This window comes from Tenrec ecaudatus, chromosome 7 (genome assembly GCF_050624435.1).
Source record: "Tenrec ecaudatus isolate mTenEca1 chromosome 7, mTenEca1.hap1, whole genome shotgun sequence".
Classification (NCBI taxonomy): Eukaryota; Metazoa; Chordata; class Mammalia; order Afrosoricida; family Tenrecidae; genus Tenrec; species Tenrec ecaudatus.
The window spans coordinates 12,568,638-13,031,057 of NC_134536.1; the positions used below are offsets into that span (position 1 = coordinate 12,568,638).

At 50.6% G+C, this 462,420-nt stretch overlaps 3 protein-coding genes and 1 pseudogene across 5 annotated transcripts; 2 read left to right on the top strand and 2 right to left on the bottom strand.

Annotated features, from left to right (window-relative positions):
- The first annotated feature begins 34,072 nt into the window (after positions 1 to 34,072).
- TFB1M (transcription factor B1, mitochondrial) lies at positions 34,073 to 78,568 on the top strand. Of its 2 annotated transcripts, XM_075554346.1 has the most exons (7): positions 34,073 to 34,250; positions 38,427 to 38,578; positions 47,553 to 47,661; positions 48,305 to 48,456; positions 56,557 to 56,676; positions 74,167 to 74,294; positions 78,214 to 78,568. In XM_075554346.1, exons 1-7 carry the CDS (start codon positions 34,118 to 34,120, stop codon positions 78,446 to 78,448), a joined length of 1,029 nt encoding a protein of 342 aa, XP_075410461.1. In that variant the 5' UTR covers positions 34,073 to 34,117; the 3' UTR covers positions 78,449 to 78,568. The 2 variants fall into 2 exon arrangements, with proteins under 2 accessions (XP_075410461.1, XP_075410462.1); XM_075554347.1 differs by lacking the exons at positions 34,073 to 34,250; positions 38,427 to 38,578 and adding an exon at positions 42,795 to 42,941.
- On the bottom strand, positions 63,692 to 64,354 carry CLDN20 (claudin 20). The gene has a single exon (XM_075554194.1). It carries the CDS (start codon positions 64,352 to 64,354, stop codon positions 63,692 to 63,694), a length of 663 nt encoding a protein of 220 aa, XP_075410309.1.
- Positions 78,569 to 78,619: 51 nt separating the features above from the next.
- On the bottom strand, positions 78,620 to 352,263 carry TIAM2 (TIAM Rac1 associated GEF 2). Of its 2 annotated transcripts, XM_075554342.1 has the most exons (28): positions 352,165 to 352,263; positions 333,640 to 333,791; positions 262,438 to 262,529; positions 226,104 to 226,217; positions 222,730 to 223,914; positions 215,371 to 215,809; positions 208,595 to 208,767; positions 205,184 to 205,408; positions 195,285 to 195,470; positions 194,303 to 194,449; positions 182,422 to 182,583; positions 180,068 to 180,172; positions 179,747 to 179,825; positions 176,364 to 176,456; positions 175,225 to 175,488; positions 133,461 to 133,564; positions 98,329 to 98,499; positions 96,201 to 96,269; positions 95,398 to 95,523; positions 94,443 to 94,551; positions 91,789 to 91,968; positions 90,114 to 90,229; positions 86,514 to 86,622; positions 85,308 to 85,366; positions 84,038 to 84,143; positions 82,882 to 82,969; positions 82,151 to 82,305; positions 78,620 to 79,781 (listed from the first exon to the last, which is right to left on the bottom strand). In XM_075554342.1, the coding sequence occupies exons 5-28, from the start codon at positions 223,906 to 223,908 to the stop codon at positions 79,150 to 79,152; spliced, it is 5,076 nt and encodes a 1,691-aa protein (XP_075410457.1). In that variant the 5' UTR covers positions 223,909 to 223,914; positions 226,104 to 226,217; positions 262,438 to 262,529; positions 333,640 to 333,791; positions 352,165 to 352,263; the 3' UTR covers positions 78,620 to 79,149. The 2 variants fall into 2 exon arrangements, with proteins under 2 accessions (XP_075410457.1, XP_075410458.1); XM_075554343.1 differs by lacking the exon at positions 333,640 to 333,791 and having other exon boundaries at positions 352,165 to 352,254.
- Positions 170,629 to 172,479, top strand: LOC142453235 (pre-B-cell leukemia transcription factor 2 pseudogene; annotated as a pseudogene).
- Positions 352,264 to 462,420: the final 110,157 nt, after the last annotated feature.

Sequence of the window (462,420 nt, forward strand, 5' to 3'; positions counted from 1 at the left end):
CTACACCATGTGTCACACAAATTTCTGTGACTGAGTCACTGCCAAGAAACAGATCTAGTGGCTTGGGTCTCCTTGAAGAGCCTTTTTAAGTTTCGTGAGACCTAGGAGAACAATGATCAGATGCCTATCTTAAAAGGGGACAACTTGTGTTGAATACATTGAAGACTAAGTTGAAGCTCTGCAGCTACAGAGACATCTGCTCTATTTGCATAGCCCGGGCTTGCAGGGTCCGTCACTCAGTCATTTCCCTCATGCAGAATTATCCAACCGCAAGACCATTCCAAGGCAGTGTCCCTGCTCTTGTACGAGGGCTGCAGTGAGTTGGAACCAACTCGCTGGCCATGGTGGTAGGAGGAACAATTAAGTGCCCAACTGCTCCCACACAAGTGTTCCTTTGGTGTGTGTTTTCATGGCTGTTGTTAGAAGTTGTATGCAAGCTCCCCATTCCCCTGCTTCCACTAACAACCAAGGTTTGTGCCCAAATAGAGAGGTCAAGGTCCCACTTGACCAACCATGTGCGAATCTTGTCCTCAGTTTGTGTGTGTCTCAAAATGATAGATTTATTTAGCGTGCCTCAAACTCTGTCTTCTTTCACACACTTCATTGGTATCTATGGAGCATTCCTCACGGCACCAGGTGCTTGAAAACCAACAAACGCAAGAAAAGGGTATTGATGAAATCATGACTCAAATCATCTCATTATAGACAGCGGTGTTGTTGGGGAGCAGAAACAGCTAAGTACTAAGTACTCAACTACTAACAGAACCCACCCAGAGGCACCTAGGAAGAAAGGCCAGTGATCTGCTTCTGAACGGCCATAGCCATAAACGCTCTGTGGTGGAGTCTCCATGAATTCGAATTTAACTCAATAAAACCACTGATGTACAAATCATGATCGTTGCAAAGAAGAAAAAGTAAAAGGCATCACCTGACAAAATAAAAGAAGGGGAGGTGTCACACTTGTGAGATACAGGGCTGATGCCTTGGGCTGCTACCTGCAAGGTCAGCAGTTTGAAATCACCAGCTGCTACAAGGGAGAAAGACAAGGCTTTCTACTCCCATAAAGAGTTGGACTTTCAGACGCTCACAGGGCAGTTCTACGTTGTCATAAGGCTCACTAGGAGTTATCATCAACTCAGCAGCACTGAGTTCGATATATTTTTAGAGGTTCAGAGCAGCTAATATGCTGTTGTACATTGTGAGTTCCCAAGGATAGCAATAAGTGGCACATTCCAACTCTTATGACATGTCCCCCTGCCCCGAATATAGCTCTGGGACCTGGTCTTCCATGAGCCCCTGGAGGACCATGCCTGGTTCGTCTGGGTAGACGAGAGAAACACATTCAAAGACACTCGTATGTGAATAAGAAAGAGCTTTATATAAAGAGTAATTACACATTAAGAAAACATCCCAGCCCAGTCCAGATCAAGACCATAAGTCTGATATTCGCCCATATGTCCGATACCAATCTATAAAGTCCTCTTCAGACTCACGAAACACATGCAGTGACACCGAATGCAGGAAGATCACAGGCCAGTGGGTGGGAAGTCTTGTGGATCCAGTGGCGGTGGAAGCATCTCAGTGCTGGAAGGGGTCCACAAATAGCTCCTCCAGCCCCAGGGCCCTGGCTGCCATCAGTGTAGCTCCATCAGTCTAGTCAGTAGAGAGTCTCTCAGCGAGTGAGCCTGTATCTTGCCTTCAGCAAGTAATTTATCTCCTTAGCTCCTCCAAATGACGTCAACAAGCTACGACCTGATTGACAGGCTCGACTCCACCCCTCCACTCTTAATCCTCTCCAATTGACAACAGATGATGTAACTATCACAGTGCCACATATGTGGCAGTTCAGTTTCCTGCACAGGGTTTTGCCAATAACAGGCCTTTATCATTGGTTAACTGAGTGAAGACTTGGATCCACAACTGCAAGCTTAATTGCCAAGGCTCATGGACGAATGACATGAGAGGGTGGTGAGCCAGTACCCCACCTCCACAGGCTTCTAATGGGGACAGCACTAGGACAGCCACCACCATTCCGCTTCCAGCCAATTTTTTCCATTCAAAACATTCCAATTTTTCAAAAGAAGCCAAGAAAACACCTCTATAGCAAATGATGCTGTAGTCTTTCATTAGTTTATGCCATGGGCCTTACAACACAGAGGCCATCCCTTCTCAATTTCTGAAGATTCAGATACAGATCACATCTTACCATGCTACCAAAAAAAAAGGGTGGGGATGGATTATTCTGAAAGGCATTGGGGGCAAAGTGTTTTCAGGGAGGAATCAAGAATCTTCCAGTGAAAGCCAGAGGGCTTTCCCTCCTGGAGGGACCCATACTATTCACTGAGGACAAAGAACGACTCCGTGGGCTAGACACTGAATAAGGAAGACTAAAGAAGGATGGATACCTCTGAACTGGGGTGCTAGCGAAGAAAACTGACGGTACTATGGACAGTTAAAAGGTAAACCCTTCTGTCTAGGAAGAAGTTGGCCAGAGTGTTTCCTAGAGGCAAGCATGGTGGGCCTTATTCTCACATAGTTTGGACGTGTTGTCAGGAGAGACCGTCCCTGGAGAAGGGCATCGTGCTTGGTAAAATAGAGAGGGTCAAAAAAGAAAAAGGCTCTCAACAGGTGGATTGACACAGTGGCTGCAACAACGGGCTCAGGTACAGAAACCATTGTGAGGATGGCACAGGACCGGGCAGTTCCATTCTACTGTGCATGGGCTCATGATGGCTTGGAACCAACTCGATGGCACCTAACAGCTACATTGCCTGGGGGCATCATCAGAGACCCTGAAGCTTACTGTCATATCTTGAAAGAAACCATCACTTTATCTGGATACGTTCATGTTCTCTCTGGTTCAGGAACGATCCAGCCGCCCAGGAAGAGAGAGCCTAAGGAAAGACATCTCATCCAAGCAAGCGCAGTGCTGCATCAGAGGTCAACACTTAGACTGGGTGGCACGATCAGACCTGAGTCTATTTACAGGAGTGATGGTTTGTCGAGAAGAAGGACTATCAGCCCTTAAATGACATCCACGCTCAGCTATCCAAGAGGGGACTGCCCATCTTCTTGGCTCTCTGCCACTCCCACGTCCCTTCCTTCACTTTGAATACCGAATCTCACTTAATATCTGTCCACTGAAAGTTTAAACTTACCAAGTTTGTATTTCTAAATTCCTTCTGCCTACACACACAGAGACTCGCGGTCCAGATGCACCAGCCAGGGTTTTGTTTGTTTCTTATGTGTGGTGGTATTGCTATCCTGCATGCTTTGTGTCTGGTCCTTTGCTTAAAAATCTATTTGGACATCTTGCCCCCCCTTTTTCTTAGTCAACTGGAAATTCGGCACATACAGTGGAAGTAGAGGTAGCTCACGGTGAAAGCATGGTTCTGTTTAGCAATAAACAATTGTGTTTTGGAATGAGGTGATACTTGCGAGGGAGATATTTTTGTTACTGCTGAAGGAACTGTATTTAATAGCACCACTCTAACCTAGAAATAGCTGACGTCGTGGCCCTAACTGTGTGCCGCATCGAGGGTGGTTTATTGGAACTGGAATTGAGAGCAAATCTACGAGAGCCGAAATAGATAACAACAACAGAAGACGAAGTCCACCACCCCAGGTCGTCAGAGTACATTCCTTTTGCATCCTTGTGCACCAATGCGCTACACATGTGGTTTTAGACGCCATCGAGATGGTCCCAACTCGTCGCAACCCAGTGTGCGACAGACAGAACACCGCCCGGCCCTGCACCATCCTTGTGACTGTTCCCACACGGGAGCCTATTTGCAGCCACGGTGTCAATCCATCTTGTTGAGGGCCTTCCTCTATTTCCCTGCTCCTCGACTTTACCAAGCGTGATAACCTTCACAGGGACCGGTGTCTCCTGATAACATTTGCAGAGTTGGTGAGATGACGGCAACCATCCTTACTTCTAAGGAGCATCTGCTTGTACTCCTTCCAAAACAGATGTGTTCATTCTCTGGGTGGCCCGGAGCCCGTTCGATGTTCTTCGCCAGCATCACCATGCAAACGCATCAGTTCGCCACAGTCTCATTCAACTCTGCTAACGTCTTAAGAAAGAAAGGATTGGCGATATAATCCCCATCTTCCCGAAGGTAAACTTAGGGTGACCCTCATATATTTTCATCCAAGCTCAGGCGTTGCTTGGGCCATGCAAATGAACCTTGGAAACATCAGGCTGAGAGAAAGAAGTCAGGGACAAAGGATTAAAGTGGTCCGATCCCACTTACATGAAACAGACAAATGCATCAAGATCCAACTTCCTTGGTGGCTCCCCGAGGTCAGTGGGAAGGAGGAGAAAGGAGAGCCATTGTTTAGGGGGTACTGGGCTACTGACTATGGGGGATAGATTGATTCGGACCGTAATAGGGGTGGTGGCTTCATAGCATGGTGAACATCATCCGTGCCATCTCATTGCTTCTACGGGAATTGTTGAATCAGTAAGATTTAACATATAGTTTTACTACACACACACAAAAGTCAAGCAGTGAATCTGGGACCAGACAGCTAAAACAATTGTCAAAGCAAGACTGTAATCCGAACAGAGGGGAGCAGAGCTCTCTGAGAAGCCCAGCAACTAGGGAGGCAGACCAACAGGGTGCTAGGGGGTCGTGGGAAATAGATCCGATTCATAGCACTGACATTAAATTCAGGAATAGGCTCCTGGTTTCTTGCAGGCTTAGTGGTCAGAGGGAAATCTCCTGGCCTCTGACTCTCCAGGGAGAGGGAAGCAGGGACAGACAGCCTCCTGGAGATTCAGCTTTGATAGGCTTCATCATCTGGACACCATGCATAGCAAGCGGGAGTCTGGTAAGATGCTTCTAGACAGAGCGACTCTGACAGCCTTGAGAGCTAGGGCAGACCCACACCTCAGGGAGCGGAGGCAACCTTTGAAGGGCAACTAGGTGTGGGAAACTGAGGACCGGGAAGAGAGCGTATGCAGACAAATCCTCTATCCTCATGGTAAAGAGTCTCAGCAGGACTTGATATCCCGAGGTTTCCTGCTTAGTTGATATTTGATGGGCTTCTCAGTTCTACAGTGGGTTTGAAATAACAGAGTAGAATCTTCTTTGGAAGGTCCAGTGATCTGCTGTTTAAAAAGATGTGTGGTTGACATGGACGAGGCAGATGCTTCACATTAGCCCCCTGACATACACAGAACAACACGCCCAAAGCTATTTTTTCTGGGTTCATCTTTCCAGTAAGCCTTTGTCCACAAATTAACCCTGTAAAACAACGAATACTTTTAATTTAAATGGTATTTTTTATTTAGCAAGGTAAATAAAATAGCCAAACATGATTTTAAAACAAAATAGCCACTAATCGGCATAGTGGGTTACTTCTTGGGCTGTTAACTTCACGGTCATCAGTTCAAAACCACTGGCTGCTCCAGGGGAGATGAGATGAGGCTGTCTAGTCCCAGGAGTATTTAAAGTCTTGGAAACCCACACGGGCAGTTGTAGTCTGTCCAAATGGACTCAGTGACAATGAGTTTGGGTTTGTTTATTTGTTGTTTATTTTGGAGGGGGTGTTATATTGATGTGAGCACTTCAAAAAGTATGTAGAAAAATCCATTATTTTTTTTATTCCTCATTCCCACAAACTTTCTGAAGCCCCCTCCAGCCTATGCTTGTCCTTACAATAAAGATGACTATCGAAAAAGGAAACAAACAAACAAAAACAAGATTAAGATATTGTTTCTCCCCTCCTTGATGTTCTGCCAAAAATCACCGCTGGACTGGCCAAGCCACCTCCACCCGCCCCAGCCTGTGGAAATAACCTTGGCTTTGCAGCTCAACCGCTTTTCTGCCCAGAACCATATCATTCTGTTACCATCAACCTTGAATCTCCACCTGAATGCTCACCTTGGTCTGCCTCGCTGCTTATCAGACCAGTCCCCCGACTTTTCCACCTGGCTTCTGGCTGTTTCCTTGTGTTCATGTTCCACATTCTCCTGCTCGTCCTGGAAGCACTCTGGCCAAACAGCATCTGCTCTTACTTGGAAATCACGGCTGTCCTCTCTGATTCCTTTTTCCTCCTTGAAATCGTTTCAGACCGTGTCTCCAGGTTCTGCTTGTCTCTGTTAAGAAGATATTTGGCTCGAAAGAGTGGTCGCTCCCTTCTCTTGATCATCTCGATATAGAATTTCTCTGGAGACTTCCGGTTGTTTGCAGCCTATCTACTAGCCTATACTGACTGTCCTTGCGCCAACAGCGCCAACTCCTGGCGACCCTATAGGACAGTGCAGAACTGCCCCTGTGGGTTGCTGACACTAACGCTTTACGGGAGTAGAAAGGCTTGTCTCTCTCCTGCAGAGTGGCTGGGGGTTGAAAACTGTTCGCGGCTAGCAGCCCAACACGTCATCACTGTGCCACCAGGGCTCCACTGGCCCGCACGTCTCCATGAAAGAAACCATGACGTGAACTCTTTTCCATAGGGAATCTGGAAGAAACCTCCCAGTTCAACTAGGTTCTGAGCGCCCAGCAATGGTAGCTGTACCCGCTTTCGCTCGTTCGGGGCTGGTGGAGAGAGGAGTCAGAGGTCGCTGAGAACGGATGCAGCTGACTTGGTCATCACTCTCTGAACTACTCGATCCACCCTGACAATGCACGGTCGGCACTAATCACAAGGAAACGGGGACTGAAGCCAAGGCTTCTGAAGACGAAACTAGCAAACAAACCAAAAAGTCAGTTGTCTTAAGCCCACCCCAACTTTTGGTGACTGTCTTAGTGATCACAGAAAGACCACAAGGGGGTGCCTTTAACAAACAGGAATTTATTTTCTCACAGGTTAGGTGACTAGAAGCCGGCATTCCACGTGCTGGCTGGCTCTAGCTGAAAGCATTTGCGCCCTGTGGATACTTGAAGGAAAATCCTTGTCTCTTTGGAGCTGTGCTTCTGGGAGCTCTTCATGCGGCTTGACCTCTCTCTGCCTCCTCCCTGGCTTGTTGAATCTCTTTCATATCTCAAAAGAGCTTGGTGAGACATGCCCTTCCAGAATCCTGCCTCGATAGCATAACAAAGGGGAACCAATCCTAAATGGCAAAGAGTTTAGGATTGACAACATGTATTTGGTGGGGGCTTGGGGGTAGCGGAGGGAGACAGAACTCAATCCATAATAGAGTCTCAGAGTAAAACTGCTCGTAGGGTTTCCATGACAGTGACCTTTTGGAAAGAGCTCTCCAGGCCTTTCTTCCGAGGAATCCTAGGTAGGCTTGAACTGTCAACCCTTCTGTTAGTAGCTGAGAAGTTCAGTGCTTGTGCCAACCAGGAACTGAAGCACTCAATCCCTGTGCTGCTTAAATTACATAGCTACCTATACACCTGTGTGTAAAATCTATAATTATATATATAATTGGTAATTCTATACATTGCTGGGTACTTATAAAATCATCTCTTACAGACATGTTCTTCTGGGCATGTTGTCAGGAGAGACCAGTCCCTGGAGAAGGACATCGTGCCTGATGAAGTGGAGGGACAGGAAAACAAGAGGAAAGCCCTCAAGGAGATGGATTGGCCCAGTGGCTGCGACAATGGGCTCAGGCCTGGGAACAACTGTGGGGGTGTCAACGGTCTGGCAGTGTTTCATTCTTATTGTGTACAGGGTTGCTATGGGTCAGAACCAGCTCATTGACACTTAATCACAACAACAACAAGCGCCACCATGTGCAGCTGTTTGGGTTGCTCACTGCGCAAGTGTACTGTGTCTAAGGAGACTTTCGCATCATAGCCATCTCGATCATTGTGAAGGGTTTGCTGTTTTTACCCCACTACCTGCTACTACCTGCTACCTGAGCATGCGCTACCTTTCCTCGGGGCAGGTGTCAGTTGATGCCTCAAGGCAATTGTCCGGTCAGTGGTAGTAAAATATCTTGATTACATAAAATTGCTATCAGGAATACCACACTCCTAGGGACTTCCAAAGGAAGAATAGAGCCAAACTCAGTTCCACGAATCACTTCCAACTCAGAGCAACCCAAGAAAGGACGAAGCTGTCGCTCTCTCGCTCTCTCACTCTCTCATTGCCGTGACTCATAGCGACCCTGTAGGACAGGGTAAAACTTCCCCTGTGAGTTTCCAAGACTAACTCTTTATGGGAGTAGAAAGCCTTGTCTTCCTCTCGAGCAATGGCCGGTGGTTTCCAACTGTTGACCTTGAGGGTCGTAGCCCAACTCCAAACCATTATGCCACGAAGGTTCCTAGAAAGGAAGAATCGACTTATCAAAAGATTCTGATAGTCCACCATTCAGAGTCGCCTGTCAGACCAGGTCTAGCGGCTTTCCTCGCTGAAGCAGTGACGGGTGAGAATGGTGGTGTGTTACCCTGCCTTTTGTCTTCGATGCTCTGTGTGTCCAACACGCTGCCACTTGTCTGTTGAGCCCAGTTGGACGGCAGAGTTTCTGATTTAAATCCACAGGCACTTTCATCATGATACAAATCACTAAGTAATAACTAATATTAATTTAGCATTAAGAATATACAGGGTATTAAATTGACATAAATTAAAGATTACTATGTAACGATCTGCTAATTACATTAGAGCAATTGTTTATTTGTTGCTATGGAAATTTCATAATTAAATGCAGTTTAAAAATTGGCTTGTTACATATCTATTATTTTTAAATTTGATTTTTTAATTATTGTGATTAAAAACTCAAATTGCATATTGTATCATGTTTAATTATTTGGTTTACTCTATTTATCCCGAATGACTTTATGTTTGTATAACTGTAATTATTGAGAAACATGTAGCTCACTGCTTTAATTTTCTCCTTTACTTTAGCAGTGGGACCCTTGCTCTGGTCCCCAAGAAGTCATCCTATGGAACTAGTGGGTGTCCTGACCCTTCCCCTTTCTACAAATGAGGTGGAAGTCTTGTTTCTGTGTGCCCTGGAGTTGATTTTCTGACTCATAGACACCGCAGAGGACAAAATCCCATAGGCTGTGGTTCTCAATTTGTGGGTCATGACCCCTTTCACAGAGGTCGCCCGAGACCATTGGAAAACACATAAATATTTCACTATATATAATCACATGTTGTTTTGTGATTAATCACTATGTTTTAATTATGCTGAACTATGTTCAATTTGTAACAATGAAAATACATCTTGCATAGCAGATATTTACATGATGATTCATAACAGTAGCAAAATGACAGGGATGAAGTAGCAATGAAAATAATGTTATGGTTGGGGTCACCACCACATGAGGAACTGCATTAAAGGGTCACGGCATTAGGAAGGTAGAGAACCATGGCCATAGGGTTTCCAAAGCTGTAAACTTCATGGAAGCAGACAGCCCCTTCTCTCTCCTGAGAGGCACTGGGTGGGTGATTTGCAGTGTCGCCAAATCTGACCTCCTCAGGCTTTCCTACGGCCACCAAGCAGGGGTCAGACATGGCTCCAGAATCCATGCTTCGTGACCTATTCTAACACCAACCAGCCTTCACATGCTGGGTGCAGTAACTCAGTGCAAGGCTGCACAGAACTCACAGAAAATACTCACAACTAAGGGTGGGGGGTTGGTTATTAGGTAAGTTAATAGCCTACCACAAGTCAAGATCATGAAACAGGAAGGATACAGTCATCAGTCCACAGCAATACCTCTCCTCAGCCAGCAGTCAAATGTCTCTAGTCTTCACCCCTCAGCCACGTGTCCCTTGACTTCTACCTCTGTGGTCGCTCTGTCTCACCACCCCATAGTCTCGGACCAGATGAGGAGAGGGTACCCCGTGGTCTCAGTGCTGCTCCTCCGATGCTCCATGTGAGTCTCCGGGGTCTCTGGCCTTGGCCTCCACCACTTTAGGCAGACATCCAGAACATGCTCTTCCAATGGCCCCATGTATCCTCTCCCTATCCAAGATGGCTCTTATACACAGAGGAATGGCTGTGACGGAGGTGTATTTTTTTCTTTCTCTGGCAGTCCATACCGCTGAAGAAGCAAGGTATAGCAACCTAAGGCATACCCTCTCGTAAAATCGAGTCTAAAGATATGCCTCGCCCTAGTCCTGTAACAGAGAATGCCCTCCAAAATAGAAGTAGAAGCTAAAGATACCTAACACGTCGATTTTGCCACAGAGAAAGCTCTCCAAAATGGTACGATAGCAGCAGGCATGGAGTGAAGAATTATAACCCAGCACGTAAGGAATCGTGACTTACTCTTTTGGTTGTGTTGCCAGGTGCTGAATCAGTCCCAGCCCATGGAAACCCCAGGTACAACAGAAGGAAACGGTACCTGGTCCGGCCCAATCCTCGCAATCGTTCTTATGTTTGAGATCATTGTTGGAGCCACCGTGTCCATTCATAATGTTGGGGCCTTCCTCTTTTCCCCTGGCCTTCTGCCTCGCCAAGCATGGTGTTCTTCTCCAGGGACTAGTCTCTCCTGGTGATACATCCAAGGTTCATGAGATGAAATCCACCATCCTGGCCTTGAGGGGACATTCCGGGTGTATTCCTTCAAAGACAGATTTGTTTGTCCTTTTAGCAGTCCATGGTACTTTCAATATTTTTCTCCAGCCCCACAATGAACATGCATCGATTCTTCTTACTCTTCCGAATTCAATGTCCAACTTTCACATGCCTATCAGGTAACTGAAAATACCATGGCTTGGGTCGCATGCCCCTTAGTCATCAAAGTAACACCCTTGCTTTTCAAAACTCTAAAAAAGAATTGTGCAGCAGAATCCCAATGCATTCGGCATTTAATCTCTTGACTCAGCATGACTTCCATGAACACCGATAAGGGATCCAAGCAAGACAAAATCCTTGACAACTTCAAACTCTTCTCTTATATCATGATGTTACCTATTGGTCCAGTTGAGGGAAATTTGGTTTTCTTTAAGTTGAGTTGTAAGCCACACTGAAGGCTGCAATCCTTGACCTTCATCAGCAAGGGCTTCGAGTCCCCTCACTTTCAGCAAGCACAGTGGTTCCATTTGCATACGTCAGGTTGTTAAGAGCTTCCCACCAATCCTGACGCCACATTCATCTTCACAGAGCTCAGCTTTCCTGATGATTTGTTCCACATACAGACTTAATAAGTATGTGGAGAGGATATGACTCTGCCACACGCCTTTCCTGATTTTAAAACATGCCATGTTCCTTTGTTCCGTTAGCACCACTGCTTCTTGATCCATGTACAAGTTCAGAAGGGGCACAACGTAGATTCTCATTCTTCTCGGCGTTATCCACAGTTCAGTATGGTTCACACAGTCAAATACCAACGGACTATGATCAATGAAACACAAGTAAACATCTGTCTGGTGTTCTCTGCTTTGGGCCATTGTGACATTAACAATGACATTCCTTGATCATGTCCTCTACTGAATCCAGCCTGATCCTTTAGCAGTTCCCTGTCAATTTCATGCTCTAACCATTGTTGGATGATTTTTTTAATAAATCATTTTATTGGGGGCTCTTTCAGCTCTTATAACAATCCATACATCAGCTGTATCAAGTACATTTGTATATATGTTGCCAGCATTCTAAATGTTGTCTTTCTACTTGAGCCCTTGATATTAGCTCCTCCTTTTCCTTCCCCCCTCCCACCCTCATGACCTCTTAATAATTATAAATTATTATGATTTTCATTGTTGGATGATCTTAAGTACACTTTACCTGTGTGTGAAATTGATGATATTGTTCTATACTTTGACAATTCTGTGGGGTCACCTTTCTTTAGAATGGGTACAAATATGGCTCTCTCCCAGTCAGTTGGCCTAATAGCTGCTTCCAAATTTCCTGGCATAAACAAGTGAGTGTTTCCAGTGCTTCACCAGCTTGTTGAAACATTTTCTATTGGTATTCCATCAATCCCTGGAGCTTTGCTTTTGGCTAATACTTTCAGTGCAGCTTGAAATTCTTTCTTCAGCACCATCTCTTCTTGCTCATGTGCTACCTCCTGACATGATGAAATGTCAACTGGTTCTTTTTGGGTACGGCCTCTTTGTTTGTTTGTTTGTTTGTTTCTATCTTCTTGTGGTGCTTCCTACATCAGTCAATATTTTACCCATAGAATCTTTCAATATTGCAACTTGAGACTTGAATTTTTTCTTTAGTTCTTTCAGTTTCAGATATACTCGGGGTGTTATTTCCTTTTGCTTTACTAACTCTTGGTTTTTACACATTTCATTGTAACACTTCAGCTTGTCTTCTCTCACTGCCCTTTGAAATTTTCTGTTCAGCTCTTTGACTTCACCATTTCTTCCATGTGCCTTAGCTACTCTAGGATTATGAGTAGCTTAAGTTTCAGAGTCTCTTCTGAAATCCAATTTGATCTTTTCTTTCTTTCCTATTTCTTTAGTGACTTTTTGTTTTCTTCACGAATGATATTGTTGATGTTTTCCTACATCTCATCAGGTCTTCTGTCATTAGTGTCCAATGCATCAAATCTGCTCTTGAGATGCTCTTGAAATTTAGGTGGGACAGACTCAAGGTACTATTGTGGCTCTTGTGGACTTGTTTTAATTTTCTTCAACTTCAACCTGAAACCACATGTGAGCAATTGATAGTCTAGTCTGGTTTTAGCTGCTAATTTTGAGTTTCTCTAGCATCTCTTCCCTCAGATGTAGCCAATTTGACTTTTGTGTATTCCATCTGGAGAAGTCTATGTGTAGAGTTGCCTTTGTGTTATTATATAAAGGTCCCTGGTATGAACAAGGTATCGGTCTTGTAAAATTCTATTCAGCACTATCCAGCTCAATTTCTATCACCAAGACCATATTTTCCAACTACTGTCCCTCTTTGTTTCCAACTTTTGCATTCCATTTGCCAATAATTATCATTGCATCTTGATTGTGTATTTGATCAGTTTCAGACTGAAGATGACAGAATTTTTCAATTTCTGCATTGTTAGCTTTAGTGGTTGGTCCATAATTGTTACTAATAGTTTCATTGATTGGATCTTTTGAATGCTGATAGAAATAATCCTATCACAGACGGGATTATACTTCAAGATGGATATTGAAATGTTTTCTTCATCTGTGAAGGCAACACTATTCTTTTTTGACTGTCTCATTCTCAGCACAGTAAACTAACGGATATTCTGATTCAAAATGGCCCATACCACTGCATTTCAGCTCACTGATGCCTAGGATATCAGTCTTTATGCATTCCATTTTATTTTTTGATGAGTTCTGATTTTCCTAGTTGCATACATTATACATTCCAAGTTCTAATCATTAGATTTTTTTTCAGCTGTTTTTTTTTAATCACTTTGAGTCCTGCCCATCAAAACAATGAAGGTCCAGAAGGCTTTACTCCCACACCCTCTATTCCATGCACATCATTATGGTCAACTCTGTGAGCAGGCAGTTGTGTGCCTTCCAATCTGAGGGGTTCATCTTCTGGCACCATCTCTGACAAGGAGCTGCTGCTGATCATGAGGTTTCCAGTGGTCAGCCTACTCCTTCTTTGTCGTCTATTCTTAGTCTGGAACTTTTGCTGGAACCTGTTCCCTTTGGGTGACCCTGCTTGTATTTGAAATAACAGTGACATATGTTCAGCATCAGAGCCATGTACACGCCACCACATTGCTACCAACTGACAGACAGGTGGCGGAATCATGGCTAGAAGGTTGCTATTCATTGACTACATCCCAGTGAGTTTGAACTGCCCACCTTTTGATTAGCAACTGAATGTGCATGTGAATACTGTGCTACCAGGATTCTTTGAAGGAATGCTCAGGAATTTGTCCAGCACCATGCAGACAGCGAGTGTGGGGCCAAGAGTCTAACCCTGAAGCTGACCCATAGCCTTTCTACCACAAGGCTACCCAGCAAGGTCCTCAGAATGTATAGCTTCTCCTCCTAAAAAAAACACCTCCCACCCATCCCCCCCAGACACACTTCTACTACTGGGATTATTATGATTAGACACCCAAGGAGACAGCCAAGGTGAAAACCATGTGATGGCCATGGAAGCTGGTGATTAAAGCCAAAACCAAAAGCTCACTGCCATCGAGTCAGTTCTGACGCACGGCGATCCTCCAGGGCAGAGCAGAACTCCCCCTGTTAGTTCTTCAGGCTGAATATCTTTTCAGGAGCAAATAGCCTCCTCTTTCTCCCTCAGAGCAAGCAGTAGATTCAAACTATTGACCTTGTAGTTAGCAGCCCAGTGTTGACTGGAACTACAACTTGTAGCAATTACATAATCTGTCAACTTAAGGAAAGGGTGGAGTCTGACGTGTCAGGTCGCAGCTTGATGACCTCATTTGGAGGCCCTTCAGAGATAAATAGCTCACTGGAGGCAGGACACAAACAATCCCTTTGTGACATTACTGACAGTAAGCCTGATGGAGCTACACTGATGCAGCCAGAGACCAGGAGCTGGAGGAGCCACGTGAAGACCCACGCCAGTGCTGAGATATTTCCACCGCCACTGGATCTTTCTACCCAGTGACCTGTGATCTTCCTGCATTTGGTGTCATTGTCTGTGTTTTGTGAGTCTGCGGAGGAATTTATAGATTGGTATTGGACATATGGGCTAATATTCTGACTTATGGACTTGATCCAGACTGGACATGGGATTCTCAATATTCAATTGCTGTTGTATATAAAGCTCTTTCTTATACTTATATGAGTGTCTATGAATTTGTTTCTCTAGTCTACCGGGACTGACACACAACTCATGTGGAGGTTGGAGAAGGTAGTAATGCCTAGTGAGTAAAGCCTATCTTGATAAGAGACAGATTGGGTTCAAGTTCTGCCTCTGCCACTTCCTCAAGTACTTCCCTCAAGACCCCTGTTTGCTTCCACTCTCCCTGTACCTGCATGGAACGCAACACCTGTTATTCACTGTCCAACCCAGAGACTTAGGACTCACCCCTGACCCCTGTCTCTCCCTTACCACCATCCACAACAGCAATCTGAGTCTAGAAAGGGATAAGTCCTGTGGAAAAACCATCTGCTCGCTCCTCTGCTGCCACCCTCATCCTCGTCTCGCACCACTGGACACTGCGTGGAGTCCACTCTGATGCACAGGGGCCTATAGGACAAAGCAGAACCTCTCTCGAGTGCTTCCAAGCCTGTACATCTTTATGGAAGCAGACAGCTCCATCCTCTGCTACAGATGGGCTGATGCGTTTACACACCAGCTTCACACCAGAATTGGGGTGATGCCCTTCTCACCCATTTTCCTTTAGTTTTCTCCTCCCTGGTTTCATTTTCCGGGGCATATCTTGACTTCAAATCCTTCCGTGGCTGCTGATTCTTCCTCAGCCTCAAACTTGGAGTCTTCTCCTCTTCGACCCGCACAAACTGGAGCATCTCTTCCCCTGGTGTCTCCTCTGCGTGCTCAGAAGACCTCCCTCTAGATCCTCGGGTGCTCCCAGCTCCCACCTACATCGAGGCTGGAAGACGCTATTCTCAGTGCCCCACGTGAGAAAGGGGCCACTGTCCTCTAGCTGACTCCGACACAGGGCACCCTGGGTGTCACAGGACAGCCGCAGTCCATAAGCCTCGAGCTGGCTGGGTTTGGGTAACTAGCTCATGCTTCGGAGGTGCTTCTGCGTGGACTTGAACCTCCGATCTGAACTGCCATCCTTTCTGCTAGCAGCCAACTGTGTTAATCATTGTACCCTGCAGGGATCCCTTGTCCCACTTAGCACTCATCTATCACTTAAAACTCCGCTTTGAAGAATCAAAGCCTCCAGATACCTACCTTGCCTATGGTATTTGCCCCCCATTCTATATACCCGTTCCCATTCCCACCTCCACTGGCCAGGTCCAGGTATTTAGGATGCTGATTCTAGTTGGGTGAAGTTGTTTCCACCTCATAATGACCTTATACACAACAGATAAAGAAGTTGAGCTCGTGCCTTGAGTCCATATGTGTAGCTCTCGTGTCAACATTTTGTCAGCTCTCTACTTGGCAAAGCACGATATCCTGCTCTAGAAACATCCTGGTGAAGTTTCCACAGAGAGCAAACCATAGTCTCACCACCCTCACTTCCAAGGATCATTTTAGCTGTTCTGTCTGACAAGACTGACAGGAAGACTGACGAGTTCCTTCTTCTGGCTGTCTATGGATGGCATATTCAACATTCATCACCAACACCACAATTCAAATTCATAGACACACCCATATGTGTTTAAGAAAGAGCTTTATATAGAAGAACAATTGAATATTGAGAAAACATCCCAGCCCAGTCCAGATCAAGTCCTCAAGTCAGATATTAGCCCATATGTCCAATACCAATCTATACATTCCTCTGCAGACTCACGAAACACAGGGTGCCGGCTTAATATCGCCGATAGCAAACCGAAAACCAAACCCATCACCGCCGCGTCAGTTCTGACTCATAGCGACCCTATAGGACAGAGTAGAATTGCTCGACAGGATTTCCAAGGTTGTCATCTTTACAGAGGTAGATAGCCTCAGTTTTTCTTGGGAGGAGTGACTGGTGGGTTTGAACTAGCAGCCTTGCAGTTAGCAGTTCAACGCCAACCCTAGAGGCACTCGGGCTCCTCAGCCTCTCCTACACTAGTGCACCTGGGACTTTACCTCACAGGGTGCGTCAGAGGCCGTGGGTCCACAGTAATACCGAGATGTTATCTGCTAATGGCCACCTCCCCCTCTAGCCCATAAGCTCTATCGGGGGAGGGGCTATTCATATTTTACACATGTCAGATCTTTTGCTTAACCTGAAGAGGATCTTGGTAAGCAGTTGCTAGATCGCTGAAAGAGCTACGCAAGTTCCAGGAGATGACTCAACTGTCCTCACCCTCACTTCCCTCGGCTGTTGAAAGAGGAGACTGCTGACACCTTCCTCAAAGGCCGCGGTGAGGATTCCACGCCATAAGCTATGCCAAGCGGTCAACACAGTGCTGGGTTCCTGGGCTAATATTTCCGGTCATGGGCTTAGAATGCAAAGAATTCATCTCCATTTTCAAATGGCTGGTAGTCCTGTAGGAAAAGAAGGCACGTACACATAGAACAAAAACCCTCTGAACTAGAGAAGCTACAATTCAGCATCCCCACCATCTCTCTCCCACCAGGTCCCTCCCCTCTCAGAACAGGTGACCCATCAGTGGGTCTCGGGCATGAGGAAGAGGGTGAGCTCAAGCACTTCCTTCACCAGGGGATCCTCCTCAAGTCTTCCAGTGTCCCCTAGAAGGGGGGTGCCTGTGTGCCTGTCCTATGCCACCCCCCAGTCAGCTTTCATAGTTACTGGCTTGCATGTTCCCGTGATGCTGTGAGCTACGCCATCCATATTTCCCATGCCCACAGTGGACGGGCTTCAGGGGGAGCTTCCAGACTAAGATTGGGGCGGGGGGGGAGGAAGGTCTGTTGATCTACTACCAAATGTTAGCCAATAAAGAGCATCTGGATCACAGCAGCATGTTGTCTGATACCGTGCCGGAAAGCGAGCTCCCTGGTGGGAAAGGCGTCCAAGTACCCTGTGGCCTTGACCGTGGGCTCGAGAACAGTGGCACTCGTGAAAAATGGAACAGGACCACGCAATTGGAGTTGGCGTTGGCTCTATGGTCACTAACAAAAACATGTCTCTACTCCTAAGGAAAGCTTTTCTAAAACAAGAGTCGTTTTTCCTGCCTCTATTCCTTTGACAGTAGATAGACGCAGCGTGTAGACGGAATGCCCTTGACAAGAGAGACTGGCACAGTGGCGGCAGCAATGGGCTCAAACGTACCAATTGTGAGGATGGCACAGCACTGGGTGGTTTCAGTCAGTCAGTTGTGCATAGGGTCCCTGTGACTCAGAACCGACTCGATAGCCCCTTACAACCACATGGGGCTCATTATACGAATGGATGGATGAAATGGCATGGCAGGCAGAACAGGGGAGAAGACAGCGGCAGCCGGGGAATCCAGGTTGCAAGAGGAGGCAGTAAGTGGAGAACCTGCTCTGGGATCTGAGGAATTGCAAGAGATGGATCACAGGGAGTAGAGCCACCTCTGGGGGTAGCTCTGTCTGCTGATACTCCAGCCCCCATCCCTGGGTTCAGCCCTGATTTTTAAAAGTTGGAGGGTGAGGGTGAATCACATAACTGCTAACTGATTCTTCATCTATAAAACAGAGCTAATGGCAGTGACCTTCCTCATAGCACTCTTGTGTGGGATAATTAATTAATAATTGCAGCATCCTTTGAGAGCATTAAGCACGACATAAATGCTGCGCAGTATGTCCACAGAGCCTCTGCCGGCTCTTCTAAAGCACTCAGTGGGCTGAGTTGCCTTTGATCTGCTGTTATCACCTAAAGCGAGCAAACAATGCTTTTGTTTCATTAGGCAAATGCATAATTAATGCTATTCATTGGTAAAGGTTAATTAGAAATATAACTTTTTCCTCCTTTTCTCTCGAATGAGACACCCTCCTGTGAGAGGATTAGGTAAGCAAGTGTATCAAGGCAAAGGGGAGGAAAAGCCAGCCAAGGCAACAGGAGCCAGGGGGGGCTGGCCTGCAGACGCCCATGGCCGGTGGGCAGAGGCAGGGTCTGGAGAAAGCAGGAGAGCCAAGGAGCCCGGGATGGACAGCCAGTGGCAGCATCCCCACCACACACACCCCACCCTGCATCTCCTGCCTCAGATCTCAAGGAGAGTCCCACAGGTGATCTGCTCACTGCAGGGAGTAAATGGTTTCTGCCAGATGAGTCTGTCGGCCATTGCCCTCTTCCTCGGGATCCTGGGTATTTGACTTTCTGAGCTCAGTGCTTGCTGGGAGTTATTATTATTACTATTATTAGCATAAACCACCATAACTCATTGTGGGAAAGTGAATGAATGAATGAACCTAAACTCTTCTGAAGAAAGACAAGGCCTTCTACTCCCCCAAAGAATCTCAGTCTCAGAAACCCTGTCCTATAGGGTCGCTCTGAGTCAGCATCACCTGAGTTGACAGTGGGGCATGGAGTTCATTCTGACCCTCTAGGGCAGAGTAGAATTGCTGAGACTATACATCTGTTTTCCTGAGGCTGTAAACCTCCTCTGGCTGGTGGATTTCAACCACCGACCTTGTGGTTAGCAGAGCATCGCTCACCCCATTGGCCTCTGGGCTCCCAGATGCTAGGTTCTCCCACAGAAACGGGCTGACTGCACACCCTGCCCAGGATCAAACCCAGGCAGCCACTCACGCCCAGGCGCAGGGGGTAAGGACCCGCACCCACAGCTATGGCTTGGTTCATTCGTTCATTATTAAAATAGTGAGACACGACGATGATTGTCATGTGCGTTTCCATGATGTGAGACAAAACAAATAACCACGTTTAGATTTTCAGAGGGTCGCTTCGTCCCAAGGCAGGTCTTATTTCTACAGGCTCCATCTTTTAATGTGGAAAGCGTTAACTTCCAAATCACGGTCTTCAAAAACGATGTCCATTTACAATGCACTGCCCCCCCCGCCCCCCCCCCAGCTCGTCCTCATTTACACAGCTCCAAGAGCGCAGCTTTCAGGCACCCCGATGTTTCACTGCCTCCACACCCCACATTTTATGTCCCTTACTAGACATTGGCATTTCTTATCATTCCTCCATAATTTTCTGGGGTTTTTGCTGACCTGCTTTTATTTTTGTATCCTTTAAAAAAAACCAACAACAATAGCCTTTCTTTACTGTGCTTAGTTAAAACTTTGGAACTACTTACTGGGAAGCAAATGGGAGAGAAAAAGCGCTAAAATATTTCCTGACATGGAACAAGGTCGCCACCCAGTGACCAAAGCTGGCTTCTCTTGGTGTGAGCCAGAACTTTCCTCCAGTGTTCCAGCTTCCTTCCTTCAGAGCGGAGGTGTTTTTAAACAAGGTCTCAGGAACCTCACTGCCATCCAGTCCATAGCGACTAGTCCCTTCATTTTGTAGATGGCCAACTTAAGTACAGAAAAGATGTTATCTGAGCCCACCATGCCATCTGTGTTAGTCCCGGTAGACTAGAGAAACAAGCCCATACAAACTCATTTGTGTATAAGAGAGGGGTTTATATACAAGAGCAGTTGAATATTGAGAAAACAGCCCAGCCCAGTCCAGACCAAGTCCATAAGTCCGATATCAGCCCATATGTCCGATACCGATCTATAAAGTCGTCTTCAGACTCAGGAAGCACATGCAATGACGCTGAGTGCAGGAAGATCACAGGCCAGCAGGTGGTAAGTCCTTTAGATCCAGTGGTGTTGTAAGCACCTCAGTGCTGGCAGGGATCTCCATGTGGCTTCTCCAGGTCCCAGGTTCTGGCTGCATCAGGGTAGGTCCATGAGGCTTCTCTTCAGGGATGTCTCACAGGGAGTCAACTGAGAGAGGGTCTCCCACCTCCAAGAAGGAAATACAGGAATTCCCAGAATCCTCAGGGGAAGGCCATGTCCATGCAGAGGCCTCATTGGCTGTAGAATGGTTGACAGGCTAGACTCCACCCTTTCACTCATAAGCCTCTCAAATTGACATCAGGTTATATAACTGCCACGTCATAGTTCTTAGCCTTCAGATAATGTCTACTTGAATGATTTCAGTGACAATACTTCTTAGGGGGAGGTGAGCGTCGGGATCAATCAGATCAAAGTCTGTCTTAGATTCTGTGATCCGTTCAGGCCTGACTCACGGACTCACAGTGTCCCCACAGGACCGAGTAGAATAATAGTCCCTGTGAGTTTCCAAGATTGCGCCTCTTTATGGGAGTAGAAAGCCCCATCTTTCACTCCAGGAGCCACTGGTGGCTTCGAACTGCTGACCTTGCAGTTAGCAGCCCCAGGAGCAACCCCTCCATCTCTAGGGCTTATCGATATGAGGAAACTTAGGCCTAAGAAAGGAATGGTTTCTCAGGGTTTACAGAGCTGACTGCATTAGGAAGAGAACTTGACCTCACAAACAGCTTCGTGTCCATTCTCCGACTAGAATAATCCCATTGAAAAGGATTCATTTACCACGCCTCCCTTGTTCATCTGAATTCCAGGTCACCACAGTAGCTTAGTTTTTGATAATCCAATGATAAAACTCAACAACAACAAAACAAAATAAAACACGAAACTCGCTACCATGGAGTCTTTCTTCTTCGTCAGAGCTGCTGGGGGTTTCGGACTGCTGACTTTGGAGTTAGCAGCCTAACGTGTCACCACTACGCCACAGGCACCAATAACTAAAAGTGGAGTGAATCGCAGAGGTACACTGGGGGATATTAATTATCTTGATTATTGACCACTGAGTACTGGAGTTAACCCAGTAGGTTGGCAGTTCAAATCTACCAGCTGCTGTTCCATGGAGACAGTCTGATGCCCTCAAGAACCACAGTTGTAGGAGGGAGGGGGAAGAAATGAGGAGCTGATACCAAGGGCTCAAGTAGAAAGAAAATGTTTTGAGAATGACAAATTGTGATAAGAGTTGTACAAGCCCCCAATAAAATGATTTTTAAAAGAATTATAGGTTTGGAAACTCTAGGGGCGGTTCCACCCTGCCCTGCCCTCCAGGGCACCTGTAAGTAGGAAGCTCCTAGACTGTAGCAGGTTTTGCTTTGCTTTGTATCTCTCATTAAAAAGATAATGTAGGGGCTATTCAAAGACAATAGTAACCGAAGATTATTGTGCCCCAGGGGGATGATCAATACGACTCTCTACCAAAGAGTAACAGAGAGGTTTTGAAAGGGTTCCAAAGGTAGATTTTAAAAAATATATGTACATAGAGGCCAATGTACATATATTTATGTTAAGTATTAAGCTAGCAGATGGACTTTGGGCCTCTACTCAAGGCCTCCCTAAACACAAGAACACTCTTTTTCTGATAACCTGGCACTCTTTGAAAGTCACCTTCCTGACCTGATCGCTGAAGACAAAATAGGTGCATAAGCAAATGTGGTGAAGAGAGTGGATGGTTCCTGGCTATCAAAAGATAAAGCATCTGGGGTCTTAAAGGCTTGACGTTAAACAAGCAGCCATCTAGAAGGGAAGCAAATAAGCCCACATGGAAGAAGTACACCAGTTGTGTGATCATGAGGTGTCGATGGGATCAGATATCAAAAGATCCAAAACAAACAGGTAAAAGAGTGGATTTGAGATGGAGACTCAAAGCCATGTGTAGATAATTGGGCATCCCCCCACAGAAGGGTTACAAGAAAGGACAATTCAACTAGGATGCAGTACAGCACTGACAAAACACACACAATTCCTCTGATTCCTGAATGTTTGCTTCCCTCCACTCCCATGAACTAGTTCTACCTAGTGCATCGGCTAGACCAGAGTACACACATTAGTACAGATAAGAGCTTTTGACACATGAAATTCAAGAGAGATAAAAGCTACAGTAACAGTAGTGGGAGGAGCGCTACCATGGGGATGGTGGGGGCGGGGGAAGAGGGGAAAGAGTGAACCCATTCCAAGGTTGGACATATAGCCCACCCCCCAGGGGATGGATAAAAGAAATATGAGTGAAGGGAGACAACAGACAGTGTAAGACACGAAACAACAACAATAATATATAAATGATCAGGGATTCACCAGAGTGGGTGGGAAGGGGAAGGAGGGTAAAAAAGAGCTGTTACCAAGGGCTCAAGTTGAAAGAAAATGTCTTGGAAATGTCGATGGCAATAAATATACAAGAGTGCTTAATAAAATTGAATGATGGATTGTTATAAGATTTCTAAGAGCCCCCCAATAAAATGGTTAATAATAATTACTTAAAAAACAAACAAACATAGATCCAGGAATGGGTTTTTGCACTAAATCCTAGCTCCAACTTAAAAGTAATTAGTTCTTACATCATGGCCCTGCTTAACACTCGCCCTCCGGAAGGGAAGACAGAAGTTATGGGTGCTAGAGCAAAATGTGGTGAAGAAATTAGATGGTGCCGGCTATCAGATAAAGCAGTGACTGAGGTCTTAAAGGCTTGCCTCCAAACAAAAATGCACCTAAATGAGATGTCAACTAAGTCACAGGATGAAGCACACCATCATCAGTCACCAAAGGATTGCAAGCCTTATAATCTGAAGTCGAAGGAAGGATCCGTATCAGAGCCTACATTGTGAGAATCTGGTTTGCGGAAGGCTATGGATGGCAGTGGGAGCCTGTGTTAGTCTGGGTTGACTAGAGAAACGAATCCATCAGAACTCCTAGGGAAGAGGTTTATGTACAAGAGCAATTGAACATGGAGAAACATCCCAGCCCGGTCCAGTTCAAGTTCATAAGTCTGATGTTAACCCATATGTTCAATACCAATTCTACAAAGTCCTCTTCAGACTCATGACACACATGCAATGATGCCAAATGCAGGACAATCACAGGCCAGTGGGTAGAAAGTCTTTGGATCCAGTTGTAAGCATCTCAGCGCTGGCAGGGATCTCTACATGGCTTCTCCAGCTTCAGAGGTCTGGCTGCATCAGGGTAGGTCCATGTGGCTTCTCCAGCGGGAGGCACTAGGGTAGTTCCATATATCTTGTCAGCTGCAATGTCTCCCAGGGAGTGAGCAGAGAGAAAAATAGGTGTCTCCCTCCTTCAAGGAGGAAAAACCAGATTTCCCAGAATTCTCAGGAGAAAACCAGTCCCACACAGAGGCCTCATTGAGACTATTGACAGACCAGACTCCACCCCTTCACTCTTAATCCTCTCAAGTCCCAAATTGACACCAAACTATGTAACTACCACAGAGCCCAAGATACATTTGTGGGAACTACATGGGAAATAAGTCTACAGTGATCTCCTTCTAACCATAATAGAAGGATGGGAGGAAAGTGGTTACTAAACAGAGTGCATTGGAGAGATGAGTACAGAAAGCCAAAGGAATGAACCTGACTTGACCTTGTCAACTGGTGCCCCCTCTGGCGTGCTAGACCTGATCTTGTTTTCAACATATTTTGTGTTTTTGTTCTGTTTGTTTGTTCATATTAGGGTTTATCTCAGATGTCACTGGAGGTCATCTTCTTGAAGTTGTGTTATATGCTTTTCCATTTTATGGTTTGTAAAACCCAGGATTGACGAACCTATAGGCACAGCAAGTACGGTAAAGGTTTCAGAGTGGGGGTGGGAAGTACAGTGGTGGGAGGGAGGGGAAGTAAAAGGGAGATGATGTCAAGTTGTCCAGGAAGGAAACGAATGTTTGAAAACCTAATGTGGGAGCGAGTGTGAAATGAAGCTTGATGTGATTGAACCATGGAATGATATGATATAATCAACTCCCAATTAAAAATAAATCATATTTAAATATTGAAGACATGAAGACAACTTAAGTCAGGCTGCATAATGACTGACATCATGTCACAATATTTAAAAACCTGCACTGCCCTCAATCTATAGATCATATATTCAAAAACAAAGCAAACTCGCTGCTGTTGAGTCGATTCTGATTCACAGTGACCCTGGAAAATAGGGTAAAACTGCCCCTAATGCAGAGATACTATGCAACCAGGGCACCCAGAAAAAAAGGTTTCCAAATTTGAGCAAACCAAACGTAACTCACCACCACCGAGCCCAAACCAACTCGCAGCGACTCACAGGGCAGCTCGGGAAGAGTCCAAATTTGACAGCCATCCTGAAAAAACGAATATAACGTGACCAATAATGAACTGTGAAGCCAAAAGAAATGTTTTGTTCTAGGAAAAGTAAATGCCAAATGCTAATGTCGCATGCTAGAGGAAAGAATAAATCATCCTTCCATCCTCAGCGGAAAACATTCGCACACTATTCTCATCACGCAAAGCAGTGGCCAAGTTGGCTTTGGGGGAAAACAAGTGTAGGAACAACTTACCAGAGAAGTTGGCAGGGAGTCCGCTAATAAGAAAGAATACTAAGCTACGCTTCTCGATGATAGGGTGTTTATGCGATTTGTCTTGTCTTTACAGAGTTGTCATTTCTTATGAGATTTTTCCCCTTTTTCCAAATGCATACTGACTTCCAGGCCTGATTTTGTATTCTTTTTCGTTACGCTCGTTTCCAAACCATATGCACTCCCATGCACATCCCTTCCCGGTAATTCCTCTCACAGTTAGGGCGACACACTTAGCCGCAATTCAGCAACACAAAAGAAACAGAAAACTCACTGTTCTGCTTGTTGCACCAGAAATCCGTGCGCACCAGGACACCCCCAAAAGAGTGCTGTACACTTGACAAAGAGGAACCTGCTTGCGGTCTTTCTGACATGAAAATTTATGTTTCATAATAAACTAGGTTGAAGTCTACCCATTCGTTCAAGAAGGTGGAGTAGAAAGAGGGGACTGATCACAAGGATCTACACATAACCCCCTCCCTGGGGGACAGACAATGGAAAAGTGGGTGAAGGAAGATGTTGGACAGTGTAAGACATGAAAAAATAATAATAATTTCTAAATTATCAAGGGTTCATGAGGGACAAGGGGTGGGGAGGAAGGGGGAAAATGAGGAGCTGATATCAAGGGCTCAAGTAGAAAGCAAATGTTTTTTTTTATAAATCATTTTATTGGGGCTCATGCAACTCTTATCACAATCCATACATACATCAATTGAGTAAAGAACCCTTATACATTCGCTGCCCTCATCATTCTCAAAATTTGCCTTCCACTTGGGTTCCTGGAATCAGCTCATTTTCCTTTTTTCCCTGCCCCTCCCTCCTCGCTCACCCCTCCCTCATGAACACTTATTAATTTATAAATTATTCTATCTTACACTGCCTGGCGTCTCCCCTCACCCATTTTCCTCTTGCCCATCCCCCAGAGAGGAGGTTACATGCAGATCCCCAAGATCAGTTCCTCCTTTCTATACTCCCTTCCCTCCCGGTGTCGCCACTCTCACCGCTGGTCCTGAGGGGTTCATCTGTCCTAGATTCCCTGTTTCTAGGTCCCTACTGCACCGCTGTGCATCCTCCAGTCTAACCAGGTCCGCAAGGTAGAATTGGGATCATGATAGTGGGGGGGGGGAGGGAGAAAGCGTTCAAGAACTAGAGGAAGGTTTTGAGTTTCATTGTTGCTACACTGAACCCTGAGTGACTCATCTCCTCCCCACTACCCCTCAAAGCAAATGTTTTGAGAATGATGATGGCAACAAATGTACAAATGTGTTTGACACAGTGGATGGATGGATGGATGGAGGGATGGATGGATGGATTGTGATGAGTTGTACGAGCCCCCAATAAAATGAATTTTTTTAAAAATAAAGAAAAACAATGATCCCCTACCATGTGTGAAGAGGAGGCCTGGTGGTTCATGGGTCAGCACAGGTCAGCAGTTCAAATCCACCTGTCACTCTGCAGGACAAAAGTGAGGCTTTCTACTTTGGTAAACATTCACAGCCTTGGAAACCCACAGGACCAGGGCTACTCTGTCCTAGAGGGTCGCTATGCAGCAACATCCACGCTGATTTGGTGGCAATGAGTGAGACCACATGTGCTAGTGACCTGCTATGACTTCCCAAACTTGCAAGCAAACCATCACAGGCTGGACTGTCATCCCAGGAGAAACAAAGGGGAACGGGCAGCAGAAGGCTTGGAGGTGAATAAGGAAATAAGACACATTTTGCAAACTGCAGGTCTGAACCCATTATTGGATCTCACACGCACTGACTGCCATCGGGTCGATAGCAGCTCACAGCGACCCTCTAGGGCAGAGTAGAGCTTCTCCCATAAGTTTCCAAGACTGGAACTCTTTATGGGAGTAGAAAGGCCCATCTTTCTCCCATTGGAGCAGCTGGTGGTTTTGAACTGCTGACTTGGTGGTTAGCAACCCAGTGCATGACCACTGACTGCCATCCGGGTAGAAAACCTGCATACCCTAGACCTTAAGAATCCCCTTAAAATAAAAGGTTACGTAAACAAGTGGCCATCTAGCTCAGAAGCAACAAAGCCCACATGGCAGAAGTACACCAGCCTGTGTGATCACGAGGTGTCTAAGGGATTAGGTATAAGGCATCATCAGAACAAAAAAATCTTACCATAGTGAATGAAGGGGGGAGGGCAGAGTGGAGACCCAAAGCCCATTTGTCGGCCACTGGAGATCCCCTCACAGAGGGGTCTGGGGGAGGAGATGAGTCAGTCAGGGTGTGATATAGCAACGATGAAGCATACAACTTTCCTCTAGTTCCTAAATGCTCCCCGCCCCCCATCATGATCCCAATTCTACCTTACAAATCTGGCTAGACCAGAGGATGTGCACTGGTACAGATAGTAACTGGAAACACAGGGAATCCAGGGTGGATGATCCCTTCAGGACCTGTGCTGAGAGTGGCGATACCAGGAGGTTGAAGGGAAGATGAGGTGGAAAGGTTGAACCAATTACAAGGATCTACATATAACCTCCTCCCTGGAGGAAGGACAACAGAAGAGTGGGTGAAGGGAGATATCTGACAGTGCAAGATATGACAAAATAATAATTTATAAATTATCAATGGTTCATGAGGGCGAGCGGGGAGGGAGGGGCAAAATGAGAAGCTGATACCAGGTGCTTAAGTGGAGAGTAAATGTTTTGAGAATGATGAGGGCAATGAATGTACAGAAGTGCTTTACACAACTGATGTATGTATGGATTGTGATAAGAGTGGTATGAGCCCCTAATAAAATGATTTTTAAATGTTTTTCTGTGTATGGAATCCAGCATAACCAGATTAGTGATTCGTTGGGCTTATGGCAGAGGAGGTTGCTGGGAAATGGCGAACTAATAACGATGAAGAAAAAAACTGGAGAAAATGTTGTCAAACTCCTTGTGATGATTGTACAGATCTTCTTGATGCGACTGAACTATTGAGTTGTAGGATATGTGAATTAAATGCCAATAAAACTGTTTTTTTTTAAGAGAGTTACAGTCTCAGAAACTCTCAAGGAGAGTTCTACCCTGTCATATGGGATCAATGTGAGATGGCCTCAACTTGATAGCAAAGAGTTTGGTTTGAAGTTTCAATTAAATTTGAAACTTAAATGAATAAACATGAACGATTTTTTTCACTATGCCTGTAGCCTGTGCTGACTTTATCTTCATTCATGGAAAGAGAGGGGGCTAAAAATCCTACCCAAAGCGTCTGGCCCTGAGTCAAAAGGGTTGTTGAGTTAGTCTGGGTAAATTAGGGAAACAAATCTACAGAAACTCAAATATGTATAAGAGAGAGTTTTATATAAAGGGTAAGTGCACATTCAGAAAGCATCCCAACCCCGTCCAGTTCAAGCCCATAAGTCTGAGTTGGTTCATATGTCCAACATCGATCTATAAAGTCCGCATCAAAGTCACAAAACACACACAATGACGCTAAATGCAGGAGGATCACAGGCCAGTGGGTAGAAAATCTTTGAATCCAGTCATGTTGTAAGCATCTCGGCGCTGGCAGGGGTCTCCACATGACTTCTCCAGCACCCAGGGCTGCATCAGGGTAAGTCCACATGGCTTCTCCTCAGGGATGTCTCACAGGAAGTAAGCCTTGCCAGCTGAGCAGAGAACTAGCTAAGGCAGCCACACACTGGTCCGACCATCAGAGACAAAGAGACCAGAGAACAAGAAAGGCCAGACTCGCCATGCCATTTATCTCTCCACCCTTCAATTAATATCACATGTGTTTATCGGGTAGGTTGGCACAATAAACCTTAACTAGCACAGTTGTTTAGGCTCTTGACCTTAGAACATTTGACAATAGATCACAGATTTTGGGGGGTAAGTAGAAGGCTTCCCCAAACCGCCTAAACACGATATTAGATATATATATATATATATATATATATATATATATATATATATATATATATATATGTGTGTGTGTGTGTGTGTGTGTGTGTGTGTGAGTGTATATATATACATATATATATTGTGTGTGACTGTTAGAGGCTCCCCCAGAGGATAAGGCTGGGTCACTTGTGCTAAGTTGTCCCACTCATCTCCGCACAGAAAAAGCATTTGCTGTGTCCGCTCAGCATTGTCACACATTTCCTCTTCCCTCAGGGGCAGCTCCCAAGATTCCTTTGTGAACTGGGGAGCATCAAAAAAAGGCAAATAACTAAATATGCAACAATGGAGTTCTTAATATTTCTCCAGGGCACTGAGTCATGTAATGCGGCATTACAAAACACCATCTGAGAGGGCCACTTTGCATCCCACAATAGTCATCTTTATGAAGCCCAATCTGGCCATGCCGAGCCGCATTTAATTTTCCCTGGAAACTCCCACTTGGCAGAAAGAGATTGCTCTTTGAATCCCTTTTGGGGAACTGCTAAATGAGAACCGTGTTTAGAATTAGGTCTTCCACTACAAACAGACACCAAGTTACTTAGGCCAAATAAAGCCGCGTGTGCATTTTCATTAAGATAAATATTACCATAATCACTAATCGTTCCTATATAACCATCCTGGGAGTTTTGGAAGTTGGAATGACTCCTAGTTAACAGCATAGTAGTTTAGGATGAACTATTTGCTGTTCTCCATCTTCACTGAGAGGTGGGGCTCATCATTTCGGTATTACTTATGAAATTTTAGGATCGTAAAATCTATAGCAAGAGGAAGCAGATACTTCTGAGCTTTGCAACTGGTGAAACTGCACGCTTCTCTGATGAGGGATAAGGTTGTTTGCATTTAATAGGTGAGGGGTACTTGTGTAACACTCCCTGATGAGTGTGCAGGCTTTGGAGCGTTGTGCATCATTTTCTGGAAATGAAAAAGGCAAGCTTGAATGGCAGTATTGAAGACTCTATGGGCTAGATAGTGACTTATGCAAAAGTCCTATGCGTGGATGTCCCACCACTGCGTCAGGTAGCAGACAATCAAGAACCAATTTTCACTGTGGAAGATGAGGCATCCGTAAAGGACAGCAGCTCCCTTACTCACCGCAAGTTACAGACAAGGTTAGAGAACATCATGCTTCACAAACTCAGTCGATCTTACAAAGATAAATATTTAATAACACCATGATTCTAAGGGAAAATGAAGAAATATAAACGTGGTTGATATACCAAAAGACAAGACATTGATGACTACGAGGCAGCCAAGGACAGGGGAGGGAAGAGAGAGAGGGGAGGGATAGGATCTTGAGGAAGATAGGTGGGGAAGGGGAAGAACCACATATTCGGATGGTTTAACCGGATATTGTTGATCTCATTTCTTGAGAGCAGCTGTGTAAATATATACAGTGTGTTTATTTTAAAACCCCCAAATAAAAATGCCACCAGATTTCTTACACTTCTAACTTAGCTAGTGGTCTGAGTGGCTAAACAAACAAACAACAACAAAACACAAAGGAAATATAAAACTGAAAAGGACTCAGAGTCTTTAGTGACAAGTTCATTTCAAACAAACAACACAACGTCAGTGAAGGAAGAAGTCTAAGCCACACTTGAGCATAGAGTCATAAAACAAGACTCTGGAAATGAACAGAACAGCCATTGGAAGGTTTCAGCCAACGGATGAGATGCTGGAAGCACTCACTCATCTAGGCCAAGGAATGTGGATGGCACATTCCAGCTGCCTGGAGCTGATCCATGGGTTTGAGCTCGTTCCCAAAAAAAAGGTGTCCTAAAGGAATGTGGAGATTTTCGGACAGAACCTTACCATTACACAAAACGTTTGCAATAGGGCATAGGCAGAGGACTACTGCAAATTCAAGCCAAACTCAAATGAGGAGCTGGAATGAGGGTTATCATTGCCAGTGTTAGATGTATCCAGGCTGCATGCAGAGAATGCCAGAAAGCTGTTTCTCTGTGTGGATCATAACCTAATGTGAATAAATTGCAAAGAATGGGAATTCCAGAACGCTTTGCTGTCTAGAAACCAAGAGGCAGTTATTTGAACACAGAAAAGCATACTTCATGGCTTAAAATCAAGAAAGGCGTGCAGCAGGTTTGCGTCCTTTTACTGTACTTAATTGATATAAAGAGTGAATAATCTGAGAAGGTGGACTATCAAAAGATAAATGTAGCATCAGGTTGTTGGGAAGAGTCATTGGCAATCAACGATATGCAAATGATAAAACCTTGCTTGACCAAAATCAAAGAAGACTTGAACCACTTTCTGATCAAAGACAACTGCAGTTGACTTAAATCCAACTCCTAGCAGCCCTATAGGACAGAGGGGACTACTCCATCGCTTCTGCAGCTATAAACGCTGTGTAAGCAAACTGCCTCGTCTTTCTCCCAAAATTGTTAGTTGATAGGTGCTGTCAAATTGGTTCTGACCCCACATAAAACAGAATGAAACACTGATTGCTCCTGTGCCGCCCTCACAATTGTTCATAGGCCTGAGCCCATTGATGTAGCCAATGTGTCGATCCATCTCATTGAGGGGCTTCCTCTCTGCCAAGCAGGATGTTCTTCTCCAGGACTGGTCTCTCCTGACAACATGTCCAAAGTATGTAAGACGAAGTCTTGCTATCCTTGCCTCTAAGGAGCATTTTGACTGAACTTCTTTCAAAACATAAGTGGTAGTTACGTAATCTGGTGTCAACCTGAGAATATTAGGAGTGCAAGGGTGGAGTCTAGCCTGTCAATCTGGTCACTGCTTGAAGACCTCATTTGGAGGTGCTGCAGAGATAAATAGCTCACTGGAGGTTAGACCCTGACTCGCTGCTTGATCTTCCTGCTGACAAGACATATGGCATTATGCTGATGGAACCAGAACCCTAGAGCTGGAGGAACCATATGGAGACCCTACCGATGCTGAGATGCTTCCGCCGCTATTGGATCCACAAGCCTTTCCTCCCACTGGCCTGTGATCTTGCTGCATTCAGCATCGTTGCATGGGTTGCATGAGTCTAAGGAGGACTTTATAGATTGGTATCGCATATAGGGGCTAATATTGGACTTATGGACTTGATCTGGACTGGGCTGGGATGTTTTCTTGATGTACAATTGCTCTTTAATATAAAGTTCTCTATTGCACATATGAGTGTCTATGAATTTGTTTCTCTAGTCAACCCAGACTAACATATTTGTTTGTTCTTTTAGCAGTCCATGGTACTTTCAGTATTTTTCACCAGCACAATTCAAATGCATCGATTCTTCTTGGGTCTTCCTTATTCAATGTCCAACTTTCACATGTATATGATACAATTGAGAAGAGCATAGTTTGGGTCAGGCACACCTTAGTCCTCAAAGTAACATTCTTGTTCCTCAATACTCTAAAGTGGTCTTGTGTATCAGATTTAACCAATGTAATACGTCTTTGGATCTCTTGACGGCTGCTTCCATGAGCATAGATTGTGGATCCAAGTAAGACAAAATCCTTGACAACTTCAACCTTTTCTCCATTTATCATGTTACCTAGTTGTGAGGATTTTTGTCTTCCTTACATTGAGTTGTAATCCATACTAAAGGCTATAATCCTTGAACTTCATCAGTAAGTGCTTAAGCCCTCCTCATTATCAGTAAGCAAGGTTGTGTCATCTACACGTTAATAAGTTTTCCTCCAATCCTGATGCAATACTCTCCTTCATATAATCCAGCTTCTCTGATGATTTATTTGCTCAGCAAGAAAAAGTTCTAACCTCTCTAATACTAATTTGGTCTTTAAAAATTAATTATGATATTCTCACTAGGTGTGGGAAAAATAGTCATTGTGAAGCACTTAACAGGAAAGCATGCTACTTTACAGAGATCACTAACACCTTACAATGAACAACGCCCCCATTCTCAAACAAGTCCTGATGATGCACTGAGTTAAGCATTGGGCAGCCAAAAGAAAGGTCAGGCTCCAGATGAGTCTGTTTGCTTCCATAAAATTAAGTCTCAGGATTCCTAAGGAGCAGTTCTGCTCTGTCCTACAGGGCTGCTATGAGTTGGAGCAGATGGGAACGCTGTGGGATTTTTCCATTCCCAGTTTTCAAGTCACTCCTCCGCAGTCACCTAGAGCATGGAGGGGCCTCTACAAAATGCTGGTGGCATGCAAACGTGAAATGGCAGCCACCCCCACTACAGACACAGTAGGGGAGAGATGACGACCCGCTGCAGACTTCAGGCAATCAGTCCAGGGCTCTGGGTGCCACCGTGGCTAGCTCAGCTTTGTGTAAGTCGTTGCTAAATTAGATCACGCTCTTCACTTGGCTCCTCCGCCACTAGTGAGGCTAGTTTTATGTTCTACTTTTTCACAGGCCTGAACCCTGGTGGTGTAGCAGTTACATGTTGGGCTGTGATCTGCTTTTCAAAAGGACCAGCTGCTCTGCTTTCAAGACAAGGCTCTCAATTCCCATCAAGAGTTACGGTTATCAGGATGACCCACCGGGGCAGTTCTACCCTGTTATTGGGTTGCTATGAGTTGGCATGACCCCATGGCAGTGAGTTTGAATTTTTTGGTCATTGGAAAGTTCAGAAACAGACAATGCACATGAAAAAAACGCTTTCTGGTGTCTGAAGTATCAAACAAGTCTCACTCATCAACGGAATCTTTTTTTTTAAGTGTTCAGTGTTGGATTCTGGTTCTGTCCCTTAATAAAATGCATAGAAAAAGTCATCTGGCAGGCCTCCTTCCACTCTCATCAGCTAAAACTATACAGCCTGGTCACATTGAAGGGCTTCCCTAGGCCAGGCTTTGGTGGTACAGTGGCTTAAGCATTGGGCTGCTGACCCAGCAGGCCCTCCGCAGGGAAGAGGTAGCAGTCTGCCTCTATAAAGAGTTACAGTCTTAGAAACCCAGTTTCCTTGTTCTACTCTGTCCTCTAGGATTGGGATGCACTCAGCGTACTGGGTTTAGTTTGGGATTTTTTGCACGCCATTCTGAATTTGCATGCCGGGCCTTTTAATGGCCACAACTGTGGTGGGCCAAGTGTTCACTCAACAGATGCAAGCAATTAAGACTAAGTTAGAAAACTGCCACCAGTCTAAGGACACCTAAACAAGCAACCAGGCGTTCTGCTCTGCGACAGTAACTCCTGATTGGAGTAGCTCTGATCCAAGTCCGGCGTTAGGAAACCGGGATAAGAAAATTTCACCCAGAGGAGTCAAGGCGTTTCCCAGACCCTCCTCTAGGAGACCACGGGCCACGCCTGCCCTGGGCGGTTCCGGAGACCTACCCCCGCCGGTACCACACGCCCCCGCCCCCGGTGGAAACCACCGGCTCCTCCCAGCGGAACGCTTGGCAGGACCTAGCGCGTGTGCCCGGAGCGTACCCTGATTTCCTGTCCGCAGCGATCACTTCCGGCGTTGTACAACCGGCCAATGGCGTAGGTTCGGAGGCGGGGCGGGGCGCTCCCAGGCCCCGCCCCTCCCGGCGTGTTGCGGGAAGCGGGCCGGGCGGCTGTGGAGGAGGCATGGCTGCCGCCGGGAAACTCAACCCTTTCCGCCTCCCGCCGTTGCCCACGATCCGGGAGATCATTAAATTGTTCAGACTGCAAGCACTGAGGCAGCTGTCCCAGAACTTCCTCCTGGACTTGAGGCTGACAGGTGGATGGCTATGTGGGACCCCGGAGACCTCCCCAGGGCGAGGGTCGGGTCGGGGTGCGGGTCTCGCGCGGAGCCCGCGGGCGGGTGGCCCGGGTCCGGCCCCGGTGGGCAGCAGCCAGCCGTCGGGCCCCTTCCACTTCCTGGGGTTTCACCCAGGACACGTGCGCCCCTGATCCCGGGTGGGGGTGTGGCGGTGGCATCCAGGGCGTTTGTGGGGACCCTGGGCGACGGCTGGGGAGGGTGGCTCGGGGTCCTTGGGGCTGGGAGTGTTAGGTACTGACCGTAGATTTCCTTCCCGTGCAGTTTAAAGTTGTTGTCACGTGCTGTGAAGTGGCTGCAGCCACTGTATCGTACCTTCTGGTTCAGGGCCTTGAGTTACCAGACTTAACCCAGGACAAGGATTTGATCAGCTGCGGAACTAGAGTGCCACTCTTAAAGCCAAAACTCACTGCCCTCCAGTCGATTGCAAGTCCTAGCGACCCTGTGGGACCGAGTAGAGCTGCTCCTGTGGGTTTGGAGACTGTAACTCTCTGCTGCCTCGTCTTTCTCCCGCAGCCCTTGGGTGGCGCTCTTAGAATTCCCAACCTAAACTTTTGTTGAGCCTTCGACATCCTCAGGGCTCAAACACGCTTTCAGTGAACAGGTTTTGAACAAGCTGCACCCGCCAGCCCTGGGCATGCAATACAGGGACGAGCAAGGCAGAGAGGAAGCCCCAGGGAGCTTACCTTTAGTAACTTACATTCCCAGACCCTATTTTTTAAATCTTTGAAGAGGTAGAATGTACATAGCTCTATATGTGTTTCGATAGTTTACAGGGCACAACTTGACGGATGTTGACAGTGCATACACTCAGGCGCACACACCCACACCTGATTGATGTTGTCTTTTCAAAGATGAGCTTACGGGAATCAGCTGTGTGACAAAGAGGCCACTCACTCACTCCATGGTGGGAGTACTTCTTCTAGTTGGATGATTTGGTACTTTCTTCTCTTTGATCCCTCCAGAAGTTCAAAAGAACAGGAATCATTCCTAAAAAGTTGCTTCCCCGTGGAATGAAATGTCCACCAAGCCACAAAGAAGGGGTTTTATTTATTTGGACGAGGTGGCCTTATTCTGGAAGCAATGACATTGGGGAGGACACTAGCTCAAATTCTCTCACCTTTTAAATGGACTAACAATTAAACTGACTGACAGAAATCCTCCCCCAAACAAGCAAGCAAACTGCATTGTCATGGAGTTGATACTTACTCCCAGTGGCCCCAGAGGACAGAGTAGAACTGCCCCACTGGTATCCAAGGCTGTAAGCCTTCATGGGGACATCACTTTCCCACAAAGTAGAGCAGCTGGTGGATTCGAACCTCCAACCTTTCTGTTAGCAGCCCAGCACTTCTGAACCATCAAGCCTTGGGGTTCAACCGCAAGATCTTTATAAAGTCACTCCTCCTGCTCTGGTGGACACATCACCTCCTAGAGACCTGGGCTTACATCACCAGGCCTTCCGAGGTGCCTCTGGACAGGTTTAAATTCCCAACCTGGTAGTCGTCAAACAAGTAACCATTTGCACTGTCCAGAGACTCCTTTAAGAGGCTGCGTACCTCTAAAGTTGTTGTTGTTTTTTGTTTGTTTGTTTTATTAATTCTGGCAATAAGGAGTATCTGCGTTTCTGCCAGTCATTAGCTACGTCCCAGGCCCAGGCAGATGTCAGAGATCGTGTGGGTTTAGTCACAGACTACCTGAAGCAAATATCATGATAAAGTGAGTCACGGCCAATTTGGGATTTCCTAGTACATGCAAAAGTAAAAGAACTCAAACAGAAAGAAAATGTTTTGAAAATGATCATGACGACATGTACAAATGTGTCTGATACAATTGATGTATGGATTATAATAAGAGCTGTAAGAGCGCCCGATAAAAATGATTTGTTAATTTAAAAAAGTAATGTGTCCAGTGTACCATCAACTATCAAGCAGGCAATGACATTATGAGAACACTTACAATGTAAGAACGAGCAAAAGGTGACACAACGGCATGAAGTGAGGTGGTGCCGGTAGACAAGGCTGGCAGTCCCTGGGGAGGAAGGCGGGGCTTTCTACTCCTGGAGAGTTAGAGTCCCGGAAACTCACAGGGGCAGCCCTACCCTGGCCTACAGGGTCAGTGAGTCGGCATCGCCTTACTAGCAGTGAGTGTGGTTTGGCTCTCTGCAGGCAGCAATGATGGAAACACACTGAAGTAGCCTGTGTGAGGCACCCTTCTCAGAGCCTGAAAGAAACAAATCTTTGTCGTTTGAAACCCCCTTTCAGATATACCAGTGTCTCCCCGAGTGCATCGTGGGGAGCACGGGGACGATTTGTGAGGGGTGGCCCAGCGGTGCAAAAACAGATGCCAACACTTCATCCTGGGTTGTGACCTGTAGTCCAAATGGTTTTCATTGCCAGTCTTTTTTTTTCCTGGGAGATGGTGAGCCAGTCTGGGAATCCATGGCATAGACTTTCTCATGTGAACCTTCACTCACCCTCAGGAGTAAAGGTTCAGAATCTAGGTGCTGGGGTCTATTCTTTCTATGGGGCGGAAGTGAGGAGCCGGCAGGAATCTTGTCTGGGAAGCTCAGGCCGGGGCGGAGCTGAACGCCAGGCTCCCAGTGCCACAGTGCTGCTAGGATGCTCGGTGGTGCGTGAGTGGGCCGAGATGCCGGGGCAGTCTCTCCTGCTCCATATCCTGGTGGTCCATGGTTGTAAACAGTGAACTTGACTGCATAATTCCTGTGCTTGACACATGCCCTCTGAGAAGCACTGGCCAAGCCTGGAGCAAGGGGAGCCTTTTCCTGACCTGAATGGGACAGTTCGGAATCAGACCTAGATTTTCTGGGTGACCTTCTGCCATCAAGCCAGTGATGAGGAAACGCATTCAGAGATGTTGAATTGGGATGGTAGTTCTTGAAAATGTATGTGAAGTAGATATAAGTGTTCGATGAATTAAAAGGCATGGCATTTGGGGGTAGAGACTATTTTTGCTCTTCAGAGGTAGGTTTTGGAAACGGTGGGATGATAGAAATGGTACTCGCACACACTGCCCCCAGTGCTGCTGTGTGTCTGGTGGCTAAGTTCCACTCGCCTCGGCGACCCAGTTGCTTGGATTTTAGCATCTCGGTCAAGAAGACTAGCTCACTCTATTCTTTTTCCAAACTGATGCTTGTTGAAACTGTATCTCTACCTGTCTATGAATTTCTGTGGTATACTAACCTCAGTGGATTTCAAAATTGTTGTCTGTTAGCTTGCACATTTGCAATGCATTTAAAACAACTCCCACAGTTAAATTGAACCCTCCCCCAAAATGATCAAGAATTCTAATTTCTAAGTCTTGCAACTTTTTGTCTGTTAGATGACTTTGGTTTTTAAAAAAAAAAAAAAAAAAAAGAGGCGGGGAGGGGGTGTTGGTTGCCTGAACTTTGGGCTTTGAGGTTTTAAACTGAAGATTCCGCATGAGAAGCCAGGCTAACTCACTCAATCATCTGCCGGTCTACAACAGTGGTGCTCCACCTTCCTCACGCCACGAGCCTTTCATATAGTTCCTCATGTGGCACTTCCCCTCCAACCCACCCCAACCATAACATTATTTTCCTTGCTACTTCATCACTGTAATTTTGGCTTCTGTTGTCAATCGGGCGACCCCTGTGAAAGAGTCATTCTACCCCCCAAAGGGGTCGCAATCCACAGGTGGAGAACCGCTGGTCTACAACCATAGAAAAATGGTCCCTGGAATTGCTTGGTTTGGTGACAGAACAGATAGAAAATACAGTATTTGCTAAATTTAAGCAAAGGAATTTTGTCATAATCATCTTTTACGGAGAACCAAATCCCAAACTCCCTGCCATCGAGTCCATTCTGAGTGGCAGGGACTCTGTAGCACGTGGTAGAGCTGCCCTTGTGAGTTTCCTAAACTAACTCTTTCTAGCACTGGAAGGGGCTGGTCTAATTCAGCAGTGACTTTGGTTGAAGGTTGAATGGCCGCTGTAAATTCTTTTAGATTAAGAGTTACATAACTTGATGAATACTGTGTACAAAGAATTGCCCGATTGGCAATTTCTATGTGGCCAGTTCTTACCATTCTTTTTAAGTTCCATGCCTTGCAATGTTCCACAATATTCACCGTAACTGACGCTTCCTCTGTTTTTTCTAGATAAGATTGTGCGGAAAGCTGGGAATCTGACAGGTGCTTATGTTTATGAAGTGGGCCCCGGGCCCGGGGGCATCACCAGATCTATTCTCAGTGCGAACGTCGCAGAGCTCCTGGTGGTCGAGAAGGACACGCGGTTCCTGCCCGGGTTACAGGTGAGAGGTGTGGCATCTTTTTAGGAGGCAAAGACGGCTTAAATGATTTTTATCTTCCAGATGTCCAGGGAACAGGTAGGTTTCTGGTCAGACTGCAGGTCTCCCGAGCCCTCCTGAGAGATTGTGATGTGGTAGGACGGGCCTGGAATTGCATTCTAACATCTCCAGGTGACACTAGTGTAGTTAGGCTGCTGGTCACAACCTACGTAAACCTGCTCTACATGTTGATGCCCAACAGAAGGGAGTTCGTGGGATTCTGTGCTGTCTGATTTACCAGTAGCTGAGCGCCTCTTATCCTATGCCTTCTAAAATCAATCAAAAGTGATTAACCAAATAAGTCCCTGACTAGGATTCAGTGCAACCAAGATTGGTAGGAAACCCAGAATTCAAGTCCAGTATAGCCTTTGAAAGTCAGAATCTGTGTTGGGCAGAAGCCAGTCCGAGACGAGAAACTCAAGCATTCCCGGTAAAATGAACCTGGAGAAGCTCCACCCATTGGAGTTGGGAAAATAAGGCCGTCCCTGGAGTTCAGGCCCTCGCAGGCCACACTGTCCGTCGCCACTGTCCCACCTTCTCCGTGCCCTCCAACACCAGCCATTCCCTCCTCACGGCACGTCCTTGTTTCTCTGCTGCGTTGGCTGAGTCCCGGCGGTGTCGAGCAGAACCCTCAGAGCGAACTTACAGTGATGTGGTCTGTTGGTGCAAAGTAACAGGATAGGAATAGGCAGGTTTCACGGGATATAGCTCAGGCGAAACTCGGGAGTGACATGAAAAGGTATTAGAGGGGGATTTGGAAAGAGCCTCACAGTGGGAAAGGCGGCCTGCCCCGGGAAGCTCTCTGCCCTCCAGAAGCTTCATGGCACTTCAGTGTTGGTTAGTTTATCAGCCCAGCCACCTACTCGTCAGTTACCAGGTGGGCTTGAAGACCAACTCCTTCTCGTCTTGTACAAACCCTCAGGTGTCAATGTAGGGCAACTACACTAAAGAGTTACTGCTCAGAGGCCAAGCACAGAAGCCGAGACTTAAAGTAGCTCTGAGCCGCCCATGAGAAATGGCCCATAATGACTCAGTAATTGGCAATGGCTTTGGAGAACGTCCACACGTGAGAGAAAGCGCTAACCATATGCTAGCCTTCACTGAGAGACACTAATTACTACTCGATGTAAGCCTTCTTTTATGTTTAAGTATAACTCTGTTTTCCTTATTCATCACATATACTTATTTTTATCTGTTCTATTGTTGAGAAAATACACAGCAGAACAGACACCAACCCGACAGTGTCCCGTGACACTGCAGGAACACTGAGTCCATTCTTCCAGTCACTCAACTGTCCTCGCCTCCTCTTCTGAGTTTCCCTCTCCGTGAACCCCTAAGATTCTCATCTCATCTTTCCTGTTGCTGCTGCCAGTTTGATCCCTAAGAGAGAGTTCTCAAGCCAGGCCTTTGCTTACTGCTTAAACTAAACTGTTGTTTGTGTTAAGATGGCTTCAGGGGACATGTTTGGGTTAAGGCTTTTCTTAGGGCAACAGTTTCAGGGGTTCATGGCAGCAGAACATCTAGACTCCATGAGGGTGAAATTCTGTTGTATGGGTCCTTCCTGTTGTTAAAACCAGTGAAGATATTCAGGAATGGCGGCTGGGCGCCATCCAGTTCTTCTGGTCTTACGGCAAAGGAGGCCGTCGCTCATGGAGGCGATTAGCACAGTCTGAATCCTGGTGCTGACCTCCCTCTGCTTGTGCTTGTGCCGGCCTGTTAGGCTTCTAAGACCACAGACACCGCACCGTGAACTAAGGGAGAACTGCTGTATTAGGTTAATTCAGTGGGACGCCAAAGAAACTGTGACCTCCTCAGCCTCCAAACCAAAGAACTACATCCCATGATGTGTGTGGTTATCCGTGAAGGCTTAGGCACACGTAAAGAGAAGTTAGAGGAAGGAATGAGTTGTATGTTTACAGCGAGAGAGCTGTCATGTGTGAATGAAATGACAGATGCATCTTTGCACACTGGGTACTGTTACTACGTGGGAAACACTTGGAGGAACTGGCTATGTTTGGACTGGAAAGCAGAGGGTATGTAGCCGCCTCTGGGGTGTGAGCGCAGTAGACAGCCTAGTAAGCTCTTTGTGATCGTCTCTCAGAATTGAAATGAATAAGTGAGCATTGAAAATAAAGAGGGCGTATGTTTTACTTTTTTCGTCCTAATAGTCGAATAGATTATACCAGAGCTCTAGCCTGTAAAGGGGATTCTTTGAGGGAAAATTGTTCTTCATGGTCATTGTTACATTCCTCTGTAATTTTAAAGCTTTAAACAGGCCTTTAGCTGTGGTCCAGACGAGCAACAATTTATCGGGTGGATACAATAGAATAATAAAATAATTCTCACTATTTCTTTCCTATAAATGGACAAATTGGTTTTAAAATTGGTATGCTGTAATACTTATTTTTATCAACACCAAGGACATTTGCTTGAAAATCTAGAACATTTGCGCACGCACCTGAGTTTTAGAAAACCTTAGTGATTTCCCCCCCTCATTGTTTTGCTATATGCAAGTTTTAGGCTTTTAAAAAGTACGTATCATGTGGTCTTGCCTTTTTTTTTTTTAACCAAACTTTACAGACAGAATTGATTTTCTGTTTCTAAGTGCTCTATGATCGCTCAGACTCACTGCCAGGGGGGTCGACGCGGTGGCTCCTGGGCGCCCAGCCCACGGTCTCGGAGCGGTCTTGTTTGCGCTGGACTGCTAACCTCGGACTTGGGTCACTCCCACCTGCCACTCTGGCGGAGACAGGCGAGGCTGTCTGCGTGTGTCGAGAGGACGGCCTGGAAACACTCTCTCGGGGGCCCAGGGGTCGGAACTGACTCGGGCTGTGGGTTTGTGTTTAGGTTTCCTTGGGATCGGACGTAGAGTTAAGGGTGCTCAACGACTAGGCGAACGGCCCCTGGGAAGACAGGCTCCGTGACAGCCAGCTTCTGGACCCCTGCCATGGACAACCGTGGGGCAGTTCTCCTCTGCCACACGGGGCGCCGTGAGTCGGCGTCAGTGCAGTGGCCGCCGGCCCACCTGGTGAAATCGCTGGCTTGATGTGCCTTGTCATAGTGAAAGCCAGGAACAGGCCTCACTTATCACAAGTGTTATGTCAGTCTGTCCCCACCTCCCTTAATATAAAGATTGATTCCAAAGTAAATCACTCAGAAAAAACAGCCTGTTTTATATGTTGTAGATACAACATGTATAGATACAGCATGTCTATGTTCCCACTTCTCGTAGCAGCAGCGTCAATGCGTAGTCTCTTGTATACACGAAAAGAATCTGCCCTAAAAAAGAAATGGGGGTGGGGGGCACTAAAATGTCCACCGGGCTCATTGTCCTGTAGAGAGTGTCCCGATAATGTGAAGCCACATTCCATTAGAGGAACTGAATCAATCACGAGCGAAGACAGGAGGAGAGCGGTCTATTTTAAGGATTCCTTCTTAGTGGTTTCTAAGCTAATAGAATGACAATTTTAAAGAAACTGCAGTCGTTTGTCTTCTAGCTGAAGGGCTGTCATTTGCAGCTTGACTCGGTTGTGACAGTGTTTCACGGGGCGGCTCAGGGAAGACTGGCTGGTGCCCTCTCAGCGGGCAGTAAAGAAAGAAAACGGCGCTCACAGACTTGACAGTGGTGTCGTGTTGTGGTCAAGAGCATGGCTGCCTGCTCTTGACCTTAGGCGCCACCGTTCCGTCTGGTGTGACTTCGAGCAGGTCCCTTTTTCCCTGTGCCTGTTTGCGCAGAAGTCCTTTAGCATGAAACGTTTACCTGTCAGGTGCCATCAAGTCAGTCCCAGACCACAGCGACCCGGCAAACAACAGAACTAAACACCGCCCCGTCCGGCACCCCCTCACAATTATTCTTCTGTTTGAGCCCAGGATCGGAACCACAGTGCTGGTCCATCCTGTTCACGGTGCCTTCCTCTTCTTCACCTGCTGTGGATCTTGGCTTGTTTGCAGGCTGTGGCTCTTACACATGGAGCGTCTGTGAACCATCTTGCCCAGCTCTCTGTATAGTTAGAGTTTCTTCGTCTTCCGAAGGCTCAGTATGGCGAGAGAGCTATGTCTTACTTTTCATGAAACCACTGTTATCTTACCATGTACTGTGCCATTTCTTACACTCTCACCAGCTGTTCCACATGCCTGCTCCCACGTTCATGTAAGCAATTCTGGGGGTGTACAAGGAGCCCTACTGTGCTGGACCGCTAACTGAAAGATCAGCTGTTGCAACCCACCGACGGGTCCACGGGAGAAAAGAGAGGCAATCGCCTCTGTAAAGATTACAGCCTTGGAGACCCAGGGGGCCAGGTCTACTCCGAACCATACTCTCATGAATGTGAGTCTCTTCAAAATACTTGCTAATGCCCTTCCAGAAAAGAAGGTGTCTTTCTATTGCAATATTAGACTTAACCTTCCAAAAGAAGAGCAGGATTCCTGTATGACCCGAAGTCTCTTTGAGTGCTTATTTGAGCTGCAGTTTCTCTAAAAGTGTGTGGTTTTATTTGCGCATGCTTGCTGTTGGCTTGCAAGCAGTTTTTCTGTAATTTTAAGGCAATTCCATTATCATCAGAAAATATACTCTGCATGGCTTGACGCCTTTTAAATGTATTGAGACTTGTTTTATAACTCAGAGTTCCTAGTAAGCTTAGAAAGAATATGCATTCAGCTCTTTTGTTGTTGTTTTTTGATAGAATACATTATAAGATTCACTGAAATCAACTTTTCTGAACCCAAATCAAGTAGATTCAGCTCATAGCAACTCTAATAGGGTTTTTGAGACTAAATCTGACAGGAGCAGACAGCCTCATCTTCCTCCCAAGAAGTGGCTGGTGGGTTTGACCTGCCATCCTTGTGGTTAGCAGTTCAGTGCATACATGACAGGAATAGCAGGGCTCCTTGCCCATGGATAGTAATAATTATGTAATTCATTATTCTGGTTATGGGGGTCTGTCAATCCCTAAGATTACCCTTATGATTTGCATACACACCTAATAATGAACAGTTTAAACTGTCTGAAATCTCTCTTTGGAGTAATACAGGGTTGAACACTAAAATTGAAGAGATGGTAGTCCAGACTCTGAATATCAGAACGCACATTGGGCTGCAAGCAAGGGCCCATGGTCAAGGTCAGGTGCACCTTCGCACATGGAGTCACAGCTCCAGTGTTGGTACGATCCAGGGCACGGCGGTGTCATTTCCACAGAGCCGTGGCTTCCAGATGAGCACAGAGTCAGCAGTTTGAAACCATCATTCATGCCTCAGGAGAAAGACAAGGCTTTCTACCCCATGAAGACTTGTCGTCTGGAGACGCCCAGAGCAGTTCTCTCCTGCCCTGTCGGGTCACTGTAAGTCCGAATGTACGCAATAGCAGTGAGCACACTTAACTACATGCTGCCGGTTGCTGCTGGAGGCCTTACCAATAAGGCAAACAGCCAGTGAACGTCAGTTCCATACGTTTGATGTACTGTGTGCTGTACTCACATAAAGGCTGCATGTTCAATACGTGATGGAAGGTATTTCTCAAGCAATGCACGGTTTCTGCACTTCCTGGTCTAGCTCAGTGATGGCTTGGGAAATCTCTTGTGACCGTGGCCCCTGTGCTGGGTTCCTGTATCTCAAAGTGGCGAGCCACTGCCACTGCAGGCCTCGTTCTCAGCACAGACCAAACAATGCAGCTTTTTCTCGAAACACTATGACCTTTCCCTGCTACCTGGGCACACGTCCAGCATCAGCAGTGACCCTGTCCCTGGGTCCCTGATGGTACTCCTGTCTCCTGCACGCAATGAGGTGACAAAAAGCTGAAAGAACCACGAGCCAGCACTTTTCGCTGGTGGAAAATTTCGCTCAGAGACGATCAGTGTCCCAGGAGGGTCCAAAACCACCTGCCGAGAAGTGAATCCACACCGTTGAGACCCCTGCTTGCATGCCATCACGGGAGAAAGAGACCTGGTCAGGGATGAGAGGCATTTGGTTGGAACGATCCAAGCCTGGAAGGGAATTCATACGCACCAAACACAGTAAAAAACTCAGCTTTCATTCCAGGGAATGGCGGGTAAACCTCCACAGTATCAGTTTTCTGGGAAAAATGATCCTTTCAAGCATGGCTAAATTATCAGGGTATAAATGAATGCCAACGAGCCAATCATTTGCTGTTTATTTTGTTTTAGTCTTAATTAGTAATTACTTAATTACTCGCTATATATTGACATCATAAAACGAAGCTTTTAGTTCTGCCTCTTTGTTTTGGGTATGCTCATTTGTTTTGTTTTAATTATGCAAAGCATAATTACAGAAAAATTTTAAGAGTTCTCCATCGACACTAAATGCTATCATGCTTTAAGCAGTTTTTATGTAGCTAGGGCCTGCCGCTGAGAGGGCTGCCGCTACTTTCTCTCCTTCCGTTGCATATTGAATTTACCATATTTTCTGAGATTACCACTGAACAGGTCATGGCAGTCTGTAGTCTTTAGGAACGTTAGTGTCAACTAGTGAATTGTGGATTAGTGTCGTTAAAACTGTTAAAAGAAAAACAGGATTCATGATGAATAAAATTCATTATGAAGAAAATAAATGATGGGACAAAATATGTATACCATGTTGGCATAGAAAACTGATATGCTCTGTAAACTTTCACCTAAGCTACAAAATAGTTAAGAAAAAAATTTAAACCATTGGTTTAGTGCCAGCAGGAGGCAGTTATTTTGTCAGCGTTGCCTCGGCTCATCACCTCAAACAAGGCGATTCCTAAACGTCGCACGGCTCGCCTCTAATAGACAAGTGTTTCTGAACCATTGCTTACAGAATTCTGTCTGATTTGTTAGCGAACTAGATCTTGCCAAGTTCCCTGTCCCCACAGATTTGGGGAGCCTAACGCCCCGCGGCGAGTGGAGGACATGTCCAGGCTGCCATTGGGTCATTGACATTGCCACACACTTCCCAGCATGTGCAGAGCACCTGGTGGTGCACTGGACAGACCCTCAACTGCTAACCGAAAGTTCTGTGGCTTGACCCCGCCAGCTGTCCTGTGCGGGCATGAATGTGGCATTCTGCCTCCATAAAAATGACAACCTTGGAAACCCCACGGACCCATCGCATGCTGTCCCCTGGACTCCCCCTCCGTGGGTTTTGATGTGTGAAGTGGCATCCCAGGGTGGGACAAACCATGTAGGTGAGCGGTTCGAGTCTACTCCGAGGCCATTTGGAAGCGCAGCCTGTGATCAGCTGGGAAAGGCCCGTGTGGAGCGCCCTGTGGAGTGTGGCTCTTCAGCACACACGGGCGGGCGGCCCGGAGCACAGGTGCTCTCTGCCACAACTGGCATTTTAATCCATTTGGAATATACTTAAGTATTCCTTTCAAAATCATGATTTGAAAGTGACCCAACCGGAAGGGCAATAAAGAAAAGTAAACAGGAGTCCCCATGCTTGGTATCTTCTGTAGAGGCAGAGATACTGGGGACTTCCTGGAAATTTCCCATCATCAGGACCTTAATGAATCCCCCTGGTCTGTGGTCCATAAGAAACAGCTGCCCTTGCTGCTGGCGGTGGGGTGAGAAGCGAACCCCCTTGTGCTTGAGTACGTGTGGTGTGGGGTTGTGAGCGCTGACGGGTGACACCAGTGGGCCCACGTCTCCTGGCATTGCCGGAGCTAGGCAATGGAGGAGGCAGGTGAGGGAAATCAGCTTGAGCTGCCCGGTAAGTGGTTCTGGAGCAAAACTTCCTCTGAGCCCCTTGACTGGTCCCATGTGCAGCTCTGGGGCTCTCGGAGCACCCCAAGTAGAGAGTGCGCTGGGAGAGGGTCCCCACTGCCCTGTAATCCACATGCACCCTGCAGTCTGCTCTTAACAGATTACGCCTGCCCCTCCCCACTCATTCGTGCACTTTATTTTAACCCTTGCAACCGCAGGGGCTTCATCTGTAGAGGGCTCAATCTTGTGTGGGCGCCAAGGCTGCCCAAAACCCCACAAAGGAAAGAGGGGAAGAGGGGGAGTGTGGATGGGTGGGAGGTAGAAATGGGTGCAGGATCATGCCTTATGATCATGAGACAGCACAAACGGGGAGGGGTGTTTAGGGTAGGATCACTCCCGGGGAGCTACATGTGTGTCTGTAAGTGGAAGGGACGCTCTACAGGGGCATGTGACTCCCTTGTTAAGAGAGCCTTCAGAACATTTCTGGAAAGAGGGAATTAAAAGATCATGGAATTCTCCCACTCATAGTTTGAAGCCCCCAGATTCCAAGTAGGATTCTACTTATTCTTAAAGTTCAAGCCCTTGATACTGTGGAGCATCCTTTGTATTGTTGTAGGCTATGAAGAGTTAAGGAGCATTAAGCCTTTCTCTTATGTGGTTTAAGGAGCCCTGGTGGCTTTGTGGGCTGTATGTTAGCCTACTCACCAAAAGATCTGAGGTTCAAACCCATCAGCCACTCTTTGGAAGAAAGATGAAGCTTTTGACTCCCACAAAGATGTGGAACCTTGGAAACCCATAGGAGCCGTCTTGTTGGATCGCTGAGTCTTAACTGACTCGGTAGAAGTAAACCATTCGGATTGGACTTTTTTGGTCCCTGTGGCTTACTCCTTAATAAATCCCATTTTATTCCAACATCTTTAGTGTCCAGTTTAAAAATTGCACCACTGGTAGGAGTTGCGCATATGCTGGGGTGTACACAGAAATGCAAGTCATTCTGAAGTCAAAGCTGCGTCAGTGTGTGACTTGTGGAATTGCACACTGTGGCTGTGCTGTTACTAGTCCCTGCTCGCCTGTGTGTGGTCCTAGCGGCACGCCGCCTCTGTGCACCACACTGGGCGCCATGGGATGTCCGTTCCTTGGTGGTGGCTCCTAGTTGGTGGGGTGTTCCTGGGAGCTGATGGTCCCGAGGTGGGAGGTGGGACCGTTAGCTCCCTCCTTGTCCAGGGCCAGGAGCTCATTTTATTTGCCTCTCTGTTAACTAGATGCTGTCTGATGCCGCACCTGGGAAACTGAGGATCGTCCACGGAGACGTGCTGACCTATAGGGTTGACAGAGCTTTTCCGGAAAGCCTGAAAAGACCGTGGGAGGACGGTACGTGTCAGCACACAAGTGCTTTCCTCTCCTTTGGGGATTGTGGTGATGAAATTGGCGGGTAGAATGACCTGAGCAGAAGTCAACAGGAAGCGAGCCATGCATGTTTTCTCGACTGTCTTCCAGAATCACAAAATGTTGCTATAGATATCTGAAAAGAGTTGGTGTGTGTGTGTGTGTGTGTGTGTGTGTGTGTGTGTGTGTGTGTGTTCTATGCTAGAAATCTAAGGCCCATCACGGACTGACTGAAGACGCAAACTCACTGCCATCAAGTCACTTCTAACTCATAGCCACCCTCCAGGACAGAGCAGACCTGCCCCGGTGGGTTTCCAAGACGTGACTCTTGACAGGAGTCCAGAGTCCCACCTTCCTCCGCAGAGCCATCAGTGGTTTCCACCCGCTGACCTCCTGGGTTGGTGGCCACTGTGCCTCCGGGGAAGGTCTGCTTAGGCAGAACCAACCGCTTGCTTGCCTTGCAAGTCCAACCCTGATGATCGAGAGTGTACAAACTGGAAGGGTTGGCCATGGCCTTTTATCCGCTCTTGTGACGCTGTTACTTTCCACATTGGTTTTAGTCTGAACTGAATCGTAGCCCCGGCACACTGATGAACTTGCCTCTGTGGGTTTCCCTCCCGCCACACAGATCCGCCCAATTTCCACATTATCGGAAATCTGCCTTTCAGTGTCTCCACGCCGCTGATCATCAAGTGGCTGAGGGAGGTCTCCCGTCAGGAGGGGCCTTTTGCTTACGGCAGGACGCAGATGACTTTGACCTTTCAAAAGGAGGTGGCAGAGGTAAGTGCCTGCCCTCTTTCTGGCCGTTCTGACATGGGGTCACCTTCCAAGATGCAGTAATGTTGTGTTTTCATCACAGTGTGAGTTCTCAATAAAACCCTAAAACCCAGCCCCCTGCCTCCAGGAGGACTCCAAGTCACGGCAGCCGTGCAGGGCAGGGTGGAGCTGCGGCCCAGGCTGCCAAGGTGGCCGCCCTTTTCAGAAGCGGGTGGCCTCAGTCTCCATCGGCGCGGCTGGTGGGTTCGAACCACCAAGCCTGCAGCTAGTACTCATTGCCTAACCCACCGTCCCACCAGGGCGCCTTCACCCTCCTTACACGTGCCAAGGGTCAACAATGACTCGTGCAGGGACGATGACCGAAGCAAGCTGAGTGAGATTGCCAGCCTCGCAGCTGTGGAGGGGGCCCGACAGAGAAGGGCAGAGGCCTGTGAGAGGCTGGCCTGTCCCCCAGGGCTGAACTGAGCTGTGTGAAGTGATGCTTAGAGCTGAGAGGAAGTGGGTGGTGGTGCCCTGCGCCCAGTCCCCCACCCAGGGTGGCCTGGCTCCTTCCAGGAGGCACAGGGGGCCCAGCTTTTGGGTCGACCAATTCGTAACAGTAGCAAAAGTACAGTTATAAAGTAGCAACAAAAATAACTCTATGGTTGGGGGCTGGGGTTCACCACAACATGAGGAACTGTATGAAAGGGCGGTGGCTTAAGGAAGGCTGAGAACCACTGAGCGAGTGGGTTCGAACTGCTAACCTTTGGCTCAGACCATGGTGCACTAAGCCATCAGCCCTCCTTTGGGCCTGTCAGAACCCATTACCTGGTGAATTGCCTGCCTTCGGCCCCGTCTGCTCTCCAGTTGCTTTTCTTTGTCCTAGTGACTTTGGGGAGCCGCGAGTCCCTCTCGGGCACAGCGTTTCATCCTCAGTGCCTTTGAAGAGACGCCACCAAACCCGGCATGTAATTAATGCCACTGAATTATGCTTAACAAGGGCTAACATTTTGCGTTAGGTATATTTCATTGTAATAAAGTGTCTAAGTTTGGAGCAACAAGGAGCAGGCTGTCTGAAAGGTAAGGCCGGGCGTGTGGGGTATTTTGCTTCCTGAGACCCTGCCCCTGTGCACCTCCTGGAAGCTACAGCCGTCTGCCTTTCCCTCCTGCCCCCCCCCCTCCAGTACTCCGCCCCCAAAGCGGGGCCCCCTGTGCCTCCTGGAAGGAGCCCGGTTGCACAATGGTTAAGCACTTGGCTGTGAACCACAAGGTGGGCAAGTTCAGCCCACCAGTGACTCGGCGGGAGAAATGGCCTGGTGACCTGCGCCTTAAAGACGGCCGCCTAGCAAACCCTGTGTGGTGCGGCAGCTCAGACACACAGGGCCACCCAACCACAAGGTCTCCCCGCTCCAGTCACAGAGACCCCGGGGCTGAAGCCTGGGAAGAAGCTGCGTTTCCTTAAACTCGCCTGCTCTCCCTCTGGACTCACAGGCCTGCCCTGTTTAAGAGGCTGTAATTTCACGTCTTTTATTCAGTCTTGTCGATGTGTCCGTGCGCCTTCTTTAAGAGTGGACCATCTAGTTACACTCGCCCGGCTGCCTTCCTCTCACACAGCATTTAAGGGGACACTTGACAACGGCTGAGGACTTTCTCCATCTTCAGCCGGGGGAGGCTCCGGGTGTCTAGTGAGTCGGGACGAGAGCTGCTCCGAGCACCCTTCAAGCACAGGACAGCCCTGCCGCCTAGGGTAAGGCGAAAAGTGGGACAGCCCGATTTTTAACAATTTTTCCCACATCCCACGGCATTTTTTAAAAGTCCCGATTTTTTGAAAGAATGCATGAAGAGCTGGGGTATATGGTTTTCGGCTGCCGTGTGGCTATTTCACCAGGATATGAGTTTTATCAATGGCGTCCCGCTGGTGCCCTGCTTTACCAATGTTCAAATCTGGTCACCTTAGCCTAGGGGAAACCCTGCCAGCGAGCCCAGGGTGGCAGAGGGCTGACTGAGAATGTGAGAAGTCTGGCTTCAGTGAGGGGACTTCTCAGGAGGCTGTGACTCTCCGTCTACAGAAACGCCGGGCTCCCGGTTAGGCCCCGCACAGCTTGTGTGGACGCCGGCCCAGGAGTCTGCTCGCTCTGGTGTGTTGCTTTGCCGCTTTCCTTGTGGCTTTCTCAGCCTTTACACTGATTGTCTGGGTTTTGTTTTTGTTTTTTAAATCACTTTATTGGGGACTCATACAACTCATCACAATCCATCCATCCATCCATTGTGTCAAGCACATTTGTACATTTGTTGCCATCATTGTTTTCAAAGCATTTTCTTTCTACTTGGGACCTTGGTATCCGCTCATTTTTTCCCTACCTTCCCTTATGAATTTTTAAATTATTTTTTCATGTCTTGCACTGTCTGGTGTCTCCCTTTACGCTCTTGTCTGTTGTCCATCCCCCTGGGAGGGGTTATAGGTAGGTCATTGTGATTGGTTCCCCTTTTCTCCCCCCACCTTCCCCTTACCCTCCTGGTATGGCTACTCTCAATATTGGTGCTGAAGAGTTTATCTGTCCTATATTCCCTGTGTTTCCAGCTCTTAACTGTACCCATGTACATGCCTTACAGAAGGGTTGTGGGGAGAAGATGGGCCAGTCAGGGTGCAGTGTAGCACCGATGAAATATACAGCTTTCCTCTGGTTCTTTAATGCATCCTCTCCCCCACTATCATGACCCTAATTCTACCTTACAAATCTGGCTAGACCAGAGCATGATGACTGGTTTTTGTTTTTTACTCTTAACAGACAAGATTATGGTGCTTCTGTTGGTGCGTAATGTGGTAATGTGGAGAAAGACCAAAGGACTGGAGACGTCAGATGACTCCGTGCCAATTGTGGTTGTTAATAATCATGCGGATTCAACTTCTCCACAAGTGCAGTGATCTTTCCTTAACAGAAGAAGTTGATTTCAGTTCAATTTCAGCCTGTGGATTAAGAAGTCTGCCCTGAGTCTGATGTGTGGTAGGTTAGGCGCATGGCTAACACCGGCCTTCTGGCGGCCTCTCACAGATGAGGATTTCAGTGGGGAATTGTAGAGTATGGCTGCCTCACACACGTGTTCCTAGTCCCTGTTTGCTCTGGGCATGCCATGTGCTTGTGAGGTACCAGTGGAGCGACCCTGCTTTACTTTACGGCATGCTCAAGTTGTGATGACCCGTACTTAGGGCGTCTGTTTGGACATCTTATTAGTAGTAATAAATATATACTGCCACCTCACTGCCATCAAGTCTGTGCAGATTCATAGTGACCCAGTAGGACAGGGTCGATCTGACCCTGTAAGTTTCTGAGACTATGACTCTTTTCGGAGTGGACAGCTCCATCTTTCTTCCCTGGAGTGACGGGTAGTTTCGCACTGTGCACCTTGCGGTTAGCAGCCCGACGTGCAGCCGTCACCCAGCCGAGCTCTCAAGTCGCCCTCGCGCTGCCAGTGACACAGCGTGCACAGCAGTACGACCTGGAGAGGCTGCCAGGCCCCTTGGAGCTCCCGCTAGTTTTTAGTGACTTTTGTTTGGCGATTCAGAGGGTGGCTTCACTCATTCCATAATGAGTTAGAAAGAGATCATTATGCTTTTTAAGTTTAAATATGCGATCCATATATGTTCATCTCTACAGCCAATTTCCTGCTCCAGGCGGGGTGGGGTGGGCCTGTGTGTCTGTACCACGCTGTTGTTGGGACATGCGGCCCTGTGTACAACAGAACGAAGCAGCCCCCGGTCCGGCGCCATCCTCACAGTCATTGCCGTGCTTACGCCCACCGTGGCGGCCACGGGGCCAGTCCATTTTGTTGGCTCCATTTATCAGGCGTGAGGTCCTTCTCCAAGGACTGGACGCTCCTGAAAACACGTCCAAAGCCCATGAGACAGTCTCCCATCCTCAGTGCGCAGAAGCGTCCTGGCCGTGCCTCTGCCGCGGAAGAGTTGCCTGGCCTTGTGGCAGTCCATGGTGCTGTCCAGTATGTTTTGCCAAAGGCATCGGTTCTGCTGTGGTCGGACTTCTTCCTTGTTCAGCCGGCGCACAGGTTTGCTTTCCAGGTAAAATAATGTTTCAGATTCTCCTGACGCCACCAGTGGAGTCAAACGTAATGCGCGCTTCAAACTTAATGTGAAATGTTAAGCTCAGCTGCCCATGAAGAGGGACAAGACCCCGAAGGAAACGGACCTCCAGATGTGAGCAGTTAGGTGGGTCCACTGTCCAAGTTTGTCACGAGGTTCATGCTGGCCTGTAGTTCCGCAGGTCTGCTTTGAATCGGCCGGTTGTGTGTGAAAAGACTCAGGAGAGATTTATTGGCAGTTTGAGTGTTAGGCTGGCAGTCACACTGGTGTCCTTTTATTTCGTGAGAAAGATCAAAAAGAATTGACCGTTCGATCCATACGCGTGGCATTTCCTATAAATCTGTTCCTTGTCTAGATAGCTGTGTGAGAGATGTTCCTTGGGTTTTCACATAGTCAGAAGACGTCTCTGCCTGATGTGCTGTAACAGTGTCTCACTTAGCTGGAGCTCGTCCCCCCAAATACAGACGAGAGCCAGGCCACTCTTGAGTGTTTGCTGCTGTAATGGAGGGGGCTGTGGATGTAGTAGATCGCCACACCGACAGCTTTACCCGTGAGACCGCTCCTCTGCCTCTCACGCAGAACCTGGTTTACTCAGCTCACTGATGGCCGAGCTTGAACAAGCCAGAGGGCATGGCTTGCCTGCCCGGGCCAGGCTAGAGGCAGTGGTGCAGAGGGGCCAAGTTTAGGGCAGTACACCGCAGAGCAGACCCCCGCACCTCCCCACCCACACTGTGGACACAAGCCCCCGTGCTGCCTCCTGACTGCTTGGAGGGGCTGCTGTAGTCATCGCTGATCCTCGTGGGGCTGACCCTGAGGCCTTAGGAGAGCCCCTCCGACGTCCAATGGGCTGAGAAGCAGGGAGGCTGATCTTCGAGGAAGATAGCTACATCCTTCCCTCCGCCCTCCCCTGGCCTTTGCCTGGTCTTAACACGTGGCCGCCATGCTTCTTGTTCGGGAAAAGAAATGCTGTGCGTCGATTCGGAGGCCTCTCCTAGGCCTCCTTCCTGCCTCATGATAGTTGTCTTCTACACCTGACATCCACCCTTCCCCAGGGCCTGCGGCCAGGGGCCTTCAGAAAGCTCATGGGAAAAGTCCCGTCTTCTTTCCTCTCCATCTCCGCCGACGAACTTTCAAAGCTCCTGTTTGCGTGTATGCGCTGCAGATGTCTTTGTAAGCGTGACGGAGTCGTCTCTGGGATTGTCTGTCTAAATGGTTCATCTCTTCCTGCTCTCTGTTGCTCACCATCCTTTGCTCTGTTGGGGGTTTAACCAGGGGGGATAACAGTGATGGGTTAGTTAGTCCCGGGGCACTTTGTGTAGCCCTTCGCCTGTTAGGGGAGCCCCCGGGTAGTGTTTGGACCTTGTTGGGATATGCTTGCTGCTGTGGGCAGTTCTGCCCCCATCTCTTTGTCCAGGTGGGGGAGATGCTCTACTCCCACTGACAGTTAAGTCTCAGAAACTCAGGGGCCCAGTCCTCTACAGTCGTCATCAGTTGTCATCGACTCGGTGCCATTGAGCAATGACTTGTTTTTTTAGTGAGATTTTGCCATGACACCAAAAAACTGATGTTTCCTAGGCATCGTTAACGATCAGCTTGAATCCTGATCAAATGTGATGGGGGGAGGGCAGGACAGAATGTGGAATTCTCATAGACTCTAGAATTCTGGGAGCCAGGAAGGTTGGATGAAGCCCTGAAACTATTGCCCTGAGATAATCTTGAAAACTTAAATGAAAAATAGTCTTGAACTCTACTGAAAGCCAAACAGCAGGGTAGCCCAACGTAAAACATGTCTGCCTGAACCATCGCGCCCTTTCACGAACTGTCTTGTGAGTTCGGAGCAGCAAAGGTGACCTGAGAGATATTAATTAGGAACCTTCGGGCCCTGTGTGTGACGTCACTGGGGGAGGAGCCACTGAGACAAGGAGCGCAAGGGAGGGTGGCGGCACCCCTCACAGCATGCCGTCTGTGTCAGGAAACGGTGTGGCTGTGCATATATTTCTCAATAACAACTTTAAGAATAAACTTACTTTTCGATCATCGATATGTACGAGCTTCTTGGTGTTCTGGGCACTGATCCTTTTTCAGCTATTCTCTGTTTCCAGCACCTCTCAGCCCGTCACTCATCATTACAGAGCTTTTACTGTGCAGAAGGCGTAGATCTTAATAGAGTAGAGCGTATCCGTCTTTTCCTGCCGCGCCTTGGACTTCTGAGTCTTCTAAGGAATTCTCCCTCAGCGTGGAGGAAGGGAAGGCCCACAGATACTCCCTCCGAAAACTTGAGTGTGCTGAAAACGCTCCAGCTTTTAGACTTGGCGTGTATTTGGAGTCTCGGTGTGAGAGTGTTGGTCCGTGTGTCTTTGGGTCCACCTGGGCGCTAGTAGCTGAGGCTCAGACCTTTCCAGAAGCAGGTCACCTGTACTTTCCTCCCGCAGAGCAGCTGGCAGGTTCGAACCTCTGACCTTTCAGTCGATGCTGATTCAAAATGACCCTGTGGGGCAGGGGAGAACTGCCTCCGTAGGTTTCCGAGACTGACGCTCTGGAAGGAGAACTCTTTCTCCTGCGGAGCTGCTGATGCCTTCCAGCTGCTGACCTTGGGGTAAGCACCCCAGCCTAAAACCCCCCGGCCCCATGCTCTGAGAGAGGTACCTTCTAATTTCCCATTGCGATACCTAATTCACAGATGAAGCATTTGGGTCACCAGCCAAAAGGTTGGCGGTTTCAGCCCTCCAGCCACTCCGTGGGAAAAATAGGAGGTGTTCTGTGGAGATTTACAGCTTGGAACTCTGTGGGGCAGCTTTCCCCTCTCCCATCGGGGCTGTATAAGGTCCATTAGGAGTCAGACTTTTCTGGACAGCAGTGTTTGGTTTGGGTTTGGAGAAATGCCTCATGACATCGTGACGTACTGAATGGCCATCTTTTCCCAAGAGCACTTGCTGCATCACCTCTGCCTGCTTGAGTCTCTTTCGAAGGCTGCTTTCTGCCTGTTGGCCTATTGCTCCCCCAAAGAGAACAACTGTAGAAATCCTGCGGGCAGCTCTGCTCTGTCCTGTAGGGCTGCCATGAGCCAGCCGTTTCCTGCCTCCCCACCACAGGGTTGGGGTTTGTCTAGAAGTGGCCTCTCAATTCTTGATCCTTTGCTGTGCTATGTAACTTCACCACCTCTCAAGTTGTTGTGCATTGTTGTTTTTTAAATCCTGTTGGGATTCTTGGTGAAACCATATTTGTGAATTAATTTGTGCCTAATTATAAATTTTACATATATGTATGTATATGTGGATGCTGAAATGAATACATTCCTTCTTTTTTTGCTTTTGGTACAAGAATCATTTGCCCCAAAGTTCAGGCTATTCCAGATCTTATTACAAGTAAATGAAATAAAACTCACCAACAAAATTGGTCATCCATATATTGGGAGTTCTTCAGTGAATTCAACTACTGAACATCTTCAGGTCTATGTTCTGTGGACCTGTTCTTTTAAGTCAAAGGCGCCCTGGTGGCTGAGTGGTTACAAGGTGGGTAGCTAACGACAAGGTCAGCCGTTTGAAACCACCAACCCCTGGTTGCTCCCGGAGAGAAAGGCACGGTTTTCTACTCCTGTGAAGAGCTCCAGTCTCGGAAATCCACAGGGACAGTTCTACCCTGACTGTAGGGTCACTGTGAGTCGGAATTGGCAGTGAACCTCGGTCTTTGGTTTTTGTGGTTAGTATCGTGTGCACTTGGGCCTGTGCAAGCCCCTCTGCACCAGAATGGATAAAGGTTTTGAGAAGCCCCGCAGCCAGCGATGGGAAACTTCTCCCAGCTGAGGTTCCAAGGTCATTCGGTATGATACAGCCACACTGAGTCATGGCTCAGCTGCTGTTGGAGGAACGGGCCCCAGGCTGGCTCTCTCCTATATGGAAGTCAGCCTGTCTGTCGAACACCTCCCTCAGAAAACCCACCAAGCGTTCACAGAGGATGGAGCTTGGCTGCCTTCCAGGCGGCCGGGCTGGCATCACCGTGTGCTAAAAGCCCTGTTTGTTCTTCCCTAGAGACTGACGGCCACCGCGGGCAGCAAGCCACGGAGCCGTCTCTCCATCATGGCCCAGTACCTATGCAGCGTCCAGCATGTGCTGACCATCCCCGGCCAGGCCTTCGTCCCCAAACCAGAGGTGAGTTCGCCATCACTGGGCTTAATTGTCCAAACCCGGCTCTGTGCCCTCACCGTTATTTCCCAGGCGAGTCCTCCGTCCCCTCTGACCACGGGTCCTCTTCTCCTCTGATGCTCTCTCTTGGACAGAGTCACCCACAGCTCTGTCTGTGCTGACTCTGCTGGTAGTATTGGCCCTGTTGGTTCAGGCAAGAGCACATCCCAGTATGCAGAAGCGCCACCCGTACAACAAGAACTCCATTTTCACCTCGGTGGGGGTGGTACGGGGTAGATTTCCGATTGAGAAGTCCAACCAGTACTACATGAAGCACTGTTTACCTTGAAATGTCTTCCTCCTACGTTGGCAAGAGACCTGGTTTGGGGCCTTGTTATCTCTGATGGACTGTGTGTGGAAAAGTAGTTGGATCTTAACATAGGCTTTGCTATCATCTGCTAATTGCAGGAGAGTACGTGCTTATTACAGAAACCATTTCTCCATTAAGTTTTTTGGGAGGTGTTTTTTTTGTTGTTGTTGTTGTTGTTAGAAAATCATACCCATTTATGCAGAGCTGTTGGTTGATGTGTTACTCTGAAAGATGTGATGTAAATAAAATGCACCCCGTCCTGGATGACACGTCCACGGAGCACAAGCTCCGTGAAAAGCCTGGGCCAAAGGAGCCACAGCCTAGCGAGGACGGGAAGGTCAGCACCTGCAGAGCCCCTCAGACACCACGCGGCCTTCGTGTGAGTGGTCAGAACAGCACAGTGACCGTGGAGGGATATGTGCGTGGCGTTCGCATCTTAGAAGTGAGTCGGTCCTCACTTTATGCCCTTCTTTGTGTGACCTTCCAGAAACAGAAGGAGAAACACCAAACTCACTGCCACCAAGTCATGTGCAACTCATAGCGACCTTACGGGACAGAGTAGAGCTGCTCCCGTGAGCTTATGAGCACAAGGCTGCTCTGCGTAAGCTTCACTTGGTTATCTTTCCCCAAAACCCAAACTCATTGCCATCGAGTCGATGCTGACTCATAGCAACCTTACAAGTCAGGGCTGAGCTGCCCCGTGAGTCTCTGACATGAGCTCTTTACAGGAGTAGAAACATGAGCTCTTTACAGGAGTAGAAAGCTCCAGAGCAGCTGCTGGTATAGAACTGTGGACCTTGTGGAACCACTGCACCGCCAGGGCTCCTGGTTCCCCTTCCGTGGTGCGGAAAGGGCTCGTGTCAGCGTCAAGGGTGGAGCCACGAACCCTTAGATGAGGTAGTCGCGATCCGACCGTCAGAAACTGAAACATGTCAGCGGGGTCTGTCCACCTGGGAGTGTATAGATGAGAATGGAGTGGGAGCCCAGGCCCATGAGCCGGCCTGCTCTTTGCGCCAGGAAGAGCAGCTCAGACCACCCCCACCTGTGCAACAGGCGTCCTGGGCAACTTTCTCCAGGCCCGTTCTGGGAGCCCACAGGCAGGCCTACTTCCTCCAGGCGCCCCAGGTTTCAGACCCCTAGAAAAGGACTTCTGTAAGAGGGTAGATCTGAGACAGAACCTGATGGTTGAAAATAACTTGTAGGGTCTCATTAAACCCCGCTCCCCCTTTTCTCGCTTCCCCCCCCCCCCCAGTTGCATTTGGTGAAGGTTGACAAAGCAGTTTTCCAGTCAATAGGGCAGGTAGTTAATCTCTGCTCAATAACTGAGGTCCACGTGTACCATCTCGCTGCCCAGCCCCTCCCTCCCAGTGTTTCCCCTTGGCATTCTCCTCCCACCCTACCCTTGGGTAGATGGCTGCCCTTCTGGTCTTAAAGGGCTGATTACTCGACATACCTCACTAGTGTTATTGGTCCTGATAGGCCTGTCTCGGGAGAAAGACGAGGCTTTCCACTCCCATAAAGAGTTCTGGTCTCGGGAACCCACAGGGGCAACTCTGCCCTGTCCTATCGGCTCACTGTGAGTCAGCAGTGACTCGAAGGCAGAGTTTGATTTTGGTCTAGGCTTGTGTGTTGCCTAGCTGAAAATTGAGCCACAGGGTGAGTTCACTTCCAGTTCCTGGGGTGATTTAAAAGCCAGAGTCTCGGGGGTTCATTCCACTTGCCTCTATCAGCTCAGCCTAGTCTTGTTTTCATGAGTATGGATATTCTACGTCGTTCTCCCACTCTTACCGAGGCTCTTTGAATGTGAACCTGCTCAGAGCAATGGGAGTGGTAGACGGACATTCTCCAGCTAGCTCATTAGTCCTTGGGCTGTTTCCATGTGTCTGCAGTCTTCATCGCTTCCCTCTGCCCCAGGCAGGGTAGTTAGTTGGCTCAGGAGCTTCTCAGACCCCAGGGGCTGCTCATCACAGTAGGATGTGCAACACTGCCTTCACGGCTATCTCGCGTCAGTTGACCTTGGAGTCCCCTGAGGCAGGGACTTTCACTAGAGTGGGTGACCATCGACATGAGTGAAGAGAACCAGGGGCTGCACAGCCTGCTCACGCGATGTGTGCGACTAACATGTGGGGAGGGACTCGGCTCAGGGACAGTGTACTGGTGGTGGTGGTGGTGGTGACACAGCTTTATTAGAAACCACAGTCATTACCTGCAGGCTTTTACCAGGAGGATGGTCACCCCGAGGCACGTATCACTCGCTGGCAACAGTTTTGTTTGTTTTTAATGTTTCGGTTTATTTTGTTTGTTTCTTGAGGTGGTTTTTAACCTTTCTGTTTTTAGTGGAGGCTTCTTGTTCTGGGGTTCAGTTGCTTTATTGTGAGTGTTTGATGGTGTTTAGAGATTATCATCAACTTTCTGGTCTGTTGTGGGGTCAGGTGGGATATGCGCATAATTGGTTAATGAATCCCCCCACATGCACCCCGATTCTGGCCTCAAGAAAAATTTTTATTTTGCAAAAAGCTAACTGTGCCTTTGCTTTGTGTCCATTTGTGTTTGTGTTCTGGCATGTAGACCCCTCATGGTCCTTTGCTCTGCGTGCTTTTCTGAGTATTGTGAACAGCACATGCGTACGGCGGTGGATGTACTTGCTGCACAGGAAAGCAGCTATCAGCGAGGAGAAAGCCCGTGTGGTGATAAAGGCAAACCATGAGTGATTACATTTCAGTTCTACAGGAGCGGGTGCCTCTCTGTGGCTCTGGGGTGTTTGTTGCCACATAAGAGCAAACTAGGAGGACTCGGGGGTGAGCTAAGGAATGCTGACTGCTAGTTAGATCAAGCAAACGGTGTCTAGAGTTCATTGCCTTGCGTAAGAACGAAACTCACTCCCATGGAGTCAGTTCCGACTCCTCGTGACCCCGTAGGACAGGGAGAACTGCCCCTGAGGGCTTCTGAGACTGTTTATGGGCCTAAAAAGCCTCTTCTTTCTCCATCGCAGTGGCTGATAGTTTGAACTGCTGACCTTGCAGTTAGCAGCCCAGCCTGTAACCACTGTGCCACCTGGAGTTTTATAAAGGTGGTAAAATATCAGTACGAGGTCGCCTTTCTGGCTACATCCTTCTGAAGGCAGCACCAAAGACACCAGCTTCTACCGCACAAAATGAAACAGGCTAAGTTTGGAAATAGACACCAGGCAAGCTTCCCGCGGCCTGGAAGGGGAAGATCCGTTTCTTATAGATGAGCTGAAGGAGCTGACTAAAATTCAAAAGAACTCGATTTGGAGAGTTCCTCCTGTGCTTTGGTAAGAAGGGTGTGTTTGTGCCCACCCTTGGGCGAGTCCTCTTAGCAGCTGTGATCCTTTCTGTGGGGGCTGTTGGATCAGCTGGCTGACTGGGGTCTATTGGTGGCAGAACGCTGATTTCTTTGGAACACTCGGTCCTGCGGGAGTTACTGGGACGTGACTCTTGCTGGACTCTCCACTCTCCCTCATTTCCCTAGCTTAGGCCCCGAATTTGAAGCCCAGATTCTTCTGTAGTTATGAAAAAATAACCTCTTAGCTTCTGAAAAGTGAAGTGTTTTTACAGCGATGCTGAGTTAACAAAAGTATCTCACCAGTCAAAAGACAAATGATCTTTTATGCCATGCCAATTTATAGGTAAAAATGTTTCACGTTGGAATGGAACTTTTATTCCTTTTATTTCTCAAGCTGCCTGCTGGCCTTTAAAATCCATATATCACTGGGGTTCCACAATTTTTATTTTCCCCAGCCAGTCTTCACAGTACTCAAGAGTTAAGTGATTCGGAGCAATTAGGTCTGAACACCCTCCCAACACTGCTGTTGGGGCAATTCTGACTTGTCAGGACCCTGTAGGGCAGCGTAGAGCAGGCCCCCACCCTCACCCTCACCCCCTCCCCCTCCTTTAACCACATCAAAGGTTCTGCTTCTGGGTCTGGTTGGCATCTGTCTCGCCCAGCCCCACAGCACCTTCCCTAGAAGCGTAGCCTCTTTCCAGGTACCCAGTCCCGGACAGGGATGAGAGTAGCCAGTGAGACAGGTGTGATGCCCGTGTGCAGTTGTTCACTATGCAGTCGTAAGCAAGCACACATACGCTCATGCTTACCTTGCCTACTGAAGGCTGTTCCAGCACCGGGAGCCATTAGCACAACCCACGGCAGCTGGGCTGGCTGCGGTGGCCCAGTGGAGGAGCCTGGGAGGCACTGCACCATCCACATATAGCCTCCCGATAGGACAGGATATAAGTGCTCCCGCGGGCCTCTTAAGACTACTTCAACTCTTTACGGGAGTAGAAAGCCTCCTCCTTCTCTTGTGGAGCAGCTGGTGATTTCAAACCGCTGACTTTGTGGTTAGCAGCCCAATGAGTAACCACTCTGCCACCAGGTTGGCGTACAGCCGGGATGATTTACGGGCATGCGCCTCTCTCTCGGTGGCAGCAGTTGTTAGTTAGGTGCCGCTGCGTTGTGCTGACTCGTGGTGACCCTGTGGAGCTCACCGAAGCCCTGCCCAGTCTTGCCCATCCTCATAGGTGTTCCGCGTGAGCCCACGCTGGCGGCCACAGCACCAATCCATTGTGGTGAGGGTGGTCCTTTTGACTGTGCTGATCCTGTACTCGCCAGGGAGAAAGGCAGGGCTTGCTTCATCCGTGAAGAGTCACCCTCAGAACCCCCAGCAGCAGGTCTGCCCTGCCCTGTAAGTTTGCTGTAAATGGGTATCCACTCGATGGCAGTGAAGGACAACTTGGCCAAGCCTGGTGTCATATTCCAGGGACTGATCTCTCCTGACAACTTGAGCCTCTCATCTTCACTAGTGGTTTAGTGCTCGTTCTGCCTGCAGTCTTCCTGTGAGTTGCCTCAAGTTCTCCCTGGAACTGAGAGAAGTACACGAGTCGCCCTCCTCCGTGGCCGGCTGGAAGGAAGGGTGCGTGCAGTTGTCTGTGCGTACCATACTCTGCTTAGGGGGTACTTAGGAAGGAAAGGATGCCATTTCTGTTTTGCTGGGGGTACTTTCCTGTATGGGTAAAGGGCAGCATCAAGGAAGAAGTGACCGGAGGAGAGGAAGAGGCACACCACCAGAGCCTGCACGGGAACTCCTCGGGGGTCAAGAAAGTTAGTGGGAACCAAACCTGCACTGCCAACTCAGCCACCGTAGAGGTCAGGGTGGAACTGGCCCTGTAGGTTCTGAAGACTGTACATCTTCAAGGGAGTAGAAAGCCTCATCTTTTCACCAAAGAGCAACTGGTGGTTTTGAACTGCTGACCTTGAGGTGAACAGCCTATAGCAACCCACTGCAAGGTGGTGAGTCTAGATGGGAGCTCCTTTTTCAATGTCATGGATGCCAAAGGCGTGTAGCGAAAAACCAGTGCTGAAAGAGATTGCTTGGGGATTGTCCCTAAACAAATGTCCACAACAGAACATGATCCACTTGCTACGTGCGTGCATACGTGTGCACGTGCACGGGAACGTACACCCACACCTCCACCCTGTACAAACTTGGAGCCTTGGGGGGTTCTGTTTCAGACCGCAGTAAATGGGACAGTGCATTGTCCTGTTTCCCAGCAAATAGGCATGCGACGTTTAAGCTATATAGTCTGTGAAGAATTAGGGGACAGTTTGGAAATCGTGAGAGGGCCCCACAATGTGACACGGGCATGAAGTGAGCGCGTGCTGTTGGACGCTGGGCGCCGCAAGCCTGCCATTGGCACCGCACGGTATCTAGGGGGCGCTGTGCAGTGAAGAAGAGCTACGCCTGTCTGTGGAGTGAGCTTAGGGACAGCCTCTACCCTGAGGCCATGCAAGCCCAGACCTGGCAGTCTTCTGCCACACGACCTGCATGTCTCTAAAACCCAGCCCACCATTACTAACGTCTCCTGTCTTAACTAAAGTCTTCATCATCTTTGCCAGAATCCCCAGATGATACAAACTCACTGCTGCTGAGTTCCTTCTGACTCATAGCGGCAGACAGGACGGGGGAGAACTGCCTCTGGGTTTCTGAGGCTGTCAAATCTCTACAGAAGTCCAAAGTCTCATCTTCCTCTCATGGAGCAGCAGAGGGATTTGAACTACTGACCTTGCAGTGAGCAGCCCACTGCACCACCTGGGCTGGGAAAGAGAGACAGGAAGTAAGTGAGGAAGGAATATGGGCTGGTGGCATTGTGAGTACCTGAAGGTGTTGGCCAGCTTTTCCTTCCTGCTGCATTTTCCGACAAGGTGGCTTCAAACAGGAGCCAGTGACTGCGGAGCCCACCCGACTGATAGGGAGCAGGTGGTGTTCAGTGTTGGCATCAGACTTGGAAGCTTAATCCTTTTATAAAGTCCAGTTAAGTGCCAATTTGGAAGATGGACCCCGAGATCATCTTGAAACACAAAAAAGGGAGGGGCATTTTTTCATTGCTTTATTGATGCTATCAAATTTTGATCTGATTGTAAAACTTTAAAGTAAACAGACCGTGACAACAGTAAAGGAACAATAAAGAAATCTCACGCCAGCTACAGTTAGAAGCGTACATGATCGTTTTGCTAACATTTTTAACTACCTTGTGATTTGTTTAAGTACTTCATTCCCTGTAGAAAAAGCAAATGGATTTTTTTCCCCCATTGAAAATGAACATTTTGAAAAATCCCAGCAGGCAGCCAATTAATGCGGAGCGAGGTGAGGTGTGTTTACACATAGTCCTGCAGGTGGTATGCCAAGTGGCTCTTCATCTGGGGGGTGGGGCTCTTGTCCAGCTGCAAGGGCAGCTGGGCCCCAGCCCGTGAGCACTTAGGTGTGCAGGAAAGGCAGAAAAGTATGCCAGAGAGGCACAGCAGCACTGCCGCCGCAAACCCCACATAGATGGCACTCCCCAGCTCCTGCACCTTGCCCTGGGACCCCACCAGTCTCACGGAGTCGGCAACTATCTCCTTGGTGTACCACACCATGGGGAACAGGCCCAGGACCCCCGCCAACAGGAAGCAGGCGCCGCCTGCCAGCACAGCCTGTTCTTTGGTTTTCCTGTTGCCTCCTAAGCGAGTGCATGCCATCCCGACTATGGACATGCAGATCCCCAACGCCGACAAGACACAGGCCAGCACCATCATGGCCCGGGCGGCCAGCACGAGGGTGGGCAGGGACAGGATGGAGTACTTGAAGGTGCAGCTGAACATGCCTGTGCTGTACCACGTGCAGTCCGCCCATAGCCCCTGCAGCTGGACGATGGCCGTGAGGATGTTGGAGCCCAGGTCCACATGCACCTTCCAAGTGGGCAACAGCGTGGCCGTGAGCACCCCAGAGACCCCCAGTAAGGCCAGGCTGAAAGCAAAGAGCTGGAGGCCTGCTGAGGCCATGGTGTGGCCCCCGAAAGTCCTGGTGCTCGCTTAGGGTGGGGCTCAGGCAAAACGTATCCCAGATCCACCTGGCAGCGGCTAGGGAAGAAGACACAGTCAGCAGGAGGGCAGGAAAGGGAGGAAGCTCAGAAGCTGCTATCGGTGGAGCGGAGGACAGGCCCCCACTGCGAGGGCTCTGACCAGTCCCCACGTCCTGGCCACCTGGGGCAGTACAGGCAGATATGTGACCACATGGCACAGAGGAAACCACCCACAGATGCTTTCCTCCTCCAATTAAAATGCTCTGGAGGACACTAAAGGAGCCCTGGTGGCGGAGCTAGTGGCTACTCATTGGGCTGCTGACCACAACGCCATGATCGATTCAAAGCCACTCGCTGCTCCACAGGAGAAAGAAGAGGCTTCCCACTCTCCGATAGACCCAGACTGCTAGCTCTAGCCCAGGGGCATTTCTGCTCTGTCTCTCCGCTCAGAAATGAGTCAGAATCGACAGCGGCCGTCAGTCTGAGATTTTGATAGATAGGAGCCCTGGTGGCGCAGGGGTAAGCATTGGGCTGCTGACCACAAGGTCAGGGGTTCAAACCCACCGGCCGCTACGCAGGAGAAAGACGGGATTGCCTGCCCGGTAAAATTGTACAGGGTTTTGGTTTGGGGTAGATAATTGGTAGAACAGTTTAAATCTTCTTCTTTTAAAAAAACTTGAGAAGTGCTAAATATTCAGAAAATGCTTTAAACACACAAATATGGACTCAGCACCCTCTGAGGACCAGGCAGGTGAGCCAGGTGAATTCTTTGCGGAGGGAGGAGTGGAAGTCCCTGGAAGTGCTTTTGCCCTTAGTTGTCAGTCAGTGTCCCTCTGCACACAATTGCCTGACCGAGGCGGGTACTTGCTCACTTTAGGTACGAGCATCTTCAGCTAGGCGACTGTCTTTCGCTTATGGAACCGTAAGACCTTTTCCTGTTGGGACCAGCGTCCTTCCTTGTCCCACCCAAATGACGTCATCTCCTGTAAAAATGATTCCTCCGAAGGACCCCGAGGGAGTGGCACCAAATGTGGAAGCCACAATCGTGAGTCTTGAGACTGCCGTCGAGTCAAGTCCAACTCAGAGTGACCCGACAGGACAGTGGGACCACCTCTCCACCTTTCCCAGGCTGTAAACCTTTACAGGAGCAGACAGCTTTCAGGCTAGTGGTCTCAAACTACTGACCTTGCAGTCAGCACCCCAATTCACTACCTGTTACCCCACCAGGGCTCCTAGTTGTACGTGAAAGGATGCCAGGATGCCCCCAAACAACCACGTTTTCCTTTCTTATGAGCGAAAATTGGCACTGCCTTTGTGTCCTGGCTGCCTCGCCTGTTCCACCTGGCAGGACTCACACCTGAGAGGGATGCGATCTTCCCTGGAATGCTGCGACACTGGCTTTTGTGCAGCCCAGAGATGTCACCACCCATCGATAGTTCGTGAAAGGCAGACAGGCCCTGATTCCCACACACCTGGGCCTGCTCTGGGCTTAGCCAGCCTCTCGGGCCTCAGCATTTGCTTCCATAAAATGAGCAGAGTGACATCCGGGCACTGCTATGAATAAATTCACACAGCACAAGGGTTCCACCCTCTGGTTGCACTCAATAAGTTAGAGTTGGCATTATTGTTCACATTTTATTTAGCGTCTATATGTGACCACTGATATTTCATGACATTTGGGGGGTTATTTATTTATTTCTCTTTCTTCCCTAAGCGGTTTTAGTTTCGTTTTCCGGGTCTCTTAGCGCTGAAGGAACTCTTAGCTACACTGTTATGCACATCACTTGGATGTGGGGTTGCCCCAGGAAATCACCCATAACGCATGGGTCGGCAGCAGGTTGTTTCCGACCGCACTCACTTCACCCTGCACTTCTCCTTGACCCCAGTGCTTCCAGGTGAGACACCCTCCCCCCTCCCGCAGTGCTTCCCACAGGGGCCCCACAGCAGGGAAAGTGCCGCCTCTGGAAGCCATGTGACACCGACCCCTCCTCACCAGGAATCCCAGCCGCTCGGTAGGATACTAGAGATGGAAACCTAGCTTCAGAGGACTTCCCAAGAAGGGATGCCTGGCAGTCGTCAGAGACCCAAAGTAGGAGCACTTGTGCCTGCTTTAAAAATACCACCTGCCCCTGGCTACAGCCGGTGATGCGCTGGGACTGTCAGGAGCGCGTGTCCTCCTTTCGTTCCCAGCTCTAACTGTCAGGTGCACACAAGAGAGAGAGTCGGGGACAGCTGGCAACACCCGCGGACTGAGGAAATGCCTGCCTTCCTGCAGTTGACTGCTCGCCTTTCTCTAATCTGTTCACATCTCCAGACAAGATGAATGTCCTTGGGCTGGGGGTGAGGGATGAAACTCATATTTACAATTTCCTAGTGGCGGTTTTCAAATTTGGGGTTGGATCCTGTCAGACCCCTGCCCTCCCAGATGGTCCTCCATGTGGGGCATCACCTAGGGAGCGGAGGCTGCTGTTAGCTTTCCCTGGCACCGTCATCTTACCTTCCTCTCTTTTTACCTCCATAAAGTCGCCTTTATATGTGGATGAAACTGCCAACGTTCCTTCATGGTGAGGAGCCTTCATAAGGGGATCAAACTGCTCCCCGGCCCAGTTCCAACTCTCTTCTCCACTAGCCAATGCCTTGGGTAAATTTCAGTCTTCGCAGACTTGCAGACAAGCCTGTTTATCGTAATGAACAAGTCCTGGCAGCAATCCGGGAGAAAGACGAGGCTCTTTACTCCTGTAAATATTTACAGTCTCCGAGCGCCACTGGCTGTTGTACCCTGCCCTGTAGGGTTGCTATGAGTCGGCATCGACTCAACAGCAGTGAGTTAGGCAGGGATCCGCACAGACCACAGGTCAGGATCAGCAGGATGACTGCCTGTAGCCAGTCTAGCACTGACTGCTGGGCACCGGGCTTCCAGGGCTCAGAAAGGCTGATACCCAAGAATTTGTTCTCTCACAGTTCTGCGCCTTTTGTATGAATGGACGAGCCTTTTATCTAGACTGCTACGGTCTCCCTCTCCCTTTCTCTCCAAGTACAAGCATAGTACAGTTTTGTGGCCGACCCCTTTTCATTTCCATCTCTTTGAGAATAAATCCATCCCGCGTCTCCTGGGTTTGGTGGAGGTGGTAGACAGACCGCAAACAAAAGGAAGCAAAGAGGTCTCTCGGGAGCATTGCCATCTCGTACGACACCGAGAGCAGGACATGCGACCGGGAAATGTCGGGAGAGTTTGCCCACAGAGAGGCTTAGTCTAGTCAGAGTTTCAGAAGAGATTTACTTCTATCAAAACTCGTTCCCACTGCACTAGACAATACTCCAGAACTCTGTGGAACTCTAATGCCATGATAAGCTTCTCCATCTCCATACCTTTCTCCGCTCGTCAACCCTGGGCTGCCGGTTGTAAGGTGGGGCGAAGGGGAGCCAGGGACAGGAGGGAGGCTGGTGTCCACGATTCTGATGAGCCGTGTGGTCCCACACACAGCGCCTTGCAAAGCCCAACTCAAGAGCGGCGAGGGGCTCGGCGAAGCAGAGACCGCTGATGCTGCCGAACGTAAAGACCAGGTTCTCCATCTCGTTCTTTGAGCCGTGGGAGAGTTAAAAGGAGAGGTGGGATAGGGGGTGGGGATGGGGGGCGTTGTTACACCCGGATTTGCCGGAACCTCAAAAAGTCAGAACGCCTTCCTGTCGCTGTGTGCCGGCCGAGGAGGGACTATTTGGGTGCTCGTGGAAAAGGGTTTCTTTTCTGTGACGGCATGTCTTAGACTTGTAATTTATGTTTGCATTTTTCATCTCTTGGGAAGGCAGGGTTTATTCTGCTACCCCTGCCATTAAATCAGACTGTGGTCTGGGGTATTTTTAAGCCAGACGCTGCTTTGCAGCTGGCCGGTGAGACCGGCCTTTTTCATTGTGTGCCAACTTGGCGTGTCTGCACCCAGGACTCGCCGAACTGGTAACTTTGCTCTTTGCAAAATAACCACTCAGAAGACAGTTTTAAGAAAAGTGCTTTAACTCAAAAAAACAACTGGTGGCTCGAATTTGGTAAACAGGCAGGTATTTGGCGGCCTTGGGGCGGTTCCCTGCATTTTCTTCTACAGTTCTTTCCTTGGAAAATGTTTCCTGGAGTTCAACTTCCTAAGGCATCGAAGTGCCCCTATAGGGCACAGTTGACCTGCCGCTGTGGGTTTCCAAGGCTGTAAACCTTTACAGAAGCAGAAAGCCTCTTTCTCCCACAGCGTGGCTGACAGTTTCAAACTTCAGACGTGGTGGTTCTTAGCAGCCCAGCATGTGACCCAATATGCCACCAAATTCAAACCACACTCAGTGCCCTTGAGTTGATGCCAATCATAATGACCTTGTAGGACAGGGTAAGAGCTGCCTGTGAATTTCCAAGACCTCAAGCCCTTGTGCAAGTAGAAAGCCCCGCCCTTCTCCCGAGGAGCGGCTGGTGGAACTGTGGGTCTCATGGTTAGCAGCCCTCGTAACCGCTCTACGCCACTAGGGCCCCCAGTGCTCTGACATTCCAGGAACCCCGTGGCTGGGCCGGGTCGGACGAAGGTGAGAGCCTTTAGGGAAAGACACCAGAGTGACACGAGGGAGCATGCATGGATGGGGACATTTAGACTTGTTCACCATGTGGACCTGGGCAAGCCGAAGCTCTCCTTGCTGCCTACTCTGCCCAGGCCATTTGCTCTGCTTGTCCTTAGAACTGGCCAGCTGAAGTAGGCCCTTGCTGTGGGGTTTGCTACAGCTGCTTTGACCCAGCAGGAGCCCTGGTAGCTGGGTGTTTACACTTGGGCTATGATCCGAAAGGCCAGCAGTTAAAAGCCACCAGCCTCTCCGACAGAAAAAGGCGGGGCTCTCTAGCCCTGTAAGGAGATCCCACAGAGGCAGTCTGCTCTCTCCTGTAGAGTTGCCGTGAGGCTGCATGGCAGTGAATTTGGTTTGGTTTTCTTTAACACAACGTCAAGGGCTGGTAGAGCTGAACCCAACACTGAGGTACAGACGGCACTTAAATTTCATAGAAATTTATACATATTTCTGTGTGTAGAAAGTGAGTGGTGTCAAATTAAATATGAGTATATAAGAAGCCTTGGACCAGTGGGTGGTAGAATGGTTACACACTGGGCTGCAATCCACATGGTAAACAGTTCAAAACCACCAGCAGCTCCATGGGAGAAAGACTGGACTTTCTACTCCTATCAACAGTTATGGTCTCGGAAACCCCCAGGGGGTTGTTATGAGTCAGCATTGACTCGATGGCAGTGATAAGGAGCCCTCGTGGTGGCCTGGCCTGGTTTGAAACCACCAGCCCTTCTGCAGGAGAAAGATGAGGCTTTCTACTCCTTTACAGATTACAGTCTCGGAAAGCCACAAGAGCATTTCTGCCCTGCCCAGTGGGGCTGCCATGAGTCAGAATCAATTCGAATGCAGAGGGTTTGGTTTTATGTATCAGCTTAAGCCTCTAAACATTACAACCCCCGTAACCAAAAATGCCCTTCAGTTTCTTGGTTAGTTCCACTCGGTGCCTTGGTGGTTGAAGCATGACCAGTGGCAGAATCCTCTCGCACCTGACCTCTGGTCTAATGGCGTCCCTTTGCTTTAAAGTCCACTGATGGTTGCAAGTGTTTGGAAGGTCAGCCATTCAAATCCACCAGCCTCTTCGTGGAAGAGATGGGAGGCTATTGCTCCAGATTCACAGCATAGGAGACCCTAGATGGGGTCGCTGTCCAGCACTGCAGTTTCACCAGCTGTAGCTCCACAGCCAGCACATCTCTGCTTCTTTAAGAAGGAGCCAGAGAATCAGAGGTGTGTGCGTAGAGATGTAACTCAGATGGCATCTGCTTCTGATACGGGTGGAAAATAGCTAAGATGTGAGAGCTGATAGCTTCCCGTCTCTGGCCCTCTGCCTGCCTAGCCAGGCCGGTCCTGCGTCCGCGTCCAGCCTGCGGAAGCCAGCTCTGTGGTGGGAGCAGCGCATCCTTGGCCGGCGCAGCGCTGAGGTCAGGAAGGGCTCGAGGGGAAATGTGCTTTCGGTTCGTTGTAAACCCTTTCCATTGACATCCTCAGAGGTCATCCTGGTGTGCGCTGAGAGACCAGGTTGGAAACGGTCTGACAGCATTAAACTTGAATGCTGGATACGCACTCTAAGGCTTTTACACTGGTTACTTTTCCAGAACCAAGCCTTTTAATAGCCTTAAAGCTCAAGGACCGGGAGCTGGGGAGCAAACATGGTTGAAATTTTAAGTAAGCGTTCATTTATAAGTCAGAAGCATTTTTATGTCAGTGTCCATAGTTGCCAAGCAGTAGCCCTGTGGTTCTAGAGAAACGGGCCTCATCCTTTCCCAAACGACTGAGGCGGAGGTGGCACAGGGCTTCCCCACACAGAGCGCCTGCTCCTGGAAGGACTCTTACCAGGCGCCCTGGAGGGGCTGTCGGTTAAGGGTGTAGCTGCTAACCAAAAGGTCGGTGGTTCGAACCCACCAGCCGCTCCTTGGGAGAAAGACGAGACAGCAATCTGCTTCTGTCAAAACCTGCCTCCTCAGAAACCCTCTGGAGCAGTTTTTCTCTGTCCTAGAGGGGAGCGGGGGGCAGTTCTGCCCAGTTATGGGCTTGTGAGTGGCATCGGCTCAGCGGCAGTGAGTTTGTTTGGGGTTTGTGTTGTTGAGGGTTGCTCGCAGTGGGAATCCACTGGGTGGAGCTGTATTTGTTTGTGAATGGAGACCAACCAGGAAGAGAGTGTGCATGGACAGATTCTCTATTCTCGTGATGAAGGAAGCCGGGAGGCCAGGATTCTGGGTGGAGGGAGAGCTTCACATTGGGGAGTGGGAGAAGAGGCCCAGTCACATTCTCCTAATCAAAAATCATCCCCGCAGTATCCTCCCTTAATAATGCCACCTTCGTGGTTCCCTCTTACAAGCACATGCTGGTCCCTATCCAGCCAGTGGCCCTTATCCACAGGGGCAGACCTGTGGTATCATTCTCCCCACTCAGGGGACAGGCATTCCGCTCTACCTGCCCCCAGCACTGGTGAGAGGTTACCACCACCACCCACCCACCCCCATGAGCTCGGGGACCTCCAGGGTTAAGATACCGCCCACCTTGTTACGGGTAGAGGTGTCTGTGTTTGGGGGGCCTTGTCTGCCCAGGACTATGTAAGTCGATGAAAGAATACATTCTCTCTCCCACTCGGACCTGGAGGAGGTGAGCACCTGAAAACTTCCGTCTGCCTTTTATTGTTTTCCTTCAATGACACTACCGTCCCATGGAACCCATCTGGTGGTGGGCTGGCTCCCACGGGCTACCCCGTGTTAACCAACTGACCTGGCTCCCAGGCTGCATTTAGGCCTTAGCTGTCTCCCGGCACGCGCCGCGGTTTACGTGGGGCGTGGGGCCTGCTCTCTGCAGGCTTGAAAGCCTGTTAAATAAAGCCGACTGAAGACACTTCCCACACTCGCAAACACCAGCTGTGTCGCCCGGCAAGTAGGGATGGGGCGAAGTGAAGGTGGGCCGGAGCTGGTGTGGCCGCCCTGTGCAGGAGGGGGGAAGCCCACCTGTTTAGGCCCGGAGCCTAGTGGCAGCTGAGGTACCATGTAGCCCCCCTTTACCTGCCCACCCCCTTAAAAAAAAGAACCCTCAAAAAGCAAAAAAGCACCAGCTTGCTGCCTTAGAGTCAATTCCACTTCACAAGACCCTGAATAGCATTTGTGAGATTATATATCTTTTAAAGAGCGGGCGACCTCGTGGGCTAGGGGCTAGTTGGGTAAATGTTTATTTCCAGTTTCACTAAGAGATTCTTTCTGTGGAGTAGGAGAAGAATGCCTTTTAATACTGACTACAGTACAAACCAGAGGAGGATGGACCGAATGCGTGTGGGGACGGGGGACGGGGGGCGGGGTGCTGATGCTGACAGGAGAGGTCGAGATGGAAAGATGGATGGGGAGAGGGCAGCCATCCTAGAGCGACTGGTGGGCAGGGAGACGCAGAGCCCGACCAAGGCCTCACTGGAAGGCTCAGTCAGGAGAACATGGATGGGGAGGGCCACCCTGCAGGATCTGTCTCCCCTTCCTCCCACAGATGCACTGCAAGATGGAGCCATCCGTTCTCCCCACCCAGCCACCAGCTCACCTCTGGGGAGAAGTAGCCTCTCCAGGACCTGCGTTCTGCCCCCTGCTAGCCCAAAGCCCGTGGTTGCCCGCAGGACGTACTCATTGCCGAACTTGAAGAAGCATAGTGAAACACCCAGGGCAGCTGTACGGACATACGAGGGTGCACCTGGCACGCCGGGCAGTCTCGAGAGTCACTTTTGGCACGGGCAGCTCGACAGAGGGGCAAGATCACCTCTAAAGGGTCTCTAAAGATGAACCCTGAGGCGGGCTTCTGTCCACATAGCTCTCAGTCACACACGGTGGCCTCTCAGCCACCACATGGGATGTTCAGGCCCCTCCTTCCTTAGGCTCAACCCCTGCCCCTACGTGCAGCCACTGGACCAGTTGGTGGTGTCGGGGCGGGCGGCTTTCCGAAGGGGAGGCAAGGCCCAGGTGAGTCTGTTTCCCAGCTGGGTAGTTCAGACCCCGCTGGGAATGTTCAGCGCCGGCCCCCTGGACAGCTGGGAGCGGAGCACGTCTGTCATGCTCTCTGGGGCACCTTGTCCAGAGTCTGATGTCTTGCGATGTTGCTTTTTTCCCACCTGAAAGGCAAGGAACCGTGGCATTGCAGGTTAAGCGTTAGGCTGTGACCCTCAAGTTTGCACCTCAGGAGAGAGATGAGTGTCAGTCTCAGAAACCCAGAGAGGCAGTTCTACCCTGTCCTATAGGGTCACTGAGCCAGAATTGATGAGTCTTTGGCTTGGTTTGTTTCGGGTTTTTTTAAGACAAAACAAAGCAATTCACTGTCCCGGACTCGAGGTCAGTTTGAAATTTTCTAAGCAGCAGGATGCTCAGCGGCAAGCCAGCATTCCCAAATCACTAAGGTTTTGTGTCCGAGTGAAGTCTGTGTGCTGTTCTGAGCTTGGCCATGCCGCACAGAGGCGGGGCTTATCTGCGCAGGAAGGGCTGGCCACCTGGATGGGGAGGGTGTGTGTGTGTGCCTGCCTACCTCCTGGATGGAGAGGGTGTGTATGTGTGTGTGTGTGTGTGTGTGTGTGTGTGTGTGTGTGTGTGTGAGGGACGGAGCGGTAAGTGGTGATGCATTTTGCCCAGCTTTCTTCTTGTTCCGTGAGGCACCATGTTTATCTCCTGATCACTCCGGCATCCCAGCAGCTGTCCCTGGGACGCTGGTGGCAGTTTCCCTTCCTTTCTTCCAGGGATACTGTCCCTGGAGTATCCCTGCCCACTCCTCTGTCCCTGCCCACTCCTCTGGGACAGTTTGAAGTCACTCCCGGAAAGCTCCGTGGTACGGCAGGCACCGCTGGTGGACTCTGTCCATCCAGCTGATTCAGCTGCATCTGTGCCCCGAATATGCCGTGTCCTAATCGACTCCCTTTCTGGAGCACTCCAGAATGCTCTGATCCCAGGCGTCCGTGTGCCTGCTCGCTGTGTCTTACCATCAGAAAAACGCATCAAACACGCACACGCTGCCTGTTCTCTGCCCGCTCACGCTCACGCCCGTCTGTGTGCCGACACGGGGGCTCACCAGGCGTGGGTCAGTAGCTGTCACAGCGTGCAGCTGCAGCCTGGTTTCAGTGAGTGGCCGCAGCCTACCCGCCTGGCACAGATGACAGCCAAGGTCCTCGGCGTTTGATGTGACCGCCCACCGCCTTCCCCCAATGACTGGTGTGTGCTTTCTCTGCAGGTGGACGTGGGCCTGGTGCACTTCACCCCGCTGGTCCGGCCCGCCATCCAGCAGCCCTTCGACCTGGTGGAGAAAGTGGTCCAGCATGTGTTTCAGTTCCGGAGGAAGTACTGCTACCACGGCCTGGGGTAAGAGCACCTTTCCCCCCGCCAGGAACAGGCTCTGCCCCACGCCAACCTCTTCCCATGCTGACACACTCTTCTCGAAGCTCCCCTGGGGTGCACACGGCTGGCCCTTGGACAGTCACCAAACAGTGAGCAGGTCAATCCACCCAGAGGCCCGATGGGAGAAGAGAACCCCCTTTTCCGGGGATACCCCTGAGAACCCCGAGGGCTGCGCTCCCTGTCACTGCCAGGCCCCCTGAGCCTCAGGTCAACCACCACTGCCTCAGCAGCGAAGGCGAGTGCCTTGGGGTTTGGCCATCCATGATTGTGACTCGTCGTTTAGGTCCGGGAGTGAAGGAAGCTTGGCGGCCCCTGCGCACAAAAACCACTTTCCCTTACCTCGGGCACTGAGGTTGACACTTTTTCATAAATACAGCAGCCTGAAACTGAGGCTTGTGCAGTGAGTGACGGCCCCCTCGGGGGCTGGGTGGCCCAGGCTCCTCGGTCAGATTCCGACTCTCTAAGCAGGTTTTCCACATGCTTTCTTTCTCATGAGCTGCTGTCCCATCTTTGAGGCATCTTAGATGCCTGAGCTGTCACACTGCTGCCTCTCAGTCTTCACTTAAAACCCCACACTCTGCCATCGCGTGGAGTCCGCCTCCCCTGGACCCTGGAGGACAGAGCAGAACTGCTCTCCCCTGTGGGTTTCCATGGCTGTGACTCTTCACCGGAGTAGAGAGCCACATCTTCCTCCCTGAGAGCAGCTGGTGGCTTCGAACTGCTGACCTCGCTGTTAGCAGCCCCATTGGTGTGAAGCACTTAGCAGGGGCGTGAGGTCACCAGCCAGAAAATGAGCCTGCCCCCCCCCCCCAGTCACTTGGAGCCCACCATTTCTGCCGTGAGCTAAGGTGGCAGTGAATTTTCATATCCAGTGACAGTGCAGAAAAGGTTTCATGTTTCTGCTGGGTGACAGTGAATCGGTTGTGATTCATAGCGACCTTCTGTCCAACAGAAGGCATCGCTGCTCCCCTGCCGCACCCTCCTCATGGCACCTCAGAGGGCATCCATCTCGGGGTCTTCTCTTCGGCTGCCTCTCTCTCTGACCCGGCAGGCTGTCCTAGTCCAGGGGCGGGGGCTCCAGGTAACACATGCAAAGCAGGTGAAGCAAAGTCTCGCGATCCGGGACTCCCACTTGGGTTCTTTTTCTTCCCAGGGCCGTGTTTGTTTTTCTGGCAGTCTGCTGTATTCCATGTTCTTCACCAACACCATGACCCACACCCACCAGAGCGCCCTTCCCGAGTGACAGACAGATCACATCCAGTAGCTCAGGCCTACCCTAGTCCTCCCGATTCGCGCACTGCTCCAGCAGTGGGCTCAAACACAACTGTAAGGATGGCCCCACGTGTCATTACAACGCTTTCCTTTGTCTGCTCCATCTGCCCTCTGAAACACTGTCTTCAGCTCGTTTAGCTCATCGTTTCTTCCCTTCAGTGTAGCTGGTCTGTGTTCCCGTCTATGTTCAGCGTCTCCTCCGAAATTGGGTCCTTTCTTGGCTGTCTTTAATGCCCTCTGCTTTCTTCATCTGTGATGCCCTGAGTGACCCACGCCTGGACTGGTCTCTGGTCATTAATGTGAAATGTGTCCGATTATGGCCTCGAAATTGAGGTGGAATATACTCAAGGTCATACTTTGGCTCTCATGGACGTAACGTTCATCAGCTCAACTTGAACAGAACCATACCGCCAGCTGATGGGCTGTTCTGCTGCTAGCTGCTTACTACGGACTGCAGGATAGCTCTTCACATGCTCTTTTGACAATGTGTTCAACAATGTCCTTCCTAAATTTGACATTCCTGGCATAATGGACCGTTTCAGCTCCCTAAAACCCCTCATTCAAAAAACACAGTCATCGAGTCAATTTAAAAGGACAGTGTACAACTGCCCTCTGGGCTTCTGAGACCTGAAATCTTTTCAGGAGTAGATTGCCTCATCTTCCTCCTTCAGAGCAGCTGGTAGGTTTGAACAGATGACGTTGGGGTTAGCAGCGCAACGATACCCCACTATTCCACTGGAGCTTCTTTTAATGCCTTGGCCTCTATGTGCACGCGTTCCGTTTCACGTTTGACAACTTCCAACTTTCCTACACTCATACTTCGTTCCCCATTGTGGGTGTTCATGGTTATTTTCAGCTGCCACTTCCCATGTTTGGTCCTGCCCCGTGAGCCAACGACGGTCCCGACAGCTGGACTCCACCCACGCCTTGGAGGCGGCTCTGCGTGGAGGCAGCAGCTCTTCCCTGGTCACACGGCCATATTTTGAGTGCCTTCCAACCCGACAGAAGAGGCGCCCATAAAATCTCATAGCCTGCACAGAAACTCACAGGGGCAGTTCCCCTCTGTCCTCTAGGGTCACTTGCAGGCAGAATCAACTCAAGGACAATGAGTTTGTTTGGGTTTGGTACTAGCCTGGCCAGATCTGACTTCTCATAGCTGCACCTCTGGGTGGCCCTGTGGGTATCTGCAATCCCGGTGGCAGTTTCCACACAGCAACGCGTCAGCCACTGCAGTACAAGAAATGACGGATGAGTGGTGGGGTACAGGTTTGACTAGACCCAGGTACACTTGCTTCAGGAGGCGGAAGGTGTGCTTTGAGGTTTCTCCCGAATGTGGTCAACATCGCAGCCATTTGACGGGGCGTTTTCAGAGGCACACATGCCTGTGGTCTCACCCCCCTCCTCTCTCCAGCGCTGTGATGTGTCCCCTTAGCCTGTGGAGCTGGGTCCAGAGGGGCTCAAACCAGCGCCATCTATAGAAACCACCTTCGGGACCTCAGTGGCTGAGTGAGTTCACACCGCCCTGGGTAATGGCTGTTCTCTAGCATCGGTGGAAGGCACAGTGTTGACTCACTCGCCATCACTGGGCAAGTTAGAAAGAAGGCCCATTGTTCTTCTGCAGGTGGGACCCCAGGTGAGTTCCACTGGCAGCTAGCTCACTAAGGGTGTGCCCTGCGCTCCCCGTCCATGGGAGCGCTGAGTCAGGGGGCAAAGGTCACAGAATGTGCGAGGGCCCTTCAGACGCTCATGGAAAACGCCCGCTCGCTTTTCTATGACTGTTTGGAAGGCCCGCCATGTTCCGCTGTCAGAAACCCTGGACTTGGCTTGGTGCTCCCCAGGCCCACCGCCCCCTGGGCGGATATGGGCCCACTTTGACCTGTTGTTGCCTTCAGATGCTACCAATATATGAGCCAAACGTTAGGCAGCAGTCAGGCCCTCCGTGCCAGGAAACTGAGCCCAGGGGTCTGGAGGGCTGGGGCACGCCCCTCCCTGCGAGAGCACGCCAGCCTGCAAGGGCAACTCGGGCCCCTCAAGCCCCGTGAGGTGAGCGCCGCAGCCCTTCTAGGACCGGACGGAAGACAGTGCAGTGGCTTTGCAATGTCAGCCAGTCATCCCGGGGGGGGGGGGGCGGGGGAGAGAGAGAAAATGCAAAGCCCATGCCGTGAACCCCTCAAGACTAGTCATACAAAAAGGCCGCCAAGTCTCGGAGAGTAGCTATATTTTCACATCGACTGCTTTCCTTGTGCCAAGAAAAGGCCGCCTCCTGGGTGACCGGCCAGTTCAAGTTGTAGAGCATTGAAACTATTAATTATTGCACGCAAGAAAGAACTCAGACAAGCGAGCGGCCGGTCAAACTCCTCTGCTTAGAACCTGCCTTCAAGTTCCCTGCCCAGGATTATCTGCGGAATGCACGGGGTCCCCCTGCGGGCCAGGCGCCTCGGCGTTGTCTCTCAGGCCACAGGCAAGGGAGGGTCCACGGGCCTCTGCCTCCCCGAACCCAGAAGTAATCCTGAGTGTGCCCCCATTTCAAGTTGGGGGGAGAGAAGGGTTCATGACTGAACAATTCCTTCAATAAAATGCCTTCTCCCGCCCACCCCACCCCCAACTTCAGAATGCTGTTTCCGGAAGATCAGCGCTTGGAACGCACTGGAAGGCTGCTGCAGCTGGCTGATGTGGAGCCCACCCTGCGGCCCTGGCAGCTGTCCCTCGCCCACTTCAGGAGCCTCTGCGACGTGTACCGGGGAATGTGTGACGGAGACCCGCAGCTCTTCGCCTATAACTTCCGAGAAGAACTCAAGCAGAGTAAGAGCCGAAGGCAGGGAAGCCCCGGAGCTCTGAGGCTTTGACAGGCTGAGCGGCTGACCTTTGACTGTGGACGCTAGCTAGTGTGCCCCGGGGCCAGGCTGCCCGGGTGTGTGCTCCGGGGTCTTGTACAGAATGACAATAAAAATACCAGTGGCCAGGGACGCCTTCTTTTCCATTTACTGTACAGCTTGGTAGAGAAAGTAAATATAATCCAATAAGATTCAGTACAAGCTTTCTTTTAATATATATACTGCATAGGTATTGGCAGGTTTCGTAGAAGCGGCGTCTACCGCCACCGTACAGAAACGGAAAGCTCTCCACCGTGTGCCCCTCAACCACATGACAGTCTCGTGGATATACTTTAAAGAAAGCCTAAGCACACCAGCTCAGAGAAGATGCCCAGCAGGATGGGGGTGGGGGAGACCTTTTCAAAAGCGACCCATCACAGCCCCCCCACCACACACCCCTTTGCTATTTCCACATAACTTAAAATAATTAGAATGCAATTTTATTTTAAGGATTCAAAATCATTTTGATACCTGCTCAAAAAGGATATAAACTAGCTCATGTACAGGTTCCGACCAGTTTCATCTCGTTCCCTGCTCCACAATAAATTAAAATAACTTAAATCTTTACAACGACGACGGTGTGGGGAAGCGCACACTGCCCCAAACCCAGGAGTAGATCGTGGGCAGCGGCCACCTTGCTGCCAGTTCAAGAGGACGTGGGGGCCCAGGCGGCTCTACGCCTTCCCGTGACTCTCAGCTTCGTAAAAGCACTCCTCGTTGACCACCGACGCCAGCGTCTGCACCCTGAACTCTCGCTCCAGGACGGCGCTGAAGTCCACGTGCGAGCCTTCAGACTGGCTGTCGAGGGACTGGTGGTGGAACTGCGACTTCAGCAAAGTGCCCCGCTCCCTCTTGGTGCTGTTGGCTTTGCGCTTGATGGGGCAGAAGTGCCCCCGGACCAGCTTGGGGTGCTCTCCTCCCTCCTGGCCCTCGGGCCCCGGGGTGCCAGGCAGCGGCCCTGCCGGGTGGCCGTCAGACTCCTCGGAGATGCTCAGTCTCTGGAACTGAATTTCGATGTCCTTGGTCGGGCTGCCCGGCTTCGGGGCCGCGGGGTAGTCATGCTCATCCTCGTCCTCGTCACTCAGAATGTCACTCTCTTTGATGAGACTGTCGGAAAGCTCCGACAAGCTCGGGGGAGGGTACTTGGCCGGCGACGTGCTCTGGGAGTCCTGCCTGCTCTCGGCCGTCTGGCAGCCACTGCTCTGCGTGCTGCCCTCGTCCGAGTCCAGCGACGTGCCCTTGCCCGGCTCGCCCGGACACTCACTGCTGGAGGAGTTCTTGAGCACTCTCAAGGATCTGGATGAAGCTGCGGGGAGACAGAAGGCACAGTGATGACCAGAAGCAGGTTCAAAACCTAACCCTCCGCGGCCAGTGGGATCACAGCTCATGGCAGTGCCAGGCTTCGGGAGCAGAACAGCCGCGGGTCTCTACTCCGTAGCTTTGAGTGTGCAGAGTGTGCACTGGCGCATTGAGCAGCGAGGATGCTACTTGGAGGACTGAAATGCCCTGTCTCAAGCCACGGTATTTCCCACTGCCTGGCACACATGTGGAAAGTGGCTACTGAGTAAGGAGAGGGCCCAAGACGAATCGGTGTGTGTGTGTGTGTGTGTGTGTGTGTGTGTGTGTGTGTGTGTGTGTGTGTGTGTGTGTGTGTGTATCGGGGTGTGTGTGTGTGTGTGTGTGTGTGTGTGTGTGTGTGATCTGTGAGGCTGGAGAACAATCTGAAAGTCCCATGGACCGCCTATGGGACAAACAATAGACATCTGTCTAGGAAGATGGATGGCTGGAGGATCGCAGGACTTCGTCTCACATGCTTTGGACATGTTGTCAGGAGAGACCAGTCCCGGAGAAGGGCATCATGCAGAAGAGATCACCAATTTTACATCCAACCACACATACAAATTTTGTTCCATTAATTGCGACCCCCTCAAAGGAATGTCCTTTATTCTCCCTCCTCCTTTGTTTCCTGTTTCCAACTCTCCTTTCTCACCCTGCTCAGCCTTGTCCTTAGCTCATGGCTGCCCTTTGCTTCTTCGAAGACATGGCTCCCTCCCTACTGTCATTGTTCCTGGCTGTCACTTTTAACGTGCTTGGGAAAGTGATCAATGGTGACACAGTCGTGTGCGTGGCCTTCCCACCATGTGAAATCCCTCTGGTGCCGACGTTAGAAGAATGATTCTTTGTCTCTCACAAGAACTCTGCTGGAATTTCTAACCACCTTACGGAGCTGTAATGGACGCACGCCTCACTTGGGCACACTCTGTTTCAAAGACCAGGTTGTTGCAGGATCATTGGCAACCTGCCACAATGGAGGATAACTACATCGGATCACAGGACGAAGGGCAACTGCATCCTTATGTGACTGCCAAGCCACTGAGAATCGGGGCCCCACTAAGTGACCCCGCCTTGCCCATCCAGCCAGCATCCCCTCACCTTACACTGGGGCACGTATTCCCATCAGAGACACTTGTCGCTCATGCGAAGAGCAGTCGGAGAGGTTTTGTTTTGTTTTTTACTTTAGAGATAGTTGGTAAGAGGAGTAGGTGCCGAAGGAGGGGAAAAAAACACACCAGAAAACACAGTAAATTTTAAGAGGTCAAACTGACCAAAAAAGAGAAAAGGGGACGTTATGTACTTCAGAAGCGTGAGTACAAGAACAAAGGTAATACACAATCGTTAATGCAAGAGAACCCTGGTCAAACCAGGGGAAACGTACAACAAATCTCCCCATTCTCATGGAATCTCGAGTTCTAGCGCCCTTGAGGCTGGAAAACCCCGTGCCTGTGAGAGAACGTGCCGGGTGGAAATCTAAACCTGACATACTAAACCCAGAGTACCCTCTGAGCTCAACTTTGCACCAAACAACTGCTGAGATGAATTAGAAGGACAGTGTTTGCCTGGAGCATCAGGGGCTTTCCCAGGAGACCAAACCGACAGGTAAGCCTGGAGGCTCCGCGGGCGGGGAGTTCGTGTCCATACTGGTGGACTGCGGGAGAGTGGCAGCAGAACTGGAAGGAGGAGGACTGCCCGTGTGATGTTTGGCTGTGTCTGTCTTCCACATGTAATGTAGAGGGGGCTCTGAAACCGGACGCTGACCCTTTAGAAATAGGCGGAAAGTTCCGGAGTGGCGTGATTGGGCAGGGACACCCGCTGGCCTGTTGGGAGAGCAGGGGTTGGGTGGAGAACAGTCGATTTGTAGGTTTTCATTCATGAAAGTATTGCATGTGCTCAGGTGCCGTGTACGTCGTGGATGAAAGAAAGCTGAAAGTCGAGGCCTGGTCGCCTGGTGAGCACACACGGGAACTCCTGGAAGGCAGGCTGGGATCTGCTCCTGAACGGGCACAGTCCTCAGAGCCAGTCTGCTCGCTCTGGAGCAGACTACAGCTACAGCTGCCCCTGCACCCACGGGGCTGCCTGAGTCAGAATGCGCCCAAGGGCAGCTGCTTTGGGTTTGTGGGTGTCGTCGGGATGGTTCTCGTTTAGAAAGTCCCCTGAGAGCAGGAGGTATTTTTTTAAGTCTCGTTAAAGGAAATAAAGCTGCCCCTTACTTCTCATCCCCGCTCCCCCAAAATATGGCTTCCTGGCTGAGAACTCACACAGTTACCCCCGACCAGTCAGTCACAGCGGGGCGGCCGCAGCCCGCCGCCTTCCTGAGCTTTTAGGGAACACGCTCACCTAATTTGGCTGAAACCGGCACCCGGTTCTTCAGCGGCACCAGGCGGTCCTTGCAGCCCTTCTCCAGGGGAAGGTCGCACTTGATGTGGCGCCGGAAGTTCTCCCGTAGGATGGACCGGATCACCTTCACCATGCTGGTCTTGCTCTCGCAGTCACTGCCCAGAGACGGGGGAAGCTGTTTCCAGATGCCCCTGGCTCCACCCGCCTGGTCCTCTGTGACCCCTGGGTCAGGGCTGTCTCACAGGAGTCTTGGCCTGGTCACAAACCAAGCCACCCAATCCCACCCCGCCTTGGTTTCCTGGCTTAAAAACTCACTGCCATTTAGTCCGTGCCAATTCATGGCAACCCTGCAGGACAGGGTAGAGCTGCCCCTGTGAGTTTCCGAGACTGTCTTTCTTAATGGAAGCAGAAAACCTCATCTTTCTCCCAAGGAGCCGCTGGGGGTTTCAAACTGCTGACCTTGCTGATCGCATGCCAGTGCGTAACCACTCCACCACCAGGGTGCTTTCGCTTAGAAAAAGAAGTGGGAACTGACCTTGGCGGAGATCTTTCAAGCTCTGTGGTTTAGACACACATTTAATCGGCATTTTCCTCGCCTTCCACCAGAGCCAACTTTGGGGGTAGAGGGGCCAGGTGACCCTGACCCATCGAAATTGAGAAGGGCGTTAGAACAATCCCCTCCTTTCAGAGGACCTGGTTCTGTCTTTGCCTTGGCATGTCGTCGTCAGTACCTGCAGCACAGCTGGAAGGTGGTTTCCGGCCGCCCCTCTACTTCCGACTTGGTGTGGATCAGCTCCCAAAGGGAATTGTTTTCCGTCCCTGTGTCAAAGGAAGGGAATAGCTTCACCAGAGATGCCACAGTGGCTGAAAGCCCCGGAGGCTCACACTGGGTGGTTTTGGGGCGAGGGGCATTCTCACTGCTGCCTCTCCTCGCTTTCCTCCCTGGCTTGTGGCAGAGGGTCTTCAAGAAGTGCCTGGGGAAACGGAACGAAGAGCTAACGGCAGGCCCCTGGTGTGTGCGAGGGTCACGCAGAGTTGAATGCCTTTAGCTACTTTCGGTATTTCTACCTTCTCCTGCTTTCTTCCTATCCTGGAGTCCATCTCTCTGGGAAAGAGCTTCCGTGGGCCCATCAGCCAACCCTCCTTGGGGTCTTACCTGTTCCCTAGAAGGAACAGGGGGATTTGCTCACAGGGTGGAGCCAAGAAGGCAGCCCTCAATCCAGCCATGTTCCTGGAAGCATACATGCTACAGACAGAAGTGAACAAGGACCCAGAACAGGACTTCCTGCCAGGCTTAGCCTCCTGGTTCCTTCTGTCTCCCGGGACATGGTCCCAGAACATGGTGATTCTGAGACGATCTCTGCACATTTCCCAGGACCAAAAATTCCTCTTCTTTTTATACCACTTGAAATACTGCCAAAGCTCAGGGAGCTCTCTGGTTTATCTAGAAGTGTAAGAAGTTCCCCGGTGCGTCTCTGTACCCTTTTTCAAGGACGTGAGGCAGAGGGGCAAACGCTGGAAACACTCAGGGGGAAATAAGGAAGCAGCCAAGAGAGGCACTCTGCCAAGAAGAGCCATCTACTAGCTCCAGAACTCTGGAGAGGAACATCGAAGCCGCCTCCCTCATCTGTCCAAGAAACCAATTGCTGCCATTGAGTCAACTGCGACGCATAGTGACCCTACGGGACAAGGTAGAACCGCCCCTGTGGGTTTCTGAGACTCAGCCTCTATGGGAGCCGAAAGCCTCATCTTCCTCCCGAGGAGCGGGTGGTGATTTCAAACTGCTGACCCCAAATCACCCCCATGAGCCTTTCCGACTTTCATTCCACCGCACACCTCTAGGTCTCTCGGGGTGGCCCCGCCGGGCTGCTGGGGCAGGATAGTTACCTGCTGTGTTCCCCAGCCTGACTTGAAGCGCTGATATGGGGATCAGCCAGCGGAATTTGAAGGGGTCCAAGTCAGCAGAGCCGTGTGCAGGCCGGGAGTTGGAGGGCTGGAATAAGAAGGCCCACCAAGAAGAGAGTTAGAGAGTTAGCGTTCTCCCCTGGGGTGGGGGGCTGTTTGCGGAGCCCCTGAGCTCCTGGCTGTACCAGGGTCCTAGCAGCTGTGTGCTCACGGACCGATGACCCCATCGGTACCTGGCCCATCCAGGGCTGTGCTCATAGCCCATGGGGAGAAGCCAGAGGCAGGTCTGGGGAACGTGGCCCCAGGTGTCCAAGCAGGAGCAGCAGTCGCCTCACCATGGCCTGCACAGTAAAGGTGGCTTAGAGCAGGTCTGCAAACTGCGGCTCTTGAGGCCCCTGCAGCTGTTTCAGTACATGCAGGTGGCTCTGAAGTAAAACCGGAAGCTTGTAAAGGATATAACTCAGATACTGGTGACTGCATTTGTTTGCAAAAATACGTGTGTGGCTCTGGATAAGCTTTAAATTGTTGTGAGGGGCAGAACTGCCTCTTCCGTCTAAAATGGTTGCCGACCCCTGGCTTGGAGCACAGCTTCCCAAAGGTGACTGTGGCACAGCCCACATCCAGGCTGAAGTCTAAACCCAAACTCCCAAACCCACCAAGACAGTCGATGCTGGCGCATAGCCACGCTGTGGGCTTCGGAGACTGTAACTGGCTGCAGGAGTAGAAAGCCTGTCTACTCCTGTAGAAAGTCTCCCGAGGAACTGGTGGTTTTGGACTGCTGACCATGCAACAGCAGCAGCCCAACTCGTAACCACTACGCCACCAGGGTTCAAGTATAGGCATCTGCTTTTGCAGCCCCCCACCGCCAGGTCTGACCACCAGAGGGTGCCGTCGTCCACTTTGGTAACCACTGGCTTGGAGCATCCACAGCCAAGCTGTGTGCTTGTAGGTGTTTCTCCGATAAAAAGCATTTGAAGCCAACCAAAGTGACACAGACAGGTGCACACATGGGCCATTCCCAGGATGTGGAGCTGACTTTCTGCACAGGCGCCAGCGGCCTGTCTGCATCTTATTTTACACTGGCATCCTCTGTGGGCCAATCGGGCCGGCCTCCGGTGTGTGGCTCGCTTGTTACCCTAGGGGGGTCCTGGACAAGAAGCAGGCTTTCCCGTGGCCTCCCCTCCCCACCCCCTCCCATAGGAAGTGAGGGTCAGGAAAAGGAAGCATTCACGGAGATTCGCTCTTGTCTTACCAACTTCTTTTTCAGCTTGCAGTTTTCTTTATAAACCAGTATGACAGCTCGCTTAAAGACTAAAGAAAGGCAGAGAGAAAGAAAAAGGCTGTCATTTCCTACCAGCTCCGCTGAGGCTGCCCTAGCGCTGAGCGTTTTAACAGAACAAAGTGATGATTCTGAGATCCCGTGATGCCAACCCATGAACCAATGACTACATGGCGGCGCCTGCTCCCAGGTCGGTGATGCAGAAGTACCTGCTCAGTGAACAGCCACTACCAGACGAGGAGCCTAACACCGCAACCTCGTTCTCATTCTAGTTCACTGAGAGCCAAGGTCACCTCCTTCCTCGACTCCAGCAAACGATGAAGATGGCAGATTTCAAAATAGCCTCGGGGGATCTGTTCCCGCACCACTTGGCAGCAGCGCCTGGCTGGGAGAGCAGGCTAATAAGTACTCCGAGCCCAGGAGTTTTAAATAGTCGTAGGCTGGCGGGGGAAAAGTCACAAGTCACAACAACTCCTCCAGCTCCTTCTGGAGAGGCGGACTGAGGCGCAGGGCTGAATTCTCTGGGAAGCCAACCCTGACCCTGAGACTCCTGAGGCGTTGGCCCTGAGAGGACTGGCTACTAAGAGACCGTCTGGGGTCTAGCAGTGGTCCAGACCAAGGGCTGGCACACTGTGGCGCCAGAGTCGTATGTGGCTCTGAAGAATTGGGACATTTTAAAGTTTATTATTCAGGTAAGAGGGATTTCATTTGTTTGCTAAGAATGTAGCTATGGGTCTTGAATAACTTCTAAATTGTTGGGAGGGACAGGCCCTGGCTCTAGACAGACCAGTGAAGACTGGTTCACCCTGTGCACTGTGCAGTCAGAGGTCAGCCGACAAGCTGTTCTGATGTTAACACAGCGCCCCAGCCCCGGCCCTGCGCGGACGCGGGGAAGATGGGGGATGAAATGGCAATGTTGCTTAGATGGGGTCTAAGATCCAGTAGACATTCTTCCCTCTGCAGGGCGTTTTCGACTCCCTGAAATGGCACCCCTGTTTTTTATGAACTAAACCTCAAGGTAGTTCCAGGACTGGTCTACTACGGTGTCCATTCTAACAGGAGCTGGCTGGGCTGGCGGGTTCGGGGAAGCCCTTTCTTTGTTCCCAGCCTCCTGTCCTTCTTGTGGGTTCTGCTTAGGAAAGAAGGAAATGTTCCCTTTCTTTGGAATGAAATACTAACCAAACACGGTGAGTTCCAGGTCCTTCCTGGCTTTTCCGAGAGACAGAAATGGGTTCAACCAGGACACTGAGGAATGCACCAGCAGCTCCCCCATGGAAAGCTCTGTCACCTGCGACATGAGACAGGAGATGAAGCAGGGGCAGACTATCCACCCACCACTCCCCCCATTCGCAAGTGCATTCCGTTGGGTGTTCACGGGGCCTCCTAGCACTAGGCATCAGCCGGTTCGGAAAACATGACCGTGTACAAATGTGCTCGACACGATGGATGGGTGGATGGGTGGATGGGTGGAGATAAGAACTGTACGAGCCCCCAATAAATGGCATGTAGCTTCAATGCAGACATGTATGAGAGAGGGCCCGGGGTCTGTCTACTCTGTTTCCCTCACCACAGAGTCCCCACTCAGCTCTGTTGGCACTTGCCACAGGACCTGGTGCATTAGCTACCTCTAAGCCACAGGCTCCCTTGGGTTGGCTGATGGCAGATTCACTAACCCTGAGATTGAAGGGCCCTTGCCCACCGGAAAAACCAAACGCACTGCCATCAAGTTGATTCTGGTTCGCAGCAGTATGACAGAGTAGAGCTGCGTTCTGAGAATGTAGGTTTCCTTAAGGGAGCAGAAAGCCTTTATCTTTCTCTTGTGGGGCAGTTGGTGGTTTTAAAATGTGAACCTTGTGGATAAGCAGCCCAATGCATAACCGCTACACCACCAGGGCTCCTTTTCTGAGATTGACAGCAAAATAAATAAATAAACATACAAACAAAAAAATAATTAAGCTCCAATTCTCCATTCTTGCCTTTGTCCACCTAAACCGCGTTGCTGCTATACAGGGGCTTCAGAAAGCTCACGGGAATTAGCAGAATAAAAATATAAAGGGATTTCTGTGCCCACTTTTTGAAGCCCCCTGGTATGGGTTTTTGAAGAGGCCTGGTGGCATGGTGGGCTTATGCATTGCACTGCTAATCGCAAGGTCAATGGTTTGAAACCACCAGCCACTCTGGGAGAAAAACGAGGCTTTCTACTCCCGTAAAGAGTTCGTCTCGAAAACTCACAGGAACAGCTCTACTCTGTCCTACAGGGTCACTGTGAGTCAGGATGAGCTTGATGGCAGTGAGCTCTCGGGGCTGATAGAGATTTTAGAAGCACAGGACTAGGGAGTTAGCCATCAGGCAACAAGGGAAAATAGAAAAATGAGCAGGTTCCACTGAATTAAACTGAATTTATGATTAAGGGGGCGGCCTCCAGGATCTGGTGTTAAAAATTGAAAAGAGGACAAGACCTGGATTCTTCCCCGCATGACAGTGCCCACTCCCATCTGCAGCCTAGCCTCCATGCCGCGCCAGCCAATCAGGGGCCCTGGAATTGATGCCTACTCATGGTGACCTCGTGTGTGTGTGTGTGTGTGTGTGTGTGTGAGAGAGAGAGAGAGAGAGAGAGAGAGAGAGAGAGAGAGAGAGAGAGAGAGAGAGAGAGAGAGAGAGGCTGTGGATGAACTTTCTGCAGCCAGGCCTGTCTTCCGAAGCACCTCAGTGTGGATTCGGACCTTCAAACTTTCAGTTGGCATCTGGGTGTGTTCGTTCGTGCCTGCCACCAGCCCAAGCCCTCCATAAAGAGTCTCCCCTCCGGGATTTGCCTTCCCTCGAGGCCCCCCAAGGAAGGAGGCACTGTGAGCTCAGTGATGGGGGGTGGGAGGTCCCTTTGCTGTTATACAACAGACATATAACAGCTTTAAGCCAATGTAACGAGTTTTATGTTACCTTTTTGCCTCAGGAGCGAGGTCTATTAAGGCAGAAACTGGCACCACAACAGTTAAGCACCGTGTTGCTAACCAGAAGGCTGGTGGTTCAAACCCACTCGGCAGCTCCAAGGGAGCAGACCTGTTGTCTGCTGTACAAACATCACAGCCTGTGTCCCCTCCCCTCTGCCCTCCAGCTGGCTAACTAGGCCAATGCAAAGCAGCTCAAGCTGGGGTGGGGGTAGGGTTAGAGATAGGGGTGTATACCCAAGGGTGGACCCACAGGTGGGCAGGGGGGGTTGTTGAAAGATTACAGCCCAGGAAACTTTATGGGGCAGTTTGTTCACCTGTGTCACTTTGGGTTGCTATGAGTGCCAACTGGACTGAATGGCACCTAACAGCCTTATAATCCTTCAGGCACAGAGACAGCGTCAGGGACTTTTCCTCCAGGCAAGTCCTCACTTGGTGGCCTTGTCTGAAAGGGCACCTTCCTGTTAAAAGCAGAATTTTGTTTCCCCTCAAAAAGTGTTGGGACCCTAAGTCAGCAGACTAACGGAATATAATCTGCCAATGGCTGGAGTCAGGTGGATCCTAAACCTCATCACTCCTGAGTTATAGAAAAAACCACATTGACAGACACACCCGCAAGGGGCAGAGGCAGGTGCCATTGTGGGGCTTTGCCCAGAACTGTGGAGCCAAGGCACACCGGGGTCCACTGACAAGAAAGCCATCTGCACAGCTGACTCCCAGATTCAGACAGAACCCCCAGAAATGCGAAAAAAAAATCAACTTCTCTATTATGGGCTAGCTTGTGCCTATCACAAAGGCGTGTTGTAAATCCTAGTCCCTAGACTTGAGGATAAAATTGCGCTAATGAGACTGTGTTAGGGTAGGGAAACCAAATGAATCCCTGCCATGGAGGCCCTCCTGACCCGGGGCAACCCGACAGGGCAGTTTCCGGGGTCGGCGATCATTACTGGAGCAGACAGCCACACCTTTCTTCCAAGGAGAGCCGGGTGTGTTTGAACAGCTGACTGCTGTGAGCAACCCCACTTGTAACCCCCGCTGCCCCCTGGGCTCCTAGTTCAGTAGATAGGTGTGTCTGACACCAGTGTGATGATTAGGGGTTATATAGATCCTCCTGGGTGGACCACAACCTCTCAGTTGTGTCTTGGCCTGATGTCACCTCCTTGTTGCCATAGGCCTTTCTTTATTAGCATGAGTGACACGGGAAATTGATTCCTCTCTGGCCCTGCCTGCTGGCACTCTGTCTGCCTCCAGGGCTGACCCGGAAGGCCATCGGCGTGGCTCTGCCGCCACCATTTCCACCAACTTGGGATCCATACAACTCTGCACCCACCGGCCTGTGATCGACCCTGTGCCATCAGCCTGCAGCTGCCTGAGTCTGAAGAGGTCCCCGGCTAACATCCTACTTAGAGACTTTAATTGGACTGGACTGGGATGCCCTTTTGATATGGAATAACTCTGGATAGAAAGTTCTGCCGTGATACACAGAGGAGCGTCGCTGATTTCATTTCTCTAGACAACCCAGCCTCCCACAGCCAATGGCCTCTGAGATCTGAAAAGAGCAGACTGGGCACAGAGAAGGAAGCACTGAGAGGGGAGAGCAAACACGTGAAGACCACCAAGAAGCAGAGGAAGAGAAGCTAAAGGGAGACGCCGGCCTTCCCCCACAGCAGAGAAACACACAGCATGCCTTCTCCGGAGCGCTGCCCTGAATTCACACTCTAGTCTCCTCACCGGTGAGAGAATGCATTTTATGTTACAGCTGCACCCACAAACTGAGCAGCCAACGGGCCCAGTCCACACGCACTCAGCCTCTCCCCACCGGGGCCCGGCTCACCTCCTTTGTCCCACTCTGCTCTGCTACCAGCTGGTCAAACACGGTCCCGTAGTCCTCGTAGATCTTCTGCATCTCATTGATGTGGCTTGCGACTTTTTCCATTGCCTTCAGTGCTTCTGCAAAATCGGAAACCGTTCCACTTGACCGTTCGGGTTTGCTTTGAATCCTCCCCAACATCAGAGCCCAAGATTCAAGCCGGAGCTCAGGACCACTCATTACTCTGGGCAACACAAGTTAGGTATACCACGCAGTGGCCTATGTGATCATAATATGATTAGCCTGAGTCTTATGCCCGCTCCTGAACCTATCGGCATCGCTGGGTCCTAAAGAGCAAGTTGTCTTCTGCGGTAAGTGAAAACGGGGCAGACCCCATCAGATCACCAGGCGGAGCAGGGCTACACCACTGCAGAGCTACCCAATGACAGGACGACATAACCACCAAATTGCATCACTAAGGAATGTCAAAGACGCCGAGTGTCATGGCCGACCAACATAGCCTTGACCAGAACAGCCAGCGCTACACTTGCCTCCCACCTCAGCCTTTCATGACTGCCGACGTGCACCGTTAATGCGCAAAACAGAGATTTCTATGGATGCAAATGACAAATGTCAGATCACCAGACAGTCGATAACTGAGGAGAAGGTGTAGGGGAAATGGAGAGTCCTTGGCCTCAACTCCTCTTATTAAGGCAGAGTCTAAATAAGACATCACCAATAGCAGCCAGCATGTCCTGAACACGCCCTGTGGGGCAGGTCCTGTCATCAGCGTGTCGTGAGAATCGGTTCTTTGAATGGCCCTCAAAGCCTCCATGCTGTAGGACTGCAGGCAGTCCCAATTGGAGATGGACGAAAGTACAGCGGAGGTGCAGAGAGGCTAAGGGAGTTGACGGCACTCTGGCAACACAAGAAATTCGAGCCACCCAGAATTAAACTCCTGCCTGACTGATCTAAGAACTCCTGCCGCCTCCCCTCAGGGTCCAGGTGTTGGAGCTGCGAGCAAAACTACTTCGGAATAGACCTTCCACACGTCTCTGCGAAGGTCTGATTGCCAGGGTAACTGCTGCGTTGGCACGGGATGCTTGTGCATTCCTTTCTAAGGGGGCTGACGTGGGACAAAATGACCGTCAAAGAGTACAACTTCAGGTCACCGCCAAGTTCAGTGTTGTTCCTACTCAGAAGCTTGCAGCTGCCCCCACACTGAAAGCACCATATGCCACCCAGCCAAGCTGTGCCCGGCTACCTCCACTAGGTGGAGCCCCACCCAACGCATCGAGGAGCAGCATCTGGGTCGCACACCTCCCGGGAGTTAGACAGAAGCAGGCAGCCCCCCACACTGGCCCAGAGGCCTGAGAGAGGCCACTGCTCTGCAATCACACAGCTTCAAGGGCCAGGACCATCTCTAGGAAGGAGGATGGCGCTGTCACCAAGCCCGGGCCAATCCCATGAGACCCTTGTGGTCCCACAACCCAAAACTCACCACCAAGTCAATAGTGACTCAAAGCAACCCTGGAGGACAGGGTAGAACTGTCCCTGTGGGTTTCCGAGACTGGAACACAGAGCTGGCTGCTTCCGCACGGCAGGCGTGCTGGCGTCCATTCACCCTGGCAGTAGGCAACTCGGCTTCAGGAAGTGAGGCCCAGCTGGGGAGGAGGCTGGCCTTGGGGGGGCGACTTACCGGTCAGGTGGTAGTGCTCTTCGCTCTCGTGGTCGGTGAGCGACACCAGCTCCTTGAGCAGCAGGGGGTACTTGAGCACCCTCTGCACGGGCTTGATCAGGTAGGACTCCAGCGTGGACGAGTGCTGCTTGGTGGGGTTCCGGGCTTCCAGAAAGGACTTGAAAGCCTGGTCAGTCTTGGCTATGAGCGAATGGAGAACAGACTCTTAGCACACGGCAAGCAATGACAGCGGACAGGGCCGTACCTGATCAGCCCATTGCTACGAGGCAGGGGTCAGGCATGCCTCCACGCGCCAGCCTTCCTGACCTGCCTGACACCAGCCTTTCCTCCCACGGCTCTCTGCCTCCGTGCTGGGTTTGGTACATCGTGGCAGTGGCCACACCAAACTCATGGGCAATACTCCCGGTGAAGGGGTTTATCAGGGAGTCGATAGGTTACCACAGGTCAGGATCAGCAGACAGTAAGGACACAGTCCTGGGTCTCCTCAGCCAGCAGCCAAGTCTCTCTCCTGTTCTTAAGTCTCTCAGCCATGTACATTGGCCATTGGCCATTGCCTCCAGGGGCCGGGGAGCCATCGGTCTGTCACTTTCCCATGGTTCCATAGTCTTGGCCCAGATGAGGAGAGGGTGCCCCTTCGTCTCAGCGCTGCTCCTCCGTCTCCTGCCACAGTCTGTTCAGAGACCTTGAACGTGCTCTTCCGAGGCCCTTTGGGGTTCTTCTCTTCCCTACTGCGCTTCAAAGATGGTATAATACCAGAGGTGGCAATGAAAACGGACTGATCCCCTTTTCTGGATGTCGGAGGCGCCTTGTTTGCACTGTCCCGCCTGATGACCTGCTGGGAGTTGGAGACTCGAGTAGAAGGTCCACAGTCCACCACACACACCAAACCAAAGGCTACTCGACTTGTCACCGATTTCTAGTCTTCCTTGTGTCATCGCTGAGTCTAACGCCCGGATGCCTACCCGGACTTGGGGACAGGAAGCTTCCCGGGAATACCAGAGAAGTCTGAGTGCCCGCCAGTGTACCAAAGCCTGGCTCTTGGTGAAGAGCATGAATGGGACATGAGAGACCCGTGTCCACGCAGACCCCGCAGATTTTCCTGCTACTGTTAGGTGCCAAGGGTCTTCCACTCCCTCCGGCTCCTGGAAGCCCTCGGTAAAACACAAGGACACGCCCCCAGCCCTGCCCCAGCTTCATGAGGGGGTATGTTTGAGCCCGCTGCTGTAGCCACTGTGCCGATCATCTCCCTGGCCGTCTTCCTCTTTCTCTCTGACCCTCCACTTCACCAAGCACGGCGTCCTTCTCCAGGGACTGCTCTCCTGACCACGTGCCCAAAGTACATGAGACAACCTCTCACCATCTTCACCCCTTCAGGGAGAGCACTCTGGCCGGACTGCTTTTCAGGCAGATTTGCTGGTTCACCTGGCAGTCTGTGGTCTTTCCATTCTCACCAGCGCCATCGTGCCAATGTGTTGGTTCTTTGAACGCGGGTCTTCCATGGTCATGGTCTACCTTCCCAGGGCAATGACAGTGATGGAAAGCACCATGGGTATAGGTGTTCTCCGACAATTCAGGGACCCACCAAATGGGTGCCCAGTCACTCACAGAAGAGCCGGCTAGCAAAACGAGCAGACAGCGCAAGTCATTGCTCGGTCCATACAGCGCAGGATGGTTTGCAAACCAACACGTTCTCTTCCACATTTGACTAAGTTCAGGACTGCAGCCTGCACTCCTTACCTCCTCGGCTCCAGCAACTTCCACCTTCTCACAGTCCAAACAAGGTGCCACCCGTGTGCGCTGGCCCCTGCTGGCAGTGGACACGGCCAGATCGCTGTGCAGTGTCCGAGGGCCACAAAGAGTACACCCGGAGACACCAGTGCATTTGGTGTTGAGAATGACAGGGGATTCCCCCGCTGCCACTTGAACTTGACCTGCATGCACCTGGCCCTGGTCAGCCGGCTGCTGGCAGGCAGCTATTCTCCCAGTTGTGGTTCCCTTACAAGGACACAATCGACAACTTCAGGAAGGTTCGAGCATCACGCTGAGTGTGATTAGTAGATCAAGGGGTGTGCGTGTGACAGCCCACGGTATTAAAGGAGGGCTTCTACCAACTACTGGCAAGCTTCTGCCTCACTCTGCGAAATGCCAAGGGAATTAGAGCTTGTTGAAAACTACTCGAGAAGCAAGACTGGGCTGGGCATTCTGCGGTGCGGTGGGCATTCTGCGGTGCGGTGGGCATTCTGCGGTGGGGGGGTCTTCTCGCCGGATACTCCTTCGATGCGGCCTCTCGGTTTCCTAACCTTAACTTTCCCCGGAGGATATGGTGCTTGTTTGCGGTCAGCCAAAGGCACTGCTGTATCTCTGGGGATGGTGAGATGTCACCAGTGTGGGGCCACCCTCACCTGGCCCTCCACGGCCACGTGGAGAAACCAACTCCTGATTTTGAGCACAAAACATCCAGGACCGTGCTTCCTGGCAGTGTTACTGAGAAGCCTTTGAGGACAGCCAGGCCCCTCCCTGTCTGTCGCCTTCAAGGTCAAGGGCAGGGCACAATCCACCGACATCACACCAACCCCGGCTGGTTAAACACAGATTCATTCCATAGGACAACTAATACACAGGAAGCACAGCTATGAGCTATCCGAGCAGCTTACCTTGTTCTAGAACCTTCTGCACTTTAATATGGTTAGCGCAGAACCCGCTGTACAGCTTAAAGTGGTCCGCATAATACAGAAAGGAGCCTCCGAGGGAAAACAGTAACTTCTAGAAAGAGAACCGAGATCCATGTCAGGTTTGGTACAAACAACGGCCTCAGGGGACGTGGTGTGCAAGTCGCTGGCCGCGGGGGTGAAGCAGGGAGATGTCGCTGGTGGAAATCGACCTGGGGCAGCCCCCAGAAAAGCCCGAGGAGGGTGGATGGCAAGGTCCCTCCAGCAAAACTCGGGCTGGACGTTCGCCACCCCCAGGAAGGTTCTCCGAGTACAGGGTGCAGGCAGCAGAGCCTGTTGACATGGCGCACAGTAAAGGACGGGGAAGTTCCGTGGGGACACATCCGACAAGGTAGGAAGTCACTGAGCTGGGGAGCTCACTAAGAACAGCCCACTCAATTAGCTGGGACTAATGATCCTGTGGAATCCTTGCTCGTCTTCCTTCCCTAGGGGGCTTCCTGGTCGGCCTGCATGTTTACACTGGAGAGGGCTGCACAGAACAGAGGAAATGTGGATGGACCTGGACCCCACGCTTCCCACCCCAGCTCCTTCCCACCTCAGACGTGACCTCCCAAGACACCCTTCAGTGAGGTGAGTGAGCACAACCTCGACCTCTAGTTCTGAAAAGCCAGCCATGAGCAAACCCTACGGAGTCCGGTACACACACACACACACACGCACACACTCGCCAAGGGTCAGGACTGGCCCCGGTCAAGACCAGGCTGAAAGCACACGCCATCAGCTGATCTCCTCCAGAAGCATTCACAACTGGAGAAAAGGATGGAACCTTCTGCGGTCCCCTGCGAGGAGAGGGCACGAGGTGGGTCATGTCCACGGTCAGGCGACAGCATGGGCTTCCCTGGGCGCAGTCCGCCCGGCAACCTATTTCTAGAACACTCACTCGAAACTGCGAGGGGGTTTCCAGCGTGTTGAAGTCGGATGACGCCGAAATCCCGTCCTCCAGCGTCTCCAGAAAGACCTTCTGGAACTCCAGCATCTCGGGCAGGCTCCCAAAGAGTGACTCCATCTGTGGGAAGGGATCCGCGGGGATCAGCCACGGAGGGCCAGGGACCCAGGAGCTCTGGGCCGGCAAACAAGCCACAGGGAGCGCACTATGAAGCCCTCCCTTTAGAGAAGGCAGAGCATTTGCTCCATACATGTAGGCTGGGATGGTTCTGATCACTATAATCCCAACTCCTTTCCATCTATTTTTATTTTGGTGGAAGTAAAATTCCCAGAATTCAAATCGGGAAAACTGGGAGTCAGCAGAGAAGAATGAATCACTTTTATTTAAAGCAGCAGTTCTCAACCTGTGGGTTACAACCCCTATGGGGGTCGAAGACCTTTCACAGGGGTCGCCTGATTCATAACAGTAGCAAATTACAGTGATGAAGTAGCATCACATGAGAAACTATTAAAGGGTCACAGCATGAGGAAGGTTGAGAACCACTGACTTATTTGCTGTGCGCAGGGTCGCCATGAGTCGGGTCCAACTCCACGGCACCAAATGGCACCAACCATCTCTCCTGGAGCACAGCACCAGGGGCCCCGTCCCGCAGGTGGGTTCAAACTGCTGGCCTTCCAAACATCAGCCAGGCCTTCCCCATTCCTTAACCACTGCTCCATCAGCGCTCCGCTCCCCGGGATAAGCAGACGTGGTCTTTGACAAGCACTGGAGGGGCCCGTGGGAAAGGGAGATTTTACCTCGTCTTGTGTAAGAAAGGTCTCATTTTGAAGTGGCTCCAAATATAATTCAAAGAGGCAGCTCAGATCCTGAAAGACAAAAGGAGAGTGTTTCCAGAGTCTCAGAAATGCCCTCAGTGACGCGGGCAGCAGCCCCAGACACTCCCCTCAGCCAGGAGGAAGTGACGTGTTCTCTAAACGATTCACCGCAACCACGGTGGCGAAGATCACACTACAAAGCCAACCAACAGCTGGGCCCCGGGTGTCCCTTTAGAGCAGGCGGTGGCCTGCGTTGCTTAGCTGAATACGGCCTTGGCAGCGCAAGAGTAGGAGAGGGGGGTTGAGGCAAGCTCCTTCCTTTGGGTTCAGCATGAGCTGGGCTGGGGGCGCGGGATCCAGCAGGGGTTCCCTCTCTGTGTCATGTGTGTCCAGGGGGGAAGCCTAGGCACTGGGAGGAGGAGGAGGAGGAGATCGGTGAGTGCTGCAATCCGGGACTGACCAGACTCGGGGGGCAGCATCTCAACCCCCCCAGGTTTCAAATGCAAGAAGAAAGCCCCAAACGTTAGCAGTCGTGGTGCTTAAAGCCAGTGCCCTACGTGGGGCTTTAGTGAACGAGGCTCCCCCGGGGTGGGAATCGGGGCGCTGGCCGTCTTCATAAAACTTCTCAGCTGAAGGCATTTTATATTAATCCCATGAAACCAGGGGCAGTATAACATTTAATCTGGGTCCACTTCTTTGTTTCTGGCTTCAAGTATCCTGAGGAAGTTCAAGTCCTGAGGCACCAGAAGCCTCTAGTGAACGGCAAGGACCGGCGGTTTGAGAGGCTCGCCTTCCACAAGGAGAAATTCAGGGAGGGCTGGGATTGCCCTAGGGGTGGCAGAGCTGGGCACTGAGCCTGACGGGCACACCAGAGCCAGCTGGCACAGGCCCAAGAGCCAGTGGACAGGCCCATGTCCATGGCGAGGCAGACGTGGGCTGGGCCTCCACTCTTGGCCATGCTGGGTCGGTGCAGGGCGGTGTCCTGGGCACCCCCAGTGCGCCCACCCTGAGCAGCAACCCTGGGCGAGCAAAGTGCAGGTGTTTGCCAAGGGGGCAGGGCTTTCTGCCTACTTCACCCACAAGAGGTCCCTCAGTCCTACAACCAGGGTGTCACAAGCCTGCGCTGAAACAAGCCTCCCAGGCCATGTGGCCCAGCAGCAGAGTGAGTCCTAACCAGCACCACGACACTGAGCACATCGAGGGGCCACCCTCGGGTCCTCCAGAGCTGTGAGGAGGGGCTCAGAGCTTCTGGGAAAGGTCACCGTAGGCACCAGGGTCATTGAGAAATCTCGTCTGAATACCCCACAGCTACACAGAGCCAGGCGTGGCACATGAGAGACTGCCATCCTTGTGGACATCTGCACCCCAAGGCTCCGGAGAAGGGGCTTTGGGCCGCTCTCCTGGGCTGGCTGTGGGCAAGGTCTTAGGTGAAGCACTCCTCAGGGAAGAGGGAGCTGAGACCCGGGCCTGTGGGGGAATCCGGTAGGAACTGCCAGTGTTTAATTTGTGGACTCTAGACAGAGGCCCTGAAGGCTAGGAGAGGCCTGTCACTGCCTCCACATGAGGATGTGGAGGACTTGGGGCTGCAGAGGTGGGCATGTGTGGACCGTAGGCAAACCCAGACCATGCTGGGCTTCTAGCCCACCACCCTCTGACCCACACCGCAGATGAAGTCGGCATCCCAAGTGCCCCACAGCACTGGGTCAGCAGCCCCATGAGCCCTCTCCCCAGTTCCTCCTCCTCCTCCTCCTCCTCCTTGCCGCAAACAGCCTTTGCCTCCATTGCTGACCCAGCCTCCTCCCTCTGGCAAATCACACACCACACCACACACCACACCACAAACCAAACCTCACACAGCACATGGCACACGAGCGCGCCCGTCTCCATGGTGAGCGCTGCCCTGGTAACAAAAGCATCCACTGGACTCTTCCCCTTCCCTCTCCCCAGGAGCCAATCACGACTCACAGGATGGCAGGTGGGTCTGGGTGTGGTCCCCGCCCAGCAGGGCTGCCAGGCAGGTGGGTCTGGGGAGGTCCATGCCCACACCACGAGCGGCCAGCAAGGGGGTTAGAGGGGACAGTGGGGAGAAGGAGGACCCAGGCCACCTCACCTTCACGTAGGACTTCTCCGTGTCCACCAGCTCCTGGATGACTTTGCGGAGACGATCGGCGTCAGAGAGGTGACGGGCCAGGGGCCGGGGCGGGGGGTCCCGGCTCTCCCCCAGTTTCTCCATCTGGGGTTCAGTGAAGCTCCTGCACAGGGCGGCGATCTGCTCAGTGCTCTGGAGGGGTAGGGGTGGGGTGGACAAAAAGGGCAAGCCGGTGAAGCAAGGTTCCCCGCTCTCGCCACCGGTCACCAAGGACAGCGGCCCTGATCCCTGAGACAGGAGCTGAGGGCAAGCGGTCAGCCCTCAAAGCCAGGCCACGCAGCTCTGCAGTCCCTGGCCACAGAGTAGAGCCCTGAGTGACACCCCAGGGACAGCAGTTGTGACTGAAGGAGAGAGATCCTGACCATGTGGGGTCGCCGCCCAGCGAAGACAAGGTGGCAGCAGGTGGCTGGCCAGCTGGGGAGTGTGGGTGGAGAGAAGAGGTGTAAGAGCCCCTCTCGGGTACCCCACAGAAGCGAGCGTGGCCTGCAGCTGGCTCTTACACAAGAGGCAACAACCCCTGGCCACGGAGACTAGTTTATGGCGGGCAGTGGGGACCGGACCGGAGAGACGAGTGGGAACAGGGAGACCTGGGGCAACTCCAGTCTTTGGGGGAGTGCTCACTAGGATGCCAGCCTGCCTCAGAGGGGGGATGCGGAACACATCAGTGAGGCACCCACTTTTCCCAGGGGACCCCAGCTCCCTTCACAGCCTCTCCTTTCCACACCGAGGGTCCACCATCTGGACGCGTCAGCATGGAGGTGACCACCTGCAGCGTTTCTTGGCCCGTTTCCAAAAGGTCCGCCAGCCCTTTCTTACAAGGCACTTCTGGGCCCACTCCAACCTCTCAGCAGCCGAGCACGGTAACCACTGGGCATCGCCAGGGATCTCCTCTCCCATGGTACCCATGCAGACCGCCGCCCCGACCCCCACATCCGTCCATGTCATTGCTGACTACTGTCCCCAAGTGGATGGAATACAAGGGTTCAGTTCACCCCCGAAACACTGAAATTGTAATACTATGAAGGGAGTTGATATTATCAGTCCAAAATGCTACTGTAGCAGCCAAGTGCCTGGCACAGGGACCGGCCAAACGACCACTGTCCGACAAGCCTCCTCCTTCGGATTAAATGCCTTCCTGCCTGGTCCAGTTACCCTGTGGGCTGCTAACCACAGCTCAGCAGTTGAAACCACTCGGCCACTCAGTGGGATAAAGACGGAGCGTTCTGTTCCCGGAAAGAGTTCCCCTTTGGGAAACTCAGGGAGGCCGTTCTGCCCTGTCCTGTGACTCCCCATCGACTTAACGGCAGTTACGTTTGGTTTTTCGGTTTTACCTGATCCTTATCACTTGGTGCATCTCAGGTAAAACACTGACCCTGTCAGAAACATCTTATTATTATTCTGAATCATTCTGCTGGTAGCTCTTCCAGATATTGTAACAACCCACAATTCAGTTAGCTCAAGCACAACGGCCCAATCGCTACCAGCATCGGAGAACATCTTTTGGGGGGGTCTGTATCGCTTCGGATCACCAACAACTGGAACATGATTGTTGCCAAGGAGGAGCGGTGCTGACACGCATGCTGGGTGGCCTGCGGACGTGAGAGTTTGCACATGCTGTCTCTCTCCCCGACCAGCCAAGAGTGGCCCCAGGAAGTCCTCGCTGTGCCACAAGAAGTCAAAAGCAAGTGTGCGTGGGACACACTGAAGATCAGGCGCACGTACGACAAACAGAAGCAAGGCTTTGGAACAGGTTGACCTATAAAATTTCAGGGAGGAAGCAGGCTGGAACCCAGCCCTTAAAAGAGTGTTTTCCAAGAAAAATCAAACAAACGAGCAAAGGTGCTGTAGGAAATGAGCCCACCGCGTCCACAGCCAAAGGCAAGGGGAGGGAGAGGCCCAGGCCCCCAGCATCTGCTGGAGAACGCCTAGTGGCTTGACTCTTCAAGTTCAATCTATTCCCTTTATTCCGCATGTTAATATTGATGAAAAGGTCCGGTAACCATGTAATAGGTACCAAGCCTCCAACAACACAGAGACACAGAGGACCTAGCAGATTTCCCTTGTGAAACACTGCAGCGCATACGTAAGTACAAACGATTCCTCGGGAGAGATACGTACGAGCATGCACTTGTTTCTCCGTCTTTAGCGTACGTCTGAGAGAGCCTGCCAGGCACGGTCGAGATGCGGATAAAATTTCAAAGATCACAGACATGGATCCGAATCATCAAGGTACCCATCAGAATGTAGTAGCGACTATCCAAAATGTCCCCTCTCCCATTTAAAATAAGTCCCCTTAAGATCATGACTAAAGGGATGCTACCACCGTTCAGTGCTGTCTCCTCTGGCCTGAAGCCTCTGGCAGCTCCCTGTCCATCTGCTGCTGCGGCCGCGGCTGCATGGTCCTGAGCAAGATGGTCCTTGTGTGTGGCTCATCAGTGAGGTCGTTCTAGAGTTTGAGCATTTTGCTGGGCGACTCTTCTTTAGAATAAGTACAAATATGGATCCGCTTCCACTCCGTTGGCCTAATAGTTGCCTTCCAGATTCCTGGGTATAGAAGAGGGGTGCTTCCGGCACATCAGCAGCAGCTGACATTTTCACTTGGCATTACATCAATTCCTGGAACTTTGGTTTGGGCCAGTGCTCTCAAGGCAGCTTGGACGTCTTCCTTCAGCACCATTGGTTCTTGCTCATAGGCTACCCCTGAAATGGCGGAATGCCGACAAGTTCTTTTTGGTGCCATGACCGTGTCTTCTTTCCATCTTCTGTGGATGCTTCCTACATCATCCAATGTTTTTCCCATGGAATCTTTCAGTGTTGCAACTCAAGGCTTGATTTTTTTCCCCCTTGAGTTCTTTCAGCTTCCTACCTACTGAGCGCGTTCTTCCGTTTGCATTTCTAAGTCGCTGCATTATATTTTACTTTGTCCTCTCCATCTGCCCTTTGAAAACTTCTGTCCATCTCTTTGACTTCATCATTTAGTTCCTTGTCCTTAGCTACTCTGCTATCGAGAGCGAGTTTTAGAGTCTCTTCTGGAATCCACTTGATCTTGTCTTTCTTTCATCTGTTTAATGACCTTTTGCTTTCTTCATGTATGCTCATGATGTCATCTCACAGTTCCTCAGATCCTCTGCCATTAGTGGTCAATGCAGTAATCTCTTCGGTTATGTTCTTGAAACCCAGATGGGTTATACTCTAGGTCATATTTTGGCTCTCGTGGACTTATTTGAATATTCTCTAACTAAACGCTAAACTTACATATGAGCAATTGATGTTCTGTCCCACAGTCAAACCCAGGCATGCTTTAACTGCTGATATTGAGCTTTTCCATGGTCTCTTCCCACAAGTGTAGTCAATTTGATTTCTGTGTATTCCATCTAGAGAAATACGGTGTATAATTGTTGTTGGAAAAAAATGTATTTTCAATGAAAAAGTCATTGGTCTGCCAAAATTCTATCGTGCAGTGTACAGCTTTATTTCCATCACCATTACCTTATTTTCCAACAACTGTCCCTTCCTCTTTCCAACGTTCACATTCCGATCGCCAATAATTATCAATGCATCTTGACTACATGTTTGATCAACTTCACACTGAAGATGCTGATGGAATCCTTCCATTTCTGCATTACTAGTTTTAGTGGTTGGTTCATAACTTTGAATAATAGTTGAAATGATTGGATTTCTTTGTATGCAAATAGACATTACCCTGTCACAGACAACACTGTCCTGCAAGACAGGCCTTGAATCGTCGGTCCGGACAGTGACTGCAACACCATTCCTCCTGCGTGGGTCACTTCTGGCCGAGGAAACTGTGTGCTTTTCTGATTCACGATGGCCAAAGGGGACGGTCCATCTCAGCTCACCACTGCCTCCAATGTCAATCTTGTTATGTTCCACTTCTGTTTTTCGTGACCTCCAAGTTTCCTAAATGCCTACTTCGTACATTCCAAGTTCCAATAAACATTTCCAGCTCCTTCTCACTCTGAGTCAGAAGGGAAAGTCCTGAAGGCTTTGCTCCCACAGGTACTGCTCCATCCACACCACGAGGGTCGACTCCTCCGTCATATCCTGAGTGCCTTGCGACCGGAGAGCTCCACCTTCCGCCGCGATGTCGACAGTGTTCAGCCTCTATTTGTGAGCGTTTCAGTAACTGAGAGTGTTTCGATGCTAGCCAGAGGGTTTTCAGTGGCTCATGCCTCTGACATGGATGGCCCATTCCTCGTTCATCATCTGCTGACACCCCTGCTCGTGTCTGATGTACCAGGGACTGAGTTTTCGGTGTCACGGTGACACAGGAGTCACCACACTGTGACGAACTGACAGACAAGCAGTGGCAGGAGTTAGTGGAGCAGGCAGGCCTCGCGGATGGTGCCGCTGGGAGAATGATCCCGATGGAAGCACACTGACAGCAGTAACTGGAAAGCTCAGCCTGGAAGCTTAGGGGCCGATGAGTTTGTTTCCTGAGCAGGGACCTTTAGGAAAAGGAAGGTACACTGGTTGCAGAAAATAAAATCAATTTGTAAATTTCAAAAACAACAACAACAAAAAACGTTTTTGCGTGGTCCACTGGCCAAGGAAGGATCTCTGTGGTGTCAGGTACGGGCATTTTCCAGGGGCGGCCTCCATGAGTAGCATCTTGCATGGTTGTCCCGAGAGTGACCATGGGCCCAGCCGGTGCCACCAGATGCTCAGGGAGCAGGAGGAAGCAGCCGAATCACGCCTGCCTCTTGAGCCCTAGGCATGGCCCCCTAATAATGGAGCTAAAAGCACACCCAAACCCACTGCCAATGAGTTGATTCTGCCTCAGGGACTCTTTACAGAGTGGAACTGCTCCTTAACGCTCCGAGACTATAAATCTTGAAAGGAGCTGCCAGCCCTCACCCTTATCCCTCACAGCAGCTGGTGGGTCTGAACTGCCAACCTTGTGGTTTCAGCCCAATGTGTAACCCACTCGGCCACCAGCGCTCCTTCCCTGAACCAAACAGTCAGAAGCTAATACCCAGACGGATATGACATCCCTAGCTTGGTGTTTGCACTGCAAGCTCGGACAATATAATCTTGCCATCCAAAATAATAATCATCATTATAATAACATTTCCAGAGCTGCAGACTCTATATTAAGCGTGCATACATCGCATAAAATAAGAGCTGACAAAACGCACCATACGTTAAATGGCATCTGGTGAGACGGCAGCTTTGCCTTGCTGAGAGCCCAAAATTGCACCTAGCAGCGCAGTGCTAAAATACCGAGATTTTAAAAATAGAAGTCTCTTGCCACTTTATAAAAATCAGAATTCATTTTAAGGATGCTTCTGGCATGAATAATTTTCCCCAAAGTGACCGCTGGCAGCGATAACCCTGGCCGACCCACAGTGGAGGGTCCGAGCGCCACAAAGCCACCCTGTGTGCAGCCGCAGAGCCGCTGCTGTGTGAGCCAGGCTGTGAGGGTCACTGGGTTCAAGAGAGGCGGAGGAGCCCACACATGACCGCTAGTCACGGAAACCTGGGAGCAACCCGGATGTCCCTCACGGAGGGGAAGGGATAAGCAAACGGTGAAACATTCCTGCGAAAGGAGCATTATTCTGGAACAGAAACAAATGGGCTGTCTGGCCAGGAAAAGGCCTGGGGGACTGTAAATCCAGATTGCCAGGTGAAAGAGACCCATCTGGAAAAGCTAAAGAGAGCAAAGTTCCATCTCTGTGACCTCCTGGGACAGCCCAGCTGTGAGAGGGGAGTGAAGGGGCAGCAGTGCCCGGACGCAGTGGGGAAGGGCGAGCAGCAGGTTAAGGCAGTGACACTCCTCTGCAGGATGCTGCCACGGTGGAGAGTACTTCAGTGTGGTATGCGATGGCATAGTGGGTTAAGCACTGAGCTGGTGACCACAGGGTCAGCAGTTCAAACTCATCAGCCGCTCCTCGGGAGAAGAGGCGGCTTTCTGCTCCCCTAAAGATTGACAGGCTCGGAAACCCACAGAGGCCAGTTCTACTGGGTCTCTGGGACTGGGGTGGACTTGAGTTTGAGGGGTTTGTATTGATGCATCTGTCCAACCCCTAAGACTGAGCAGCATGATGAGGAGGATGGAAAACTACAGACTGGCATGCACAATAATCCATCAATATTGGTTCATCAATTGAACACAAGCTGTTCAGAAGGTGGGGAGCTGCTGGAGAGAGCAAGGCCCATATGGGAGCCCTCGGTACACCCTGCACTGTTTCCTGACAAGCCTGAAACTGCTCCACAACACAGACACACGGACAGAGTCTACCGAGGGAGAGGGCCCCGCTGACGACGGGGACAGGGTGATGGCAGGCCTGGAGGCGCGTGGCGGACCCTAGCCACCGGTCAGACGTGTGCTGCGCACGGGGCTGCTGACACAAAGAACTCTCAGGGACGGACCCCAAAGGAGGAAAGGCCATGAGCATGGTCTCAACGCACCTCTTTGGCGGCTGCACTAGTCCCTCCATTCGAGTGTGAACCCCGGATGGAGGCCTTCTGGCAGTTCTAGAATGAGGGCTTATTAGCTTGATTATGTCCCCCAACGAGGGTCTGCAGTGATGGGCGAAAAGCACCAACTCCAGAGTCTGAGACCGTGAGTTCTCAGGGGGCCGACCTGGGACCCTGGGGGAGGTTCTTACATTTCTGAGTCTGAAGCAGTTTCCTGAAACCCCTGGAGGCCCTGCAAGTGGGGAGGGGCACACACACACAGCTCTGCAGGGGACGGGACCTCCCGCCACAGGATTGTCCTCCACGACTCTCTCCCAGCCCACTGCCCCTCGGTGGTCTCTGTGCCAGGCGGTCCCGGGTCTCCAGGCCCTGAGAGGGTCCCAGCACCCACAGGATTTTAGGGAGGGCACCTGTCTGGCACTGTGGATTTGATTTTGCGTTGCTAACCACAAGGCCACTGGTTCAAATCCACCAGCCACTCTGTACTGCATGGAAGCCACCTTCCGACTACCAGGAAAAGCACATATTCCGCCCAAAGGAGACTGGTAGACGGCATCTAGAAGGATTGTGGAAGGTGGGGTGACTTCTCCAAATAGGCGAATGGGCAGACACAGCCCGGGCTCCTGACTGCGAGTGGGGCGTCCACAGGTCTAACCGCAGGCACAGGTGCTGCCCCATCAGTAAACGGCAGGGCTGCAGCGTGGTGCGGGCAGCACCAGGCACCGTCAGATGCTTCCAGGGGTAGAGGGGTGTGTGTATGTGTGAGGAGGACTTCAGGACCTCAGGAGGGTGCGGATGGGAGTTTTAAAAAAACATATTCAAGGCATTTGTGAGATTTGTATTTTAGGGGGAAACTATTCACTTCATGGTGATTCACTAAATAGTGTGAGATTTTATATTTATCACAGTGGTCCAAAAAAATAATGAGGAGAGACTGCTGGGGAAAGTCCTATCTTCACCGATTTCTAGCCCAGACCGGGCTGGTTGCTCAGGTGATGGACACCAGGAGAAGGGGGACAGAAAGTATGACTGTAAAGCTCAACTACAGCAGAAAGCATCTTATTCTATGTGGGCCGGTAGAATGACCCCTCCATAAACCAGGGTCCAGCAACAGATGCGGATCTGTAGCAATGACTTTAGACGGGGGGCACTAGTGTCTGACAGGAAACGGAGCATGCTTTATTGTGAAGGGAAGAAGAGAGGCCTGCTCTGTGAAAGGTGCACCGAGTCTCCATATGTATAAGGAGACCTCGTGGCCTAGTGGGTCTATGGTGGGTTGCTAAGTGCATGGTCGGCAGTTCGAAACGACCAGTGGCAACATGGGAAAGGCAGCTCTGTCTGCTCCCCTACAGATGCCCAGCCTCAGAAACCCACAGGGGCAGTCCTCCCCTCCCCTATAAGGTCACCAGCAGTCATAACTGACTTGATGGCAGTGAGGTGTTTTCTTTAATAAGATGGCCCCACGCGGCCCAGACAGTTAGGTGGCCGTCTCCTAACGGAAAGGTTGGTAGTTCGAACCTACCCAGCGGCACCTCGGAAGAAAGGATGGGAGATCAGGTTCCAAAGGCCAGAGCCCTGGAAGCCTGCGGGTTTGCTTCTACTCTGCACCAATGAAGTCAGTCAGAGTCACCTGGCTTGGCTGGGTGTGGACACTAAAGCCACTGCCATCGAGTCGATTCGGACATGGGGCAACCCCAGGGAACAGAGCAGAGCGGCTCCGTGGGGTTTCTGCAGCTGTCGGTCTTGATCTGCCTCCTACAGAGTGGGCTTGAACCGCTGACCCTGTCAGCTAGCTGCCCAGTGCTACACCCACCACACCACCGGCGATCCTTTTAGGGTGTTTGTTTTTCAACGACTTAACATCTACCGCAAACATGCCGCATCTCAGAGCTATTTTAATTTTAACCTCTGGCTTATTTGAATGCTCTCCTTTTTACTATTGTTCTTTTTGGGGTGTAATTTTTTAAATTACGAAGGAACCCTTTTCTAGTGCTTTAAAGAAATGACTGGATGCAGAAGCGACCTCAGAAAAGAGTTTCTGTTTCCGTGTCTGTCTGTGCATTAGGGAAGGTGCCCAGCAATTCCCTCCAAACACCTTAATGACAAATGCCCCACCCACAAGCCTCATACGCATGTGAACATTAGACGTTGAATACGGAAGACTGAAAAGCATGCGTGCGTTTGAATCGTGGTGCCAACGACGAATGCCGAAAGCACCATAGACTGTGAAACGGACAAACAAATCTGTCTGGGAAGAAATGCAGCCAGACGGCTCCGTAGTCGCCAGGAAGGATAGTGAGACTGCCTCGTGGACTCCGCGCATGCATCAGGAGAGACCGTCCTGTAGGAGAGCATCATGCAGACAAAGCCGACGGGCAGCGGAGGAGAGGGAGGCCCTCAAGGAGCTGGACTGACACCGTGGCTGCAACAGTGGGCTCAAGCCAAGGAACCAGTGCGAGGCTGGGGCAGGACCGGACGGTGTTACATTCTGCTGTCACTACAAGTCAGAGCGGAACGCATGTCACTAACAGCAACAACGCTAAGCCCCGGGCTCTGGGGACAGCGAAGAACGAGTCCAGACCCTGGCTGGGAAGCCACGTTTGAGCTGCAAATTCAAGAGTCATCGGCGCCCGAAGAAAGCAGAGAGTCACAATGGAGAGTGATCAACGAACTGATCTGCTGGCTCAAGGTCAGGGGCAGCTGAACAAGATCTCGAAGGTCATGTGCAAACAGCTAACCAAAAGGATGGGAGTTCGAATCTACCCAGAGGTGGCGCCGAAGAAAGGTCTGGTGATGTACTTCCCACGCATCAGCCACTGAAGACCACAAAGCACAGTTCTACTCCGACACGTGAGGTCGCCGTAAGTCACACTCGACTCAAGCGCAACTTTTTAAAAGCGAAACAAAGTTTGTGGCCAGGGGCTGGGGGAGGGTGGCAGGCTGTGTATCACACACCAAAGCAATGAAGAGCACGGGGCGGCCAGGAGAGGGAGGCCCAGCCTGGCAGGCGGGTGATGAGGGCAGTGGACAGCCCTGGAGGCAGGGGCATGGTTCTACAACTTTAAATCAGGGAGGCTGGGGAGGAGTCCTGCCTGCGTGCGTGTGACCTTCCCCCCATCAGGCACACAGCCCCCTTTGGAAGCTGGCAGAGAGCGTGCATGGCAGTGGCGATGGGGAAGATGTCCAATCTGCCATCGCATGGACGCCCTGCCCACCCCAGTCAGCGGGCAGCACACACACGGGCCCTGTGAGAGCCGCAGACCCAGCTTTCTCAAACAGCCCCTTCCATCCAGGCACGCAGGCTCTGGGGCTGAAACACAGACCCCAGCAGCTGCCCCCCAGGGCGGTGGCCTCCTCTGTCTGCTCGCCTGCAGAAGCGGAACCGTGCTCTCTCTGCAGGGTTGAGGAGATGAAGCATGCACAGGGTGCGGGGTCAACAGAAGCTGCTGTAATAAACCTCAGCCCCATCCATGCTGGCCCCACACACCTGCGCTGTCCTGCCAGTGCCATCCCTAGGTCTGCGGGGATGAGACCTCTGTGATCTGGGGACTTTCATGGGCTGATTTTTCAATAGATTGCCCACCTGCGTCTGAAACCTGCTCTACATTCCAGCGACTCACAACCGTCCTTCAGCTGGACAGGTGGTAGCTGTGCACAGGGTGTGCTGGCCGAAATCGAGGCTGGGTCTCCCACGTGGAAGGCGAGGGGTCTACCACGGGACCACCAGCACCTCGCTCAAAGGTGCGCTCTGCATGGGGCTGGCCATGCGCAGCTCCGCTCCGCTGATCGGAACGTTCCTAAGGAGATGCTGCAGGAACCCCGCTTCCTTGAATCATCTGAGGACCTGCTGGCTCTGTCCTACACTCTGGGACCAGGCCCTGAAGGTGAACGACAGAAACCCGGCCTCGGACCTTTGTGCCCGAGCAATGGGAGTCAGAGGGAGGGGACAGGTGACATCAGGGCACCCAGAGGCGTCTCAGACCGAGGCAGCAAAAGCAACGGGGAAATTACAGTGGAGGAGACACAACGAGGGTTGGAATGGGCTGGGGCTGCGCTCAATAGCTGCTCAAGGGAAGGGGGGGTGGACAGAGGGAGTGGAGCCCTCGGGTCTAGAGGAGGGCAGCCAGGCCCATGGGTGGACGCTACCTTGGAGATGGCAGAGGGCATTTATTGGCACTTGCTGTGTACCTAGGAACATCCTGTGACCCGATGGCACCCCTGTCGGGCGGGGTGGAGCTGTGAGGCTCTGTCTTGGGTCCAGTGGCCCTGGTGCCAGCATGGGCCTGCTCCCCGGAGGAGGGGACAGCTGATCCCCTCAGTGGGGGCCCAGACGAGCAGTCCCTGCTTCCTGCCTTCTGCTTGGTTTCCTTATTTAACAGGAGTTTGCTTAGCATTCAGGCATGAATACAATATTCATATTTCTTTCTCTCTCTCTCTCCAGCCCCCACCTTCCTCCCTCCCCGCCAAGCATGTTTCCTGAAGTCGGGCAGCATTTTCACATGAGTGAACATCTTTTTCACCCAAAATATCAGATGTTTTCATCTTCCTCTTGTGAAATGTACACCACATGGTTCACTCTAGCTGATGTGCCCCGGTCCTACCAGAAGGAGGTCGTGCCTGTCCCTTCTCTTAACCAAGAGAGGAACTCGCGGCTTGCTCCTGATGCCCGGTGAAATATGCTTGTCAATGAAGACCTTTGCAAAAAGGTGTGGCGCTACACAAGACTTCGATACACTCAGGCATGAGTTAGAGGAAATACAACCCCTGTGCAAATCTGGCCCACAGTGCTGCTTCTGTAAATAAAGTTTTATTAGAAGCCACGCACTTTCATTTGCAAATTAGTGTAGGGCTACCTTTGTGCCACATGCAGGTAGAGGTGGGATGCGTGCAACCACCTTGTGGTCCCCAAGGAAAAATATCGGCCAATTCCAGGTAAAGTTTGCCAACGCCTAGTTTAGAGACATGATCCCTGATGAAAACCAAAAACCAAAGAGCTTCCTTTGAAAACAAATCTAAATTAAAACTCGAAATTGTCTCTAGAACTTTATTCTGAAACGTTTGAAAAATTACAGCCTAGAATTAGGGTGCGAGGTAGTACCGATAAAGAACACAGCTTTCCCCCAGATCCTGGACGCTTCCTCCCCCCAACTACCATGATCCGAATTCTAGCTTGCAGGGCTGGATAGGACAGAGGCTGTACACTGGTACATATGAAGGCTGGAGGCACAGGGAATCCAGGGTGGATGATACCTTCAGGACCAAGGGTGTGAGGGACGATGCTGGGAGAGTGGAGGGTGAGTGGGTTGGAAAGGGGGAACTGATTACAAGGATCCACATGTGACCTCTTCCCTGGGAGAGGGACAGCAGAGAAGGGGGTGAAGGGAGACTCCGGATAGGGCAAGATATGACAAAATAACGATGTATAAGTTACCAAGGGCACATGAGGGAGGGGGGAAAGGGGAGGGAGGGGGAAAAAAAAGAGGACCTGATGCAAGGGGCTTAAGTGGAGAGCAAATGCTTTGAGAATGATTGGGGCAGGGAATATATGGATGTGCTTTATACAATTGATGTATGTATATGTATGGATTGTGATGAGAGTTGTATGAGTCCCTAATAAAATGTAAAAAAAGAAAAAAAATTACAGCCTAGGAAACTTTATTCTGAAAAGTATGTAAAGAATACATGCTTAAAATGTATACCATTTGTCTGCAGACTACAAATAATAACATCATTCACAGCAGAATTTAATATATCCTCCTGTTAAAACTGGTCTCTGACCTTAGCTTTCTTCGCTCTCTAATTAATATATCTTTGTCAAACCTCTTTTTTTTAATGGTAGATTTATTTTTTTATTGGCCTGAATTATGTCCCTTCTGTAACCAAGTCACTTAAAAATACAACTCTGTAGCTCAAAAATGACCATTCTCTTTTGCCATCCCTTGAATCTAGGCTAGTCTTGTGACTTTTTTTAACTTTATTAAAAAATCACTTTATTGGGGGCTTGTACAACTCTTATCACAGTCCATCCATCCATTGTGTTAAGCACATTTGTACATTTTTTGCCATCATCATTCTCAAAACTTTTGCTTTCTATTCGAGCCCTTGGTATCAACTCATTTTTCCCCTCCCTCCTTCCTTCCCCATGAACCCTTGGTCAAACCTCTTTTATACCCCTTCTTTCTTTGTTTTAGGTATACAAGCAAATTACAGATCACTTTGCCTTCCTGGAGAATGTAACTATTTCTACACGCATATATACATTGATACGCATTGTAGATGTGGATAAGAAGCCCTGGTTGTGTAGTGGCTCCCTGGTGGGCTGTGATCCACACAGACAGAAATTCAAACCCACCAGACACTCCCTGGGAGAAAGACGGACTTTCTATTCCCCAAAGAATTACACTCTTGGAAACTCCGAGGGGCAGTTCTAGCCTGTCCTGTTCGCATCGCTGAGTCAGCTCCGTGGCAGTGAGCTTGGTCTTGGATTCATATGAGAGGGGACTGTGTGTCCATCTCTGAATGTTACTTGGTCTGTGGGGATCTCTTATTTCCTTGTTCTGATTTCCTAGCGGCTTTACTTCTGTGATAGATAATGTTGTTTGGGTTGCCTTTCCTGTACCTTGGGGCACGATGACAAAAGTTTGTTGACCATTACACTATAGCATGTAACGTTCACTCTGAATACAGTTAGCAAGAGTATCAAAAGACAATGACTTCCGACTGGATTCTGACAGAACACCACAGGCTTTAACTATTTGTGTCCCCGCCCGACTCTCCTATCCACATTTGTTTCAAATTGTATCTCTCCTTTCTTCTCTTCCTGGGAGGCCCTGCCTTTGCCCTGATAGCCGAAATCCAAGGGGAGTAGTCACAGTGGGTCTCCCCTCAGTGGTTAGTGCTTTCTTGGTTTTTTTTAAAATATCATTTCACTGGGGGCTTGTATAACACTTAACACGATCCATGCATACATCCATGGTGTCAAGCACATTTGTACATTTGCTGCCATCATCATTCTCAAAACATTTGCTTTGTACTTGAGCCATTGATATCAGCTCATTTTCCCCTCCCTCTCCCACCCTCCCTCATGAACCCTTGATAATATATAAATTATTAATATTTTGCCATGTCTTACACTGCTCGACGTCTCCCTTCACCCACTTTTCTGTTGTCCGTGCCCCAGGGAGGGGTTCATATGTCGATCATTGTGATCAGTTCCTCCTTTCTCCCCCCAATTTTCCCTTACCCTCCTGGTATCGCCACTCTCACCACTGGCCCTGAAGGGTTTATCTGTCCTGGATTCCCTGTGTTTCCAGCTCTTATCTGTACCAGTGTGCATCCTCTGGTGTAGCTGGATTTGTAAGGTAGAACTGGGATCATGATAGTGGGCAGGGGGATGAGCAATAAAGGAGTAGAGGAAAGTTGTATGTTTCATCGTTGCTACACTGTACCTGACTGGCTCGTCTCTCCCAAGGCCCTTCTGTAAGGGGATGTCCAGCTGCCTACAGATGGGCTTTGGGTCTCCACTCCGCACTCCCCCCCTTCACAAGGATAGGAGTTTGTGTTCTTGGTGCCTGATGTGGTTAGTGCTTCCCGCGGGGCTCAGAGGCCAGTCTCTCACACACAGCACTTCTCCTCAGGAGTTCCTCCTTGGATCTTATTCTTGGAATTAATATTAAATTATTGAGCAGTTTTTGCAAAAAAGAAAAAAAATGGTCTTTACATGTTAGGTATTCTGAGGATGTATTGAGTTGAGAAATCGTTTCCCCCTTCCTGTATATAAATGGTTGCAGTCATACACTAGTGCACTAAAAAAATCCTCTTAGTACACTCACTCAAAAAAAAAAAACAAACTCAACTCTCCACCATGAAGCAGCAACCGTATAGACAGTGTAGAACCGCCCCTGTGGGTTTCCAAGCCTGTAGCTCCTTATGGGAGTAGAAAGCCCCATCTTTCTCCCGCAGAGCAGCTTGTGGTTTCAAACAAGGCTCAAGAAGGTGCTACACAAGAATGCTGAGGAACCTGAGCCCCCAGCTCACCTGGTGGTGTAACCACTATGCATCACTGGCGCCCTAAAGATTTACCCTTTGGCTTTTATTTGAAAAGTGTCAATACCATCGCATCGTTAGCCAGCTAGAGCTTTGACGAATGGGTAGTAGTTTTTGCCCCTGATGTATGATGGAGCCCTGGTGGCGTGATGGTTAAGCACCTGGCTGCCAAGCAGAAGAAAAGTAATTCACACTAGCTGCTCAGTGGGCTTAAGGTGATTGGTTCCTGTAAAAATTACAGCCCAGGAAACCCCATGGGGCAGTTCTGCTCTGTTGCCAGGCGTGAGACTGAGTCAGCATTGACTGCATGGCTCCCAACCACAATGAAGCCTAAACTGTAACTAGAAGACTGATCACAGAAAATTCCAGACAAGAGTGTAGAACCTCGTCGAGGTTCTGTACAAGGTTGCTTAGGAATCTGAGCCCCCAGCTCAGCCTCCTCACTCATGTCTTCCAGCGTCCTGGTCTCTCTCTGATCCCCGTGGGTGCTGGGCTGCAACCTCTAAACACAGAGGCAGTGAGGTAGCTCCTGGCTCCCAGCTCGGTGAGCAGTGGTAAGATGCTCAGAAACATTCCTTCGGTCCCTCGCCCCCTATAGGGCCTCCAACCGTAAGGTTGGCCTTGGGCCTGCCAGATAATTGAGCTGTGCTGGTCTAAGGTCTTTCCCAAGACAGCCTTAGGAGGGCAGGGATGGAGGTGCGTCAGAGAGATTCAGATTAATAGCTGTCCTAATTGCTTCTCATTGACAAATCCTACCATACTCATTACAGCAAAGCTATTCTGGGCAGGTATGTATTAACGTAACCCTATGTTGTTCAAAGGAGCCCCAGTGGTGCAGTCGTTAAGCATTCAGCTGCTAACCCAAAGGATGGCAGTTCAAACCCACCAGCTGCTCCAAGGGAGAAAGATGAGGCCATCTGCTTTTGTAAAAAGGGCAGCTTTGAAAGCCGTATGGGGCAGCTCCCCTCTGTTCTAGGGGGTTCTGTCTGTCTGAGTAGACAACAGCAACGGGTTCAGTTGGTTGGCTGGTTTTGGGGGTGGTGGCTGTAGTGTTTCTGAACTTTGCTACCAGCGATTTCCAATTATTTGAGGCTGACAGCTGCTTAATACCCAGTGTGGCTCTATAGGGTAGCTTATCTAAAGGAGAAAACAAAACAACAACCAAAACACACTTAAGCAGCTCAGCCAAGTATGCTAAAAATCTAAAAAAAAAGAAAATCGTGTCCAGGTTTCTGACATCACACAGACCCTGCAGTTGGACTAACGGAATAACTCCATTGATTCTGGGAGTAAACACACACTTTGTAGTTCCGAGTGTTTAAGCACAGAATGGTCTCTTCTTTCTTCCCATTATAGTCAGAACCAATAGAGCAGAACTGGCTCTCGAATTGAGTAAGTACTAGGTCTTAGCTCCTGTGCAGCTTTGAAAGCAATTTCACACATGAAGGGGCTTCAAAATGTTCATGGAGAAAAAGCCATCATCTTTTAATTCCACTCTTCCCCGAACCTTTAAAATCTTATCAAAAGCTCACTACCCTGCAGTCAATTCTGACTCATGGACACCCTACAGGACAGGGTAGAATGCCCTGTGTGTCCCCCAAGACTGGGAGCCCTGTGGCAGAGTGGCTACACATTGGGTTGTGACCTACCAGGTCACCAGTTTGCGACCACCAGCAACTCCTCAAGAGAAAGACTGGGAAGCTTTCTACTCCCATATAGAGTTACAGTCTTAGAAAATCAATGGGCAGGTCTACCCTGTCCTGTAGGGTCACTGTGAGTCTTCATTGATTTAATGTCATTGAGTTGAGTTGAGTTGAGCTAAGGTGAACTCTGTATGGGAGTAGAAAGCCCCATCTTTCTCCCACGGGGCCACTGGTGATTTAGAACTGCTGACTTTGGGGTTAAGCAGCCCAAACTTGCAGCCACTCCTTATTTAATTTTGCCTCACAACCAGAAGGTGGCTGTGGAAATAGGACCCCAGTCTTCATTTCATCCAATAAGAACTTAGGGGTGAGGTGAGGTGGGATTTCTAAAGCCCACGAATTAGGGAGGGGCAAGCCCCAGTCCTCCTGTCCAAGTGTCTTAGAGAAGCATCGGCTTTAGTTTACAACTCACACAAAAAGGGATGGGATCCTCCTAGTCCATTTGCATCTATTCCACACGACAGCATGATGATTGCTAGGACCTGGACCTTTGAGATGATCGACAAACAACCCAAGGTGACAGCAGCCTACAGCAGAAGGCAACTAGCAGCACAGACTCCATGTTTTAGCTGCTGAATAACCTGCCTCCTTCCCCTAACACCCCACGCCCCCATCTCGGAAAGTCTCACTAGGGATTAATTTTAGAATGTACTCTCGCGTACCCAGGTTCAGGACACTACAATAGTTTAGACTGTTCTTCAGTATATCGTGTGTTTTAATATTGTTCCTTTTGATGCTGTAATCAGAATGGTGTGGTTAATCTTGTTATGGTCACCAGGATGTTTTGGTCAATTTTGGTATTGTTTCTTTGATGACCAGGAAAGTACCTTGTAATGCATGCTTGCTCTTCTTGAAGGTACCAGAATGTTATCATCAATGCTCCCTAACCCTAAAGAATAGTGACTTGAATTTTGTTTACTGCCTCTGTCCACACTCACTGAAATCTTAGACAAAGGATACATGATGTTTTCGCCTTAAAAGATGGACTGAAATGTCGACTCGGGACTGCAATCAGAGAATCGCCTTTAGATTCTAGCAGTCCAGTGATAACTGAATAAAGACACATCTAAATTATCAAAACATTATAGTGACTGTCATTTAGTTGAACCCATAACACAGCTTCAGAGACACGACCAGGCACACGACCAACAGTGCCCCTGGTGGCTGTGCCCGGTAATGCTCTTCACAGAGTAACCACACAGAGTAAACACACGCTGCCTGGGACAGGGAGATAGAGCCAGGCCGCTGCCCTGGACAAATGATAGCCAGGAAGGAACCTTTTCTCAGGTATTTCACCTCTACCTTCGATGACCTTTTGCCTCAGCTTAAAAGCAGAGCTACACCTCAGAGTCGTCTGCCCCAGAGGGCTAAGGGGTCTACCCCAGAGGGCTAAGGCAGGGGTCCTCAAACTTTTTAAACAGGGGGCCAGTTCACTGTCCCTCAGACCCGTTGAAATGCCGGACTATAGTTCTAAAAAATATATATATATATGAACAAATTCCTATGCACACTGCACACATCTTATTTTGAAGTAAAAAAAGCAAACAGGGCAAAAACATCTTGTGGGCTGGATAAATGTCCTCGGCAGGCCTCATGTGGCCCGCAGGTCACAGTTTGAGGACGCCTGGGCTAAGGGGCCTACCCCAGAGGCCTGGCGCTAGATGAGATGTGCCGACGCTGCAGGGGCTGCACAGCTAGCTCTCCCCACTCCTTGGGGTGGTTTCAACCTTTCCTGGTCCTTTTAACAATGTGCTCCCTCAGATCAAGGGCACACAATCAGCCCCCTCTGGAGAATGCTCTGCCATGAGGAGGGAGAGAGCTCACACCCGATTCAACCTGAAATCAGCCACAGCCCCTGGGTCTGAGATCATTTGACCCCCGGTGTCCAAAAAAAGGGTAGCTTTGAGGAGAAAAGTTAGAAGCATATCAAGCACCAAGTTATGTTTCCCTATCTCGGGAGCCCGGCAGCGCCACGGTACAGCGTGAGTGAGGCTGGCGCTTCAGACCCACGCAGCAGGTGCAGGGAGAGAAAGGACCCGGTGCTCTGTCGCCTGGGGTCAGTCTGAACTGAGACCCTGGCTCAGGACAATTAGGGGCGGGCCTGGCACAGGACTATTTGCTTCCAAAGCAACCCACAGCCCTTTCATAGCAGTTGCCAGTTTTAAACTTTTTCTGAGATAAGCCGTCTGATAGGAGAGTTGGTGACACGACCTCGGGCATCTGCTTTTTCTGATCAAACAAACCACACCCCTGCCATCAAGTCGAAACCCATTCACCACAATCCTATAGGACAGAGGAGAACTGCCCAGAAGGTTTCCAAGCCCGTCTCAATCTTGACAGAAGTGGACCGTCCTGTCTCTTCCCCACAGATGTGGGTTTGAACAGCTGACCTTTCAGTTTTCAGCCAAGTGTTTAGTCACGGCTCCACCAGGCCTCCTTTCTGATGGACTGGGTTCCTAGAATTAGGTCTCAGGGTACAGGCAGTGGCCGGGTGATGGCTCTGTCTCTGTGTCTTTAGGACGGTGTGGCTAAGAACAGGTGCTTCCTGTTGTGACCTTATTTAAAGGAGCCATGTGGCGCTGCTGTTAGGTTTGGCAGTTCAAACCCCGCAGCAGGTCCTCAGGAGAACGACGAGGCTGTCTGCGCCCATAAATACTTACAGCCTTGCAAACCCCAAGGAGCAGGTTCTACTAGGGCCACGAAGAGTCAGAATGGATTTGATGGCGGTGGGCGTGATTTGGTTTAGTGCAAGAGATACTTAAGAGCAGTGCTTACAGTAAGTGAAGGCGATTGGGATGAAGAATTTGTTGCAAGTCTGGCTTGCTTCAATCTTTCGAAGTGAGGGCCAGGAGAAACGCAAGGATGATGTACAGGGCTGCTCAACGGAACCCCAGGGGTTCAGACCCCCAGGCTGCTCCGTGGGAGCAAGATGTGGCAGTGCGCTGCCGTGAAGAGGGGAGACCTAGAGATCCGAGGGCCAGTTCTGCTCTGTCCTGCGAGGTCGTTAGGAGACAGGAGGACCCGACAGCAGAGGTTTGCCTTGGGTTTCAGAAGTGCCTATCAGTCACACATTTGTAAGCCCAGAACTGCCTGACATCAGAAGGCTAGGGACCAAGGCCTTCTCTATCTCAGACCTTAGTGGTGACCTGCTGGGCTACTAACCACAAGGTCAGCAGTTCAAAACCACCAGCCACCCCTCAGAAGTGAGTTGGAGCCTTCTACTCCCAGAAAGAATTACAATCTTGGAAACTCACAGAGAGAGTTCTGCCCTGTCCTGTCAGGTGGCCATGTGTCAGAATGGACTTGACGTTGGTGACTTTGTTTGTGAAAGGTTACACAACTAAGCCCGTGTTTGCCTTTGCTATTGTGTAATCTGTCCCTGTCTGGGTTTGCACATTCGTGACGGGCCTTTGACTCTGTGGGGCTGAGAGAGAGACGGGGGACTGCGGGACCCAGAACTGGATCCTAGACGTGGTGGAGACGTGTGGCCGGTCCTATGGCTGAGTGAGCGGGCACCAGGAGGCCTTGCCGCCCTGCTGACTGGGCCATCCGACTGGGGGCGAGCGGACAGTGGCCAGGGACGATGAGGACTCCGTGCGGAGGTGCAGCTGGAAGCCGAGCAGGCTCGTGAGGAAGAAAAGCAGGAGAAGGCCACGTGAGAGAGCGGGGCTTCTGAACACACACCTCCGTTTGCTGGGTTGTCTTCATATTCGTGACAAATGTGTTGTCGGTTTCCCTGTTCTTCGTGCTACTGTTGAAACAGCAATAAACTTGGCGTTTACAAAACGATCAGCTCTTCATTCTTGGTGGTGACGGGAAGATGGCTTAGGGGATGGCGTCCCTGCGGGAGTCCACCAGGGTTCGTGCGGCCAGCGGCTGGGAGCCAAGAGGCCAGAGCCACGCAGAGGCTCCCGGGGGAAAGGTCTGGCGGTCTCCTTCCAGTGAACACGCCCTGGAGCCCGCTGCTCCGCGGTCTCTGGGAGCTGGAATTGGCTTGGCAGCGTCGGGTTGGGCTCGTCTCATTTGACTCCTGGTTCATTTCTGTTGTTTTATTTTTGTTTTAGAGGGTGGCAACACCTTACCTGGAGCCTGTGTGAAGGGCTCTTCGGCATTGTCGTTTTCCCACAGGCTGCTTCTCACCCAACCCAGAGCAGACAGCTTCGCCCACAGCGGAGACTGCCGTGGAAAGCGCGGCTTGAGCCAGAACCATTCCTGAGAAAAAGGCAGCATCAGGAAAAGTGGGGTCTGCAGTGAGGAACGGAAGGCCCGACGGGAAGCACTGGGACTCAAATACATTTTCTCTCCTTGGAAAAGAAAAATCGGAGTTTTCCTGTGCCTGCAGTCTCTAGGACACAAAACTCAAAGCAAGAGTCTAGGTGGTCCTTTCTGACCTTGGCTCGGCTCTGCGGAGTGTGGGAAGGAGATTTTCACGAACAAATGACATTGAGACATTGTTGCTGTTGTTGTTGTTGTTTTGTTGTTGTTAGGCACCACTGCATCAACCCCTACCATGCAACCGTACGCACACACGAGAGAACGATGATGCACTGCCGTCCTCGGCCAGCCTCACACTCACGGCGATGTGTGAGCCCAGAGCTGCAGCCCCTGAGTCGGTGCATCTTGTGAAGGGTCTCGCTCTTTCTCACTGACCCTGTACCAGCCCAAGCCTGGTGTCCTGCCCCCAAAACTGGTCCGTCTTGACGAAATGTCTAAAGTCAAGAGAGGGTCAAGTCCACTCTTGAGTCCATCCTACCTGCATTTAGAGGCCACGCTGAATGCCAGTGGTCCACTGAGTCACTCCACCGCCCCCATGTTAAACGTCACGAGCGCTAACACCGGGGGCAGGGTGTGTGGCAGCCACAGAGTGGCTAGACTGTGACTGTGTCCTTCTGAGGAAAAGGAGAGGCGGTCTGCTTGCTGTGCACCAACTCACAGGTCCACTCCTCCACCGCCTGGGAGCGAAATCCAGGAGGAACCACCGGCCGATCACTCCCAGAATGGAGGCTATAAACCATTCTCTCCTAGTCCGCTCAACAAGGCAGCTCTACGAGGGCTGGGCTTGGTACCAAAACTAAAATGCACGTTCCCAGAAATATGTGGCCTTAAAATAAATAAAACTAGTGACAGGAAATACCTAAACCTTGAGCATGTCATGCTGTAATTGATGTCCAACCCCTAGGGTTTTCCAACTACCCATCCGGCAGTCCTAGACCTGACAATGTCTAGGGCAGTCTAACTACCCCACCAGCACAATCTCCTCCAGTCTGGACATGACCGTCCAGAGTGGCTGTCACACGGACAAACTGCTCGCTGTCTCTTCCTGACAAGCGAACATCAACCCCCTCAGCCACCCCGAGGAGTCAATTCCAGCTCACAGTGACTCTAAGAGAAAAACTGCCCTGGAGGACCCCCAAAGCTGGAACCTCGACGGCAGCAGACCGGCCGCCACAGCTTTCTCCTGAACAGTGGCTGGTGAGTTTAAAGCATCGACGCCCCAGGCGGCAGCTGAGCACTTAACCCACTGAGCCACCTGGGTCTCCACAATGTCTCTCCGCACACTGGACGACCGTCATCATCATGAAGCCCTCATCCCTCATCCCACTGACCCAATTAGACTTGATTTTTTTTTATGACCAAAATGCCACAGTGGGCTTCATCCGGGAGACACTTGGTAGTGGCTTTGGTGGCATCTGTAACACAGAGTCGAGATACACACCAGGCTATCCTGCAGGCCAGAATCGCTGACCCACAGTTAGGTCCCCCAAGGGGAAATGCGTGGGCCAGTGTCTGATGACTTCCCCAGGCCCTGAAACGGCACGGCAATGGTGTACGAGGCAAGCGGGGTTGGAGTGCACAGCTTTCAAGACTCTCAGAGGGTCAGGCCTCAATCCCTTCCTTAACCGGGAGGGAAGATGGCAACTGAGGATCCAACCTTCTTTAAAAACCTCCATCAAGGTTTAAAGGCTTGACTTCAACAGATGATATGAAAGACGCCAGGAGGCCAGTGTTGATTCTAATCTCGGTCTCCTGAAAGTCACTTTATTTTCAAGCCGCCCTCCGAGCCCTGGCGGCGTAATGGGTTACGTACTGGGCTGCTCACTGCAGGGTCAGCAGTTTGAAACTACCAGCCACTCCTTGGGGGGAGAGATGAGGCTTTTTACTCCCGGAAACAGTTACAACCTCAGAAGCCCAGAGGGTTTCTTGCTATGAGGCTGCTGAGTCCAAAGTAAGGGGGTGACCTTGAGTTTGTGTATTTGTGTGTTATTTAAGTACCCTTCGCTTTCTTGGTTAGGGGCGGGGCTAGGTCAAGCAAAGGTTGCTCTAGAAGGGGTGCTAAGGTGGAAGGGCAAACAGGGAAGAAGTGGGGGTGAGAGCCTCCATGGGATCCCCAGACGGCCAGCCCCAGCCCCACACACCGCTTCATGAAGGTGAAGTGTGACAAGGACAGCAGGAGGAGCCCACGCGTTCTTGCTCCAGGACCTTGCTGGGTCCAGAAGGCTTCTCCTCAGAGCAGGTAAGAAACTGCCTGGCTACGGCCTGAGAAACTCAGATGCCCGATCTCAGCACAGGGCCCAGCAGCTTGCAGTCAGCCTACCCACGAACTGACAGCTACCCGGGCCCACCAAAACTCGAGCTCAGATTGCAAGGGGCACCAGCTGGAGACTGCTCTTCCTGCCCCCCCACTCCTCCCACTCCCACCAGGAGCAGTGAGCCTAACCCACTGGCCTCGGAAAGGCCAGGGCATCCCTCCAGACCGGGGTCAGCAAACTGCAGCTGTCCCAGTACGTACAGGTGACTCTGAAGTAAAACTGAAAATCCTGAAAGAAGAGGGCAATTTCATTTGCGTGTGAAAATACACTTAGATCTCTCAAATCATTTTAAAATTGTGACCAAGGGCAGGATTGGCTCTTGCCGATCTCAAACATTGGCCGAGACCTGACCTAGAGTTCCCGCCTCAGAGTAGGGTCGAGGGAGAGTCAGTGCCAGAGTCCCCTCTGCAAACCGAGCCTACGGCCAGGACCACCAGTGTCCACTGGCACCGCCTCTTGGCTCGGGCTGACGCGGGCCTTTGTGCGGCCCCCGCTTGGGGGAGTCTCCGTGTCACTTCCGTGTTAGTCACAGTCCCTGCAGGATGAGAGAGGGGCTGTAATTATTCCTTCAGCCCAGGACGCACAGGCAGACAGCATGTTAATTTCAGAGCCGGGCCTCCACCTGACAAGCCGGTGATTCACCCTGCAGCTCCCCAAAGGGGGTGGGGGGGGCACCGCACAACCCTTCAGGCTCCATCGTCTTCATCTCGTGAAGTTCTGGAGATGCCCCTTCATAACAGCCACCACTCCCCCAGGCCCCATCAGGAAAACGGGGTACAAAGGGAAAGCTGGGGGAGGAGAGGCAGGGGCTCCAGGAAGAAACATGGTATGGGAGAGGGGAAAGAGCAAAAGAAGGGTGGACAGCTGGGGGCGACCCCCTGTGAAGTCCATCAGTGCCACGCCCTCTCCCTGCAGCCTGCCTGCCTTCCTGCTTCCCTCCGTTCCTTCCATTGGGATGAATGTTTCATTTTTATGGTGACACCTCCATGTCTCTGGGGAGTCCCACTCCTCAGTTGCCTCCGCAGGGTTGCCAACGGCCAGCTGGTCTAGGAAGTAGGGCTTTCTTCCCCAAGAAGTTCAGGATGGACTTAACCCTCGACCGGGTGAACCAGGGCAGGGCCGCTACATGCTTCAAGCTCCGCTTCCCTGCAGGGCCAGGGAAGGACGGGTGTTCTCCTGGCTCCCCGCGGGCCGGGAAGAGCAAGCAAGGAAGCCTCTGAAACTGGGAAGATGAGGCCAGATGAAATCCAAGCAGCCACAGAGCGACCAAGTGGCCTTTCAGGCAGCAGTGAAAACTAAGTACAGTCACTACAAACCAGTCCACAAACTTGCCACCAAGTCCCTGCCACATGGAAGGACGTCTGTGTGTGGGCACTTCCCCAGTCCACCTCCCTTCTTGCTGTGTGTCCTTGCTGCCACCCAGTGATGGATACCTCTCCCCAGAGGGGACCGACCTCCAAGACCCACGGGACCCGTCCCTCGGGAGCCACCGAGCACCTTGGCACCACGGCCGGCTCCTGCCGAGAAGCAAGGTGATGGCACCTCTGCTACTGTAATGCTGTTTCCAACAACGCTTCGCAGAGCACCTCAATGGGCAGCATTTGCAGAGGAAGGAGGCGGGCGGGCTTTGCTCACGTGCAGATGGCAGAGACCCAGGAGGATCTTGGCTTCTGGCATTTCTCCATCCCAGATCCCACCAACAAGGACCACTGACACCAACTTCAAGAAGCCAGGCGATGCAGCTGAGTTGGTGAAGTCACGAGTCACCTTTAACTCCAATAGCCTTGTATGGTGAAGCCCTTATATATTTACACGACACCTAGTCTCTCCCATCAGCTCCCACAGGTCAGGAGGCCTTTGGGTGAGGGGCGCGGGAAAGCACTGGGAAGCACAGGTATGGGGTGGGGTAGGGGGAAAGGGAGGAGACTTAAAGGGTTTTGTGGAAAACTTCCATTTTCTTTCATTCCATTTCCCCACAAACTTTGTGAAGCCCCCTCATACCTAATAGCACTTGAGATGTACCAGAAGGGGGAACCTTCAGCCTCACGACCTCGAACCCAGGCACTTCTACTTGTTCACAATCCCCCATGGCCCTTCAGACAGCACAGGGTGGGCCCTGTCCTTTCAAATGCACAGATGAAGATGCCCAGGGGGCCTGGGGATCAAGTCTGGTGGTACCAGAACACCAATTCTGATTTCCTAACCCCTGGTCCAGAACCCTGTCCACTCAGCCAGTACCTACAAGGTGACTGGGCTCCTCAGAGATATATCCCTGTCCACTAGCAGAGAAAGTCTGACCCGAATCACTGCTCAGGGACAATGGGTTTGTAGGTGTGCTGTGAGCACCTCATTCTCCCATTCTCTCTCTCTCTCTCTCTCTCTCTCTCTCTCTCTCTCTCTCTCTCTCTCTCTCTCTCTCTCTCTCATTGAAAGAGGAATAACCTGCATTTAGGCATCATCTGGTTTCATTAAAAGATAAAAATATGACCACAATCACATTAATCGATTGGCTACCAGCCGTGCACTGGTGACAGATAAGTAATATTTCAGTTTGACTTTTAACAAAGACATCTTGCAACCCCAAAGATCGCAGAATAACGTAGGACACTCAAAGAAGGATTAGTCGGTGGATCCTGGCAGAGGGGGTACCAGAGAACCAGTCACGCCACCCGATAAGACCCACGTCCGTTCTTTCCCCGCCTCGGACACGCCAGCTCTTCAAAGCAATCAGGTGAAAAACTTAAAAGGCTAAGCTCTCAATAAGCGAGCGGGAATTAAATATCAGATGCCCATTACCGTATCCAAACCGTGGCCCCAAAACGCTCACGGCGCGGGCCGGTCCCTTCCTCTGCTTGGGACAGATGGATGGACGAACAGTCGGTCAGACGGAGGGGCTGACGAGTTACAGGGGAGGCAGGACGGAGCTGTGAAGAGCACAGTACCCGCTTGCCAGGCTGCGAGTTTCCAGATTCCCAACGCACTCTGTTCTAGCAGCACGCCGCCTACATACGGCAAAAATAAGCACTGCCAAACCAGCGTTAGGTAATTACATAACCTGCTTCCCAAACGCTAAGAAAGGATTTCATCAGAACTAAGGCAGAGGGGGAAAGCCGGGCTTCACTTCCCTGAGACCACCGGGTGTTGCCCCGGCCGCCTTCTTCGTCCACCCAAAGCCCCCCGAAGGAGGTCTGGGCTGGGATGTCCCGGGGCAATGCTAGCGAACACAGCCTCCCTCCTTCCTGGCGGCCTCAACAGAGGGAATCGTCGAGCTTCTTAGACCTTTGCACACACCTTTATGTTTCCAATGAGCAGAACCGATCCTAAAGGTTGAAGGGTTTTTTAAACAAAACACCTGGCCCGCCTGGATACGGGAATGCAGATGCTGGCAAAGGCTCATTGACCACTGGTCCCCGTAAGAAGTTTCTTCCTCTGAGCGGTGAAGCATGCTTACGGGTTCCCGTGAGAATTCTTTCTGGAAAGAAAAACATCTCTTTCCCGGGCATGAGAGCTCGTACGTCTTTAGAGCCAGAGCAACTTTCCAGAAGCGAGAATAAACCCAGCGAGCATCCACCACGCCAAGCAGCCCCGCCACCAGAGCCCCGTTCACTTACTGGCTTCACTGGCAAAGGTCAAGTTCACAGCCACCTGCTCCCTCTGGGGACAGAGTGCCGCTTCTGGTCCTCCAGCAGGCACAGAGAGGGCTGTCCGTCCTCTCAAGCTCATCCCAAGGCAGCGGAGCAATCCCCAGCCGATCCTCCAGGTCGCCTTCAGCAAAGATTTCCTACCACCAATCCATCTCTTTCTCCAGAGGAGAAAAGGAGGGAGCCAGCTCCGACCAAAGAGGGAGCTGGGTGGTGGCACACAGCCCCGAGAGGGCAGGGCCACAGGCTGTCCTCTTCAGAGCCAGCTCCAACACAGGCAGCCCTTCTGTGCGACAGCTGAGCACACCTCGAGTTCCCAGAGCCACCCCAATGCTCGCGCACCACCCCCTCCCACAAAGAGAAACTGTTTATGGCTTCAAACTCCCAAGGAAGGATTACAGTAGTGCATGCTAATTGCTAACAATGCTGAGGGGGACTGGGGGTGGGGGGATCCCTCACCCAGGAGAGGCTGGCAGGGTCAGACAAAGAGCTGTGACAGTAATAGGTACCCTTGACGAGGGAGAAGGCAATCAATTATGAGCCATTTGCAGAAATTGTGGGGCTGTCAAAAGCCCTAGTTACAGCTGTGCTTCAGCGAGTCAAGGGGGGTGGGTGGAGGGGGGGTGGAGGGTGATGCCTTCAACGCCATTCCAAAATAGTCATTAGTCAAACATCCCAGCAGCCCAAGTGCAAGCAAGGTCTGGGCTGGAGAGACAGTAGTGAGCTCCAGGACACAGGGGAAGACGCCCCACCTAGGGCACCCTGATCACCACCCGGAACGATGCCCCCCGCACATTAGCTGGGCACTTTGAAATCAGGGTGGTGCCAAGGAAAGCCCACAGTAGGCATTAGGGCTGAGGGGTTCGATGGCTCCCCAGGTTCTGATACAACCCACAATGCTGTGTACCCACCATGCGGCATCCTGCCGAACAGTCACAAGCAGAGTCTCCGTACTGACCCGTCCATTGTGACAAGGTGCTTCTACAAGAAAGGTGTGTGTATGCATGTGTGTGTGTGTGTGTGTGTGTGCGCGCGCGTGTGTGTGTGTTTGTGTGTGTGTGATGGAGGGGGTCCACAGGCAGTGACTATTTGCACTTCTGAGACACTTTTCTTATACACCTATAATAGTTCTAAGGAAACCATGATGGCATCACGGACTACGCCTTGGGCTGCTAACTACAAGTCTGGCAGTTCAAAATCCCCAGCCTCAACTTGGGAGGAAGATGAGGTTGGCAGGTCGACTCTGTCCTATAGGGTCTCTATGAGTCAGAAAGTGACTTGGTGGCAGGGAGTTTGCTTGTTTGCTTGGAAACCATTTTATTGGGTATTAAAACAGATATCATATCATTGCACAGTTCAATCCCATCCAGCGGTATTGCAGAATGGCGACCACAATCCGTTTCCAAACACTCCCTTCCTTCTTGAACTCCCTGACATCAGCTCCCTTGTACTGCCCCCACCACCACCGTACCCCAGAAACCCTCATTCCACTTGCTATTCCTATAGGTTCATCGAGCCTGGGTTTCATAGATTGAAAACCAGAAAAACATATGACAAAAATTCATGAGGGTCACCCCCAAGGACAAAACACATCTGAGATGAACCGCAATATGAACAAACCAACAAACCAAATACAGAACATGTTGAAATCCAGATTAGGCCTAACGTGCAACAGTGACAGGATCAACTAACTAGGTTTTCACGGTTCAAGTCTTTTGATAACGGTTCTAAAACAATAAAAATCCACTGCCATTAAGTCAATTCTGACGCATACCAAGGATGTGAACTTTTATAGGAGCAGATGGCCTCGTTTTTCCCCCTGCAGAGCAGCAGGTGGGTTTGAACCACTGACCTTGTGGTTATCAGCCCAATGCTTTCCAACAGAGCCACCAGCATGCCTTGAAACTATAAGATTATGTTTTACAAGTCTTGCTTGCAGGCATAACCTACTGCTTCTGGCTGAGCCCTGGCGGAGCAGCCATTAAGCAGGTGACTTCAAACTGAAACAAGCTGTGGGAACCGACGCGTCACTCGGCCGAAGAAAGAAGAGTGTGTCTGCTCCTGTAAAGATCCACAGTCTTGGAACGCCTGTGGGGCAGTCCCGCCCTGAGTCGGAATCCACTTCACAGTAAAAGGTTTGGGTTTGTTTGGTTGGTTGTTTCTGTTAACACTTTTGGGAGCTAAAAGGAACATGGGGGGTGGGGGCTGGGTAGGGATGACTATAGAAAGGAACAGAAATTTTTAAAAGAATTCCTTACATTTTAAACCTTTATTTTCAACAATATCTACCACTGTTATCCATGAAGGGGGCCACCTCGCATTTTTAAAATTTTACTGAAATCAACAAGGTGTAGCCAGGTCTCATCCTATCTGAAAAGGCCAGGTGACAATGATTGTAGATTCCAGAGCACGGTGACCCCGTGCATTGCCGAGCGGAACTGGGGTCCGAGTTATTTTCCATGACTCGTTTTTCAGAAATGGATCACCAGGACTTTCTGCTGAGGTGCCTCTAGGCGGGCACAAACTTCCACCCTTTGGATTGGAGCAGTTCAGCACATTCATCACTGGGACTCTAGCAAATGTTGTCTGCCTGCAGGGGCCGTGAATTTCTTAATGCGCCCCTTTAGCCTAAATCTCAAACTCCTACTAAATGACTTTCCCCACATGGGTCTGGTAAAAAGGTGGGGGAAGATATGGAGAGGCTTTGCCCTTGAGTAAATGTGAAGAGGCTTCCTGGGGTGCCATCCTGCTGTGTCTAAAATGAGCCCACTGAGAAGCAGGAGGAGGGAACTCATTAGCAGCCAGAGCCAGGAGTGGATAGTGTGTTCCCTGGACCCGAGATCCCTGTGTAGTGAACTTCCTGGATGCAGAAGGCAGCTGTACCCTCGGAGGGGCAGCGGCAGCAGAACCAAGAGCCAGAGCATGGGACACAGTGAGGGACTTCCCGATGCACAGAGCAAGCAGACTGGGTGCTTCTGTGCCAGAGGCTGGCTTATAGAGAGGGGTGCCCCTGGGCACTTAATTCGGGGAGTTGGGCCAGCTGACCCACGGGGCTGGAGCTGAGTGCCTTCAGTTGAGGCTTACAGCAGTGGCCTGTGCCCCCCTTTAAACCATTTTATTGGGGGCTCATACAACTCTTATCACAATCCATACACCCATCCCTTGTGTCAAGCACATTTGTACGTTTGTTGCTATCATCATTCTCAAAACAATTTCTTTCTACTTGAGCCCTTGGTATCACCTTCTCCCCTACCTCCCTCCCTCATGAACTCTTGATAATTTAGAAAATTTTTTTTCATGTCTTACACTGTCTGATGTCTCCCACTTTTCTGTTGGCCAACCCCCCAGGAAGGGGTTATATGTAAATCATTGTGATCGGTACCCCCTTTCTCTCCCTCATTTCCCTTACCCTCCTGGTATTGCTACTCCCATTGGTCCTGAGGGGTATAACTGTCCTGGATTCTTTGTGTTACCAGCTCTCATCTGTACCAGTGTGCATCCTCTGGTCTAGCCGGATTTTTAAGGTAGAATTTAGGAACTAGAAGAAAGTTGTATGTTTCTTCTTTGTTATACTGTACCCTGTCTGGCTCACCTCCTGCCCATAACCCTTCTGTAAGGGGATTTCCAATTGCCTACAGATGGGCTTTGGGTCTCTGCTTCACACTCCCCCTCATTCACAGTGATATGATTTTTTGTTCTTTGATATCTGATACCGCTAACCCACCCAAGGGGGGGTTATTGTTTATATCTCCACAGGGAAAGAGGGACCAGACTTCGACCCGGTGCTCCAAGACATGAATGCAACATAGGCAGGGAACCAGTAGAGAGGTTTGACGGGCCAGCCCCAATCCCAACTACGCCGCGGACAGCCCCGTCCCCTCTCCCCGAGAAGAATTCACTTCAGAGGACAGCAGTAAGCGTCAGCTCAGGGAGAGGGGCGTGTCTGATCAGATCACACACGAGCAAATGGAGGGAGATGAATAGTGAGTGGAACACATTCTGGCCCATCCAGTCCTGAGGATGATATACCTGCTTTGAGCAGCCAAAGCACAGAGAGGACCATAGGGCCGGTGCCACTCCGAGGCATGGCATTCCCTCACTGACCCATAGTGTTACAGGGGACAACACTGGAGACACGCTGCAGGAATTGTGCCCGATATGACCCCACCACACTGAGGCAAAACACTAAGGATGTGCAACAGAACAGCAAGGGGAACAGTAATGAAGTCCCCAGGGAGTACCAAAAATAGACTTTGGGGCCAGGGCCCCATCAGACTCCACCAGAAAAGACTCCTAAAGGTCAACAAACAGACCTTCAACTATTTACAGGATTTTATTTCTTTTTTTTTTTGCTGTTATTTTCTTTTGTTGCTTTGTTTTTCTCTGTCTTGTTCTTGTACATATTATTATCTCTGCAGGTCTATCTAGATAAGATAGACAGGATAAACAATCTGGAGGAGAAAACAACAGGACTGATGGTTCCAGGGGCCATGGGAGAGTGGGGGTTGGGGGAAAGGAAGTGGGTGTTAAAAAAACGCAGGGACAAGGTAACAACAAGTGATCCAAAATCATTGGTGAGGAGGGTGTAAGAGGCCTGGTAGGGCTTGATCAAGGGCAATGTAACCAAGAGGAATTACTGAAACCCAAATGAAGGCTGAGCATGATAGTGGGACAAGAGGAAAGTAAAAGGAAAGAGAGAGAATTAGGAGGCAAAGGGCATTTATAGAGGTCTAAATACAGGAATGTACATATGTAAATATATTTATATATGATGATGGGGAAATAGCTCTATGTGCATATATTTATAGTCTAGTATTAAGATAGCAGATGGACATTGGGCCTCTACTCAAGTACTCCCTCAATGAAAGAACACTTTGTTCTGTTAAACTGGCATTCCATGATGCTCACTCACCTTCCCGACAGAATCTCTGAAGACAAAGCAGGTACATGAGCAAATGTGGTGAAGAAAGCTGATGTTGCCTGGCTATCAAAAGATATAGCATCTGGGTTCTTAAAAGGTTGAAGATAAACAGACAGCCATCTAGCTCAGAAGCAACAAAGCCCACATGGAAGAAGCACACCAGCCTGTGTGGTCATGAGGTATGGATAGAATCAGGTATCAGGTATCAAAGAACATATCATTGTGAATGAGGGGGAATGCCCCTTTGAGCATTTTCTAGCAGACCTGCAAGACTTTGTAACATGTTCTTATCAACAACTATCCTGAGAATTTCTCACTGGCAAGGCCACTTGTTAACTTCCTTAATAAACCCCTCAATCATGAATTTTGTCTGAGTCTGGTATAGCCATTGCAGGGGATATTAGAACCCACAGAGGTAAGACACAGAATATTAATTAAGACAACACCACCAGGCCACTGAGCTAATATGGACTCATAACAGCCCTGTAGGACAAAGTAGAATTGTCCCATAGCGCTTTCTAGATTTAATCTTTATGAGAGCAGGTCACCAGGTCTCTTTCCTGTGGAGCAGCTGTTAGGTTCCAACTATCAACCGCTCCCCATAGAAGCTGAGTGCTTAATGACTGCACCCATGGGGCCCATTAATATGCTAATATTCCTTTTCAATCCTTTCTGTTTCCTTCTGTGTCTTTGTTTGCATTACTGTTTGCTTTCTCTTCTCAACATCTTAACAAATGAACATTGAAGCTGAAATCGCCCTAATGTCAAGCTGAATTGCAATGGTCTGATGCCCCAGTGTCCATTTCATCAATGCCCCACTTACCATGAGAGACATTATTAAGTCATAGAATTGGACATGACAATAGGACTGTGGGGTGTTTTTGCATATTCATTTTATTGGATTTTAAAACTAATAAAAAAAAAGGCTGGGGGAGGGGAGGAAATTAAGTTTCCACCTTCAGAACGTTAATGTGCTGCTCAAGCTGATTCCCAAAGGGAGGAAGGCATTCCCGTAATGGCATTAAGTGGCTTCCCACCAGCTACCAACCTGGGCTGCAGCCCCAGAGGGCCCAGTGTCACATGTCTTTCAGATGTGCTTGCCTTAAAAAAAAAAAAAATTAGGACAAAGCAATCAAATCACATCTACTTGCTGGTCTAAGAACCATGTCTTCAAAAGACAAGTGAAAGACTAAGATCTAGCTGCTTGTCTCTACTTGTCCAGAGCAAAAGAGTTAGAAGGGCAGCCAAGACTCAGAGAAGAAGCTAGGCTACAGAAACCATGACCTCATTACCCCGAGACCAGAAGAACTAGATGGTGCCCAGCCATCACCACTGACCCTTCTCAGCAGTGTCATATGTTGGATGGATCCTGAGAAACATGTACAATGGAACTCAAGTCCTTAAAAAGTCCAGCCTTACTGGACCAAGTCCCCAAGACAATCTCCCTGAGGGGCTCTATCAATCTTAAGCCGAAACCAGCCACTGAGGCCCCCACTGAGTAAAATGACAGATTGACTAAGAAAAATTAAGAATATCATCTGTGAGTACTGTGCGCCTTTAAAAAAAATCAGCTACTTATGACCAAACAGTCAACACTTACTTTCAAGAAAAAGGGGGGGAAATGGTGAGCTGAGCAGTTGGGGACGGGGAGGGGGGAAGCTAGGGGACTGGAAACGGAACAAGCAGGATGGAGCTCATGGGAATGGCCACTCACGAAGAACAGGCCCAACATCACCAGGCGGAACAAGTGTAGGAACCCAATCTGCCGTGTAAGCTTTCACCGAAGACAACACCGAAAAGAGGGTGAGAGGAGATGTCGGACAGTGTAAGACATGCCAAAGTAATAATTTATAAATTATCAAGGGTTCATGAGGGAAGGGGGGCAGGAATGGAGGGGGGAAAATGAGGAGCTAATACCAAGGGAACCAATGTACAAATGTGCTTGACACAATGGATGGATGGATGGCTTGTGATGAGTCGTATGAGCCCCAATAAAATGATTAAAAAAGAAAGAAAATTAATGAATATTAGTTAAAATATTGGGCTCCCCTAGGGAAACTAGCTACCAGAAATGGAGCAGAAGGGTAGTCTAAAGAGCTAAAGGACTTAATTCAGTAAACGAGAGGGGACTGCACCATGGGGTGATTCCCAGACCAGTGAACAGGGTGGGCATTTGCTTTCTCTGAGGACTTGGAGAAGGAAGAAGAGGGGCTAGGGAGGAGGTGAGTCACTTTGAGGACTAAGGTATGCTTGACCCCAAATTCAACTCACTGCCATCGAGTCAATTCCAACTCACAGTGACACTATACGATAGATTGGAACTGCCCCTGTGGGTTTCAGAGATTGTCAATCTTTAAAGGAGTAGAAAGCCTCATCTTTGTCCAGCAGAGTAGCAGGCAGTTTCAAACTGCTGACCTTGTGGTTAGCAGCCCAAGTCATAACCCATTCCACCACCAGCGCTCCTCGGGAAGTACCATGGACTCCACGAAGAACAAACAGCTCTGACTTGGAAGAGCTACGCTCATTAAAGGCAAGGAATGGCAAGACCTGGTCTCACATACTTTGGACATGTTGTCCGTAGAGAATGCCATGGTGCTTGACAAAGTGGAAGGTTATCAATAAATAAGGAAGACCTTCAACAGGAGGGACTGGCCCAGGGGTTGCAGGGATGGGCTCAAACCCAACAAGGGTGGTGGAGCAGGCACAGGAATGACCAGACCCTGTTCTCTCTGTTGGGTGGGGAGTGGCTGTGAGTGGGAATCAACGTGAAGACCCCGAACAACCACATCTGCATGGATCAGTCAACGCCGTGACGGTTGCTGTTCTATGGGTGCCTGGCTCCTGCAGATGGTTAACATGCCTGCAGCTAACTGAGGGGTGGGTGGTTCGAGTCCACCCAGGGGCACCTTGGAGGTCAGACCAGGCGATCTACTTCTGAAAAGCAATCACTGAAAACTCAATGGAAACAAGTCCACTCTGATCCACAGTGGGTCGCTGTCAGTTGGGATCAGCCAAAGCTCTACTGGGTTTTGGTGCTAGGCAGCGAAAGACTGCAGACAAAGGGAGGGAGAATGGAGAGGATGGAGGAGTGGGTGCCAGCAGTCCCCTGCATCCCTGTGGAAATCTGGCCCATCATCTCAGGGTGGGTGTGACCATCACCAGAAGAGTACCCCAAGGCTGATACGCAGGCAGTATTCACCTAAACCCCAGTGGCTGTGGTCTTGTGAGGAGTTTTATTTAAATACAAGTACCTATCACATCCCCTGTTTCGTCAACTCTGATTTTAGATGCAAGACCAGAGCAAGAAGGAGCAGACAGTGATCCTTTCAAAGTAAGTTCGCAGCCGGGCGTGCATGAAAATAGCTCCTGTCAGTCACATGGCCTCGGCAAGGCAGGCTGACTCTGCTCTGACTTGGAAGAGAAACTTGGGGAGCAGTGCACAGTGAGGAGAGCAACAGCATGCTCAGGGTGACGCTCAGAGTGCGCATCAAGGCTGCTAAGTCAAAGCAGGGAGAACAAAGCCACCTGCCCTCTGAATGGTGGTGTCTGGGTCCCATCAGTGGCACAAAGATTGCATGAAGGGGGCAGGGTTCAGTTAGGACTTTAAAATGATCCATGAAAGAGGGCACTACTGTATTTGAGGTGGTGGGGGTCGCACTGACTGCAGGGAACACCAGGAGAGGTGCCTTGTCTTTTTCCACACCTGGAGGGCAGGGGAAGTCCTGGTGCGAGGTCTGGGGCAGCGACTTACCCTGAAGGTCTGCTCCATCTTCTCCCTGTGCGGAACCTGGTCCAGGGTGCCATCCGTCTGGCTCCTCTTCAGACCCGTAGGGATGTTAGGGACATTGCTGAAATCTGTATGAGAAATGACAAAAGCGTACTGAGTGTGGGTGCTCCTGGAGCACAGGAAGGCCTGGTTTAAAGGTTGCCATCCAGAAAAAGCCTGGAGTGGGGCTGGCAGGGGTGTGTGCCCCTGTGGCTATGCAGTTGATCCCGAATGTCATCTTTCCTGAGACAGGCTTCCCTATTGCTGGTTTCCCTGTCGCTGAGAGATGGGTTCAAATCACCCGCCTCTAGGCTTGCAGTCACACACAATGTTTGTGCCCGTGCAAGACAAGACCTGCACTAAAACCCTAAGGCAGTAGACCGCTAACCGTCTTGAGTGACGCCTCGCCCTCCCTCCCCCCACCATCCCCAGTGTGTCTCCGGCAGTGGTTGCATGTGGCTAGGATGCCCAAGGGCAGCACAAATGATGAAGTGCTAAACTATGGGTCGGAAGGTTGGCAGTTCAAACCCACCCGCAGGCACCTGGGAAGACTGGCCAAATAAGCTGCAGTGGAAAAGTGACAGCCCCAAAAGGCCTCTGGGGAAACTCCGCCCTGCACACTGGAGGCCGGTCACCATGGGTTGGAAGCAACCCCACAGCAGCTCACAGGGACAACAGCGTGGCAAGGCACCCCAGTCCAGACACCAGCCGGGTCATCCAGATGGACGGCTCTCAAAGGGAGGCTAGCCACTAGACAAAAGGCCTGGTGATTTACTTCCAAAATGAGCCCGTGAACCCCTAAGGGGCCCCTATGGGTCCATCACAACTGACTTGTCCAGCAGAGTGATGGAGGCTCGCCCCATGCCCAGGTTGAGAGGCACACAGAACGCACACACAGGGCTGTGGCAACAGGCAGGCGGGAGCCAATCAACCATGGTAGAGATGGCGCAGGGCCAGGGCTCTCTGCCCTCGGTTGGACAGGGGGTCACCACGAATCATAGCAGACTCAGTGACAACAGTGTCATTTGGTGTGAAAGCACATGAAGCTTGCAAAATGGAAAAACAACATCTACTTTGAACGTTGGTCAGAACAGAGCATTCAACACAAGGGCTCCAGTCTCCCATCACTCTCCCGCTGAGGTGAAAATAGACTAAATCAAGAATCCAACAGCAGAAATGTTTCGGAAATGATGATGGCAGCCTATGAACAAAGACGCTTGGTACAAGCAATGTACGGATTGTTATAAGAGCTGTAAAGCCCCCCAATAAAATGATTTTTTAAAAAGGAATCCAACAGGTGTGGCCACGGCTGGTACATCCCGGCCTGGGGCCTCGGTGAGGACAAATGGCCTGGGGCACCCTTGAAAACCAAGGATGTCCAATCGTATGATCTCGGTGCAGGTCACAGCTTGCTCGTCGAAAAGCACAATTCTCTAACCTAAGTGTCCAAAAGAAATGGCGTGACTCTTTAATTTTCAAAGTGACCAAAAACTCACTACTATCAAGTCCATTCTCATTTATAGAACCCAACAGGACAGGGTGGAACTGCCCCTTTGGGCTTCCGAAAACGTAACACTTTATGGAAGTAGCAAGCCTCATCTTTCTCCAGCAGAGTGGCCGGAGGTTTTTGAACTTCTGACCGTGTGGTGAACAGTGTAATGCATAACCAACTAAGCCCACCAGGGCTATTGAACTTGAATTGAAAAAGGTTAAGAAATAATATTACAGGTAATAAAAGTGTATGGTTTTCTAGCCAACACCTATAACCACATTCCATCCTTAGTGACCCTCTCAGTCAGCTCACAGAAGAACAAATTCAGGAGAGCTGGGAAGACCAACCTCAATCAAATCGCTTTTAATCTGATCCTTGTATTTGATAGACTGTCTCCTCAACTAAGGTGATACCAGATCGTCTCCCAACCCAGGAAGCAAAATGAGACATCACTGACTGTCTATCTGTCTGAGGCCGATAAAGGTATGGAGGCAGTTGTGCTTGCATGGAATTGCTGACAGCAATGGGAGCAAGGAGAATGACTTCCAGGAGAATTCTGGAAGCTTTGGGAGTCCTAGAGTACGATAGTTTATTGTGCCAGCCTGGCCAATAAACACAAGTAGGATCAACTGAAGGGAAGAGGGATAAATGGCTCAGTGAGCCTCACCTTGGTTGTTCTGTGCTTCAGTTTAAAGGGGTACACTACCTGTGGGATGCCTAGCCTGTGGACTGTGTCGCTGTAAGTTGAGGTCCCTTTAATCCCACAGGATTGGAATGTTCGTCTCTGGAGCTGGGGACCGACAGTTGGTGACAGTTGGTGACCTGCCTTGCTGTTTGCTGCCTGGGTATATATAGCCCAGCTCTCTCTACAGAAATTGACTGGCAACAGGAGGCTCTCAAGCCTTAAAGGACTGCTAGTGTCTTACTGCTTTATAATTTAACTGTTAATTTCTTGTATTATCTATCTGTATATAATTTAATGGTTCATTTCTTGTATTATATATCTATCTTTATAAATATATTTATATATAATTACTAGCAATCTGGTCTTGTCTCTCTAGAGAACCCTGTCCAACACAGAGGGAGTCAAGGAAACTCATGCTGTCACCTAACACACATTGACATCACTAATGTCTACACACACCCATGCTTCTAAGACAGGGGGCACCCTGCAGGCCACCCCTCATGGTCGACAGGATTCTGAAGCTCCCATTTCTTCTTCCTCTGGTCTTTTCCAACACCCTCTAGAGACGGGCTCCAGGCCCTCCTAACCACACTGCCACGTCACTGGATACCATTCCCTTGTAGAAGGCCGTGTTGGTCATGAGAGCAGGAGCTGCTGCTGGTGCACCTGTAGGTAGCCGAGACAGGTGGGCACACTTGGGCTAGCCTCTCCCAGGCTGCACCAATGGGCAGTCTATGCACCAGCAGGCCAACTGCACGGGAAGTAGATCCGACTCCAGGCTGGGACATGATCTCCTCCCACTATTCAGCTTCCTAGTCCCCCGTGTCTGATGTGGACACACATGGCTCCTGTCTTTGTTCCCACTGTGATGGGCAAAAATGCATGTCACTCCCCATCCGTCCAGTGGTTTCCCAGGCACTACACTCGATTGATGCTGGGGTTGCAGAGATGAAGGGGATCCTGCTTCCAGTGAGGTCTTAGCATCTTAGGACTTGGGACAAGCAGACGAGATCAGACAGCATGATAAACATCCAGGTGAGGACCGAGCAGAGACGCGAAGAAGTAGCACTCTCGCTGGAGCTGCAAAAGACTGGACAGAGGGGGACAAGTTGCTAAATGCAGGTGTCTCGGTTCGCCTTTGAAGCTAAAGATGCCAGAGATGGTGGTGAGGGGCGGGGCCCACCGCTGGGAAGCAGCCAGAAGGCCAGGGGATGGGCAGGGAGAAAGGATGCTGTGTGGGGAGAAAATTGTTGGAGGGCAAGATCTGAGCAGAGCGGCAGGCCCTGGAGTCAGCATCTCCCCACAGGTACGAGGTGCACAGTAACGAGGAGTGGTCCAAGTTGTTAATGCATTCGGCTGCAAACTATAAGGCTCAGGTTCACTTCAACCCAGAGGCACCGCAAAGCAAAGGCCCGGTGACCTGTTATTGTTTGATCCATCGAGTCGCTTCTGATACACAGCGGCCCCACGCACAACAGAACGGAATAATGCTGGGCCCCGTGCCATCCTCACAATGGTTTCCAATGCTTGACCCATTGTTGCAGCCACGATGTCCATGAGTCTTGTTGAGGGTCATTTTCACTGTCCCTCCACTTTACCAAGCACGCTGTCTTTCTCCAGGGACTGGTCTCTCCTGACATGTTCAAGGCCCATGAGATGAAGGGTCACCATCCTTGTTCTTCAGGAGCACTCTGGAAGTCCTTCTTCCAAGAAAGACCGATTTGTCCTTTTGGCCCGACGTGGTACTTTCTACAGCCTTATCCAGCACCAAGTGCCTTGATTCTTCTTTGGTCTTCCTTAGTCGATGCCCATCTTGCACACCTGTGTGTGGCAGTTATGGGCTGGGTCAGGCGCACCTTAGTCCTCAAAGTCACACCCTTGCCTTCTGACCCTTTAAGGAGGTCTTAGGCAGCAGATGTCCCCGATGTAATGCATCCTTCGCTCTCTCGACTGTTTCTTCCTGAGCACGGGTGGCGGCTCCAAGCATGACCACACCCTTGCCAGCTTCCAGCCCTTTCTCCATGCATCACGGTGTTACCTGTTGGTGCTACTGTGAGGATTTGGGGGTTTTTACATTGCGCTGTCATCCATACCGAAGGCTGCAAGCAAGGTTCCGTCATCTGCATGTGGCGGTTGATTAGTAAGCCTTCCTCCAATCCTGATGCCACACTCGTCTTCATACAGTGCAGCTTCGCTGGTGATCGCTCAGCATCCAGACTGAATAAGTACGGTGACAAGATACACGCTGACACGCCCTTTTCCTGATGTAAAACCATGCAGTGGCCCTTGTTTTGTTTGCATAACTGCCTCTTGATCCACGTGCAAGGTCCCGTGAGCACATCCAAGGGTCCTGGAATCCCCATTGTTCTCAAGGCGATCCACAGTTTGTTACGGTGCACAGAGTCGAATGCCTTGGACACAGTCCGTGAAATGCAAGTAAACATCTTTCTGCTACTCGCTGCTTCCAGCCAAGACCCATCTGACATCAGCAATAATAGTCCCAATGCCACATACTATTCTGGATCTGCCCGGAACCTCTGTCAGCTCCCTGTCAAGGTACTGCTACAATCAATGTCAGATGACCTACTTCCTAAAAACCCACCAGTGACAACCCTGCACGGCACCCCCTCTATTCTGACAGATCTGGGGTGGCCAGGAGTCCAAACTCACCCAGTGGCCACTGGGATCCTACAAAGGGATGACAGAGAGGTGAGGAGGTAGATTCCCAGGATTCTCCCCGATCACCTACAGCAAAGACAGCTAACAGGATGCCGCCTGCGAGCTGTGTGGTCATCGCCGTTCATAGCCATCGAGGTAACCCGTCTTGCGGTGACCCCATGCAGGGCAGAGCGAACCAGACCAGACCACTGTGCTCCTAAGAGTGCTCACCAGCAGATTACCGGACCTTCCGTGACACCTGTCACGCACACGCCTCCACTGGAGAGCTGTGTCTGTGCACAAGTCCAAATGGCCGGGCATGAAGCCCGAGTCTCCCAGATGGACACCACTGGGCCACCACTGCCCCTCCGAGGAGGCTCCTTGCTTGTCACACAGGCAGAGAGAGCGGTCAGAGAAGCAGAGTGGAAGGGAAGTGTGATGTCCAGCAAGGAAATGGTATAAAACCAGTATTGCTGGGTTGCTGGGGACCCGGCTCTGGCAGCCCTGCTGCCGCCTTCACCTTGTAATTGCACATCTTCAGTGTTGCCAGAGTCACGCAAGTGCTGGGCGCCAGGCCCACAGTGCTCATTCATGCCCGTGATGGGACAAACCCACACCAGTGGCACAGTGATGAACTTGGGGTGTGAAAGACACAGGGTACCTAACTCTGGGATTCCTGAGTCCTCTGCTCCATGGTCAAGGGGGTGTTGAAAACGTTTTGGGAAAAATAGAATTTTTTTTTAAAAATGGTTATTTTCCCACAAACTCTTTGAGGACCCCTTGTATAGTTACAAAACGTTTGAGCTTTGATGCTGGAAACCCTTGGACTCCCTTGTGCCTGTTTCCCAGGAGGGCCTCACTCAGCTACAGTGAGAGCGGAGTCCGGGGAAGCTTGGGAACTGGTCATTGGTTGTCAAACCCAGCCCTGCTCAGGGTGCAAGCCCACACCAGGTACATGCCCCCCCAGGTACACAAGACACCCAGGGTATACCCCCCCCCAAGGTAACATACTTCCAGAGTACACACTCATGTGGGGTACATACCCTCCTGCCCCCAAGGGACACCCACTCAGGGGACACACATCCAGGATTCACACCCCCTCCCCCAAGTATACACCACATCCAGGGCACACATCTATCCAGGGCACATCTTTCCCATATATACCCTCTAGGGTATACCTCCCTAGGGTACATACCCCACTGTACATGCCCCTGAGGTACACAAATGCCCAGGGTACACCCCCCAGAATACATATACTTCCAGCGTACACCCCCCACCAAGATACAATCCCCCCTAGGGTACATGCCCCCAGAGCAGAAACCCTGCCCCGTACAACCCCTGCCCCAGGGTATACTACTCCATGCACACCCCACTGGGTACAAGCTCTCTCCCCAGGCCCCACCCCACCTCCTCAAGATAGACTGCTCTGTTCAGAATGGCTGAGGGCCCCACATCACTCTCGGCAGCCCCGAAAGAGCCCTTGGGTATGGCTTGGGTCTGCTCTGCAGGTGAGTCGGGAAAATGGGGCAGAGTCCGGCTCTAGAGCGGGTCCTAGGAATGGAGCAGCAGCACTGCAGTCATGGAGATCGCAGGCCGCCACCCCTGCACGCACACACCGCACAGGGAGACACAGAGTTCATCTGCTGCCTCCGTCTCCCACTGCCGGGACAATGGGACGGTCACTGGCCACGCCAGAGCCCAGGCCAGCAGAGCTCACAGCTGCTAGCTGGCTCTAGTCCACCAGGACCTGCAGCTGAGGAGAGCACCTGGGGCCCCGCTAGAAGGGAAGAGAGCGGCTGGGAAAGGGTAGGCAGGTGAGATGCTAATGCGTGTTTATAACACGCATCTCCAAGCAGGCACCAAGCTGACATCCTGTTCTGGGTGCCCAGGTCTATGTATAGACCACATCCATGCCACGGCCTGCGCACCAGCTGCTGATGGGAGTAAAGAGGCACCACTGCCCACTCCACACAGGCTTCGGACTGGTCCTTCCCAGGTCCCTCATGGCCCAAGGAGGGGGATCAGAGCAGACCCGATACTTCATCTAACACTTGGCTGAAATGCGGAGACACTAGAAAGCAGGGCCTGGCAGGTCGAAGCCTCGCCAGATGCTTCATCTCCCTCTTAAGAAATGAAGGCAGGGTGTACCTTGCACAGAAACCGAATCTCTTGACCCACAGAGTTGGAAACCACGATGACTGGCTCAGACATGGCGGGCGACTGCACCGCTCGCAGTGTCTTTCCCTCTCCTCAGTCCCGCCAAGAGTCCATCTCCCACATCACACTCACGACCGTCCAGTCAATTACGACTCTCGCAGTGACCTATAGGACAGAGCAGAACTGCCCCTGTGGGCTTCCCAGGCTGGCACCTTTCCGGAAAGAACCACAGGCAGCTCGTCTTTCTCCTGCAGAGTGGCTGGTGGATTTCAACCGCCAACCTTGCTGTGAGCAGCCTAACATGTAACCCACTCCGCCGCCAGGGCTGCCCCGTCTTGAGCCACATTAAGCTCCTGGAAAGGCTCTAACGAGTCTCACACCCCATTTTCTCTGTTCCCATGTTTGTTTCCTATCACTCAGATTTTTAACATCCGGGTCTGTTCTGGTTTATCATTGTGGGTCCTGATGGAACCAGTTTGAAGCCCTCCCCTTTAGAAAGCCACTGCCAACTCAGAATGCATCCTCCTCTGGGTGCCTCTATTGGGAGACGTCCCCAGCACCCAATAGCAGCCTGTGCGCCCCGCACCCCAGAGCCCAGACACTCAGCCTCGCTTTGGCAGTCTCCAGCCAACGCGGATGTAAATAATGAGAAACAACAAAATTACAAATTCAAACCGGGGAGCTATTGCAGTCTGGTAGATGCGCCCTTTTGTCCTTCTCTTCTTATTCCCTGTTGTTGTGAGATGCCCCCGAGTGGGTTCTGACCCACAGCGGCCCTGTGCACAACAGAAGGAAACACTGCCAGGTGCTGCGCCAGCCTCACCACTGTCCCGAGACTTGAGCCCATCGGTGCAGCCTCTGGGTCAGTCCATCTCTTTGAGGGCTGCCTCTCCACTTTACCAAGAATAAAGAGGGCTAACAATGGGAAAAGCTACATATTTGGCTCAGCCAACAGTGGCCCCCACAGAGCAACATGGTGAAGAAGGACGCAGGGTTCCGAGTCCTGGTCTTCATCCTTTATTGGACCTATTTCTTCGCCCCGCCCCCGGCCCCCATTCAGGTGGGTGCCGAGAGCCCCGCATCCCAGAGGCACCAGGCACACACAGCAGGCAGCCCCTACAGCAGATTCCCAACCCAGCTCTCTTTCCCCTCGGATCACCAGGCTGTGTGAAGTCAGCAGTCCCCTGACTCCCCTGCAGGCCCAGGGGAACGTGAGTCTTGAGGTGGAGGACAGCCGGCAATTCCGTTCCTTCCTGCACAGTGCGTCAGGATATGGCCTGCTAATGCCACTGTCAGCCAAGGAGCTGGCAACCCCCAATCTTCGACAATTAAAGGGCAAAACCTGTATGGAAGCAACATCCTGGGCACAGCCGTAAAAATAGACACGTCGGGAAGCGCACAAGTTCAGACACCTCGCCCACACGACGAGTTTCTCTTGACATCACATCCACTTCCTATGCGGTGCATGTCTGTGGCATTTCTCCCCCCACAGCATAAGAATTCCCAGCATTTCCAGGTGCCCTCTCTGATATGCACAAGGAGGCTGCAAGGGCGGGGTGGGGGGGTGGGGGGGGAGGGGAGAGGGGCGGGGAGCTGGCTCTTTAGAGGAGGGGACATAGCAACTCTGGGGAGGAGTGGGGTATGCTTCCACTGGGGAGTCAGCTGCCCTTGAGCCCTTCCCGGTGCGGTGCGTGGCAACAGCCACCCAGTAAGTCAGGGGAGAGCTGTGCTCTGGGGGGCGGGGGGGGGTCAGATCACCAGGCCTTTCTTCCCAGGCACTCTCCTCCCGCGGGCTCGAATCTCCCACGTTACAGCTCATGGCTACATGCATCACCAGGGACGCTCGCTCCGTCTGACCCTCCCAGGCAGTCATCCAGCTGGTGCTGCCATCTTCTCCGTCCAGACGACCTGACAGGTGGTCCAAGGGCAAGTAACAACGATCTTCCAATCCCCAGGTATCTCCTCACCAAACGTAGGGCTTCAGAAGACCCCAGGGACACCGCCAGCTCCCCCCTCTCTGCGGTGGCCGACTTGTGTGTGTCATCTCTTTCCTATCTCAGAAGAGATTGACTTATGACATGCCTGACACTAGTCCCTGGGGACTTGGGACATGTTGTCTGGAGAGACCAGTCCCTGGAGAAGGACATCATGCGTGGCGAACTGGAGGGGTAGCGAAAAAAGAGGAGGGATTGACACAGTGGCTGCAACAAGAGGATCAGACTAAGAACGACTGGGAAGATGGTGCAGGACATTGGGGCGGCTGCGGGGGGTCCCCCTTCTATTGGACACAGGGTAGCTATGGGTCGCAAACTACTGGACAACAGCGACCCTGTTTATCTAACACAACAAAGTAAATGCACTTCCTAGTGGGATTGTAACCACAGGTACACCCACAGGTGCCAAGTGTGTGCATGTGGACGCTAGCCAGCAGAGACCCCAAAGACAGGAAGGCAGGCCACTAGTGTTAAGAAAAACAAGGGATGGCTTTGGAAAAACAGTAATTTATAAATTATCAAGGGTTCATGAGGGAGGGGAGGATGAGCTGATACCCAGAACTCAAGTAGAAAGAAAATGTTTTGAAAACGATGATGGCAACATACGTCCAAAGGTGGTGACCCAATGGATGGATGGATGCACTGTGATAAGAGCTCTAAGGGGCCCAAATAAAATGATTTTAAGAAAGAAAAGAAAATGAGCGATGGAAGAGACAGGCCAGCAAAGTGTCGGTGTTCTCAGAAGCAGCAGCTACACAGCGACTCAGCTCCTGTCTTGAGACGCTAGCCATCCCCGTGGCACAGAGCCAGAGCTGAAAAACGCTCAGAACACGTGTGCTCCCCTCTCAGGGAGACGAAGACTCCTTCGGATGGTCGTCAAGGCGCCAGGAGCCAAGTCAAGCAAGCAGCTCAGCAAACCCAGCAGCGCCCTGCTTCAGTCTCCAGACTGAGGACTCATTCAAAGGCACCAGGGTGGTCGGGGGATGAAGATGACTTTTCAGGCCACGCCCTTCATGGCTCACTGTGCATGCACACTAGTATGTAATGGTATGTAGTATGTAGCAGACTGACTCCTAACGCTCTCAGTGGCAGCACCCCTCACCCCTTTTATAGAACACCGATCTTCACAGTCCTGAGATTAATCCGTCCACCTCCAAATAAAAGTTCATGAAAAGTAATATACTGCCTAACACAAATGGAAGGACACGTATGAACGGAAAGGCGTGTGCAGTGAGGTGAAGTATGCGGCTTCTGACTGAAAGGGTGGTTTGAACCCAGCCAGAGTTGCATCACGTGACTGGCCTTCAGGAAATCTGTTTCCAGAGCGTCACTCCAGGAGCCCTCACTGCCACTGAAGTTGATTCTGATTCATGGCGACCCCTACAGAACAGAGCAGAACTGCCACGGTGGGTTTCCGAGATTGGAACTCTTTACAGGCGTCATACGCCTCATTTTTCTCCCACAGTGCGGCTGGTGGTTTTGAACTGCTGGCCTGGTGGTTTGCAGCCCAACGAGTAACCACTACACCACCAGGGCTCCTTCGAAAGGTCACAGCCACTGGGAAAAATAAACCCATGGGGCAACTTGACCCTGTGCTCATGAACTGACTGGATGCCGACCGGCTTGATTGGTTCAGGAGTGTGTAAAAGCTTGGGAACCGTGATTCCAGGAGGCCCCACGCGGCGTCGCTCTGGACATGTGCATGGCAGCTTCCTCCCAGACACAAGTGTGTCCTGTAGCAGAGCTCTGCTGGGTTTTGTGTCAACTTGGCTGGGCCAGGATTCTCCCATGATGCAACCTAACACAATGTAATCGACTCCATGATGGAATCTTCTTTGAGAAGTTCTGGGCAGAAGAGGGCAGAGTGCCATCTCCTTTGCCTGGTCGCAGCCTTGACACAATCGAAAGGACGTTTCATCAGGGGGGTGGCCTCCTCTTGATGTAAGTTGACCCTGGGGAGAAGCTAGCTCACTTCCTGCCGGCCAGGATCCTGCATCCCTGGCAGCTATCAGCAGCCGGTCATACTGCCTTTGGACCTTGGATTCGTTCACCTCTGCCTCCACCAGGCTGTTGTCTTGCTGACTCTTGGTTTGTCCTTCTGCTTCTATCAGGCAGCTACTCCCATGAGGACAAGACCTCCAGCTTCACATCAGACCCACGGCTTTGAACCAGACTGGACTTGACCACGTCTACAACTGTGTGAGCTACTTTCTGGAGATAAAATTCTTTCTCTACATACACATACAAGCATCGCCGGATTTGTTTCTCTAGAGAACCCGGCCTAACACGAGACCCAAATGTCATACAGGGTGTGGCCATCAGCAACTTGACTTTCTGAAAAGAAGCAAAAGCCCTTGTAAAACTGCTGAACAAAGAAAAACCCACCTCCACAACCCCCACCCCACCCCCACCCCCGATGTAGCTGCTACAGTGCTAGAGCATTCAAAGTACTTTCAAACCGGGAGGGGGGAGGGTGTGTTTATTTGTAAAGTAGAACAAATTCTTGGCTCCAATAACTATAAACACATAGCTATCCATGAGAACAATTCTGCAAGGGTGGGGTGGACCTGAACAGCCATGCCCCCCACCAGTAGATGACACTCACCCCAGATCATCCTGAGGATGAAAAACAGACCAGTAAACTGCAAACATGTCACCAGCGGGCAGGGCACCAACGTCTATTTTTTGGGAGCACAGTTCCATCTGTAACAATCGCCGGGAAGGGAGGGGGGCTATTGTCCATATGCACCTGCTCAGGGCTGGTGACTTCTAGCTTCCTAAACGGTGAGTAGGTTTCTGTTTGTGAAAGCCACACACTTGTAGTATTTCTTTCTGTTACCGCAGGACTAGATCATCAAGAAGGAGGCGTGGTGGGGTAGTGGTTATGCATTGGGCTGCGATCTACAAGGTCCCCAGTTTGAAATCACGAGGCACTCCACAGGAGACAGACAAAGCTTTCTATCTCCTTAGAGAGCTATGGTCTTGGAAATCCACAGGGGGCAATCCTACCCTGACCTAGAGGGTCGGATCAGCTGTCATCGGCTAGATGGCAGTTGAGTTTGGTTTTGGTTTGGTTTGTAAATGGTTAAGTGCTTGAGTACTATCTAACTGAAATGCTGGTGCTTCAACCCACTTAGAGAGACACCTCAGAAAAAGAAGCCTGCCGATCTCCTTCTGAGGGTTCTGCAAACCCTTTGAGTGACTGTCCGCTGCACACACGTACGTGGGGCTTCAACTCAATAGCAGCTCTCGGTTAGTCTGTTTGCACTTTCTGAATAATGATAAAATATGCTATAAGCAAACTCAAAAACAAAACAAACTCACTGCCACTAAGTCAATTCTGACTCACAGTGACCCTATAGAACTGCCCTTTTGGGTTCCTGAGACTGCAACTCTTTACAGGGGTAGAAAGCCCAGGCTTTCTCCCGAGGAGAGGTTGTGGTTTCCAACTGCGGACTTGACCAGGGCAGAAAGCCTCATCTTTCTCCCTTAGAGTGCCTGGTGATTTCTAACTGCTTACCTTGCAATGAGCGGCCCAACTTATAGCCCAGCACACACCAGGGCTCCTCACAGCCCCTGGAGCACCAAGTTACTGGTATCAGAAGGCTCAGCACCTCCCAGGCTTTCAATCTAAATCTGCAAATTGTGCATAGCAATTCATGCTTTCCATGACTCATACTTCCCTAAATTTTATTCACTTTCACTTAAAAATGCAGTGGAATTGGAGGCACCTTTCCTCAGAACATTTTCTGAGCTGTCTTCCATTACGCATCATTAGCCCATCAAGCAGAACGAAAATAAGACCATTTGAATCCCCATACAATTGATCACACCTGATTCATTATGGTGCAGAAAATATTAGATGGACAATTTGCACTGAGAGAAAAAATAAAGAACTCAGGATGGCCATGCAAGGGCTAGTCAAGTCCTCAACTAGTCTTGTCCTCAACTAGTCTAGTCCTCAACTAGTCTAGTCATCAGCCAGCAAGTCCTTTACTAGATGTGATAGGTAGGTTTTTGTGGCAACAAAGCCAGTGATCACATGTGAGATTAGTTGAAGGCTGGAGAGATAAATGGCCGGACAAGCCTCGCCTCTTCTCTTGCTCTTTGATCATCAGACCAGTGTGCGGCCGCCTTGCTTGTTCTGTGCCTCCAGTTGCCAGCTACACTACCTGTGGGACGCCTACCCGTGGACTGTGTCACTGTAACTTGAGGTTCCTTCAAGACCTGCTTTGCCACGCTACTGGAAGGTACATCTCTTGAGTTGGGGACTGTCGGACCCTGTCATCTGGCTGACTGTTGGTGACCTGCTTGCTGTTTGCTGCCTATGGCCGGATAGCCTGAATTGCTCCACGGAGGACTATCCTGCAGCCCTCAAGACTTGAAGGACTGCCGGTATGCTAGAGAACCCTGTCTAACACACTAGACAAGTCCTAAGCTAGTCGATTCTTGACTAGCCCCCAACCCGTCAAGTCCTAAGCAGTGTCATTAACAGAGATCCCCATTGATACTAAGTACTTCTATCAGAGATAAGGAATCTACTTTACTAAGGATATCTGAGCCTATGTTTTTATTGTTACTATTTTCACTTCAAGGAAAATCAAGGCAGCAGGTGAGGGTCAGTGTTAGGCCTTCAGAGAAGTAAATCCCACCACATCATGGAAAAGACAAATACCAGACATCTCGCAAGTCTACACAACCCAAGGGCACATTCTTGTCAGCGATGCACCTTCTGACCAGGTGATCGAGCGAGAAGCACACAATGACCATCCATGTTCTCAGACGACTTAAGAGCAACGATGAACAGCAAATGTCTCATGACTTGGACAGACTGGAGGACACCATGCTGAATGAAGTTAGTCAATCACAAAGAGACAAACATTGCAGGTGACCACTGTTAGAAAATAAATTGAGATAAAGCTTTTCACCCTAAAAGAAACAGACTTTGATGGGTACCAGGGGTGGGACAGGGAGGGAGGGAAGGAATGACATCATGCTAGAGGGTAGACAGGGGTTAACTGGGGTGAAGCGGAAGATAATATTCTAGGTGAGGGGGAAACACAGAAGGCTAGGGGGGACAGGGTTGGCAAGTGGGAGGTTTGGATAAGTGGTTTAAATTGGTGAACAAAAAATTACCTGAAAGGTAAATTCCTCAATTCACATTAAAAAGAAGTTAACTAATAAAAAAATGACACAACATGCTTCTGGGATTTGATCCGATCATCTTGGAATAAATACCATTAAAGTACAAAAGGAAACGAAGAGGAACGGCAACATGGCCATTGTCATCAAGGTGGTTTTAGTCCCACCTATGGGTTACACCTTGGGTTGATAACTGCAGGGTCAATTGGTCAAACCCAGCAGCAACCTCCAAGGAGAAAGATGAGGCTGTGTGCTCCTGTAGAATTCATACTCTTCGAAACCCACAGGGACAATTCTCCTCTGTCCTCCAGGGTCATTACAAGTTGGAAGGGACCTGCGGGCGGCGAGGGGGGTGAGGATGCTGGCTGCTGAGGCAGCGGTGGTTCAGAACTGCCCCTGTGGGTGTCAGAGACTGTCACTCTCCAAGGGAGTAGAAAGGGTTTCGAACTGTGGACCTGTCCAGTAGGGTCAGTATGAGTCAAAATCAACTTGATGGCAATGAGTTTGGAGTTTGGGCTTTTAAAATGATTGTTATTTGGTCCTAAATATTAGCCAGTGAAAGTCTCATGGATCACTCATTCCAATCCACAATCGATCCTGGGGGTGGCACAGGGCCGGGCAGTATTTCATTCTGCTCCACATGGATCACCATGAATGGTGGGGGTGGGGGAAGTTAGTGTGAAGGGGCAAAGGGAAGACAACTGGGTAGCAGCCAAGAACCCCCACACCACATGCTGACTTCGACATGTGGAGGAAAAGGCCTTCTCAGATGATACATGCAGATACATGGAGGACGGAGGTGGATCTACATGCTTGCTCTCCAACTAGGGTACAGCTGGGACACAGTGAGTGGGCTGCACCCCAAAGAAGTAAGACCAAGAGCTCCTGTCCCCTTTCAGAGCCCCTGAAGAAAAGAAAGTAGTCCATAATAAGTGGGGTCCTCAACCAAGGCATGGGTCCTACCAGAAACCATTGCCCAGCACACGGCCAGGGCCCCGGTGCCAGTTTTCATTATACCCGGGGGAATACACCCCACAACACTGTGCTTTAAACAACCAAAGACGTCCAATGAACTGCAATTTAAGTTCAAAAGCCTTAAGAGCGACCAAAATGGAGTTCTAGGGAAAGAACCTGAGTAGAAACCCAAGAAAGCATGAACAAGATTCCACTGGAGGGTGGGGGTGGCTGGTGAGGGGAAAGAACCCCAATAAATGCCTCTGTGAAGGAAGTGCTCTTGCTCCTTCGGGTTCAAGGAAGGGGATAGAATATCATTCAGTCACCAAAAATATGAAGTTATGTTTCATGTCCGTGACTGTGGTGGTTACATCATTTCATGTCAACTTGAAGACAGACCTGTCAATCAGGTCATAGCCAGATGGTGCCTCCCTGTGGGCGTGGCCTTCTCATATGGAGGATCCTGGGAACCTTCCCTTCTCTCTCTGCCTCGCCTTCCTGCAAGTTAACTGCTAGAGTCCTGGAGATGCGTCTACCGCCATTGGATCCACAGGACTTTTCACCAACCAACCTATGATATTCCTGCATTCTGCATCATTGCAGGTGGCTGTGTGAGTCTGAAGAAAGACTTATGGACTAATACCAGACTTATGGACTTGAGTCAGACTGGGCTGGGACATTTTCACAATACATAGATAATTACTTCCTGCTACAAAGCACTTTCTTACACATATATAAGGGTCTCTGGATCTGTTTCTCTAGTCAACCCGGCCTAACACAATGACTCACGCTTCAATATAAATGAGCCGGGGAGAGTATTATGGCGAGTGAAAAAAGCCAGTGAGAAAGGACCGCACACCAGAATGTTCCCTTTGCGTGAAATGTCCACATGGAAGAATTCAGAGACAGGAAGTGGAGAAGCCCATGCAAGGGCTCAGGAAACAGGGCAGAGGAGCTTCGGAGAAGACAACTGATAGACATGGGGTTGGATTTTGGGGGGTAGGGGGAGCAGTGTTGAAAACGATGCTAAAAGTAGACTCTGGTGATGGTGGCAAACTTCATGAACCCACAAAAAAAACTACTGAATGGTCCACTCGAACAGGGTAGCATTTTAGGCCACAGAGAATGTTCCATTAAAAAAAAAAACAGAAGGTAAGTGTACTGGTGCCGGTTCTATGGGTTCTTGGATGTTGGCGTGGGCACGTGATGGCAATGCCAATGGAAAGCCTTTCAAACCATCCGGAAACGCATCTGGATAAAGATGGTGAGGTGGCGGCTGCACACACCTGACCTCTCCCTGAACTGAGACAGTTTCCTCGCCTGGTTCTGAGGTTTGAGCCCATTGTTGCAGCCATTGGGTCAGTCCATCTCACGGAGGGCCTTCCTCCTTCACCGACCCTCGACTTCCCAGGCCCGATGGCTTCTACAGGGACGGGTCCCTCCCGGAGATGCATCAACGGTACAGAGATGACCTCTCCCATCCTCACTTCTAAGGCGCATCCTGGCTGTGTGTCTTCTAAGACATCTGTCTTGGAAGTCCGTGGTATATCCAACATGCCTCACCAACGCCATAACTCACAAGCATCAATCGTGCACTGTGGATTAGTAAGTAAGCAGGACTACGCTCGTGCCTACCTTGCCAATGGGGCAACCTGTCCCGGAGACAAAACTCAGCTCTGAGGAAGGCTGTGCCCAAGTCTTACAATCAGACTTATAGTGAAGAAACTCAAGAACCTTCAAGGTCGGCTGCAAGGATTCCTACACACACACACACACTCACTCACACACACACACCCCCGTGGCTCCCTCTCAGGAACACAGCCATCCATTTGGGATGAGAAGCTCCTCATAGCGCTCCCTCCCTCCCTCCCCAGTATGCCCCAGAATTGGGGCACGCCTCCCCAGAGAATAAATACATCCTGGCCAGCTGCAGATAAAAGGGTGACGTTCTAGTTGGGGTTGAAGGCCCGCTGGCTGGGCACGCCTCAAGGCTGTCACCTCTGGGAACTAAGCGTATGAACTTTAACTAACATGGTGTCAACCTTTCCAGCTCCTTTCTTTCCCTCGTTCATTTTCATAAAGACCAAAGACAAAACTCCGTCAACATCCAAATGACTTGACTAATAGCACCCTACAAAGATGCCCAGGCTTCACGGCAGCCTTGAGCGGTGACTCACCCACGGAAGTGGGAGAGTCAGAATTAGACTCGCAAACACCAGCCATTCGGGAGCAAATGATTCAAGGGTTGTTGGGAAGGTCAAAGCAGACAAGCCAAGGAGCGCACGGCCTTCCCTGCGTGGTGGCTGCTGCTCACTGAGCTGGGAAGGCCTCTGCAGTGGGAAGGGGCCGCCGGGGGACTTCCAGGAGGAAGGGGCCATGCTGGCTGGCTCCATAGGCGGCGACTGGACACACTCAGTGGGAACCATTCCCGTTGTCTGAGCCCATTACCTACGGTTCGTGTGAAACCGTACAGGACACCAGATGCACAGAAGGAGATACCTGCTTTGATTCACGATGCGCTAAAGGCCGGAGGGTGGCGTTGTGGTTATGCCTTGAGCTGCTCACCACAACATCAGCAGTTCGAAACCACCAGCCACTCCTCAGGAGCTAGATGAGGTTTTCTACTCCCGTAAAGAGTCACAGTCTCAGAAACTCACAGGGGCAGTTCTACCCTGCCCTACAGGATTACTGTGGGGTTTGTTTTGTTTCAGAGGCCGGAGTATTGGGTGACAGCAACAGTTTTTCTGGAAGGACAAGAGGCCAGAGCTTCTCGCAGAAGAAAAACCCAAACCAAACTCATGGCCAACAAGTTGATGCAGACTCACAGCAACCCTGAAGGACAAGGTGGAACGGCCCCCGGGGGTTTCCAAGACTGTATCTCTTTATGTGAGTAGAAAACCCCATCTTACTCCAGCTGAGCGGCTGGTGGTTTCGAACTGCTGACCATGTGGATTGAAGTCCAATGTGTAATCATCAGGACTCCTCACAGAAGTCACCCATTGAATTTCACTAAGGGTTTCCTATGCCGCTTTCAAAGTACGTCTTCCCGACACTCCCAACAATGGATACTCCAAGCTCGGTCCCCTTTCCCTCCTACAGGCGAAGGATGAGAGCGGCCAAGGAGCAAATGCGAACAGAAGACAAGCACATTTCTACGGAAATGGACAGTGTATCATCGCTCATCAGAGCTGAGTGCCGTGGAAGCAGAAAAACGTGTTACGATGCCAGCCCTGACTGGATTGTGCAATGAAAGGTACGGATTGGTTGCACGTGTGTTTCAAATGTCCTGGACGACCAACCATAAACCAGCATGCTTTCTCCCTACAGGAGGAACAAAACTCTCAAGTAGACTTGCTGCTCTTGTTAGTACCTTAGTGCTGATTTCGACTCACGACAACCCCATGAGAATGCACACAACTATTGGGCTGCCATCTCTATGGGAAGGAGCTCTGGGGCACAAGGATGAAGTGTTCTCCTGTGAACCAAGAGCACAACAGTTCAAGCCCACCCACAGGCTCCATGGAACAATGGCAAGTGATCGGCTCCCATAAGAACTTAGTAGCACGGAGTCAATTCCTACACAAAGTAAACAGCTCTTCTTTCTCCTCTGGAGCCACTGATAAGTTTGGATCACTGACCATATGATTACCAACTCAGTTCTCACCCACTCTGCCACCAGGGACCCCCTGTTGTTGCTACACACTCACGGCCATTGAGTCGATGCCAATGCATAGCAACCCTAGAGAACCGGGCAGCACTGCCCCTGCGGGTTCCCAAGACTGTAACTCTTCATGGGAATAGAAGGCCTCATCGTTCTGCCTCAGAGCAGATGGTGGTTGTGAACTGCTGACCTTGAAGTTAGCAGCAAAATTCATAGCCACTAAACCACCATGGTTCCTTGCTATAGTTACCAGGTACCACCATCAAATCGGTTCCAACTCATAGCCACCCAGCCCTTATATACAACAGAACAACCCACTGCCCAGTCCTGAGTCATCCTCACGATCACTGAGCCCACGGTCACAGCCACGGACGGCATCCATTCATCTCCGTGAGAGCCTTCTGCTTTTGGGACTGACCCTCTACTTTACCAAGAATGGCGTCCTTCTCCAGGGACTGGTTCTCCCTGGGCCACCTGCCCAAAGAACTTGAGACAAGTCTCGCCATCCTCACTTCTATGACAGATGTGCTCATTCTGTTGGCCGTCCATGGTGCCATCAATGTTCTTTGCCAGCAAAATCCAAAGCCACCAATGTCGGGGCCTTCCTTATTCAGCGCCCAGTTTTCACAAGCATATCAGGTGATTGACAATCACACGGCGGGGGTCAGTCTCACCTTAGTCCTCCAAATGACATCTCTGCTCTTCTCCACTTCAAGGAGACCGTCCGTAGTAGATTCGCCCAATGCAATCTGTCTCGTCTGTCGCTTCCACCAGCGTGGATTGTGGAGTCAAGTACAACGAAACCATGAACAGCTTCGATCTCTTCTCTGTTTATCATAATGCTGCTCCCTGGTCTGGCTGTCAGGAGTTTTGGTTTCTTTCTGTTGAGGTGTGATCCGTCCTGGCAGCTGTCGTCTTTGATCTTCATCCGTCACTGCTTCCAGTCTTCTTCACTTTCAGCAAGTGAGGGTTCATCACCCGCATTTGGCAGGTCATTACTGAGACTTCCTCCAATCCTACTGTCCTGGCCGCCTTCATAGAGTCCGGCTTCTCAGAATATTTGTTCGACACACAGACTGAGGAGGATGGGAAAAGGATACAGCCCTGCCGTACACCTTCCCTGATCCTAAAGCCCACGGTATCTCCCTGTCCTGTTAAAAAACCTGCCTCCGAGTCTAGTCCACATGAGCACAATTGCTCAATCTACTGCCTTCAAGTGGATTCTGACTCATTCATCTTTCTCCCTTGGAACAGCTGGTAGGTTTGAACCACTGGCCTTGTGGTTAGCAGCCTACCACTTACACAGCACCAGCCAGTTACTCCTCAGCCACAGCTTAGTGCCCTGCAGTTCCCATTCTTTGCAGCGTTATCCATGATCAGTAAAACACAGGTGAACATAGTCTGACAGTCTCTGCTTTCAAACCATTATAGCCTAGGAAACCCTATGGGGCAGTTCTACTGCTCTGACATACACGGTCCTTAGGAGTCGGAATGGACTCGTGGTTCACCACCACCAACAATCTAAATGGCAGTGGATCACCAGATCTTTCTCCCGCTGAGCCAATAAGTGGGTCAAACCACCAATCTTTCCATTAGCAGCCGAAAAATTAGCTGCGGCACCAGTTGCCGCTCAAGTCTCATTTGGGTTGGTAATTTCCTGGAATTCTGTACGTGGGCTTTTATTAGAAGTCATTTCAAAGTCCTTTTGGAAGCAGGTGGACTATTCAGTATAAATCTTGACTTAGCATGAGTTTCCCCAGGCTGAACTCTTGGGCACCCCCTAACGCTATCCACCTGTACGTAGTCTTCCCATCTTAGCCCAAGGCCAGTCCCTTCTTCCTAGGAGTTGCACTCAAAGCCTCTCCCGCCCTCACTCACAGCCGGTTTCCTCAGCAGGTACTGGCTCTGCTTCCCAGGCTCCATCCTCTTGGGGCAACAGCACCACCTCCTCCCACCTGGTCACTGCCAAAGCCATCTGGCCGCCACTCGGCCTGCTCGGCTCAACAACCAGTCAGGGGCCATGTGAAAACCCCAGCCAGCCCATGGGGGCACTCTGCTACAATCCATGTTTGGTTCCTCCTTGTCCTTGGAACAAACGTCACATCTTCACACGGCCGCCAGACCTGAACATGGCCGCCAGGCCGTACCCACACGGCTGTGCGCCTACCTCCTCTCTGGCCTCCCCTCGCACTGCCCTCCAGCTCCCAGCACTCCCATCCGGGTGGATTGGTCTACCAGCTAAGTCTTCAATGTGTCGTTTCCTGTCCATCCCAGGTCCCTTCCTCTTGACTGTCCACATGGCTGTCTTTGCTCACATCCCCTTCTTAATGCGGGAAGACCGGCGAGCTGAAACTGTGACCTCCCCCATTCCTACTCCTCACCCCAATTCCACTCCTCTTAACCCAAGCTAGTGGCGGTAGGTGGAGTCTGACACCGGGGTCAGTGCGTAGCCATGTGTAACTGTAGGGTTTTCAACGGCTGCTGATTTGGGAAGTAGATTGTCAGTCCTTTCTTCTGAGGGGCCTGTCTAGGGGGAATGCGCCCCTGCCAGAGTCCCAGCTATGACTTCCTCCCAGACCTCCCATCCATTCAAGGCCAGGTGCAGAGCTGGCCACCTGGGAGCACCCAGGGCGTCCTGAGGGGATCCTCGGCGAAGCAGTCCCAGAGGGCTGATGGCAGCTCAGTGCGCAGCCAGGACAGTTGTCCAGGGTTACGTCACAGACATCCCATGACCCACTCCCCTTCCCTACAAAGGAAGGGTCAGACCAAACCCTGACCTGCTGGCCGCCCCCTGTCACAGCACTGCACATCCATGAGTCATCTCTCCATAAATAACCAAAGTCCAGTTCTTCTAGCTCTCAGCACCTAGTCCCCAGGAAGGGCAGTCTCTGCTTAGGGCACCACCCCATGGGTGCCTCAACCTTTAAGTCAGCAGCCAAGGGCATTAACTGGTGACAAGACTCAGACACCTCTATCCTTTGGACATGGACTTATCTACTTCTCTGAAGAGCCCTGGTAGTAAAATATGTATGCATCGGGCTGTGATCTGCATGGTTGGCAGTTCAAAACCACTAGCAGCTCCTCGGGAGAAAGACTGGGCTTTTTACCTCCTGTGAACAGTTACAGTCTCAGAAACCCACAGGGGGGTCACTGTGAGTCAGTATTGACTCCATGGCAGTGAGTTTTGAGGGTTTGGGAGTTGTTGTTCTTAAATTGTTTCCATACAGCACTTCACACCTCTGTGTTGAGTATTAGGTCTATTGATCATTACCTATTTCCACCCACTGAGAGTTAAGCTCCACATAGGAAAGGATTTTTTTAAGTCTGTTGTATTCACCTCTGGGAATTCTGGGGGTGTCCTGGGGTATGTGTTAGGCTGCTAACCTGAAGGTTTTGTAGGAGAAAGATGAGGCTTTCTACTCCCATAAAGACTTGCTCTCTCGGAAACTCACAAGGTCCATTCTACCCTGTCCTAGAGGGTCAGTAGGAATGACAATCGACTCGCTGGCGGTGAAGTGGCTTGGGTTGTAGTTCAGTTCATCACTGTGGTAACCCTCTCACACATCTGAAACAGTAGACCACAGGGTGGAGGACCCAGCAAGCAAGGGATGCATTTTGTCCACATCAGAGATTCATCATCTAAGTAAGGCCGCCATGTCCCTCTCCCAATCCCACCATCTCTGCCCACAGATTCCAAACCCCTGACAAGGACCATGTACCCAACCCACAAGGTAAGCCTCAGCTTACCTGTGCTGACTCACTCCTCTGATGCCAACCATTTGATGAAAAACAAAACAAAAGAGATGTGAACAGCATATAAAACCGTTCACGACAGATGAGTAGTCCGTGCTTACCTTGGGGGCTGGGTACTTGGTCCCTGTCAGGGTTGTACATTTGAAAAGCTCTTTGATTCTGGGGGAAGGGGCCGTGGGGTTGGGAGAGAGACAGGTGGCGGCCATACTGAGAATGCCTGATGTAGTGACCAAATGTCAAACTGTTCACTCCAGATCAGTAGGTAAGCAGAGGCAAGGCTGTGTTTATCTGGGGTGCTGGGTAATCTGTCCCTGGGATGCAGTTACTAAATCTCGGTGAAAGCAATAAGTGGAAGAAAAGCATTAGAAAGAGAGAGTATTTGCTCCCCCGAGATGCCGGCTTCGGGGTTGGTCTCGTGGTGCGTGCGTGACGGCGGGAAGCAGTCCCGGAGCGGCAGAGAGGAGAGAATGCACTGGCTCATTTCCTGGACCTAATTTGAGGGTTTGAAATCAGAATTGCGATTAAATCTAGTCATTCGTTTGCCGATTCCCTGGTGTAAAAACATAAAATCCTCAAAGTGATATTAAGTTATTTGTCCCAGAGACTCCACCTCCAGGTATAAATAAAAGCAGGCTTCCTTTGCGAGGGACTGGTTTTATCTCCTGCACATTTTAAAAAGGGAAGAAGAACATGATGTTACACATAACATTGGCATCTTCCGGAAAAAGGGCATGCTGACAAATGTGAGAGATGGGAAGTCTCTTTTTCATTTTTTTCCAAACAGATATTTACGAAGTGGCTATATTTATGTGCCTGGTAATTTATTGGGCGTAAAACACGTGTGAAAAATGGGACCATCAATAAGGAAGACCATAAGAGAATTGATTTCGTTGAATTATGGTGCTGGCGAAGAATACGGAAAGTAGCCTGCGTGCAGAAGAGCAAACGAATCTGACAGAAGTGCTTTCAGAATGGCCTTTAGAAGGAAAGATGTCAAGACTTCACCTCACATGCTTTGGACACGTTATTGGGAGAGACTAGCTCCTGTCTGGTAAAGAAAGGCAACCAAAGAAACTGATGAAGACGCTTGGGGAGATGGACTGACACCATGGCTCCTACAATGGGCCCCAGTATGGGAACAATTGTGAAGATGGTATAGGACCGGGTCGTGTCTCTTTCTGTAGGATCGCTGTGAGCTGGAACAGACTTGACAGTACCTAACAGCAGCAACAACAAAAGCACAGGTGACAGTCCTGTGTGACAAGGGAACGTGGTGTCCCTCCAAGGCACATGCACTCTGAGATAGCTGCAGTCACACAGAGTTAGTGTAAAGGCCGGCACTCAAGCACAGGTTGTCTGGATTGACTTCCATGCTCTCAACCACGTGCGGTAGTTACATCATCTCGTGTCAACTTGAGGGTGTTAAGAGTGAAGGGGTGGAGTCTAGCCTGTCAATCAGGTCACAGTCGGATGATGCCTCCTTGTGGCATGGTCTTCTCATGAGGATTTAGGAACTTCCTCTCTTTCTCCCTGGAGGGGCCACATTCTCTCTCTACCTTGGTCTTCCTGTTGGCAAGCCACGAGGAGACTTGCTGAGACCTGCCTCACCCTTCTGTTGAAGAGCCACATTCAGAGAGCTGGATGTGCCTCGTGTAGACCCACACTATGGCTGAGATGCTTCCACAGCCATTGGATCCACAAAGCTTTGCACCCACCAGCCTGTGATCTTCCTGCATTCTGCAACACTGCATGTGGCTGGGTGAGTCTGAAGAGGGACTTATTAGACTTATGGGCTAATATCTGACTAGATATGGACTGGGCTAGGATGTTTTCTCAATATACAATTGCTCTTTAATATAAAGCTCTTTCGTGTATATATATATGAGTATCTCTGGATTTGTCTCTCTAGTCAATCAGGCCTAACACACTGTGTCACTATCTACCGTAGGGGAGTCTTTAATAATTACTTTCACCCCTTGAAATCTTGTCCCATGAACATATGAGGGGGTAGGCAAGCACCAAGCAACCCACTCTGAGTTGCAAACAGTGGCATCACCTGGGAAGATTCTCTCTGGTCAGAGTGCAATTTTTCTTAAAAGCACTTTCACTCGAACCTCATTTTTTATGATGGTCAATTTAAGAACAGCATGCAGCTGTGAAATTTTGTTTCCTGCTCAGGAAAAAATGCCGCAGAAACTGTTGTGATGTTAAACACAGCTGACAAGGACAGCGCTATGGGAAAAAAAACTCAAGTGTACAAGTGGTTTTCTCATTTCAAAAAGAGTGAAATGTCGATGAATGACAAACCGCATTCTGGAGGTCAGTCAACTTCCTGAACAGATGAAAATGTCGACAAAATTCATGCACTTGTGCTCAAAGACCAACGACAGCCCACTGAAGAGAAAGGAAGTTATCTGGACTGTCTTGGAGCTCGGTACAGTGAATTTTAACGGAAGACTGGGAATGAGAAGGGTCACTGTGCTGTGTGTGCCTCAGGTGCTGACTGACCAGGAAAAAGAGCGCCGAGTGGAAACAGGCCAGGTTTAGAAAGAACAGCACTGAAGCGACCCAGATTTTTTCCCCAAGGTCATTACTGGTGATGAGACATGGTGCCATTCTTATGGTGCCCAAAAGCAAACATCAATCAAGCCAGAGGTTGACGCCACTGTCACCTCACTCCAAAAAACTTATCAAGTGAAATCAAAGATCAAGACGACGCTCATTTGTTTTTTTAATGTGAGGGGGCTAGTGCATTTGGAGTTCGTTCACCAGGTCAGGCTGCTGATCAGGGTTTCTGTTTAGAGGTTCTGAAAATATTTCAGAACAGTGTGTAACAAAAAGGGCCTGATTTGTAGCAGACAGGGAACTGGTTTTGCTACCACGACAATGCGCCCGCTCACGCAGCCATCTCAGTGCACCAGTTTGGGGCAACAAACAGCATGCCTCTCTTGCCCCATGCACCTTAACCTCACTCCATGCGACTTCTTTTAATTTCTGCAAATGATGAGGGACATGAAAGGACAGTGATTTGACAACTTAGAAGAGGTGAAGAAAAAAAATGAGGAAGGTGCTGTCAGTCATCCCAACATGATTTTGAAAACTGTGTCCATGAATGGAATCGCAGATTTGAACAAATGTATGAAGCATAACGGAGAGTACTTTGAAGGTGATAAAGTTGTTTTGTAAAACAAAATTAAATATATAGCTTTGGGGGGAGGTGAATTCCGGTTTCTGAGGGGTACCCATATTGGACAAAATAAAGCTACTATTACAATATCTCGTCTCTAGAAATGAGAGCAAATCTGTGGTCTGACTTTCAGCCAAGTGACAGGAAGACCTATGGGGTGAACAAGAATGCCAGGGAGGAGCACACTCCATAAACAGGGCCCCCTATCCCCCCCCAGAGGCAGCAGTAGCCCGTGGACAAAGCTCAGAAGGCAGGAAGGGGCACCCAAAAAGGACCAAAGGAAACGGGAAACCAGGCAGGCAGGGGGAGCGTGCTGTTCCATTGTGTGTGTGTGGGGGGGGGAGGTGTGCATAAACAGCCTCAATCAAAGACACTAACCATTGAAGGAAAGACCCGTCTTTTTTCTGTAAACATTCATCCAAATCACTAAAAAAAAAGTGAAGAGGGAGAAGAAACAAGAGATAGAAAAAGGAAATTCCATACTTGGCCCTTCCTGACGACCCCAATTCCTTTATGCGGAAGAGTTAAGGCAGAGAAGGAATCCAGTTTTCAGCCCGTAACACAAACGGAAGTGGAGACAAGCGTCATGTGGCAACCAGCACTCCCAACATTGCAGACGCGGAGTCTAATTTTTCTTTCTTTATGTAACAAGCGATGAAATGTCCTCTCCTGCCAGCTAACCCGGCTTCAGTGAGTCATTACCTCACACAGGGAGGCCTGACTCACTCTCCGTGGATGAGCATCCCGAACCCTTGAATGGCTCTTACAAGTGGCACAGCCAACGGGAACATGGTGCGGGCTCCTCAGAGGCATTCAGGAGATATGCTTGTCTTTCGGGTTCAGAGACAAGATCGGGTTTTGCTCAACAGCCTGACAAACTTTCTTCTTCAGCTTCTATTCAGCTGTCTGTTCCCACAACATCTCACCCTCTCAGGAACCCTCTACAGAGCGGCCATGAGTTGGAATGAGCTCCATGGCCCTGGGTTTGACCATGGGTCCTCAGTGATTGAGGAGCCTTAGTAGTGGAATTGGTTACATGTCGGGCTGCTAACCACAAGATCAATAGTTCAAACCCATCAGCCTATTTAAAGGAGAGAGATGAGGCTGTCTTTTCCCCTAAAGATTTACAGTCTCTGAAATCATAGGACGCAATTCTACCTTGTCCTATAGGGTCACTGTGAGTCAGAATTGACTCAACTGGCAGTTGGTTTGGTTTCAAGTTTAAAAAAAAAAAGAAAAGAAAAAGTATTTTACTGCACTGGGTGGAAGTTTGCATTTCAGATCATTTTCATATTAAACAACTTATCAAATCCCCCAATAGCTTTCTCTGGGCCCCTCCTCCCCCTGCCCCTTCTCTCTCTTGAAGAATTTTATCTTTACTTCACCTCTGTCTAGCTTACTGCTTCCCCTTCCCCTGGTTACCACCAAATCCCATTTGTTTCTATATGAAACCTTCACCTTGATTTTTTTTCTTTCCCAACAATGGTCTTGGAGAAGAACATTGAAAACGCCATGGACTGCTAAAAGGACAAACCGATCTGTCTTGGAAGAAGAACAGAGCATTCCTTGGAGGCAAAGACAGCAAGACTTCGTCTTACATGCTTTGGACATGCTGTCAGGACAGACCAGTTCCCGGAGGGCATCGTGCTTGGTAAAGTGGAGGGGCAGCAAGGGAGTGGAAGGCCCTCAGGGAGATGGACAGACACATGGCTGCATCAGCGGGCTCGGGCAATTGCAGGACAGAAAGTGTTTCGTTCTGTTGTGCACAGGGTCACTATGGGCCGTAGCTGACTCGATGGCACCTCACAACAACAACAGTGGGCTCAAACGATGTTTGTCCTTTTGTGGTTGACTAATTTCACTCCACATGACGCCCTCCGTTTTGAGCTGTTTCATTCAGTGACAGAATTCTCACCTTCCACGTCGGAGGTCTGGGTTGGATTCCCAGCCAATGTGCCTCGTGCACCTGTCCGTGGACACCTGTGTGCTGCTATGACTGAACAGGTTTCAGCAGAGCTTTCAGGTGAAGACGGACTAGGAAGAAAGGCCTGGTGATCACCTACTAAAAATCAGCCAAGAAAACACTTTCGATCACAACTCTCTGATCTGCATGCAGTTGACCACGAGGGTGGAGCAGAGCCTGGCTGCAGTCCATTCCACTGTGCACGGGTCCCTCCGAGCTGACCCACCTTGGCTAAACACAGCTCTCAGTCCATTGCTGTGGGGGAGGCCCTGTCCACCACGTCAGTAGGTTTTAGTCTGTCCACAATATCCTCAAAGGTGGCTCATGAAGATGCCACCAGTCATGGATAGTGTCACAATGTCACACCTTGCACTTGTATTTCCAGAGAACTCAAGAAGTCCTAGTGGTGTAGTGGGTTATGTAGTAAGCTGTTAACCACAAGGTCAGCAGTTCAAAACCATCAGCTATTAGTTGGTAGAAAAACAGGTCTTTCTATTCCCACAAAGATCTACAGTCTCAGATCCCACAGGGGCAGTTCTACCCTGTCCTACACGGTCACTTTGAGTTGGAACGGACTTGATTTCAATGAGTACAGAAACTCATTTTATTTGTTCTTTTTAAAAGCTGAGTATTATTTTACAAATAACTTCTGGTTGTTGTACACAGCTATCATTGAAGGCCCAAGGACATGAAGTTCTCACAGTGGATCTGGGGGAGGGAGAGTAGGTATCTACATGCACCATCGACCTGCAAGTTCACATAACCACTCCACAGGCTCGTTGCATGGCCAGAAAAGCCCTGTCCGCCTTCTACAAGGCAGGGAAGGTAAACTAACTCAGCACTCATTCCTTGTTTCATAGACGCACCATGGCTACCTGAGACAAGGCTGGCACTCAGGAGGGTTTTACAACCTGGCCCCGAAGACTCTCTGGCCTGATTTCCCACTTGGCCTCCTCACACGCCAGTCGTGGGATCTCCAGTTCCCATCCCTAAGCCCCAGGTCTCTTGTTGTCTGTGACATGCCCTTCCTGTGACTGACCCCACCCGCCCAAGCCCACACACATCAGGCCCACGGCTTGTTCCTCAGCAGTGGCCCCATCGCAAAGCTCCTCCCAGTGTCTCATCGAGGGCTCTGCCTCTCCCTGTGGACCTGCTAGTATTAGAAACACGGAAATTCACTCACTGACTCCCAGTGACCCTGTACTCACAGGGTGGAACGGCCCCTGCGCGTTTCCGAGACTGCACCTCTTTTCGGGAGTAGAAAGCTGTATCTGTCTTTCTCCCGAGGAGCGCCTGTTGGTTTAGAACTTCCAACCTCAAGGTTACCAGGGCAACAGGTCACCCACTCTGCCATCAGGGCTCCTCAGAAACAAAAAAGCCAGTGGGAACGTCACCTCTGGGCAACACCTCCAGTTCTCTTTATTCGACGGAAAAATATTTTAACTTATTTCTAATCATTTTATTGGATGCTATTACAGATATTATAACAATCCATCGTTCAATTAGATCAAGCATAATTATATTATTGCCATTGTCATTTTCAAGATATTTTCTTTCTTCTTGAACTCTTTTATATCAGCTCCCTGTTATCCCCTCCACATCCTACCCTCCAGGAATCCTTGTTCTTATATTATAAATAGTTGTTGTTATTATTATTATGGTTCTTATTATTGCCATGTCTTACCCTGGCCACTGTGTCTGTTCCCCTGTAATTCTGTTATTTATTCCCCTCAAGCCATCTTCGTTATTGGTGTCCCCTTCCCCCACCCCTCTCTTATCATACCCCAGAGAATCATTGCTCCCGTTACTATTTCTAATGGGTTTATCATCCTGGATTTCATGCATCAAATGATCTTCATTATACAAGTGAATATTCGCAGGTCTAACAAGCTTAATGAGGTAAAACTGGGACCAATATAGTAAGGGGGGAAATATGAAAGAACTAGAGGACAGTTATGTGCTTCTTCAGTGCTATACTGCACCTTGGATATACCTTCCTCCTGTGTGGCCCTTGTGTGAGGGACTGTCCAATTATCTTACAGGCGGGTTTGGGGTCTCCACTTCGTCTACGCTTCTTTACGTCAATTTGATTGCTTGTTTTTGAACTTCTGATACCTACTCCCGCCGACACCTCATGATCACACAGACTGGTGTGCTTCTTCCACATGGGCTTTGTTGCTTCCCTGCTAGATGGCCGCTTGTTTAACTATAAGCCTTTAAGAACCCAGACACTGCATCTTTTGATAGTTGAGCACCATCAGCTTTCTTCACTCCATTTGCTTATGTGCCCATTTTTATCTTCAGCCATTGTGTCAGGAAAGTGAGTATCATACATTGTTACATTACTAGAACAAACCATTCTTGTACTGAGGTAAGATTGAAGTAGCGGCCCAAAGTCTAGATAGGAATTTCTGAGCTGTGAATTCCCATCAATGAGTGCTTTATGCTCTCCATTCAACGGAAGGCTTCTGGGAGTCCAACGTGACGTGTGATTCAACTGCATGTGCCTGAAAAATTCAGCAGTAAGCAGACACTCTTATGACATGTGTCAGATGAGCAAGTGAAAACATGAGCGAGAAAAAGGAAGCCCATTTCCCAAAGATCATTGTGACATGAAAATTCTTATCCAAGGACTTTGGTTTGTTCCACAGCCAACGGAAAGCTGCTTGCTCATTCCCATCTATGCAACTGAAAACCCCTTCAGCTAATGTTGTTGTTGTTGTTAGGTGCCGCCACGTTGATCAAGACTCATAGTGACCCGATGTACAACAGAACGGACCGCCACCTGCTCTTGTGCCAGCCTCACATCTGTTCTCATGTCGGAGCCCATGGCTGCAGCCACTGTATCAATCCATCTCGTTGAAGGTCTCCCTCTCTGCCCTGTCCTACTTTATCAAGCATAATGCCCCTCTCCAGGGACTGGTCTCTTCTGACAACATGTCTAAAATATGTAAGGTGAAGTCTCTCCATCCTCGCTTCTACTAAGGAGCATTCTGGCTGTACTGCTTACAACACAGCCTTGTTTGTTCTTTTGGGAGTCCAGGGCACTTTCGATAGTCTTTGCCAGCACTAGAATCTAAATGCAATGACAGTCCCTTTGTCTACCTTCTTTAATGTCCAACTTTCACATATATAGGAGGCAACTGAAAATAGCGTGGCTTGAGTCAGGTGCACCCCAGTCCTCAAAGTAACATCCTTGCTTTTCAACCTTGTAAAGAGGTCCTGGTACAGATTTGCCCGCTGCAGTGCATCCTTTGCTTGCCTGACAACTGCTTCCACAAGTACTGATTGTGGCTCCAAGCCAAGACAAAATCCTTGGCATCAATCTTTTCTCTGTTTCTCATGATGTTACCTATTGGTCCAGTTGTGAGAATTTTGGTTTTCTTTACACTGACTTGCAATCCATCCTGAAGTCTGCAAACCTCAATCTTCATCGGCAGTGCTTCAAGTCCTCCTCACTTTCAGCGATCGAAATGTGTCATAGCTGCTTATCTCAAGTTGTGAATAAGCCTTCCTCCATCCAGAAGCCGCATTCTTCTTCGCATAAGCCAGCTTCTATGATGATTTGCTCTGAATACAGATTGAACAAGGATGGAGAGAGGACACAACCCTCACACACAGCGTTCCTGATTTTAAAGCATGCGGTGTTCCCGTGTTCTGTTTGCACAACTGCCTCTCGATCCATGTACAGGTTCCACACGAGCACAATGAATGCACATTCTCCTTAAGGTTATCAATAGTTCGTTATGATTTAGACAGTTGAACATCTTTCTGGCATTCTCTGCTTCAACCCAAGATCCATCTGACATCAGAAATGATGTCCCTTGTTCCACGTCCTGGCCTGACCCTCTGACAGCTCCTGTCAATGCACTGCTGCAACAGCTGCTGGATGGTCGTCAGCAGCATTTCGTGTGCCTATCATATGAATGATATTGTTCCACAAGCTGTGCATTCTGTTGGGTCACCTTCCTGCGGAATGGGCACACATATGAATCGCTTTCAGCCAAGTGGCTAGATAGCTGACTTCCAGTTTTCTTGGCATAGACAAGAGCATGCCTCCAGTGCTTCATCAGCGTCCTGAAACACTTCACCTGGTTTCCCATCAATTCCTGAAGCCTTGCTTTGGGTTAGTGCCTTCAGGTCAGCTTGGACTTCCTCCTTCGGTACCACTGGTTCTTGCTCATACGCTACCTCCTCCAAGGGTGAAATGCCGACTAGTTCTTTTTGGTACATGAACTACTGGGAAATGGTTGGTTAGTGAACTAATTAAGTAAAACTCTGTAGCATCCTCTAGTCTTAGGAGCGTCTCCCTGTTTTGTTTTTTTTTATTTTTATGGGGAGCTCAATGTCACTGCTTAAGAAGCAAGAAACAGTTAAATCTTCCTGTGACCATTCGTGCACGCCCTTACTTAGAGAAGAAAATGATTATGCTGCTTTGTAGGGTCAGAGGATCTCGGCCCCTTAACACGGGTCACAGGGTTGGGAGTGCATCTGACTGCCCTAAATGCTCTTGCTCCAGGGGACACTGTGGGTGAGCTGGCGGGACGATTGTGTGCTGAGTTGCTTTGCTTTTTAAAACCTTTCCTTATAAGTGCACAACAGGGTTAGATGAACAGTATTAATAAGAAGAAATGTATTTGTGAAGTAGCTTTATTCAATTGAGTATTCATTCCAATATAGACTAATACAAGGGGGAAATAGGTTTGTTACTTATCTTAACAGTATTACTTCTATATAAACAATAGACTAACTCCAGGGACTATTTAGGAGTTGGAGGAAATTTTTGGTCTTCATTATAACTTAATGGTTGAGCTTGGCCCATTGCCTGGCTGGTTTAAAGCCATCTAGGAATGCATTAGGACTTACTAATTAAAACTGTGTCCTGTGGTAAAGGAGCTATACTTTTGTAATTAAGTCTGAAGCTTATAAATAGGATTTATGGGGTTTTAGGTAAGATTTAGGCTGAATTTACTTTCGATTACAGGACAGCCAGCTACCAGCAGGCTTGGCTGACTCTTCACCTCTACCTATTTTGCGACATAGATGCACTGGGTTTTTATAACTACTCCTAGGTAGCTCACCTGGTTTCAGGAAATTTGACTCAAGTTTGCTGGGTCAGATGTGTTTGAGTTCATTGATTGTCAGCTTTAATCATCTTTGCTATGCTGCGCTTGAAGTTAAATCTTTCATCTATCCTTACGGTTCTCTCTATCGCTCAACTTACTAAAATTTCCATCTCCTATACTTTAGAAAATACGTACCTGCTTCTATTTAGGGCGTTAAATTAATGTGAGTGACTGAACTAGGAGCGAGGGTCTAGTGCAAAGTAGACCGTATCAGTTGAGCTCTTCTAGGTGTGGGTTGAATGCGTTAGTTAAACGCCACCTTGGGTTGCTTTCCAATATGCCTGCCTCGTCATGACTCCCTCTTCTGATATGGTAAGGGGTTGGAAATAGGTCTCAGTTGTTATGAGTATCTGAGGAGGGAGACAGTTGGTCTGTGTGGGAGTTACATAATCTGGTGTCAACTTACGACAGGGTGGAGTCTAGCCTGTCAACCAGGTCACAGCTTGATGACCTCATTTGGAGGCGCTAAGGGGATAAATAGCTCACTGGAGGCCAGATACACACAGACTCTCTGCTTCGTCTTCATGCTGACTAGACACATGGAGCTACGCTAGAGCCCTGGGGCTGGAGCAGCCACGTGGCGACCCCTGCCAAGCCGGTGGCTACTTTCTCGAAACTTGGTGACTAAGGGCAGGTGAGGGAGATGATATGCATGGTGACGAAGATCAACCCAGCTAAAGAGCGAGATCATAGTTTTCAAATAAAAATTTGATGTCCTGGTTCAACCAGCGTTTTCCAGCGTTTCAATAGTGTAGGAGGAAAGTACGCCTTTTTAGGACTAGTGATATTTCTTGCTGGGTGGAGCAGTAGTTAATTCGCTTGATGACTAATTGAAAGGTTGGCGGTTCAAACCACCCAGAGGCGTCGTAAAAGAACGGGCAGGAAATTTGCTTCCTAAAGGTCAGCTTTGACAGCCCCGAGGGCAGCAGTTCCACCCTGACACAGGGGCTCCCACATCATCTCCTATCAACTTGAGCAAAGGGGTGGAGTCTAGCCTGTCAATCGGGTCATAGGCAATGGGGCCTCTGTGAGAGCCTGGTCTTCAATTGAAGATTCTGGGAACTCCTGTCTTCCTCTCTGAGGTAGAACACACACTCTCTCTGCTTCACAATTCTGTTGACAAGCTATATCGAGCCACACCAATGGCAGTCAGAGCCCGGGAGGAGCCACATGGAGACCCTCACCAACGCTGAGATGCTTCTACCGCCACTGGATCTACAAGACTTTCCACTCACTGGCCTGTGGTCTTCCTGCATTCGGCGTCATTGCATGGCTGCATGAGTCTAAAGAGGAATTTCTGGACTAGTGTCAGACTTATGGGCTAATGTCAGACTTACAGACTTGATCTGAACTGAGCTGGAATATTTCTTAATGTATAATTTCTTTTTGATATAAAGTTCTCTCTTACACATCTGAGTGTCTATGAATTTGCTTCTTTAGTCTACTGGACTAACGCAGTCACAAAGGATGCCGCTATAGCTGGTTTGGGGTATTTTTTGTCTTTTATGGTTCATAGCTATTTTCATCTGGGAAGAAAGTTGGGGTGGCAGGGGTTGGGATGTGTCAGCCAGCTGGACTCAGGACCAACAACTTCACACCCAAACAGAGGGAGCCTCCTCCTAGCTAGACATTGTCCATCAACTGGAAGCCAACCTGCCCTGGCACTCATTAACAGGAACCAAGGGGCTTCCGAACAGCGAGCTGGCTCTATAGACCTTCCCCTTGCCAGCGGTGGGGGGTGGGGGAGGTAGCTTATAACAAGTGCACACATTCCCAAGAGCAACTCACTCCAGGCAGGAAAACCTCACCTGGGGAGCTTCTGAGAGCTTCAGCCTGACACTACTCACCCATCAACTTTCAAAGAAAATGGTCCAAAAAAGATAAAGGAACAGGCTTATCGGTCACATAGAAGCTAGTAGACACCCCTCCCCACATCACCTCCTCTTGAAACATCGACCCTTAGCCACCCTCCAGGACTAGAAATGAACACACACACACACACACACACACACACACACACACACACACACACACACACACACCCTTATGGCTCAGTTTTCAGGCAAACAACAGACAGGCCTATGAGGGGAATGATGGTACCAGTTACACACCTCTGACCCATCTACCATCTGCCACAGAAGGAGGGCATTCCCCCAGGAACAATGTCCGGAAGGGTCCAGGCAGAAGGAGGAGCAGAAGCAGGAGACACCGGGAGCAACTGAGATGAGGGGCGGGGCGAGGGGCGTGACATCGGGGATTACTATACAGGAGATGAAGCACAGTGTGTCCGGTTCCCGGCTGAACAACGAACTTGCCCTGTAAAACTTCCCTCGATTCAAAATAAAGAGTCAAAACAAATTAGTGAGAGAGAGAGAGAGAGATTCAGAAGTGTGTGTGTGTGTGTGTGTGTGTGTGTGTGTGTTTTATAAAAAAGACTGTAAGTACCTCTCCCGTCTGGGGAGCCGTTTTCTCCCAATGAGAGCAGGAGCAGGGGCATTTTCTACTTTGCCTCCTGCTAAATCTGAGGGGGGGGTGCAAGTGGGATACAAAAAGCTTTTCCCCAGGTTGCCACCCCATAATATATGCCCAGCTTAGGCCCTGCTTGCTAGCGCATCAGAGGTCAGCTGCCTCGAGGGTATCTCCCTGAGACATTCAGCCAACTAGAGCAATCTCACTCTATAGCAGCAGTTCTCAACCTGTGGGTCTCGACCCCTTTGGGGGGTCAAACAACCCTTTCACAAGGCTCACCAGATTCATAACAGTAGTAAAATGACAGTCTGAAGTAGCAACAAAAACAATTTTATGGTTGGGGGCGGCAGGGGGAGGGGGGTCACCACACATGAGGAACTGTATTAAAGGGTCGTGGCATTAGGAAGGCTGAGAACCATTGCTGTAGTCTGTCCCACCCTAAGTAGGGCCCACTCCCTGCTGATAAGGATGGTGGATTGTTTCCCTGAAGGAGAGCCCAGAGACAAGGTCAGCCAACTCAAGGGGGACCAAGGTTAGGCAGTCATCCTGAATCTAGGGTCCGCCCATCTTGTCACATGTATACCCCTAGTTCTTTCCCTTCCTATGCATGTGTACTCCTAGCTCACCCCCTTTCTGTCGTACATATGCCACAGTACAGCCCCTTCCTGTGACGATGTGGTTGCCTGTCCCCTCAGCACATATAACCTTGCTCCTCCCCTGTCTCTCTGCGTGGACCTGGCTGCTGAGATCATGACCGTCCTGGAGGTGAGCAATTGCATGCCTTGTATTAATTTTACTCCTCAATGACACAATCACCCCTTGGACCCGTTCAATTGTGGGGGCTGGTACAGGGGCTTCAAAAGGTGCCCCCACCACCACCACCATTCTAACCACACAGTGTTCACTGCCATGTCCAGATGGAGCATGCGTCCACACCATAGCGGCCCTGTGGATGCCAACCTTGTTCTGGATCCGCAGCCCCAGGGAGACACTTGCAAAGCTGGGGGGGGGGGTGTTCTCAAAAAATGACATTCCCCAGAAGAGGGATTTTTTTTTCATACATCAGTCCCCAAAACATCTCTCACAGAAACGCTTGTGAAGTCAGGTCTGGCGGCCAGTGTCTTCCATGGTGGTCTTGGGGGTTCCAAAGCTAAACGGGGTCCTTTAGGAGGTCGAATGAAGTCTCTGTAGATGGTCTGACATGCAATCCTTCCCCTTAGTCACCCCCCTCTTCGGCTCTGGGTAACCAGCACAAGTAGACACCTATCAAGTGGACGGGAAAGAGGCGTCTGCTTCCCCTCATGGAAAGGAACAGGATAGGGAGCGCTGACCAATCCACAACTGCCTCTCGATCCCTGCGCAAGTTCCTTATGAGCGCAATGGAGGAATTCCCTTCCTCTCAAGGTTAGCCACGATTTGTTAGGATCCATAGAGCTGAATGTCCTGGCACAGTCAATAAAGCCCGAGTAAACATCTTACTGGTATTCTCTGCTTCCGGCCCAAATCCATCCGACATCAGGACTGACTCTGCTTGCTCCACATCCTCTTCTGAATCCGGCCGGAACCTCTGGCAGCTCCCTGTCAGGATACGGCTGCAACCGTTGTTGGATGATCCCACATGAATTAGGAGCCTCTTTCCTCCGTTAGCTATCCTTAAGAACAACCAAACAGCTCTCTCTCTCTCCGGCTCCATTTTCTCCGCCGCCGGGGGCCGGGGTCTCCTGTGGGGGACCCAGTCGGTACCCCAGGTCTCCCTCCAGGGCCGGGGTGAACCCGCGGGGGAGCCGGGAGGGGGAAGCCGGGTGGGGGTGGGGGTGGAGGGAGCAGCGGCCGCAGCGAGTTTTGGGGGGGGAAGTAACCTGGCGGGGGGAGGGGCGGAGCAGGGAGGGGGCCCCAGGGCCCCCCCCCAGCTATGGACGAGCGGCTACTGGGGCCGCCCCCTCCAGGCGGGGGCCAGGGGGTACTGGGCTTGGTGAGCGGGGAGTCGGGGGGCCCTGGCGAGCCTCCTGGTGGCGGAGATCCCGGTGGGGGCAGCGGGGGTGTCCTGGGAGGCAGAGGGAAGCAAGACATCGGGGACATTCTGCAGCAGATAATGACCATCACCGACCAGAGCCTGGACGAGGCCCAGGCCAAGAAGCATGCCCTAAATTGCCACCGAATGAAGCCTGCTCTTTTCAGCGTCCTGTGTGAGATCAAGGAGAAAACTGGCCTGAGCATCCGGAGCTCCCAAGAGGAGGAGCCTGTGGACCCGCAGCTGATGCGCTTGGACAACATGCTTCTGGCAGAGGGTGTGGCCGGACCCGAGAAATGGGGGGGCTCAGCCGCTGCAGCCGCAGCCGCTGCGGCCTCTGGGGGTGGCGTGTCCCCCGACAACTCCATCGAACACTCAGACTATCGCAGCAAACTTGCCCAGATCTGCCACATCTACCACTCAGAGCTAGAGAAGTATGAACAAGCCTGTAATGAGTTCACAACCCACGTCATGAACCTGCTGAGGGAGCAGAGCCGCACCCGGCCAGTGGCCCCCAAGGAGATGGAGCGTATGGTGAGCATCATCCACCGGAAGTTCAGCGCCATCCAGATGCAGCTCAAGCAGAGCACTTGTGAGGCCGTCATGATCCTGCGTTCCCGCTTCTTGGATGCCAGACGAAAACGTCGGAATTTCAGCAAACAGGCCACCGAGGTCTTAAATGAGTACCTCTACTCCCACTTGAGTAACCCGTATCCCAGCGAGGAGGCAAAGGAGGAGCTCGCCAAGAAGTGCGGCATTACTGTCTCTCAGGTCTCCAACTGGTTCGGCAACAAGCGGATTCGCTATAAGAAGAACATCGGAAAGTTCCAAGAGGAAGCCAACATCTATGCTGTCAAGACCGCCGTGTCGGTCACTCAGGGGGGGCACAGCCGCACCAGCTCCCCCACACCTCCTTCCTCTGCAGGCTCCGGTGACTCTTTCAACCTCTCAGGATCCGGAGACATGTTTCTGGGGATGCCTGGGCTCAACGGAGATTCCTATTCTGCTTCCCAGGTGGAATCGCTCCGACACTCGATGGGGCCTGGGGGCTACAGCGATAACCTAGGAGGGGGCCAGATGTACAGCCCCCGAGAAATGAGGGCAAATGGTGGCTGGCAGGAGGCTGTGACCCCGTCCTCAGTTACGTCCCCGACAGAGGGACCAGGGAGCGTCCACTCGGACACTTCCAACTGACCTTGCCCCTCAGGGCCACAGGGCAGGGGCTCTCAAGGCGACTCTTGAAGAAGATGGAGACAACCAGAGGACAAACCCCAGACACGGGAGGAGCACAAGACAGAGAAAGGGCAAATGGGGGCTTCCCCTCCTGGACCGGACTCTCAGTGCTGGGGGTGTAACTACATGGCAGGGTAAATGGGGTCCTTCAAAGGGGACGATGGGGGGGTCTGTTTCCCCCCCTTTTTTCCTCTTTCCCAGCCTTTCTCTATTACATAGAAATACACACTCCCAGAAACCTGCTTTTAAACTTCTCTGTAACACACACATACACACACAGAGAGCTATTTCGCTTTCTCTCTGCCCTGCCCTCTACTTTTCTCTCCTCACCCCACTTATCAGCTCTGGAATCTGGAGGCGCCAGCCCTGCCCAACCAGAGATGCCAAAAATGGGGACACTACTTCTGGACAGAGGACCTGGGCCATGTCCCCGGTGCATCCCCGCCCCCCGCTCCTCCAGACGGCTTTATTACCTCATACGCAGCTCATCTTAAACCAATAGAATCGCTCGGTGGACGAGAGTGTCTGACTGTTATCTACCTCGGAGGGAGTTTCTGCTACTTTAGGGAATTGTTGACTGGGCTTTGGGGTTCAACTTTTTTTTTCCCCAAAGGGAAAAAAAGAAACCCTGGGATTGATCTGTATCTTGGGGTGGGGGTGTGTGTGGGGTTTTGTTTTGGGTTTCTTTTTTTATGTTGGTTCTTGATTTTTAATTTAGTTTGGGGCAAGTAGATGTTTTATAAATATGTTAACTGATTGGTTTGCTTTGGTTTGGATTTCTTGCTTTCCCATTTTAGAGGTGATAGCCAAGGGGGGTGGTCTTGGTAAGGGAAAAGGGAACCAACAGAACCAGTGAAGAGGCTCCAGTCCTGTCCAGCAACAAATGCGTTTCGCAAGACACCAGGGCCTCCCCCTAAACGGCTGAGTTGTGTGGGCCTGGATGTGGAGACCAGGTGGGGCCCACCTTGCGGGCCACCTCTCTTCCCACGACTTGGGTAGGGCTGACCTCAGCAAATTTGAGGAGATCCAAGGTGCCACCTGCCCTTCTGAATGGCATGTCTGTAACGCCTTTTTCTTTTTAAACTAGTTTACGGATTGGAGTGGGGTAAGGATTGGGAGTGGGCTATTGCCAACTTGATTAAATACAGGTTGGGGTGCTTGTATACAGATGTTCCTCAGTTTCCCTGGAAATGAGTTAACTTTTGTATTTCCTCATGCCAAAATTGAGGTGGGGGGAGGAGGAGGGAGGCGGCAAGAAGACAGGTCGGGGGAGGAAAACCAACACCCTGTCTTTGGCCCTGAGCCCTGCCATGTGAACCCTCCCATGTGAACCCACCCCCCCCCCCGCAAACAATCTCGGGTTTAACAAGCCAGTCGGAGAGGGAGCCTCTCCTGGCCGCCTGATCGGGATGGAGGGGGGAGGTTGGGAGCGTGATGGGTGGGGGCGGGAAGCACAGTCCAGGGGCAGTTCTCTTCTCACTTGTAAACTTGTAGTTTCACCGAACAAATCACAGTTTTAAATAAAAGAAATTCTTTTTTCCCTGAAAAAAAAAAAAAAAAGAACAACCAAACCCCCAAACCTGACCCACAGTGACCCAACAGGACAGGACAAACTGGCCCCATGGGGGAGTTTCTGAGATGTTAACTGTAACTCTCGGTGGGAGCAGAAAGCCTCCCAGGAACAACTGGCAGCTCAGCTGCTAGCAGCCCAGGGTGTAACCACATGCCACCTGGGCTCCTGTCACCTGGCCAGCTGCTTTCAAGTTGGCTTGGACTCCTGCTGACCCGGTAGGGGCAGGTGATGGCGGGGGACTGAGTTCCACAGGGTTTCCAACCTTCCAACCGCTGCTTTCCCAGAAACAGACAGCTAGGCCTTTCTTACACAACACCTCTGGGTGAAGCAAACCAAACCCTCCACCTTGAGGGGAGCAGCGGAGCACAGTAACCCACCTGCCCCCTACCTTTCTTCTCAGCTGTGCACCCGGCCCCTAACTTCCTCCAACAGCTACGCCCCAGCTCAGTTCCATGTTGCAAACAATGAACTCATGCTTGCACAACTACCTGCCTGGCGGCTGCCTTCCAACACCACACAGGGCTAAGGAACGGGGCCTGGGGAGGCCAAAGCCCTTGGTGGGTCTTACAGAGCAGGCATACCAGGGGAGTGGCCCGCACTCTCCCCGGCTCGTGGAAAAGCAGCCACAGGAAAAGGAAGTAGAAGCCAAGATCAACCACGGCAGAGCCATACCAGACAGAACAGCCAGACCAAGTGCAGACGCCGGACCTGAGGGACTACGGAGAGGCTCAGCCCATGGAGAGGAGGGCGTCCCGGACGAGCACGCTGACAGCTCTCACACCCACCCAGGACCATGCATCTTCTTCACAGGGGCTCTGTGGCTCAGGGAGGCGGTCTCCCTTCCCGTCATGGACGCGGGTTCAGTTCCCAGGCACTGCCCCTCATGAGCAGCCACGACCACCTGTCAGGGCAGGTTTCGGCAAAGCGTCCAGACGAGGGAAGGAGCCCTGGTGACCACTGGACTACTAACCTCAAGGTCGGTAGTTCAGACCTACCAGCTGCTCCACTGGAGAAAGATGAGCTTTCCTGTTACCGCAAAGAGAAGCCGCTTGTCCCCTGACACGGAGGGCCGCTGTGAGTCGGAGCGGACTCGGGTGGCAGTGAGAGAGCAGTCTATGAAATGCACCAAAGAATAAGTTCTGGAATCCCCAGAGGGTCCCAGTCATCAGATGAAATGGCACCCCGAGAAAGACACAGCGGTGCACGCCACAGCGCGTTTTCAGGGCTTTACACACACGGAAAGTTCACGTGGAAAGTGGCTGGACTTGAGAGGCTAAGCAAGGAACCGACGGGATGCTTTTAAAGACCCCCACCATCTCATCGCTTTTAAAGACCCCCACCATCTCATCATGAAATACTTCCACCCGATTTTGAAGTGAAGGGAATGGGGATTGGTGGGAGGGAGGGAGAAAGGAGTCAACTTGGGCAGTTCTCTGGGAGCAGGGGATCGCGCTACCTCCCAGCCCAAAGCAGCCACAGGACCAAAGGTTTAGGGGAATGCTGTCCCCGTCTCACAACACAGGTCACTGGGGTGCATGGACCAGGTGGCACTGTGTTCATCTCCGGACTCGGGGGAAGATACTCCCAGAGCAGGGCAGTCCCCCAGGGTGCAGGGCAGGAAGCCCAGAGCAGCGCTGCACACAGAACTGTGGAGGAGGAGGAGGAGGAGGAGGGGGGAAACCAAGGCTCACCGTTGGCCGGACTCTTCCTGAAGTTGTCCAGGAACTCCTCCAGGAGCTGGGACTGGTTCGAGGGGGGCAGCGGACTCTGCTGGCCCGACGAGAGCGGCTCGCTGTCTGAGCAGGAAGTGGCCACGGTTCCTGTGGTGTCCAGGGGCCGCGCCAGCAGCGTGAGGCCCACGGACTTCTCAGAAAACAGGGCTTCCATCTGCTTCAGGTCCAGATCGGCCACCGCTTCTCCATTTAGGGTCACGATCTCACTGCCCTTTCTCAGGCCTGAGAAGGAAGGAACAAGAGGTGGGGAGGGGTGGGTGTAAAAAGGGATTTCTCAGGAATGTCATGGACTATGGACTCGCAGGGGCTCTGATGGGGGCTTCTGTCTCAAGTTAAAATGCTACGAATAACGTCCCCCCGCAACTGCTGCCAGCCCTCAGGGCTAATCTGAGGAGGGGTCCCCTGCCTGGAAACCACTGAGGAGTCAGTCGGTCAAGGGAACTGTGTCCCTGGCACGGGCCCTCCAAACAGCATGGCTGTGATCTGTATCTGCCTGCCTTCCATTCACTCTTTCTCCCCCTTGACATATTATATACATGTTATTGACACCTGTATTGACATACAGCACATTTACATACATCATATACATAGTATGTTTCAGAACGGACTCCACATGGCGTGAGTTTGACTTTGGTCGCGCCCACGCCATCGAGTCTGTTCCGACTCCCAGCCACCCCCAAGCAGGGTTTCAAGGCTGCGCATCTTTAGGGGAGCAGACAGCCTCCTCTTCCTCCCACAGAACAGCTGGGGGAGGGAGTTGACCCCACAACGTTGCAGTCAGCAGTTCAGTGCTTTCCTGACAGTGCCTCTGGGCTCCCTGTGTGTGTACTTGTGAGTATTCGCTCTAGATATACACAAAAGGCGGTCTCATTCAACAGTGTGCACACACACACACACACTCATGTGCACACGCCCTCAGGCACCCCCTCCCCTCCAGCCCCCCACTCTAGGAGAACAATGCAGTCTCAAGTGAACTCTGGCTGCTTTCCTTCAAAGCCCGGTAGAAACGTCCCCTCAGAAGCAGTGTCACCAGTTTCTGGCCTCCTCAGTTCTACGTGTGGGAGGTGACTGGGGCGCGGTGTCTGCCACCCACTGACCTTCCCCATAGGCCAGGCCATCCGGGAGGACGTCGCTTATGAATATCCGGCTGAGGTGCTGGCGTTCATCCACCTGGGCGGTGACTGCAAACCCTGCGGTGGGAACAGCAGGAAGCTCAGGGAAACCAGGGGCAAGAGAACAACAAGAGATCTAAAATCGATGGTGACGAGGGCACAGATGCCTGGGGGGGTTCGGTCAAGTGCACTGTAGCCGAGAGGAAGTACAGAGAGCCGAATGAAGGTCAAACATGATAGTGGGACAGGAGGAAAGTCAAGGGAGATAGAGGAAAGAACTAGGAGGCAAAAGACTCTTATAGAGGTGTAAATATAAACATGGACATGTAAATATGTTAATATATAATTATAGAGATATAGGTCTATGTACATATATTTATTTGTTAAGTATTAAGGTAACAGATGGACACTGAGTCTCTACTCAAGTCCTTCCTGAATGTAAGAATACTTTGTTCTAATAACCTGGCATTTCCAACAGGATGGCTGAAGACAAAATAGGTGCATAAGCAAATGTGGTGAAGAAAGTTGATGGTGCCCAGCTATTACAAGAGATAGCATCTGGGGTCTTAAAGGCTTGAAGTTAAACAAGTGGCTATCTAGTAGGGAGGCAACAAAGTCCACATGGAAGAAGCACACCAACCCTATGATCATGAGGTGTCAACGGAATCAGGTATTAGGCATCAGAAGACCCCAAACAAACAACCATTTTGATGCAAACGAGGGAGGTCAGAGTGGAGACCCAAAGCCCATCTGTAGACAATTGAACATCCCCTCATAGAAGGGTCACAAGAAGGGATGAGCCAGCCAGGGTGCAGTGTGGCACCAACAAAGCACACACATTTCTCTAGTTCTTTAATGCTTCCTTCCCTCCCCCCTACCCCAACTGTCATGACCCCAGTTCCAGCTTACAAATCTGGCTAGAGCAGAGCATGTATGCTGGAACAGATAAGAGCTCTCGACACACAGAATCCAGGACAGATAACCACCTGGGAGTAGCGATGCCATGAGGGTAGGGGGAAGGTGGGGTGAGAAGGGGAAGAATGGGGGAACCAATTTCAATGATCAATATACAATTCCCCCCTGCCCCCAGGAGGACAACAGAAACGTGGGTAAAGGGAGTCAGTGGACAGTGTAAAATATGAAAATAAAAATAATTTATAAATTACCAAGGGTTCACGAGGGTGGGTAAGAGAGGGGTAGGGGTGGGGTGGGGGTGGGAAAGGAGCTGATACCAAGGGCTCAAGTAGAAAGAAAATGTTTTGCAAATGAGGATGACAACATATGCACAGTTGTGCGTCATATAATTGATGTATGGATTGCTATAAGATCTGTAAGAACCCCAAATAAAATGATTTATAAAAAAGAAAGACAGCTCAGGGCTCAACACTCCAAGTCAAGAACCCCCTCAGCACCTACTTTTCTGAGCACCCACTCGCATGAATACGGTACATTGAGAAACCCCTAATCACCCCTAGTTTGAAAACACGGGTGTGTAGCCAGGCGGAAAAGAAAGAGGAACACAGTTTGAGAAACAGGACAGCAAAGCCTTATTCAGAGATTGAGACAGGCATTGACTCATCTTGGAAGAAATTCAATTCTGTTTAACGTGAGAGAAAGAGCTATGAGCAGGGCTGGTGGCTTTACAGGGTGCCCTTGTGGGGCCATAGTGGAGCACTCGGCTGCTCAAACCTGCCAGGGGTCCTGCCAGAGAAAGAGGTGGCTGTCTGCTTCCAGGAAGACTTACAGCCTTGGCAAGCCTCTGGGGCAACCCTACTCTATCCTCTGGGCTCACAGTCAGACCAGCTCGATGGCACTGGGTTTGGTTGGGTTTTTTCTTTCTTTTATTATTTTTTTTAGGAGCTTCATAAGAAAATAGGGAAATTAGCAGATACAGCGCTTGCCCCACCTACTTCATTCTACATGCAGAGGCCAGGTGAGTCCCCACTCCTCTGTGAGGCTCTCCCTGGGAGATGCCCGTTTCGGTTTGCACAATGGGGACACCCACTTCCAGACTTGGTCCCTAACACCAGGAGGGACCAGGAAGAGGGTGGGTCCAACCCCCTTGTTTCTTCTGTGCCTCAGGCAGAACCTGGTATAAGGTCCCACCGTGCTCACTGCCACTGAGTCAATGCCAATTCAACGGAAAGCAAAGAGCTTCTTGGGGTGGGGGTGGGGTTCAAGACTGCGGTCTCCTCAGGTGTCTTTGCCAAGTGTCTTCATTCATTCAAATACCAAGAAGACTGCACCCCAAGAGAAGGGGGGGTACACTGAGTGTAAGCAAATGTTCCAAGGAAAACACCCCCATCTAATCTTGCTCAAATAGATATATAAAGAAACCAGAATCACTGGCAAAAGGGAGTTTTGGCATATTTTAAATCATGACTAGCATTAGATCCGCTTGTGTCACTTTAGGGAAAATAATTACCGTATATCGCGTATAAGCCGAGTTTTTCAGCACATTTTAAATGCAGTCTTGAGGTAAATGTAGGTGCCTCGGCTGGTCTTCGGGTTGGTTTATACTCGAGTATATACGGTATCTTGCAACGCTGCACTGTACCGAGAGTGGGAACGTGGAGCTCTGTGTGACTCGAGGGTCACTGAGACCCTCTGACCAGAGAGACAATGACAGACAGGAACTGACAGGCTGTCCGCCGCTGACAAAGCCGTCAGGCGGGTTCTGACGCACTGCGAATCTGTAGGGCAGAGTAGGCGCACCCCTGGGGGTTTCCGCTGACCTCACTTAAGCGGCCACTGGCAGCACGGATCCTGATCAGCAGCTGAAAGCCCAGTTTAAATACAAAAGGAAATGCAAGAATTCCACAGAAGAAGTAACCAAAAGGGTCATCCTGACTCTTCAATGTCAAGGTCCAGGAAGGACGAGACCAAGGCAGCTACAGCAATGAGGTGAGGCTGGGCTGCTAACAGAAAGGTCAGCAGTTCAAAACCACCAATCACTTCTGTTCATGGGAGTAGAAAGCTTGGTCTCTCTCCGGAGGGGCTGCTGGTGGTTTCAAACTGCCAACCATGCGAGACAGCAGCCCAACAAGCAACCACATCATGGGGAGGGGGGCAGGGGGGGCTCTTCCAGGGCTCCTTAGGGGTGAGCTAATTAAACGTTTGGCCAGTGATAGCCGACTAGTTTTCAAGCTGAGAATTATGTATGGCTCGTGATTCGTGTTGTCCACCCCTGCTAAATTAGGAATCCCAGGCTGCAAATATTCACGGAAGCAGACTGCCTCGTCTTTCGCCCTGGGAGAAGTTGGTGAACTTGAACCTGAGACCTTGCGGTCAGCAGCACATGGCTTACCCAACAGCGCCACCTAAGTGCAACAGGTTAAAGGGGTTATTGTGGGTGTTCTGGTGCTTACCAAAGTCGGAGAGGCTGCTGGCCTTGGTGAGCTGTATGTCACACACGGGGAGTGGGAAGACCTCTAGCTCATCAAACACCTAGAGGGAGGCAACGCAACATCAGAGGGCAGTTGGAAAGCCCTCCGGATGGACACCTTCTGCCCAGTAACACAAGAACTCTGCCAACAAGGTATCCCGGCAGAGACCGTTTCAAAGGAGCCGCCCGACGGCAGCACGGCTTCTCCGGGCCTGACAGTCTCCGCTTCCCCGGTCTGACAGTCTTTTTTCCCCGGGCCCCAGGCTGCAGTGGAACGTCCCGGTGTAACCCGGTGGGCACTTGCCTGGTCCTGCATGGACTCAGATGGGCCGGGGACGTAGCGGTCGCTGCTCTCATCTGCCAGTCTCCGGAGCTGTAGGCCGTAGTGGCTGGGCTCTAGCTGCCGCAGCTAAAGACACAGAAGGGATCCCGGGTTCAAGCGCTCCATCCAAAGTCATTTTTTAGCAGGTTCATTTAAAAGGACAAGTGGAACTTTCTAAAAGGGATGCTGTTCGGGAGCTCCTGAGCTTACACCTATGTAAGAGGGCTCACCCTTAAAGGTACCAAAGAGACGGGGCAGTTAATTACCTTGAAGATGGGTTCCTGTAAGTCAGGGGTGAGGAATATCCAGCCCAGGAGCTGTAGCAGGCACCGAGAAATCATCATTGTGGGTTACCAGGACACGCCACAGCAAAGAGCAGCCTTCCAGCCATCACCATAAAGTCTCACAGCCATTGAGCTGGTCCCCGCTCATAGGCCCCGACAGAACAGAGTAGAACTGGCCCTGTGGGTTGCTGAGATGGTAGCTCTTGATGGGAGTGGAAAGCCTCACCCCTCTCCTACAAAGCCCTGAGGCTTGCAGCCGGACACATACCTCACTCCACGGCCCAGGCTCCTTGGTTATGCACAGGATAGAGAGTTACCAAGTTCTGCAGGCCTTTGCCCACCCTTTCATCTACTGGCTTGCCTTTGTGCTTAGGGCTATTTAAGCTCTCCCGTGCCACCTGGTGGTAGGAAAACGGATCTGCGGCAGCCGACGCTACTTCATCTCTGCCAATAGACTCCGCAGCTCAGAGTTCCTTCTCAGAAAGGGAGCTGAGCCCAGCTTGGATAATGAAATAAAACCACGCCAGCCGCTAACCTCATGACACAGCTGTGAACAGCGTCAGGTTACTGGCCAAGTCTAGAGAATTTCAGGAACAATTCTTTAGGGGGCACCGCTTCTCTACACCCTTTCTCAGGCTCAGAACCCCAGTGTCCCACATAGAAAGGTAGACAGAGTCCATCCCCAACTGTGCGGAGTTGAACGGTGACTCTCAGAGCAGGGGTCCACATGACGACACCCCGGTTCTCAGCATTATGTGGCTGGCCTCTGTGTCGTGAAAGGATGCCATTACGCTAAGCATTGTAAATCCTAACCTATGGCATGGAGGCGTAGTGTCTATGGATTGGGCTGTGATTTGAAAGGTCAGTAGTCCAATACCACCAACCGCTCCACAAGAGAAAGGCAGGGCACTCTGCTCCCGTGAACAGCTCCGATCTCGGAAACTCTGGGTGCAGTTCTCCCCTATCCTGTAGGGCCCCTATGCATCAGCATCGGCTCTGTGGCACTGAGAGATGTTGATGAGGAGGGGCTGATGGGACATATTAATGACTCAGGACTTGGTTCACAAAATTAGGTCATGTCTTGAGTCATTCTCTTATGAGACAGACAAGGGACTAAAGAAGTTAGCAGAGATCCACATCCAAGCCAAACTCACTGCCAGCAGGGCCATCCTGACTCACAGAGACCCTACGGGACAGGGTCGGGCTGCTTCTGTGAGTTTCAGAGGCTGTAACTCTTAACGGGAGAAGACAGGCCCATCTTTCTCCTGCAGGGCGGCTGGTGGTTTTGACCTGTGAACCGGACCTTGCAGTTAGCCAACCACCATGCTGCCAGGGCTCAGTACCACCAAGACAGAGCAAGGGGCCCTGCTCTGTGACACTCCCAGACCCGGCAGGGCAAGACTGATGCCCACAGCCTTCCCTGAGAGCTGGAAGAAAGAGAAAAAGCCTTCCCCGGCAGCTGGTACTGAGACTTCTAGGGGCCTAAACTGCAAGAAAATCAATTTCTGCTAAAGTCACCCAGTTGGATATGTCTGCTATAGCAGGACTGGAGAACCGAGAATTTTCAACGTACTGAAGTTGAAGTTAGGACACACTGCCCTGCTGAATGTCCACTTGGTGTGTGTGTGTGTGTGTGTGTGTGTGTATGTGTGTGTGTTTTATCGTTAGTAATACACACAGCCTACAACACAGAAGCACCTCGTGTGCTGATTCCATCCTCCACCGTCCACTCACCTTTGTTCCGTGTTCTGAGATACCGTTCAGAACACGGCTGTGTCTGGAGTGAAAACTAAAGCAAGAGGCATTCTGTTGGCGCCAGAACCGACTTCCGGCAGAGTCGTCGGAACAGAGCCCACCGTCCAAGATTGCCATAGACTAGCTCAGGCGGTGTGTGAAGGTCAGGGCCATGGCCACGCCATCTCTCTCTCTCTCACACAGGCTGTGTGACTGAGTACAATGTGTGTGTGACCATGGCTCCCCCTGGAGACAGACCAGAGGGCACAGGCTACGACTGCTCCGGAAGGGCGGTCAAACGGCAGCGCTGTCACTTACCTTGCAGGCCAGCGACAGAACATCTTGCACACTGTGCTCCGGCTTGATGCCCACGGTGATGGCTTGGTGGTCGGGGAAGTGGACCTGCGTCAGTGTTTCCCAGGAGCTGTCTCGGCGGCCACCATCTGCAGCTGAAGCACACCTGGGCAGAAGGTCTTCGGGCTGTTTGCAGACACCAAAGGAAGAGGCAGACAGGTGTGCTGAGCAGGTGAAGAAAGCTTGACACCGCTCCCTGCCTGCCTGTGCCCTCTCACAATCCCCCCACAGCCTCGCCCTGCGTTTCTGCTTTCCACAGTGTGATGCCACAGACTGAGGTGCAGGGATGCAGGGCCTTGATCACCTGGACCTGACCACCTGCCCCAGGCTCCCTCCACGATGCCTCCTGGCCTCACGGAGGAGGTGACCCGCTCGCTGCCATCAATCCGTTTTGGCTCACAGCGACCCTGCAGGACTGCGCCCTGTGGTTTCCGAAGCTGTGACTCTTTACAGGACACACGGAGCGGCCGGTGGGTTTGAACTGCTGACCTTGCTGTAGGCAGCGCAACACAAAACCCACAGCGCCACCAGGCCTCCCGGCAAAGTAAGAGCCGGGCAATCCACATCAGGATGACATACAGCTACCCCTAGGGGTCGCAGTGTTCGCCTTGTGTCACTCCCCTGACCCCCCAACCCCTTGAGCAGAACCTTGCCACAGGGCCCTCAAGGGTGTGACCTTTCAGAAGTGCTCAGCCAGGCCTTTCTTCTGAGGCACCTTGGCTGGATTTGAAGCTTCAACTTTACAGCTAATAGGCAAATGCTGGACTGTTTGCACACACACACACCCCTGGGTCTCCATAAGCCACCCTTCCTGCCCTCGAGTAGAGGCAACGTGGAATTGCCATGTGAGCCCAGCCCTTCACAATTACACACTAAGATAGACAGTCTCGGCCCTCACCCACACTATCCAGGCCTGTGTGCGGGGGTGAATGCTCCGGCCCACGGCAGCCCCCTGGATCAGAGGGGACCTGCTCTCCCCAGGCTTTTAGGGCCCGGTTTTAGGTAAGTGGACCACCAGGTCTTCCTTCAAAGGCCTTTTAGCAGCCACGTGCACTCCCCGTTTCTGCCACCTGGGGGCCTCCTCAGATGCCTTCCCAACCCAAACTCACATTGATGCCCACCTGTAGCGATCCTACATGACAGTGTAGAACTGCCCCGTGGGTTTCCGGGACTGTCACTCTTTATGGGAATAAAAAGTCCACCTTTCCCCCCACTCGGTGACTGGTGGTTTAAACTGAGGACCCTGCACTGATCAGCCCCCCGGGACTCCTCTTCTTGGTTAGTAATCAACCCCGAATCCTGGGGGGAATGGTTCCTCTTTCCTTCAGCCATTCTTAACAATGAAAGCCTAGGTTCCCAAGGTGCCTTGACCTACGTGCTACCCCTGCCGATGGAAAGCGTCTGAACTGCAGCCCCTCATCCTGGATCCCCTGCAGGTTTCCCTTTCTGCTGCTCCACTGGGTCATTCCGTGAGTGCTCCCCAGGGGGCGATCTCACCCCCTTTGGGAGACTCTGAACCAGACACCCTTTTTGAAACCAACCTCCAAGAAGCCACTCGGGAGCATCTTCTAGAAGCCTCTCCTAGAGAACTGTTCTGAAGTCCACTGCCACTGAAGGACCCCGTGCTTGCATGGGCCTCTGATTTATGGGAAAGACACTCAGCATTTCATAAGTCACCCAGCAATGCTTTCCGCTGGCAGTTTCCCTCTGGATTCTCAAATAAGCCTCGCGGACAAAGAAAAACAAAATGGGAGTGGGGACGAGAGGGAGGAGACTTGAACTCAAAATGTTCAGAATCAATGGTGGTGAAGGAAGAAGTCCAAGCTTCACTGGAAACATTAGCCAAAAACAAGGCTCCAGGAATTGACGCGATACACACTGGAATGTTTCAATAACCTGAGGAAGTGCTTACTCATCTCTGCCAAGAAATTTGGAAGGCAGCTCCCTGGTCAACTGACTGGAAGAGATCCATATCTGCACCCATTCCAAAAAGGGTGACCCAAGAGAATGGGCAAATTATAGAACAGTGTCCTTGATATCACATGCAAGTAAAATGTTGCTGAAGATATCCAACAACATTGCAGCAGTGCACTGGCGGGCAGCTGCCAGAGATTCAGGACAGATCCAGAAGAGAATGTGGAATGAGCGATACATATCATTGCTCACGTCAGATGGATCTTGGCTCGAAGCAGAGAATACCAGGAAGATGTTTACGTGGACTATGCAAAGGCGTGCAACCGTGTGGATCCTAACAAACTACAGAGAGCCTTGAGAAGAATGGGAATTCCAGAACGATTCATTGTGCTCACTCAGAACTTGTACATGGATCCAGAGGCACTTGTGCACACAGAACAAGGGCTTATTGCATGGTTTAAAATCAGGTGTGCATCAGGGTCGTATCCTCTCACCGTACTCACTCAGTCTGTGTGCAGAGCAAAGGATCAGGGAAGCGGCTTGCATGAAGAAGAATGTGGCATCGGGATTGGAGGGCGGTTTATTAACAACCTGAGATATGTAGATGAGACACCCTTGCTTGCTGAGGGACGTGCTAATGAAGCTTGGGGTTCGCCACCTTCAGTGTGGATTGTAGCTCAATGTGCATTCGTGACAACTGAATCAATAAGCAACATCCTGATAAAAGGAGGAGAGATGGGAGTTGTCGGGGATTTTGTCTTGTTTGGATCCACAATCAATGCTCATGGAAGCAGCAGTCAAGAGATCAAGCGACACATTGCACTGGGTAAGTCTGCTGCACGAGACCTCTTTTTAAAGTGTGGGAAAGTAAGGAGGTGACTTTGAGGAGTAGGGGGTGCCTGATCCAAGCGGTGCTATTTTCAATCGCCTCACATGTATGTGAACGTTCCACACTGAATAAAGAAAGCCCAAGAAGAATCGATGCCTTTGAACTGTAGTGCTGGCAAAAAAACATTGAAAGGACCACGGACTGCGGAAGAAGCACAGAGGCACCATGAGAAAGGCAGGAAGAAGGAAGAACACCTCCCAGGTGCCAAGGGGCGCCAAGGAGGAGGAGGCAGCAAGCACCACAGTTCCCGAGAGGGTGGAGCCCCACAGGGACTGCAGTGGTCCCCTTCCTGCAAACACCTCCCAGGTATTTCCTCTAAACCAGGACTTCAGCGGGGCGTGTGATTACAATCATTCATCAGCAGAGGGCAGCGTGGAGCAAGGAACCAGGCAGAGAGCAGGGCATGCAGAACCAGGAAAACCAAAACCTGGGGCCGGTTCAGGTAGGAGCCCTGGTGGAGGCGTAGTGGTTACTCTTTGGGCTGCCACCGGCCGCTCCGTGGGAGAAAGTCTGGGCTTTCTACACCCATGAAACCCACAGGGGACTCAGTATGAGTCATCATTGACTCGATGGCAGTGAGATCCCCACAGAAGACTAGGTTTGTTTCAGTTTCCAGGGCTGTCAGTCATCACAGGGACCAAGTGCCACCTCCTGTCTCCAGTCATTTAACCAAAAAACCCTCCAAACTCACTGTCATCGAGTCGATGCCGACTCACAGTGACCCTGAAGGACAGGGTAGAAATGTCCCTTAGAGTTTCCAAGTCTGTAACTTTGTATTATTATTATTTTCCCAACAGTTTCATTAACAAGTAATTTACCTACCATATCATGCAATAGTTCAATCACTCAATCATATCACAGAAAATTGTACAATCACCCCACATCCATTTGAGAGTATTCCCTCCGCCCCATGTGTAAACTGCCTTTAAGATGATGTATGCAATCAAAATCCATTCTAGTGCTCTCTACCCTCTCCTGTCTAAGACTATCGCTCTTCACAGGAGTAGAAAGCCCCATCTTTCTCCCAAGGAGCAGCTGGCGGTTTTGAACCTCCAACCTTGTGGATCGCAGCCCAACGTGAAACTATAATGCCACCAGGGTCCCCTGCCTTACACACTCACCCCAAATTCCCTGACGAGCTTTCCCCATCAACAATTCTGCACGCCCACTCGCTTCCCTTACTGAAGAGGCAAGTGACCCATGGGTCTGTCTCCAGTTCCTGGTGACTACAAGTGGGTGCAGCCATGACATCAGGGGACACCCATCGGGTATCCTGGCCATGTCTGGGCCGTCGCTCTCCTGTTGTCTAGGGTGGGTGGGCTTCAGATCCTACAAACAACAGCCCGAGGGGAGGTTGGGGGTCTGCTCTGAGGAACTGCTTCTGAAAGCAGGCCCACTGCCAGAACAGCCCGAAGGCCAACCTGGACTGTGCCATTGGATTAAAACCACAACCAACACCAAACTCACTGCCTTCGAGTCCATTGCAGGACAGGGTCGAACTACCCGTGGGTTCCCGAGACCCTAACTCTGTAAAGACCAAGCCAAAGTCACTTCCATGCAGTCAAGGCTGACTCATCACGACAACCCCCGTGGGTTTCTGAGACTGTAACTGCTCTCGGCAGTAGAAAGCCCTATCTCTCTTCCAAAGAGCTGCTGGTGATTTCGAACTGCCGACCATGGGGATCGCAGCCCAACACTTAACCACTACAGTGCGCGGGCTCCCTCCTAAACGCGTTATGGGAGCAGAAATCCTCATCTGATGAGTTTGAACTGCTGACCTCATGGTTAGCAGCCCAACGGATAACACACTATGCGCCCGGGGCTCACTCGCAGTCTTCGAATAATGCAAAGGTGACCACCTGGAGAGTAGCAAGGTGACCATCGCCAAGTTTCAAAACCCTGGGGGTCTATGGTGGCTGCAGGGTGCGCTGAGTCCCAGCTCCACTTCCCCATCCACACAGGAGGCGTGACCGCCACCACCATGAACCGGCCCCATTAGCGTTCCTGGTAGAGGCACCTCCACAAAAACCATTACCATCACCCCGTGGGCGGTCCTGCAGCGCGGACAGGCACGGCACTGCGTGTCCTCTCACAGCCGGTGCTGCCGGACCGAGTGGCTTGTCGTGACTACTCGGATGGCCGAAGGGAAGGGAGTCACAACATCCCAATCCGGCTGTCTCAAAGGGCCCCTCTGTCTGTCCCCAGGGAGACCAGCAGGAAAGGAAGTCCATCAACCCGTGAGATGAGGAGACGCACAAGGGCAGCCACCAGCCCCGGGTTTTCTCAAAACCGGTCCAACGTCCCAGAGAAGAAGAGGTCCCTTAGCTTCATGGGTAAAGCCTCAGAGTCGGTTGATAGGAAAGATAAACAAAGACCACTCTAGCTCCCTGAGGAAGGCCAAGGAGAAATGGTGCTCTTGAACTGCGGTGTTGACACGGCATCCGGAAGCGACCCCGGCATGCCCAGAGAACAACACATCAGTCTTAGGGAAACACAAGCAAGAATGTTGTTTAGAAGCAAGGAAGGGGAGACTCTGGCTTGCTTACTTAGGAATGCCATCAGGAGAGACTGATCAATAAAAAATCATGACGAATGATAAAGCTGAAGGCTGACGGAAGCGAGGGGCGCCCTTAACGAGGAGGGGCCTGCGTGCACAGCAGCAGCGGCAAACTCAAGCACTCCAACCATCAGGAAGATGACAAAAGGCCGCCAAGCGCTGGAGCTCACGACAACACCCTACCTGTGCGTCCACTGGTGGGTGTGCCAGCCAGGGAGCTAGCTGCCTGCCTGTGTAAGTACGCCGCGAAGGTTTCCATGCCAATACGGGTTCGACAGCCGAGATTACCAGGCTGTGCACAAGACTGAGTTACTTTGTTCCAATTTTCCATTTCTGAAAGCAACATGAAGGTTTGGGGTGTTTGGGGGGGTTCCCTCCAGTTTGGGGTTAATGACTCATGAGACAATACTTCATTCACTCGCTGCCACAGAGCCGGGACACCCAAGCCAACTTTCCAGGAGAGCTGGCCAAGACTCAGGGCAGCTGCCAGGTCCGCAGGTCAGCCCGCCACTGAGGCGGCAGCTTCCTGCCCCACGAAGGGGGGTTGTTTTCTCCATCTCCATAACAGACCCCCCTCCCCCAACACCCAGGCTGTCGGACACTCATCCTTACTCATCAAGACATTCCCTCCGAAAAGCTTTCATTTGGGGCGAGCCAAAATGTCCTTTAGAAAAAAGATCCACTAAAATGGGCTTCCTGCCAGCCTTCACAGATTTCAGGCTCAGGGTGACCAAGCTTGGACCGTTACAAAACGCAGCAGTCAGAGTGGAATATTTTAAAATGCACGGAGCCCCTCCCTCCCAGCCGTCAGGAATGACTGCCTTTCTGCGCTGTTCTCCCAGGCATAATACACTTACTGTAGACAAACAGATGGTTGTGTAAGTTATTAATACCCTCCCAGAATGACTAGCAGAGGCAAACTAGCGACGCAGCATCCTCATTATGCAACCACGTGCAGGCCCAACTTGAAGTCCCAAAGGCATAAAGGACCAGAGGGTAACGCTAGCTCTGCCTGTAATCTGACTTGAGCATCTCGCGGTGCAGCGGCACAGAAAGGAGACGCGCGCTTTTCAACGGCCCTGTAAGTCAGCCGGATTTCTCCAAGGCCCTCAACGCAGCAGTAACCGCTCGTTAAAATAAATAGGGGTAAGCGTCTAGATACAGACACTTATTTTTTTTAAGGGAGCTTCAGTAAGTAGCACTTTATTCTCATGCCCCGTAGCCCCAGCAAAGCAGTCTATTGAATCATACAACTCTTATCACAATCCATACGTACACATAACCCCCTCCCTGGGGGGACAGAAAACAGAAAAGTGGGTGAAGGGAGACGGCTAGTGTAAGAAATGACAAAATAATAATTTACAAATTATCAAGGGTTTGGTGGGGGCGGGATGAGGAGCTGATACCAAGGGCCAGGTGTTCTTGAATTGTATGTTTCATTGTTGCTGCACTGCACCCTGACTGACTCATCTCCTGCCCGCCATTCTTCTCTAAGAGGATGTCCAGTTGCCTATAGATGGGCTTTGGGTCCCCACTCTGCACTTCCCCTCATTCACAATGATACAATTTTTAGTTCCTTGATACCTGATCCCATCGACACTTCGTGATCACACAGGCTGGTGTGCTTCTTCCATGTGGGCTTTGCTGTTTCTGAGCTAGGTGGCCGCTTATTTACCTTCAAGCCTTTAAGACCCTAGATGATAGCCGGGCACCATCAGCTTTCTTTACCACATTTGCTTATGCACCTGCTTTTCTTCAGCAATTGTGTCAGGAAGGTGAGCATCATGTAATGTCAGTTTAATAGAACAAAGTGTTCTTGCATTAAGGGAGTACTTGAGTGGAGGCCCAATGTCCATCTGCTACTTTAATACTAGACCTATAAATATATGCACATTGATCTATTTCCCCATCCTCATATATAAATATATTTACATATGTATATGCCTGTATTTAGACTCTATAAATGCCCTTTGTCTCCTAGCTCTTTCCTCTATTTCCTTTGCCTTTCCTCTTGTCCCACTATTGTGTGCAGTCTTCATTTGGGTTTCAGTAATTTCTCTTGGTTACATTGCCCTTGATCAAGCCCTACCAGGCCTCTTACACCCTCCTCACCAACGATTTTGGATCACTTGTTGTTCCCTTGTCCCTGCGTTTGTTAACACCACTTCCTTTCCTCTACCTCCTCCCTCCCATGTCCCCCTGGAACTGTTGGTCACGTTTGTTTTCTCCTCCAGATTGTTTATCCTGCCTGTCTTATCTAGATAGACCTGCAGAGATAATAATATGCACAAAAACAAGACAGAGCAAGGCAAAGGAACAAAAGAAAACAAAACAACAAAAAACCAATGACCAAAAAAAAAAAAAGTCTGTAAACAGTACAAAGTCTGTTTGTTGACCTTTAGGAGTGTTTTCCAGTCAAAACTGATGGGGTGTCATGCCCTAGCCCCAAAGTCTAGTTTTGGTACTCTTGCCTTGCTCTGTTCCCCTTGCTGTTCTGTTGTAGGCCCTTAGAGCTTTGCCTCAGTGTGGTGGGATCAGATCAGACGTAATTCCCACACTGTGTCTCCAGTGTTGTCCCCTGTAGGGATATGGGTCAGTGAGAGATGTCGTGTCTGGTAGTGGGGACCGACCATATGGTCCTCTCTGTGCATGGGCTGCTCTGAGCAGGGATATTGTCTTCCAGGATGTGCTCCACTCTCTCTTCCTCCCCCTTCATTTGCTCCCAAGTGCTCTGATCAGACAGGTCCCTCTCCCTGAGCTGTAGCTTCAGTAAATTCTTCTGAGGGGAGGGGTAGCTGTCCAGGTAGCTGAAATTGGGGCCAGCCCCTCATCCCATGACCTTTTCATGACATTTTTCCCCACGAACTTTCTGAAGAACCCTCACATGGGCTTCAATCCTCAAGGTTGGCAGTTCAAAACACCAGCAAGACTGGGCTTTCTACTCCTGTGAACAGTTATGGTCTCAGAAACCCACGGGGGGAGGGGCTCACTTTGCACTGGCACCGACTCAATGGCAGGGAGATTTCTTCATCTATCCATCCATGCATCCATCCATTCATCCACGTCAATAGTCTGTGACTGGATTTGGGTGCTGAACACCACTCTGGGTGTGTGGAGAGATACGAAGCAGGGAAGGGAAATGGCAGGTGATGGGAAGGTTGCCATTTCGCCGGCCCAATTTACCTGGAGGGAGGTCGCTCACTTTTCCCCATGGTGGTTCCAATTGAGCACCCAGCACTCAGGAAAGAAGGATTACAGTGGGCCGGGCTCCTGGTCCACCCCACCCATTCTCCTTCTGAGCCCCTCATGCCGCGGGTGGGACTTGGAGTGAAACCGCGCTCTGAGCCGAGCACATTCCAGGTAGAGTCACCACCTGGAGCAGGTTCACCAAGGCAGACTGAACAGCCTGTGGGGCAGACATGATGGGGAACCGGTCTTCATCTCACACAACAGTGGACAAGCTGTCAGGAGAGACCAGCCCTTGGAGAAGGACATTGAACGTGGTAAAGTAGAGGGGCAGCCAAAAGGAGGAAGCTCTTCGACAAGAGGGTCTGACACGGTGGCTGCTTAAACCTAAGAGCGATGGTGAGCATGGTGCAGGACCGGGCAGTGCTGCGTCCTGTCGGGCGCAGGGTCGGGGAGTGGGTACTGAACGGATGGCATCTGATAACAACAGCCTCCTGACCAGCCCTGAGCAGCGAGTCCCTCGTCTCCCTCGCCCCAGGACCTGTTGCTGCGTCCAACATCCCACCAGACCTTGGCTCTTTCCAATTTCCACCCCCCTTCTCGGATGAGCCCAGAGAATGCATTGACTAACTGGGCTGGCTCTCCAAAGGCCTCGTCAGTCGACAACCTCAGTGACCAGCAAACAGCTGACGAAGTTTGTGGGACCGGAAGTCTTGGCTCAAACCATTGCTTGGCAGAGGGTAAGTGGGAGAAACAGACCAACCACATGACGGGGCCTTAAAGGGGAAGGAAGATGTGGGCTTGGGAAAGGCCCAGGAGAAGAGGCGTGGTACGGCCACACCTGAGAACTTGTTCGGCCAGAAGTAATTCTGGGGACTGGCAGGGGGACATACTGATCTCGGCTCTACCGAGGGAAGGCGCCGAGGCACCATTCTAACTTAGGAGTCCTTGAGGGGGCCAAGCGATGAGCATCTCCAATGACAAGCCAGAAGGCTGGAGGCTGGAGTCCCCCCAAGAGGCGCCTCAGAAGAGAGGGGTGACGGTTTCCTTCTGGAAAATCAGGCACTACAACTCCTGAGGCGAACACGTCCCTGCCGGTGCCATGTGGGGTCACCATGGCTGCATCCAGTCACCGGCAACCGGCTTCACCCGACTTCAGTCTGGTCCTGACGTCTGCCTAAGTGTTGGGCTGCTAACCAAAAGGCCAGCAGTTCAAAATCACCAGCCGCTCCATGGGCGAGAGACGAGGCTGTCTGAGCCCGTGGAGATGCAGTCTCAGGAACCGTACCTGGGCCCCTAGGAGTCGCAGTCCACTCAATGTCCACTTGGGTCGTTTTGAGTTTGAGTCTGGTCATGTCACTGATTTCAAGACAGATTGCCTGAGTGTAGATACTTCCTAAAATACTCAGCCTTCAGAGGATGCCTCTTACTTCACTAATAAAGACTGTTTTCGATCTAAATCTCTCTTCAATACATTCATGGAAAGGTCCTTGAACCAGCATCGCCCCACTTCATTGAGGGTCCGGGTCAGCGATCTGCAACACGGTGGCTGCCGTCTAACCTACCCCGCCCGCCGCCCCCCCCCCCCGCCCTCACTCGCAAAGCCTCAATTGCCCCAGGGTCTTCAGCAGGTCCGAGAAGTGGCTACTAGGCATTTTATTCCCTAATCCACAAGACCGTCCGCACCGCCGCCGTCTATGAACATTAGAAAACCATGTTCTGTAAATGCCGTCCTCAGTTCCAGGTGACGGAAAAACTACTTAGAATAATAACCTGTTTTAAAAAGTTAAAAGAACTCCTTTGCACGTGATTGCAAGCATTTCCCCTACTTGTGCGTTTTCTCGGGTCATCTACAATCGCTCACCTCGGCTGCTGTGGTTGGAGCCCGAACGGCCCTGCAACCTCGCAAGTCAATGGCATGACATTGACCAGCAAAGGCTCTGTTATGGGGCATCGGAAGTGGCTCACAGATGTACGGGAACTCAACACACTTTGAAGACCATTTGCTGCAGCTGCCGGTCCCGCCCCAGCTTCAGGACGGCTGTTATGTTTCAGCCACTGTGCCAATCAGCTCATGGGGTTCTTCCTCTTCTTCGAAGCCCTTCCCTGTTTATCAAGGATGACGGCCTTTTCCAGGGATGGGTCTCTCCTGATAACGTATCCAAAGCATGCGAGACAAAGTCTCACCATCCAATTTGCTGTCCTCAGGCCAAGAGTCCCTGGTAAGTGCTCAGGGTGGATATCCACTTCATGAAATGATGAAACAGCTTCCACCATCAAAGGAAAACATGAAGCTCCAAGATCCCAGTGCTCCAGGACTCTGGCCCAGGCACATGCGAGCCCACCTGCAGCCATCTGCCCCTCGGGGTCTGTGTGACCAGGGGTGAGTAAATGAACCTCTCTGTGTCAGCTTCCTCTTCTGTAAAGCCCAGGACACAAACACTCGGAGCCCAGGGCTGTTCTCATTAGCTGAGCCGACAGAACTCACACAACAGCCACAGGGGGGCAGGGGAGGAGGGCCAAAAAAGGAAGGTGCCGACTAGAGGCAGTGGGAAGTGAGGGTGATGTGGTGTCCCGATGTGCTAGGCCACTGCGTCTTCCTTCTGCTCGGCAGGGCGCTATGGGTTGGGGCCGACTCCACAGCACCTGACAACAGCAAGTGCTATTCACGGGCAGTTCTATCCTGTCCTGTCTGGTTGCTGTGAGTCAGAATGGACTGGATGTTGGGAAGGCTGTCAGCCCCTGGGAAAGGGCTCCATATTTTGGGAAAAACCCCTCGGTGGGATGGAGCAACACAGGGGCGGCAGCAATGGGCTCCGAGACGAGATGGTGTGGACGGTGCAGGATCAGGCTGGGCTTCCTTCTGTGGTTCCTGTGGTCGCTATGAGTCGGGGCTGACTAGCAACGAGTGAGAGTGCTGGAGAAACATGCCCTGGTGGCAGAAGGGGCCATGCACTGGGCTATCCATCCAGTGGTGGTTGCAACCTACCAACTGCTCCAAGGGAGAAAGCTTGGGCAAGGCGTGCAGCCTGAGAAGCTCTGCGAGGCAGTCCTAGAGGGTCGCTGTATGTCACACTCCACCTGGCAGCAGTAGGCGCAAGGGCCACAGGTGGGCCCAAGGTGTGACAATTTAGGGGTGGCGCTAAAATGACCGTGAGCAACTTGCTGTGTGAAGGAAAATGTCCCCATGCAGACAGACTGGATTTCTCAGAACCAACCTCTGTCACGCCCTGGGCGGAGGTGAGCATCCACGAGCACCCCAGCATCGCACTCGGCCACCGCCCGCACTGAGGACTCACCTGCGTGATGGAAGGTCTCTTTTCCTTGGCTTTCCTTGCCAGCGTGTCCAGCCCTTTCCAAGAGGAGAATATGCCCTTCTTATGCCTCCCGCGCTGGGTCAGAGAGAGTGTTCTCTTCCGCAGAGCAGAGTCATCTCTGGAGCACACCTAATGTCAGGTACAGCAGAGACCGCCCTTTAGGCTGCTGCTCTGGGCGACCCAGAGAATCAGCAGCTGCCCCTACAGGAGGAAGCTTGGCCTCCGGTCAACGTGAGCTGGACAGCGCTCAAAGCTGCCGCACGTTTGGCACCCCAGAGGGAGGGGCATCCCCTGCAGCAGCTCGCAACCCTCAGACTGCTTCTCCATGCTGGGCAGTGGGGCCCGCAGGGCCACCCACCGGGAAGCACATGAGAAACCTGTAGCCATCCCTGTCCTTCTTCCAGGGTCCCCTGGGCGGGGCAAACAGAACGCCCTTGGCTGTTAACCAACAGTATTGAGTCCACCAGAGTACCCCATCACAAAGGCCAGTAATATATTTTTCAAAATCTCAGCCCTTGGAACCCCAGCACGGGTGGGTTTGAATAGACATGGTGCCGACGGTGGCTTTATTTCTGCACACCCTGGCTGCGATTCCTCAGGACTCTACCCTCCTGAGCCCTGGTGGCAGAGGGTTAGGTGCTTCGGCTGCTAACCACAAGGTCAGCGGCTCAAACCCACTGGCTGCTTGAGGGAGAGAGACAAGGCTGTCTGATCCCATAAAGGGTCGCAGCCTTGAAAGCCCTGGACTACTACGTCATCGTGAGGGGACTGGAGTCGATGGAAGTGGGCTGAGATCTGGGGGTTGGAGCTTCACAAGGCGGCTCAGACAGGTAGACAGGTGTGAACAGTGCACCACCGCCCACTCGTGGTTGACCCCAGTGGTATCAGGGTCACACCATGGGCTGCTCACTGCCTCTGGGCGGCCACCTGTGGTTCCTAGGTCAGGGCTTCCTCGGGGACTCACCAGTGCATGGAAGGAGGACACGGACAAGATGCCCAGCCTGCCCAGGGCCAGCTTGGATGGACGGCTGGTGGTGGCCAAGAGACTCTTGGGGTTTGGCAACTCTCCGCCCTGGAGGCTGGCCAGGTAGCAGCGTATCCGGAACAGGTCCATGTGGAACTTCTCCAGGTTCTGCTCCCACTGCTGAATCTGGGGTGGGGGTGACAGAGGGGAGAATTAAACACCAGCCAGACTTGAGGCCCAGTGCCTCTCAGCCGCAGCCACATGACTTCACTCAGCCAGCCCACTCTGCCCCCCCAGCCCTGCCAGCTGGGTAAAATTGTGTCCTCCAGAGCCTCCTCACTGCATCAGGCCAGCTCAGCAAGGCAGCACGGTGGCATATGAGAATAACACAGTGGCATGGGGGCATGGGGGCAGGGGAGCAGGGGGGCAGGCGCGCTACCGATCTTCTTATTCTGAAGACACCAGTCGCAACAAGATCCAAGCGGACTTCAGGAACCGAGACAAATAAGCTCCGACTCCCATGCTACGGACATCGGGCCCAGTACCATCTCGGTTGGAAAAAAAAAACAAACTCACTCCCATCGAGTTAATGCCGACTCACAGCGACCCCATAAGACAGAGTAGATCTATGGGTTTCCAAGACTGTAAACTCTTCACGGGAGTAGAAAGCCTTCTCAATGTGTCTCCCAAGGAGAGACTGGTGGTTTCGAACTGCTGACCTTGCGATTGCAGCCCAATGCATAACGGCTACACCACGAGGGCCCCTCACAATCAGAGCCCACGAGGCATTTTTCCACAGCGGACATGCCTAAGTGCACCACGAGAGGCTAAGGGACTAGAGGCAGCCACGGAGGCCTGCTCTCCTTCCACCTGGGACTGCGAAGGGCTGTCTTCATCGAGAGCTATATCAATGGATGAAGAGATGATCCTCAAGGTGGGGACTCAGGACCAGAAGAGCAGGCAGGGCTGCCTGGGGCTGGGTAATTGCAGAAGCCCCACAAGTGTGGCAGGAAGACTGGTAAAGAGTGAGCCGGGGGAGCGCTCTGTCATTTCATTGTCAGCGACAGCAGAGCCCCGGTGGCGGAGTGGCTGTACGCTGGCCCTGCTAACCACAAGGTCAGTTCCTGTGAACCCACCAGCTGCCCCTCAGGAGAGGGACAGGCCTTCCCCTCCCGTAAAGATGCAACCAGAGTCTGGCGGTGTGGCTGAGGACTGGGTTTGCACATTCCACGCTCTGGTTCATTCTGGATCAATTCTGTTTGGATGGGTCAGGAAGAGGCAAGCTGGGCAATCTGTTACCCCATGGAATCCCTGGGAGAGGAGCGTCCCCCAACCCTAGGGAAGCTGTGGATCGTCAGATCAGCTAAGTTTCTTCAGAAGGACACCTTATTTTCTCTCTAAATTCCTAAACAGGGACCCCTGTGCCCAGGCGTATCTTTATTGTTTTAAGGCAGAGATCAAACAAACAACGCCCTACCCACCCCCCACCCCCCACCCCCGCTATCAAGCCAATTCTGACTCCCACAGACCCTCGGGATAGAGTAGAACTGCCCCACAAGGTTTCCAAGACTATAAAATCCAGTCAGGAGAAGACAGGCACATCCTTCTCCCTGGGAGCAGGCTGCCTCTCACTGCAGCCAAGTTGATTCCAGCTCATCTGGAACCTCTAGGGCAGAGTAGAACTGAGACCGTAATTTTTTAGGAGAAAGCATTACCTCTCTCCATCAGAGTGGCTGGTGAGTGGTTTTGAACTGCTGATCTTGTGGTTAGCAGTCTCACATCTAACCCACTATATCCTTTAGATAAAGATCAGAACGGTGGGGGGGAGGGCGAGCCAGCTTCTACAAAGGCAGATTTTTCACTTCTGTGAAAAATCCATGTACACACACACCTACATACACACACCACCAACATCAACAACCACAACACAAAGCAGCTCCTCTACAAGGGTGTTAATTACTTAAGACACATTGTCTGGAGAGGCCAGTGCCTGGAGAAGGACATCACGTTTGGTCCAGTAGAGGGTGGTGGAAAGAAGAAACGGACTCTCAAGGGGATGGAGATGGACACTGGCTGCAACGCTGGGCTCGGGCACAGGAACGAGTGTGGGGAAGGTGAGGACCAGGCAGTGTCAGTTTTGTTGTGCACTGGGTTCAGACGGACTCGATGGCACCTAAAGCAACGTTGACCTTTCACTGGAAAGGAAAATGACCAGCTGCTAAATAAAGGGGGGCTAAAGAAAGGGGGACAGTTTCCCTTTTTAGGCACTGCACTCATACAGACGGCAGGCAAACTTCCTTCTTAGGGCTAATAGAATTGTGTCCATTTAATAAGCGCAAAAAGGTTATGGTTTCCTGCGGGGGGGAGGCGGGGGCGGAATGACAGTTGAGGAGAGGGAGGACACGAGATCTCATGCTAAAAATAATAAACTATGCAGAAAAAAGATGGCAGGCGTATGCTGGCCACACCTCTCCTAGAACAATGGTTTCTATTAGTCATTCAACCACAGTATCTGGTCCATGTCTCCTTGCTACGGTTGTCCTCAGAGAGAATTACAGTCGAAAAGCTTATGATTGCCAGGGGCTGGGTATAGTGGAACACTGTCAGAGAAGGGAAACACAAAAGCATTTTCCACTAAGATGGGATACAGGAAGACTGCACTCTGACAATGGAGGAAAACTTGCGAGACCTGGAAAAAGTAGGCGGCCCCTCCCATCTGGTTCCACCTCTCCTGGGTCTCGATTGTGAGGATGACGCAAGACTGGGCACTGCTTCCTTTTGTTGTAGATAAGGCCACTGTGAGTTGGAACCAACTGGACAGCACTTAACAGTCAGGATTGGGGCTCATGTCAATTGCGTTGAGGAACCGGGATGGGGTAGTGGCTACGCATTGAATGATTTACTTCAAGGTCGACATTTCGAAATTACTAGCCGCTCTGAAGGCTTTCTACGCCCCTAAGGAGTTAGAATCTTGGACACTCACCGGGGCAGTGCTACCCTGTCCTACAGGATTGTTATGAGTTAGCCCGGACTCGATGGCAATGAGTTTGTTTATTTTCCGGTTCCACTCTGGGTCGCAATCTCTACCGAAGGCTGCAGTCTTTGCTTGTCACCAGTGAGTGTTTCCAGCCCTCCTCGTTTCAGCAAACAAAGTCCTGCCATCTGCACATCACAGGTTATTACCGCTCCCTCCAATCTCGATACCTAGTTCTTCCCCATCGAGTCCAGCTTTTCAGAATAGTTTCTCAGCGCACAGATTGAGCAAGTACGGTGAAAGGCTACAACCCTGTGCAAACCTTCCTTCCTTTTAAGCCATGCAGTATTCCCACGTCTGCATGAACAGTTCCTTCCGATATGCAGGTTCTGCAGGAACACGATTAAAATGCTTTGGGGTTCCCATTCTTCTCCGTGTACTCTCCAGTTTGCCGTGAAAGACACAGTCAAATGCCTTTGCAGTGATATCTTAGAAAACACAGTGACCTTCTTCCTGGGACGCTCTACTTGCAGCCAAGATCCATCAGACATCAGCATAGATATCCCTTGTGTCACATCCTCTTCCACGTCTGGCTTGAGTTTCTGGAAGCTCCTTGTGGATGCAATGGTTGTTGAATGACCACCTCCAAATCGCACTGACATGTGATATTAATGATATTGTTCAACAATTCCCACATGCTTCTAGGCCCCGGGCTTTGGAGTAGACACAGACGTGTGTCTCTTGCAGTCAGCTGGTCAGGTAGCTCACCCGCACATCTCTTGGAATAGAGGAGTGAGTGCATCCGGTGTGTCACAAGCTTGCTGAAACCTCTCACCTAGTGTTGTATTGGCTCTGAGGCCTTGCTTTTGCTACTGCCTTGAGCACGGCTTCCACTTCTTCCTTTAGACTTTCTTGGTTCTCAATCATACGCTACGTCTTGAAATGGTTTTATGTTGACCAATTCTTTTTTGGAATAGTGACTGTGCATTCCTGCTTGGGACTGTCACACTGTTATATGTTGGCCATAGAATCCTTCACTACTGCAGCTCAAGGTTTGAATTGTTAAATTTCTTTCAGCTTAAGATGCGCTGAGTGTGTTCTTCCATTTTGGCTTTCCCCCGCCAGGCCTTTCACACTTGATTTTACTTCCTCTGCTCGAGCTGTCCTTGGAGATGCTCTGCTCGGCTCTTTCACTTCATCAATTCCTTCCACTCACTTTCGCGACTCAAGAGTACGTGTCAGAGTCTCATCTGTTGTCTACTTTGATGCCTTATTGAATTCCTCTCTTTTTTAATGACCTCTTACTTTCTTCACACCTGTTGCTTCTGATGCCATCCCACAAGTCATCAGGTCTTCGGCTATTAATGTTCAATGTATCAGATGTGTTCTTGAAATGGTCTCGAAACTCGGGGGAGGTACGTGCAAATTCCTATTTTGGCTCTTGTGAATTTGTTTTCCTTTTCTGAAGCTTCAGTCTGAATTTACAAATGTTTCACAGTTGCCCCTGGCCTTGTTTGAGCTGACTCATGTTGAACTCCTCTCCACCATTCCTTCCCCAGATATTCAACAAATTTTATGTACATGTGATACTAATGACATTGTTCAACAATTTCCACATGCTTCTAAGAAATCAAATTTGATTTCTAAGGATTCAATCGGGCAGGGTCCAGATTGCTGGGCAGTGAAGAAGTCATTGGTCTCTTAAAATCTCCAGCTTCATTTCTATCACCAAGGCCAAATGTCCCAGCTACTGACCCTTCCTCATTGTTTCCCACTGTCCTATTCTAACTGCCAGTAATTGCCAATGCATCCTACCTGCATGTCTGACCCATTCCGGGCTGAAGCAGCTGGTGGACTTCTTCAGTGTCTTTATCAATAGATTTAGCAGTCAGTGTGTAAAATTGAATAATAGCTGTTTGAACGTGACTTCTTTGTAGGTAATAGGGATCTTATACCATCACAGACGGCATTGATCTTCAAACATTCTTCCTGATGGAGAATGTGACTTCTCTTGAATTTGCCATTCCCAATATAGCATGACAGATGATCAGACCTAAAAAGGCCCATGGCATTCCATTTCAGCTCACTAGTGCCGAGAGTATTGATCTGTATGCATTCTGTTTCATTTCTGACAACTTCCAATTTTCCTAGATTCCTATTACAGACACTCCTCGTTCTGATGAGCAACGGGTGTCTGCAGCTGTTTCTTCTCATGCCGAGCCGGGCCCCGCAGCAAAGGAAGGGCCTTCGTCCTGGTCTGTTCTTGCACTGCAAGCCCTGTCGAAATCTGTTCACCGTGGGTGATCCTGCTTCTCTTGAAATCACTGATCAGCAAAGCTATCAGTCTCACGGCAGCATGTGCGCCATCACAGTAAGACAAATGGACAGAGAGTGGAGGAAGCCCTGGGCAGCGCTCTGTCCCACCGGGAACTGCCACAAATGGGAAGCCACTCAAAATCAACCCTTTTTTTTCCTTTTCAATAATATTAAGGAATGGGGAATCTCTAAAGGCAGTTAAAGACAAGGCCCACACTCACACTCCAGTAGACTCATAAGTCCAGGATCAGACTTGCTTTGAGATGCGAAACACTCCAGGGCTTGTATGGAAGAGGCTTCTAAGGAAGGGCCATGCTGGAGACTTCCAAGGGGAAGTCCCACCTGCACGCTGAAGAGGCACACTACCAGGGGCTGCCCACCTTCTCCCGCTTTCTTGTGTGCCTGCAATGTCCTTCTCCATTCCTCTCCTGACTACTTCCTCATTCTAGAGCCAAGTCAAAAATTCCTCCTCCAGGAAGCCCCCCGTGGCTGCCCCCAGGGCTACATTTCCTGGGCCAGTCTTCCCTGGGCACTCTGGAATCCCACTGTCTCTGGATTCATAACATTACAAATCATCTGCTTGGTGGAGAAGAGCCCCAGGAGGGGGCAGGGAACAAGTCTCTGAATTCCTCTGTCGGCACACTCAAACAAACCCTCCCTGCCATCAACTCGATTTCAACTGGTGAAGACCCTATAGGGGAGGGGAGAAACCCCCCCTGTGGGTTTCTGAGGCGGTAGACCATTCTGGGAGTCGAAAACCCCATCTTTGTCCCGAGGCTGGCGGTTTCGAACTACTGACCTTGTGGATGGCAGCCCAATGTGCAAGCCACTGCCACACCACCAAGGCTCCCATGCATGCACACTGGCCTGAACTTAACAGACACACTCAAAGAAGACTCAGAGAGCTAAGCTGACCGTGCATCTACTGCCCGCATCCCTCCCACCTCCTCCCCACTACCCCAAATCCCTCTCCCACAAACTCCCTCAGCCCAATGACATCTGCCCAGAGGATTTTGTTCACACCCTTCCCTTTACCACAGCCCTCTCCACCGCCCTCCCAAATTTCCTAAATTCGATCCATCCTCTCCCTAATTCCAAACTGGCATGGAAATAACTAAGGAAAACCAAGGCCAGATCTGGGAGTCCAGCGCTCTCACAGCGCCCGCCCCCCTCCCCGCAGCGCAGGGTTCCTGGGGTCCCCTGCTCCTTCTCAAGGGCAGACAGCAGCCTCTCTCTTCAGCCTAATTAAGAAGGGAAATGGGCTGGCTCCTGGGAGAGGCATAATGAGGCACGAAGCCAGAGAAGGCCATCTGGGGGGGTGCCAGGATCCCCTCAGGGTGGTGAGGCTTTGCCCTCCCCTTTATGGTTGAAAATAATAAAGGGAAAAGAAAATAAAGCACTAACTGGGCTTAATTTGCAATTCCACCCTCCTCTGAACTTCAAAGGGACGCCGGCCACGTGGACTGGCTGCATGGCCCGGTCCGCATTGGATGCGCTCAAAGGGAAGTTGCATCATTTTGTCCCACAAAATCCCCCAAAGGCCCGAGACTGGTCTGTATTAAGCAAAGCCTGTTACCACATACGGGCATGAAGCCCAGCCCTGATTACTATTATCCGGGTCTTTTAATTTGGGGAAAACACTGACAATGATCTTCCCCACCCAGGGACTTCAAAGACAACTTATTCGGAGGCTTGATCTTGCATGAGGTCACCCACAGTGAGTTCAGCCACTGAGGACTAGGCCTGTGATCCTGGGGGCCTCTGGGGGGAGGGGAGGAAGGTGTGACATCAATAAACTTCAGTGTGAGGTGAGGTTCTTAAATCATAGAGAATAATGGACCTCCCTTTCCTCTCCCCCTCCCCACCATCTCTCTCCCTCCTCCCCACCGTCTCATACGCATATTTCATGTACAATCCAAAGGCTTAAACATATTACAATCCATTCCTGATCATTGTCTTCCTTCTCATACCCATCACTGCTAGCTCCCATTGCTCCCCAACCTCCCCTGTCAGAGCCCCCACAGGGTTACTCACCTGGCCACTGTCTCTAGAGACTTACCTACCCTGGATTTCATATAAAGAAAGTCACGCAAAAACAAACACAAAACCCAAACTCATCAGCGACAACAAAGTTAAACACAGATGGACTTCGATCCAAGAGAGAGCAGAAGACAATACACACTAGAGCAAGTAAAAAAGGGGAAAGAGGGCAAACAGATGATACGCTGTGAAATTCTGAATCAACTCTATCAGTGGTGAGGAGCCCTGGTGACAAAGGTGACCAGTTCAAACCAGCATCCGCTCCTCAGAGGAAGAACGAGGCTCTCTACTCCCGTAAAGAGTTACAGTCTCGGGAGCCCACAGGGGCAGTTCTGCCCTGTCCTACGGGTCCCCATGAGTCAGGCAGCAACGCTGTCTGCACCAATCCACGTTCCAATGGACTCCGTCTGAGGACAAAGCTACTCCCCTATCTGGCCAGTGGGGCCGCTGGTTTTAAATACGTGTGTGTATGTGTGTGTATGTGTGTGTGTGTATGTGTGTGTATGTGTGTGTGTATGTGTGAGAGAGATAGTTCCATTGTGTCAAGTGCAGGTGTGCCTCTGTTGTCATCATCATTCTCAAACCATTTTCTTTCTACTTGAGCCCTTGGTATCAGCTCATTCGTCCCTCACCCCCACCCTCCCTCCCTCATGATAAATACTTTTTAAAAAGGAAATGATGCACTGGTATTTGGGAAACCGTGCTCTGAATGGTCATGATGTGTTCACACTTCTGCTTTGGGGCTTCCTGTTGTATTATTCTCCAGTGAAAGCAGAGCTAGTGAAAGCCAACCTGAGCACCGCCTGTCCTCCCTCCCTGCCCCGCCCCATCGTCATTCATGTTTCCTGCGCCTGGAACACCCCGTGGAACAGTTATGTTGTGCACACGCCGTCAGTGGGGATCACCGGGACGGCGCGTAGTGATGCTAAGACGCAATGTTCTTTTGTCTCTGGTTTCCATGGCCACCCTCGCCAGCTAAATTACACGTTTCTCAGAAACAAGATGCATCATTTCCAGCTGTTCGTATCTTGGAGAGTGAGACGCATCCGTTAGGTCTACTGATTGTCCTATTGACAACCATCTGCCAACTGAGCTGAGTAAAAACCAAACCTAACTCACTGCCATGGATGCTGATGCACTGGAACCCTGGGGGACAGAGAAGAACTGCCCCCTTTGGGGTTCCAAGTCTTTACATCTCTAAGAGTAGACAGCCTCATCTTTCGCCCACGGAGCGACTGGTGGGTTTGAACAGCTGACCTTGTGGTTAGTAGCTCAACGCACAGCCTGCTGCCCCACGAGGGCTCCAAGTTGAGAAAGGGACACTGCCAATGGAATTCAGATCCTCAAGACCCTTAGGAAGAACATGATTAAGGGAAGCAGCAGGCAACAGATCCAATGACATATTGCTTTGGGTCAATCTGCCGCACAAGACCTCTTGAAAGTGTTGGAAAGTAAAGATGCTACTTTGGGGACTGAGGTGTGCCTGACCCAAGCCATCACCTCAGATGCCCAGTGAAGGTTTGACACGGAAGAAGGAAGACGGAAGAAGAATGGATGCACGTGAACGATGGTGTCGGCGAAGAGTCTGGGAAGCAACAGGGATTGCCAAAAGAACCAACAGCTCTGTCTTTGGAAGGACGACATCCTTAGAGGCAAGGGTGGTGGGACTTCCTCCCACGTCCTGGGACTGTGGTCAAAGGAGGACCATCCCTGAAGAAGGACATTCTGCTTAGTAAAGTGGAGGGCAGAGCCAAAGAGGAGGGCCTCACGAGATGGGTTGACACCGGGCTGCACCAATGGGCTCAAACACAAGCCCAGGTGTGGATGGCCCGGAGCCACGCAGTGGTTCTCTCTGTTTACACGGGGTCGCCAGGAGCTGAAACTGACTCGGGGGCACCAAACAGCTGCAATAAGGTACTGATGACAACCCCCCCCTCAAAAAATGCCCCCCAAAACCCAACAAACTGCAGCTATGGTGGGACGACTATTTTCAAGTGGAATTTCGGAAGAATGGTCCAAATTGTTTCTTACCAGAAAGTCACAAGACTAAGGTGAGCAGGAAGGAGCTGAAGGGCGCAATGAGAAGAGCCTGGCTGCTGGCAGAAAGGCTGGCAGTTCGAGCCCACCCAGAAGCTTTGCCAGAGAAAGCCAGAGCAATGTTGAGTGGATTCTGATACTCGGGGGCCCATGTGATGCAGAACTGCCAAGCAGGGCATCAGGGAGTTAGATGCCGCAACACTGCTGTGCTTGGGTGGCATTCAGTGGGCCCCAAAGCCACAGCGACCGAAGCACAACAGAATGAAACACTGCACGGTGCCTGTGCCAACCTCACAATTGTCCCCAGGCCTGAGCCCTCTGACACAGCTCCATCACTGCAGTATGCAGTATTATCACTAAATCTGCCAAAGGATAATGTAACGGTTGGTGGAATTTGAATCGAATACCTCATTAAGTTGACACCACTGGCACTTGGCATGAGAAGCTCAGCGCCCCGCCCCCGCCCCACCACCCCCCACCATCACCACCTCCGCGGTCCATGCCATGCCACCCCATGAGCTGCAGGCCGTACCTGGTTCTCGATGGCCTTCCTGTTCTTGGGGTCGCTCACCACCGACAGCTGCAGCTCGGCCATCTTCTTCATCTTGCTGTCCATGTCGATCTTCTGCAGCAGGCTTCGCGTCTGGTTCTTCAGGAGCCGGACCGTGTCCTCCTTCCCATGCCTCTTGGCGAACAGGGACGCGCAAGCAGAGTGGATGGCTGTGACCCAGTTTTCCAGGTCGGTCTGGCTCGTGGCCTGCACACACGGGGAGACACACAGATCCGTGGGCGGTCACTGGGGATGGCCTCCCCCGTGGCAGGCTGGCTCTCACACCCGCAGCCTTCGCAGCCTCTTCACCTCACAAACCTCCACCCATCCCACGGGACTTGTGCTCCCACAAAGAGTTATTGTCTCGGAAGACCCCCGGAGCCAGCTCTGCCCTGTCCTATGAGGGTCGCTATGAGTCGGCACAGACTCAATGGCGATGAGCTGAGCCACTTCCCGAGTGACTCCATTCTACTCACAGCGCCTGCTCTGCGCCCCATAGTAGAACTTCGCTCCCCAGGGTCTCAGTGGTGGGTGTTTGAAAAGCAGATGACCTCAGCTTTCATTCCCAGGTGCCTCGGGTGGCCTGGAACCTGCAGCCTCCTGGTTGGCAGCTGAGCGCATTAACTGCTGCCCTCATCCAGGGACGTGCCGCTTCATAAAAAACTGTGCCCAGTTTCACACACACACACACACACACACACACACACACACACACACACACAATAACTCCATCTCTCAGGCTTCCTGAACCCCCGAGGGCCCAAGAGGACATGAGGAAGCAGGCGCGGTCACTCATGTGGTCCCAAGTAAAATGGAAAGAAAACCGAGAAACCGGCCGAGAGCCAACTGAACGAGAGGGAACAGGTGAGCAAAAGAGCCCCCTCCGCTCAGGGCCCCTCACACTTGCTGCCCTCTCCGGGGGCTCTGCGGCAGCATTTTAATGGAATCGGAACAGGAGGACCAGACTCTCCCATTTTAGAATCGAGGCAAAAACACGACACCTACAGTGTAGCCTCAGCTCTGAAAAAAAATCCAGGGGTTAAAACTATGGAGGGCAATGGGAGCTAAGGTGAAAATCACGCACCCCTCACCTCCGTGAGTCACTGCAGACTCACAGGGACCCTGCGGCACGGGGTGGGGCTGCCCGTGAGGGTTTGCAAGAGTAGAAAACGCCGTCTTTCTCCCCGGGTGAAGGGTTGGCCTAAACTACTGAAACTATGGGGTGTGTGTCTTCAGTGCCTCATATATTTGACCAAAAACTCACTGCCATTGAGTTGATGCTGACTCACTGCAACCCCCCCGGACAAGCTGGAACTGCCCCTGTGGGATTCTGAGACGACAGCGCTTTATGGGAGTCGAAAGCTCCCAGCTTTCTCCCTCGGAGCGGCTGGTGGTTTTGAACCGTTGACCTTGCAGATCACAGCTGAATTTGCAACCAGTTGGAGTAAAGCAGAAAGGGAAAAGATGTATAAGTCAGGTTGAAGGGTGTCTTAAATTCTCTCAACCCAAAGGAACCTCTCACTGAAGCCATGGGATGCAACATCCTATTGGCTTATTGGATGGTTGGCAAACCTACCAGAGTCCTCTTAACAAGAAAGGAACCTTCCAACAATCGCCAAATAAACTATTCACTTCACACGTACCCCTTTGTAGATGTGACTGAACACACTTTGTAGATGTGACTGCAGCCTTTGTAGATGTGACTGAACACACTTAACTTTGAATGGACAATGCATTACGTCACTTGGAAGCATTATGCAAAGTTTCACATTAACAGAAAGGCTCACTTTGATTAAAGAGAGTTCCCAGAAGGAAAATAAACTCCCAGGCCCTGACTCCGGTGGGTCAAGTCAGTTTGGGGGCAGCAGTAAGGCTAGAGGTCAAAGAGCTGACCTTGCTTCTCCTGGAAGAGCATGTTGTAGAGACCCCTTCAGACAATTCTAGATTCCCAAAGTCAGCCTGGAGAACTTGATGTTGTTCAGAAGGGTCCAGAGGGCCTCGGGGGCCAGCGTTATGAGAGACCTGGACCTAGGGCCCTTGAGATGCCCCAGGCACTTCCAGTCCGAAACCATCTGTATTTGGTATGGCTTGAACTGGGAGGTGTTTGTGAAGTATGCTTAATCCCCATGCTACTCACTGCCAACTCTCCTGAGTTACTATGTAATTTACATGATAATAACACAGGTAGAGTATCTTTAGTATTGAGCACAAGCACATGGTAGCATTTCCCTTTAAAGGAATGGTCACGAGTTTGGCTGTTCATTGCAAGATGGGCAGTTCGAAGCCACCAGCCACTCCGCAAGAGAAAGACAGGGCTTCCTCCGCCCATAAAGAGTTATGGTCTTACCACTCAGAGAGGCAGGTCTACTCTGTCCTACAGGGTTGCTATGAGTCGGCATCGACTTGATGCCAGCGGGTCCCAGTTTGAGTGGAAGGCTCCTCGCTCAGACACGGTCCGCTCCTGCTCCAAGATGAAGCAGCCACTCAGCAGGAGGCAAGCCTGCAGCCTTGGACCCATTCCACAGCTGACACATTCTCAACGTTACTGAAAGGCTTGACAGCAAAAACCTATCTGTGAAATTCCCAAGACCCCTCCCGGCCTTTGTTAGTGATGGTTTTCCTGGAAAATCCTGCAGAGCCTTCACTGGGATTCTTGGCCACAGTCTAGATCTCTCCTCGTCATGTTCCCAGTGAGAGGGGCTAAGAGGTCAGGAATTTGGCCTGGAGCTCACTAGAGGGTGGGTGACTCTGTCATACTTGCTTCTCACGCTGTCCTGCACGACCTCTCTTGGGCCACAGCCTGACACTTCAAGGACACCCAAGTAACAACCGCTGCATGAGTGCACCCACTTGTCAGGGCAGTTAGGAGTCTATCACCTCTTTAGTTAAGTCAAAATCCAGAGCCTCGCTGAGCTTTAGTTGTTATTGTTGTTAGCTGCAGTCAAGTCATGGAAGAACCAAGCACCAGGAAGGGAATCCCTGGCCGGCCCTGCTCCATCCCCGGGATCAGGTGCAGATCCGACCACTGTGGGCCAGAGGCTGTTCACTGGCTGGTTCTTGGAAGCAGCAATAAGACCTTTCTGCTAGTCCATCTTACGTCTTCAAGCTCTGCTTGAAGTTTGTCCCGACTCCTCGCGACACCCAAGCCTCGAGGACAGATGAGCAGCGGCTCCCTGTGAGGGGCACTGGCCAGGAGTTGAGCCCGGGGTTCCACTTGGAGAGCAAGGGTCCTGCCCCTAAACTACCACCAGAGCCCCCAACTCTGCTTTTGCTTGACTCATTGTCAAGTTCTGCCTTTTCAACTTGGTCCCTGCTCATCCCAGTAAGGCAAAGATGTTTCTCTTAACGCCAGCCATCCCCCAGGCCCTATGCTTCCAAAGAGCCGGCAGGTACCTGGAACAGGTAGACGTCTCCAAAGGCGTTGCTGAGGCAGAAGACATTCTCCTTCTTGGGGTGCTCGGGGACAGACTGCACGATGCTGTCCTCAGCGAGCAGGGCGCACCGCGGGGGGCTGCTCTGGTCCGTGGAATTCTTCCCGTAGGTCTCGTAAAACAGCAGCGTGCAGCCTGTGAAAGAGAGAGGGAGGACCGTCCGGTCACTTGTCCAGAAGGCCAGCACAGCACCCGGAAGGCTGGAGACGCAACCAATGAAGACCAGAGGAGGCCACAAGTGAACAAGGTAAAGGCCGTGTCTCAATCACACAAGCAAACCCATTCCCATCAGGTACGGTCACCCAGCACAGTGTTTCCAAAAGTGTCAATATATACATATTTTTTTCTCAAAACCATTTTATTGAGAACTAATACAGATATATCATTTCATGGTTCACTCACATCCAGCAGTATTGTACAATTGCTACCACAATCAGTTTCAAAACATTCTCTTCCTTCTTGAACGCCTTGATACCAGATCACCTCTAACTCCACTCCCTGCACCCAAGATCCCCAAGAATCCTTATTCTCCTTGATGTCCCTAGAGGTTCATCAGTCCTGGGTTTCATATACTGAAAAACAGAAAAACATACAACAAAAATGCAAAAGGGCTACCCTCAAGAACAAAAGACATCCATGATAAAACCCAGTAGGAAACACACACAGAGAGAGAGAAAATGTTGCAAACCAGTAAATCTTTACAGGAGCAGACAGCCTCATCTTTCTCCCAAGGAGCTGTGGGTGGGTTTGAACCACCAGGCTCATGATTTGCAGTCTAATGCTAACTGACAGTGCCATTGGGGCTCCTACTAGAGGTGGTTAACTTGCTGCCATCAAGTTGATTCCAAGTCATAGGGACCATATAGGAAAGAGTAGAACTGCCCCGGTGGGTTTCTGAGGCTGTAAATCTTTAGTAAAACAGAAAGCCTCATCTTTCTCTCTCAGAGTAGCTGGAGGATTTGAACTGCTGATCTTGTTGTTAGCAGCCCAACTCCTACTTCACTACACCAGCAAGGCTCCTTGTGCCTGATTGAAGACCTCCACATATTAGCATTAACTTAAATGAAAAGGAGGGGGTGTGATAGTTACATAATCTGCTGTGAATTTGAGACTAAAGAGTTAAGGGGTGGAGTTTAGCCTGTCAATCAGGTCACAGCTTGAGGTCCTCATTTGGAGGCACTACGGAGATAGAGAGAGGCAGGACACACACTCACTCCCTGTGAGACATTACTGACACTGAGCCTGATGAAACTACGCTGATACAGCCTGGGAGCTGGAGGTGCCAAATGGAGACCCACCGACACGGGAACTTACGAGACTTTCTACCCACTGGCCTGTGATCTTCCTGCATTTGGCATAACTGCATGGCTGCATGAGTCTAACGAGGAATGTATGGACTAGTGTTGGACATACGGGCTAATATTGGACTTACTGACTTGATCTGGGCTGGAATGCTTTCTAAATATCCAGTTGCTCTTGTATATAAAGCTCTTTCTTATATACATATGAGTGTCTGTGAATTTGTTTCTCTAGTCTACCGGGACTAACACAAGGAAGTATTTGTAAAAACAATTTCCATAAGAACACTCCAACTGAACCCCAACTCAGTGTCAATTCTGACTCGGAGCGACCCTGTAGGACAGGGTAGAACTGCTCCTGTCCAGTCCTGAGACGGTAACTCTTTACGGAAATAGAAAGCTGCCTTTTGTTTCCAAAGAGCAGCTGGTGGCTTCGAACCGGTCACTTCTGCAGTTAGCAGCCCAATGCGTAACCCTGAGCCACCAAGGCTCCCATACATTCCAAACCAAACTCACTGCCTTTGAGTCAAGTCTGACCCACAGGACAGTATAGAACTGCCCATGTGGGTTTCCAGGGCTGCAGTTCTTTACGGGAGTTGAAAGCTTCCTCTTTTTCCCACAGAGGGGCTGGTGGTTTCAAACTGGGCACCTTGTGGTTAGCAGCCTTCCTTGTAACCACTGCATGGTCAGAACTCCTCTCCCATAAGCTACCAAGCACTTTCGGATGTTTGCCTGCCTCCTTATCGAGCCCTGGTGGCATAGTGGTAATGCATTGGGCTGCTACCCACAAAGTCAGCAGTTCAAAATGACCTGCCAGCTGGAGGGAGAAAGATGAGGTTTTCTACTCCCATCTTGGAAACCCCAAGGGGCAGGTCTACCCTGTCCTATAGGGTCACTATGAGTGGGAATGGACCCAGTGGCAGTGAGTTTGTTTTTTGTTCAACTACTCCCATGCTGCCTTGGGCGTGCTGAGCCCACCGGTTTCCCAGCGGCCCTGGCTGGAACCACATTCAGTAGTGATTAGCATGAGCCCCAGGCAGATGCCAAGATGCATCTAAACGCCAACACTCCATCCACAGTGGCCCAGAGCTCTCAGGGACACCTCACACCAGGACGGACGGGCAACAGCCGCCTGCCCAACGTGCTACTGTTGACCATAAAGCACAGGAAACCCATTTCGCAGCTGGTACAGCTAAGGTAGCCCAAGGGGTCTCTGTGTCTCTACTGAGGGGGCTTGGAAGCAGAGGGGCTGCATCAACATCCAGAGAGTAGCCCCCACCCCCCAAAAGTAGCCAGTGGGTAGCAGATCCCACCCGTCTGCTCCTCCAGCCAGGACCAGGGGTGAAGCGGAGACCCAAGGAGCAGCAGACCAAACCACTCTGGGAGTGCACAGAGGCCAGAGTATGCTCCTGGAGCAAAGTCTCTGGGAGAAGGAGAACCATCAGTCTTCTCCCTGATTCCCCTTTCCCGACACCGCCCTCCCTCCCCACCCCCACCTAGGGTGCCACTCCCAGCTCCAGCCCCAGCACTTCAGGTGACACTCCCTTCCCAGATCCTGCCCCAGCTCCTAGATGACATCTCTCCCCACTCCCACTCCCTCCCACCACCTCCACCATGCCGGGTGACACCTTCCCCCACCCCGGCCCACCTCACTGCTCCTCCTGGCTTTGGACTTGAACCAAAAGAAAGAAGGCAAGTTGGATCTGAATTCATGATGAAAACAAACCAGATCCAAAACACAACTGGACAGACGTGGCCACCCCTGCTTTCCCTGTGACTGATTACCAGGGTGCAGAGCTGACCGATCGTCATAGGGCGCATGGGGGGTGGGGGACTTCAGGCAGGCATTACTACAACTCCATGATCCTTCTACAAAACCGCCGCTCACTCTCACCCCCGCCCTTACGTTCTCCAAGCAGCATATTCCTAGAACCTCATGCAACTGACCCTCCACACAAGGGTCCTGATCTCGCAGGCCCCCTGTGGCCCTGCATCTCCCCCCCTCCACCTGATGTGGCCACACCCCATGGCCACCACCCCTGTGGGAGGTACAACTGGGGCTTCCAGAGCCATAACAGAGTCACAGGGCAACTTCCCAAAGCCTCTGTTTCAACAGACGCACTGACCATAAAAATAGACATGCCATACATGATGAAGTCGAGAGCATCTATGCGACATCCCACACAAGCAGGAGGCCGCTTCAGACAATGGCCCCAGGCGCTCACCCTGCAAGGGGACGTGTTCCGCCTCTTCTCTTTTCGTAGACACTATAAGAATCATTTCCTCCTGGACATCCAGCTCTCCTGCAGCCTCCTCCCCAGAGGAGCGATGCAGCCTACTTGACTATCACCTCCTATAAAGGAGGAGTGCTATCTCCGTTGATACAGCCCCACACTGCTCTTTTAAATCATTGGACTTTGGAACTCCGTATGAAGGCGCCTGCAAAGCAAACCTCCAAATCTTTTTCTCTGTCATGCTCTGGAGCCACGGCACCCCCGTCTTGTATTTGGGCAGTGACCGTAGCTTATTTTTTTATTTTTACCTTTTTACTGTGGTAAAAGCAAGACTGACTCTTTGCCAAGCTCAACAACTGTCTGCGTCGCCTTGACAACTGCCTTCGTGCTGTGCGGCCACCACACCTGGATCCTGGTCCAGATTTCCCCAGCCCCATGCAAAGAAGCTCGGGGTCCCCTCGGCGGTGAGTCAGTGGGGTTTCAAACCGAACCGCATACCCACTTACAATGTCTTCAAACTCTTTTCTTGCTAGTTTCGCCCCATCGTCTGGCCCTCCACATCTTTTGTTGCTCACGGGAAGAGTCTGTCTCCACGGGACACAAACCATGGAAGATCATCTTCTGTCCCTGTTGACTCCCAGGGTGTAGACCCAGAGTTGGGGAACAAACCCACTGCCATCCTGTCGATGCCGACCCGTAGCGGCTCCACAGGACAGAAGTGCCCCTGTGACTTTCCAAGACTGTTTACTAGGGCAGCGAGCCCCATCTTTCTCCGCAGGAGCAGGCTGGTAGTTTGGAACTGCCAACCTTGGGGATAACAGCCTACTGCGTAAACGCTATGGCCTGAGGGTCCCCTACAATCCGAATGAGGCATGGGTTCTTGGGGTTTCCTCCACCCTCCAGCTCGCTGGAGGAAGGTATTCCTTGCAGATTAAAAGACCCGAGGACCCTCCAGCTCGCTGGAGGAAGGAATTCCTTGCAGATTAAATGACCTGAGGTAGCACATCTTTGTCACAAGAGCTTACGGTCATCACAAATGTGTCTAATAAGCTTGGGGTCCTGTTTTCCTCTCCAGATAACAGAACTAGCGGGTGTGAACTGAGCGGCAGACACGTCCCGTGCACTGTTTGTCTTCCGAGGGCTGGCGCGTGTAGCCCTCCTTAGCGACACGGAGAGGTAGGGCAGCACTGCCCGGGGAAGGAGGCTGCTCTGCCTGTGACAGCGGCACAGATCGGCATGGTAAGATGCAGAGCCGGTGCCACCTGACGCCCCACGGTGCTCGGTTCCTGCAAATCTGTCCGTCCATGCACATGGAGGCCCTTCCGATTCCTAAGCAGCCTGACTTGGGAATGAATGTTTCCATCTTCCAAGAAAATAAAGTCTTGAAAGTATATTTGTGCTCATTTCCATTTCATTTACATAAAAAATAAACACAGCCCCCACATTTGTTGGTGGTGCCAACAATTGGAATTTCTGAGTTCATGAAAACTCAAAACCCCAACTCATGCCATCACGTTGATTCCAACTCAGAGAAACCCTATGAGATAGGGTAGAACTGCCCCTGTGGGTTTCCAAGGCTGCACATCTTCAGGGAGCAGAAAGACTCATCTTTCTCCCTCTGAGGGTCTGGTGGGTTTGAACTGTTGACCTTCGGGTTAGCTGCCCAACAGGCAACCCACTGCGCCACCAGGTTCCTTGAGTTCATAACGGCTGAGATTAAAACCATCGTCACCGAGTGGAGTCGGACTCACAGTGACCCTAAAGCATGGAACAGGTTTCCAAGGGTGCAACATCTTGACAGAAGCAGACTACCATAGCTTCCTCCCAAGGGTGGATGTGAACTGCTGGCCTTGGGCAATTAACCACTAACCACTGCCTCTAGGGTTCCTAACAATTCTTTACAATTAATTGTTGTTGGTGGTGGTGGTGGTGTCATTGTTTTTGTTAGGAGTCACTTTCAACCCATAGCAACCTATGTACAAGAGAACAAAGTCCTGCCCAGTCCTGTACCATCCTCACAGTTGTTGTTAACTTTAAGCCCATTGTTGCAGCCACAGAACCAGTCCATCTTGTCGAGGTGTCTTGATCTGTTTGTGCTGACCCTCTACCAAGCATGATGTCCTTCGCCAGGGACTGATCTCTCGCAACCACATGTCCACATTATGTTTGACAAAGCCTCACTATGGCTGACTGGTTAGGTTCATTCATCACTTACTAAAATTAATTATATGTATTACCTAGGTACTAATGTCCAGTAGGAATATTATCAGTATTACAAGAAACAATTTGTGATAAAACATGCTATAAGAAGTCTACCTATCCTGGATTCTATTTCTGTACATGAAATCCAGGCTAGGTAGGTCCACCACAGTAACTGGACTGATAATTACCTAAGGGCATGGCAGGGAGGGGGGATGGGATGGGGAGCTAACAATGAGTGGGAGAAGAAAATTATCTGAAATCGTGATGAGTGCACACATTTCCTTTTCAAGAGTTTTAATGGCAAAAGGTCACACATCACATAATTTAATCATTCCACCGTATCTGGAAGAGTTGTGCAGTCATCCCCACAATCCGTTTCGGATCATTTTCTCTCATATTCACTGTTGTTCGCCCCCCATTTCCTCCCACCGCCCCCCCCACACACCTCTACCCAGCGACTGTCTCTATAGTGCTACCTATTCTGTGTCCCATGTACAGAAAAGTGGCTAAATCAAAACACAATCATACAAAATCATACAAAGCAAAAAAATACAAAAACAAACAACCCAACAACAGCGACTGAATGAGGCATAGAAGCATTTCTTAATATGTCTACATGATTAAGCAGTACAATAGGTGAAGTATGTGCCAATGAAACATGCCATCAGAGTGGAGCCCTGGTGGCACAGGGGTTAGGTGCTCAGCTGCCAACCAAAAGGTGGGCAGTTTGAATCCCCCAGTGGTTCCATGGAAGACAGAGGTGCAATGGACTTCCACGAAGATTACAGCCTCAGAAACCTTATGTCCCGGAAGGTCACTACGGGGCAGGGTTATTTGGTGACAATGGGTTTTGGTTTTGCTTGTTTGTTTCGGCCGAAGGAGTCTTCCTCAACTCCCTTCCCGGATATTGGGATGGATGCAGCTTGGTCAGCTTCTTCCAGACAAGCGTGGAGCCCGAGTGGCTGCTCCCCAAGGGGCTCTCGGTGAGCCCGCGGGCAGCTTACCTTTGAGCGTTACCCAGTACTGCCTCCACTTCCTCCGCGCCACCAGCTCGAGCTTTCTCTCCTTCTGCAGAGTGAGCAGGGGCTTGAAGAACAGCCACCCGGCTTTGCGCACCACACCCTGCTCCTTCTCGAACAGCAGATCCAGCTGCTCCAGGGAGCTGAGGGACTCGCTGCTGGACTCGGCCGTCTCTGTGGACGTCTCCCCGTTCTCCGTGTGGGTCCTGCTCATTTCCAGCTCGCGCATGAAGTTCTCGTAAATGTTCTGCCGCAGGGGGTCGCTGCCGATGGCGCTGGTGGACTCGCTCCTCTGGGGCAGGACCTGGGACGAGCCCCCTGACCACAGTAAAGCGGACATGCGGCAGGGCCCCTGCGTGTCCACGGTGTTCAGTCCATCGGAGCGGCTGTCGAAGTAGTCGCTGCCCTCCTTGGACCGGGGCTCCTGTGGGCAAGGCAAACCAACACTGATCAGAGGCCACCTGGACCCTAAGCCCGCCCTGCTTCCTCACAGTCTACGTTCCCAGTGCCAACGCTGCAGGGCAGGCGCAGTCTAGGGTCCAAACAGGAGGAATTTTAGACACTGTTTTATCCAGCCCAGTTTTCCCAGCAGAATCGATGGGTAGAGGGGCAAACTGAACAGCATGGAGTATTCTAATTCATGCTGAGGTTTCGGCAAAGCCTTCGGGCTGAGACGAACTGGAAAGAATGACCTAGCAGCCTCCCGGTGAAAAGAATCCTGTGAGAGAGCCTAACCCACAGTTGCCATGGGGAGGATGCGGCAGCCTCCCTGGTGAAAATGGTTGTCACAAGTTGAGGGCCTATTAAAGGCCACCAGCAACAAGGAGCTTATGCTGCACAAGGAAAAATCAACTCGCTTATTCAAAAACAGTGAGACAGTTAAGGATTGTGGCGTCAACCTGGCCGATAAACACATGTGGGGTTAATTGAAGGGCAGAGGGATAAATGGCTCGGTGAGCCTTGCCTTTCTAGTTCTCGCGTCTCTTGCTTTCTGATGGTCGGACCAGGGTGCAGCTGCCTTAGCCAGTTCCCTGCTTCAGCTGGCAAGGCTCACTTCCTGCGAGACATCCCTGAGAAGCCACATGGACCTACTCTGATGCAGCCCTGGGTGCTGGAGCAGCCGTGTGGAGATCCCTGCCAGTGCTGAGATGCTTACACATTCACTGATTCAGCTTTCCTCCTGCAGCTGGCGTCACTGCACATGTTTTGTGAGATGGAGGAGGACTTTGTATATCGGTGTCGGACATATGGGCTAATGTTGGACTTATAGGCTTGGACAGCACTGGGTTCAGATGCTTTCTTAATGTACACTTACCCTTTATATAAAACTCTCTTATACATGTGAGTGTTTGCGGATTTGTTTCCCTAGTTTACCCAGACTAACACAAATGGGCTGTTGTAAACGTCTAGAATTCTATTTCTTCGCTAATTGTGAACTGGCATGTCCTGGAGAAACACCAGGTTCTGGGGGTCTGTTTTCATTGTGTGTGCTTGATTGTGCTTGATTTTGACTTGTCCTAGACATATCCCTCACTGAATCCCCAACCCTAAACCTATCCCTGTCCTTAACACTAACCCTACCACGCTTTCCAACCTTAAACATAACCCTAACACTGACCTTCACCCTCACTTTAAACTGAGACCTAATAGAAGCCATAGTCCTAGTCCTAGCCCTCAATTCAGACCCCTAGTCCTAGACATAGTCCTACACCTGGCCCTCGCCTGAATCCTAGGCCCTCGTCTTAGCCTAAACATAACTCTAACCCTAACAGCCTAATTCCTAAGTGTAACCCTAAGCCTAGTCTCTTGTCTATTCTTTAAATGAATTTTTATTGTGAGTCAGGTGGGGGGATTTCCATTTCAGGGATATTTTTAACTCAATTAGTACATCACTGGCTCTAGGAGTGGTGGAAAGCTGAGATCGGCAACCTCACTTCCCCTCACCCTGGTGAATACGGTAAATGCTTCTTCCACCCCTGGTAATATGATAACAGTCTAGCCTGTTGCCCATGTTGAGACGGGGGGACCACTAGCACTGCTGTTGCCAGTGCCGATCCTAAAGCCATGCGCCTCCAAGCCCCCAGGCCTAAAGGGCTCTGGGCAGTAGCTGCAGCTTTGCTTCATAATCACTGTGCGGCCGTTCACTCCCGAACGCCCTCTTATTTGAATGCCGATTTCCTTCTAGGCACTTCAGGCGCCAAGGACGGACGCGGCTCACTGTTAGTCAGTCACTACCCCACACAGTGCCAGACTCAGGCCGCTTTCAGGGAAGCGCATATTCTCAGTGAATGCTGCTCCTCTCAGGAGAAAACACACCCCATGCTGACCCGGGGGATCACACAAAAAGTGGGAAACACAGAAGTGCCTGGTCCAGAGTGCAGATTAAAAGCTTAGGTCAGTCAAGAACACGATATCCGTCTTCATCCCGGCCATGTGTTGATACATAAGAGAGCAGAAACAAGACATACACAACTGGACTTGATCCTACCAGACATTCACATCAAAGGGAACAGACTTGGGGGGGGGGAACATGCCACCAAGGTAGGAGGGGAGATAAAGCCAAGGGCCAGACTGTGGATGTGAGTCGTGGAAGGTGGGTAGTGGTGGGAGTGAAGCAAGACAGTGGTCCTCAAGGAGAGAGAGAGAAGAGAAATCAAGGAGTGGGGGAAAGACAAATTCCTGGGGCTTCTGATGAGTAGTTTCAACTGTTGGATACGGAGTTGATGGTCCGGACATGTCACGCCCCACCTAATTCACAATAAAATTTTAAAGAAAGGCGGGGGGGAAGGGGGGCGAGTACTAGGAGGGCAAAATTCACTGACCTGACCTTGCAAACATACCCCTTCAGGTACAGTCACCCAGCTGTGATTGCTAAGCACACTGCAGTGTCCCATGCCCCAGGGCTACTGGGCAGGGCTCTCTTGTCCACTGGCACACACATGACGGTCAGGGAAGCTGAGTCAGGGACCACCAATCCAAGGAGGCCTTATTTTGAATGTTGGGCGGTGAGAAAGGTTTTCGGGGGTCTTTTCGGTTTTTAGAATTGTCATCCTGAAATGAAGCGGCAGTGACTCGCTGTGTTTACAACCTCCAGGCAACCGAACATTGCTGCCTGCCAAGTGCCCAGGGGCGACACACCAGGGCACCCCGACACAGCAATCACTAATGAAAATATTATTCCCCACTGTGTTTACACTGAGTCCCCCGGAGTGATATTTATTTATACGCTGGAGCTTATGCAATAAACGCGCCAATAAGCCCAGCTACTGAGCCACTGTGAGTCACTGAAACAGGAAACGTCCAAAATAGCTGGAGAGGGTGTGTGCGTTTCTTCAAAAGCTCAAGGCGGTGAAGTGAGTATGATTTCAGCTATGACTGAGACTCTGACTCACAGGCCCCAAACACACGGGGGTTTCCCTGACACCAGCAATCATCCTAACGGACCATTTCTGAAAAAGCCACATGAGGTCAGAGAAGGACACAGGAGCGCCCAAATGAGTGCTGCTGTGGTTAGGTGCCATCCAGCCAGTCCCGACCCATAGCGACCGTGTGGACCAGGAACAAAGCACCACACAGCCGTGCGCCATCCTCCCACTTGTTCCAGTGCTTGAGCCCTTTCACCTATACACACAACAACAACAAAAAATAGAGAGAGAACAAGAGAGTCTCACTGCCATCGAGTCCATTCAAATTCATAGCGACCCCACAGGACCGGGAATAACTGCACCTGTGGACTCCCAAGATGGCCAGTCTTCACGGGAGCAGAAAACCCCACTTGTCAAACAGCAGTGCTAACTTTTAAACATTCGGCCCAACGCCAAGGCAAAACTTTTCCTTCTTAACAAATGAGCAAGGCTGGCCTTCTAGCACTGAATCTTAGACACAGCCAGACACTTCCCAGCCTCTGATGAAGTCCTACTACTCCCTACACATGGAATTCTAGGAGCCACTGACTCCTTTTACTATGGATGCCTTGTCACGGGCTGGCCTGAAACCAGGGGGCCGTGTTATCAACATGCACCAAGAGTGAGCTCTCCCTCGGCACGGGGTAGATAGTCATGAGCAAGGGCTAATGGGACTTGACCGCTAGAGACACGTTGCTGACCATTCCCCGGGCTCCAGGGGGAAGAACCTAACTCATTCCGCGCACTCGGGGTTTCCTCCAACACAGAGCGGGACCCACTGCTCCTAAGGGGGCTCCTCTCCAGAACACAGCCTTCCAAGAGCCGCGAGGGTGCACACTCACGTTCAGGGTGCCGGAGCTCCCCACCCAAGAGCCCTGGTGAGGTCGTGGTGAAATGCTTGGCTGCTAACTGAAGGGACAGCAGTTCGAAGCCAGCAGCAGTGCCCTGGGGGAAAGATGAGGAGTCTGCTGCCCCCAGGTGACAAACACCCTCGGAAACCTTCTCAGGCAGGTCAGCTCAGCCCAACAGGACCCTAATGAACAGAAACCAACTGGACAGCGAGGAGAATGCCTTCTATCTGTTCAAAGAGCCCTGGCATGCCGGGCTGCCAACCACAGGTTAGCAGTTCAAATCCACCAGCCACTCCTCGGGAGATGAGACTTTCTACTCCTGCAAACAATTAGTCTCGGAAACCCACGGGTCAGTTCTACCCTGCCCTCGGGGGTCGCCATGATTAGGTATCAATAGTAGCGAGTTCTGTATCTGTTCTGGCCTTTAGGGCCACCACCAAGTATTGCCAGTCCTCCTTTAGCGGGGGAAGCACTTGACCAACCCTCCTCCCTTGAAGGTGGGCAAGGCCACGAGCCTGGCTTTGGCCGATCCAGGTGAGCAGAAGGAACGGGTGTCACTTCTAAGTGGAAGCGTACAAAGCCCACCCACGTGTTCTTTTCCCCTCTGCCACCCCACACCAAAAATCAAGCCCAGGGCCGTCAAGTCGAGTGCGACTCACAGTGATACACACACCTCCACAGTCTCCATTCCAACTCACAGAGACCCTACACGATAAGGCAGAACTGTGTCTGAAATTCTTTACAGGAATAGAAAGCGCTGTTCTTTCTCCCGAGGGGCAGCTGGTGGTTTCAAACTACTGACCCTGTGGCTAGCCGCCCAACATGGAACCACTGTTCCTCCAGAGGGTTTATGAGGCTGTAGATCTCTGCAGACTGGACACAATGGCAGCGGCCATGGGCTCAGGCGCAGGGAGGCCCGTGAGGACGGCGCAGGGCCGTGCAGTGTTTTGTTCTGTGCTGCACTGGGTCGCTATGGCATCTAAGAAGAGCAACAGCCAGTCTTTACAGGAGCAGACAGCCTCACCTTCCGCCCTCAGAGCGGCTGGTGGATTGGAATCACAGGTCTTGCAGTGAGCAGTCGAACAACCCTCACCCCACAGCCCCACCGGGGCTTCCTTCCCGCACCCCCAGGGCTCTCAATGTTCCCACGGGTAGCTGGTCCAGCAGTCTGGGGTCCCAGAGAGAGCGCAAGGCAGAAGAGCTGACCAATGATAAAGACGTAGCGCAGTTCATCCTCACTCAGGCAGAGGAGGGCTTTCTGCTACTTCACCATGACCTTGTCTGTCCTGACGGATACAACTGAGAACTTAACCAGAAAAGGCTTAGACCCCTTCTCACCTCAGCTCAAGTTCGTACAAGGAGTTGCCCTGCATCAAATAGATAACTCTTTTCCATCACCTGTTTTCTGTAGTTTTTTTTAAAAACAGCGTGGTATTCCTTCTCCGTTGGGTACGGTGTTTCACTGACGACTCAGTAACTGTTTGGAGCCCTCCAAAGGAGCGGCTCTCAACGATGAAACGCACAACTTTCCTCTAGTTCCTGAATGCTTCCACCCCACCCCCACTATCATGATCCCAATCTACCTCACAAACTTGGCTAGCCCAGAGGATGTACACTGGTACAGATAGGAACTGGAAACACAGGGAATCCAGGAGAGATGAGCCCCTCAGGACCAGTGGTGAGAGTGGTGATACTGGAAGGGTGGAGGGAGGGTGGGGTACAAAGGGGGAACCAATTACAGGGATCTACATATAAGCTCCTCCCTAGGGGATGAACAGCAGAAAAGTGGGTGAAGGGAGATGTCGGGCAGTATAAGACATGACAAAATAATAATTTATAAATTATCAAGGGTTCATGGGGAAGGGGGAGCAGGGAGGGCGGGAATAAAACTGAGGCGCTGACTCCAAGGGCCCGAGTGGAAAGCAAATGGTTCGAGAATGAAGGGGGCAACAAATGTCCAAATGTGCTTGATGCAATGGATATGTATTGCAACGAGTTGTACGAGCCCCCAACAAAATGATTTAAATTAAAAAATAAAATGAAAAGGAACGGCTCTCCTTACACCACGGTTCTAAAAACTCCAAACAAAATGACCCTCCATTGTAGTATGACTTCTGGAGCCCTGAGGGCACACGGAAGTGTGTGTGTGTGTGTGTGTGTGTGTGTGTGTGTGTGTGTGTGTGTGTGTGTGGTGCCTACATTAACAGCAACTCTGTGCCACCACGCACTGAGTTCATTTCTAAGGCCCTAAGCCCCATCCTCGCCTTCAGCTGTGAAAGGCAGACAAAGGTTTGGCCAAAGGAGGCAGCGCAGCGCAGGCCAGGGTTCACTCTCAGTGGGGAGGCTATCGAGTGTGGGACCAGGAGCAAACCCAGGGAGCCGCTTCCATGGGCCACGTCTTACCACGAAAAGGTTGACCTTCTGAACGATTCTGATGCAATCAATTCAGAGGGGCTTCCAACCAGGCATAGCCTCGGGAAATCCACCATAACCACCCACCCCACGTCCATCAAGCGGGTCACGCCCCAGAGCAACGCTGCAGGGCAGAGCAGAAATGCCCCGTAGGGTCTCCAAGGAGCTCTGGGCACGCAGCAGGGAAAGCACTCTGCTGCCAACTGGAAGGTGGGCAGCGGGGACCCACCAGCTGCAACGGTGGCTTCAACAATGGGATCGTGCACGGGAACAATGGGGAGGCTGGTGCCAGACTGGGCAGTGTTTTGTTCTGTTGTGCACAGGGTCGCTGTGGGTCCAAACAGACTTGCTGACACCTCACAATGGCTCCACTCTACAGTCAGACTGCACTCCCCGCCGGCAAGGGGTTAGGTTCTGGGAAAGCTATGTGGCGTAGTGGGTTACACCTCCGGCTGCTAACCCACAAGGTCAGCAGTTAGATCCCACGAGCTGCTCCTCGGGAAGCAGGATGCTTCCTGCTCCTGTAAGAATCTCCAGCCTGGGAAGCCCCCTGGAGCAGTTGGACTCCATGCTACCTGGTCATGAGGAGACCCAGTCAACTTGCCGGCCGGCCGTGGGCTGGGTGCCCAGGGACGACAGCCAACCCTCTTCGCTCTTACATGCTAACGTGCACCCACCTGGAGTTTCCTTTTCTTGCGCGAAAGGCTCCCAGTCCAGTCGCTGAAGCGCCGCATGCGGGATTTCAGGGTGTCCTTCTTGGACGTGTCCTCTGTTAAGGCTTTGGACTTGCGGCAGGGCAGTGTGAAGGAGCTGTACTGGCAGGGGCCGGCGTGCTCCACCCGGGACGGCACGTCCATGTCGGATGCAAAGGCGCTGCGGGTGTTGAGGCTGGCGCGGGGGCCGATGCACTCCTCCGAGAGGCCCCTCAGGGCCACGGTGTCCCGGTACAGGTCTCGCAGCGAGGACAGGGACGCACTTTGGCTGAAAGGCTTTTTGGCATCACTTGCTGGGAAGCTGGGGTGCAGGCTGGGGTCTGGGGTGCCGGGGCCCTGAAAGGCACCCTCCGCCTCACTCATGTCCCCCCCGATGCCCCAGGGAGAGTCATACCAGGATGACTCGGAGCTCAGTGAGCTGCCTCTGCTGGACCGCAGGCACGAGTCCGTGGTTGAGAGGCGGGGCTCGGCAGGGGGGTCCTCGGGGCTGGGGCTTCCCGGGGACAAGGGCACTTGGGGGGCACCCGACCGGGCGGTGGGTGAGTAGCGCAGCAGCTGCACTGGTCCCCCCGCGTCCTGCGCAGGCACTCTGTCCTGGTGGGCACTGTTGTGGAACTCCACCCTGAGACACCCATCCAGTTTCCCCAGGGTTTTGATCAGCACCTTGGGGCTCTTCCGATCTTCACCAGGCGGGGTGGCAGCCTCGATCTCCCGCTTCCCGTAGCAGGTGAGGAGGTGACCATTGCAGTCTCGAGAGGCCAGGGGCTTCTCCGCAGGCTGGTGGCCAATGCAGTGGAAGCCATTGTCGGCCAGGAAGGCCACCGGGTCGCCCTGGGAGTCCTTCCCTGCGGCGTTGGCCCAGTGCTTGGCGTAGCCCAGGCCGTTGGGCACTTTGCAGGGGGGGGCACCGAGTCTGGAGGCGTAAGGCTGGTTGGTCTTGAAGTGAGAGAGGCAGCTGCGGGCCAGGGACCTGGACTTGTAGCCGGCGCCGCTGCCCCCGGGGGCCCACCCATGCAACGACTTCTCGTCTTTGGCGTGGAGGCTGCGGATCTTCAGCGAGCAGGGCTTCTGCTTAGCACCAGAAACAGGACTGCTGTGGGGTTTAGAGCCCTGGAGGGTGTACTGGCTCTCAGAGTTCCCCATCTTTACCTAAATTAAGAAGGGAGACAGCAGTCAGCCATTCCATGATGACCCGAGGACTCATTGCTGGCCTGTCCGTTCTGACTCCGAGCAAGCCTATGGACAGGGCCGGGTAGACACTGCCCCGGTGAGTTTCTGACACTGTAACTGTTAACGGAAATAGGAAGCCCCGTCGCTCTCCCGAGCAGCTGGCTGGTGGCTTCAAACTGCTCGTCGTGTGGTTAGACCGCCACGTCCACCACCAGGGCTCCTTCGCCTGACAACGGGACACTCTGAAAATGAATGTCTTTCACCCTTTGCAAAGGAAGTGGCTTCTTACGTGCAGGGCACACGACAAGAAGCAGGCACGGAGGCCCGTCTGGACGTGATTCTCCTAGCTGCGAAGCCTGACTGCTGGCCTCTCAGACAAGCCCGCCCCCTCCCCGGTTTTTTATCTTTAGCACGTGGTTTGTTGCAGGGTTCGAATTGAGAAAGTGAATCAAAACAGAATCGGTTTAAGGTCCAGACTCACTTACACCTTGGTGGTTGGAGGGCTTGAACGAGGGGTTTTGAAAGGGGAAACCCCGAGGAGAAACTAGCCTTACTCCCTCAGCCTACACACACTGAGTTTCCAAGCATTTAAAACAAAAAGCCATCGCCAGGGGCTGCTGGCGACTCAGCTCCACTCCTGGCAGACCTGTACACGTGGTAGGAGGCCTGTGCACTACAGGACACCTGGCCCCTGGGTGACCTTGAACTGCCGACCTTCTGGCCAGTGTGGACTGCCAACCACAAGGTCAGCAGTTCGAAGCCTCCAGCTGCTCCTTGGGAGAACGAGGGCCCACGACGCCCGTAAAGAGTTACAGTCTCAGAATCCCCCAGGGGCAGTTCTACCCCGTCCTATGGAGTCGCTGTGGGCCAGCATCGACGTGGCGGCAGTGAGTTTGGTTTTGAGTTTGGGTGGGACTCTTCCCAACAATCAGAGAGATACAGAAAAGTACCTCCTTCCACAGGAAGAAGAGGAAGGAAGAGTCGTGCTCATGTATATTGCCTCGAGACCCTATCAGGGTGCTAGATTAGGAGCAAAGGGGGTCGTCTCCCCAATGCCTGCATAGGGCCCCAATACAGGCCTTGGAAAGAGATCAGGCACACTAACTGGACACCTATGGGAAGATCCAAACTGAGCATGTGCAGACTAGGTCCCCTAAGCACAGGAGGAACCTAAGCCTAGAGCCATCTAGGCCCTTGATATCGCACAGGTGTGCTTAAAGGCAGCCAGGAAGATGAGCCGATGCCCTCAGCCACGCCCCTGCCCCTGCCCCAGAATATGAGCAGGCTACCTGAAGGTCAAGCTCTCTTTAACTCTGCTCCTGTTCAGCTGCAGGCAGAGTGGGGTGCGTAAAAGCCTGCAGGCCCTCTGGGGCCTCCCCCACCTCCTCTTGGCCTCCAGGGATTCCCCAACTCCACACGTGTGGGTTGCACACTCCCCACTCCTGTATTCTCTCCACGTGGTGTCTAGACCGTAATACCTGAAACTTTCCCTGTCCTTTATAAAACGTCACTCGGGCTACAAAGCTTGCTTTTGCTGCATGAATTCTTTCAGCATGCGGAGCACAGAACGGAGGTAAACCCAATCCAGAAACCTAGCCACGGGCTGGGGGGTCCACTAGCAGACACGAGCTGGGGGGTCCACAAAAGCGAGGCTGCGAGGGAGAAAGACGTCTTCATAAGCCAATCATCTCGGGCTTTCCTGAACCCTTCAAGGCTCCCTCACTTGAAAATATGAGGAGCAGGAAAAACCCCAAGCCGGCCTGTTAGAAGGCACATATCCAAGAAAATAGCATGAGATCCTTTCCCTCTCTTTAGACGCCCCAACTCACTCAGGGAGCCTCTCCAAGAAGCCACGCTCAAACTGATGTTCAATTCAAATTTCACCCTCCCTTGTTTTTTTTCCCTTTTCCTTTTAATTCTAATGACTCTCTCACTAGTTTAAGCAAGCGTGAGAGAGAGGATGATTTCAATTAGTCCCTGAAAAATTTAGCAATTTTTTCTTTTGTTTGGGGCTTTGTTTTTCATACCAAGGAGCATTCAGCCATGAAAGTCAAGCGCATCTGGCTTCCCTGTGGTGCCGGTTTTCAACCCCCCTGCACCGGGCTGAATCAGGAAACCTGGTGGCATGGCTGTTAATAGGAGCCAGGGCCCGCCTCCGCTGGGTTTACCTCGGGGACGGTCTGCTCGGAGGGAGGTCAGTGGTCAGCAGCCTTCACATGGTCTGCAAGGTGAGGCAGCACCTCCGAACACCCGCAGGAAGGGAGTCCATGAACCGAACGCTCCTGGAAAACAGATATGGGAGAACATTCCGTCCGTCAGTCAGGAAGTTTAACACACAGAAAACAAAGGTTTTCTGAAAACCACTGGAAGAAGCAAGGGTTCCCAGAGCAAAGCATTGCCCATGACATGTCTGATTCAGCGGGTGGAAGGTGCACCAGAGGCCGGAATGCCCTGCCTGACCTGACAAAAGCCATCATTCTCTCAAAGCACAGGAAACCAGGCCCCACAGCTGGGCCGAGTTGGTGAAAGTGCTGTAGTGAGTCACAGCCGGTCTGTCACCACCAGCAGGAAGACCGCGGGGGCCTCTCCCCAGGGACGTCATCCTGACAGGGCAAGATCCACAGAACGGCCCGAATCGTCCTCTTTGGCTCCGGGACTGGCCTCACCCTGGGGCTCAGAACTGTTTCCATGCACACAGGCATGATGTGACGCAGAGGGGAAGGCTCCTCTCTGTCCTGTCCGTCCTTCAGGATGGGGGCTGGCGACAGCATTCCAGAGCACCAACGCCCACAGCACGTGCCACAGACCCCAACACAGGCAGACAGCAGCGCACAGACACACAAAGGCCAAGACCCACAGCCCTGGGAGGCTCCTAAGCCACCAACAGCAACAAATCTCACGGCCATGAAGTCGATACCGACTCATAGAGGCCCTACAGGGCAGAGCAGGACTGCTTCTGAGGCTTCAGATCTTTATAGAGGCAGAAAGCCTCATCTTTTTCCCCTCGGAGCCGCTGGTGGATTCAAACCATTGACCTTGCTGTCAGCAGCCCAACGTGTGACCCACCCCACCACCCACTGCGCTCCCACTGAGGCACTCCTAGCAGATTAACCGCTCCCTTGCCCTTCCCACTTTTGAAACGAATACTTTACATTTTTACTTCATGTTCCATCTTAGGAAACAAACAAACACATAGCCCAAGGCCCTGTTCTCCACTAGACTCAGTCCACTCCAGGCCTGACCCATAGGAAGCGGTCTGTGCACGAAGCAGGTCACTCTATGCGCTGAAACCGGCACAGTAGGGAAAGACCGGCAGCACGGGAGGAACGTGTTTCCAGGACTGAGATGATGTCGCTGCAGAGCAGCAGGAAAGGGGAGGCGTTAGAGGTGAGCTTCCAACCACAGAGGACGCTGAGCAGCTGCAGCAGGGCCTATCAATTCCCTCAGGAAGAAAGCCGCCTTCCACAACAGCCGGGAGAAAGACATGTACCGACAGGAAGGGTTGACTCCTGAGGAAAAGTAAGCAGCCCGGCCACTGAACAGATGTTGATCAGCCAGGTTTCAGCTGAGGTGTTTTGGGCTGTAAGGTGTGAGAACAGAAAAGCCAACCTCTCTGAACCCCTTCGGCCTACAATCCTTCAGCATTGGAGTGAAAACCTTTAATTTTTTTCCTGATAGAAAGAGGGCTGAAAATATTGAAACCTTAGAACTCCTCCGAGAGCTTTGAAGAACGAAGAAGAACAACAACAACAACAACAATAACAACAACCACAGCAGCGTATTAGCTAGACTCGCCTGCACTATGGAGGGGTCATGCCCATGAAGTCAGTCTGTATCCGTGGCAGGGGGCTACAGTGTGGATATTAGCAACCGTGTACTGTGTGCCGTGGATACACTATCACTGCGACTACCACCTCCACCACCTTGAGGAAGGCCCTCGGGGAGATGGACTGACACCGTGGCAGCAACAGGCTCAAGCACTGGTGCAGGACCGATGGCACTGCGTTCCATTGCGCATCAGGTCGCTATGGGTTGGTACCGACTCACTGGCACTTCACAACAAGAGCAAAAACTAACTTGCTGTCACTTCCCGGGGATGCTTCTGAAACAAAAAGCCAACAGGCAGTCTCACTGCCATGGAGCCGTTTTTAACTCATAGTAAGCCTGCCTTCGAAGAACCAAACTCACTGCCATCAGGTTGATTCTGACTCACAGCTACCCTACAGGACAGAGCATGAAAAGCCTCGTCTTTCTCCCAGGGGTCAGCTGGTGGGTCTGAACCACTGATCTTTTCGTTAGCAGCAGTCGGTGCTTTAAACCCAGTGCCACCTGGGACCCGTATATATAATTTCTTAAATTACTGTATTTATTGCCCAATTTTAACTCCATTTCTTGAGTTTTAAAAAATTAAAGACAATCCCACAAATCTAATTTTTAAAAATGACCCCAACCATATCAGTGCGCCAGGTGGCTTTTAAAGTGAAAATGACAAACAAGAAGAGAAGGTATTTTTCTTTCCTTCTGTTTGTAAGCAATTACCAGACCAGGAATGTCCCGCTCAGCCATGCTGGCCTGCTGGGCCCGGAGAAAACCGCCCTTTAGGAGAATGCTCTCAGGCTGTACCTTCTCCGTCTGTCTTCTGCCTGGGCTTGAGCAGACGTGTCAGAATCCCAGGGGCTCTGGCTTGCAGGCAGTGTGGAGCGGAGAGCAAAGTAAACCAGACCCTCACCTGGGCTGTGTCGGGGGTGGGGTGGGGGTGGGGACAGCCCAGAGCGCCAGCTGTCCAGAGAGGGCAACCCCAGGCACAAGTGGGAACCTCCGGGTGGCAGATGGTGCCGTGGGGCCAGCCTGGGAAGGAGTCACGGGGCTGCGGCACAGAGGCGGACTTGTAGCTGGGTAGGGCGGTTCAGCAGGCTCATGTTGTACTAACCCAGAAACTCAGAGAGAGGAGACAGAGAGCCCAGAGGGCGTGAGGGTAAAGAAGAATGGGAAGCAGCAGGATGTGTGGAGGGGCGATTCCAAAAGCCTCAGAGAAGGAAAAACTGAAGCCTGCAGGCATCAGACCCCCAGGCGGATTTCAATCTCCAAAGTCAGCAAACCCAACACTGCGGACCCACTGCACACTTACTGCCTTCTCCATGCCTGTGCAAATCCCAGCCCTGGACTGAGCATGACCAGGTTAGGGATGGGGCCTGAGAAACAGGACCGACCTGGGATTGGTCCGTTCATAGCCTGGAGACACAGGCAGGCCAAGCAGCCCACATGTGATCAAAGTGCACGATCAAGGCATTTTATCGCACAATGCCTTCTGCGGCCACTCAGTCCAGCCCCACCGGCTCAGTCGGGAGTTTTCCTCGCCTTGGTAAATAAACTTGCTCTCTGCTCGCCATTTGTGGTCTGTGAGCCCACTCTCCCGTGCTCAAGACCAAGAGCCCCGGACACATCAGAGAGTTCCAACAATACCAATAGGGTCTTCCCATTCTTCCCGCAGAGAATTTTATATCGAAACAAGCCCCTCACCCTTGTCCAAGACAAACTCTTCAGAGAGAGCTGGGAAAAATCTAGGAAGAAAGGACTGGCCATCATTCACCAGACCATTACTTGTGTGCTTCCCTTTACGAGGGGGAAGAGGGCAGGGAGAGCTACATGCAGGGAACGCGTTCCAGAATCCTAGTATGGTCTGCACCAGTGAACTTCAGGTTCTGTGCTGGGCTGCTAACCGCAAGGTCAGCAGTTTGAAACCACCAGGGAGAAAGCTGAGGCTTTCTACTTCTGTAAAGAGTTACGAACTCAGAAACCCACAGGAGCAGGTCTACCCTGCCCTCTACTGAGTCAGAATTGACTCCGTGGCGATAAGTGTGGTTTGTTAGTGTGTTGTTCCATCTCTTAAACAGCATGTGAGACAAGGGACACGTTATTAACACATTCTGAATCTCACTTGCCCCATTGGCAACTAGAAGATAATATATGCCCGACCGACGTCTGAGATTAGGATCCCTGCTGGCGAAGTGGGTTACACGCTGGGTTGCAAGCGCAGAGTCGGCTGTTCTGTACCACCAGCGACAGGCTCAGACCCCACAGAGGCAGTTCTCGTCTGTGCCATAGTCTAGTCAGTATGAACCAACAGGGACTCGGTGCCAGTCAGTTTGTTTCGTCTCTCACTGAGAGCGTCAAGGGTGACAAGTATACATCACACCACCTCACTGAAACAACTGTGAGGTGCCGCCAAGGACTCCACGCTCGTATTGACTTTTAATTAGGAATCAAAGTTTTGTACCGACATCAGATCTGTTCTGCCGGACCGTGTCCTGAGTGAGGTTGTCTGTAAAATGTACATACGGAGAGAAGCATGCACAGGCCATATTCACATCACTGGTCCCACAAGGCTACAAGGAGAGTTCTGGTCCCCGTGGAAGGGCAGGACATTGAAGAAGCATGGGGGAGATGTGATCTGACTGTCTCTCATTAGCTCTTCATGCAATGTCTGTCTCTATACTGGGGCGGTAGGAGGAGGGGGTCCACGTGCCCACCCATGGCTGCTCCCCCCATTGCACTTCCTCAGGTGGGGACAGGGTGCTGCTGGCAGGCAGGAAGGCAGGAAGGAAGGCTGGGAAGAAAGCCTGCCAGGGAGGTTGAAAGCTTCAACGGAAGGAGGGGCTGGGTGTGGCTCTGGGAGACAGAGTGGAGACCACGCAAAACCAGCAGAGGTGGAGCCAAGGGTTTGGCTGCCAGTGGTGGCATAGTGGGTATCCATCAGGCTGCTAACTGCAAGGTCAGCAGTTCCAAACCACCAGTTGCAGAAGAAAGATGAGGCTCTCTACTCCCACAGACTCACAGAGGCAGGTCTAGCCTGTCCTGAGGGGTCGCTGTGAGTCGGCATCACTCAATGGCAGCAAGTTTTGAATTTTCTGCCGGCCCGCTGGTGACTGACCTGTATGTAATACACTACTCTGGATGCGATACAGTGCTCATACAACGCCCGACTGCCTATGTCCCATCTCACAGAGCCATGGCAGCTGGCGCCCACGAGTCTCTGCCGTTGGAAACGTTTCACTAGTCACATTTGCCCATGTGTCTGATGTGCATGAATTCCGGCGTATTTAAGAAAAGGAAAAAAGAGGCAAAGATCTACTGCCGCTGAGTAGGTTCCAAACACAAATGATGGTGCAAACCCTGCCTTATTTGAAAATGTGGGGAAGCCAGTGCTCGTGGGGAACTGGCATGGCTTTCAAGCTGCAGTTCTCCACGGGGGTGCAATTTTGACCCAAGGGGAGTCCTGGAGTGACATCTGGAGACATTTTGCTTGTCACACTTAAAAGACTGCTACTGGTAGGGAGGCTGAGATGTGCTAAAAGCCCTATGATACCAGGGACAAGCCCTCCCGACGGATGAGCTGGTCCCGAGGACAATGACGCGAGGTGGCAAATCCCACCTTAAATGGTTATTGCCAGACGTGCCCCAAACTGCGAAACGGCTCTGTCCAAAGTGCCTGAGACACTCAAACGAGAGCCTTCGACTCCAGCAAGTGCCAAACTAATAAGCTCTGCCAATATCCTCGGGACTCAAGTCTCTCGCGTAATTCAATGATCTACACACTCCGAGGACGTGGCTCATTTCTATTCATGAGAAGCTCTGCACCCATTTGTCCAAGGAGGCAGCTGAAAGGAAGAACATCTGGTCTCCAGAGTCATCCTGCCTATACAGAGCAGTCCCTGCAAATAGAGTGGGCAGAAGAAACTGCTGTTAGAGGACTCGAAGGCCATGTAGCCATTGTCCCAGCCCCACTGGCTCTAGTTCCATTCAAGGAGTCTCCTTCCAAAGGCACATTAGCAGCTGAATGGAGTGACCAGGTTGCAGCAGGGAATGCCCATACAGCAGGGTCTCCTGACCTTCCACAGGAGGAGAAAGTAATCAATTCCACAAGGACAATAGCCCAACGTTTCTTTCTTTCTTTTCTTTTCTCTTTGGCACAAATCCCCACCATAGTAATCCAATTCTGGCATGGAGGGGCTTAGCTTTCACACCTGTCTTATAAGAAAATTCTGACAACTCCAGCATTGCTTTTAGAAAGGATTGCCACCCGTGGGTCTTGAGCCATTGTTGAGTCACGAAATTCATTTAAGGGATAGGCACGAGGACCTTTTTAAAACCGAAGCCCAGCTGGCCACAAGAGAATAAGATTGAGCCAAAGGATCGGAGTAGACCACAGGAAGGGCAAAAAATATTTTACGAAACAAAATGCTTATGTGCTCGCCTGTACCCGATAGTGATGTCAAATTATTTCTGATTACGTGTCGGAAGAAACTTAGAAAGCATTAGCTTTGAAGACTAAGGTGCGCCTGACCCACGCCCTAGACTTTTCGATCGTGCTTTGTGCATGTGAAAGTTGGCTGATGAATGAGGAAGCCCCCAGAATTGCTGCGTCTGGTTTACGGTGCTGGCGAAGACAATTGAAAGTACGGTGGGCTGCAAGAAGAACAAACGTGTCTGTCTTGGAAGAGGCACGGCCAGAATGCTTGCTGGAAAGTAGGACAGTGAGACTTCTCACATAATGTGGACATGTTATGAGGTCTTCAGAAAAGCACGTCATGCTTGGCACAGCAGAGAGCCGGCGGAAGAGAGAAAGACCCCGGAAGAGAGGCTAGCACCGTGGCTGCAACAATGGCTCAAACAAACAATTGTGAGGTTGGCACAAGGTCGGGACGTGTTTCTTTCCATTGTGTGTAGGGTCGCTATGAGTCGGAACCAACCGACAGCAACGGCCACATAAAACTTCAGGTGGCAGTTTAGTCAGAATGGCACAGAAGTTCTAATAGCGCCAAAAGACAAAGTCTTGTTGTTGTTGTTGTTGTTGTTAGTAGCAATCAAGTCCGCTCCAACCCATAGCGACCCTTGGCACACAGAAGGAAGCACAGCCGGGTCCGCCACCATCCTCACGCTTGTTCCTACACTGGAGTACACTGTGTCAATCCATGAAGGGCCTTCCTCTCTGTCACTGCCCCTCTGCTTCACCGAACACGACGTCCTTCTCCAGGGACTGGCACCGTGTCCAGCATATGTAAGACGACGTCTCGCTGCTAAGGAGCACGCTGGCTGTATTTCTTCCAAGACAGATTGGTCCGTCCTTGTGGCAGCCAATAGTACTTTAACATTCTTCACCAGCACACTCTAGAGGGACAGAAAGCATTTGGAAAATCTTCCAGGGAACATTTCATGTCAGCTAGCGATAGGAAAAGCAAATAAGACCAGGACGCAGCATCACCAACGGGCCATTCTGGACGCCGCTGACCGGGCCTGGGCGCTCATGCTTTGGCATTCTGTACTTAAAGGAAGCGTTCATTGCAGGTTCCCATCTTTCCCAGGAAAGTTCACAGCCATGCCCATGAATCAATCATCCAAAGAACCAGGCCTTGAAGGATGGAAGGTCCTTTCAGAGGAAGAAAGAGAAGAAGGGCCTTTGAGGACCAGAAGGCCAGGGTGGGCGTTCATAACCATGGGCTGGATCTGTGACAACTGAATCAACCGGTGAATGAAATGCAGAAAGATCAGGAATGGCTGAACAGGGGACAAGGCCTGAGCACAAAGGCCAGGGCCAAGATAAGAAGGACGTGGGGGATGCTACAGTGAGGCAGGGAAGCCAGGTGAGACCAGGGCACATATTTGCCATCTTCTGCTCTGCCCCCACCTTGCTGCCCACAGAAGCAGCCTTGAAATGGGATCCTTCACCTCGGGACACTTTGGAATGTCCTGTGGCAGGATCTATGAACTCAAAGATCAGGGTGGGAGGCAGCACCGGTACAGAAGGGAAGTGTTCCAAGTGTTGACAGAGACGTGGAGAGTCAGGGAGAGATCAAAGATGTCCACGCAAACCAAAATGCAGGTCAATTTGGAACAACTGCCTCCATTTGGAACAACTGCCCGCTCGGCCTTGAACTCAGAAGGGTTAATGCGGCCCTCACTGAACGGCCAGATTAGAGATTCTACACAAGCATCCTCATCAAACAGAAGGAAATAATTCTCAAATTCTCACGACAGCTCAACTTTTTGGATTCCTGGTGTGCCCCCAAAACTGCCGCCCTGAGGAATTCTTTAAACCTGAAGGCCACACAGTGCTTCAAAGTCGTCTTTAAACCACACAGCCTTGGGCTTGGCAAAAACGCAGGATCTGCCTGGGTCACTGTGCCCTCGGAAAGGATGATCTCTTGTCTGAGGCGTCCTTGGGTCACCTCTAATTCAGAGTGACCCTAGAGCAACGCCACGTGGCCCTGGGCTGGCTTCCCAATTGTTCGTCTGTCTGAGCCCATTGGTACAGCCCCCGTGTCAATCCATCTCAGATAGGGACTTCCTCTTTTTGACTGACCTACAATGTCCTTTTCCAGGGACTGGTCTCTCCTGACAACTGTCCAAAGTACGTGAAACAAAGTCTCGCCATCCTTGCCTCTATGGCGCACTCTGGTTGTACTTTGTCCAAGACAGATCTTCCGGCAGTCCATGGTGCTCTGACTATTCCAACATCACGGCCACACAGAAGCCCCCACTGAACGGCAACCTGACAAGACCAGGGGTTGAAAGAATCATCTACATGAGATTAAACCGCCAACAGCAACTCAGAGGGTCGGATGGGAAACTCGAGCTCCGTAAGTCTGTGTCAACGTTGGTGAAACACGTCAGAAGAGAATCGCAAGAATGACTGCGTGCCTTGAAGAATAAAGCCTCGTGCGATAGTTAGGTTTTCTGCACCAACAAGGCTCCCACGGGCACATGAGGGCAGAGGTTAGCCTGTCAATCAGGTCACAGCTTGATTGGAGGGCAAGGCCGGGCTCCTCCTCTCCCGCTCCCTGGAGGTGGACCACACAGTCCCTTTCTGCTTTCTCCTTCCTGTCAACGCCCCGTGGAGTCATGCTGAGGCCTGCAAGAGCCCTGGAGAAGCTTCCACCACCACTGGATCCATAAGACTTCGCACCCACTAGCCCGTGATCTTCCTTCATTTTGCATCGTTGCATGTGCTGCATGAGACTGAAGAGGGGGTTATGGACTGGTATCAGACTTATGGACTCGTATCAGACGTATGGACTTGATCTGAACTGGGCTGGGTTGTTTTTAAAATATACAATTACTCTTTGTTTTGGGTTTTTTAAATCATTTTATTGGGAGCGCTTATAAAATTCCATACATCAATACAATTACTCTTTGATATAAAGCTCTTTCTCAAACATATACGAGTGTCTCTGGGTTTGTTTCTCTAGTCAACCCGGCCTAATACACCATGCTGCTGAACGACACATGGAAAATAAATTATTGAACTGATGTGTGTTTTGCTGTGTTCACCCTCATGAAAAAGAGAAAGAAAAGGAGTTCTACTCAACAGCTCCCTGTGCATGTTGTGAAAGAACTCTCTATACATTGGGCGTCATCCTGGCACGGTCAGAGGGGCCCGAGTGATGTCGAATATGATCCCCTCCCTCCCAGAGGACCTCAGGAGCTTGTGCAAGTGTGGGGGAGAGCTTAGAGACAAGAAACCAGCCCAGAACCAGCAAGACAGAATGCGGAATAGCAGCATGAGGTTAGCAGGGAAGTGGTGAGACCAGCACCCCCACAAATATTACTGGTATGCCCCTGGAATGTCCGTGCATTACACGGCCCAGTCCCATGGAGCCGTTGCAGAACCGGAAACGACTCCGGAGACTGAAAAGAGCGAAGCCACAAGTTAGATCGGAAAGGTCCGCATTTTCAGGCCCTTGTTACCACGGAATTACAATAGATAGATAGATAGATAGATAGATAGATAGATAGATAGATAGATAGATAGATAGATAGATAGATAGATATAGGCAAACAAATACACTAGCTACCACGTGTCCAGCTACACTCTGCCTTTGCTTCCCTTGGCATTTGGAGTCTAATCCAAAAGTTAGCCGACTTGCTGGTCTCCACAGACCTTGTCTGGCTTCACTGGCCAATGGAATCGAAGGCTCCCAGGATTCATAATCACGGGCATGACTTTTAAATAACTCCTCTTTTGTAGCATAGATGAACAGGAGATCCCAAAGTGCTGGCATGGCTTTTAAGTAGCCTTGGTTTTTTGTTTTTTTCACTTTCAGGAATAGGAACTGTTTCAACGGCATGCAAGCGGAGGTCAGGCAGACACACCCGGAGCACCACCCAAACCCAAGCCAGAGAACTCTCAGTGAGGACGCGGGCAGGGTGCAGGGCTCCTGCATCAGCTAATCAGAAGCAGGCATCGTCCTCCTGCACCTCAATCACACTCTGTGACCAAAATACACCGTGGTCATTGAACCAAGTTTTTCTTGGCAACGTAGTTCTTCATGACACACTGTTCCATTTCAGTCAGAAAATGAACAGGCTTGAACCACACATTTTCCCCTCCTATAAATAGGGGTCTTTTCCCACCTTCAGAAATGTGCTAATTATTCTCCTTCAAGCGGGGCTGCTGCCTGATTTCAGGATTCATTTTTCTAAGGCTGCGTTGTAGTTGAGAACTTTATAGACACTTTCAGAAAGAAAAAGGGAGGGGGGGGAAAGATTGAACCACAGTTCATCATTTACAGGGATCTGGAAATCTTTGTGCCCTAGTAGCATAGTGGTTACATATTGGGCTGCTAAGCGAAAGGTTGGCAGTTTGAAACCACGAGCAGCTGCTTGAGAGAAAGAGGAGGCTTTCTACTCCTCTTGAAGAGTTACTGTCTACAGAGGGGGCAGTTTTACGCTTTTCTACAAGGTCGCTGGGAGTTGGCATTGACTTGATGGCAGTGAGTTTGGTTTGGTGTTTATTTATTGGGGAATCTTTGGAACCTGCAACCTTGGCAGTGCATTGGTTAGACACCAGGTTTCCGACGGAAAGTGCCGGTGACCTGCTCCCATGAAGATTATCGTCGAGGAACCCCATGAGGAATCCCACTCTGTCGTAGCAGACTGCTGCGGGTTGGAATTGACTGGAGGACATCTACCACCAAAAGCAACTGAGTCCATGAACACACCGAGGGCGAGGGGGGCTCAAAACACCCCGAATGCTACCACTTGCCAAAGTTCTCCTGGGCATGAGAGCCCTTCCAGGCCACATGGTCACCCCTATTTTATACTAAGGGAGACTTTCACGCCCAGGGATTAAATAATTGGACCCAAATCACAAAGGGGAAAAGGTGGGAATCACCTGGATCTTCTGAGTATTTTTTGTAACATGTATATGATGTCGAAATGATGCCACTCTTTCTGTAGCTGATATACCGATGTAGTCTATAGTTTTTGTTTTGGTTGTCTTTGTTAGGGGTTGTGTGACTCTAGGTAGACTAGAGGAAGAAAATTCATAAACACTCATATTTTACAAGAGAGCGTTTCATATAAAGGGCAATTGTACATTAAGCATCCCAACCTAGTCCAGTCCAAGCCCGTCAAGCCAACATTAGCCCATATGTCCGACATCGATCTAAAAAGTCAATGGTTCAAACCCAACATCCTCCATGTGGGAGAAAGATGAGGCAGTCTGCTGCTGCAGCGATTGAGTCTCAGGAGCCCATTGGAGCAGTTCTACTCTGTCCTACGGGGTCAGGATGAATCGGGATCAACCCAGTGCCAATGGGTTTGGTTTGGTTTGGTTTGTTTCCTAAGAGATTTAAAGGTAAAAGCTATTAATGTATTTTACAGCTTTACAAAGAGCATCACACAAAGATATATATTTTTTCCTGACAGCATACATTTCCTGGTCCTTATCCTAAACACCAATTACACTTAGGGTGTACTTCTGCTTCCTGTGGGGCACTGGGCACCAGAGAGACAAGTGAATACGGTCAAGTGGAAATGTGGGAGGGCTGTCCTCGGGTTCAAGAATGAGCAGGGCACAGCTTCCTGAAGCTCCCCGTTCATCGAATGCTAAGTACACGATGAAAACATATAACAAGAAATAAACACATTATCAAGGAATAAAACATAGAGCTCACATTTTAAGATAAAATGTGGAGTTAAAGGTATTTGCATTCACTTATTAACACAACAGCTGCTGAAGGAGCACTTGCAATGTGCTAGGCACTGTCTCAGACAATAGGGATTTTGCCACGTGCAATGATGAAAACAGATTCTTTTACATGCCTACTCCCCTGGAACTTATAGTGGGGGAAAGAGAATAAGAGGTTACATTTTAGAATGTGACAAATACGTTGGCCACCTTTGAATTACAGTGTGGACGAAGAGTAGCCAAATATTCCTTGGATTCCCAGAAGAATGAACACACCTGTGCTGGAAGAAGGGCAGACAGAGTAATATTCCTTAAAGCAGGCATGGTGAGACGTTGTCTGTGGCAGTTACACAATTTCATGTCAAGTTGATGAATAAGAATGAAGGGGTGGAGTCTGGCCTGTCCATCAGGTCACAGCCCGATGCCTCCTTATGAGCATGGCCTTCTGATGCCTCTTTTCCTCCCTGGAGGTGGGACACATGCTCTCTCTGCTTCACATTCCTGCTAACAAGCAGTATGGAACTTTACTGATGGCAGCCAGAGAGCCCTGGAGATGCTTCCGCCACCACTGGACCCACAGGACTTTCCACCGACCGGCCTGGGATCTTCCTGCCTTCGGCATCAGTGCATGTGCTGCGTGAGTCTGAAGAGGAATTCATGGACCAGTAACGGACATAGGGGCTAATGTTGAACTTAGGGACTTAATCTACACTGGGCTGGGATGTTTTATTGTATAATTACTTCTTGATATAAAGTCCTCTCTTACACATACATGAGTGTCTCTGGATTTGTTTCTCTAGTCAACCCAGACTGACACACTGTCTCATGTACTCTGGGCGTGTCCTCAGGAGAGACTAGTCCCTGGGACAGAACAGCATGTTTGGTAGAGTAGAATGGTGGTGGTTATTGTTTGGTGTTGTTGATGAACAACGGGCTCAAACATAACAACTGAGGGTGGGAGGTAGACAGGCCCAGGCAGGTGCTTTGTTGTGTTTTGTGTTGTCTGTGCATGAGTGCATGAATCGCTGAGAGCCAAAGCCAACTCAATGGTCCCTACCCACACCAAGCTCTTTGGTCATGATAACAATTACTAATGAGGACTGAAAGGAGCCAATGCACAGTCTTGGAAAGGCTCGTAGAGGCGGTGCTCACTGGATGACGGCATGTAAGCCCAGGCTTGCAGAAACGGCTATTAGGAAAAGTTTGTCCTGCCAGCTCTAAGGAACAAGCAGGGAGCCAGTGTGGCTGGGAAGCGGGAAGCAAAGACACGAGGTCAGTGAGGGGACACAGCCAGGCACTGCAGTTTAAAGGACACTGGCTCTCGTACCGAGATTCGGAGTCATGATTAGAGGGTTCTGAGCCAAGAAGGAGTTTGGAGACATATATATATTTTAAAGGCTCGTTGTGGCTGCTGTGGGCCTCCGCGTGGAGGCCTGGCGCAACAGTGCCGTGAGAGGCTTGTGGGCTGGACTCGGGTGGCCTGAGCTGGCCTCAGCGCAAGGGCCAGCTCGAAGGCCATGCGGGCAAGTGGAGCAGTGGCGAGAGGAACCCACCCGTTTCAGTCTACGCAGCAGAAATTGGGGAAGACAGTCGGGGGGGGGGGGTCAGGAAGACAGGGCGTTTGGCTTGGGATCTGTGAGGTTGGGGCCCCCCCTGGGCACTGAGGAGGGAAAGCAGAGATGGCCGCTGGACGGATGGCCTGCCATTCAGGGGAGAGGTGACCGGAGGTACAAATCTGCTACTCATCCAGATAAAGACGGAACTGCAAGCAGTAAGCCGGTGAACTCGCAGCTGTGGATACTCGTGGAGAAGAGCCCCATGAAGAGCCAGGGAAACAAGAAGCACAGGAAGACGGGAGGGGGGGGGGGACACACGGGTGAAGACACCAACACCCCAGGCTGTCGAGTCAATTCCAACTCACAATGACCCCCGAGGGCAGAACAGAACTGCCCCTGCGGGTTCCGAGGCTGTCAGCCTTCACAGGAGCAGCCTGCCTCAAAGTGGGCAGCTGCTCGGCACCGTGGAGGGGTTTGAACCACCGACCTTGTGGTTAGCAGCCCCAGTGCTCAGCCTGCTGTGCAGGCAGGGCCCCTTCCCTTGATGGGGCACACAGAGAGGAGCTCGTCCAAATGCTGTCCTCCTGGGGTCAACGCCCCTAAATTGGACCAAAAGCAAGACTCTCCCTCTTGAAAGCGAGCGGTGGGCGCCAATGGCTTCAGGAAAGCATCTGAGCACACCGAGCAATATCCGCTCCCCGGGCGCAGGGACGGCGAAACTCGCTCACATCCTCCGGGCGCATCCTCAGGAGGGGCCGGTGCCCGCACAAGGCCATCATGCCTGTTAGAGCAGAGGGTCAGAGAAGCAGAGGGAGGACGCTCCTCGAGGAGCTGGGCTCCAAGGGCACAGCTCTGTGCGGGTGGCGCAGGGCCGGGCACGGCTTCCTGCCACTGGGTGAGCCCATGAGCTGGAAGCCACTCTGCGGTGGCACCTCACAGCAACACGGGACACGTCCAGCATGCATGCATGCTGGCATGAAATGCACGAGCCACGCTGAAAACTCAATGTGTACTGTATTTTCTCATCACTCCCAACCCCCGCCCCATCCCATAATTCTGGAGCCTCGGTGGCGGCGTGGTGCTAATGGCATGGTCAGCGGATCAAAACCACCAGCCGCTGTGAGGGAGAAAGACGGGTCTCTCTGCCCCCATAAAATATTAGTCTCAGAAGCTCACAGGGGGCACTTCTACCCTGTTGCCACAAGTCAGAATCCACTGGATGGCAGTGAGTTTGTTTGCTTGTGTCTCTTTTTATCCCATAAACCACAATTTAAATTAAAGAAACACCACCACCCTGGGGATTTCTGGGAGGGTGAGCTACTTCTCAGCTCCTTTTGTTTTTTTCTCTCTCTCTCTCTCTGGAATTTTCACCTGCCTGCCGGTTGTGAGTCATCGTTTCTGATCAACCTGCAGGCCACTCGTTCCTACAGAGATGCCCATCGCGAATCTAAGAGTTCCCCTACTGCCTCCGTGTAGTGCTTTCTCCCATTTGTCTCTGTGACGCCTTGCCCTCGGGAGATTTAACACAAGTGGATTTTGGTCCTGACCGTGTGGAGCTCATCATACTGGGCTTCAGTCACCTTGATGCGTCCCCTGATCAGACAGCTCTGCAGCGAGCAGTACCGAACCACACCCACCGCCACCAAGTTGATTCTGACCCCCATCGACCCAAATAGGCTCTCCAAGAGGCTAAGTCTTTTGGGGAGCAGAGAGCCATCTTTCTCCGCCAGACAGCTAGTGGGTTTGAACCATCGACCTTGTGGTTAGCGGCCCAACATGAAGCCCACCGTGCTAGCAGCAACACAGATGGGTACCAAAGCCGGGTAAGATGTGTTTTCTCTCTCCAGTACTTGTCGTAAAGCCACCCGGCTCTGAGGCTTTATATATAGTGCTAGGAAAACCCAGAGTGTTCCGGCTACGAACCCAGCCTGTCAGAACCCACCAGCCACTCTGCAAGTGAAATGACGTGGCCTCTGGTCCTGCAAAGATGTCCAGTCGTGGAGACTCTATGGGGCAGTTCTGCTCTCACCCGCAGGGTCCCGATGAGTGGGAATCGAATGGGTGGCAGTGGGCTTGATGAGGCAAAACCTGGCTGGACTCCTTCCTGGCGTTCTCTGTCACCAGACCCCATCCCTTCCCTGGAATGTAAACAACCACTCCCTCTATCTGCTTTGATGCAAAGTGGCTTTTGCAAAAGAACCTTGGTATTCTGCTCGAGCCCATGCCAATGCTCTGAGGAACAGAACTGGCCAAGCCAGGACGGTCTCCTCTTGGAAAGGGACCAGGGGGAGAAGAACATTTAAATAAGAATGATGAAAGCAAACTGCTTAATCTGAGGCCGCCCACCGATGACACAACTTGAGCTCTTTAGAATACAAGGATAGCAAAGTCTGTGGCTGGACTAGCGTCTGCATTTGTCTGGCTAGGTGGGTAGACAGGTAAGCAGAGAGGTGGGTAGGTAGGAGGGAGGGAGGAAGAGATGAGGAGTGCATCTATGTATGTGTGTACAAGCAAACACATGAGTGTGCGTGCGCGCGCACACACACACACACACACACATCTCTGTTGGCCAGAAGGCCAGGGATTCCCACCACTCAAGGAAACAGGTAACATCAGGGAAGGGCGACTAACCAGGCAGTCGGAACCTCATGCCCACGGAACGATAACCATCCCATGACTTCAAACAAGACGCTTTGGTTCTAAGGTTTTTCTGCTTTTCCATCTGAAACACAGCCACAGGCCCCTCTTCATTTCTGAAATCCTGGGTCTCTGTAGTACCCGGGACTTACAGTAACTGGACACTGTGTGAACCAAGCATTCCCAGGACACCAGAGTTAGCACCGCCTGATATTACAGAAACCTGAAAAAACCTACCCCATCACTGTCCGCCAGATTCTGACTCAGACCATTCCTACAGGACATAGCAGAAGAACTGCCCCCGGAGGTTTCTAAGGCTGTGAATCCGTATGAAATAACTAAGCCTCAACTTTCTCCCTCATGGTGACCTCTGACCTTTCAGCATCAGGGAGAGGCTTCTACTTAAGATCCATTCACCACCATGGAGTCAATTCCCCATTCCACACGTTGTTGTGAAAGGCCACACAGTGCACACTGTCCACCCACGGCGGCTCTACGCACAACAGAACAAAGCAAGTTCACAACTGTTTCTATGGCCGAGCCCACAGATGCAGCCCCTGTGTCAATCCATCTCATCGAAGGCCTTCCACTGTACCTAGCATGATGCCCTTCTCCAGGGGCTGGCCTCTCCTGACAACACGTCCAAAGCATGTGAGAAGATGTCTTCCCCTCCTTGTCTCTCAAGAGCACTCTGGCCTTACTTCCTCAAACACACATCAGTTTGTCCTGCTAGCAGTCTATGATATTTCAATATTCTTCTCCAGCACCACAATTCAAATGTATCGATTCTTCTCCGGTCTTCCTTATCCAATGTCCAACTTCACATGCACAGGCTGCGATGGAGAATACCATGGCTTGTAGAATGTTGGCCCTCATCTACCAAAATTAAATCCAACCTAGCTGCCCTTGAGAGATTTCAAACTCATAGCAACCCCCTGGCACACAGCAGAACCGCTCCGCAGGGCTTCTGAGACAGGATCTCTTTACAGAAGCTCGGAACTTCCCTTTCTCCCCACGATAGCTGGGGGATTGAACCGTGGATCTTTTGGTAAGCAGCCAAACACTTAGCCCACTGGGCCACCACAGCTCCTGGCCCTGATCTAAGGTACACTCCATTTCAACAGGAAAAAATGCAAATAACCATTTTTTAAAATAAGGCCCGTTCAAACTAAGAAGTGAAAAGGGAAAAATGCCAAAAGAAAATTTTAAATATGATCTTTGTGGCAAGGGACTTCATTGACCTGATTCATCCTCTCCGGAACACCAGACTTACCAAGCAGTCCAATCTTACAGGCACCTCCCTCAGACACAGCACTAGTAGAACATCCCATAATATGTCAGAGCGCACAGCGCGCCTTCCCTAAGGGCGTCTCTGTTCTTCTCTGGTGGTGTAGTGGTTCCGAGTTGGGCTGCAGCCCACAAGGTCGACAGTTCAAATCCCCAGCCTCCCTGCAGGAGAAAGACGGGGCTTTCTATTCCGGTATTAAATTACAATCTCAGAAACCTGCAGGGGGCAGTTCTACCCTGTCCTATAGACTGGCCATGAGTTTGAACTGACTCAAAGGCAGTGAATTTATTTGTTTTTTGAGTTCTTCCGACATCCATTCAGGAGGTGTGATGAGGAGGGATCATAGAGAGGCTGTGCTGGCTTTGAAAGGGGGAGTGGGGAGGGCTCTTCTCAAACACAATCTCGGACCACCAGGACTGAGCCATCTGTCCTTTACAGTGGCTGCGTGAGGGAACCTGGTGCATGATGCACCAGCGCCCAACCTTATCTTGCACGCCCTTCCTTCCTTCCTGGGGGAGCTCATGGGAGATAGGCTGTCTCTGGAATGCAAACAGATCATGCCCCTCTGTCAGAGGGGGGTTGCTTGACAGAGCGGAGATCTGCTTGCATTCAAAATACAGCTTACACTCTGGTGGCTGTGGGTTGGCGCCAGGGGGCTCTTCAGCATTGGTCCACATGCCCAGGTGAAACTCAGAGATGTTCACGGCGCTCACCTGGCAGAGAGGAAGCCTGACTCTGTTCCCGCTCATCATGGTTCCCCGCTCTGCCAAGAGCAGCTTGTTAAGGTTAAAAGTAACAGGTGTCCCCTATTAGCCGTAGCATTGGACTGCTAGTGGCAAGGTCAGCAGTTTGAAATCACCAGCCTCTCTGACGGAGAAAGACAGGGCTTTCAGCTCCCGTGAAGAGTGGCCATCTCAGGATCCCACAGGGGCAGTCCCACCCTGTCCTGCAGGGTCGCTGTGAGTGGGCAGCGTGTTTGGGTTTGAATCGCTAACTTCTCTGGGTGGCACTCACCACTGGGCCATCTCTACCTTCTTTAGAAGAGGTGAAGGGGTTGAGGATAGTGTCTAACATGCCCCCAGTGAGAACAGCCCCAGGACAACTAAGAAGCAGGGCAACACTCGCGTCACGCTCGGCTGCTAAGCATAAGGTTGATGGTTTGATGCCCCACGTGGCTCCGTAGGGGGAAAAGACCGTGTGATCCGCCTCTGGCCCTAGGCCTTCTTGACAGCCTAGGACATACGATCAGATGGACCTACTCTGTTCTTTAGGGCCTGGAATCTACTCTGTGGCAAGCAACAACGCGGCCAAGAGACACGCACATCCCACCTGAAAATAACCCACCACCCCATCGTGCTGAAACGATGTGTAAAATGCCGGCCACCAAAGTATGGCAGAGGACAGCCGTACCAAAAAAAAAATGCTGAAATGTGTCCGGAAAATCCCTGGAGCCGCTATTTGGAGGGACCCCTCCTTTCCAGAAATCCTATAAATAATCCGCCCAGTGAGGAGGTACTTCAACAACGCTCTCTATTTCGGACTCTCCACCTACCAATTTTCTGTGAATCACAGCCTTGGTCGGATGCGTGTCACGTTGAGATTGTGCTGCTCAGCCGCACACAGCTGCTATTCACCAGGACTGACCCTGAGCGGCCGACACAGTCCGGAGCGAGTGAGCCAGGTCAGGACACGCATGAATCACTCTCCTTCACCAGGATAATCCCCTCCCCGCCACGCCCCACCCCTGGCTAGCGAGAAATCCCTTCTTTCTCTTCAGAAGGCTTGGCACAAGCAGTAAGGATAAAGAGGCGTGAACGCCAAGCATCGGATTTGGGTTCTCAAAGGAAATCCCAGCAGGCCAGTCACCGGCTAACTGCCAAAGCCTTGATGGGGGTCCTGTGCTCACCAAGGAGGTGACACGGTCCACGCCTCAGCCACATTCCCACGTCCCTTTCTTCCTGGACAGATAAAGTCGGTTTTCCCCTCCTCATCAGAGGAGAGAGCGCGAGCAAGGAGCCCAGCCAGCTCCTACGAGCTGATCCGGTTTCAGACTGTTAATGAGGACAACAGAGCCGGCCGCCACCTCCAATCAATCGCCAACAGCTGCCTGGCAGCCTAGAGACGCTCCAATGCAAAGGCACGAAAGCCCCTTTGCCCAACCAAAACCCAGTCAGCACCGGGAGCTGCCGCCGGGAAAGCCATCCGGAGCAGCATCTCACGCACCGTGAAGTACTCCTGCGGACAGCAGAGAAAGCTGTATCCGTCACCTTACCTCTGCCCCAGCTGTGGCCACCGTTTGCCTCACGGTCCACTCGCTATGGGAGGAAGTGCCCCCAGAGCCGGCCCTCTGTGCCCAGCCTGGAGCTCGCTCCTCGCCTGCCCATGGTCAGCCGGGAAGCAGAGGCTGACACTTCCAAGTGCTCGGCCGTTACAAGCTAAAAACAGACCCTGGGCGATGCTGCATGTATTTTTGTCTGCGAGCTACACACACCCTCCCCTCATGTTCAATTTTTTCCATTGGTGGAACGGGATGAGGCAGACTTACCCAGAGAGTGGTTTTCCACCGGCTGCCTGCAGCCATTCGCCGACTCTGCTGGCCGCCGAGCCCGGGAGCCGCCGGGGCTGGCCGTGACTGTTCGGTGGTTGGCCCCGCATTCCACAAGGACCACCAAAGTTCCCTAGGAAGGCGGCCGTGGCTGCCTTTTTCAGCCTGCCAGCCCTGGGGACGCACACCGACCATGCCCGTACCGGGAGCTCTTATAAACATCCAGTTCTTCCAGAGCCACAGCCGGGAGGGAGGGCTCATAAAAAGCCTGCTCCAGAGCAGCGCTTCAGAACCACTCGACGACTCCTGAAATATCAGGCGCACACTTCACTCTGAGTTCTCCCCTGGAATTGCGGTAGCCGGCAGGCCAGCTCAACTCCGGTGCCTTGGGGATTGGCTTGCTACTCTAAAAGATCCGTGCCACCGCTGAATGACAAAGATGCCCTGCATCTCCCCGACTTCACGACTTTTTTTTCTGAACATACAGTTAACAGGAAGCCCTGGTGGCGTGAAGGCTGCTGAAAAGTCGCTGGTCTGAACGCTGGCCTGAAGCTGCTAGGCGGAAGAAAGGCCTGGCCTTTTGCTCCAGGAAAGTTTACGGAAGTACAATCATGGTGTCTGGAGCTCCACCAGTCCCTAGCCAACCAGCACGTCTGATCTTCAGTGATTCCGAGTGATGCTCTATGTTTCTCCCACTCTACCCAAGCCCTTCCATCGTGATCCCTCTCGGGCCGTTGGTACTGTTAGTCAGGCACCATCTAGTTCTTCGGGTCTCAGGCTGCAGAGACGGATGATGTTCACACGGTTCATTAGTCCGTGGGACTATTTCCATGGATCTTTAATGCCCTTCACATTCTTTTTCCTCTGGATGGAAAGAAACCAGCAACTGCACTTTAGATGGCTCTTTACAAGCTTTGAAAACCCCGCCTCACTCACCAAAATAAGATGTAGAACACTGTCTTTGTGGACTATCTTATGCCAATGAGCCACGGTGTCCACTGAGACTAGGGTCCTGATCCCTCAGGCCCAGCGGTTCATTCCCTCAGGGGGTTGTTTATTAGGCCTAAGAAGTCTTCCCTAACTTACTAGGCCATAAGCTTTACGGGAACAGATCACCAGATCTTTCTCCCAAAGAGCTGACAAGTAGGTTCAAGCTGTCAAAACGTTAGTAATCACTGCACCATGAGGGCAATACACACACACCTACACACACACCTGCACACACACACCTGCACACACCAGAGCATGCACACACATGCGCCAACAGAATTGCCCCCATAGGTGGTTAATAAGCCCAGAAATTATGTTTGAGGCAAATAATGAAAGCTGTTACGTAAGATCATCAGTCTTAATAGTCTATAAAGCCTAACCCAACCACCACAAACATTTAAATGGGCACAGAGACGCTGGGAATTTTTAGCACCAGTGGAGCTGGCCTGAACAATTCCCTAATCCAGCCCCTCACATTCCAGGTAAAGAAGCAGAAGTCTCGGGTGACTTATTCAAGGTAACAAAGGTGGTCAGCAGCAGGGCATGGACGTGCCACCTACGTGATCACAGCCCTAGGGCTGAAGTTACAAAGTTAGAAAGGCCGCGGACACAGAGTCACAGCACATGACACACAGGAGTTCCCACAATGTTCGACCTGCTCGTATATATGTGGAGTGCTTGATTGGTAAAAACGGTCAAATGCCCGGCTATTATTCCAAAGGTTCAACCCCCACCCACCCATCACCCCCAAAGGGACCTCTGAAGCCAGGTCAGGTGATCTATTTCTGAAAGGTCCCAACCTGGAACGCCCCACAGAGCGCGGTTCTTCCCTGCACACAAGTAGTTGCCACAGACAGGAACCAACTTGACAGCAACTGGTGGGGCGTGGGTGCGTGTGCACACTGCGTGTGCGTGAGGGGCTGTTCAAACCAAGCACCAACAACTCGCTGAGAAAGCACAGAAGATGGTCAGAGGCTCTGCTAAGTCCCCGAGCTCTAGCAGCGTGTCTGTAAAGAAACTCAAACAGAACGCCAACCAGCAGAAAAGAAAGTCTTCCATTGAGCCTGGAGACAGAACTCTGTCTTGGCATGAGGGTGGGGAAACTGAGCCAGAGGGAACTACAAAGAGGTGTGTTTGCGAGGGGCCGGGAGGAGTGTCAGAACAATGAACTACACGGATGGACGCGGGCATACCGCTTTTCTATTCCTGAGTCTAGATTTCCTGAAGACGACGCTAAACTTCGGACACAGGCTAGACACAGATTCCCTCTTGTGTCAGAACGCATGATCTGTAAGTACAAACATCGCCAGCATTTCAAACGTTGTCTGGCTCTATCTGCCATCACTGAGGTCACGCAAATGACCCAAACAGGAACCGAACTCACTGCCATCAGGTCAAAGGTGACTCGCAGTGACCCTGTGGGACTGGCTAGAACGATCCCTGTGAGTTTCTGAGACTGTAACTCTTTAGGGGAGTGGAAAGTCCCATCTTTCTCCGTTGAAGGGGCTGGTGGTTTCAAACTGCCAACCTTGAAGATGGCAGCCCAATGCATAACCACTACGCCACCAGGGCTCCTACCCAAATGACTACACTTCTACAAATGCATAAAGTCACTTGGAGCTTCAAATTACGCTAGGTCTTGCAAGTTCTTTAGATGGTGGGGTCTCCACCCTAAAAGTTAGCAATGTCAAAACTGTAAGTAACACTTGCTCTGCCCTTTCTCTGCCTCATTTGAGAGAGAAATACCACGGGATATATGTGTGAAGACCTGAGAAATACACACATCACTTCTGGTGAGGGAGTCTATTCTGAAACACGACACACAGATCAACAAGAGCAAAAAGTCGGGTGAAAATGACACACACACACAAATACAAAACAAATAAGATGCTTCCTTAGAAACACAGGCAAGATGAAGCAAAGGCTGCTGCTGACTTGACTGTCGGCGAGTCGATTCCGGCTCACAGCGACCCTGTAGGACACGGCCCAACTGCTGCACAGGGCTCCCAAGGCTGTAAATGCCAGGCGAAGCAGAAGGCCTCCAACTTTCTCCCAAAGAGTGACCGGTGAATCCAACCGTTGATCTTCTGGCTAGCAGGGCAGCGCTTAACCACTGTGCCACCATGAGGTCCGCCTTCGCGAATGAGAGCCCAACGGCAGGGTGTGGTGGAAACGTCTCAGACTTCACGATCAGAAGATTTGCGCTAGCAACAAAGTCATCTCTTTTTAACTTCGAGGCTGCCTGAAACACACTGTCCTCACCCATAAAGTGGGGCTAAAAGTAACTGTGCGCATTAAAGTGTAACATACGCAAGCACACCAGTCTATAATATGGGATCCCTGGATGTGACTTACCCTCCTTTCTTCCAGGGTTTCCTAGATTTTTGCTTCCTCCTTTCCTAACGCTCCGTCCTTGGGAAATTTGGTCCTGGTGGTACGTGGTTACCACTAGGCTGCTGGGCAGGGAGGCCCACAGAGGTGCAGCTTAGATGGTTACTCATGAGCTTTGAAGACCCGAGTGGCTACTTCCCAACGTAGAAGGTAGGAAAGCTCAGAAAGCAAATCTGTCTGAGATGGATCCTTGTCCCACCCTTGCCACCGTCTAAAACCAATGCTCTTCTCACGTGTTGATGGAGAAGACACTGAGCTCGGGCACTCAACTAAAAACACAGTGTCGGAGCTTAACACACAAATAGGTCAACACAGCCGGTTTAGAACCCACGGTTCCACACACGGCTCTCAAGAAAAAAGGTTAACTAACCTCTAAGGCCGCTCCACATACCTTTCTCCCCAAACATAATCACTTATAACCTCTGTTGGCACAAGGAGGCCTGATGTCACAGTAGGGTATCACTGCTAACTGGAAAGTCGGTGGTTCAATCCCACCTGATGCTTCACAGTAGAAAGAAGGGGCCGTCTGTGTCAGTAACGATTAAAGCTCACTGCCTTTGAGTCAGTAGAAGTGGCCCTGGGAGGTTCCGAAACTGTAGCTCTTGATCGGAACAGAAAGCCCCATCGTTCTCCCACAGGGCAGCTGGTGGTTTCAAACTGCTGACCTTGCAGTTAGCAGCTCAGCTCATACCACTAGGCCACCAGGGTTCCTTCTAGTCAAAGTTGTAGCCTCAGAAACCCGATGAAGCAGATCTACTCTGCCTTATGCATCGCGATGAGTCAGAATTGACTCCATGGTGGTGGAGTTGGTGGGTATGGGGATGTGCTGGTCTTGAAACTCTTCACAAACTACATTTTAAATGAAAACAAGATAAATAACAAAATCACTTATTTATTCAACAGGAAGCTAGAGATGCCTGCAAGCATGAATTTTAAGAAAATTCCAAATGTAATCTGACTTGCCGAGGGCTGGGGGAAGGGAGATTGGAGGAACTGCTTAATGAGGGTGGATTCCACGTGGATTGGAACATTCAAGAATGACAGAGTGCTGATGGGTGTACAATGTTTGTAGGCATGCCAGAGCACTTCACAGAGTTCCAGGAGAAATTTCATTGTATTTTAATATCATTTTCCCATGAAATCTTTCAAATGCCCTCATACTCACTGTGTAGTCTAAAATGATCACAATGGTAAATTTGATGTGATGTGGATTTTACCACAGGGGAAAAATATTAATGCAATCCTTGTAAGGCATGTGTTGAATTACAGCAATGTCAAATCTCTGGACCCTAAGACAGCAGATATGAAATATATGCATGGAAATATATTTCATTATATGAATACTTACAAAGTATTAATTATTTATGTTTATGTATTTACACCCATATATAAATATTTATAGAATATCAATCACCTCATATTACATCACAAGTCCCAATAATTTGTTCAAGTCCCAATTTATTCAATGCACTTTTGAAAGAATGAGTAAATATTAAGGGTTATGAAAATTAATATTTAAAAAAGAATTCTTAATTAAAATAATCTTCCTTTAGTAGAATGTTTTTCTGTACAGCATTGAATTCAAATTAAATAAACTTTAACAATGGACAATAAATGACATGGATAAATCTTAAATTATGAAATTAAGTATAGAATATAAAACTCCAAACAAAACCCACCACAATCAAGTTGATTCTGACTCATGGGAATCCTGTAAATCTTTACAACAGCAGATAACCTCATCTTTTTCTACAGGAGCAGTTTGTGGGTTTGAACCACCGACCTTGATGTTAGCAGCCTAACACCTATCTGACAGCGCCACCAGGGTTGCCTAAAAGTAACAGAAAATTTTTTGTACTAAATGATAAAATCTGTATTAAAAATTATGCTACCCAAAAGAAAGGAAATTATAAGCTGAGTGAGATAGTTAAGGTTTATTGTGCCAATCTGGCCAATAAGCACATGTGGGATTAATTGAAAGGCGGAAAGATAAATGGCTCGGTGAGCCTTGCCTTTCAAGTTTTCAGGTCTCTTGCTTTCTGATGGTCGAACCAGGGTGCAGCTGCCTTAGCCGGTTCCCTTTTACAGCTGGCAAGGCTCACTTCCTGCAAGACATCCCCGAGGAGAAGCCATGTGGACCTACCCCGATGCAGCCCTGGGTGCTGGAGCAGCCGAGTGGAGACCCCTGCCAGCGCTGAGATGCTTACATGCTCACTGATTCCGCTTTCCTCCTGCAGTCGGCATCATTGCGTGTATTTTGTGAGATTGAGGAGCACTTTGTGGATTGGTGTCGAACATGTGGGCTTGGGCAGCACTGAGATGGGATGCTTTTTGATGTACACTTAACCTTTATATAAAATTCTCTTATACATATGAGTTTCTGTGGACTTGTTTCCCTAGTTTACCCAGACGAACAACACTGAGGTAAAATGAAATTTTCAGTGTGAAAAAAAAATTAAATAAGAAGCTTGTAAATCCTTGTGAATACTTTCAAAAACTCAAACTCACTGCTTTTGAGTGAATGCCAATACATCGTGACCATCTACAGCAGAGTTGACATGCCCTTGTGGGTTTCTCAGATGAATTCTTTATGAGAATTGAAAGTCTCAAATCTCTCAAGTGGAGCAGCTGGTGGTTAGTGGCCCAAGTGTGACTACTTTGCCACCATTTACAACGTTTCTGAAGGGTTAAAATGAAGCATTTAAGAAAGCACCAGTTAATTTGCCCAGACCTAAATGTAATTAAGAAGTACTCCACGCAGCCTCTTAGCCAGCTCACAAAGTGGGCCCCGTCTGGACTGAAGACAAACAGTTTCGGCTGAAAGGTTCCTAATCACTTTAATTCCGAGCCTAATTGAATCTGAGTTTTCGGGAGACCCAAAAGGTCATCTATGTAGCCCAATTGTCCTCCTAATCTGAGAACCGACCATAAGATCCTGACATGAGTGCACCTCTTCAACCCAAACCCTGAGTGATGGGGTGACTGCCGCTCTGTCAGGGGGCACATTCCATTGCCAAGTAACAAACGGACAGAAGGCAAGGCCTCCCTATCATCTTAAACATCCCACTAATTAGTTTGAGTCTTGCCCGCACTATCAACACACACCCTATTACTGTCTTCCACCTGACCAACGAACAATCAGGGGTCTGCCCTCTTATCTTCCTCCCCCCCCCAATCTATCTTGACTCCCAAAGAACCACAGCCATCAGGCACAAGCTCCCACAGTGGAAGATACCCTCTCCCGGTCGGGGTGGGGCACTGAAATGAAGTGGAGGGGCTGCGAAGGCAGATACCCACACTTCATCCTGGATGGTGGGTTTGGGTACAACAGTTTTTAATTGCCAGGGGGGCGCTCAGTAATTTGTTTCGTTGTTTTTCTGAAAAGGGGGTGGTAGGCCAACTCTGGGAACCTAGGCTCTAAAATCAGGCAACCCTCCCAAAATCCCAAATTATATATTTTTTCCCCTGAAAATCAAAAGGCACACAGCAGAGGCCTCCTAAAATAATCTGCACAGAGCTCTGCTCTTTGGATTAACCCAACTCAGTGCTACGTGGAGACAGGCTCAGATCTCTTTAGGGAGGGCTGCTGGCATAGTGGGTTATACATTGCACCGCTAACCCAAAGGTCGGCAGTTCAAAACCACCTGCTGCCCCAAATGAGAAAGATGAGGCTTTCTATTCAAAGAGTTACAGTCTCAGAAACCTTCAAGGAGGGGGGCAGTTGTACCCGGTCCTATAGTGTCGCTGATTTGGAATCCACCCGAAGGCTGTGAGCTGGGGTTACAGCACTCCTTATCTGCACCCCTATCTGCACGCCTCTTCTCCACCTAAGGGCTCTAGTCGTATGGGACCAGGGCCCTCCCCGCCCCAAGACAACCTCTTGTGACCCCAACTGAGAGCATCCTATAAAGCCCCGTTTCCAAACACGGTCACGGTCACTAGTCCAGAGGTTCAAACGTCCACACATTTGTTGGGGAAAGCAACTCAAGCCAGGACTGTCGCTAAGCAACTGCTACCCGTGTCCACAGTGGGCCAAAGGGGAGGAGATGGCGTTGAGTGAGTCAAAGAAGAGTGCATCTGGACACACAAGGGTAGTGAAACTTGTTCACGAAGTTTTTGAAGCCCCCGCATACAGGGGCCATGCTCAAGTCCACGCAGGGCCCTGTAAACCCACATGAATGAAGCGGGGGTGCGTCCTTTGTTGGTCAACCCAACTGACAGATGGAATCCTCAGCAGGGGGTGGGGGGAGTCATGATTCACCCACCGGTTCACTGCCCGAACGACTGTTTTAAGTTAAACAAGCTACCCAAACGTAGTTTAGTACGTCATATAGTTAATTCTTAAATAAGAATAAAAGAGATACACACAACTAGATTGTTATAAGCAAGTTGTAACATATTAATGAAAACATGAAATAATACCTGACAAACGATCAACATGGAAATACTGAAGATACGTTCACAGAGCTTCTTGAACGGTGTCCTCACTTGCAGTGTTCTTTACTTTTCCCTGAGCATCACCGGGTCCTGATTTTCCCTGAGCCATCCGACCCTGTAGGAGCAGGATCCCTTCCTGTAGAGGTCGCCCACTAGGCTAATCGTCTGTGCGTTCCATACATTAGCAACAGGAGACGTCTCTGAACATCCCATGTTCGTCTGCGAAACACCGCCTTCCACTTCTGCTGAGCTTTGTACAGCAATGGTTCTGACGACATTGTTAGCTCTCTGACCACTTTCAGGAATGCACAGTTCACATATCAAATCACCTCCTGGGAAGCTGGGCCGGAACAGAAAGCTGAAACAATGACAGCGTGTCCCCCTCTGGTTGTGTGGCCCTCCCCCTCTCCACTGTGATATGTTTGTTTACAGAAGCAACAGATGCAAGGGGATACAAACGCAGTGCTTCATCAAAAGCACCATGAGTCTTGTGAAATGAATGAATAAATATTACAAGCACAGGTCCCGCTAGTGTTTCATATCTATGGATGGAATGAGCATTGCTACACGCGCTTCGACTGTGCCGTTGTGCAGACAAACATTAAAAAGGAGCAAGGAATGCCAATTTACGTTTTCCACCTGGGGCAGCTGCCCAGCCACCCACCTGAGAGAGGACGCTACGTGCAAGTGCCGTTTTAACAACTGGTTCGCCACCCGCGACAAGCAATTTGGTACAGGTACTGCGAACCTGTGTGAACCGGCAGAATCTTCTGTGAGCAAACACACACACACACACACACACACACACACACAGAGCTCTTTTGCTGTCTTTCTTGCACTGTGAAGCTCCACAGAAACACACATCGTTTTCCCACCAGGAATGCAGACATAAGTGCTTTTGTCAGTGTTCCAGAACCTTCTTTGACGACAAGTAAGGACTAAAGGAGATGAAAAATGGCAGCCGATGCCTGGCAGTTGGGAGGATGCAGGGAGCAGTGGGGACCTTGGCAAATGAGTCCCACTGCCCATCTCACGGGCAGCAGCCAGACAGCTCCAGCTACCGAATGCCGCCCGGGAGTCCAGGATGTTGCTGGATGAACCGCATTTTTTGAGAACAGCTGGACATGTTGTTTCTATGCACGGACATTCCCTTTTGAAATATGGGCAGCACACCGAAGTTCCTCTTGAACACTTGTCGGCGGGGCAGAGGGGATGGGACACATTTTTCAGGTCACACAAAACCTACCTACAGGTCAGAACGAACCAGAAGCTGCCATGGCTCAGGCTCTGAGTGGATAATCAGTAAAGCACAAGCAGGAGCGATTTAAATCCTGAAATGCATTTTCAAAGAACACTGCCAGTAGTCCTGAGTCCCTGACTTCACAAGGCTGGTACCTGTGGCCTCTTGGGACAGCCAGGTTGGCAAGACTCGAAGCTGGACACAGGCCTGGCTTTGAGGCGAGAGTCCGTCGTGCAGCAAGGCGTCAGGAACAGCCAGAGGGCCAAGAAGACCCCGCTACTACCACGGCAGGAAGGAATCCTTCCCAGAGCTGACCCTTGCATGGCCCTGTGGCCACCACATCCTGCCCTTCTGAAAGACCGTAGTTGCTCGAGACTGCCCATCCATCTCTCCACAACTGAGTCAGGAAGTCTCCCCTCTTCTTAAACCAGAGGACTTGAAGCACTTGCTAGTGAAGATCAAGGATTGCAGCCTTCAGTATGGATTACGCCTCAATGTCAGGAAAACAAAAATGCTCACGTTTTGCTTGGATCCTTGGATCCGCAATCAGTGCCCATGAAAGCAACAGTCAAGAATGGAACGGCACAAGACCTCTTTATAGTGTTGAGAAACAAGGGTGTTACTTTGAGGACTGACCCAAGCCATCGTATTTTCAGAGGCCTCAGATGCACATGAAAGGTGAGCATTTGAGTAGCAAGACCTAAGAAGAACTGATGCATTTAAACTTCCGTACTGGAGAAAACTAGTGAAAAAATTTTTGTTCCCATGGGCTGCCAAAAGAACAAACAGATCTGACTTGGAACAAGCACGGCCAGACTGTTCCTTAGAGGCAAGGATGGCGAGACCTGGCCTTACATACTTTGGACATGTGGTCAGGAGAGACCAGTCCCTGGAGATGGACATCTTGCTTGGTCAAGCAGAGGGGCAGTGAAAAAGAGGAAGGCTCTCACCACAAGGGATGGACACAGTGGCTGCAACAGTGGGCTCAAACATCAGAACAATTGGGGGACAGTGCAGGACCGGGCAGTGTTTGCTTCTTTTGTAGAGTAGGATCCAACTCAAGGGACCCTAACTACACCCACCAAGGTGCCAGCAGCATCCCTGGGGAGTGATGGGCGTTACTGCGTGCTGGAGCACCAAGCTCACCCAGCGGCTCCTCGGAAGAAAGTCCTGCTCCTCTCCTTCAAAAACACAGCAGCCACTAAAAGCCCTGGGAGCGCACAAACCCTCACAGTACTGTCCCGAGCCGGTCAATGCCACGGCTGCGGCTGGCATTCCATGCACCGAGCAGGGAGATGTTCCCGAGTTACGCAGGTGTCATTGCTTTCCTCTTAACGTCACGGTATTATCGCTGTGTTACAGGTGTAGAAACTGAGATTAAGGGAAATGAAGTCATTTGCTCCAGGCCAGAAACCTAGAACAGAGGGAAAACCCCAACGAGGTCTTCCTGGTACCCAAGGTCCAACAGCAGCCTCTGTCTGCAAACAGCTTGGCTGTCCTTGGAAGGTCTAGAAGTAAACAGAACACGGAATAAGCTACGGAACGCCAGAAGAGTCAACCAATCTGTCTTCCAAGACCCTATGTCCCATGACACTCCTTAGAAACAAAGAGAGCTAGACTTCATCTCGCATACTTCGAGCATGTCCGCAGGAGGGACCAGCCCCTGGAGAAAGGCTGCTGGGCAAAGTCGAGGGACCGGGATGTACAAAGCCAGGAAGATCCTCAAGGTAATGGACTGGCTGAGTGGTGGCAACCATAGGTTCAAACAAACACCGACTGCGGTGACAGTGCGTGGCAGTCATTGTTAAGTTCTGCTCTACACAGGACTGCCAGGAGTCAGAGCCAGACGGGCCAGTGTTACGTTCTGCTATACGCAGCATCACTACGAGGCAGAAGCGGGCCAGCTGGGGTTCCGTTCTGTTGCACACAGCGTCGCGATGCATCAGAACCAACTTGAGAGCGTCTAACAGTAACCAGAGATAATTATAAACCATTCAGCTCCTTTCGATCATCTCAGAAATACAGCGCACTGTCTTCCCGAAATCGAGTCACTACTTAATGGAACAATTCCCTAGTACGTTATTTTCAGACACAGTGGGTAATAGCTATGAACTTAAGCAGCCAAGAACGACATATAGCAAACATGATCACAATCCAAATGGATAACATAATCACAAACATACTCCACCGTTAGTAGCGATGACATATTAAATATACAGCCAAGAAATGTATATATCTATATCACATCTTTATTAACAAGCATAACCATAACCTCCCCCTGAGGACAGTGCTTGTATCGATCACCACACAGGAGAAATGGAAGTGCTCACACCTCTGCTGTCGAATCAAATCAGACTCAAGAGGTGAATTAATCTACCTCTGATTGCTACAAAAATATCAAATGGGAAGTGGATGCCCTCTTTAACAAGTGGTGCTGGAAAAAATGGATATCCACCTGCAGAAAAATGAAGCACGGCCTTTACCTCACTCCACACACAAGAATAAACTCAAGGTGGATCACAGACCTTGAGGTAAACCCCAAACTATTAGGGCCATCAATGAGGGAATTGGGACCAACCTGAGAACTCTGGCACAGGGAACGCACAGGCTATCAGAACTAGGGAAGGACACACACACAGAGGAGGCACAAACTGACAAATGGGATATACTGAAGATAAAACAACTGTGTACATAGAAAGAATTCACCAAGAGAGTAATAAGAGAGTCCACAGACTGGGAAAACATCTTTAGCAATGACACATCAGACAAAGGCCTGATTACGAAAATCTACAATAGTCTGCTAGCTAGCAATAAGAACAACACGAACTGCCCACTGAGGAGGTGGGTAGGACCTGAACAGAAGTTTCACAGGGGCAGAAATCCGAATGGCCAATACACATATGAGAAAATGTTCCTGATCCTTAGCCATAGAGAGATGCAAATTGAAACAGCTTTGAGATACCTAATACCCTCAAAGATAGCTCAATTCAAAATATCAGAAACTAGCAAGTGTTGGAGAGGCTGTGAGGAGATAGGAACACTTGTCCACTGCTGATGGACCTTTGGCATGTACAGCCACTATGGAAATCGATTTGGCGATATCTAAAACAGATGGAAATCGAGTTACCATACGACCCAGCAATCCCCTTCCTGGGCATATACCCAGAAGAGGCAAGGAACAAACCACAGTCAGACATCTGTGCTCCAAGGTTCACTGCAGCACAGTTCACAAAAGCAAGGACTTGTAAACAACCCAAATTTCCATCAATGGATTAAAAAACTGCGGTATAAAGACACATTGGAGTACTACATATCCCTGAAAAGCAGTGGTGAATATAGGAAGCACATGCCGCATGGGAAGAACTGGAGGAAATCATGCTAAGCAAAGTAAGCCAAGCACAAAAGGGCAAGTACAACATGAGTCCACTGAAGTAAGCTTAAAATTGCAAAAGGGGCACAGGGAAAAAGCTGCTGTATACCTACGTTCCTGGGGTGAGGTCCAGGTTCTATGTCAGGGGACAACCCAATCCAGGAACACATAGGGCAACCGACTGAAAAGGAGGAGGGAAGAAAGAAAAAATAGACATGGGTAAAGGGTAGAAGGGGAGCAGGGCACTAACCCACCCAAGGGGAGAGTGTTGTTTATATCTCCACAGGAGAGGGAGAGTGGGACCAGACGTCAACCAGGTATGCCAAGACATGAATGCGGCATACCAGCATGAAGGAGGGAGCCAACGGAGAGGTCTGCGGGGCAGGTCCCAAACCCAACTACATGGACACCCCTTGCCCCAGAAGAATTCACTTCAGAAGGCAGCACTGAAACTATGGCTAAGGGAGAGGGGCACGACTGAGCAGAGCACACAGGAGAAAACAAAGAGGGAAGGAGAGAGAGTGGAACACATCTTGGCTCACCAAACCCTGAGGATGATATTCCCGCTCAGAGCAGCCAATGCAGAGAGGACCATAGGGCTGGCCCCACCATGAGACATGACGTCCCTCACTGATCCATAGCACTACGCGGGGGACAACGCTGGAGGCACAGTGTGGGAATTGTGCCCGATCTGACCCCACCACACCATGGTGAAGCACTAAGGGTATGCAGCAGAACAGCAAGGGGAGCAAAGCAATGAAGTCCCCGGAGAATACCAAACATAGACTTTGGGGCCAAGGCGTGGCTCCCCATCAGATTTGACAGGAAAACACACCTAAAGGTCAACAAATAGACCTGGAACTATTTATAGGCTTTTCTTTTTTGTTGTTGTTGGTTTTGTTGTTGTTGTTTTGTATTTTCTCTTTTTGTTATATTTTTCTCGGTCTTCTTTTTGTGCTTATGATTGTCTCTGCATGTCTATCTAGATAAGATAAGCGGGATAAACAATGCAAAGGAGGAAACAATGTGACCAACGGTTCCAGGGGGACAAAGGGAAATGAAGGAGGGTGCCAACCAACCCAGGGACAAGGGAACAACAAGTGCTCTAAAATCGATGGCGAAGAGGGCATAGGATGCCTAGTGGGGTTGATCGAGACCAATGTAGCTGAGAGGAATTACTGAAACCCAAATGAGGGCCGAACATGATAGTGGGACAAGAGAAAAGTAAAAGGAAATAGAGGAAAAGGACATTTCTAGAAGTCTAAATATAGGCATGTACTATGTAAATACATTTATATATAATAGAGAAATAGATCTATGTACATATATTTATTTGGGGGGGTACATATATTTATATGTTAAATATTAAGGCAGCAGACAGACATTGGGCCTCTGCTCAAGTACTCCCCCAATGCCCCAGGGGTCCTTGAGTCAACACAAGACCCCCCATTATCATCAACATGGGTAATGTTACTCTCTGTTCTGGATTTACGAATAAGCATGAACATGTTAGACAGAACTTCCTGCTCGCATGGAATCTAATGTGATACGCTTCCACAAGGGGATACGTCACATGGAAATAACTGTTCATACAAGCGGCCCTGTCAGCCAGATAGTCCAATCCTCTCTGCCAAGAACTGAAAGGGGAATGTGAACAGTAAGGTGTTGATCAGGGCTGTTTAGAAACTGCAGCGCTGTTTCTAAGCATCTCAAGGTGGAAAGGACTAAATGGAATGTCCATGCACAGATGACTGCACAAACACACTGTGCCGCCAACTCACCCCAGACCCAGCCCAGCCCACCACCGGGCAGGTCACGACTCACAGTAACCCGACCTGGGGTTTCCCGGACTGGAAACAGACAGCGTCCTCTTTCTTCCTCAGAGTGGCCGGTGGACATGAATCGCCGACCCTGTAATTAGCAGGCCAATGCACACCTGGCAGTGCCACTAAGCCTCCCCCCAGACCAGGACCGTGTGAAACACTAATCAGTCATTGTCGTGAAATGAAGTCTCTGTAAGGACTGGGTGTGACCGTGCAAACAGGGTGTGTGAAGCCCTAGTGGAGGGAATCTGGTCGGTTTTAGTTGTCATTCTCCAGGCTATGGGAATGAGTCATCTCAGAAGCAGGCGCAGAGAGAATCCCAGGACTATCCCAGGGGAGCACCTTTCAGATCTCGGAAGTGCTGGAGGCTGGAATGTGAGCCCCCAGAGGCAGCAGCATGGAGCCCCTGGGGCAGAGCAGAGCAGAGCAGCCAGGCTGGGTCACAGGCTGAGGCACTGAGACCAGGAGGCGGAGCAGGGGAGCAGTGCTGAGACCATATGACTGAGGCAGAGGAGCCCGGGCTGGCTTCCTAGTTTATCGAGGCTGAAGCCAAAGGACCACAAGGCTGAAAGGCAGAGAGAGACAGAGAGAGAGAGAGAGAGAGAGAGAGAGAGAGAGAGAGAGAGAGAGAGAGAGAGAGAGAGAGAGAGAGAGAGAGAGAGAGAGATTTGGTTTCTGGCTGACAAGAACTATTCTTATAGACTAAGAACTATATTATGAATGTTCTCTACCCCTGGCTTGTGGTAACTTGTTAACTCCCCTGGAAAACCCCCATAATCGGGATTTTATCTGTGAGTTCCGTGTGGCCATTGCAAGGGATCAGGGACCCAGCAGAGAAGCGGCATGTCCTGGGAGGGGCGGTTGGCATTTACACAGGGCAGAGAAAGGTGGAGGGTGGAGGCCGGCATGTCCGCCTCGGCCCCGTGGCAATCAGCCTCGGGATGATGTGGCACCTCGGATGTGAAGCCGACCAAGCTCGCCAGTGGTTAAAAGGGGCTGCCTCTGGAAAACGCAGAGACGGACATTTTCAGAAAAGGACAGTGACAGCGGGTATGCACAGGATGAGTAGCCAACGTCTCTCTGAATCTCTCATCCAGCTACAAGCCGCTCCACTGGCCCGTGTACATATTTTACCACAATAACACAATTTGCAAAAAATCTAAGTAGACCAAGGAAACCTTCCTCTGACATGAATAAAGTCTGCATCCTGTGGTCTTGAGCAATGGGGATAGGGGTGGGGTGGGGGGAGGGGGGGCTTCATTGAACTGTCCAGGCATTATTGACTCAGTCCAACAACGGCTTCTGGGCACCAGGCACGTGCCACTCCACCCAGGGTTCACGATGAGTTTCCTGTCCCCAGGGAGCTTCCGCTCCAGGCACGGCGCCAACAAGCCAGTAAGGGGTGGATATACAAGTGTGAACACCAGAAGACAGGGCCAAGCCCTTTGCGAAGAATTAAAACAGAGGCTGGGTGGTCAGAGGGTACCCAGAGCTGAACTCCCAAAGGGCACAGAGCGGGCAGACAGGGGAAGAAGGGGCAGTCTCTAAGCATGTAGGTGTGTTTCAGCAAAGCGTGAGAGAGCAGCACGTTCTGCGAGCATTCTCTGGGCGTTTCTGACACCCAGTCCAAACCCTGCTTGCTCCCTAGACCTCATTAGCACCCGTGTCCCCAATCAGTGCTACACCAGCGGCACCGGAAAGAGCTTCCACAGAGCAGCAGGAATCGTTCCAGTCCTTGGTGGTGACTGACACTCAGCTCCACTCAGAAAGGGTCTGCTCCATTTGTTCTTACAGGAGACTTGGCCGCACAACGGCCACTGGCTGGTCTGATGACTACAAGGTGCGCGGTTCTGACCCACCCACATGCTCTGCAGAAGAAAAGAGCTGGCGGTCAGCCCCTGGAAGGATTTCGGACTAGGAAACCCAGGGGCAGTTCTACTAGGTCACGTGGAGTCGCTGGAAGGCAGAAAAGATGGCAGCCGACAACAATAGGTTCTGGGGGCCCAGCGGGTTCTCAACATGCGGTCGATGGGATGAAAATCCAGCCTTCCCCACCGAAAGTCCCGAGAGGCCTGGCAGGCATAACGGTGGCCCAGCCCACCCAGGCACCGTGTTGTAAGGAGCCACTCCGAGCAGCCGCTGCCTGCGGGAGCCTCAGTTACCAACTTGGGCATTCCCACCCAAGCAAAGAGCAGGTGTGGCCAAGCCAAGTGGGAACACAACCATTAGAGAAAAAGCAGAGTGGCCTTCACTTACCCGAAAGAAGTAGTGTGGGTGCCGCTTGGTGTGATCACTTATTCACCCCCGAATGAGCTGGTTGAGGCGATGTCTTCCTCGAGCCCCCAGACCTGGTCAAAGAGCAAAACCAGAGAGGCAATGAGAAAGGGCGTTCAGAGTTACAGGGTACACTCAAGGGGCAGCTCGCGAGCCTTCCTGTGAATCTTGGGTTTCGTGAGAAATGGGAGGATCGCCAAAGAAGACTCGAGAGTTAACTGGTTGACTGTGAAGGAAGACAGAGGGTCTTTCCACAGCACAAATGGAAGGTTGGCGGTTCAAACTCATCGAGAAGAGTGCATCCTAAGAAAGGCTTTTGAAAGGCCAGAGCCATGACAGGCCTATGGAGCAAGTCGACTCTGTACACAGGAGGGTGTCAGGGGTCTGAGTTGACTCAGAAGCAACTCATTTGTTTTGTTTCCACATCCTAATTAGGGAATCTGATTTATTTCTTTACTTTTTAAAAATCATTTTATTGGGGGCTCATACAACTCTTATCACAATCCATACATATATCAATTGTGTAAAGCACATCTGTACATTTTTTGCTCTCCACTTAAGCCCTTGGCATCAGCTCATTTTCCCCCTCCCTCCCTGCTCCCCCCTCCCTCATGAACCTTCAGTAATTTATAAATTATTATTTTGTCATGTCTTACACTGTCTGACATCTCCCTTCACCCACTTTTCTATTGTCCATCCCCCCGGGAGGAGGTTTTATGTAGATATGGTTAAGATCTTTTGCAGAGAGATAGGTAGACACAATGATGATCCATGGATGGTGGATGGATGGAGAGATGGATGATGGATGAATAGAGAGATGATAGATGGTTAGATGGTTGGTTGGCTGGCTGGCAGGACTGAATGGACCGTCAACCCTACTGCAACCAATCACTATTCCAGGTGTTGAGCATAGATCAATACCCAAAAGTCTGCTCTACATGAGCATCATTCCAATGGCAGGAAACAGCCAAAACAAATGGTAAACAAATAAAGAAAAATATCTTTCTGACGATAAATGATAGGCTAATATCGGCTAGTGAGAATGAGTGACAAGTAGCTCCTGTAAACAGAGAGATCGGGAAGTTGTTCTCTGCAGCGAGGACTAGACTGAGTGCTGGGTAGGACTTTGGGGCTGGGGGGACAAGCCTCCAGACAGAGGGATTCGTTAGACCTGAGTACGGTCCCATTTGTCAACCATGGTATCACACACTGTGCGGGAGAACCCATGCTCAAGTGGGTTGGTTCAAAGGATCAGGCTTTCATTAGTAATTAATAAGTGGTTTCTGGGCCCTCTCATCATATGGAGAATGACACCTTCTTCGTGTTTAATGCGCTGTCAGATCATACATTAAAATTCACGAGGTCCTTTGGTCAACACACCAGTCAGTACCCCCTTTTCTTTCCAAGAGTGAGACCCGCCTTTCTATAAGGTGCTATCTCACGCTACAGAAGACGATGATTACGCACTAAGGGAGTGCTGGGGACACTGAGGCACACGCCTTGGCAGCTAACTGCACGCTCAAACCCATCAGCCGCCCTGAGCTCTCTGCTCCTACCAACATGTCCGATCCTAGAGATTCCACACAGGCTGGGTGTGAGTGAATCAACTTGATGGTGGTGGGTCTAGTCTGGGTTTGGGTGTGGGGTTGGAATCATGATGGAGAAGGCAGACTCTGAGCCAGGTGAGTGGGGCTCAGACCCCAGCACCCCTATTTCCACCAGCAGGGAGCTGAGCCTGGTGATGGACATGATCTGAGCTCTCTGGAATCTACCTCTCAGAGCTGCATGGGAAGAGGTGGGGTTCCTGCCTTTCATACAGGAGGTCCACCCTGCATTCCTGCTCAGAGAGCCTCAGGCACCATCCCTGCCCCCAGGAGGGCAATCCCCTACTTCCCACTCCCACAGATAAGCCCCCAATAGCCCACACCCCTCAGCTATGCCCCTGATAGCCCACACTCCCCCAGATATGTCCTCTACAGCCCACACTTTCTCGAGCAGTGCAGCGTCCCCTCTTGCCTGCCCTCCTCTGTCCCACAGGACGATGTGTGTATGTCTGTCTGTGTGTGTACATGAATGTGGGGTGGAGAAGAGATTTACTCGGTGTGTGTGTGTGTGTGTATGTGTGTGTGTGTAACATGGACGTGGGGTGGGAAAGACATTTAGTCCAGAGGAGCCAGCCAATGAGGCTCCTAAGCAATAGCAGACAAAGCAGGGACACAGAGAAGAGGAGGTTCAGAATTAACATAAACATCGGACCACCTATGAATCAGGCATCTCCTGAAAATCTTCAGAGCTGAACCCACACATGACCTTCTGAGTTACCCAAGAAACTCCCCTGCCTGTTGGTTCCCACTCATAACAGCCTTCAGGCAGGGGACAGCTGCCCCTGTGGGTTTTTGAGACTAACTCTTGAGGGGAGTAGAAAGCCTCATCTTTCTTCCGCTGTGGGGCCGGCGGTTTCACACTGTGGACCTTGAGATTAACAGCCCAACTTGTAACCACTGTGCTGCCAGGACACCTGGCCTAAAACGACCTGCATCTCCCAAGCCCACATTTAGGTCTCATCTGACCACCACCCACCAAACCAACCACTCAAACACCATGCCATTTAATGGACTTCTTTTTTTCTCTGTGCCTTTGTGTGAACTATTCCTACTTCCCCTTCCCGGACACAGCTCTCTGGGGAATGCCTACTTCCCCTAAAAACGCAGCTTATGTGGCCCCTCCTCTGCGAAGCCCTCCTGATGGCTTACTTTCCTCCCCGAAGCACCTTGGAGAGGTGGGTGGGCTGGAGGACTGTGGACAAAGCCGGGAAGGGGCTGGTGTCTAACCCGCTGTGCCCACAGGTGGCCTAGCTTCAAGGAAGTGCTCAACAAACCATGTCGATACTGAAATTGAACCCTTCCACCCTTTCAGTGGTGCAGTGTGTGCTGCGTACCTCATTCCAGACTGATGTTCACCCGCCTCTCCCCCCAGCAGGCGCCGGGTGCCTCAGTGGGTGGGTGACGTGCGGGGCTGCACTTGGAGCCCACCAGGCATTCCCTAAGGAAATAAGGAGGTCGTCTGCACCCACACAGATTTTCATCCTCCGCAACGCAATGTACAGCGCGGTTCTGCTCCGTCCTGCAGGGTCGCTATGACTCGATGGGGTGGAGAGTCGAACTCCCATCCGTGTAAGTGCCTCCTCGGGACAGTCCTCCTGCAACACCGTCCCTGCCCATGCTCTCTGCGGCCCATCCTGGCGCCCTGGCCCGCCTGCACCCCAAGATATCACTGTCCTATCCCGTACGGGCATGCACCTCTCTCCTCCCCACTCTGGGGATGAACGGAGTGTACAGAGTACAAAAGTCCTCCTCTCCCCTTCCCCTCCCCCTCCCCTCCCCCTCCTGGCAACTGACCAGGGCCCCAGCCGCACGGCATGGCTTCAAATGAAGCAAGGAAGCAGAAATGCAGCACCCCCGCCACAGCCCAAAGGCGGCACGTGCACAGAGCCGGGGTTGACTCAGCTTTCACTGCGGGCTGGCCAGGGCGCCCAACAGTCCACAGGGGCCACTGAGGGACTGCTGGAAGGGGGACAGATCAAGTGGCTACTTAGCCTCTACCCCGAGAATATGCCTTCCCCGCCCCCCAACCCCGAAGTGACCAGAATGCCTTTCTGGCTAAGAAACAGTTCTCACTATCCAGAAAGCCCTTCGGCTGTTTCTGCCCATTATATCCTTCTTGTAACCACCAACCGCCCGGAATAAAAAAGCATTTTCAAGTTTCAGAGCTTCCGCTGTCCTTGTTAGCAGCGAGGCGGCTTATCGATTCAGAGCTGCCCAGCAGTTGGGAGTGAAACAATAGACTCTGTGGGAGATTTTCCGGCAGCTAGACAGGCGGAGACACCCGACTCCGGTCTCCGTGGCCCCTTCGTGTCCTGGGACCCAGGTCTCCGGAGTCCACAGGTGGGCTATTTATTCTCTGTCCTTCTTAGGGTCTGCTCACAGGCCTTAAGGTAAGAGGACAACATAACAGGCAGGACGCCTTTATTAAACCACACCTTTTTCTCGTCCACATTCACATCTGTCCCTGCGCAGACTCAATGCGATCAGAAAGTGCCCGTCACCCAGGCCGAGGAATGTGAAAGAAGCCACCATTCAAGACCACCATTTCATTACCACAAAAATGATCCATTTCTGTCCCTCCTCCCCAAGGCCAGCCTTCCACACACTATAGCCCAGTGTCTTCTGTTTTCCAGAAACCAAACTACAACCAGGGCCTTGTTTATGACACGGTTCACGGGAGGCACCAGGAGACATCCAGGGAGAGCCCGGGCCCCGAGGATGCAGCCAGGTGGGCCACTGAATCCCTTACGCTGCTCCTCCAGCTCACTGGGATTCTGCTCAGAACAAGGACGACCACAAAAACCAAACCCCATGCCACCGAGTCGATTAGGAGTCATAAAGAAGCTACAGGGCAGAGCAGGACTGCCTCAATGGAGTTTCCAGGCTACAAATCTCTGCAGAAGCAGACTACCTCATCTTCTTCCCCTGCAGCACTTGGTGGATTCGAATCGCTACCCACAGGCCTCAGCTTTGGGCTGATCCTTATAGTACATTCAGCGAAGATGAGGAAGAAACTGGAGTCCTCGTGCATCGCTGGTGGGATGTGAAATGGTGCAATCACCATGGAAAACAATGAAACACAGAATGATCATGATTTTAAAAACACAAACACCCAAACTCGCTACCGTTGAGTTAATCCCGACACAGCGGCTATCTGACCCAGCAAACTCTACTCCTAGGTCCCATCTACCCAAGAGACTTGAACGTGCGGGCTCAGCAGGTAGGTGCACGCCCAGGTTCTCGGCAGCCTCCCTCACAGTGGCCAAGTGGTAAAATAGCCCAGGTGTCTGTCGACAGACAGTGAGCACACCAAATGTGACCTTCACCTCTGTTGGCCTCCTATTGAGTCACCCAGGGAAATGAAGTCCTGGCCCAGGCTACCACAGGGGGACATGATACTGAGTGAGATACGGCAGGCACCTAGTGATCCCACTTGCATCCGACATCTAGAACAGGTGCGCGAAGCTACCAGAGTGTGTGAGTGGTCTCAAGGGCTGAGAAGAGGAGCAAGTAGGGTGTTACTGCTGAAAGGGTTCTCCATTTCATCAGGGTCGATGGAAAGCAAATAGATACTGGATTGTTATCATTAGTCTTAACTGAGTTGTATACTTATTAAAATATGAGTCAGCTGGCGAAATTTTTGCTTCGTATATTTTGCCAAGATGGGAACAAACATTTGAAGTCTTTGTTGAACATCTCCTCCATCCATGCAAGGCACTCAGCTGGGATTTGGTCGGCGAAGGGGCGTTCACACGCAAGTCTTTCATAAGCGATGACCGAGTAAGCCATCGGTCACAACACGGTGTGGGGAGGAGGATGGCCCTGGGGGTGCGGGTGCTGGAGAGGCACAGAAGAGTGGTCCCTCCTCTGAACGTCAAGGCAGACCCCAAAATGATAGCCATGGCGCTCACCTCACAAAAATCACCTGCACGCAGGCTCCTGGTCGATGAGAATGGGTCTTTGCCCACTGAGATTCTATGACTGTCTATAACATGTCTACATGTCTCTGACCCGTCTCGTGGGCTCCCTGCCCTCTAACCTGGAGCCTGCCGAGGAGAGCATCGCACAAACATCCTGTCCCTGCAGGACTTCCGAGGCCAGGCCAATGGGGCCAGCAGACACACACCTGCTCTCATGGGGTGCTTTCCTTGAAGCCGTGCGGTAGCAGCTGCAGCATCTTATCTGGCTTCCAAGATCTCCGCATCAACATGTCACACACCACCATGTATTCCAGAATGTAAGAAAATGCTTCTAAGGGGCTTCTGTCCACCTCGCCAAAATAACATGTAGTGCTGGTGGTAGCTCAAAGCAACAGAATTTAGGCTGCTAGCCGCCAGGTCAGCAGCTCAAAACCACAGGCCAGCTCCACGGGACAAAGCCATAGCTTTCTACTCCTATAAATAGTCACAGTCTCGAATGGATAACAGGGGAACAGGGCACCAACTCACCCAAGGGGAGGGTATTGTTTATATCTCCACAGGGAAAGAAGGACCAGACTTCAACCTGGTGCTCCAAGATGTGAATGCAACATCCCGGCATGAAGCAGGGAACCAATAGAGAGGTCTGAGGGGCCGGCCCCAATCCCAACTACGTGGTGCCCTTCTCCCCAGAAAATTTTACTTCAGAGGACAGCACTGAAGCTACAGCTCAGGGAGAGGGGCATGTCTGATCAGAGCACATGAGAGCAAATGAAGGGGGAGGAAGAGAGAGTGGAGTGCATCCTGGCCCACCAAGCCTTGTGACAATACTCCCACTCAGAGCAGCCAATGCACAGAGAAGACCATAGCGCCGGACCCACTGAGAGACACGACATCCCTCACTGACCCATAGCCCTAGGGGAACAACAATGGAGACTCCGTGTGGGAATTGTTCCCAATCTGACCCCACCACACGTAGGCAAAACACTAAGGATGTACAACAGAACAGCAAGGGGAGCAGAGCAAGGAAGTCCTGAGGGATTACCAAAAATAGACTTTGGGGCCAGGGAATGGCACCCCCTCAAATTCAACCAAAAAAACACTCCTAAAGGTCAACAACAGACTTTGAACTATTTATAGGCTTTTCCCTTTTTTTATGTCAATGGGGTTGTTGTTGTTTTCTTTTGTTTCTTTGTTTTGCTCTGTCTTGTTTTTGTGTATATTATCTCTGCAGGTCTGTCTAGATAAGATAGGCTGGATAAACAATCTGGAGGAGAAAACAACAGGAGCGACAGGGGAGAGTTGGGGGAAAAGAAGTGGTATTAACAAACCCAGTGACAAGGGAACAACAAGTGATCCAAAACCGTTGGCAAGGAGGGTGTAAGAGGCTTGATAGGGCTTAAGCAAGGGCAATGTAACCGAGAGAAATTACTGAAACCCAAATGAAGGCTGAGCATGATAGTGGGGCAAGAGGAAAGTAAAGGAAAAGAGAAGAAAGAACTAGGAGGCAAACGGCATTTACAGAGGTCTAAATACAGGTATATACATATGTAAATATATTTATATATGAGGATGGGAAAATAGATCTAGGCGCATATATTTATAGGTTTAGTATTAAGGTAGCAGATGGACACTTGGTCTCTCTACTCAAGTCGCCTCTCAATGCAAGAACACTTTGTTCTATTAAACTGGCATTCCATGATGCTCACCGTCCCAATTGCTGAAGACAAACGGGTACATAAGCAAATGTGGTGAAGAAAGCTCATGGTGCCCGGCTGTAGCATCTGGGGTCTTAAAGGCTTGAAGGTAAACAAATCTAGCTCAGAAGCAACAAAGTCCACATGGAAGAAGCACATCAGCCTGTGTGATCATGAGGTGTCGAAGGGATGAGGTACCAGGCATCAAGGAACAAAAATATCATATCATTGTGAATGAGGGGGAGTGCAGATTGGGGACCCAAAGCCCATCTGTAGGCAACTGGACATCCCCTTACAGAAGAGTTAAGGGGAGGAGATGAGCCAGTCAGGGTACAATGTAGCAACGATAAAACATACAACTTTCCTCTAGTTCTTAAATGCTTCCTCCTACCCCACTATCATGATCCCAATTCTACCTTACAAATCTGGCTAGATCAGAGGATGTACACTGGTACAGATAGGAACTGGAAACACAGGGAATCCAGGACAGATGATCCCTTCAGGACCAGTGGTGACAGTGGCTATACCAAGAGGGTGGAGGGAAGGTGAGGTAGAAAGGGGAACCAATCACAAGGATCTCTATCTAACCCCCTTCCTGGCGGATGATCAACAGAAAAGTGGGTGAAGGGAGACATCGGACAGTGCAAGAGAAGACAAAATAATACTAAATTATAAATTATCAAGAGTTTGTGAGGGGGGCGGGGAGGGAGGGGGAAAATGAGCTGATACCAAGGCTCAAATAGACTTCCCACCCACTGGCCTGAGATCTTCCTGCATTCGGCATCATTGCATGCGTTTCGTGAGTCTGAAGAGGAATTTATAGATTGGTATCAGACATATGGGCTAATATTGGACTTATGGGCTTGATCTGGACGGGGATGGGATGCTTCCTCAATACACAACTGCTCTTGTATATAAAGCTCTTATACACACACACACACAAATAGAAAACAAATGTTTGGGAATGCTGAGGGCAACAAATGTACAAATGTGACACAATGGATGGATATATGGATTGTGATAAAAATTGTACGAGCCCCAAATAAAATGATTTTTTTTAAAGTCAGTCTCAGAAATTCACAGGGAACGTCCTAGAGGGTGGCTGTGAATCAGAAGTTGACTGGAAGGCGGTGGACATTTCCAGTCTCTCCTGACAACAGGTCTAAAACACGTTAGACGAAGTCTTGCCAGTCTTGCCTCTATGTAGCCATGGTCTGTCCTTTTTATGTCAGAAAGGGCCATCGTGTCCTTTATATAAAAAAGCTGCCAAGCCTGCTATAGACCCAAGCCGACTCTCCGTGCAGAGCCACGGCGTACGCAGCCCGCCATAAACAGCTGTGCGGTGCAGGACCGCGGGATCCAACATGCAGAGCAAGGCGGGCGGCCCGCTACACCTGCAGGCTTGGGCGCTGCGTGCCAGTGGGGAGTGGTGACTGGGTAGCTCCTTCCTTCTCAAAGCTCAGTGGACTGGATCAGATGGATGTCCCCCAGGCTACCTTGACCTCATCCTAGGGCTAAACCTGCCCGATTCAAACATTAGCAGATTAGAAACATAAATGGGTGGGTCGTTCCAGAAGACTTAGTTATGAGGACCGAGTACTCAATCATCACATTGGCCACGCTTGAAAGCACATCACTGTGGAAGGAGCAGAAAAGGACGGGAGGAATGAATGAATGAATGAATGAACAAACGAACGAAGAATGAACTGATGGTGGGGAAAGTCACTTCCATGGTCACAATGGCAGAGGGATCACCCAGCCCCGGACTAAGTAGACGACAGGGAGGTCTGTTGTTGCCTGCTCGTGCTGCGGTCTTGGAGGAACAAGAAAAAGGCTTCCCCGCCTGCATTTCTCTGAGCTGCCGCCTGCCTCCTGCCTGGAGCCAGCAAATGAGCTGGTGCTCCAGGGACAAAGAAGTACTTTCCAAGTGCCACTCCCACCCCACTCCTGTGCGCCTCCAAGAAGGAATCATTTCAGCTCCTGAGCTGAGCTGAGAAAGTGCATGCAGGCTTGCTTCTCGGCGCCTGCAGCTGTGGCAGCTCGTGGTTCCCCTCAGGGCTGGGGAAATACAACGTTATTTCAGGGGCTAATTTTTTTTAAATCGTTTTAATGGGGGGCTCTGACAGCTCGGATCACAATCCATACACACATCCATCGTGTCAAGCGTATGTGTCCATATGCTGCCGTCATCCTTTTCGAAACATTTTCTTTCTCCTTGAGTCCTTGGTGTCAGCACCTCTTTTTGCTTCCCCTCCCTCCCTCCCTCCCTCCCTCCCTCCCTCCCTCAGGAACCCTTGATAATTCATACATTATTATTTTTTCATGTCTTACACTGACCAGTGTCTCTCTTCACCGCTTTTCTGTTGTCCGTCCCCCTGGGAGGGGGTGATATGCAGATCATTGCGATCGATTCCCCCTGCCTCCCGCCCCCCCCCCGCCCCATCGGGTGCTAATTTTTATAACGACATGCCAGTCACACTCCACTTGACTCTTGGGGCTGCCATGTTGGTTTTGCCTCAGCTTCTGTTCAAGAAAGTCTCACAGACGCCTCGCCTGCCCATTCACTGCCAACTGTGTACTTTTATTTCTGAAAATGAAGCATTCGCAGGCTTTGTCACAAGCGCACCTGCGGCCAGCCTTCCCGAGCGCTTGCGTCGCTCGTGCTGGCAGACAGCGCACGTCGTGGATTAAGAGGGCCGAGCTGGGCACACAGGCCCTGGGGATGCCGCACTGCTGGGACGAACGGGAGAGACAAGGCTCTGGACGAAGCATGCACAGAGCTCACCGTCGCAGCAAGGGCCCCTGCGCCTTTCTGGAAGGCGAGAGAAAGACTCGGCTGAAAAGGACCTTGGTTTTTCCGCTCCTCGGTTCATTGTGTGGAAAGGATGACTCCAGGAGACTTCTGCAAGCTCTTGGGAAAATTCCATTATCTTTGAGTCCCATTTCCCACAAATATTTTAAAGCTCCCTGGGTTAGCTAATCCTGTTCCTTCCATCTTTCGGAGGCAAATCGAAAAGGGTCCAAGAAGCAAGCTGGCCTCAGGAGCTCTTTCCCACGAAACCTACCTATATGTGAAAACTGTCCCTACACCTGTACGGCTCCAAGAGGACAGGTAGCTCATTTTATAAGCGATGGTGTTCAGATCCTGATTAGCAGCAAGGTGCTAACGAGGGCGGCATGTCGGACACAGGACACAGTGGTGACACCCACCCTGCACACTAGCGTGCACACACACACACCAGCACTCCTCCCATCCTACAGCGTTAGCGGGGAGGGGAGGCGGCAAACAAAGGCGCTGCACATTGTATAGGAGATCAGATAGCCGCGCCAGCTGCACGGCGGCAGGCGTGCTGTGAAGAACCCCAGAGCTTCCCACTCCCCTTGGCGTCGGGAAAAGAAAGAGAGGAAATGGTCAGATCCAGAATGAAATGAAGATTTGCCTCCGCGGCAACCAGGAAGACCATATCAAGCTGAAGCCAGGTGACAGGTTTGGGATGCAGCCCAAATGGAGAAGAAAAACATGGACCTAAAGAAAAACACCCATCGCCACACACAGAGCAAGCCTCAGACGTGCACCAAACGCAGCCGAGGAGGCGTCGCACCACTGTCTCCGCGGAGATTAGGGCAAGCGCCGCACCCGTCAAACCAGAGCAGGCTGGCACCCAGAAACGCTGCAAAGGAACACCACCCGGCAGGGCCGCAGGGGCCCGGAGAGCACGTGGGCTCCGGGAGCGGGTGCCGGGAGGTACAAGGTCAGACCTGGGTGAGGCAACGCCAGGCTGAGCGGAGCGGGAAAGGCCTTCTGGGTGAGCCAGGCTGGCAGGAGGTCTCCCAGGAGGGCAAGAGCAGCCGGACACCCTGCCTTCTTGTAAGAAGGGCACACGTAAGGGAGACTGACCAGGCAGCCGGAGATGCCCAGAAGATGCCGAGGACCTCTGCGCCTGAGGGACCACACGATGAGCCAAGTTCAAAGAGAGAGTCAGCTCTGTCTGAGAGGTGGCCACGTTCAAAGAAAGCAAAGAAAGCAATGACATCTAGTGTAGTCTGGCTAATGGCAACCCTACAGAACAGGGCAGAACTGCCCTTGTGGGTTTCCGAGACTGTAACTCTGCACAAGCGTCAAAGGCCTCATCTTTCACCCCAGGAGCACCTGATAGCTTCGAACTGCTGACCTCAAAGCTAACATTCCACAGCGTAACCCACTATGCCACCAGGGCTCTTAAATTCCAGACTGGGCTACTTGCACTTTCCTCATTGAAAGACAACCTGCAAAGCAGAAGGTACCACCGACCATGCGCACTGCCACCCTCCTCGGGCACTATTTGGATCACCATCCACAGCTGGCTGAGGAGCATTTGTTGTAAAATCTGCCACCCATCTGTTGGGTTGTTGCCCTCCGGTGGCATCCATGTTGCTGAAAGAGACATCACTACCACCCCCTCCCCCAACTAACAGCAGGGTCACCCAAGATGGAGACACTTCAGTGGAGCATCCGAGCTAAGAAAGATTAAGAAGAGGCACCTGGCAATCTACTCCTGAGAATCGACACATGCCAATCCTACGATCGCCACAGAATGCAGTCCGTTATAGCACTGGAAGGTGAACGCTAGGTTGGGCGGCACTGAGAATGCACAGTGGCTGCAACAGCTGTGAGCTCCAGCAGAACCATCGAGTGGACCCAGCTCCACGCGCTTCTCTGTATGCGAGGTCCCGGGGTCGCCGTGAGGCCAAGCCAGCTCAGCAGCAGGGAGACGTGTGAAGCCGTTGGTCATGATAAAAATGAGGTGTGCTTCCCAACACGATCGCTGAAGAAAAACGTGTGCATAAGCAAATGTGGTGAAGAAAGCTGATGGTGCTCGGCTACCAAAAAATATAGCATCTGGGGTCTTAAAGGCTCAAAGATAAACAAGTGGCCATCTAGTTCAGAAGCAACAAAGTCCACATGGAAGAAATACACCAGCCTGTGTGACCATGAGCTACTGAAGGGATCAGGTATCAAGCATCAAGGAATAAAAAATCATATCATTGTAAATGATGCAGAGTGAGTACAGAGTGGAGACTCAAAGCCCATTGATAGCCAACTGGACACCCCCTTACTGAAGGGTTATGGGGAGGACATGAGCCAGTCAGGGTGCAGGGTAGTAGCAATGAAACATATAACTTTCCTCTAGTTCTGAAATGCTTCCCCCCCCCCACTATCATGATCCCAATTCTACTTTACAAATCTGGCTAGACCACAGGATGTACATTGGTACAGATAGCAACTGGAAACACAGGGAATCCAGGACAGATGACCCCTCCAGGACCAGTGGTGAGAGTGGCGATGCTTGGAGGGTGGAGAGAATGTGGGATAGAAAGGAGGAACTTATTACAAGAATCTACATATAGCCTCCTCCCTGGGGGAGGGACAGCAGAGAAGAAGGTGGGGGGAGACCTTGGACAGTGTAACATACGACAAAATAATAATAATTTATGAATAATGAAGGATTCAGGAGGTAGGGAGGAGGGGGGAGGGCGGGGGGAAATGAGCAGCAGATATTAAGGGCTCAAGTAGAAGGCAAATGTTTTGAAAATGATGATGGCAACAAATGTACATATGTTGTTGATACAATAGATGGATGTATGGATTGTGATAAGAATTGTACAAGCCCTCAATAAAATGATTTTAAAAAGAAAGAAAATGAGGTGAAAGCTGAACGTGGGTTTGCAAAACTGAAGAGCTTCCAGGCAGGAAAATAGGGGAAGTCAGGTCAGTGAGAAGGCAAGAGTTAGACTGCGAGTGCCCCCCAAATTCTTTTCCCCTGCAGGAGCCGTGGAGCGTAGTGGGTCACGCATTGAGCTGCTACCTGCAAGGTCAGCAGTTCAAAACCAACAGCCACTGTTGGGCAGAGAGGATGTTTTCTACTTCCATGAAAATATACAGTTTTGGAAACCCACCACGGCATTTCTACTCGGTCCCATATACTGGGTCAGACAGAGTCGGAATCAACGCAGGGTTTGTTTTGATGAAACCTCACTTCCTCCCACACCAGCTGCAAATGGCAACGCCCACTGCCCCAGGACCCTTGTGAGGACAAAATGAGGAAAGGCCTGTCGTAACCCAAGCCAGGGCCCAGCACCTTTCAGGAAGGGGACCAAAATGTAAGTGGTCGCCTCCTGCCTGCTTCCTGCAGTCCTGCCCTCAAGTAGGTCTCTGCCGTGCCTCCACCACGAGCAGCCCCAAGAACTGGGAATTATTTTTAACAAGCCCAAAAAGAGCAAGATGACTCAGGGATACCATGGCCAGGCCCAAATGTCCGTTACTAACAAACACTGCAAACCAGTTGCAAAAAAATACCTCCCGCAGGCATGAGTAAGCGGGCCCAGTCTAAGGAGAGGGGAAGTGTAAACTGAGACCTCCGTCCCCTTAGCTGAGACGTTGCCACACTTCAGTCTCTGGACTAAGCCTGTAAGCACAGCTTTAGGATATTCTAAATCCGACAGTAACAGTGGCGATGTGGCTCTTCCCCAGGATCAAAACCAAACCCACTGCCATCGAGTAGATTCCACCTCATGGCGGCCCTACAGGACAGGGTAGAACTGCTCCCTGGGGGTTCCAAAATGGCGAATCTTTACGGGAGCAGACAGCCTCCTCTCCCCCCCAAGGAGTGTCTGGTGGGTTTGAACCGGTGACAGCCCAATGCTGAGCCCACTGCACCGAATGAACTCTGAGGGCTGCTCCTGACCCACATGAGTTTGGGTGCTTTCAGAATGCACAGGTGATTTCCCGACCCTTGGTGGTGCAGTGGTTAAGCGCTTGGTTGCCAACCAAAAGGCCATAAGTTCAAACTCACCAGCTGCTCCAAGGAAGAAAACAGAGGCCGTCTGCTCCTGTAAAGACCTCGTGGGGAGTCAGAATCTACGCAAGAGCAGTGGTTTCTGCGTTTGGGATCGGGTTACGACTGTAAGACGGATCGACATGATATGATGTGTACGATGCTGTGAAAACCCTTTCAACGGCGAATGCGACCCAGACCCAGGGGCTCTGAGGAAAGAGCATAGAAAAGTGGGATGAAAAGATCCTGGAAGTCCCCCCAAAAGTTTTGGAAGTCCCCTTGTACCTACCAAAATTAAAATTATTCTGTAAGAAAATATTGTGATATTATTATAATTATTTGATCACAAAAGGGCCCCCGTGGCAGAGTGGTGAAAGTCCTTGGCTGATATCTTAAAGGTCAGTGGTTCGAATCCACCAGCTGCTCGGTGGGACACAGACGTGGCAGTCTGGACAGATGGCAGCCTTGGAGACGCACAGGGGCTACTATACCATCGTACAGTTTCCATCAGCCAGCATCGACTCGACAGCAGCAGGCTGGGTTTCTTAAGAAAGGCCCTGTGAAGGAGACTGTCCAATAAACAGCCTTCTGCCTGCAGGCCTTCACGTGCAATAAATGGTGGGATTGTCGAGAAGTAGCATCATTGATGGTGTGGTGGTTGGGCTGTTAACTGCCAGGTCAGCAGTTCAAAACCACCAGCAGCTCCTCAGGAGAAAGATGAGACTTTCTACTCCCATTAAGAGCTACAACGTCAGAAACCCAAGGGGACAGTTCTACCCTGTCCCATAGGGTCGCCATGAGTGGGCAGCAACCAGACAGCAGTGAGTTCGGTTGGGTTTTTGGAGCCTAACTGCTACTTAAATTGAGTGTCTGAAATCAAAAGACATTGGGAGAGGAGTGTGGATTTCATAAACTCAGTTGCAGGGAGGTGGCCCAGGGCTTACCTCTGACATTTCTCAGGACTCTGCTCCACCTACACTGTCTATTCAGCCATCTATCAACCCTCACTGCTTAGTCCCAAACTAGGAAGTCCCTGCCAACTACCTGTCCATGACAATGACTAGGGCTGAATGACAGATACTTCCCTCCAAACCTAGCCAAACTCACAGCTATCAAGTCAAATCTAACCCAGAGTGACCCAATAGAACAGAGCAGAATGGCCCGGATGGGTTTCGGAAACTGTAACTCTTTACGGAGTAGAGGGCCTCATTTTTCTCATGAGAAGTGGCTGGTGGTTTCAAACTGTTGACCTAGATGTTAGCAACCCAGGGCTATGCCCCCAGGGCTCCTAGAAGAGTCTTAAAGCCAAAAGTGAAAGTATTTCAGACCTATCAGTTGAATCTGCAGCAGGAAATGGCCAAGATTCTCCCTAGATGTTTTGCTTCCTCTGATTTCTGGAGACTAAGTGAAACACTCACATTCAGAGCAGGGCTGTGGATGGTGGGGTGGAGATGGGGCGGAGGGAACGCTGACATGTGTGAATGGATTTCCAGCACACAAAATGCAAGTGTAGGAATATAATTGGAACCGAAATCCAGGGCCCTCAATTAATGCTGCTTCTCTTCCTACCTGTAGTCCCACTGCAAGGCCTCACGTCCTGGCCGCATTACCTGTAAGAACTGCCTGCAGGCAAGGGAACACACAGCCAGAGATGAGCCCCTCAGGTCAAAGGCGCTCCAAGCAGGACTTAGATGGAGCTGCTTCCTCCAAGCAGAGACTGAGGGCCCAGGACAAGGCAGAGTTTGTACACAGGATGACTATGAGTTGGAATTGAGTCCACAGCACCTGACAACAGCATACCTTAAATTGCTTGCCAGATCCCAGCCTGGCCCAGCCCACCCCTGACTGGAGGGGGGCTCTCCCGGATCTGGGTTGCTCAGACTCCCTCCTGAACACACAGTCTCTCCTCTGTTGTCATTTTAATAGGAGTCCTTGGTTAAATCGTATTCTCACCACCGCTCAAACAAAACCTTGGGTTCCTGGGATAGGTACAAAAAGCAGAAAGAGGTAAATTCACTGTCTCTCCAGCATCCCAAGAAAATACAACAAAAAAAGACAAAGATGAAAGTTTGTGGCCAGAACATGTCCTGCTGATTCTGGTTCGCAGTGCCGCCATATGGCAAAGTAAAACACTGCTTCCTGTGGGGCGTTCAAGGCTGTAATCAGATGCAGATCCGCCAGCCCTTTCTTCCGCAGCACAGCTGGGTGAGGCCAAGCCTTTGGGTGAGTCAGTGGAAGGCAACTCTTTGTGGTACCCAAGGACCTCACAGAAAATTTCTAATTAATCCCTTGGCTGCAACAGATCTCGACAGCACGAGATCCCAGTGATGGACAACATGGTTTTTCAGTGGTCTGTACTAATCAGGCAGAGGGTTTTGATTTTAATGCGTCTGCCTTGAACTTCTGTGGGAGAAAGATGAGGCTTTCTACTTCCGTGATGAGTCACAGGCTCAGAAACCCACAGGGGCAGCTCTAGAGACCCGATGAATAGTAATTGACTCAATGGCATTAAGTTTGAGGGATTTTGTTTGTTTTTATCTCCCACTTTTAACCAACTCAGCCTATTCCCTTCCCCACTGTAGAGCAGCCAGCAATTCCAGGGGAGCCGGACTGGGGTACCGACCCCACCCCCTCGTCCAGGACCACTCCCTCCCACTCCTCTCTCCAGAACAGCCCCAGTTCCTCTCTCCTCACCTACCGGCCAGCCTCTCCACCCTTCAGCTGCCCACCTCTGCTGACAGCTGCCCGTCTACCCTGGCTCACACCTTGAGCTTCCAGCTCTCTCCAACAGCACGGGATGGGGTGGGGCGAGGTGTGCAGGCAGAAAGAGGGTGGTTCACAGCCTAAACCAGTAGCTCTCTGGCCGCAGAGCACCTACTGAACACACACACACACACACACACACACACACACAGAGGCTTTTTGGTATCATTGAAAGCCGCGTGCAATGTGCTTATTCTTCGATCATCAGCTCCACAGTCGCCAACTCTCCACAAAGCACCATGCGCACAAAGAAACTGACCTGGCCAAGGAGGGCCACCAGAGGGTTAAGCTTGCCCCTGGGGACTGTTTTGTGACATGGTTTTCATAGCCACATCCAGAAGTCCTTAGTCATGTCAGCTGTTACCGAGTCGTGAGCATCATCAGGTTATGACTGCCCAATGGCACCTTGGCAGAAAGGGCTGCCAATCTTCTTACCCAAAACCACAGCCCTGAAACCCCCTGTGGCTCAGGGTCCATGCTGACAAAGTGGATCGCCGCAAGTGGGACTCAGCTGGATTTGTGATGAAGTGACACAGGGTTCCCCTGCAAGACCCTGTCCGCCAGGCTCAGACGGTCGGTGTCAGGGTTCAACCAAGATATGGCTAAGGAGTCACATCGGTCATTCTCCCAGCAAGTCGTACTTACCCCTCTGCTCCTACAAGCTGTATCTACCACTGTTACCCACCAAGTTGTGCCTACCACTGCTCTATAAAGGGGTTGCATCTAGCCCTCTACTCTGCCAACAATTTGTACCTATCACTCGGCTCCACCAACACGTGGCCTTGGGGAAGGTACCTTAAGTTCTCTTCCTCCACCAACTGACCTCAAAGGGATCCTGAGAGCATTATTGCACCTTTGATCTTGGGGATGAAAGGTGCTAATGAGTGTTCCGTGGGGAAGCACTCCCACTCTGCCCCTCGGGGTGGTGGGGGAGGCTCAGAACCCCTCTTCCAAGTGTCTGCGGGCAGGGAAGAAATCTTCCGTTTGAAGTGGAGATCCAGATACTCTCGTAATTACAGGGAGGTGGGTGGGTCTCATTTCTCCTCTGGGAGGGATCCTGTCTGCTTTCCCTCCTGTGAGAATCCAGGTCACACACACACTGCCACCTCACTGGACCAGGGCGAGCCACGGGGCTGCTGCTCAGAGAAACGGAGCTGCCGTGGCAGCCGCTGCAGGTCTCACAGTGACAACGATAGCAAGTGGGGCTTGGCTCCTCCCGGGCCTCCTTCCAGAGCCAGGTGGCTGCTGGGTGCCAGTGTTGACTCATTCCTGACTCCCAGGGACGCCCGTGGCAGCATGAGTGAGCAGCCCCGGGGTTTCCAGACAGTCAACTCCATGGGAGATCAATCAATCTCCAGGGGTTTTCTGCCTCTCATCAAAAAACCAACTGTCCGTCCCTTCAGAGTATGTTTCGCAGTTGCGATATCAGATCTTAATTTGGCTAATGATTTCATCAGCGTGGCTCTTCTTTGCTGCCCACTCAGTGGGAGGCAGCGGCAAACACACAGATTTCTCCACTAGCCTAGTCTGGGGGCCCCTGGAACAAAGCCCCAAGTAGGGCGTGGGTGCAGGTGACTCATGCGGGGTCATCTCAGGAGGAAGAGGAGGCTGAGCACTACATGGCAGGAGGCCGGGAAGTTGGGGACCTGCTGCAGGAAAGCTCCAAGGATTCAGATGTTGTTCTGCGAGTGAAGCCTTGCCCTCCTCTTAGCCCGAAACGAAACGTGGCAGAATGTAAGGCGGAGATCAATGCTTGTGGGTGTGGCTCATCTCTGCAACGCCAACAATCAGCAATAAGGAGCAAGGCACACAAATTCGTGAGCCTGGTGGCCCCGACGGATGAACCTCAATGCCCGTCCCAGTCAGGTTTTGAACCAGAGTCCCTGCCAAAGGGCGGTTTCTGCTTTGCACGGTTCCCTGGGCTTGTATTCACACTCTACATTACACACAAGCAGCTACGCTTTTTGTATGAAGGAAGCAATGTCATGCTTCCTTTCAAAAGAGAGCCACTGTCCTCAGGACTGGAAGAACAGAAATGAACTGTTATTTCCACAATGTCGGGTTAGAATTTGTGTAAGTTACAGCAACGCCTGCGAGAGACGGAATGCGATGGGGGCTGCCTTATCTGTCTGGATCTGGCAAGTTTTCCACCCTATAAGAGGGGGTAGTCTTACCACCTTTCTCTCGCTCCTTTCAGGGGAAAATATCTGAATTTCCCTGTGCTGACACGCTTCTGCCGTACACAGGTGTTGGTGTGAGCAGGCTTCTTGGTATAAACACAACTGGAAAGAAAGCCACTTTCAAAGGCCTCGCGGGCATGTGAGTGTTGGACATTGAATAAGGATGACGTAAGAAGAACCGATGCATTTGCATGGACGGGGCTGCCAGAAGAACAGACAACTCTGTCTTGGGAAATAGTGCAGCCAGAGTGCTCCTTAGAAACAAGCATGGTGCGGTTTCATCTCACACAGTTTGAGCAAGGTGGCAGGAGAGCACTGGCGCTGGAGAAGGACGTCATGGTTAGTAAAGCAGAGGGGCTGTGAAACAGAGAAAGGCCCGGTCGAAGATGGATTGACACAGCAGCTGCAACAATAAGCTCCAATATAACAACCGATGTGAAGACGGTGCAGGACCAGGTTTCCCTGGGCTGTACAGACAGACGCCTGTGGTCCTGATGTCCTGTGAGGCGGCACCCACTGGAAGGCACCCAACAGCAACAAGGGAAAGAATGGGTCTCCAGTGTATTCACAAAGTCCTCTTCTGTAGAGCTGAGGTTGGGGGCTGGGGTGGGGGGTAGAGAACTTAATGCCTCAAGTGGAGAGCAACTCACAGTGGGCCTGTCGACAGAGAAGAACGACCCCTGTGGGTTTCCAAGACTTTAACTCTTTATGGGAGTACAAAGTCCCATCCTTCTCCCACAGAGAAATAACACATCCAAAGAATATGAGACCAACTCTCGCCATCCCTCACTTCTGAGAACCCTCACGTTACTCACTCACCCCAAGCATCAATAGCCCACAGTGACAAAGGAAGCCTTTTGGGGTAATTCCTTAATCAGAACTGAACAAAAGAAGCGAACAAGGGATTTACAGACAGATTCCTAGAGGGTTCATGAAACTACACTGCGATGCACCGTGATCACAGAAAAGAGTCCACTTCCTAAACAGTGACACATCTAGCCTCTAGGAGCCAAGCAACGACTGGTCTACCGCCCGCCCTGTCTCTCTTCAGTCTTTCCATTGATTTCTTGCCGATGAGATGGTATTTCATACAGCTATTTGGCCATATTTATTCAGCAACTTTAATCTCCCTGAAAGAACAATGAGACTGCTTATTTTCATAAAGATTTATAGTCTCGGAGACCTACAGGGGCAGTTCTAGTCAGTCTATAAAAGTTGGAATGCACTCGATGGAAGTGTTGGGTTGGGGTTGAGGTTGGGGTTGGGTTTAGTATTGGTTGGTTATCCATCCATTCATTCTACATAGTATCTTTCGTCTATTAATTTTGTTATCTAAGGCAATCACAAAGCTTCACTATCTTATATCCATCTATACCTTTTCTCTTTTGTGGTTTTTGTTTTAATTAAAAGTTACATGTCACACTGTGCACAAATCTTAATTGTGAGGTTCTGTAATTCCCACATTTGTATACATCCAGGAAGATGTGTCTGTGTATGGTTTTTGAAGAACCAATGCACTTGAACGATGGTGCTGGCAAAGAATGTTGAAAGTATCATGGACTTCCAGAAGAACAAACGCATCTGTCTGGGAAGAAGTACAGCCAGAGTGCTCCTTAGAAGTGAGTGTGTGGAAACTTCCTCTCACGTACTTTGGACACATTGTGAGGAGAGATCCGTCCCTGTAAAGGGGCAACAAGCTCGGTGAAAGTGGAGGGGCAGCAAAAAGAGGAAGAAGTTATGGCCGCAACCATGGGCTGAATCATAATGACCGGGAAGTGTCTCACTCTGTTTTGCCATGAGTCAGTTCTGCCTCGTGGCAACACCAATACATCCATGTATGAATTGCCCATATCAAGATACACGGCAGATGTTCTACTCCAGTTAACACCCAAACAGAAAGTCCCTTCTCATGATCCATCAGTGCATTTTCACCTACTCACCAGGTCACTTTCACACATGAGTGTGTTCTCTTTCACTCACCACGGTGACTGCCTGCTCCATTCCTGTGGCCGAACAAGGTTATTTTCACAGAGAACGACGCGCCTATCCATCCTAGTGCTGGCAGACATTCTGATCATTAACAGTTCGAGGCTCTTAAGAATCAAGCTACATGAACATCCTAGTACTGGCCTTTGGGTGGACGTACATTCCCGTGTTCTAAATCTCTGTACCGCCAAACATTTCCACGTAGAAAATGGGAACATTAGAATCTTCTTTCTGAAACTAGATTATGTGTTACTGGAGAGACTGATCCTCTGTTTATAACCACTCAGTCCAGCGTTTACATCGAAGGCTAAGGAATCTGGAGGGTTTTAAAGTGGTGACCCGTCTCTCTCTCATTTTATTCATTTTTTATTCTATTTCTTTTATTTGTGGAACATAACAGATGTCAGGGAAACACGCTGCATGCAGTTTCACGGCTCGTGCAGTGTCCCAGTAAAACCCCGTACATGTACTTGTTCTTCCTGCTTCTCTCTTTCTTCTTCCTCTTCTTCTCCCTTCTACTTCCTCAGCGTCTCCTTTTCCTTCCTCACCCACCCTCCCTCCATATCCCCCTGATCCCCTCCGTTTCCCTCTCCACCTCATCCTGGTCTCAACATGCTGTTCAAGTCATTCTCTTGGGTGTGAAAACCTTTTCTTTTCTTTCTTCCTTTATGATGATGGGGATATAAAACACGTATCATTATGAGGTGGACTGGTTTTGCTGAGCACACTGTCCTGTAAATGTTTTTCCATCATGAGGTGTTGCACAGACTCCTCGCTGTTTCTGAAAGATGCCTACTTATCCCCTTGTGTGTTTGGACCAGATTTTGTTTATCCACTCCTCCACAGACAGGGTTTTTTATTGTCTCCATCTTTTTGCTATTATAGGAATTTCTGCAATAAACATGTGGGTGCATGTGTCTGTTCATGATCTGTGCTTTATTTATTTAGTGTATTTACCCAGGAGGGAGACTGCAGGATCGCTGGGTATTTGTACGTGTTTAAGTAAACACCATACTGATTTCCAAAGTGGCTGTACAATTCTGCAACCCTACCAGCAACAGAGGACCATTCCAATCTCACTACGTCCCCTCCAGCTTTTATTATTTTCATTTTTTAAATTTTGCCAAGAGTTCCCATGTGAGGTGAGATCTCATCTTTGTTTTAATCTATATTTCCCTTACAGTTAATTATTGTGAACATTATTTTCAAATGATTGTTGCCTGCCTGGACATTTGGATTTTTTATTTTAATTCACCATTTCCAAAAGCAAAACATATAGAGATTTGGGCAGAGACTCCTCTTCATCGGTTCTCTGGCTTTTGACACAAGAGTGAGACTGGGCTTCTACTGAGCCATCCCCAAGGATGACTGTCACAAACAGAAGCACACGCAAACCCACAGACACAGACGAGTGAAATCGCACCAACGCTACGGCAGAAACACACAGGAATGAGGGGTGCCACTACACAGTCCTGTGCAACCACGGGGCCTGGCTACTGAATCTACAGCAGGCATTTTCTTCAGAGAAATTCCCTGAGTCACAGGCCGAGAGGAAATATTTGCACATCACATATCCAGATGACTGGCGTCCAGAAGAAATGAAGAATTCACAAAACTCAACAGTACGGAAATGAACCATCCAATTTTCAAGCAGTGACATAAAACAGACGACTCCTCAGAGAAGAGGTTCAGGAGGCAGAGAAGCTCGTGAAACAACGCCCAAGGCCACCAACCAGCAGGAAAGGAACTCTCAAGCCTCCCGGAGGGTCCACTACGTCTGTGAGGAAGGCCAAGAGTCAAAAGTGACCACATCCAGTGCCACCTGGGGAGGGAGTTGAGCAGCGTCTTACCATTCTAACCAGCAGCCCCACATCCAGAAAGCTACCCAAATGAATTTAGCCTTGTTCACACCAAAAAAAACACGCCTATGTGAATGTCTTATTCATGATCTCCCCAAACTGAAACAACCAGAACGTCCTTCCACAATGGAAAGTGGAGGCACATACACGCAAGAGCAACAGCTCAGCGTCAAAGGAATACATTATGCACTTACTCAACAATGTGACTTGATCTCAAGTGCATTCTGCGAAGGTAAAGGGGGGACACATTTCTAGGACTCTAAGGACCATATTGTTTTGCCAATAATGCATGTGTTGCCGTACATACTCGAGTATAAGCCGACCTGAATATCAGCTGAGGCACCTAATTTTACCACACACACTGCATTAAAACTGTGCTGAAAAACTCAGCTTATACATGAGTATATACGGTATGTTTTTTACCAACTGCCTCCTCCCACTTAGAAGCACTTTTCATACCACTTTATGCTTTTTTAAATGAAGACACATAATGACATCCTGAAAGAGGAAGAACTGTAGGAGCAGAATCAGGGGATACCAGGGTCCGGTGACCACATAGGGATTTTTTTAGGGTGTCAGAAATTGTTCAGCATGTCATTATGATGGTGACTACACGGCTGTATGAATACACTGTCTAACACACACGCACACATACACACCCAAGTGAACTTAACTGGCTACAATTATTAAAAATTATCCAGATGTCAGGGAATCTCAGGATGGAATGCAGAATCGATTCCTATAAGAAAAGACTCAAACAAGGCTGCAAACGAGGCACGATGTCACTGCTCTCCTGTATAATTAGGTGCCATCAAGGCGGTTCTTGTCACCGCTTGGGGTGGACATTTTACTGATCTCAGGTAAAAATGTAGCAGTTTGGAGAAGTTGTAGATAATGTGAGCCAAGTACTCCCTCAACCCAAGAACACTTTGTTCTAATAAACTGGCATTCCGTGATGCTCACCTTCCCAACAGGATCGCTGAAGACAAAATGGGTGCATAGCAAGGGTGGTGGAGAAAGCTGATGGTGCCCGGCTATCAAAAGATACAGTGTCTGGGGTCTTAAAGGCTTAAAGATAAACAAGTGGCCATCTAGCTCAGAAGCAACAAAGGGCACATGGAAGAAGCACACCAGCCTGTGTGATCATGAGGTGTCGATGAGATCAGGTATCAGGCATCAAAGACCCAGAACAAAAAATGATATCAATGTGAATGAGGGGGAGTGCAGAGTGGAGACCCAAAGCCCATCTGTAGACAATGAGACACCCCCTTACAGAAGGGTCACAAGGAAGAGATGAGCCAGTCAGGGTGCAGCATAGCACTGAGTCGTTTAAAAATCATAGTATTTGATTAAAAGTCAAGGGTCCATATTAATACAAATGAACAATGGGATAGAGAACTGCATGGGGATCAAGCAACAATAATATAGGAGAGAAGGGGACCTCACATCCATAGTGGTCATTCCCAAATCCAAAAGCCTCAACGAGCAGAAACAAAGGAACATTTGGTTAACTGCTAGGGAGAAGTGGTTATTAAAATATGGTTCTTCTATCTCGTGTAACCTAACTTCCTAACGCAGAGGCCTCAGGAGCCTTCACGAGTAAGAATTGACAGGTCTTTGTTAGTTTTCTTTGGGAAACATTTGCACAGAAACCTGGTAACATCCCCGGCTTGTGAGGAGTTGCTGTTAATGTCAGGCCCTTTGGTTTTCACATGTCACCCGGAATGAATAGACTGATTACTTAGAAAATATGTGCAACCCAGAAAGACACGACACTCTCTTGTTTTCATATCGTATTTCCTGGAAGGGTCAGTGGTGCGGTCAAATCCCTACAACCTCTCTCTCTCTCACACACACACACACACACAGAGATAAAGTTGACTGTGCCAACCTGATCGATAAACACATGTGGGGTTAATTGAAGGGCAGAGATAAATGGCTCAATGAGCCTTGCCTTTCAAGTTCTCGGGTCTCTTGCTTTCTGGTCAGACCAGGCTGTAGCTACCTTAGCCAGTTCCCTGCTTCAGCTGGCAAGGCTGACTTCCTGCAAGACATCCCCGAAGAGAAGCCACATGGACCTACCTTGATGCAGCTCTGGGTGCGGGAGCAGCCGTGTGGGGACTCCTGTCAACACTGAGATGCTTACACATTCACTGACTCGACTTTCCTCCGCAGTTGGTGTCATGGTGTGTTTTTTGGGATGGAGGAGGACTTTGTGGATTGGTGTGGGACATATGGGCTAATGTTGGACTTGTAGGCTTGGGCAGCACTGGCTTGAGATGTTTTCTTGATGCGCACTTACCCTTTATATAAAACTCTCTCTTATATATGAGTTTCTGTGGATTTGTTTCTCTAAAGTACCCAGACTAACACACATACACACACACACACACACACGATGTTTTCTTGATGCGCACTTACCCTTTATATAAAACTCTCTCTTATATATGAGTTTCTGTGGATTTGTTTCTCTAAAGTACCCAGACTAACACACACACACACACACACACACCTACCAAGAAGAACATTCATAATGATTTCCTCAACATAGAGGCCACAGAAATTACACCAATGTCCTTAATTAAATTACAAGCTTTAAGATGCAGGCTCCTGCCTTCTCTTTCCCAAATACCATGAAAACCAAGATAAATACTCTGCAGAGTTCTGAAGTTTTCTGCGGCAACACTTAAGACCACACGTGCACTTAAGACCAATCGTAAGTACATTACTGACTAGTACCACTGAAGACGCTTTCCGAGGTACCCCCCACCAAAAAAAAAAACCCGGAATTTTGTCCCCAAAGTTATGCTTTGGTTTTTTTTACAAAATGACCTTTTCACCTTCAAAGGATGCTCCAGTACATTTGATACTTTTGTCAAATCTGCAATGCCATTCTTGGAAACATTTTTCAAATTCATCTGTTTGGATGGCTGACAGCACCTCCCTCCTTTTTTTCTTCACCACTTCTACATCGACAAATCGCTGGCATGTCTCTCTTCACTCGCAGAAACAAAATGAAGTGGGACAGAGAGAGGCCGGGTGAGTAAGGTGCCTGGGGCAGGAGAAGCATGCTGTATTTAGTCAGAGACCGGAGCTCTGAGATGGCACATGAGCAGGTGCATTGTGAGATGGTGGCAAAACCAGTTCTCCGTCTGCCACACATCAGGCCTGTTTTGTCTAACTATGTTACACAATCTTTTCAGAACCTCTAAACAGAAAGCTCGATTAACAATCTGACCTGGTGGAAAAAACTCCAAATGCATGATCCCCTTCACATCGAAAAAACAAATGAGCATCATCTTGATCTTTGATTTCACTTGACAAGCTTTGGGGGGTCAAGGTGGCAACGGCACCTTCCATGGGCTTGATGGATGTTTGCTTTCAGGCTTGTAAGAATCACACCATGTCTCCTCACCAGTAATGACCTTGGAACAAAAGTCTGCGTCGCTTCAGAGCTGTTCTCTCGAAGCACGGCATGTTTCCAGCTGAGGCTGTTTTTCCTGGTCCGTCAGAACCCGAGCCACAAAGTTCACAGCGACCCTTCCCATTCCCAAATCTTCTGTTAAAATTCACTGAACGGAGCTCCAAGATAGCCCACATAACGTCCCCATCTCTTCAACGGTCTGCTGTCTGTGTTCGAGCACAGTGCACGATTTTGTCAGCATTTTTGTCCATTTGGGAATTTGATGGACGGTCAGACTGAGGTTTTCCATCAATCGACATTTCACCTTTTTTATGAACTGAGAAAACCACTTGTACACTTGGGTTTTTCCATGGCTCTTGTAAGCTGTGTTCGACATCAGTTTCGGCGGCATTTTTCCCCAGCAGGAAACACAATTCCACAGCCCCACACTATTCTCCTTAAGCGGCCATCACAAAAAAATGAGCTTTGAGCAAAACTGCTTTTATGAAAAAAGTCATCGTGACCAGAGAGAACCTTCCCTCTGGGCTGACGTCTGGTGCACACTTAGGCTACCCAACTAAAGCACTAACTCAGAATGAGTCGCTTGATGCTTGCTTGCACAAGGGGTAAAATCATGCTACAAAAGCGCTGCCCAGGGGAAGCTTTTTTCCATTTTGGGGGGGAGGGGTTACTTCTTCATATATAACAATACCAGTGTTACATTTTAAACTCTTCAATTCTTACAGTTAAATAGAAATCCCTCATCACCACCCAATAAATGCATTTCCCGATATCCTTGGACTCTCACATTCTTCTGCCCCTTCTTCTAAATTCTAAAATTTCTTGAAGTTCTATAGCAGTGGTTCTCAACCTTTAATACAGTTCCTCATGTAGTGGTGACCCCCAGCCATAAAAGTATTTTTGTTGCTACTTCATAGCTATAATTTTACTATTGTGATATACTGTATTTTCATTGTTACAAATTGAACATTAATTAAAACATAGTGATGAATCACAAAAACAATATGTAATTATATATTGTGTAATATTTATCTCTAATGACAAATAAATGAAATTTTGTCTTGAAGCACGGTGTAGCATGGGTAACAGTCTTCACGCCAGGTACTCGTAGGTGGGTGTATCTGCATGTGGGGCAGACCCGCCTGGAGACGGATAGAGGAGTGGTGTCTTGGTTCCTAAGACCATGGGAAACATGTTTTCCAAAGGTCTTTGGCGACCCCTGTGAAAGGGTCATTCAACCCCCAAAAGGGTCACATCCCACAGGTTGGGAACCATTGTCTTAAAGGCTAGAAGTTAAACAAGTTGTCATCTAGCAGAGAAGAAACAAACCCACATGGAAGAAGCACACAAGCTTGTGCGATCATGAGGTGTTGACGGGATCAGATAACAGACATCAGAAGACCCAAAACAAACAAACCAAAAACATATTGTTGAGAATAAGGGGGCTTGAAGCAGAGACCCCAAACTCATCTGTAGACAGTGGGACACCCCCTCACAGAAGGGTCACAGGAAGGGATGAGTCAACCAGGGTGCAGTACAGCACCGATGAAACACAATATTCCTCTGGTTCCTTGATGCTTTCTCACATCATGACCCCAGTCCTGCCTTTCACTTTGGGCTAAACCGGAGCATGTGCATTGGTACAGACAAGGGATCGAGACACGCAATCCAGGTCAGATAAAACCCTCAGGAGCACGAATGGGCGTAGTGATACCAGGAGAGGAGGGCAAGGTGGGACGAAGGGGAGGAAGGATGAACTGAGAGCAAAGACCTTTATGTTTTTCCACACCTCCCAAGGGGGGCAAAACATAGGTGAAGGGAGACAGCAGTCGATATAAGATATGAAAATAATAGTAATTTATAACTTATCAAGGGGTCTCAGAGAGGGAAAAAAGAGCAGCTGATACCAAGGGCTCAAATATAATGTAAGTGTTTTAAAAATAATGATGACAATATACGTACAAATATGCTTGATACGATTGATGTATGGGTTGTTATAAGGAGTGTAAGAGCCCCCAGTAAAATGATCTTTAAAAAAAATAAAGGTAAGTAGATTCTAAATTCTAAACTTGCCAAAGTTGTCTGTGAACGTGATCCAGCACCAACTGACCGTAAGAGCTTTTAAAAGTTGCAATAATCCGGAAAAGTGCTGAGGGGGGGCCAGGAGATCTTCTCAACCAGAATTTCAACACCCCCTCCCAATACTCAGGGCAGACATCAATAATCGATCATGATCCTTCCCCACTAAGGCTGGCCTCTGATTTGAACCCTTTCGGCCATGCAACAGGCAGGCCTGCTAATTAGTCTGAGTGGACATAGGGGACACAGCCTAGTTAATGTTCCTGCCCTAATCCAACGCCCTCATTTTCTGAATGAGGAGCCTGAAATACAGAGCCATGAAACGGTATGCCCCAGGTCACACGGCGAGAAAGTCCAAAATTAACTTCATATTCTCCCTGGTCATTAGTGCTTCCTCAAGGCTACGTTTGTTTTACATTATAGGGGTGCTTTTTCATATTCCAATCCTCAAGGTTATGAATCTGACATGAAAATCCACAGCCATCCATACATAAAATAAATTGGGGTAATTATTCACTTTACAAGTGGGTGTATATAGTACTTTAAAATAAGTTTTCATAATTAATCCAGTGCACTAAGGCCCCCACATTCCTGAAACCAGAAAAACGACATGAAGCCCATCGACCACTACCAACTGCTCTAAAAGGGATCCCATTAGATAAAACTCCAAATGACAGATGAGACCAAGATGACTGGTCAGCTCGAGACTGGTAGAACCCCTAAGACTATGACCCTCAGTCACCCCTTCGGGTTTGGCAATGAACTCACCCTCTTGGCTCAATTTTCAGCCAAACAATAGGCCAGACTTCATGGAAAGAGTAACACCAGAGAGGCATGCACATCTGACAATAATCAGCCACTTGAGATCAGAAGGGCAGCAGGGACTCCAGGACAGTGTTCAGACGGGAATGGAAAGGGAGGGACGGAAACCGGACACACGGAGAAGAAACTGGATAAGTAAGGTTGCAATCAATGACACAAAACAAAATGGGCCTGAATTGTTATGCTCTGTTAACCTTCATTCAATATACAATAAAAAGCTGGTGGCAGGTGAATAAGGAGAATCTGCTATTGATCAATAAATACCCGTTTCTGAACTTAAAAAAATTCTCATTGGACAAATACTAATATTTGACTTTAAAACTGATTTATACATATCATCTCCTGAACCACATGAGCCATAAATTCACTTGTTATAGTTGTGCTGTTTACTAATCCATAGGAACAGAAACTAGAAAAGCGGCATTGTCACACCTTGAGCATTTTCTTCATTGAAAGTTTCCTTCTTCCAAATAAAATGCCTTAAAGTCCTCTCCTCACTCCCCGCTCTGGGGGAAAAAAATCCAGTTATATTCTTTATCATCATTTTTAAGTCATTTTATTGGGGGCTCCTACAACTCTTACCACAATCCATACATCCATCCATTGTGTGAAGCACAATTGTACATTCATTGCCCTCATCATTCTCAAAACATTTGCTTTCTACTTAAGCCCCTGGCATCAGTTTCTCATTTTCCCCCTCCCTCCATGCTCCCCCCTTCCTCATGAACCCTTGATAATTTATGAATTATGATTTTGTCATATCTTACACTGTCCAACATCTCCCTTCACCCACTTTTTCTGTTGTCTATACCCCAGGGAGGAGGTTATAGGCAGATCCTTGTAATCGGTTCCCCCTTTCCACCCCACCATCCCTCCACCCTCCCAGTAGCGCCACTCTCACTACTGGTCCTAAAAGGATAATCTGTTCTGGATTCCCTGTGATTCCAGTTCCTATCTGTACCAGTGTACATCCTCTGATCTAACCAGATGTGTACGGTAGAATTGGGATCATGATAGTTTGGAGGAGAGGGCATTGAAGAACTAGAGGAAACTTGTTTCATCGTTTCTACACTACACCCTGACTGGCTCATCTCCTCCCCACGACCATTCTGTAAGGGGATGTCCAGTTGCTTAAAGATGGGCTTTGGGTCCCCAATCTGCACTCCTCCTCATTCACAATGATTTGATATTTTGTTCTGATGTTGCCTGATACCTGATCCCTTCGACACCTCATGATCACACAGGCTGGTGTATTTCTTCCATGTGAGCTTTGTGGCTTCTGAGCTAAATGGCCGCTAGTTCACCTTCAAGCCTTTAAGACCTCAGACACTATTTCTTTTGATAGTCAGGCACCATCAGCTTTCTTCACCACATTTACTTATGTAAATTACTTCAGCGATCCTGTTGGGAAGATGAGCATCATGGAATGCCAGTTTAATAGAACAAAGTGTTCTTGCACTGAGGGAGTACTTGAGTAGAGGCTCAATGTCCATCTACTACCTCAATACTAAACCTATAAATATATGCATAGATCTATTTCCCCATTCTCATATATAAATATATTTACATATGTATATGCTCTGATTTGGACCTCTATAAATATCCCCTGCCTCCTAGCTCCTTCCTCTATTTCCTCTTGTCCCACTATCATGCTCAACCTTCATTTGGGTTTCAGTAATTCCTCTTGGTTACATTGCCCTTGATCATACCCTACCAGGTCTCCTACACCCTCCTCACCATCGATTTGAATCACTTGTTGTTCCCTTGTCCCTGGGTTTGTTAACACCATTTCCTTTACCCCCACCTTCCCCTCTCCCTTGTCCTCCCGGTACTGTAGGTCCCATTGTTTTCTCCTCCAGATTGTTCATCAGGCCTATCTTGTTTAGACAGACCTGCGGAGATGGTAACATGCACAAAAACAAGACAGAGCAAGACAAAGCAACAAAAGAAAACAAAACAACAATTAAAAGCTATGACAAAAACAACAACAACAAAGATAAGCCTGCAGTTAGTTCACGGACTGTTTGTTGGCCTTTAGGGGTGTTTTCCGTCTTTCTCATCTTACACGTTACTGTTATCTAGTATTTTTAACCCTGTTTCAATCACCCCAAATTATCCACATACTACTTCTTATAATCTGATGCTTATTATCACAAGTGCCAGACACTCATGCTCACAGGTCCTCTTGGAGTGTGGGGAGACAACTCAATCCACAAGGGCTACAATCCAGTTAATTATCTCAGACCTAGCTTTAAAGTCACTAATTCCCTCTCCCACTTTGTCTCATCTGCTATTAACTGAGCTTCTCCATTCAACACCTACTTTGCATTTGTACAACTTCTAATTGGTTCCTGTTCAAATGTTTCTATTCACCCCACCTCAAAGTGCTGGTGTTTTTACCTGTAATCTTAATTAGTTCGTACACACTTATCTCATCACCTCTTTCAGCCTCTTTTATTAGCTTAACTTCTTAGCGCACAAAATACAATTTGAACTTGTCCTTTCTCTTCTTCTTTGTAGCCTGCCTCTTCACAGTGGATTCTTTCAGCACATGATGTGTCCTTGGTGACCATGCGCTCATCTGCAGAAGAAAATGTTTTGTCTGTGTGAATCTCACAGTTGTTTCTGTGAGTGGCCCTTGGAGGCCTCCCAGTCTCTGTGAATTTACCACTGACCAGAGAGTGTGGCTGTCATGCAAGGGCGAGCAGGGTGAGATAGGACTGAGGACACTACCCAGAGAGGGTAGGAGAGACTCTCAGGGGAGGACTCCTGTTAACCAAGGGCAGAGAGGCCAATATGCAGAGCAAATGGCAGTGTTTTAAATAACAATGGAAAATCCCCTCTCCAGGAGAGCAGGGCCTTCCCCTCAGCAGGATTTAGAAGGTCAGTATGGGATGAGAAGCTATTACCAGAAGGATGTTTGGGGAGCCCAGATGCAGAAGAAAGGGGGCTGGCTGGGCAAACTGAAAAGGCAATGTCCACAGGCAGAAAGACCTAATATATCCACCACCCCACCACTCCAGCCAAAGACTCATACAGGTCAAAGGTCATTCGACAATGTCTTAATAATGAAGTTTGTCAAGTTCTGGCTGGGTCACACAAGCTTTTCTCTTTCAGGTCATTGCCATCCGTTATGAACAGTTCTACGGTTTATCTTTCTAAAGAGAATTTGTCCCTTGTTTCCAAGTCATGGAGAACAGTGTTCACAGTTTATTTTACCAGCAAAAACTGCCAAATATCAACATCTTATCCATTTCCTTCACATGTTCTTTTGAGTGTTCTCTTAATCAATAGCTTGTATTTCTGCTCAATGGAACTTTCTAAATTCATTCAACACATTGGTTCCCCACGCCCACACCATCATCCATTTCCATTCTCCCACACCTGAGAAATGTAGAGAAGACTGGGCGGAGTTGCCCGTGATACTAAGATAGACTCTGGATTTGGCTTTTAGATGCAAGCTTCATTTATTTCTCTACTCATCCATTGGACAAATGCTTGTTTAAATTGTAATTCTGCTAAATGCTAAACTTAGAGCTGCCAGCCAGACAAACATGGTCACGCCCTTACAAACCAGTCGCCTAAGCTGTTTCTAAGAGTACAGAGATACACCTGGCTAATCAGATCCTGTTAGCAAGGGAGGGTCAGTGTACGGGGAGTAGACCTTCAAGGAGGCGCACCGACAGGACGACTGATAACAAGGGCTCAAACAGAAGAACGATTGCAAGGAGGGCGCAGGACCAAGCCGTGATGGGTCCCGTGGTCAGAGGGTCCCTGTGAGTCGGATCCAGCTCGGTAGTATCACCACCACCCACACTTAGATCACGGAGAATGGAGACTTTCCTATGTTGTCTATCATACGAACATTTTTTGGACGCCTTCCATGTTCTGTGTTTTTAAGATGAGTACAACCATTGTAGAAAATGATACAGCCCCACAGCAAGCAAGCAACAGAAAAGGAAGACCTAACATATCCATTTCTCCCACCGTAAATAAAGAAAAGGAGCCAGCAGTACGTCTGCTGGGTGTACGCCCATAAAACACACGGACATAAGCTCTACCACGTTCCTCACAGCACTGCTGCCAAGAGCAAGAAGCTGGACTTAGCCCCAATGCCCAGCAGCAGCAGAAGGGATGAAGAAAGGTGGGTGCGTACACACAGTGGAGTGCCACGCATCACTGGAAACCCATGGAGAGACAAGAAGCACGCCATGACACGGAAGAACCAGGAGAACATGATGTCGAGCGAAGTAAGTCCATCCCAAAGGGTCCAATATTGCCTGAGGTCACTACTGTGTGGCTAAAATCAAGACAGAGACTTGGATCCCATAGGGAACTGGCTTTGGAGGTTCTCAAGGGAGGGAATGCAAGGATGGGAGCACAGAGGAAGAAACTAGAAGGGGCACAGGCCCTGTCTTAGGAAAACCAGAATGGAGGTCCATATGAGGGACACGAGTAGTCGGGGGAAAGAGGGGTGGGGGGACGGGTAGAAAATCCTGGGGCTGTGGGAGAAGGGATAACTGGTTTGGACTGTGAAATGCAAAAGGGATGGTCAGAAATGTAAACACCCATACGCACACCTACTTCACAATTTTCAACATTCATTTTTTAAAAAAGGAAGGTCAGACCAGGATGTGAAGATATTCCATGGATGACCACCCAAGATATCAAATGAGGAGCATTGGTGACATGTAGTGGGTACACGTTGAACCACTAACCACCAGGTCAGCAGTTTGAACCCACCAGCCGCTCTGCGAGAGAAAATGAGGCTTTCTGCTCCCACAAAGATTTACAGGCTCAGAAATCCACGGAGGCAGGTCTTCTCTGTCATATGAGTCGGAAGGGACTTGATGGATGTGAGGCTGGTTTTGAGAAGATACTAAATAACAGTATATAACTTCAAATGACGTGATAAAACGAAGACTGTCTTCTATCAGTAAATATCACCAAGTTACTGATAGTACTTTTTAATGGTGCAAGTCAAATAACACAAAAGAAAAATCGCCAAATTACTCAGATTTGGACTAGACCTTTCCCAGGCTCACTCTAAGCCGTAATAGAGAGAGACACGCACTTCTTTCAAAGCTCCCAACTCACTGACATCGAGTCACTTCTGACTCACAGAGACCATTCTTCATGGGAATAGAAAGCCAAAACTTTCTCCTGCAGAGCGGCTGGCGATTTCAAACTGCTAACCTTGCAGTGAGCAGCCCTACGGGTAACCACTAAGCCATCCGTCTTTAGAGGGATTTTATTATACTTAACATCTTAATCCTTTACGCAGAGGAGCACAAGTTAATCATGTTCTCCTCTCAGGCCTGCATCTTCTCCCTCTCCCCAGCCTTTGCTTCCTCCTCCCCCCTCCCACACCACACTTTGCAGGTGGTAACTTCTGAGTTCAGCTGTGGGGATGCCCTTTTACAAGGACCAGTGGGTGGCAGGGTGGGATTGTCACTTCATTGTCAATCCATTGCTAAGTCTATCAGAGAGGCCAGCGAGATCTCGGGAGTCATTTGATAGAAAAGGGCCAAAGCTGAGCAAGAGAATGGGATGGGCAGAGAGCACCTGACAGGAGACACAGGAAGAATATGAACTTGAAAGGCTGAGCTTGGCTTCTCCCATCCTGGCCCAATAACGCTTAAGACCACGTTTTTCCATTCTTCAAGAAAAATAGAAATGTGTAAAGTCTAACTTAACTTGTAGAGAGGGTAAAAAAACAAAACAAAACCATAGGCTTGCAGTCTGGTGGGGCACCAAACACATGGGGTGTGTATCGTCACTGAGTGCTGTTGGGTTGGGGGTTGGGAGCCACTCAGAATGATCAGAAGGAAACACCGCCATCCACACAGCTGTGTCCAGGGCTGAGTCCACTGCTGCAGCCACAGTGTCCATCTGTCTCGCTGAGGGTCTTCGTCGTCTGTGCCGACCCTCTACTTGACCAATCATGACGCGCTTCCTAATTGGCCCCAATGGATAGGCTTCCAGTGGGCGATACAAATCCCACTCCCTCCCCTTCCACCATGCTTGCTAGGGTGGTCAGTCCAGGGGGCAGCGGGAACCTGGCATTCACAATCTCCATTCTTCCCATCCTCCACCGCACACCATTTGCCTCTGTCTCCCTATTGGCTTTCCTGCTGCCTCACAGAGTTGCCATTTCAAATCTCCCCTGGCTACCTCACTTTCCCACACCCCAGACATCAGTCGGCTGTCCTTTCAGCTCCTAGTCTGTGCCTCCCTCTCAACCCGCTTTGCTCCAAACCAGACACTTGGCTTGCGGCGCCCAACAGCAGAGAGAGAGGGCTTGGAAGAGGCAATGAGAACTGTGCCGCTCTCTCTTACAGCCAGATCCGGCTGCAGGGGATTGAATCCAAATGAGTCAAGGGGTCCTTAGGGAGAGGGGGGTCTCCAGAAAGAACAGGGCAAGGCAGCCAGGGTGGGCCAACAGGGGACATCCCTGGGCAAGACAACAAAGGAGACACTTGGGGGGCTCACAGCAAGCCTCTGTGAGAGAGCGGCTATGAAGAAGACCCAGCATCCAGCCCACGGCAGACCTACGGAAGCACCTGGTGGACAGGGATGGGAGGATGCTTTGTCACAGAGACTGGCCTGGAGCCCCTGCACAGAAAGCAATGGTGAGTAAGCCACCCATCTCTCTAACCTCTTACTCTTACTGTTCCAGAATCAGGCCTTGCAGCGTGCAGTCGTTGGGGCTTCCAGGTCTGTTTATTCCTTTGGGGGTTGGAAAAGCCAGCTATCGCAATCTCGATCCAGTCAGGACCCAAGTTTTTTGAGACGGTGACAGCACACCTAAGGGAAGCCAGTCAGGCAGAGTGGGAGCCTGACACCCGTAACTTGGAATAACCTGCCCCAACTTGCCTGGGAAGAACCTTCCCTGGAAACAGCTGCCTCGGCAGTGGCAGCTGCAAAGGCCTCCCTTTGATCTTGAACTCGATGTGAAAAATCAGCAGAGATTAGCTCCCCGAAATGACTTGATCCCTAAGTCAAACATCATTCTTTTTAGAGCAGAAACTATTTTCTAAGAAGAAGAAAAAAACTTTGACCAGGAAATAAGAAAATGCAGTGTGTGCACCCTCCCGAGTCCTGGACTCCTGTCCCAACACCGGCCTGAAGATGTAGCTGCCGTTCCCTAGGGAATTCTTCCCGACTTAGCTGATAACAGCAGGAGTTGAGAAAAGGTGGCTACAGAAGCCAGCGGAAATCCGGTCAGCGTTCACCCCAGTGAGACCTTCACCGACGAGCTATTTCTCTTATCTCGATATGCATTTAAAATTACATTCTGACTTCTAACCGCCCCGCCTCTGGATCACTGAAAAGGGGAACGTTAGAGGAAACGCAGGCTCATTTCTGTCTCCAGCCAAACAGTGACACCGAGATTGACTTCGTAACCGACGCTCGGTTTCAGGAGGGCTAATACTTCAGATGAGGACTCTTCTGCAGAGTGAGCCAATGAGAAGACAGCGAGTTGGCACGGGTCCTCAGGAGAGCAAGGCTTGCCGCTCTTAATGCAACCGACACGCCAAGGCTTAGCGGCAAGGCACATAGGCACAACTTTCTCGCCCGATCTGCCAATGGTGACAGCATGGTGACTTTGCAGGAGGCCGAGAGGCCTGCTGGTTGGGTACTCAGCTGCCAACTCAAAGATGGGCAGCTCGAGTCCAACCAACAACCACGCCTGGGGGAGAAGATGAGGCAGGTTGTTTCCGTAAAGATTGCGATCTTGGAAGCCCTATGGGGTAGGTCTGCTCTGCCTGCCCTACCAGGTCGGGATGAGCTGGCATCCGTTCACGGGCAGTGAGCTGGACCCTGCTTGGTGGACGAGCGGCCCATCATCACGGATGAGTCAGCTTAGCAAGGAAACATGCAGACAGCAGGAAGGCCTGGGACTGGAACCTAGTCATGACCTCAGCTTTCTTTACAGCACCCTGGAGCGGCTGGGTCTGAATGAACCCAGCCTCTTGTAAAGACCCCCTGCCCTGCTCGGGCTCTGTGGGTGCTCTCCCACCCAGCCCTCACCCTGCTCTGGGACGGCATCCCTGTGGGTGGCAGTGAGGAAAAGCCTGGGACCATGACCAGAGTGTACCTGGAGGCCAGAGTAGGATGGCGCTTCCCCTAGGAGCCACGTCCCCTCCCCCTGACAGGACAGGCGGCGGGGGCGGGGGGGGGGGGGACTTCAGGGAGATATCTGTGTGTTCGGACATGCTGCGCTGCAGCTTACCACGCCGTAAAGGTCTGACTTGACCCTCCACCAGAACTCACCCATAGACCTCACACTCTCTTCCCACAGGGGTCAGATCCCAACCCCGGCCTTCCCTGCAGTCCAGTTCCTCGCCCTCCCCCTCCACCCCGACTCACTGCCACTCAGTCCAAGCCCACCCTTAGGGCCCGGATGTAGATAAGGTTTCCAAAGCCAAGTCTTTGCAGGAGCTGACAGTCGGTCTCGTCTTTCTCCTGCTGGTGGGCTTGAGACGCCAACCTTAGCATCACTGAATCCAGCGCTTACCCCATGGCACCACCAAGGGCCATGTCTTTTTCTAGAACACAACCGGTATCCCATCCTCTCTCCTCTTTCTCTTTCTCCCCCATGGCTGCCTGGTTTACTCATTTACTATCGTCTCTTCCATCTATGGGCTGCTTCAAACACCCTCTCGACTTACAAAGACAGCAACAAACCCCTAGTTCAGAAGTAGATTCAAAATCCAAGTTAAAACAACGCCTTTCCAGTCACCCCAACCAGAATTTCTGATTCCGCTCCACTGCTGTTAGCTGCTCTTGGGTTGGCCCCAACCTGTGCTACCCTGCGCCCTCCCCAGTCCGTCACTGGAAGTGGATGGGTTGCCAGGCCTTTCTTGCTAGTCCCTTTTAATCCAGCAGCTCCACTGAAACCTGTTCCACATCCCAGCAGCATGCAAGCCTCCTCCTTGGTGGCTATTCTTGAGGTGCACTGACCAGAATGAAACTCTGGTCTCCCACATGGACAGTGAGCATGCCCTACAGCCCCACCTGTGCCCCGACTCAGCCCTCCCACACTCAGTCACAGACGCTGAAGTTCCTCTCCTTCGTCCGTTTCCCTGTCATTGTTCTCGGGGAGGGGGTAGGGCTATGTGACTGGCAGACCCCCGTCCTCATGCACCACTCCCCTGGCACACATGCTGCCCTCTTGGAACCGGTACTTCAAGGGTCCCTGGGCCTTTGAAAGGTTTGAGAGAGAGAAAGAAGAGAACCTGAGTTGGGGGCACTGCAAGGGATTTCCTTTCCTTAGCACATTCAGGAATCAGGGATGTCTGGAACCAGATCACCCTCCTGGCAGGATGCTCCTTCCCTGGTGAATCTGGGACAAGGACACGTGAGAGGGGACAAACAGGCAGTGGAGAGAGGCAGCTGACCTATAAAGGAAGTGAGATGCTGTGTATCCTGATGCCAAACCAAACCTGGGACAGGGCCCACACTCAACCCGTCCTTCTCCCTCCTGACCTCGAAACAGACCCACCTTCACACATTTGCCTAAAATCGTCCCTGGTCTGCACCTCCACAGAATGCTCTCACTCCTGCCACCACAAGCAGCCACGCTGCGTTCCCAGCAAGAACAAGCCCACTGCGGTCACGTGGATTCCAACTTCTGGTGACCCCAGGCATGTCAGAGCAGAACTGCATAGACTCTGGAGGGGCTCGAAGCCCTAGTGGCAGAGTGGGTTATGTGTTGGACTGCTAATCAGAAGGTCAGAAGTTCGAAACCACCAGCCACCCCGAGGGAGACAGATGAGGCTTTGGACTCCCATAAAGGGTCGCACTCTCAGAAACCCACAGGGGCAGTTCTACCTGGTCCAACAGCGTGGCTATGAGCTGTAATTGGCTCAATGGGCGTGACTGAGATTTTCTTTCTTTTTAATAGTTTTACTGGCATGTACTTCACCTACCATACAATTTAATTGCTCAAGCATATTAAGAAGATTTTTACAGTCATCACCGCAATCAATTTCAGAACATTTTCTTCTCATACTCAATGGTGCTAGCTCCCCACTTCCCGCTACCCCCCACCCCACGCCCCACCATGCCCTTATCCCGTTACTATCCCATAGATTGCCCTACCCTGGATTTCAGATACAGAAAACCATTCAGAGAAAAACACAATCGTCACGGCCAGCGAGGAGAGTCTTCAATGGCTGGTTTCTCGTAAGTTCACCACCAGGGCTTCCTGGAGAGCTGCCTCTGTGTGGACTCGAACCGCCAACCTTTCAGTTAGCAGCTGAGGGGGAGAACCATTTGTACCACCCAGTATTTCCTCCAGGAGAATCCACAACAACCAGGAGTCCAAGGCAGGTGAGAAAGAGGCCGGCACACAGAAGAGGCGGGGCTGCCCTAGCTCCGCAGGAGGCACAGGAGAGTCTGCAAACACCAAATCAGACAGACAGACAGACAGACACACTTCCGGCCATGGAGTCCACTCCGACACATAGCCACCTTCTAGGACAAAGTAGAACTGACCCTCTTGGTTTCCAAGACACTAACTCTTTACAGGAGTAGAAATAGATATCATTTTATTGGGGGCTCTTACAACTCTTGTTACAATCCATAAGCCTCATCTTTCTTCAGAGGAGCGAAGTGGTTGGTTTGAACTGCTGGCCTTGCAGTCAGCAGCCTAATGGTAACCCACCATGCCAGCAGGCCTCCTTCCAGAGTGTCTAGAGGAGCAAATCTAGTCCTGGGACGAAGAACAGGACAGTGTACAAGTACATTCTGCACACTGAAATGTTTCTCCCCATGCTACACTGCAGAAAGGTCCACTTCCAGCCTAGTCTGGAATAAAGAAGCCCACAGGGGACCAGGAACTTTGAGGACATCTTGAAAGTCAAGGGCAGGTAACAAAAAAAAGGAAAACTGGTTTCCACTCAGCTGATTACGACTCCTGGTGATGTTAGGACAGAGTAGAACTGCCCTTCTGGGTTTCCAAGACTGTAACTCTTTACAGGAGCAGAAAGCCTCCTCTTTTTCCCAGTCGGTTTTTCCCTAGTGGTTTCAAACCGCTGACCTTGTGGTTCACTATTATGCCAACAGGTCTCCAGGGGCAGTTCAGATCACCCCAAAAGCAAAGTCCTCAGTGGGAAAAGCGCAGCCTCAAATGTTAGGCGTGAGAGTCATCCTCATAGGCAATGACGTAGCCACCGGATACAGAACTGGATGCGGAAGCTCCCTCGTGTCCCTTCCTTCCCCTCCGCTCTCCTACAAAAACAGAAGCCATTCCAGGAACTCAAGCCAGACCCAGGAGAGGAGGTGGGATGAGGGGTATCGTCACTGACATGAGATGGATCTTGGCTGAAAGCAGAGAACACCAGAAAGATGCTCACCTGTGTTTCATTGACTCTGCAAAGACATCCCACTGTGTGTGCATCGTAACAAAAGATGGACAACCCTGAGGAGAATGGGAATTCCAGAACACCTCGCTGTGCTCGTGTGAAGCCCGCACACGGAACAGAGCGCGTACAGAGGAACGAGGGGGTGCTGTATGTTAACAACCGGGAAAAATACGCAGTAGGGGTGCATCCTTTGAGCTGTACGCTGGCCAAGAATCCCAGAGTCTGGATTCTATGACGAAGAAGAAAGGAGCTTCAAGGGCAGAGAAAGACTAACGAACAACCTGAAATATGCAAATGACCCAACTCTGCTTGCTGAAAGCTGAGAGGACTTAAAACACTCATGGATGAAAATCCAAGACCATGGCCTTCGGTGTGGATCCCGCCTCGACATGCAGAAAACAAAATCCACACAACTGGACCACAAACAGAGACCAGCTTGACGTTTCACATGGACCCACCGCCAACGCCCGTCGAAGTGACTGTCTAAAAAAAAACACAATCCGAGCACTAGATGACTCTGAACAAATCTGACAATAGCGTCCCCGTTAAGGAACCCTTCCATCAACCAACTATGTTCCACTATGAATTTCTCGTTGGCCCGTGTTTTCCTTAATGGGTGGTATGCCGAAGCAAGGAGCATTTTTGAGATTCTGCTTTTGAGATTGTTTATGAAATATGGGTCTTTAATGTGTGTTGTGGGTGACACATGTGTCCTTTTAGAGTAGAAGGCGTCACCTTCAAGATCCCATGGCAGTGCATATATCAGAGGCCATCTGAAAAATGCCGTGGTCACTTGAATACAGAATCGCAATGAGGGAGGACACTGAGCTTTCTTGTCTCTTCCCATGTGGGAGATCAAACTGACAGCGGCAATTCCAGCAACGGCACAGGAACCTCAGGGCGAAGAGCAATTCAGAAAAGCAGGGTGGGGAAGGTAGAGAATTCCAGGGAATTGAATTATATACATGGATATGCAACTGGATTGGTGAATGTTTTGCTGGGTTATAAAAGCATCGTATGCTCAACAACTACAACAAATTATTACAGTATAATTTTTTTAAAAACAACGCCAGAAGGTATAAAGCTGCAGTGCACAGAGAGCAGGTGCTATATTTGGGGGAAACCCAAGCATGGGTGTCTTGAAAAGGGTTAGGGTGAGATTCGGCCTCCAGAGGAGTAAACCACGCTCAGGGGCACTGTCGTGTGGAGGCAGGCTTCTCTCTTTGACGACTGTGGAGGAGCAAAGGGTCTGCCTGCTCATTGATCTTGACGTGATCTGCTCCGAGAAACATGAAGGATCCAGACAACAAGACACGAGACAATGAAGGCACATCCGTGCATCCAATAGGAGCCTCCACAGCAACCAGTCAAGACAAACAGAGGCAGGGGGGATCAGAGCAAGAGGACAATTTCCCCCGGCTGACCACAAGAGCCATCACGTTGAATGGGCCGGCCAGGGTTCAGTGCAATGAATGAACAGCCAAGTCATAAGACTGAAGCTTCTCTGGAGCCATCTTTACACCCACGAAGCCTCTGCCCACTGCACCCGCACCTTCTGATCTAGAAATCCAAGGTGGCTGTGTTGCAGACGATAATATTAGGGGCTTCAAAGGGTCCCAGGAAAATTCCATGATCTCTTCCTTTCACTTTTCCACAAACTTTTTGGAAGCTTCCTTCTATACGTGCAAGCCGTGTAGCCAACAAGAAGTGTCACTCAGACGTGAATGACTGTATCGGTGGCAGCACCAGATGGGTACACATTTTAAGGCAAATGGCACATTTACTGTAACATATGAGTCCTTTGGCCAATGGCCATGAATTCCGATTCCAGCCCTCTGGTTTTGGACAGCCCTTGAGAATCAGCCCCAGTCCTCAGACACACAGTGGCACAGCCCTCTGGAACAGAAGGCCTGGCAAGCCAATCCCCAAAGCCTGGAAAACCCTCTGGCACACGTCACTCTGCACACATGTCGCATGTCCCGGAATCGGCCCCACAGCAACTGGTGTATAGCGAAGTAATGGAGGGAGGAGGGAACTGAAAGACATCCTCCAGAATGGGTTCTCCAGTGGGACCCTTTCTGCGTCAGCTGACTGAGCAGGAGACCGCTAAGGGACCTGGCTGGGGTCACATATCCCAGGTGTACCCATCCCTTGGGAAGTTGGGACTAGAGGAAGGCAGTGAAGCCCAGGAGAGTCACCTGGACTTGGCCCTGGCCCTGGCCCGGGTCTGGAGTCCCACCCAGAGAAAAGGGTTTTCCTCGCTCCCCCAGTAAACACTGTCGATGAAAGTCTCAAGAGCAGCAGTCCCGCAGTCGCCCTGGCTCGGGACCAGGCTGACAGGGGGGCGGCACAATTCCAGTCCACAACCGCCGCCGCCCAGACTCATTGTTCCTCTCTCCGAAGGCAAGTCGGTGCCAGCACCGCAGCTGGGGCTAAAAATAAAGCTTTCCCAGTCCGACTTAATTGGGTCTAATGCCTTGGACGACGGAGAGGCCGGGGAGGACGGAGCTGTTCCTGGACAAACACGCCTCCCAGCCCGTGTTTGGACGCCAGTGCTGCCAGGATCCAGAACAAAGCACGTGTGGATTCCAGCTAGGCCGGATGAAGGTCACGTTCTCGGCACTCCCGCCACCCCGAGCCCAGTGCGGCCAACTAAATCAGAGCTGTGAAATCAGCAGGCAGACAGACCACCAGACCACTTTGTTTTTTCAGTTCCGTCTTCTAATCCCCCCTCTCCGACTGATGGCAATCAGGCTCAGAAACAATGCAGATTTCCTCCTCCTTTAACTCAATCCCAACCTCACTTTTTCCACCACACCCCCTTTTTCTTTGAACTGCGCGCAGATGCAGCCAAAAATAATTGTGCTACATGCAAACGATGCAAATGACCGATTTTGCAAGGGGAAAAATTATAAAGAATGAACTTCGTTCCATCGCATTTTTCCAGAAACTTACATCAACACAGCACCTTTCAATGCACCAAAAACATGACCTTGTTTCATAAAACCCTTGTCGAATTCCTAAATAACAACAAAAAATGTTTTAGATATCTCAATCATTTTCTATTTACCTTGTGGCCTGAAATAGTTTTTTTTTTTATTCTTACTAAAATTATAATGAGTTTTAAAGAACTTGTTTTTCACTTGGAACTTAAGATTCAAATCCAGCCTTGGTCCAAGTAAGGAAAATAAACTTGCCAATACATCCCAGGGCCCAGCTGGCGCTCGGAGCAGTTGGCAATCTGGACCCTGAAAATCCATTTCTGAAAATGGCTTCTGGACTTGGCCCCAGTGAAAGGCTGTAAGGGGGCCCACGCCCTCTCCTTAGGCACGACATGCACCTCGCTCCTCACAGTAAGTTCTGCTTTCCCTCAACAACTCAACTCTCTGCCCCCAAGTCAACGCCGACTCGTAGCCAACCCCACAGTACAGGGTAGACCTGCGCCTATGGGTTTCCGAGACTGCAACTGTTTAAGAGAGTAGACAGCCCTGTCTCTCTCCCGCAGGGCAACTGGTGGTTTCAAACTGCCGACCTTGCAGTTCAGCAGTCCAACTCATAACCACTCCGCCACCAAAACTAAACCCGCAGCATGGATAGATTCACTGCTCACCGTGGGTTTCTGAGGCTGCAAACTTTACAGGAATAGAAAGGTCAGTCTTTCTCCCACGGAACTGCAGGTGGTTCCGCAGTGTTGACCATGTGGATGGCAGCTCAAGGTACCCAGGACCCTACAGGGCTCTGAAACTGTGCTGTAGCGAGAGGGTGAGGGGGGAGAGGAAGTGCACTCTTGGATGCCTACCTTCATTTTCCAAAGGAAACACGGCCATCAAGTCCGCGCTGACTCGTAGCGACCCTCTAGAGCAGTGCCCCAGAGGGGTCCAAGTCTGTCCTGGGAGGGAAGCAGACTGTCACATCGGACGCCCGAGGGGTGGCTCATAGCTCCCAACCGCCACACTACCTTTCAGTGAGCAGCCAAGCGCTTAAGCCCTCCATGAAGTTCACACCTGCTGATTTTGGAATTCTGGAAGCTCCACCTCTCCGACCCAAAAGAAAGAATCCGAAGTTACTGAAGGTAAAAATAACCAGAGTAACAGCCACCGTTGCACAAATATGCCCGCGCACTGCCTAGCAGAGTAGACCTGCCCCTTGAAGTTTCTGAGACTATAAATCGTTTCCAGAGCAGATACCTTCAGCTTTCTTCCTCGGAGCAGCTGGTGGGTTTGAACCACCAACCTTGTGGTTAATAGTCCCCAATGTCGATGGAAATTCTTCCCTAACTCTCTGCAAGTTGCTCCCGGGAGTCCCTCTGGTCACTGGCGTGCTTTTAATGATGAGGACTCCGTAAGACCGGAGTGACAGCGAGGCGCTCCTGGAGGAAATGAGATGATTCTGATCTCTGGTAGACGAAGTCGTCACCACAGTAAGGGCACAGATATGGAGAATCCTCGGAGGGGTGGGAAGGGGAAAGATGAGAAAGCTAGGACCAGACAAAGATGAGGAGAAGATACTGCATTTTCTGTGACACAAGAATACCACAGGTCATAATTACCACTGGAAATCTGCACGTCTCAGAGAATGCCTCTATTATTATTTTAATACAACAGTCCAGGTGAGAAATTCAAAGCTAATTGGTTCTGGTCAAAGGTCACCTCAGAACACTAAATCACAGGATAAAACATTATCAAATTGAAGCTTCGGGGAATGATCCAATTAGACCAGCATTTCTCAACCTGGGCTGAATGACCCTTTCACAAGGGTTGTCCGATTCATGACAGTGGCAAATGACAGTGATGAAGTAGCAACGAACATAGGGTCACCACAACATGAGGAACTGTGTGAAAGGGCCACGGCATGAGCAAGGTTGAGAACCACTGCTCTAGAGAATCCCCTCTGACCAGTGACCAAGGCCGCAAGGAGCATTGCTATCAGATATAATGTACTGGAAAATGGATTAATGCAGATGTCATTTGGTTAAAACTTAACCTTTTCATTTGCTTTCCCCTCTGACCCATTTTAAATGTTTTAGCCTTTTTTTAATGAGGTTTTTTTGTGTTTTATTTTGTTGTTGGGGGGGTGTTCATATGTTTCTTTCTATGAAATGCAGACAGGTAAATGGATAGGGACAGCTCAGGCTCCTAGGGAGCCGTGGGGAGAGAGAAGAGGTAAGTCCACATGTCATGATGGGTCAGCGAAAGGGAATCCAACGCCACAGGGCTGGGGACCAGGGCCCCGAGGAGCCGGGCAGATGAAGCTGGAGTGGGTGCTGGGTGGAGAGGGAGAGGGAGGATAAAAGGGGTTCTCTGAAAAAGGAACAGAAGAGATGAGAATGTTTGACATCTGAAGCAAGGAGGGAGAGTGGCCAGGGGAAGAGGAACATTCTGGAACATACGCGAGGGGGGAAAGAGTACCTGGCCTCACCGCAGTGGGAGCATCACTATTGGACCGTGGGAAGAGGAAGGAGAATCCACAAGAGGCAGAAAAGCAAGAAGGAAGCAGAGAAACTAACAGAGAGAGATCTCACTCAGGGAGGAGGAACGTCACCAGTGTCCAAGGACAATGACTGGACAGCTCTGGAAAAGAGAACTCATCGCCTTCAAGTCAGTCCCGACTCCTAGCAGAGCTATAGGGCTGAGTAGAACTTGGCCCATGAGTTCCCAAGACTGTAACTCTTTATGGGCGTAAGGAGCCTCACCTTTCTCTGATAGAGCAGCCGGTGCTTCGAACTGCTGACCTTGCAGTTAACAACCCAGGGCATAACCACTATACCAAAGAACTAAAACAAAGTTACTGTCTTGGGACAAACCTTATCTTTCTCGGTGTAAACCATAGGGGTGACATTGCCTTGATAAGGAAAAGAGCTAAGTCTGTCTGTTCTTCAGCTAACTTCTGTGTTAGCTTTGAACCCAAGAAGTGTTCTCTGTGCCTACGCTTGATTTCCTAGGAGCCCTCCCTGTTGACATAGTCTGTTATGCCTTGGGCTGCTCACTTCCAGGTCAGCTGTTCAAAACCAGCGGCTGATCTATGGGAGAAAGGCGAGGCTCTCGAATCCCATAAGGGTTTGTAGTCTCAGAAATACACAGGGGCATTTCTATTCTGCCCTATAGGGCCAATATGATTTGGAATCGACTCAATGGCAGTGAGTGAGTGAGTAAGTGAGTGAGTGAGTGAGTGAGTGAGTGAGTGAGTGAGTGAGTGAGTGAGTGATGAGTGAGTGAGCGATGAGAGCGATGAGTGAGTGAGTGACTGAGTGACTGAGTGACTGAGTGAGCGAGCGATGAGTGAGTGAGTAAGTGACTGACTGAGTGATGAGTGAGTGAGTGAGTGTGTGAGCGAGCGATGAGTGAGCGATGAGTGAGTGAGTGAGTGAGTGAGTGAGTGACTGACTGAGTGAGCGAGCGATGAGTGAGTGATGAGTGAGTGAGTGAGTGTGTGAGCTAGCAATGAGTGAGCGATGAGTGAGTGAGTGAGTGAGTGACTAAGTGAGTGAGCGATGAGTGAGTGATGAGTGAGTGACTGAGTGAGTGAGTGATGAGTGAGTGAGTGTGTGAGCGAGCGATGAGTGGGTGAGTGACTGAGTGACTGAGTGAGCGAGGGATGAGTGAGTGATGAGTGAGTGAGTGAGTGTGTGAGCGAGCGATGAGTGAGTGAGTGACTGAGTGACTGAGTGACTGAGTGAGCAAGCGATGAGTGAGTGATGAGTGAGTGAGTGACTGAGTGAGCGAGCGATGAGTGAGTGGTGAGTGAGTGAGTGACTGACTGACTAAGTGAGCGATGAGTGAGTGAGTGAGTGAGCGAGCAATGAGTGAGTGAGTGAGTGAGCAAGCGAGCAATGAGTGAGTCTGTCTCTGGACTTCAGAACCACAGCCAGAGACCAGAACAGAGGATTCCATAGAATAAAAGCAGGATACTTTACACCACAAATCACCTTCACCCTGAGGCTGTGGCGAAAAAGCACAATATGGTGTTGTTACCTCTATGTACCTATTGTTTTAGGGAGAGAAGTCAGCTGCCCTTTGAGAATTAATGGAGCATGAGACAGGCTGCTAAGCTCAAGGACAGTGGTTCAAGCCTACCAGTTTCTCTGGAAGAGAAAGAAGAGGCTGTCTTCTGCCATAAAGATTTACCCTCTTGGAAACACTATACAGGATCACTGAGTCAGTCAGAACGGAGCCCTGATGTCACAATGGGTTCACGAGCTAGGCTACTAACCACAAGGTCGGCAGTTTGAAACCACCCACCACTGAGGGAGCAGGACGGGGCTTTCTACTTCTGTGAGAGCTGCAGTCTCGGAAGCCCACAGGGGTAGTTCCACTATGGCCTATTGGGTCTGTATGAGTCGGAATCAACTGGAGGGCAGTGAGCTTTCCCAGACACATCCACATGGGTTTCCTCTTTGTTTTCCATCTCCTGGGCCTTCACCCAGCGGGGCAACGCAAAGGAAGCAAACCAGGGCCCTCCTCAAAGAATTCCGCCTGGATTATTTTGGCAGACACCTCGCTTCTCTATCTAATTCTGCCTGTGCGGACGGGGACTAAATGATGATTTCCACACATGAAGCAGATCCCTATCGGGCTCCCTCTCACCAGATGCACACACTGAAAGCAGGCCATTCTGGGATCACAGCGAGTGGGAGGTGGAGAGAGGACCACACGTTCACCTTTCCAAGCTTTCATTCCTGTGAGCAGGCAGGCCCACACAGGCTTAGCACCTTGGGATGGACAAGGGAGAGTCCACAGGAATGGTGAGGAGAACACGGTGGCTCCAGGACTGAGAATGTTAGAGCAGCCAGGACTAGCTTTCCCACCACCAGGCAGCGTCTCCCAGGACACTGAGCTCAGCTCTTTCCACAGGGCTGGTCCACACCCCATAAAACACAGCCCCTGTCTTGTAAAGTCTATTCAGAACTTTGGGAGGCCCCACTCCAAGCCAACAAAGTTCCTCAGGCGAAAGACGAGGCTTTCTACTCCTATAGAGGGCTACAGTCTCAGAAACTCACAGGGGGTATTTCCACCCTGTCCTATTCGACTTGATGGCACTGAGGTTCCGTTTTATTGGCTCTCACTCTCAGGAGCCTTTGAGGGATTCTGTGGGTGAGGTGTTGGGCTACAAACCACAAGGTCAGCAGTTTAAATCCACCAGCCTCTCTGTAGGAGAAAGATGAGGCTGTCTGCTCCCGTAAAGATCTACAGTCTCTAAAGACCTAGGGAGCAGTTCTATACTTCCCAACAGAGCAGACTCACTGGCAGTGGGTTTGGGTTGGGCATCACCGTCTCCATCTTCGAAACAGGGATCCCCCAAACTGCCTCATAGAGGTCTCAGATGACTCACAGAACGGGCTTTGTCCCTGCGCAGAAGTCAGGGAGGTAAACATGATTCCAATGAATAATGCTACCTTTACACCCTTAAACCCATGACTCAGAATCACTCCCAACACACCTAATTCCTTCTCATTAAACACGGGCTCTGCAATTTGTTTGGTATTTAACCAGAAAGGCATAAGAACATGGACATGAACTATCGCTTCATTTTCAAACGGCACACACACACACACACACACACACACACACACACCCTTTGATAACTTGAGACTATTAATAAGAACTAAAAGGAGCCTTTGTGGTGTGGTGGTTGCACACTGGGCTGCAACCTGAAAGGTCAGCAGTTCGAAACCACCAGCCCTCTGAGGGAGAAAGACAAGGTTTCCCACTCTGTTCCCAGTTAGCCGTCTTGGAAACCCACAGGGGCAGTTCTGTTGGGTCGTACAAGGGTTACAGGATCGATGGCAGACGGTTGAGAATGGGAACTGAAGATCAAGTATCAGAAAGCTAGAAAAGATTTAAGATCCCCACAGAGGGATGCACCACCGAACTCACTCCATTTACCATGTGCAAAAGTGCGTGTTGCTTAGTCTTTTAAAAACAAAGAAACGGTAGAGTTAAGGAATACACTGAACCAACAAAACCGCCATCATAAATATTCCTGAAGATGCATGTTCACCCCGGGAGCTTCAGCTGACTGTCAACGGGTTAACATTGTTCAAGGTGTCCTGTGAAGGCCAATTACATAGAATTTCGTGAAAAGTCATAACCATATGCAAGGGAGCATCCACATGGTTGTGGGGAAAAGGAATTGAGTAAGAATGAAATGTTTCCACAGACTTTCTAAAGCACCTTGAATGGCACAGAGCAAGAGTAACCACCAGGGAGGCGAGAGAGAGCCTCAAGGAACCTCGTTTTACCAAAACCAAGAACAAGATCACATTCTCCCAGGGTCAGCTCTAAGCAAGACCAAGTGTGTAGTAGCAGACATGCTAACACAAGCCTCCTTGGGCATCTGTGAGACATCACACCTGGGCTAGAAACATCCAAACCTTTTATGCCCCGGGTCTTCTGTAAGACGGAGCCCTGGCTGCTAACAGGAAGGTCAGGGGTTCAAAGGCACCAGCCGCTCCGTGGAAGACGTGAGACTTGCTGCTCCCGTGAAGACGGACGCTTCCAGCATCACAACCACACACAGACCATCGTAAGACAGACAGACAAGTCTTGGCAAAAGTCCTAAGAAGCCGTTCGTTCTACAGGGTGGCTATGAAATCAGGATGGACTGGATGGCGGTGGGTTATGATGGGCTGTACAAGCAATGTAAGGTAGGCGGATAGGGGCGTGTTCCTCTCCAAGCCTAGGGGCCCCCTTAGAGGATAAAGGCTAAGGGGCATGTGCAAATTCAGACCCTTGAGTCAGGAAGCCAGTACACCTGGGTGGGCCCCAATGTAGGTCAGGTGGGCTTAAATCAGCCAATGGGGTCAACCAGTACCATCTACCATGCCTCCCAGCTGCAGGCCCCCAAAAGTGCCTGAACTGGAAGACCACGTTCTCTGTGGTCTTCCTCCGAGGTTCTGCGCAGCTGGGCCGCGGTCTCTCTCTCTCTCTCTCTCTCTGGCTTGTGTTCAGGTTACTGTAACACCTGAAACTGCTTCTATCCCTTATAAAAACCCACTTGGATAACAAACTAGGCTCCAGCATGAATTTTTTTCTCATGGGAAGCCAAGGACGGAGGCATTTCTTCCCTGAGGAACCCAACAGAAACTCAGACAAGGGGAGTTTTGATCTCCTTAATTGGAAGGCCTTGGCCTGACCCAAGAGACCTCCAGCCTCACTTCCCAGACAATGTCCCAGGGAACTTCCCACCGATCCCAAAGTTAGTCTTACCGAAAAGCAGCCTTCTTCCGGGATTTACAAACGGCTAGTTTGCTCTAGAGCAGCGGTTCTCAACCTTCCTCATGCCACAACCCTTTCATACAGTTCCTCATGTTGTGGTGACCCCCAACCATAACATTATTTTCATTGCTATATCATAACTGTAATTTTACTACTGTTATGAATAGGCTGACCCTGTGAAAGGGCCGTTCGACCCCATAGGGGTCGCGACCAGCAGGCTGAGAACCACTGTTCTAGAGCAAGACTTGGAGTTTGGGTCGGCAAAAAAAAAAAAAGAGGGAGACTCTCAACCAGATGGGCTGAGCCACTGGGCTCCTGCAGAACAGAGTCTGTGAAGAAGCGCAGGGCTGGGCGGTGTTCTGTATTGTTTAAAAGGCTGCTAGAACTCAGGACACACTTGCCAGCACCTAACGGACCCCACAGATGTGAGAGGAAAGACGTGGAGACGTGCCCCAGCAGTCTCAAGATAGTCAGAGGGAAAGCACCCACGTGCAAGGGAGCCTCAGCAAACAGGTGGGACAAGATGAAGATAAGCTTCTGCCTTCAGGTCATGCGATCTTCTAACCCGGTCTCCCAAGCAAAGAGGTGCAGAGTCTGCCTAGGCTCGTGGACCCTATATCACGCCCGCTGTCCACACATCTTACACACCACTCCGACAGAGGAGACCTCACCTCACCTGGGTCTGTTTGTCAAGACGGGGGCGGGGGGGGGGGTGGGGAGACCATGCAGTTGCTGCTACAGAACAATGTGTTACAGCCACCTGACATCAACCGACCATGCTAGAAGAGTGATCAATGAACTTGACTGAAAATTCAAGTTGAGATGGGGAGAGGCGGTGGGGCATGTATGTCTGGGAGGCAATTCCATTCTGTTGGTGGGTAAACCAGGAAGAGTGACTAACCTCCCATGGGGAAGGGGGGGTGGGCGATGCTTAACAGTACTTACATAGAACCCAAGAGAAGATTATGCCTGGTAAAATGTTCTTTATTGGACACTTTTGACCTAGTTTCTGTCCAGCCCTTGGTAACCCAGGCCAACTGCTAGAGACTACTGGGACTTTAGACTCTGTCCTTTCGAGGCTCACAGGCCACCCCAGAAGGAGTCCATGTGGAAACCCCACTAAGCAAACTGGGCTTACTGCAAACTCACCTGTAGCAGATTTATGGAACGGGCATATTCCCCTGGACTGAAGTCCAGTGCTCACTAGTGTGGGAAGAATTAGATGGCTGATATCCCAAAGGCATAGAACTGGGAGTCCTCAGACTTATGTTTTGAATCCCAAACCTTGAGGGTGCCCAATCAATGGTGGCTTGAGATTATGATATATTTACTATTCTAATGGCCTCTTTGCTTTCTTATGACATGTATTGATTGATCTGGTAGGCGTGGTTCTGCCTTTGTGAATGCGTATTATTGCACGTTTGGCCCTATCGCCAACCCCCATTGTCTGTGTAAACAGTGACGTTCACTTAGGACTTTAATCTGCACAAGTCATCAATTCCTGTGTGGTGGTCTGAGGCAGCAGGCCCATAGTGTATGCTTTCCTCTTCTCAACAGTGTTTTACGTTCCACACCATTGACTAAACGAATGACACGATCAACAGAACTCTCTTAGGCCCCAGGAGGAGGATGTCTGAAGTCCTTTATCATGAAATGACAATGATGCCCCTGAAGTGAACCAAGACCTATGTGAGCCATAGTCACATGGAGGCACTTAATCCTAGCCCCAGTCTAAACAACTAGTTCTCATGACATGGCCGTGCTTGCGGCTCATCCTCATGAAAAGATCACGGAAGACATGGGTGCGACGGCAAAGTGTGGGAAGAGGCTCGATGGTGCTGGGCTATCAGGAGGACTAGCATCTGCAGTCTGAAAGGCCTGTCTCCAGACAAACAGCCATCGAAGTGACGCGTGGACCACGTCCACAGGGAAGAAGCACACCAACCCGTGTGATCCGAGGTTCAAAAATAGTAACACCCAAATCCAACGGAGAGAATGGTAGCAGAGTTCACATTGTGAACACAGTTTTCAGAAGGCTGCGGATGCCAATGGAAGCCAGAATCCACTGTCAGAGTCCACCGTGGCTGAAGCCTCTGGTGAACCCCCTCTGAGCACAGTCCGGGGGTAGCAACAGCTCTGCAGCCAGGCAGAAACAGTCAAGTCGGACGCGGCAGATGCCGTTAAGTTAAAGTGGAATACCCGGACCATTTTATCTCCCTTGTTTCAGCTTTTAATATGTTCTGCTTCCTTTTTAACGGAGGGTCCCTGTTTTGTCTAGTCACTGTTGCTGGGCTGCTTTTGCCCTGCTTCCTCTCTTGTGTTTTGTATGATGCTCTCGATATGGATCCCAGAGCAGGTCGCTCTACAGAGACGGTAACTGGACTGACCATTGGCTGGGGCATGGCAGGGGAGGACAGGGGTGGGGCAGGGAGTTAACAATGAGCATGGGAAGAAAGTGTTCGGAGATTGATTGTGGAGTGTTACACACCTCTCCTTAATGTGGCTCAATGATTCAATTGTGTGCTATGGGAGGTATCTGCCAATAAAACTTTTTTTAAGGTGGTAGATGAGTGATTGGTTTTGGTTTGTTCATATTAGGGTGTTATGTGATTGGGGGTCACCCTATTGAAGTTGTGTTACACGTTTTCCCATTCCTCAGTATATGAAACCCAAGACTGATGACCCTGTAGAGATACCAAGTAGAATAAGGGTTTCGAGAAAAGGGGGGGCAGCGGTGGCAGTGGGAGGAAGGGGAGACGGTGTCAAGGAGTCCAGGTAGAAAGAGAATGTTTGGAAACCGAGTGTGGTAGCAACTGTACCATTTGGCAGGACACGCTTGAACTAGGGGATGATTTATGTGTTAAATCCCAATTAATAAAAAGTAAATAAAATTTTAAACATAAAAAGAGAATGGAATTTCCCCAGAAGGGTTCTACGGCTCCCTCACATTCCCAGTCTGGGGTGTCTAAGCAGATGGCTCTTTGGCCAGGGGGGGAAACAATGCTTCACTTGGGGTTTGGAAGGGAGAGGCAGAAACAGCTCCCAGGCTTCACTGCCTGCAGTCCACGCCGACTCACCGCAGCCCTGCAGGCCAGGGTCAGCGGCCCCTGTGGGTTTCTGAGACTGGAACTCTTTGTGGGAGTAGAAAGCCCTGCCTTTCTCTTCCAGCTAGCCATGGCCAAGCCTATTAGCTCCACTCCACTTTCATCTCTTCAGGGGATCCGAGGAACACAGGCTTTTAACATCAACTTCCTATCAACAGAAAGCAGTTCAGTTTTAACTGGAACACCTGAAACAATGACTAATTTTCTCTTTTTTCTTCCCTCCACACTTCCTCCCTCCCTCCCTTTTTTCCTTCCATTCCCACCCCCGCCCCCAGCCCCCTTTCTTTCAGGCTAAAATTTATCCCAACCTAGCTGTGAGGGAGCTGACAAACCACCTGGGCAGTGCCCTCCACATGGCCTAATGACACTGAAAGAGGGAGTGGGGAGGTGTTGAAATGTCACTCCCCTTTATCTGTGGGAAATCCCTTTCCCTGTGAGGTTTAAAGAGCCCCTTCAGCCCCCTGGAGACATAGCCGTTCATCTCATTCTGAAAACCCGTGGAAACTTAGCCGTTCATCTCATTCTGAAAACCATCCCACCTTGCTTCTTGACCTGGGTGCTGACCCCACGTCCCTTCTGGCGTTTGCATCCCCTCCTGCTGCTCCCCCCTTGACAAGCTCCACGAGGAGTGTCTACAGAGGAGTCTGACAGTCATGTCAGGCGGCTCAGGGAGTGGCTCTCCCCTGTGAACTGAAAAGCCAGGGGTTTGTACCCAGTGGCCACGCTGGAGGAGGAAGATGTGACAGTCAGCTTCCATCCCGATGGTGTTGGCTGTTAGGTGGCGTTGAGTCTGTTTCTTTCTGTAGGGACCCTATGGGACAAAGCAGTTATGCCTTGTACCCCCTACACTGGAATCTTCCCACAGAGCCACTGGGTGGATCTGACTTTTCAGTCCGCAGCTGCGGACACTGTTGTACCATCTGGGCGCTGCCCCAGGAGAGTCACTGCCGTTCGGTGCCTCTGAGTCAGTTCCATCGTGGAGCGACTCTATGTACACTGCCCGGTCCTGCGCCACCCTCACCACGGCTCCTGTGCTTGAGCCCATTGTTGCGGCCACCGCGGCCACCCATCTCCCTGAGAGCCTTCCGCTTTACCAAGCACGATGTCCTTCTCCAGGGAACTGGTCTCTCTTAACAAAGCTACCCAAAGTGTCCGGGGTGACGTTTCACCATCCTCCTTCTACGGAGTACGCTGGCCGTACGTCTTCCAAGACACATGTGTTTGTTCTCCTGACAATCCACGGTATTTTAAGATTCTTCGCCAGGACCATCATGCAACAGCATGGATTCTCCTCCGGTCTTCCGTGATTCGGTGTCCAACTTTCGCATGAATATGAAGTGGGTCAGACACAGACAGTTCCTGAGTACGGTCCAGGGCACAAAGCTTCCCAAACTATTCTTGTATGAACCAAACTACTGCCAGGCCAGAAAGAAATGAGGGAGAAATACCATTCCAATTTTCCAAGGATGGTACAGTGTCTCTACTCATAAAATTTTTAAGTCTTATTAAAATATATTCAAATTATCAAATTCAATAAGAGGACCGTATCGATCTCCAAAATCAGTACCTTTCCACCAATCAGTGACAGCCCATTAAAAATCTAATTGAGGAAACAAACTCCCTTTTCATCAGCAGTAAAAGTTACTGAGCAACTAGGGAGAAATGAACACGGACTTGCACGCTCTGAAGGAGGGCTGGTGGCACCGTGGCTGAGTGTCGGGCTTCTAACCAAAAGGTCGGCGATGTGAACCCACTAGCCGCTCCTCTAGGAGCCCTGGTGGAGCAGTGGGTTCCAAGAGGGGCTGCTAACCACAGGCCAGCAGTTCAAAACCACCAGCTGCTCCATGGGAGAAAGAGGCGGCGTTCCACATCAGTACAGAGTTACAGTCTCAAATCCCCCGGGGACACGTCTACCCTCTCCTCTGAGGTCCCTATGAGTCAGCGTCAACTCGATGAAAGTCAGTTTGGAGTTTGGGGAGCCCTTCCTGGAGAGAGAGGTGCAGTCAACTTCGAAGAAGATGGTGGCTTTGGAAACCCTGTAGCTCTGCTCTCTCCTACAGCATCGCCCCGAGTTGGAATCGACTTGATGGCCATGGAGTGTTACGGTTTTGTTTTGGTTTGGGATCTAATGTGCTTTTTAAATTTTGAACATTTTCCCCAAGGGCAGAAATCAAATTCACTGCCATCAAGTCGATTCCAACTCGCCGTGACCCTACAGGCGGGGTAGAACTGCCCATGGAGGTCTCTGAGACTGTATATCGTTACAGGAACAGAAAGCTTCAACGGAGCCCTCATGGTGCAGTCTATTAGACTACTGCGAACCGCAAGGCAGCAGTTCGAAACCAGAAGCTGCTCCCAGGGAGAAAGATGAGGCGTTTAACTCATTATGTCACTATATTTCCTACAAAGGTCCTAGAACATTCTTTGTTCACAAGCAGCTGTCACTGACTTGACCCCAACTCCTGGTGCCCTCCTGGGTGTCAGAGTAGTAGTACTGTGTTCCCAGGGTTTTCAATGGCTCGTCTTTCCAAAATAGATCACCAGGCCTTTCCTCTGTACGAACTCAAACCTCTAGTTAGCAGCTAAGCCTGTAAACCACTAACACCGCTCAAGATGCCAATCCACAGGAAATCAGCTTCCCTGAATCCATCTACGCTACACGCCTTTCCATCCCAAATGGCTTCTTACCGCCACTAGGCAGCTCATTCTAAAGCGTATCTGAAATAGTTAACGTCCTGCGAGCAGCCCGGGGAGACACACTTGGAAAAAGGAGATCAAAAAGCCCAATTAATTAGCAAAACGCCTTTTAGACCACAATTTAACAGTGTGCGACTGAGCAGAACCAGTCGAAAGTCCCCACATAGATCCTAATGACAAGGAATCGCACCACACTCTGCCCGTCAAGTCTATGCCAGCTCATAGGGAGCAGCCTTATGGGACAGGGTGAGACTGCCCCTGTGGGCTGCCCAGGCTGTGACTCTTTCTGGGAGCCGAAAGCCTCAGAGCAACCCGGTGGATTCAAACTGCTGACCTTGAGATTGGCAGTCCAAACACATAACCATTACGTCAGCAGGGGTCCTTTATGGAGTCTTAGAAAATGTCAAAGGTGGCATGTCACAGAAGTAGGCGGAGGATAAGGAGCCTGGCGGCGTTGGGCTGTTAACTACAAGGGCAGCAGTTCAAAACCACCAGGCAGCCTGTGGGAGAAAGAGGAGGCCTTCGACGCAAGTAAAGATTGAATGAACCCCCGTCATCCAGATCACCAGATATCTTACAGCTCTCTAATAGGAAGGTTGACGAAGTATTACTGACCCCCCCCAAAAAAATGCATTATCCAAGGGGGAGGGGAAACATAATGATTTGGTGTGCCCATCTTTACATGCCTATGTCCACCAAAAGCGAACCCTCTAGCAGTAGTGGACTGCGAGTTTACAGCTCACTGCTGATGCACGTATGCTCTGGTACACAGATGTCATTTTGCTGTGACAGCCCTGCAGTGAAGTACGCAAATAAAAACTTAATTTCACATAATGGCTTACAACGTATTATATATGTGAGAATAGGTATTATAATGACTTGTACTTGGCTATGACTTAGTTCCAGTGAGGTGAACAGCCAGCAACACCCAGCTTCTCCCCAGGCCAAAAGGTGTGTTAGCTCATGGCCATGCCTGGTCCTTGAGCCCTCCCTACCTGAGGGCAAGCAGCGAGACAGACGTGCCAACGCCACAGTCTGAGGGCGGGGCCCTCTAGTGCTCAGGGGAGAGCCAGGGCCCCGCCTCGACAATTTCAGAGCTTGGCTCCTGGCCAAGGGGCCACACAGGCTGCCGAGCAAACCATGGGTGAGTCAAGCCCTGGGCACCACCCACCCTGCCTGGGTGTTTCACCGCCGACGGGCATAGCCCTGCTTACAGAAGTGCCCCCACTTCCCCGGGCCTTCGGAGAGTCCCGTTGTCGCCCACAAAAATCTGAGCCTGAGATACCACCACAGTGGATTCGCCACAGCAAGGTCTCTGCATGGCATTCCATCCTTCTACCTACCCCCCTACCCCCACCCGGAGGAGGACAGAGCGAGAGAGACTGACTCCATTCTCGGTGGAAAGGGATGATTCTTCATGGGTACCCTGGGAAAAGCACGCCAGAAAGGAGGGCCAAGGTCATCTGTATTTGGTAAGGAATAAAGACAGATGTTATCTTTTGATGTCCCCAAGGAGAGGGCTGTTTAGCATTTTACGGAGTGCCAGCTTACCCAGGTCTTAGCAGCTGCCTCTCCTTCGAGGACTTGTGTGGTGGGTGTTTTCATCAAGTCCCCAGCCAAGGCTGTGTGGCTCTTTAAGTAAGAAGACAGCCAAACGCCAAGATATGACCTGTGTGATGTTTCCACATGGAAATCCAACCTACCATTATCAGGCCCCAGCTGGCGGCCAGTCCCTCTGAGCAAAAAGAAAAGGAGCCGTGAGGGGAGGCGTCTGGCTTTTCTGCGATGGGATCACTGAGAAATGCACAGAGCGGCCCCCGCTGTCCCCAGACTGCAGAATGCCAGGGGGACTTGGCTCTAGCCAGGAGCAGCCAGAGTCCAAAGCCCTTTCCTGAAGGCTCCAGTGTTTGAGGTTTCCTCCCGCCTTTCCTCCTCCTTCGTCCTTTCAAAGGCTGGAGGGTGTTTTTTCTAAGTGTGTAAAAATAGACTTTAAAATGTCAGTGTTGAAGCTGGCAGCCTTCTGCCTTCCAGGAGCCCCAGAGTGCCCTGGTTAAGCTCTGCTGCTAACCGGAAGCCCGGAGGCTTAAACCCACCCAACTCTGCTGCCCGAGGGAGATGTGGCAATCCCCTCGGGAAAGATCAACCCAAACAGAAGCCAAAGTGACTGCCATCGAGTCAGTTCTGACTCATCGCGACTCTGCCTGCTGTCACGTCAGTTGCCACTCACAGCAACCCCACATAGAGTTTCCGAGGCTATAAAGCTGAATGGGAACGGGTTGCCCCCGTCTTTCTCCCGAGGAGCAGCTGGCGACTTTGAACTGCTGACCTTGTACTTGGGAGTCCAACACTTCGCCAATAGCACCCCCAGGACTCATCAGCTTAGTAACTTCTATAGAGCCAGTTCTCTTCTGTCCTCCAGGGTCACATCCCAGCCCAGGCCAGATCGAGTCCATAAGTCTGATATTAGCCCATATGTCCGATATCAATCTATAAAGTCCTCTTCAGACTCACGAAACACATGTAATGATGCCAAACACAGGAAGATCATGGGCCAGTGGGTGGAAAGTCTTCAGAACCAGTGACGTTGTAAGCATCTCAGCACTGTCAGGGGTCACTATGTGGCTTCTCCAGTTCTCAGGGAACGGGGTCTGTCAGTAGAACATCTCTCAGGAAGTAAGCTCAGGAGAGTGTGTCTCTGCCTCTAAGGAGGAAAATTCCCAAGTTCCCAGAATTCTCAGGAGAAGGCCATGCCCACACAGAGGCCTCATTGGCTATGATCTGATTGACAGACTAGACTCCACCCCTTCACTCTTAATCCTCTCAAGTTCCAAATTGACACCAGATGATGTAACTACCAAACTAACTAAAAAGTTAGAAGTGTAAGTCCGTCCAAAGGCCCTTCAGGAGCCCTGGTGGCACATTGGTTACCCATTGGGTAGCTAATGATAAGGTCATCGGTTCAAATCACCCGCCCCTCCGAGGGAAGAGGATGAGGCATTCTACTCTCATTAAGAGTTACAGTCTCAGAAACATACCTGAGCCAGATCGACTTGATAGCAGTGAGTTTGGTTTGGGGTTGAAAGGTCCCTCAGAAGAAAGGTTCGGCCATTGGCTTCCCCACATCACTGTTAAGGAAAACCCTCCTGCGCACAGTCCAAGCCCCATGCTCGAGATCACCATGAGGCAACATCAACTGGACTGCAACAGGTCTTTGTTTCCAATTATATCTTCAGCTAGTCCCAAGGTGGTGTAGAGGGTTAAGCACGGGCTAATAACAGCTACAGGGCTGGCAGTTCAAATCCCCCAGAAGCACTTCAGAAGAAAGGCTTGGTGATCAGAAGAGCCAGCCACTGAAAACTCCTGTAGGGCACAGTTACCTACCCGGCCTCTCCTGGAGTCCAGTCAATTCCTCGGCTTTGTTCCTACTTGACTGATCACAGGCTCATACATTTTCACTGAAGTTCATGTTGACCTTGCTTGGTTTTAACTTCGTATCATTATTTGGGTAACAGTTTATAGTGCCCGTGGTTTCTTTGCCCAACCATTCACACGTTTTGTTTTGTGACCCTGGCTACAATTTCACAATGGAAAGGTACTCTTCTCCCTTCCACCCTCTGCCTCCTGTCTCCATTCATCCTTCCTTGCTATCCCCACCCTGTGTCTCCTATATCCATTCATCCATCCTTCCTATCCCCCCCTGTGTCTCCTGTCTCCATTCAACCTTCCTTCCCATCCCTGCCCCATGTCTCCTGTCTCCATTCATCCTTCCTTCCCTGACTTCCGAGCTTTATGTCTGGGACATTTATCCCTGGGACAATGGAAAGTCACAGGCTGCCCTTTTGCTCCTGTATGTTTGCTGGTTCTACAGAGTATGTGTCTTTCTGGGGTCACTATTCACCTCACAAGTCCTGCTGATTATTTGGCTGAAAGTTGACAGCCATGACGGGAAATTGGGTTTCAGGGTGTCTTCAGAGCCACAGTTTGGGGGCTTCAATGGTCTTTATCAAACCACTAAGTCTGTCTTTCATTATTACTTTAAACTTAGTTCTACATTTCTCTCCCGTTTTCTCTGGCCCTCCTATCGTCGTGATCTCTTCCAGTGTTTGGCGGTGGGAGCTGGGCACCATCTAGTTCTTCAGGTCGTAGGGTCATGGAAACGGTGGCCTCTATGTTCCAGAAGTCCCCTAATCCGATAGTTTCCATGCATCTTTGATTTTTCTTTACTCTCTTGTTTCAGATGGTAGCTGGGTACCATCTGGATCTTCTGGTCTCGAGGTAACAGAAACGGAGGTTTCTCTGGTCCAATAGTCCTACCATCCAACAGAGCCCAGGCATCTTTGGATTTCTTTACTCCTTTTTGTTCCAGATGGGGAAAGGCCACTGTTGCACCTCACCAGAAAATCAAACCAAGCCCCAAACCAAGCCATCACATCAATTCTGACTCGTAAAGGCCTCTAAGGCCAGCTTCACCTTAGACGGCATTAATGCTAAGTCTGAATTAAGAAGTACCATACAGTGTAGTGAAGTAACATTTCCTTATGTGGCTCTTCCACCCAGGCCTTTGTAACACACACCAAATAACTGAGTGGGACCATGCAAAAGGATATGTAAAACATTATGCAGGGATTGGTCAGTTTTAAGGCATTCCACTGTGTGTAAGAATGCCATCTCGGGAGAAGGGGCAGAAAGAAGTCCCGGGACCATCAGGAAGAAGAGGCACCAGCAGAGCACATCCCAAATCCCTGCCTGAGGTAGTAGAGGCAGCGGAGGTCTGCCACACTGAGACCAGAAGCTGAAGGACAGACGCCATGAGACAGATCAGAGAAACAGCACCAAGACTACGAGACTGAGCGGCAGAGCAGGGGCCAGGAGACCACACGGCTACGAGGCTGAGGAGCAGGCAGAAAGACTTGGCTGGGGACCAACGGCAGCCTCCTTAATGCTTTCAGGTCCTGGCTTGTGGGAACCTGTTAGCTTCCCTATACTTGTAAACCCCCATCCTTGTGAGTGTTGTCTGTGAGTCTTGTGGGGCTGTTGCAACAAATTCTAAAACCCAGCAGGAAAGTAGAGCAGTCTTTGTCCAGATAGCCAAGGGAGGGTGGAGGCTTGCTGGCCCTTTGTCTGTGTCAACCAGCCTTTGCGCAGCCAGAGGAGGTTGGGTGTGGCCTCCGAGCTGTTTTCTCATAGAGGATAGGAGTGCATGGAGCCCTGGTAGCACAGTGGTTTCGCGTTGGGCTGCAAGCTGCAAGGTCTGCAGTTCAAAACCACCAGGTGCTCCCAGGGAGAAAGAGCGGGCTGTCCACTCCCCTAAAGAGCTCATCTGAGAGATCCATAGGGACAGTTCTAGCCTGTCCTCTAGGGTTGTCACGAATCAGAATTGACTTGATGCAGTGAGTTTGGTTTGGTTATATGAGTATATAGTCACTTAATAAGCCCCTTTTAATATAAATAAAACCAGGTTGTGTTGGAGGCTGGGAATCGTGAAAGTGCCATTTAACAAAGCACAAGCGGACCGTGTCTGAGTGCGGCTCCTTATCTGTAGGATGCCGGATTCTGCCAACTGTATTTCGTGTCTAATTTTCAAGCATCTGCATGCTCCACCCTGACCCTGCAGGCCACACCGGGGACCAGCAGGGCAGGGACATTTGCTTAGTAAAGTGAAACCTTGGGTCTTCAATGAGATCATTTCCTTTTTATAGCCTGCCTCTCCAACATAGCAATTGCTTTCTCTTTTTAAAGGCACAGATTTACACCGCATTTAATTTGAGTGTCCCTATATATAGGCCCCGGTCTACACTAACAGCAAAGCCTCAAGATGGCAGGCTAAAGAGCTAAATATAGGGGCCCTTTAGGAAAAGGACACATGTTTCCACGCGGAGCAGAACTGCGAACGCATGTACAGACACAAGCACACCTAGGTGTGCTGCAGTAAAACAAGAAACCAACGGAGCCGATCCACAGCGCCGACGACAGGGGGATGTGCTCAACAGACCTGGTTGAGTCACACAGAGGAGTGCTTATTACGCATCACTAAGAGAGCAACGATGAGCCCACAAAGCCCCTTAGGACACAGGCAAAACTCGAGAACTTTATGCTCGGCAAAGTTGGTCAATTTCATCAAGATAAATACTTTATAACACCACTATTACCAAGGAAAATAAAGAAAAATAAAAACAGCTTTCACACCAGAAGACAAAGCATTAAAGATGATGAGGCCTCAGGGGTGGAGGGGTGGGGGCGCACGGGGCAGGGAGAGGGAAGGGACGAGAAAGTATGTTCCTGGTTTGCACAGAATCTGCTTAAAAGGGGAGGGGGGTAACTCATCCATCTGCGACCAAAAGACGACTCTAAAATAAAACTTCAAGGACGATCACAAAAGGTGATAAAACGCACAATTTTACTCTAGGAATTTCATTGTCTGAATACACCTCTATCAACATTTAAGATTTATAGCAAAGTTTGCCATTATGTGGGCCCTCAGAATCTCTAGTTCAAAGACTCACACACGGTTAAGCTTTACAGTTCGAAAAGCAGCGCTTCTCAACCATTTCCAATTATCATGAAGCAGGTAGAGAACTCACTTTCACACTTCAATTACCTACTGCCCTGGTGGCGCGGCTGGCTAAGAGTTCAGACTGGTAACTTCAAGGGTGGTGGTTCAGAACCACCAGTTGGTCTGAGGGAGAAAGGTGAGGCTGTCTGCTCCTATAAAGATCCACAGCCTAGGGTGCCCCATGAGTTGAACTTGACTCCCTACTTTGGGGGGTGGTGATGGCGGTGGCAGTTGTTTTTATGTTGGGCCAGAGAAAAGTGACAGATGGCATCATAGAGACATACAGCTGGAAAGAACAGCACGGCCCCGTCCAAAGAGGCAGCACTCTGGAGTCAGGATGGATGAAAAGAAGTCTCTCTCAGCATTTCTCCTTCTCTGCTGGCTGGGTGAGAATCCCAGGAGTGCTGCCCGGTGCTAGATGAGATGTCGAGAGATACACTTCCCTAGATAAAATCCCTAGAGGCAGCCGTGGTTCAGTGGTAGAATGAGCACCTTCCACATGGGAGTCCTGAGTTCGATTCCCAACAGTGCATCTCAGACACCATCACGCCAAGGCTGTCAGGGGAGACTGGGTTGGTACTCTGGTGGTTTAGTGCTCAGCCACTAACGGGAAGACCATCAGTTCGAATCCACTCAAGGAAGAAAGGTCCTGGCAGTCCACTCCTATCCAGAGTCCAGCCCAGGAGACCCCACACAACAGTTCTTCCCATTCTTACAGGGTCACCAGGAGTCGGAGTAGATTCAGCAGACACAGTAACAATGAATGTGCTGCTGAGCTAGTCTCCGCAGAGCTTCCAGACTAAGACACACTAGGAAGAAAGGTCTGGCAATTTACTTTTGAAAAACAGCCAGTAGATCACCATGGTTCGCCCCATAGTGGATCATGGGGGTGGCAAAGGACTGGGCATGTGGAGTCCATTATTGATAAGATGGCTAGCAAGAACAAATAGGAGTCCTGGCGGCATAGTGGGTTATAGGTTGGGCTGCTAACTGGTGGTCAGCAGTTCGAGACCACCAGCCGCTCCATGGGAGAAAGATGAGGCTTTCCACTCCCCTAAAGAGTGACACTCTCGGAAACTCCCAAGGGCACTTCTACCCTGTCCGATAGCATCGCCAAGAGTTGAGATCCACCGGATGGCGGTGATTTGGTTTGGTTTTTTGAGCAATGGCAACAGTAGTTAGAATCGACAAGATGATGACACTGCTGAAGAGCGAGGACAACGCACAGTCCTTAATCCCTTTACTTGTCGGATGAAGAAAAGTAAGTAATACACAGACCAAGCACCGCCATCCATTCAACAGGTCATTGTCAATACAGGGAAATTTGTTTTTTTTTTTTAAATCACTGCCATCAACTCAATTCTGACTCAGAGGGACTCTATATAGGGTATCCAGAGTCGTACATCTTTCTGGGAAGAGACAGCCCAATCTTTTTCCATGGAGTGGTTGGTGGGTTTGAACCCCTGACCTTGCGCTTAGCAGTCCAACGCTCACCTGACAGCATCACCAGAGTTAGCCCACAACTCGCTGACATCAAGTCCATTACAACTCATAGCGACCCAACTTGGCCAAGCAAAACTGCTTCTGGGCGCTGCTAAGACTGTAATTGCTTGGGAGAGTAGAAAGCCTCATCTTTCTCCCGTGGAGTAGCTGGTAAGTTTGAACCACCGACCTTACGGTTAGCAGCCCAATGCATAACCCACTACACCACCAGAGGGAGAACCTTTAAATACAAGGAACAAAAAGCTTATACGGATTCAAGTTCACCCAGGCTCAAACTCCAAGCAAGGCTAGTTAAGTCTCAGGACTACCCCACCAGCGCTGTCTCCACAGGATAATGGGTAAGCTTTGTCTGTCTCCAGCTTGGCAAGACTCTTCATCTTTGCTTGGCTGCCAAAGCCCACCCATCGCAGAGGTTCCCGGCCTGGATGCTGCCCAACAAGCAGGGCTGCCAAAGCTTCCAGGATGCCAAGTCCGTGCAGCTCGGCTGTATCACCTAGACCTGCTCTGGTCCCACCCCCAACACGCCAGTATGGACAACAGAAGGGGCTGGGTAAAACCGGGGTACAGGATGCACCAAGAGTATATTTAAGTAAGAAGCTTGTGTGCCTGGCATCACCAAGGACCCCAGGGTCCCCCAACACTCAGCGATCTGGGTTGAGGTGCCGTGAACTGCATATTGCTAAGAGGGAGGCTTGGCCAAAGTCCCCAAGACCCTTCATGGGGCACAGATTTCAGCAGTTTCCCCAACTGACAGACCAGGAAGAAAGTCTTGCCAATTGACTTCCAAAAATGAGCCAGCAGGCCCTCTGGATGGCAGCAGAACACTGTCCAAAAGATGCCAGAGATGAGTACCTCATCCAGAAGGTACTCAGACCCACGGTGGCCACAACCAGGGGCCGGGCCGGGCCAGAGCAACAACCGTGAAGATGGTGAACACTGAGCAACATTTGGACTTGGGGGAACCACTGACAAAAGACTTGGTTCCAGGCTGAGATGTGGCTGACAGGAGGCCCCGGTGGCGTACTTGTTACACTCTGGGCTGCTAACTGCAAGGTCAGCGGTTTGAGACCACCAACCAGTCCAAGGGAGAGAGACAGGGCTTTCTACTTCCATGTACAGTTATAGTCTTGGCAACTCACAGGGGCAGGCAGTCTTAGCCTGTCCTTTGGGGTCGCTACAAGTCTGCACCGACTCAATGGCAGTGAGTGAGGTGGCAGGGGCAGGCTTAGGGAAGATGCCTGGCAGTCCTGCGTCTTTTCTCCTCCCCACGTACCTTGACTCTGATCTAAGTGAACGCAAGGGGGAGTCCAACATCTTGAACAAAGACAAAAGGACTGCAGATTTCAAAGCAAAGTACAAATGTTTGTCACAGGGTAAACCGGGGCGGGGGCGGGGGGGAAGCTCTCCCCCTCCCCCTCTCAGTGCCCTAGTTTGAAAAACCACTTCTTGGAAACAGAAGCCAGAAAGGAGGAAACCTAAGAAGGCCCCGAGAAGGAATTCACTTTATACACATCCACCGCTGCCAAGCCAAAGCCAACAGCAGCCGCGTGACACGGGCGAGGCCTGGCAAAGCTTTACTAAACCCCGTCGTCTGTCCCGACCTTCACAGCCTGCACGGGAGAAGTCACCATACACTAGCGATGGCCAGCCAACCGGGAACCTGTAAACAACCTGGACCCCGGGCTCTGGGCCCATGAGTTTGTCCTTATATGGAAACTGCCTGTGGCCACCTAACAGAAGAAACAGGGAGTCTATTGTTGTCCCAGGCCTTAGAGTTGGGAGAGGCCTGATCGGGATGTTACCTGGTTGGCGTTGAATACACGAAGGGGCTTCAAACGTGAGTGGGGAAATTCCATGAGACTTTCATGGCATCTTTCCATGACCTTTCTGAAGGCCCCACCCCAGAGACACGGTCAGTGACCTCCTCATGAACAGGACTGTTGAGCCACCTTGAAATTCACAGGCGTTTTGTGCCATTTTGGCTGAGAACTCATCACGTCCTTACCAATCCCCCCTTAACTTACTATGCTCGTCTTTAGTGAGTTTGTGGAACATCACTGAGTTTTGAGAGCGACATCATACCAGCGAATGCATTTTCCTAAGTCCTTTTGGGCCCAGCCTCTACAATAGGAGAAAGACGTGGGAAAGCTGGTGTTCAGGCTGAGCCAGCAGCTAGTTCGACTGGCTAGTGACCTCACAAGGGGGACTGTCACTGCTCCCTGCTCCTCACCACAAGGCTAGGGGCTAAGTCCACCCAAAGGTGCCTGTAGAGACCAGCCTGATGTTCCACTTCTGGACAACCAGTGTAATAGTTACATAATTTCATGTTAACTTGAAGATATATAAAACTGTAGGGTGGAGTTTAGCCTGTCAATCAGGTCACAGACTGAGGGTGACTCTTTGTGGGCAGGGCCTTCTCATAAGGAGGGTCCTGGGAACCTCCCCATCTCTCTCTGCTGCCTTCACGTTCCTGCTGACTGACCCTGATGGTGGCCAGTCCTGGAGGTGTGTCCACTGCCATTGGAGCCACAAGACTTTGCACCCACTGACCTGTGATTTTCCTGCATTCTGCATCACTGTTTGTGACCGGGTGAGTCTGAAGAGGGACTTATGGACTAGTACTGGACTTATGGACTTGAGTTGGACTGGGCTAGGATGTTTTCCTGATGTACAATTACTTCTTGATATAAAGCTCTTTCTGAGGAAGCAGACTGCCACACCTTGCTCCCATGGAACAGCCAGGGGGTTGGAACCACCACCCTTTCGGCTAGCGGCCCAGTACTTTTCACGACACCCGCACAGCGTCTTCATCTCCGGGATAGGCATGAACAAAATAACACCTGCGAGCATATCTTGAAGAACAAGGCAAGGCCGAAAGCAGTGACAGCCCCAACGTACGAGAGGATTCGTGGTATGATGCAAGACTTTGAGTTTCATGGATAGAAGGGAGCTGAATGCTAGTCAAGGAACATGGATCACCGGGGATTAAAAAACAGAGCAAAGCATCCCACTATGGCTGAGTCCATTTCAACTCATTGCAAGGTTACAGGGCAGGGGGAAACTGGCCCCTCCTGAGTTTCCAAGGCAAGGACGAGGCAACTGCCTTCGAGTCGATGGTGGCACATAGTGACCCTACAGGACAGGGTAGAACTGCCCCTCTGAGTCTCCAAGACTGTAACTGTTCATGAGAGCAGAAAACTTCATCGTTCTCTCATGGCGTGGCCAGTGGTTTCAAACCACCGACCTGGCAGTTAGCAGTCTAATGTGCAGGCCACTATGCTACCAGAGCGCATAAGGTGTAGACATGCTGATGGGAAGATGAAATTTGGGGAGAAACTGCATGAACTCCAACCGAGAGCACCCACCACCCAACAGGAGGAAGAGCCCTGTGTGTAATTCAAATGCTCTAGAAGAAGGGTTCTTAGTAGGAGCCCTGGTTGCGTAGCGGGTATGCACTGGGCTGCTAACCACAAGGTCAGCAGTTTGAAGCCACCAGGCACTCCAAGAGAGAAACACGAGGCTCTCTGCTTCCATAAAGAGTTGCAGCAGTCTCAGGAACTCACCGACCATTCTACCTTGTCCCATAGGGTTGCTCAGTTGGAAACAAATTGACGGCAGTGTGTGTGAGTGTTTTAGTTTTCTTACAGCGGAATCCTCTCTCATTCTAACTACTCACAGGATGTTCTAGAACAGTCACGTGGCATCAAGGGTCAGCTGGATTAAACCCAAGCTTCTTCTGACTTGTGCTGGTTCAATGAGCGGTATCGGCTTCAGCATAAGTACCTGCCCTGGACCATCTGGAGCCATTTCCCGCTTATTCCATGCTGCCCTCACGCCCAGCCCTTCCCCAGTCTGGGCAGCTCTGGAACTGAGTTGAAGAGCGCCCCCAAAGCTTATGTTCTTGTGGAACCTCTTAATGTGACCTTATTTCCAAATCTGTTCATGTAATTAGTTGAGAATCTGGCAATGAATTCATCTGAGAATTAGGGTGCCTCCTGAATTAACAGAACGAAGGGTGTCCTTCTGGTGAGAGGAGAGGACGCACAGAGTCTGAGAAGGCAGTGCAGTGAAGAAAGAGGCAGAGTGGAGTGATGTGCCCACAAGCCAAGAATTGCTGGAAGCACCTGCAGCTACATGGGAGGCACAAGACAATGTCCTGCTTGCAGCCTCCAGAAGGCACCAGCCTTGTCAACACCTTGTTTTTTGACTTCCGGTTCCTGAAAGTTTGAGATAATACACTTTTCTTTTTGTCTTAAGTCACCCGGATTAGGGAAATTTGTCCTGACAGTCCTGGAAAATGAATACAATTGTACATCTTCTCTCCTATCTCTCTGGCCTAGCCTCTCCTTACAGGGCGTCAGGATCCTGGAGCAGCCCCATGGGCTCTCAGGGCTCCACGGGCACCCTGCTCAGCCCTGCCAGATGCAACTTGGCTGCAGTCCGGTCACCCTGACCACACTTCCAAGGGCTCCCATCTGCCTTCCTGGCCTTTCAACCAGCCCTGCCCCCGCCCCCCTTCCAAAGTCACCAAGTGCATCCACGTGAGGCAGAATCAAGGTGCTCCTCGGGGCTGTGATCTAGACCGTCATTTCTACAGGAGCAGTCAAGGTCTGCATCACCACGCTCCTCCTCGGAGAAGAATGAGTGAAGGGACAGAAGACGTGAGCAGATGTCTGCAGGGGAAGCTCTACTGCTCTGGCCCCACCTCTGCCTTTCCACCTTTTGGTGTGAAAGAGTAAAGAACTGAGGTGGGGGGAAACGGATCGTGTAATAAAAGCGGAGAATGCAATGTGACAGATGGGTACACACACACGGTCTCCAAGTGACCAAAAACTAGACAGGAAACCCAACCACCAGAGTCCAAAGCATGTGACTGACATACACACAAGTAGCAGGGAATCGGTTTACAATCACATCTGTCTCCTGGTAGAGTTTCCTGACTCAGTCCCCTAAATGCAGCAGGAAAGCCCTTCTACATGATAATGGGGGGTCACTAGGGTGAACCAGACAAAAACTCACCAAGTACTTGTGAGTCTTTGGGAGGCAGAACCTCCCAACGCACTCGCCTTCTTTCTTTCCTAACACTTCATGTTATGCTAATGACCTGGAAAAGATACCCACCAGAGCCATCGACTTAGTGAACACCTCTTTGGGGCCGCCTACTTAGACTGTGTCCTGCATCCCTGAGGAGAGCGAGAGGCCCTGGTGGCGCAGTGGTTCCGTGTCGGGCTACTGAGAGCAAGGTCAGCAGTTTCAAACCGCCAGCAGCTCTGATAGAGGAAGGTGAGGATTTCTACTCCCATGAAAATTGACACTCCCGGAAACCCCTCAGGGCAGTTCTACTCTGCCCTACAGGGCCATCGGCGTCAGAATCAACTCAGGAGCCACGAGTTACGTCTTTTTTATGTAATAAATCAGTAAAAGAGGAAGCCAATGATCTCAAAAGGTAACCAAGCATACCAGATGGAGAGGTGAAACATGCTTCTATGACCTGAGATAAAAAGGGACAAGAAATATTTATTCTAAGGCAAACATTCAATGCAGATAGACAGCAAATATGAGCAGCATCAGGTAAGGCAAAAGAGATTTCTGGACCTCGGTGCAGCCAGTGATGCAGTGTTTGCTGCCCACCTGTTGCAGCGAAGCAAAGGAAGAGCCTGCTTTCAAAGGACTGGCTCTCAGAGATCTCCAAAAACCCACATTCTGCCTTGGTTGTCCACTCCGTTCTGAGGCTGGTCATCAAAGGAATATGAGGTCTGCACCCCACCCCCATTGTTACACAGGAAAAGCTCTGAACCCCTGCATCCCTTCCCGAGCTCAGCAAGGGGGATGAGAACCCAGGTTTTAATCCATGTAGTAGGCGCTTTGGCCAGGCCCCGGGAGAGTCCCTCCGCCGACCAGGGCGCCGCCAGCTCCTCTGATAGACTGTCAAGCATCCGTCACCGGGCTCCTGGCGGGATGCGCTGTCACAGATCATTTACACAGCTGTCAGAGCCAGGCGGTGCTGCCCAATGCCAGATGGCCTGTGAAGCACACATGTTCTCTGAGCCCTCCCCCTATCTCAAGAAAGGGCTGGGGGAGGGGGGTGCAGAGTCAGACAAAGTGGGATGTCATCCCAGCTCTCTCAAAAGCGATTCCTAATATCCTTGCCATGTAGGCGGCGTGGGGTCTTTTTGGGGGGAATGGGAAGGGAGGAGAGGAATTTTTTTGCGATGAATTAAGTACGGGGAATCTACATTACAGACCACTGACTCTGCATTCAACAGTTTAAACCACTTGTGAACACCCACCCCTATTCCGTCTCTTCTCCCTCCCCCAATTTCTCTTCCTTCTTCTTATGGACTTCCATGATTCCTTCCACCCAAGTCACCTGCCAACTGCCGGTCCGTGGCTTCATCTCCCCACCCCTGCCCAATGTTTTAGTCTGGGTTAACTAGAGAAACAAATGCATAGACACGCGTGTGTGAGAGAGAACTTTTTATCAAAGAGCAATTGTACATTAAGAAAACTTCCCAGTCCAGTCCAGATCAAGTCCTTAAGTCCGATATTACCCCCATATGTCGATACTAGTCCATAAATTCCTCTTCAGACTCACCACACAGCCATGCAATGATGCTGAATGCAGGAAGATCACAGGCCAGTGGGTGGAAATTCTTGTGGATCCAGTGGCGGTGGAAGCATCTCAGCACTGGCGTGGGTCTCCACGGGGCTCCTCCAGCTCCAGGACTCTGGCTCCATCAGCATAGCCTGTCATCAGGAACACGAAGCAGTATGTGTGTCTGGCCTCCAGTGAGCTATTTATCGCCATCATGCCTCCAGATGAGGTCCTCAAGCTGCGACCTGATTGACAGGCTAAACTCCACCCCTTCACTCTTAATTGTCTCAAGTCAACACCAGATTAGGTAAGTACCACACCCAGCCTTCCCTGCCAGTCTCCAAAGTAGGAAGTCATGATTCGAGATGCAGTGGTGTGCACATGCAAGTCATGTGCAAGCGGTGCAGAGCAGGCTGGTGGGACCAGGGACAATGTCATTGTGTTGTTCGCAAGGTCAAGGAGCTCTGGTGGCACAGTGGATTACGAGTAGGGTTCATAAATTGGTTGACAGTTCAAACTCACCAGCCGCTCCTTGGCAGAAAGATGAGGCTGTCTGCTCCTGTAAAGAGTTAGAGTCTTTGAAATCCACAGGGGCAGCTTGACTCTGCTACTGGGTCGCTGCGAGTGGAACAGACTCAATGGCAGTGACTTGTGAGTGTGTGATCCCGCAAGGCCACCCACGAATGGCTCAAGGAGAACTAACCGGCACCAGACGCAACACAGACATGTGGTAAAGTACTGCAACCATACCTTTCCTCACAGCCTCTCAGAGTTTGCCCAAATACTGAATTCTCTAACCCGTTAAAAACAGCAGACAAGGCTCTGTGCCAGATGGAGAATGCTGGGGATTCACGGGATACCGACACGTACGTAAAGTAGAAAGTCATCATATTGCCTGGGTTACCCAGGACAGGCCTCCCAGAGCACAAAAAAATCATCAAACCCACCGCCATCGAGTCAAGTCAGACTTCAAGTCTATCCTGCCCTGACTGTGAACCTGTACACACAGGAGCAGATGCCTTCCCTCATCTTTCTTCCAAGGAGTGGCTAGTGGGGTTGAACCGCTGACCTTGCTGTTCGCAGTCCAACAGCTAGCCCACCGCCCCACTAGGATTCCTCCTTCCAGAGTACCCAACCAAACTCACTGCAATTGAGTGGGTGCCGACTCAGAGTGACCCTGTACGACAGGGAAGAGCCGCCCCTGTGGGTTTCTGAGACTGTAACTCTATGAGAGTTGAGAGCCTTGTCTTTCTCCCGAGGAGCGGCTGGTGGTTTCGAACCTCAATGCTTGCTGTTTGCAGCCCAGCCCAAGGTGTAATCTCTACGGCACCTGAAGCAGCTGTGGACCCTAAAGTCTAGCAGCTACTTGAAGAGGGAGCCCTGAGAGTCATTAGGCAGATTTGCACAGAGAAAACTTGGCGCCTCGGCCCAGGGCAGGATGGTCACATGTGCCACCGCAGGGAAAGGGGACTGAACAAGGAACAGACAGAGGAAATGTAGAAGGCCTGGGGGTGCGGGTGGGAGCCTGGGGGTGCGGGTGGGGGCCTGGGGGTGCGGGTGGGGCTCAGGCCCCTCAGCTGGGAGTCAAACTGGGCAGGCAACCTAACTGCTGTCCCTTCCATCCTCATCGGACAACTGAAGACTGGAACACACACAAAGGTCCCTCCCAGGGTGCGTCCAACGGCTGCAGTGTCAGACGCTGGTGTGATGTTGTGTGTGTATGTGCGCGCGCGTGTAGTATCTCTGTAAATGCGGGCAGACTTTGGGGGCATTTTTCGTTTGGGTCCATACGACCTCAACAAAGCACAGGGTCACACCAATGGTTTGGGTTTCCCAGGGCACCCTGCAGTCGATGGGGTCACGAGGCCGAGTGGCCTCTGCAGCCATGAGCTTTCTGCTGAGTAGTCCGTGAGGCGTGCGGCAGCGTGATGGGAAAGTTGGCAGCGTTGCGAGAGTGAGAGCCTGGGTCACAGAGACGGGAAGTGAGCACACACTGTTGGACAAACAGCAGCGAGGGCGTCGCGCCGGGCAGGGTGGCCCCGAAGCCTGCAGTCTGGGAAGAGCACACCAAGCTCCCGGTGTGCCAAGCGCGGGCGAGCCCAGGGCAGGAGAACGTGGCCTGCCTGTGGTTTTCAGAAAGGGCCCGATTGTGAAACGCTTCAATTCTGCTAAATGATCACTCTCGACATTACAGAACGGCGACTTCTTGCTGTGACCTCACGTACTGCAGACAAACGCTGGCTGCGGTCTGGCAGCCACATCGTCAGAGTTCTGGCATTTACACCCATTGTTGCAGCCGCTGTGGCCATCCGTCTTCATGAGCGCTTCCTCCTTTTCCATCTCTTGCCGCTTTACCACACACGATGGCCTTCTCCAGGGCCTGGTCTCTGCGAGCAACATGTCCACAGTGCGTGAGGCCAGGTCTCGCCATCCGTGCTGCTAAGAAGCCTTCTGGCCGTACTTCTTGCAGCGGGCTGAGTCTGTTCTCTTGGCAGTCCGTGGCACTTCCACTGTTCTTTGCCAGCGCCCATCACTCACGTGTCTGGATGGTCTTCAATGTTCCTGATTCAAAGTCCAACTTAACACGCAGTGGAAGCACTCCTTAGCCCTCCAAGTCACATCCTTGCTTTCAGTACTTAAAAGAGGTCTTGGGCGGCAGATTTGCCCAGTGCAATGTATTATTGACCAGTTGCTTGCTGCTGCCATGCGCACTGATGGTGGATCCAAGCAAGGGGAAGTCCGTAACAACGTCAGTCTTTTCATCCTGTATCACGAGGTCCACATGTGAGGATCTGGGTCTTCTTTACATTGAGTCAGCCTCAGGGACGTAGTGGGTTTTATTTCTTTGTTTTCAATCTCCCGGGAACACGTGTTGTGGCTGCTTTTTTTTTAAAAAAAGATGACAGCCACAAGTTCAAAGAGGATGAAAAAAAAATTAAATGTTCTTTACTCGTAAATCCTTTTTGTTTTTCTTCCTTTCTTTCAAAAAATCTCTGTTCGGTATTGGCTCGGGTAGATTTACAGTCCTTCACTTGGAGGAAATCCAGAGTTTCCATTTGTTTTTAGGCGGACGGTTCTTCCTACATGCAAGCTCTCTCCCAAAGTCAAAGTGCACCGTGGAGAAGGCCGCCCCGCCCCTCAGCCCTGCTTCCCAAGCACACAGTAGCTGGGCGCTACCTGGCACCTCCCAGGCCCTCCAGAGGCACCCAGCGGCCGCCAGCTTCTCTGCGCATGGACAGGAACATTGGAGATGTGTCTGCTTGTCCTGGAATCCCACTTTTGCTGCTCAGCCCATCAAAAATGTACCGGCTCCTCGTAGAGGTGACTGGTCTTAGTGACGTGGCCAACACCAACATCACTGTCATTAAATGTGATTCCGGGGGCAGGTGCAGTATAGAAGCCGAGGGTGTTTCCAGAGCGAGGAAAATGATGCTGAGCACATGTTTGAGTTATGCCTGTGTCACAAGGCCAGCAACCATCGTCAGGACACCTCTCTGGAGAAAGACGGATCAGCAGACGCCCGCGGGGAGCGAGAAAGACCTTCTTGCTGCTCAGACCCGAGGCTGGCTAAGGGAAGGGCTGGGGTTTTTCAAAGAACAAGAGAAGCCTGGTTTCCATTCCTGCTTCTGTCTTCATCCTTCTGAACTCTGTCCGTGGGCAGATGCTACCCTTTAATATCCAATGAAGGATTCTTCTATGGTGTGCTCACCTCAGTGGCTACTTGTCCCTCGATAGAGCTGGCTGGTGTTTGGCTAAAAATGGAGCCAAGGGGGTGAGCTGAAGCGCGGCTTAGGGCCACCGTCTCAGCGGCTCCATCCGCTGCTCTCTGACCAAGTAGCCTGGTCTCTTTATGATTTTGAGTCTATCCCACACTTTCTCCCACTCCGAGACACAGGGCCCTTCTTTTTGGAAAGACGATTCCGTTCAGAGCAGTTTGTAGTGACCTCGGTTGCGGTTGACAGGTGCCGTCAAGTGGGTTCCCACGCACAGCGTTTGTCCAGATTTCAGCTTTGAAAGCTCAGAAGACTGTTCTACCCCGTCCCCGAGGGTCGCCGTGAGACTGAATCAGCTCAATGGAAATGGGCTGTGTCTTCTAGTCTCAGCTCAGTCCCATGCTGCTGCGTTCATACATTTCCAGGTCAGGCAGCCCTTTATGCAGTGTGGGGCACGCCCACCCCCCATACAAGCTCCTATTTGTTTCCACAGACCCACAAGAGCTACCTCGCAATCCCCAACAAAGACACGACACTTGAAAAGCAGACGGGAGGCCAGAATTGCAGGTGATTTCTGAAATCCTCTCGTCAACCCCCTCAAGCTGTCACTGCAGCAGGTACCAGTCCCACCTGGCCACCACAGTTAAGGCCATATCACCTGGCCTTACCAGAGAGGCCCGGTCACAGCCCTTGACAGACACATTACTGACCCTGTCCACTCATTTGGAGAAAACCACAAATAGTACCCTTTTTGAATCGGACGGGCATCTGCTTTACAATTATTTTGTTTAGAATTAAGCTAAGTTGGCACACTGAAAATGTCAGTTGTTTCCTTTTAGAAAAAAAGTAACAAAATCATCGATATACAGGTAACGATAACCACAAGTTATGGATCACACAGTTATTGATACTATAAAGGCAGGACAGCACTGCTTCCTCTTCGAGAGGACAGAGGAGTGCACGGGATTGCTCCAGTATCCCGTCCATCTTGTTCCACGGACTTTGGGAAGCTCCCTCGTAAAGGCTATGCCCCCCCCCCAACACCCCTGTCACACTGGACGCAGGAAAGGCCCGTTTATAGTTGAGTGCAGAGGACACGCTCGGCTTGAGCTCACCTAGGAAGCTCCAGGCGGGGGCCGTTCTCTCTCTAGAAAGCAGGCCATCCCTGGGACCAGGCTGGGAAGTGGACAGGCCGCGACACGGTGACTGCTCTTGCCAATTCCAACAGTTCACGGGTCACTGTCCGTCCCCACAGAAAATCCAAACCACTTGTCGGCTTTGTGATGATGGACTCGTAGCAAGTCCTTGGCATTTTTTAGGCAATAAAGGAAATGGGTAAGGGCAGAAGCCCGGGCTCCAAGTCCAGCTCCACCTGCCATCAACTTCTTATGATGGGCACAGAAACGGGTCACTTCTCACGCCCCTTCCCAGGCACGAGGGCCTCTTCTGAAAAGTAGGCTCCCATAGATCATGCCCAAAGCCGTCGTCTGTTCTAAAATGCTAACTAATATGTGGGGATTATACTAACAGAGCAGCTTTTCAGGCCAAGAGAATAGAATCCGAATTTGCCGATGTAATTAATAAACCCTTATATTCATAGAAAGAGTGCTATTCACATTAGACACCACGATGGTGCAGCGGTTAAACACTTGCCTGCCAACTGAAAGGTGGGTGGTTCAAAGCCACCAAAAGCTCTGTAAAAGGAAGACGTGGCCGTTTGCCCCAGTAAAGAGTTACAGCTTTGAAACCTTATATGGCAGTTCTACTCTCGAGCAGGCTGATGGTATTGTGATATAGATACAATGTAATTCATTTTAAATTTATTGTAAATATATATGTTTAAAGCTGCTGTGCTTTTTACGGCACACAAAAAAACAAAATGTAGTCCTCCATTTTGAAGTTATGAAGCATATTTAAACGCACTCTAAAATCTTAAAGGTTTCCTTTGGGAGAGGGGAAAGACATATACGGGCTGTCACTTAATGGTGACAGTAAAATATGCACGTGTCCATCCGTGTTCAGAACGACCTGCTCATTCAGTTTGTTGTAAATTCCGAGGGCCAGCTGCCAGGAATGCTCCACTCGAGTTTTCATGAATTTTCTAGCTAATGAGGTTTGCTGAGCCATCCACACGCGCTCTGGTGACAGCCAGCTTCTCAGCAAACCCCACAGCTCAGCTCCACGGCCTCCGCCTCTCCCTTCATCCTGCAGCCCCAGCAGTGGCACGCCTCGCCTCTCCCTCCCTCTTCACGCATTTCCACTAGTGGCTGCTGGCGGGGGGGGGGGGGGGGGGAGAGGCAGGGCGATGCATTATGGCAGTCTGACTTAAAGACGCTCCCAAATGTCAGAAGACAGGTAACTGGAACCAGAAGGAGATGGGGACTGAACCTAGACACAGTGCCACCTGCCGCAAACCCCAGAAACAAGCTTTGTTATACTTCAATGGTAGCTTTTATGAAATAGATGCTTCGAAGCAGGCTGAAATCCATCTGCTTTAAATCCATCTCTTTCATGTACTGAAAAGGAAGGATGTTACTTTGAGGACTAAGGTGAGCCTGACCCAAGCACCTCCTGTGCACGTGAAAGTTGGACGTGGAATAAGGAAGACGGAAGAAGCCTGGATGCATGGGAACTACGGTGCTGGCGGAGAAGACTGAAAGTACATGGACTGCCAAAACCACCGACACACATCTGTCTTGGAAGAAGAATAGCCAGATGTTTCTGGGGATTGAAGACGGCAAGACTTCGACGTACGTACTTTGACGCGTTCTCAGGTGACACCAGTCCCTGGAGAAGGACATCGTGCTGGGCAAACTGGGGCTGGGGATGGCGATCCAGAGGAAAACCCTTGATGACAGAGAACGACACAGTGGCTTCACCCTGAGGGGCTCAAGCAGAACAAGGGTGGGGAGGGCGAGCATCCGGCAATGGTTCGCCGTTTGGCACAGGGCCGCTGTGAGTCAGAACTGGCATGCCAGCGCCTGGCCACCACAACTCCACGCTGCCTGCCGGCTCCCAGTGAGCCTACAGGACCGGGCAGACCGCTCCTTAGGTCTTCCGAGACGGTGAATCTGAATGGGAGAAAACAGCCTTGCCTTTCTCCCGTGATTCTGCACGTCAGTGCGTTTGCCTTAACCTCTCTAGCAAACACTTTCTTCAGAGACTGGATCTTTCTCTCGAGAGCAGTCCCTTTCCAGCCACGCCGTGTGGCTCTGTCCCGAAAGACGGATTCCTCTCATTTGGGACGGCCTGGGTGGCACAGAAAGTTAACAGCACGACTGTTACACGAAAGGCTGGGGGTTCAAAGCCACCCAGAAGAAAGTGCCTGGGAAGAAAATCCAGGCGGGGCAGCAGCTTCCGAAAGGCCGCCACCTCATAAGTGCGACAGAGCCAAGTTCTACTCTGCAGACACGGAGTCGTCATGAGTTAAAATCCACACCAAGACAAATGGTTTGGCGTTTTCGGGGTGGGGGGGTGGGGGCTGGTGGTGGGCATCTCTAACAAATGAACAGATTTGAGAGGAACCTCCAGTTTCTGTTCCCCTCCCCGCGCCCCCACCCCCCAGGCTGAGTTCTCCCAGAAGGGGAGCCCCGACTCTCCTGAGGCAGCCTCTCTCTCCCCCAGGTGACCAGAGTGCCCACAGCAACACCTGGTGGGCTAGATGGATGCAGCCTCCCTCCCGAATCACAACGTGAGAGCAAGCGCCAAGGACTTAGCATTTTAACACACTTTTCCAAGGTGACCCTATGTAGCCTCAGGTGTGAAAGCCACCTTCGCAGGCTTCAGGCTGTTCACTTGTAGGAGTCCGTGACAAGCCTCTGGCTCCTCTGTACAATCGGCCGCGCTAACACGCAGCGACTCCGGCTTTTTGCCAACACTTTCACGGGCACCCTTCCCGTCTGCCCAATGTGGCTTTGCCTCACTCTGGATTCAGGAACACCAGCCCGTCTCGCCACACCCCTGCCTCGCCCACGTCCCTGCAGCTTCTCCCTCATCCATGCTAACTCCTGCTTCCTCCCCCAGCAGGGCATTCTAGAAGTTGCTCCACTTCTAGAGGCCTCTCTAAGATCACAGTGGACCCACAGGGATCAAATCAGCGGAGAGAGGCCAGGAGGAAGCTCAAGTTCAGGTTGAAGCTGAAGAACGTGAAAACAAGCCCACCAGAGCCCAAGTCTGACCTTGAGCGCAGCCCCACCTGAATTTACAAACCATCTCAAGAACAGATTCGATGCAGTGAGCACCACTGATGGAAGGCCAGGCGAGCGAGCTGGGGTAGGACAGAGGAACACTGTACATGAAGAAAGCAAAAAGTCATTCAAAAGACAAGGAAGAGACAGGAGGCGAGGACGGAAGTCAGAGGAGACACTGACACTTCCTTGAAAACGTACCGCAGCAGAGAGAAAGGGAAGCCGTGATGAGGGAAAAGAGCTGAACAGGTTTCAAAGACACATAAAGTACGGAAATGAAATGCGTAACCAGAGGCAGAGTCAGAAATCCCAGAGAGAACATACCAAGGCTTTCTCAAGTAGAAAGACTGACAAAGAAAAAGACCGCCCCGAGGCGCAGTACTGAAGGATCCCCTAGGTAAACATCGAACAGCGCAGGCAGCGTCAAAAGGAGACGGAAGGAAGACACAGAGTCCAGAATAAGGCCTGGTCTGTGTCCAACCATTTCAGGAAGAAGCATCCGGTGAATAGACGGTGGTGCTGAAGGAAGGCATGGACAACAGACAACTAAAACCTAAATTAATCTGCGGTCATCGAGTGGGTTCCCACGCCTGACAAACCCTACCCAGTGTTTGCCACACTGTCGATGGGCACGAAGCAAACAGCCTCACCTTTCATTGCAGCGGTGGCTTGTGGAGCTGACCTTACGGCTAGCATCCGTGATCTAAGGCTCCGGGAATTCTGCAAAGGGATGCAGCCTTCACTGGAAGTGGGCATGCCTCTAAGCCAAGAAATTTGGAAGACAGCTCCCTGGCCCACCAACTGTGAGAGATACATAATTATGCCAATTCAAAAGAAAAGTGATCCAACAAAATGGGAAAATTACCAAACCATATCATTAACAGGACACCCAAGTAAAATTGTGCTGAAGCTAATTCAAAACTGGCTGCAGCCATATGAGGGGGTACCCAAAAAACCCAGAATCTACCCCCCAAAAGAGGTATGTATTTAATTTTTTTATTATAAAACAAACTTATCTCCTTCAAAAGATTCTCCGTTAGACATAATACATTTTTCAAAGCTGCAATCCCATTCTTGGAAGCACTTTTGAAACTCGTCTGTTTGGATGGCTGATACAGCACCTCCCTCGGTTTTTTCTTCACCTCTTCTACATCTTCAAATCACTGTCCTTTCATGTCCCTCTGCATTCGTGGAAGCAAAAAGAAGTCTCCAGAGCAAGGTCTGGTGAGTAAGGTGTGTGGGGCAAGAGAGGCATGCTGTTTTTTGCCCAAAACTGACGCACTGAGATGGCTGCATGAGCAGGTGCATTGTCGTGGTGGCAAAACCAGTCCCCCGTCTGCCACAAATCAAGCCTTTTTTGTCGCACACTGTTACACAATCTTTTCAGAACCTCTAAACACAAAGCTAGATGAACAGTCTGACCTGGTGGAATGAACTCCAAATGTACTATGAGTTGAAATGTTCATCATTTGGGAAGTTGATGGACATCCAGAATGAGGTTTGTCAATTGACATTTCACCTTCTTTGAAACGAGAAAGACACTTGTAAATTTTAGTTTTTTCCCATAGCTCTGTCCTTGTAAGATGTGTTAAACATCACAACAGTTTCTGCGACCTTTCTCCCCACCCAACCCCCTGAGTAGAAAACAAAATTTCACATCCACAAGCTGTTCTCTTAAATCGGCCATCACACAAAAAAAATGAGGTTTAAGCAAAACTGCTTTCACGAAAAAACTCACTGTGACCAAAGAGAACCTTCCCAGGCAACGCCACTAGATGCACTTACTCAGAGGAAGTTGCTCAATGCTCGCCTAGCGGGAAGAATTCATACTCCCAATTGTGCTCCGCTCCACTCAGCACAATTCCAGGGATTTTTTTGGTTTTGTTTTGGTATCCCCTCGTACATCGACAGGGAGCAGACAGAAATTCAAGGCATATTAAGAAGAATTGATACCTTTGAATAATGGTAGTAGTAACGAATATTGAATGTACCATGGACTATCAGAAAAAAACCAACACACCCGGCCTGGAAGAAGTACAGGCAAGATGCTCCTTAGAAGCAAGGATGGCGAGACTGTCTGACTTGTGTACTTTGGACATGGTATCTGGAGAGACCCATCCCTGGAGAAGGGCGTCATGCTTGGTCAAAGAAGGGCAGCAAACAAGAGGAAGACTCTCCACAGGAAGGACGGGCACAGTGGCTGCCACAATGAGCTTCACCACGCAGACACCACGAGGATGACGCCGGGCCGGGCGGTGTTTCCTGCTGCTGTGTAAGTCGACACGAATCTCAACTGACCGGACGCATCTACCAGTGACAGCAGTCCTCCTGGCGACCATGCAAAAAATCATCTCCACCTCCTAGGGACCCTATCGGACAGAGTAGACCTGTTCCCCTGGGTCTCCAAGACCATGAACCTTTACCTTCAAGTTTGCACTGTAGTACACTGAAAGTACCACGGACAGCCCAAGGAACCGGCACATCTGTCTTGGAAGAAGCATAGCCAGCGTGCTCCCTAGAGGCAAGGATGGTGAGACCCTGTCCTCTAATGCAAAGCCTACATACCCTGGGCATGTTGTCAGGAGAGACCAGGCCTGGAGAAGGGCGTCATGAAGGAGAGCAAGGCTCCTCTAGGTCCTAAAGGGTCGCTATGAGCAGCACCGACTGGATGTCACATAGAGAAGGGGGGCGGAAGGCTGGGACTTACATGCAATGACAAGTTCAGAGGCCATAGTGTACTATGAGTGGTTCAGCGGTGGAGGTGGGGTAGTTTGGGCTCATCAGGTATGTGTATGGTGACGGGGATTTGGCAACACTTATGGACGCTGTTTGCCCAACAGGATGGTCACTGCCACACTGAATAAAACAACAGACTCACTGCCTTCCAGTCGACACCGACGCAGAGCAACCACATATGACAGGTTAGAACTGTTCTGTTTACAGGGGTAGAAGGCAGCCTTTCTCCTCTGAGCTTACCTGTAGTTTCGAACTGCAGACCTTGCAGATCGCAGCCTCACACATAACCACTATGCCATCTGGCTCCTTCCCACTCGCTGAAAATATCCAATCGGCAAATGTGTCCTGACCATTTCACAACAATAATTTTTAAAACCCCTCACTCTGGGGAGTGGGGGGGGGGCGGGAATCTCCCTGTTGCTACAGTAGTTACAGTGCTTGGCTGTGAATCAAATGGCTCGGCGGTTCAGATCCACCAGCCACGGCACTGGAGAAAGATGAGGCAGTCTGCTTCTCCAGCTTTATCGCCTTAGAGTCCCCAGAGGCCAGTTCTCCTCTGTTTCCTAAAGTCACTATGAGTTGGAATTAACTCAATCAGTTTTAGATTTTTCTGTTGTTGTTGTTTGGCTTTACAACTTCAGAATCAGGAGATTAGGAAAACAATACATAACCCACTGCCATCGAGTCGATTCTGATGCATAGTGGTCCTGCAAAGGGTCTCCGAGGCTGTGACTCTTTCCCAAAGAGCGGCTGGGGGATTCGAACTGCTGAGCTCAAGGTGTCACCCACGCTGAAAGCAGGGCTCCATAGGAATCCCAACAGTGACTTCAGCTAACCCTTCCTGCACCCTCCCATCCAAGGGTGCCCACCAGCTGGAGCTGGGAGGCTACAAGCCAACGGAGGCAGTGCCCCCATGGGATGCCCGGAGATAGGCATGCAATAGAGACCGCACAAAGACAAGCGTCGGAGAGGCACGTGCAGGAGGGTGCCACGCTCCACAGGCAACGAAGGCCAGAGCTCAGGACACGGGCAAGGACATTGAAGACAAGTGCCCGTGAGACAGGGCGCAGAGGCCTGAGACAGTGGGAGAACAGGCCGCCTTCCTCACAGCATCCCAGCCCCGGCCACATGCTCACCCTTCTGAGGGGGTCGGCCCCACCGACACACAGAATGGGAAGGGGGAGGAGGAAGGAGAAGAGACCTCTCCCAGACTGAACGCCTTCAATGTGACCGGCAAGGCTCTGACATCAAGACGGTCACTCGTTCCCTCAGAACTCATTCGTAAAACAAGCAGAGGAGGAAAGCTACACTGCCGACTTGTTTATTTCTTTCAAAACTGTTTTATTGGGAGCTAATCCAGGCCGATCACTCCGCAGTTCAATCCCATCCAGCGGTATTGCAGAATGGCTACCACAATCCGTTTCCAAACACTCCCTTCCTTCTTGAACTCCCTGGCATCAGGCCCCTTTACCTCCACCCGCCCCCAAACTGATGCCCCCAACCCAAGAAAGTCTTCCTCTACTTGCTGTCCCTACTGGTTCATCAATAATACGACTGGGGTATATTGATAAGCTGGGTTTCTAGAACACAACTTCAAGAGGGCGACCCCCAATGACAAAACACATCTGAGAAAAATCCCTGAAAGAACAAACAAAAAACACAGAAGGTGTTGAAAACTAGATCCGCCCTAAAGTGCATCAGAGGCCGGGATCAATTGACAAGGTTTTAACCATCCGGGCCAGGCTGGTTACTTGATCTCCTACAGCAGGGTGTCAAACGGGAGGCCCACGGGCCTACTGCGGCCCCCAAGGTCATTTTTGTGGCCCACGATGGTCTGAAATAAAATGTAACGGGGGAATTATGTGTACAGTATTGTCTCAATCTCTCCTGAGTGCTATTTTCTTCATACAAATTTTTTTCTATTTTCATTTTATTTCACAAAAATTACCTTGGGGGCCACAAAAAATTGCCTCGGGGGCCGCATGCAGCCCGCGTGCCGCCAGTTTGACATCCCTGTTCTATGGTCATCTCTCCAGTGCACTCTATTTGGTAACCCGTTTCTTGCCATCTATCCACAATAGAGGAAATCAGATCAAAAGGCACCGAATGCTCCCGACCAGACAGAAACCCCTCCGAGTTACAAAACGCTGCACCTGTGTGAAAGGCAGAGGGGAAAACTTCACCAGCTTCGGGCCATTTCCACAAAGTTCTGGTGGCGTAGCAGTTACGCATTGGGCTGCTAACCGCAAGGTCAGAGTTCGAAACCACCAGTGCTCCGTGGGAGAAAGATGAGGCTTTCTACTCCCATCAAGAGTTGCCGACTCAGAAACCCACAGGAGCAATTCTACCCTGCCCTACAGGGTCACCCTGAGTCAGAATAAGCTCAATGGCAGGGAGGTGAGGGAATAGCAAGAAATCTCACCAAAGTTGCTGTCATGGAGTTGATCCCGACTAGCAGCGACTTTACATGGCAGAGGACCCTCGAAGTCCTCAAGCAGTATCGAGTCCTTCCCCACCCCGACAATGGAGCCCCTCAATACAGAAAGGCACTAGGAGAGTGGGGTCCCAGAGACACAGCAGATTCCAAGTGAGGACCTAAAAGACCTTGTCACCTGGCCCATGGAGACGCCTGGAAAGCTGCAGTCCAGGCTGCTACCCACTCTACAGACTTCTCACATGGAGCAGAGCTGGCCCGTTTCCAGCCAGACCACACGTGCCCCAAGCAGAGCACAGCTGAATCCGGGGTCAGGGTCCAAGAAAGGCCCACTCACCTTGACCTTCCATGGGCAAACTCAAAACCAGATACTTCCTGCTCTCTACTTATTCGCAAGTAGCTCATACAAATAGAAACTGTGAAATTCTAGACTGTTTCTATTAGAAATAAAACCTAACTCTCTGCCACAGTCTAGACGCCACTGGGCAGTTACACACCTTTCCGTCAGGCGTCCCAGCTTCTTTTATAAAAAATAATACAGAGAGGAGTTTAAATGATTCCTCCCCTATCAGATTAATGGGCTGGAACATGATATAATTTCTAAGGATCTTTCCCATAGGTTTATCTAAGATTTTTTTATTGCACTTGGGGAATATCAGAGGGACAAATTCCATTACCATGGGCTCAAAGGACTTTGGTTTGTGCTACACCCAACAACAATGTTGAATAATGTTACATTCAAATTGTAAGCTGGCTATCAGCCGATTCATTCTCCCATCCCTTCATTCATTCAGCAAGTGCTTATCCTGGTGGTGCAGTGGGTTCTGAGTGGGCTGCCAATGACCAGGTGTGCAGTTCGAAACCACCAACTGCTCCAAGGGAGAAAGATGTCACTTTCTACTCCCGTGGAGACCATAGGGGTCGATGTCAGTGAGAATTGACTCGGGTGTGGCGTTTGGTGCAGGGACTGCCTCTCTTCCTGATGTCTTAAGATTTTTGTCTACCCCTCCAAGACCTCCCAAAGGAAGCCAATGGAAAAGGATGAAGCAGGCTGTTCATGTGCTGTTATTGGTGTTAGGTGCCATCTACTCAGTGCCAACCCACAGCTACCCCTGCACAACACAACACAACACTGCCCGCCCTGCAGCATCCTCACAATCGGTCCTATGCCTGAGCTCACTGCTGCCACCACCATGCATGGGAGGCCATTGAAAAGACCGTGGCTTGAGTCAGGCGCACCTTAGTCCTCAGAGTAACATCCCTGCTTTTCAACACTCTGAAGAGGTCTTGTGCAGCCGATTTATCTCACGCAACTCGTCTTTTGATCTCTTGACTGCTGCTTCCGTGAGCTGTTCGTTTAGGTACCCGGATAAAGAGCAATGGCCGAGTAGCCAAGAAGCATGACACCCATCCTCAATGTAGTCTTTCATAAGATCCATACTGTCCCTGGTGCCCGGTGTCCTTGCCCAGGAAATGGGAGAATTCATTGGCCACTCCCATCTCCCAAGTTATTCCACTGCTGTGAATTCCAGGACCCCATGTAACTGTCACGTCCTTGGGCCATGCGCAAGGTAGCTTTCTCCCATGCGCAAGGTAGCTTTCTTCTTGTAAGATGATGCACAAGCAGCAATTGTGCCAAAGCAAAGTGGACCGCCCTCGAGTTGATTCTAACTCACCGGGACCCAACAGGACCAAGCAGAATTTCCCCCTCTGGGTTATTTTTACATAACTAAAGAACCTCCTTTTCCCCTCACAGAGCGGCTGGGGTACCACAGACCTTGTGGTTAGCAGCGTTGTACATGGTCCATTACACCACCGGATATTAAAAAATACCCCCAGTGTGCCCCCCCCATATGCCCCCACACATTGTTAGACACAGATGGTTGAGCAATGGGCTGCTCAACACAAGGTTGGCAGGTCAAACCCCCTCCCCGCCTCCCCCGGGTACCTTGGAAGAAAGGCCTGGTGGTCTGCGTGAGGGTCACAACCTGGGGCAGGTTTACTCCCAACCCCTGGGGCTGCCATGAGCGGAGCTGACTAGAGCCCCACTCACAACAACGTAAGTTGATTTATGTTTAACCCCGGGATCTGGAGAATGTCTGCACCGATTTAATTTGTAAATGGTCTCAACAAATCGAGTCTTCTGCATCTAAACTGTCACCCAAGTCACTTGAGGAGGACTTCGCTGATTGCTACAGACACCTCACTCCAGCCCAACTTACTGAGCTCGGAGCAGGACACCCATGCGGAGCAAAGCTTTCTGGGCTGAGTTTCCGGCGACCCGCTCTTCCCTCAAGGACAGAGGCGAGGTTTTCGGCTCCTTCCAGAGTTACAGCCGCTGAAGCCCACAGGGGAATTCCACTCTGCCCCATGGGATTGCTATCAGTCAGCGTGGACTTGATGGCAAGGAGTTGGGTTTGGTTTTCGGTCTCCTCTCTCAACCAATCACTGCTCGACATGAAAACCACCGTGCTGACAGCCCTCCACAGACTGGGACACACCCCCGATTCCCACCCACGAATCTCCACCCTCAGATTCTTCCACATCATCAAGAAACCACCTAAAGGCAATTTGAACAGCCAGGCCGTAGCCCTCTCCTATGCACGGCCTTCAATGGAAACCCTGCCCCCAAACCTTGCTTTTTGCTAGAATGTTCTTGTTTAAAGAATCCCCTTCATTCTTCACTAATTCAGGGGACCTTTACTGTTAGTCTGCCATGGGATCAGGGTACAGCAGTCAGGAGAAACTGAGGTAGGGTCACCGCTAGCCCATACTCGGAGAAGGCTCTCTGCTGACGTGCTACATTGTTGTAAGCTGACTCTGAGCTCCTCGGGAGGAGGCTTTGCCACTGATTCACTAAGATCTCACATTGTCGGTGTTTTCATTGTTCTCGTCCATCATTACACAAAAGAACCAATGCTCTCCACCAAGTCTTCCTGGCCTGTACACTCCAACAACCAAGAAATATGCTGTTAGAATCCTACCAGTCTTGTTACTCCGCTATTTAAACATAAAAAGCTTAAAGAGGATCAGGAAGCATCTTAAAGGGAAACACACACACACACACACACACACACACACACACACACAAAGTTCTCTTTGCCCTTCCCAAAAGACAAACCCAGAAGCGCACATTTTCGATGCAGCGCCTACGTCTGAAATATTGCTAGCATATGGTCTGCACTCCTAAGATAATATGGGTGCCTGTTTTTGTTTTTAATGACTTAAATCTAGTTGACAGGGAGTTGGAGATGGCCAGGTGGCAGCAAACTAGCTGAGAGGAAGTACTAAGAGGTGGAAGAAGGGAGAACATGATGGTGGGGCAGGGGGAGGCAAAGAGAAACAGAGGAAGGCTCTAGGAAGCAAAGCTATAGATAGAGGTATTAACAAAGGTGCATACTTATATAAATACATTAGTCCATAAAAATAGAGGTATTGGCCTATGTTCAGGTATTTATAAAGCAATACACTGAGGTTGCAGACAGGTCTTGGGCCTCGGCTTATACCCTCCCTCAATCCAAGAACACTTTGTTCTAACAAACTGTTATTTTGTGATGCCCTCCTCCCCCCAAACACACACACACACACACACACACACACACACACACATGATTGCTGAAGACAAAATGGGTACATAAGCAAATGTAGTGAAGAAAGCAGAAGGTGCCCGGCTATTAAAAGATATAGCATTTGGAGTTCTAAAGGTTTGAAGTTAAACAAGCAGCCAGCCAACAGTGAAGCAACAAGCCCACATGGAAGAAGCACACCAGCAGGTGTGATCATGAGGTGTCATCGGGACCAGGTAACAGGCATCAGAAGATTCATAACAAATAACAAACGAATAAACAAAAACAACTTGTTGAGAACAAGGGGACAGAGACCCAATGCCCATATGTAGACAATGGAACATTCCCCCCACAGAGGGGTCAAAAGGAAGGGATGAGTCAGTCAGGGTACAGTAGAGCACAACATTCCTCTGGTTCCTTGAGGCTTCCTCACCCACCACTGTCATGACCCCAGGGCTGCTTCCCACTCTGGACTGGACCGGAACATGCACACAGGTATATAGACAAGAGATAAAGCGCACAACAAACGGAAGCCAGGAGCAGGAATGGGAATAGCGGTACCAACAGGTAGGGGGAAGAGGGGGGAGAGGAGGGTTGGAAGGAGGAACCGACTGCAATGAATGAAACATAACCACGCACACCCCTCCAGGGGGAGGAACAACAGAAACCAGGGGGGATGGGAGACAGGTCAGTGTGAGATATGAAAATAATAATTTATAATCTATCAAGGGGCCGTGTTGGTGGTGGGGTGAAGAAAAGAGGAGCTGATCCCAAGGGTTCAATAGAAAGTAAATGTCTAGAAAAGAACGATGGCAATATATGTACACATATGTCGGAGACAATTGATGTATGGATTGTAATAAGAGAGTTCTAACAGCCCCCAATAAACTGATTTTTTTATCTCAAGATATAAAACGCCATGCCCGCTGCATTTGGGGGAACAGGAGTGTGTGAACAACCAGGAGAACTGAACCCCAGGACCTCAACCCTGAGCGAGGAAACGTCTTGTCACAAGCCAAGTGTCACCACGTGGCCACCAGTCCAGCTGCTGCCAGAGGGCAAGCGGGGACACACACACACACACACACACACACACACACACACACACACACACAATTTTTAAACACAGCAAGATCCACCCCGCCCCGCCAATTAAATAAAGTTACCCTTTCCCCCCTTCTTTTCTTTAAGCCAGCTTGGGAAGTCACCCAGATTAAGTTTCGCGGTTGCTTGAAGAGCGCATTACCTGGGCACCCACTCCCATCCCTGCAGGCGCCCGTCAGCCCGCACTTGCCAGGAGGGGAGCGGGCTCTCGCTGTTCTGGGAGCGAGTGGTCCCTAGAAGACCACCGTGTGGGCTTTCGCTGCCTCCCTGCAGCCCGCCCGGTCCAGGACGGCCAGCGAGCGTCCGTCAGATGTCCCTCCCGGACCTGGGTTCTCTCCCCGGCGCCCGCCCCGGGGGCCCAGCAGACACCCCGGACGAGTCCCCGCGCGCCCGGAGCGCGTCGCCGCCGGCTCGGGAGTCCGGCCGGGGTCGCGCGGCGCAGCCAGGCCGCCACCCGGGACTCTGCGGAGTTCCTCCGCCCCCCGCCCCCCGCCCCGCGCCCGCCGGCCGGGCGGCGCCCGAGAAAATGAAAGCGCCCCGGGCGACAGCCCCCGCTGCCCCCGCCCGCCCCGGGACCCGGACCCGCAGCCCGGACCGCTGCCACCTCGCCGCGCCCGGGGGCGCGCGTGCGGAGCGGGGGAGGGGACGACAAGTTCCCGGGGTCAGGTCCCGCGGCGGGGAGTGGCCCTCCGAGCGCAGCGCCCCGAGCCTGCGGACCGGGAATCGGGGCGCGCTCCCCCGGCGTCCCGCAGCCCCCCGCGCCCCTGTGCTCGCGGGGCCCTCACCTGGTGGCCTGGACGCTCTCCGGGCACGGCCGGCCCACGCCCCGCTCCTCGCCGCGCCCCAGCCCTACGTGCTCGGCGGCCCGGCCTCGGTGCCCTCGGAGCGCGCACTCGGCGGGGACGAGCGCGGCGCCCCCTCCCCGGCTCTCACCCCGCCCCGCCCCACCCCCACTCCACCCGAGCCCGCCCCGCGCCAATCCCCGGGACAATCCGAGTCCCGACGCGCAGGCCCGGCGTCTGGGGAGCAGGCGCCCAGCAGCCGGGGCGCAAACGCCTCCCTGCAAGTTTAAGGACCGGGACTCCTAGAGCTGATGCTGCCCAGAGCCTCCAGCAGGACCCGCCGTCCCCTGCCACCACCAGCAAATAAAGACCCGGGACGTGGCACCGACCGTCCAGGGGAACGTGGACACTGGAGCGGGTCATTGCATGGGTGAAGAGAAGTGAGACGGCGAGGAAGAGGGGGAGAGGCAGGAATTAGGGTCACTTGAGGTGATGAAAGGGGGTCCTGGTGGCTTAGTGGGTAGCACTGGACTGCCAACCACAAGGTTTAGGTTCAAAACCACCAGCTGCTCTGCGGCTGAAAGTTGAGGCTTTCTGCTCCCAGGGCGACTTACAGCCTGGAACACTCACCAGGGGGCAGTTCTACCCTGCCCTCTGAGGGTCCTTAGCCCTGGTGGCATAGTGGACTGTGAACTGAGCTACTAACCACCAGGTTCGAGGTTCGAACCCACTAAATGCTCCTGGAGGAAAAAGGATGAGGCTGTATTCTCCTGTCAAGATTACAAGTCTCAGGAGCCAGGGGCCGCAGTTCCAGTCTCCCGGGGAGTGAGAATCCACTAGGTGGCAAGGGGTTTTGAGTTTGATGAGTCGGAACTGGTCAGAAGGCAGTAAGTTTGGTTTGGGTTTTCGGTCCTGAAAGGAGCCCTGTTGGCTCACCAGTTAGGCACAAAAGGTCAGTGGTTCCAAGCTACCAGCTGCTTCTCCGGAGAAAGGTGAAGTTAAACTCCGAGTGAGTTTGGTTTGGGTCTGGTTTAGAGGCTAAGTCACTGGCATCGTGGCCCTTGTCCCTAAAAAGGCTGGACCGACTTGGAAGGGATTTATTAGGGGAAAGGGCTTGGGCTGACCCCAGTGAAAGAGAGGGGGGAAGACGGGAGATGGAGTGGGGTGCCCCTAACCCTCTTACCATCAGAGGAAAGTCCAGCCAGTTCATGGATGGGTCCACCCACCAAAATCACCAACAGGGAAGTCCAAGTATCCCTGCCTCTTCCACCCCAGGCTGGGCACAGCCAACGGGAAGCAAACAGGGGCACAAACAGGGATTTCAGGGGACAGCAGGTCCAGGACACCTGAGCTCTAGGAGGTGGCTAGAGAGCTGTGCTGGGAATTCTCCAAGCGGCCAGCCCTCTCCAAGATAAATGGAGCCCGTTTCCCACAACACTCGCTCAGTATCAGCAACAACCAAAGTAAAGGGTCGCCTTCACCAGGGCCTTCACTGGGCCATCTTCACCCGGGCCCACCACCAGTCCTTGCTGAGTTAATGGCTGTCCCTTGTCAGCATGCCACTCCCCTACGCCAGTCTTCTCAGCCTTGCCCATGGCACATGGCTCTGCCTGGGGAAATATCCCATCAGTATTCAAGAATCACCTGTCAGGAGCCTTGCCCCAGACTTGTGACACAGACCAGCCAGAGCACCTTAGTGTTGTGCGCCCATGTGTGCACACACGCTTAGCTTGCTTCTTGTATTACACACCTCACACTGCTTTATACTGTTGAATGCTTGCTCATTAGAAAAGTATAGGTCCGTTGCACAGGCCTGAAAAAAACACCTGCAGCTTGATTTTTCCAGTTCATCCAGCTGTTGAGGACGTCTTCCTTGGACATCCAAGTACTCAGAGCCCCACCCTGATGTGTGCAATCAGACCGAGTGCAATCAGAGAAGAGAAAACGCACAGCAATTTAAACACGGGTGTTTCATATAAAGAATTCTTAACTACAACACGAATAAGGGATTATTAACTACAACAGGAATAAGGGATTAGCGAGGGCAAAGAGATCTCCAAAGAAACCAAGAATAGCAGAACAAGGAGGTATGGGTAGTCATTGCCGCCTTACAGCTGAGATAGAGCCCCCCAGCAGGCCCCCATGCCCCAGCAATGGAGATCCACATCTCCAGGAGGAAGCACACCAAGCAGTCAGGGTGTCATGCAGGGGAGCTTGAGGTGAACCATTCTCTGGTGTAGTGGAGTGCTGAGGTGGTACAGATGGTTAAGTGCTGTGAGCTGAAAGGTTGGAAAGTTGAGTGTAACCAGAGGCACTGTTGAAGAAAGGCCTGGAGATCCATTCCAAAAAAGCACCCATTTTTGAACCCCTGTAAAGGACAATGCTCCTAGGAGGTCACCAAGAGCCTGCATCAACGACAGAGTGTGGGGAAAGCTCTTCACAGGCAGGTGTCTCAAAGGAGATGCTTCACCCAAAGCCAGTGCAAGGGGAGGTGGACTGTTGGAAGGAACGGTGGGTGCTGGTGCTGCTGGGTGCTGTGCAAGCCAGAGCCTTGCCCTGGAGATGCCACACCCGCTTTGAGAGGCCTGAAGGACAAGAAACCACCCCAGGAGGCCCAACTCAGTCCTCCTGCAAAGCCTCTCCTGTGACTAACAGTTTAACAGGAAGCCAGCTGGCAAAGGAAGTCACTGCTAGGGCCCAGATCCAGTTTTGCATAAGAAGACCAAAAGGGTGGATGTGGAGCTGAGAGGCAATAGGCTGATATTTAGCATAACACCTGATCCTCACACAAGATTCCTGCAGATACCTGTGGCATCTTGACTCGCTGGAAGTTTCTCCCTGCTGGCACCTGCCTACTGCGATGGCCATCTCATTCCTGTTCTTCACTCCCTCCGCTGCCCCTGGTCCCCAGCACTTTGACCAGATAGCTCTGCCTCAAACGCACAGAAGGCTTGGGGAGGCAAAAGGGGATTGTGCAAGAGACAGCTTCAAACCCACTGAGGATAGGTAAATCTGTAGAGATAATAACTGGATTAATAATTACCTATGGGCATGGCAGAGGAGGTGTTTGTGAGGGGTGGGGGTGGGGAACCAACAACAGTGACTCCAAAAAGGAAAAACTTGTTTTAAAATCTGGGTGATGCTTGCATAACTCTTTGGAATATTATTGAACTATTGAATTGCATAAGTGAGTTATATGCCAATATAACTACTACTAATAGTAATCTGTGGACCTGAAGTTCTGTCAACGGTAAAAGGGAATATTTACCTGGGGCGAGGAAGAGACTGACTAATGCAATTCTCCAGCATCTATTCAGCTCCTGCCCAGCTCTAAACCAAACCTGCTGTCTTCTGACTCATAGCGAACCTACAAGGCAGAGCTCCTTAAGAGTTTTGGAGACTGCAGATTTTTATGGGAGCAGAATGCCATTGTCTGGCTGGTGGATTTGAACCACCAGCCCTGTGTTCATGCCCTCATGCTTAACCAACTGGTTAACCAACTGTGTTAGTCTGAGTTGACTAAAGAAACAAATTCACAGACACTCATATGTGTATAAGAAAGAGCTTTATATACAAGAGCAATTGCATATTGAGAAAACATCCCAGCCCAGTCCAGATCAAGTCTAAAAGTCCGATACTAGCCCATATTCCGATACCAATCTATAAAGTCCTCGTCAGACTCACGGACACATGCAATGACACCGAATGCAGGAAGATCACAGGCCAGTGGGTGGAAAGTCTTGTGGATCCAGTGGTGTTGTAAGCATCTCATCATTGGTGTGGGTCTCCACGTGGCTTCTCCAACTCTAGGGCTCTAGCCTAGCTCCATGTGTCTTGTCATCAGGAATACCAAGCAGAGAGAGAGAGAGACTAAGAGAGAATGTGTGTGTGCCCGCGTGCGCATGCCCTGCCTCCAGTGAGCTTTTTATCTCCTTAGCGCCTCCAAATGAGGTCAAGCAGTGATCTGATTGACAGGCTAAACTCCACCCCATTCACTCTTAATAGTCTCAAGTTGGTACCAGATTATGTAACTATCACACCAGCTCTGCTACCTAACAACAACAACAGCAACAAAAGAAGCAAACTCACTGCCATGGAGCAGATTCCGACACATGGCTACTCTTAAAAGACAGGGTTGAACTGCCCCTTTGTGTTTCTGAGAATGTAAATCTTGACAGGAGCAGAATGTCGCATCTTTCTCCCTTAGAGCAAATGTTGAGTTCAAATTGCTGACCTTGCTGTTAGCAGCCCAGCAAGTAACCCAGGAGGCCACCAGGGGGCCGTTCTGCCCAGAAACAGTAAGGAGATCATCTGTGTAGTTGTGGCAGTCAGGGGGACATGGCCAGCAAGTAATTTTATAAATGGTCACTTCATTTTAGTTTGTCAGGAGGTGAGCAATCGTGGGGATGGTGCCGGACGGGGCAGTGTTCCCTTCTGTTGTGCATAAGGTGCTATGGGCTGGAGCCAACAGAATGGCAGGGGAGGGCACAGCCAGCCACAGGCCATGTGAGGTCAGATAAATCGTCACTATTAGCCAAGGTCACAGCCTCACCGAAGAGAAGCCGTTCCAGCCATCGCATTTAGGGGGTGAGATAATTAAATGTTTGACCAAAGATAGGCCAACTTTTAAGTTGATCGTTTTGCATGGCCTGCGATGGATAAATATCCAACTACCCACCGGAAGAGGAAGGCCGCCCACCCCTGCTCTGTGGCACCTTCAGTCACGGTAGCCCGACACCATCGGACGTTTCTGGTTCCGGGGGGGGGGCGGGGAAGGCAGCCGTCCTTGGGAGCAGTTGGCCACACTTCCACAGCCGCCTCCTGTTCCTGACTCGCCTTCCTTCTTTCTCTGTTTCTTCATGTGAATGGAGACTACTTGTTGTGCCGTGGGTACACACTATGCAACAAACATATGGCGTGGGGGAATCTGCTATCAAGACCTCCTTAAAGCAGAAAAGAGCGAAGAGGTTATTCTGAAGACTCGGACCACCTGCTCCAAGGTGGTCTTTTCTATCCCTTCATAGGCATGTGAAAGACGGACAATGAATAAGGAAGACTGAGTCAAGCTTGCTTGCTGAAAGTGAGGAGGACTTGAAGCAACTACTGACGAAGATCAAGGATGGCAGCCTTCAGCATGGACTACAACTCAATGTAAAGAAAAGCAAAATCCTCACACCTGGACAAGTGGGTAACATCGCGAAGAATGGGGGAAAGCTTGATGTGGCCAAGGATGGTGATACTTCATCGTACATACTTTCGAAATGTCGTCAGAGAGACCAGTCCCTGGAGAAGGACTCACGTTTGCTAAAGGAGAAGGGCAGCGAAAAAGAGCAAGGCCCTCCAGGAGAAAGATTGACACAGTGGCTGCAACAATGGTCCAAGCATAGGGACAATTGTCAGGACAGCGTAGGACGGAGCAGTGTTTCAATCTGTTGTGCATAAGGCCACCATACGTTGGAACGGACTTAATGGCACCAAACAACAGTACATTTTGTTAATTTCTGTTGATGGGCACTGAGGCTGCTTCCACCTTTTCGCTGTACAGTGCTGCAGTCTACATTAGTGAACAGCTCTCTCTCCCTTTTTTGAGTCTCTGCCTTCAAACATTTTGGGTACATACCTCGGAGCGGAAGCACTAGGTCACATGGTAGGGTGTTTCTTAAGCTTTTTAAGAAACTGCCACCCATGGTCCAGTGTGGTTGGTCCACCTGCATTCCCACCAGCAGTGGATGAGGCATCCACAGCCCCCCACGGTGCCAGCCTCTTAACTGTGGTCTTCATCTTCAAAGCTAAATCCTTTTTAAAAAAATGCTCCATGGCATTGATTTTTCTAAGTTGATAAAAAAAATCACATTATCTAAATTTATTACATTCTTCTTTATCTAGAAATCAATGAATTCTACCAAACATAATCAGAAACTATAAAAGTTTGTGTTTTCTCTACATCAAAAAAAGTGCGGAGTACTCTGCCACTTACCTGCATGCGGTTCTCGAAAGTCTTGCTCACCGATAACGTCAGCATTTATCTTCCCGAGCGACCTCAACCCTAGATGTGCTTGAACTGAACAACTTGCTGTGACATGTAAAGATCGCACAATGTGAGCAAGGTTTTTCTCTAAAATCTCTCTTCACGGCCCCAAATCCCTCATCCCATTAAGCATGTTCTTGGACTTGGCAGCAGCATGCTCTGGTGGGGCTCTTCCTGGGTCCCTAACTTCCTCCCAAGCGTATCCATTCCCTTCACTCAATGCCATCTTGCTCTCAGCAGGCACATCCTCCTGAGCTGCATCAGAAGGTTTCTTAGTGAGAGCGCTTCAGGCGCTGGCTGGGAGGCCATCGTGCTATGCAGGTCGGAAGGGAGGGAAGACAGCAGCCCCATGGAGTTCTGCTTGCTCACAGAGACTAGTCGGGCTGCACAGGAAGTTGACAGCTGTTGGCTTGGGGCCATCTGGTGTATGGACAAGACTTTTCGAAGGGAAGTCATTATTGAACTTAAACCTCCAGATCTTGGACTTCAGCCAGCATATTAAAATTAGCAGCTTTCTCCTTGTAAGTGGAGCTGGGAGATCAGTTTTCATGTACTGGTTTGTGTTTGACTTGGGGGGGAAATTTACATACACACACACACACAAAAAAAAAAACCCAGTTGCCATAAAGCTGATTCTGAATCATGGCAAGCCACGTGTTTCTGAGTAGAACTGATCACCGGGAGTTTTTGAGCCTCGTGGTCTCTCAGAAGTAAATCGTTAGGTCTTTCTGCAGAGGTACCGCTGGGTAAATCTGAACCATGGACTTTTCCGTTTGTAGCCAAGTTCTTAACCTTTTTCACCGGGCAGTTGAATGTTGCTATCAGGAGCCATCCAGCCAGTCCTCACTCATGGCGACCCCAGGCCCAGCAGAACAAACTGCTCGTCTGGGCCGGCGCCAGCCTCACGCGGCTGCTAAGGGTGGGCCCTCGTTGCAGCCACCGCGTCATCTCCTGCAGCAGCTTCCTCTTTTTTGCTGACCAAGCACGATGCTCCTCTGAGCAGACTGGTCCCTTCTGATAAGAGGTCAAAGTGGTGGGATAGGCACACACTATCCTAATAAACAGAGAAAAGATCGATGCTGTCAAATCTCATTTTACCCGAGTCTCCAATCAACACTCACAGAAGCAGCAGTCGTCAAAAATCCAAGTGACACATTGGGCCAATCTGTCGTCAGAGACCCCTGCAAAATACTAAAGAGCAAAGATGCCCCGTGGCCGACGAAGGTGCGCCCAAACCAACTCGGGGTGTTTTCAACGGCCTCAGGAGCGAGTTCGAGCTGGTCAGTGTGAATAAGGAAGACCAGAGAAGAGGTGATGTTTTCAAATGAAGGGTGTGAGCGAAGGATAGGGACTATACCGTGGATGGCCGGAGGGCGAACACATCTGTCTTAGAGGAAGTACAGCCAGGAGACTCCGTAGAAGGGAGGATGGCAAGACTGTCTCACATACTTTGGACATGCTCTCAGGGGAGACTGGGACATCAAAAGGGGAAGCTCTTCAGTGCGATGGATGGGCGCAAACATAGCGGCAGTGTTGAGGCTGACACCCCCACCCCTGCCCCCGAGGGTGTGAGAGCAGAGTTGGGCTCCAGGGAGTTTGCAGTGGCTGCTTTTTCTAAAGGCGATCACAGGCCTTTCTCCCCACATCCCTCTGCCCACCCAGATGGCTCCGTGCTCCTTCCTGGCAGCGCCACGGGGCCAACCCCCCGGCACCACGGCTCCCTGTCTGTTTCTACTGGGAGTTGCCTTTCATGAGCCATGTTTCATGTGGAGCATTTAGTGTGTGCTCGCCCACAGGTCACTAACAGTGTGGCATTGAACGTGTGAAACAAATATTGCCTTTAAGGAAAAATGAGACACCACATGTTCTTACAACTGGAACCAGTGGAAGGGCAAAGAAGATTGCATTACTCTTGTAACCTGGGGGGGGGGGGGAGGGTTTGCTGAGTCTCACCCTCCTATGATGCAGAAGACATAGAATGTCCTAGAGGGCCGCCGTGACTCGGCAATGAGTCTCTCAGCAGGGAGCCCTGGTGGCTCCAGGGTTAGGTGTTCGGCTGCTAACCAAAAGATGGTTGGTTCCAACCCACCAGAACTGCCCCTGTGGGTGTCCGAGGCTGTAACTCTTGACAGGCGTAGAAAGCCTCATATTCTTCTGCAGAGCAGCTGGTCGTATCAAACTGCTGACCTTGTGGTGCGAAGCCCAACACATAGCTCACTGCACCACCAGCCCTCCTTCTTTCTAGACTCAAAACCACCTGCCATCGAGTCATTGCTGACTCATAGCGACCCCCTGTGGGTTCCCGAGACTGTAACTCTTTATGGGAGCAGAAATCCCAGTCTTTCTCCTGTGCAGCTCCTGGCTGTGACCAGCTGCCGACCAGGGAACCCAACTTGGAACCAATCACACCACCAGGGCTCCATCCTTCTTTTGTGATGAGCCTACCTGGACCTGAGATTTGACTAAGACATGCAACCACCCTGGGTTGCTATTTCAAGGTGACCTGTGGTACATATAGGTCCTGCCTTTATTTCCCCACTGTGGGGTTTGGTGGGAAATGCCTATCCCACTTTTAGCGCATGCTGCCACCTGGTGGGGGACTGTATAACTGAATCTGAAGTAGGATGAGGGAACCTACTCTCCAGAGATCCCCTTGGGATATATGTGTCCCACTAATTGTATTAGCATTTAATACAATGGGAATTTCTTATATATATCTTATCTTATATACATGTACCAAAATGACATGTGGACACCACCACACATTTTCTAAAAAGCTTATTTTATTTAAAACAATATAGTTATATGCTATTAACTTATAAATGTAACTATGCGACACTACATTTATATAAAATTTATACTATTTAACATTGTACAATATTTGTGAGAACTGAGTTTGGTGTTTCCTAAGGGTCACTTGGGTCAGTCAGGAGGACGGTCTCCGCTGCACTGTTTGGCTTCATGTATGAAGTTCAGTTTCTAAGAATGTTTTGACTACGTTTATGTTGATTACTGAAGTAATGCTTTCCTGAATGACACCAACTTCTGGGATTAATATTTAATTAATGTTTGTGTCAAATTGATGTGTATCCATAGAGATACGTATACCACGGAGAGAATGTTGAGATGAGAGGAGTTAGATGACATGAATTTGGATATGGATTTGTCTCGCGAAATAGATAAAAGTCTGCACAAATGGTAGGAGGTAAATGCAAATGATTTCTGTCATTTTCGCTGAGGAAATTGAAATTCATTAAAATGCTGTGTCCCATAAGTTAAAGTCCATAGTAACTACAATATATATATTCATTTCATTCAAAAAGTCATCCTTTCCTGAAAACACGTGGTTTGAACCATAAAGCCAAAGCAGAAAACATCTTGGTCACGTGAACGAGTTAATCCACAGCAGTCAGTGATGAAGATGAAGCCAGCGTTGGTTCAGGTGCTATGGGTTCGGCCAGGAAGGTGGAGGGCACCCACGTTTACCTGCTGGTGAAGGGCGCAGGTGGCTGAGAAACCCACCCTCCCTGCTGGGAGGTGACACTCAGGTCATGCTGAGCATGCCGGGAGGTGTTCTGTGTCTCCCAGAATTGTCCCACTGGCAAGGAAAGCAGGGGCGTGACTGGCAGGCCAGGCCAAGCCCACGTGTTACCTGCACCCACCTGGGCTTGTGCTAAAAATCAGGAAGTGAGCAAACAGTAAGTCTGAGCATTGGGACAGGGGTCCCCAAGCCCCTGCCACACCACCAAAGCTTCATCTCTTCCAATCCAACCACATCTGGTCCGTTCCAAGCTATTGACAATGGGGAGACAAAAAGCAGAAGACGGGATGATTCTAAACAACCCTGAGTCCCACTTCCCTATTAAACAAACAGAAAATCTCACTGCCATCAAGTCTATTCTGACTCATGTTGTTGTTGTTGTTATTAGGTGCTGTCCAGGCAGTTCTGACTCAAAGTGATCTGATGCACAACAGAAGGAAACACAATGGAGCCTGTGCGTGAGCCCATTGGGGCAGCCACTGTGCCGGTCCCTCTCTGCTTGGTCAATGAGCAGGGCTGTGGAAAACAGGAAGGCCTTCGGGGAGATGGACGGGGCTTCTTGGGACCTCAGTCAGCAGTGTTGCTGTTCCCCACATTTCTTCTGACCCCCGCACCCCGCCACTGAATGGTTTCCTGTTCGCTTGTCATCTCTCTCCTGTTCCACCATCTGTCCCATTCCTTCTGTCCAAACAGTGGCACCAAACCCTGGGCCACCGGCTCAGACTTGAAGGCCTGGCCCCAGTGGCTTCTGTCTGTGCGTGTCCTTCTCCCAAGCCGGTCTGGGCAGAGTCGGCTGTGTAGCTTGGGGATGATTTGTTCCCTCCCTGTTGCCTGTCCCCACGTGGAGAGCCAGCCTCGGGCAGGGCTGTCCTTGTAAATGGAGAGCTCAGTTACCCACAGGGAAGCTTGGCGCATTTGGAGGCCCCGGAGCTGCCCACCCCCGGGCAGGTGATGTGCATGTGCGTGCCTCAGAGGAGCTGTGTTCGCCTCGGGCTGCGTCGACACCTCTGCTCCATGATGTGGTGAGCGAGGCCGTGTTCTCAGGAGTCACCCTCTTTGTCCTCCGTCCCCTCAGAACCGGGCCGGGTCCTCTTGCACGTGGAACTGGGGCGGTGGTCCCGTCGGCTTCTGCCTCTGAGGGTGGAGACAAGGCAGCATGAATCAGCACTCTGGAGAAATGGTCACCGGGCCCCCACTCCGCGAGCAGAGGCTCCTGCCTGGCCTGGCCCCGGCCATCGCGCACCACCGCAGGGCGCAAAGAGAAGTCACTGTCATGCGTGTGCATGCGTGACCGAGGGCAGGTACAGCATAAGGACTGTGTGGCTGTGAAGACGGTGAGTGTGACTGGGAGTGTTGGTGTTGGCACTGGTGTGGTGTGGTGTGTGAGGTGTGTGCGAGGGGGCTTCGAAGACGTTGTGGGGGAAATAGACATCTGGATGGAATGGGAACAACCAACACACCGGTCTGTGGAGGCCTGGGGAAGGAACCGGGGTGCCTGCACACAGCGGGTTCCCAGGCTTCACTGAGGAACGATGGCGGGGCCATCCAACGCCTCCAGACATGGATCGATTTGGAAGGCATTCTGCTCGGCCAAGTCAGCCAATCCCATAACGACAATACCAGGTGTGTGTGTGTGTGTGTGTGTGTGTGTGTGTGTGTGTGTGTGTTGGGGGGGTGTACCAGTGAGAGTGTGGGGGGGGAGTGTGTGGGAGGAGACTCTGCCCGTGTCGTTGGTGTGCTGTGTCTATCAGTGACCATGTGTGCGGGCATGAGTGCGTGGGAGTACAGTGTCTCTGGGCAAAGCATGGCACAGTAGTTCACACCCTGACCTGGCACCAGGAGGTTTGGTTTAGATCCGGGCTCCACTCAGCACTGGCTCCGTGACCGCCCACAGCCACTTAACCATCCATTTCTGGGCTTCCGGGTGCGCCCGTCAAATGAGGACGACCGTGGCGTTTACCTGGCGGGCCGGATGGGGACGAAATGAGCTCTGTGTGCAAGCTCTGCCCAGGCTCCGCCTGGAGAGGCGCAGCGCAGGATGCCTGGTGTGGATGCTTTCCTTCAGGGCAGCACAGGTCGATGTGACACAGTGCAGGGGCCCGTCATGACCCCGCCCGGTTGATACCTGAGCCTATCATGGCATAGCCCACACAGCTCTGGGAAATGGCATGGAAGAAACCTAACCCCAAAGCCAGCCATGTCTGAGAGACACAGCCCCTCAGTGTGCTCACCTGGGGAGAAAAGTCCAGAATGGGGTGCTGACATGCCCGGGCATTCCCGCTGCACCAACCCTGAGCTCGGTGTGTTAGAAAACGTCTCATTTGCTCCTTGAAGCTGTCTAACGAGGGGGCACCACCGCTCCTCCAACCCCCCAGGGGGGACGGGGAGTGAGCAGATGACCCCAGAGGGGATGGGCCTCACCATGCTCCCCAAGTCTTCACTTTGTTAAAGAACTCATCCTCACAATTAACAGGAAGGCTAGTGATTCAACTCCACCCAGGAGCTCCACAAAAGAAAATCCTGACAAACCATTTTGGAAAGGGCCTGACCTTCAAAACGCCATGGGAGGGAGTTCTGCTGTGTCACACCCAGGACCGCTGGGAGTTGGAATCGATTAGAGAGCAACTGGCTTGGGAGTTTGGGGTTTCCATTCTGAAGATATCAGCCAGGCTGACTCTGCGAATATTCCCTGTTGCTGACTGCCTGGCCACCACACCGTGGGGCGGATGATGACAAGGACCCAGCCCTGGCCAAGTGGGAGAGCTGGCCTTGACCTTCCTTTTCAGTCTCTCCTCAAGTCCCGGGTCAGCAACTGCACAATGCACAGCATGGCTACGGCTAAGAGCCGAGAACTTTCTTGAGGACACCCATGCTGTATGTGAAAAGCTGACAACCAGGTACAGGAGGGGATCTCAAACAGGGTCATAAGCCCCGCTGGTGATCTCACGGAGGAGCTGGTCCCAATGGGGCCCTCCAACCCCCCCCCCCCAGAGGATTGGCCCTGATGGGGCACACTGATAGATGAAACTAGTATCCTTGAACGGACTCATTTTAGCATCTTCCTTCGTGCTGAGAGCCTGGCCGAAGCCATCTCTGACTGCTAAGCACACACGGTTGTAAATAATCCCTCCATCTGCCCCAATTTCCTGGGTTAGTGAAAATTCTGACTCAAGTCCATTGAAGCTAGTTTAATTACTCCAGAACCAGAACTGGCAACACCTCTGGACCTGGCTGACAGGTGTGAGGCAGCTGTTCTTTCCAGGGATAGAAACGTGGGAGTTCCTAGACGGGGTCAGATGTGCCAGCAAGTGACATGGGATCCCAAGGGGTCATGAACGAAGGGAGCCACGCACACACAAATAGGTTCCAGTCTGGGTGGGTGCAGATATGGCGGGGGGGGGGCAAGAGGGGGGTTTCTTTTCCCATAATTGAACTCAGTTGAGTTCACTGGACCCCAAACAAAAATCAAGCCCACTGCCATCAAGCCCATTCTGATTCATAGGAATTTGTAAAGAGTTTCCCATACCATCCATGTTTACCAGAGTGGACTGCCTCATCTTTCTCCCAAGGATCCGCTGATGGGTTAGAACTGTTGGACCATAAAAATATGAGTCTCCAAGACCTGGAGACCAGGAGAACGACATGGTGCCTAGCCGCCACTAGCAACTTCTCTGAAAAGGATCATAGTAGAAGGTCCTAGATAGAGTGGGAGGAACACGTGGAGGAGAGACATAGCGAATGCTGCAGGATGCATCAAAAGAAGATGGAAGCAAGGCAGAGCTACTTCAACACAGAGAACCGGTTGACGTCAACCATTTGGAGCGGTAGCATAGGTAGGATCAAGAGCTGAGACTACTGAAGGGAGAAGTTCAAGCTGCACTGAAGGCAACACCGAAAACTAAGGCTCCAGGAATTGACGGAACACCAATCGAAATGTTTCAACAACCCAGGAAAGCCCTGGAAGCTCCCACTGGTCTATGCCGAGAGATTTGGAAGACACCCGGCCAACCAACCACCTGGAAGCGATCCATGTTTGTGCTCATTTCCAAAGAAAGGTAGCCCCAAAGAATGCAGCAATGATTGCATTCTATCATCAATATCACGAGAAATAATAGTGTGCTAGAGGAAAGTCGCAGGAGAAAGACTGGGCTTTCTACTCCCATAAAAAGTTAGTCTTCAGAAACCCTCAGGGGAAACTTGAATGACCTCCCAAGACAATGGCCCTTGGTCACTTCGCTCAGTGGTAGAAGAATCCGTCATCTGAGGATAAAAGGGAAGCATTTATCTAAGGACAAGAGCAGAGGGTTAAGAAAGGAGGAGACAGAGGAAGAGAATGGGGTAAGCGATGGTCTGTGGAGGTTATGGAAATGGATGCATTGAAGCAAAATGTGCACAGACTGTTGAGCGTACAACTGATGGTCTGCGGTGTAAACGTCTGCCTACATCATAATACAACGTCAGATAATGCATGAAGAGCAACTGTCGCCAGGAGACGCAGCCACCAGTGAGGAGAAGAGAGGGGGGAAATCACTCCCTGTTGCGAGATGATGACGGTCGGACGGCGTGGACAAAGCTGGAGCCGTTGCTGGGCTGGAAAACACTCGCCGCACACGACGCAGAGCACTTGATGGGCTACAATTTAGGAGGGACACGTTTCATTTGTACGTTGTGTCTACCAGCCTGAGAACAAACGGCCAAGACAGAATGTGTGTTTTCCGAGATCTCTGAGATCCAGCCGTTAAAGCCAGGTTGTTCTTGCCTTTGCTTCGATGCAACGTGTGGGCATCAGCCACTGCCATCGTTCAGCTGAACCAAGGTCCAGAACATTCCCTGTGCCTAACCTGACCCTGCTCATAGTCCGTCTCTCCGCACGGAACGTTTACCTTTGAAAAGATACCGCTTTCTTCCTTCCTCCATCTTCCTCCATTCACCAGCATGTTTCGCTTCCCTAGCTGGTACGGTTGGTTACCGTTGGAGATCATCAGCCGCATCTTTTACTTCTTTGTCCCCCCAAAACCAAGCTCACTTCCATGAGTCAATGCCCACTCAGAGGGAGCCTACAGGGCAGGGTGGAATTGCCCCTGTGGGTGTCCAAGACTGTAAACCTTTATGGGAGTTTATGGGACACCTTTCTCCCTGCAGACATGAGGTCACCGGGCTCTTGGGGATGTGGGGGGGAGGGTGCAGAGGAGACAGTGCTTTGGGAACCCTAACCCCCTGCCCGGGCCAAGTTTTTGTTTGCAATCATGTAGTCAACGTCTGAGGCGCCATGACCCGCTGCCCCACTTCATGGTTTGGAGGAAACACGGAAGGAGCGAGACCACTTGGGCCGACGTCAACGATGTTGTCAGTCTAGCAACACCGCGATTTCATTTTCAGACTGAACACGGCCTCGGTGTCCATATCAGACGTTTGCTGTGACATGCCATTTGGTGAAGTGGCTCCTAGTTGCCCCCATGAACTTACGCCCTTTGTAGTCAGGGTTTTAGAGGCCTTGGCATCCTCCTCCTCCTCCTCACAGCTCTTATGAGGGGCCTGCAAAATACAGAGCCCACTTAAAGCACCAAGAAGCAGTGCCAGGTGGAGCCAGACGGCCATGTAATCAGCCGTCAACCAAAAGGCTAGTACTTCAAGGTCACCCAGAGAGACCTGGATTTCTGCTTCCCCCAAAATAATTAAAGTACGACTAATCGGCCACCAAACCCCAGATGGCTTGGCGTTTCACCCTGAAACATGTTAAGTTACCAAGAACCATGACACATAACCACTGGGCTTTAAAAAAAAAAGTTTCCCAAAATTGGAACTGGGGGAAACTGGGGAAAGACTCCTGGTCAAGTGTGTGATTTGTGTGTGCAGACACTGTTCTTGGGCGCTTCCTAACATGAAAATCCTTTCCTGGCAACTTGGCAGGGAAGTTCGGCTCCTGGGATTCAGAAGCATGAGCTGCGGCATTCACTGTCCTCCTGCGGCCTTGGCATGGAACCACAGAGCGTGCTGGTGGGAGCCCGAAGCCATTGCCTCGTCCCCTTGCCCGGAATGCACTAGCTCATCTGCTCCTCAGTTCATCCCGAGTGTCTACTCTGCCGCAGGGGAGACAAGACCCTGGCTTCAAGGAGACTCGCTGAAGGCTCAAAGAGGATGGAGCTAATCCCACTCTAGACCACGGCGCAGGACGTCAAACCCGAACAGCTAGCAGGCTGCCATCCAAGACGAAAGCTAGCCAGCCCAGCCTGGAGGCTTAGCTGCATCTCTTTGCTGGATGCTTGGCTGCTGACAGACTAAGGTGGGTGCCCCGGCGGCAGCTCCCCAGCAAAGCATCTACTACCGCCGGGGCTTCTATCAAATGGAAATTGGGAAATTACGTAGACTCTGAAAGCTCGATTCTGTGACATGGCTTCTGTCAGAAGGCGTCGCTCTTGTTTCCTTCAGCCCCGCGGCTTTGTTTTCTGATCACAACAAAAGCACACTGCTGTTGTCACTGTGAGCCAGTTGGCCCGGGGCTGGGGAAGCTCCATGCACCATGGGTTGCACGGTTGAGATCCATAGGGTTTCCACTGGCAGATTTCTCAGGAGTAGATCTCCAGGCCTTTCTTCCTAGTCAGCCGTAGTCTCTGTGGGAGCCGCCCTCAAGCCTCTGCTGATAAAGGAACGGTGACTGTGCCCAGAGGCATCCAGGTGGAGAATCGGACTCTCATCTCCCACAGGGAAGGTGAGAACCCCACCTCCAAAAGAGACAGGTGAAAGGGATAGGGGTGACATTTGTTTCAGTGGTTGTAGGAGGGTAGGGACGAAGAAACGAACCCTCAGGAACCAACAGACGCAGAGAATTCCAGATAATAGAACGGGCCAAGGCTCAACGTCTTCACAAACACACTAGCTAAGCACTTTCAGGAGCGTATGGATGGGGCCCCAATGAAACGCTGATCAGAATCAGGGCACAGATCCCTGCTGTGTGCTAGCTGCCCTTGGAGAGTCAATCATTAATGCCGACAGACGCTCCTATCGCCTGCAGTGAGTCAACACACACACACCTTCACACATTCATGGCGAGGGTGGACTTTGGAGTCAAACTGAGCCCACAGTCACCCTGCTTCCATCACTCTCTGCTGCCTGGCTTTGGGCCCATGGCCACTCTCTCTTGGGCCAAGGTTTCCGTGGGTGGAAAGTGGTGAGAGGACCTCCCTGCTGTGCGGGCTCTTGTGCAGGGCTGATAAGATGAATCATGCTGGGTGCCAGCACAGTGTCCTGACCACCTGTGCCAGGTGCCCAACTTGAAAAAAAATGCTACCCCTATCTGCGCAGCACCTCTCTCAACTTTTCCAAAGTGATAAGTAGTCTCTATATTTTTATATATGTGTGTGTTTATACACACACACATACACACAGGAGCTTCAAAAAGTTCAGGGGAAATATATCCATTACCTTTTTGATTCATTTATTTATGAACTTTCTGAAGCCCCTTGGTGTGTGTGTATGGGGGGGGGGGTTGTTATTGTGCTAGTTGCCGGCGGGCCCATTCCGACCCCTGTGCAGAGCAGGGCGATGCCATGGGGCTCTCAAGACTGTGGCTTTTAGAAGAGGATCACCAGGCCTGTCTTCCAAAGTGCCTCCTCTGGTGGGGTTTGAACTGTCAACCTTTTGTTTAGTAGTCAAGTGCTTAACTCTTTGCACCACCCAGGCATGACCTCTCTCTCCAGCTACAGATAGAGATGTTTATGTATACACACCGCATATGTATGTAATTTGAGAATTCTCTATACGACACTTATCCAATCTGTATGCTGGGCAAATAACCAAAGAAGCTGTCTTCTGGGGAGACTGCAGCACCAAGAATGGAGGAAGACTTCACCACAACCTGCAATCCACAGCGGATTCCACCTTGCTGGCTGAAAGCGAGAAGGACTTGAAGCAACTGCTGATGAAGATCAAGGACTGTGGCCTTCAGAAGGGATTACAGCTCAATGTCAAGAAGACCGAGATTCTCGCAACCGAACCAATAGGCAACCTCAGTGAAGTTGCCTGGGATTTTACCTTGCTTGGGTCCACAATCAATGCTCCTGGAAGCAGCAGTCAAGAGATCAAAAGAAGCATTGCGCCGGGTACATTTGCTGCACAAGACCCCTTTAAAGTGTTGAAAAGCAGGGAAGTCACTCTGAGGACTAAGGTTTGCCTGACCCAAGCCACAGTATTTTCAACCACCTCATATGCACGTGACAGTCGGACACTGAATAAGGAAGACGAAAGAAGAATCGATGCATATGAACGATGGTGTTGGTGGAAGAATATCGAAAGTCCCCTGGACTCCCCAAAGAACACAAAGAACTCTCTGGGAACAGCTACGGCCAGAATGCTCCTGAGAGGCAAAGATGGTGAGAATTATTCTCACATACACTGGACATGTAGTCAGGTGAGACCAGTCCCTGGAGAAGGACATCAGGCTTGGTAAAGTGGAGGGGCAGCAAAGAAGAGGAAGGTTCACAACAAGATGGGTTGATATAATGGCTGCAAGGATGGGCTCAAATATCAGGATAATTGTGGGGATGGTGCAGGACCAGGTGGCATTTCATTATGAGTCGGAATGGACTTGACAGCACCTCACAAGCACAACCTTTTCCACTATGAAACAAGGTGGCCTGCACACACAGGTAACCATTGACCCGCCCAGTCCCCTACATTGCCCGTTCTGAGCCTCCCTGTGGAAGAGCAATGTGTTCACAGACATAACTCAACTGTGCCCTCAGCACCCATCGTGCTTTCTCCGGCCATGTCTTTACGTCTAACTCACACCAACCCTACAGGTGGCTTCCAAGGCTGTGGATCTTTACGGGAGCAGGTGGCTCATCTTTCTCCCAAGAAGTGACTGGTGGGTTGGAACCACCAATCTCACAGTTACCAGTCCAACACCTAACAGCACCACTGTAGTTTCTGTTGTGTTATAAAATGAGTAGGCATTATAAAACGAGCTAAAGTATATTTGTCACTAGAGATTCAATAACAACCAACAAGCACGCTACCGGTCTTACTTTGCTAGGAAAGCTATGATTCTGGATAGCGAAAAAGGCCAAGTACCCACCCCGCACTATCATGACCCCAATTCTACCTTACAAATCCCACTAAGCCAGACCATGTACAGATAAGAGCTGGAAACATAGGGAATTCCAGACAAATAAATGCCTCAGGACTAATATTGAAAGTATTAGGACGGAAGGGGAAGTGGGGGAATCACAATGATCTACATATAACTTCCTCCCAGGGGGGGCAGACAACAGAAAAATGGGTGAAGGGAAACAATGGTCAATGTCAAACATGAAAAAGAAAATTTATAAATTATCAAGGATTCATGAGGGAGGGAGGGAAGGCGGGAAACGAACTGATACCAAGGGCTCAAGTAGAAAGAAAATGTTTTGAAAATGACGATGGCAACATATGTAAAAATGTGCTTGACATTATGTATGTATGCATGGATGGATGAATTGTGATAAGAGCTGAATGAGCCCCCAATAAAATGATTTAAAAAGAAAAAGGCTAAGTAACACAGAACACAGAACTGGAAGAACAGAGAGGCAGTGGGGAGACCGCGATATAATCCTCACCTTCTGTGTAGGAGACCTGGGTCCCCTTCCTGGTCGTGCCCCTCATGCACAGTGACACCCATCTTGTCGGTGGGAATGTCAGGTTGATCTCACTCTGAGCAGGTGTCGGCGGAGCTTCCCAACGGACATGGACTAGGAGGAAAGGTCCGGTAGTCGACTTCCCAGCCAGCCAAAGCTAACCCTCACGATAGGGTCTACAACGCGTCGTGGGGATGGCCCTGAATTGCACAGCATTTTCATTTTGTTGTGCATGAGGTGGCTCGATGGTAGCTAACTACAATGTGCATAAGGAGCAAGTTATGTGGACAAGAGTTATAGAACTGTACAGGAATGATGTTTGCCAAAGACGGGCGGGAAGAAATGGAAACTTCGGGAGGAAGTGAGGTCAGTGCCGTCCCGTTGTGGGGATTGTGATGAATCAAAGTGTTTATGAACTGTGGAATGGAAAACCAATCAGCTCTTTAAACATCCACTCAAATCTCAACAAAGATTAAAAATACAGTTTACATGGGAAATGTAGCCAATTAGTAATGGCTCAACAACCAAACTAAGTAAAACTAAACCAAAAAACCCTTCTATCTTTTTGAGCTTCGTGCTTAAAAATCATTTATACATCACCCTTTCGACAGGCGGGGCCTAGCATCAAAAGGGATGAGAATGAAGTGTTTTGAGTCAACTGTACGGATTTCAGTATCGAGAAAGCGTGAGACCAAGATGTTCATGTACTTCCATATCCTCAACCACAGTGCTGACCCCAGGAATAGACTGGTCCTTCCTTGGTGTTGGACATTCTCTTACTACTCCGTGCCGTGGAGTCAATGCTGACTCACAGCAAGGCCCTGTGCGCTTCGCAGACCAAAACGGTTTACGGCAGTAGAAAGCCCAGTCTTTCTCCCCTGGAGCTGCTGGTGGTTTTGAACTGCCAATCATGTGGGTTGCAGGCCGGCCGGTAACCACTACACCTCCACAGCACCAGGGCGCCTCAGTGTTGAACAAGTGGGCTCGTGCTCATAAGTCAATGAACAGCTCACAGAAGGTGGGCTCAGCCACTAATAGAAGAAACAACGACTATTACTCAACAGGAAGAAGGGAAGTGAAAACACTCAAATTGGAATCTGGAGGCATAATGAAGACGTTTCTACATGCTGAACCCCATTTCTTCCTTCTGTCGTCTTTAAGCTCCTGGTAGCCAATGAGTGCATCATATATGGGAGACTGGAATGCGGAAGAAAGGATAAAATTCCAGCCACAGTTTCAGGTGATTGCCTCGTGGAGCTAAGTTGACATCGTTGGATGGGATAAATTGTACGGTTGTTGTTGTTGAGCAAAACCAGGGCTTAAATATGACGTCCCATTCAGCACTTTACAGATGGCGTGAGATCAGATAAAGATCAAATCACTTGACTAAGGTCCTTAACACAGTCAGCTGAGCATTTACAAGGGAACCTTTATCGTTATTTATTGGTTTCCAGGTGGAGGCTAAGTGGTGTTAAATAGCGCTTATCACCAACCTGCCTGACAACAGCCCTAAAACTCTGGCTTGTTTGGCTTGTGACTGTGACCATAGACGTAAGTTGTCAGGATTTCACTCATTCTTTCTTTCTTTCTTTCTTTCTTTCTTTCTTTCTTTCTTTCTTTCTTTCTTTCTTTCTTTCTTTCTTTCTTTCCTTCTTTCTTTCCTTCTTTCTCTCTCTCTCTCTCTCTCTCTCTCTCTCTCTCTCTCTCTCTCTCTCTCTCTCTCTCTCTTTCTTTCTTTCTTTCTTTCGGGTGTCAGTGAGCTAGGTTTATTTTACAGGCAATGGGGATTCCATGCAAGTTTCCAAAATAATGTTGTTCATTTTTGACTACTTCTAATTTTCCAAGATTCATCCTTTGTGCACCCGAAGTTGCAGTGATTCCTTGACGGTGCGGCTGTTTCTTCTCATTTTGAGTTGTGCCTCGTTGGCCAATGAAGGTCCTAAAGACTTTACCCCCTCGGGCTTGACCCCATCCATGGCCTGGTCAGCCCTCCGTTGAGAAGGCAGCTCTTCCTTGGTCATACTGCGAGTGCCTTCCGACCTCAGGGGCTCACTTTCAGGCACTATCGCTGTCAGTGTTCATTGTTCAATGTCAATGTTCAGCTTCTATTTCAGGAACTGCCAGTGTTTCAATGCTAGCCTGAGGGTTTGCAGTGGCCCATTCCTTCTTCGCTGTCTGTTCTCAGTCTGGAAGCTCTGCCGAGACCTGCTCGCTTTGAGTGACAATGCTGGTATTTGGAATACCAGTGACATTGCTTCCAGCATCACAGCAACACACAAACCTCTGCCGTACGACAAACGAACAGTCAAATGGTGACTGTCCTTGAATAGGTATACCAAAGAAAAACCATTGCATTTGAACGCTGGAGTTGGAAAAGAACCTTAAACGTGCCATGCACTGCCAAAAGAGGGAAGAAATCTGTCCTGGAACAAGTACAGCCAGAATGCTCCTTAGAGGTCAGGATACAATTGTATCCTAGCGAGACTGCTTCTCCCGTACTTTCGACATTTTGTCAGGCGACATGGACCCTCAGAAGGAGAGCTTACTCCCCAGGGAAAGACATTGTCTGAGGCAGCGAAAAAGAGGAAGACCCCCCACGAGATGGAGGGACACACTGGCTGCAACAATGGGCTCAGAAATAGCAATCGTGAGGCTGGTGCGGGACGTATCTACACTACGTATGACAGTGTTATGTTCTGTTACACACAGAACACACAGAGAGTCGCTATGAGTCCAAACGGACTCAACGGCACCTAACAACATAAACATGACCATGAATATGCATACTGCCATTGAGTTGATGCTGACTCATAGTGACTACATAATGTTTCCAAATCTCAACCTTCCCCTGAGGAGTGTGGTTGAACTGCTAACCTTTCAGTTAACACCCCAATGCCCAATGTATGTGTGAGATAGATGGATGGATGGATGGATGGATGGATGGATGGATGGATGGATAGATAGATAGAGACACTGTGGGTTTTATAGATAGATAGATAGATAGATAGATAGATAGATAGATAGATAGATAGACAGACAGACAGATAGATAGATACACTGTGGGTTTTACATACCCCCCAAAACCTGGAAGTGATGTGAGGGGGATAGTGCATTTGGACTTCATTCCACCAGGTCATACTGCTAATCAAGCTCTCTATTTAGAGGTTCTGAAAAGATTGCATAACAGTGAGTGATTTTTTAAAAAGGCCTGATTTATGGCAGAAGGGGAACTAGTTTTTCCACAACAATGCTCCTGCTCACACAGCCATCTCAGTGCGCCAGTTTTGGGCAAAAAACAGCATGCCTCTCTTGTCCCACACACCTTACTCACCTGACCTCACTCCATGTGACTTCTTTTTGTTTCTGTGAATAAAGAGAGATGTGAAAGGACAGCGATTTGAAGATGTAGAAGAGGTGAAGAAAAAATCAAGGCAGGTGCTGTCGGCCATCCAAACAGATGCGTTTGAAAAATGTTTCCAAGAATGGAATCTCAGATTTGACAAATGTCCTAAGTGTGATGGAGAGTCCTTTGAAGGTGATAATGTTGTTTTGTAAAAACATACAGCTTTGGGGAAAAAAAATTCATTTGGGGGGATTTTTATCCTTCTGGGAGTATTATTTATATATATCCATATATCTCTATTCATGTAACTATCTATCTATAGCAGCTGCTGTCAATTTAGTTCACAGAAACTCATAGCGAATCCACAAATGACAGAGCAGGACCAGGATCCCCAGGGTTTTCCATGGCTGGTTTTTGAAAGTCGATCACCAGGCCTTTCTGCTAAGGCACCTCTGGGTGGATTTGAACCTATGACCTTTCAGTTAGAAGCCAAGCATATTAACCATTTGCACCTCCCTGTGAGTTCATACGGACACACACACAAGCACATGTACTCTAGCGGCAAGTTACTACTATATTCACATTCATTTACTTTCTCTAACTACTTGACACTTGGTGAAAGTCAAGTTCGCTGGTCTTAAGACCAAGCTAAATGCCATGTTCTGAACATGACAAGGGAGACCTAGGGGCACCGCTTATTGCATTTCCACGAGGATGGGAGCGAGCCCATTGGTGTAATTTAGCTCATAATTGTATCCCTAGGAACTCACATTTGCTTTGCACATAAAAGGTGCCTGCTTATAGATGGACCCAGCACAAAGGAACATGAAATAATTGAGCATCTGAATAATAGCTCTGTCTAGGTAAATACCCAATGTGCTCACACAATGGTCTCTCCTGTACCAGGAAGACAATCGCGCCTGTGTTTAAGAACGTCACCTGCAGGCCCAGGGCTGAAGAGAGAGCAAGCATGCCGAGTTTTCTGCAGGAAGCTAGCTACTCCCCCGGGATCAGTCTACGCTTCAGATTCCCCACAGTTTCTGTTTTGTTGCACTGCAAGCACCCACAAAGCTCTGTGTACTTTCATCAAACTCCAATGAAGAATGCAGACTTTACAAACGTCCTCCTGGTTGGCCTCATGCTGCTTCAAAGCAGGGTTTTAAAAATAAAGCGACCACACCGGGGGGGCACCCGATTCTCCCAAACATTACAAGTTTGCAACACACACACACACACACACACAGCACCGTCCTGGATTGACAGGGTTCCCAGTCACCCCCAGTTGGTCCTAGAGCACGTATCACTGATTTTTTTTTTCTTTCCAAATGTGGCGTTTGTGTCCCTTCATTGCCTGTTTTCTGTTTGCACAGGAAAGCTGGGCCCGTGTGACTCAGGCTGTGGAAATGCCAGGCTTGGCAGCCCTCGCGGTCAGCTCCTCACACGGGCCCCAGCACAAGCCCCGGAGAAGTGAGGCCAGCGCTGGCAGCTCTCCGCCGAGAGCACCTGCAGTGGTCCCTGCAGCCAGCCGACAGACAGCTTGGAGATGGAGCTGAATGGGACCGATGTCCCCAGCTAAGCCCGGCTCCGAGAGGCCTCATCGGGAGGCATCTGTGTGGAGGCTCATTTTCTTTTCTCTTCCTTCCTCCCTTCCGTTCTATCTCGCTCCTTTCCTTCTTGCTTTCTTCTCTCCTTCTCTGTCTTCCTTCAGTTCCTCCTTCCCTTCCCCTTGCTTCACCCCTGCCCCCACTGTGCATCTTTTGTGGAAAATAATAACCAAGGGATAAAAAAAATCCCAAAGAAATATCGAGTGGACAAGCGGCTCTAGACACTGGAAGGCGTTTTCCGCTCGGAGTGGGTGCAACGTTACAACTTGCCTCTTTGTTGACCAGGTAAGCGCCTTGGGACGTTGCCAAAGCAGCAGAGAGAACGCTCCGGAGCCAGCCCTCAATGGAGTCGCTACAATACACCTGAATCTGAAAACACAGCAGCAATGACATGTTACCTGACGGTAAGCTGCATAATCCAAAGCAAATCTAAACCTAAACCGACCCCCCTGCCCCGTACACGGTCAGTTCTGCCTCAGAGCGGCCCCACAGGGCAGAGGAGAAGGGAATCGTTCGGGCTTCAAAGACTAAATCTGTCCACCCTCATCGTTCTCAGAGAGGGTGGTGGGTTTGAACCTTGAGATTTGCAGTCTGTTGCTTAACACACGGTGACCCCAGGGCTCGTTGGGGAAAGTGCGCAGTGTGAGTGAATTCTGTGCTCGACATTCACAGTCTCAGGTACAACCCCAGACAACTGTATAACCCCAATGGGGCTGGTCAGATAACCTCGTCTGGATGATGCCTGGATTCCTGACCATGGGAGGGATTGTGAACCCTGAACGCAGTCAACGCGTTCACCAAGCCGGCCAAGTGTACCGTGTCAACACGGGCGAGTGCTGCTTAAATATTAAACAACACGATTTCTTGGACAATCCTCACCTCAAGTGAACCGAGAAACCCATTGCCACCCACGCCCGTTTCAGCTACAAAACCACCACGAGCGGGCACCCCGCTGTCCACGGACACGTCCTGTGAGAAGTGAACGGCGGGGCTCCAGCCACACAGCCCTCAAGTTAAACCGGTATCTTCATTTCACACTTCCTTTTCCAAATTCCCAAGTCAGCCACTCCCCGACAGGGCGTTTTCAGCCGGAAGTCCAGAAGGTTCGGAGAAAGCTCCAGGTACACTGCCTTTGTAGTAACTCAAAGCCACGCCGATGGCCCCACGTCCTGCCATTTGGGAATGGCACGCTGACGTATGGCAGGTGGATGCCAGGTGACCGCTCCCCAAAATTGTCCTGCAGTGAATTATTTACATGCATGCCTGGGCCCCCAGACCCGTTCCCCAAAACTGTCCTGCAGTGATTTATTTACATGCGTGCCTGGGCCCCCGGACGCTGACGGGATGGATGGTGTGCTAACCCACCTCACAGTCGACTACACACTTCCGGTCATATGAGCTGGCAGCCCAGCTTACTATCCAATCAGCAGCCGGCTTTCCTTCTGTGACATCGTTAAGAGAGGGTATCACCGACTTTGGGGTAGTGCCATTGGCAGGGAGCCCGGCCTGAGCGGCTGTAGGCAGGCAGCTGGGCTAAGCTGCCGCTGCAGCAGGTGGGAGCATCGTGCAGTGGCAGCATGAGCATCGTGGCTGCCGGCTCTGCGGGGGATCAGAGCGGGACAAGAAGGGAGGAAGGAAGCTGGACCGTGGGCTCTTGGATTCCAGTGGCTTACGATAAGATGGGTGTCCAGGAAGGGGTAGGTGACACTCGATGTGACATGCATGGGAGACCCACCGAGCCGCGGGAAGGCGGAGCGCAGACTGTTGGTGTGGGCCAGGGAGGTGCAGCGGAGGTAAGCTAGCGTCGCACTGCACCAAGCAGAGGAGCAGGTTTGGAGAGGAGGAGGGCTTTGGACAGAGGCATGTCTGGACGGCCAAGGTGTGGTTGGCCTATCCTCTCTCTATGAGAGACAGAAATGAAAGGACGTGGGTCCCCAGAGCACAGACCTTTCTTTCAACTCTGCGGGTGGACGGGTGGGGGCTGGTCCTCACCTGTGAAGATGTGTCCACGGGAGCAGCCAGAGCTGCTGATGCTCAGAGAGGGACGTGGCGGCAGCAGCGCTGTGAATGCCTTGCTCTCCCCACCTGTGAACCACAACCCTGGGTGGTCAGGACTCCACCTCAACGCCTTGGAGCAGGAGGTGAGAACGTGGCGTGTAGGTCGAGAAGCAGAGGCTCTGATGTCTCCTGGCTTGAGGGGGAGGTTCGGGCCCAGAGGTTCCTTGGTGACTCATCCCTCAGACCCAGGGAAGGGTGGGGGGGTGCACTGTGGTGGGGATCCTCCCTCAATGCAGCCCTCACATGGCATTGTGAGGTCCAGGAGAGTATCTAAGAGGCATGCTTCTGGAAAGTTCCAGGCCTGTAAGCTTAGAAGCCTGGGGATTCTACTTCTGAATAAAAAGTAGCCGTATAAACCCTTCCGACTATAAACTCTGGTGCTTGCGCTCAGCTTCCTTCAGCACGCTTTGCAACAACTTCTGGAAGGCCGCTGGCCGTGAACCGCTGGCGTGATCTGCACGCTGGGCTGCCGGGTGGGTGGTCTCAGAGTGCTTTGTCGGGGGAGAAGCAGGGAGCTCTTGGTCCATACCTGGCTTCCTTACTCCACACACACCAACTCAACATGACAGCCACCGCCAGCCCAAGAATGGGGATCCTCATCTTATGGATCGGGAATGTAAGAGATTAAGTGCAAGGCTGTCTCCAAGTGGGAGGTCGAGGCAATCAGGCCCTAAAGAGCCCATGGTGGTGAGGGGTAAGCACGTGGATGGTCCCCGAAAGGCCAGCAGGTGGAACCTCCTATCAGCTTGGCAGGAGAAAGACGTGGCAGTCTGCTTTCGTCAGAATTTCTGTCTTGGAGAGCCTGCGAGGCAGTTCTGCTCTGTCCTCCAGGGTTGCGGTGCATCAGAACCGACCCGGCAGAAAGGGGCTGGTTTTCTGGGTCGTCAGGTCAGGCTACGTTGTCTGTGCCCTTGACCACTGCTATGGAGTGAACTGTGTCCCAAAGGCGTGGTAGAGTAGCCGTGTGGGTGTGGTGCTTACGTACGCAGGGGGCTGCTGTTGGAAATTCCTCCCGTCAAGAGTCACAGTCTCAGAAACCCACAGGGGCAGTTCCGCCCTGTCCTGCAGGGTCCCTGTGAGTCAAAACGAACCAGATGGCAGCGAAAGCGAGGAATGTGTATTGGGATCCTAAGCCCTCTCTGTGTGGAGGACGCCATCCGGTTTGGGAAGTGGGTTGCCCTCATTCAGGAGACACCCTCTCAGTGTAGGCATCCTCGTCAGCTGCCGCGTTGTGTATCAGGACTCACGGTGACGCGTGGTGAGAGCACACTGCTCCCATGGGCCCTCAAGGTGCTGGCTCTGGGGAAGCAGAGTGATCGGACTGTGGTCTTCATATGGGCTCAGTCACCAGCCGACCCGCTGCACCAGGCCACGCCTCTGTTATAAGTTACAGACCAGAGACGACAGGGCCAGGTGGAGAGCACCTTGGACCCCCGGGAGGCTGCCATAGCATGGGCCTTCCCCCAGAGAAATCCCCCCCCTTCAAGCTGGTGCACAGAATCGGGCTTCTAGTTCTGAACTGTGTACATGGAGGTATCGGCTTACTGCAGCCAAGCCACCTGTGGTGTTTTTGCGGGAGCTGGTCTCAGAAAGTAGGCCGGTGAGAAAGCCTGCTCTAGAGGGGGGAGTGGGGAGGCGCAGTCCAGCAGGTGAGGGGTAAACAGAACCACCACACTGTCATCGCGGGAGGCGCAGGGGCGGGCCACTGCGGTATGTGCCAGGCCCTGGGCACACAGGGGAGGCCAGCAGTCTGCCATGGATGGTCCTAGGAAGGTTCCTTGGGGAGCCTGGCCATGAATGCTCCCACCCTACGCAGTTCACCGAGTCTCCTGAAGCAGCAAGGGGAAGAAGGGGCAGAGGCCACATGAGGGACACCACAAAGCCACCTGAAGGCTGACACTACAGGGCTGAGGAGGGGCGTGCAGAGGTGAGGCTGAGGAGGGCCAAGGAGCCAGCTCCATGGGCCTGGGAAGCCCCTTTGGGAGCTGGGTTTTGTCCTGAGGGAGACAGGGAAATGACACGTGGGCAGAGGAGGACAGGGGACAGGTAAGAAAGTTGACACACAGGACGGAGGGGGAGTCGCAGAGAACCAGTGAGCGCTAGCACACAGCCATTTCTCCGGGTTCTCTGGTTTCCTTCCCCTGGGCGTGGCAATGACACAGGAGTTGCAGGCACTATGTGCACATTTGGAAAATGGCCGACGGGCTGGGGGCCTTTCTGTAACTTTTTTTAGGGGGGGCGGGCAAGAGCTTAGTCTTTCTAGAGGATCTACTTGCTGTTGCATTTCCTGTTCCATCCACAAATGCACAGAGCAGCGCCACGGAGAAGCTTCCAGATGGTGATGTTGGTGGAGAAGGCAGCCCCCACATTAAGCTCCCAAATGTCTACAAAGGGAGCCCTGGTGGAGCGATGGCGATGAAACTCTCCATGGTTAAAGCACAAGTCTGGCAGTTCAAACCCACTCCCCACAGAGGCTCACAAGGGAAAGGCCTGGCCATCCACTACCATGGAGATCACAGACTGGAAACCATGAGGGGGGCCGTGCTCTGCCACATGGGGGCACTGTGGGGTGGACAGAATTGACTTGAGGTCCCCCCACCACAACTTCTATCTTGGCAGAGACCAAGATGGCTAGAGGGGCCAATGCTGGGAGATATGCCCAAGGACCCCGCGGACTTCAGGCCAGCCTGTGCGCCAAGACTGTCAGGAGGTGGCTGAGGCTGGCAACACGTGGAACCGGCTACTGACCTTCAGTGTTCATGGCATGGCTGGCGACGGAAGGCGTCCTCCCTCTCCTAGAAGCGTGGGCGCTGCATCCACGGACGAGGAGTCAAAGGGGCCTGGGAGGAAACAAGAAATCAGCGTGTTAAGGGGCTCAAGGGTGCAGGGCCTGTTTACACAGCAGTCAGTCAACAAAAGGCTCCCAGTTCAAGACCAACAGCAGAAAGACTAAGGATGAGTGGGGTGGGGGGTGGCATGCTGTGGCAATTCATGTGAAAGCCTGGGTATTTTTTCTCTGTTCTTCTCAACTTGACTCTTCCTTAGCGTGGTCAAGAGACAGATAATAAAATCTTTACCAAGACGTTAGACATGCAGAATTCGGGTAAATGGATTACACTGTCTGTGCTGGGTCACCGTCACCACTGTCCTGTTCTGGATGACTCCACTGCCATCAGCGGAAGCTCAGTGGCCCCTAGGCAAGGATGCCTCCACCCTCCCTGCCCAAGCTTCAATTTTGAGGTTTCACGTGTCCAGGGAGCAGCTACTCTGACTTCTCGCTTTGGTTACAAAGCCGGCTAGCGTATCACCCGCAATAAGAAAACAAAACCAAACTCGGGGCCATCTAGTCAGTGCTGCCTCACAGCGACCGGCTGTGGGTTTCTGCGACTAACTGTTGGCGGGAGTGGAAAGCCCGGTCTTTCTCCCTGGGAGCCCCCAGTGATTTTGAACTGCCGACCGTGTGGATCGCAGCCCAACGTGCAATCAGTGCAACCCCAAGGGCTCCATCGTACACAACGGCAGCGAGGATGAGTTCAGGGAGACGCGGTTCTAGGCGTGGTGCTTGGTTCTCGCCATTGCAGCCTCCGTGCTCGGTAAAGCATCGGGCCGAGAAGACCTTCAACAACATGGATGGACACAGTGGCCGCATCGATGGGCTCGCACATGAGCATAACGGTGAGGGTGACGCAGTGTTTCCTGCTGTTGGACAACATGCTAACCACCACCACCCACATGCTACTTCCATAACGCTTTCATTGGAATGCTATCTTCTCATCGGGAAGCACGCTCGAGCGAACGGACTCAATGCTTAGGATTCCACCATTCAGCTTTGGATCACAGAACTTGGGACGTGGATGGAACGCTGTTTTTCACTGACCAAGAAGGAACCTGAGGGCCCAAGAGGCTGCCTTGCCCACAAGCTCGGCCCCTTAACAGTGGAGTCAGGGGGGGGGGCGTTTACTTTAGACGCCGTGGGTTTGCAATAATAGCTCTTTGACTCAGCTGACCCTCTAAATCTTCATGTGGCTTTTTAACTTACTTCATCGTCTTTCTAAATGTGGAAGTAAAATTCCTTTTTTTGTGCTGCAACAAATAATGAGCTCAAATCTCCAGTTTTTAATGGAGAAACGAGTCGCATTGGCACGAGACGGAGAACACGCGCTCCTACCAAACCAACCCCCAAACTCACTGCTGTCAACTAACTCACAGCGACCCTATAGGACAGGATAGAGCTGCCCCTGTGGCTTCCCGAGGCCGTACCTCTTTATGGGAGTAGAAAGTCTCGTCTTTCTACGACAGAGTGGCTGGTTGTCTTGAACTGCTGATCCCGGGTCCTGCGCTCTCCCCTCTAAGCACACAACCTCATCCAAAGGTAGGTGTGGGTGCTGCTCCATTTTCAACGGCCACAGAGCTCTGCCAGGCTTTCTCCTCTATGTGCAGTACAGACTACACTCCAGGAACCAGGCCAGGTGCTCAGGGCACAGGGGACAAATGAGCACATCACCTGCCCTCAGTGAGCTCACAGTCTAGTGGGGGAGCGGGGGGAGCCAGGAGAATGAATTGCAATAACGTTGTTCAGACTAGAGCTTATGCCCCGTCAGAACACAGCGTCCCAACCTTGTCTTACTGCTCCCTTTATGGGGAAAAAAAAAGTTACTCAACGCTCCCCGGCAATTAAAAACGTTTGCACTACAGGCCATCATCCAGGATCAGCTTCTGCAGCCCCCCTGGATCATTCTATCATTGCCGCCGCCACCCTCCCCCTCCCCAGGTACGGTTCACAGTTCAAGTCCGTGAGTCGAGTGTCTGAGTATATAGTGTACCTTTCTACGCAGAAAGCATGAAGCCTTCCACACAGACGCACGAAAACATCTTCAACCTTAAATACAGTAACCACCACAGTGGTTAATGCTCTGATGTATGTCGCAAAGAAGTGCCCGGCTGTTACTATGAGTCACTGCGTGTGTCTCGCATTTTTAACAGACCAGGTTTTATGGGGTTGGGATCTTGGACATGGAATTGGTTGAAAATACAACGGTGTAAGATATGAAAATAATTTATAATTTATCAAAGGGTTCATGAAGGCGGGAGGGTGGGGAAAGGAAGGGGAAAAAGAGGAGCTGATACCAAGGGCTCAAGTAGAAAGGAAATGTTTTGAAAAGGATGATGGCAACAAATGTACAGATATGCTAGATACAATTGACACATGGATTATTAGAAGAGCTGTAAGAGCCTCAAATAAAATGATTTATTAAAAAGAAAAACCTCCATAATTAATCCAAATCCACTGACGCTGAGTCAATGCTGACTCACAGTGACCCTATAGGGCAGGGTAGAACTGCCCCTGTGAGGTGCCCAGGCTGTAACTCTTTATGGGAGTAGAAAGCCCCTTCCTTCAATGGAGGAGTGGCAGGTGGCTTCGAACAGCTGACCTTTCGGATGGCAGCCCAATGTGTAACCACTACACCACCAGGGCTCCCAGAGTCGGTTGGATGGTGTAGTCAGAGGCACTGTTAGAGTTTGGCTGCAGTTTGTTGCTTCGTAGCATGACAGAGCAGCTGGTGGTGTTGCTGGGTGTCGGTTCTGACTCATAGCGACCCTGGGGGGAACAGAACGATACATTGCCCGGTCCTGAGCCGTGCTCCCAAATGTTCTCATGTCGGAATCATGCTTGCTGCCACTGTCAACCCAGCTCCTGGAGGTGCTAAAGTACCTGGGCAAAGCACAGGGCGCGTGTCTAACACACTTGACAAGCAGCGACAAAAGCCAACCCAAAGATAAGGCATTTGAGGGTCCTGGGAAGAGAGGGGCTACAGAGCTTAGTCCTGCGACCTCAGTCTCTCCAAACTCCCACACAGGAAAGTAGAGCCATTGCCAAGTGCTGTCAGGTCCGTTCCGACCCACAGCGACCTTATGTCCGACGGAAGGAAACACTGCCCGGTCCTGTGCCGTCCTCACCGCTGTTCTTATGCCTGGGACCACTGCTGCAGCCACTGTTTCCTAGGGGCCCGCCTGCTTTCACAGCCCCGTCACTTTACCAAGCATGATGGCCTTCTCCAGGGACTGCTCTCTCCTGGCAACATGTCCAAACAATGCGAGACACGTCTCCCCATCCCTGTCCTTAGAGCAGCATTCAGGCGGTTCCTGTCCCAAGATGGATTTGTAGTTCCTTTGACACTCAATGGTGCTTTCATTAGTCTTCGCCAACACCATAATTCAACTGCATCGATTCTTCTTCGGTCTGAATGCCCAACTCCCACGTCTACACGAGGGAGTTGTCTGCCGGGCTGTTGTACTGTGAAGGCTCGTGTGTTGCTGTGAAGCCGGCAGCTAGGTCACTGGTATTTCAAGTACCAGCACGGTCACCCAGAGTGAACAGGGTTCAGCAGAGCTCCAGACTAAGAAGAGAAAAACAAAACAAAGCCTACGTGTAGGGAAACATGACCTGTTCCCCTGGGAGGACTGCTTGGGTGCAAAGACCACGAGGAATCCTTGCATGTGTAACTGTTGGCACAGTCCAGGAACTTGGCACAAAAGTTGAGTGACATGGAGACAAAATGAGCTCCATGCGGTCAACGTTTGATTGCGGTGAGAATGTTGGTCCGTTATGAATCATGAGAACATCTTGACCCTGAAGTCGTTGTGCCCCGGTGCTGCCTCGACATTTGAACATTTGTAAACTCTCTCTTTTGGCGTGAAAATAAAAACCAGCGAGCAGAGAAGGTGGGAGGGTCTTCTGTCTCTTGAATTCTCCTCCCTCTCCCTCAGGACAGTACTTACAACCAAACCAGGAACATGGTGCTCCCAAAATCAATACCCCCCAAAAAAGCAACGCAGTCATGTGGAAGGCAGAGTTGATGCGGAAGGGATCTGCTCCCTCCAACAGTAGAGGGAAGTGGCAGGGTTCCACAGGAGATGCCCACTGGCTGGTGCCCACTAGCCCTGGGATCCCAGCACACAGGTTGACCGGGCTTTCTCCTCCAGCTGAGCCTCAGTGCCAAGCATCCCTCACCACCAGAATGTGGTCTTCGAATACCATTCCCTCGCCCAGCAAACGCAGGGCTTCTTGAGGGAGACGGCTGATTCCAGGAACAGAGTAGGACAAGATGACTGTGGGCCACCAGGTGAGGATTTTAGGAAGCCAGGAATCTCTCAAACACGTTTAAGATCGCATCGGAGGGACTTAGGAGCAAACTTGAAGACTCAAGATGGGACCGTGTGAGCTCTGATAGGTTACAGACAGCAGTAGATTGAAACACTTCAAAGATGTGCATAGTCGTGAGTTGGTTTTTTACAGAAAGGGATCCATTAGAGGATGATAGAAAGTGTCATCGTCTGAGCAGGAAGCAAAGGAAAGCCATCGGGCACTGGTCTTGCCTTTCCTACATGAGCGATACCACTGGGACACCAAACTGTCCCAGACTAGAAACCAACCCAGCTCACTGTCACCAAGCTGGTCCCAGCTCACAGCGCCCCTCCAGGCTAGGGCAGAGCTACTCGCTCTGAATTTCTGAGAACTTAACTCTTCACAGGCGGCATAACGCTGCATCTTTCAAACTACACACCTTCCTCCTAGCAGCCCAATTTGGTTCAGTAACCCACGCCACCACCAGGGTTGCTTCGCCACATAGTAGGACCAGAGAAATACACCTTTATACAATTACTTCGACTGATCAATGAAAAAGAAAAAATAGAATTGGATTCTGTCTTACAGTAACCCCCTGAATGACCACAGCTGAGCATTAGGTGAAGAGTCCTGGTGGCCTAGCAGGTTACCTGCTAACCGATGTAGACAGTTCAAAACTAGCAGCCGGTCCTCAGGAGATAAATGAGGCTTTCTACTCATGTAGAGTTACAGTCTCAGAAACTCACAGAGGCAAGTCTACTCTGTCCTATAGTGTTGCTATGATGTGGGATAGACGATGGCAGTGAATTTTTCTTTTCTTTTGAGGCCTTAAGCATCAGTGGCTGCTCATCCCACCAAAAGCAAACCAGACGCCAGGTACCCCACGCCGCCCAAGAGCTGGCCAAAAGGACTGCATCTGAGTGTGGCCAGCCTCTGGACCCAGGGACACGCTGAACCATGCCTTGAGCACCCATCAATGAGCCCAGGCTGCAGGCTGGACCACAGGTCAAATGGCCCAGGTGGTCCGACAGACGTGCTGGAAGGGGCTGCAGGAGGCCCTTACAAATTAAAAGGAAGGAAAATTAAAAATAGTTTTGAACGGGCAAGATTGAACTCTTGAACCTCAGGATGCCCATTTGGGGGATAAAAATTACTCGGAAGGGAACACGGGAAAGTGGCGAGCACAAACAGCCAAACGTGTGGCCATTCCTGGGGAGGGAGGAGCCGGGACTGAGCCGGGGCCCACAGAAGGGGGTTCTGGAGAAGCTGGTATTTGGTGGGTAGGCGCCAATGAATATATTCCCTGTGATAGAGCAGAACTGGCCCCGGAGGTCTCCAGCCCTGGTGGTGTAGTGGGTTTCACAGAGCTGCCATCCACCAGGTCAGCAGTTCCAGCCCACTGGCCGTTCTGTGGGAAAAAGAGAGAGCCTGCTCCCAGAAACCCCTGTCTGACAGGGTCACTCTGAGTCAGAATGGACTCCACAGAAGTGACTTGTCTTTTCAAAATCTCTGCTGGAAGCAGAGTCGCAGAGCCATGAACCTACTGACCTTTCAGTCAGCAGCCAAGCCCCGGCGCTGTCTCTCGAGGGAGGAGCGAGTACCAGCGGTTTCCACAGCAAGTCGGTCTAACTGACACAGTCCGCAGGTGGATGTTTTGCTTGCTTTGAGACTCACTATCGAAACCCATGCTAGACCCAAAATTGACACTTCATGTCTTGTTTTGAGGTTTCATTCCAGTTTGGAGCAATTCACCATCTACTTTCTTCACAGGAGTGCGCAGAATGAACTCAGGCGAGGCTGCCTACTCCTGAGAAGCCCTGATAGCACAGAGGTTATGAGTTGGGCTCTGATCCGCAGGGTCTGCAGTTCAAGACCACCAGCCACTCCTTGGGAGAAAGATAGCATTCTCTACTGTAACGAGTTACAGTCTTGGCAGCTAACAGGGCAGTTCTAGTCCTTTAGGGTTGCTATGAGTCAGAATGGACTTGCTGGCAGTTTTACTAACCAGGCATCAGGCCCAGCAGCCGCCTGTCCTACAGAGAACCTGGCTCTGGACCCCCGGCAGCACTGGTGCTGGGTAGCTCCGGACCTCACTCCAGGGCTGAAGATAGGCTGCTGGCTGCGAGGGCCCAGGCTGGGTACAGCTCCAGCTCGGTGAGCTGCGCTCCTCTCTCTGAGAGGGAGGACAGGGCGCTCACTCCTGTTATTTACAGAGGGCTGTTCAGCACAGCTCAGCAGGGATGGCTGCCACTGCGTGGACGAGAACCACGTCCAAGCACAAGAAACACTCCTGAAGAAGGAGGAAGACGCCAGTGGAAGCTTCCTGTCCGACATTCTTTACAGCAAAGGCACCACCCAGGAGGGGTGCCCCAGATGCTTCCCCGAGAGTGGGGCACACACACCCTGCCTGCCTGTGTCCGAGGCTATGACACGGCAGCCACGACTCCAAGGTTGCCCCCAATGCACGTGGTCTGGGCACCTCTGAAGTCAAGCTGATTTCCTCATCTCAGCCTCAGCAGGCTGGCGACCCAGGGCTCAGCTGCGTCCTTCCTGGGCCATGGAGAAATTCTGGGAGCGGCAGCCTCTGAGCAGGGCCAGCCAACCTGAGATTCTGGGTCGTCATCGCATTCTGGAGCTGTGTCCCCAAAAAGTGTGAGCAAAGTCCCCAAAACTTTTCAAACAGCCCAGGATGGTTGAAAAAGGCCATCAGGGATCCTGTCTTCGTCATCCGTGTCTGGGGTCCAACCCTTCCGCTCAGTGCTCTGGGGCTGCTGCCTCAGCCCGGACATGCACAGGGGCCTTGACAAATACCCCTGTTCCTCCCTGCAGGGTAGAAGGGGTGGAGGCTGAGCTCGGGAGCTGTCTCTCTCCCCCGCATCCTGGGGTGAGGAAAGTCCTGGTGTCTCCTCAGCTTCTCTTCCTTGGGGATCATGGTGATCTGCAGGTGACAGCTGTCTGTCCCCACTCCTGCATGTGCTCTGTTGGGTCCATCTGCTTTTTCAATCATCATCCCTCACCATGCTGGGCGGTGTTTTTGTCTGTCGTGTGTAAGGAGGCCGCTCTGAGTTGGACAGGACTTGCCAGCACCTAACGACACGGCCATCTCAAAGGAGACACGCTCTGCACTGGTTCTGCTGGGCGAACAGAGAAAACCCATTCCCAAAGGAGGTTCGAATCACTCTAAACCAAACCCACTGCTGAATCTGACTCACCGTGACCCCCATAGGATGGAGAACTGCTCCGTGGGGTTTCCGATGTTGCAAATCTTTATGGGTGCAGACTGGCTCATCCTTCTCCTGAGACACGGCTGCTGGGTTTGAACTGCTGGCCTTTTAGTTAGCATGCTAGCACTTAACCCTCTGCATCACCAGAGCCCTATAACCACTGTGAAAACCAAAAACATAAAAAACAAACCCCGCTGTCATCAAGTTGACATGGTGCCATGAGTTCCCTCTGCAGCATTCCTGAATCTATGCATCTCGATGGGAGCAGACAGCCTGCTTTTCTCTCCCCGGGTTGGATGGTGGTCTTGAACTGTCCACCTTGCCGTTTACAGCCTGACACCTAACCCAGGGCTCCCGAACCACAACATCAAACCAAATTGCCTGCCGTCGAGTCCGTGCTGAATCATAACCACGTCCGACAGTCAGTTCTGACCAGAGGACAGAGTAGAACCGTCCCCTTGGATTTCCAAGACTCAAAATCGTTACAGATGTAGACAGGTTCACAACTCTCGAGAGGAGCCGCTGGTGAGCTCGATCCATTGACCTGCGGTTACAGCTCAGTGCGTCACCCACAACACCTCTGGAGCAACTTTTATTCACAACACATATTTTGGGGGGCAACACAATGAAACCCATAACGCCTGCCAATGTCTAAGTCCACGTGTCATGGTGGGTGACTGTGAAAAAGGCCCAGAGACGCCGTGGACCACAGCCCAGGTCAACTTACGAGTCCAGGATCTTGTAAAAATAGCCACCAACAAGAGGCTAGATGCTCCCACTGCTGTCCTTGAAGGCAGAGCCATCGCTGGGGGACTCTAAGTGGAGAAACACTTCCTCATTCCCGCATGAGGAGACTCCCGGAGAAGCTCCAATAAGCACACAACCCCGATGGCCAGGGAGGTGACTGGTCCCGACCTCCCCATCAAATTCCCATCCCCAAAGCAGCAAGCCCTGTGTGCTCTGAACGGAAAGATGGGAGGGGTATATGGTGCCTTTCTAAGGTGCCTTCTTCAAAGTGTTGAACCGCAACGTGTCACTTTGAGGGCTAACGTGCACCTGATGCAAGCCATGGCACTCTCTGTGGCATCATGTGCATGTGACAGCTGGACACGGAATGAGGACGCGCTAAGAAGAACTGATGCAGTTCAATGGTGGTGCTGGAGGAGAACACTCAAAATACTGTGGCCTGCTCAAGGACAAACCCATCTGTGGCGCAAGGATGGCCAGAAGGCTCCTCGGAGACAAGGGTGGCAAGACTTGGTCTCCAGTGCTTTGGGCACGTTCGCAGGAGACACCGGTCTCTGGAGAAGGACATCATGCTTGGCAGAGGGAAGGAGGAAGACCTCCGACAAGAGGGACTGACGGATGCAGTGGCTGCAACAATGGGCTCACACATAAGAGCGATTGTGAGCATGGCGCAGGACTGGGCAGTGCTCCGCGGCACAGAGGGTGGCTGTGAGTCACAGCCAAGAGGACGATGCCAACAACAACTACATTGTCACTATGGTTGCAGGTGAAACCCACCAGTGGCGCAGGGGACGGACGACCTGGTGACCTGCTCCCGGAAAGATTTAAAAACACATCAAACGCAATGCAATCGAGGCAATCCTGACCCTTAGCAGCCCGACAGGACGGAATGTGGGCTGCCGAGACTGGGACTCTTCTTTCTCCCTCAGAGCGGCTGGTGGTTTCCACACTGCTGACCTTTCGTTCGCAGCCCAGGGCATAACCCACGATGCCACCAGGGCTCCTCTGCTACAAAAATGACAACAGTGGAATCCCTATGGGGAAGTCCCCTCGGTTATACATCAACCATGTTGACAATGTACAGTAACAACAGGATTGCCATCATCAGTGATGCCCCTGGAACAGTGGCACATCCTGCAAACCACACACAGCCACCCCTGGCATCCTGATGACATTAGAACATATCCCTTATCACCGGTTCTAGACAAGTCAGGGCTTTCCAAGGCGAGTGTGTGATCATCCAACTAGTGTCGGCGTGGCTTCACACTCTACAACAGTATCCACCCTTCCGCGATGCTTTGTGGGCAAGAGTTCAGCACATCTCTTTTCCTCTCCACCTTTGAGCAAAGAACAGCTTGCAAGTCAGACTGTGTTTCGTTTGAGTCAACAGCAACTAAGGTGCCCCTGAGCCAAGCCATGGTATTTTCAATCGCCTCACATGCCTGTGAAAGTTGGGCACTGACTAAGGGAGACCGCGGAAGAATCGATGAACTTGAATCATGACGCTGGCCAAGACTACTGAAGGTCCCACGGGCTGCCAAAAGGTCACACAGAGCGCTCTTGGAAGAAGTACAGCTAGAAAGCCCCTTAGGAGTGACGGCAGTGAGGCTGCGCTTCACGGACGTTGGACAAGTTGTCAGGAGGGACCAGTCCCTGGAGAAGCACATCATGCTCGGCCAAGTAGAAGGGCAGCAAAAGGAGGAAGGCCCTGCACGAGATGGACTGACAGAGTAGCTACAACGATAGGCCTGAATCTGACCATGACTGTGAGGATGGTGCAGCACTGGGCACTGCAGTGTTCTGTTGTGGATGATGTCGCTCCGGGTCAGAGGCAACGCCACAGTATCTAACAGCAACTACCTGTCTGCTTCAGGTACAGAGGGACCAAGTCCAAAGTAAGTCTTGCGCTCCTCAAGATTAAGAAGCGGTCTAGCTGTACTTAATCCAAGGCATATGCGTTCGTCCCTCTCGTCATTCACGGGATACCCCGTGTTCTCCACTAACACCAGGTTTCAAAGACATCAGTTCTTCTCGGGTCCCCTCATTCACTGCATAGCTTTCACGAGCGTAGGAGGCCACTGCAAAGACCATGGTTTGGGTCCAGTGCACCTTCATCTTGAGAGTGAAACCTTGGCTTTAACACGCTAGAGAGGCACCCCACGTCTTTTGACACCCTTACCAACCTCAACCTTTTCTCCATTGTTCTGGATGTTTTGCACTGGCCCCCTGATGCGGATTTTTCTTTTGTGTTCAGAGATGATCCATCCTGAAGGCGGTCGTTTTGCTCTTCAAGTGTCTCAAAGCATTTTCAGCAAGCCAGGCTGTGCCATCTCTGAATAGGATGTTAATGAGCCTCCCTCCGATTCTGATGACACATACTTCTTCCTCCAGTCCAGCTTCTCCTGCTTCCTGCTCAGCACACAGACTGAGTAAGTCAGGGGAAAGGTACAGCCCTGGCACACACCTGTCCTGGTCGGAAAACGTGCACTTATCCCTTGTTCTGTTTCAACTGCTGCCTCTTCGTCTATGTCCAGGTTCCTCGGACTTCAAGGAATACAAGGTTGTGTTCTGGGGGCCCGACTCTGTTCAGCATCAACAGGAGCTTGTTATGACCTGTCCACACAGTAGAACGCCTCTGCATAATCAATACAACACAGGCAAATAGCCTCCTGACATTCTGAGCGTGTAGCCAAGACCCAGCTGACGTTAGCAATGGTGCCCCTCACTGCACATCGTCCTCTGTGAATCCAGCTTCAATTTCTTCATCGGATTTCAATGTTTCAAATCTATTTCTGAGATAGTGGGATATACTCACAGTTGAACATTGGGTCTCGAGCACCGCTTTTCATTTTCTTCAGCTTAAATTTGAACTTGCACACGAGCGATGGTGGGCTTGCTCCCCAGTCAGTCCCTGGTTTTGTGCTGGCTCCATTGAGCTTCTCGACTGTGTCTTTCAGCTGCTGAAGTTGACTTGACTGATTCCACGTATAAGGCAGTCGTCTTGCAAAATGACTTCATGCAATTTCCCACACCATCTCTATCGCCAGGGGCATCTGCTGCAGCACCAGCCCTTCCTCTGTGTTCACGGCTTCTACACTTCAATCACCAATAACGATCGATGTATTGGGATGTCACGTTGTGCACATTTTAGATGCAGAAGGTGATACAAAAAAACCTTTATCTCTCCATCGCTGGCACTCGTGACTGCTGCATAGAGATTTGTAACAGTGGTAATAACTGGTTATCCTTGAAGGCATATGGATATTATCTTAACACCGACAGCGTTTATTTCACCAAACACCTTGAAATGCCCTTTTTGATGATAAATGCAACGTCGCTCCTCTTCAATTTGTTCTTCCGGGCAGAGCAGACCATATGACGGGCTTTTGCGAACTGGCCAGGGCGGCCCATGTGTGGTTGTGGGAGTCCTTTTTGTACGATTCTTTCCGTGGAACTCGGGATAGAGATGGCAACTGGATGAACAGCTTCTTAGGGTCAGGACATGGGAGGTTTGGGGGAGATGGAGCGCTAACTACGCATACAAGAATGCAGAACATGGTGATACACAACTCTTTCTAACTTATTTAAACCACTGAGCGTATGGTACATGAATTATATGCCAATAATATTGTACAAAAAAAGGTTCACAGCCTCAGAAATCCTATATCCCAGCGGTTCTCAACCTGTGGGTCACGACCCCTTTGGGGGGCAAACAATCCTTTCACAGGGGTCACCCGATTCATAACAGTAGCAAAATTACAGTGATGAAGTAGCAACGAAAATAATATTATGGTTGGTGGAGGGGGATCACAACAACATGAGGCACTGTATGAAAGGGTCGCAGCGTGAGGAAGGGTGAGAACCGCTGCTCTAGACAGTCACTATGTGCTGGACTTGACCTGAGAGCAGCTGGTTGGTTTTTTTGTTTTGTTGTTTAACCTTAGGCTCGTAAAATTCACAAGATACCTTCAGACAGTTTGTGTCTGTTGACAATAAAGGCACCATTAAAAATAAGTTTGGATCGTATCAAAAACAGACATGTGACTATAAATATAATTTAATTTCAAAGATGAATTTTTCTTAAGTGGCCAGTAGGAGTCCACTCTAGCTCACTCATGCCACGCCATGTCAGCGATCATCAGTCTTCCTTGAGTTTTCCTAGCACGTCCCACATCCTGATACTTGATGGATGCGCTTCTCCTTTTGCCCGGAGCCACATGGGCATGGGAGCTGAACACCACCCACGTCAGTAAGGCCCACTTAGGGCAGTTGGAGGAGACTGCCCTTCCTCGGCCATATTTTGAGCACTTTCCAACCCAAAGGGCTCCCCCAGCAAGCATTGTGCCAGGCGGCACTCTGCTGCCAGGCAGGAGGCTTTCCACTGGTTCGTTCTTTCAGAGGATTATGAGGTCTTTTTGCCCAGTCCCCCTCTGAGTCTGGACGCCCCGCTGAAAGTTATCCATCGCGGATGGTCTTGCTGGTATGTGCGATACTGATGACACAGCCTCGCGGCGACACAAGCCAACACAGTACGGCAAATGGACAGACGAGTGGTGGAAAGTCTGGCTAGAGAGGGGGGAAAAAGCTGTTTCCAACTGCTTTAGGCAACATCCCTCCCATCCCCCAACACACACAAACACACCAACCACCACCACCTTCCACAGCGACAACCCTATACTTGAGAAGACAATCAACAAGACGCACGCATCAGCAGAAGTGTCCACTCCCCAGCTTGGAGGCAAACTGCATGACACCCAGGCCCCCCAAAACCCACGCTCCTCTCTCTGCCCCCACCCTGTCGTGTGTTGAAACCAGAGCCCCTCAGCCACGGGGCTGGGTAAAAGGGGGTTCTGTTTCACGCCGGCTCTCTCTTCCAGCTCTCCAATCTGGATGTCATTAAAACCAGACTGCAGCAAATGGAGAGGGCGCGGCAGGAAAACCTCCCCATAGGGGTGCAATTGCAGCACCGGAGACTTTGGCCTGCCTGCAGCGAGTCTATTAAAGGCGGGCTTCTTTCAGAGCCGACCTTCCAAGCTTGGAGCAGGGCAGCACTGCACCTGGGCGAGGCTGTCCCGTGACGTTTAACCCTTTCTCCTCGGCCAACAAGATGCGTTCCCAGGTTACAACCAGGGGGACTGCCGTGCCCTGCGTCAGCCATGACTGAGGTGTGGAGGAAGGTGCCTATGGGCAAGTTCCCCTTTGGGAACCAAGAGCAGCCTTCTCTGTCTTGACAAAAAAGGAGTCCTGTTTGATTAATGGTTATGAGTTGGGCTGAGATCCCACAAGGTTAGCACTTCGAAACCACCAGTCGCTCCACAGGACAAAGATGAGGCTTCCTACTCCTACCACAGGTCACGGCCTGAGAAACTCACAAAGGCAGTTCTAGCCTGTCCTCCAAGGTTCGCTATGAGTCGGCACTGACTTGATGGCTGTGAGTTTGGGTCTTCATTTTGCTCTTGACAAAGGCTAAGTAGGTAAAACTCACTGCCGACTCCGATCGACGCCCTGTGGGTTTCCAAGACTGTAAATGTTTATGGAGTAGAAAGCTCAGTCTTTCTCCCTCAGAGCTGCTGGTGATTTCAAACTACCGACCTTGCAGATCGCAACTCAACACAGAGCCGCTACACCACCAGGGGACAGGGGAAGGAGTGGATGCAGACGCAGACAGAACTGGCTTCCAAACCTGCAGGGGGTGGGGATGGGAGGGAACTCCTTAAAGCTGGAAAGAGGTCCTCTGGGGACCAATAAAGGGAAGTCCCGACTACTCGTGATAATAAAAATATAAAGCATACGTCCCAAGGGGTGCCAGATAAAACGAAACAGACTCACGAAGGACTTCGCAAAGGTCGTTTGAGGAGCATTTCTGACATTCTGGGCCCAGACAAGCCCCGGGAGAGCCTGGCTTTTCACCTCAGCACACTCCTCGGCACCTCCAACCCCCGACAAAAACAAAATAAAGAGCTGCTGTCTTTGCCAGCATTTGGGCCCGAGGTCTGACGGACCCTTCGGTCTGGGTCGGGGTCTGGTCTGGGACAGGCTCCATCTAATGTGCAGCTGAGACTGCTGTGAAGGGGTCATGTTGCTCAGGGCATTCTTTATCATCGCTTTCGGAATGGACTTGAGGTCGCTTTCCACACGTGACAGGAAGGAACATGTGTTCCTAATCTGTGGGTTTGAAATGGTTGGAGAATTACATCAATGAGACAAATCCTCAAAAGAAGGGAGCCCCGCCAACGCCCAAGCAGGAGTTAGGGGTGCACGTGTGACGCTGCCTGCCGCTTCCGAGCCTGCGCGCTGCTAGCATTTTCTACAAAGGGATCCGCCTTCAGTTGCAGGGAAAAGTCGAGGGGGGCTGAGCGGTGTTGGGAATCAGAGGCATTGTTTCTTGCCAGACGCGGGAGCTTGCTCCGCTGATCAGAGCGGCCAAGGGAGGTGGGTGCCCGGCATCCAGGATAAAGGGTCGGATGGAGACGTGACCCCGCTGTGTGCTTTAGGGCGACATCCACCCCTGGATGTACATGCTGGGCCAGCAGCACTGATGCTCAGGTGAGAAAGGGCCTCTAACCAACCGGAAAGTTTCATCCCTTTAAAAAGGGAGGAGCCATGGAGTATGTGCGGACTCACAACTTCTGAAACGGAAACACGGTATCTAGAGCTGGGGGACACCAGGAAGCATGGGAAGCTCTCTCCAAAACCCTCCCTGCCCCAGGGTACATTCTGACACAAGAGTGACCCTGTAAGGCAAAGGAGAAGGCCCCAGGGGGATTTCCCAGGCTGTAAATCTCAACCCGAACTGGTTGCCGCATCTTCGCATTTTCCTCCCACGATCAGACACTAAAGCCATAAACCAAACTCACTGCCATCAAGTCGGTGCTGGCCCCCAATGACCCTCTAGGACAGACCAGAACTGCCTCTGTGGGAGGACTCTTTAAGGGAGGAGAAAGCCCCGTCATTCTCCCGAGGGGCGGCGAGTGGTTTCGAACTCTGGAAGCTTGTAGATCACAGTCTAACACATAACCACTATGCCACCAGGGCTCCAAGTCAAGCGGAAAAGGAAATAGAGTCTATTAAGAGGGGCTGGAATTAGGTGAAAGAAAAGCAGGGCATGAGAAAGGATCACTGTAGAGGGGTTTTAGGTTGTAACTAAGACTGGTAATACGGGTGTTAACCCCACTGTCGATCAGGCCAGTCCCACCTCTGCCCCGGGATGTCTTCTTCACCCACCCTCAGGAAGATAGCCAGGGGGGTACCAATCTGCCCAATCGAAAGAGGTCCCCAAACAAACGTGACTACCGAGGTGAGCCTCAGACCACAAGTCCGGTGCTCCTTTTCCATTCAAGCATCACTGGTTCTTGGTGAGCTAAGCACCTTGCAGGGGGAAGACAAAGAAACACCTTTTAAAATTCCTGGCTGCTCCCTTAAGACGTTGTCCAAACCGGTGGGCTTCAAGTGTCTTTCTTTTCTTTGGAAGATGCAATTAAACCGCTAGTGGAGCTGTGATTTAGAATATTTATGAGGTGATTCCCTGAAACGAAATCAGACCCCCAATCCCTACCTCCACTCCTTCCTTATTTGCACAGCAACAAAAATGATGGGAAAGTAGCAGGGCCTGTCGGGAGGCTAGAGTGAAAACCCCTCCTTTATATTCCGAGCCTTTCACTGGAGACAGAGGTGGGAACGGGCCGTGTCCCATCTGGAGACCAGCCCCTGGACCACTGTGGCATCCAGGCCACACAAAGGCTTCGTCTGGCACCAGGTGGAGTTGCCAACAATAGGTGAACCATGCAGCCTCCCTATCGCCATCTCGATTCTGAAGACAATGAACGAGGGAATGGGCTTGGAAACATGAGCCTCCCTCCGGGGCCTGGTGGATCAAATGACCCCAGAGAGCAGGAGGAGCTCTTAGTCCCATCCTTTCCCGGAGGAGGGAGGCACAATGGTTAAGCACCGGCCTGCGAACACAAAGGCTGGCGGTTTGAACCCACCACCCAGAGGCTCCCGGTGGCGTCTTCCTTGTCGTCGGAAATCACCAGCTTCTCCGCAGGAGAGAGCTGGGGCTTTCTACTTCCACCGGGAGTTGCAGTCTCAGCGTCCCACAGGGCAGTTGTGCCCCGCTCTAGGGTCACTGGGAGCCGGCAACGACTCGGTGGCAGTAAGGCTGAGTTCTGAGTCACCTCTGCCTAACAAAACGTAACATCTTGAGCTTGGCTCTTTCCAGCCAAGGACTGAACACGAACAGTTACTTTCCTTTGGTTTCTTGGCCCAACTTCAGCTAGATATGGTTTTTTGAAATGAGGCCAGTGACTTCAGGGGGGTGGTTCGAACCCACACCATGAGAGCCCTGGAGACCGGCTTCCATCAACCTTAAGCCAAGAAAACCCCAAGGGACGGATGATCCTGCTCCAAAAAATAAGGTTGCCAAGCTCCCAAATCCACCGGAAGGCAACGGGCTTGGAGCCACTGGTTCCCTGAGAAGAACCAGACTGAAATGGGACTGCCCCTCTCCAACTCCACGGAAGCCAGGAAACGAGGGGATGTGCATCCCAGCGGACCCAGGCATGAACTTAGCAATAGGAACTGCTCTCGGTGCAGCCGGGAGGGCCCAGTCTAGACGGCCACAGGGGCGTCTCATAAGGACTGTGACACTGAGCGACGCTTCCGCCTCAGGGGCTTCTCTGGATGAGCCTGACGGCGTGTCTACAGAGCTCAACCATCACCCCCTCAGCCTGCGCAAGCCTATGGGAATGCTCGGTCCTACAATGCAGAACAGGGTGACACTCCTTCTCAGGGAGTCTTCCCTTAAGTGACGGGTAGCAGGAGAGAGGGGGTGGCCTTGAGTGGCTACAATCTTATCAAGCAGCCTGTCTCGGAGTGGATGTCAGGCAGATAAGGGGCCTTCAATAGTAAGCGTCACTTAACCGCATGGGCAGCCGCAGACCTCAGAGTGTGGGGGCTGGGGGGGGCCCTCTCTCTGGTAGGCAGTTCGTGGAGTAGCATGGTCCTTGGAGGGGGCGATCCCCATTTGGGTGGGAGCAGTTGGCTCTGTTCACTGCCAAGGCATCCTGTGGAGAGCATGCGGTTCATCTTAAGCGAGCCAGTAAAGAGGCACACCCGCCTGCAGCTCACCGATCAAGGCAGAGACCTCGGTTCGCTCCCTGAGCTATTATCAGCAACCTCCAATCAGCCTGCGCCAACACAGGAGGCTGGGGCAGGCCTGGCAAGTTAGACGGAAAGTTAATGTGATCAAAGCACCCAACTAGCTGATAAAACAGCTCAGCCATGAGTAGACCGTCAACCCAGATTTTTTTCATCTAAGTTATTCTGCCATTATAGAGAGCGGGGTGTGGAAAATCGCAAACTACTGTTGTCTGAACTCAAAGCTCGCTGCCAGCGAGACCACTGTGACTCTTGGCAACCCTACGGGACAGGGAGGAACTGCCCCTGTGGGTTTCTGAGACGTCACTCTTGATGGGAGTGGAAAGCCCGAGGAGGGCGGTGGTTTCAAACTTCGGGCCTTGAGGACGGCAGTCTACATGTAACTTGTAGGGGTGTCTGTTCCTCTTTTACATACTTTGCCCATGCCAGCCTCATGGAGTCCAAACCCCGTTGTTATCTGGTGCCAGGGAGTTGATTCCAGCAGGCTTCCTAGGGCGGAAACTTTATGGGACTTGATTGGCAGGTCTTTTCTCCTGGGGAGCAGCTGGTGGATTTGAACTGCCGGCCTTTCTATTAGCAGCCAAGAGCGTAACCAAGGTTCCCTTCAAGGTGGATAACTAAGTGTATATAGATTGATGACTACTACAGGTTCTTCTAAAATCATCCCTTTTATCGCTGATCCCATTCCTTGTCCTGAAATCTATTTTCTTAGATTCATACGGCTACTCTAGCTTTCTGATGCATGCTGTTTATATGATAAACTTATGCCACCTTTTTGCTTCCAATCTATCTGCAGAGTTGGGTCTTCTTTTCTTTAATTCTAACAATCTCTGCTTTCAAAGTAACTTAGTCCGTTTACATTTAATGTTAATTACTGATGTGACTGGGTTTGTCTACCGGTCTCATTTGTTTTCTGTTTGCATGATCTGATTTTTATTAAGTAGTATTCCGTTTCCCCATCCTTTCTCACCTCCTGGGTTAATTAAATATTTTCTTATTTCATTTCCCTTCTCTGCTGCCTTTGACAGTATCCCCTCTCTTCAGAAGAGAGAATGCAATGTGAACCAGGACAAAAACACTGTAACACCCTGGGCCTCAGGATATGGAATTACTATATCACAGGATGAAACCATTTGCTGAGAGGAGAGTGGGGACTCTGTTTCCACCCCTATATCCTTAACAGGAAAGGCTCTTCTCCCTGCCTCCTTATGGGCCCCTGACGTCCTATGATTCTGCATATGATAAGAATTAGAGACAATTTCCTCTCTTTATATTCCCTTTATAATAATTGTCTTAGTTATCCAAATCCCGACCTTTCTGACGCCCATCCTCCTCGGAACTCAGATTCCCACCCCGCTGTCATGTTTCCTTAAGGCTCTGTCCTGAGCTTCTGCTCTGCCCTGGCAGGGTTTCCATCAAATCTCCGAAAACGCATTTTAAAACCAAATCTCCTGCCTGGAGAGACCTGAAGGAATCTAAGGCTTGTGTGGGGCGCCCTCTGGAGGTAACTGTTACAAAGACGATGGAATATACAGAAATCAAATGGTCAACCTCAGTGTAAAGAAGCAGTGGTTCTCACCCTTCCTCATGCCGCGATCCTTTCATACAGTTCCTCAAGTGGTGGTGACCTCAACCATAAAATCATTTTAGATGATGCTTCACCACTGTCATTTTGCTACTGTTATGAATCGTAATGCAAATATCTCATAGGCAGGATGTATTTCATTGTTACAAATTGAACTTAAAGCACAGCGATTAATCACAAAACTATATGTAATTATATATTGTGAAATGTTTATTTCCAATGACAAATAAATGAAATTTTGTCTTGAAGCGTGGTGTAGCATGGGTAACAGTCTTAATATAGTAACAGTAAACTACATTGCTACACTATGTGCAAAAAGCCAACGTCAGTGGGAAGGTTGAGATATGCATGTGAACGGATCCACCTGGAGATGGATAGAGGAGCGGTGTCTCGGTTCCTAAGACCTCGGAAATAGGTGTTTTCCGATGGTCTTAGGCAACCCCTATGAAAAGGTCTAGTCGTTCGACCCCTAAAGTGGGTCGGTCGGGACCCACAGGTCGAGAACCGCTGGAGTAAGGCATGACGGAGGATCTCAATATTGGGAGCCAAAACAAAGCAATGGGCTGACTGTGAAGCAGACCATCAATGGCTCACATTAGAGCTGAAAAAATTGAAACAAGTTCATAAGAACCACAATATGATCTTAAGTATATCCCACCTGAATATCAAGAACATCTCAAAAATAGATTTAACACATTCAACACTGATGGCAGAGACCTGATGAGCTGTGGGATGACATCGAGAACATCCTACGTGAAGAAGCAAAGGGTCATTTGAAAGACAAGAGAGAAAGGAAAAAATATCCAGGTGGATGTCAGAAGAGACTCTGAAAGTTGCTCTAGAACAGAAGGGAGCTGACCGAATGAAGAGCGGATGACGTCAGAGAGCTGCACAGAAAATATCAAAGAGCAGCCTGGGAAGACAAAGTGATATAATGAAATGTGCCAAGTCATCGAGTTAGGAAGCCAAAAAGGAAGGGGGGGGGGGAAGGTTCAGCATGTCTCAAGCTAAATAAACTGAAGAAAACATGCAAGCTGCAAGCTACAGTATTAAGGATTCCGTGGGCAAAACTCTGACTGATATTCGACTCACTTCCATCAAGTCAATACCAACTCGCAGCAACTGACTCAGACAGGGAGTATCAAAGAAGGTGGACGGAGGACACGGAGTCACTCTACCAGAAAGAACATACGATCAAGACCCAGTGATCCTGAAGGAAGAAGTCCAAGCTGCACTGAAGGCGTCATGGAAAACCAGGCTCCAGCTGAAACGTTTCAACAAGCTGACGGAGCTCACCCATCTATGCCATGAAATTTGGAAGACAGCGACCTGGCCAACTGACTGGAAGAGCTCCATGTTTGTGCCCCTCCCCGAGAAAGGTGACCCAACAGAATGTGGAAGTTATCACACAGTATCATTAATGCAACATGCAAGCAATTTTTTTCCTGAAGATACTTTAAAAATGTTACAATGCATCAAGAGTTGCAAGTCAGATTCATAAAAGGATGTGGAATGAAAGACACCACTGCTGACATCACATGGACCTTGACTTAAAGCACAGAGTGTCAAAAATCCACTTACCTGTGTTTCATTGGCTAGGCAAGAGCTTTTTACTGTGTGGGCCCTGACAAATGATGGGCAACACTGAGAGGCAGGTAACACTGCCCATGAGCAGTCTGTGCCAAGAGGCAAGCAGGCATCGTGCAGGAAGAGAGCAAGGGGATGCAGCATGGTTTAAAATCAGCAAAGGTGTTTGCTAGGTTTTTATCCTTTCCCCCATGCTTATGCCATCTGTATGCTGAGAAATGATTTGAGAATCTGAACTATACGAAGAACGCAGCATGAGGAGTGGGGAAAGGCTCGTTAACAAGCTGCGATATGCAGGGGACACACCTTGCTGAAAGCAAAGAGGATTTGAAGTGCTTGCTGAGGAAGATCAAAGGCTGCATCCTTCGTGGGTTACAATTCAATGTCAAGAAAACCACAGTACTCATGACTGAACCAATAGGCAGCATCGTGATAAATGGAAGAACACTGAAATTGTCAAGGATATCATTTTACTTGGATTCATAATGCCCATGGAAGCTGCAGGCAAGAGCTGAAAGGACATATTTCATTGGGCAGATCTACTGCACAAGACCTTGTTACATTGTTAAAGAGCAACGATATCACATGGAGGTCGAAGGTTCACGTGAACCAAGTAATGAGATTTTCAGCCCCTTTATATACATATGAAAGTTGGGCAATGAATAAGGAAGAGCAGATAATTGATGCGTCTGAATTACGGTGCTATCAAAGAATACGGAAAGGACCTGGGACTCAGAAGAGCACACAAATCGTTCCTGGAGGAAATACAGCCAGGATATCCCTAGAAAGGCAGGATGGCAAGACTTCATCTCACAGACTTTGGATACTAGGTTATCGGGAGAGCGCAGGCCCCGGAGAAGGACATCACGCAGAGACCGAACGGGCTGGCCACAGCGGCCACACGGATGGGCTCAAGCATAAGAACGACTGTGAGGCTGCCGCAGGACCTGGAAGTGGTTCCTTCTGTTGTGCACAGCGGGGCTATGAGTCGGAACCAGCTCCACAACACCTAACAACAGAGTGCAAGGTTTGTGTAGATAACTGTGACAGCTCACGATTTTTGTGACGAGTCGGGCTAGGTAGCTTATGCTTGGGACAGACCCCTGCTGAGCCCCTGACCCCTGGAGAAAGGCCATCAGGAACGCCTGCAGAGACCGGTGGTGTAGCGGGTGGGTACGCACTGGGCTACCATTGGAAGCCAACAGCCACCCCAAGGGGGCAAGAGGACGCTTTCTCCTCCCATCAAGAGTCCAGTCTGGGGGACCCACAGGGGCCGCGCTACCCTGTCCCGCAGGGCCGCTATGAATCAAACTTGGCTCTCAGCACCAGGCCCTTTGCTTCATTTGTTCATTTCAGAGACCCGTAGAAAGGAATCCATGTAGAAACTGGAATTGGCATATGTTTGTGCTGTGCATATCCTCAACAACAACAAAATAAAATGATTTTTTTAAATTAACAACAAAATACCAGGGTGGGAAAAGCTAGAGAAGCTTTTCGAGAGAACATCAAGATGTGTGCGCGCTTCTGGGGGGGCCCTTGACGGCTCCCCAGGCTTGGACGCTCAAAGTGCCTCATATAGTCAAGTCCCTCTCGGGGAACGGGGGTGCTCGGGATCTGTAGAAGTCCCCAGAGGATAGCAAATGTGACACCCTGCATGTGTCCCTCAGTAAAGAGCCGGCCGCAGACCCCTCCGCCAAGACTGGCTCCCCACTAGGCTGTGAAGTTCAAGGATGTCAAGGGACCAAGAAGCAGTGGACCAAGCACAGGCCAGACCTTCCCTCTTGTCAAGCACGGGTCCCAGTGGGGAAAGGCAGTGTGCACTCTCCCCTGTGCCCCTGGGGACCCTCCCTGCCAGGGCTCTTAAGGGGCACACACAAACACCCACCCCTATCAGGGTCCCACTCTCACTGTGCCTTTGATCGCCAGTCAGAGTGACCTCACATGACAGGGCAGGACCGGTCCTTTGCAGAAGGGTTCGTCTCTCTCCCTGGCAGTGACTGATAGTGAACTTGGGGGGAGGGGAGGTGAATGAATGGGGAGCTCCCACTCTTGTTCCATGTTTCTGCACATGATCTCTTGGCACGGCCACAGGGAGCGGTTTTCCCGGGGATCGCCAGTGACACCTATAGGAAAGCTTGTGGTTTCGTAAGGAGACAGGATAACTGTGTGTGTGTGTATGTGTGTGTGTGTGTGTGTACAAAATCGAAGGAGTGAGCGCAAGTCGACAGTCCAAAATTAAATTGTTCTAAAACACACCTTTCAATGATGGCAGCTCACTTCCTTATGAGACAGGTCGATACTGTTGTTGTCAGGTGCCATCGAGTCGGTTCGGACCCACAGCGACCCTTTCACAACGGAAGGAAACACTGCCCGGTTCTGTGCCATCCACACAGTGGTTCCCATGCCTGCTTGCACCCACTGTTGCAGCCACTGTGTCCATCCATCTCCTCAAAGGCTTTCCTTTCCTCCACTGCCCCTCTAGCACGATGCCCTTCCCCAAGGACCGGTCTCTCCTGGCAACATATCTAAAATCCAGGAGCTTCAAATCAGGGGCCTGGCAGTGTTGTGCTTACTCTGTGGCTGCTAACGGCAAGGTCAGCAGTTCAAAGGCACCAGCTTCTCCGGGGGAGACAGAGAAGGCTTTCTGCTCCTGGCTGTGAGAGTGGCCGTCTCTGGAGACCACAGGGGCAGTTCTACCCTGCCCTGGAGGTCCGCTGTGAGATGGAGGTGACTAAATGGCAGGGAGTGAAAGGGAGCTTCGAACTCCACGGAACAAAGGAATTAAGAGACAGCGGAACTTTCCCGCAAACTTTTGGATAAGACAACGGGCACTAAACGGCTTGCTTATCTCAGCGTCCTAGCTCTGGCGATGATGTGTCTGATGCCACCGAGCTGACACGCCCCTTGTCAGTCAGGGGAAATGTTGCTTGAGCGGAAAGACTTCAGATCCAGGCCCCTTTCAAGGGAGGAGATTTAAGGGGCCAGCCCTCGGGAAACAGAACTCGACATCGGTTACGCAAGAATTGCAATAAAGGACAGCCAATTGCTGGGTTTCCAGTTCCATTGCAGCCACAATGCAGGGTTCTCACCGCGTGGACTGCTAGCCGGCCTGTGGCCGGCAGGACCATGTGGAGGGCAGTGGTCACGAGCAATGGAAAGCGGTCACTAGCTGTGTGGGAGCATCCGATAGTACAGAGCACCTGCCCCAGGGCAGCGGGAGCATTCCATGCCGCTGCTGCAGGCTCAGTAGCACAGATCTAGAAGGTTCTGGCCCGCGCTTCCAGCTGAAGAACACGGAACCAACCGAGCAGGAAGCTGTGCCTATGTCCCACCTGTGAGTTTTCAGAATGGAAACCCCACTCGTGCCTGCCTCTGCTCCAGGATGAGCTCTCCCCGGGTGACCCCAGCTCGCCTGTGGCCTCCCACCTTTCCTATGTCCTCTCTGCTTGCTGCCACATCCCCACATGGGACAGGCCTCCCTTCTGCCCTGCCCTAGCCTGTCGGTTCTGCCCTGGTTCTTCCGAGGGTTCTGACCAGTCCCAATGTCACATTGGCTCCACTGACTTCGTATTCACCAGGGCGGAGTTCCCACTAAGAAGGCTCCCACCTGCCTTTCCTGTCACACAGGCACTTCTGCCAGAGCAGCTCAGTGGCTGCCTGCAGGCCCCGCTGCCCCCAGCTCCAGTCCCGTGAAGTCAGGCTCGAGCTGGCGCCCAGCTGGTCCTGCTGCGGCCGGATTTCTACCCCTTCATCCCGCCAGTGCAAGGCGTGGTTCACAGCCTCTGTGAAAAGGAAATGCCACTAAAGAAAGGAAGACAATATGAACCCCACCCCCCTTCTCCTCTGGCCTCAGCTTTCCCAGCTGTGGCCTGCATTGCATTGCTTCAGGGCCCAGCCAGAGCTCCCAGCCGGCTGATTCCTCCCAGCGGGCTGCAATCCCAAGAACCCATCTTCTTCCCACAACCCTACCTTCTCCACAGTGGCCAGTGAGAGGCTGCCTGCTCCTGCCTCCCCAAGGTTGTGGGTCCCCAGGGAAAGCACAGCAGGACATCCCCCACTCCCCTCTACAGCATGACAGCCCTGTGCTTTGGGCACGGATCACGGGGCCAGCTAGGTGGATCAGTGGCCTCCACAGCCCTCCAAGCCCAAACAAAAGCCACTGCCATCGAGTGGGTTCCTCATGGCGACCTTATAAGGGCAGGGCTGAAGTGCCCCGCGTGAGCGCCCGAGACAGTAATTCTCCATGAGAGCAGAAAGCCTTGCCGTTCTCCCTCGGAGCGCCTGCTGGTCTCACACTGCTGACCTTGGGATTCACGGGTAACTACAGCCCCTATCTGCTCTTCATCTGCAAAGTCGTCAGAGGCAAGGATGGCTGGGGCTTCCACCTGCAGGGTCAGTGGTTCCAGCCCACCAGGCTCTTTAAAGGAGACGTCCTGTCTTGGTGGCGCCGTGGGTTAGGCATTGGCTAATCACCAAAGTGTGGCAGTTGACAAGCACCAGCCGCTCCCTGGAAGAAAGATGTGGCAGTCTGGTCCTGTAAAGACTGACAGTCTCAGAAGCCCGATGTAGTAATTCTACTCTGTCCTATGGGATCACGGTGAGTCTGAGGCTGGGGTGGAAGGTGGGAGAGGTGTGGGGTGACTCGAATTCAGTCCCCATGTTTCTCCTCGCTGCCCGTCATTTTGAACAGAAGCCAGAAGCCCTCGCGCCCAGTGTTGCACTAGACACAGTGACATCGATTCACTAGCCCTCCCCATGGCTGGGGCTCAGGAAGCGTGTTCACCTCGACAGGCACTGGGTCTGTGTGGGGGTTTTGCATTTTTTAAATGTAGGTCGTTTTTTGTTTATTTGAGGTGAATGCTAAAGCAGGAAATAGAAAAAGACTGCAAGAGTGGAGAATAGATTTCTGAGATTAAAAACAAACAAACAAAAAAACCAGTCTGGGGTTGGACTCAAGTGTTTGAACAACTAGGTGTAGATAGGAGAGGTGGCAGGGAGAGTCACTGACCACTCTGCGGGCCCCGACAGCCCTCCTTCACCCCATACACTGCCTAGGGCCAAGCAGGACTTTTCAAGGGGCCCTTCCCAGTCTGTCCAGCGCGGTCAGTCAGGCAGCGCCTGTTCCCAAGCCCTGGGAAAGCTGGTGGAGACCATGGCCATGTCTCAGAGTCAGGTGGTAGGCGGTAGGTCCTTTCCAACAATTCAACTGTCCAAAAGCAACACTGACCCTGGGCAGTGCGCCTGGGAGTCCTCTGTGTCCGTACTCCCTACTCCATCACTGTCCCTTCGTCATCTCGGCACACTTCCTGGTCTCGGGGACGGGTTCCCCAGCACCTCCGGCATAAAGTCACCCCGGCGACCTTCCAGGGTGTCTCCTCCCAGCCATTCCTTGTCACTAACCAGGTGATGGAGACACAGCCTCTGACCTCTGCTCTCCAGTGGGGGCGCTTCCAGCATGGGGTGGGAGGTCTACATGACACAGGCAAGAAAACCAACTGGCAGCAGATCATGCAACCAACAGGCGCCATGGCCAGGGTAGAGACCAAACCTCCCTCTCCTTCCTTTAGTCCATGACCACACAGTCCCACCACCTTCCAGGCCAACTCCAGGTCACCCGACAAGATGGAGCAGAACTGCCCCAGGGGGTTTCCAGAGTGTCACCTCACAGAACCAGATGGCCGCCATCTTTCTCCTGCAGACAGGCTGGTGGGCACCAAGGGCCAACCGCTTAACCATGGCACCCTGGGGTTCCCCATCCAGACCAGTGCACATTAGTATCACCTGGGAGATGGGGGGGAGTCTTTCAAATCTCCCAAAGTCCAAAGGGTGCCAAAGAAGTCCATTGGGGCGGGGGAGGGGGTTGAGGGGGAACCATGCAGGCCTCTGTACTCTGGGAACCTCCTGATGGTCCTCATGAACGTGCTTGGGGGTTTGTGTGAGTCTAGGAGCCCCCGGTGGCACAAATGGAGAAGACCTGAGCTGTAAAGTTCAGTGCAGTGCAGACCCACCCAGAGCTGCCGCTGCAGAAAGGCCTGGAGATCTGCTTCCAAAAGACGGTTGTCGAGAAAGCTGTATGGAGGGTGGTTCGACTTGGTACGGGTGGCGGTCCACAGCCAGCACCTGACGCAGTGGACATGCTGCTACCCTTTCGGGCTGCTTTTCACCAACGACAGCCAACGTCAGCTGCAGGTATTGGCCTCATACCAAAGAGAACCCTCAGGATCATGGCCATCCAGTTGATTCCGACACACAACTGCCCCGTGGGTTTCTGAGGCTGTGAAATCTCTATGGGAGTGTAGAGAGCCTCATCTTGCTCCCGTGGAGCGACAGGTTGTTCTGATCTGCAGCCCTTGCGCTTAGCAGCCCGGCATGTAACCGGGAAATCAAGAAACAAGAAAGAAGCAAATGGAAGCACGAGGAATGGAGAGAGACGAGACATACCTGAGAAAAGAGGTGGGGTCTCCCTGGTGGGAAGCGGGATTAACGTGGTCAGAGGGAAACAGCTTGGAGCCTCCAAGGGGATGCTGATTGACAGGCACTCCCTGCTGAGGGGCTCAACTGGACTGGACTGTGCAGGGACCCAGCTCTTTCTGCAAAGTGGGCTTTGCCTTTGGTCTGCTCTGGGGAGGGTGGTGATGGTTTAGTACAAGTCTATGTTCTGTGGGCACCACGCTCTGTGAATGGCAGCACCCACTGCCTCACTATCCAGTCCAGCATGAGAGCCTATCGAGGCTAACCCAGGGTGCCCCAGGCGCCTTTGGTTACAGCAAAGGCTGGTCCGACTGTCCCCAGTGGAGCATGTGTGTTGGTGCATTTGGCAAATCTATTCAAGTTCTTTGAGTGTTAGATAGTGCCGGGCAGCTACCACTTCCTGCCTTTCTGATAAGGGCCACCACTGAGGATCTCAATAGAAGAGGAGAAACAGGAAGAACATAACTCAAATTCGTAAAAAGCCAAGACTTCCGGAGCCAGTGGAAACTGGCCAGAGGACTTCTGAGACTGTCACCTTGAGATACACGTCAATCTTTGACCTGAAATATGCCCAGGCCACCTTCTAGCTAAATAACAGATAGGCTCATACAGTAATGACCGCCACCCTGAGGACTGCATACCTTTAGAAAACCAGAGATGGTCGTGAGACCAGATGGTCGTGAGACCAGATGGTCAACAATGAGTCCCAAGCAAAGATCAGAAGGCCGAGGGCAGGGAAACCGGGTGACTGGAAACGGAGCCGGCAGAGCAAAGATCATGGGAATGTGGATGCGCTGGGAAAAACACAAAGGACGCACAGAAGCTGCTAAATGGTCACCCGACTCGCTGTGTGACTTTTCACTAAAGCACAGTGAGATGCTATTAAAACAAAAGCTGAAGGTCCGCTGGGAAGCCTGCGTCCTCCCCACGCTGGCATACAGAGCTTTTGCAGTCCTCTCTTGGGGAAGCTCAGGTTGGAGAATTTGATGGTCCCACCAAGCATAGTGACTGCATTGTAGTGGGGCTTGAAATAGAACTTCATTTGGGAGGAGCTTGGTTGCTTATGTCTTGACTAAGCTGACCCCAGATCTTTAAAATCTGGGTGATCAGAGCACTAAGTGGGTGGGGTACATCAGTGGTAAAAGTCCAGAATGGAAGGCCCCAGAGAAGGCAGATGGAACCCTTTCAGGAGCCTGATGCAGGGGGACTGAAATACTGTCAGCACTGTGGAGAACAACATACTCAAAGTGGCATGAGTGGCCGCCATCTTTGAGCAGGGCACCGGTTCTTCCCGGCTCTACCAATCAAGAGCTTTGCTATCACTATGACCACCACCCATCCCCCATCCTATCATCCAGGGCACCCACATTGGAGAAGTGTGGGACCATTCCACGTTCACTTTGACGGCCATGACTGAAATGGGAAGAACTGGTTCGATGTCCCAGTCATGTTCACGTGGATGCATATTGGAGTGGATATCTTGCTTTAAATAATGTGAACTGCTTGCATGGATCTAAAGAGTTATCAAATGGATTTGTCTGAATTTCCAAACAAGCCTATACATCAAGTTTTAGACTCCAGTTAGTTAAAATTCCTATATGTAAATCTAACTGGGTCCATTCCTGGATGGCTGTGGCAGCCATGGCTGAACTGGGAAGAACTGTTTAGAACGGGCAGTGTTTCGTTCTGTGTGCATAAGGTCACCATGGGTCGGAATCAACTGGCTGGCATCTGACAATAACAACAGATTTGATCGACTGTTTTGCCTCAGATATAAATAGGAGGCGATGGAGCCAAAGGTAAGTTAAGGCCATAACTCGGTTCTCATCTGTTTGTTTTCTTTTATTCTCTTGTATTTAACAATCACATCTTTCTAAGCATGGTGCAGTTGGACCAAATCGATTCAGTCAATCCTACTTCTATGCATCTGCTAGTTGTAAAACTCAATACCCACTACTGGCACCGAGTGCATTCCTACTCATGCCATTCTACACAGGGCTTCTGAGGCTACACACATGTAGGGGCTTTCCACCGTGGAGCCCGGGTGGGTGTGAACCAATGGTCTTGTGGTCAGCAGTCCAAAACTTACCTTGAGAAAACCAACCTTGCTGCTGTCCCCTGTTAAGATGGCCCCAGAGATACCAAGCTCACTTCAGAGAAACCGTGGGCTAAGAAAACTTTGTACGTGTTCTGTCTTGCTCTCTTGTCTGTCCTTGCTCCACTAGATATGGAGAATACACTATAATTTCAAGGAAATCTGAGTTCCCATGGTTTGCCAATAGCTCCACACATTTACACCCTTGTACTTAACAAAAACATCTTTCTGTGCATTCCTATAGATGAAGAAGGTTGCAACAAGATTGGAGGGAGTCTTCTTAAAAGCCTGTGATGTGCAGGTGACATAACCTTGCTTGCTGCAAGTGAGGAGAACTTGAAGCACCTGCTGATGAAGATGAAGGATGGCAGCCTTCAGTGTGGATGACAGCTCAATGTAAAGAAAGGCAACATCGTCACAACTGGACCAACAGCTAACACCATGACGAAGGAAGCAAACACTGAAGTTGTCAAGGATCCACAGTCAGTGCTCTTGGAAGCAGCAGTCAGGAGATCAAATGACACATTGCACTGGGTCAATCTGCTGCACGAGACCTCTTCAGAGTGCTGAAAAGCAAAGCTGCCAGTCTTGAGGACTAAGGCGCACCTGACCCTGGCCATGGCCTTCTCAACGGCATCCTAGCCATGTTGGACACCGAATCAGGAAGACCGAAGAAGAATCGATGCACCAGAACAATGATGGCGGCAAAGAATACCCAAAGCAGCGTGGACTGCCAAAAGAATAAACACATTTTTCTTGGAAGAATTACAGCCAGAATGCTCCTTAGAGGCACAGATGGGGATACTTCATCTCATGTTTTGGACACATTGTTGTCAGGAGAGAGAAGTCCCTCTAGAAAAAAGTCATGCCTGGTAAAGTAGAGGGCAGCAGAAAAGATGAAGACCCCTGACCAGATGGACTGACCCAGTGGCCGTGACGGCGGGCTCACACATAACATCTGCGGTGAGCGTGGTGCAGGAAACGGAGGCGGTTCACTCTGTGGGATACAGGATCGCTATGAGTCAGAACCAACCGGACGGCACCTAACAACGACAACATACTCAGTACAGCTGGACCACGTTCCACCCCAAACAGTCAAGCACTCAGTGGAGGGTGGCTCCTAGTGTTTCATTCCTAATTTTCCCAAGGCCATAAAGCCACAGCCGCTGTGTTTGGGAAAACGTGCTGACGTTTCCCCTTCCTCCGTGGACATACGGAACACATGACTGCTCGCGATGCCCATGATGTCAGCACACACGGAAGGCGCGCTTGTGCTCCTGCTAACGGGCAGAGGTTCAGGACAGGGCTCCTATTTTGGACCCGTTGTGAGGGGCGTCCGGGTGGGATATTAGCGAAACCTTGCTGCCAGGATCTTCGCTAAGAGACCCTGCAATCTCACAAGCCTCCGGGCACTGGGTTTGAGATTTATAGGCGTCCCAGGAAAGGCCTCAGAAATGTGACGCTTTCAAACAGGAATGGTTGGCGGCTGTAAGTGGGTATAATCTCAAGACTGTCACAATCAGGTAATTCCCCGCACCCCGAGTCACCGGCCAGAAGAGAGCGGAACTGAAAACTGTCAGGCCACTTTCTGTGGCCTACAGGGGAAAGTTGAACAAATTAAGAACAAGTCAGATTCTGGAAAACTGTCGGCTTGCATCTACCTACATGCGTCTGCCTCACCTCCTATTCTGTCGACAATCAGTGCACACCATAATGCCTTTTAGTACATGCCTGCGTCATTTTAATCCACGGTCCTGTTATAGGGCCTGGCCTTCCTTTCGAGGCAGAAGGAGCGAGTCCCTGGAGAAGGACATTGTGCATGGCACAGGGTCAGCGAGACAGAGGGAGACCCTCGATGATGAGGTGGCCTGACACCGTGGCTGCCAGGACGGGCTCAGACGTAATCATTATGAGGCCCGTACACAGGGTCACTCTGAGCTGCAACCAACTCGACGGGTGCTAACGGCAAATCAATATGAAGATGCTCTGATGGCACCAGGGTTCACGTGCTCAGCCGCTCACCAGGAGGTTGGTGGTTTGAACCCACCCACAGGCTCTGAGGGAGTAAAGACCAGAGGGGCGTGTAATCTGCCTCCACAAAGATTACAGCTTAGAAGCCCTATGCGGTGCTCGTCCACTGTCACCTGGGGCTGCTCGCTGAGTCGAAACCAACGTGGTGACACTCAACAGTCAACAGTCCTCTAGCGCCTGCTTCTCTAGGGGTTGGCGTTAATTGGGAGGACCCCCGGTGGCATGGCGATAAAACACTTGACTGCTAACCCCGTGGCTGCCGGTTCAAAACCACCGACGACTTTGAGGGAGATGAGCCTAAAAGAGACCTGCTGGCACAAAGACTGTGGCTGTCTGGTTCCAACTCACAGCCTGCCTATGGACAACAGAACGGAACCATGCCCAGTCCTGGCCGGGAACCCACAGTGCATCGTGTTGGGGGTGTTTCTCTCTTTTCCAGGGAATGGTCTCTCCTGGCCTTGGAAGCCCTGTGGGGCCCTACGACTCTGACCTGGGGGTGCGGCCGCCCCTATGAGCAGACAGACTCAGCAGAACCAGGGAATGAAAGTGCAGGATGAACGAGGGGACGCTGCTATTTGGAGACACGTGGACAGCAGGCCACGTGACAAGAGTCAGACCAAGTGTAAGCGGCCAGTGTGGGGGTCGTTGAGCCTCGACCTCAGGGGCGGGAGCACCCTCAGGGGAAGCAGCCCAGCTCCTGTCTCAGACCCCCAGGCTGGCCTCCCTTTCTGCGTGGGCCCCAGATGGTCCCCGCCAGATCTCGTCCTTGACCCAAAGGCATTCTGGTGGCTTTGTGCAGGGCCGCACTGGCCAGTGATAAGCCAAACCCAAAGCTTAATTGCAGGGACACCTCTGAGGACAACACAAAACTCACTTGTTTCCTCGGGAGCTTAGATCCCTGTCCGTCATGAAAGGATATGATGAAGCGCTGGGGTGGGGGAAGCAAGGGGGGTGGGGGGGGAGATCGCAAATGTCTGACTCTGATGACTGCTGAGGTCTTCCTCTGCCTGCTGCGGACGCTGGGTGGGAATGCTTCCATACGGACGCATCTCGCCAGGAAATTCAAAAACACACAGAGAAACCACCTCACTGCCACCGTGTCATTTCTGACCCCGGTGGGTTTCCCAGACTGTCGCTCCTCTTTCTTCCGAAGGCTCTTCCACAGATGTAGGGGAAGGGCACACCTCCGTCCTCATGACCGTCTCCAAGGCTCTTCTCAGTGGCCCATGTGCCTGACTGGTTAGTTTTGTCTTCCCTCTTGACCACCCAGGGAAACTGGTAAATAATCATAGTAACGATTCCTTCAAGGGCCTTCCCGATCGTGCCAGTAGATAGCCGTGGGCACTTGAGGGGCACATTTTATTTCTATCATTACAGGCGCCTCAGTGGGCCTTGGAATGTTTATTAATCTCATCAATGACACCCTGGTGGAAAAATCTTATCTAAGGGCAGTACTTGAGCTCCTGTTTAATAAGAAAGAAGGCCAATAATAGCAATAATAATCATCATAAAGTATAGCTAACGCAAGGCCTGGAGAACTTTGGATCTAGTGTACTTCCTCAGAGATCCACCACCATCATAGGCTGGGCTCCATTTGTCTCTGATAGGATTTTATTGATTTTTCTTTTTTTTCCCCCAGTAAACACAACGAGGACGTGAAAACGTGCTTCGATATGTTTTGTGGTCCAGGGGTAGAGTTGTTTCCTAAACGTTCAAAAGTGCGTGGGACGGAGGTGTATCTCTGAACAAAAAAGAGAGGGGACCCAGCATTTCTCACGGGTACCCAAGGAGTGCCATTGTCTTGTCTCCAGGAAACAATCACCCGGCTAGTGGGTCCTGGGGAGCGAGCCCATTTCCACAGTGATTGGACCGGGCGCCGGCCACCAGCCTGTGGGGTCGCCAGGCTTTAATAAATGGGCGCAGAAATGGCATTTTTGGGAAAACCACTCGTGAGTGGAGAGGAGCTTTCCTCTCAAGCGCCTGGCTTAACCGCTCTCTGAATTGCTGGCTCGCTTAAAACTCAGACGACTCGGGGCCTGAGCGGCCACCTCGGTGTGGTTCCCACGTGGGGCCCATTCCGAAACAGATGGCTTACCAACAAATAATAAAAGAACCCCTCACGAGACTTTCTCAAACACAAAGCAGCTGCCAGAACCACCCCCAGCTCCCCCATGCAGGCGAGCATGGCATTGGGGTGCATTATGTACAAGGCCCCTTTCTCACCGTGTAAACACCGAGCAGGGCTCCTTTGTCTGAGCCCCCTGAGAGGGTTTTGAAGACTCAATCCCAGTGCTTTTGGTCCAGAGGGAATAGAAGCTTTTGAAGGCCTCCCTGTGCTGGCAGCTTGGGGGCTGTTACATATTCATGCACATTCACTTCCCAGATTGACCAGGTGCCCAGGCCGAAGGCCGCGGGCTTCAGAAAGAGGAATCCATTCCTAAACAAAAGCACCCACCTCTGCCCTTCGGATGGCGCCGGGAATGCTACCAGGGTTACTGTCCCAACACACAGGCCCGCCACGGCCCACCAGCCGGCGTGCCGCGCTCTGAAGCCACAAGCCTGCTTCTCACTGGCTCTCCCTGCCATCCAGCGGGTGCCGACTCATGGGGACCCAGTAGGACAGCGTAGAATGACCCCTCTCCAGGTCTGGGAGACTGTCACTTCTCATGGGAGTCGACAGCCTCACTTTTCTCCCATGGAGCAGCTGGTGGTTTCCAACTGCTGACCTTGCAGCGAGTAGCTCAATGCCTACCTACCAGGGCTCCTCCCCCATGGGCCATCACTGCTCTCGGGCTCCCTTCCCCCTCCTCACCCACGGTTCATTCCTGGTTTCCCACAGGAGAGTTCTAAAATCACCTGCTCCGACCGCACTAGAATGCCCATGTGAACCCCAAATCAAGGCTGTCTCTTTGTTGGGCACGGGGGTGGGTGGGTGGGAGACTGGCTGGCTATAGACGGAGCTACAAGAGAAGGAGAAGGCTCCTGTCTGACGTCACATCAAAACAAGCCCGTGGAAATGGAAGCGTTCCACAGGCTCAGACAGCGAATTTCTGGCGAGTTGAGGTTTGTTTTGTTTTTGTTTCTCACTGTCATGTGATGAGATCCTTCGAAGTCGAGATGAACAGTGAAACCTGGGAGAGGAGGGCCGTGTGTTTCTGGGTCTCAAAAGCTGCATCCTCCTTTCGCAGGATGCAATCTTGCCACTTTTCTCTCTCTCTCATTTTAGACCCAAATGCTTGGGTTTCCCTGCTCGGACAGGTTTCTGCCTCACACGGTTTCTGGCTTTCCCAGGCTCTGTCTGGGCAGGAGTCCAGCAAAAACCATGCAAGCCAAAAGCCTTCGGCTGTAGGGGCGGGCATTCATTCATTCATTCATTCATTCCCTATCGCCTTCGCCGGCTTCCTGTTGATTTTGTGGTCAAAGCTCATGACTATCGAATCTATTCCAACTCACAGCAAGCCTAGAGGACAGAAGAGAACTGCCCTGTGGGTTTCCAGGATTGTACCTCTTTATGGGAGTAAAAGCCGCCTCCTCTCTCTCTCTCTCTCTCTCTCTCTCGTAGCTGCTGGTGGTTTAGAACGGCTGACCTTGAAGTAAGCCGTGCAACACATAACCCACTACACCATCAGGGCTCCTTTATCTATTATGTGAAAAATATATGTGTGTGTGTGTGTGTGTGCGTGTTTACATCTTAGATAATCACAGTTCCATATATTAACATATACGGTGATCAGGGCAATGGTGAGCATGGCGCAGAGCCAAGCAATGTTTTGTTCTACTGTGATAGGACTCTATGGGTCAGAACCAACTCTATGGCACCTCACCACAACGTATTATTTATATAGAGAAATGTATTACAGTAGAGGGGACCTAGTAGAGGGCCACTGTGGATCAGAACCAACTCGATGGCAGCGAGTTTCACTCACAGAAACCCAGGTAACAACCATGGCGCCACCGGTGGGAACCGGCAGTCATCTCTGCTGTGGACGGAGTATCCGAGAAGGCCTCCTCACAAGGACATCTCAGTCTGGCAGCACACAGGAAAGCGCGTGGCTGTTCAAATACAAGAAACCATGGCAACTGCGGAGACTGTGCAGGCTACGCTCTGCCGACGTCTCTGTGTTTCTCGGTACAGCAGAGAGCAGAGGTGGGGATTCTCGGTGTCTGTGCTGGAGACCCTGTGCAATCCCCAGCAAATGCCCCTCAGAGAACCCGTCCTGCCAATACAGGACTGAGTGCTGCTCGGAGGCGTGCTTCCACACTAAGACGGACCAGGAAGAGGGACCCGAAATCGACTCCCAAAGCCAGCCTGGGAAAAGCCCATGGGCCACAGCCGTCCGTCCCGTTGGGGACGGAAGGTGGGGAAAGTGCAGGACCAGGCAGCCTCCTGCTCTGCTGGGTGCGGGGCTACTGAGCTGGCCTGGCAGATGCACAACCGCCCCACAACAAGCCTTGCCCAGTGCTAATCCCGCCCAGACCACGAGAGCGGTGCGCACGACGAGAGAAACGACTGCCCGCCAGTACAAGGGTGTCCATTTTTTATTGTGAGTGCCTCAAGTCGAAGGCTTCAGGGCTCACGGGTTACATTTCAAGAGACCACAGACGACAGCATTCCAAGCACTTTAATTTTTGACAGAGCAGAGATGTGAAGGATGTGGAGCACGCTCATGTCTGAGTTTCTGACTTTCTTTTCTTGCGAACACTGACCATTCCCAGGACACAAATCCTGCTCTGGAGACTGGCGGCAAACATGTGTAACCTCTGCCGGGACAACAAGCAATGTACTCAGAAAGTGTGTTGATGACACAGTGTAGCAGGCCCGTCCCTGCGACCGCCTTCCTCGTCCCACAAGGCCTGTCGTTCTCCATCGCCCAGATGACCTGCTGTGTGTCCGGACGCCAGGACAAGAAGCTGGGCGTGAGATACTGGGCAGACTCTATGGAAGCTTGGATTTCCTCAAAGCTTTGTTACTTCTTTGTAGTGAAAGTGTAAGACTTTCAGGGTCTGAGAGCATCCAAGAACATAAGCAATAAGGGTGGACGGGTCAAGAACGTGACCATCTGAGCCCGGCGTGGTTCAAAGGGGAAAGCCTTGGTTTGCTCAAGTGATGGTTTTGGTGGTGTGCAATGCCAACAAAGATGGCTTCCCATCCCCCTGGGAAGGTTTCCTTGCAATCTGTCCTTCCTGCTCCTGGGTGCTGGCTGCTCCAGACGGAGTTGGCTGCTCTAGTGGAGATCCCGATCTTTCACAGTTGCAATGCTTCATCTGAGTGGATCCTCAAACACACGCATAGGAACTTGAAACTCACAGAGTTCGTGTTTACAATTTATAAAATTAAACCTGCTCCAAACAGGCCACAGAGGGAGGCATGCTTGCAACCTCTGGAGTCAATGAGACACAACGTCTGAGAGCACGGAGCCTTCCCCATATGTAGCGGCGAGCTCCTTCCTTAACCAAGATCCGATGTGATGCACATTGGAACTGAAGCACGTCTCACTTATTTCTACAAGGCCGTGGACACGGGAAGTGGCCAGAACTTCATGCATCATCTTGCCTGTTGACAAAAGGAACAATAACTGGTCATCACGGGGCAACGGAATCACTTTCCCTAGATTTTTGTTGTTGTTTGTTTTTTTCGAAGATTAATTCCTAAGGAAGAGATGGTCTCAATACAACAGCACGCGTTTCAGGGCTCGATGAATTTCTGTGCTCTAGCATGCCATGTCTTCTCCTGGAAGAGCAGAAACATCTAGAGTATGCAGTGTTCACTTGTCCTAAAACCGAGACAGCATGGGAGAGAACCCTGAGCTGGGGGTCAGTAGGTCTGGGCTCCAGACGAGATTCCACCAGACAGGAATGGAGTCACCCAACCTAGCTAGGCTCACTCTCATCGACACTATGAGGTATTTCACCGGCAAGGTCTAAAAAGGCAGGCTTCCAACACTAATCTTTGTTCCTGCCTCCGTAGCTTCTGACAGCTGGTGGGAAAACAGGTACCACCAAGCCCACTTTTGGCCCAGATAAGCTTTCTGAAGTGCCTGCTCTTTGGGTGCCTACTGTCCTGGCTCAGCTTGGGGTTGAGAAACAGGTGAACTTCCAAACAAGCCTTAAAATATCTATTCCCAGGTAAGGACAACCACAGTCTCCTCTTACATGTCAACATGGTTCAGCTAGCTGGGTATAAAATTCTGAAACCACACATTTCCACCTGTTTTCATAGGGCTCGCTGACTTCACATCTAAGCAACATCATTCTTTGGGTCTCTGTTTTTTTGTTTTGTTTTGCAAATTAACGAGGAGTACCAGAAAAACTTATAAAACATGCAAATAAGGACTATAGCATGGAAGTGCCTACCTGCCTCCCTTCTTATGTAATTCCATTAGTGGAACTAGTTAAAGTAACTTTGCAAGGTAGCTTGTCCCAGAGACACATCTGGTGTGCAGAGGTCAGATCGCGGCATAGGAAGTCTGACTCTAAAATGGATATTTTTCACTACTTAGGCAAACCTCCCTCCAGTGTCTTCATAAAATAACAATGAATTAGAACTGGCCGGTTGGATGTAACTTACATAGGTGCTGAAGATACAACCAAGAATCGGGTTAAATGTTTATAATTCTGGGCAATTACTTCCGATTTGTAACAGAATAAAAGAGCCCCAAAACACTGAGTCACCTTGGACGCCAGGCAACTCTACAGGACAGGTGGAATTGCTCCACGGGGGTCTTAATGGAAGCAGATTGCCACGCCAGTCTGAAGTGGAGGGTGGGTTCTGACCACTGACTTTCCAGTTGCCAGTTGAGCCCTTAACCGCTGAGCTGTGAGGGCTCTTCAGTAAAATAAGCTTCAACAACTCATAGGCTGATCTCTATGCCTCTGTGGCTGGTAATATCTTCAAGAATTCACAGATTGAATTTAGAAATTTGGATTTGATCTTTTTACCTCTGTGGCTGGTAAAATTTAGATGATGCCCAAATAACCATTTATATGCACACAGCATTCTGCTATACTCTACTGTATTGCACTACACACGGGAGGCCTCGTAGCGGAGAGGGTTACGAGCAGGGCTCCTAAGCATAAGGGCAGCAGCAGCGGTTCAAAACCACCAGGCGCACCTGGGGGAAAAGTGACAGGAAACATGGCTGAACACCATCTTCCAGCTCTCTAATGTGGGTCTGGCCTAATGTGGGTGCAGCATTTTCAGAGTGCATGGAGGACATACCCACCTAAAACACGATGGGCACTAAGGTGTCCTCTGCCATGCAGGTGGTTCTAAGTGGTGACCTCTAAGAGGCAGTGCACACGGGCTAAATCACTACAGGTCAGAGTGGCTGTCCGCAGCAAGTTCACACTGAGACTCCCAGGGGGCAGAAAAGAGAAAAAGAAGTAGATCCACACCCAATTTGGGGTGGAGATGCATACAAAGGTCTGTACACACCTGCACAGGGACTAAACCAAACTCACTGCCACTAAGTCAACGCTGACTCCCAGCAATGCCCTCTTGGGTTCCAGAGACCTGTAACTGTTCAGGGGAGTAGAAAGCCCAGTCTTTCTTCCATGGAGCTCTTGGTGGTTTTGAACTGCCAACCATGCAGACTTCAGCCCAACACTTAACCACTACACCACAAAGGCTCCTCACGCAGACTGTGTGTGTGTGTTGCCAACTAAGAGAAACAAATGTTTCCTCTTGACAAACGGACTTCAGTAAATGAACTGCCAACAAGCCCGTCCCAACTCAGAATGATCCACATAGAGGTTCCAGGGCTGCAAATCTTTATGGAACAGACAGCCTCAACTTTCTCCCAAGGAGCCACTCAGGTGTTTGAACTGCTGACCTAGAAGTTTGTTCAGTTCAGTGTTTACTACCGAGGGCTCCTGAGGCTCTTTCAATGAAAACAATACACCAAAAAGCAAACTCACTGCCATCAACTCGATTTTGACTCATAGTGACCCTGTAGGAGAGGGTGGAAGGGGTCCCTGTGGATCTGAGAGATTCTTTCTCTCTCTTTTTTAAATCAATCATTTTATTGGGGGCTCTTATCACAATTCATACAGACATCCACTGTGTCAAGCACCTTTGTACATATGTTGCCATCATTTTCAAAACATTTCCTTTCTACTTGAGCCATTAGCATCAGCTTATTTTCCTCTCCACTACCCTCCCTCTCTCATGAACCCTTGATAATGTATCATTTTTTTCATATCTTATACCGACCACTGTCTCCCTTCACACACTTTTCTGTTGTCTGTGACCCAGGGAGGGAGTTATATGTAGATCACTGTGATCGGTTCCCCCTTAGAGAATGTAACTCTTTAAGGGAGCACAAAGTCTCATCTTTGTCCTGTCGAGTGGCTTGGGTTTGAACAGCCTACCTTGCGATCAGCTGCCCACTGCTGACCCATCAGGACCACCAAGGTTCCATCAGAGAAAATAATAAATACCATTTATAAGAAGTATTCCTATGACCATGACTTTCCGGGATATTTTAGATATACAGTCAGTGCAAGGTGAAATGACTACAGGTGCAGGTGAAATTATCCTCGCCGATGCAGGCATATTCAGAAGTAACAGCACACAGCATCCCAGGGATAGGGACACAGAGTCCAGAGCATCTTATATCAGAGGAGTATGTGGGGGGGCCCAACAAGTAACGTGCTTGGCTGCTGATAGGCTGAAAGCTTGCGTCCACCCAGAGAGAGGTGCCCAGGAGAAAGGCCTGGTGACCCACGCCCAATGAAAAGTCTATCCTTGGAAGGCCCGGGCACATGGTTCCGCTCTGATACCCACAGAGCCACCGTGTGTCAGCATCACTTGGTCCCTGCTTTTTCAACTTTCAGAGTTCTCTCAGATTGGCACAGCATATCTGAGAGGATTACATATCGCAATGCTAAACTGCAAGGTGAGCAGTTCAAAACCAACGTGGGCTCCACGGGAGAGAGATGGGGCTTTCTAAGCCTGCCAAGTCCCAGCTGAGCCAGACCGTGAATGTTACGTGTGCCTACAAATGACAGATGCCCTAACTCTTCTGGAAGAGCCTCTTAAATCTCGGCTGAGTGGGCAGGCAAGAAACAGAGAGAGGTCAAGAGTGGGCTGTGATGGGTGTTCATGTCCCAGACCCTCCCACAGGCTGCCATGCTGACCATCTGCTATGGGAAACTGGCCTGCTAGCGCTGTGAGAGCGAAGCCACGGCACCTGCAGGTGGTGAGATGCCTGCTCCTGGCGCTCCTCCCTGGCAGGTCGGGGCTGAAAGAGAAGCAGCATGCAGCCCCATCTTGGAAGGGGAAGTGTAGTCGCCAAACCCTGCACCACATACGCCAGCGGACAGCACTGTCCCACCGAGTTCCTGCAGTCCAGGCCGAGTGGCCTCCTGGGCCTGGGGCTCACGGTGATGAACTTCACATGGGAGCTGGATTTGGCTCACTTTCCATCCAGCTTAAGGTTAAAAGGGTGCATTCTGGGTTCCCGAGACCAGACCCTGTGCCATCGGCCAGTGGCAGGTCCCTCGCGGGCTGGCACTTACCAAGCTTACGGATTGTGTGTTCCCAATGCGGCTCGGGAGACGGACTCTGCCCCTCCCCCGGCCTCAGAGAAAGCGGTCAATATTTTCCAGCAGATGAACAATTTTAATAATTTGCAGGCCCCTTTAAAAAGACAGTCAGTGTTTTGGAAGGGTATGACATCCTTCTACAGGAAAAACCAAAAGAAAAGGTACATCCCAGGGACGGAAGTGCCGACGCCAGAGTGGAAAGAGGTTGGTTAGGGCTGAAAGAAATCCTAGCGCCTCCTCTTTCTGTAAGGGAAGGGATCCTTTTGAAAAGCGACCCATCCGCCCATTTAACAAGACCGCAAAGCCTCGATGTCCGTGTATCCAGTTTGCTGGAAGTCCATGCGATCCGGTGTCAGCTACCATCACATCTCCACAGTGGAGCGGCAGCAGAGGTTTGTAGCGGGGAACAGACACACAGGGAGGTGACAGGGCAGGCATTCACTCTTCTCCAGTGTGCCAAAGCACCGCCTTGGGGGGCCAGCACACGCTCACCCTGAGGGAGCCACCCCTGGCCCTCGAAGGGGGCCCTCCGAAGGTCACTCTGGGGGAGCAGGCACCTCCAGGCTAGTTACAGAGCTGCACAGAGCTGGGCGGAGGAGAGGGAGGAGCCCTCCTGTGAGAACGATGGAGGGGCTGTGGAGGCGTCGGTACCCGGTGGCCAAGCTACCTGAGCTGGGTGCATCGGTTTTCCTTTGCCGCGGTCTTTCTCTCACGCGCTTCCCCAAAGGGCTAGGATGAGAAGTAGGGCCCACGAGTGAGTCCACTATACAAGCACCCTGCCTTTCACCGGGCTTCTCAGACTGCGTTCCTTCTAAGCAGGAGGCTCAGAGTCCCCCCTGCGTCCGGAGAGCCTGGGGGCGCCATTTCCCCAACAGCGTCTTCGTGTCACACTCTGCGATGCTCCCGATTTTTCTTCTTCACGATGTCACCAAGCACGTCGTGTTGTTGTCGTCAGGTGCCATCGAGCCACTTCCGACTCACAGCGACCCAGGGACAGCGGAGCGAAACAACGCTGGGTCCTGCGCTCTCCTCACCCCTGCTCCTGTGCCTGCGTCCAGGTATCGATTCAACTCGTCAAGGGCCTTCCTCTTTTTCACTCTCCCTCCACTTAACCAAGCATGATGTCCTTCCCCAGGGACTGGTCCCTCTTGATAGCACGTCCGAAGTCCGTGCGACCACGTCTTGCCGCCCTTGCCTCTAAGGAGCGTTCTTCCAAGTGGGTGGTTGCTTCCAAAGCAGATTCAGTCCATGGTCCTTTGGTTCCACCGTGTTCCTCTTGTTCTAAGAGCTCTGGACCGTCCTCGGACCACTGTGCTTGTCTGACTGCTTGTTGCCGTGTTGTTAGGGGCCAGGGAGTCAATTCCAGCTCATAGATGCATGGGCACTGGGAAATCTCAGCACCATCTCAGCTTGCTTCACTGAGAGAATCACAGTCCTCAGAAAACCAAACCCAAATCAGCCCTCCAGGATGCCTGCAGTGACAGTCATCTCGGATTGAGGAGTCCCTGGGGGGAGGGGGGGGTTGGTGAAAGGGACCTGGTGGTGAGGTGGGTTACCCACTGGTCAGTCAACTACCAGGTCAGCTGTTTGAGCCCAGCAGGCCCTAAGAGCAAGACAGATGAGGCTTTCTGCTCCAGAAACACACAGGGTCACCGAGATGTGGGATCAGCTCCGTGGCAGTGAGTTGAGTGTGTTCGTTTGGGCTTTGGGGGTAGTTTGAATGGTTAATGCATTTGGCTGCTAACCAAGAAGTTGGAGGTTTCAGTTCACTCAGAACCCCCCGGAAGAAAGGCCTGGAGAACGCTATGAGGCCCAGGACACACACACACACACACACACACACACACAAGGTGGGCATGGGTAGGAGTTAACTGCACAGTGACTGCCAGTGGTTCCCCTCACACAGGACAGTGGGAGTCTCTGGGGGCTCGGAGCATCTGCGACACACCTGGCCGTCCGCGAGCCTGCCAGTGCGCCTGCCTCCAGGTGCATCAGGTTCACCACCAGGATGACTGTCAGCGAGGAGCGCAGTGCTTGGCCTGCATGCTTGCTGTTTCCTGGAAGGCACTTAGGGGCCTTGTTTCCACAGTCCCACAGAGGACCCCCAAACGGGATCCAAACAAAAGTCCCACCAATCGATACTCGCTTCCTCCAAACGCATTTGTCTCGGGGAGCGCCCCAACAGCCCACAGGGAAGGGGTGGGATGGGACCGGGTTTGTATAGGAGTGGCTTTCCCTAATAGCGTTTAACAGAAGCCTGGGCCAGGTCGAGCAGTTTTAAAATCCCACAGGACTTGAGAGTGCATGGGCGCTGCGTCTAGACCCCAAGCCTGGTCCCCTCGCGAGCTCAAGAGGGAACGTGGCACGGAGAGAGAGCTGCAGGGAGAGACTCGTCTCAGACTGACTCCCTTGGGCAGGGGACCAGCTTCTCAGCCGGTGCTCAGGGTCCTCTATGAAAAAACCCCACAGTCCTGAGGCTGTAAGTCAGGGAGCAGATGGCCTCATCTTGGCCTCATGTTCTTGGGCTTGACCTGCCAATCTTGTGGTTCGGTGGTATAACAACTTCAGGGACGATGGGTGGCTTCTAAATGATCTTTTTTCTCTTTTGGTCTCCCTCTCCCTTCCTCCATCACCTATGCATGAAGCCCACACAACTCCCTTAGTTGGAAATACAGGTCTGGGACTGATGAGCGAATGAACCCCTTATGGCCAGTGGAAGAAGTGCACCCCACTCCTTCCGTTGCTTGACCACACACAGCACCAGGACCAACGGAAACTAAACTCAATGCCATCGCACAGATGTCAGCTCTTAGTGACCCTATGGGACAGGGCAGAACTGCCCTCGTGAGTCACTCTTTACGGGAATAGAAAGCCCTGTCTTTCTCCTGCAGAGCGGCTGGTGGTTTCAAACTGCTGGCCTTGCAGTTAGCAGCCCAATGCATAACCACTACACCACCAGGGCTCCTTGGGAACCAGGGCACGAGGATCGATCACCAGTCAGGGCAGGGCTCAGTGTTGATGTCAGTGGCCTGGCCGGGAGACTACAGCACGAGGATGAACTCCCATTCTCACCAGTCCGAGGATAACATGACTACACGCTTCCTAGACAGTTTCACACAACAAGAAAACGATGTCCAAGATAAGACACGGTCAGTGGACAGAAGCCTGTGATTCAGTGGCCTTTTGACATCGCCACGAGAAATTTCTGAAAAACTTGCCAACAACAGGAAATAAAAAACCTCACAACTGGACCAATAGACCAATCATGACAATCAGATGGAGGTCGTCCGGGATTTCATTTTGATTGGCTCCAGAATCAATGCTCACGGAAGCAACAGGCCCGAAATCAAAAAGGGTGTTGCTAATATTAACTAAATCTGCTGCACAAGACCTCTTTAACGCGCTGACGAACAAAGATGTAACTTTGGGCAACGAAGGCGCACTTGAGCCACGCCATGGCACTTTCAGTCTCTTCACATGCAGTGACAGTTGGACAGTGAATAAAGATGTAAGAACTGATGCATTTGAATTAGGGTCCTGGTGAAGGACATCGAAAGAACCATGCACTGCCAAAAAAACAAACAGATGTGTCTTGGAAGAAGTACTGCCAGCATGCTCCTTGGAAGCAAGGATGCGGGGACCTTGTCTGACATACTTTAGACAATCAGTAGGAGGGGCCATTCCCTGGAAAAGGGCGGCACGCGTGGGAAAGGAAAGGGTCAGTCAATGAGTGGAGCCATCTAGACAGCCGTTTTCAGAGAACACCAGGAAACTGACTGCGGCTCAGGCAGTTAGTCGAATTAAAATGTACCACTGTCTTACTGATTTCACCTCGTGACTAACTGTAAAGGTGTTTCCGTGTTTTAAAAAAGGGAAATGGAAATACACATGGAGTAAGCCTCTAGGGCAGCGGTTCTCAACCTGTGGGTCGTGACCCCTTTGGGGGCCCAACAACCCTTTCACAGGGATCGCCTGATTCATAACAGTAGCAAAATGACAGTGATGAAGTAGCAATGAAAATAATTTTATGGTTGGAGGGGTCACCACCACACGAGGAACTGTATGAAAGGGTCGTGGCCTTAGGAAGGTTGGGAACCATTGTTCTAGGGACCAGGGGTGTCAAAGAGCCTGGCTATCTAGCATGCAGAATGTATTGGAAAGTGGATTGTTGCAGACGCAGTTAGATTCAAATTTAGCGCCTGACCATTTGATCTTATGATCCATTTAAGTTTGTTCTAGTTGTTAATATTTTCTGCTTCCTTTTCAGTTTTTTTTGCTTCTTTTTCGATTGAGGTTTTTCTGTTTTACTTTGTTATCGTTGGTCTTTTTTGTTGGTTTTTTTAAAGTGTTTTTCTGTGTATGAAATCCCGGATAGGTACATCTACAGAGTAACTAGATTAATGGTCCCCTGGGGGGACAGCAGGGGAGGCTGGGAGCTAGTGACCATGAGCACAATGAGAAAAATGTCCTCAAGCCGACGGCAGTGATGATTGTACCCGCTTCTCGATGTGACTGAACCACTGAATGGCAGGATATTTGAATTACATGTCACTGAAACTGTTGGGTAAAAGAGAGGGAGACCTTCAACAAGACAGACTGACACAGGGGCTGCAACAACAAGCTCACACATAACAACTGTCTCCGTGGCACAGGGCCCGTAGTGCAGAGGTCCCCATGAGTCAGAACCGAGTACACAGGACCTAATGACAAGCGCCATCACCCCAAACGTGCGAACCCTGGACCGCTCTGTAATGTAAAGGAGGCTGTTCCTGGCTATTTGGACCACTTTACCCTTTAATTATTGAATCCTTTCCTTAAACCGCTGCTTGAACTTGGCGGGCAAGGAAACCAACACCTGACTGTAAACGTGTCGGAGTCGGAGAAAAAGGGAGCCCGGGATACTAACAACGACCTCTTCACAGCGCCCGTGTGCCGGCTCAGCTGGCCTTCGCACAGCAGATGAGGCCGCCTGGGAAGAAAGGCCTGGCGGTGTACACTTTCAGAGCCAATCGATGGCCGCCCAGTGATCCCAACAACCAGGTCCAGCACTCACTGTGGGGGCACGCACAGGCTGGGCAGCGTCTGTGTCTGCTGTGTGTGGGGGCACCCCAAGGAGAGGCAGCTCTGTGGCTGCCAACCACGGTCAGGTGGCGCCAGCGCTGGGACCCAGGGGCTCTGCTCTTTGATGGCGCCGTGTCCCCGGCCCAGTTCTCGATGGCACCGTTGCTGCAGACCTGGTCTTCGGTCTTCTCGTTGGTGCAGCTTGCCGGAGAGGAGCCCCCTTCTGGGGTGCCGGATGAAGCCCCCTCACTGTTGGGTTTCAGCTGCCAGAGGAGCTCACGGAAGGAAGTCGTCTTGAGAGAAGGTCCCGTTGCCAGAAGCGTCGCCGCAACTCCTGGCTTGCTTTCTCCCCGAGATGGTGACGAGTTACACATTTCTCACTTGCCGTCACTCACTCTGGAACAACTCCCGGGAAACTGCAGACACGCTCCTGTCGGGAAACGGGTCCAAAGCTGACGGAGTCACTACAGTCTGGCTCCACCCTGAACACCAGGGCGCGGTCAGGCTGCGGGGCACGAGGGACGCTCGAGGGCAGGGCCCTCTGCTGTCACATCGCAGGACAGATAAAGCCGGGTGCCCGTGGCAGGAAGGGCTCCCCCACACACCTCTGTCGCTTTCCTTATGCTCCCACCTTGCTTCCGCCCCGATGCTGAGCCTTGGAGTCCTGGAAGCGCGCCAGGAAATGCTTGAGGGCAGCCGGAGGACTCAGATCAACATTTATGCCGCTTCACTTATTTCTTATTGTAAGAGTTAGAAATGAATTCCCAGCTACAATTCCCACATAAACACACACAAAAGCTATCAATCCTCAATTATGTGTCAAAACAATCGTTTAAAACTGATCTCAGTGGATAGTGTGGCAATTTATTCATTGTTGGCCCACTTCCACGTCGTCTGGGGCTTTTAATATAGATCTCGGCATCGAAAACTCACTGCTCTTGAGCTGATGCCTTTGGGATACAGAAAGAATTTCTCTCAAGCTGTCTCCCCCAAATATATGCCAGCCAGCTGCTTGGGAATGACTATACTTGGAGGTCATCAGAAGTAGGTCAGGGGTTATTCCCCCTGAGAGCTATCAGCCATCTAGAGCAAGCAGTCACCACTGTTTATCCCACAACAAGCAGAGTCCACTCCCTTCTGATAAGGATAGTAGTTGACTGTTTCCTTGTAGGAGACCCCAGAGAGGTCAAACCCGCCCAAGGATGATCAAGGTTAGGCCGCCATCTTGAATCTAGGGTCCGCCCATCTTGTCACATGTGTACCCCTAATCCCTTTTCCTATTGCGTGTATGTCCCTAGACCACCCCCTCTCATTACTGTATTACCTATAGGACAGCCCCTTCCAGTGACATATGCCCTCACCTATAATTAGGGGGCTTGCATGTCCCCAGAGAATATAAAAGGGGCCTGGGCTAGCATTAGAGTTCTCTCTCTCTCTCTCTCTCCCTCCACGTGGACCATCAGCGGAGCAGAGGTGAGGATGCTACCATGAATTGTGTCTGGCTCCATTTATTTCTGTACTTCACTTCTATCTCTCATGCTCTCCATAACTCTACTATGATCTTTACTTATTATCGCTGTACAATTGCACCTACCAGACCCGTAATGATGTGTTAGGGGCTGGCTTTCCCTGACAGATGCCGACTCACCGTGGCCCTCTAAGACTGCCCCTGTGAGTTTCCGAGGTACAAGAGTAGAAAGCCTCATTTGTCTCCAGTGCAGCAGTTGGTGGCTTTGAACTGCTGGTTTTGCAGGTAGCAGCCCAACACATAACCACGACGCCACCAAAGCCCTCTACAAGTCTCAGATGTATCTTAAACTGTCTAGGCAATTTGTAGTGGAACACAGTTTGGTGGCGAACATATACTAAAAAAAAGGGATCAACTTTTTCTCTTCATGCATGATCCTTTTCCAAGTTACTGAGCCGGCCTGGCCAGTGGAATCTATCTGCTCCTGGAAAGACTCCATCTCAGAACCTCTATTCCGGGTCACTATGAGTCATAGAGTGGTTGGGTTGGGTTGGTCAGTGGAATCGGACAGGTTACAGGTAATAACAAGTCGATTCTGACTCATAGCGACCCCAGAAGACAGGGTAGAACTGAGTTTTCGAGACTGTAACTCTTTCCAGGGGCAGAGCCTCATCTTTCTCCCACAGATCAGCTGGTAATTTCAAACTGCTGACCTTGCAGCTAGCAGCCCAACTTGTAGCCATGATACTACCAGGGCTCCTAGATTACACGTATTATTATATGCAAAATTGTACTGCTGATCCAATATGAACAATAAATTCACTGTTACTGAGTTGGAACTCACTCGGTGAGCCTATAGGACAGACCAGAGCTGCTCCGTGTGGGTTTCTGAGGCTGTAAGTCTTTATGGGAACAGAGAGCCTCATCTCTTCCCCATGGAGCAGCTGGTGAGTTTGAACTGCTGACCTTTCAGTTAGCAGCAATGCATAACCCACGACATCACCAGGCATCCTGATATTAAACAAGAGAAAGCAAACTCACTGTCACCAAGTAGACCTCATTAACATGGGTGGGGAGGCGGGGATCCGTTATCCAAAAGAGACCAGGCTTCCTGGACAGACAGACTGGTCGGACCCCCAACACGATGGCCCTTCATCGTCACCTTTCAGGTCTGGACGTGAACTCAACCCCATGTTAGAAAAACCGAAAGTTTGAGAGTAAAGGGATCAGACTGAAGGATGAAAAGAGGAGCCAGCGGCTGGGGGGAGGGGCTGAGAGGGCTGCAATGGGTGTGTCCAAACATAATAGGCACGAAGCGTCGAATGCGACATGACGTGCTGCTTTGCAATCCACCCCAACTTCATGATTTACCAGTGCGCGTGTGCTTTTAACCTCCATGATCTTCCTATGCCATGTTCCGTGTCTTGAAGCCCCCTGTACCCCCCCCCCTCCCATTGCCTGGTCTTGGGATGTTTTTCGAAGCAGTGTCATGAGCTTTTCTGGAGCGATCAATAGCCCGCTAGAAAGGTTTCCACTGGGGCCAAGGTAGTCCCCCTCTCGCAAAGAAAGCAACGCATCTCTTCATGAAATAAGATCCGCGGTGCTCATGCCTAGAGGTCGCGCCTCCTCGTCCTTCACTTGAAGTCAATCTGCCATGGGGGGGGGGGGGTTGTCGCTTACAGTCACCTGTTAGGAGGTTCCGGTAATACACTCCACTGTGAGAGGGGTTTGTTCTGAATGACACAACACACTGGAGAGGACCCGAATTGCTGCTCTCACAATTCTGCACGTCTCCTTGAGGGGGAGAGAAAAGAGAGGGGCGTGGGGGCCCCGCTGCACCGCAGCATCCTTCAACACGTGTGCTGCAGAGGAAGAAGATGCCCCAGAAACCACAGCTCCAGGCCGTGGTGCCGCAGAGCGCAGGCAAGGAGCACTCCGGGGCCAGGTGTCTCTCGAGAGACCGCAGAGAAGAGGAGACATGGGAGTCGGGGCAAATGAACATGGGTCCTGGGCGAGGGGGCCAGGGTGGCCAACCACTGCCAGTGCAAACGCAGAGCGATAATGTTTGCAATGAATCCATCCCCAACAAGGCAACTGCTTGGTAAAGCAGACTCGTGCTTGTAAAGCGGCGGGGCAGTGAAGAAGAGGAAGGCCACAGGACAGCGATGGACGCAGGGGCCGCACCTTGGGCTCAGGCACAGGAGCCATGGTGAGTGTGGCACAGGGCAGGTAAGTGTTTTGCTCTGTTGTGCATAGGGTTGCTATGGGCTGGGGCCGGCTCAGCAGCAGCTAACAACAAGGACAAAAGAGGCACGGGACGTACTGACACCAAACATTCATGTGCGTCGTAAGTTTAAATGTAACCGAGGATCCTGTACTTTTTCTGGCCGTAGGACCAGAAGGCTGAGTGAGTGGACACCTAAGGGGTCCTCCGGCAAAACTACTGGTAATGGGTCAAGTTCACTTCCAGAGGGGGGTGGGGGTTTGTGTGTTGCAGCACCGAAGACAAGCCTCAGAGGCCCCTGGCCTCTTAACTCACTGTCAAAACACCCCTTTTATAACTCCTCTTATTTTCCTCTCTCAAATCATTACGGAAAGCTTAGCACAAACCTGAATCTGTGGCAGGGCTGGAGCGAGAACGTGAACAAAACAGCTTCTGCCCGCCTCCTTGTGGGAGTGGTTTTCCCCTAAGGATTCTGGGAACTTCCTCTCGTTCTCCCTGGAGGTGGGCCACACTTTCTCCGTTTCACCTTCCTGTGGAGGAGCCATGTGGAGACCGGAGCCAGCACTGACATGCTCTACCGCCACTGGGTCCCCATGACTTTCTAACCCCTGGCCTGTGATCTTCCTGCAGTCAACATCATTGCACATGTTCCATGAGTCTGAAGAGGATATGGACTAGTTTCGGGCATGTGGGCTGATATCAAACTTAGGGACTTGATCTGGACTGGGCTGGCATGTTTTCTCCACATACAATTGCTCTTTGATATAAAGCTCTCTCTTACACATGCATGAATATCTCTGGATTTGTTGCTCTAGTCAACCTGGCCTAACACAATCCCCTACCACTATCTATCATCCTGAGGCCACATGCTAACTCCCATTTTACACAAAACCCCAAGCAGAACCAGCTTTCACATGGACGGGCAGATGTGTCCAGGAATGGAGCCGGTTCCGACTGACATCCTGTTGAGCTTCCCAGTGACCCTCCTCAAGTCCCACAGGTGAGGAATGAGGACGGGTACACAGTGCACCTGGGCCCACGTGCCTTCATAAACCATCACCTCGCCAATGTGGACACTTGGGGCTTTCCCCCTAAATCTATCCTATCAGCATGCACTGATAACACGCGCATCACACGAGTCTCACCCCCCAGCGACTAGAAGCATGGGCTTGAAGAAACCTCCAGTCTCAGGTGCCAGGTGAGAACTGTCCCCGGTCAAAGGGTTAATTAACAACTGATTTAGAACACCTGGTGGCAGCGTCGTAGTTAGGAGCTGGGCTGCTCCTCACAAGCCCACAATTCGGTACCACCATCTGCTTCAAGGGAGGAAGGCCGGAATAGAGTGAGGGTCTCAAACACTCACAGGGGCAGCTCTACCCTGCCCTGCAGGGTCTCTGGGTCGCCATCAACTTGATGGCAGTGTGCTTGGCTTGTTCCTGTTGTTAGGATTAAAACCTGAACTCCTATTTCTTAACAAAGGAATTTAAATTGTTTCCACACAAATCCCTGAGTTTAAATCGTTGAACTCGACTGCAGGCCAGGCTTGGTTTAGAAATCCTATGTTTGTGGCAATGCCTTCGTCCCTCACAGAGAGGGACGCTGATGCCGTTGAACATGTCGATCTACATGCCTGCGTCCTGTTTATGGAAAAGTGGGAGCGATCAGGAGGAGGCAGCTGGCTACAACCCTTCCCCGGTTTAAAACCCTGCGCTGTACGTGCATCTGCTGACAGTTTTGAGTTTCTACTGCTCAGTGGCGGAGCAAGCTGTCTTTCCATTCACGTTCCAGAAAACAATTTATTTCAAGACTTTCAGAACGAGGGCCAACATTTCTGGGATTCGGTTACGGGAACCATCTCTGTGGTCATCGGACTTTATGAAATCTCTCATGTCTGGGGTTAATGAGAAGTATATATCTCGAACACATTCTGCTTTGTGACTTTCGGAAACCGCTTCACGGAGCTGTTTCAATAGATGATCGATCGGCTTTCCTGATTTTCCAGCCTGGAAGCATTCACTGCAGAGCCACCAAGAGTTCGTAAACCACCACCAAGCTGTGTTTGCTTCCCTGCCGTTCTCAGAACCATGCAAAACCGGGAAGCAAAGACGTCAGAAGCTCAACATCCTAAAAGGACCCAGTGGGATTTCTTACGTGTGCCTCTCCACAAGTCACGAGACCAGCGCCCCTTCGGAAGCCAGCCAGCCCGAGCCCCGTCAGCCACCAGCCCTGGCAGAGATGCTATAGGGTAGCAAACACACTTTGTGCTCCCCTTTCTAATGCGCTATTTCTCTCAAACAACCAAAGCAAGCTCACTGCCATCGTGTGGACGCCCACTCAGAGAGACCCGATAGCCCAAGGCGGAACTGCCCCTGTGAGTTTCTGAGACTGTAACTTTTCACCGGAGCAGATTTTCTCCCAAGGAGCAGCTGGTGGTTTTGAACTGCCCACCTTGCAAGTCACAGTCCAACAAGTAACCACTCCAGCACTGTTTCTCTGGGAATTTCTAACTGGGTGGGGATACAGTCTTTTCCTTAGTTTCCTTAGCACCCAACTCAGTGCCTGGCCACTCAATCATTTGCTTTGAGAACAAAAAAATGAAGACAGCTTAAAGCCAAGCTGATGATGTCTGGGTCCATCCGTTAGAGATTGATTTTCCTTTTTCTCTTAGAACAACTTATAACAACATGGAGTTAACGCCTACTCATGCGAGTTCTTGTCCTTGAAACGTCCTACGTTTCTGCCCCCCTGTGGGTGTGTGAGGCTGTAACTCGCTCTGGGAGGAGAAAACCCGTCTTTCTCCAGCAGAGTGGCTGGTGGCTTCACACTGCTGACCTATGGTGAGCAGCCCGACGCATCACCGCCATGCCAGCAGGGCTCCTTCTTCTAAGATGCAGAAGATAACTGTGTGTAAAATCTGAAAATAGACAGCAATGCCTTGTTTTTACACTTGAAACTGACATGAAACTGAAGTGACAGGCCCCACCTCCTCTTGCCTGTCTGTTTACTGACTGATTTGGAGTCTGGTACCCAAACTCATAGTGTTCTATGAGACTGTCGGTGCTATGGAGATGGGAGTGATGCTGCAGTTGACCTCCGACCAGCTATAACCCCGCTAGTCCGTCATCTGGGATATCCTGTAACGGCTTGTGTGATTCTGCGACGTTGGAAGCTACGCTGCTGGCTACCTCAAAGAGCAGCAGGGTCACCCCTGGTGGACACGTTTCGGAGGAGCTTCCGGACTACGAGCACACGGGGAAGCAGGAAAAGGCTGTCCGTGGCATGTGTGAATAGCAGCGGGACAATGTCTGATGCAGGGTCAGAAGAGGGGCCACTCGGGACGGAAGGACCGCATGATAGGAATGGGAAAGAGCTGCCTCCTCAGAGCAGTCGCCTTGCATGATGTGAATGGAGCAAAGTGTCTAGACCTGCATTTCCCAAAGACACATGAATCAAAATGGGGGAGGGGAGGTGTAACCGTGCATTAGTTTAATAGTAGAATGTGAAATGTACAAAGTATGAATCAAAATTGGAAGTCATCAAAAGTAAAATGAGACCCATAGAGTGGACAGCCTAGGTGTTGGAGAACTGAAATGAGCTGGCAGTGGCCACTTTGAATCAGAAAATCATGGTTCACTATGGCAGAATCACCAATTCAGGAGGAATGGAGTGAATCCCATTCAATGTCAAAAAACATTTCAAAACCTACTGTGAAACACAATGCTGTCTGTGATAGGATCATATCTATATGGCTAAAAGGAAGTCCAATCAGTATGGTTATTACTCAAATGGAAGCACTAAACATTAGAGTAGACGATTAAGAAACTGAAGCGTTCTAATCAATTCATTGCATTGTGCTACTGGTGAAGAACACTTAAAGCACACGGGCTGACAGAAGGACAAACAAATTTGTCTTGGAAGAAGTATAGCAAATGTGCTTCTCAGAGGCAAGGATGGGAGACTCCCTCTCACATGTACTTCGACAGGTTGTCCGGCGAGGCCAGTCCCTGAGGATGGCCATCGAGCTAGGTAGGTAGAGGGGCAGTGAAAGAGAGGAAGCCCCTCAGGGAGTTGGAATGATACAGTGGCCGCCACAATGGGATCTTGAGGGGAAACAACTGTGCGCACAGCACAGGGCGGCACAGTGGTTCGTTCTGTTGTGCACAGTCACTCTGGGTCAGACCGACTCGATGGCACCTAACAACCACCACCAAGTTCTTCAGTATTAAACTGGTCCAATATGCGATCAAGATGCATGCACGTTCGCCCACAATTGGAACGTGAAGGCTAGAAACACAAGGACGGGTCAGTAAGTGGACAAAATGACCTCACTGGAGACCAAGCTGGAAGTCAAACGATAGAACTGTGCAAAGCCAACGACTTCTCCATTGCAAACACCCTTTTTCAACAACATAAACGGTGACTATGCCCCACATCTTGCCTGCTGGGATACACAAACATCAAACTGACTACATCTATGGGGAGAGACGGTGGAGGCCAAAATCATCAGTCAAGGTAAGGTCAGGGCCAACTGTGCAGCAGATCATCAACTGCTCACATGTGAGTTCAGGTTGAAGTGGAAGAAATGCTAAGCAGTTCTCAAGCTGAAGGAGTTGAAGGGAAAAAAAAATCAAGCTTCAAGTTACAATACTGACAGATTCAATGGGCAAAATATTGCATGATGCAGGAATCATCAAAAGAAAATGTAAAGAATACAGTCACGGTACCAAAAATAATTGGTTAATGTTTAACCACTTCAAGAGACAGCATGTGACCAAGAACCAAAGGCACTGAAGGAAGAAATCCAGGTTGCAACAGATTCCGGAGCTGAAGGAATACAATTTAAAATGTTTCAATAAACTGATGGAGTGCTGATACCATTCACTAGTCTACACCTAAAAAAACGTGGACGGCAATTACCTGGAAAACTGACTGGAAGATATCCCTAGCTGTGCCATTCCAAAGAAAGATGACCCACCAGGATGCAGAAATTGTCTAACAGTATCACTAGTATTGTACACAAGTAAAATTTTGCCGAAAATAATGCAAAAATGATGGAAGCAGTACCTGGACAAGGTGCTGCCAGAGATTCAAGGTAGACTAAGAAGAAAACACGGACAAGGGATTTCACTGAGCTCAACATTGGATCTTGGCTGACAGAAGAAAAGATCTGAAAGATGTTTAGTTGTTTTTTATTGACTATACAAAGGTACTCAGTCAACTCTTTTGCCCATAACGAACTGTGGATAACATTACGAAGAATGAGAATTCCCAAACACCTCATTGTGCTCACGAGGAGCCTGTGCCTAGAACAAGAGGCAACAGTTGGCGACGGACAAGGGGATGCAGCACGCTTTCTAAAATCAGGAGAGGCATGCGCCCTGTCACCATACTGATACAATCTGTACGCTGGGAAGTTGGGACCATATCAAGAAGAACGCAGCATCCTGATTGGAGGAAGGCTCATGAACACTCTGTGGTATGCGAATGACACAACTTTGCCTGCTGAAAGCGAAAGACTCGAAGCACTTGCTGATAAAGATCAAGAGCCTATTGCCTTCTTATGGTTTGCAACTCAACACACAGAAAACCAAAATCCTCACAACTGGACCAGCAGGCAGGATTATGATAAGCAAAGGAGAGACTCAAGCTGTCCCAAGTTGCCGTGGGGAAGCCCTGTAGCTTTTCAGTAAGTCCTTCGGTCCAGGTGGTACAGTGGGTTAGGTATTGCACATCTAACCACAAGGTTGGTGGTTCGAACCCAGAAGCTGCTCTGAGGGAGAAAGATGAGGCTGTCTGTTTCCAAACAGATCTACAGCCTCAGATGCACAGGGGCAATTTTCTACCCTGACCTAAAGGGCCGCTCTGAGTCGGAATCTACTCAATGGCAGTGAGTTTTTGTTTATGGCTGTGGTTGTAACCCCATTTCCAGATGTGACCCCATTTCTAAGCTGTGTTAGTGAACCCACATCCATGTAAGTGTGTGTCTTAAGCCACTCACATTGGAGATTCAGAAGGAGGAGTTCAGATATAGTGAGCACAAAGAGGGAAAGTCAATGTCCTGGGAAAATCAACCAGGATCCACGGGGTGGAAGGGAACAAGAGACCAGGCTTTCTACCAGAGGGGACACAAGAGAGAGAGAGAGGGGGAGAGAAAGAGAGAGAGAGAGAGAGAGAGCGAGCAAGCGCCAGAGCCTTCCCTTCACGCCTGAATTTGGACTCCTAGTCGCCTCATCTAAAAAATGCAACTTCTGCTTCTCAAAGATCTCCTCCCCACCCCCAGTGGGGTGTTCGTGTTACTGTGGCCCCAGTGAACCAGAACAGGGATGGTGACCTCAGCATGCATGACGCCACAGGCTCCACATTCACAGGGCCAAACTCAGGCTGGTGGCAAGAAAGAGAGCATCTCCTAGAATCTCACATTTTTGTAAGACGGGGGTGTGACAGTAGCTTCACGTGTGACGTCAGCCTAAGAAGGCACGAAGGTGGCAGAGTCAAGATTTGAACCCATTCATAATGCTGTTCACGCTCAGCTACCTGTAAAGGCCCAGAACGTGGGTATGGCTCCTGTTCTAGAAGTTCTTTTCCCTCCTGGTCAGAATACTGGTTCGTTCAAATGATATCCTGCTTCCAGCTCCCAAACTACAGGGCTTCTGGCTAACATACGGGTATTGTTATGTGCAGAGCAGGTGGGCTAATGAGGAAGTCCACTGCCAGTTATGCACTTCTGTCCTACCACCCCCACCCACCCCCAATGACTCCACCTTTCTAGAAGGCTGCAAAGACAATACAGAACGCACAGAGCGGGCAGCCCACGGGAAACAAACCCATCGCCTGTTCTGCGAGGCCTCACTCCATGGTCAGCCCCTCTCCCCCAACAATCCCCTCCAAATGCATCGTGTCCCTCGGGGATGGACAAGCCCTGCCTGGTGTCCCAGCGCCGTGTTGCATCACCCTTGCCGTCCACTGACCACCCACCCACCTGGGGCTCTCCAGTCTGAGAGAGCACAGCTCCAGAGAGGACCGTGGTTAGGGTGTGCGGAGAAGAAGAAGGAAAGAAAGTAGACAAGGAAGGGAAGGATTTCCCTCCCCCTCGACCACACACATGCACACACACACACACACACACACACACACACACACACACACAGAGTCACTCCAAGATCTGTCCCACCACAGAGTGCTCCCTTCCCCCAGTTCCCTGTACATCAGTCCTCCCCTAATGGAGCATCGCGGTGGTGTGTGGGGAACACTGTCAACTGAGTAAAGCCCAGCAGGGATTTTAAATAGCATGTTCTGGGGACTATATGGAATGTTCAGGGCTTTCAAAAAAAAAAGGAGAAGAGGTCTTTTATAAGTGCTTGTTGGCAAATATTTTCCTGCTACAGGAGTGCTGCCCTGGCGACACGGGAGGGCGCTGTGAAGGTAGCTGATGGCCTGCTGGGCTGATCACAGATACTGAGACTTTGGAGACAGGCCCCTTCACAGCCCACACCCTTTCCCCATTGAAGTTCCTGAAGAGCCAGCCAATAAACCCAAGATATACAAGATGCCTCTGTTTGCTCCTCAGACCAGGAGGATAACACACACACACACACACACACACACACACACACACGAGGCTGCCAAAATTAAAAATAGAAACTCTATCCAAAGAATTAGTTTCCGGAGCCATATAAAGCCTAAGGAATGAAAGGGCTACTCCCAGACAGGCTTACTGACCGTCAGCTCTACTCTCTGTGGGAGAAAGAAAACGTGTCCCTGTCCTTTCATGGCTAATGCCTACGGCTCCCTTTTCCTGACATCACTCATCCTCTCCCGAACATCCCGGGCCTTTGCCCCGGGGCCCTGCTCCCTCCTTTCCTTCCCAGGCATGACTGCAGTTATCCTCCCCCTGTTCTTCCGGAAGCAGTCCTGGTGGTGCACAAGGTCTGCGGTGCAGAAGAAAGGGGAGGCTGTCTGCTCCTGTAAAGACGGACAGGCTCAGAACCCTAAGAGCAGCCGGGGTCACCGTGAGTCTGTGCGCCTGGATTGGAGTGGATGGTGTTCTCCCTCCGGTCCCTCGGACTCTGCCTCAACAGCAGCAGCAGCACACAATCCATAGAAACGCACCTCTAAGAGAACACTAACACGCATGGGCGCTCCACACCCCAGGCCCAGGGCTAAGTCTGCACGCACTCCCTCCAGCACGGGCCCGCAGGGGCTAGGCTGTTAGAAGCATCCCCATTTGCCAAGAGGGAAGGGGGGCTTAGACCACTCAAGTCACATCCCTGACCCAGCAAAGCTGTTCTGTGGAAGATTCTAGGTCTGTGCCCGGTCAGCCTCCGAGACCCCGGCTTCTAACGTGACATAGCACACGACCTGTTCTACACGCACCCATCTTTGCCCTTAGTTCCAAGATTTCCAACTGTTTTTATTAGACAAAAATACACTTTCCTGATATCATGGGGAAAGTGTCAAAGTGTTTTCTGACACGAAGTCGACGAGGTGGTACATGCAAAGCAAGCCACTTGGTGTCCAGAGGAACAGGGCTTCTTCTGCGATCCTCCCTGTTCAACATGTGCACCAAGCCCAAAGCCACACCTCTCATGGCTGTACAATGACCAGGAGAAGCTCACAGTCACACGTGCTGCCATCGACTGGGCTCCGTCTCACCGGCACAGGCAGGTTTCCAAGACTGCCAATCTTTATGCAAGCAGAAAGCCTCCTCTTGCTACCACAGAGTGGCCGATGGATTCGAACTGCTGTCCCTGTGGTGAGGGGCCCCACGCACAACCCACTATGCTCCCAGGGCTCCTCTAAGAAAAGCTGGTTCCTTGAAAATCAAGCAGGAAAAAACAATCCGATCTGACCTGGGCGTGTCTGCACAGGAACACTCGGTCGGAGAGAAAACAAAATGCTGGCCATAAAGCTCCAAGCCCACTGTCACCGGGCTTCCTGTGCTGTTTCTAAGAGACGTGAAACCGGATGGTGCCTGTTACGACAAGGTGGAGAAATGGTAGCTTTTCAAACACGACGACGACGTGGCCCGGCCTGCGAAGGCACGCTGGCGGCAGGAAGACACAGGCCTTTGGCTTTTCCTCGTTGATTCGGCCTCACCACACACAGGGTGAAGTACCAGCAGCTTCTCTTTGCCGTCTCAGCGAGATGCCGGCCAAAGTGCTGGCCCAAGGGTCAGCCCCCTCTCCTGGTTACTGTGGGCTAGAACATCACTTAGAAACGCCCCAAGGGCCGAGCAGGTCCCTGCCCTCCAGCCTCCGCAAGGAGTCAGAATAGGCTTCGACGCTGTAGCTGAAGCCCAAGATGAGCAAGGCGGGAGGAAGTCTCGCCCTAGGAGGAAACGTTCAACGGGAAAAGCCCGGAAGAGGCCTGGGTCCTGTCCTGCTCTGTGCAGGCACGGAAAACAGGGCCAGTCAAAAGGGAGGGTGACAAGCCCACGCACAGGTACAGCAGCGTGTACTGATCACAGGGTCTGTAAGGTAACGGAGCCGCAGGATGTTTCCCTCGTGTAACCTCTTAACGTTCCTTCACCTCTGCAGCCCTGGAACCTGTGTCCAGCGTGCCCCCTCCTCCCTCCCTCCCTCCCGACAGGGTAAAGGAGGCAAAGGCCGCCAACGTGAAACTCCCAAAAGAGGCGGTTTTCTCCCGCAGCCACGTTGGCTGGAGAAAGTGACACGCCAGGCTTTGAACGCAGGCTCCCAAATGTCGCCTGCAGCTGTCGTGTGGCAGTGACGAAAAAGGAGAGGGCGGGGGGTGGGGATCCTGAGACAGACCCAGCCCATCACGCTCTCAGGAGCTAGACAGAAGTGAAGAAAATCGCCTCTCTGGGAGAAGAGGGGAGAGCTGGCCCCGTGCCACGCACGACGCTCTTGTAACCCCGTACCTAAAACCTCTGTGCCGTCTCAGCAGTGATCACCAGGGGCAGGTCTCCCAGAGCAGACCAAGACGGTCCTCTAGCTGGTCAAATTAAAATCGACTCTCCATTTCCGGTCCCCACCAACGGTCCTCTTTCTAAGATGGTTTCACCAAGCACGTGGCCAACGTGAAACCAGTTGGACGGGGCAGTGTGTCAGAGCAGACAGGAGATACAGGTGGCTTGACGCCGAACTTGGTCGATAAGCTATTCTCCCACGATGGATTTCTGGGCTTTAACTTGAGAGATCTGCTATGAAAGACTCCGTTACCCAGCATCCTACGTGCAGACTCGCTAGAGTTCTGAAGGCCCCTGCCGTCCCTTCGCCCAGCCGAGCTCCACCTACCTGGGAGAGGGCCTTAAGTATTGTGCAGGGATCAGGGACACCGGACATGATTGGAATGCGTGTGAGAAAACCTTAACACGCTGCCAGAGAGTGGATGCCGACTCCCAGGAGACCCTGCAGGACCGGCAAAACTGGCCCTGTGGGTGGGCAAGTCCGTGACTCTTTACAAGACCCTTTACACCACCAGAGCGGTGGGTGGTTTCGAACTGCAGGCCTTGCAGACCGCAGCCCAATGCGTGACCACTAAAAAGAAAACACTGGATACGGTTAAGAATAAAAGGGAGCGGCCTTCTTTCAATCTGGAGGGAGATGGGCGCACAGACAGGTCGTGAGGGGTCGCTGACAGCAGAGGCCGTGAAGAAAAAGAAGGCGAGGCCTCACCCGTGGCCTGTCCAGCGGTCAGCGACCAGCGGTCTTCACGCAGAGCCCGGAGCGAATGCGAAGAGCCCCTGATGGGCCACCGGACACACCAGGGCTGGAACCCAGCTTTGGCCCAGATGAGCTCAGACAACTTGGGCTAAATGGTTTAGTGAGCGGTAAAGCTAAAAAAACAGTAACAAAGACCATCCTGACAAGGTTGTTAGGAGACTAACGGAGCCATGGAAAGACTCGCCATCACAAACAATACAATGTGCTGTTTCCCAAAGCGGGCAGGCACAGGCACCTACTCTTCATCCAGGGTTTGGGGCTTCAGTGCGAACGGTCTCCATTCACAGGGGGGCGCTGGGTAAGATTTCTCTTCTAAAAGGGCCCCGCGGGCCGAATACGTTCGGGAACCTATTATATAGCGATTAATGCCTTATCACTACAGTGCTTACAACAATAACAAACAAAACACACCCACTGCCATCAAGGCAATGCGGACTCATGAGCGACCTGTAGGCCCCTGTGGGTTTCTGAGATGGTAACTCTCGACAGGAGTAGAAAGCCTCCTCTCTCCCCCATGGCGTGGCTGGTGGCTTCGAACTGCAGACCTTGCCATTAGCAGCCCAGGACAGCAATGCAACCATCAAGTACCCTGTCAAAACGCTGGTACTCAAATCGCCCCAGTCCTGACGGTGCGGAGGAGGGAGCAGAGCAGAGCCAGTCCCGCTCCAGATCTAGAACACTGTCCAAGCAGGACAAGACCACGGGCCAGATCCAACCCAGGCTGGGACCCCCAGGCCATCCTCACTGCCCCCATGAGGTGCTCGTGTGGCTCCGGCAGAAAGTCCAGCCTGCAAAGTTAGGATTTCAGATGTATGCAGAAACCTGTACTGGGTGTTATCAGAAACGAAATCTCACTGGATGCCATCTATGTTCATTTGCTAAACATGGTTACCTTGACGGGACTTCTCCTTACTCAACCGCCTACGGAGCGCGTGGCGGGGACTGTTTTCACCTGCAGGGCCCACGGACTGAGAGAGTGGTTTCTAGCAAGGCAACCAACTGCGGGGATCATTTACAAAAGTTCTCTCTCTTTCTCTCTCCATAGAGAAGTCTTTGTGCTCTGGTGTCAAGGGATGTCATTCTAAATAGCCCCCTGTCTTCAGTCCGGCTGTGAGTAGGAGGAGGTCATGGCAGACAGAAGGCTAGGTCGTGACGTCACTGGGGGCAACTCCAGCCTCCGCCAGCCTTCCCCTCACCATCAGGCCCACAGATGAGCCCTCCGCCCAGACCCGAGAAAGCTTGACTTTGCTCCACCGTGAGGCGCCCTTTCACCCGCCCTCCTTGTCGCCCAGTCTGACAAACACATGCCCTTAATCTGCGGCTCCATCATCTCTCTGGAGCAGCGGTCTCCACCTTCCTACTTCCGCGACCCTTTCATACAGGGCCTCGTGCTGTGGCAACCCCCCAACCAGAAAATTATTTTCGTTGCTATTCATAACTGTAATTTTGCTACTGTTATGAATTGGGTGACCCCTGTGAAAGGGTCATTCAGCCCCCCAAAGGGGCCGCAACCCCCAGATTGAGAACCGCTGCATTAATGGGTAAAGACTAGCCCTTCTATATTCGAAGGAAAACCCCCAGCCCTACAGAAAGGATAGATGTTTACTAGACAAAATATGTGGGTATTACCGTATATACTCGTGTATAAGCCAAGGTTTTTTATAACATCATTTTATTGGAGGATCGTACAACTCATCACAATCTACACGTATGTCCATTGTGTCAAGCACAGTTGTACATTTAGAAGCCGAGTTTTTCAGCACATTTTTTTATGCAGCTTTTGTGGTAAGATTGGGTGCCTCGGCGGATATTCAGGTCGGCTTATAGTCAAGTATATACACCTATAATAGAAGTTGGACGCCAGCGCTTTACTGTAATCAGGTTATCCATCAACCAAGAGTAAGTGACCACGTGGATCAATGAATGCTAAGTGAGCTCAGCTCAAGCTCACCGCTATCGAGTCAATGGCAACTCCTATCGGCCTGCATGATAAGGTAGAGCTGCCTTTGTGAGTTTCCGAGACTGTCAATCGTAACAGGAGTCGCGAGAAAGTCTTGTCTTTCTCCCTTGCAGTAGCTGGTAGTTCCAAACTGCTGACCCTGAGGTTGGCAGCCCAGTGAGTAACCACTACACCAACAATGCTCAGTGAGGCCGAGCTTAACAGTATTTATTGAAAAACAAACACTTAAACTACTATTGGTCTCCTCTTTCAGGATCAAATCTAGCCTACTCATAAAATTTCTTCTGCCAATTTATGAATCAAATACTGATTTGCCTCTCTTAAGAATAGGCATGTGGGTAATCAATACATTCTGATTACATAAACACTCAAAAGTTCACAGAAGGACCTTTTTATACAAATAGCTTACTGATTTTAGAATTTTTTATCAGGTGAATTGACATAAAAGCCTTATATGGGGTACAACATCTTCCTGAGATGAAATACAGTGATATGTTTTAATGTTAAAGAAAAATCCTGTTTGAATAAAAGAAAGAAAATTGTTTTTGTCTTGCTTGCGATTTTCATTGAAATACCAAAATGATTTTCTTTTAAAGCATTCTGGGTCCTGAAAAACTACCAAAACGTGATTATGGATATACTCTATGGGAGAAATTGTTTTTGTAAAAAATAAAAATTTTATTGGGAGCTCTTACAGATAGCATAACATTGTACAACACTATACCAAGCAGTGTTGTACAATCACTAACACAATCAGATTAGAAACATCTTCTAAGGGGAAGATTCTTGAAGCAAAATATTGGGATAAGAAGAGAATATTGTATTGACATGGAAAGAACTTTTAAATGAAGAAATGGAATTTTTAAAGAAAGAAATGGAAGCGTTAAAATGTTTAACTGTAGTTTCAACATGGATGCTGTCTCCTTGATAAAAACAAAAAACCTCACTGCCATTGAGTGGAGGCCGACTCATAACAACACGAAAGGACAGGTGTAGAACTTCCCTGTGGGTTCCCGGGTGTAGAAACCTCGTCAACTGAACCCAGGAATAAACTCCGATTGGGTCCTGCAGGAACAGTACAAATGAAATACGGCTACGGTCCCCAGCTCTTCCCATATCCCCGTCTGGTAGTTCTAATTAGGGGAAGTGAAGGTGTGTAATAACACGAGCTTGAGTATTTTCTGTGCTCTAGTTACTCGTCCACGATAGATAAAATGTAGGACAGGTAGAAACTGCCCCCGTGGGTGTCCAAGCCTGTAACTGTGGAAGTAGAAAGCCTCATCTTTCTCCCATGGGGCGACTGGTGATTTTGAACTACCAACCTGGCAGTCAGCAGCCTGATGCGTAACCACTGCACCACTCAGTACCCTGAAAATCTCCCCAGGCTAAGTTTTGATTATTTGGACCAACAATAACTAGTGGCTATGTGTATGATGAAAGGCAGGGGGCTTTGATTTTTAAACCCCAAACTACACTCACTGCCACAGAGTAGACAGGATCACGGTGGTTTGAATTTTCAGTGGGTTGACTTCACACTGAAGTGCTGTGGTGAGGAATGGCCGCCTCTTCTCCAGCAGGCAGCACGGGGCTCCTCTCATAGGCGCACAGTGACCTCTGCTGGCCTGAGCGCAGAATCCCCTCATGCCATCTTCTCCAAGAGCGGGCTTTCAGAGGCTTAACTAAAGGCAGTGAAATGCTTTCCTGGAAACTGCACTCCCAGAATGTGGTGAAAGAGGAAACTCAGGGCGGTCTGTTTCCAGTTCCGGTGCTCAAACCGACCGTATCCCAACAGTGGGGAAGCCCCACCACTCTCTTGCTCACTGGCTTTCTTTGTACTCAGACATAGTTTAATTCTGACTCACAGTCGCCCCAGAGGAGTGGACCGGCTCATCTTTCTCCCCAGACAGAGGGAAGAACTGGTGATAGAAGAAGAGAACCAAAACTCTCGTTTGGAGAGAGGCCGTCGAAAGCAGGCAGCCTTTGCCAGCCACAGGCAATGGTGTGCACCTGGTGCTGAAAGCACAGCGAGTAATCAGAGAAACTCAAAGTGCTCAGCTCTTGGTAGACTAACTGAGTTCGTGTCGTTCCCAGAGCCCCCAGAACTTCACTGGTTAGATCCCGGGAACTCTGCCAGACGTAGTACGAAAGCATTGAGGGCTGGCGAGTGGTTGGCTTCTACACAGAAGACATGCATTGATGAAATGCTTTGTCTTTTTAAGAAGCGCTATTTCCTGCTTCCTTATGTTCAGAGAAATAGTGGAGAGGCTAAGGAGGCCCTTGGGTTTAACTCGGTTGTATGGGATGTAAGCCTTCCTGTTATATATCTCCTTTCCATCGTCTCTTGACCAATGTGTGTGGTGCTACATGCAAGACAACAGTGGGGATGATTGGCAAATGAAGCGCCACCACTGTCTCTGAAGAACAAACAGAGCTAGTAGGAAAATCAGATGAGTCAGCAAATGATTACTATTTATTTTAAATACATTTTAAACAGTTACAAATGCACATATTCAAACATATGTTCAATAATGTATATGTGGCATAGTGGGCCTGCGTTGGGCTGCAAGACCCCAGAGGTCAACAGTTTGAAAACTCCAGCCTCTTCTTGGGAGAAAGGTGGGACTTTCTCTTCCTGCAGAGCATTACGGTCTTAGAACCTCGAGTGGACAGTTTTACCGTGTCCAATAGGTCTCTATGAGTTGGCACCGACTTGATGGCAGGCAGAGTTGGTGTCTCACCTTAAAAGCTGTCTAAACTCTTGTACAATGCCATCTCCCTGCACCCTACACAAAAATATTTCTAACTTTGCTTTTCAGGGTCCTGAAGAGAAGTTATTTCTATGAATCTATGATTTCTCTTTTAGGGAAGGAGGCTCTGCTGGGACCAGAGCTATTCGTGTTCATTAGTGATCAATAAGCTGAGCTTTAGAATCTAACATGTTAATAAAACAAAGTGCTAACATCACAGGGCCCCCTCTTCTTCCATAAAACACACCCTAGAATCACCTTGCAGGAGTCGCAGTGTCATCATGGTTACGTGTTGGTCACCAGTTTGAAACCACCAGCTGCTCCTTGGGAGAAAGATGAGGCTTTCTGCTCCCGTGAAGAGCTACAGTCTGGGAAACTCACAGACGCAGGTCTGCCCTGTCCTGCAGGGTCTCTGTGGGCTGGAATCGACGGGACGGGAGCTGAGCTTGAGAATCGCCTAATGAATGAAACAGATCCTAGAACAGCAGTTCTCAACCTGTGGGTCGCGACCCCTTTGGGGCTCAGATGACCCTTTCACAGGGGTTGCCCGATTCATCGCAGTAGCAAAATGACAGTGAAGAAGTTGCAACAAAAATAATGGGATGGTTGGAGGGTCACCACACATGAACTGTGTGAAAGGGTGGCGGCATTGACGAGGTTGAGAACCGCAGTGCCCGAAGCACTTGCTGAATGCACTAGGATCTTCGCCTGGCTTCCAGCAGGGAACGTGCAAAAAGGGTCTCCAGAGAGAGACACGGTGTAGGCTCCGCCAGCCGGGACTCCACTTCCTACTCTCAGCCCTCACCCTCGAGGGCAGGGCCGGCCTCACCACAGAGGCAGGTCCCTCGGAGTCACTTCACAGTTCGACTATGAACTATGAACTCTCCCATGACTTGCACAGCCCCACATGGCTGAGATGCTGCATGTTTGGTTGTATCTCTGCTTCCTGTAATAAGTCAACCAACAAACCAAAACAACCCAGGCAGCCTACAAAATAGTAACACCATCTAAACCAAGACAAGTGTAATGAAAGAAATAAAAGTGTTAGGAAAGAGAGGGAAAATGGATACAGATGATGACCTGCAAGCGCAGAAATCCTGTAAATGCTGAAACCTGGACTGCAACCAGCAAGCGCCATCGGGTGGGTTGCTTCTAGCTCACAGTGACCTACGGGACAGAGCAGAACTGCTCCCGAGGACTGCCATGGACACAAGCCTTGCGGGGATAGAAAGCCTCGTCGTTTCCCTGAGGGGTGGGTGATGGGGTCGAACGACTGATCTTGTGGTCAGCAGCCCAACACGGAATCTGCTATGCCATTAGGGTTCCTACTTCAAAATAACGTGTCCAGAAAGGACAAATCATACACACCCCTGACAACTGGGAACTAACAACTTTGAACTAACAAAAACAAACGAGTGAGAGGCGCAGCAGGAACATGGGGAAATGGCCCCCGAGGTGGACAGGCAAGGAAACTGGGAGGGGAGGAAAGTGACCCCCAGTTCACAGTCTTTGCGTCTGTTTTTGAAACGGGCCCCCACTGGGTAACACATGAGCTCTTAGAAGCTACGACCCTGTGGGAGCCAGGCACATCCTTACCCAACACTGACCTGCTAGCTACAGTCAGCAGCTCACACACTTCATTAACCCCCGAAGGGTTGACTCTGAAATGTACACCTTTTCCCTGGTCAGCATACCTGTATCTTCCACCCATCAGCACCTGAAGGTGCACTTCATCCCCATGAGTCACCAACTCACCCCTCTGCCCTCCCTGGCCACATCCTGAAGCACCTGGCTGGCTCCAAACAGCACTTTCTCCCAAGTCCTCCTGCATCTCTTCCTCGCCCTATCTCATCCTCCACTCGACACATGCATCTCGTCTTGCCCTACACCCGACACCCACATTTCATGTGCCTTCAAGGGAGTAACATGTACAGAATATCTTGGCATCTCTCTTCTCACCCCTCACCCCCTTCTGCGAACCATTTAGAGTTGCTTTGACAAATGCCTATCATGGTTTCAGTTGGAATTGGCTGGATGACAGGGAGCTTTTTCGAGTTTGTCACAATTTATGAATCTATTTATCATCATGTTGTATCTCAGGAAATATGAGGGGGGTACCCCCCCAAAAAAAACCTGAATTTTTTTTCAAAGCTATGTGTTTAAAACTTTTTGCAAAACAATCTTAGCACCTTCAATGTATTCTCCATTATACTTAATACAGTTGTCAAATCTGCGATTCCATTCTTGGAAACATTTTTCAAATTAATCTATTTGGATAGCTGACAGCACCGCTCTCATTTTTCTCTCTACCTCTTCTATGGTGTCAAATTGCTATCCTTTCATGTTCCTGCTTATTCTCGGAAACAAAAAGAAGTTGTACGGAGCAAGGTTAGGTGAGTAAGGTGCGTGGGGGCAAGAGAGGCATGCGGCTTTTTGTCAAAAACTGACGCACTGAGATGGCTGCATGCGCAGGTACATTGTGGTGGTGGCAAAACCAATCCCACGTCGGCCACAAATCAGGCTTTTTGTCCACATTGTTAAACACAATCTTTTCAGAACCTCTAAAGAGAAAGCTTGATTGACAGTCTGACCTGGTGGAACACACTCCAAATGCACTACAAGTCCATCTTTTCGTCCATTTGGGAAGTTGATGGACGTCCAGAACGAGGTTTGTCATCAGTGCACATTTCTCCTTTTCTGAAATGAGAAAACCACTCTTACACTTAAGGTTTTTCCCACAACGCCCTCCTTGTAAGCTCTGCTAAACATCGCGATGGCTTCTGTGCCATTTTTCCCCGGAGCAGGAAACAAAATTTCACGCCACACACCGTTCTCTTAAATCGGCCATTACAAAAAGAGGTTCGAATGAAACTGCTTTTAAGAAAAATTTCACTGTGACCAGAGAGAACCTTTCCAGGTGACGCCACTGGGTGCACTAACTCAGAGAGTTGCTAGGCGAGGGAAAGATGTGAACGACAAAAGCTCTGCACTGTCCAGCGCAATTTTGTTTTTTGGGGGGTACCCCCTGCAGCTTCAAACTAGTAACCAAGTAACCATTACATATCAAGTGCTGGGCACTGGAGAGGCAGAAGCCCAGGTGGCACAGTGGGTAAGCATGTGGCTGCTAACAAAAAGATGAGCGGTTCCCACCACCAGCCAATTAGTAGAAAGGTGTGGCAGAGAGGTCAATAATCACTCTACTTTATCCTGGATTGTGGGCCATAGTCCAAAAGCTCTTCAGTGCGGTAGGGTGCTGAGTTGCTGAGTTTGGGTTTGGTTGTGTTTGTTTTTTTTCTGAAGAGGAGGCAGTAGGCCAAATAAGTTTGGGAGCAAATGTTTTAAATATTCACACCATTATCTAGAGGAGCAGCTGATGAGTTTGAACTCCTGACTGTGTGGTTAGTCAAGTCCCAAATCCCTGCCATTGAGTCAATCCAACTCACAAAACCCTAGAGAGAGCAGCCCCGCCGGGGTTCTTCAATGGTAGCTCTGTAAGGGAACAGAAAGCCTTGTCTTTCTCCTGTGCAGCAGCTGGCAGTTTCGAACTACTGAGCTCGTGGTTTACAGCCAAATTTGTCACCCACTGCCCCACCAAGGTTCCACTATCGAATTCAAGAAGCGCTTCACTGCCTCCTCGCCCAGAAACATGCAAACGTCTGTAAAACAAAACAAAACAAACAAAAACACCTCTCTCCATCCAGCTCCTCAAACCAAATACCCTAACTCACTGCCATCAAGTTGATTCTAACTCATGGCCCTACAGGACAAAGCAGAACTGCCCCAGGGGCTTCCGAGACTGTGAACTCTTCAAGGAAGGAGAGAGTTTCTACTTTCTCCCGAGGAGCAGCTGGGATTTTCAAAGGACCGACTCCGAGGACTGCAGCCTGACGCCCGACACGGAACCGTTATGCCTCCAGGACTCCTGAAACCCACCTCCTGCCTCTAAGGAGCTGCTCTTCAGCGCCTGTCCCAGCAACAACAACAACACATGGTCTCTGACTCCTCTTACTTATTCGTACATTATTTTCAGGGTAAAATAATGTTGTAACAAGTAGGGCCAGGTATTAATTTCCTAAGTCTCAGAAACGCTTGAGCCCGATATGAAAACCAGCCTCATTTACATACAGAAGTGGAGACATTTAGAGATGAGACAACCTTCCTTCTCTGCGTCTCTCTCAACTCAAATTTGGTCACTCCATTTCTACGGAGGTGCATAGACTACAAGTATGATGTACATGACGTAAGCCTACGACAGGAAAGGTGTATCTATACATGAACAGGCTGCAAGATGTCTATAAAATAATTCACCATCTTCCAATTCCACTTTGCCACTAACTTTTTGAAGTCCCCGCCCACTCCTGATGCCCATTCACTGTACTCTAAAAACTCTCGCTTAGTAGTTCTGTGGCCATGAATGAAAGTCACAACCAATGTTCTGATGTCTTATGAGAAAACCGTGTCAGCCTCAAACTCTAAACGCCAGTGTTCTTAAAAATATTAAATAAGTTTCCCTGCAACTTCAACCGGATGCCTAATTTTCGGGAACGACGACTATTACTACGGATATTAACCCCCCACTGACAGCGTCCCGTGTTGTAGAGCAGAGGTGTCAAACTGGCGGCCCGGGGGCCACATGAGGCCCCTGAGGTAATATTTTGTGGCCCGCGATGCTCTGAAATAAAATTAAGATATTAAAAAGTTGTTATGAAGAAAATAGCACTTAGGGGAGATCGAGGTCATACCCTACACACAATTCCCTCGTTACATTTCATTTCAGAGCATCATGGGCCACAAAAAATTACCTCGGGGGCCGCATGCAGCTCACGGGCTGCCAGTTTGACATATCTGTTGTAGAGAATTAAACCCCCCCTACCATCAAGTCCAAAGTGCCTCGTGGTGTAGTGGGTTACCACTCACTGGGCTGCTAGAAGCAAGATCAGCAGTTTGAAACCAGTAAGTGCTCCCCCGGAGAAAGATGAGCCTTTCTACTCCCCTGAAGAGTTCCAGTCTCAGAAACCCACAGCACCATTCTCCTCTGTTCTATGGGGCCACTCCCTCAATGCATGAATACTTTCTTTTATTAAACTGGCACTCTATAATGCTCACCCTCCTGACACAACTGCTGAAGCCAAAGCGGGTGAACAAGTAAATGTGGTGAAGAAAGCTGATGGTGCTCGGCTATCAAAAGAGATAGTGTCTGGGGTCTTAAAGACTTGAAGATAAACAAGTGGCCATCTAGCTCAGAAGCAACAAAGCCCACATGGAAGAACACACCAGCCTATGTGATCACGAGGTCCCGAAGGGATCAGTTATCAGGCATCAAAGAACAAATATCATATCACTGGCTGCACATCTCCATGATATGATCACTGAAGACAAACAGGTGCATAAGCAAATGTGGCGAAGAAAGTTGATGGTGCCCGGCTATCAAAAGAGATAGTGTCTGGGGTCTTAAAGGCTTGAAGGTGAACAAGCGGCCATCTAGCACAGAAGCAACAAAGCCCACATGGAAGAAGCACACCAACCTGTGCGATCACGAGGTGCTAAAAGGGACCAGGTATAAGACATCATGCAAAAAATATATATGTGTGTGTGTGTATATATATGTATATATACCATAGTGAATGAAGGGGGAAGTGCAGAGTGGAGACCCAAAGCCAATTTGTCAACCACTGGAGATCCCCTCACAGAGGGGTTTAGGAGAGGAGATGGGTCAGTCAGGGTGCAATGTAGTGCTGATGAAGAACACAGCTTTCCCCCAGATCCTGGATGCTTCCTCCCCCCAACTACCATGATCCGAATTCTACCTTGCAGGACTGGATAGGGCAGAGGTTGTAACTGGTGCATATGGGAGCTGGAGACACAGGGAATCCAGGGTGGATGATACCTTCAGGACCAGGGGTGTGAGGGGTGATACTGGGAGAGTGGAGGGTGAGTGGGTTGGAAAGGGGGAACCTATTACAAGGATCCACATGTAACCTCCTCCCTGGGAGGACGACAGAGAAGTGGGGGAGGGAGAGTCCGGATAAGGCAAGATATGACAAAATAACAATCTATAAATTATCAAAGGCTCATATCAAGATATGACAAAATAACAATCTATAAATTATCAAGGGCTCATAAATTATCAAGGGGGGAGCAGGGAAGGAGGGGAAAAAAGAGGACCTGATGCAAAGGGCTTAAGTGGAAAGCAAATGCTTTGAAAATGATTAGGGCAAAGAATGTACAGATGTGCTTTATACAATTAATGTATGTATATGTGTGGATTGTGATAAGAGTTGTATGAGCCCGTAATAAAATGTAAAAAAAAAAAGAAGAAGAAAGTAACTGTCTAGGAAAGAATAATGGTAACAGATGCCTGATACAATTGATATATGGACTGCAACAAGCATTGTAAGAGCTCTGAGTACAATGATTTAAAAAAATAAATAGTGAAGCAATGAAAAAAAAAGAGTAGGATCTGACTCGATGGCAGTGTTTGTTTGCTCTCGTCTTTAGAGCGCTCGAGCCAGTCTCCCCTCACAGCGACCGTGTAAGACAGTAGAACTACTTCCTGCGGGACTGTAAATCTTTCCAGGAGTCACAGAATTCTCGTTCTCCAGGTGGCCTTGAGCTGCTGGCCCTTTGGTTTCCAGCCCAGCACACACTGCAGGACATCACTAAGGCACAGAGAACAGCGTTTCACAAAGGACTCCAAAAACACAAAGCTACCGCGTAGAGACCAACTCATGGCCATTCTTCTGGAAAGAGTGGAATCACACCACAGGCTTTCACAGTTGCACTGTTAGCTGGCACACCTGACCTTTGGGTGAGCAGCCGAAGTCTTTAATCAGAGCTCCTTCATCCCTCCCCCCCAAAAAAATTGATGCTCATTTGTTTTTTTGATGTGAAGGGGATAGTGCATTTGGAGCTGGTTCCAGCAGGCCAGATTGTTCATCAAGCTCTCTACTTAGAGGTTCTGAAAAGATCGTGTAACAATGTGTGACAAAAAAAGGCCTGACTTGTGGCAGACAGGAGACCGTTTCTATCACCAAGACAATGCACCTGCTCACGCAATCACCTCAGTGCGCCAGTTCTGGCAAAAAAAACCAGCATGCCTCTCTTGCCCCACACACCTAACTCACCTGACCCAGCTCTATGGGTCTCCTTTTTGTTTCCGAGAATGAAGAGACATGAAAGGACAGCAATCTGATGCTGTAGAAGAGGTGAGGGAAAAAACGAGGGAGGTGCTGTCAGCCATTCAAACAGACGGGTTTGAAAAATATGCCCAAGAATGGAATCACAGATTTGACAAATATATTAAGTGAAACGCAGAGTACTCTGAAGGTGATACAGTTGCTTTGTAAAAAAAAAAATTAATACATAGCTTTGGGGGGGGATTCCTGAGTTTGGGGAGGTATCTCCTTGGGTACTGCTAAATAGAACAGGGCAAAATACTAATGGCCTATTTCCTAGCATGAAACGTGACTCAGTGCTTACTTATCTATTTCTAAATCTGATTCCTGTTCTTGCAATAAAGCGGAGGTGAGAACCATCTTCGTATTGATGTATTTATTATAGCTGTCTGTTTCTGTTTCAATGTCTCTCTGAGGACATTTCTGAGATGACTTACGACCCAGCTGCTGAGGCACCGGGCACTGCCACTTGCCGTCAGCGTGCCTGCTGTGTTGGCAGAGAGGCTTGCTGGCCGGCGTTAGCTGGAGAAAGCCTCACGTTTGCTAGAGTGAGGGCCAGCGAAAAGGTAGGCCGCTGAAGAGATGGCTTGAACCAGCGGCTGCAACCACGGCCACAGTTGTGAGGACAGAGGGTCGCTGTGAGTTGGAACCTACTCAGCGGCCCCTAATAACAACAGTCGCTGCTACTTTTACAGACCGTGCGGATTTATTCAAACTAGCCTGTCAGCATGCTTGTGTGTGCCTGTGCTCCATACTAATACAGATGTCAGTGGCAGCTGCAATGTAAAACATCCCCGTGTCCATATTTGGAATACTCAAGCTCCGTTAATCAGGAAAGGGCAAAAACAATAGCCAAAAAAGTGATAGACATAGAAAAAAGAATGTAATGAAAGATTGGAGCACTCTGAATAAATGCATTCATCTAACCAGCCTGTCATCTTTCATCATCAATAACATTTTAAAGATGTTTAAAAATGTTGCTTAAAAATAAATAAATATGTACAAATGTGCTTGATACAACTGATGAATGGATTGTTATAAGAGCTGTAACATAGGGGTGTTTTACTCAATTGATGTATGTATGGATTGTGATAAGAGTTGTATGAGCCCCAATAAAATTATTTATTAAAAAAGAGTTATAACAGCCCCTAATCAAACGATATATTTTAAAGAAAAAAAACATTGTTTTAAAACTTTACCTAATTTTTTGCCAAGAAAAGTAAACCAAGATACTTTGACAGAAAATCTCAAAATGAGAATTAGATACCAATTCAGAATGTATACCCCTTTAGCACTAGAAAGCAACAGTGTTCAAGCATAGTAATGAAAGATAATCAAATCTTCCATGGAAAACAGCCAAATGTGGGAGACTTAAAAAAAAACACACTCTGGGGTGGAGGTGGGGAGGATGGGAGTTAAGAGTTCACCTTAAAAGGGTAAACACGCTCACTTTCTCGGTCCTCACTGTGAGAGAATTTCTGTACGGTTGGAATTGTTGGATAGCTGTCCTGTAGCCATTAGCCGGGGCAGCTGAAGCTGGAGACATCTTTACAACCATCAGCTTAAATAACCGGTGCAGGTGGTGTTGGTGGGTGCGCTCCCATCAAATCCAGCTCACGGTGACCCTGTGTAACTGCGTGGACTGGCCCCGGAGGTTTTCAAGGCTGGCATCTTAAGGGGGCAGGTCGCCAGGCCTTTCCCGCCAGAGCTGCTGGGTGAATTCACACCCTCAGCCTTCTGTTAACAAACTGAGCCCTTAACCACTGTGCCCCAAAAGCACATGCACACCTGACTAAACCCACTGCCACAGAATCCATTTCCACGCGGCGCAACCCTCTCTTGGTATTCCAAATCCTTACAGGCGCAGACTGCCTCGTCTTTCTCCCTTGGAGCACCTAGTGGGTTTGTACTGACAACCTTGTGGCTACAAACTGCAAAGACAACTGTTCAAAACCACCAGCTACTCCCTGGGAGGAAATGAAGTTTTCAGCCACCAAAGACGGGACTTTCTACTCCAGGAGAAGTTAGTCTGGGACACTCACAGGTGCAGTCCAGCCCCGTCCTGTAGAGTCTCTATGATTAGCTATCAACTTGACAGCGACCTTCTCTCTCTCTCTCTCTACTTTACCAAAAATGATATTCTTTTCTAGGGACCGGTCTTTCCTGGTAACAAGTCCAAATTACACGAGACACAATCTCGCCACCCTTGCCTCTGAGGAGCGTCCTGCTGGTACTTCTTCCAAGACAGATGTTTGTTCTCTTGGTGGGCATGGGACTTTCAATGACACACCTTATTAAATTTGCCCTTACCTTTATATATATATTTTACTCTTTATTCTTTAATCCTACTTACTTCTTATTAGTCCTACTACTCCTTGTTATTCATCCTGTTATCAATCCTGCCTATTCGTTTAAAAACATCAAAAATCATATTCATGTACGTGTGGCTATATAGCGCTCAGTTTGAATATTACGTGAGTCCACATTGGGAAAAAGAGAAATGAACGACAGCACTGCTTCTCTCCATCAACAGAACAGGGTAAGCCAGCAACGTTCAGCATCGGCAAAGGGGTGCATTGGCGTCATATCCTCTCACATACCTAGTCCATATGGATGCTGAGCAAGCAATCCCAGAAACCGGGCTGTAGAAAGCCGCGGCGGCATCAGGCTTGGAGAAAGGCGTGCTGACTAGCTGGGGTATGCAGAAGACACAGCCCTGCATGCTGGAAGCGAAGAGTCGGAAGCAGCACTTAGTGAAAAGGAGACTGCAGCCTCCAGTCTGGATTACAACTCAATGGAAAGAAGACCAAAACCCTCACATTTGGGGCAACAGGCAACGTCCTGACAAAGGGAAGGGAGATTTGACTTGTCAAGGATCTCATTCTGCTTGGAGCCAAGATCAATGCTCGTGGAAGCAGCCGTCAAATGGCACATCGCACTGGGTAAACCTATCACACAAAACTTCTTTAAAGTGCTGAAGAGCAAGGATGTCATTCTGAGAGCTAACGTGCCCGTGACCCCAACCACGGTATTTTCAATCCTCTTGTAAACATACAGAAGTTGGATGTGAATAAGGAAGACCAAAGGTTTAATGCACTTGAATTAGGGTGTTGGTGAAAAAGACTGACATACAAGAAAAGGCAAATCGATCTTGGAAGAAGTACAGCCCCGATGCTTAGAATAAAGGGTGGCAAGACTGAGTCTCACAAGCTTTGGACATGTTATCAGGAGAAACGCGTCCCGGGAGAAGGAAGTCATGCTTCATAAAGCAGAGGGCCAACAAAAATGAAGGAGGGCTAGCTGCAACAGTGGGCCTGAATGCAAAATGACTGTGAGGATGGCGCAGGGCCGGGCAAGTGTTTTACTCTGCTGAACTCGGGACTGCTAGGAGTTCAGGCCAACCTGATGGCACCTAACGGCAAGAGTGATTTCAACTCTTGGTAGCATAGTGGGCTATGCATTGAGCTGCCAATTGCAAGATCGGCAGTTTAATACCACCATCTGCTCCCCAGGAGAAAGATGAGGCTTTCTACTCCCATAAAGAGTTACAGTCTCAGAAAGCCCTGTCCTCTGGGGTCACTATGAGTAGAAATCGACTTGATGGCAGTGCATTATATATATATATATATATATACACACACACACACACACACACAAAACAAATTCACTAAGAGGGCAAAGAAGATTGGATATTTATTCTCAAACAATTCACTGGTTTCAAACACACATACACACACGCAATGGCACACACACGCAATGGTGCACAGGTAAACCAGTTATCAGACTAGTGCAGCCCAGTGCTGTAGAAAGGAATGGGTTGGTTTTCCAGGGACGAGGAGACGAAGCTGGACACTTGACCCTGTCCTGCCTTGAAGGTAGTGGGCTCCTGCCGGATGGAGAGGATAAGGATAAGGATAAGGCACCGCGGGCCGGAGCAACAGGCAGGAGGCGTCAGAGGCTCATCACACACTTCCTTTTCCGAATGGGCTCTAACCTGCTCATTCCCATTGAGGGAATGGAGGCCCTGAGGAGTCCAAGGACTAGCCTGCAACTGAAGCAACATGGCCCTGCGGGGCTACTGCCTTTCCCTCAGGGAAAACCAGGAAACACTGCTCTGGTAAGCCCCTGGAGAGGGCATACTTACGGGGTGCTCAGTCTGGAAAATAGTTAGGAAGCCCAGGACCAGCCACGAAAGAAGACATCGGTGGGTGGCCTGGATTAAGGTAAGGGCAATGGAAATGAGAATTTCAGGAAGGTTGAATGAGCAGAAATGATCTCACCAAGGGATGTGGTATCACTGAAGGATGCTCTCACTCACTGCCACCGTGGTGATGGCCCTCATAACGACCCCACAGGGCAGAGGACAACAGCTCTGTGCATGTCTGTGACTCTCTTTGCAGGAGCAGAAAGCCTCATCCTTCTCCCGATGAGCGGCTGGTGGTTTCGACCTGCTGGCCGGGCGGTTAGCAGCCCAACTCTGAACCACTGCACCACCAGCCAGGGCTCCTTTCTGAGGGATGCAGTTGGTGAAAAGTGAAGACTCTGGATTCCCAGGTCCTCGTCAAGACTGAAAGCAAGGGTGGGGAATGACCACGCTGCGGATGTAACTCTGGGAGGTCTCCCTCCAGTAAGAAAGCTTCTGCATTTCTCCCAAATTCCAGCCACAGCATTCCAGACCTTTGGTAGGAAGACACCGAAGGAAAAGAGCATGGTATTTTAAATGAGAAATCCCCTTGAAAGCACCGTCCTATTGAGTTTCACACATGGCTGGTTATCAGTCCACAAGAACAAGTGCACAAAGTACGGGGGCCAAAAACTTAGTATTGATTCCTGGATGCCTAATCACGACGCATTGCCAGAGGTGACTGGGCTTATGCCATTGTGGATTGCCACACCTCAGTGTAGCTTCTGAAGATGGGGGAGGGGAACAAGGCGCCTCCAGAAGATGTCTCTATTCGCCCTCCAGAAGGTTCCAGGGAAAATTCAATGACCCATTCACTCTCCATACCCACAAACTTCTCGAGGCCCGCCTCACAGTGTTGGGAGCCTGAAGATCCGGTTGGAAGAGGATTCTTTCTGATGGTCTTGCAGAGGTGGAGACTTCAACTGCTTGAGGTCCTGTCTGGGCAGCAGCACGCACCCAAGTGAATGGAGGGGACGACGAGGTGTGAATATGACTAATCCCACTGAACCGCACTCTTCCACAGCTAAAAGGTCACATTTTGTTCTACAGATTTCACCAGGTTTTAAAAAATGTAAAACATCTTCTGTCCCCAAGACATCTCATCTCTTCCCTTTCCCTGGATTCACTTTGCATTTAGAAAAGCTCCCCAGTGCTTCAACACAAGCATCTGTCCCACCGGCCTGCGAAGCAATCGTCCAAGGGGTGGAAGTCAGCGCCAACGAAATCCCGAAGCCACAGCAGGGAAGGTTTTCTTTCCACTACAGAGAAGAAGCACTGCAGCCTCCCTGTCAGCTCTGCCACCGCTCCCAGCGGGTCTGGGCAGGGACAGGTAAACTCTTGATATGTTAGCAATTCTCTTCCAAATAAAGGAAGCTGGAAGTTGGGCTGGATCTCAGACACGCTGTCTGTCCTGATCGCAAAACGAAGTGGAAAGCCCCTATTTTAGAGAGCAATCGGGACAAGAAACCAATGCAGACATCTATCTGGCTTACTGCAAGCGGAACCTCCCTGTCTGAGGTGTCTGGGGGGAGGCCTATGACAAGGAGCATTTGAGCAACGTCTAACACACAGACGACAAAATGACACCCAGCCTACACACAGCCGGAGTCAGAAGCCATTGTGCCCGCGGGGGTGGTTGCTTTAAAGCCCTTCGATATGTCTCTATTCCCCCAAAAGAAAGGAAATATGCACACAACTTAAAAATAGACGCAAAGAGAAGAACATCTTGGAGGCGGTATCTCAATAGGAAGAGTCGTCCAGACATAAATCATTCCATTGCAGTGAAGAGACCGATAAGCATGGCTTGCGTTTCAGGCTACGGTAGAAAAACAACGCTGTATTTATCTCCCCAGGACCACAAATCAAGAGAAAGACCGGCCTTCTACTCCCATAAAGAATGACACCCTGGGAAACCCACGGGGGCAGGTCTACCAGCCCTTGAGCATCCCTTTGAGTGGGAATCACCTCGGTGGCAGTGAGTTTGGTTTTTTTGGTCTTGGATATCAGATAACTGATACTGCTTTCTATATTACTGACAATGCTCTATCTATAGTGCTGTTTTTGTTAAATAATAATAAAATAAAAAATCTAAAGGGAACTGAGGCACAGGGAGCCCAGGTTGAGTAAACTCTGCAGGAAGCGATTCAGCATATCCAGAGCCTCTCTGCCTGGTGTTCATGAGGAGCACCAGAGAGCTCCAGGTAACCAACAACTCCTGTCCCCCCGCCCCCCGGGGTGCACCCCACGGCATCCAGCCAGCAGCGAGGCCCACCCAGACTCACTGTTCCAAACACACAGGGAAGTGCTCCTGACCCCAGGGTGAAGAATGGGTTTCAGGCCAAAGCCAACAGCTCTGCTGAATAGCTGATGCCTGGGGACAGGGGACCGACCTAGGCACATGGGAAAGAGCCCCAGCAAGAAAGATGAATGGAAGCTGAGGAGGCTTTGGGGACATGCCATTCTGTCTCTTGGGTCAGGGAAGGCAGTGCTGGCCCTTCTTCCCCATCCTGATCCTTGTGTGAGGTACAAATGAACTCGCTGTAGTCTAAGAACCAGATTACAAGCTACTGCTAAGAGGGAGTCCTGGAGGCATCGCGGGTCACAAATTGGGCTGCTAACCACAAAATCAGCAGTTGGAAAACCCACAGCTGCTCCACCGAAGACAGACGATGCTTTCTAGTTCAGTATACAGTTGTCTCGGATATCCCCAGGGACCATTCTATCCAGTTCTGTAGGGTCGCTACGAGTCGGAATCGACTCAATGGCAGTGAGTTAGGTTTGGCAGTAAAAGAACCCCATTTGAAAATAGCACATTGTGGTGTAAGCACGTGACTAACTCCACTTGTCAAGGTTTTTCTCTTGAGCAAGTCGAAAGAGAAAGGGTGTCCATAGGTCTGAGTCCCTCCGCTGAGGCTTTTTAGATTCTTAATTTCAGATAAATTACTACAGGGCCAGAGGGGAAGCCAACAGCGGGAGGGTGGGGCAGCACATAGGCAGTTCCCTGAGGTAAATCCCCGGTTACACTGGGCCCTGAAGAGCACCGGCATGAACAACTGCTCTGCTCTTGGCTGCCAATGGAGAGGTTGACGGTTCAAACCCATCTAGCTGTTCCATGAGAGCAAAGCCAGGCCAGCTGCTGGCTCCCACAGCATGGGGAAGGCGTTATGGGACAATTCCAGTCTGTCCCACGGAGTCCCTAAGAAGGGAGGTGGAAGGCTGTCTGCTCCTGCCAAGCGCTTCAGTTCTACCCTGTCCTATGGAGTCACCGAGTCAGAACTGACTGAACGGCAGCAAGTCTGCTCCCTGACACAAAGCTTGTGGGGCAGTTCGGCTCTGGTCTTTAGGGTCGCTTTCAGTAAGACTCTACTCCACAGCAGTGTGTTGGATTAGTGGGTAAGGCTGTAATAAACTCGAATCAATGACTCTCAAATGATTTTACGGCAATAATTTGCAGCCAGCCATCAGAAGCCACTTTGCTCTTGCTCACTCTCGTCCTCTACTTGGGACCTGTATTTCAGTCATTTCTGGTTACTGGACCAGAGGAAGAATCATTTTTCTAATGGAGATGAAGTTGGGCCTGATGAGGGAAAAAACAGGCTTCAAGGATGGCCTTCCCATGAGTCAGTCATAAGCTATGTAAGTCTAGGTGAGACTCCATAGACAGAGAAAAGATACAGGTTTTTTAAGTCTCTTAACTTCTGAGAGAATATCCAAGGCCTCTTCATCAAAAGGTCAAAAGGAATTGCTGAAGGTTCTTTGAAGATAACTGTCTGATATAGACTCACACCTGTGTGTGTTCCCACTGAGCTAATTCAGGGTCATGGCAACCGCATACGTGTCGGTTCCGTGGGATTTTCAATAGCTGGATTTTGGGATGTAGATCACCAATGCCATTCTCCAAGCCACCTCAGACCAGCAGCTCCTGGTTAACTATTGAGTCATGTCAATCATTTCACTACCTAGGGAGTGTGTGTGTGTTTAATCCCCATAATTGTTCTTTGTTGGTGGCCACTGTGCTGATCCATCAAGTTGAGGGCCATCCCCCCCTTTCCCCAAGCACGACGCTCTTCAGTAGGGGCAGGTCTCTCCTGACAAGTGCATGAGACACAATCTCGCCATCCCTGCCTCTAGGAAGCATTTCGGGCGTGCTTCTTCCGAGACAGATTTGTTGGTGCTCTTGACAGCCTGGGGCACTTTCAATGTCCTCACTACTGCCACAGTTCAGAGGCATCCATTCCTCGGTCTTCTTTATTCCCTGGCTGACTTTCCCATGCTGATTCGGTAAATGCAAATACCATGGTGTGGGATCAGGTGCAACATCCTCGCTTTTCAACGCTTTAGTGAGATATTGTGCAGATTTACCTGCACTGTGCCGTGTGATCTCTTGACTGCTGCTTCCGTAAGCATTGACTGTGGATCAAGCAAGATGAAATCTTTGGCAACTTCACTGTTTTCTCTGTTTATCATGTTACCTAATGGGTCCAGTTGTGAGGATTTTTGTTTTAACATTAAGTTGTAAATATTACTAGGAACTCTTGAAATGTTAAACTAGAGAACAACAAAAGTAAACCTGGTCTCCTGACTGAACAGTAGTAAAATATTTTCCATTAAAAATATTGAAATTAAAAACACAAAACAAAATCTGGTTCAACTCCTTGCAGGCCAGAAGAGGAACTCCATTCAGGCTGCCCAAGTGGGTGTGACATTCAGCCCGATATGAGCCAAGCCAACCTCATTGTCATTGAGGCAATTCTGACGCAGAGCAACTGCATGGGGCAGGGAAGACATGCCCCTGTGGGCTTCTGAAACTGTAGCTTTTTTCTAGAGTTGTCAGCCGCACCTTTCTCCCAAAGTGGTGTGGAACTGCCGACCCTGTAGTGAGCAGCCCAGTCTGGTACCGCCGCACCATCTGCTCTTCTCCCAGGACCACCAAATGCTTGGAACTGGTTACAAAACGGGAGAAAGCGCTGTTGAAACTGCTAAGGAAAGTGAGCTAAGTGAAA

Bases quoted from the DNA above. Each gene is read 5' to 3' on its own strand.
- TFB1M (XM_075554346.1), top strand. From the start codon at position 34,118: ATGGCTGCCGCCGGGAAACTCAACCCTTTCCGCCTCCCGCCGTTGCCC. The intron at 38,579-47,552 runs GTGAGAGGTGTG...TCTGTTAACTAG, and splicing joins GGTTCCTGCCCGGGTTACAG to ATGCTGTCTGATGCCGCACC. The intron at 56,677-74,166 runs GTGAGTTCGCCA...CTTTCTCTGCAG, and splicing joins CCTTCGTCCCCAAACCAGAG to GTGGACGTGGGCCTGGTGCA.
- TIAM2 (XM_075554342.1), bottom strand. From the start codon at position 223,908: ATGGGGAACTCTGAGAGCCAGTACACCCTCCAGGGCTCTAAACCCCAC. The intron at 96,270-98,328 runs GTGAGGTGGCCT...TTTGTCTTTCAG, and splicing joins CGGAGAAGTCCTACGTGAAG to GATCTGAGCTGCCTCTTTGA. The intron at 85,367-86,513 runs GTTAGTATTTCA...GCCTTTCTTTAG, and splicing joins CCTGGAACTCACCGTGTTTG to TCTTTAAGCGAGCTGTCATA.
- CLDN20 (XM_075554194.1), bottom strand. From the start codon at position 64,354: ATGGCCTCAGCAGGCCTCCAGCTCTTTGCTTTCAGCCTGGCCTTACTG.